The sequence below is a fragment of the Anabrus simplex genome, chromosome 5, assembly GCF_040414725.1.
Source record: "Anabrus simplex isolate iqAnaSimp1 chromosome 5, ASM4041472v1, whole genome shotgun sequence".
In the NCBI taxonomy this organism is placed as follows: Eukaryota; Metazoa; Arthropoda; class Insecta; order Orthoptera; family Tettigoniidae; genus Anabrus; species Anabrus simplex.
Window position 1 is genome coordinate 419332063 of NC_090269.1, and position 576716 is coordinate 419908778.

A 576716-nucleotide genomic window follows, 5' to 3' on the forward strand; every position below is an offset into this window, starting at 1 on the left:
CCTCACTTAAGCGACTGCAGCCATCGAGTGCAGTGTGAATTTACTGAACGCTGCCACAGTCTTCTATTTGTAACTAACTCTGTGGCCTCTTATTTGTATATCATTAGAAACTGAGTTTGACCATAGTTGTCATGGTCTTCCTCTACTCTTACCCTCCATAACAGGCCAAATATCGTCCTTCATGCGCCTCACATGTCCCGGCTTATGCCTACGGCTTTACCAATTGAGTTCATTCGTAACTTATCCTTTATCTTCTCATTGCGAGTACGCTCCTGCTATTGTTTCCACCTCTTTGTACCAGTCATAATTCTCGCTACTTTCGTGTCCGTTACTTCTAACTTACAGTAAGAGGGAATTGTCGACTTCCCCGAAATAAGGAGGTAACAAAGAAAGGAAAATTACTTTGGGGGTTTCTTTCATGGTATTCACTACTTGATCCGTCCGGCTCCGTGCTGGCCTTCGCTCACAGGGGACGGAGGTTCGATTCCCGGCATGGTCGGGAATTTTAACCATAATAAATTCGCTGGCAGGGAGGCTAGATGTATGTGTCGTCTTCATCATCACTTCATCCTCATCACGACGCGCGGGTCTCCTACGGGCGTCAGAATCAAAAGACCTGCATTTGACACTCTGTCACTCCCGGAATGAAAAGCCATACGCCATTTCATTACTTGAGTCAATTGCATATGCAAGTGAACAAATGAGTTCACCTATTAAAACAATATTTTATTGTTATAACTTAAGGTTTTCAAAATGATGTATGAATCGGAAGTGGTACAATGTAAAAGAAGAAGAAGAAGAAGAAGAAGAAGAAGATGATGATGATGATGATGCTTGTTGTTTAAAGGGGCCTAATGTCTACAGTAATGTCATCGGCCCGAAATGTAAAATAATCTACAAGTACATTTGTACATAACAGAAGATAACTACTACTAAAATGTCCATTCCTCCCTTGAAGGGGGAGGCGGGCCTCTTTAGACGGTATCATGTCTCTGAGGCCGGGAGATTTGTTACGGTGAAGGAGATGCACGGAGAAGGTGAGGGGGTTGGCGGCCATGGCCTATACTATGAACTGTCGCGGCATTCGCCTTAGTGCAGGAGAATGGAAAACCGCGGGAAACCATTCTCAGGACAGCCGACGGTTAGGGCTAGCCGTGAGATCCAGCCCTGTCCCGTCTCTCGAATGCAGAGGCGTAACACCATGGTTGAGCCGTGGTCACCACTCCTCTGCTCGGTTGGCCGGTCAGAGTGCAGAGCTGTTGGACCACGGACCAGCCGTGGCCAGATGTGGGCCGAGACCCACTCTGCATCTACGGACCCAGAAGAGAAATACTGTACATGCACTTGAAACAAAAATGAAAAAATGATAGCAAATTATATTAGTGTCATAATAAAACTGAGCCTCCGTGCCTCAGACGGCAGCGCGTCGGCCTCTCACCGCTGGATACCGTGGTTCAAATCCCGGTCACTCCATGTGAGATTTGTGCTGGACAAAGCGGAGGCGGGACAGGTTTTCCTCCGGGTACTCCGGTTTTCCCTGTCATCTTTCATTCCAGCAACACTCTCCATTCTCATTTCATAGCATCTATTATTCATTAATAAATCACTTTGGGAGTGGCGACCCCATCGTACTAACAGCCTATATCTGCTTCATTCATTACATCCCTGACCCAGTCAATGACTGGAAACAGGTTATAGGTTTTCTTCATAATAAAACTAACAACAATAGCAATGTCAAGAAAATGTTTCAAATTATACATGTGATTATTTCTATAGCCTTCATTTAAACAGTTTACACCTGGTGATGAACGAACACAAGCACTGTCCATCATCCTCACACCACGGAGCACAAAGTTCTGCTGGTTGTAAACAAGCTTGAAGTTCAAATTCAGGACATAAGATGACACCACAGAATAGAGCTTGTTTCCAGTGACATCTCACTTTTCAAAAAAGTGTTGGTTATATACGGTACATATTTCGGGGAGTTCTTCAATTGTTAACCCGCGAGGGGGCGCGTATAATTTTCGAACGTCAGAGATCGCCCACGGAGTTTTCCTCCGTGAACATGATGAAGACATATAGAGCTTCACTTATGATATATTTATGTCACAATTGATATTTCTTTATAGCTGGAATGTTACAGTAACGTAAATAAATACTCATAAGCGCCATACGTCTGCGTTAAACTAACTTTTTCGCGCCTTTGGTTCAAAAATAAATCTAGAATTATTAAAACTAGGATTATTATTATTCTAACAGTAACAGAATTTTTATAAAGCTACGTTATATTTTAAAGAAGTAGTAAGACGTAATTAAAACACCAAAAAGCACAATAATTTCCTAACTTTTACAATGCGTGACGTAACAAATTACATAACTACATTGCCAGTTTTCCACACATTTTTTGAACACTTATCGGAATGGTGCAAGTTCATCAAGCGATTTTTCGTTCTTTTCTGCTATTTATATCGTCAAATCTAAGAGCTCGTAGTAAGAAGTAAGAGCCATACGATTTCGAAAAAAATACATACCATTGCCAACTGATGCCCAAGGATCTTCCAAATTCAAGTGGGAAGTTTTCGGAATTCCTGACATATACAAAAAAAAAAAAAAAAAAAAACAAAAAAAAAAAAAAGCAGGTTGAATTTCTGCTGTCGTTGTGTTCACAGTATCTCTTTCCCGCAAGTAAATACTTTCATTCTTCTCTATCCATACGTTTCTAAATTTGGTTATGTTACTCATCATACCACCTGTGAAAAAATTTCCACACACTTAGTGCAGAGCATGCTTCAACGACTTGTTTCTGTACTTGAGGTAACTGGGTTCGTACTTTATTGCGAGCAAAATTCCTAACATTTTAGGCGGTGTGTGACCGTTCCAGTGTGCTGTCCCATTTCTTCCAATACCGCATGGGTTGATTTATTGCATTTACTTCATATAGTTTACTTAGTTCATGTAATTCAGCAACATAAATTTCGGAATGGGAGTAGTCTTCCAACACATCGGCATCAGCATCAATTGCCGACTCTTCTGCCTCTTTAGCGAATAACCGTCTTCGAAATGGACCTTCCTTATTTGCATTTAGCAGTTCTTACAGCTCCTCACGTACAGACCATGAATGCCCTTGGAGAAGTAGAAGGTAAAGGCTCCCACCTTTGTTAACCTCGGCACTTGATGGGGTAGAGTGCTTAGCTCTACGCCCGGCCGCCTTTGCCCCCAAGAATTAACCTGGTACTCATTCTTGGTGTAGGCTGAGTGAACCTCAGGGCCATATCCACCTCTGGAAGTGGAAATCTCGTTTCTTTAATTTTACGACTTCCTGACGGGGATTCGAACCCACATCCTTCCGGCCGAACCGAGCACGCATTTACCGCCTAAGCCAGGCAGCCCCTACACTGTCCATCAGTCTCTGAATTATTTTGTTTTCTTCTTCCATGTCAACGCGGAATGTCAGAAAGCACTACAGTGCTTAAATATTTACACACTGAACATAAATGTTTGCCTAATTTGCGTTACATAAGAGGTCGCACACGGATGAAAACTCCGGCTCGCTGAGAAACGCGCGGGGTCGCACACGGAGGAATGCTCCAAGCGTTCACGAAAAGCTCGCTTACACCGACAGCGAGATTGTTGCCGGGCTGAAACCTCCCCCAGCACTAGCTGACACTTTAAGGAGAAGTTATTGAAAGGCACAGCCGCTAAGCACAATCCTATAATATTACAAATTCGTAATCATTTAGAGCCCAGACGGAAACTCCGTTTGTGACCTCTCACGGGTTAAAGAAATGTACGACTAGTGGTAAATATGCAGGAGTGGTGAAGTGATGTAAATGACATGGAGTTAATTCGTGAAAGGAATGTGCCGGCATTTTCAGATTTCAGAATATGGTAAACCTACATTTAGAAAGAATTTAAATTTAAACATTCACTACACATTGTCCGGAAAGCTGCTTATCGCGTTCTTAATACAGACTACTCTAGTAGAACGGTGCAAGTTTCTGTTAAAGGAGTGCTTTTAAAACGAACTAACGGCGGGGTGAGAGGCAACAAATGGAAAACACAGCAACTGAAGTATCTGTAAACAACATTGACTAACGGTTCCGTTCAGGTCTAGATGGGACAACCACTAGCTCAGGAGTTAAGAAGCGAGTAGCAGTCCGTTGACATTAATTAAGAGGTACCTTGTAATATACACCTACGTATACAGATGTCACTGTTTCCTCATTTTGTGCCGGTGGAGCCCGCAGGCTACCTTTTAAGGCAGCAGCACACCAGGTCTTGTTTCTTTTTAAAAAATCGAACGTATTATACGTACAACTACTTCTGTTTCTGTCTTTGTAACTTCCAAATTTGGCCACGTTTTTTTGCTACCCTAGTTAGAGGTCAGATCTCCTAATACAGTCTGCGACAAGTCGGTGTTGACAGGTGTGCCAGAAGCTTGTCAGCCGGCCAGTTCCTTCTGCTTCTCCAGTCATCGTTATTATTACTATTATCTTTCTTTCTTTTTGTTCTTATCTGTTTACCCTCCAGGGTTGGTTTATCCCTCGGACTCAGGGAGGGATCCCACCTCTACCGACTCAAGGGCAGTGTCCTGGAGCGTAAGACTTTGGGTCTGAGGGATACAACTGGAGAGGAGGACCACTATCTCACCCTGGTGGCCTCACGTGCTACGCTCAACAAGGGCCTTGTAGGGGTATGGGAAGATTATGAGTGACGAGGAAGAGGGAAGGAAGCGTCCGTGGAGTTAAGTTAGGTACCATCCCGGCATTTGCCTGGAAGGGAAGTGGGAAACCATGGAAAACCACTTCGAGGATGACTGAGGTGGGAATTGAACCCCCTCTACTCAGTTGACCTCCCGAGGCTGAGTGGGCCCCGTTCCAGCCCTCGTACCACCTTTAATAGTTCGCGGCAGAGCCGAGAATCGAAGCCGGACCTCCGGGGGTGGCAGCTAATCACACTAACCAATACACCACAGAGGCTGAAATTCTTCTTCTTCTTCTTCTTCTTCTTCTTATTATTATTATTGGTTCATGGTGTGGGTTACTGTAATCACGTCCTAATTCGTGAACCATGCGCAACGGCTGAGTGGCCTAGTAAGTGGTCCTGAGAGTCGGGATACCAGTTGCTATGGAATGGGAGTGGGCATCTCGGACATATTCTGAGTCATGGTCCTACTTGTGCTCAGGCGGCTAGGACTATACTATCCTCCGGTGGTCCATAACCCGTTAGAGAAGAGATCCTCACTTGGACTATATGTTAGTAGAGTAGCATCCTGCTTCATGAATTTACCGAGCTCAGAACATTTTAAGCAAGCCTCGGACCTATGGGAGTAACGGAGTACCACTCCCATTTGACAGGCGAGGGACTCCTTGGAAACAACTTAACGAACGAAATGCAATTCGATGGGGAGCTATCAATATTAATGGGGTTTATGGAAGAAAGAAAGTAGAACTGGCTGAGTCAGCAAAGAGGATGCATCTGGATGTGCTATGAGTAAGTGATATTCGGGTAAGGGGAGATAAAGAGGAAGAGCTAGGAGATTATAAAGTGTACTTCGGGTGTTAGAAAGGGGAGGGCAGAGTCTGGGGTAGGGCTCTTTATCAGGAATACCATTGTACGCAACATAGTTTCTGTTAGGCACGTAAACGAGCGAATGATGTGTGTAGATTTGGCAGTGGAGGAATTAAGGCGAGAATTGTCTCAGTGTATTCACCATGTGAGGGTGCAGATGAGGATGGAATTGACAAGTTTTATGAAGCTTTGAATGACATCGTAGTCAGGGTCAACAGCAGGGATAATATAATGCTAATGGGCGATTTCAATGCGAGAGATGGAAATAGAACTGAAGGATACGAAAGGGTCATTGGTAAATGTGCGGAAAATATGGAAGCTAATGGGAATGGGAAGCGTTTGGTGTACTTATGTGCTAGTATGGGTTTAGCAGTTACAAATATATTCTTAAGCATAAGGCTATTCACCGCTACATATGGGAGGCTGGGGGTACCAGATCCATAATAGACTATCTCTTAACCCGACTTCAAATTCAGGAAATATGTTAGGAATGTACGGGTTTTCGGTTTTTTTTTTCGATGAAACAGACCACTATTTCATCTGTGGTGAACTGAGTATCTCTAGTCCTAGATTAGAGAAAGTGAAATCTGTCTGCAAACGAATAAGGGTAGAAAATCTCCAGGACGAGGAAATTAGACAGAAGTACATGGATATGATTAGTGAAAAGTTTCGAACAGTGGACAGTAAGCAGATTCAGGATATAGAAGGAGAATGGGTGGCATACAGGGATGCTGTAGTAGAAACAGCAAGGGAGTGCCTAGGAACAACTGTGTGTAAGGATGGGAAAAAGCGAACATCTTCGTGGAATGATGAAATGAGAGCAGCTTGTAAACGTAAAAAGAAGGCTTATCAGAAATGGCTCCAGACAAGGGCTGATGCAGACAGAGAATTGTACATAGATTAAAAAAACAGTGAAACAAATAGTTGCTGAATCCAAAAAGAAGTCGTGGGAAGATTTTGGTAATAACCTGGTAAGGCCAGGTCAAGCAGCAGGGAAACCTTTCTGGACAGTAAAAAAGAATCTTAGGAAGGGAGGGAGAAGGAAATGAACAGTGTTTTGGGTCATTCAGGTGAACTCATAATAGATCCCAGGGAATCACTGGAGAGTTGGAGGGAATACTTTGAAAATCTTCTCAGAGTAAAAGGAAATCTTCATCGTGGTGTCGCGAACAACGGAGCTCATGAGGAGGAGGAAAATGATGTTGGTGAAATTTCGCTTGAGGATGTGGAAAGGATGGTAAATAAACTCCATTGTCATGAATCACCTGGAATAGATCAAATTAGACCTGAAGTGGTGAAGTATAGTGGGAGGGCAGGGATGAAATGGCTTCATAGAATAATAATATTAGCAAGGAGTGTTGATGAGGTACCTTTAGATTGGATAATAGCATTAATTTCACCTATATACAGTATATGCAAGGGAACAGGAAGGATTGCAACAACTATCGAGTTATCTCGATGATTTAGTGTACCAGGCAAAGTATTCACTGGCATCTTGGAAGGGAGGGTGCGGTCAGTGGTTGAGAGGAAGTTGGATGAAAACCAGTGTGGTTTCGGACCACAGAGAGGCTGTTAGGGTCAGATTTTCAGTATGCGCCAGGTAATTGAAAAATGCTACGAGAGAAAGAGACAGTTGTGTTTATGTTTCGTAGATCCAGAGAAAACATATGACAGGCTACCGAGGGAAAAGATGTTCGCCATACTGGGGGACTATGGAATTAAAGGTAGATTATTAAAATCAATCAAAAGCATTTATGTTGACAAGTGGGCTGCAGTGAGAATTGATGGTAGAATGAGTTCTTGGTTCAGGGTACTTACAGGGGTTAGACAATGCTGTACTCTTTCACCTTTGTTGTTTGTAGTTTACATGGATCATCTGCTGAAAGGTATAAAGTGGCAGAGAGGGATTCAGTTAGATGAAAATGTAGTAAGCAGTCTGGCCTATGCTGACGACTTGGTCTTAATGGCAGACTGTGCCGAAAGCCTGCAGTCTAATATCTTGCAACTCTAAAATAGGTGCGATGAGTATGGTATGAAAATGTGCCTTTCGAAGACTAAATTGGTGTCAGTTGGTAAGAAATCTGAGAGAATTAAATGTCAGATTGGTGATATAAAGCTGCAGCAGGTAGATAATTTCAAGTATTTAGGAGGTGTGTTCTCCCAGGATGGTAATATAGTAGGTGAGATTCAATCAAGATGCCGTAAAGCTAATGCAGTGAGCTCGCAATTGCGATCAACAGTATTCTGTAAGAAGTAAGTCAGCTCGCAGACCATATTTTCTTTACATCGGTCTGTTTTCAGGCCAACTGTACTTCACGGGAGCGAATGCTGGTTGGACTCAGGATATCTTATTCATAAGTTAGAAGTAACAGACATGAAAGTAGCGAGAATGATTGCTGGCACAAACAGGTGGGAACAATGAGAGGAGGGTACTCGGAATGAGGAGTTCAAGGCTAACTTGGGAATGAACTCGATGGATGAAGCTGTACGCGTAAACCAGCCTCGTTGATGGGGTCATGTGAGATGAATGGAGGAGGAAAGGTTACCTAGGGGAATAACGGACTCAGTTATGCAGGGTAAGAGAAGTAGAGGCAGACCAAGACGACGAAGTTTGGACTCAATTTCTAACGATTTAAGAGGTATAGAACTATATGAGGCCACTTGCACTAGTTGCAAATATAGGATTGTGGCGACATTTAGTAAATTCACAGAGGCTTGCAAACTGAACACTGAAAGGCATAACGGTCCATAATGATGGATGTATATATGTTATTATTATTATTATTATTATTATTATTATTATTATTATTATTATTATTATTATTATTATTATTATTATTATTATTATTATTATTATTATTACTCTGCTTGGGAACTGATTAGTACTCGTGGTTACTCGAGTAAGAGTTCGCGCTATCCAGCTGATTTACAATGAACGAAACCTGGCGTGGGGGGTCTGAGGTTTCTTCAACATAGTAACTTTCTGATTTATGGAAATAAGCTTACAGTATTTATAGGCGTCTTAGAGTATGAGTTGACCTTCAGTTTTCTTGTCATTTCTTCATCGATAGTCTGTGGGATAATATAAGGCATTTAGGATGTGCGTTCTCCCAGAATGGTAGTGAGATTGATTCAGAGGCGCCGACACAGGGGAAGGGGGACAAGGTAGGGGCAGAGTACAATCTTCCCCAAGTCCCTTTAATATAATTTAATAGCACACAATTTGTGTATATAAAGTCCCTTTAAAACATAGAGTTTGGTTGGTAGTCTTCGGAGGCTGCAAGGCGTTCTGTAGAACATGGCGGACGGTTTTATATCAAGAAATGGAATTAGAAAGCGGGCATCCCGTCAGAGAACTACATTTCCCAATGGAGACTGTTCAGATGATATATCTGGTAGAAGAGCTTTTCACATTTCGTATCATAAAATGCATAATGTACGGAATAGGACAGGTATTAAGAAAATATATTTGTGAAGCAAGTTCTCGTGTTGATACTGTGATTATTTTTGACAGCCTCGTACATAAAACCTTCTTTCAAAATCTTCACTGTATTAATGAATCAAGTTCTTTTTTTCTGTTTACTTACGAATATTATTGAAAACTCCTCTCATAAGACTCGTTAAAAATGTATTTAAGAAACAAGCTCTATTATTGTTCTTTTTCTGTTTGTTTATGAATGTTGTTATTACGTAGGTATATTTGCATTTATAGTTGTTCCTAATTTCACATGCCTGCGTTCACCTCAATCATGCCCCTCCACCACCAATAATTTCCCAAAGTCGGTCTGGATTGAATCAAGGTGGAGCAAAGCTAAGGCAGAGAGTTCGCAGTTGCGTTCAAAAATATTCTGTAAGAAAGAAGTCAGCTTCGGACTAAACTACCTTTACACCGGCCTATTTTCAGACCGACTTTGCTTTAAGGGAGTGAAAGCTAAGTGGATTTAGGAGATCTTATTCTTAAGTTAAAGTAACAGACATAAAAGCAATGAGAATGATCGCTGGTACAAACAGGTGGGAACAATGGTAGGACGGTACTCGGAATAATGAATAAAGCATAAGTTAGAAATGAACACGACTGATGAAGCTGTACGCGTAAATCGGCTTCGATGGTGGGGTCATGTGAGGCGAATGGAGGAAGGAGAAAAATGGAGTGTAAGAAAGCTGGAGGGAGACAAAGACGGTGATGGTTGGACTCACTTTCTAATGATTTAAAGATAAGAGGTATAGATCTGAACGAGCCCGCAGAACTAGCAATAAATAGTGGATTGCAGCGGCGATTAGTAAAAACACATCGGCTTGAAGACTGAACGCTGAAAGGCATAACAGTCTATAAAGAAAATGTATGTATGTATGTAACCTTTGCGATGAAGTTCACTTAATTCTGTTTGGACTCCCACCACTGCACTTTCACAATAAGTTGCTTTTCGGGGTTACTTTGCAGCTGAGGGGGGTAACATTGCACCATCTTTGGGAAACATTTTGTGGCGCTCCAGTGGCATTTGAGGGACTAAAAGTAATATACTGTATATGCATACCGTAAGCGCAGAATGAATCTATTCGATTCTCTCAACCCCACTGGAGCGCCACAATTTTTTTAGTGTCCAAGATGGTGCCAAGTTACCTGAGGTGTAGGATAACACCACTTTACAGTATATTCGTCTCATTAAATGCGAAGAGTTATGTCCGCTGTTCAGTTGCATTATGGAGGACATTATTACCATCCACACCTAATGAAAGTCTAGTCCGATGTTCCTTATTTATGAATCCTTCGAATTCGTATTCAAGCACTTTCCAAACAATCCCGTAGTTTTCTGAGAGTACCGTCTTCTGAAACTCAATGTAGATGTTTTTCTTGAGAATGTAGCAGGTGAAGTGGTGGAGAATTTGTTCTAGTGCTCTCGCCACTATTAGAACAGCTCAACCCTGGTGCCAGATCTCTCTAATTTCAGTGGCCAGAGGGGCTTATTTGTGGACTTCTTGCTAATCTTTTTTGGAAATTCTCACGAGTTCGGAATGCAATGTCAATTAGATGTGTGAGATTGACACCTTTGTTCGTCAGTACAGTATGAGGTTGGCTGTAATTTCCTGTTCTGTCAGTCTGTATTTTCCTTTTCCACTATACACATTACACTCATGATTGTCGTAAACTGGCTGAGTTTGGTATTTTTAGTAGGATATGTGATCGGTAAAAATGAAATGGCGAATGGCTTTTAGTTCCGGGAGTGTCCGAGGATATGTTCGGCTCTCCAGGTGCAGGTCTTTTGATCTGACGCCCGTAGGCGACCTGTGCGTCATGATGAGGATGAAATGATGAAGAAGACGACAGATACACCCAGCCCCCGTGCCAGCGAAATTAACCAATTATGGTTAAAATTCCCGACCCTGCCAGGAATTGAACCCGGGACCCCTGTGACCAAAGGCCTGCACGCTAACCATTTATCCATGGAGCCGGACATTTGATCGGTGATAAGACCTTTGTTCAAACATATCCGCTGACGAATAACATTGTCTTGTCACTGGGGGTACTCGGCAGGGGTACTATTATTTTTATTATATATCAGAGTCCGGACTTTGATGACATGTCATAACATGTCATAACATGGTGCATCATACACATTACTAACTTAAGATAAATACTGATCATGGCCCCTTGTACACAGAAATGCGTATTTATTAAATAATGCGTGTAACGTAACGCGACGAAATGTGTGACGGGAGTGTAATCATAGCAACCGTGCAGGCTGTGATGTAAGGTATGGATGGATGGCCAGACAATGTTACCTAGCAACCGTGCAGGCTGCGATGTAAGGTATGGATGGATGGCCAGACAATATTACCTAGCAACCGTGCAGGCTGTGATGTAAGGTATGGATGGATGGCCAGACAATGTTACCTAGCAACCGTGCAGGCTGCGATGTAAGGTATGGATGGATGGCCAGACAATATTACCTAGCAACCGTGCAGGCTGTGATGTAAGGTATGGATGGATGGCCAGACAATGTTACCTAGCAACCGTGCAGGCTGTGATGCAAGGTATGGATGCATGGCCAGACAATGTTACCTAGCAACCGTGCAGGCTGTGATGTAAGGTATGGATGGATGGCCAGACAATATTACCTAGCAGCCGTGCTGGCTGTGATGTAAGGTATGGATGGATGGCCAGACAATGTTACCTAGCAACCGTGTAGGCTGTGATGTAAGGTATGGATGGATGGCCAGACAATGTTACCTAGCAACCGTGCAGGCTGCGATGTAAGGTATGGATGGATGGCCAGACAATATTACCTAGCAACCGTGCAGGCTGTGATGTAAGGTATGGATGGATGGCCAGACAATATTACCTAGCAACCGTGCAGGCTGCGATGTAAGGTATGGATGGATGGCCAGACAATGTTACCTAGCAACCGTGCAGGCTGTGATGTAAGGTATGGATGCATGGCCAGACAATGTTACCTAGCAACCGTGCAGGCTGTGATGTAAGGTATGGATGGATGGCCAGACAATGTTACCTAGCAACCGTGCTGGCTGTGATGTAAGACGTTGATGGTTAGACTAGGTTTCTATCGATTTAAAAATAAGATGTACAGAACTAAACGAGGCCACAGAACTACGGTAGTACAAATAGAGGATTGTGGTGGCGTTTAGTACACGGAGGCTTACAGATTGAACTCTGAAAGGCATAACGGTCTATAATGAAGATGTATGTTTATTATTAATAAGAAGGACTCTATTCAAGAAAAGCTTTGTAAAGATCTATCAGCTTTGAGGTTGGGGTAGTTTCCAACATTAATTTCGGACTACGCTGCAGGTCATAAATGGAATTACGTGGTCAAGAATTCTGTTTCCGAGTGTCTTCAGCTCTTAGGCTGGGATCCTGTTCTTGGAAATCTCGTTCCGGGTATCAGTCAAGTCACCGTAAGAAATCACTTTATTACAAGGTGCCCGAAGCACACGTGGGACTGCAGGTGCCGCTATCTGTTCTGTATGCGGTCTCACGCAGCGTTGAGATTTCAGAAGTGTTTGTCCCCCAGCAGATTACGCTAATATGGCTGTGTGGCGTGGGTTTACTGGATAAAAGACAGGGATTAAAATAGCTCTGTAATTGTTCTGTGTGTTCTCTAGTACTTCTGAGCAAGCAGGCGGCTTCAACATCACTGACATGTCTAGAAACAAGTGTGTGTCCAAACATTGTCCCGTTTCTCTGCAAGGCCGAGTATGAAGCGAGATGAATCGTTGTAGCGAGATTTTACGAATGGATGCCCTTCCTGATGCCAACCCCATCAGAGGAGTTGATGAGATGTAATGAATGACGTGATATATAAAAGAAAATAAGGATCTTTTTGGGGTAAACACATAAATGAGGTGCTTATTTTCAAAGTGACGCAACTCCACTTTTCTTTCGGATTTCAAGCTGAATTTGGAAACGTATTTATTTCCCAATTAGAATATATCTAGGTTAAATGGCATCTAAAAGTTGTTTTTAATTCCAAAGTGTCGCAACTCCACGCAAGCCATAGCACGAATATCACGTGACCGCTTACCAATTGTGGCGATACTCTGGTTTTTCGCTCGAGGTTTCGTAACTTCTCTGCGGTTTTCTGTAATAGTGGCGAATATTAGTGCAAATGGTGACGTTTGATGAAGAAATTGAGAGGCAGGAAAGTCACTACGTACGGAAAACGAATACAAGCAGCATGGCAGGAAAATAAGGGCAAAATTGAAGGGCTTATTTCCAAAGTGACACATTCTCTTTGAAATTTTTATCACCTACAGTGTAACCTAGCCTACTCCGGTCCTCATAATTTGCATTTCCTTCCCCGTTAGTTTTACCTCCCCCTCCCCCCATTTGACGGTATTCTTTGCACTAGGATTTTAGCTACCATGCCATGAATATTTTGTTTAAAGTGATGTAGCTGCATAGAAGAAATGAAGTCTCTCATGTTATTAGGAATCCATTTGTTTAAAAATTGCATTTCCTGAGAAATTCCATTTCTTGGAGATGCGTCACTTTGGAAAGAAGCCCTTCAAATGTGATTGTAAATAAAGGTTACAGATCTCTTCAAATAGTTATGAAGGTATTTAGCAGTTGTAGTACGTTAAGGGCCGGCCCCGTGGTGTAGGGGTAGCGTGCCTGCCTCTTATCCGGAGGCCCCGGGTTCGATTCCCGGCCAGGGCACTACATCCCTGAAGGGCCTTGGCCTACCAAGTGACCGCTGCTCACCCAAAAGGCCTGCAGATTACGAGGTGTCGAGTGGTCAGCACGACGAATCCTTTCGGCCGGTATTTTTTGCTTTCTAGATCAGGGCTGCCATCTCACCGTCTGATAGTTCCTCAATTGTATTCACGTAGGCTGAGTGGAGCTCGAACCAGCCCTCAGATTCAGGTAAAAGTCGCTGATCTGGCCGGGAATCGAACCCGGGGCATCCAGGTACGCAGCAGGCACGCTGACACTACACCACCGGGGGGGGGGGGCTTCGTGCAAATATAGCATTGTGTTATTATATGTATATGCAAGTTATTGAGCCCAGCAGCAAGAAAGATCACAATATGAAGATAAATTTAGAATTCAAGAGGACAGATTGGGGCAAATATTATTTTATAGGAATAAGAGGAATTGGAATAATTGACCAAGGGAGATGCTCAATTGATTGATTGATTGATTGATTGATTGATTGATTGATTGATTGATTGATTGATTGATTGATTGATTGATTAGGAAGGGAGAGGATAAAACCCGTTGTCGGCACAAAGCCTACTACTGTCTGTTTTCACCAGGTAGTCTGGTTAAGTCTTAACGTTCCCATCGGACGGACGCAACACCAACAGTGCCATAGCCCTCCCTCCATACGAACACTTCGGAGAGGTTTGGAATTGAATCCAGGCTTTTGGCACGCAATCTAGTGATTAGAAATTGTATACCACCACCTCTCCTACCCTGCATTCTGTTCAGAGAAACCCATGTTCGATTCCCGGTCGGGTCGAGGATTTCATATTTTAATTCTTTTGTACAATGTGTTTTACGTCGCAGCGACACAGATAGATCTTATGTAGTGGGAAGGAAACGACCGTGGCCTTAATTAAGGTACAATGCCAGCAATTACCTGGTGTGAAAATGGGAAACCACGGAAGACCATTTTCAGGGCTGCCGACAGTGGGGTCGAAGCTACTATCTCCCGGACGCAAGGTCACAGCTGCGCGCCCGTAAGCGCACGGCTAACTCGCTCTGTTTCATATTCCTCCGGCTCGGGGACTGGTTATTTTTATTCGTCTTAATTCCTCATCTACACACAACACAACTCACTACCTACCACCATAGAGACACGCGATATTGAACGCATCCCTCCATAGAGGAAGGGCACCCCGCCGTAAAACTGGATTCAATCCACATTCGTGAAGACCGCATTTGATTGAGGAAAAGTTCAAGAAGTAAAGAAACCACTAATGTGAGAGTGTATTGAGGAAGTCGGTTTTAATGGAACAAATTACTGGAACGTAGATTCTCTGGTATACATCTTGGTTCAAGTAACATTAACTTATCCTGTGGAAGGAATGTCCTCTAAAGGGCGGTGTTTACAAGAAATACGGAACACATCTTTTCACATCACCTCGGCCCTCTGTTCTTCGTGTGTCGTCACCTACAATGTGTGCTCTGTCGTGTGACCATCAGGAATGTGAGAGGCTCGCAGTAGACCAACAGGCAAGCTGGGTGTGATAATACAGTAAGGCATCGGTTATCCGAGACAAGTGGGGAGTGGGGGTCCGATAACCGATCATTTACGAAAACAAATCGATTTTAAACGCACAACTGTATATATTTTGTATCCCACGTCTTACAAATAAAATAATACATTAAAGCAGGCCTGCAGTTTAGGAAAATGTGTTCAAAATTGTATTTTGCTTTAGAGCTGAGACTTTTTTTTAAAATGTTGATAATATTTCTTGGCAGATAATGTAGGGGTCCCATACTATAAAAAACATAAAATTAAGGAATTTCCTCAGTTGTGCCGAAAGCTGAAGGGCTCAGAATGGTTTTAAATTGTAAGTCTTGGATAGCTGTATCAAATTGAAAGGAGAAAAAAAATTCGATAATCACTTCCCGCCAATATGCAGTTCCGAAAAACACACTAAAATCGCTTGTTTCTTTACTCGTTTTATTTTTTATTCAAATCCTAGCCAAATTAACTTATTTACATCATTCTTTCCGTAATGTGTTCCTTGCTTCAATACCCTCAAGTGTTTTTTTATTATTTGAAAAATGTCCTAACGCAATGAAGTTATAAACTCTGCATTGACTCACATTAGCGCTCATAGTGGTGCTTAAGTGAAACTCGGCATTGACTCACATCAGCGCTCGTAGTGGTGCTTAAGTGAAACTCTGCATTGACTCACATTAGCGCTCGTAGTGGTGCTTAAGTGAAACTCTGCATTGACTCACATTAGCGCTTATGTGAAACTCTGCATTGACTCACATTAGCGCTCGTAGTGGTGCTTAAGTGAAACTCTGCATTGACTCACATTAGCGCTCGTAGTGGTGCTTAAGTGAAACTCTGCATTGACTCACATCAGCGCTTGTAGTGGTGCTTAAGTGAAACTCTGCATTGACTCACATTAGCGCTCGTAGTGGTGCTTAAGTGAAACTCTGCATTGACTCACATTAGCGCTCGTAGTGGTGCTTAAGTGAAACTCTGCATTGACTCACATTGGCGCTCGTAGTGGTGCTTAAGTGAAACTCCGCATCGACTCACATTGGCGCTCGTAGTGGTGCTTAAGTGAAACTCTGCATTGACTCACATTGGCGCTCGTAGTGGTGCTTAAGTGAAACTCTGCATTGACTCACATCAGCGCTCGTAGTGGTGCTTAAGTGAAACTCTGCATTGACTCACATTGGCGCTTGTAGTGGTGCTTAAGTGAAACTCTGCATTGACTCACATTAGCGCTTGCAGTGGTGCTTAAGTGAAACTCTGCATTGACTCACATTAGCGCTCGTAGTGGTGCTTAAGTGAAACTCTGCATTGACTCACATTAGCGCTCGTAGTGGTGCTTAAGTGAAACTCTGCATTGACTCACATTAGCGCTCGCAGTGGTAGACAAAGGCAAACTGCTAATTGTGATCTAATCGACCGGATAACGGCGGTTAAGAGAGGGATTTAAATTTTTAGGAATAAACAAAGAATACATTCATTCTCTCACTTTATTACATTTTATATATTTAAAATTCGTCGCTCATGTCCCTAGGATGTTTTCATAATTGAGTTGCTTGTCTAAAGGAGTAGAACTGTGGATTTTTCCCGCTATGTCTCGCCAACATTTTAAAAACAGCATCACATTGTTCTTTTTCTAACCACGTCATAGCCGTCTCAAGGCAGGGTGACAAGCTTCCTCAAGTGATGGCAAGTTTGTGTCTTCAATATCAAGTACACTACTCGCAAATTTTGTAATGTTCTTTTTAATGTCCGATATTGTTACATTTCTACATTCCATATTGCCAAGCTAAGCTTGATCCACTAGCTGGCCTGCGATTTTAACTTTATCGGAAACCCTGCGTTAAGAATGATACTGGAAACAATGTTAGAAATAAACAGAAAGATGTTTACAGCATTCATTGACTTGGAAACAGTTCTTGACATGATAAACTGGGAACTATTGTTTAAATGTGTGAAGAAGGTAGGAACTCACTGGAAAGATAGGAGGCTCACCTGGAAAATTTACAAGAACCAGCGTAGAAATGTAGTGGCGAATGGATGGACAAGACAGAGTTGTCCACTCTCACGATACCTTTTCAATTTGCTTACTGAAGAAGCAATATGTGTTTTAAAGGTGCTATGTGCTTTACGTCGCACCGGCACAGATAGGTCTTATGGCGACGATGGGACAGGAAAGGCCTAGGAATGGGAAGGAAGCGGCCGTGGCCTCAATTAATGTACAACCCCAGCATTTGCCTGGTGTGAAAATGGGAAATCACGGAAAACCATCTTCAGGGCTGCCGACAATGGGGCTCGAACCCACTATCTCCCGATTACTGTATACTGGTTCGCACTTAAGCGACTGCAGCTATCGAGCTCGGTGTGTTTTAAAGGAATGGACCAAAGGAATAAAGAAACATTGGAAAATAATCTACTGTCTTCGATATTAGATTTGCTAATGACATTTCTATTGTAGCAGACTATGAGAAGGAATTAAACAGAATGTTGACTGATGTGTATGACACAATGAAACATACATTAAAATTAACAGTAAGAAAACCAAGTCCGCCTCTGTGGTGTAGTGGTTAGTGTGATTAGCTGCCACCCCCGGAGGCCCGGGTTCGATTCTCGGCTCTGCCACGAAATTTGAAGAGTGGTACGAGGGCTGGAACGGGGTCCATTCAGCCTCGGGAGGTCAACTGAGTAGAGGTGGGTTCGATTCCCACCTCACCCATCCTGGAAGTGGTTTTCTGTGGTTTCCCACTTCTCTTCCAGGCAAATGCCGGGATGGTACCTAACTTAAGGCCACGATTGCTTCCTTCCCTCCTCCTTGTCCATCCATTCCAATCTTCCCATCCCCCACAAGGCCCCTGTTCAGCATAGCAGGTAAGGCCGCCTGGTCGAGGTACTGGTCATTCTCCCCAGTTTCATCCCCCGACCCAATGTCTCACGCTCCAGGACACTGCCCTTGAGGCGGTAGAGGTGGGATCCCTCGCTGAGTCCGAGGGAAAAACCAACACTGGAGGGTAAACCGATTAAGAAGAAAGAAAACCAAAACTTTCGTTGCAAGCCAAGATGCCAGGGAAGTTAATACAAATATATGAATAGGAAATTCCAAAATAGAACAAGTGCAACATTTCTGTTAGTTATGGAGCATTATAACTGAAGACAATAGATGCGCACCAAGGAAATCATCAGAAGAATAGCTCTTGCTGAACAGGCGTATCTAAATAAAAGAAGACTTATGGCAAATAACCATATAAGTTTAGAAACAAGGAAGGCTTTTGTATAATCTTTTGTCTGGAGTGTACTACTTTATGGTTGGAGAGCTGGACTATTGGGAAAAAAAGGAAAGAGATTCATTGCAAACAACTGAAATGTGGATTTGGAGGAAAAAGAGGAGGGCATGCTGCACTGAAAAAAGACGAATTTAAAGGAAATAAATGAACAACGGAGAGTTGGAAAGAGGAAAGTTAAAACTGAGACATGATGACTTCCTAGTAAACGTCTGTGAAGTCCGGCCCCACGTCCGCCTGTCACCCGGCGGCCCCGGGTTCGATTCCCGGTCAAGTCAGGGGTTTTTAGTTGTAAGTTATTAATCTCCCTTGCCTGGGGACTGGGTGTTTGTGTTGTCCTTAATGTTCCTTTCCTCACATTCAACACTTTACACTTCCGCAATTTCAAAATACACACAGGTTCATTACATATGGTGCAAGGTACGGGCAAAAGATCTTCTTAGGTCGACGCACAGAACAAATAGCATTTTTTTTAAATGGTCCGTGAAGGAAAAACTAGGAAAGAAAGGAAGAGGAAGACCAAAGAAGAAATACTTCGAGGATTGAGAAACTTGACGGGATGTAAGGACTAAAGAAGTGAAGAGGACGGCAGAACGGAGAGGAGAGAGGCTTAGCCTTTAGTGTGTGATGCAAATGAGCGGCGTTCAGCCCCGTAGGTCTACAGATTACGAGGTGTCGTGTGGTCAGCACGACGAATCTTCTCAGCTGTTATTCTTAGCATTCGAGACCGGGGCCGCTATCTCACCGTCAGATAGCCCCTCAATTAATCACGTAGGCTGAGTGGACCTAGAACCACCCCTCAGATGCAGGTAAAAATCCCTGATCTGGCCTCCGGTTAAGGGACAGCCACAGTCTCCCTACATCACGGGAATAATAATAATAATAATAATAATAATAATAATAATAATAATAATAATAATAATAATAATAATAATAATAATAATAATAATAGTAACTAGAGGGCTCGTGCTGCTCCGCAACATTCGTTATAAATAGATCAAACAATTCGTCTTGATATGCCAGTCGTAGTCATATTGTTCTGCCAGCCCTTTTCAATGATTTTACGAACATTTAATAAGAAGCGCCTTATGGTATGGCGCAGTTCGTAGTCAGAACTCGTCCATTCTGACGGCATTTGGTAAAAACCATCCATACATTGGCTTTTTTTTAAAAAATCCTTCAGTTCTTGATGTAGAGCTTGGTATTGTGTCTTAGAGGGCAATGTTTTTTTTTTAAATCACAGTTCTTCTGTATAGAACGGTTGTCTTGTGAGTTCTTAGGTTAGTCTCGAAAGAGCTTGTTTTTGCCAGGCGCAGAACTTTTTTTAAGATACTTGGAATTTATTCTTTCTAATATAGCTAGGCTACCCTTCGGTAAGTGTTCACATATAATGTCTAAGGCGTACGTCATTATGTGGTCTGATTGTACGCAGTTTCTTTTTCTCTTTGAGCATGTAGTTTATTAGGAACGCTCTGCCATCTGTTGAATATATTTGGAAACTGGTAAAGGTTAGAAAATCAAAGAGTATCTAGCAGGGAATAGTATTCTTCCGTGATGAAAGGAAGTGTATACTCCCTGGCTTGACAGGTAGTAATATTAACCCTCAAACACACGCGTATGGGGTGGAATCCACCCCACGTCATTTTATTTCCTAGTGAAATGTACAAATAACTTTTCTGTGCTCTCCCCGCTCTTGTACCTTTCTGGCTGGATCCCCGCAGAAAGAGCCATTCTTACATAATCTATCTTAAAATCTCCAATTAATACAGTAATTCATATTTTACAATACAGTGATATGTGGGGTGGAAAGCACCCCCACGCGAATGTCTGCGTCCTAAGATCTGGCGCGTGTACTTGGGGGTTAAACACGGCTACATGCAATGGCATTACTAAGGATGAACATCACATATATCGGAATATTAATGAAATGAAATGGCATATGGCCTTTTATATATAAATAATAATAATAATAATAATAATAATAATAATAATAATAATAATAATAATAATGCCATTTGCGCTATATTTAATTCAACATAAATAGGTTGTACGTCCCATTAACTACTTTCACAGTTTCGGAGTGATGTAGTACAACTCGTCCGACGACAAGTTCGGCTCGCCAGGTGCAGGTCTTTCAATTTGACTCCCGTAGGTGACCTGCGCGTCGTGATGGGGGATGAAATGATAATGAAGACGATACATACACCGAGCCCCAGTGCCAGCTAAATTAACCAATGATGATTAAAATTCCCGACCCTGCCGGGAATTTTAAAGTGTTAGTCGCTTAGCAATCTGCTAAGTACAGAATGTATTGCGGGTTAGGGTAAACTCGCCTGTAGTTATTGGAGTGGTCATTTAATAATTTGATTTTATGATTACTCAAAGTTGGCTGAACTTAGAGACTTATCAATATCTCATGATTCACCAACTGGTAATTCTGGAGAGAATAAAAGAAAAAATAAGCGAATCGGTCCAGTAGTACGAACGGACGCATTTGCCAAATCTGTTTTATTAAACTTTTTAATATATAGATAATAATAATAATAATAATAATAATAATAATAATAATAATAATAATAATTATAATAATAATAATGTCATTTGCGCTATATTTAATTCAATCTAAATTGGTTGTACGTCCCATTAACTACTTTCACAGTTTCCGAGTGATGCAGTACAACTCGTAAGTCTCTGACTACGTAACTTTGGACTGAATGTTAATTCGTTTAATGAACCCAACCGTGAAGCAAATTGTTTCACGATTTAATTAATGAAAATGTGGGAGGCTCCGGAGGGAAATAACAGATTTTTTAAAACGTACAGCCTCTGTTTAATTCAAGAATGAAAGTAAAGTATTGTGAGATAGAGATTTAAGTGATTTACACACGGTAGCGCTCTTACTTAGTATGTAGCTTCCATCTATGGACACACAAACCCACTTCATAAGATGACAGCAGACAGCTGAAGTCATTCATACAGAGGTTTATCGTGGAATGTGGAAGCCAGCTTTGTAATATAAACTATTAGTCACTTTGGATGGCAGGGGTGTATCCCCGTGGAGCAGACGAAGTATCACTACCTCCAATCTGAAGGTCTCACTTTCTATTCTCGAGGATTATAATCCTGATCAGAGGACTGGAGCAAGTTCATTGGGGCCAGGTTTGATACAAGTCCGGGATGTCTTAAGATGTGTCCTACCGTTCTATCTCTTCTTCTGGTCAAATTTTTCCAAATCATTCTCATCAGTTCAATTCAGTAACTTATATCTTCATTCATGATTCGATCTGGCCATCTCACCTGCAGCATTCTCCTGTAAATCCACGTTTCTAAAGCTTCTGATCTCTTTCTTTCTGAGTTATCGTCCATGTTTGACTTCCATACAGCGGCACGCTCCAAAAACTTTTTTCTAATTTCTATATCCGTGTTCGAACTAATAATAATGGTGAGTGATCTCCGAAGTGGCCTGGTGCAGGTCCTTCAAGTTGACGCCTTTCAGGCGACCTGCGCGTCTGTGAGCCCTACCAATGATGAATTCTAATTGCCCCCGAGCTATCGGAATTAGTGTAATCACTGAAGGTTAAAATCCCCGACCTGGTCGGCAATCGAACCCAGGACACCGTGGACCGAAGATCAGCAAGTGTTGAGGTGAAGCATATTTCTTAAGAAAGGTCTCCCTTGCTTGTGCTGGTCTACATTTTATGTCGTCCTTATTTCTGCCATAGTTAGTTATTTTACTACCCAAATATCAATATTCATCCACTTTCATTAAAACAATAGTTTATGTTTTCTATAAAGTATTGCTAACTCAAAAACAACTAAAATTGCATTTTCATGAGAAATTTCCAGATTTTCCAGGGCGTTCCCCATTCTTGGGCTGTGAGTTTTTCAGTGTTCTTTATGACTCGGGTGAAGCGTATATAAGCCTCAACAAATATCACTGTTTTTCTTTTTCTACAATACTGGCTTTACGTCGCACCGACATAGACATTACTAATACTAAACTCTGCTGTCACAGTGCTGCAGCCGATGCTACCGACGCCTGCTCAGAATATCATGAGTTGACAGAATACGTAACATTGAAGTACTCCATCGTTTGAACAAAGAGGTAGAGGTCAGGCACAGCATCAAACAGAAGAAACTTGAGTAATTTGGTCATATCATTCGAAATGATAAGTATAGACTCCTTCAACTTCTCTTACAAGGTAAATTTGCTAGTTGCTTTACGTCGCATCGACACAGATAGGTCTTATGGCGAGGATGGGATAAGGAAGGCCTAGGAGTGGGAAGGAAACGGCCCTGGCCTTAATTAAGGTGCAGCTCCAGCATTTGCCTGGTGTGAAAATGGGAAACCACGGGAAACCATCTTCAGGGCTGCCGACAGTGGGATTCGAACCCACGATCTCCCGGATGCAAGCTCACAGCCGCACGACTCAAACCGCATGGCCAACTCGTCCGGTACAAAGTAAATTTGAAGGAAGGAGAAGTAGAGGGAGAAGGAGAATATCTTAGGTACAGATCTACGAGAATGGTATGGACTCAGTGCCGCCACTATTTACCGAGTTGCCGAGAACAAGAACCAGATCGCCGTGATGACAGCTGATATCCAGTGAGGGTATGTACGCGGATAGGTCTTAGGGCGACGATGGGATAGAAAAGATATAGGTATGGGAAGGAAGCAACTGTGACCTTACTTAAGGTACAGCCCCACCACTTGCCTGGTATGAAAATGGGAAACCATCTTCAGGTGTAGGGTTCGAATCCACTATCTCCCGAATTCAGGCTGGTAGCAACGTGAACCAAACCGCGGAAGAACTTGCTGGGTTGGAGCACCCCCACTAATTTTCAACACTCAGCGCCCCCCACTCCCTTCCCTTCCCTTTGTCTCCATCTGAAGTTCCGGAAAACACAAATCTATTGAAGACTCCTTCATTTATCAGAGGGAGCGTTCTCTGTCCCACACTTCTCTTAAACAAAGTTTTCGTAACAGTGTAACTCCTGATTTGGAGCGATGTTGTTAAAGTGGACTGCTGCCAGGCGCACCTTTGATAGTGTCAGTCCGTGAAAAGCTCCGCTCATGCGCACGAACATCAAAAGACTCGTATCCCTAATTGGTGGCTTGGCGCTAATCCTTGTTCGTAGAAGCTCCATTTGTGGAATCAGCTCGTCCTGGCACTTCTCAATCTGCTGGTCATTTGATGTACAACCACTTGTTAGCCATAATACATGTGTTCATTTGGGTGCTACATCCTGATTGAATTATTTAAACCTCAAATGGCGAGGTGAAACTTTATGTGTGGAAGTGGTGAAGTGGGGTCAATAATGGCACCAGTATCACAGTATTTCAACGTTAGGTAGAACGAAAACAGCATGTACATAAATTAGTTTATTGTTATAAATTCTTCCTTCACTTAGAGGCTGCTCAGAAGCAAAGAAAACCCAATACAGTGAATATGAATTTTTAAAAATAATTTGTAACTGAAAAAATAAAAACGATCGTGAAGTTAGATCTACAGATTTAAGCAATTCTGAAAAATAATTAGTTAAATTAAAAGCTACAAAAGCGTTTAAAAAATGTAAAAATTATAAGAGCAACTTGAGAGTTTATTGAACATCTCCGTTGGTAAATTATTCCAATCCCTAACTACTCTTCTTATAAACGAATATTTGCCCCTATTTGTCCTGTTGAATTCCAACTTTTAAAACCACCAGTCAAATTTATTCCTCTACTAATGTCATTCCACGCCATCTCTCCACTGACACCTCGAAACGTACCACATAGTCGAGCATTTCTTCTCCTTACTCCCAAGTCTTCCCAGCCCAAAGTTTCAGCATTTTCGTTACACTAATCCTTTGTCGAAAATCACCAGAAGAAATCGCGCTACCCCGAGAGCTGTTAGACCCCAGTCCACGAGTTCAACAGTGTCGATCCCGAAGACTCTTACGATTTCCACCACATTTTTGGGATCGTCGTCCCCCTAACACCAATCATAAGACCCATCGCTTGAATATCCTCTAACTCGTATTTTACTGTATAATATGAGTTTGCAAATATACACGTTTCTATTCGTCGTCAACTTCGGCTGGTTGAGTTGGATGCGACTCGTATCTTACTGTCGAGTCTAGAATATAGACTGCTTTTTCCTTAATTGCGATCATATCAATACTCCTTGTGTTGCTGTTTGTTGCAAGAACAGAGACCTCCTCGTGTATTTGAAAGCCTTTGCCTCGGAGGGACTGCTCAATAGATGACCTGATGGTGTGGTGTCGGGTGTTACACCAAACAGACAGAAACCCAATGGGTATTGTGATGGGATCTTCCTGGTATAGCTCTTACAGGTGCCACGCCGCATGTCATTTTCAGAGTATCCCTCCACTCCGATCTAAAGAGACCTTGTATACTTATCTGCTATTTCAGTTATCATACACGTTTTTCTTACTTGGTTTGTTAGAATGTTTTGTCGGCGGTTTGAGAGTAGGCTTAGGCCTACAAGTGGCCACAGACGGTCCGTAGCTCAACGGCTCTGCACACCGACCGACCAACCGAGCAGAGAAGGGGTGGCCACGGCTCTACCGTGGTTCTATGCCTCTGTATTCGGAAGACGGAGAGAATCTGGTTCCTACCGTCGGCTGTCCAAAGCATGGTTTTCCATTCTCATGCGCTAAGGAAAATTCCGGGGCAGTTACTAGTATAGGCCACGGCCGACAACCGTCTTACCTTATCCGAACATCTCCCTGACCTGAGAGACGGTATTACTGACCAGGAGGCCCGCCGTTTCCTTTCGGTTTTAGTAGTAGTTGTTACAATGTTTGTGATCGTAATACGTAGTCCTGTATTAATCTGGTTAGATGTAAAAGAAAGCCACCTCGCCTTAATTTTGCCAGAATAAATAAATAAATAAATAAATAAATAAATAAATAAATAAATAAATAAATAAATAAATAAATAAATAAATAAATAAATCAGTCAGAGAGTCACTCTTACATTCACCCACCAACTCCCCCACTGTACCCACGTACCTGGAATGTGCTCAAGCTTCGCTCTACCTGTTACAGTGGAAAATTTAATACGTTGTGCGTCTCGAAAGATTGAAGTCGATCATATCGACATAATGCAGTAGGGAATATAAAGAAATGCCATCCAATATCCTGTAAGAATGATGAAGGCTATAGAATAACACCAGCGAGTATTTCAATCCAAGCCAAGCCAATATAAGGCTCCGTATCCCTGCTGGAGCCGAGTTGGGAAATGAGCTTCCGTTTCCATTCAGCGACAAGGAATTTTGTGATGCTGCTTCAGCACTTCAGCTTCTTAACTCATTTCACGAGGATCATTTAACAATGCGTACAGAATCAAATACACCCTTCTGCCGTAAGAAGCGGCTAAAAGAAGTAACCACTTCTGGCGACCACAGGACCATTCATTGGAGTGTAATATTGTTTTCAGTTGGTTTTGTCAGGGTTCTTAATTACACATTTTCCCTTCCGACTTTATTTGGTACAATCTTGCTCTCTTGACCGTGACCCATTTACGTTTGTGAGGCGTCTTTCATGGTGCTTCCTTCGCTGGGGATAAATAATTTCGGGGAATGTGCGGCACATAGGTTGGGTGAGTAATAAGTTCCTTATGGGGATCACTGTAAGTACCTAGGTGTTAATATAACGAAATATCTTCACTGGGGTTCGTTAGAGTGCTGGCCTTGTTCACGGGGGTCCCGGCTACGATTCCCGCCAGAATCGGGAATTTTAACCATCATTGGCTTATTCTGCTGACACCGGGGCTGGGTGTATGTGTCGTCTTCATCATCATTTCATCCTCATCGGGACGCGCAGGTCGCTTCCAGGCATCAAATGAAAAAAACCTGGACCCAGCTCGATAGCTGCAGTCGCCTAAGTGCGGCCAGTATCCACTATTCGGGAGATAGCGGGTTCGAACCCCACTGTCGGCAGCCCTGAAAATGGTTTGCCGTGGTTTCCCATTTTCACACCAGGCAAATGCTGGGGCTGCACCTTAATTAAGGCCACGGCCGTTTCCTTTCCACTCCTAGCCCTTTCCTGTCCCATCGTCGCCATATGACTTATCTGTGTCGGTGCGACGTAAAGCAAATAGTAAAAAAAAAAAAAACCTGGCGAGCCGAACATGTCCTCGGACACTCCCGGCACTAAAAGCCATACACCATTTCATTTTCTTCATTGAGGTAATCGCATAAACGAGATTGTAAATGGAGGGTACAGATCTCTGCAGATGGTTATGAGGGTATTAAGGGGTTGATGTAAGGATGTAAAGGCGAGGGCATATAAGTCTCTGGTAAGACCCCAACTAGACTATGGTTCAAGTGTATGGGACTCTCATCAAATTACTTTGATTTGAGAACTGGAAAACAAATACAAAGAAAAGCAGCTCGATTCGTTCTGGGTGATTTCCGACAAAATAATAGCTTACGAAAATGTTGCAAAGTTTGGGCTGGGAAGACTTGGGAAAAAGGAGAGGAGCTGCTCGACTAAGTGGTATGTTCTGAGCTGTCAGTGGAGAGATGGCGTTGAATGACATTAGTAGACGAATAAATTTGAGTGGTATTTTTAAATTAAGATAGGCCACGTTGGAATTCAAGAGGACAAATAGGGGCAAATATTCATTTATAGGAAGTGGAGTTTGGGATTGGAATAAATTACCAAGGGAAGTAGTCAACAAATCTCCAAATTGTTTGCAATTATTTAAGAAAAGACTAGGTAAACAACATGTAGGGAATCTGCCTCCTGGGCGACTGCCCTAAATGGATATCAATGCTGATTGGCTGATTGAAGAGAAAAGGTTTTCATATAGATAGCGTTGCGATTGATGATAAATTTTGTTAAGAATGAAGCCATATTTTCCAGTGTCGACTTAGTTAAATGCAATAAAAACTTTTCAGTCTATCAAACACACAGCAATTACAATATAAATTAAATAAATTAAATTAAATAAATATATAAATTAGTAAATTGATAAGTACGTAAGTTTTCCATTTTATTAATACTTGTAAATTTATTTTATTTTTGTCATTACTGGTTCATGTTATCACTAAACTCTCTATCACTGACAAGTTTACACAACGTAAACAATACTGTACATATATACGCATGTTTTAAGTGATTTTATAGAATCTGAGGATGTTCTTGTAGAACGAAACATGTCATTCTTTGTATGATAGTGTGTATTTTACAGGCATGTTTATAGTGTTATGGTTTTCCGTGGTTTCCCATTTTCACACCAGGCAAATGCTGGGGCTGTACCTTAATTAAGGCCACGGCCGCTTCCTTCCAACTCCTAGGCCTTTCCTATCCCATCGTCGCCATAAGACCTATCTGTGTCGGTGCGACGTAAAGCCCCTAGCAAAAAAAAAAGTGTTATAATTTATATTGTAATTGCTGTGTGTTTGACAGACTGAAAAGTTTTTATTGCACTTGATGATAAATTCGAGGAAACTTCCCTCTGGGTGTAGTTAAGTTTACTTTGTGTGCTACATTGCCTCTGTAGACAGTTGACAAAAACGATAGAATTTAGCGGTAGTAGTGGTGGTTTTGGTGATAGATATAGGGTGTGATACAATATACTGCTTCAACTACTCTACGTCTAATGTTCTGAAAGATGTGTGTATCCTCTTCAGAGGATGCAGAGGATGCGGCAAGTGCCAAAATCAACTCAGTTGAATTAGAGTTGTTCAATGTGGTTTCAAACGAAAACAAAACCTGAAGATTTGGGATTACAGCCTAAGAAACCCAATAACATATCTGCTGTTGACCAAAGTGGTTATTCACTTCACATGGCTACCCCTTCCCTCCACCCTCCATCCACCAGCAAGGCCAGTTCTTACGTACAGCTTCCTCCACCAGTTTATTCCTCATCCCTCTAAAAACGGTCACGGTTTTCCCAATATATCGGAAATTTTAATTTTAGGTGTTTTAATAAGCATTCATCAATTAAAATACAATTTTCATTTTTCTAAATTGATAATATTTCATTATGGGGAAATATAAAACTAATTTAAGTCACCTCTTTGCTGCATCACAGAATATTATTTTACCATCCGATGTGAAATGAGAGAATTCCTTTAACCAGTGTTTAGTTAAAGGCGATTTAGAAGCTGAAACTTTCGGCAGAATACACACACTGAACAAATGGAAACTATGACATGTTCTCACAGAATGAAGTGAAGAGTTTTGTTTCGAGCAGGTCAATGAACACTGTGACTCACATACTGCGGGCGTGTTTACTGCCGGAGGTTTTTAAGGACTTCCGGGGAGTGCGGTTTATAGCTTCCCACTTATAAGATTTTGTTTGTAAAGTATTTCATAGTCCACCTCTGCGGTGTAGTGGTTATTGTGATTAGCTGCCAACCCCGAGGGCCGGGTTCGATTCCCGGCTCTGCCACGAAATTTGAACAGTGGTACGATGACTGTAACGTGTTTTAACCAGCCGTGGGAGGTCAAGTGGGTAGAGGGTCCATAACTTAAGGACACGGCCGCTTCCTTTACTCCTCCTTGTCTACCCCTTCAAATCTTCTCATCCCCCACAAGTCCCCTGTTCAGCAAAGCAGGTGAGGATGCATGGGTGAGGTACTGGTCCTCCACTCCAGTTGTATCCCCGACCCAATGTCTCACTCTACAGGACACTGCCTTGAGGCGGTAGAGGTGGGGTCCTTCTCTGAGTCAGAGGGAAACACCAACCCTGGAGCGTAAACGGATTAAGAAAGAAAGAAAGAAAGAAAGAAATTATTTCAAGAACATACTGTTCAGGATACTGAAAACGAGTCGGCAAGTATTTGATTTCCTCGAAATTAATTAAAAGGTTTTCAGTCGTTTTAAGGATAAACATTACGTATATAGGTAAATACAGGCTCTAATGTCAATTTACTGTAGGCATTGTTGGCACTATAGGGCCACCAATTTTAAACTTATAAATAAATAAAAGTGAACATAGAACTTCATTTAAGTTTCCAGGAACAAAATAAGCTTTTGTTTGAAATCCGAGGTCTGTTGATCATTGCCGAAAATTCTTGTTCGCATAGATATGAAAGTACAGTCAGTGTAAGAAAGGTTGACATGTTTTCCCAACTGTTCCATTGGTTATATGCTTTCCGCGATCAGAACTACTCCCACGCATTTGAGATTCTTCTGAAACCTGCCAGATGTAGCTCAGTATTCCAAAAGGCGAAGCGAACGCCTGGTTTGAGTGACACATGCGGCCAGCGGCCATGTTAGTGCTATTGCTCTATGAGGCGCGATGACCGCTAGAGCGCTCCTCTTGTTTTTATAAGAGCTACTTCATGTTTTCTATTTATTGATCGTTTTTCCCGCCGTCATATTCAAGTACGGTTGAAGTTGCTCGGCGGGAGATGCTGAAATGTTGACTGAGCGGGTCATTTCCTGTTGTCAGTGGAATGTTATGGTCAGTAGCAGTTCATCACCATGAGCGACGGAGCTGGACCTGAATGGCTTGTCTCAGGACTGATGGGTGCCCATTAGCACGTGGCTCTGAAGGATGGCCCCCATTACAGAACAGTCATCCGTAATTACCGGTTCGTGCTCTCTCACACCTGCTTCAGCATCTTGATGTAAGAATAACCTGGTGTCTTGGAGATGGAGGTGGCGCGAGACGTCACTATGTAATCAGATGGTGCTGGACTGCAGCAGGATGGACCAAACCTAGGTCTTCTTAATGTTTATCCGAGAGAGAGAATAAAGTGAACATTATCACGCTTCGTAGAAAGCAAAGTAAACCGCCTCAATGCTCTCTAACAGTGCTGGCCACTTTTTTATGGTTATTTCCAGAATTTTCGCGTTAATGGAAGCCATAATTTTCAGTCCAAATCATTTAGGTATTGTTAATTTGAAGCTTTTCTGTCTGTCGAAAACACTAATTATAACACATATAAGACTATAGCATACCTAAAAACACACTATTATACAAACAGAACCATTCTCAGCTTCTATGAAATACCGCAAATGATGCCTGTATTATTTATTTCGACTTTCCCCAACTCGAGATTGCCTCTGAGGGCAAAGTATTCAAAAAGACAATATGAATATTAAAATTAATTGTGAGTTGGTTAGCACTGTATGGTGTTGCACTAAAAAGTTTGGGGGATATGGTTCTCAGGTTTTGGTCGGAGTATTTCAAGGCAGTCACTGATTGAGATTAAATGGTTTCTGGGACTGGACGTAATGTTTCCTCTAGCACCAACTATTAATCCTATGACTACGATATCATCCACCTGGTGAAATGAAATGGCATATGGCTTTCAGTGCCGGGAGTGTCCGAGTACAAGTTCGGCTCGCCAAATGCAGGTCTTTTGATTTGACTCCCGTAGGCGACCTGCGCGTCGTGATGAGGATGAAATGCTGATGAAGACGTCACATACACCCAGCCGCAGTGCCAGCGAAATTAACCACTTATGGTTAAAATTCCCGGCCCTGCCGGGAATCGAACCCGGGACCCCTGTGACCAAAGGCCAGCACGCTAACCATTTAGCCATGGTACTCTTGTTGATGGAATATGTTGGTTCATATGTTCTTTCCTTTTCCTCATGTACCTTATTGGGGCTTGTTTCGGATGTCTCGAATCTCATTGTCGGATATATTATAAAGCCCTTTCGTAGGCTATCAAGTCAATTCAACGGGTGCTGTCTGTAGTAGAGAGACCATGAACCTCCTCAAAGACCGTAAAGCCTGAGTCCCTTAACGCTTGAGCAATGGCAGATCAAATTATATGATGCCCAGTATTTCGAAGAGCATCTCCATGCGAGCACTAACCGAGGACATGAGCGAGTTTCTACCTCGTTGTGGCAGCGCCGGGTCCTGCCTGGAATAGCTGGTACAGCCGCTACGTTGCCTGTCATTTTCAAGACATGGCGCCATTCGATACAAGAAAATCCTTGAGTGCGACTAACCCACTGATTGGCTGGAAAATGTTGACTAAAAAGGATAATTTCTTTTCATTTCTGTGGGAGATCGCACCACTTATCAAACTCCCAACTTGGATCTTATTTTCCGCGGGTACAAAACAACCATCCTATTTATTCAGTACGCTGTCATCTGGTGTTAGACGAAGACTTTTCAAACAGTTAAGGCTTTCTTATTTTGAATAGAATATAAAAAGTTTCCCGTCTGTCGAACACATAAAATTTCAATAAAAAGTAAAACACTATAAACATACCTGTAAAAATACACACTATTACACCAAGAATGGTATGTTTCGTTCTACAAGAACATCCTGAGATTCTATCCAATCACTTAAATCATACATAAATATGTACAGTATTGTTTACATTGCGTAAACTTGTCCATGACAGAGAGTTAGGTGATAGTATGAACAAGCGTTAACGAATGATGATTTTATACATTTCGCAGAAAACTGTGCTCTGTGTCCTCAGAAGAAATCTTGACTGACCACGAGAAAGGTCAACCAACACCGTATTAACATTATGAAAAACAAAATTCTGTACTTATCTGGATTGCCGAAGCTTAGTCCGTTGTCACCAAATACTATTTCACAACTGTGGTCAAGGAAAAGCTAATGGAATAGTTTTTTAAATTGAAATTTTGTGTGTTTGACAGACTGGAATTTTTAATGTCCTATTCGACTAAGTGGATACTGCAAATTATGGCTTCCTTCTTAAATTTCTTATTTTGGTTCTCTTGTTCTTAGTATGTAAGGATCTCTGGAATTAAAGAGTATTCTAAGGGCAATAATGCGTTGAAGAACAACCTCCCAACACGAACGGGATTGCCTTGAATTTCCTAGGAGTGTATAGCAGGGTGTCCCGCATATCACCAGGAACTTGTAAGATTTCTTTCAATGTGCATCTGATCATTTTATCTGACACTTCGAGGAATTTTACAGGAATCTGCTCAGAGAGAATTATTTGGAACTGGTAAATAAGAGATGGACAAGTTGAGGTATTTATAATAGAGAATTTCTTTTTTATTTTTGTACGTTGTCAGTGCGAATTGGTGATGTTATGAACAAATAAGACAAATTATGATTGTAATAGTCCTTCACTGTTACCTTAGTAATTTTGAGAAAGTTTTCTCTACATATCTAAGCTATTAATCGTGCGTTACCTCCAAAGACTGCTTACATATGTACAGAAAACTTTCTCAAAGTTATTAAAGTGACTGTGGGGCTACTACAGTCATAATTCGTCTCAGTTGTTCCTTGTTGTTGTCCGGGTCGTCAATCCATAAACTGATTTGATGGAGTTCTCCATGCCACCGTATCATCTGCTAACATTTTCATTTCTACAGAATGGGATAGAGCGATACAGTTCCTGGTCCGAAGTCCCTATTTCTCTGTTACATATTGTTGTTCATCAGAAACCAGGAAGGGCAGTGTGGCTAAATCATGAAACCAATCGTTGACGATAACCTCCACTATTATCTAATTTATCGAAAAGAGTAAAATGCCCCTTTAGTTAAACTATTTAACCCAACTTGAAATGGCATGACAGCCTGTAAAACAGCCCATTACTGTTAACTCCCTTGTTATCCTCGTATAGAAAAGGTGCACAAGAGATTTTTTTAAAAAAATTGATTTCCCTTAAAGCAGGCAGTTCTCAATTAAGGTTGGTCATTTTTATTTTTTGGGAGAGTAAAATAACTGTTTCTACTTCCAATAAATCCCCAAAGCAATCCGGGATTTAGAAATAACATCGACCCTAATACTTACCCAAGGACAGATATAAAGTTTGGTAGAAATATATACAGCACTTTACCAGTTATAAGAACTCAACAAACGTACGAACAAACAAATCGACAAAAAAAAAAGCTTTAAAAAAGTCGGCTCGAAGTCAGACTGAAAAACGCTCCGTTAATGATATCTCCCTTATTAATCCTCGCATCGAAATGATTCACATGAGAAAAAAAATAGAAATTGATTTTCATTAAGTCAACTAGATTTCCATTCAGTTTGGTTGCCTGTATTTTGTGGGAGTGCAAAATCATGGTTTCGTATAAACCCCCAGTCACTTCAGGGATTTAGAAACAATATTGTCCTTAAAACCTACCCAAAGACAGGTGTATTCTAAATATGAAGTTTGACAGAATTATATCCAGTAGTTTTCAATTTATAAGAACTCAGACAAACAAACAGAAAAAACAAACACCAAGGCTAAAAAAATATGCAAATGGTCATTATTACACTTGAAATGGAAAACTGAATTCAAATTTCGCCAACATAGTCAACGTACAGACACACGGTCGTTACGAATATTTGGAACTGCGAGATGTCCACGTTTGTTTTAACGGTGACAAAGCAGGCTTCATTAAGATACGTTCCAGGTACATAGATATTTGTACAGAGATAAACATAATCATTCCAAATATTGAATGTAACTTGATAGAACCTGACGATGTTATTTTAAGAACGAAACATGCCTTTCTTTATTTACTAGTGCGTATTTATTACTTGTTAATAAATATAACCTGATGATGTTATTTTAAGAACGAAACATGCCATTCTTTATTTACTAGTGCGTATTTATTACTTGTTAACAAATAGAACCTGATGATGTTATTCTAAGAACGAAACATGCCATTCTTTATTTACTAGTGCGTATTTATTACTTGCTAATAAATAGAACCTGATGGTATTATTTTAAGAACGAAACATGCCCTTCTTTATTTACTAGTGCGTATTTATTACTTGCTAAAATAGAACCTGATCATGTTATTTTAAGAACGAAACATGCCTTTCTTTATTTACTAGTGCGTATTTTTTTACTTGCTAAAAATAGAACCTGATGATGTTATTTTAAGAACGAAACATGCCTTTCTTTATTTACTAGTGCGTATTTATTACTTGCTAATAAATAGAACCTGATGATATTATTTTAAGAACGAAACATGCCCTTCTTTATTTACTAGTGCGTATTTATTACTTGCTAATAAATAGAACCTGATGATGTTATTTTAAGAACGAAACATGCCATTCTTTATTTACTAGTGCGTATTTATTACTTGCTAATAAATAGAACCTGATGATGTTATTTTAAGAACGAAACATGCCTTTCTTTATTTACTAGTGCGTATTTATTACTTGCTAATAAATAGAACCTGATGATGTTATTTTAAGAACAAAACATGCCATTCTTTATTTACTAGTTTGTATTTATTACTTGTTAATAAAGTGTTCTTTTAGAGGTATGTTGTAGTGTAATATTGAAATTGTGTGCTCGGCTGATTGGAAAGCTTTTATGTTTGCAACTAAACTGAGTCGACGCTGAAAGGTACGGCTTCCTTCTTAACAAATAAATAACTATCGTAAAATTATTGCAGGCATGAATGAATATAAAGCAGCCATTTTGGTGGACGTACAGCACAGCTGACACTCATATTAATTTAATAACATTTTATTTTAAATCCATTTCTCTTGCAAGTGGATAAAACCTATGATATTCATATCGTAATTTACTGTTACGGCAGAAAGACTGTTACCATGAAGTTAAAAATTTAAACTGTCTTAATTGATCTTCCTAGCAACCTTCAGCGCCATCGGTCTGATGTAATTCAAACCGTTCCCTAGATGACGTGCAGGTGGCCAAGTAAAGGAAGGTTATCACTTAGGATATGACGTCACACTATGCCGAAGTAGATTATATATGGCACCAAATTACAAATATCAGCGGCGAACGGAAAGGGGAGGGTTTACCCCCTCCCCAGCCCTCAACATCTGAACTACTCTTTTTAATATTGTCCCGTTCTATGGATAAATGGTTAGCGTGCTGGCCTTTGGTTTAGGGGTTCCCGGGTTCGATTCCCGGGCGGGTCGGGGATTTTAACTTTCATTGGTTAATTACGATGCCTCCGGGGCTGGATGTGTGACGTCTTCGTCCTCACAGACCTGCCTGTATGACGTCAACTCGAGAGACCTGCACCAAGCCTCTTCGGAGGGCACACGCCATTATTACAATTGAAATATAAAATAATACACATGATAAAAAGTTGCATTTGAATAGTCAGTCTTAAAAGTGACCCATGTTGCATTCGGGAGATAGCGGTTTGAACCCCACCGTCGGCTGCCCTGAAGGTGATTGTTCGTGGTTTCCCCATTTTCATACCAGGCAAATGTTGGAGACACACTTTAATTAAGGCCACGGTCGTTTCCTTCCCACTCGTAGCCCTTTCCTATCTCGTCGTCACCATAAGACCTACCTGTGTCGGTTCGACGTTAAGAAGATTGTAAAAAAATTGAAAGAAAAGGAAAGGTGAACCGCAGAGTGAGTTGGCCGTTCAGATAGGGTCGCGCAACTGTGAGCTTGCATTCGAGAGATGGTGTGTTCGAATCCCGCCGTCGGCAGCCATGAAGATTATTTTCTGGGGCTTCCCATTTTGACACACACTCAAATGGTGTGACTGTTCCTTTATTAAAGTCAAGGTTCCTACCTTCCCAATCCTTGACCGTTCCTATCATTGCGTCGTCGAAAACCTTCGGTGTGTTAAAGTGATGTCAAACCACTAGGAAAGAAAGAAAGTGAACTCTCTCTTGATTAATACCTTTGTACGCCACTGACAGGTATACACATAACTAAAGACACCACAGACCTACAGGTTAATTTTTATTTTTGTTATTTGTTTTACGTCGCACAGATGCAGGCAGATCTTATGAAGATGATGATCAGTGGCGTATGCTGGTATCAAGACGTGGGCTACCACTAGACTTAGGCTACCCCTTTCGATAGTAGAGCTGCAGCCAGTAGCCAACGGAGAAGCCTGCTGTTTTGTTAAGGCTGCTTCAGAATCTGCTGCCCTGGCCTCTGCTACTGCCAATACTCAACACCTGATCAGTGGAGGTGGTAGCCTAAGGTTTAGCAAATTAAAGTCAGACTGTGTGGCTAAATGGATAGAATGCTTGCCTTTGGTCTCATAGGCCCGGTTCAATTTTCAGAATCAACCCCTTCACACTGTTAATTCACCTTGCTTGAGGACTGGGTGTTTATGATGTCTTCACCATTCATTTTATCCTCATTAGGTCACTACCAAACCTATACAGATCCCAAGCATTATTATTATTATTATTATTATTATTATTATTATTATTATTATTATTATTAAAACATGTTGAATGTTACAGTGGTCGTACCCATCATTCACTGGTTAATTAGCTTCCTGGAGATCATTGGCGGTGTCCGACCTGTGATAACGGCATCGATTCCAAGCAACAAAAGAGAACACTACACTAAACCTGAAAGAATGCATTTCATTTTAGCAGATCTACCTATAAAAAGAAAACTATATTACTCATATAACAGGAGCCCTGCGGTGTCTTCCTATCACCTATCGGACATACGTCAGCAAACCTCGTGAAGTGGGTCAAGGAGAGAGGGACGAGAGTCTGGGCTGCGATATCAGTCTCCGATGCCTTGCTCTCACAAATACGTGTGACGTTTTTTCTCACTGATTTCAAGTTTTTTAAGTGGAACAATTTGTCAGGTGCTTACATTATAATGTGCTTTAGACTTCCATAATTCTCAGTTCAGGTTTGGGCTTCACCGATAGCCTTGGTAGCCCTCAGTATACGCCACTGATGATGATGATGATGATAATAATAATAATAATAATAATAATAATAATAATAATAATAATAATAATAAAATAATAATAATAATGATAATAATAATGAAAAAACTAAATCCACAGCCTGTTTCCAGTCATTCGACCGGGTCAAGAATGGAATGAATGAAGCTCCCATCTAGCGGTGAGGATAGGAACTGCGCCGGCTGCCGAAGCCTGTCGCACTCCTCCGGGGCAATGCTTAATGACTGACAGATGAAATTATATTGGAGTGTGTTGCTGGAATGAAATATGACAGGGAAAACCGGAGTACCCATAGAAAAACCTGTCCCGCCTCCGCTTTGTCCAGCACAAATCTCACATGGAGTGACCGGGATTTGAACCACGGAACTAGCGGTGTGAGGCCGGCGCGCTGCCACCTGAGCCACGGAGACTCTAATAATGATGATGATGATAATAATAATAATAATAATAATAATAATAATAATAATAATAATAATAATAATTAGGTTCTTAAAAACCACGTTTTAGTGTTTTTAATAGCTCAAAATAGTTTTTTAAGTTTTTATCCTGCTGAAATAGTTTGTAATGATCATTTCAATCATTACTAAAGTTATACTATTCATTCAAACTTTTTTGTACTTTATTGTAACCTTCACGCCTCTCTTGTACAAAACTATACCACTCCTTTCAAAATATGGGACAGAATGGCTTAATGAAAGCATTTCAAACACATCATACCAACTGAAATTAAAAATAACAAAGAATATTTAAGCGCAAATACAATAAATAGTTCATGTAGGTTAAATTTTTGTCACTTCCAATGCATCAAGAAACATTTTCAGAAGCACAGAACACAGTTTTCACTTGCTGTTACATTGTACAACTAAATACATTTCCAGATTTTTCAGAGTAAAACTTTTCTGTTATCTCTCAAAATATTCTTATAGCAGGAAAATGTACGCTCCACACAATAAGAAGTCATTGAAGCAATAGCTCTCGGTCCCCATGGTACCTCGCCAGCAATTTCTTCTCCCTGAAGTATTGCAGACACACTGTCCATTGCTGAAAATCCAGGGTTCCACTGTAGAATTTTGGTGAGCTTGAGTGAATAGGCTTCACCCACTGGTCCTGGTATTTCCTTCTTCGAAATGGAGTCCACAACTTCTATTGAATCTGTTACGGAGTTTTCCGTGGTAGTTAGAGGTGAAAGAAGGTACTGGGATGAACAGGTCTCAACTTACGAAATCAAAGTTAATTTAAAATTTAACAAGGTTATATTTTCTTTTCAAGATCAAGAAATAACAAATATAACAGGTACTCAGTAGCCTAGCAACAAATCGAGAATGTACAATTACAGTGTTACAGGATTTGGGCTCCGAGAGCCAGACACATAATTCTTGAGCAATTAGCCCAACTTTAGCCAGATACCAGGTTTGACAAAGGGGCAGAAAACCCCAATCATGCCCAGGAGCTCTTGCTCCCTATTACTCAGTAAAGCCTGCTCGAGACACAAAGAAATCAAAATTTTAAGAAAGAGCAACCCGCTCTTAAAGTTCAAGCCTATCAAAGGCCACACCGAACTCCACTTTCAAGCTGACCCCCAAGCACATGAAAACAGGGGTAAAAATACCCAACCTACTAAGGCCTATTCAATAAAGAAACAGGACAATTACAATGGCCTCCAAAATACCAAGTTGAGAGGAGGCGAAACTGCACTCCTAATACATTTCTTTAAAACCTATTTGGCACTAGGCCGCATATGCAAGGGCTAATCCCATACTAAAGAGGTGACTTATATAAGAAAATAATTTATATTACATTAAGAAGGGAAGAAACGGTTGTGAAAATAAGTTCACCTCAAAGCAATAGGAGTGGGAGCTCGAGAGGGTGAAGCACTCTCGATCCCAATATGTAGTTTAAAGAGATAGAATCTATACCAAGTGTCTTTTACATTTTAGAGGAAAGTTACATGGTAAAAGGTATCGAACCTGCCCCGAGAGTTAAACTGCTGAGATAGCAAGAAAATAAGTTATTAAAAGGCCATTACCTTATTGAAGAACAGCTGCCCGACGAAAGAGGCGCTTCCCGCCCCCTGCTACATAATTTACACTATGATAGATGTTACTGAAGTGGCGCGGAGACCCGAAAATCAGCAGTTTATATACCCTCGCGGAACATTTGAGACCTTTCATGAATGAGAACACCCGCCCACAAGCCTTTTATTGGACGACCAAAAGAGTACATGTCAAAGCTGAAGAAGAAAACCAGGATTGGTGGAAAATTAATTACAGAAAATTATGATTGGCCAGTTTCAAAACTGGCGGAAAGAAAGGGTTAACATTGCCAACTTAAACAAAAGCTGAAAGGAATTTAATAAGGAACAAACTTATAAATCACTTCGCAGTAGGGTGTACAATTGTAGTTCGTAAGTAGTGTCATCTAGAAGAGAATGTTCACACTTTTTGCTACAGAGAAAACAACATTGAATCGAATTTGACATAGTTCAGAACACTGCAAAATTTACAAGTAGTGTCATCTTCTGATAAACTTGAGAATTAACCTGGTAATTAAAGTTCAGGCTTCCTCCAGTAGAGGAGTTTCAACTGGCGCAAAGTTTGAATTAGCGGCGTGGAGGTGTACCACCCGGTACAGAATCTTTTAATGGCAACGATACCGACTCAACACGCTCAATAGCTGCAGGAAGATCAGCAAAGTGTGCAAGTGAAGGAGCGTTCTTGTTCGTGAGAGCTGTTTTAGCCTTCACTATGCAGAGTGCACCATCGACATCAAAAGAATTTATAACATTTTTAATGTCTTCAAAGTGATTGGCATAGTATAGGGCTGCATTGAGCCATGTCCTCCAATGAGTGATGACGGGTTTGGGAGGAAGAGGAGGTTGAGGAAACATTTCCTTGAATGTGAGAGTGCAGCTAGGAGCTTTAAGAAACACCTTTCTCACAGAAGAAACAATACTATTTACTTATGGAAAATTATTTCTAACATTGAAATCTCTCTATTAAATATAAATATAAATATAAATAATAATGACTAATGGAATTTGGGAGCCATAAATATACAAATAAATAATTCTTAAACTTTGCCGGCTGTTGAAACTCATCTTCAGTGTCGTTGCCTTGTGACAAGGAGATCTGAATCACTTGATACCTAAAAAATTAATATTGGAAAAGGAGTCCATCTGGTAATTTCCCCCACCCATAGAAATGAAACAGAATATATATTAATCTCATACAATATACTTAGTCAATTAAACCTGTATTTACCTAGAAATCCGAGCAGAGCTCGTCGTGATACACCCTTGAACATATATAACAAAATAAAGATAATATTGATATAAATAATAAATGTCTTAATTTATGAAATAACTCTCTCTCAATAACTGGTACTCAGTTTATTCCGCAACGCAAAATATTCACACGCAGTCATGACTCATTTTTCAAGAATGGACTCCACTTTGCTGATGGCGTTGGTATAGTTTGAAAAGGCCCAACACGTTACCTTAAGTAGACTCTCCGTAGAATTATATATGGCTAACATTCATAACCATAGAATGTTGTTACACTCCAGCATCTTTCTCCCTGGTTCCTTCAACAGCAGATCTCGAACTCCCAACATGGCATGGGACATCTTCCCACAACTCGTACAAAACACCTCTCCGATTACCACCAGTATCACATCTGCACACTGCAAGCTGCAACTTCCAACTCTCGACGCGTGCTTGCACCACACTAGCCCAAGCCAACACAACAGCATCTTAAAATAGCCCACTTCCTGGAATTTTCCACCTCAGCTCCGTCAACACGTAAACCCCCGCTCGGAGACTCGTCACGTACACAACCGGGAGATAAACTGAGTGATCGAAACACACTAGTCCCAAATAAAATATAGAGAGTAGCCATAATAACGAGAGTTCCAAAAAGAGTTACTAAGCCGCGACGGCTAAATACACACATAAATGAAATATACACATGAATAAATAATAATAATAATAATAATAATAATAATAATAATGACAATAATAATAATAATAATATCTGACCGGGGTTTGTCAGGTTACAACATCTTCAGCCAGTCTGTGTAAGCCATGGCTATGCAAGTTATATGCAGCATGTTAGGGTAGAAACTCTTCAATACTTCACCAGCTTTGATCATATATGCCGCACTATCACTCAAAAGAAGTAAAAACTTGCCATCTTGTTTTTCTCTTGGCCATAGAATGCGAAGAGCATCTCGGACGGTGCAAGCTATGGTCAGCGTATTCCACGACACGTTTGCGGAAACCAGCGCTTCACATAAACGGATATTACCGAGCTCGATAGCTGCAGTCACTTTAAATGCGGCCAGTATCCAGTAATTGGGGAATAATGGGCTCGAACCCCACTGTCGGCAGCCCTGAAGATGGTTTTCAGTGGTTTCCCATTTTCACACCAGACAAATGCCGGGGCTGTACCTTAATTAAGGCCACGGCCGCTTCCTTCCAATTCCTAGGCCTTTACCATCCCATCGTCGCCGTAAGATATATCTGTGTCTGTGCGACGTAAAGCAAAAAAAAAAAAAAAAAAAAAAAAAAAAACCACTCACTTTTCACTACAGTAATGGGGAATTTTTTATTGGAGGTATGCTAAATTATTCCTTACCTGCTTTTGGCGGACTTGACAAAATATAATTTTGCCATCTGTAGTAAAGTCCGGATCGTTCCACTGGCGAATCAACCAATTTCGAGATGACTTGCCTTTAGGCATCGCTACTTCTGAGATGCGTAAGCTTCTTAAACTGCCTTCAATAATTAATCGATTTATAGGGAAAATTAATTTTAGTCTGTCGCATAATAATGTGTATAGAGCTAAACAGCCGTAGCTGGCGGTAGTCGATCGTACACAATGAGAGATGCACTGAAGCTGGCAAGTGAGGCGGGCTTGTACCTGCTAGATACAGGTCAGTGAACGCCAGGGGGTTGTCTCTTGATTTGTGCTGTACCTTAGTGGAATAGTACCGTATCACGTTGTTTCGCTCGCACTAGTTATACTTACAAACCACTTACAGTTCCAAACCATGAAGTCATTTCAAAAAGTCGTGCATGTTTATTTTAAAAAAATCATTCAATTTCATTAATATTTGGTACTTCTATTTCATCATCACCGGGCGAGTTGGCCGTGCGCGTAGAGGCGCGCGGCTGTGAGCTTGCATCCGGGAGATAGTAGGTTCGAATCCCACTATCGGCAGCCCTGAAGATGGTTTTCCGTGGTTTCCCATTTTCACACCAGGCAAATGCTGGGGCTGTACCTTAATTAAGGCCACGGCCGCTTCCTTCCAACTCCTAGGCCTTTCCCATCCCATCGTCGCCATAAGACCTATCTGTGTCGGTCCGACGTAAAGCCCCTAGCAAAAAAAAAATATTTCATCATCATCATCATCATCATCTGTTTACCCTCCAGGTTCGGTTTTTCCCTCGGACTCAGCGAGGGATCCCACCTCTACCGCCTCAAGGGCAGTGTCCTGGAGCTTCAGACTCTTGGTCGTGGGATACAACTGGGGAGAATGACCAGTACCTCGCCCAGGCGGCCTCACCTGCTATGGTGAACAGGGGCCTTGTGGAGGGATGGGAAGATCGGATGGGATAGGCAAGGAAGAGGGAAGGAAGCGGCCGTGGCCTTAAGTTAGGTACCATCCCGGCATTCGCCTGGAGGAGAAGTGGGAAACCACGGAAGACCACTTCCAGGATGGCTGAGGTGGGAATCGAACCCACCTCTACTCAGTTGACCACCCGAGGCTGAGTGGACCCCGTTCCAGCCCTCGTACCACTTTTCAAATTTCGTGGCAGAGCCGGGAATCGAACCCGGACCTCCGGGGGTACTTCTATTTCAAAATAACGTAATAGCCCATTTAGTTTTTTTTAGGTTTTAACGTCTTATAGTTATTTTTAGGTTTTATAAGATTCGAGTAATTTACTCCAATGGTAATGAAATGGATAAGTAAGTTAAAATACTGCAGTTAACTAGCAAGGAATAAAATAGTTTAAAACCTACAAATCCGGGCCCTAATAATAATAAAAGCATGTGGCCTCCGAAGGGGCCTGGTCCAGGTCTTTCGAGTTGACGCAGTACAGGCGACCTCCTCATCTGTGAGGATGGGTCAAATATAATGATGAAAAGGGCACACATACCCAGCCCCGAAGCCATAAGAATTAACCAATGAAGTTTAAAATTTCCGATCCAGCCGGGAATCGAACCCAGGAACCACCGGCTCAAAGGCGAGCTCGCTAACTATTTCACCACGGAGCTACACCCTGAGCGAGATGAAATCGTACAGGTTAACAAACTTCGCTCACGCGGCTTTGTAGCTTATTCATTCGAGTCATGTGCCTGTTCATGTAATTCGATTCATCCAGAGCTGACCTTCACCCCATCGTTACGAGCATCTTAGTCCCATTGTTTCAATCTTTCAGCTTGCACACCTGTTACCGCCTGCTTAATTATTTATTACCCGGAAGCCACTGAGCTTTCACTTCTGTATAGCAGAGGTGATCCGAATTCTGAACAACGTGAGGTTTATTATGTCCCAGTGTTGCCAATTTAGTGTTTTTTACACCGAATCTGGTGTCTCAGTCTACACTCACCGTCCTACCTGTACGAACGATTCTAGAACTTCTTTGGACACCAGAGCGCAACATACAGTACAGCACTTCTCGCCATTCCAAGACGCAGATCCTCAGCTGTCAACTGCTTCTTCAATGTTACAGCTAGCCGAGAATCGGAATTTCTCTCTCAGGATGTCAGAGGGTTATCAGAGGTGAACAGTTTCAAACGGACTTGTACTAAATACTTCTACGAAAAAAGTTCTCACAAAGGAAATACATAAGTTCTTCTACTCCTCTTCCTCTTCTCTTCCCACTGCGACTACACCCGGACTGCAAATGTATGTTTCACTCACCAATTTATCTACATACTAGCTACAGTAACTACCCTACTTACGCGAATAATACCCGCCACCGAATAATCCTTGCATCCTAACTTTAGGAAGGCTCATTTTGAAAAAAATTAAATGCCAACATTGACTCAAATAAAATCCGCAACCCAATTTCGTGCCTCGAGTTTTTTAAAACTATGCGGGGATTATTCGCGTAAATATGGTATCGTTGACGGGACAATGTGCAAAGTTATCTAACTCCCCTGCTCCTTTCCCTCAATATTCAGACAAGCTGTTTTACTCACGACGCAGCAGTAATCCCATCTATCGCAGATGAGTGGCAGCAGAAGAGAGAAATCACATCACAATAAACAACGGTCAGTGTAATGTTATTTTTGATCAGTTTTATGAGCTATCGATATTGTAGGCTTTCACATTTGGTTTCCGTCCGACTCTATAATATTAGGGCATCTAATGTAGAGTGAGTCCTACTTTCATGACACCCTCTCGCCTTATTCTCAAAGCCATCGTTCCTTTAAGATTTTTCTCAATTTTTATGATCATCTTCATAATTTTCCGATGACCACGCGAATACAATTATTTATGGTCTAGATTGTAGTGTCTTATACCCTGAATTTACATCCGATTTTCATTAAATTCTAGTCACCCATTTTCTCGTGCTTCGGCGTTGATATGGACTTAGAAAGAAAAATGGAAATTGCTATTTCCAGTACGGTAAAAATGTATAAGACATAAATGGTTGGAAATTGAATTCTATATAACTTTAGCTGTGTAGTATTTATCGATAGGACGTCCGGCTCCATGGCTAACTGGTTAACGTGCTGGCCTTTGGTCCCAGGGGTCCCGGGTTCGATTCCCGGTAGGGCCAGGAATTTTAACCATCATTGGTTAATTTCCCTGGCACTGTGGCTGGGTGTATGTGTCTTCATCATCATTTCATCCTCATCACGACGCGCACATCGCCTACGGGTGTCAAATCAAAAGACCTGCACCTGGCGATCCGAACATGTCCTCGGACACTCCCGGTACTAAAAACCATGCGCCATTTCATTTCATCGATAGGACCACTAATAACATAGATATTCGAGAATTAAATGTTACGTCTTCCCCTAAACTACCATTTCTCTCAGCGTGAATAAAATTATTTATAGCATAGATTGTAGTGCCTCACTTCCCGACCTAACGTTGATGGAAATGTAATGGACTAGTATAACTTGGAAACACTGTTCTATAAACCATGGGTAAATATTGGAAATATCTTCCTTTTATTTGTTATTTGTTTTACGTCGCACCAACACAGATAGCTCTAATGGCGATGATGGGAAAGGAAAGGCCTAGGAGTGGGAAGGAAGCAGCCGTGGCCTTAATTAAGGTACAGCCCTGGCATTTGCCTGGTGTGAAAATGGGAAACCACGGAAAACCATCTTCAGGCTACCGACAGTGGGGTTCGAACTCAGTATCTCCCGGATACAAGCTCACAGCTGCGTGACCCTAACCGCACGGCCAACTCGCCCGGTAATGGAAATATCGAGCTCGACCAGTATTATTATTATTATTATTATTATTATTATTATTATTATTATTATTATTATTATTATTATTATTATTATTATTTAAGTACTTATGTCACAACTTTATTTGGTATAAATCGCGGTCGTATTATTTGTGAGGTTATGTCGTGAAACATCTCCTGTATGTATATTAATATGGGTTTATTTAATGTAAGAACACGTAATTAATAGTGTATAATTTATTATTACCCGTATATATTATGTATAATCCAATGCAGTGTTGTGCAACACACTGAATTATGTCCAGAACAGGGCAATGTGTGACAGAAATTGTGTACAAAATCCCTTACATTGTAAATAGGCTATTGGAGACTCTCAAAATTACGAGAAAAAATGTTGTGTCATATTCTTCTAGAAGCCTCTCCAGGCACAGGCAGTCTTGAGGGTTAAGAGCAAGAGTTGTTTAACAAGAGTTGTGAGGCCAGGTCGTTAATCAAGTATGTGAATTTGTTACGGCGGAATGTTGGTTGACATGTATGTGTTGCAGTCTCAAGTCTTCGTCTTTTTCTTCTTCGTAGTAGTGTTTTGTTTCAAAATGGGCAGTTTATTATTGCGTGAGTGTAGAATATGTACTTCGTATATAAATGTGTAAATTAAATAGTGTACACAATTGACATTTCGTGTGTGCGTCTTTGTGGATACAACAACATACCGATTTTCATTAACTTCTCTTCTGTCATTTTCTGTTGATACGCGTACAGGCAGTTAGACGGGCATAACGGGAAGTTAGAAATTACATTTCCCTCTTACTGTGGACACGACCGATACAGAAATACCATTCTTTCTTTAATATCTGGGCAATGTACAGACAAAACTCTTATTTTATATCTAGACTAACTTAGTTCAAAAGCCTGTCTTCGACAGTGAAACAGGTGTTTTAATATTCCCTTACAAACCATACTCGGAGCAGCTGTAGCTCAGAATTGGTACCTTGACGTGTATGGATCTGCGTACTCTTGAGAAAGCTACATACAACTGTCTAAAAAGAATCACCATCAACAGCGTCATATGCCCTCACTCCATATGAGCACTGCGGAGAGGTTTAAATTTTTTTTTTTTTTTTTGCTGGTGGTTTTACGTCGCACCGACACAGATAGGTCTTATGGTGACGATGGGATAGGGAAGACTAGGAGTTAGAAGGAAGCGGCCGTGGCCTTAATTAAGGTACAGCCCCAGCATTTGCCTGGTGTGAAAATGGGAAACTACGGAAAACCATCTTCAGGGCTGCCAACAGTGGGATTCGAACCCCACTATCTCCAGGATACAAGCTCATAGCCGCGCGCCTCTAACCGCACGGGGTTTAGAATTTAAACCAGGCTTTAGGCACGTATTCTAGTGATTAGAACTTATATAACACCACTTTCCCTACCCTGCCGATCAGCATTGTGATGGTACAAATATTTTCGTCGAACGAGACTCGAACCTGTTAACCATGGTTTCAGATCGTATTAACCTGACGCGCTAACGACCATGGCCACGAGTTGAGAGCTATATCTTCTGCTTACGGACAGGCATAAACCCCAGAGTGGGGGAAAAAGAGATTCATTCATTTTACTGAAAGATAGCATTTTTCACTGAACAGTTTAAGTATCATTCTCGAAATCTATAACCTGTACCAGTTTCAGCTGCTGAATCCTTCTCGTTTTCTCAATATCGCTGTGAATGACAGACAGAATTAGGGATTTTAATATAGATTATGAAAGTCTTCTTTTCCTAGAATTTTTAATAACCAAGAAGGTGGTTAGGATTGTAGCAGTTATCAACGTGCAAGCTGCAGCCAAATCCATAAGGACCGGGAATACGTAACAATAAGTACTCTGATCTTGATGTCGATGGTCAGATCGATGACGTATTTTAGTGAAGGTATATCTAGCCTCACCTTTGCACGATTTGGTGTCTACACATTGATCCTACCACTCATTTACAATACCACGCAGATAAACACGATCTTACACTCACATCATTCAGCCCAGTTACAGTTTCTTAGTTTGATATGCGTTATAATATATATAATTTCAGTAGTATAGATGCCTTTTGCGGCGCTCACATGTAACCGAACATGACAAATGAGAATTCAAAAGAAAGAGAATAGACATTAGCAGTGACGAATAGGACTCTCATTTCATAAATATCGATAAATTCTTTAAAAAATTGTTCGAAGTGTCCGATTTGCAAATACTGTTGCTGTAGGAAACTTCGCGCCATCATTGTTGTCCACTTTACATTTTTGTCACTGGGACGCCTGTTTTATGTCATTATAATGTCCTGTAATTATCAGTTATGAAAGGAATGATAGTATAACCAAAAATTACTTCCGGAACATTCGTCAGTATAATAATGCACTTGCATTTGCTTCCGTTCAAGTGGATACCATAAATGTTAAAAAATCAAAGTAAGACTGTCTAATATTGCACTGCTTTGTGTATTCCTTAGTTCACCAGGGGGCTACTCCACCACATACTTTATAAACATGCGAGATTTCTCGCACGGGTCCCCTAGTCTAAATGAATTTGAGAGACTACATGAGCTGCAAGTGGAATGAAATGTTCGGAAGCGCAGCAGACATCAGCTGTGTTTGTGAGTGGGTTGCCCATTATTGTCGACCTGTAGCCAAGCGGTGCCGTAAGCATTTCTTCTTCACGGTGGAGTTATCTCCTGCTTCCCACGGCTTCCGCTATTGATTGTAACAATTGCCGGATCATTGAGTCAATGGGCAGAACTTTAATGGCCGTGTCATCGGAAGTGATCACAATAATTGCTCACATGGGCGTATCTTTAATATGGGACCAAGGAGGTGACGTCGAGGAGTTCATTTATTTCATTCCGGTGTCGCTTCACAAGAAGTGGGTGCTGTCCCGAGCGAAGTGTACTGAATAAAACATGAGTAGTTTACTCGCAAAACTCATCAAAGTAATTTCAAAATCGAGTAAGAGAAACTGTAATATAAACATATTGGTATGGTCCCAGCTAAAGTGTGCAGGCATCTATGCTGCCTGCGTAGCAATTTGAAGGTTCCTTTTCAATCTTCCGTTAATGGCAGAATATGTGGGTGACCTGTGACTGGGTTTTAATTAATGGGGCGTGTCGCTGTGAGCTTCTGTTCGAGAGACAGTGGGTTCGAATCCCACTGCCGACAGCCCTGAAGATGGTTTTCGGTGGTTTCCCATTTTCACGCCAGGGAAATGCTGGGACTTGACTTATTTCCTTTAATTCATCGTTGGAAGAAATGGCCCCGACGAAATTTCTCCAGCTTGTTCTGTCTACTGCAAATGTTTTCGCCTCTTTCCGTGTCTTGTTAACTCCAGCAATCTTCCTGTCTAAGGTTCTCTTCCAGGTAATCCTTGATCTGTCTTGTCTGCGACTTCCTTGCAGATTCCAGCTCAATGCCTAACTTCTGATACTTTCTTGTGGTCTTCGCAGGGTGTGCCCAATCCATCTCCATTTTCTTCTCATTATCTGTTGCTGTATGGGACTTTCACTTGTGGTCTCCCAAAGGTCTTTATTCGAGATGGTCTTTGGCCACCATATTCGTATAACTTATCCCAAGGAACAATTTATAAAAGTCTGTAACTTTCTTGTAACGTATTAGATCACTTTCTAAGTCTCGTGTCCATAGAGTGCGACCGTTTTAATATTTCAGTTGAATATCCTTAGCTTAGTTTTTATGCGAATTTGACGGGATCTCCATATTGGCCGTAACTGTGGAAAAGCTCCCTTGGCTTTATTTATAGCCTACGATTTACCGCATGCTTCCTATGTAACATAATTCCTCTGCTCTTTCTATATCCATTCTATCTAGAGTCAAGCTAGAAATGGTAGGATGGTTTATGATCATTACCTTAGTCTTTTTGTTACTTATCTTTAAGCCTACTTTTTTAGCTTCTATTTTTAAATTATTCAGCTTGATTTCCATGTCCCGAAAACATTCTGCAAGATGTCCGACTCGTTGGCTGGATGGTCAGCGTACTGGCTTTCGGTTCAGAGGCCGGATCGGGGATTTTAACCTTAATAGGTTAATTCCAATGGCTCGCGGGCTGGGTGTGTGTGGCGCATTAGCATTATAAATCACCCTAGGTAGGGCCCTCGTCTTTACAGACATGCAGGCCGCCTAATAGGCCGTCTACGAGAAAGAGACCCACACCAGGCCTCACTGGATGCCATATGCCATTATTATTATTATTATTATTATTATTATTATTATTATTATTATTATTGTGCAAGATCCCCATACAGTGCCTGGGCTGAACCTTATTTAAGGCCACGGCCGCTTCCTTCCCACTCCTAGCCCTTTCCTATCCCATCGTCTGCATAAGACCTATCTGTTTCGGTACGACGTAAATCAAATTGTAAAAAAAGATAATAAATTAATTAATGTCAGAAAAATAGGCAATATGTCATCGTACGACATAAGGAGGACCGAATGGAATATTTTTCTACCGTTCCTAAATCCGTCTTTCACTTCTGAGTTCAAACTCGTGATCTAAGGAGCCATAGGCGGAGACGGTACGCGGTGGTGTCGGAATTATTGCGGCAGGTGTCTTTTACGTGTTGGTAAAACTACGGTCGCGAAGCTGACACATTTGAGCTCTTTCGGATACCAGCGGACTGAACCGCGATCGTGAGCTCAGGAGACCAGCACTTTGTCCTCTGAGCTACTGGGGACAGAGCACATACTGTACTTTTACTTTACGTCGCACCGACACAAACAGGTGTTATTGCGACCGTGCTCTTACTTGGGGTACCGCTGCAGCTTTTGTGTATTGTGAAATTGGGAAGCCACGACAAACAACCTTCAGGACTGCCGACACCTTTGTGCTTCTAACCGCTCAGCTAACTCGTTCCGTATATTTCTAGTATGTACTGGGTGTGTCTAAATTCCTAGTACTACACACTCTGATGGCTTGTAGTGGGAGGAGGTGTGTGTGAGTAAACAGCATTTTGAATAAGAATCGTTGTCTGATCCTGTAATCATTAAAGGAGATTTAAGGAGATTTCTTCTTCTTAAGCCGTCGTCTCCAAATGGAGGTAGACGATCCACACGGCCAGCTCTGATCTTGACGTTGCAGCCATGCCATGCGGATTTATTGGAATATCTCTCAGGATCTTTAATGCAGTGGTTTCCCGTTGCCTTCTGCGTCCTAATGCCGTTGACCAAACTGGTTCCTCCGCCTCTGGGAACAATTTCTTGTCCCCAGGACAATAGAGTGCCCTTACCCATACCCGTTCATCCATTCTCAAAGAGACTGTTGGCACTTGGTATAGGGGATCTCCTAATACCGGGAGATAATCGGTCCCTTCATTCGTTAGCCGCCTGCATATAAAATATTATTTTTATATGCAGTCGTTGCCCCCTCTCTAGCGCGGGGAGGTGAATGTCAGGATTTCACCGTCATTGAAACAAGGACCAAATGGCATTTCCTTGTTTCTCTGGCTCTTTAGAGAGGTAAGGAGATTTAGTTTTATTTATTTATTTATTTATTTATTTATTTATTTAGGGTATTGAATCAACTTTAATTGGGAAAATAATATGTTGATAATAAATAAATAAATCTATCTATCTATCTATCTATCTATCTAAAGGGGAATTTTCTTCACGGCTTGGACTTGTATGTTTTCTTACATATATACAGGGTAAATGTGCAAAGAATTGGAATCAGAATTAAGGACTTCTGCAGATGATGTTATATTGTATAGAGTAATAAATAACTTACAAGATTGTGATAGACTGCAAAAAGATGTCAATAGTGTTGTAAGAAGGACAGGAGGTCAAGGATATTGTGATAGACGAGGTCATAAGTCACGTTGTGAGTTTCACAAAGAGGAAACGTCTTCTCAGTTTTAAGTATTGCGTTCGTAGGGTGAAAGTTCCTTATAGCGATCACTGCCTTAGGTGTCTTCTTTGGCGTAATCATATAACCGGGATTGTAAATAAAGGTCTCAGCACATAGTTATGAGGGGTTGTAGTAAAGATGTAAATGAGAGTGCATTTAAGTTCGTAGTAAGACTCCAACTGGAGTATGGTTTCAGTGTATGGGAAAATTACCAGAATTACTTGATTCGATAACTGAGAAAAGTCCAAATAAAAGCATCTCGATTTGTTCGGGGAGATTTCCGACAAAATGTTAGATTTACGGAAATGCTGCAAAGTTTGGGCTGGGAAGACTTAGAAGTAAGAAGACGAGCTGCTGGACTCCGAGGTATGTTCCAAGCTGTCAGTGGAGAGATGGCGTGGAATGACATTAGTAAACGATTAACTCGGAGTGGTGTTTTTATAAGTAGGAAATATCACAGTATTAAGATACGGTTGGAATTCAAGAGGCCAAATTGGGGCAAATATTCGTTTATATGAAGAGGAGTTAGGGATTGGAATACTTCCAAATTCTTTGCAATTATTTAAGAAAATATTAGGTAAAGAACACATGGGGAATCTGCCACCGGGGCAACTGACCGAAATGCAGATCAGTGGTGATTGACTGGTCGATTGATCAACCTTTCCATTACTAGGTTTAGTTTTTTAAAAAAAATTTGACCTTCAGATTTTCCTCGATAAAATTGTGCTCAGGTGTTTGGATACTCAAAATTGCATTATTTATTTTATCAATGTTGAACAGTACTTCTACTGTGTTTCACTTCTATAATTTGCTTTCGCTGTGTGTATAACTTATTTTTATAAATATACTCTACCCTTGAAGTTGTGACGTTGATTCGTCCGTCATTAAAGATTAATACCATTGGTTAAATTTCCCTTCCATTGCAGTAAATTTTTGGAGACACCGTTGTGCCAACATTTTGCATTACAAAGGGGTTTGTTAACTCTCAGCTGGTATAATAATTTGTTGAGGTGGCTGTTCATCTTCCTCATGGCCATCGTCTTCCACTGCGGTGTCCTACTTAATTTATAGTTATTCGCATTAAGGAAATAGTAATTTTCCCTGTAAGTAAGACACATTGACTTTAGACATCACAATGTGAGTTTATGTTTCGAATTTTCCAGTATTTATTGTTTACCAATTTTAGGTCCTTTGAGAATAATGATATGATGAAAATATTTTCTTTTCTGTTTCATTTCTGTATTTTCGTATTTTATTCTAGGTCTGCATTTTTTTCTTGTCATGTTTTGCTCTAGGGGCTGGCTGACCGAGGCGGTAAAGGCGTGCTCGGTTCACCCGGAATGACGTGGGTTCGAATCCCCGTCAGGAAGTCGTAAAATTTAAGAAACGAGATTTCCACTTCCGGAGGTGCATATGGCCCTGAGGTTCCCTCATCCTACATCAAAAATGAGTACCAGGTTAATTCCTGGGGGCAAAGGCGACCGGTCGTAGAGCTAACCACTCTACCCCATCAGGTGCCGAGGTTAACAATGGTGGAAGCCTTTACCTTCCACTCCTCCAAGGGCCTTCATGGCCTGTACGGAGGTAACTTTGCATTGCTTTACATTGTTTTGCTCTGACATGATTGAAAACATATTTTTAAACTAATTAAGTTCAATAAATAACAACAAAAATCAATATATTGTCCATTTTAATATTAAATATCTGGATACTCATGGCACCATGATACCAGTTACAAAAATATATGATACCAGTTGACGTTTAGATGCAAAGCAACGGCCGGCGGATTCGTTCTGAAACCTTCAACGAGAATGCCTGGCTATGCCGTTAGTAAAAAGTATAATTTTTCGGAAGTAAATATTGTGAGACGCTATGTTTTATAGCAGAACCTGGGGTTATTCGTGTACGTGTTAACGAAAACACTAGGTGTTTACAGACAGGTATGGAGCTCGCAATGTGACACATTAGCCTTGTGCTATTTATAGGACGAACGACCCACACGCTACAGAGCAAACGACGCACGACAGCCTCCCAAATTCCGCTAACCCTCGCAGTGTGTTCTGGAGCGGTCCATGGCCTTTGACACTTAACGTCAGGGAGATTAGCCTGAACAGGCAGTAAAAACGTCTTCTCATCCGTGCATATCATCAAACTGCTAGGTATATGTCCATCAGTTGTGATGAGCTGTCTTAAGGGATGTTGAGTATATACAAGGAAATGTCGGTACAAAACTGCCGAGTATTTCTCCCATCGTTTGTGATGAACTGTCTTAAGAGATGCTGGATAAATACTGGGAAATGTTGGTACGAAACTGCTAGATATTTATGCCATGAATTGTGCTGGTGTGTCTCAGGGATGCTAGATACACACCGGGAAATGTCGGTAAACATCTGCTAGATATTTATGCTTGTGCTGGTCTGTCTTAAGGGATGGTGAATATATGCCTGAAAATATCGGTACCAAACTGCTCGATATATGGGCCATCCATTTTGTTGAATTGTATTAACGGATGATGGATTTATACCGGGAAATGTCGGTAGAAAACAACTATGTACTTGTGCTATAATTTGTGCTGAACTGTCTAAAGAATTGTGTATGTATACCAGGGAATTTCGGTGTAAACCTGATAGATATTTGTGGTATAGATCGTACTAAAACGTCTTGAGGGATGCTGATTGTATACCGGGGAACGTTGGAATGAAGCTGATGGAGGTCCGTCTCGTCAATTGTGGTGAAATAGACAAATACGTGGCAATACATATATTGAACCCATAATTCTACGAGAAAAAATAATAATAATTCCAAATATTTATTTCAGCTACAAACAACTTTTTTGAGAGTAGACATGTTTTTATTTCAAGAGCCTCGCTGTCTCGTGGGAACGAACTCTCCGTGACAAGCGAGCCGCGAGCTCGTGAAATGCCGGGATACATCGGTGGACCTCGAGTAATGAATAATTTGTCAATTTCGAGAAATCCTTCATAACGAGAGATTTTGGCGACATGGTAAATCCAGGAATAAAGGATCTAAATTATTTATACACCGTATGCGAAGATAGAATCCCCAGGGTAAATATAAATGCCGTTAAGCCCGGAGGAACGTTTGCGTCCTGCTCGCGGATCGGCGACACGTGGCAAGATCATTTTCATGAAGAAAGGCCGCGAAACTCCAGGGCAGAAATAGTTCTTTTCGCCTGTTGCAAGTATGGGAAAAATATGAAATTAACACCATAATGAATTGTAAATCTTTCCGAAGTTATGGAATAAATTACAAGAAAATTGGTCCAGTGGATGTGGAATTAGCAGATTGCATAACCGAGCCTCGTGGAGAGGGTGGCGTCCCTCCCAGAGGGTATAAAAGAAACCTCCCTTCGCCTATTTTAGACACTCTGTCTGATTGTCTCGATGGTGAAACCCACACCGCTCGTCTGAAAGAAAGTGCGGGGTTTTGTTCTCAAAGTAACTTGTTACATATTCGTGTCAATGGTTCAAGTACAATATTAAGTGGAAGGTGATAGAAATTTTCCTGAACTGGCGCCGATGAAAACTTTGAAGGTTTAGAGATTTGGTTAAAATGCGTAGCTGAGTTTCTCTCTGTATTACAATTGTGCGCGTTTGATATTTGTAAAGGGAAGTCTGGAGGTTAGCAGTGAGGTCTGATTTTCTTATCAGTTTGGAACACCTGGCCAGCAGTATCGAGAACAAAAGCAGGGTCCTGGGAAAACTGTGGCAGTCGCCATTTGAGAAGCGTGCTCGTCGCATGTTTAACGCAGGAAAGTGCGGTATTTGCGGTGTTGATCGACACATATTGTAAAAATTTGTATAACTTAAGTTATATGTATATAAGAAGGTGATGTCAAATGTAGCCATGGAAGGCTAGGCACGAGGCCAGCTGGCTAAATACAGCCAGAATCCAGGATGATGACTATGATTACATGTCTGTAACTATATTTTTATCAATGTTGTAGTTAGTATTTTGTTTGTCCCAATACATTTTCAGTGCGTGTGTCGAATTTATATTTAATAATGATCAGGCGAATGTATTACATTTCTCGTCGACGTGTGAAACTCTTCAGGGCTGTAAAATTCACGTTGAGAAAGTATAAAATGCGAAGTTTAAATAATGTGTTAATATTCTTTGAGATATTGTTCAAATTCTGTAAAATTAGGAAGGTGATAACGATCATGTAGTCGTGGTGAATGTCTTAATTTCTAATGTCGTATGAGTTCAGATTTTTTGTCGAAATAATAATAATAATAATAATAATAATAATAATAATAATAATAATAATAATAATAATAATAATAATAATAATAATAATAATATCTACCGCGAGATAAAAATTTTCTATGTTAAAAGTGTATTTAACATTTATGTTCAATAAGGTTTGCGTGTGTCTCGAAATCCAGTGAGGTCTGATCAAGTTGTATTTATTCATGGGAAGTTAAATTTTGTGACATCGTGTATGTCGGTGATATAGGAAATCACGCTGTGTTGTTGTATTCCTGAGGTCCGAAAGTTGTAGTAAAAATAAATGAAAAAGGATTTTTATAAAAGTTGTTTGCCACGATAGTATTGAGGTTTGAAAATTCTTGAAACAAAAGAAATGGATTGTGCGGGAATGACATGTTGAAATAAGAGTTGTATAGATTTTGAAGGCAGAGGAAGCCTATAATTCATGTGTAATGCAGCCGGGAGAGGCGATGAGGATGAAATTTTTTCACACAGGCCATATTTGCTGATGGTTAAGAATTTTTGAGACAGGCGGTATATTAAATGTGATATTTCTGAGGCAGTCTGTAGTATATTCCGCTTACAATCCGGAACAGCTGACCGAATTGAAGGTTGGTTCTAAATGAGTGCTCTCTGACGCACATTATGATTTCAAGTAAAGTTCCCCAGTGAAAAACAATTTCTGGTGAAGATTGTAGCTCTTGACAGTTAAGTCCAAGTGACGAGTTTACGTAAAGTCAGCATGATGAATATTATATTATACGACCTCAAGGGTAGAAGAGCATTCTGAATACACGGTTGGTGTTATTTGACTGTAATGACAAATTTCCACTCAGTAAATTTCATATATTACGAGACGATAATTTATCATTAAGTCGGAAACATTGTGGGATGAGATATTGTACGTTACTGAAGCGATAGTTTGGCTGTGTAGATTCATCGAATTTCGCTTCACTGGATAGTTTATGGATATGGATATTTGGAATAGTGAGATGGTAGGCGAAGTTTGGGCCTCACCCTAGAATTATAGTGTGGATTTTTGCGGTGGAGATGATTACTGTTTTGGCGATTATTCACGCAATGTTAGACGTGTGTTGAAAGTCATTATTATTTTTCCAAACTTCATTGCGCATGTCGAGATCGTGTCTGAGTTGAGGATTGCTTGCCAAGCATTATTTATTTTCAATTTCACGTTTTATTAACAAGATAGGGACTTAGTTGCATTTCCCGACTCGCGTTCATTGTTTGGCAAGATTTGTTTCATTGTGTGCTATTAGTATCGACAAGGTTTACAGCTAAAATATCAAAGAGTGTGTTCGAAGTTACGATTTCGCCTGACATGCTAGAGGAAGCGTAGACAACCCAGTTTCCGCTCGACAATAGATTTAGGACGTCACACGTTATCCTAGGAGTATACTGATGATGAGACGTCCTAGTTCACGCTCAACGATAGGTTTAGGAAGGTGTGTGTATGTACATAGTGGTTAGTGTTAGGGTGTGTATACATTAGGTAGGCCCGACGATAGGTTTAGGATGTCGGCTGTATATACTCAATTCTTAGATTAGGGGTTTTTGCGAAGTGACTTGAGCGATGGTAGTGTCTGCAGTAGTGTATGCAATGCGAAGAGTGTTAGCTAAGTAATATTGAACCATGTCTTGGCACAGCCCTTACTAGCTGGAAGGTGTTGAATATTTGAATATTGATTGAATATTTTACTGTAGTTCTCCATGCGTGTTTGAGTCCAAATAACTTCGGTATTTTATTTTATTTTATTTTACGGACTTAATTGTTTTGTCGTTCTAACGTGCGATTGCTTTGCTAGTGTGCGTGTTGACACTTAGCTTATTTATGTGAGACTTAAGTTACGAATGCGGGTTCGATTCGTCAGCCGGAAATATATTTTTATTTTAAACTTTGTCGTTCTTACATTTATATCATAGTTGATTGTGGTCGATCAATAACATTGTAGCTAGTTTGTTGGGACAGACAATAAGTAGATGGATCTGTAATGGTAGTCGTTGTTGTAAAGGAAGGAATTCCTATATTTTTATTTTATTTTACCATGTGGACTTGTAAGTTTATTAAACTTAACATAACCGTTTATAACCTGAAAGTTGGTTTTATAATAATATTTTTCAAGTGATTTACCACTTTTTATTTAACTTTAGTGTTTGGCATTTCTTCTAGTTGCGTGATGAATAAGTGATTCCTGCATTTCGCAGTTTTGTTCCTTCAGAACGACGTAACGAAAGATCCTCTCGGATCGTGTTGTTGTTGGTTCCTTCTGAACAGCTGTTTGAGTGATGCACGTTTCAGCATCGGGATTATTTTATAACTTAAGGGTGTCACGAGATGACAATACATGGTGGAATTTTATTTTCAATTGTGAATGATGCTGTTAACTTGTAGTGAACACCATGCTTTCCAGTAATATTTCGCAACCTATCCAAAGCAACTGATAGTCAATTTGGTTCGATTAAGGGTCCATTCGGCGGGTGTTTCCATATCCGACAGGGTATTTGACTGGTGGATAACCTTAATTAAGAGTAAATTTGGAACTCTATTTATTAAAGGTCAGATTTTCCACGAATCGTGTGGATTCATTCTCAGTTATCGTTTGGATCAATAGGTGCCCGATTTTCAGGTTTCCTTTTCACTTTTCAGTTTTGCCGTCCAATAATCTGTGATATTTCTATTTTTCTCCGAAGAAAATTCTTCGATACTGTAATCAATAAAACTACCGCCATGCAATGTGACTGCGTTTGAAACATGGAATAATTAATTTTTTTCTTGATCAAGGATTTTATATAAATAATTTTTTGTGCAGTTAATTGATTCAATAAAAGTTAGTAAGCACATATATGGTCCTCATTTCAAGTAGTTAGGCTCTCTTCTGAACCCCATCGTTTGGTTAAGATCGTGACCGAATTATTCCCGCTATGACCCCAAGATTTAAGAGTTCGATATTGCTCTACTGCAGCAGCTGTGGCCGACCAACGACGGAATGGTAAGTTAAAGGGTTCAGTATGAAAGTGCTGCTTCAGAATTACTTTCAGCCATGGTTAAATCAAGGATGGAATTAATGATAGCCTGCACTTTTTTCTCTCTTCGAAAAGAGCCATGTTATTATTATAACTTTAACGGTTACAAATGCAGGATTTAAAACTTACCGTGACATAACGAGAAGAGGACACTCGAATGAGAAATGAAAGTGAACGAAAACTGAGAAGAGTTCAGACTAATATGGAATACGAACCACGGGGAGGTGACTTAGCATTTCAAACTCCTCAATAATGGCCGAGATTCGAACAATGGCTACCTGGATGGAAGGACGAGGAACAATTTACTGCTTTCTGGGTGATGATAGAGTGCAGTACCAATGTTCCTGTTCGAGATGGCGATCAGCTAGTCGAAACGATCGCCTCACAGGAGCATTATATCAGCAGCCGGATAACTCACTTCCAATTAGGCGAGCAAATGTGTCGCTGATTGCATGCAGGGAGGGGCACCGCTAACTACGGGAGGTGCATTGAATACCATTACTTCATCTGACCCAATTAACAAATGACCTTCGTCTTGTTTAATGGGATCTTTTATCGTGGTCATCGGGTACTACACCTTAGTGTCCTAGACAAATTCCCTGTTATATCACAAACCTCCATACTGCTTAACGACGCTTCGTTGCTTTTCATGAGGTACTAGAACTCTATATGGTCAGACATCGAGGTTAGCCGGTTCGAGTCCCGTTGGTCGAAACACTTTGCACCATCAGGATATTGGCTGGCAGGGTAGGAGAGGTAGTTGTATGAAATTGAAAATCTACAGCCTGTTTCTAGTCATTCGACCGGGTCAGGAATGGGATGAATGAAGCGACGAGTATAGGAATTGTGCGCGCTGCTCAAGCCTGTCGCACTCGTCTGGGGCAGTGATTAGTGACTGATAGATGAAATTAAATGATATTGGAGAGTGTTGCTGGAATGAAATATGATCGGGAAAAGCGGTGTAGCCGGAGAAAAAGTTGTCCTGCCTCCGTTTGGTCCAGCAGAAATCTCACATAAAGTCACCGGAATTTGAGCCATGGAACCCAGCGATGAGAGGCAGGCGCGCTGCCCCCTGAGCCACGGAGGTTGGTAGGTGGTTGTACATAATTTCTAATCACTATTGCGTGCCAAAATCCTGGATTCAATTCCACCGCAGTCTTCATACGCCGCTGTTGATGGTGATTCGTCCGTCCGATGGAGACGTAAAGATTTGAGCAGATTCCTTGCTGTTATTCGACGGGAGTAGGCTACGTGCCGACACCTGGTTTCACCCTCTCCATACCTCCTTATCAGGATCGTCACACATCCAGACGCGCAGGTCGCCCATGGGTGTCAAATAGAAAAACCTGCACCAGGTGAGCCAAACATGTCCTCGGACACTCCCGGCAATAAAAGCCATACGATAAGTAAATAAAATAAACTGGAAACTTATCAGTTTGTCCTATCGTCCCACGTTTGCAAGGGTAACACTCTTCTGGATTCCAGATCAGCAGCATTCTCCGGAGATGATAGGTGCCACTTTACAGGGAATGCTTGTAGTTGGTGATTAAAACTGACAGGACTTTTCCTATTTGTAAAACTCACAACTTGACTTTTAACACTGTTTATCAACATACCATTGCCTGTTGTCCATCTCACAACATTATCGAGGTCTTTTCGCAGTTGCTCTCAATCTTGTAACTTATGTATTATTCTATACAGTTTAACAATATCCGCAAAAAGCCTTATTTGATTCCACTTCTTTACTTATATTATTGATATACATATATATATATATATATATATATATATATATATATATATATATATATATATATATATATATAAATATATATATATATAAGAAAGCATAAACTTCCAATAATACTGCCTTGAGGAATTTCCCCTTTTTTTAATGATTACAGGATCAGATAATGGTTCATCTACTCTAATTGAGTTCTGCCGCACGGTGAACAGGTAATTTCCCAGTCTGAATTGCTAACCATCTCGTGGCTGTGTGTGTCGTCGCGCTCCCAGGGTTAATGCTGAGTAACATTCTTTCACAGTTGCTCTCTTAAACCGTGTACTACCGAGCTCGATAGCTGCAGTCGCTTAATTGCGACCAGTATCCAGTATTCGGGAGATAGTAGGTTCGAACCCCACTGTCGGCAGCCCTGAAAATGGTTTTCCGTGGTTTCCCATTTTCACACCAGGCAAATGCTGGGGATGTACCTTAATTAAGGCCACGGCCGCTTCCTTCCCACTCCTAGCCCTTCCCTGTCCCATCGTCGCCATAAGACCTATCTGTGTCGGTGCGACGTAAAGCAGCTAGCAAAAAAAAAAAAAACCGTGTACTACTTATTTGAATTATCATTATTACGATTTTTGTGTGAGTTCTCCTTCGAAATGCCGTCTGCCTTGACTGGGATTGGAACTGTAACCATCTTGTGAGAGACCAGTGACTATGTATTTCGGCTGCCACACTCCTCACACCAGAGATGTATCAGATTTACTGATGTATGCATAATTTGTTTGGGTCTTGGAGGTGGCCAGAAGCTGGTGTCATCACCTGAAACATCCTGGCAGGCGCAGATTATTTCCAACTCGCCAGTCCCTGAGCTATTTATTTCGTTACCCCGAGAGTCGTACATCCTTGTCATTGTTACCCGCAAGCCGTAGATTGATGGTATTAGCCGCTCCTCTGTGGTACTTCTGAAACTTATCATTCATTGTAACTTATTATCACGCTCATCCGACAACTTAACAAATCATAGCGATACATCTTTAAAGAGCTGTTTGATCGAATAAACACGCCGCTTGTCCTCTAATTAGCTACTCCACGCTTTTGATTTAGTACTACAAACTGTAGACTGGAAATGTTGTCTTTTTCGCTGTGACGGAGCAATTTCTCATGTTCATTAGGATTTATCCACGTTGAGGAACACTGTACCTCCAAGCTTCTGTGTGGGTGATTGCTTACGGTCTGTGAAATATGCTACCTTGACGATATCTGTAAAGGTGCCTAATATCCTTAACTGGAGGAAAATAGTGGGTTCGTTTCCTCAGAGGATAACACAATGTCCCAAACTCCCGGGGAAAAAATGTCAGTAGATGTAGTGATTATTTGACATGTGAAATCAGAAATTAAGCATCTTACCTTGTACTTTTAACATTGTGTAGCATTTATAACTTTTTAATTGGGCGTTTTATTGCATTTTGAAGAACATATAATGGTCGTCTAACATTTTTATTACTATTAGACCTGACTAAATCCTTCGACTGTACTTCTGGCAAAATTAGAATCGTTGAACTTTTCATCCAGTGTAATATCGTGGATAAAATATTTTCTGTCAAATCATAGTCAGTGTGTTTACATCGCGGAAAGAACATCCACTTACGAGCAGATTGAGACAAGAACGCCTCAGGGTTCAATAATTCTCCTCTTCTCTTTTCCCTTTATACTAACGGTATTTCACCAAATATTATAAATTGTAAATATTATCTATACGCAGATGATTTACAGGTCTATGCTCACACGAAAGTAAACGGTATTCACGAAGCTATGTGTCAAATTAATCAAGACCTTGTGTGTGTCGAAGTGTGGACTAGACTAAACGGACTCAAAATGAACTCCGTGGAATCTCAAACTACACTAGTGTCCAAAAGTTAAGCATAATCACTAAACGAGGCCAAACCGCTTGATAGGAATGTCAGACGGATTGCTGAACAAACGGAAGCTGAATCACACACCATATGGCACACAACTTGTCCAAGAAAACAGTGTCAGAAAGCTTCTGATAGCTAAGGTACACATTTGACAACAACTAACAAAACTTGTCAATGTCTTCCAGAACAAAATATGCTGTTAATAGGATGTATGGTTACCCCTAACGGCCACACACGCTTCGCAGCGACGTGGCATGCTCTCTATCAGATGGTCCAAGAGCTCTTGTGGCAGTCGAACCCATTCCTCCGGAAGGCCAATGCGAAGGTCTCTTGGAGGGTCCTTGGTGGAGGCTGGCGGGATGCAGTTCGCCTCTCCAATGCATCCCAGGCATGCTCTATAGGATTCAGATCCACAGACCTCGCTGGCCAGTCCATGCGATGAATTTCTTCCCCAGCCAGAAATTCATCCACCAGAGCAGAGCAGCGCGCGCGGTGCGGTCGGGCATTATCGTCCATTAAGAGGAAGTCTGGACCAACCGCACCTCTGAAGAGTCGAATATGTGGTCTCAGTACCTCATCCCTGTATCTCCGAGCGTTAACAATGTTCCTCGGACCACCCATAAAGATATGCAGGTCCCTACGGCCATTCAACATGATCCCGCACCACACCATGACATCACCACCACCATACCGGTCCCATTCCACGATGTTCCTGTGGTTGTATCGGCTACCCGGTTCTCTACAGATTAATGTGCGACGGGAATCGTTCTGCAAATAAAAGCAGGATTCATCTGTGAAGAGCATATGCATCCATTCACTCATGGTCCAGTTTCAATGTTGACGGCTCTACAGTAAACGGGCCCGTCTCGGTGCTGCAGTGAGTGGGACGCACACCTCTGGACGTCGGGCAAGCAGCCCTGCTGTTCTGAGCCCCCAACACACATTTTTCCGGGAAACGGCAACCCCTGAGATGGCTGCAAGCTCCGCCGTCAGTTGTCTTGCAGGTGCACTCCGATTTCGTCGGGCGGTTAAGGCCAGATATCGGTCCTGCTGTGGGGTGGTTACCCTTGGTCGACTTGGTAATGGCCTACGACTAACATCTCCTGTGTCTTGAAATCGTCTCCAAAGCCTGGAAATGACACTTTGTGGCACATTCCAGGATACGGCGACTTCGGTCTGTGTCTGGCCTGCTTCCAGGCGGCCGAGTATTCTACCCTGCAAAAAGGGGTCCAAATGGCGTTGTTGTGCCTTTATGGAGTCTCGTCACCACGAGGCTACACTCCGCACACTATAACAGGGCAAACATGACTGAGGGAATATGGGGCGCAGGCACTGGCTGTGTTTACGTTGCGGTTACGCCGCTAGTCAAATCAGGGAACAATCCTTTCCTATACAGAGCGAACAGTTAAGGTTGGTAGGTGCATATGTCGTGTGATTTGCGGTCTGTTTCTTGTTGCCCTGCTTACTCGTAACTTATGCTTAACTTTTGGACACTAGTGTATAATGATTGGCACACACAAGACCCATTATCACTTAATGAACGCAGAATAACGTTGAGTTGAATCATTATCCCTTTCGAAAACAATGTTAAAGATTTAGGATTAATATTGGACAGAACCTTGACTGGACGGAACACGTGACAGTTGTATGCCCACGAGTATTTTTCTTCCGTTACTCATTTAAAAGAATGAAAGATTTGCAACCTTTCAAGGTCAGAAAGCTGTTGCTTCAGCAACTGACAATGCCTCTGTTTGACTATTGTGGCGTCGTGTTCAGCAGACTAAGTGGCGCCCTCTCTAATAGATTTCAGAGAGCTCAGAATGCTTGCGTCCGCTTTATACTGAACATTCCAAAATTTCATCATATAACTCCTGCATTCCATGAGCTAAATTCGCTTAAACTAAATCAGCGTCGTAAGTATCATTCGCTGCTTCTACTCCATAAAGTAATATACAGGCAGACACCCGTTTATCTAACAGATCCTTTCCAGTTGCTCTCAAAATACCAAATCACAGATCCATCTCTACAATAATTCTTTTGTTGTCAGTACGATTCGAACATGGAATTCGTTGCCCAATGACCTAAGGGACAGCTTATCAGAACCGGTATTTAAAAAAGGAATGTTGGCAGTGGTACTTCGACAGATCAAGTTGAGTGTAAATACATGGATTCTGTTTTACTGTTTTGTTATTTCATTCCGTGTGCCAGTAAGCCTTACTAAATTTGTTTTATGATTCATCAGGACAATTTTCTTCATTCAGGGTTATTTTTTATACGTTTCCCTTTCTGTGCACAATTTTGTATTGTAGTTTGTGTGAGTTTGTAATAAGTTATGTGTAATGTATTGTTAAACTGTATGTACATTACAAGACATCGCCGTGCGGTTAAGGGCGCACAGCTGTGACCTCGCATCCGGGATATAGTGGGTTCGAACTCCACTGTCGGCATCCCTGAAGATGGTTTTCCGTGGATTTCCATTTTCACACCAGGCAAATACTGGGACTGTACCTAAATTAAGGCCACGGCCGCTTTCTTCCCATTGCTAGGCCTTTTCTATCCATCGTGCCATAAGACGTATCTGTGTCGGTGCGAGATAAAGCAAATAGCAAAAAGAAGAAAAAAATAGCAGGCTCTATAGGCTGAGTCACGCCATGTAAATAAAGGCATCATAATAATAATAATAATAATAATAATAATAATAATAATAATAATAATAATAATAATAATGAAATGAAATGTCGTATGGCTTTTAGTGCGGGGATATCCCAGGACGGGTTCGGCTCGCCAGGTGCTGGTCTTTTTATTTGACACCCATAAGCGACCTGCGCGTCGTGATGAGGATGAAATGATGATGAAGACAACACATACACCTAGACCCCGTGCCAGGGAAATTCATCAATGGTGATTAAAATTCCCGACCCTGCCGGGAATGGAACCCGAGACTCCTGTGACCAAAGGCCAGGACGCTAACCATTTAGCCATGAAGATGGAAATAATAATAATAATAATAATAATAATAATAATAATAATAATAATAATAATAATAATAATCATATAATACCTGGACGTTCTACGAGCACAGGCCACTGCAGGCGCTGCAGTGAGTATGAAAGCCTACCCCATGTGGTCGGGAGCTGCCCTCAGGGAGACTAACATCCCATTAAGCGTCATAACACCGTGGGATCTTTGTTAGCGAGTAGTGTCAAAGAAATAAGCCTTGAGGTTCGTGAAGTAGTCCACTGTGTAGTAGAGGGTGGAAGTAACCGCCGTATTGACATAGGCCTAATTGCCACCAGTCGGAGGCAAAACAACGCAGAAATCATTGACCCTACGATAAGGTTTGAAGACTCTATTTCCCGGTCAGACAACGTAGATAGAGGAAAACAGGATATAATATTCGCCAAAAATACGCTACTTCAATAGAGCCTACAGCGTCGGGAACATACGTGTAAGAGGACTGGTTCTAGGTGCCAGAGGGACCACCCCCAGGATGTTGTCGAATGGCTGCAATCTGGGCAGAAATATTCAAGACAAAATTGTTATAACGACTATAAAATTCTCAGGGGGAATAATTCGGAACCATTTGTATGGAAAACATTGTATTTAATTTCCTTCTGACAGCATAAAAAGTGTTCATATTCATCAGTACATTTATATTTCTTTTCGAAACCAACAATTCAATATTTCTCAAATGACTTGTGATATATTCGGCATCCTTTTGGCAAACACGTATTAGTGTCAGAATAAATGAAGAAATGAGTTAATTCTCTTAAAGTAGTTATGTCACTTGATAATATTAATAAGAAATTAAAATTGCATTTTCCTAGAGCTAACGAAGAAATGGAAAAACACTTGCAGAGAAAGAAGACAAAGAACATATCCCACAGTTGTATCAATGAAAAGACTTACATGATATTGTTCTGCCTGTTGATGCTGACGAAATGAGAGACTCAATTTTTGGGGTCGGAATTCTACAGAACTTTGAGAGATCTACTCGGAATAAGGAACCGTTTTCTAGAGACGTCTGTATGGAATATGGAGTCAACAAGTGTATCAGTTCCCCGTGTCCGTGAAACTACCTCGAATGAAATAATTAGTTCTCTAAGATATGATGTGATGTGGCTTCATATGTCTCCAAGTAATGACGGTTGCTAGGCAACATCACTTTGCAAATGACAGTAATATTATTTGAGTCACATCTGTAGATAATATTAATGAGAAATTAAAATGGCATTTCCCTAGAGCTAACATTAAAATAGAAAATCACTTGTAGGGGTAGAAGAGAAGGCAGAAAGATGGTAGTAACATATCGCACAGTTGTAATAATAATAATAATAATAATAATAATAATAATAATAATAATAATAATAATAATAATTTTACTTTGATTGCGTATATCCTCTGTAAAGGTCTGGTGCAGTTATATTTTTGCGACGCGTGTGGGTAAGCAGAGCATCTAGGTGTGGAATGATGATGATCGTCATGATGTAGATAGAGGGTAAAACCCGATATCGGCAGATAGCCTACTCCTGTCGAATAACACCAGTGTCACCATCCGACGGAAGGAACACAATCAGTAGCGCCATATGGCCATTGCGGAGAGGTTTGGAATATTGACTCCAGGCTTTTGGCGCGCAATCTAATAATAATTAGAAATTGTATACCACCACCTCTCCTAACTTTCTGGCCAACATTCTGATAGCGAAATATTTTTCTCAACGGAACTCGCACTGGCTTACCTAGATTTGTTGTAGTTTGGGTCATCAGTCCATAGACTGGTTTTATGCAGCTTTCTACGCCACCCTATCCTGTTCATTTCTACGTAACTACTACATCCTGCATCTGCTGTAATCTGTTTCTCATATTGATACCTTGGTCTACCTCTACCGTTCTTACCGCCTACACTTCCCTCAAAATCTAACTGAACAAGTCCTGGGTGTCTTAAGATGTGCCCAATAATTATGTCTTTTCTTTGGTCAAATTTCGCTAAATCGTTCTCCTCACATCAATTCGATTCAGTGTCTCTTTACTTGTGATTCGGTTTATCTATTTCACCCTCAGCATTCTTCTGTAACACCACATTTTAAAAACTTCTATTCTCTTTCTTTCCGAGCTAGTTATCGCCCATGTTTCACTTCCAAACGCGTCTTTGTAATTCTTATAGGCCTATCAATGTTCGAAGTGAGCAGATTTCTTTTCTTAAGAAAGCTCTTCCTTGCTTGTGCTAGTCTGCATTTTATGTCCACCTTACTTCTACCATCTTCATTTTACAACCCAAGTAACAATATTAATGTACTTCTTTTAAGACTTAATAATATTTCCTGCATCACCTCACTTCGTTCGACTGCAATCCATTACCTTTGATTTAGATTTATTTATTCCCATCTTCTACTCCTCACCCAAGACTCTGTCCATACCATTCACCACTTTCTCCAGATTTTCTGCAGACTCAGATAGAATAACAATATTATCTTCAAATTTCAAATTTCCTTTCCTTGGTTTGTGATTTTTTCCGAATTCCTCTTTGATTTCCTTTATCGCCTGTCCTATATAAACAGTGAAAAGGAGAGGGGACAAAGCTGCAGCCTTGCCTCACTTCTTTCTGGATCGCTGCTGCTATTCCATAGCCTTCGGTTCTTAACACTGCATACTGATCTAATCTCGGTATCAGACCATAAAGAATTGATACGTTAAAGATCGTATCCACCAGGTGGTCACTAATAATAGTAATAATATTCTGAATTTATTGGTTACAATTACCACCGAGGCTAACGACTGCATATAAAAATAATATTTTATATGCAGGCGGCTAACGAATGAAGGGACCGCTTATCTCCCGGTATAAGGAGATCCCCTATACCAAGTGCCAACAGTCTCTTTGAGAGTGGATGAGAGGGTATGGGTAAGGGCACTCTATTGTCCTGGGGACAAGAAATTCTTCCCAAAGGCGGAGGAACCAGTTTGGTCAACGGCATTAGTATGCAGAAGGCAATGGAAAACGACTGCATTAAAGATCCTGAGAGATATTCCAATAAATCCACATGGCATGGCTGCAACGTCAAGATCGGAGCTCGCCGTGTGGATCGTCTACCTCCGTCTGGAGACGACGGCTTAAGAAGAAGCAGATGGAACAATTATTACAGAAAGATAAAAATAAAAAGGAGAAAATTAAACTATAATCTGAAGTTTGAAATTTGAAGAACATACTTAAACATTATAAACAGAAGAAGAAGAAGCTGTCCTCAATAGACCTTATTCTACCTGTTGTTGCCCTCCAACGGTGTTATGTATACTTCTTATAGCCTACATATTTTCACAGATATGCATATTTTTGGAAACACTATTATGGGCTATATTTTTAGTTTCCTGTTGGAACGAGGGCAGATGCTGTATGGCCGTTAGGATGTGTTCGCAGCACTTAATATATCTGCGTGAGCGAGGGAATGATGTCACATCTGGTGAAGCTATTCCTGCTTCGCGTGGGCTCAGCGTCGCGACGCTCCACGTACACACCTGGGCGTCTGCCACCTGCATTCATTCACATCTGGTGGATGGTCCGCATCTTCGCGCCTCCGTGTATCTGTTTGACTAAACCTCATATGCGAGTACTAAAAGAAATGGACGACTCGCTAATAGACGTGAGTGTTGCTGGTGAGAGATACATTGTGTTACCAGTGCTACTGCCAGGACACGTGTCTTTATGTTGGTGACACAATTTATTTATGATTGGACTTTTATTTCTTTGATGGAATGATTTTTTTTATCGAGGTTCCTGATGAGCAGCCTTATTTTGATTGCGAGTTCTGTGTTACAACTTTAAATGCTGAGACTAGATGACGACGGCTCAGTAGGCAACGTTTGGTTTTCGTCCCTTAAGAGGCCACGGCTGTTCCGTGGTCCAACACCTCTGCACTGTGACCGGCCAACCGAGCAGAGGAAAGGTGGCCACGGCTCTACCGTGGCTCTACGCCTCTGCATTCGTGGTTTTCCATTCTCTTGCACTAAGGCGAATGCCGGGACAGTTCGTAGTGTAGGCCACGGCCGCCCACCCCTTCACCTTCTCCGAACATCTTCACAGTAACAAATCTCGGCGTAACTCTCAAGAGGCCCGCCTCCCCCTTCAGGGGAGGAATGAGAACGTTTAGTAGTAGTAGCAGTAGGCAAGGCGTTCAGTGGAAATGACAACAGCCCGAGGCACTGATTTGAGGGGGTGTCCAAATTACGAAAAATAACATTCGCCTCATAATGAAAATGTTAATATTTTTATGTTATTATTTATGTCTTTATTTCACAATTTTACGGTTGGTAAAAGAGTTCGTGTATCGATGCATTCAGTACAAGTAATTTAAGCTCAGTCACAATTTACATATTTACATAGGCCTACATTTACAATATACGCAGTCAGAATTTTGCATACCGAGCAAGTAGCTCTGTGGTTTGGGTGGGTTGCATTCGGGAGGTGGATTCAAACTGCACTGTCGGCAAACCTGGAGATTGTTTTCCGTGGTTTCCCATTTTCACAGCAGGCAAATGGTGCGACGTAAAGCAAATTGCAAAAGCAAATAGTTCTCCTCTTCAGGCCATCCACGATTTTTGGACCCATTATATCGCGGAGGATATTTCTACCAAATTTCATGATATTTCTGTCATTCGGAAGCATTCATTAGTATACAGACACACTGTTTTAATCACTGTGTTGTAGTGTCTTCCCTCAAAATCTAACTGAACATTTCGTTGGTGTCTTAAGGTGTGCCCAATAATTGTGTCGCTATTTACGCGCTGTAATTTTTGTAAAGGATATTGTTGACGAAAATTTAAATTTGGCAGCTTGCGAGTAGCGGCAGAGGGGGGAGGAGGGGGGAAGAGATCTAGGAAGTGGGCGGGAGGGGACAGGGGAAGCACGGTGAAATGCGCATGCTATACTATATCTTTGCATCACCTCTGATTATTGAACCATTAGTAAGTTACAACTGTAATGTGCTTGTAAAATAGATAGAAAATATCCTAGTGGTGCCAAAAAAACGTAAGTTCTGTTTTGTATATCGACTTGATAGTGATGATTAGATAAATGTAAAATATGTTTTGGCATTGTGTTTTTCAACACTTCCCTATTCATCAACTTAAGAGGAAGTAGTTCTATAACGACTTCAGTATACTAGTCTTACGTGATGTTACGAGAAAGGTGCCCCACATTTTTAAATAGCCCAGGGCCCCCAAACACCTTAATCCGGACTGCTTTTGAGGATGCGATAAAATCAGTCTTGGTTACTTTTGTTTGCATTTAACTTTCTTCGTTTCGAAACTTTCAATATTTTCTGAGATTGTTGTACCTCTTCCTCTCGAGTCCATTTTCTTCCAGTTGTTAATTTACTTCTCTCTTAAAATCCTGCCTTCGTGTTACTTCTCTGAAATGTGTTCTGTTTTCTATCGTATCAATTTTAATACCAGCGTTTTTCATATCCTTTCCAATTTCAACGAACCACGTTGGCTTGGATTTGTAACGGTTCAATAAGTTGAAGATTTCTTTAGTTATTCTATTGTTATTCATTCTATAAATGCGTCCAAAAAATGGAGTCTTTTTTGTGTTATTATAATTCTTGTGCTTATTGTTATTCTTGTTACTTCACCAGAAGCTTCTCAGGGTGCCGTTATTCTGGCACTGTGTCCTCAATATCGGAGATAAGCCTGGCTATACCATACCAGATATCAAGTCTGGGTGTCTAGCTCGCCGAGCCGTGTTCACTCCGAGAAATGCGGAGAATGCGTCGGTAAATCGACATCTCAATGCTCTCTAGTTTTCTCTTCTCAGCCTGTTTGATGTCCAGGTCTCTGTTCTTTGTAACTGTTTTGCTCAGCTCTGTGGTGGTAGCCCTGGACAATGAGACAGTCATTATAGACATGCAGCAGCAGTGAGTGGCCTTACGTAAATCTGCGCTAATGGCACAGCTGTTGAAACATTTAATATTACTCATTGCAACCTTGAGTTAGAGTAGGCACTCTTCTTATTCTTTTTTACACCACCATTCTCAAGCTGTATAGGAATATAACTCGCACAATCATCACCTCCTACCTCAAGGCTACATCTAGAACCAAAACAAACCACAATATGAGGATTACCATATTAGCCGTTTTTACCGGGGTACATCCGTTCATGAGTCCCTTCCTTCAAACCCCGTAAAGTTTTGCTAGATCCCCCGGTTTATTGGTCTGCCTTCAATTTCTAAAAATTATTTTGATTCCTGGCATTGAATACGTGGGAATACGGCTAGCTACAACCACATTGCCTTCTAGCTAATTATTCACACTTTCTATTTTAATTTTATAGATTTGAGTATATTTGCTATAATGTCTGCCCTCTAGCGAATCCTTGCTGAAATCAGTTTAAGGTCGACAACACTGAAGGCGCCAATCAGTTCTTGTTTGTTGAAGCTCTTGACATCTAAATATTTGCGTCACGAAATTAGCGATACAGAATGAGTGATGCGATGTTACCTAGCAACCGTGCAGACTGTGATGTGAAGTATTGATGGATGGCCATGGCTAAGAGACATATCATCAAAGACGAGCATTAGAGTACAGATGGTTGATGTGACCTTGCAGGTTGTGATGTGAAATATTGACGGATGGCCATGGCTGAGGGACATATAATCAAAGACGAGCGTTAGAGTACAGATGGTCGATGTCAACTTGCAGGCTGTGATGTGAAGTATTGATGGATGGCCACGACTGAGAGGCATACTATGAAAGAGGGCGTTAGAGTACAGATGATAAATGTGACCTTGCAGGTTGTGATGTGTAATATTGATGGATGAACATGACTGAGAGACACATTATGAAAGACTAGCGTTAGATGGTCAATGCGAACTTGAAGGCTGTGATGTGAAGTATTGATGGATGGCTGCGGCTGAGAGACATACCATCAAAGAGGGGCATTAGAATACAGATGGTCAATGCGAACTTGAAGGCTGTGATGTGAAGTATTGATGGATGGCCATGGCTAAGAGACATATCATCAAAGACGAACGTTAGAGTACAGATGGTCAATGCGAACTTGAAGGCTGTGATGTGAAGTATTGATGGATGGCTACGGCTGAGAGACATATCATCAAAGAGGGGCGTTAGAGTACAGATGGTCAATGCGAACTTGAAGGCTGTGTTGTGAAGTATGTGGTGATTGTGTTGAATCGTTAAGAGTGGTACAGTACTACCTGCACATAACGCAGCTGTAGAGGGAGAGTATTTTATCTTCTAAACTTTCACAGGACGGATGAGCGAAATAAGCTCACATTTAAATGGTTGTTAACCGTATTCTGCTGTACAACATGACAAATATAACAAGTGTACAGTACTTTGACAGCGTCATCTCCAAAACGGACTTTCTAAAAAAAAGTCCAAGCCGGTGAGAAATATGAGAAATAAACCGCTGGATATGAATTTCTTGAGTTTTCAGACTTTAGAATATGTCAACTCTCAGGTTTTTTTATTTTTCAAATAATGTAACGCTAGGTCGGATCACCAACATATCTTATATTTAGGGCTCAGAAGTTGAAGACAACTGACAAACAAGACGCAAGAATGCGATCGAAATTCATTCATAATTTTAGTTTTAATAGCCGGTACATATTTAATGAAGGGATATAACGTTTAAAAATGCAAAATTCTGGTGATATGCAACATAAAGTGCAAAAATGTGAGGTAAATACTTCTTCTTTCAGAAATATATTTTTATTAACATAATTTAAAAAATAATTCCGTGTTTGTTAAAAATAATACTTGAAGAATTTAGAATGTTTTTTCACCTAGAATGAATTCAGCGAACCCGCAGTGAGCATTCTAAAGAAAGAAATTGTAATTAGTGTAACTGGAATCATATTTGACTTAACTACACCAGGGTTACAGAAGTAGGAATTCGGATACCTCACCTCATTTGGCATTGCAGTATATCACAATAGTCATCTTCAGATTATTAGGTGTATAGGGTCATCGTTTACAGACAGCACATTGCGAAACATCGAGGAACGTCTCTTCATATCAACGGATGTTAAGGGTTCATACTTGAAACAGGCGAGAGCTTCTTCAAAATCAGTCATATAAAAATTTTCTCTTTTCATTATTTCACTTACCTTGCACATAATTTGATAATTTGACATCCCGGTTTTTTTCAAGCGCTTGTTTCATTTTCAATTAATTTCCTCTCTTTCCAGATATGGTTCAAACATCTGTATTTACTAGAGATAAGATGTTTAAGAGGTGATCAATGAACTAATGATTATTCGAATTGAGAACAGGCAATAAAGATATAATCGAAATAAGGTGAGGTTGCATAAGAAGCCGTTAAGACCTAAAAAGGATAAAAAACAACAATGAGCCAAACAACGCCGTAAAAGGCAAAAAAGGACAAATAAAACCAACCATTTCCTGGCCTATAATGACCCAGAATAAACGTATATTATGTCTGGCCTCGTCCTAGGACTCTTGGAAAAATAAATAAAAGGATGTTCCCTCAACTTCCGAGCCCTACTTTGTAAGATAGCGTCTTTGCCACTGCGATTTTGAGATCCAGAGACGAGCACTCTACCTCATAGGGAGCGCTTAACAGGTACATTGTAAGACATCCCGATGAAGATACTCAATCGTATGAGTGGACCAACAACAGCTCCTGGCCACGAGGCTATGGGAGAGGCAAATCAGAACAGTAAAAACATAAACGCCGCCATGTCCTAACAAGACCAGAAGAATAAGGAAGAAGGATTTCTGCTTCTAAACTCACATGTTTTCACGGAGAGTAATTTGGTAAGCAGGTCTCTGTTTTCCGAGGTAGACACCTTGGTTACTACAGTGTTACAGCAGTCTAGGAAGACCCAGTCTGTACACACAAATGCAATATACTTGACAAAGAATGACAACCCGCCTCTGTGGTGTAATGATTAGTGTAATTAGCTGCCAACTCCCCCCCCCCCGCCGCCCCGAGGCCCGGGTTCGATTCCCGGCTCTGCCACGAACTTTGATAACTGGTTCGAGAACTGAAACGGAGTTCACACAGTCTGGAGATGTCAACTGAGTAGAGTTGGGGGGGGGGGTCGATTCTCACCTTAAATATCATCGAAGTGTTTTTCCGTGGTTTCTCGTTTGTTCTATGAGAAAATTCCGAGATGGTACCTAACTTAAGGCTACAGCCGCTTCCTTCCCTCTTGCTTTCCTATCCATGCCGACCTTCCCTTCCTCCGCAAGGCTGCCTGGGAGAGGTACTGGTCCTCCTCCCAGTTGTATCTCTGACCAAATGCCTCACGCTCCAGGACTACCCTTGAGGGATCCTTCGCTGAGTACGAGGGAAAAACCAACCCTCCACGAACCTTTACTTGCGCGTGTTACCACTTTGTTAGGTACACAATAGGTTTGCGTTCCTGTAAATGGCGCCATAGGTCTGTGTTTCACGTGCGCGTTGCATTACCTGTGAGTAGTACCATAATGTGTGGAATACCGCGAGTCTACCCTACTTTTGATTAGTACCGCAACATGACAAATGCCAAGGTTCCACTTTCCTAGCGATAAGTACCATTATGAGGGGCCGATGACCTGGATTTTGTACCCCTTAAGACTACAAGTGTCATCGATTCAGGATTGTGCTTTAGAAGCAGAGCGTGGTCAGTACTACTGTTGTTTAACGCTTGTTTTTGGGAAGGCGGGGCATTTCGGGCCGGATGTACTGATTGTTTTAAATTCACATCCAACCATTCATTCTTCGTCATCACGTTTTGAGTTCTGGTATCTGGACGATTTTCGACTTTTAAATTGTCATTAAATTTCATCTCATTTAGTATCATTAGGGGCCGATGACCTAGATGTTAGGCCCTTTTAAACAACAAGCATCATCATCACCATCACCATCATCATCAAAACCAACCCTGGATAGTAAACGGTTTAGGATAAAAAAAGAAAGAAATAGAATACCCATTATAAGAACTATGTCGACAGATCTCGTATGTCAATGACTGTACTTACAAGAATATAACACAGGAGATTTTTTTTCTGCTGTTTGCTTTACGTCGCACCGACACAGATATGTGTTATGGCGACGATGGGATAGGAAAGGCCTAGGAATTGGAAGGAAGCGGCCGTGGCCTTAATTAAGGTACAGCCCCGGCATTTGCCTGGTGTGAAGATGGGAAACCACGGAAAATCATCTTCAGGGCTGCCGACACAGTGGGGCTCGAACCCACTATTTCCCGATGACTGGATACTGGCCGCACTTAAGCGACTGCAGCTTTCGAGCTCGGTACATAGGAGATTAAAAACGAAGTCAATCATCTATATATATATATATATATATATATTTATTTATGGTCTTCAAAGTATTGGTAGCGCTGAACTGAGCACAATGTGTTCAACTTAATATTGTGGTAGGTTGCCTTAACACTAAAATCACTACACAGATATGTCTTTTAGTGACGATCGGGATAGCGAAGGGCTGGGAGTGGGAAGGAAGCGACCGTGGCCTTAGTTAAAGTACAGCCCCAGAATGTGAGTGTTGTGAGAATGGGAAACCACGGAAAACCATTTTCACGTGTGCCGATAGTGGGCTTCGAACCCACTATCTCCCGGATGAAATCTCACAGCTGCGCGCCCCTAACCGCACGGCCAACTCGCCCGGTAGAAGGTCAAAATAAGAATGGTCAGTTCTGTGCTGTAGGGGCAACACTTCTTCCTTCTGCACATGGCCTACATTGGATTCTTGTTTCATCTAAGACTTATGGTGGCCTGAGGCTTAGAACGGGGTCAGCTCAGCTCTGTGAGGTCAACTGAGAAAGCGTTCATTACTGCAAGGGTCGAACCTGGACCCTCATATCAAGTAATGCAGTTCAGGAAGTCGTTAAGCTCACCACATTCCTCGCAGGTATCTGCAGACTATCTGGATTCGCAGGACTGAGGTGCTCTAATGGCTGTATAGGCCATGCATAGTATTTAATTATAAAGCTACGATTTCTGCTCAGATTAGCAAAAATTCGGTATTTGGCTTGAATCACGTTAAATGTACCATTATAGAAATGCCACCTCCAACAAATTTAAGTTTTACATCACTGCTAGTTTAACTATCTTCTGAAAGTTTTCAACTGCCTAATTACACAAGTTTTTATTCCGTCCCTGAAGGGGGAGGCGGGCCACCTCTCAGGCCAGAGGGATTTATCTTCTTCTTTCTTAATCCGTTGACCGTCTGGGGCTGCTTTTTACCCTCTGACTGAGGACCCCACCTCTACCGCCTCTAGGGCTGTGTCCTGTAGCGTGAAACTATGGCTCGAGAGGATACAACGGTTGTGAAGGGCCAGTACCTCGACCAGGTGGTCTCACTTACTATGCTCAACAAGGGACTTGTGGGAATGGGATGATCCGAAGGGATAGACCAGGATGAGGGAAGGGAGTGGCTGTGGCCTTAAGTTAGGTACCGTCGCGGCATTTTCCTCGAGAAGAAGTGGAAAATCACGGAAAACTACAGAAAAGCAATTTGAGAATGGCTGAGGTGGGAATCGAACCCCCCTCTACTCAGTTGACCTGCCGAGGCTGAGTGGACACCGTTCCAGCCCTCGTACCACTTTTCAAATTTCGAGGCAGAGCCGGGAATCGAACCGGGGCCTCCGAGGGGTGGCAGCTAATCACACCAAGCACTACAACACAGAGGCGGGCAGGGAGATTTAATACGGTGAAGAAGATGTTCGGAGATGGTGAGAAGGTTGGCGGCCGTGGCCTATAATAGGAACTGTCCGGCCATTCACCTTAGTCCAGGAAAATGGAAAACCACGGAAAAATGATTCTCAGGATTGCCAGCGATAGGGACCAGCCCCTCTTCGTCTCCCGAGTGCAGTCGTGCAGATCCACGATAGAGCCGTGACCACCCGTGCTCTGTTCGATTGGTCGATCGAAGTGTAGAGCTGTTGGACCACGGACCAGCCGTGATCACTCGTGCTTTGGTCGGTTGGTCGATCAGAGTGTAGTGCTGTTGGACCACGGACCAGCCGTGACCACGCGTGCTCTGGTCGGTTGGTAGACCGGAGTGTAGTGCTGTTGGACCACGGACCAGCCGTGACCACGCGTGCTCTGGTCGGTTGGTAGACCGGAGTGTAGTGCTGTTGGACCACGGACCAGCCGTGACCACGCGTGCTTTGGTCGGTTGGTAGACCGGAGTGTAGTGCTGTTGGACCACGGACCAGCCGTGGCCACATGTGGGCCGAAGTCCACTCTTGTCTTGCAGATTGCATAACTCCAGTTTTGAAATCCTTGCATTCTGTCTCCTGTCACGATAAAATATTATCATTTGCTGATATACTTGCAGCCAGTGTGTGGTCGCGCGTGTTAATGCGCTACGTCTATGGAACCAAGCTCTGCATTCGGGGACGCGTGGGTTCGAACCCCATCGTCGGCTGTCCTGAGAATGGTTTTCCGTGGTTTCACATTTTAACTCCTCGGCAAATGACGGGACAGTTCCTATTCATAGGCAACAGCAGATTCCCTCCACCTCCTTACCCAGTTTTACTCACAATCGTTCATTTCATCTCCATTAGCTCCTGAAGTGCGGTGGGTATCCGGCCACCTCTTCCCTGACTCCGTGTCAGGAAACGGGACTGCATCCTTGCAGCCAGTCTAAGAACAAAGAATATAACTAACCGCTTGCCAACGTAAGAAATTTGGGTTTTTGTAGTTACGCAACCAACAGTTTACCGTGCAAGGAAGTGAAATGCAATATTGAAAACCTTATCTTTGGTGGTGAAGATAAAACATTAAAAACTCATACAGGCAAAACGGTTTTTAAGCGTAACATTTGGTTTGAAAAATGTAAAATTTTCGGCAAATATTATGCAATCTGTGACCACAGATCAAAGCTATACGAATTATTCGTTTCGGAAGAACGTGCAATCCAGCTAGAAGATTCCACCCGCCTCATACAATATATAAACTGTATCCTCCCGATCAATGAAGATGAATGAATTAGTCGCGGTTACGTTTTACACATTGACGGATCACCGGTGTACGTACAAGTACGTATGCCTAACTAATCAAACACGCGCGACTTAGCATACAGAAATATTACCGCAATCCATTTAGTCTAAAGCATCATACAGTCAAAAGAATATAAAAATAAATGATAAGTGGGAATATTGACAGGTGTTTGAGTGTATAAACGTTGGTGATAATTCAGAGTGTAGAAAGTAACAGTAAATGAATGGCATTTACTGCCAGCATTAAAGTTAGATATAACTACCTGTGAAACGAGATTGACTGAGTGGTAACGAGTCTACATCGAGAATCACTTCATTGCAGCATTAAATCAAAGTTGTGTGGTATTTGTTTCTGCACGTAGCACAGTAACTTGGACTGCTGAGCCACAAAAAGTAATCCCTTTGTAAGGAAAAGCAAATGGTCATAAATATGTCTCTCGGTCATGGCCATCCATCAACAGCTGCTAATTTTAGATGACCATCAGCCATCCGTACCTTACATCACAGCCTATGCGATCCCTAGGTAACATTGCCTGGTCATCCATCCGTACCTTACATCACAGCCTACACGGTTGTTATGTAACATTGTCTAGCCATCCATCCGTACCTTACATCACAGCCTACACGCTTGTTAGGTAACATTGTCTGACCATCCATCCATACCTTACATCACAGCCTACACGCTTGTTAGGTAACATTGTCTGGCCATCCATCCATACCTCACATCACAGCCTACACGGTTGTTATGTAACATTGTCTAGCCATCCATCCGTACCTTACATCACAGCCTATGCGATCCCTAGGTAACATTGTCTGGCCATCTATTCGTACCTTACATCACAGCCAACACAGTTGTTATGTAACATTGTCTGGCCATCCACCCATACCTTACATCACAGCCTATACGGTTCCTAGGTAACATTGCATGGCCATCCATCCATACCTCACATCACAGCCTACACGGTCCGTAGGTAACATTGTCTGGCCATCGATCCATACCTTACATCACAGCCTACACGCTTGTTAGGTAACATTGCCTGGCCATCCATCCATACCTCACATCACAGCCTATACGGTCCCTAGGGAACATTGTCTGAACATCCATCCATACCTCACATCACAGCCTACACGGTCCCTAGGTAACATTGTCTGGCCATCCATCCGTACCTTACATCACAGCCAACACGGTTGTTATGTAACATTGTCTGGCCATCCATACGTACCTTACATCACAGCCAACACGGTTGTTATGTAACATTGTCTGGCCATCCATCCATACCGTACATCACAGCCTGCACGGTTGTTATGTAACATTGTCTGGCCATCCATCCATACCGTACATCACAGCCTGCACGGTTCCTAGGTAACATTACCTGGCCATCCATCCATACTTAACATCACAACCTGCATGGTTGCTAGGTAACGCTGTCTAGCCATCCATCCATACTTTACATCACAGCCTGCACGGTTGCTATGGGTACACTTCTGACCGTTCAGCCAACGAGACGGACATAGAAATTGATTATGAAATATAACCACTAACTAATAACAATCTATAGTGTTCATTCATTGCACATTATCTCCACTGCACTTATAGTTATAAAGAAATTTTACCTGATGTTTGTGAAATAGAATCACATACAGACGTAACAGCTGCAGGCCCATCTTGTCTTCCTGCATCTGAAAATGCATCGGTAGATCAGAGCCAGACTTGCCTAACCAACATAATATTTATAATGGACTTTCTGAATTACTTATATTAATATTTTTATAGCCAGAACTTATCCTCTTCAGTTACTCATTATGTTAGAACTAGTACCAAATTTAATACATAACATAATCACCATTGACGTATCAATCAGTTATGCCTAACCACAATACAATTTCATTTACTTCAGTCAGAGCTAGAAATGCCTAACCAACTACATGTTTTCCGTATTAATCGCAAACCATTCAACTTATTACCTAATATTATCAATATGTGTATCTATTCTAAATTACCCGAGGATTTGAAATCAGCATAGTTACGTTCATAACCTTGGTCCTTGCCATTGCCATCGTATTTATCCTCCAGGACCATTTCCACAATCCAGCTCTCTTCATCCATCTTGATGTTGGATAGGCACAGCTGGCTCTAAAGGAACTGACGGTTATGGAAGTTGCCTAACATAATTGCAGATGGCAGCACCAATCAAGCTACTGGAATGTAGTAGGGAAGTCTGGTCCTGATAGAGGCAACTATTAGAATATAGCACATTTACAGCATTTTTTAAATTTGTGGGTTAGGCACCTATGGCGCTGAGCCACTCAATTTTTGTCCAGCTGGAATAATTATGTTGAAAAAAGTAGTGATTTTCCAGTATTTTATTTTCGTCTTCACAGACTTTGGTAGTCATCCTGGTGAAAGGGTGACCACTTTATTAGACGTGAGTTGTGAGAGAACTTTCACCCGCATCACCACTAGGGCACAGCATCAAGACATACCAATTACACGCAGTGCAAAAAAGGGCGTAACACTGGCATCTGTTTGGAGGAATGCAAAGTATCTTCATGAATTATTAGCCAACCCCACTCCCCTGGCGCAACAGCCCGAAGGCTTGCAGATTACGAGGTGTCGTGTGGTCAGCACGATGAATCCTCTCGGTCGTTATTCTTGGCTTTCTAAACCGGGGCCGCTATATCACTGTCAGACAGCTCTTCAAGTGTAATCACGTAGGCTGAGTGGACCTCGAACAGCCCTTATATACGGGTAAAAATCCCTGACCTGGCCAGGAATCGAACCCGGAGCCTCCGGGTAATTGGTGGGCACGCTAACCCTACCACAGGGCCGGCCATGAATTCCAAGGGCATCATTTAATACACCTTACTGTACACTTATTTGAACAAACCAAGGAAGGGGCATGCAGAACGAGAGTGGACAGAAGAACCACGAAGTGTTCTTTTGGTAGCATTCGAAGCACCATCCACAGTTATAATCAGGATAGTGAATCTACGTCGGGAAGCTTCCGGAAATCTTGGCTGCATCCTCAAAGACTTGATCAATCACTGAGCTGTATTTAGGTCAGTCACCCAGGCGGCAGATCCCCTATCAATTGTTTACCTAGCATTTTCTTAAACGTTTTCAAAGAACTTGGACATTTGTACGATCTCTCCTCAGTATTATTCGTCTACTAACGTCATCCTACTCCATCTCCCCACATACCATTGAGGGTCTCGTCTCCTTACTCTCAAGTCTTCCCAGTCCAAAGTGAGCAACATTTTTGTAACACTAATCCTTTTTTAGCAAATCATCCTTTGCATCTTTTCCAGCCATCGTATCAAGTAGTCCTGGTGTGGGTTCCATACACTGAAACCACTCTAATGGTGGGGTCTTGCCAGAGACGTATACGCCCTCTCCTTTACTACAAACCTAAATACTCTCGTAACAGTGTGAGGAGATCTATAACGTTTCGTACCAACCTCGTTAATATGATTACCCAAATGCGGATCATTCCTAGGTACTTACATTGTTTCCCATGAGGCACTATCGACACAGTAATCACATCTAAGAGGACCTGACTTTTCATTCTATTTACCACGTTACAACTATCGCCTGCCCATCTCACTACATTGTCTTCGTCCCCTTGCAGTCGCTCACAATCATGCAACTCATTGACTACTCTACACATCTCAAGAGAAAGCTATTCAACACATGTATCCTCCCAGTTACCACCGCGCTGACTCGGTGTAACGCCATCAGACTACGTGTTATGCAGCAGGCCATGGAAAGGAGCAGGCTTAGTATCTCACTTCGAGAAAAAAAAAAGTACCCAGCAAGGAAATAGGAGGATATACTAGGTCCCGGGCATGAGCCACACACTAGTGAGCATGTCCCGGGTCCTTGAACTGACAACCCAGAACACGGACGAGTGTTGGAAGAACGCAGTTACGGTGGGCTGAAGGGGTGAACTGTGTGCAGATAGCAACATTCCGAGCAGCATGGAGAGTAATGGAAGGCAGCTACATTCAGGAGCGGACGACTACAGGCTAAACAAAAGGTATTGCCTGCTTCATCTGACCTTACTCTACTACATTCCATCATTTTTGTTTGCAGTATATCGTCCAGATTCAGAATCATTCGTACAAAGTGATTCACGGGAAATATTCGCTGCATTGTGGCCCGCTGGTAGTCGACCGCAATAGTTGAATTAGTGTCATTTCTCCTCGCCCTACCTGAGGGCTCCACGTTATCTCATTATTCTGCGCTCTCAGTTTGTAGAACACCCGGGAGCTAGTCCACGTGGCAGGCCTGTCCTCTAGTCTGGAGAAACTTAGTAAAGAGGAATCCCCAGCCCCACACAGAGGACAAATTGGGGCAAATATGCATGTATACGGAGTAAAGAATTGGAATAGATTATCAAGGGAAATGTTCGATATATTTCGAAGTCCTTTGAAAAATTTTAAGAAAGATCTAGGTAAAGAACTGATAGGTAATCGGCCACCTGGGCGACACCTCTAAGTGCAGATCATTGCTGATTGATTGAACACAGCCAAATGGAAGCTGTTCAACATCATACATACTTGAGGACAAAACATGACTATCTCCCATCACACCACTATTTTACAGCGACAGCTCGTTGTCTATTGTAGCCGGAGTTGCCAAATCGTCTACTGCAGTCCACACGAAGAAAGGGTAAACTCAGTGTGGAGGAAAGTGGTTTGGCAACCTCTCCACACGAAACAAGGATCACTTAGAACTCGTTAACTCAGCAGGGTGCAGGGTGTGATTGACTGCTAGCTTCCAGTAACTGAGGCCGTCATATTTTTTTCCTCAAGTATAACTAACACATGCAAATACGTACAGAAATTATATTCCCTCTTAATTGCTAAGTAGCTGAATGTTAACGGGCCAATTGGTTAGACATCTGGAACATTTTTACACTTATATAAATGTTTCCTTCGGGTGTACAAGTTCTTAAGCGACCAAAAATCATTGCCATTCCTAACCCGTTGATCTAAGATTTACCGAGTGAGTTGTCCGCGCGGTAAGGGGCGCGCAGCTGCGAGCTTGCATTCTGGAGATAGTGGCTTTGAACCCTAGGCAAATGGTCCGGCGGTATCTTAATTAAGGCCATGACCACTTCTTCCCCACTTGTAGCCCTTTCTTGTCCCACCGTCCCTATAAGACCTATCTGTGTCGGTGCAACGTAAAGCAACTTCTAACAAAAATAAAAATACAAACTCTAATTCCGTTCTTACGTCACTGCCTTCGAAATGCTAATTTTCATATCATACTCGGTGCACAATCTGTACAAAAGTCAGTCTGAAGTCATAAGAATCAAAGGCCATGAAAAAAGCAGCAATATTGAAATGAGTGAGGCAAGGCTGTAGTTTGTTCCCTCTCCTTTTCAGTGTTTGCACAGAACAGGCGATAAAGGAAATCAAAGAGGAATATGGAAAATGAATCACAGTCCAAGGAGAGCAAATCCAAACTCCGAGATTTGGCGATGGTATTGTTATTTTATCTGAGACTGCAGAAGATTTGGAGAAATTGCTAAATGGTATGGACACAGTCTTGGTAATGGACTACAAGATTTAAAAAATGTCGAAAACAAACGTAATGGAGTGTAGTCGAACTTAGTCAGGTGATTCAGGAAATATTGGATTAGGAAATGAAATCTTAAAAGGAGGTAGTAGAATATTGTTACCTGAGTTGTAAAAGAACCATCAGCTGCCATATTGTTAGACGTAGAACATGGTAGGTGGAGCTATCTTGTGACATGACATGGTAATGTTGTGTGATGGATCAGCTGCCATAGTGTTAGACGTAGAACATGGTAGGTGGAGCTATCTTGTGACATGACATGGTAATGTTGTGTGCCGGATCAGCTGTCATATTTTTGGATGCAGATCTTGATATGTGGGGCTATCTTGTGGCATGGCATGGTAATGTTGTGTGATGGATCAGCTGCCATATTGTTAGACATAGAACATGGTAGGTGGAGCTATCTTGTGACATGACATGGTAATGTTGTGTGATGGATCAGCTGCCATAGTGTTAGACGTAGAACATGGTAGGTGGAGATATCTTGTGACATGACATGGTAATGTTGTGTGATGGATTAGCTGCCATACTGTTTGACGTAGAACATGGTAGGTGGAGCTATCTTGTGACATGACATGGTAATGTTGTGTGATGGATTAGCTGCCATAGTGTTAGACGTAGAACATGGTAGGTGGAGCTATCTTGTGACATGACATGGTAATGTTGTGTGATGGATTAGCTGCCATACTGTTTGACGTAGAACATGGTAGGTGGAGCTATCTTGTGACATGACATGGTAATGTTGTGTGATGGATTAGCTGCCATAGTGTTAGACGTAGAACATGGTAGGTGGAGCTATCTTGTGACATGACATGGTAATGTTGTGTGATGGATTAGCTGCCATAGTGTTAGACGTAGAACATGGTAGGTGGAGCTATCTTGTGACATGACATGGTAATGTTGTGTGATGGATCAGCTGCCATAGTGTTAGACGTAGAACATGGTAGGTGGAGCTATCTTGTGACATGACATGGTAATGTTGTGTGATGGATTAACTGCCATATTGTTAGACGTAGAACATGGTAGCTGGAGCTATCTTGTGACATGACATGGTAATGTTGTGTGATGGATGAGCTGCCATAGTGTTAGACGTAGAACATGGTAGGTGGAGCTATCTTGTGACATGACATGGTAATGTTGTGTGATGGATTAGCTGCCATATTGTTAGACGTAGAACATGGTAGGTGGAGCTATCTTGTGACATGACATGGTAATGTTGTGTGATGGATCAGCTGCCATAGTGTTAGACGTAGAACATGGTAGGTGGAGCTATCTTGTGACATGACATGGTAATGTTGTGTGATGGATTAACTGCCATATTGTTAGACGTAGAACATGGTAGCTGGAGCTATCTTGTGACATGACATGGTAATGTTGTGTGATGGATGAGCTGCCATAGTGTTAGACGTAGAACATGGTAGGTGGAGCTATCTTGTGACATGACATGGTAATGTTGTGTGATGGATCAGCTGCCATATTGTTAGACGTAGAACATGGTAGCTGGAGCTATCTTGTGACATGACATGGTAATGTTGTGTGATGGATTAACTGCCATATTGTTTGACGTAGAACATGGTAGCTGGAGCTATCTTGTGACATGACATGGTAATGTTGTGTGATGGATTAGCTGCCATACTGTTTGACGTAGAACATTGAAGGTGGAGCTATCTTATGCCATGACATGGTAATGTTGTGCGTTGGATCAGCTGCCATATTGTTAGACGTAGAACATGGTAGGTGGAGCTATCTTGTGACATGACATGGTAATGTTGTGTACCGGATCAGCTGCCATACTGTTCGATGTAGATCTTGATATGTGGGGCTATCTTGTGCCATGACATTGTAATGTTGTGTGCCGGATCAGCTGTCATACTGTTTGACGTAGATCTTGATATATGGGGCTATCTTGTGCCGTGACATGGTAATGTTGTGTGCCGGATCAGCTGTCATACTGTTTGACGTAGATCTCGATATGTGGCGCTATCTTGTGTCATGGCATGGTAATGTTGTGTGCTGGATCAGCTGTCATACTGTTTGACGTAGATCTTGATATGTGGCGCTATCTTGTGACATGACATGGTAATGTTGTGTGCTGGATCAGCTGTCATACTGTTTGACGTAGATCTTGATATGTGGCGCTATCTTGTGTCATGGCATGGTAATGTTGTGTGCTGGATCAGCTGTCATACTGTTTGACGTAGATCTTGATATGTGGCGCTATCTTGTGACATGACATGGTAATGTTGTGTGCTGGATCAGCTCTCATACTGTTTGACGTAGATGTTGATATGTGGGGCTATCTTGTGCCATGACATGGTAATGTTGTGTACTGGATCAGCTGCCATACTGTTTGACGAAGATCTTGATATGCGTGGCTATCTTGTGCCATGACATGGTAATGTTGTGCGTTGGATCAGCTGCCATATTGTTAGACGTAGAACATGGTAGGTGGAGCTATCTTGTGACATGACATGGTAATGTTGTGTGCCGGATCAGCTGTCATACTGTTTGACGTAGATCTTGATATGTGGGGCTGTCTTGTGCCATGACATGGTAATGTTGTGTGCTGAATCAGCTGTCATACTATTTGACGTAGGTCTTGATATGTGGGGCTTTCTTGTGCCATGATATGGTAATGTTGTGTGCCGGATCAGCTGTCATATTTTTGGATGCAGATCTTGATATGTGGGGCTATCTTGTGGCATGGCATGGTAATGTTGTGTGATGGATCAGCTGCCATATTGTTAGACGTAGAACATGGTAGCTGGAGCTATCTTGTGACATGACATGGTAATGTTGTGTGATGGATTAGCTGCCATACTGTTTGACGTAGAACATGGTAGCTGGAGCTATCTTGCGACATGACATGGTAATGTTGTGTGATGGATTAGCTGCCATACTGTTTGACGTAGATCTTGATATGCGTGGCTATCTTGTGCCATGACATGGTAATGTTGTGCGTTGGATCAGCTGCCATATTGTTAGACGTAGAACATGATAGGCGGAGCTATCTTGTGACATGACATGGTAATGTTGTGTACCGGGTCAGCTGCCATACTGTTTGATGCAGATCTTGATATGTGGGGCTATCTTGTGCCATGACATTGTAATGATGTGTGCCGGATCAGCTGCCATACTGTTTGACGTAGATCTTGATATGTGGGGCTATCTTGTGCCGTGACATGGTAATGTTGTGTGCCGGATCAGCTGTCATACTGTTTGACGTAGATCTCGATATGTGGCGCTATCTTGTGTCATGGCATGGTAATGTTGTGTGCTGGATCAGCTGTCATACTGTTTGACGTAGATCTTGATATGTGGCGTTATCTTGTGACATGACATGGTAATGTTGTGTGCTGGATCAGCTGTCATACTGTTTGACGTAGATCTTGACATGTGGGGTTATATTGGGCCATGGCATGATAATGTTGTGTGCTGGATCAGCTACCGTACTGTTTGACGTAGATCTTGATATGTGGGGCTATCTTGTGCCGTGACATGGTAATGTTGTGTGCTGGATCAGCTGCCGTACTGTTTGACGTAGATCTTGATATGTGGGGCTATCTTGTGCTATGACATGGTAATGTTGTGTGCTGAATCAGCTGTCATACTATTTGACGTAGATCTTGATATGTGGGGCTATCTTGTGCCATGATATGGTAATGTTGTGTGTGGATCAACTGTCATACTGTTTGACGTAGATCTTGATATGTGGGGCTATCTTGTGCCATGATATGGTAATGTTGTGTGTGGATCAACTGTCATACTGTTTGACGTAGATCTTGATATGTGGGGCTATCTTGTGCCATGGCATGGTGGTGTTGTGTTCCGGATCAGCTGCCATGTTGTTGGACGTAGATGATAATGCTACATATTTCTTTCGGTTTATCTGAACACTATATCTTCCCTGTGGGTGGAATGAAAGGACGCTTTTTCTGTACCCCTGCATGTCGTAAATGGCTACTAAGAGGGCAACAACTAAAGAATCGGTACTCTCTCACTCGTCTTCTAGACACCAAGACATATCCATGCTTCTATGCTTTTCGCTGTAGCGGAGAAATGTACATATGGTAATGCAAATCCACAACCTGTTTCCAGTTTCAACCCGCTCAGGAATTGTAGGGAGAGGAATTCTGCCGGTTGCCGAAGCCTGTCGCACTCCGCTGCGGCTACGATTGATGACTGACAGATGAAATGAAACGATAGTGGAGAGTGCTGCTGGAATGGAAGTAGTTAGATACAACCGGAGTACCCGGTGAAACCCTCTTTTTTTCGTCGCCATAAGACCTATCTGTGTCGGTGCGACGTAAAGCCCATAGCAAAAAAAACAAAACAAAAAAACAAAACCCTCTTTTGCCCAGCACAAATCTCACATGGAGTGACGGGGATTTGTACTAGAGAACCCAGCGGTGAGAGACTGGCACGCTGCTGCCTGAGCAGCGAAGGCACAGAAATTTACATATACAGTCTAAGCTCGATATCTCGAGATATCGAGGTTCGACAGTATTTACATAAATGAACCTTACTGCACCATACTGTTGGAATGTATGTTTGCATTACCTCTTTACTCAGTCCTAGAGTATGATGTATTTAAGGTTCATTTTCCTTTACACACGCGCATAGGAAGATAAACTTCAACGAACATTGTTCTGAAGGACTGTATAACAATATGTGGCTGGCAGGCGTGACTAGTATTAAGGGAAATGAAATGAAATGTCGTATGGCTTTTAGTGCCGGGAGTGTCCGAGGATAAGTTCGGCTCGCCAGATGCAGGTCTTTTAAGTTGACACCCGTAGGCGACCTGCGCGTCGTGATGAGGATGAAATGATGAAAATGACACATACACCCAGCCCCCACGCCAACGGAATTAACCAATTATGGTTCAAATTCCCAACCCTGCCGGAAATCGAACCCGGGACCCCTGAGACCAAAGGCTACCACGCTAACCATTTAGCCATGGAGCCGCCCCTTAAGGGAAATAATGGAAAGGAAGAGCATTGTCACATTCGTGGTTTTGGCACAGCAGAGACAATATAGAATATCTTTTGCAATTACTTGGCGCATGCAGAGGTTTGCAGCTGGAATATTTCTGACTCTCCCTGTACAATGGAACAGAATGTGCTTTGTCCATCTCGAAGTTTCTTGGGGTTGTCAGAACTGCCGCATAGACTTCCTTGAAACTTGCAGGGTAGTTTTATATTGATCCAGCTCAATTTGGGGGATCGAGGGTGAGGAAGGTAGGCCGCAGGAAATACACGAATTAATCTTCTACGTCCTTGTACCTTCAAGTCTGGAGCATTGCTCGTTAAACTGTTAACATCTTCAACTCGGATAATTAGTGAACTTGCCCATTGTGATGCGGTAATGTACTGTAAAATAGTCTTCAAGTGCGTATGGAAAACTTTAATCTCATTTCACAATCAATAGCAATGCAGTAGAAAAGTTTGTCCTGTTCGACAACTCAATAGAGCAAGTTAAATAATAAAGTTGTATACCTACCTTTAACGAGGCGAATTGCTTTGTTTGGCAGCCTCCATTAGCATCCGCGAGGGTGGGGAGTATTTGTTGTGCAAGTGACTGAACGAAGTCAGTCTGCCTTAGGGTGACTAACCACCCCGGTTTACCCAAGACAGTCCACATTTTGATAGGAAACAGTAGTGATGATTGGAGGGGGGGGGGGGGAGGGAGCATCACCCTTCCCTACTTTTTTGGACAAAGTTATATTTTAATTCCATTTTAGTCAAGTGAAATGAGGAATTATAGGAATTATTCTAACAAACACTTTGTACAAGCCCTGTCGTCTTATCAGTTAATTATTCCCTTTATTTTCTTTAATTATTAACAACATTATTGGTGGAAATACGTACAAAATGTCGTTCGTCGCGGCTAACCTATTTGTTTGGCGCCACAGCAAGTAGTGGAGACTTCACATGTGCTGTGAGGAAGAGTAGCTGGGGTAGGGCCTACCTCCTTTTCCAAGGTCATAGACACTGAGGTATGATTTACCCGCTTGCTGCGCGCATTCGCCAGTCTGGCAGTCTCTTTTTTGTTCGTTTTTTTTTTTGTTTCTAGTGACTTTACGTCGCACCGACACAGATAGTTCTTATGGTGACGATGGGATAGGAAAGGCCTAGAAGTTGGAAGAAAGCGGACGTAGCCTGAATTAAGGTACAACTCCAGCATTTGCCTGCTGTGAAAATGGGAAACCACGGAAAACCATGTTCAGGGCTTCCGACAGTGTGATTCGAACCCACTATCTACCGCATGCAATTAAATCACGCATTGATCGAAAGACGACCGGAATGAGCCAGAGGACATGGCAAAGTGATTTTGTTACACGACAATGCACCGCCTCACACAGCAAAACCAGTGAAAGACACCTTGAAATCGTTTGGATAGGACATCCTTCTGCACCCGCCGTACTGCCCTGACCTGGCGCCATCTTACTATCACTTCTTCGCATCAATAGGGCACGCGCTCGCAGAGCAGCACTTCAGCTATTTCGAGGAAGTTAGAAAATGGCTGGACGAATGGTTTGCCGCAAACGACAAGCAGGTTTTCTGGCGTGGTATTAATAACTACCTGAAAGAAGGGCGAAGTGTGTTCAAACCGATAGGCAATATTTTAAATAAACAAACAATGAAGTTCCCTTGAAAAGTACGTGTTTTCTGTTCCACAAAACCCGGCAAGAACTTGTGCATACACCTGGTATGTCCAAAAAATAGCAATCTCATTTTTCTTACTGTTTCTGTTGTGTTTTCTATGTTCATCATCATCATCGTCATCATCATCATCATCATCATCTTCTTCTTCTTCTTCTTCTTCTTATTTTTCTTCTCCTTCCAATAACAGTTTGAACAAGGAATCTAAGACCCTTTCCTTGGGTATGGCTATTCCAATCATACACATGCTTACACCTGGTAGGTAATTGAACATTTGCTACGAAAACAATGCAAACTCAGGTATGTTGATATGATCGCTTTACCAGCTGTACTGATAAAGGAGTGTAAAGCAGGTGCATTTGAAAGAGAAGAATGCTCGAGTCATCCTATTGTTGACTCACAATGCTGTCTGTCTCTTCACGTGAGCTTTGTACCTTCATATGATCGGACATGAGGTTTTCTTTCACATAACGATGTTATTAATACATCATTCAAGGGACTTGCGACATCTCGGTCAACATCGAATATGGAACTTCTCTGTATCTAGCGAGTTGACCGCTCTGTACATGGTGTATACAGAATGTACCAGAATAACTAATCCTAATTTTCTGATGTGACAGGGCGTGAAAATAGAAACTAAAACATTCTTAACAAAATAGTGTTCGGATAGAGCTCATGACTCATATTATGTCTGAATTTACGTTTCACTTATTATCTTCATTGGGGTAGTCATATTAACGAGGGTGTTAAGAAATGGTACAGATCTGCTCATATGGTTAAGGGGGTATTTAGGGGTTTTAATACGGATGTGAAGGAGAGGGCTTATAAATCTCTGCCAAGACCCCAAGTAGAGTATGGTTTCAGTGTATGGAATCCGCACCATGAACCACTTGATTCGAGAACTGTAACAGATCCTAAAGAAAGCAGCACGACTTCTTCTGGATGATTTCCCTCAGAAGAGCAGCGTTACGAAAATGTTGCAAATTTTGGACTCGAAGACTTGGGAGTAAGGAGACGATATGCTCGACTATGGGGTATTTTTCGAACTGTCAGTGGAGAGTTGGTGTGGAATGGCATTTGTATACCAATAACCTTGCGCGGAACTTTTAAAAGTAGGAAAGATCATAACATAAAGAGAGAGCTGGAATCCAAGAGAAAATTGGGGCGAATATTAATTTATAAGACGAGGAGTAAGGAGTGCATTCTTCTTCTTCTATCGATTTTGGCCAGCTGTGGACCACGTAAATAACTCCTCATGATTTAAACTTTCTTTGGCGCCAGTACTCCTTCATCCTCCTGCTTGTTTCTTCTTTTCTTTCAGCCGTCCATTGTTGTTTCTTCTTGGTCGCTGTTTCTGGCTCTAGGAAACCCTTAAATGTGTGTAGCTTGTTTCTGAAGGTGGTTCTATTGTGGATGTCTTGATGTGTGATGTTCATTTCTTGCAAATCCTTCTTCGTGTTAACAAACCATTTTTCATAAGAGCTGCCTTTCCTATTGGGCTTATTGAAGTGGTTAAAGATTTTCTTAGCAAGTCTGTCATCAGGCATTCTTGAAATATGTCCAAAAAATTTAACTCTTCGCTTTCGAATGACATCTGAAATCCTACTGCATGTTTTATATATTTCTTTGTTACTGCGTAATCGATATGTGTCCGTACATTTCTTTGGACCGAGGATTTTTCTTAGAATCTTTCTTTCCTTCTTCTCGATTTCTTCAATGTCTTTCCTGGTTGTTAATCCCAGGCATTCTGAAGCATACAAGCACTCTGGTTGAATTACTGCCTGATAGTGGCGTAGTTTTGTCCTAATAGAGATCGCTTTCTTGTTATATGTGTTTTTTGTAAGGTGGAATGCAAGCTCCATTTTTCTGGCTCTCTCGCGGTTTGCTTCTTTATCAAGCCCATTAAGTTGTATAATCTCACCAAGGTATTTGAATTTAACAACTTTATCTATCTTATCATTGTTTGTTGTTGCTATGTATCTTGGGGCTTCTTTAATGTTGGTCATGAAATGTGTCTTTTCAAATGATATCTGCAGGCCAGTTTTCATTGCTACCTGTTTTAAAGTGTTAACTTGTATTATCGCCGATTCAATATTTTCTGATAACAGTACAAGATCGTCAGCAAATGCTAAGCAGTTGATAGTGATGTTCTCTTTCTTGTATCCTATCCTTATTTGGTCTTTAATGCTTTTTTCTGCGAGTTCTTTTTCCCATTCTTTGATGACTTTATCCAGGACACAATTGAACAGCAGTGGGGATAGGCAATCTCCTTGCCTTACACCTGTCTTGATTTCAAAGGGTTCAGATATCTCTCCCATAAACTTAACCTTTGAGTATGTGTTTGTTAAGGTCTCCTTTATTAGTTGTAATGTCTTGTTATCTGTACCCATTTCTCTAAGGATGTTAAACAATGTGCTCCTATCAACTGAATCATATGCTTTTAGAAAGTCAACAAAAACTGCTACATACTTCTTGCCCCTGGCAACTCTGTCCTTCAGTATTGTCTTAAGGTTCCAAATTTGTTCCACACATGATCGTCCCTTCCGAAAGCCTCCCTGGTATTCGCCGATTTTGTGTTCAACTTGTTGTTCTAATCTTGATAGCAATGCCATAGATAGTATCTTGTATGTCTCTTGAAGGAGTGAGATGCCTCTGTAATTGCTGACATCTGTTCTGTCCCCTTTCTTGTGTGGTGGGTGTATTAAGGCTAATTTCCAATCATCAGGAATCTTACAAGTGTTCCAGATTTCTTGCATTAACTGGCATAGGTTCTTGATCATTTGGGGGCTCACATGCTTCCATAGTTCACTCGTTATTGAGTCTTCACGAGCTGCTTTGTTGTTCTTAAGCTTCTTGATTAGATTTGTGATTTCTGTTTCATCTGGCGGTGTGGAGTCTGGGTTCTGTTGAGTATGTTCTGTGGCGAGCTTCTCCTCTGGAACTGGGCAGTTAAGTAGCTGTTTAAAGTATTCTGCTAACAGTTGGCAATTTTCTTCATTGTTTGTTACGATGGTGCCATCCTCTTTCTTGAAACACAAGCTCGGTGGTTGGTATTTAGAAAGACTCCTCTTAAATGTCTTGTAAAAGTCCCTCGTGTTATTCTTTTGGAAGTTTTGTTCTATTGCAGCCAGTTGTTCTTTCTCAAATTTTCTTTTTTCTCCTCTTATGATTTTTGCTGTTGATTTTCTTTGTTCTTTGAAGCTGTTGTAATCTTCCTCTTTCTTTGATGAGTACCACTTCTTCCATCTTTGTAGTCTGAGTGATATTGCCTGTTCACATCTTTCATTCCACCATGGATGTTTTCGTGTTTTCTTGAGTAATGCTGTTTCTTTGGCTGCTCCTATCATGGTCTGCTGCATTTGATTTCATTCAGTTGTTTCAATGTTCGTCAGTTCTTGGTACTTGTTGCTGTTCTGTTTCAGCTTTTGAGTGTCGGATCTTAGTACTCTGTTGTTTGTGCGTTTCTTCTTGTTGCTGGGAATAAACTTTATCTTGATGATTGTTAAATAGTGATCTGTTTCTATGTTGGCTCCTTTCTTAACTTTAACATTCATGATTTCTTTTTGACTTCTATGGGAGATTGCAACGTGATCAATTTGATATTCTCCTAATAGTTTGTTTGGTGATGCCCACGTGGTTTGTTTCCTAGGAAGCTTCTTGAAATGAGTGGACATCAGTTTTAAATTAAAGTTTCTACAGAACTCTATAAGTCTTTGCCCATTTCTGTTGGTTCTTCTATGAGCTGGGAAATCCCCCACTATTCTCTTGTAGACTTTTTCTCGTCCTACCTGTGCGTTGAAATCCCCAAGTAGTATTTTCACATGATTATCAGGAATTTCTGATGTCACCAATTCTAATTCTTCCCAAAAATCATCTACCTTTTGTGGGTTAGTTCGATTGTCGTCATTAATTGGCGCATGAGCATTAATGAGGGTGTATATTTTCTTTGCACACTTAATGGTTAGTAGTGAGAGCCTTCCATTTGGAGACTGGAAGTCTATAACCGAGTTTAGAATCTTTTTATTGATTACAAATGCTGTTCCTAAGTGTGGCATATTCTTCATGATCCTTATGCCAACCTTGCCTTTCAGGATTCTATCGTTGCTTGATTCCATCGCGATGTCATCCATGAATCTTGTTTCTTGAAGTGCCACGATCAGAATATTTTGCTGGTCCATTACGTCTGTAAGTTATTTAAGTTTTCCTGTTTTTAGGAGTGAATTTATGTTCAGCGTGCCAAAAAAGTGTTTCCGTTTAGGTTTTAATTTTGTTGTATTCAGTCTGGATGTGTCTGATGGCAATGGGTTTCCTAGATGCTCCGACTCATCTATGCATGGTGGTTTGGGCTCTCCAGAATCCTATGGCCCAAATGCACTGCTTGTAGCAGTGGTGGATTTCCTCTTGAGGCTGCGACCTGGAGTAGTTTCCGTAAGAAATGTTTCCATCATGCGAGTTAATGGGAGTTGTTGGGGGAGCCGACCGCGGTCAGCTCATGATACCACTAAAGTTGTAAGCCTTAGGGTTGCTCCTTTCCAGCAGATGTATCTGGATTGTAACTCAACTGTCGGAGATAGATTATTCTTCACCTTCAACACCATTGAGGTTATTGAGGGGTATTCTATTTCTGTGAAAGCTGTTGATCGCCTTCTTCGTCTGTAACCCAGACAGGGGCCCTTACAGGGTGCTATCATCCGAAGCCAGATGAACCCTGGTTTTTTTACGAGGTGTTACTCCTCCCCCTCCTCCTTCCTCATCACTGGCGAGATGAAGCCCTGGGCTTGGGACCGGCACTGGCGGAGTTAAGGAGTGAATAATCAAGAGACTTTTTTTTTTTTTTTTTTTTTTTTTTTTGCAATTTACTTTACGTCGCGCTGTCACAGATAGGTGTTATGGCGACGATGGGATGGAAAAGGGCTAGAAGTGGGTAGGAAGCGGCCGTGGCCTTAAACTTTAAGGTACAGCCCTAGCATTTGTCTGGTGATGAAATGCGAAACGGCGGAGGAAACCATCTTCGGGACTGCCGACAGAGGGGCTGGAATCGACTATCCCACGAATGCAAGCGCTCAGCTGCCACCTCTAACCGCACGGCCAACTCTCTGGGTTTCGATATACTTTCAAGTTCTTTGAAGACGTTAAAGAAACAGTTAGCTAAACAATTGATAGAGAATCTGCCATTTTTGCGACAGTCTTAAATGCAGGTCATTGATGATTGATTCTCGTTACCATGGAAATAATAATGTTACGTGTTAATACAGCTATCAGCCCTGTCAGAGCCCCCTACGGCATTTCATGGAAGGGATTAGTGAGTCAGACAGGAGACGACTCAATCGGCCTGGAGGGCATGACCGGCCTCTCCTTACGTTGTGCTTTCGTCTCATTTCACGGTGCGTCTTCTCGAACGGGTAACGAGAAACTTCCCTCTCTAGTGCCATAGCGATGTTCGTTCCCTGAGGTATGCATACAAAGCCACCGCGAACGAGTAATTGCCGGTGGCGCTTCCTCGGGGTAATGTTACATTATAGAGTGTTTTTCTTTCGTTATCGTTCGTTATTCCGTCCCATATACTGTAGTCCGGAACAGTCCGCCAAGGCGTTCGTTGTGTTTCGAAAGGCTCGGCAGCTTTACTCCCTGGAATCGCGCGTACGCTCTCAGTACACTTGCCGCATCATCAATCAATCAATACTGATCTGCATTTAGGGCAGTCGCCCAGGTGGGAGATTCCCTATCTGTTGCTTTCCTAGCCTTTTCCTAAATGATTTCAAAGAAATTGGAAATTTATTGAACGTCTCCCTTGGTAAGTTATTCCAATCCCTAACTCCCCTTCCTATAAATGAATATTTGCCCCAGTTTGTCCTCTTGAATTCCAACTTTATCTTGATATTGTGATCTTTCCTACTTTTGTAAACGCCACTCAAACTTATTCGTCTACTAATGTCATTCCACGCCAACTCTCCGCTGACAGCTCGGAACATACCACTTAGTCGAGCAGCTCTTCTTCTTTCTCTCAATTCTTCCCAACCCAAACTTTGCAACATTTTTGTAACGCTACTCTTTTGTCGGAAATCACCCAGAACAAATCGAGCTGCTTTTCTTTGGATTTTTTCCAGTTCTTGAATCAGGTAATACTGGCGAGGTCCCATACACTGGAACAATACTCTAGTTGGGGTCTTACCAGAGACTTATATGCCCTCTCCTTTACATCCTTACTACAACCCCTAAACACCCTCATAACCATGTGCAGAGATCTGTACCCTTTATTTACAATCCCATTTATGTGATTACCCCAATGAAGATCTTTCCTTATATTAACACCTAGATACTTACAATGATCCCCAAAAGGAACTTTCACCCCATCAACGCAGTAATTAAAACTGAGAGGACTTTTCCTATTTGTGAAACTCACAACCTGACTTTTAACCCCGTTTATCATCATACCATTGCCTGCTGTCCATCTCACAACATTTTCGAGGTCACGCTGCAGTTGCTCACAATCTTGTAACTTATTTATCACTCTATAGAGAATAACTCATCCGCAAAAAGCCTTACCTCCGATTCCACTCTTTTACTCATATCATTTATATATATAAGAAAACATAAAGGTCCGATAATACTGCCTTGAGGAATTCCCCTCTTAATTATTCCTACAAGTTGAGCATGCTTGCTAAACCTGACCAAGGCGTTGTTTCAGTTTGCGACGCTTTGTGTTGGTTTTGATTTCGAGTTCTCCGCGAGTGTGTATTATAGCTTACGCAATCAAGTCGGAAGTTTAAATGTTTTAGTATGGGTAGTGAAAGCTTAGTAAAAGAATTATTAAACACTAGTATTTCATCACTTTCTTATATTGTAAAAAAACTAGTGATTGACAGTGGCCGACGGTAGTTTGTCAATTTTATGTACTTTAGTATTGCTCTCTCTCAAATTACGATCTTAGACTGAACAAAATGAAGACCGAATACATGGAAATCATCCCAAGCAACTGCTCAATTCAAGTTGAGGGGAGACCTTAACGAAGACCGTAAGCTTCAGGTATCTAGAATCTCGCCCTCAGACTGATGGTGGGATACGTGATGAAGTGCGAAGTAGAATACGGGCAGCATGGATGAGAAGGAGGGAAGTCACAAGCGTACTCTGCGACTACATCTGAAGTCCAAAATCTGTTACTTTATACGGTCTTAAATGTCGACCACCTGACAAAGCTACAGAGCACCAATTACCCACCATGGAAACACGTATGCTCCACTGGTCGATGGCATCACACTCCTGCATCATGTCAGACCAAACCGTCCGCCAGCAAATGGACTTGCACCCATCACTGAGAAGGCACGGTAAAAACGTCTCCAATGATATGGTTACGTTCTGCGTGCTGCACCTGGAACAGTAGCCATTTTCACTCACACCTTTGAAATTAATGGGCGACGACAACGCGGAAAATAGTGAATGCTGATATTTATGAAGACTCTGGACTTAAGACCGCATGATGCCCAAGACAGTGCAGAATGGCGAGCCAAGGTTAAAATAGCGTACCCTGCACCAGAGGGAAAACGCTAGGAAGAATAATAAGAAGGGTATTGCAATATTATATTATTACAGTACTGTATATAAAATTGCACAATGGTGAAGTGACTGAAGTTGCCAAAGTACGCATTTCACCTTTGAAAGAAAATCGTAATTCTCTGCAGAGTTTCTCTTTATTCTCCATGTCTGCCAATTACATCAATTCATTTCGTGATCTGAATAATCTGGTAAATGAAATAGGTAGGTCGAAATGTATGGGTTTACATTTAATTCATTAATTTCGTCTATAACAACACCTGAACATGTGGCCCAGGAAACGCATTGGTAATAATTGTTGTTGTGTCGGAGTAAGTGGCTGGACTGATGTGGCTGTAGTGCTGGTTGCCGCCAGTGTCCTACAGGAGTCTGAGTAGCGGAGTACTGTGTGTGTACTGCCTTGGAGTACGGTATGAATGGCGGACTTTCTCTAAGATGAGGGAGACCAGGAATGTTGCGCCGTCCCTATCACAGCGGTAAGAAGTGACATTAGAGGCTACTGAGGGAGCTGGGGACGCGGATCGTTCAGGGTAGTCGACTGGTTGTCAGAAGCGCTGTTGATGGAGGAACGTACTGAAGTTACTTGTCAGCAATTTCATATATTGCGTGTGTTGAGAGGTAGAGTGAAGTCAAGGTGCCGGCTACTCAATCCACCAGGGCGGTCGTGACGTGTGGACGTAACTGCCGTGGTTTAGATTTGGAGAAATGTGGTTGTGAAGTATCGGTTAGGGAGGGGTACGTCAAAAAATATCGGAATGGTCATACGCACTTCCGGACTGGTCTGAAGTCCGACAACTTGTTATTTCAATCGTGCCAGGCTAGGTTTTCACGTGGACGACGCCACAGGCAAGGCACAAATTCAAGACACCGAGCTACTTCGACAAATAGGTTTGGGTGCCACAGCTGCGACTCGTAGCTGGTATCTGGATGTGGGCAACCGTACTTGCGGTGGTTTTCCTTGGTACTAGCGGTGCTAGCGCTCATGGGGGTGGTTCCAGACTCGGTTTCTCGGGGCTCAATTTCTCCGATGTGCTCTCTTGCCTGGGTGCACGGCGAAAGATGGAGTCTAGACAAGGATCAGTCGCAGTGTGATGTATTGATCTTCAGCCCTACGTACGAGTTTGTCTGCGATCAGCTGTTGTATGTGCAGTGACTGCGAGTGTAGGAGTGAAAGTGAAAGGAGGGTTGTCAATCAGAATTACCGCCTTCCAGGTGATACCAGCGAGCCGGACTACCTACTGTGCGGAGGACAGAGACTTATAAATAGACAGCAAACAGTCATGTGTGGTTATTCATGGTTAAATGCAATGCGTGATTCAAAGATTAAGTTAGATCGATAAAACACACAACATTTTATCCGTAACAATAAACAATTGTAGTCCACAGTCCTAATATTGAAATAAACGTACTGACAGCTACCACAGGGTCGGTTTGTTTACTGCCTGCCTGACTGGACAGAGGGGAGTGAGGGGTATGGTTGCCATGGAAACGTGGGTGAGCCCACTCCAGTCGCCATGGAGACGTTCTTGCTACCCGCCTGGTTTTGCTTGCAGTTGTCAAACCTTTCACTTCTCAATTAGATCTTGTCACACGCTACAATAGGATACAGCGCTCTGGACGAACACGAGAGTGACAAGGAAAAAGGAACGTGAAAATGTGGCAGCACCGTGCAACAGCACTACACTAGGTCCTCCCTCCTGTCATAGCTGTCAGAACGCTAATTTCACTCTTAGGACTATAGTTAGTTTGTTGCTGTGTGGTACAAAATATCTTCTGCGAGACCTGTTTATTTAATTTAAGGTATTAAAATGCATCGTGTCTGAATATTGAATTAGCAGAGTATCTTTACGTGAATATGACAAACAGATTAGGCCTAGAGTAGATGAAAGATAATTTACGTAGAAACATGGTTGCCATGGAAACTGCAGGTGGGCAGCAAGAACGTGTCCATGGCGACTGGAGTGGGCCTGCCCACGTTTCCACGGCAACTACTACATCATCCTGCACCTTCTCCCTCCTGTGGGTGGGGGCCGTAGAATAACGCCCACGGTATTCCCTGCAAGTCGTAAGAGGCGACTAAAAGGGGCCCCAGGGACTCTTAATTTGAGAGTGTGTGTTTTTGACCATGGGGCCCTGAGCTGAGTCCTGGCATATCTTACACTTACTTGCACCAAGCTGCTTACTTTCATCTATCATATCCGACCTGCCTTGGTGAACACTTGTTCTTTACCGACCCAGACGATATTAGGTATCGAGGCCTAGGGAGTCTTTCATTTTCACGCCCTTCAAGGCCCTTGTCTTTCTTTGTCCGAGACCTTCATTTTTCGAAGTTTCGGACCCCTTCCATTTTTCTCTCTCTGATTAGTGTTATATAGAGTATAATTACCTAGTTGTATTTTCTCTTAAAACAATAATCACCACCACCACGAACATCCTACATCTTCTCGATTCTGTTCGTCATATTCGCACTTTGGTTCACCCCTACCGTAGTAGTGTAGTTATTGTTGTGTGTATGGTTTCATATTATTTTGTTTCGCCTTAAACGTTGTCCTTGTGTGCAGACATGCAAAAGGCAAATTGAGAAGCTTACGGCAATGCTAATTTGGCAACGCGAATCTACGTGGAGTAACACCTTAGCAAGATATTCCTTCCCATGCAATGTGTTAGAGACTGCTGTCAGGAGAAGTGAAGCCAGGCCGAGAGAGGAGATAGTTGTCTTCACTGTTTCTGAGGAGAGTGTACCGCGCGTGCGCGCTGCTCGGGACGTATGTCATTTGTTTTTTAACGTTTACCTAGGCGCTCCCCTTACCGCTGAGGGCGGTTCGTTATACAGAGAGGGATGACTAGCTCGCGGCAACCACTGCTGCTCATGACAGAGGTGACCGGAGCAGGACCTGTTGCTGGCGCGGCCCTGCTCTCGAAATCGTTGACTGTCAGCGCTAATTAAGAACCTTCAGTCAGACAGTTCAAAGGAGTAAATTGCAATAATGTTCTGTGGATCATCCATATGTTGCTTCGGTGATCAGTCCATTTCTTTTTTTTCCCCTTCTTTTCCTACCGCTTTTCCCACATCCGTGCGGTCGCGGGTGCGAACTGTGTGGCACATGTGGATTTGGCTCTGTTTTACGGCCATATGTCCTTCCTGACACCAACCCAGTATAGAGTGATGTAATCACTATTGCGTGTTTCTGTTGTGGTTGGTAGTGTAATGTGTTGTCTGAAAGAGGAAAGTGTTGAGACAAGTGTGATTAGCTGCCACCCCTGGAGGCCGGGTTCGATTCCCGGCTCTGTCACGAAATTTGAAAAGTGGTAGGAGGGCTGGAACGGGGTCCACTCAGCCTCGGGAGGTCAACTGAGTAGAGGTGGGTTCGATTCCTACCTCAGCCATCCTGGAAGTGGTTTTCCGTGGTTTCCCACCTCTCCAGGCAAATGCCGGGATGATACCTAACTTCAGGACACGGCCGCTCCCTTCCAATCTTCCCATCTCCTGTTCAACATAGCAGGTGAGGCCACCTGGGCGAGGTACTAGTCATCCTCCCCTGTTGTATCCCGTCCCAGTGTCTGAAGTTCCAGGACACTCCCCTTGAGGTGGTAGAGGTGGGATCCCTCGCTGAGTCCGAGGGAAAAACCGACCCTGAAGGGTAAACAGATTAAGAAGAAGAAGGAAGATGATGACAATGATGCTTGTTGTTTAAATGGGCCTAACATCGAAGGTCATCGGCCCCAGAAGAAGGTAGGACAGAGAGAACATCTCATTTATTAGCCAAGACCGTGAGCCACATTACTGATACTTCTTTCCTCACTTAAAATTTCATATTCTACTGGCATATTATGTGTTGAAGCACCGGATCCCATGAGATCTCCGAAGTTAAGCATCATTAAGCGTGGTCAAGGTTTGGATGGGTCGCCACGCGCTGTTGGTGGGGGTAAGGGAATGGGAGAGCGGAAAGGAACTGGCCACCCTATCGTACGTATACTCCGGCTCAGGCACACCTCTGCGGAGATTCGGGCAGAATACACCCTTACCTGACATATTATTGCTTTACGTACTATGTACTCAGTACCACTCCACAAATGCTGCATTGCAAATACATTCAGCCGTGATTCTATCTACCAATCTCACCTTCAGCAATATTCTGTAACACCTCAATTAAAAAGTTCTATTTTCTGTCTTTCTGAGCTACGTATCGTCAATGTCTCACTTCCATACATTACCACACTCTAGAGGAAAGTCTTCAAAAACATCTTTCTAATTCCTACGTCCATGTTCGAAGGGAGCAAATTTATTCTTTCCAAGAAAGGCCTTGCTTGCTTTTTGTGTCCTCCTTAACTTTTGCCAACGTTGGTTTCTTTACTACCCGAATAGCAATAGGCCAATTCATCTACTTTCTTTAAGACATTATTACTTAATATAATTCGTGCATCACCTGACTTCATTCCACTGCATTCCATTCCTTCTGGATGTATTTTCAACTTATACAGCTTCTCCAACACTGTGTCCACATCATTCAGCAATTTCTCCATATCTTCTACAGACTTATATAATGTAACAATATAATCGGCAGATCTCAGGGTTTTGATTTCGTCTCCTTGGATTGTTCTTCCCTTTCCAAAGTCATCTTTGTTTTCCTTTACTGCCTGTTCTATAGTATAAACATTGAAAAGGAGAGGGGACAAACTGCAGCCTTTCCTCACTCTTTTTGTATTGCTGCTTCTTTTCATGATCGTCTATAATACTAGCTGTAGTACCCGCTGTTGCCCGGATAATTTTTGAATTCTTACTTTTCAAATTTGTATTCCATGTTAATTGTATGTAAAGTGAATTTTGCACATCTCTTTATTGTGAATTTGTTTGATAATCTACTAACTATTTAATACTATAAGAGTTATTGTTTAAGTAGTAGATTGTCCGACTCTTTGCCTGAATGGTCAGCGTACTGGCCTTCGGTTCAGAGGGTCCCGGGTCTATTCCCGGCCGGGTCGAGGATTTTCATCGCTTCTGATTAATTCCTCTGGCTCGGGGACTGGGTGTTCGTGTATATCCCAACACACTTCTCTTCATATTCATGCAACACATCACACTACCATCCACCACAGAAAGACGCAATAGTGATTACACCCCTCCATATGGGGTTGGCGTCAGGAAGGGCATCCGGTCGTAAAACGGGGCCAAATCAGCATGTTCGACGCAGTTCACACCCACGACCCCACAGGCGTGGAACAAAGTGGTAGGAAAAGAATAAGAAGTTTAAGTAATAGATGATTTTGTTTTTGGTATGGAACTTAGTCCTTGTACAAAGAACACAATGGTTTAAAATGTTGTTCATATCCTTCCACATTTAGAGTTTTCTTAAATGCAATAAGGCTGCCACACCTAACAAGAGAAAAACACCTCCGTACTACACATGATTAGTAACGTTCTCCAGACATTCGCCAAACCCGAACCCTTCCATCGGATTGCTACAGGTTATAGCGAGATTCATCACTCCAAATCACTCGTTTTCAGTCATCCACTGTCCACCTTCAGCGTCGCTTAGGATCGACTACAGAAATGTTCGGCTTTTGAATAGCAGCTCGACTATTGTATACCTCATTCTTTTTAACTCCAGACTCAGAGTCATTTCGCTGGCGTGACTCCTGGTAGCATTTTGGTACTCATGAGTGATTCCTTAAGCTGATTTCTTGCGATTTTTTATAACCACCCTCCGTAATGCTCGACGATTCCTGTCCGTCATTAAATGAGATCCGCCTGGTCTTGGTTTAGCTGCGGCTGTTCCTTCGCAATAACATCGCCAACAATCAACTTGGGAAATTTTAGAAGGTTGAAATGTCCCTGATGGATTTGTTACTCAAGTGACATCCGATGACTAGTCCACGTTCTAAGTCACTGAGCTCTCCTGACCGACTCATTCTGCTGCTACTACTTCTCTACTGACAAGACAGTACACCTTGCCTCTTTTTATACTGATGGGTCGTCTCTCGTGACATCTAGGGTTCAATTTCACATTACGTAGGGCAGTCCGGATGCTTTCGATCAGAATGCATACGTGTTACTCGCTTCAAGTTTGCATTCGAACCCTTAAGGTCCATACACCCTGACTCTAGGATGATATCCAGACACCCTTTCACCCTAAGGTGGTGGCCGACTCCCAACTGTGACGGGATTTCCAACCCAGACTCCCAACACGCCCCGTAACTTCTTTTCTGAGTTCTAAATGTGCCATCCTTGTATCGTGCGTCTGTTGGCGTCGCCTTCCTTTCCAACATTATATCAAGGAAATAAACACCCCCATAAATCAAATTATCTGTTTAATCGTTCATTTTTGGCTTTTTCACTGTCTTGTTATGTACCACAGATCTAGTCTCACGTATTTTTAGGTAGGCAAAATTGTCTTATTGGTGCTTTCATTCACTTACGTATTATCCCTTTGTCCTGTCTGTAGTTATATAACTTATATATTATTAAAAAATTGTATTTTCTTTCCCTTTTGAAACAAAAATCTATCGCGATAGATATCCAATGTGTGTAGCTGTTTTCCTCTAAAAAAGTGTGTATATGTGTCATCTCCCTATTTGTACTGTAAATAGATAGTACAAAAAACCCATGGCACAACAGCCCCGAAGGGCCTTGGCCTACCAAGCGACCGCCGCTCAGCCGAGAGACATGCAAATTACGAGGTGTCGTGTGGTCAACACGACAGATCCTCTCGGTCGTTATTCTTGGCTTTCTAGACCGGAAATGGATAGTACAATTTTTATATATTTCATTGTAAATATTGTAGTACCAAATATACGTATATTGTACACCATAAAAAGAACATTAGAAGAAAAAAGCAAAAAAAAAAAGAAGGAAAACCAGGCAACAGACCTCTCCTCTCCTCCTTCTTCCACTGAATTGCTCCGTTTACCCATCTCCCTAATACTCCACTCCTTTCTCAACCCACCCAACTCTCCTGGCCAGAGAGTGGGCGTTACCTACTAGGTGGCCCGCCCCTCCCCTTCAGGGAGGGGATTGACAACTTTTTTTATTTGATGATGATCTAGGATGACCTAGGTGAGCAAGGAGAGCTGCCTGATTCGCTGCGAGAGACTGGCGGGTTGACCGAGCAGTGTGTAGTCGGAAGGTTTAGCATGTACATTAATTAGAAGGCAGCGGTGAGATTGAGTGGATAATTGTATCACATCACTCGCAGGACTGATAACGCCAAAGAAAAACCTGCATTTTAAGCCCACGTTCAGAATTGTTTTTTCTTACAAAAATGTGTGTGTCTATTGTCTGTGCACTTATGAGAGTAGAGCAGTTTTATTTATTGTAATTCACTTTCTTGCATGTTTACAGCTAGCATTTACCTTCAAACTTTTATTTTATTCTTTGCAGGTAAGAAAATTCCCAGTACCACACATGCATGGATCTGCCATGGAGTAGCCTACGTGCTGATGGTAAGTCAAAACAAAGAGTTAAGTGAACTGTTTCTGTGATGTTGGTGCAGGTTTATGTGTTAATCTAACTTTGGTATTAGTGGAGATCTTTCTACTTAAAGCATGTATTTCATGAAATACTTTGTGGCATATCTTCCAAGAATAGAACAAGTATTCCTCTATGTTCCATTGCAATGTTAATGGAAATGGTATATAGTAGAAAATACATGTTTAAAAGACATGATCGGCACGATACAGTTCGCGCATTGGCTTGCTGGAAGCCTCCATAAACAACAACACTTGGAGGTCTATGAAGAAGTAGGATGTCTTTCCACAAATGAATCCACAAGACGAGTTGATATTCTTGTAGTTGATCCGGAAAAAGGTACAGGCATGCTGATTGATCCCACGAGAAGATTCAAGGAAGATGAACAGAAGCCTCGATTAGTGTGTGAGGAAAGAAAAGGCCAAATATGAATCATGCACAAAGGATCTCGGAAAGAACCATGAGATGGGCTTACGATTGGTGCTAGATTGACAATTCCAAAGAGGACGCTGAACTTTCCTAAGAATAAAATATCCCGTACACCAACATCCAGACTATAGCGGACTATGTGCTAAAAAAATTCGTTGGCGAATGTTAGACACTATTTGTACCTCTTGACCTGAAACACCATGTAATGTATTTTATTTTCCTAATAACATTCGAGAGAAAAATCCACCTGTTATTTGACAGTTTCAGTGTTATGGTTTACTTCAAACCTCTCTTACGCACAAGAACTGAGTAGGAGGTCAATCATTTCGATTCCCTAAACGGGTGGGGGCACCCCCACAAAAGTTTTCCGGGTTGCTCGAGCACCATAGTACCCCCGAATTTGGCGCCCCTGATACTATGTAAAGATATTGGTATGGAGTGAGAGATTGCGAAAGGGCGGTTGTGGGAAGTAGTAAGGTGTGAGACGTGTACTTTGATGATGATATGAGAGAAATTTAAAATTAGTGGAAAGGTAATTTGGTTTATCTGAATTGAGTGTTCTGTAGAAAAGAAATTGTGAGAGCAGTTTACGACCGAGCCATGACAGTTTGCTGTAATAATGTGTTATATGACTACCATAACGCAGGTTAAAAACAAGTCTGGCGCACCTATTTAAAGTCCGGTTTAGCTTCTTATTGCCGTCTTGAGTTACGTCAATTCTTTGCGTGTCACGCTAGTCAAGAATAGGCAAGATGAAGAAGCGAAAAAGTTGTTTAAGGAGAACGGGGAAAATGGTTGAGTAGCTTTTTAAATTTGTGTGGGTTTTTTGTAGGTACATATAAAGTCTTTAGTCGAATTTAACTTCATGATTCGACCTCGGACTTTTAGGTGTTAAAATTATTACTTTAGTTGCCTGGAACAGGCTCTCAAAAATGAACAAAACAGGCCCTAAATATTTTAGGCAGATTCAATTTTACGTGTTTTAATAAGTATTTATCAGTTTTTGTTTTAGGTGCCTTAAATAGGCTCTCAAAAAGGAACAAAATAGGCCCCAAAATATATTTGAGGCAGATTAAATTTCGATGCATTTTAATAAGGACGCATCAAATTTTATTTCAGGTGCCTTAAGTACGCTCTCAAAATTGAGCAAATTAGGCCCCAAAATATGTTTGTTTAGGCAGATTAAATTTTGAGGTATATTAATATGCATTTATCATTTTTATTTTTTGTGCATTAAATAGGCCTTCAAAAATGAACAAAATCGGCCCCAAATATTTTTAGGCAGATTCAATTTTGATGTGCTTTAATGAGCATTTATGAATTTTTATTTTAGGTGCCTTGAAGTTGCTCTAAAAATGAATAAAACTGACCCTGAATATTTAAGCAGATTCAATTTTTATATATTTTAATAAGAATTTACCAATTTTTATTTTAGGTGCCTTAAATAGGCTCTCGTTAATTAATAATATATCTCCTAAATATTTTAGGGAGATTCAATTTTACGTGTTTTAGTAAGTATTTATCAGTTTTTATTTTAGACGCCTTGTAGCCTCTCAAAAATGAACAAATAGGCCCTAAAATATGGTTATGTAGATTCAATTTTGATGTATTTTAATAAGCATCATCAATTTTTATTTTAGGTGCCTTAAAAAGGGTCTCAAAAAGGATCAAAATAAGCCCTACATATATTTACGCATATTCAATTTTGATGTATTTTAATAAGCATCTGTCAGTTTTTATTTTAGGTGCCGTAAATAGGATCTCAAAAATGAACAGAATAGGCCCTTAAATATTTTTAGGTAGATTTAATTTTGATGTAGTTTAATAAGTATTTATCATTTGAAATACTATTTTATTTTACTAAATTGATTATAAAAATCACTCTCCTCTTCGCTGCAGACGCCACAGAATATAATTTTACCATTCGATGCGAAATGGGGAAACGCCTGTAACCACGGTGTAATTAAGACGACTTGGAAGCAGAAACTGTCGGCATAATGCACACTCTGAACAAACAGTAACACTGAAATAATCTCACAGAATGAAATGGAGGTGGACACTGTCTCCCACCTCGAGACACACAGAGTACGGGCGTTTTTATCGCGGTAGGTTCTGAAAGAATTCTGGGGGATCTTGCTTACAGCTTTCCACTTATAAGGTTTTGGTACGAAGTATTTTAAGAATATAGTGTTCAAGATACTGAAAACGAGTCGGCAAATATTTGAGTTTCTCGGAATAAATTAAAATGATTTTCAATCGATTTAGGGATAAAAATTACGAATTATGGGATTATAAGCAAACATGGTTCTAACGTCAATTTAGGCATTATTAGGCACTATAGGACCACCGTTTTCAACCTTATAGACATACATGAAAGGTGTAAGTACATCTTCACTTCAGTTATCTCTTCAGGAACAAAATAGGGTTTTGCCCAAAAATGCGAGGTCTAGTCATGACATCTTTATTTAGCATGATTGGAAGCACACATTTCAACAAATTTCATTGTCTTTGGTACCGATAGTTGTCGATGAAGATTTATTAGGATTGATTTTTAAACTTTTTTAATGGCAAAGTCACTGTGTTTCGGAAGGTCATAGTTAATTTGGTCAATGGCTGTATATATGTCACGCGGAGAAAAGTATTTAAAAAAACACACCCATCGGTGATTTGCTTTAACATTCAGATGTACAGTATTTTTCTCTGTTGCACAATATCAGTTGGTATTATGTATACTTTGTCTTTTAGGCAACCTCTAAATTGTTACTAAAGTGTTACTATGTAATATATATATATGTCTGCAGATCATTTGCGTAAATGTGATACTTGTTAAATGTTAATGTTATTTGGACTGATCCAAAATAGAAGTGGACCCAAAATTGAACCTTGTGGGATACCAAAGATGTTGTTACGCCATTCGGAGCTAATATCTCCCACTGTCACTCTTCGCTTTGAAGCTTGTACATTAGTATTTGCAGGATGAGAGTGTTAAACGCACTACTGAAGTATAATAAAATAAGTATTGTCGAATTCCATTCACTTTTTACATGCATTGTTTTGTGTTTTGACAATAAAGTATCTTGTATTAGGAGCTTGTCACACTCGAGAGCTTTAATGAAGTCCCGTGTTACTTGTGGAGGGCATAGCGACGCGCTGGTATCGGAGCAGACGAGCCAAGGCAAGCAAATTGCACGCCGAGCTCGTCTTTCAAGAACTAATCCTTCGTGTGGCTCCACGATGACTGAGCGCCACCTCCAGCCAAAACATATCTGTCAGCTTCCGTATTAACTTACCGTCTGAACCAGAGATTGAGTTATTTGAAAGCTAGGACAGATTAGAGACAAAATCAAACGCTTCCGCCAGCATTTCTCCGGAGAACGTTGTGTTATTTCAGAGCGCTCCCTTTGCTTCCCAATTCTGTTCAAATGCCATCATAACTGAGAGTTTCTTCGTTGCACTAAATGGAGTTGTGGTCGTTACATTTCACATCTCTATACACAAGGCTGAATAAACATCTTCTAGAGTGCCACAGTCAATCTCCAGCACTGTCGTTGCGTAATACAGTTGTTAAAATAAGTAGTGTGGCTTATAACATATCTTCAATAACAACACAATTACTTCTTGCCCTTGTTCATTGCTTACATTTCTAAATGAAGTGTGGAAAAAGCACCTGCGGATAGAATTTCAACATGTACAACAAAACAAAGCAAACTTTTTTTTGGTCCGCAAAATAAATGTATGTACGTGTTGATACACTGTCTTCAAAAACACAGAGCTTGACGAACAGTACTTCGCATGCATTTCCTGGGCATGTATAATTCCTTGAAGTATTCGTGATATGGAGCCTACAAAGTTTGCTCTGGTTTCGGCATCAATTTTCGACCATTTCTCCTTCGGATAATCCATGTTGTCTTCTTTCGACGAGCATGACCGTTTCCTTATTCTTCGCTCCAAAATTACGCACGGACGTTTTGGATGGGGTTGAGGTCTGGAGACTCTGGAGGCGTTGGAAGAGGTTCGTGAACATTATTTAGCAACCATTCTTTTGTTATATGGGCTGTATGTTTGTATACACAAGGTACAACACAATTACGTCAAACATTGGTGTATCTGCAGCGCTTACCGATAATTCCCGAATGTATTCGGTACATTTGCCGGCCCCGTGGTGTAGGGGTAGCGTGCCTGCCTCTTATTTAAAGACCCCGGGCTCGATTCCCGGCCAGGTCATGGATTTTTATCTGGACCTGAGGGCTACTTCGAGGTCCACTAAGACTACGTGATTAAAATTGAGGAGCTATCTGACGGTGAGGTAGCGGCCCCGGTTTCTAAAGCCAAGAATAACGGCCGAGAGGATTCGTCGTGCTGACTACACGACACCTAGTAATGTGCAGGCCTTCGGGCTGTGCAGCGATCGCTTGGTAGGCCAAGGCCCTTCGAGGGCTGTAGTGCCATGGGGTGTGGTGTGGTGTATACGGTACCTTTGAAACCCACCCACCATTTAGCTGTGTATTTATAGTTGTTGATATTCAAGCACACAGATAAATACGGACGATTTTCTTCATAGTTTCAAGGTCACGAATGCGAACTACTGAAGATAGAACCTTCATTCATTTATTATTAAAATATAATAATATATGAATACAGTAACAACTGCCTTTAGATTTAGGTTATTTATTAACATGTTTTGAAAACATATTTAGAAAATTTCATGAATATATTTTATAAATTTCACCGCCTTCCCAACAGCAAAAACCCACTTTGCCCTTTGCGAAAATAAACATGTCTCTCGGTCATGGCCATGAATCAACGGCTGCTAATTTCAGATGGCAAACAGCAATAAGACATAGCGTGCACGGTTGTTAGGTAACAATGTCTGACCATCCATCTATACCTTACATCATAGACAGGACGGTTGTTAGATAATGTTGTCTGACCATTCATCCATACTTTATATCACAGCCTGGATGATTGCTAGGTAACTTTGTCTGACCATCCATCCATATGTTACATCACAGCCTCCACACTTTCTAGGTAACATTGTATGACAATCCATCCATACTTTACATCACAGCCTCCATGGTTGCTAGGTAACGTTGTCTGGCCACCCATCCATACTTTATATCGCAGCCTGCATGATTGCTAGGTAACGTTGTCTGGGCACCCATCCATACTTTACATTACAGCCTGCATGGTTGCTAGGTAACGTTGTCTGGGCACCCATCCATACTTTACATCACAGCCTGCACGGTTACTAGGTAACGTTGTCTGGCCACCCATCCATACTTTATATCACAGCCTGGATGATTGCTAGGTAACGTTGTCTGGCCACCCATCCATACTTTACATCACAGCCTGCACGGTTACTAGGTAACGTTGTCTGGGCACCCATCCATACTTTACATCACAGCTTGCATGGTTGCTAGGTAACGCTGTCTGGCCATCCATCCATACTTTATATCACAGCCTGCACGGTTGCTAGGTAACGCTGTCTGGCCATCCATCTATACTTAACATCACAGCCTGCATGGTTGCTAGGTAACGCTGTCTGGCCATCCATCCATACTTAACATCACAGCCTGCACGGTTGCTAGGTAACGCTGTCTGGCCATCCATCCATACTTAACATCACAGCCTGCACGGTTGCTAGGTAACGCTGTCTGGCCATCCATCCATACTTTACATCACAGCCTGCACGGTTGCTAGGTAACGCTGTCTGGCCATCCATCCATACTTTACATCATAGCCTGCACGGTTGCTAGGTAACGCTGTCTGGCCATCCATCCATACTTAACATCACAACCTGCATGGTTGCTAGGTAACGCTGTCTAGCCATCCATCCATACTTTACATCACAGCCTGCACGGTTGCTATGGGTACACTTCCGTCACATATATTGTCGCGTCACGTTACACAAATTTTCGGATGACATACATCCATAAGACGAATTTATGTCAAAAATTATTTTGAAGGTGAGTAATTTTAAACATAAGACAGAATGCGTCCACGAACCTTTGGGGGTCTTCCTGTAATTGTTTAGTTTATCGAATGTCGCGCCCTACCCGCTTCTTGAGCAGGTAGGTGCTGCTCAGGCGATCTCAGCCTTACTATATTAATTGTATTGTGTTTTTTGTCCTATTTCATTAAATGCCCCATAATATTGACAACGCAGATTTATTGAACTGCCGAAACTGAAGGCAGTGATGTATTCAGATATTTTATCCAGCGTGAATTAAAAATATAACTAACATTTTAATATTTGCCCTCACTGAAAGTGTTGTATTATATGTGTGTGAAAATCGGGGATAGGAAGAGTACAAGAAAAAGTAATTGGATTCGATTACAGTTAGTCTAGTTGAGAAATATTTTACTACAAGTACGATTGCAAATTACTTTTTCAAACAATAATCAGTTACATTGTAATTACTTTACAGAATGTCAGTCTTAAGGAAAATTGCAGGTTTTTGTCGCTTGGGGCTATGCTAAAACACAATTTTGCAAGGGAAAGGAATATATTACTTCATTTTGTGCGTGGTTTTTAGCATAGACGCTTCAAGTGGCTATCAGGATATACTAAACTTTATACCCGAAATGATCCTCTCCCATCATTTTTATTTTTATTAACAACTTTTAGTGTTTGAAATGATTTTCAATTTACTTTGCAAACAAATTAACAAATTAACTGCTTTTTAAAATTGGCATCGCTAATCCTCGACGTCTTTGCATTTACTGAAAAGACACCGTGGAGGGGCACTCGAAGGAATGTCTGTGCTTAATTTTAAGAATATCGTTGGAATGTTTTTGGAAGTATGGGAGAGGTAAAAAAGTAATGTTGTGAGATGGACAGTGGGCAATGGTATGATGGTAAGCGGGGTTAAGGGTCAGGTTGCAAGTTTCACAAGTAGGAAATTCCTCTCAGTTTTAATTACAGAAGGTAGTTGCTGAGTCATACAGGACATTAGGATTTGTGATGAGGAATGTCAAGCCCTTTAAACTCCTAAAAATCTGTATACACCTCTACAGCTCTCTCGTCAGGCCTAATGTAGAATACGCAAGCGTTATTTGGAATCCAGCCAACAATATATATATTGCACAGATCGAAAAAATCAAAAATAGATATTAAAAATACTTACATTTCAAAAAAACCGGTAATTATCAACACATAGCATACAACGAACTTCTTCTAAATTTTGAAATAGAAAGCTTGGAACTGAGGAGGTAAAAGGATGACATGTTCTGTACAAAACTGTGAATTCTACTATTAACAACCCTGACTTTTTATGCCTCTTGAGCTTCCACGTGCCCCGCTTTAATGCGAGGACAAATGTAACTCTTCATAACGAAAAAATTCAGAATAACCGCTCACAAAAATTCCCCACTCTACAGGCTATGCAATGTCTACAACAGTGCAGTTCAGAAAAATGATTCTTTAGACTTCTGTGTACCTCTACACCTGTTTTTACAACAATTCAGCATCTCCGCGAAAAATCTCTAATTTGTAATGATGATTTGAACCACAAAATGTATTATAAACATTGTACATTAAGACCTATCCCATAAATGTAATTATAAGTGTTAGAAATAGAAGAAAATAATAGTTTAGATATGAAAATACGATTTTTATTTATTATTTTACTCTTTCATGTAAAGATTAAATTAGATTAGATGTGAATTACTGTTCTTTTCTCATTATAAATATTATAATAGTTTTGGTATTAGGTTATTAGACTAGTTTAGATACGAAATTATGATTTTATCTACTTGTTTCTTGTAAGGATTAGATAAGTAATATTTTTTCTTTCTCAACGTAAATATAATATTAGAATAGTTTAGATATTAGGTTATTAGACTAATTGAAACATTAAAAAGAAACACGTGTAAACATCTGCCACTGTAATTGGGATTAGAAATCCTGTAGTGCGCAGTAAATAAATAAATAAATAAATAAATAAATAAATTACTGCGTTGGTGGAGTGAAAGTTCATTACGGGCATCATCCATTACCTGGATGTTAATATAAGGCAAGGTCTTCATTGGGGTAATTACATAAATGGGATTGTACATAAAGGGTACATATCTCTGCACATGGTTGTGAGGGTATTTAGGGGTTGTAGTAAGGATGTAAAGAAGAGGACATTTAAGTCTCTGGTAAGACCCCAACTAGAGTATGGTTCCAGTGTATGGGACCCTCAGCAGGATTACTTGAAAAAAATCTAAAGAAAGACAGCTCTATTTGTTCTGGTTCCAGTGTATGGTACCCTCAGGAGGATTACTTGGAAAAATTCTAAAGAAAGACAGCTCTATTTGTTCTGGTTTCAGTGTATGGTACCCTCAGCAGGATTACTTGGAAAAAATCTAAAGAAAGACAGCTCTATTTGTTCTGGGTGATTTCCGACAAAAGAATAACGTTACAAAAATGTTGAAAAGTTTGGGTTGGATAGAGAAATGAGACGAGCTGCTCGACTAAGTGGTATGTTCCCAGCTGTCACTGGAGAGATGGCGTCGAATGACATTACTTACTTACTTCTTCTTGATGGATTAGGCTAATAGCCTGTTCCAACCTCAGATTTCATTCCATCTTTACATAGGATGACCAATATATCTTCTTCCCGTAGGATAGTATTCCAGGGCAAATTTTGGGATTCTGTTGTTATCCATCCTCAGAACATGATTATTCCAATTTATCCTGTTTTGGAATATTCTTTCATTCACTGAGAATATATTTAATTGTTGTCTTATCTATTCATTTCGTATTTTATCTTTTAGGGAATATCCTTTCACTGATCTTAGGAATCTCATTTCAGATGATTGTATTGTATTCCTATAGTTTTTCTCCACCCATGTCTCACTTCCAAACAACAAAGTTAGTACAGCCATAGTCTTACAGAATGGCACTAGTGGACGAATAAGCTTGAGTGGTGTCTTTAAACGTAAGAAAGATCACAATATGAAGATAAAGTTGGAATTAAAGAGGACACATTGGGCCAAATATTCGTTTATAGGAAGAGGAGTTAGGGATTGGAATAACTTACCAACGGTGATGTTCAATAAATTTCCAATTTCTTTGAAATAATTTAACTAAATGCTAGGAAAATTACAGATAGGGAATCTATCACCTGGGCGACTGCTCTAAATGCAGATTAGTACTGATTGATTGATTGATTGATTGATCGATCGATCGATCCAGAACTGCGAAAGCTGCTGGTTCTGCTGTAGTAGAATTGAAAAAAGTTATATACATCATAGTTAATTTTTTCACATTTCTTCCTCCGTGCGATGTACAGTAGATCAATTACTAGAATATGACTATTATAGTTTCATTTCAAGGAGTAAATTACATAATATCTAGAGCCTGTTTACAGTCATTCCACCGGATCAGGAATGGAATAAATGAAATTTTAATTTTATTATCAAGTTATTCAGTTATTCTTATATATATAATTTAAATATTGCAATCGACGCACAAGCGTGAGGCGATTAAGTACATTATTTTATTCATAATTTATTATTTTAATCGTATTTCGTTGGCACCCGAAAGTGGGGGAATGTTATTAATTATTATTATTATTATTATTATTATTATTATTATTATTATTTACATATATAATACAAATTAGACTACAATATGTACGATTAAATGATATATATTAAATCGTTTTTAATAGTAACGACAAGGCGGGCTCATTAACTCCTGTTTTTTCAGTGCATTATGATTGTCACAGAATTAAGCAAAACTTCAAAAGCAATATTGTTTTGTTTCTGGTTGTTAGACGGCAGAGAAAGTGATGGACACGTCCCGATCTGATCGCTCGTAGCTGCTAAAAGTGCATCCTTGACCGGAAGATTATGAGCCGCGATCCATTGTCTGCGCTGTGACCTTGAGGACGGCTTTGTTGCTCGATATTGCGCGATAACTTCTGTAGTGTCTAGCCACGTCGTGTTTCACATATTTCTTGCGTTATTCAATGGACAAATGGTATGTTTAAGAACATCAGAGTGGAAGAAAGGTTGCGCCATACCATTGTTCAAGAAAGGAGACAAAATGGTGTTTGATAACTATAGACCTGTTATGTTATTGCCCCTGATTTCAAAGCCGGCAGAGAAGATCGTGTATCAGAGATTGTGCAGTTCATATTCACAGTACATTAATATAGCTCGGCACGGTTTTGTACAGAAACGCTCTACCGTGTCCATTATATCGGTGCATATCAATTTCATTTCAGAATCTCTGGATAAGATATAAGTGGATGTTGTTTACACGGACTCCTCCAACGCCTTTGATTCAGTTCAACATGATGTTCGACTCATCAAATTGTCAGCATTCGGGATAGGAGGTAGTGCTTTGTAGTGGATTAGAAGCCATCTCACTGATAGGGTTTGCATAAAAATGCTATAGTATTACGTCTAAGCCGTACCGCCCTACTTCAGGTGTACCCCAAAGCTCCTTACTGGGCCCTATTTTCTTTGTCATATTCATAAATGATATAACATTATTTAGACAACACTGTAATAGCCTTCTCTGTGCTGACGATCTAAAGATCTTTAAGGTGATAAATAGTGAATTGGACTGTAAGTTGCTACAGTCTGACTTAAACCTCCTAAGTAGCTGGTGTAAAAAGTGGCTACTTGGTTTGAATACTTCAAAATGCAATGCAATAGCATTTTCACGTAAATTGGAACCAGTAAAGTACCCTTACCATTTATGCAGTTTTCAAATAGCTCGTGTGAATGAAATAAATGATCTTGGTGTGACACTTTCAACTGTTACGATCTTTCATTCGAGAAACTTTTAGACAAGATTTCTGGGAAAGGGTTTAAATTACTTGGCTTTCTGAAAAGAAAATGCACCGAATTTGTTTCTCCTAGAACTCTAATAACTTTGTTTTGCACTCTAATCAGTCTCTCGTTAGAATACTGTTGCGAGGTGTGGCTTCCTTCTCAGCAGTATTTAATACAAAACCTGGAAAGAGTCCAAATAATGTTCATGAAAAGGATCAGCTACAAAGGTTTGGGTATTTCTCACTCTTCGTCCGATTACGAGTCTTTTTTTGAGACTATGAGTATGAAGACATTGCACTCTTGCCGCAGATGTGCCAATGCCCTCTTTTTTAGAAGTGTCTGTCGAATAGTGTGGATTGCTCAACGCTATTGGAGTTTATTCCATTTCATATTCCTCGGCGCAATAATAGGCAAAGGTATACTTTCCATGTGCCTAAAAGAGAACTGTGGCTCGGGCAAACTCATGGCTGTTGAGGGTGCTAATGAGGTTGGTAAACCAGTCGACCTTTATCACTCACCCCCGTCTAAAATTAGACGTGCTCTAACGACCTCATCAATATAAGGTACCGGTACTCTCCGTAAAATATGTGTATGTAAATGTATCTAGATGTAGTTTAATCATGACATTTATTTAAGGAGATTTATTTATTTATTTATTTATTTATTTATTTATTTATTTATTTATTTATTTATTTATTTATTTATTTATTTATTTATTTAAGGTGTTGTAAATATGTATATTTAGTTTAAATTTTGTTATTATTTTAGGAAATTAGTGTTACTTATTTAAGGAGTACTGTATTTGTTGTATTTAATGTTTTATTGGGTCATCTGGTATAGGGCAGATAACTTATTGATGATAAATAAATCTATCTATCTAAGAGAGTCTGGTGGTGGCAATTATTGTCTTAACACTCTCGCTACCAAGCCCGTAGTTTTTACGCGGTCTCTCATTTAAACGAATGTTATTTTGCTAAGCGGTGTTTCTACGGGTCTGAACATTGGGGGATTATGCCTCGTACTGTTGGTAACGATAATGAGCAAGCGATGACACTCCAGTTGACATATTTTCGAGGCTACGCCATTCTCATGACAGTGTTATCGCGCTACTTCATGAGTGGAAATGGAAGCTCACCAAAGTTCATCACGGCATGATATTGAAGATCGTTTCGCTAGTATAGATGACGATGTGGATGAGTTGGAATATGAGGAATTAGATGCTCGTATATTTGAGGGTATGAACTTGAAAAATACAATACAATAAGCACGATATAACAAAATAATGAGCGTTTACAAAACATTTCATAGGTCTGTCTGCAGGCTCCGGTCTAGAAAGCCAAAAATAACGGTCAGGAGGATTCCTCATGCTGACCATACGACACCTCGAAATCTGCAGGTCTTCGGATTGAGCAGCGGCCGCTTGGTAGGCCATAGCCCTTCGGGGCTGTTGCGCCGTGTGTATAGTGATAATAAGTGAATTGATGCAATTTTATGAACAGTGATCCTTCGTTGGACTTTTTTGTGACATTTACGTGGTTGAAAAATAGCCCGTAAAAATGTAATTTATTGGAAATAGTTGTGTTTTTTATTTATGTGTTATTGCAAAAGAATATACCTTCAGAATGAAATGTTTTATTAAATGTTGTAGCATAATTACAACACAAAAATATTTATATATCAAAATGCCTGGTTTCCAGGGACACATACATAAATATGATCTGGTAGTGAGAGTGTTTAAGTGGGCGTTCACAGCTGATAGTTTCCCCACCAAGGCGATCGAGAAATTCGAGATGGAATGCCACGTCCCCGCAGTTCAGATTTTACGTTAAACTGTTGCTTTGTGGCAGATCATTCAATTTTTATAAAAAGCCAAATTTGCTTAGTTCCTGCTTTATGACCTGCAGTATAACCTTATTGGTTAGACATTCTTCATCTACTCTATGAAGTCTATAGGAGTTACGACAAGCTGAGACACCACCGCCTACCGCTGGATCACGTCTTGGGAAACTGCCCTTAAGGCGAAGCATTAAAAAAACGCCCGCCATCATACAATAAGATCGTTCATTGCCGAAGAACTTCGTGGGAAGGGTTATACCATGTATGAAGAGGTTCACTGCGTGTCAACAAACAGGAGCACCAGAAGAACATGCCAGCAAGGAAGGTTATATAATCAATCCCACAGTCAGAATAGAGCATCAGAGGAGATTAATGCTGAAAAGAGGAACATCTACACACCTGCCATCCAATTTTACAGTGTACAGTGTCATTTAGAAGAGATTCGAGTATTGGGTTTAATTGTAGGGGCACGTGACAGTGTAAGGAGGTTTTATTTATGAATGTCTGCAACATATTCGGCTTACAGAAGTTTAAAATCAATATATTGCTAATCGCCACTCTACGAGGATCATTATAAATTTTGAAATCACACCTGTGTTCACAGCAATTTCCTTTGCTGCTCTAAATGTACTGTTCTTTTTTCTTGTATTTCCCAAGGTTTAATGCTATAGATTGTATGTTGTGTTATTAATTATTCAGATTTAATTTTGAAATGTCTTGATGTAATGTCCTTGTGGCAATCCAGAATGTCTGGAATTTGTTGAGTTTCTCAATAAATATATATAAATAAAGTGAGTAAATCCTGGACAACTGTAAAACTGCAGTTATACACATACTCCAGGAGAACGTGGTCCCGAACAATTATAGAGGCATCTCCCTCGTATCTGTGGGATGTAAGATGCTGAGTAAACAGAAACTATTAACCAGAATCCAGCCAGTCATAGACAAACAATTGGGAGAGTACCAGGGAGGGTTTAGATCAGTGAGAAACTTTGCAGAATAGATCTTCAATTTGAAATCAATCCTACTTAACAACACAAGAGGCACAAAATGGGATATAATATCAATATTTGGATATTTCGATCTATAAAACTGATCTCTTTGAAATATTAAAAGAATTCAAAACAAACACAAAATTGTGAATATTATTAGAAACACTGACTGACACTTTCTAAAAAGTCAAACTGTTGGGTGAACTCTCAGAAGCATTTGAAATTAAAACTGGTGTTAGATAAGGGAACGGACTCACCCCACTCCCCAAGACCTCTGAAAAATCAGAATGGTTATATAGTGTCAAGAATGCAACTGAAGAAATTCAAATTAAAAAAAAAGAACTTTAAAATTCAACAAATTCAAATACTTCGGTGAAGTAATGACAGTGAGAATGGTAGATGAAGAGAGCATGAAGGAACGAATTCCCAAAATTGAAGAGTTATCACGCAACGATAAAACTCAGTATCCAGAATGTTAAATAGTGTCACTACAAAACTGTAGGTCTTCCATCAGCTTCATATGCGATAGAGTGTTTGAATACCTTCACAGACAGAAGAATAAGCAAAACAGAAAAGAGAATCCTAGAGAAAATTATGGGACCTTTGTGGAGAAATGACATGTACAGCACTGAGACCAGAACAGAATTTACGCAAAACATCAGAAAAAATAGGTCATGCTTTCAGAAAAAAGAAGATTAAGATTCTTTGGTCATCTGTACAGAATGGACAAAGACAGAATAACAAAACAAATTTTTAAACACTGTGCAAATAAAAAACCAAACGAATATTTTTCATATAAGTCGAAGAGGATTTGAAATTACTCAATATTAAAAAAGGACGAATTGCAAATGGAAAGAATTTAATAAAGCAATATTTGGCGGTGAATTTGCAGAGAAAACAAGAAGAAATCAGGCAGATTGGAAAGACAAGAAGAAGGGAATTGTTTCATGTCAAATCGAACGAATAATAATAATAATAATAATAATAATAATAATAATAATAATAATAATAATAATAATAATAATAATAATAATAATAATAATAATAATAATAATAATAATGAGGTTATTGGTTTACGTCTCACTAACTACTTTTTCTTTTTACGGTTTTCGGAGGTGACGAGGAGCCAGAATTTAGTCCCGTAGGTGTTCCTTTACGTGCCAGTAAATCTACCTACACGAGGCTGACGTATTTGAGCACCTTCAAATATCACCGGACTGAGCCAGGATCGAACCTACCAAGTTGGAGTCAGAAGGCCAGCGCCTCAACCGCCTGAGCCACTCAGCCCGGCAGTAATAATAATAATAATAATAATAATAATAATAATAATAATCCATTGACCGGCAATCCCTCTTCCAAACACTGAGTGAGTACGGACTGGACAACAAGACTCAAAAAATCATCAGACTAACTCTCACCAACACAACCTCCCAAGTAAAATTCATGGGAAATATATCTGAAAAATTTCAGATAAAAACCGGTGTCCGACAAGGAGATGGACTTCCCCCACTACTCTTTAACACAGCCCTGGACAAAATCATGAGAGAATGGGAACAAGCTCTAAAAGCTCAAGGAAATTGGCAACCATTAAGTATGACAAGAAAACATGTAAAAACCTCTTGTCTCGCTTTCGCAGATGATCTCGCGATCCTTGCAACAAACGAACAACAGGCAATCAGCCAAATCGAAACCCTCAAGAAATGCTCAGAAAAATTCGGCCTACAAATCTCCTTCTCAAAAACCAAGGTCATGTGCAACCACTGCAGCCCCCAGAATTTGAACACGAAATTTGGCACAATCGAAAAAGTAACTGAGTTCCGATACCTCGGAGAAATTATAGTACCAACAGGAAAAGAACAGAAGGCCCTCGAGGTCCGCATCCAGATAATGAAGAGAGCTCTCGGCCGAACGCAAAACATTTACTACAAAAATGCCTTTCAATCTTCACCAAAATTCGACATTACAACACTGTGATCAAACCTGAAATACTATACGCGAGTGAAACACTGGATCTTCACAGGAAAACAGTACTCGAAGACATCCTGAAAGAGGAACGTAAAATCATCAGAAAAATTCTCGGCCCAAAACTGACTGACGAAGGATATAGACTGCAATCTCGTACAAAAACCGAGGAGCTCTCAAATCTTGCAGCCGACATTAGAAAAAGACGCCTGAAATTTTACGGACACATCAAACGCCTTCCAGAAAACAGACTGACAAGAATCTTACTTGAGGCAACAGAAAACATCAAAACAAATAGGTGGACATCGGAAATCCGCCAAGACCTGGAAAAATCCGGGATCAAAGTGGCCGACATCGCTAACCGAACCTGCTACAGAACGAAAATCAACAAGTGGGAAGTAGAGTCAGAGAGAAACCACAAGAAGAAGACAGGAGCTAAGTGGACAGAAGAACGAAGAACCACGATGAGAGAAAAACTGAAGGCTGCCTGGCAAAGAAGGAAATGCACAACTTCTAAGTGAGCTTTGCGTGATCAGTTTTCTGGTCTTTCTTGCATCAAATAATAATAATAATAATAATAATAATAATAATAATAATAATAATAATAATAATAATAATAATAATAATAATAATAATAATAATAATCGTAGTATGTTATTATAGTAGAGATTTACGACTTAGCCAACGAGGAAAGGTTGCTGAAACCGAACATTTTAAATTTATATATATTTAATCGCCGGCCTCGTGGTGTAGGGGTAGCGTGCCTGCCTCTTACACGGAGGACCCGGGTTCGATTCCAGGCCAGGTCAGGGATTTTTACGTGGACCTGAGGGTTGGTTCGAGGTCCACTCAGCCTACGTGATTAGAATTGAGGAGCTATCTGACGGTGAGATAGCGGCCCCGGTCTCGAAAGCCAAGAATAACGGCCGAGAGGATTCGTCGTGCTGACCACATGACACCTCGTAATCTGCAGGCCTTGGGGCTGAGCAGCGGTCGCTTGGTAGGCCAAGGCCCTTCAAGTGCTGTAGTGCCATGGGGTTTGGTTTGGTTTTTTATATATTTAATCTGTTTACCCTCCAGGCTTGGTTTTCCCCTCGGACTCAGCGAGGGATCCCACCTCTAACGCCTCAAGGGTTGTATCCTGGAGCGTGAGACATTCGGTCTGGGGAGGAGGACCAGTGCCTTGCCCAGGCGGCCTCACCTGCTTTACTGAGCAGGGGCCTTATGGGGGACGGGAAGATTGGAAGGGATAGGAAGAAAGAGGAAAGAAAGCGGCCGTGGTACTATCCTGGCATTTGCCTGGAGAAGACGTGGAAACCCACTTCAACGATGGCTCAGGTTGGAATCGAACCTTCTCCACTCAGTTGACCTCCCAAAAGTGAGTGGACCGCGTCCCAATCCTCGTACCAATTTCCAAAGTTCGTGGGAGACACGGGAATCGAACTCGAACCTCTTCTCTAGTGTAGTTTCCTGTTAGAATGATACCAAACTCAGTATAAGAATGCAAATTGCCTCAAATTTGGCGCTAATTTTTAGTATAATAACAAAAGAGAACCTGAAACTCTTAAGCCTTTAGTACAAAATTTAAAATCTTTGTAGATTAAGAAAGTTCTCCTACGAACAGTCTATGGTTTGATAAAAATGTTCAGCACAGTTCGAGGTTCCATTTGTTTCTTGATTATTTGCGTTGTCATTCAATTTTTCTTACGTCATGTTACTGCGCATTTAAGTTTTCAATCTTGTCAGGTCGGAAAAATTAACGTTCTGATGTACATGTTAAAACGGGGATAGTTAGGACGATCCTTAGCAACTTAACTACCTCTGGAATCAATTAACCTTGATGAAGTTTTGTATGAATCAGATCTAATAAATAAACTTAAATATCCATACACCGGTATCTCTCTTGTGATTTAGAATAAAGTAAACAAATGTTTCTTGGTGGGCTCCTGAGGCCTCGGACACCGGTGGCGCTGAAGTTCACTAGACACTGGTGCCGCCACCAGAAATCATGTATAGATCCATATTAAAAGATGTCGTCAACAAGTGACGACCTACTTTTGCTATATAAATTGATTCAGAATTGAAATTCACTGCCCTCAATCCAGGATGCTATTTGCGAAATTAAATATTCCTAAAATGTCAGTAACATCCTTGTCCTAAAAATCGGGTAAGAAATACACCATAATTTCGTTCCACGCATTACTATCACTGCACTCGTCGGTTGCATTGTTCCCGATTACTGGGTATTCTTTCATCTTGGGCTATTAAGTCCGCTGTATTCACTTGCTTATAAAATTAGCATACTCTTTCAACTTATTCTCAGCACTACTCTTCATCATAACGTTTCCCTCAGCCATCATGAGCACAATATAGAATTTTTCACTTTTTTTTTTTTGCTATTTGTTTTACGTCGCACCGCCACAGATAGGTCTTACGGCGGCGATGGGATAGGAAAGGCCTAGGAGTGGGAAGAAAGCGGCCGTGGCCTTAATTAGGGTACAGCCCAGCATTTGCTTGATGTGAAAATGGGATGCCATGGAAAACCATATTCAGGGTTGCCGACATTGGGGTTTGAACCCACTATCTCCCGGATGCAAGCTCACAGCTGCACGGCCCTAACCGCACGGCCAACTCGTCCGGTTAATATTGGAAAGAGAAGAGCTTGAGCGAACTGACTGAGGAAAAAGCTTTTATGGATCACAGTGTCACCAGTGTCCTAGTATGCTAGGGTACATTTGAAGCAATGCCCGGCGGGTGTCCCGAGACACCGGGGCTCGTCCACCAGCCGGACACCAGTTTCTGGTGGTGCCACCATTGTTCTTAATATAATAATCTCCATATAACCGAATACCCGCGTCAACAGGGGCTGGCTACAAAAATACATTGGTATTGGTTGGTATGGAACTACGACAAAAAATTAAAATTCACCCTCATTTTTGTTTATTTCTTATCTCTTCAGTTATTGCCTCTTTTTTACGTATCATTCTTATTCCTGATTGTGGGGGTGGTGAACACCACCGTAGCAGCCCCGGGATCGGTGCTCCTCGTAACTCAACTTGCCGTACATAATGCGACAATGGACTGAAAACTCGCCACAATTTCTAAAAACGGAAATGCCTTTTTCTTAATTCATTGTTAGTATGAATACTAAGAGCTACATGTGCCAGTTCCCAGCAGTGTTGTTATGCCCGAAGATGAACTTCGCTATTAATCATAATTGTTGATGTTCCAGGAGGAGGATAGCGCTGCGTCTGGCTCCAGTAGCAGCGAGGAATATTCCTTGAACTAGAGTTATCGCAGAGCAAAGGTCACATTCAGGAGCTGAGTGATGTTCCTATACCGTTGTTGAAAGAAATGTCTGATGAAGTGGAATTGCGGAGAAACTAGACAACTGAGACGGAAGTCTCGAAACATTCAAGTAGATTTGAAAAACTCCGATTTGCCTTGGAAATACTTTATTGTCTACACATGAGTCGATGTGATTTTATATCTATTTGTTCACCTCAGGCCTCTTGCAAAATAACTCCTCTGAAACAGTGATAGTTCGTGAAGTTTGATAATAATAATAATAATAATAATAATAATAATAATAATAATAATAATAATGGCGTATCGACTCCGGAGAGGCCTGGTGCAGGTCTTTTTTCTAGTAGACGGCCTATTATGCGACCTGCATGTCTGTGAAGACGAGGGCCCTACCTAGGATGATTTCTAATGTTGAATACGCCACACACACCCAGCACCCGAGCAATTGGAATTAACAAATTAATGTTAAAATCCGTGACCCGGCCGGGAATCGACCCCGGGACCCTCTGAACCGAAGGCCAGTACGCTCACCATTCCGCCAACGAGTCGGTCGCGAAGTTTGATGAATTTAATTGTTAAAGTTTATAACATTAATATACAGTGTCAATAAATGGCATTTCACACTATATATGTCACAGTATGCACTGCAGGCCACTTGGTGGCGCTAAACCCATATCAGATTCTATATTTGTGCCATACGAGGCATTTGTCGTGTCGGTCAGTCACACATCACCTGTAGGACTGAGGCAAACATAGCAAGTACCGATTTCTGACAATGACCGCATTGGAATTGACTTTTTTGTTTTGTTTTGCAATTTTCTTTACGTCGTACCGACACAGATAGGTCTTATGGCGACGATGGGATAGGAAAGTGTTGGGAATGAGAAGGAAGCGACCGTGGCCTTAATTAAGGTACAGCTTCAGCATTTGCCTGGTGTCAAAATGGCAAACCAGGGAAAGCCATCTTCAGGGCTGTCGGCAGTGGGGCTCGAACCCACTCTCTTCCGAATGCAAGCTGGTAGCTCCGTGACCCAAACCTGAAAGCCGCTTAATCGTTTTATTTTTCGTGTGGCTATTTCTAGCCGAGTGCAGCCCTTGTAAGGCAGACCTTCTGATGAGGGTGGGCGGCATCTGCCATGTGCAAGTAACTGCGTGTTATTGTGATGGAGGATAGTGTTATGTGTGGTGTGTGAGTTGCAGGGATGTTGGGGACAGCACAAACACACAGCCCCGAACCATTGGAATTAACCAATGAAGGTTAAAATCCCCGACCCGGCCGGAAATCAAACTCGGGACACTCTGAACCGAAGGCCAGTACGCTGACCATTCAGCCAACGAGTCGGACGCTTAATCGGTAACATACATCTGAGTCTCTCCCGTTCTCCTCAACCTGATGGTTGGTGGGTAGCAAGACTGTCCTCGTCCAACGACCTTCTATCCTGAGCCAGCTGCTTGATTAGTTGATAGGACGTCGCCCTGGCATCGAGGAACCCTGCTCTTGGTCGTCCTCTTCTAGTCTTTCCTTCCAGTTTCCCTTCAACCAGTGTGGTGCACCATGATGAATGCCGGAGTAAATGACCTATCCAACTACCTCTTCTTTACGCGATCATTTCCTATAGACTGATGGTTTCTTCAGCTCTCTTGAGATATCCTTCATTTGTTAGCCTGTGAGTCCAGGGAATTCGTAACATTCGACGCCAGCACCCATCTATTCTTTTCTTATAAGCCTTTAATAGAGTCCAGGTTTCAGAGCCATATGTCGCAATACATCTTACACACTAACTGAAATAATGGTTTCCCCTAAGGCTGTCAGTTACTCCGAGGGTATGTCATATTCATGATCATGACACAAGTACTGTAAGTGGAAGTAATGTGACAAGGCCGCCAGTACTCTCACCCAACTCAGAAGCCCAGAAAGCTGGCGTTATGAAATTCAGCCTGTACATCACAGACTGGTTCTGACAAACTATGCCATATATATTAGATATTCCAATATCGATAGGTAATTACATGTCACAAAGATATAAATGCAGCGTGATGATATCTCCTTGGGGCCTCGTGCTTTGAGCGTTCCACTATGCTCACTTTGTTCACATTGGAGCGCAGTAGCAAGTGAACGCGTCGACTGACTTAAAAGATTCTGGACTCGCTTTGTTACGAAATTAACAGTATATCAAATATATGATTTTATTAAGAAAGCCATACTTTTCAATGGCGACTCGAAGTTTTTCAGCCTGTGAAAGACTAATTTTAACACACAGATATTATACCTATAAAAATCATAATATATTAGCTTCATGTCCCGTATTGATAATTCCAATGATCACAAGTATAAAGATTGGACTTTCCACCTGATCAATACTGGCCTTAATTAAGGTACTTAAAACATTTTATAGTACACTACCCGTTTCGGTCCTATGTATGGGCCATCTTCAACTGCTGAAGAACCTTGATCTTTTTTTAAAATAACATATAATGTTAAAATACTACTTATTCTAATTTTAGATGACTAATTCTAAGTTACATTGGTACATGGTAGTGTTTCGATGAGAAATGTTAAGTGTAAAATTGTTCAACAGTTCATTACGTGACGTACACAGCACTCTCCCGACAAATACACAAGTGACAAACTAGAGACAACAAGAAAATAATCCGATACAGCACAATTCTCCAATAGATCGCAAATACGAAGGAAGGAACATTTTCACCATCCCACTTCAGTTAATGATGCATTAACCTTACACATCTTCACCTCGAGCAAATTACAACTTATTTTACTCGCCCCTTTAAAACACACAACTCGCGCCTCTCTTATTATGGAAGTCAAGGTATGTTAAAACATCAAGACTTGTGATACTTATTATTAAACTTTTAGAAAACTTTGGGTCCGCCTCTGTGGTGTAGTGGTTAGCGTGATTAGCTGCCACCCCCGGAGGTCCGGGTTCGATTCCCGGCTCTGCCACGAAAATTTGAAAAGTGGTACGAGGGCTGGAACGGGGTCCACTCAGCCTCGGGAGGTCAACTGAGTAGAGGTGGGTTCGATTCCCACCTCAGCCATCCTCGAAGTGGTTTTCTGTGGTTTCCCACTTCTCCTCCAGGCGAATACCGGGATGATATCTACCTCAAGGCCACGGCCGCTTCCTTCCCTCTTCCTTGTCTATCCCTTCCAATCTTCCCATCCCTCCACAAGGCCCCTGTTCAGCATAGCAGGTGAGGCCGCCTGGGCGAGGTACTGGTCATTCTCCCCAGTTGTATCCCCCGACCAAGAGTCTGAAGCTCCAGGACACTGCCCTTGAGGCGGTAGAGGTGGGATCCCTCGCTGAGTCCGAGGGAAAAGCCGAACCTGGAGGGTAAACAGATGATAAAAGAAAAAAAAAGAAAACTTTGACTTCCTACTGACGGAGTTTTACAGAAACATAGTACCGTTTAAATGAGAGAAATATGACGTTTTTAAAACTAAAAATAAGAGCATCTAACGTTGTAGTACAGAAATAAAAGGAGTGGGTGGGTGTGGTTGAACATCAAGATCAGTGACATTTCATAATGAATTGTCGAACAATTTTTGACATCATCCAAGCATATTTTAACACTACAATGTATCAATTTAACTTAGAATTAGTCGCTCAAAATTAGAATAAGTAGTGTTTTAACATTATTTGTTATTTAAAGAAAGATCAAGGTTCTTCAGCAGCTGAGGATGGCCGATACATAGGGCCGAAACCGGTAATGTACTGTAAAATGTTTTAAGTACCTTATAATAAATAATAGTATTTATTAGGTGGAAAGTTCAATCTTTTTACTTGTGATCATACCTATAAAAATACATACACTAACAAACAAACAAACGTATTACCGGGCGAGTTGGCCGTGGGGTTAGAGTCGCGCAGCTGTTAGCTTGCATCCGGGAGATAGTGGGTTCGAATCCCACTGTCGGCAGTCCTGAAGATGGTTTCGCATTTTCACACCAGGCAAATGCTGGGGCTGTATCTTAATTAAGGACACGGCCGCTTCCTTCCCACTCCTAGGCCTTCCCTATCCCATCGTCGCCATAAGAACTATCTGTGTCGGTGCAACGTAAAGCAAATAACAACAACAAACAAACATTCGTTTGACGAAACGGATGATTAACAGCTTGGGTTAAGTACGTATCGAGTTATGAACTTTAAGAAATAAAACATCGAATGTTGAAATGATTTTCCAATCACTTCCCTTTAAATTTGGTCACACCTTGGGTCTGCAGTCCATCAGAACAATTTTTATAGTGTAAATTTTCCTATGCAACAGTGGCCTGTTTAGAACCAAGACACAGATATAAATCCTCAAGGAAAGCTTTTCATATCGTAGTTCAAAGCTATGTTTATTTTTCTGTGTGTATTTACGTACATTATGCATTACGAAGGCTATAAACAGAAGAAAATTGCACACTTTCAGATACGCAAGAGTAACAGAAACGTAATAAAAGCGCACCGAGTAAGTTGAACGTGCCGTTAAGGCCGCGAAGCTATGAGCTTTCAATCGGGAGATAATGGGATTGAACCCCAACTTCGGAAGCCCTGTTTCCCATTTTAACTCTAGGCAAATGTACTTTAATTAAGACCATGGTCACTACCACACCATTACCTTAGTATCTCACACTTGCAAAATTTAAACTCGTATTATTTACAGGAGACTAGAAAGGCAAGTTGAAACTGAGTTGGAAGAAGATCACGTTGCCTTCAGAAGTAATGTAGAAACACGTGCAGCAATCATGACTTTACATCTGATGTTACAGGACCTAATTAAGAAAGACAAGCCCACGTACATGACATTTGTAGATCTAGAAAAGGCATTGGATAAATGTTGATTAGAGCAGGCTATTTGAGATTACGAAGATGATCGGGAACAGATACCGAGAATGAAGAAATATCCTCAATCTGTACAATAATCAGTTTGCAGTGATAAGAATCGTGGACTATGAAAGAGAATTAGCAATCCATAAAGGAGTGAGGCAAGGCTGCAGTTTGGCCCATCTCCATTTCAAAGTTGCTATAGAGCAGGCGGTGAAGGAAATGAAACAGGAATTTGGAAAGGTAATCTCATTCCACGGAAAGGGAATAAAACCTTGAGATTTAACGATGATATTGTTATTCTGTTGGAGTCTACTGAATGTCTAGGGAAGATTAGAGTTAGGAAAGATTATTTCACTGAAGCTCAACTTGTAGTATTCCAGCAAGTTATAGCAGATATCCTAGATTGAGGAGGTCAAATGGACTGTATCGCGATTGACCTATCTAAGGCATTTGATAGGGTAGATCATGGGAGACTACTGGCAAAAATAGTGCAATTGTACTAGAAAAGAGTGACTGAATGGGTTGCTATATTTCTACAAAATGGAACTCAGAGAATTATAGTAGGCGAATCTTTTTCTGGCCCCGTAATAATTATGAGGGGGATTCCTCAAGGCAGTATTATTGGACCTTTACGTTTTCTTAAATATATAAATGATATGAGTGAAAAAGTGGAATGAGAGACAAGGTTGTTTGCGGATGATATTATTCTGTACAGAGTAATAAATACGTTACACGATTGTGAGCAACTGCTAAATAACCTCGATGATGTTGTGAGATGGACAGTAGGCAATGGTATGATGATAAACGGGGTTAAAAGTCAGGTTGTGAGTGTCACAAATAGGAAAAGTCCTCTCAGTTTTAATTACTGCGTTGATGGGGATGACGTTCCTTATGGGGATCATTGTACACTAAGTACCTAGGTGTTAATATGAGGAAATATCTTCACTGGGGTAATCACATAATGGGATTGCATATATAGGGTACAGATCTCTGCACATGGTTGTCAGGGTATTTAGGGGTTGTAGTAAGAATGTAAACGAGAGGGCTTATAAGTCTCTGGTAAGACCCCAACTAGAGTATGGTTCCATTGTATGGGATCCTCACCAGAAGTACTTGTTCTGGATGATTTCCGACAAAAGAGTAGCGTTACATAAATGTTGCAAAGTTTGCGCTGAGAAGACTTGGGAGAAAGATGACGAGCTGCTCGACTAAGTGGTATATTCTGAGCTGTCAGTGGAGAGATGGCGTGGAATGACATCAGTAGACGAATAAGTTTGAGTGGTGTCTTTAAAAGTAGGAAATATGAAGTTAAAGCTGGAATTCAAGAGGACAAAATTAGGGCAAATATTCGTTTATAGGAAGGGGAGTTAGGGATTGGAATAACTTTCCAAGGGAGATGTTCAATAAATGTCCAATTTCTTCGGAATCTTTTAACAAAGGCTAGGAGAACAACAGATGGGGAATCTACCAACTGGGAGACTGTCCTAAATGCAGATCAGTATTGATTGATTGAACGTGCAGCCCGCGGACATCTGAAGAAATTGCTGAATGCTATGAAAACAGTCTTGGAGTGCATTTGTACGAAGTCAGGTAATGCACGGAATATTACATTAGTAAATGTAGTCTAAAAGGAAATAGATAAATACTGTTACTTTGGTAGTGAAATAACTAACGATGGCAAAATTAAGGAGGGCATAAAATTCAGACTAGCACAAGGAGGCAAGGCCTTTCTTAAGAAAAGGAATTTACTCACTTGTAACACTGATACTCAGAAGGAAAGAGAATAGAAGCATTTGAAATGTGGTGTTACAGAAGGTGAGATGGGTAGATCGAATCACGAAAGAAGAAATACTGAATCGAATTGATGAGAGGACCACATTTTGGCTAAATTGAGAAAAAGAAGAAGAGAGAAAATTACAGAATACACCTTAAAACAACCAGGACTTGTTCAGGTAGTTGTTGAGGGAAGCTTAGGCGTTAAGGATGGTAGGGGTAGAACAAGGCATGAGTATGGTTAACAGGTTAGAGTAGACATTGGATGTAGCAGTTACGTGTGGCTCCGGAGGAGATGGTGGTGATTATTGTTTTAAGAAGAAGTACAACTAGTCACCCATTTTCTATACAACACTAATCAGAGGGAAAAACTAGAAGGGATCCGACACTTCAAAAAATGAAGATACCGGCCAAAGGAGGAGAAGGGCCACGAAGGGCGTGAAAATGAAAGACTACTTGACCACGCAAACATAATAGCGTCGGGGTGGGAAAAGAACAAAAGTTGACCAAGAGAGGTCGAATAGGATATAACTGAAAGTGAGGAGCCCAGCCCAAGTAAGTGAAAGCAAGCTAAGGGACCCGTGGTTGTCAACCCACGCTCCAAAGTTCAGAGCCCCTGAGGCCCCTTTTAGTCACCTCTTACGACAGGCAGGAGATTAGGTGCTATTCTACCGCCCCCACACACAGGGGGCTGTGGCTCCGGAGAGGCCTGGTGCAGGTCTTTTGATTTGACGCCCGCAGACGACCTGCACGTCGTGCTGGGGATGAAATGGTGATGAAGACGGCACATACACCCAGTCCCCTTGCCAGGGAAATTAACCAATCATGGTTAAAATTCCCGACCCTTTCAGGAATAGAACCCCTGTGACCAAAGGCCAGCACGCTAACCATTTAGCCACGGAGCCGGACTACGTAGAAATGAAAAGGTAGCACAGAATGGGGGGATGTGGAGAGCTACATTAAACCGATCTGTGGACTGATGAAGCAAACAATTTCTGTCAGGTGTATCCAAGTCTGCGAAGTGAGACGTTATCAAATCAAACAAATAAATTCCAAAATCACGAACTGAATCTTACTTATTCACAAAATACTCTCTACTGAGAATCTGTTGAATGAGAGAAGTTGTTGGCTGTTTCCCCTGAACTATTAACAGGACTCCAGGATTATTTTGAGCATCGTTCGTATGAGAGTCTGCGAGTTAATAGCACACACGAGGGATTACTAGCCGCGGACACAGTGGATAAGTTGCTAAATTGAAATGCATTATAGCGGCGGATGTGTTAGAGATGGAACCAGAGTGATTCTGTGGAATAATAGAACCACTCACAATAGAAGGGCAGTTCATTAGAAGTCGCGAGTTGTTGAAATCACTGGAAAGAACTTTGTTTATAACACGTGTGTTGAATTAATTTAAACTAATATTATAACGGGAGAAAGTGTGCAAATATGTTTGCTCACGGATTTCGGTAATTCTTTCACCGTTATAAAACTTCTTTCTTCCAGATTACTCTGAGCTGTATATAGGGCGATCCATTTAAACTGTAACAATTTTAACAACATAGCTTTAGAAGGAATAATAGCAGTTGTGTGTAATCTGTTCTGAATTAGAGGTTCCTCAGAGCGCCTGCTCCTTTCAGTTCAATTCCTGCATTTCATGCACTTTGCTCGTAAGCTACATTCTTTTGCAGCTCTGTGACATGAGTAGCCTGTCTCCTGCCACCATCATGGGAATAATAATAATAATAATAAGGAGAAGAAGAAGGAGAAGGAATGTTGTCATCGTCAGCGAAGTGACCTGACGGACTTACTTGTCTCGTGCTGCTTGATTGACGCACTCCAGACTGACTGTCGTACGCCTTCTCGCATTTTACTCGGGTGCCTGGTACATTCTTAATCAGCTTCCAGTCATTATAACAAACAGTTAGCCGATGATATTGTTAGCTCCCTGTTGGCCTCGTCCAAATTTTCGTTGCTCTGCCCCAATTATATTTTTTCTCTGGCATTATTACCAGAGTTGGGAAATAATCGAGTAAAATGTAAGTTTTAATTGTATTATTATTAATAGTATTATTATTATTATTATTATTATTATTATTATTAATTTATTTTATCCGTTTAGTCTTCAGGGTTGGTTTCTCACCCGTACTCAGCGAGGGATCCCAATTCTACTGCCTCAAGGGCAGTTTGCTGGAGAGTGAGACATTTGGTCGGAGGATAAGACAGGGGAGCAGGACCAGTACCTCGCCCAGGCGATCTCACCTCCTGTACTGAAGAGGGGCCGTGCGGGTGATGGGAAAATTGGAATGAATAGGCAAGGAAAAGGGAAGGAAGCAGCTGTTGCCTTAACTTAGGTACCATCCCAGCATTTGCCCGGAGGAGAAGTGGGACACCACGGTAAATCACTTCGAGGATGACTGAGGTGGGAATCGAACCACTGTACTCAGTTAATCTCCCGAGGCTGAATGGACCCCTCTTCATTCTGCGTACCACGTTTCAAATTTCGTTTCAAAGCCGGGAATCGAACCCAGGCCTCCAGGGGTGACAGCTAATTAAAGTAATCAATACACCACAGACTGGGACTTCTTGTAATTTATTACTTGAAATAAAATTGTAATCGTTACATACTGGAAATAATTGATGTGGAGAACTGAGAAGCTGACCCTCCGTAATTCCTTTCTCTATGCATTTCCTTTCCATTTTTCTTTTCTCTTTGTACTGTATACTGTTGTTAGTTGACGGTCGCAAAAAAGATGGCCGTGCATTAAGACGTATTATAACTAAATGAGCCTCAATATAAATCACATCACGAAACCGAACAATTGATATACATCGCACGGAAGCGTTTGCATAAACGCGATAAAATTAATCGTGACGAAGATAAGTTTTCAGTTGTACTACAGCAGAACGTGACGCGACACATTGTGTCTCGGAATTGTAACCACTGCAACCGTGTAGGCTGTGGTGTAAGGTATGGATGGCCAGACAATGTTACCTAGCAACCGTGCAGGTTGTGATATAAGGTATGGATGGATGGTCAGGCAATGTTACCTAGCAACCGTGCAGGCTGTGATGTAAGGTATAGATAGCCAGACAATGCTACCTAGCAACCGTGCAGGCTGTGATGTAAGGTATAGATAGCCAGACAATGTTACCTAGCTACCGTGCAGGTTGTGATGTAAGGTATGGATGGCCAGACAATGCTACCTAGCAACCGTGCAGGTTGTGATGTAAGGTATGGATGGCCAGACAGTGTTACCTAGCAACCGTGCAGGTTGTGATATAAGGTATGGATGGATGGTCAGGCAATGTTACCTAGCAACCGTGCAGGCTGTGATGTAAGGTATAGATAGCCAGACAATGCTACCTAGCAACCGTGCAGGTTGTGATGTACGGTATGGGTGGCCAGACAATGTTATCTAGTAACCGTGCAGGTTATGATGTAAGGTATGGATAGCCAGACAATGTTACCTAGCAACCGAGCAGGTTGTGACGTAAGGTATGGATGGATGGCCAGACAATGTCACCTAGCAACCGTGCAGGTTGTGACGTAAGGTATGGATGGATGGTCAGACAATGTTACCTAGCAACCGTGCAGGCTGTGATGTAAGGTACGGATGGATGGTCAGACAATGTTACCTATCAACCGATCAGGCTATATCTTTTGGGTGGTTACCAAGCTGTGATGTAAGGTACGGATGGATGGTCAGACAATGTTACCTAGCAACCGTGCAGGCTGTGATGTAAGGTACGGATGGATGGTCAGACAATGTTACCTAGCAACCGTGCAGGCTATATCTTTTGGGTGGTTACCAAGCTGTGATGTAAGGTACGGATGGATGGTCAGACAATGTTACCTAGCAACCGTTCAGGCTGTGATGTAAGGTACGGATGGATGGTCAGACAATGTTACCTAGCAACCGTGCAGGCTATATCTTTTGGGTGGTTACCAAGCTGTGATGTAAGGTACGGATGGATGGTCAGACAATGTTACCTAGCAACCGTGCAGGCTGTGATGTAAGGTACGGTTGGATGGTCAGACAATGTTACCTAGCAACCGTTCAGGCTATATGTTTTGGGTGGTTGCCATCTGATATTAGCAGTCGTTGATGGGTGGCCATGACCGGAAGACATATTTATGAGCATTTGATTTTCCCACAGGGAAGTGTTGATATTCCTTGTATTCTTCCCATCACACATTAACACCGGCTGCGCCGCACTTTGCCTCTGGTGGTGAAAATCTCAACACACCAGCAAGAATTTTACACATCATATATCATTTTGGCGAGATAGAATCAAAAGAACTTTCATGTATAGCAATAATACTTTTATTAGCCCTTAAGTAGTAATTTATGGCTCGTTTTCAATACGAATCTTACTTGTTCTGTTGCCAAGACATTAACACTTTTCTCTTGGCATTGGTTCGGATCAAAGAGACTCTAAATGAAGGAAAACAGTACGTCCGGACCGTTAAAGATATACTTCAGTGAAAGGGTCTGCATATCACCTTTCCATGCCCTTGAACAGTTAACACTACTTTTAGGGGAGACTCGGCTAATTCCTTCTTCTTCCTCCTTTTCTTCGTGTTTTCCCGATACTGTTGGGTCGACGTTTCTAACAAGTCGTTCCCATTTTCCTCGGTCCCAAATGGCATTTTCGGTTAACTGATTTTTCCTGAGATTTCCAGCATTCTCCTTCCCACATAATTTTCATCCCTGCGCTTAATGTGGCCATACCAGGGCAATCGTCTTCTCCTTGGACCATTCTAGATATTTCAGTCACTTTAGAGGTATTCTTGATGCGGTCTTTTCTCATAACCCCACACATCTATCTCACCATTTTCATTTTAGATACTTCCAGCGTCTCCCATTGGCCATGTTTCTGCACCATATAGCGTTGCCAGGTTTCACCTTTCTTCGGGTATTTAGTCTACTGTCGCAGAGGACACCAGATAACGTTTTCCAGTTAGAACAGGCAGCCTGAATTCGGGGGAAATTTCTAGATCTAGATTACCTTCAGCAGACATAGTGGATCCTAAGTTTCTTGCCTGAAGCTGGTCTACCTCATTGCTTCCACGCTCTTCACTTTCCTCTATCCTATCCGGCCTCCCTTATTCAATTCTTGTTCTCTTGTGACCCCGATAGTGTTAGGTTGGAAAGTGAACCCTTCCCCCTCGATAGTAGTTGATTAATTGCTATAAAACGATACAAGAATATATATAAATGTGAAGTTTCTGAATTATTTTTATTATTATTATTATTATTATTATTATTATTATTATTATTATTATTATTATTATTATTATTATTAAAACCAACATTGGCATGTTCTGTACCTTAAGCAATTATTTGTAGAAAAAATGAAATTGCGTCTGGCTTTTAGTGCCGGGAGTGTCTGAGGACAAGTTCGGCTCGCCAGATGCATGTCTTTTGATTTGACGCCCGTAGGCGACCCGCACGTCGTGATCAGGATGAAATGATGATGTGACGACACATAAACCCCCTCTCCGTTGCCATCGAATTTAACCAATGATTTTTAAAATTGCCGACCCTGTCGGTAATCGAACTCTGGTTCCCTGTGACCAAAGGCCAGTACGCTAACCATTTATCCATGGAACCGGACAGCAATTATTTGATATGTGGTATAAAATGTAATTCCACACATTTGCCTGGCACAAGTGAAAAATATAATGATGGATAACTGTATTCTCGGGTATACCTAAAGATAAAGTTACCACAGCACCTTTCCCTAGATATAAAAACCATTAATCACATCAACAAACATCGAAGCATCATATGGTCCAAAGGTGTCCGGCTCTATGGCTAAATCGTTAGCGTGCTGGCCTTTTGGTCCAGAGGGTCCCGGGTCCGATGCCCGGCCGAGTCGGGGATTTTAACCTTAAATGGTTAATTCCCTTGGCTCGGGGGCTGGGTGTTTGTGCTGTCCCCAACATCCTTGAAACTCACACACCACACATAGCACTATCCTCCACCAAAATAACACGCAGTTACCTAGACATGGCAGATGCCGCCCACCCTCATCGGAGGGTCTGCCTTACAAAGGCTGCACCAAACTAAAAATAGTCACACGAAATTATTTATTATGCAAAGGTAAAATGTTAATTATTAAAAAAACTGAATCTCAAACAGAGCAACACTGATCACAGTCTACTACTGCTGAAACTGTTTTCATTCCTTCCCTGATGGGTAAGGCTGGCCTCTTAGACGGTGACGCCGTCTCTCAGGCTGGGTGATTTGTGACGGTGAAGGAGATGTGCGGAGAAAGTGAGGGGATTGCCGCCCCTTGCCTAAATTAGAAACTGTCCCGGCATTCGCCTTAGTGCAGGATAATGGAAAACCACAGAAAACCATTCTCAGCACAGCCAACGGTTAGGGCCAGCCGTGAGGTCCAGCCCTGTCCCGTCTCCCGCATGCAGAGGCGTAGAGCCACGGCTCGGTTGGCCGTTTGGAGTGCAGAGCTGTCGGACCACGGACCAGCTGCGGCCACTTGTGAGCCGAGAATCACTATGCATCCACCGACTTAACATCCACTAGTTCGGTGTATAGGTTTATAAGGGCACGCGATTGGAGTGAAATCACGGCTGGTCACAGTGACAGCGAAGAAAGTAACAGCCGGTACTCGTGATTTTGAGATATCAGTGAAAAAGACACAGTTCGTGAAATATCACCCACCATTAGTATGAAGATATTTATATTGTGAGCGAGTCAACGAGACGTTCTCATTGCCTGGTTTAAACCCCGAGCAGTAAGATCAGTACGAGGCTACTCTTCAGCAAACCTCACCGTTTCTTGTAATCTAATATTAAACTAACGTTCCCCCGGCTACTACGAGCGCGCTTCGTTGTTGTTTCTGTTAATTGCAGTGTCATTTGATTTGTTACAACACATGACGCTGTTCCCACACATGTTGTTTTTTTATTTCACTTTCTTGTATATTGATGTGCCCCATGTCCACGTCAATCCCCGTTCGTGTGTGATCCTTCATAATGCAAAGCCTTTCATTTCTACTGTCTGCACGTCTCTCACTTCATTCATTGTTACCTAATAATAATAATAATAATAATAATAATAATAATAATAATAATAATAATAATAATAATAATAATAATAATAGGAGTGCTTTCTGATCCTCTTGAAATCAAAAATTTCGTATTTTGATTTCGTACATTTATCATTTTATAACGTTTTGAAGAAAAACATATTAATGGAGTTAATTACACTATGATGGCTAATTGGTTAGGGTGCTGGCCCTTGGTCACAGGGGACCCGGGTTCGATTCCCGGCAGGGTCTGGAATTTTAACCATTATTCGTTAATTTCACTCGTATGTGTCGTCTTCATCATCATTTCATCTTCATCACGACGCGCAGGTCGCCAACGGGTATCAAATCAAAAGACCTGCACCTGGCCAGCCGAACTTGTCCTCGAACACTCCCGGCACTAAAAGCCATACGCCGTTTGTTTGATAGTTAATGTCTCAAGCCTCCGTGGCTTACGCCTGTCACTGCTGGGTTCCGTGGTTCAAATCCCTGTCACTCCATGTGAGATTTGTGCTGGATAAAGATGAGGCGGTACAGGTTTTTCTCCGAGTACTCCGGTTTTCCCTGTCAGCTTTCATTCCAGCAACACTCTCCAACATCATTTCATTTCATTTGTCAGTCATTAATCATTACCCCAGAGGAGTGCGGCAGGCTTCGGCAGACAGCGCAATTCCTAACCTGGTCGCTAGATGGGGGCTTCATTCATTCCATCCCCGACCCGGTCGAATTACTAGAAACAGGCTAAGGATTTTCATTTCAGTTAATGTCCTTTTACGTCACATGGCAACGATGGGATAAGAAAGGGCTAGGAGGGCAAAGGAAGCCGCCGTGGCCGGCATTTGGCTACTGTGAAAATGGAAAAACACGGAAAAGCATGCACAGAGCTGCCGACATTGGAGTTTCGAACCAACTATCTCCAGAATACAAGCTCACACTTCGTTGTTTGTAGTGCTTGGCGGTGAGAACTGGAATTACTGCTGCTGCTGAGGTCATGTTTTGTGCTATCAATAGCAGATATTAAAAGTCAAGTTTGCTATTAATAACAAGTTATGTTGATGACTGCCACTCACACAATGGTTATGCTGCAGTTGTAAACTACTCAGTGAGTTTAATGGGGCATTTTCGTAGATTTTGTACTTATTACTCACCGATATGTCCTTCGTTGACGTCACTTCGGTACGATGGTATTAAAATTTTCATAGATGTGAAGGCTACTTGAGACTGAACTTGCTGTCAGCATCAGTTGGCGCCGGACTGAAAGGTTCGCAAGATATGATTGTGCCCTATCTTTTGTTCTTGACTTCCAACAGGTGTAATTTGTTTTAGTGCCCATTGGTTCACCGAAGATTTGCTGATGACACCGTGCTTGTTGCAAGCTTCCACAGAGAAACACAAGTGCTTATCGAACTAAATCATCATAATCATCCTCCTCCTCCTTTAGCCTTATTCATTTCCTGTCGGGTCGCACTTCTCCACCTTCCTCTCACCTTCCACCATTCCTCTTCCATCATTTTGTCCCAGTCTAGGTTTCTTCTTCTTGCACTTCTCCTTACTCTTGTTCTCGGTCTCCCTCTCACTATCTTTCTCACGAACTTCATCTCCGTGATCTGTTTTGGTACTTTAACCTCCTCCATCCTCTCCACAAGTCCAAACCATCTTAGTTTACTCCTATAAATTCTCTTATTCAACCTTTCCATTCCGACCTCCTTTCTCACATCTTTGTTTCTCAATCTGTCTTTCCTTGTCTTTGCTGTCATACTTACTTTTTTTCGTACTCTTCTTATTTTTCTTCATCTGTTTACCCTCCAGCGAGGGATCCTACCTCTACCGCCTCAAGGGCAGTGTCCTGGAGCTTCAGACTCTGGGTCGAGGATACAACTGGGGAGGATGACCAGTACCTCGCGCAGGTCCCACCTGCTGTGCTGAACTATCAACAATTTTAACGCCTTGATCACCAGTTTTCACAGTGCCTTTTCCTTGTCTTTCTCCTCTTCACATCACCATGGTCTTGCTTTTCTTTGTGCTGATTTTCACAACATACTTTTAATTTTTTTTTGTTCAGTGCATCAAGTTGTTCTTGTACAGTACTTCTTTGTTGTTTGTTTCCCAAAGTACAATATCGTCTGCAAATAGTAACAACTTAATCTCCTTACTCAATCAATCAATCAATCAATACTGACCTGTATTTAGGGCAGTCACCCAGGTGGCAGATTCCCTTTCTGCCGTTTTTCCAGGCTTTTCTTCAAAGAAATTGGAAATTTATTGAACATATCCCTTGGTAAGTTATTCCAATCCCTAACTCCCTTCCTATAAATGAATATTTGGCCCAAATTGTCCTCTTGAATTCCAACTTTATCTTCATATTGCGATCTTTCCTACTTTTAAAGACACCACTCAAAGTTAATCGTCTACTAATATCATTCCACGCCATCTCTCCGCTGACGGCTGGCAACATATCACTTAGTCGAGTAGCTCGTATTTTTTCTCCCAAGTCTTCCCAGCGCAAACTTTGCAACACTTTTGAATCGCTACTATTTTGTCGGAAATCAGTCAGAACAAATCTAGCTGCTTTTCTTTGGTTTTTTTCCAGTTCTTGAATCAAGAAATCCTGGTGAGGGTCCCATAAACTAGAACGATATCTATTTGTGGTCTTACGAGAGACTTATATGCCCTCTCCTTTACATCGTTACTACAACCCCTAAACACCCTCATAACCATGTGCAGATATCTGTACCCTGTGTTTACAATCCCATTTATGTGATTACCCCAGTGAAGATATTTCCGTATATTAACATCTAGGTACTTAAAGTGATCCCCATAAGGAACCTTCACCCCATCAATGGAGTAATTAAACCAGAGAGGACGTTTCCTATTTGTGAAACTCACAACCTGACTTTTAACCCCGTTTATCAACATACCATAGCCTGCTGTCCATCTCACAACATTATCGAGGTCATTTTGCAGTTGCTCACAATCTTGTAACTTATTTATTACTCTATACAGAATAACATCATCTGCAAGAATCCTTATCTCTGATTCCACTTCTTTACTCATATCATTTATATATTATAAGAAAACATAAATGTTCAATAATACTGCTTGATAAATATTCCTCTTAATTATTACAGTGTCAGATAAAGCTTCGCGTACTCTAATTCTCTGGGATATATTTCTTAGAAATATAGCAACCCATTCTTGAAAAGTAGGAAAAATCACAATATGGCGATAAAGTTGGAATTCAAGAGGACAGGTTGGGGCAAATATTTGTTTATAAGAAGGCTAGTTAGGGATTGGAATAATTTACCAAGGGAGTTGTTCAATAAATTTAAAATCTCTTTGCATGCATTTAACAAAATATGCTACGAAAACAACAGCTAGGGAATCTGCCATTTGGCGACTGCCCTAAATGCAGATCGGTAGTGATTGACATATATTATCATTCACAATTGCAGGAACAGTCATCGCTTTGTTGCGCTCCTTCATTCACCATCCGAGTGGGTCTGCTACATGCAATGTGTAATCCGTTACGCTGTTATTCGCCGGCAGCTTATCATTGTTGAAGGGAAGTCATCTATTTATTTGTGTCTGTGTTCTAATATTCCCATACTGTAGAGCAGTTGTTTCTGAAGATTTTGATGCTGTGGTGCGACATTCTTCTGTAGCGCCGCTGACAATCTACGTAATATTATGTCTTTAGCAGAATATAGATATTGCGACCAAATGTATTGCAAGATGTTTAACGATACGGAAAAGAGTTTCATAAAGCTTGAAAAATAGACTATCTCTGGCTTAAGTGTGTGACGTTTGTTTTCAAACGTGATTTTTCCTTTTAAGCCCATGTGCCATTCGCAGTAGACATTTCTTTTCAGGATATCGGACAGCTGTAATGTTTATCGGGCTGATATTCATCGCAGCAAAACAAGAAAAAAGAAGAAGCCTTATAAATCACCTAAGGGCTATGACCTCGTGCAACGCAGCGACAATGCTCAGTTTAACTCATCAGCTGAGCAGTTCTTGAGGAGCATTATTATATAGGTTATTTCGTAGTTTGTTTCGTGAGAGCGTATTACTGCCATCGCTGCAATACTTCATTAATTAGGCCATACAGGTGAGCAGTAAATCAGGACGTTAACTGCTACCAGTGTCCTTGATAACAATCGTCTGAGATGTAACAAATTGCTAAAAACATGACCAGCTCCTGAAATAGTCGCTCGTGATTAATGTCAGAACATTTCTTTTCCCAAAAGTAGATAATGAATGGTGTTAGACGCAGGGAGCTTGCCAAGCTATTAGTCGCGTGTTCACCTGCCAGCACATCTGTCTGGCGCACATTCTGCACTGGCCGATCACACAAAGTACATCTCAATAAGTTCTCTCATTAGACTTGGCTGCGTCTCTTCATCATTCTCTAACCTGACACATACATGATTGCCTGACATGGCCAGTCTGACTCGGATAATGCGTCTTTAAGACGTGGATACAGAGCCGCTCTTATTGGCCGTGTCATTGACAGAACTGCTGTAATGCTACGACTACAAGATAGGTGGAGATGATCTGTAGACTTGACGAAGCAGTTTTCTTCACAGAGGTCTGGTGTTTAGTACGCAGTCACTGATTATGTAAGAGCAGTGCTTTTTTAAAAGAAAAAAGAAAAACCTGGCGGTACTTAAATTCATAGCTGAATATCACACTTTGTTCATATCTCTTCAAACAGTTACGAAATCATCCGGAAACATTTTATGAATATATACGAAAGGCTACAGAAACCTTCGACATTCTGCTCACTAAAGTTCAGGAAATACTGCAAAACAGGACACCAACTACAGGAAAAGCATATAAGTAGGGCCCGGATGTTAATGCAGTAATGGGTTAGAATGCAAACTTCCTGAAGGGAGTAATAAGTAGAGTCTACCCGCACGACGGTAATGCTATGAGGTTTGCATAGACATTAGGAGTTCGGCCCATTAGAAGCCCTAGAAGTTATGCTACTCCCACTACATTACGTTAGAGCTGGCTAATCCACATTTCCTACTAACAAGATTATTTAGTAACAAAATTACTTAATAACGAGATTATTTAGTAACAAAATTACTTACTAACAAGAACAAAATTACTTAAAAGGAAATGTCGACTAGCCCACTCTAACGTAATGTAGTGGGAGTAACATAAATTCTAGGGGTTCTAATGGGCCGAACCCTAATGTTTATGCAAACCTCATAGCATTACCGTCGTGCGGGTAGACTATACTTGTTACTCGCTTCAGTAAGTTTGCATTCTAACCTAGTACTGCATAAACATCCGGGCCCTATAACCCAAAGAACGACTCGTTGTCACTTTGAAGTAAAAGACCAATGTATCCTTTTGTTTACCTACTGTAGTTTTCATTTAAAGAAAAAAATGCCGTCAAGTCCAGTTAAAAGTAAACAAAAGCTAGGTAAAAGGTACGTCAAGCACAAAAATAAATTCACGTTTCTACCTGGATAGAAGCTTTGAAAAACAGCCCGCTTCATTCGCTACTATAGGCCAAAGGTACTGATTTTACTACCGGCTCAATCTGCAGAAACATTCATTTCCGTCTGTTTTTATTGTCCTGAACGTGTAAGCACACCTTACAAGCTAACATTCATTTTTCGCATAAAGCCACTCGTGTCTCTGGAAGATATAATTTGTCTGAATTAATGTCCAACAATTGGACCCATGATGGTCAGAATTGTTTTCCTCTTGAAATGGAGTAAATCTACCGGTACCGGCGATGTTTTCTTCACACTCACTGTTCACAGGTTCCGGAGATACTCCACAAGAATCGTCAGGCTTTCTTTAATTGCGCACCGGTAGAAAATAACTGGTTATTTACTCATTCCACTTCTCTAACTTGTGAACCACGTGGACACCTTGCTCTTGTCCGACTCGTTGACTGAATGGTCAGTGTACTGGCCTTCGGTTCAGGGGGTCCCGGGTTCGATTCCCGGCCGGGTCGAGGATTTTAACCCACATCGGTTAATTCCAATGGCCCGGAGGCTGGGTGTTTGTGCTGTCCCCAACATCCCTGCAACTCACACACCACACGTAACACTATCCTCCACCACAATAACACGCAGTTACCTACACATGGCACATGCCGCCCACCCCCATCGGAGGGTCTGCTTTACAAGGGCTGCACTCGGCTAGAAATAGCCAAGCGATATTATTATAGCTTGCTCCTATTAAGTAACCACGAACTCATTTGCCTTCGGCAGGACAAAACAAGTGTTTTATGCTTTTAAAAGATATAAAAACAACGAAAACTATTGAATCGGTCATTTAACAAAGGGCACATCAAGTAGCGAATATTCAAGAATAACTCAATTATTATATTTTAGTGGTCCGCCTATTCAATACATACATAATTCATTACTTCTAGTACATGTTTTGTCCCCTAAGGGTCATCATCAGCTAGACTAAATTACAATAATATATCAGAATACAAATATTACATTATTAGATTGAAAAGACAAATTAAAAACTCTTTATTTGCAAGGACATTTAAAATGAATTATTAGCAAACTTTGTTAAAGTTGAAAGTCATATAGCCAATAAAAACTGGTTGAATTGTTCATTAATTAACCGTTGTATTCATAAAATCGCAATTATCGTTGTTGTGAATAAAAACCTTTCATTTGAAATAATAATTTTACTTCTTCGGCCCTATGTTGGCTTGAAATCCTAAAGCGTTCAGTCTTAGGCCTAAATACAAATTAAGGAATGTCTATAAAAATCTTAAGGATCATTTATCAAGAATCCCTTAGGGGATGAAACATGTACTAGATGTAATAAATGATGTATGTATTGAATAGGAAACCACTTAAATATAATATTTGAGTTTTCTTCAATATTCGCTACTTAATTTTAGAGTTAATACGGGTTTTTTATCTAAAATAAAGCTGTTAAAGGTTGTTACATGTAAAGGGCACATGTACAAAATGTCCAAATTAACATTCTTCTCATTCTGATGCGTCTTTTTACAAATGGAAAGAACTTATCGAACCAGTAACATTCTGATATTCAAGGTTGATTTGTGTTTGGTTTGGGAGTAATTTAAAAAAAGGGCACATCTCAGTGGAGAAGTGCCCCTTTTCTAATGACTTTGTTGACAGCTGCCAGCTCTTTGGTCAAACGGCCCGAGTACACCATCACTCGTTTACTAACTTCGATTACCAAGATAATGGCATCATTGAATGCAGTTCCTGAGTGTTGTGGTGGCTGTAAAAGGCGTAAGAACTTTACAGCATGGTGACCGAAATGTTATAAGATGGGAGGACTGTCGGATGAATCTCGAGGAAGAGGAGCGCCTACCAACTAGAAGATTCGTTTCCAACCTGGATCATTCATGCACTTTCTTTACTCTTCCAAAAATACAAGAACCGTACGGACAAAACACTTAATTGAACACACGAAGAGCCAATTCCTATTGATGGGAACAAGATGAATGACATAAAGCATCCAGAAGTGTACATTCCGGGGAAGTACAAAGGTTTTTTCAACGAAATAAATGCATGGCCAACTATTCGTGTAACTGATGATGATTTTGATCGACTGTAATCATTCAAATGGTTATCATTGAAGAACAACGACACAGTGTGTCCACAATGTGTTTCCGCTGCAAAGCTGATTTTAATTCAACCATCGTTATAGAAAAGGAACATCTTCATATTTTGCCTGCCAATTTCAATAAAGTCCTTCATACCTACTCCATATTTTATCAAGTAACCTAGCCACAACCATGAACACTAACAGTCAAAACACATACATTTATCGTAAATAGCAAGACTGGATTTTAAATATGTGTTTTGCTCCTCCTGAAAATTTACACTTCTGGACATGTGCTCTTTCTTAAATGACTGATTCAATTACATTTAAGCATACTTTAACCCCTGATAAAGTATGGCCGTTAGCTATTTACTAGTTGATTGCTACAACGTTGGTATTAATGACACTTGGTGCAATACAATTAGATTGTCCTTGAGAAAACCAACAGCCTACTCCAGACCTGTCCAATGCGCCATGGCGCCCCTGGCATTTATTTTTAGCTCCCTCCATACGCAGATTTAATTGTACCAACATTAATCCTAGCTTAAAATTTCGGAATACTTTTGAACATACTGGTCTATATAAATAACGTGTAATAACATAAATAACATGTTTGCACATTGAATATTTTGTCGAAATTTTCGTACAGTTATCCGTTCCAGGTTTAATAATGACCATGTACATATCTTTTTAGTTTTGGTGTCTACCTGTCTGTTTGTCTATCCCAGTTCTTATAACTAGAAAACTATTGGACATATTTCTACTAAACTTCATATTTAGAATATACCTGTGTTTGGCAAGGTTTTAGGGCTAAAATCATGTCTAAATCCCTGAATAGACCGGGGGTTTATGCAAAGATCGAAACAGTGACTCTACACTTCCACAAAATGTGCAAGAAAACCAAACCCATGGCGCAAATTGCCTGAAGGGCCTTGGCTTATCAAGCGCCCGCTGCTCAGCCCGAAAGCCTGCACATTACGAGGTATCGTGTGGTCAGCACGACGAATCCTGTCGGCTGTTATTCTTGGTTTTCCTGGCCGGGAGAAAAAGTACATGACCAACCTTAATGGAAATCTAACAGCCTTAATATAAATACCGAGCTCGATAGCTGCAGTCGCTTAAGTGCGGCCAGTATCCAGTATTCGGGAGATAGTGGGTTCGAACCCCACTGTCGGCAGCCCTGAAGATGTTTTCCCGTGTTTCCCATTTTCACACCAGGCAAATGCTGGGGCTGTACCTTAATTAAGGCCACGGCCGCTTCCTTCCCAGTCCTAGCACTTTTCCTGTCCCATCGTCGCAATAAGACCTATCTATATTGCTTCGATGTAAAGCCAATAGCAAAAGAATATAAGTAATTTTTTAAAATATTTTTCTCATGTGCAAATTTTCGATGGGAGATGTCATTAACTTACCGTTTTGCTGTCCATCTCTCAGCGGACTTAGCACAGACACGGGTACACTTTGTAATCTACTTGGAGTTAGCGCTTATAGAAATATTATTCTCAACATACAAATATATTTGTTAAATTAGGTCAGTCAAAGGGCTGTTTGTAACAAACGAGCCATTTTACCTTTTTTTCTCGATAGAACAGATAATTAGTGTTGAGCCACAGCGCAACTCCAGTGGTCATATATAACCGAGAGCAGGGAGGATTTCGCCAGCTTCGGACCAGGAACTGTACCGTACAATAAACTCTGTGATCGTCCCCAGTCTGTCTCTACTTTGTTCAGCTTTATCGTACTTTATGTTACTGTCACGTGGTTTCATAGAGAAATATCAGTTTAACATGCCGTATTTAAACGTCTGAATGTATTTCGCATTAATTCACGAAGGAAACATGCAATCCATTGCAAATTCCCGGGCAAAAAACGGGTACAAATGCTAGTAATGGTTAAATTTTTCCCGGGCATCTCCACAATTCTGATTCACCTCTTTCTCTGCATAGTTTTAGTAGACCTTGTTCTACAGACCACGCCCTCTGATATTTCAGGTGCAGTGTATTTTTGAAGTACACCGTGTATTGTGGCAACTCTCTACATCATAATATCTGCTTTCTGTTGAGTGCCAGGTGTTATAGGAGAAAGGGTCGGGGATGGAGTGGGTATGTTGACACTTGGTATTTCCCAGTTAGAACACCTTTCAGTGATCACATTGTGAATGTTTCTTAAATCCTTCCTTCTCAACATTCCTACACAGCATCTCCTGTTCTCGGCCGTGCAACAGTTTCACGGAATCCCCAATTGAATTTGGATTGTATCGTGGCCAGAAGCAGTGTGCTTTTTATTTGCTCCTGTTTGTCTTAGACTGAAAATTGATTTATATTCAGTAAATAATTCCATTTTCACACTTTCAATTTTCATTTGTATTACATACATATATCATCATTATAGGCTGTTATGCCTTTCAGCAACCTCTGTGAATTTACTAAACGTCGCCAAAATCCTCGATTTGCAACTAGTGCTGCGGCCTCATTAAGTTCTATACCTCTTATCTTTAAATCATTAGAAACTGAGTCTAACCATCGTCGTCTTGGGCTACCTCTACACCTCTTACCCTCCATACCAGAGTTCATTATCCTCCTACATAACCTATCCTCCTCCATTCGCCTCACATGACCCCACCACCGAAGCCTTTTTATGCGTACAGCTTCATCCATCGAGTTCATTCCTAAATTAGCCTTTATCTCCTCATTCTGAGTACTCTCCTGCCACTGTTCCCACTTGCTTTTACCAGCAATCATTCTTGCTACTTTCATGTCTGTTATTTCTAATGAATAAGATACCCTGAGTCCACCCAGCGTTCGCTCCCGTAAAGCAAAGTTGGTCTGAAAACAGACCGATGTAAAGATAGTTTCGTCTGGGAGCTGACTTCCTTCTTACAGAATACTGTTGATCGCAACTGCGAGCTCACTGCATTAGCTTTACTACAACTTGATTCAATCTCACCTACTATATTACCATCCTGGGAGAACACACAACCTAAATACTTGAAATTATCGACCTGTTCCAGCTTTGTATCACCAGTCTGACATTCAATTTTGTTGAAATTCTTACCCACTGACATCAATTTAATCTTCGAAAGTAATTTTTATACCATACTCATTGCACCTATTTTCAAGTTCCAAGATATTATAATGCAGACTTTCGGCACAATCTGACATTAAGACCAAGTCGTCAGCATAGTCCAGACCGCTTACTACATTTCCACCTAACTGAATCCCTCCCTGCCATTTTATACCTTTCAGCAGATTCTCCATGTAAACTACGAACAGCAAAGGTGAAAGATTACAGCCTTGCCTAACCCCTGTAAGTACCCTGAACCATCAATTCTCACTGAAGCCCAATTGTCAACATAAATGTCTTTGATTGATTTTAATAATCTACCTTTAATTCCATAGTCCCCCAGCATGGCGAACATCTTTTCCCTCGGTACCCTGTCATATGCTTTCTCTAGATCTACGAAACATAAACTCAACTCCCTATTCCTCTCGTAGCATTTTACAATTACCTGGCGCATACTGAAAATCTGATCCTGACAGCCTCTCTGTGGTCTGAAACCGCACTGTTTTTCGTCCAACTTTCTCTCAACGACTGATCGCACCCTCCCTTCCAAGATGCCAGTGAATACTTTGCCTGGTATACTAATCAATGAGATACCTCGATAGTTGTTACAATCCTTCCTGTTCCCTTGCGTATAGATAGGTGCAATTACTGCTTTTGTCCAATCTGAAGGTACCTTACCAACACTCCACGCTAATTTTACTACTCTATGAAGCCATTTCATCCCTGCCTTCCCACTAACTTCACCATTCCAGGTCTAATTTTAATCTATTCCTGCTGTCTTATGACAATGTAATTTATTTACCATCTTTTCCACTTCCTCAAGCGTAATTTCATCACCATCACTTTCCTCCTCCCCATGCGCTTTGCTGTTCGCAACGCCACCAGGAAGATTACCTTTTACGTTGAGAAGATTTTCAAAATATACCCTCCACCTCTCCAGTGATTCCCTGTGATCTTTTATGAGTTCACCTGAATTACTCAAAACACTGTTCATTTCCTTTTTTTCTCCTTTCTTAAGATTCTTTATTACTGTCCAGAAAGGTTTCCCTGCTGCTTGGCCTCGCCTTTCCAAGTTATTACCAAAATCTTCCCACGACTTCTTTTTGGATTCAACAACTATTTGTTTCGCTCTGTTTCTTTCATCTACGTACAAATCCCTGTCTGCCTCGGCCCTTGTTTTGAGCCATTTCTGAAAAGCCTTCTTTATACGTTTACAAGCTGCTCTCAATTCATCATTCCACCAAGATGTTCGCCTTTTCGGATCTTTACACGTAGTTGTTCCTAGGCATTCCCTTGTTGTTTCTACTACAGCATCCCTATATGCCACCCATTCACTTTCTATATCCTGAACCTGCTTACTGTCTACTGTTCGAAACTTCTCACTAATGTACTTCTGTCTAATTTCCTCGTCCTGGATATTTTCTACCCTTATTCGTTTCCAGACAGATTTCACTTTCTCTACCCTATGCCTAGAGATACTTAGTTCACTACAGATCAAATAGTGGTCTGTATCATCGAAAAATCCCCGGAAAACTGGTACATTCCTAACAGATTTCCTGAATTCGAAGTCGGTTAAGATATAGTCTATTATGGATCTGGTACCCCTAGCCTCCCATGTGTAGCGGTGAATAGCCTTATGCTTGAAGAATGTATTCTTAACTTCTAAACTCATACTAGCACAGAAGTCCAGCAAACGCTTCCCATTCCCATTAGCTTCCATATCTTCCCCACATTTACCAATCACCCTTTCGTATCTTTCAGTTCTATTCCCAACTCTCGCATTGAAATCGCCCATTAGCACTATTCTATCCTTGCTGTTGACCCTGACCACGATGTCACTCAATGCTTCATAAAACTAGTCAACTTCATCTTCGTCTGCACCCCTCACATGGTGAATACACTGAGACAATTCTCGTCCTAATTCCTCCAACTGACAAATCTACCCACATCATTCGCTCATTTACGTGCCTAACAGAAACTATGTTGCGTGCAATGGTATTCCTGATAAACAGCCATATCCCAGACTCTGCCCTTCCTTTTCTAACACTCGCTTCATAATCTCCGATCTCTTCCTCGTTATCTCCCCTTTTCCGAATATCATTTACTCCTAGCACCGTTCGCCAAGTTTTTTCCAAGGAGTATTGACTACGAAAATTATGCATCAGTTATTTATTGGAATTATGATTTTATACAGTGATTCTAATCATGTCTGAACATACAGTTTCAATAGTGAATGTGCGGAGCAATATTGTTCCTTAACTAACTGAAAGCATGCGATTCTCAATTTCACACTAAATACGTAAGTACATTACGTTTGAAAATTTTAATTCAGTATTAGCCTCAATATTTTTCTATTACTATTATTGTTATTATTATTATTATTACTATTATTATTTTATGGTATATTAAAAGAGTTTTCTGTAAACAGCTTTGGCTAATCCGTCCGTTCGTTCTACTAAAGTGATTTGCTTTATTTCTATGTTATTCTCTGTGGGTGAAACGTTAGATATTGATAGGTTTCCAAGTTCAGCCAAGTTTGAGTCATCGTAAAATAACATCATTAAATGATCACACCATTAATTACAGGCGAAGGCTTACCCTAACCCGCAATACATTCTGTACTTAGCAGGTTGTTAAGCGACTAACACTTTCATTAATGTTCGGATATATGTGATTTTTGATCCATAGTAATGTCATTGCATGCAGCCATGTCTGTTTACTATTTGTGAAGCCAGAGTATATAGTCTACACTTCCTATGATCATGGAACACTACTGTTCTTTGCTACCCGTTGATTCTCTGATCTTCCCCAGCTTCTGAATATACTGAACAGATGGCAGACGTTCCTATTAACTTACATGCTGCTAAGAGAGAACCGTCCACGTAAGATTTCTTCAGCACCAGTATTACCATCTCTAAGACAGGATGGTTAGCCAAATCTCTTCCTAAAATCTTCAAAAATCCTCGTTATGGCACTTCGAGTTTCCAGTAGAAAGCCATAAACCTCGTATGAATCCAAGCTGCTCGACTAAGCGGTATGTTCTGAACTCGACAAAGGTGATTTTGGACTTACTGGGATTCTAAAAAGCCGATCTGTCCTCTCGAATTTTTAAGCCAGGTTTATTCTATTTCGTGGCATCTGGCGAAAGAAGATAATTTTTGCTCTTTTAACATGAATATGTTTCTAGGTTGCTGGTCTCTCTGGAATTAGTGTTATCAGTTTCCCCACACTATTGTAACCATGGCAACATGTATACTAGGTCAGTAGCGTCATGTTGTCGCTGTGCGTTTTCTTCCTGTAACTAAGAGCTTGAGAAGAATCCATATTTGCTCCTGAGTTCAGAATTGCTGCCTCTGTGGATCAACGGTAGAGTGTCGGCCTCCGGATCCCAAGATAGCGGGTTGAAACCCGGCAGAGCTAGTCCGATTTTTGAAGGGCGGAAAAAAGTCCATTCGACATTCCATGTCGTACGATGTCGGCATGTAAAAGATCTCTGGTCACACATTTAGTGTTTACCCGACAAAATTCATTAAATCTCAGCCCTAGACGCCCAAGAGAGTTTCAGTTTACTCGGTCTGCCATCTAGTGGAGGCCTAGAGTAAAACGGAACGTCGAAATTGACGAGCAGACAGCCAGATGGCGTCAAATTGAAATGTCTGCACACGGTAGCTGAGGCCATACGATTATTATTATTATTATTATTATTATTATTATTATTATGATTATTATTATTATTAGTTCAGAATTAAATTCATTGACGCGGCCTGTGAACGAACCCCAAGACAGGCAAGCTAACTGTGCACTACAGTGCTGGTTATTGACAATAATAATGAGATTAGTATATTTTTGAGGTCTAGAATATCTTTCTTTCTCTCACAATACATGAGCCATCTTTTCTGGATCCACTCATTTTTCTTTTGGTTAATCGGAACTCTGTATCTCTTCTGTGGGTGGAATCAAACGATGCGCTATTTGTACCCCTAAATGTCGTAAGAGGATACTAAAAGGGGAAAACGAATCTCTACTCGCTCTCTCGTCTTCTACATATCCACAATTCTATGCCTTTCCTTGTAGCGGCGAACGAAGATATTATCTCGACACAGTTTTCTCACATTTTCCCCATTCCTTTTCTTTCACCGTATACTTATAAAAAACTCACTGAAGCGAATGAAATGACAGCTTACATAACGTGCTACCACGTTCCAGTCCAAGCCTTCACTAATGGTTAGCCACGCAGCACGCCGCTTTTAGCACCTTAAGATGGCGGTAATGTTTCACTAATAGATGACGTCATGCGTAAGTCAAACTCTTATTTCTGGCTGCTTTTACAATGAGATATTAATTTTATTGAAGCCTCCGTGGCTGAGGCGGCCTCTCACCGCTGAATTCCTTGGTTCAAATCCCGGTCTTTCCATGTGAGGTTGGTGCTAGACAAAGCCAAGGCGGGACAGGTTCTTCTCAGGGTACTCCAGATTTCTCTATCATCTTTCATTCCAGCAACACTCTCCAATATCATTTCATTTCATCTGTCAGTCATTATTCATTCCCTCAGAGGAGTGCGGCAGTCTTCAGCAGCTGGCACAATTCCTATCCTCACCGCTAGAAGGGGTTTCATTTATTCTATTCCTGACCCAGTCAAATGACTGCAAGCAGGCTGTAGAATTTCATTAATTTTACTCGTGGTCTCGTCCTAAGGTCAGACTCCCCACTCCACTACACCTTCTAATGGAGGTGAGCAATGAGATATTGAACACTCTCACTACACGTGTATTCTAGACATTATTGAAATTTTAAAACACCCATGTTTTGATATAAATATGTCTTAGAGCTGAGAGTCATGTAACAAAATGTGTGACAGAAGTGTAACCTAGCAACGGCACCTTGAGAGCTTCCCAGGCTGTGGATCTGTAAGTCATGGTCATCTATCAATTCTTCACATCACAGCCTGCACGGTTGCTAGGAAACATCGCATATCCATACATATTGCCCATTCTGTGCATTTAAAAGAAAGCTACGAAAATATGAGCGTGGTTCTTGAAGGTTTTCGATACCATCAATGGAGTATCTGTGGTGATTTTGAAGTAATGGGCTTGCAAGGGACACTTACAAAATTTCCATTGTATTCTCTGTTTTTGGGACTGTCCCAATACTGACGAACACTACGTCAGACGCAACTGGAAACCAAAGGCAGAAAATTATTATATCCAAAACCTCCCTCTTGTTAATGCGTAAAAGGTACTGCTACCACCCCTTCACATGAAGTCTGGTTTTGCAGAAACTGTCATTAAGACTCTAGATAAAATAAATTCCGGAGGGTTACCATACCTAATTGCAAAGCTTACAAATAATTTGTTTCCAGAATTAAAATAAATGTTATTAGTGGGACTACATATAAGAGAGTTGTTAAAGGCTGGAGAATGTATTTATTTTTATTTCTGTTTAAATCCTTGCGAACTTGAATGTTTATACATTTCTAAATGTATTTGAGTGTGATTTCTTAGAATCTGATGAGGTTCTTCCAAGAACAAAACATATCATTCTATTTTAATTAAGTTCTTTCTTTTTTAATCCATTTAATATCCACAGTTTAATCGGGGATACAGGAAGACCAGTACCTCGCCCAGAAAGCCTCACCTGCTATACTGAACAGGGGCCTTTGCAGAGGATGGGAAGATTGGAAGCGAGAGACAAAGAAGAAGCAAGGAAGTGGCCGTGGCCTTATGTTAGGTGCCATCCCAGCATTTGCCTCGAGGAGAATGGGGAAACAACTTTGGCTGAGGAGGGAATAGAAACCACTGTACTCATTTGACTTCCCGAGGCTGAGGAGATCCCGTTTCAGATTTCGTACCACATCTCATATTTCGTGGCAGAGTCTGGAATCGAACCCGGGCGTGCGTGAGTGGCATATAATCACACTGACAGTTTATAAATGCATTTGTTCGAAATAGTTTCGACAGACTGAAGACCGTTGCAACACTCACCAACTCAAGGACGGTTCCTGAACTGTGGACGTATTCTACGCCAAAACTGCCTTTTTTCCATTGTCAGTGTTCCTTCATGCTCCAGCTCTCTGCCGGTTGTTCCCACTTAAAATAAAGCGATTCCTGGTGTCACATATCGTTGTGAGTGGAACACACGACCTGGGCTTATGACATCAAGGAGAATATTTGGACCGCTCGCACCTCTACAACACATAAATATTTTATGAACTGTCTTGTAGGACCATTAACAAAGTTATATGTGTAACACGTTAATAGTCGTGCCAAATTAATCTGTTCTCTCCTTGCATCGGCTTCATCTGTTTCTCTGGAAACTTAATCATGACATTTTTATGGAGCTGCATTACTCGTATGAAATATGTTCGGATGTTCGGGGCAGCTGTTAGCAGGGTACGCGCCTGATTCACACTGCTGTTTGGAGTTCGTCTGGGGACAAACACAGCATTGTCTTGGAAGGGGACAAGACCTTCGTGAGCCAAGGTGAGAAAAGAAATAATGGAATAATAATAATAATCTGTATATTACAGTTAACTAAGAAGAGCTTTGGAAAATCCCTCCGTTCGTCTTACAGGGCCGATTTGCTTCACTTCTGTTTTATTCACTCCGGAATCACCTGCCGGTGAATCATGAAATATTGATAGGTCTCTAAGTTCAGCCAACTTTAATTAATTATTAACCGAGCTCGATAGTTGCAGTCGCTTAAGTGCGGCCAGTATCAAGTATTTGGGAGACAGTGGGTTCGAACCCCATTGTCGGCAGCCCTGAAGCTAGTTTTCCGTGGCTTCCCATTTTCACACTTGGCAAATGCTGGGGCTATACATTAATTAAGGCCGCGGCCGCTTCCTTCCCATTCCTAGCCCTTTCCTGTCCCATCGTCGCCACAAGAACTATCTGTGTCAGTGCGACGTAAAGCAACTTGCAAAAAAATAATAATTAAATCATGTCATTAAATAATCACTTCAATAATTGCTGGTGAACGCTAACCATACTATATTCTGCACTTAGCAGGTTGCTAAGCGACTAACACTTTCATTAATGTTCTGATATATGTGATCTTCATCCTTAGTAATGCCATAACATGCAGCTATGTTCGATTACTGCCTGTCAAGCCAGAGAGTATACACTTCTTCTGATCATAGAAAAATGCTATTCTCTGCTAGATACTCTTTGATTCTCTAACCTTCTACAGCTTCCAAATTTAGCCAACAGATGGCAGAGCGTTCCTCATAACTTACATGCTGCTAAGAGAAAAAAGTCTACGTACAACAAGATCACATCATGACATACGCCTGTGGAAGGATAATCTAGATACACTAGAAAGAGTGAAGGACACTTATCTTAAAAAAAGTTCTCTGCCTGGAAAAAGACCGCACCTTCCAGACTAACCTCTGAGCTCACAAGACAACCGTTCTATATTATTGAAGAACTCCGATTAAAAATACCATTGCCTTCTACGACACAATACCAAACTGTACAGAGGTAGAAAAGCGAATGTGTGGATAGATATTTAGCAAACGGGCGGTGAGATGACGTCAGAATGAATTCTGACTACGAACTGCGGCATAACAAAACGCGCTTCTTATTACATTTTCATAAAACCATTGAAAGGGGCAGGCAAAATAATATGACTAAGACAGGCGTATCAAGACGAGTTAATTATCTGACCTGCGGAACAGCACTGGTCCTCTAGTAATATATACTTTGTATATTACGCATTTAGAGGCAGTGCTCTTTCTCCTGAGAGAACCGGTGCTGATACTCACCGCACTTCTAATACACACTCTGATATACCCTGACATTCCGTTCTCCCGCAGAAGCAATTTTTTGAGAAACTGTCCAAATTTCTGGGCAGTCGTTATCGGAATCTGCTTCCTTTTGACCCCGTGGATGTTCGGTCTTCGTGATCGTCTTTACCAGCTATATTTTCGGTGATAGTTTTGTCTTCAAACAGTCGCCCAGGTGCCACATACCCTATCAATTGTTTACCTACCTTTACCATAAATTATTTCAAGGAATTTGGAAATTTATCGAACATTTCTCTCGATAATGTATTCCAGTCCCTTACTCCTCGTCCTATATACGAATATTTGCCCCGTATGTTCATACTGTGGTCTTTCCTACTTTTAAAAACACCACTCAATCTTATTCGTACACTAATGTCATTCCACGCCATCTCTCCACTGACAGATCGAAACATACCACTTAGTCGAACAGCTCAGTCTCCTTACTCGCATGTCTTCCCCGTCTAATCTTTGCAACATTGTCGGAAATCACTCAGAACAGTTCATTTTTTTCCATTTCAAGTATCAAGTAGTCCTGGTGAGGGTCCCATACACTGGAACCATACTCTAATTGGGGTCTTACTAAAGTCTTATACGCCCTCTCTTTTACGTCCTTACTACAACCCCTAAATACTCTCATATTCATGTGAACGGATCTGTAACCTTCCTTATATTAACACCTAGATACTTTCATTGTTCACCATGAGGTAAGATCACCCCATCAACACAGTAAGGAACAGTAACACGAATTTTCCCCTTTTGAGACTCATAACTTGACTTTTCATCCCATTTACCATCATACTAGCTTACAACATTTTCTCGCTTCGTCTGCAGTTGCTCACAATCGTACAAAGTTTATTACACAAAGTTTTTCGATACAACTGTTATTAGTAGACAAACTTCATATGCCATTTCCTGTTTCGGTCCCCTTATTATTCTTACGGCAACGTATACTAATCAAATTATTATTTGGGAAACTATTCTCAGCTGAAGATTGTCACAATGGACGAAGCATAACGAAAAGAATGAAAGTATAATTTTGGTTCACAATAATTTTGTTGATTACACTACAAGAGTTATAACACTTAGCAATGATTTCTCAGCAATGAAATGGAATCTCGTAAAGCTAACGAAGTCATAGTTTGCAGTTCCGGAAACTCTAAATTAAACTGCTTCCAAAAAATCACAATGAATCGAGGAATAGTACCTCGACTTCCTGTCATTAATCCATGAATGGCCTTCAATCCAGATTTGTCTTTATAATTATGGTCGGTTCATAGATCAGCTTGTTTTCCCTATCTGCATCTTCTGGCTGGTCTGTGGGAATTTGAAAACGAACTGTGGGGTTTATTATCTATCTCACACCCCCTGATTCCTTGCAGGCTATGATGTCAATCTTCCTACTGCAACCATCATCGGCAAGTCCGGACATCTCTTTGAGAAATATGGAGGTGGAGTGGATAGTACACCCCAAAACAACACAAAAGTTCCCTATAAACATATCATTTGCGACTAATCCACTTTCCTACATTGTACGGGAAGTGTTACCTGGAACATCCCATCTCAAGTAGCTGTCGCCATGTTGAGGTACATCTAACTCAAGAATTGCTCAGGATGTCCACCATGCGCCTGAATGCATGCCTGAACACGCCACATCTTTGACTGTCGGGCATGTTCGAACATTCCAGACATCGGTGACAACCACGTTACACACGCTGGCCAAGTACGTAACGGCGTGTCTGACTACAAACTAAAAAACAGCTAATAACTAAAACAGGTGTATCAACCATGGAATATACGCTCATAGGGACATTTTACGTTTTGGGGCGGGGGGCAAGCAATTTATTATCCTCACTCCCATTACTTCCTAAATGTTTCGGAGCACACTGTATACTAAAGTGCCACCTCGGTACCCACAGAATTTAAGGGAACACTATAGTGAAATTTCTAACTCCTATGTATTTCAATGAATTTTGTCTGAGGTATGTCTCTTCAGATATAGTAGTGTTGCCAACTTTCAGTATCGTAACTATAAAACTTTTGAGTAGTTCTTACTTTCATTTTATTAAACATCGTTACAAAAGCCCTTCGCGTCACATTTTTTTTCCATTTGGGACCAAATTTTGTACAAATATGCTGGTTAGTTATGTAACAAGTATCAGTGTCACAGTTTGTTGTTTGACAAATACATTGGTATGCAGAATTTACAAAAATAAATGTTTATATTTTAAGAAATATATGCGCACATAATATTTCGTAGGTAAAAAGTAATTATGAATCACCTTCCACTGAAAAATGGACATTATCGTTTATGCAACAACTATCCAATTGTTACTGTGTAAAGTTACAGCTACATCAGACAAAAATTGCATGATAAGGGACTCTTTATGAAAAAAATGTAGATTTTGCTAAGCCATAAAATGCAAAATAAAAATTTATGCAACTTTGCTCACTTTAGAATTGCCCTTCAAATTTCTTCCTTCTCCCCTCCAGTGATATTTTCATCACCTTCATCTTTTTCCTCGGCTCTTTGCTTTAACTTGGGCTCCTTTTCCTGCCTTGTTTGGGCGAGGACGCGCTGTGGACTTTAAAAATGGCGGCATTTAAAGAAATAAAATCATTTTTGATAGGGCACACATCAGGGTATTTTTTAATGTTCTGAACCCAATCTTGATAGTTTTCTTGAAATTCATGAAATTTCACAATAGTTTCCCTTTTAATACTGATTTTCGAGAAATTCTGTTTAACTGTTTTCTCGTTATGTTCACACAACTGGACAGACGCACACTCTAGCCTTATGATAACCTAATCCGAGATACAAAATATGAGAAAATTCGAAGATGAAATTGTAATTTTATTTGTATAGAAATATAAACTTGAGCGAAACTCCGAGGTATAGAATTTCCCGCTCAATTTTTCTTTACATCTTCAATATATGAAGACCTCGGTGCAAGAAGGGGACAACTCCACTTTTTTTCCGTAAAACACATTTTTAGTGCTGCATAAAAGATAAAATGCGTTTCTTTCGGTGAAAGAAAGGGATAAATTCTGGAGATATCCCTATTTTGCACCGATTTCCGGAACCAGGCCATAGCTTTCTGCTTTCCCACCGATGTTTTGGTCGCATTGACAAGAACATTAGGAAAACCGAACGAATTTATTTACCTGAAGAATATAAAAACTGGTTAAGAACACACCACCAATGAAGTTCAGGGCCATTGTTGTTGAACAGAATCATGTTCGGAATTACGTCAGTCATCTAGGGTTACTGTTCCTAAAGAATGTTAAGAGTAAGACGAATGTAAAATTCAGTGTATCACATCAGATGCCTTGCAATGCTGTGACCATCAGAGTGGAATGTACTATGAAGAGTTTTCTTTGATGAAGCCTGGACAGCAACTAACACTCACTGTTGAGCTTGCAAATAACAGTAGATTTCCCATTAAGGATGCCAAACTCAGGGATACATTGAAACTTGTATCGCAGTATGTTTGTAAAAATGACATGTGGTACTATGAATCTCTGATATCGGAATCGGTTTTGTGTTCCAAAAGTGATGATTCTTCTTCTTCTCATTGAACTTGAAAGTGCCAGAAAATATGTCTTAATATTGCTTCTTATATATTACTTATATTTACAAATGAATGACAATATTTCAAGAAAAAACTGTGTTAATAATTCTTTTTCCTACTTCGGTGCAAAAAACGGTACAGTTTTAAGTTTGCCGATTACTTAAAAATCAATGTATTCATTTTGTTGATTTTATGCCTACAAAATAAACTTTAGAACCTTAATCAACCTGTATAAACAATGGAATGAAATACCGTGTCTAGATTTTTAAAAAATTAGTTTCTTGTACCTCCTGAAAAATTTGTAAAATGTGAGTTATATCCTTCTTGCACCGAGGTATTCATATGTTATATCTGGTGGAGACAAAACTCCGTTCGTATCGCCATTTAGCACGCCTGAAAGGTATGCATAGCCACTTAACAGTGTGATCGGACAAGTAGCTGTCTTAGCTCCTAGCCATTCCAGAACAAGGATTCCTGCGTTATCTCTGCTGTAGAACGGGTTGTGGTCTCCCAGGCTGAATGTATATTCGTGGAATAAAATGCGAAATGTCCCGTGGGTCATCGGGGATATCGCATGGAGGACCTTCACACGTTGTTACGATAGCTCTCCGAGGTTCCATTAGTCTCCTGAGGCACCACACATTCAGTGCGAAATGTCGTTACTGATAAGATCTTTAAAAATTATGCAATTTGTGTGTTCATTCCTTAGTAACATCCCTTTCATATGAGATGCGTATTACTTTGTCATTCATGCAGCATGTTAAGACATGAGGTAGGTTATCATATTTAGGGCAGTCACGCAAGTGGCATATTGCCTACCTCTTGTTTATCTAATCTTATCTTAAACAATTGCATAATAAATTGGAAACTTATTGAACATTTCCCTTGGTAAACTATTCTAGTCCCTAACTCCCCTTCATATAAGGAATATTTGCCACAATTTGTCCTCTTGAATTACAACTTTATATTCATATTGTGAGCTTTTCTACTTTTAAAGACACCACTCAAACTTTTCGTCTACTTATGTCATTCCACCCCATCTCTCGGCTGACAGCTCGGAACATACCACTTAGTCGAGCATCTCGTCTTCGTTCCCCCATGTCTACCCAGTACAAACTTTCCAACATTTTCGTAACGCTACTCTTTCCTGAGAAATCACCCAAATTAAATCGAGTTGCTTTTCTTTTTAATTTTTTCCAGTTCTCGAATCAAGTATTCCTGATGAGGGTCCTATACACTGGAACCATGCTCTATTTGGGGGCTTACCAGAGACTTATATGCCCTCTCCTTTACATCCTTACTACAACCCCTAAACACCCTCACAACCACGTCCAGTGATGTATACACATTATTTAGATTTCCGTTTATGTGATTATCTCAAATGAATACCTTTCCTTATATCGTCATCTAGGTACATACAGTGATCCCCATAAATAACTTTTATCCCATCAACGCAGATATTAAAACTGAGAGGATTTTACCTATTAGTGAAACTCACAATCTGAGTTTTAACACCATTTATCATCATACCATTGTCCGACTCGTTGGCTGAATGGTCAGCGTACTGGCCTTCGGTTCAGAGGGTCCCGGGTTCGATTCCCGGCCGGGTCGGGGATTTTAACCTTCATTGGTTAATTCCAATATCCCGGGGGCTGGGTGTTTGTGCTGTTCCCACCATCCCTGCAACTCACACACCACACATAACACTATCCTCCACCACAATTACACGCAGTTACCTCACATGGCAGATGCCGCCCACCCTCATCGGAGGGTCTGCCTTACAAGGGCTGCACTCGGCTAGAAATAGCCACATGAAATTATTATCATACCATTGCCTGCTGTCCATCTCACAACATATGTATTAGAACAGAACGGAACGATCACAGATACCATCCATTCTTAAATCTGTGGCAGTCCGGGCTCGCGAATACAGCAGGTAATAGCGCTAAGGCGACATGCTTTCTGAAAGTTTGTTCGTACGTTCTTGTCACACTCTGTATACGCTCGCCATGTCTGCGAGTTTACCAACACACAGTAATCTGCTGCTGAAGAGCGTCTCTTACCTCAGGGCGTTTAAACGGAGCCAAAGATGGCGAACTGTAATTGTGGCGCGGGGAGGGTGCCTCCCCTCCGCGCCCGGGGGTAGCAGCAGACGAGGGATAACAGTTATCAGTGCGTCAGCTCAGGATTACATTGTCTCAATAAGTACAGAGATCACGGACACAGCTGTTCGCCTACATTCTTCGACCTTCGAGGAACACGTTCTCTTCAGGAATAGTCTTATTTTACGTATGTACGTATTAGGGAAAATTTAGTCACCTAGTTCGAGTATTAGTTCATTAGGTCCCTCTGTGAAACAGTGACTGATTGTTAGCATCGGAACCACAAGATCACGTGGTTCAAACCCAACAGAGGAAGTCGGGTTTTGAAGTGTGGAAATAAGTCCATTCCAATCTCCATGTCGCGCGATGACGGCATGTCGTGACATATTTGGTGTTTACCCGGCAAAACTAATTAAATCCCAGTAAAACTTCACCCAGCAGAGTACGCAAGGTTCAAAATGATTCGTGTCAAATTGAAATACTGGCACAAGGTAGCTTAGGCCATACTATTATTATTATTATTATTATTATTATTATTATTATTATTATTATTATTATTAATCGCGGCTGTGAGCTTGAATCCGGGAGATCGTGGGTTCAGACCCTACTGTCGGCAGCCCTGAACATGGTTTTTCGTGGTTTCCCACTTTCACACCAGGCTGTACCTTAATTAAGGCCACGGCCGCTTCCTTCTTATTCCTAGCCCTTTCCTATACCATCGTCGCCATAAAAGTTTTCTGTGTCTGTACGACATAAAGAAAAGTAGCAAAACAAAAATTATTCATTCATGTCATTTCTGCCAACTAAGGGCCACGTTATTTCAACCGCCGCCTTCCCCGGCTTTTAACATTTGCCCAGTGCTCCCGCATTCGTTGCCGGTGCTCTTCGTTTCTTTCTTTCTTTCTTTCTTTCTTTCTTTCTTTCTTTCTTGCCTCGCTCCAGGCCTTCCCTGGTTTCAGCTTCGGCTTTTCTTGGAAACTTTTGTGGTCTAGAAACTTATTCTCAAGCCAATTGTGCTCCAGGATATCGCACCTCCTGTAGATCTCTTCCTGCCCCACTGAGCCAAGCCTTTTACGTATTCTTATCTTGAAAGTAGGACAAGATCCTCTTGGTTTTGCAGGGCTCATATTTGTCACGTGACCAGGGAAAGGAAACCTTCTCTTTCGCATCGTTTAGGTTAACTTTTCTACGAGGAAATAGAGCTCGTGGTTGTGTCGTCTTCTAAACTTTGCCTTTGATGGAGCCCCAAGATTTTCCTCAAAATTTTTCTTTCCTTCCTTGATGTCAAGTTTTTCAAGAAAGCCTTTTTTATTCATTGCAAGGCACTCCGCTGCATGAAGGGCCTCCGGACGAATGACTATGCGGTAGTGTCTGAACTTAGCGTTCAAGGATAACCCTCGGTTAGATACTATACTATTTCCATTTTATCCATGGGTGACATGTTGCGTTCTGTCCACTCACCTAGATATTTAAACGTTCCGACCCGCTTGATTCGTGCCTGCTCCTTTTTAAACTGAGTTTTCTAAAGGAGGTTTATTTGGCTCGCCGTTTTATGCGTGGCAAGCTGGCAACTGATTGGACACAGTTAGTGCCATCTAAACAGTCCGGAATGAGGGTGTAGCAACCCAGAAAATGAAATTTATCATGGTAACATTAGGGTCGGGATATCATAGCTAGATGGTATACAGTGCAGTGCAAGAAGGGAAGTCTACTTCTAGGAGAAATAACAGGTCAAATTTATGTCACTGTTTCATCAAGTTCACTGATGTAAATCTAGATGGTGCACATCATGAATGCAGTAAGCGTGGGATAACTTCAGGTGAGGTATTTTAAAGTCACAGTAATAAACTACACAATATAACTTACACCATCAGTGTGATGGTCAAAAATTCGACTCACATATCAGGAACGGGCATCTGGTTACTGGTCATGAAGCGGCAGAGACGTACTGGACAGACGACGAGCATTTTTCTCTTTTACATCCCTGACAAAGGCTAATATTAATCTCGAGGCGTTGGGTAGCAGGTATTACGTACTCCTAATGTCATTTTACAGTGTGCTGAGCAGGCGGTGTGCTTTTTGGGTCACGTAGCTATCAGCTTGCATTCTGGAGACAGTGGGTTCGAATACCACTGTCTACAGTCCTGAACCGTAGTTTGCCATTTCCACACCAGGCACATGCTGGGGTTGTACCTTAATTGTGGTCACGGTTGATTCGCCCTCACTCCCAGACCCTTCCTCTCGCACCGTTGCTGGTGCGACGTAAAGCAAATTGAAAAAAAAAACACAATTTGCATTTCAATCGACTCTAGGACTTCTTGCGTCGAGAACTGGAAAACATACAAAGGAATGCAGCGCTATTTGTTCTGGGTGATTTCTGACAAAGGAGTAGTGTTGCGAAAACGTTGTGAACTTTGGACTGGGAAGACCTGGGTGACGAGATGCTCGACTAAGTGGTACGTTTCGAGACCTCAGCGGAGAATTTTCGTGCAATAACGTTAATAAAACGAATAAGCTGGAGTGAAGCTTTTAAAAGGTCATAATTTGAAGATAAGATTGGAATTCACAAGGGGGAAAATTGGGGCAACTGTTCTTTTATAGGACGAGGAGTAAAGGATTGGAATAACTTATCAAGGGAAATCTTCAATAAATTTCCAAGTTAATTGAACACATTTAAGAAAAAAATAGATAAACAGTTTGTAGGGAATCTGCCGAATGGGTGAAAATGAAAATCCACAGCCTGTTTATAGTCATTCGACCGCCTCAAGAATGGAATGAATGAAGCCCCATCTAGCGGCGAGGATAGGAAATGTGCCGGCTGCCGAAGTCTGTCGCACTCCTCTGGGGCAATGATAAATGAATGACAGACTAAATGTTAATGGAGAGTATTTCTGGAATGAAATATGACAGAGCAAACCGGAGTACCCTGAGAAATACCTGTCCCGCCTTCGCTTTGTCCAAGACAAATCTCACATGGAGTGACCGGGATTTGATTGATTGATTGATTGATTGATTGATTGATTGATTGATTGATTGATTGATTGATTGATTGATTGATTGATTGATTGATTGAAATTCGCCGTAGTGTTATTGCGCATTCTTCCCTCACTTCGACGTCGGCGGCTATAAGGCATCGAGTAGCTTTAACTTTTACGACTATAAGATATGGTTCATTAATTATTTCTGCTACGGTAAATCTTGTCAAGGTTACTGATTAACCTGTATTCTATCCGTGGTAATCAGTCTGCATGTTGCTTATAGCTGTGATCGAAACGCCAGTACAGTACATAAATATATAAAACCACGAGATCGTCCAACACGGAAAAGAAACTTAATAGTAGTAATTATGCATGAATTCTTGACATCTCTAACTGTACGTCGTTCCCACCTGGCAAGACTGTCTGTTACTTTGAAGTTCGTCTGCGCGGCCCGACAAAGGAACTGAGTGGCGAAAGCTGGGGGAGTTTGTCCGTGACGCTATGTAAGGCCTCACTGCCAAGTCTTATAATTCAGGTTCCGGCAGAGTTCACTTGGATAACACCACTTGTATTCATTCCACTCATAACGTCACCTGTGTCGTGATTTCAGGGAATCAGATGCCACTTGCTAACTTCACCATCATCAGATTATGATGGCGGAGTGATGTAAATTGCCTCCAATGAGATTGTTTACCTCTTTGTATGAATTGTGTGATACTATCACTCACAGAGTGTTGGTGCGTGAATCTCAGTGGCCTTGGCAGACTGATATGTAATAGCAACTTCTGGCTCGGCGAGGAAAGCAATGGCGAACTTCCTCAGTGCTCATGTCCTTAGATTGCTTCTTCAGTCACGCCCAGCTCTTTCAGGCCCGAGAGTACAAGTTTTCTTTTTTAAATATGAATTATATATTTTTCAAGCTGTAAAAGCATGAGAAATTGCAGGGAAAATGTAAGGAAATTATCACAATTGTTACATAAATTTACGACCTACACATTTGTGTGATGTGGCTCATAGCCACTCATTTTTCTAAATTTATTTTGCTCTATAACGGGTCATTTTTACTGTAATTGAAGACCTCCCGGAATAAGGGTGCAAACAACAAAGTTTTGAAAAGAGAGATGTCACTGGAAATAGTGTGTATCACAACGCTTCTATGCTGTGGTGTCATCTTATGTCTTACATTTGAACTTCAAGCCGGTTTATAGCCAACAGAAATTTGTCCTGTGAGGTGTAAGGGTGGAGCAAGATGGTGATGACTGCTTGAGTTGAGTTGGTTCATCACCTGGTGCAGTGGATCATTTAACAAAGACCATATACGAAATCACATCTATATTTGAAATATTTTCTTGACACATTATTATTATTATTATTATTATTATTATTATTATTATTATTATTATACGCTGATAATTCCATGACCCTGACGAAACCTGTGTCTGCAAGCTGTGCAGTGAGCATTGCAGTCGATATCATGTAATCACATGCAAAAACCGGGGATTATCCATTGTGAACTTCTGTAATAGTGAGAGGTGACAGTACATATGGCGAACTTTGTTTATACCATGCACAATTCGTGTGCTGTATCTTTATAAATTATGATGATTAATAAAGAGTATATTATTATTATTATTATTATTATTATTATTATTATTATTATTATTATTATTATTATTATTATTATTATTATTATTATTATTATTATGATTATTATTATTAGTATTATTATTATTATTATTATTATTATTATTATTATTATATAATTATTGTTATTTGCGTATGGACCCTGTTCGATCACGCTTTACATTTATGATTCGCCTTTCTAACAGACCATATTGCTTTCATTCTTTCACTGTGTGCCTGTTTTCTTTCCTCTGATCACTTAGTCCCCGATCTTTTTGGGACTTCATTCTCTGGCTTTACCACCCGTCTATTTATCATCTGACGGTGTATGTTTCTGCCCAGTATTTCCAATGTTTCTATCTTGGCCTTTCCCAGATCATTTTAACATCTTGTATCCATGGTACGTACTTCAGTTTTTCAGCCTTGAAACGATAGTCTGTGAACGTGTCCGTAGAATTTCAGTCTTCGTTTCCTGATGCTTGCGGCCATGTTGGACAGTCTTCCCGTTGCGTAATTTGTCTCTATATCCTTCTCCTTTTCTACTCTGGGCCCAGAATTTTCCTCAAGATCTCCCATTCCCCCTTCAAAAGGGTTTTCCAGATCACCTTTATTATTAAGTACCAAGATTTCACTTGAATACAGCACTTGATGTTTAATCACCGTATTATAATATTTGATTTTTGTATGTAATGGGCATGCTTTTTATTGTAGATATCACGAGTTTTTCCAATGTTCCTTTGAGTTTTTGTAATCGAACTTTCTTTGCTTCCTTATCAAACCCCATTGGTTCTAGGATCTCACCGAGATATTTAAAGTATGGAACTCGTTTGATCTCCCCACATTTTGTTTGTAATTCCTGAATTTTGAATTTAGTGTAAATAAACTTGGTCTTGTCGAATGAGATTTGTAGTCCAGTTTTCTCCGTGCATTCCTATGGTTATTTTTATTATGACACTAATATTATTTGCTATAATTTCTCTTCTCTGATATACATACTTGTAGATTATTTTCATTGAATCACTTCTAGTTCATACAAAGTTTTTAAAAGTTACGATCTCAACATATTTGTACACTTGCATATATGCAATTGATTCAAATACCATGAAATAAACACCACAGAAATTGTCTTCTCTCCTGAAAAGATACTGATTTATTGGTTATATACTTATTCCTCGGAGGTCTTCAATTACATATACTAGAGTACTAACAATGAAACGACACATATTGCTTAACCTCGTCAGTTTTAAAGGTGGCACACAACTTTAATGCAATTTGTGAGATTTTTCGAATCAGTTTGCATTATTTTAAAGGATGTAGTACACTCTAATTATATAGGGATTCTTCAGGGTTAAATACAAACATTTCTGAAATGGTTTACATCCTCCGATAGCGCTAGAACTCTTACAGTTTCACAGCAAAGTGGTGATGCTCGTTGCTCATTATTGGAACATTAACCAGGTGAAAAGCAGAGAAGGAGCAAAGGCTGTGGTATAGCGTGAAGTAGGGAAGTCGTGACAGACACATTTGTGTGGATAGGGCCTGAAAAGGCTAGGCCATGTACGACAGCTGATGGTGGAGCTGTTGAGGACCCCACCATCCTTCGGTCTGAGTATCCTACACACAATTTGCCTTGTATTTATGAGGGAAGTTGTACGTAAATTGCTTTCTATTTGCCCAGGATGTCGAATTTTCAAATCCGTCACTGGGTGCTACTCACAGGGGACTACTTGTTCATCCACTGAAATTATCTCATGATAAAGATAATTAGCCGGCCGTATGTTAGACACCTACATAACAGAAGTCGCCAGCTTCAATCTTGTCGTGTGGGCGGATCAGTCATCAGCAATTAGACGCACCACCAACTACGTATTGTTCCATGTAAAATTTAGTAGACATTTCAGTGCCAGCCATCCAAATATCACTTCATCGAATTTCTGTAATAAATACAGAGCGACACTTAGAAATGATACTACGCTTCAGTGTTGATGAAAGTAGTGTCACTGAATATACTTTTAAAATGATACAACATGACACCTATATTTTCGTAATAATCAACGCTTATTTAAACAATATCACCTAAATTGTTGGTAGTAATCAGTGCTCAGTTAAACAAAGACACCTATATTGTCGCCAAAAATCAGTGCTTATTTAAACAATAACATTTTTGCAGTTGGCAATAATCGATACTTGTTTAAACAATAACACCTCTATTGTGGCAATAATCAATGCTCAGTAAAACAATAATACCTATATTGTTGGCCATAATAAATGCTTTTATAATAACACCCACGTTGCTGGTAGTAATCAATGCTGATTTAAAAATCTTATGTTGTTGGCAATAATAAGTGTTTATTTAAACAATAACACCTATATCGGTGGCAATAATCAATGCTGATTTAAACAATAACGCCTATATTGTTGGCAATAATCAATTCTTATTTAAACAATGAGACCAATATTGTTGGCAATAATCAATGCTTTATTAAACAATAACACCTACATTTTTGGTGATAATCAATGCTTATGTAAACAATGAGACCCACATTGTCTATGTAATCAGTGCTTATTTAAAGAACGACACTCGGTGAAAATGCTCTGTTAAACAATAGCACATATATTATCGACGATAAACAATGGTTATTTAACCAGTGACACCTACACTGTCGGCAATAATCAGTGCATATTTAAACAAGACCACCAATATTGCCGGCAATAATCAATGCTTATTTAAACATGAGTCCTATATATTTGTCTGTAATCGGTGTTTATTTAAACATTGACAGCTTTATTGTCGGCGATAATCAATGCTTATTTAAAAAATGACACCTTTATTGTCGGCGATAATCAATGCTTATTTAAAATGTGACACATATATTGTCGGCGATAATCAATGCTCAGTGAAACAATGACACCTATAGTGTCCGCAATAACCGCTGTTTAGGAGAATAACGACACGAATTTTTCTGGTAATAATCGACGATTAGTTAAGGAACGAAATTTAAGTTTTTGATGTTCCCATCACTTTTTTCAACAATTTCCTTCGCGTCACACCAATATTGAACGGCAAAGGGCTAGAAGTGAGGAGGAAGCGACCGTGGCCTTAATTAAGTACATTCCTAGCATTTTTCTGGTGTGAATATGGAAAACCATGAAACACCATCTTCAGGGCTGTCGACAGTGTGCTTTCAGTGCAAGTTCATAGCTGCGTGACCCTAACTGCACGGCCAACTCGGCCAAGAGCTTTTAGAGTCTGTTAAGAACACTGTCCTCAAAATAGAACACTGGTCTTTAATGGGTTAAGAAATGGAATGTCAAGATCAAAACCAGTCTGGCCAGATGCTTTACTTCCCTCGGTACTTGCAGGTCCGATCTCGACATACCTTCTCGCATGATGTGTTCTGGAAACCCAACGAGGACTCGGACTGCTGAGGGCGACTCATCACTCAGACTGGCTGGTGAATGTGCGCCGGAGCTGCTGAAGTCTTGCGGTCGAGTCTACAGTGGTAGTGTAGACACAGATGTAGAAGTGATCTTCCCACCCTTCCTGGAATTACAGCAAAAGAAAAGAACTGGGTTTGAATAATTAGTAAAATGTATGTTTACTAACGATGTGCCTGAAGCCTGGAAATATCCATCTGTCCTGAGGATATATCACTTGTAACAAGGAATGCAGGATGTCGCTGTAAAAGTCTGGTCGATAGTTTTATTTGTTCCCTGAAAGCTAAGTGTGTCGCGCTTTGAACTCGGTATGTCTCCCCACGTTTATAGTGTTTGTTTTGGCTGCGCGACAGACATCTCTTGGACGGGGCCACAGATAGTTTACATGTTCTTGTGATGTCCTCTATTATTCGACACACCGTCTTATGAACTAACTTTTCGAGCGCTGGTTGTGGACGGTGAAGTGTGTGAGCACGTTATCGGCTCGCAAAAGGAGTCAACCTGGACACGGAGTTATAGGAGATATACTGCTTTAGCTCAGCCTTGAGGTCATAGCACTAGGGTTATTTCGAAGGTCCGTGGGTTCGAAACGCAATAGTACTGAAACGATAATATGACCTAGCGACAGGATTCCCTGATTATGCAGGTCTATTTGAAACTTCAATCAATCAATCAATCAATCAATCAATCAATCAATCAATCAATCAATCAAGCAATCGATCAATCAATCAATCAATTAGTCAGTCAATCAATCAATCAATCAATCGATCGATCAATCAATCAATCACCACTGATCTCCCCAGGTGCCAGATTCCCCATCTGGTGTTTACTTAGTCTTTTCTTAAATAAATGCAAGGAAATTGGAAATGTATTGAACATCTTTCCCTTGGTTAATTATTCTAATCCTTCACTCCCCTTCATATAAACGAATATTTGCCCCAGTTTGTCCTCTTGAATTCCAACTTTATCTTCATACTTCCTACTTTTGAAAACACCACACAAACTTATTCGTCTACTAAAGTCATTCCACTGACAGCTTGGAACATTCCATATAGTCGAGCAGTAGAGGGAGCAATATTATAACTACTGTATAAGAAGAGATCTGTAACCTTTATTTACATCCGCCTTTGTAAACATCGGATTTTACGCAAGAAACTATTTCGTTCTTGAAGAGATAAAATGAAGATGTATTCTCACGTTTCATATATTTATAAAGATAGAAACGGTGGTTCAACAGTGCCTAAAATTCCTCAATTGACGTTAGAACCTATATTCTTATAATTCTTATTTTTATCCCTGAATCGGTTAAGAAATCTTTGAATTTATTCCGAGAAACTGAAGTGTTCCCGACTAGTTTTCAGTATCTTGAAATACATTTTTTTTAAATCTGTAAACCACACTGCCCGGACGAACTCCCGCAGTACACGCCCGTAGTATGTATTGCGACTGAAAACAAGGCAGCGTCAGTTTGCAAGTCGTCCTTATATAAAGGTTACGGCAGGTTTTCCCAAATGGTTTGTATTTTGAGTCCGCTGAGCATATCGCATCGATGTCCAAGGATACCATGTTTGATTTTACTCGTATAATTTAAGATTAATATTTCATTTCTTTGAAATTTTAATTTTACTTCATTTACACAAAGACACTTTAAAATGCACAGAAAATATAAAACAGGGTGACACTTGCTAATAATTACACGTATGGATCTGGAAATTCACTTGTTGCGGTTGTTGGATCAATGGAACGGACAGTGATGTTTTCCAAAGACCAATCGTTCTTCAAGCGTAGTCACTCGAAGCGAAGATCAGCCTCTATATTAGCCCTGTCTCTGTACTTCTTTTTGATTGATGATTGATGTTTGTTGTTTAAAGGGGCCTAACATCTAGGTCATCGGCCCCTAATGGTACGAAATGAGATGAGAAATTAAAAGTGCAAAATCCTCCACTTACCAGAATTCAAAGCGTGAGGACGAAGAATGAATGGATGATTGGATATGAACTTAAAACTATCAGTGGATCCGACCCACAGTGCCGTACATGCATAGAATCTGGCACAAAACAATAGTATTACGGACCAACGGACTACTTCTATGCTTGTTGTCGAAACAGGTCCAAAATCCAGGTCATCGGCCCCTCATAATGGTATATATAGCTAGAAAAGTAGAACCATGGTATTTGTCATGTTGCGGTACTAATCAAGAGTAGCGTACACTTGCTGTATTCCACACATTATGGTACTACTCACATACATACACTATCATTATAGACTGTTATGCCTTTCAGCGTTCAGTCTGCAAGCCTCTGTGAATTTACTAAATGTCGCCACAATCCTCGATTTGCAACTAGTGTTGTGGCCTCATTTAGTTCTATACATCTTATCTTTAAATCGTTAGAAACCGAGTCTAACCATCGTCGTCTAGGTCTACCTCTAATTCTCTTACCCTCCATAGCAGAATCCATTATTCTCATAGGTAACCTACCCTCCTCCATTCGCCTCACATGACCCTACCACCGAAGCCGGTTTATGCGTACAGCTTCATCCATCGAGTTCATTCCTAAATTAGCCTTTATCTCCTCATTCCGAGTACCATCCTGCCATTGTTCCCACCTGTTTGTACCAGCAATCATTCTTGCTACTTTCATGTCTGTTACTTCTAACTTATGAATAAGATATCCTGAATTCACCCAACTTTCGCTCCCGTAATGCAAAGTTGGTCTGAAAACAGACCGATGTAAAGATAGTTTCGTCTGGGAGCTCACTTCCTTCTTACAGAATACTGTTGATCGCAACTGCGAGCTCACTGCATTAGCTTTACGACACCTTGATTCAATCTCACTTACTATTTTACCATCCTGGGAGAACACACGACCTAAATACTTGAAATTATCGACCTGTTCTAACTATGTATCACCAATCTGATATTCAATTCTGTTGAATTTCTAACCTACTGACATCAATTTAGTCTTCCAGAGGCTAATTTTCATACCATACTCATTGCACCTATTTTCAAGTTCCAAGATATTAGACTGCAGGCTTTCGGCACAATCTGCCATTACGACCAAGTCGTCAGCATAGGCCAGCCTGCTTACTAAATTTCCACCTAGCTGAATCCCTCCCTGCAATTTTATACCTTTCAGCAGATGATCCATGTAAACTACGAATAGCAAAGGTGAAAGATTACAGCCTTGTCTAACCCCTGTATGTACCCTGAACCAAGAACTCATTCTACCGTCAATTCTCACTGAAGCCCAATTGTCAACATAAATGCCTTTGATTGATTTTAATAATCTACCTTTAATTCCATAGTCCCCCAGTATGGCGAACATCTTTTCCCCCGGTACCCTGCCATATGCTTCCTCTAGATCTACGAAACATAAACACAACTGCCTATTCCTTTCGTAGCATTTTTCAATTACCTGGCACATACTGAAAATCTGATCCCGACAGCCTGTCTGTGGTCTGAAACCACACTGGTTTTCATCCAACTTCCTCTCAACGACTGATCGGACCCTCCCTTCCAAGATGCCAGTGAATACTTTGCCTGGTATATTAATCAGTGAGATACCTCGATAGTTGTTGCAATCCTTCCTGTTCCCTTGCTTATAGATAGGTGCAATTACTGCTTTTGTCCAATCTGAAGGTACCTTACCAACACTCCATGCTACTTTTACTACTCTATGAAGCCATTTGATCCCTGCCTTCCCACTATACTTCACCATTTCAGGACTAATTTCATCTATTCCTGCTGTCTTATGACAATGGAGTTTATTTACCATCCTTTCCACTTCCTCAAGCATAATTTCACCAATATAATTTTCCTCCTCGCCATGAGCTTGGCTGTTCTCAACCCCACCAGGATGATTTCCTTTTACATTGAGAAGATGTTCAAAATATTCCCTCCACCTCTCCAGTGATTCCCTGGGATCTATTATGAGTTCACCTGAATTACTCAAAAACACTGTTCATTTCCTTTTTTTCTCCTTTCTTAAGATTCTTTATTACTGTCCAGAAAGGTTTCCCTGCTGCTTGACCTAGCCATTCTAGGTTGTTACCAAAATCTTCCCATGACTTCTTTTTGGATTTAATAACTATTTGTTTCGCTCTGTTTCACCTACGTACAAATCCCTGTCTGCCTCGGCCCTTGTTTGGAGCCAATTCTGATAAGCCTTCTTTGTACGTTTACAAGCTGCTCTCACTTCATCATTCCACCGAGATGTTCGCCTTTTCCCATCTTTACACACAGTTGTTCCTAGGCATTCCCTTGCTGTTTCTACTACAGGATCCCTGTATGCCACCCATTCACTTTCTATATCCTGAACCTGTTTACTGTCTACTGTTCGAAACTTCTCACTAATCATATTCATGTACTTCTGTCTAATTTCCTCGTCCTGGAGATTTTCTACTCTTATTCGTTTGCAGACAGATTTCACTTTCTCTACCCTAGGCCTAGAGATACGTAGTTCACTACAGATCAGATAGTGGTCTGTATCATCGTAATATCCCCGGAAAACTCGTACATTCTAACAGATTTCCTGAATTCGAAGTCTGTTAATATGTAGTCTATTATGGATCTGGTACCCCTAGCCTCCCATGTGTAGCGGTGAATAGCCTTATGCTTGAAGAATGTATTCGTAACAGCTAAACCCATACTAGCACAGAAGTCCAGCAAACGCTTCCCATTCCCTTTAGCTTCCATATCTTTCCCACATTTACTAATCACCATTTCGTATCCTTCAGTTTTATTCCTAACTCTCGCATTGAAATCGCCCATTAGCACTATTCTATCCTTGTTCTTGACCCTGACCACGATGTCACTTAATGTCATAAAACTTGTCAACTTCATCCTCGTCTGCACCCCTCACATGGTGAATACACGGAGACAATTCTCGTCCTAATTCCTCCAACTGACAAATCTACCCACATCATTCGCTCATTTACGTGCCTAACAGAAACTATGTTGCGTGCAATTGTATACCTGATTAAGAGCCCTACCCCAGACTCTGCCCTTCCCTTTCTAACACCCGTCAAGTACACTTTATAATCTCCTATCTCTTCCTCGTTATCTCCCCTTAGTACCACTGGTAATGAAATTCGCACATGTATTACAGACCTACTGTGTTTCGCACATTGCGGCGCCATTGATAAGCAGCGCAAACCTATGGTGTTCATCACCTAAGTGTGCTAACCACAGGGAATCGCACTATCCCGTGGTGTTCCTCATATAGTGGGTACTAATCATAGGCAAGCTAGAACCATGGGTTCTTTCATCCTGTAGTGTCGCTCATATAGTGCTACTAATCACAGGTACTGCAAAAGCCGTCGAGCCCTCATTTGCTACTAATCACAAACCTATTTGGTACCCAACATAGTGGTACTACGCGCAAGTAAAAGCGACCCATGGTGTTCCCCGCGTGGGGGTACTAATCACGAGTAGTTTCATGGTTCTAATTTGATCATCCCTTGGACGCCCCTTGTAGTCGCCTCTTACGACAGCAGAGGATACCGTGGGTGAATTCTTCACCTGCGTCTCCCACCCACAGGTGGTTGTGTGTTTGGTCCGCGAGAGGTATTTTATTTCGCTCAAGTCCGCCGGTAAGCTGGTTGGTACCCCCTTATCCGCCACCTGGGACGCGCCACGTGGGAGTATCACCTCTCTCCCTGCTACGCCAGCGTAGCAGATTCGTGGGTACTTCGTTTTCATTTGTGTGAGAACATAAAAGGTACTCTCACACGGGTATGTTGTTATTAAAAGCAATAAACACAGTACATATTTCCTTTCTAGTAATTGTAGGGTATAGGGAATGTTCTGGACGCAGAAGTCGATCAGAGACGCGGAGTTGTGAGACATGCATGGAATTTCCTGGAGCTAAGCATGCCACTGCATCTTATTCTCTATCTATATCATATTTCAATTTATATTTCACTTCCTCTCTGCCAAGGTACTTCGGCTAGTTGATTTTCCTCAAGGGAGGGGAGCTAGTGTTCAATTACAAAGGTGGGATTTCTGATCCAGGAGAGGTGGAAAAGTTAACAATTTCCGTACATATACTGTGCGTAAGTTATAGAACATAGTTCCTGAATTTAGTATTGGTCTATGAATTGTGCATGTACAATAACATTTCACTCCTCGAATACTTACAACTTATATTATTATTTGCGGACCGCAGTTTGGCAATGGCTGGGTTACACGATTTTCCCCATTTCACATCGTATGGTAAAATTATGTTCTGTGACATTTGTGTTCTAAATGTTCTTATAAATTTAACAAAATAAACATGGTATTCTAATTTGTCCGACTCGTTGGTTGAATGGTCAGCGTACTAGCCTTCGGTTCAGATGGTCCCAGGTTCGATTCCAGGCCGGGACGGAGATTTTAATAGCTTCCGATTAATTCTTCTGGCTTGGAGACTGGGTGTTTGTGTTTGTCCCAACATGTTCCTCTTCATATTCACACAGTACATTACACTACCAATCACCAGATAAACACGCAGTAGTGAATACATCCCACCATATCGGGTTACCGTCGGGAAGGGCATCCGGTCGTAAAACAGGACCAAATCCGCATGAGCGACACATTTCGCAGGTGTGTGAAAAGCGATAGAAACATAAGAAGAAACATTATATTCTAATTTATAAATACCTATTCAAGAGCCTCCGTGGCTCAGGCGGCAGCGCGCCGGCCTTTCACCGCTGGGTTCCGTGGTTCAAATCTATGTGAGATTTGTGTTGTACAAAGCGGAGGCGGAACATGTACTCCGGTGTTCCCTGTCATCTTTCATTCCAGCAACACACTCCAGTATCATTTCATTTCATTTGTCATACTGCCCCAGAGGAGTGCGACAGGCTTCGGCAGCCGGTACAGTTCCTGTGCTCGCCGCTGCATGGCGGCTTCATTCATTCCGTCCCTGACCCGGTCGAATGACTGGAAACAGGCTGTGGATTCTCAAATGTATAAGCAAATACGTAAAATTGAACTTGCTTAAAATATATTTTAGAATCTATTTTTTTTTTTTTTTTCATATTTGAGAGCCTAGTTTAGGCACCTGAAATAATTTTTAGCACCTTAAAATCCGAGGTCCACAAGGTAATATGATTATCGCAATGAGGATCTTGCCTTGTTAAGTCAAATCTACCAGGGAGTTGAAGCAATCGGACAATTTGACAAACCATCACTGAATATGCCTGTACCTGGTCAAGTTAAGTTCCGGGATGCTTGCTTCTCCAGTCTTCTGTGTTTGTTTTCACGAAACCGCTGACCTTTTACACAAGTTTATTTTTGCCGTCCTGAGAGGTGAATATGATGAACTCCTCTGGCAGTGGTTTTGCGAATAAGCTCTTCTTCGCGCAATCACTTATTTATTTTCGCAAGTTCAAAGCAAGAGAGAAGTTTATGTCAGCTTCGGTAAAGGGCAGTTAATCAAAATATTGTTCTTCCCAGGATTAGCTGGTCGCAGTTTGTGTGTTCGAAACATGACGTTCTTGTGCCTTGTTCACGTCACCTTACAGTTTTGCGCAATTCCCAGCAGGGTGATACAGTACCTGAAATAACTTCGGCAAAGATGTTGCTCAAAGGATGCTGTTTATTTGAAAAATTTTGACACTCACTGGAAGAGTGAACTGATAGGTCGTACTGAGACAGTTTCTACCTGTCCGAGCTCTTACTTTCGCTAACCCAGAACCAGTCGGCCGTGTTTGTGACTCTGGTAGCTTAGTGGACTGTTCGCTGCTTCAACTAGCATTAATTTTTAAGGTTCTATACAGTAAAACCCCATGTACACATCCCTTACACGTTTCATAGCAAGACACGAACAGCAAAACAAGAAAACGTCAATTCCTGGATTAAACATGGACGATTTGCGTCGTGAGGAATCAAAATTATTCATAATTAAATTCGTTTATTTTAAAATAAGTAAATTCACCAGAGTATGATATAAAATATTGTACACAAGAGCCACCAAAGTGACCAATTTACTTTACTCGTCTCGAAATTCTGTAAACATCTCACTCGTAATGTTTCGTGAATAACTAATAATAATAATAATAATAATAATAATAATAATAATAATAATAATAATAATAATAATAATAATAATAATAATAATAATAATAATAATACCCCCTGTGGGTGGGAGAACGCGGACGAAGAATACACCCACGTTGTCCTCTGCCTGACGTAAGAGGCGACTAAAAGGGGGCGACAAGGGACAATTGTATTAGAACCATGAAACTACTTGTAATTAAGAACCATGTCCGACTCGTTGGCTGAACGGTCAGCGTACTGGCCTTCGGTTCAGAGGGTCCCGGGTTCGATTCCCGGCCGGGTCGGGGATTTTAACCTTAATTGGTTAATTCCAATGGCACGGGGGCTGGGTGTATGTGTTGTCTTCATCATCATTTCATCCTCATCACGACGCGCAGGTCACCTGCGTGTGTCAAATAGAAAGACCTGCACCTGGCGAGCTGAACCCGTCCTGGGATATCCCGGCACTAAAAGCCATACGACATTTCATTTCATTAAGAACCATCACGCGGGGAACATCATGGGTCTCCTTTACTTGCGAGTAGTAGCACAATGTTAGGTACAAAATAGGTTTGTGATTAGTAGCATTGTGAGAAACACCACGGGTCTGGGCGTTGCCTACGATTAGTACCACTATATGATTGACACCGTGGGTCTGTGTTGCCTGTGATTAGTACCACTATATGATTGACACCGTGGGTCTGTGTTGCCTGTGATTAGTACCACTATATGATTGACACCGTGGGTCTGTGTTGCCTACGATTAGTACCACTATATGATTGACACCGTGGGTCTGTGTTGCCTGTGATTAGTACCACTATATGATTGACACCGTGGGTCTGTGTTGCTTGTGATTAGTACCACTATATGATTGACACCGTGGGTCTGTGTTGCCTGTGATTAGTACCACTATATGATTGACACCGTGGGTCTGTGTTGCCTGTGATTAGTACCACTATATGATTGACACCGTGGGTCTGTGTTGCCTGTGATTAGTACCCACTATATGATTGACACCGTGGGTCTGTGTTGCTTGTGATTAGTACCACTATATGATTGACACCGTGGGTCTGTGTTGCTTGTGATTAGTACCACTATATGATTGACACCGTGGGTCTGTGTTGCCTGTGATTAGTACCACTATATGATTGACACCGTGGGTCTGTGTTGCTTGTGATTAGTACCACTATATGATTGACACCGTGGGTCTGTGTTGCCTGTGATTAGTACCACTATATGATTGACACCGTGGGTCTGTGTTGCCTGTGATTAGTACCACTATATGATTGACACCGTGGGTCTGTGTTGCCTGTGATTAGTACCACTATATGATTGACACCGTGGGTCTGTGTTGCCTGTGATTAGTACCCACTATATGATTGACACCGTGGGTCTGTGTTGCCTGTGATTAGTACCACTATATGATTGACACCGTGGGTCTGTGTTGCCTGTGATTAGTACCACTATATGATTGACACCGTGGGTCTGTGTTGCCTGTGATTAGTACAGCTAGGTGAGGAACACGATGGGTTTGCGTTGCCTGTGAGTGGCGCAATTATATGAGAAACACCATAGGTCTGCGTTATCTGTGCGACGTACCATACTTGTGAGTAGTGCCATGATGTGTGGAACACCGTGAGTCTACGCCACTTTTGATTAGTAGACCTACCGCAACATGACAAATACCATGGTTCTACTGTACTAGCGATAAGTACCATTACGGGGTGCCGTTAACCTGCATTTTGGACCCCTTTAGACAACAAGCATCCTCGATTCAGGATTGTGTTTCAGAAGCAGTCCTTTGGTCAGTAACACTATTGTTTATGCTAGTTTCTGGGTCGGATCCACCGATTGTTTTAAATGCATATCCATCCATTCATTCTTCAACATCAAGGTTTTTATTTTGGTCATTGGATGATTTTGAACTTTTAAATTGCCATTACATTTCGCACCATAAGAAGCACCTTTAAAAAGACAAGCATCATCATCATCATCATCATCATCAATAATAATAATAATAATAATAGTTTTACGTCACACTCATTAGATTTTACAGTTTTCGGAGAGGCCGAGTTGGCGGAATTTAGTCCCGTAGGAGTTCTTTTACGAGCCAATAAATCTACGGATACGAGGCTGACGATATGAGCACCTTCGAATACCAACGGACTGAGCGAGGACCGAACCTGCCAAGTTGGGGGTCAGAAGGCCAGCGCATCAACTGTCTGAGCCACTGAGCCCGGCAGGAGTGATCTTCATTGATGAAGTCACATGAATGGGATGCCAAATAACAGTTACAGTCTCTTCACACTGTTATGAGGGTATGTAATCTTGTAGTAAGGATGTAAAAGCCGGCTCCGCGGAACAGGGGTAGTGTGTCTGCCTATTACCCGGAGGCACCTGGTTCGATTCCCGGCCAGGACAGGGATTTGTACCTGCATCTGAGGGCTGGTTCGAGGTCCACTCATTCTACGTGATTACAATTGAGGAGCTATCTGACGGTGAGATGGTGACCCCCTGTCTAGAAAGCCAAGAATAACGGCCGAGAGATGCGTTGTTCTGACCACACGATACCTCGTAATCTGCAGGCCTTCGAGCTGAGAAGCGGTCGCTTGGTAGGCCATGGTCCTCCGGGGCCGTTGCGCCATGGGCGGGGGGGGGGGCTGGTTACATGGTTCCAGTGTATGGTACCGACACCAGGAATACTTGATACATGGACTGGGAAGGATCCAAAGTAAATCAGCACTGTTTGTTCTGGGTGATTTCAGAAAAAGATTAGTGTTACGAAAATATTGCAAACATTGAGCTGGGAAGACTTGGGAGTAAGGAGACTGTGTGGTATGCTCCGAGCTGTCACTGGAGAGATAGTGAGCATTGACATTAGTAGAGGAATGAGCTAGAGTGCAGCTTTTGAGGGTAAGAAACATCACAATATGAAGTTAAAGTGAGAAATCAGCACAAATATGCATTTATATGAAGATGAATTAGGAATAGGAATACTTTATAGAAGGAAATGTTCGATTGTTTTTTTCCGGCCAATGTTTGTACGCCTGAGTGATTTTGGTAGATAAGTACACTTTTTCTGTTGTTTTTTGGTAGGGCTATGAATGCACATGAAGTCAAAATACTGTCCCATTTCAAAAATTCATGAATGATTGATTGATTGGGAGAATACTTTAAAGCCGCACATTACAACAAATATTATGCTTTTGCGAAACATATTCACAGCAATAACCACAAATTTCATAGCATGGGATTAATCTACAAATGCAAGCGTGAAAATGAATACCCATGGCGCAACTGCCCCAGAGGGCCAAGGACTACCATGCGACCGCTGCTCACCCCAAAGGCCTGCCGATTATGAGGTGTCGTGTGGTCAGCACGAGGAATCCTCTCGGCCTTATTCTTGGCTTCCTCGACTGGGGTCGCTATCACATCGTCAGATATTTCCTCACTTATGATCACGTAGGCTGAGTAGAACTCGAATCAGCCCTCAGATACAGGTGAAAATACCTGACCTGGCCAGAAATCGAACCCTGGTAAGAGGCAAGCACGCTACCCCTACACCGCGTGGCCAGCAAAAATGCAACTATGGTTTAGAGTTAAACATTCACGAGAATATCGAACTATACTTAGCACAAGCAAAGGGGCCGGTTGAAATTGAAATGGTAGTTGCTTTACGTCGCACCGACACAGACAGGTCTTATGGCGACGATAGGAGAGGAAAGGCCTAGGAATGGGAAGGAAGCTTACTCGCTAGCACTGTGGGGGCTGTTCAGTATTCGTGCTACAGCTGAGTCGGTCATGCTCCGTCATTGCTGTCATAATAAGCATATTCATTAGGTTTAAAAAGTCTCTTACGTTAGCTTTCTTATACGATTCCATATGTTCATTACAGCACAACTGTCCACTACATTTTATAATCAAGACGACACAATTATGTGTATTTTAATATTTTACTTTAGAATATTCGTACGCCTCTGTGGTGTAGTGGTTAGTGTGATCACCTGCCACCCCTGGAGGCCCGGGTTCGATTTCAGGCTCTACCACGAAATTTGAAAAGAGGTACAAGGGCTGGAACGGGGTCCACTCAGTCTCGGGACGTCAAATGAGTAGAGGTGGGTTCGATTCCTACCTCAGCCATCCTGGAAGTGGTTTTCCGTGGTTTCCCACTTCTCCTCAAGTCAAATGCCGGGATGATACCTAACTTGAGGCCACGGCCGCTTCCTTCCCTCTTCCTTGTCTATCCCTTCCAATCTTCCCATCCCCCATATGGCCCCTGTTCAGCATAACAGGTGAGGTCGCCTGGACGAGGTACTGGTCATTCACCCCAACTGTATCCCCCGATTCAATGGCTCACCTCCAGGACACTGCCCTTGAGGCGGTAGAGGTGGGATCTCTCGCTGAGTCCGAGGGAAAAGCCAACCCTGGAGGGTAAACAGATTAAGGGGAAGAATAATTTTGAATATTCACTGATGATGGAACTAAGCTCCCGGAAATCGGTTTTAAATCAAAATATTTTAATGTATGCCGATATAGACTGTTTTTAATTTTTAATTTTAAGAAGTGTTTGGAAGTTGTTATTGAAGTATTACCAGCAGTGTACAGTGTAAGGCCACGGCCGCTTCCTTCCCACTTCCTTGTCTAGCCCTTCCAATCATCCACATCCCCCCATGTTCAGTATAGCAGATGAGGATCCTGGGCGAGGTACCGTTCCTCCTGCCAAGTTGTATTACCATGCCCCAGGACACTGTCCTTTAGGCTGTAGATGAGGGATTTCTCGCCGAGTCCAAGGAATAAACCTGTCCTGGAGGGTGGAGCAACGGAATTTGCTAGTAGAACATATAGGAAATTAGTAGGACGTGGGTTCGATTCCCTGTCAGGAAGTCAAAAATTTAAGAAACGAAATTTCCACTTCCCGAGCTGCACTGGGCTCTGAGGTTCACTCAGCCTGCACCAAAAATTAGTACCAGGTTAATTCCTAGGAAAAAGAGCTAACCATTCTACTTCATCAAGTGTCGAGGTTACGAATAGTGGAGACCTTTACGTTTCACCCCTCCAAGCGCGTTTATTGCCTGTACGGAGATAGCTGCACTTTGTGTAAGTAGGAAATTACTTTTTAGCTGACCTTGAAGAAACACAATCTTCTGTATTCATAGCACCGTACCCTCCAGGATAAGAACTGTTTGTCGGAGTTGTGGGACAATGACACAAAACTTCTTGTCGCATATTTGAAAAGAAACTTCAGAACATGCTTCAATACCAACAGGGAAGTATACTCTATTCTCAAGGGAGAGGAAATCATTGAGTTGCTGTCCTCACTTTCCTCACTTCGAAACCACTGCTTCAGAGAGCTACACAAAATTTCATTAGGAGCGCTTGAGGGGGCGATAGAGAAGAGTTTGGGCAGGACGTGAGGAAACTGGGGAACTAGTGGACCGCAGCTCGTCCAGCTACCACCCGAGTGCTGAGTTTCCTCAGTAAGGCAAGGCGGTCTCTGTAATTAGAAAAATTGAAAGGCCAGATGAGCGGGTTCTTCAACTCAGCCTTATATTTCACATTTAAAAAAATGAATTTCACACTACGGTGACAATTTCCATGTTATGAACATTTGCAATGTACCAGGCGACCCGCCAGCGCCGTACTTTCTACTTGCAATTGTGCCGCATGCACTAGTGATGCATGGGATGCCTAATCACTTGTTTTCGAAGGAGTGCTACAACGTGCTGTATTTTGGATGTTGTGAAATAAATAGCGTCATTTAACTGCACGTGTTCCATAACAAGGTGAATTTGTAAATACGCCAAAGATGCAGAAATTTAATAATATTGATTTACACACGTGCAGACATTCCACTGTATAAAATAGTTGTTTGTATGAAACAAAAACTAATACTGTTCGGCGAAATACTGTACGTGTGTAGAAGGCATACGTCTGTTTGGAGCTTCGGCTGCATTCTCACGAGATTAAAATTGTCTGTGTATTCGTCTTTGCTGAACATTGCCGATATGTAGAGAGCAAATGTAGTGCTGCTACCAGCCTGGTACTGTGCGGTCGAAAATGAGGTTTTCTAACGCATTTTTTAAGTGTTAGCAATTGAAGGGCTTATTTCCATAGTGCCACCTAAACAAGAGCCCGGCGCGAGAATATCACGTCACCGTTTACCGATTGCGGCGGGACCCTGCTTTTTCGCTCGTGGTTTCGTAATTTCTCTGCAGTTTTCTGTAATAGTGGCGAATAATAGTGAAAATGGCGACGTTTGATGAAATTGCGAAACAGGCAAATCATTACGTGAGGAAAAGGAAAGGAATACCAGCAGAAAGAAGGGAAAATAAGGACAAAATTGAAGGGCTTGTTTGAAAGTTTTAGCAATTAAAACGTAACCTAGTCTACGCCGATCCTCATGATTTGCATTTCCAGCCCCCGTTAGTTCCAAGGTGCCGTAAATTCAAGACCCTCACCCACATTTTTATGATATTCTTTGGATTGTAGCTACAATGGCAGGTATATTTTATTTAAAGTTTTGTAGATGCATAGAAAAAATTAAGTCTCTTATCTTATTAGGAATCTATTTATTTAAAAAACGAGTTTCTTGAAAAATTTCATTTCTTGTAGATGCGTCATTTTGGAAATAAGCCCTTCAGATGAAGGCCTCCACGGAATAGGATTTAATTTTCCAGGAGAGAGGAAGAACGTTTTCGGGTTTATTCCATGGTATACATTAATTGAACCAATTACATGCGCAAGTGTACAAATGAGATCATCTATTAAAAGCAATATTTTCTTGTTATAACTTGAGGTTTTAGAAATAATCTATGAACTGGAAGTGACACAATGGAAAATTATTAGGAAGTATACGTCTTACGTGTCCGTCTCTGTGGTGTACGAGTGTTTAGCGTGATTAGCTGCCACGACCGGAGGCCTGGGGTCGATTCCTGGCTCTTACACGAAATTTAAAAGGTGGAACGGGATACACCCAGCCTCGGGAAGTCAGCTGAGTAGAGTGGGGCTCGATTTCCACCTATTTCATCCTCGAAATGGTTTTCTGTGGTTTCCCACTTCTCCTCCAGGAAAATGCCGGGATGGTACCTAACTTAAGGCCACGGCCGCTTCTTCCCTCTTCGTTATTTATCCCTTCGGATATTCACATCACCCCACAAGGCCCTTGTTCAGCATAGAAGGTGAGGCCACCTGGATGAAGTACTGGTCCTCCTCCTCAGCTGTATCCCCGACCAAATGTCTCATCCTCCAGGACACTGCCCTTGAGGCGGTAGAGATGGGACCCCTCGCTTAATCCGAGGGAGAAACCAACCCTGGAGGGTAAACAGATTAAGAAAAGAAAGAAAGAAAGAAAGAAAGAAACAAACAAACAAACAAACAAACAAAGAAAAAGTCTTACGTTTGTATATAAGAGAAGAGAAATCCTGTACATGCATTTGGAACAAAAATGATAGCAAACAATATTGGTGTAATAATATTAACAACAGTAACAATAACAATGTCAAGAAAATATTTCAAAATATGGCCTTTTTCTCAATGTTCTATTTCACCCGGTGATGAACCAACACAAGTAGGTTCCACCATCTTGACTGATGTTGCATCTTTACACCACGGAGGACAAAGTTCTGCTGGATGTGAACCAGCTTGAAGTTCAAATGTAAGACATAAGATGACACCACAGTATAGAAGTGTGTTGATACACCCTATTTCCACTGAAATCTCAATTTTCAAAAATTTGTTGGTTGCATCCTTATTCCTGGGAGGTCTTCAATTCTTGACGAGACGGTCATTTTGATTATTAAATTTTGTGTTAAGTCTACTCAACAAGGGAGGTAATTTTTGCAATCAGTTGATAATAGCGTGCATAGCGGTAGACTGCTATCCATCGTCGTCATTAGATCCGGGATTTATAGACAGTGAATGCTGACTGATTTGGTTAGTACGAAGCGTCGTCCAACCCGCCCTTTCGTAATGTAGCAAGAGTAACATAAATTCTAAGGGTTCTGATGGGCCCAACCCCTGATGTTCATGCAAAACTAATAAAATAACCGTTGTGGAAACTAGTGCATACTTGGTACTCGCCTCAGTATGTTTACATTCCAACATATCATTACCTAAAAACGGGGCTCTAGCCATCAAGGACAGTTTTTGGTTTTGGAGAAGACAGCACTCGTTTACAGATTGCATTCCCTCTTTCTTCGAAGGTTCACTCGTTCTTGTTTTCCTCCTCATTTCCAATTTCATTTTCAATAGGGCCTGATGAGCATGCATTATCACCACCATCGCCTGTTTATTCGTTACCATGATTTAGAACAATATTGCCGTCTTACAGTTAGTGATACTTGGCGTTCATAGACTTGGCGATAAAAATGCAAATTTATGAACATCATCATAATTATTAGAGAAAAACTCATGGAGTATAATAGGTGTTAATATAACGAGAGATCTTCATAGGAGTAATCGCATTAACGGAGTTGTAAGTAAAGGTTCACTTCACATGGTTATGTGAGTAATTAAGGGTTTGCTGTAAGGGTGTAAAGGGGAGGGCATATAAGTCTTTGCTAAGACCCCAATTAGACTATGGTTCCAGAGTACAGAACCGTCATCAGGATTACATGATTCAAGAACTGGACAAGCAGTGCGATTAATTCTGGTTGATTTCCGACAAAAGAGTTGAAAAAATAACGTGTACACAAGCTCCATCTTGAAACTCTCCTTTATTTGTTTTTGACAACTTCTGAATAACAATTAACCTAACCTAAAATGACATAGATTTTCCTAACTTACCTATTTGTACTTCATAGATTGTCTATGGCCATTTAGTTGTATGGAATTGTAGCAAAGCATAACAATATCTGCCAGTATTAGCACATCTATTTTAAAAGATCATTTCACATTGCACTTTCGTCGTTTGAATGAAATAATAATGTTATTCACATCAGATTTAATGGATTATTCAAATACCTGCTGTTGTTCAGCGTTAATTTTGGTATTATAGCGATGGTTCTTTCGGTCTGCGAGGACCATGAAAATAAATAACATGTACACAGTTTACATCTCGGAATTCTCCTTCATTTGTTTTTGCCAACTTACGAATAATAATTCATCTAACCTAAAATGGAATAGTAAAATTTTCTTAACAATAATAGTGTTACGAAAACATTGCAAACTTCGGGCTAGGAAGACTAGGGAAAAAGGAAATGGGTTGCTTGACTAGGCTGTATGTTCTGAGCTGTCAGTGGAGTGACATTAGTAGAAGAATGGGCTTTAAAAGTAGTTTTTTTCTTTTTCTTGCTTTACGTCCCACCATCATATATATGTCTTATGGTGACGATAGGATAGAAAGGGCCTAGGAAGTGGAAGGAAGCGGCCGTGGCCTTAATTAAGGTACAGCCCCGGCATTTGCCTGGTGTTAAAATGGGAAACCACGGAAAACCATCTTCAGGGCTGCCGACAGTGGGGCTCGAAGCCACTATCTCCCGATTACTGGATACTGGCCGCACTTATGCGACTGCAGCTATCGAGCTCGGAAATATCACAGTATGAAGATAAAGTTGGAATTCAAGACGACAAATTGGGGCAAATATTCGTTCAGACGAACATATATTAGGGAATGAAATAATGCACCAGGGTAGATGTTCGATAGATTTCCAAATTCGTATTTGAAATCCTTTAACAAAAGACTAGGTAAACAAGTGATAAAGATTCTGTCACCTGGGATGACAGCCCTAAATAAATTCAACTGAATGACATTTTATTTTGAACAACTTTATTTTGTACGCTAATCCTGCGGTCTTAGGATATTGGGTGTGCCTCTTACTTGGAGGTCCTGGGTTCGCTTGCCGGTCAGTTTAGGTATCTCTACCTATTAAGGATGCACAGTTTAATAAGTAGCTTACCATTTGCAGCTAAAAATTTTGAATACTCCGTTTATGCTAGGCGTATCAATCATCTGTTATCATTTGTCAGCTTGTACGGCTGTCGCTCTGGTGGCAGATTCCCAGGCAGTTGTTTATATAGGCTTTTCTTAAACAATTTCAAAGAAGTTGGAAATTTATCGAACATTTTCCTTGATTGTAAAAGAAAATCCGCAGCCTGTTTCCAGTCATTCGACCGGGTCGGAAGTGAAATTGAATCTGGTGCCGAGGACGGGAACTGTGCCGGCTGCCGAAGCCTGTCGCACTCCTCTGGGGCAATGATCAATGACTGACAGATACAATGATATTGGAAAGTGTTGCTGGAGTGAAAGATGACAGGGAAGACGAGAGTACCCAGAGGAAAAACTGTCTCACCTCCGCTTTGTCCAGCACAAATCTCACATAAAGTGACCGAGATTTGAACTATGGGACCCAGCGGAGAGAGGCCGACGCGCTGTCCCACGGAGGTTGTTTGATAAATGATTCCGTTCCAGAATTTCATCCTCTCCCTCATTTTTTTTTTGCTTCACCCCTATGTTTGACGTGCATGAGTTCGAACACTCAGTTGTGACATGAATTTTTTGATATGATGATAAGTGTGGTGTGCCTGTAACTTGGACACTGCCATGTCTTCCTAACTGCTGTCTCGCCTCTTAGCTCACACCGTATTCAGAGCAAAATTAACTTGTTGAATGAAATGTCACTGTAAACCGCGGCAGCGTGCCAGAGAGACTGGAAGAGTCCAACCGGTGCTCACTCGGGGTGTACGGCTTGGCTGACAATAATAATAATAATAATAATAATAATAATAATAATAATAATAATAATAATAATAATAATAATAATAATAATAATAATAAATCGCTAATGTGTATGTTTCACAAAACTCAAGCGCTTTAAACAAAAGGGATTTAAAAGCTGGGGTTTGTACAAAAATCTTCAAAATCGTCTCAGTATTGCAGGAAAAATCTTGCACTTCTTGAAAAGCCAACGAAAATATATTTATTAATAATTAATTAATACGGTTACCCAGTTTGTTTTGCCATCACTATCATGGAAACCACGAAGATGATGTGCACTCTATTTTCTATTCACGGTGTTGCCTAGGTCACTGGGTCTGCCCTTACGGTCAGCCGTCTTTCAGACGGGCAATGTGCTGTTTCTGCATGGCGTTGCCTAGGAGAGATACTTCCGCTAGTGCTGCCTCTAAGACTGAAATTCACGGTTTATCTCAAGCAAGCAAGTCGTATAGTTTAGAATTTGACCACTGGCGCTGCGTATAAGACGAAATAGCATCATGTGACTTTTGTATCTTGCAGTGAATGGTCGAGCTGAGGAATAGCAAAGATAGAGTGTGATAAAGCCGTTCGTTTTGTTTCCTTTGCGATTTCATCATGCCTCGACGTGCAAATATAGGATTAGTCTACAACACGGCAAATACAAAATGACTACACGTACTACGAAATAATGAAAGTTATGATGAGAGAGAAGATCGTTTAGAGACTAAAAGGGCAATCCAGTCTTTGCGAAGAGAGAGAGAAACTTCCCTGGAACGAAACGATGATCTCAAGATTGTGAAAGACATAGGTCGCAAAGAGATAGAGAAACGTCTGTCTATAAAGGACAGCGTGTGCTTAACCAGGCATGCACAACAATACCATAATGCGATTAGAACACGTAATTCTAATAATTTTGTAATTTTTGGTAGAATCGTAATTCATTGCTGAACATTCTAACCATTCAGTTGATACTGTCCTAGATATAGAAGAGGCGGTTCATTAACCAACTGATATTTTTAATTCTTTGACTCCTTCTGGAACTACTCTCCACAAACTAATATTATTGCTCCGCAGCCTATACACACCGAAATTTTGCAATGGCACAAGATCGCTAATCAAATCGTTAAAAATTATCTACTTGATTGCATGATACTCACTGGGTGTGAAGCCGGTGAAACTGTTTTGATTCCCCGAATACCTATGGTTTCCAGAAAAAGTATGTTTTAGTATGATCAGTAATCACAGGGCCAAACTCTAAACGTTATAGCTGAGCGTTGAATGTTTTCCTCATGGTGGCCCTGTTATGTGTTACTTCCAAAGAAACTGTATTTGGTTTGGTTCCAGAGAATCACGTAACGAAGTATATACGGGAGATATTTAACATGTAAGGCCACCCATGCAAAGCCGGGGCGGATCAACTGGTAATAATAATTTCGCTTGAGGTTTACACCATGCAAAACCTGAAAATTGCTAGTGGAAGATGGCTGTGAGGCAATCTTCGTTCTTACAGCTGAGACTGCTAGTCACAGAGGTATCTCCTATGAACCGAAGTCCATATTTTCTACTGTAGATTTGTAACCTACTGCTAATATAATTATACAAATATCGAGCCATTCTGTGAGGATGTTCATGTGGCCGATCAGCTGATCGATGTTGTTCTAATATGGCTAAAGTTCTTACGTAGTTGAAACAGTAGATTGGCTAAAATGATCTGTGATTACTAGAAGCCGGATTATATGGAATTACATATTCTCTTCCCATGTATGTAGCTACAAGAAAATCTAAAATGTCGGCGAAAAGTTACACATTTGTACATACAGTATTTCGATGCATAATAAATATTTTGATAATTATTACATATTTCTAATATTTTGAAGGATATAGCGCATTTGAAAGAAAACACCTTTTTCAATAGTTTTGCAGTGATCTAAGTTTTAAATTAAGCACTTGAAAATAGTTTTAACATCTGAAAATAATTAATAATTTAAAGTAAGGTATTCTGTCAAAGAATCGCATCCCTTAGCTATGTTGTCGGTGCAAGTCTTGGGTGTACCGAGCTGTATCTATCAATCTTCCCTTGCACAAACTTTGTCACATTGTTCTCCTCACAGATTTAATGACTCTTCTCTTGTGATCCCTTTGCCAATTTTCGGTTAATGACATATGCTAAAAGTGCCTTTTCTATTTCTTTCTTTCTTTCTTTCTTTCTTTCTTTCTTTCTTTCTTTCTTTCTTTCTTTCTTTCTTCCTTTCTTTCTTTCTTTATTTTTCCTTTCTTCCTTCCTTCCTTTATTTATTTCTTCTTCAGTTATTGACCAATCCTAACTTCCATAAAGGGCTACACTCCTCGCAAAAGTCTTCAGAAACAATTTTCTAATAAGCATATTTGTGTTTCGTGAGATGAAATTTCTTCTCTCCTGATAAGGACCTTCCTTGACCGGCTCCATGGCTAAATGGTTAGCGTGCTGGCCTTTGGCCACAGGGGTCCCGGGTTCGATTCCCGGCGGGGTCGGGAATTTTAACCTTAATTGGTTAATTTCGCTGGCCCGGGGGCTGGGTATATGTGCTGTCGTCATCATCATTTCATCCTCATCACGACGCGCAGGTCGCCTACGGGTGTCAAATCAAAAAAGATGTGCATCTGGCGAACCGAACTTGTCCTCGGACACTCCCGGCACTACAAGCCATACGCCATTTCATTTTTCAGGACCTTCCTTGCTTGAACAAGTCTACAATTAGATATTTCTTTCCGGGCAATTTGAAATACCCGCCAGTGACTTCATATGAAGTTGAAAGGTCTCCTTTTACATACAAGAACATCCTATTTAGTTATAACTACTGTATTTAGTTATTAATTGCGCCTCCAAATGAATAACATCTGCGCTTGTAACTTTTTTCGGTTTTGTTTCCTTTTCTGTGTACAAGAATACTGTACACCAGACAAAGCTTAGATATTAAGTTACACATCTATTTTAATTTTTTACATATTTAACTACATATTTTGTCAGTATTAGCTACGTATTTATCTATCCTACATATTTATCATTTTTATATTACATATAATCCGGGGTTGCAGTAAAAATGGCAAGAGCAGCACCACCTGGTTGAAAGAAGTAAATAAGTACGGTGGAACCTTGGATTGAGAGAATAATTCGTTTCGGCTACATGCTTGTAATCCAAAGCGCTCGTATATCAAAGCACGTTTTCCCATAAGAAACAATTGAAACGCAGATGATTTGTCCACAAAACAAAAATATTTATTCGTATACCACTTCTAAAACAAAATATGACGTAAAACAAATTAAAGGGGACTTTTCCTTACAATAGACTCATTGTTGGTGTGAGGGAGGCGAGAGATGACGAGAGAAGAGTTACTGTGTAGCACGAATTTCACTAACGGCATCACTGCTATCTGTTGGCTCACTGGAATTGTTTTCTTTTCGTGCAATATTAACGAGGAACCTGTCCAATGACTGTTGCTTTTGCCTCTTTTGAGGATTTCGCGAAAATGTGGCATTGCATTGTCATCGAACTGATTCATCGCTCGCACTGCTCCAGCCTTATTCGGGTGTTTTTCTACAAACGTTTGCACCGTTTACCACATTTTGCACTTATCCCGAATCTCAGTTGAAGTGAGAGATTCCATTGACTTTTCCTCCTCCTCTTCCCCGGACGAGATCTCCATAACTTCCTCCTGTTGTTCACGATGCAGGTCCATCAGTTCGTTGGTGGTCACTTCCTGGCTATGTTCTTTCACCAGCTCTTGAATGTCTACGTCCTTCACCCCCAGCTCCATGGTCTTCCCTAAGGACACAATTTCATCGACAATCGGCGGCTCATTGTCATTAACAATCCCCTCAAAGTCACGTCCAAGAACACAGTCAAGCCACAGCTCTCCACAGGCGGAAGTCAGAGTTCTCTTGGTGACTCCATCCCAGGCTTTATTGATGATCTTCAGGTAGTTCACGGTGGGGAAATAATTTTTCCCAAACTCTCGGAGGGTAAGGTTTGTTTTCTTCGGTCACTTCGAAGCATCGCTGAAATAGTGCTTTGGTGTATAGCTTCTTGAAGTTCGAAATCACTTGCTGATCCATGGGCTTGAGTAGTGTTGGGAGGAAGGAACTTAACCTTAACGAGCTTGAATTCCTCCAGTAAGTCGTCCTCAAGGCCTCAAGGCCTCAAGGCCTGGATGATGTGCAGGAGCATTGTCCATAACCAGCAAGACTTTGAGCAGCAGATTATTTTCTGAAAGTTATATCTTCACTACAGGATCAAAAACCTCGTTCATCCATTCAGCAAACGAACAGGGGAGGGGAAAACGTAGGCACACGTGACGCTCGTATTGCGAAACCTCACTCGCTTATCAAGTTACAATTTATTTAAAATGTTTGCTCGTCTTGCAAATCACTCGTAGACCAAGTTACTCGCATTCCGTGGTTTCACTGTACCTGTCCCAACGAGACCTAAACAGGGAGCACATACAGAAAGATGATGGACACCCACAGGCAGTTCCAGAAAGCATCATCACTTGATAGACCAGAAGTCAAAACATGAAGTTTTGTGAGTGGAAGAGACACGAAACGGAAAAGCATAAGCTAAGTGTCGACCATAGATGGCCCAAACGGATTCAATAATAATCGAAATAATAATGCCGAAGCATAATGTGACAATAATGGAAAGTTCATATGTTACGAAAGTCAAAATCATCCCCGTACAGGGCCATGAAGGCCCTTGGAGGGCTGGAAGGTAAAGTCTTCCACTATCCGTGACCTCGCCACCTGGTGTGGTTGAGTGTTTAGCTCTACGCCTGGCCGCCTTTGCTCCCAGGAATTAACCTGGTACGCATTTTTTGAGGATGAGTGAACCTCAGGCCCATGAGTACCTGCGGAAGTGGAAATCTCGTTTCACTTTTCGACTTCCTGACGGGGAATCGAACCCACGTCTTTCCAGGTGAAGCGAACGCGCCTTTACCGCCTCGGCCAGCGAGCCCCTTCATGTTACGAATGTTATATACGAGGGAGAATAATAAAGTAAGATACACTAGCTCGCCACTAGACCACGCTGTGTGTTGTGACCGTGGTCAATGAGGAGCAAGCTACAGTAACTAGGGATGGGACCAGTTAGTTCATTTGCTTGAACTAGTTCATTCGATAACGTTCGTCGCCTTGAATCGTTCAAATGAACGAGTTTAGTTTATTATGAGCACGAGCAGTAAAAAGCTACCCAATGCCGCCACCAGTCTGCCTAAGAGAAGAAATGGTATCTACGGGAGACGGTGAGACAGATAAGCTTTATAATTTTGTAAAACTCCTTCTCCCACAGTTGAGAAGTATGAGAAGAGATGTGCTGTCATGTGACTAACACGGCACGCCATTGGCCATTCGCGTGTGAGCTTATTTTGTCGTTCAAGTGAAAGAGGGAGTTCATTTGTGCTGTCTTCGTGGAAACAGTTCTCGCGGCACTTGGCTCGATGAACGAAGTCCTTCAAATAGTTTATTATGAGCTATCTTAGCAACAAGCACTAGCGGCGCGAGCTAGTACGTACATTTTACAATAGATGGTGCTTGCTTAGGATTTCCTCCTCTAACATGCTGTGTGCTCGCGTGAACGACCCGCTAAAATATTTGAACGAAATCGTACCAGTTCAAATAAACGAGTCGTTCAAATGAACTAGTTAGTTCATTAACGACGCAATTCTAACAGTAACTGCTGACACTTCCCATAGAAATGTTGGTGTGGTATCCCGTCGTGTTATTTGTGCAGAGCGGGCTAGGCTCTATGGCGCGTCAACTGGATGTTCACTCCAAATTAGAGGTGCGTGCAACGATCAGATATATAGGGGCTAAACGGCTCAATTGCACGGACATTCATCGTGGAATCACTGCTGTATATGGTGAACTTACAATTTCTTGCCCTGGTATTGTAAAGTGGTGTAAGCAATTTGACGCCGGACGCACGGATCTCCAAGACGAATATAGCGAAGGCAGGTTCGCAACGTCAAGTACCGTTGCAAATGTTGACCGTGTGGGTGGGATCATTAGAGACGATCAGCGCATAACACTGGAGGAAATTGCCAGCATGATGAACATTTCGTATGGCAGTGTGTTCTCCATTGTTGACCAGCACCTTGGATTTCAAAAACTATGTCAAAGATGGGTCCCACATCTGCTCATCGATGTTCACAAGGGACAACGTTTTCAATCGCCATTGACATTTTTGCAACGCTATTCTGTGAAGGGCAACGAGTTTCTGCGGCGAATCATAGCAGGGTATGAGACGTGGATCCACGACTTCACCCCCGAGACAAAGAGAACAATGATGGAATGGATGCACATCTTATCACCGCCACGAAAGAAGGCCTTTAACAGGTGGACAACGATTCCGATACGATGAGGAGGTGAAAGCAGCGGTCCCCAGGTGGTTACGTAGCACTGGAGGTGATTTCTACGCACCCGGAATCGAAAATATGGTTGGCCGTTCCGAGAAATGTTTACAGTCTGTTGGGGACTGTGTGGAAAAGTGAATTTACAGTGTATGTTGTCATAGCCATGTTGCCTATGTGTAGGTGGTTTTATAAATGGTCATAACTTGGAAGTGCAACTTACTTCTTGATTCGCCCTCGTAATTATTTCAACAATTCCTACTGGCCTACGATTTTCAGCGCAGTGAATTCAGGGAAGACTTTCTGCCACTCCTATTCAAAACACTAAGCTGAGTGACTCAGACAGTAATTCGCTGACTTCCCAAGCTCAAGTAGACCGGTTCATTTCCGACTTATTCGGGTGGTATCTGCCGGTGCTCAACATCGTCTACCAAGAAAGACTTACAGGAACGTAACGTAATTCCTGTGAAAAATAAGTAAAACTGAAAGCATTAGTTATTCTTTGTGAAAAAACAAAATTTATGGCAAGTATCAAATCATCTCCAAAAATTATGAACACAACAGTAGGAAAGGTAGAAGAAGTCAAGAGATTAAAATATCTTGGTGAGATGATCCAGTCTAATAGCTTAGAATAGGAGGCTATCAAGACAAGAATCAGAAAGATGGAATTAGCGTACTAGTTGACTAAAGATGTGTAAAACAAGAAATCATTAAGTCCGAGAACAAAACTAAGGCACTTCTTCCACAACTCCGGTGCCGTACCCCGAGACCACAAGGTACCAACACTAAGGCACTATAACACCGTGATCAAACCACAAGGACTATACGCTGCTGAGACCTTGGACTTAACAAGTAGAGGATTGCTGGAACAACTGGAGAAGAAAGAAAGAAAGTGGGACCTATATATTATGTTGGTGGACAACGAAGATTAAAACCTAACAAAGAGTTATACAAAGAGACTGAGGGAATTATAGAGCCGATGAAGAAGAGTCGAATACAATTTCATGAACATCTCGTACGTATGAATCAAGAAAGGCTGCCTGGAAAACTCGTTACACATGTCGAAAGTGTTCCCAGGTGGGTTATGGAGATACATACTGATATGAACAGAATGTGAGTCATGAAGACTTCCAAAATAGGAATCAATTTCGACAATTAGTGTCAGACTTCAGAGGCTTCCGAAAAGAAGATGAAAGGAAATGATATTTTCAAAAATAAAAATAAAGAGACAAGCCAACGAATGAAGCTATATTGGCAGAAGTACAAAGCCAGGGGAGGGAAAAGTTGATCCAGGATTCCGTAGTTGTTACTCCGTGGTCCATAGTGGCCAAAATCGAACAGAAGAAGACGTTCTTCCTACTGGTAACTATGTTCAAAATATTATTCCTGAGACAAACGGCAACTCAGACGATTTTTGGTTATCATTTTTGTTATCGTTTAAAGGTTTCGTCAGTGTGCCTAAAAGCAGTGTTATATTCAATGGGTGGTAGGCCTTCACTATTGTAACGGCTGCAGGGCTTCGAGGGTTTCGTAGACTTACTTATTAGAAATAAAAGACAAATATTATGTGGATAATACATTGTATTCAATAGTACGTGGTACACTTGGAATGTAGGTAATAACTCCGTGTAGTATGGGCCTGTAATATGAGAAATAAATTTTGGGTATTCAGTCCGAAAACTGGTTGAGGTATCCACAAAGACGCACACAAAATGCTATCACTTGTGTACGCTGCTTTATTTACAAGTTATTTACACAAATTCACACCCATAAACTAATAAGCTGCCACCTTAAAACAAAACACTACTACGAAAGAATAACAAGAGACTGCAACATATGAATGTCAACTACGAACCAACTTCAAACACTCGTAAACACAACTTCCACACAAGTATCATCAAAACAACTCAACTCTCACTCACAAGACTGCCTCCTTATATACTTTGTCTGGCCAGGCTTCTAGAAGAATATCACACAACATATTTTCTCGTAAATTCGAGTTTCCAATAGCCTAGTTACAATGTAAGGAACTTTCTACATACTTCTGGCCGCATATAGCATTGTTCTGGACGTATTGCAGTGTGTTGCGCAATGTTACATTGGATTATACATCATGTATGTATGTATGTATGCATGTTTAGTCCTCAGCCCGAAGGCTGGTTGGATCCTCAACAGTTCCGCCATCAGCTGTCATATATGGCCTAGACATCACTGAAGAGGCGTACTAGGGAAATGAGGAGTGAGGTAGTTTCCCGTTGCTTTCCTCACCGAGCCGAAAGTTGCTATTACATATCAGTCTGCCAAGCCCACTGAAATGCATGCACCAACCGACCCTATGAGCAATATTTTCACACCATTCATAGCAGGGTCTGGCTGCAGAAGGAATGGCATTACTAGCATCACTCATACCTCAGTCACTTTCATTTTGTCAAAGCCAAGGATAAAGCTGAGACAGATCTATGAAAGTAACAAAATTGCTCTAGCCCATACCAGAAGACATAGTGCACTGTAAACACTAGGTCCCGCCAGCAAAGGCACTATACATCATATATGTAGGTAATAATAAATTATATACTATTAATTACGTCTTCTTACATTAAATAAACTCGTGTTAATATATATATACAGCAGATGTTTCATGACATAACCTCACAAATAATACGATCGTGATTTAATCCAAATAAAGTCCGGACATAACTACGTAAATAATAACAATACTAATACTAAATGGATGTAAACATATCATAGCCATACCTCACAAATAATAGTAATAATCACAAAAATTAATAATAATAATAATAATAATAATAATAATAATAATAATAATAATAATAATAAATATTTGCATTATTTTCCCATCGGTTAAAGATATTGTTTCCAAGTTATATTAGTCTATTACACTTGCGTCATGGTTTGATCCTCTACAGCTCCGGTAACAGTTGTCATAGATAACCTAGGTATCATTGAAGAAGAATACAAGGGAAATAAGGGGTGATAATTATAGTTTCCCTTTGCTTTTCTCACTGAGGCAGAAGTTGTTGTTACATACAAGTCTGTCAAGCCCACTGAAATCCACGCACCTGCCGATACTATGAGCGATACTTTCACACCATTCAGAAAAGGGACAGGCTGCAAAAGGAATATTATTACTAGCGTCGTTTATAGCTCACTCAGCTTCATATTGTCGAAGCCAAGGATAAGACTGAGACAGGTCAATGAAAGTAACAAATTTACTAGCCCTACCAGAAGACACAATGCACTGTAACACTACATCTCCCCAGCAAAGGCATGTATGAGAAATAAGAGACCTAATTTAAGAGTTCGGGAGTAATATTACTAGTAATAGTAAGAACAGTAAATGAATTGCCCAATGTGCCGGAATAGCTTCTCAGCACAATTTTCAAATTAAAGTGATATTATTCATTTGCACGTTTCTTTTCGAATCCTAATCAAATCTTTCTTTTCCATCATTGCATTTGTTGTTGTACACAACTGACCACGACGTGTTCATAACAACAGTCAACCTCCAACTGAGCGCGCGAATCAACACAGCGCCATCTTATAACAGAGTATGGGTGTTAAGTCACATATTTAACAAAAATTTTGCCTGAGTTTGAAGTGCTATTTCATGAAAACAAAACTACGTTTCAGATTTTTGTTTTTGTAACCGGTAGTCTCCTATCTTATCTGCCAACTGAGACCTTAAACATAATCGTAAGTAATAATAAGGTCATTGTTGTTACGTCCCATTAACTACATTTGTGACAGTTTTCCACGCGTGCCATTAAATCTACCGACATTAGGCTGACGTATTTGAGCACCTTCAAATACCACCAGACTGAGCCAGAATCGAACCTGCCACGTTGGGGTCAGAAGACCAGCGACTTAATCGTCTGAGCCACTCAGCCCGGCTTTTAATAATAATAATAATAATAATAATAATAATAATAATAATAATACTTTTGGCGATATACTGCTGTCACTTGTGTACACTATTTTATTTACAAATTATATATACATATTCTACACACTCGCACTAGTAAACTGCCATCTTGAATACTTGACTAATATGCTCTTGAACGAAACACTGTTACGAAGAATAAGTGGAAGAAGAAGAAGCCTGCTATAATATCATGCAGATACTCGATTAACAATTTGCACTCACAACTCTTGTTAAACAACTCTACTCAACCCTCAAGACTGACACTTTATATACATTGCGTGGCCAGTCTTCTAGAAGAATATGACACAACATATTTTCTCGTAATTTCGAGAGTCTCCAACAACCAATTTACAATGAATGGATTTTTTGTAACTCTCTAGTTCCAAAGATACGTTGTTCTGGACTATCTCAGTGTGTTGCACAACCTTGCATTGGATTCATACATCATATATACAGGTAATAATAAATTAAGTGCTATTAATTACGTGTTCTTACATCAAATAAACTCTTACTAATATACATACAAGCAAACGTGTCGTAACACAACCTCACATACAACACACAAATAAAAAGACCACGATTTATACCAAATAATGTCCGGACATAACTACATAAATACAAATAATAATAATAATAATAATAATAATAATAATAATAATAATAAAAATAATAATAATCCAGCTCGATATTTTCATTATTTACCCGTGGGTTAGAGAATTGTTTCCATGTTATACTTGTCCATTACACTTGCATCAGTACACGTTCAACCAAAACAGTAAAGCGTCTAATTTTTTCTTTCAATGTGCCCGTTGTCAAGTAACGTAAGTCTACGTTAGAACGTAGACTCTCGGAAATATTGTTGGGAGTAGGCTGCCTTTTTACCGCAATACCAGTGGTGGTCCCGCACCGGATCATAACATTCAAACACTGTCCATATTATTCAGTAAATCTCTCCACTACCCACAACTTCGTCCATACCATTCGGGAAATCCTTGACATTTTACAACTTTTGTCTATATCAGGGGTGCTCAGATTAATTTGCGGCGGGCCGAACGGCAGAATCCTAAACGAAGTTCTCTAACACCCTCCCTCACTCCCCGTCCTTCCCTAACACACAAATACATCCACACATCCAGGTGTCCCCTTCTTCAGTCACCAACCAATTAACCAACCTCTCACATGGCTGTTCGAGAATACAAAGTATAACGTGACCCGCAATACAAAAGAAGTCGAGAAAAGTAAACTATAATCTGTTACTTGGAATAATTTTACCAATCAATGACAGGTCTGCGCCTCACGGCACGGCACTCTGTCCACTTCTCTACATTTGAAAAGGCCGAGCTCGATAGCTGCAGTCGCTTAAGCGCGGCCAATATCCAGTATTCGGGAGATAGTGGGTTCGAACCCCACTGTCGGGAGCCCTGAAGATGGTTTTCCGCGGTACCTTAATTAAGGTGACGACCGCTTCCTTCCCACTTCTGGCCTTTCCGGTCCTATCCTCGCCATAAGACCTATATGTGCGACTTGTAAAAAAAGTTTGGAAAGGGGAATTTTCGTTCACAAATAAATTATTAAAACGGCTTTAAATATTAGTATTTCGTAAGAACGTTAGATCGCACTGAAGTAATAAACCACAATGAACTTGCCAAGTACTTACCGTCTCTAAACTGGCCATTTCCTGTGGATGTACCAAGATAACTGTACCTGCATAATTCCCCGTGGAATTCAGTAGGTGTTTCACTCTCCGGGGAACTGTGCAGCTGTAATTCCAGGAAACGAATGAATAAAGTCTAACACACCTAATTTTAATGTGTAAATTTATTTATTTGTTCGTGTCAGCAGCACAATATAGATTACAGATACAAATTAGATAAAACATATGAAATTACAATACTTACATAAAATTATAGCACTATTGCAACCTCAGTATGCTATTGGCTTTACGCCGCACCGACACAGATAGGTTTTATGGCGACGATGTGAGAGGAAAGGCCTAGGAATGCGTAGTAAGCGGCCGTGGTCTTAATTAAGGTACAGCCCTAGCATTTGCCTGGTGTGAAAATGGGGAACCACGGAAAACCATACAGTGGGGGTTCGAGCACACTATCTCCCGGATGTGAACTGCGCGTCCATAATCGCATGGCCAACTCGCCCAGTAACCTCAGTATGGTTAAGGTGGGAATATTATGTATCTTAGAACTTTCAGACATCCCAGTGAAAGAAACATAACGTCAAGAATAAAACTAAGAATAATTCAGAGACTTTTCTCCCCAAATTACAAAAAAATTCTTACTAACTATGCTTTTCAGTATCTTCGAAAAACATAAACTAAAACTCGGCTTGGGGGCCAAATAAAATGCCCCCGCGGGCCGCGTCCGGCCCGAGGGCCGTATCTTGGGCACCCCTGGTCTGTACTATTTAACAACACCGTCACATATTAGAACTGTGTCCATTGCATTCAGAAACTGATTCAGATTCCCAGTAAATGAGGCCTTCATTTCATTGAATGGGAGATAAAATAACACTCTAAATGCGTTTCGAAAGTTGGTAATCAGCTTTGGATAGCAATATCGCTGTGCCGAGCACGACAAGTTGTTATTACGATGAATATTTTACACTCTAATCATCCTGCTACGACCAGTAACACGTTTCTCTTTTCTGTTGTTTTTTTATCATGAGCACACTATTTACAAACATGCCAAAGTACAAGTGAACTTATCAAGTTTTAAAAAACCGATCTGATCATAACGTAGATCTGATAAAAGTAGTGTCCAAGAAATGTCAGATTTTATAACCAATTACAGGTAGAAAATGAATTATAATCAATGCGACTTTCTTCTAATTCCGTCAGTACACAAATATTATTTGGAAACATCCATTGAACTTCCGCGGAGGCAGTAGTAGTTCGAACTCAGACCAAGTCGGTTTGTTGAATTCAATTAAACAAATATTATTTTCCCTTTTAAAAATTAACTATGAAAATAACTTATTAATATTTAAAATATCTTAAACTGGCTGGGCTGAGTAGTTCAGACGGTTGAGGTGCTGGCCTTCTGAGCCCAACTTGGCAGGTTCGATTCTGGCTCAGTCCGGTGGTATTTGAAGGTGTTCAGGTATGTCAGCGTAAAAAGTAGTTAGTGGGACGTAAAGCCAATAACATTAATTTTAATATTAAATATAGGCTTATCCATATTTACAGGTCAGTACAAGTCAAAAGGAAACACATTCGCCGCCCTTAAAGGCCATGCTTTCACTAACGCTATCCGTTTCTTGTAATATAAGCATGGTAGTTTCGTACTAAATTATGTTCCCCACGATCCAAGAAAGAGAATGGCGCCTTCAGAGTTACCTTTCAACATGAGCTCTGATATATTCCCTTATAAAAATATTCAAGACAGATGAAGATTTCTAACATACAACTCAGCACACGTAAAATAAATACGGCGGTGTAGGTATTTTAAGTAACTGTTGATGTTATTTCTCAAACGGCGTATTATTATTATTATTATTATTATTATTATTATTATTATTATTATTATTATTATTATTATTATTATTATTATTATTATTATTATTATTATTATTATTATTACGGAGATATCCGTGGAAGGCAGAGGTGAAAGAAGGTGCGGGCTGGAATGGGTCTAACTACAAGTTCGAAAGATGAATTAAAATTTCAACGAAGGTTATATTTTCAAAACTTAACAATGGAGACATACAATTTGAAAACTTAACAAGTCAACAACAAGCCAAAATCAGATACAAAGAAATTACAAGTGTTAGGGGATTATTACAAGATCTGGGCTTCGAGCCCCACAATCACAATCCTTGAGCTATTAGCCCAACTTTACCAAGGTACAAAATTGAACAAAGGGGCAGAAAACCCCATCATGCCAAGGAGCACTTGCTCCTAATTACAATGTTAAGCCTCCTAGAGGCACACAGAGATCAAATTTAGGAAAGAGCAGACCCGCTCTCAAAGTTCAAGCCTATCAGGAGGCCATAAGCAGACTTCACACTAACTTCCCTCAAGGCACACATATAATATTACAGGGGTACCTCGTACCCAGTCTACTGGGCCTTTTCAGGAAGGAAAACAATAAATGGCCCAAAATACAGAGTTGAATGGAGGCGATTACTTGCACTCCTACACTAAAGTTTTTTTTATAACCTATGTGGCGCTAGGCCGATAATACAGGGGCTAATCCCAAGCTAGGGAGGTGACTCGTATGAGAAAATGTTAATACATTAAGGAAGAGAAGAAACGGTTATGAAAACGTAGTCACGTCAATTTCAAAATGAAGGGGAGCTCGAAAGGGTAAATCACTCTCTATCCCCGCTTTACAGTAAAAGAGATTTGTAGATTTTACATAGAAAAGGAATTTACATTTTAAAAGATGGGTTACATATTAAAGGATTCGAACCCTCCCCGAGAGTTATACTGCTGAGCTAGCAAGAAATAAAGGTGTTAAAAAGCCATTACCTTGTAGAAGAACTGCTGCTTGAAGAAAGAGGCGCTTCCCGCCCCCTGCTACGTATCCACACACTAAGTTAGATGTTACTGAAGTGGCCCGGAGACAAGAAAATCAGCAGTTTTTATACCCTCGTGGAAAATTCGAGATCTTTCAAGAATGAGTAGACACACCCCCTCAACTTTATTGGATAGCTTAGAGCTACATATCCATATCGAAGAAGAAATACATGATTGGCTGAGAATTAATAAAAGAATTTCGGGAGTGGCTAAGTTCAAATCTGGCGGAAGGAAGGATTAATATTGCCAACCCAAAAATAAAATAACAAAATTTAGTAAAGACAACAACAATTTTTGAATACAACATTTCTTCAAGAAGGTTCATTCCTTTGCACCAGAGTGCATGATCATAGTTTTTTGTAGAGACATCTGTTAGAGAATGTCCACACTTCTTGATCAATGATAAACAAAAACACATCAAAATTCACACAGAGCCATCTTCGGAGAAACTGTTGAGTTAGTACAGTTTTTCAAGGTTCAGGCTTTCTCGTGTAGAGGAGTTTCAATTGGCGCAATGTTTGAACAAGCGGCGTGGAGGTGTACCGCCCGGTACAATTATTATTATTATTATTATTATTATTATTATTATTATTATTATTATTATTATTATTATTATTATTATTATTATTATTATTATTATAGTCTAATTTCGGTATCTCGAACCTCCATTACTTGAATTTTCAGTATCTCGAAGTAACTTAAATTTCCCGGCCGTTTGTCCTATTATTTACGTGTATCTATTTCTATATCACTCGAAATTCGGTTACACGAATAATTCCTCGATTTCTCAAAGCAAACAATTCCTCCCTTAAAGCAAAGTATACTCTGTAACCCGAATTTTTTGCAATATTAACTGTGCGACACGGCAGTTGTGGTTTGTGAGGAACAGTTAACAAAACATATTAATCAGTTCGGGAAAAAATGCGAGCATTTTGTGAGAGTGTGACGTCACAAGCCACACCTCCTGGAAGACGTACAGATTTGACGTTGCCCTGCTTGTCCCTTCATGCTCAGGGCTGGCCAAAATCTACCCCCAAGTGTCACGCGATTCCCTTCTCACCGAAATTCTAACGATCGTGTGCGTAGAACTAAAAACCAGTGTCATTGCCATAGGTTTTTCTAGTGTCAAATATAATCGCAAATAGCGTCATTATTATTGCACACAGCAATTTTCAAAAAGAATATACTTAATAAAAGTATTTTGTTCAAGCTATCGATCGCTGCGCCTCGGCTCGGCTATTGGAGAAACGAATACATAGTCTAGTTTATATTAATAGCCGCTAGATGTCAGTTGTCTTCTGTTTTGCTTGGTAACAGTCATGTGTTTTAAAATGGCTACTCCGCAGCAGAAATCATTTTGTGTTCTCGAGTTTGCCAAGTGCAATTCCGTGATTACAGTGCAAAGACGTTTCAGGTTGAGGTACCAAATTGATCATCCGAATAGGTGGAACTTTCGCAGATGGTATCGACAGTTTGTAGATACAGGATGTGTATGTAAAGGAAAGAGTCCTGGCCGCCATCGTGTTCCTGAAGAAAATGTTGCATGAATTGAAACTGCTTTTCAACGTAGTCCTTCAAAATCAACTCGCCGTGCCAGTCGGGAGTTACAACTGCTTACAACAACAAATTAGCGTGTTTTGGGACGTCGGTAGGTTATGAAGCCGTACAAGTTACAGCTGTTACAAGCTCTGCATCCTGATGACAAACGCAAACGTGTGGCATTTTGTAACGAGATTCTTGATGCTATTGACAATGATAACACTTTCGCACAACGCATCGTGTTCAGTGATGAAGCGACTTTCCATGTTAGTGGTCACGTGAACAGACACAATGTTCCAATTTTGGGCCTACAGAACCCACATGCAGTCACTGAACACGTACGAGATTCGCCCAAAGTCAATGTGTTTTGTGCGATATCCCGATCATCTGTTTACGGCCCATTCTTCTTTGAAGGAAACACGGGTAATGGTCAGCAGTATCTCGCTATGTTACAAAACGGTTGTTTCCGAGGCTGCACGAAGACTCACTGGAGTCGCCAAGTGCGTGAATATCTGAATGAAACTCTACCGAACCGTTGGATTGGTTGTCAAGGAGCTGGTGACTTAGTATGTCTCAGCTGGGTTCCACGGTTACCGGATTTGACACCCTGTGACTTCTTCCTGTGGGGTTTCGTTAAAGACAACGTTTATGTACCACCACTCCCACCGAACCTGGACGAGTTGTAGAACCGGATCCGTTCTGCCATAACATCAGTGACGCTTAAGCACATGCTTGCCTGAGTGTGGGAGGAATCTGAGTATCAATGTGATATTGTTCATGTCGCTGATGGACGACATATTGAACATCTGTAATATGAACTTGAGAGGTTCGTATTGTACTAGGAAGGCCTAGGTCCTGGCACATATCAATTGAAAAAAATTATTTCAATATACGATTTCCGTCCGCCATGCGATCAGCTGAGCGAAGGAATATTCCAGTACGTACCGGACTCCACGAGCGACCAGGCGAGGCCAAGTGACGTCACCTACCGCTTGAAACTTGCCTCCCCTAGAGATATTTCTCGAAAGAATTTTTCTCTCGTGAACGTTTTAACGCCTCAACCAATTTGAACAGGACCAACGCCAAATTGTAGCAGACATCGTAAAAGTAAAATCTTGTAAATCTCAAAGCAATCTGGCCAGTAGTTTCTGAGTTATAACAATATAAAGTTTAAGAAGATCGAGCACTCTCGGTCACATGACTTAGAATACCACCCCTCCTGGCGCAGATATATATGCCACTAGGTCAAGGCTAACAGGCAGTTCAGTTCAGCAGTACAGTCTAGCAGTGCAGTGCAGAGCAGTGCAGTATGTGTGTGTGAGTGAGACAGAGGGGAGACTGACTATCGTACATTATGTCCGTGCAGAATCGAAGACAGTACTTTCCGTCGCGTTTCGCGGAGACGAAATTATGGGATAATCAATCGCCGTCGTACTTGTAAAAGACGTCGCACCGTAATTAGTTTATCGTGCCGCGACTACGATATAATTCACAGACATTTCGAAGTATAACTCGTGTGAAATTATTGAAGTACGAAGTTAAATATTTGACATTCACAAAGTAGAACATGACGTGTGGACTTAGTTAATAAACAGAAACTGTCGTGTACAATAACTCTAACTACTCTAAGACTCATTTTTTCTAATACAGTACATCCTGGAACTGTGTCTCTTTATTTACGTGTCATATTAGGACATGACTTACTACAGTGATACACTTGGTGAACATTAAGAACTTTTTCTTAAGTAATATAATTTTATCACCACCAGAAAATCAGTGTTATCTGCTAGGATAACGATTCAAAGACTGTGGTCAGAGACTGTAATGAGAAATATTACACGTAACTTTTTCAAGTGTTTGAACTGTGTACTTATGTACGTTCTCAGTGACGATTTAAAATAGTGTTTTATGCAGCAAGGACTGTGATTATTCATTTAACGTCATAAACTTAACGTACGAACTGAACTGTGTTTAACAGTGAATGATAGCATCTGTAAATACTACTTGCACCAAATGAACTTTCCGTGTGCTAAAATCACCTCTACGAGCAGCGGAAATCTTGGTGAAATTCTACAAGATCCAGCTACCTTCAACATCATCTCATCTATGGTACCCATCGAGGGACGTCAACGTGGTTTCTTCGTGGAACATCGAGTTCGAGTCTTCGTCCGCACCCCGCGGAATGTTCCAGATTCCCATCAACATTTGTACCGTAAGCCAGATTTTCTTTATTAAGTGAGTAGCCACAAACTGACTGACTTTTTCTTATCAATCTCGATCAGTGGTTTACTCAGTGCTCCGTGTGACGATATTTCGTAGTTTTTCATCATTTCTCAAAATTCATCTTTTAATGATAAATTAATTTTACATAGAAGAACTCTAGGATTTTCAAGTGTTCTATATTTCAAGGCTAACAAACTGAGAAACTTTAGCTGAAGAACTGACATTTTGTGTTTCCACAAAAGACTATAGGATCTGTGAGATTTATTTATTTTCACGAACTGAATTCAAGAAGATTTACGTTAACATTTTTGATTTCAACAAAATATCTGAGTCCTATATTGATATTGCAGGGTGATGAATCATTTAACATTATTAATAAATTGTTTGGAAAAGGTATAACCATCTATTATTCGCCCTGCGATTCTATCCTGCTCTGTATCGGCTCCAAAATCAACTTCCACTACCTGAGATCCTTCTCAGGCCCTAAACCCACGAACTTTTCCTGGTAGAGTATATATGTGTGTAACGTTTTATATTCGTATGTCTTACAGTTTAATAAATATATGCATTCGAAATACATATATTCTTTTTGAAACACCCTGTTTTATCCGAAAATTATCTTGAAATATGGCTTTCATTATACAAGAGTACGGTTGCTGTATTTACATTTCTACTGCCGTACAGATATCGTCAGTGATGACAGGTCCATGTAAACAAAACAAGAGTTCGGCTTGTCTTTCCCAATGTGTGAATTAGGAAGTAAACAGGTACGCTGATGTATTTATGATGATGATGATGATGATGATGATGATGATGATAAAAATCATAGTATTGGCTTTACGTCCTACTAACTACTTTTACGATTTTCGGAGACGCCGAGGTGCCGGAATTTAGTCCCGCAGGAGTTTTATGAAAATGTTGTGGACAAGTTATGTAGAGGTTTAGGTTTTCGAGTTTATCACTAAAGGCACGACACGTACAATTCGCTTAAAAGAACGCATGATAATCTATGTCCCTTCACATTCCTTGTAGGTTTAGATTTGTAGGCCAGATCTACTGTATATCCGGAATCACAGAAGCCTTTCCTGTGCACGTAGGAGTACACCAAGGTTCTGTCCTCTGTCCATTACTGTTTGTATTTATCATGGACATGTTGACAGAGGGAGTCCACGGTCCCCGATGTTTGCTGATGATGTGGTACTGTGTGCGGAATGGATGGAAGAATGGAGAAAAGCACTACGCAGCCGAGGAGTGAAGATAAACAGGAGTACAAAAGAGTGACTGAATGGGTGGCTCTGTTTCTAGAAAATAGATCTCAGAGAAATTAGAGTAGGCGAATCTTTATCTGACTCTGCAATAATTAAGAGGGGAATTCCTCAAGACAGTATTATTGGACCTTTATATTTTCTTTTACATATACTAATAATATGTGTAAAGAAGTGGAATCAAAGATAAGGCATTTTGCATACAGTGTTATTCTGTACAGAGTAAGAAATAAGTTACAAGATTGTGAGCAACTGCAACGTGACCTCGATAATGTTGTGAGATGGACATCAGGCAATGGTATGTTGATAAACGGGGTTAAAAGTCAGGTTGTGAGTTTCACAAATAGGGAAAATCCTCTCAGTTTTAATTACTGCGTTGATGGGGTGAAAAATCCCTTTGGGGATCATTGCGAATACCTAGGTCTTAATATAAGGAAATACCTTCATTGGGGTAATCACATAAATATGATTGAAAAAAAAGGGTACAGATCTCTGCACATGGTTGTGAGGGTATTTAGGGGTTGTAGTAAGGATGTAAAGGAGAGGGCATATGAGTCTCTGGTAAGACCCCAACTAGAGTACGGTTCCACTGTATGGGACCCTCACCAGCATTACTTGATTCAAGAACTGGAAAAAATCCAATGAAAAGCAGCTCGATTTGTTCTGGGCGATTTCCGACAAAAGATTAGCGTTACAAAAATGCTGCAAAGTTTGGGCTGGGAAGACTTGGGAGAAAGGAGACGAGCTGCTCGACTAAGTGGTATGTTCCGAGCTGTCAGTGGAGAGTAGGCGTGGGAGGACATCAGTAGACGAATGAGTTTGAGTGGTGTCTTTAAAAGTAGGAAAGATCACAATATGAAGATAAAGTTGGAATACAAGAAGACAAATCGGGGCAAATATTCGTTTATAGGAAGGGGAGTTAGGGACTGGAATAACTTACCAAGGGAGATGTTCAATTAATTTCCAATTTCTTTGCAATTGTTTAAGAAAAGGCTAGGAAAACAACAGATAGGAAATCTACCACCTGGACGATTGCCCTAAATGCAGATCTGTAGTGATTGATTGATTGATTGATTGATTGACACACTCATTCGTAAAAACCAGAACACCTTGAAAGACTAGAAATAGTAAGTTCATATTCACAGGACATGTGCTTTGGTATGTTCTGAAGAAATGATTAGCATTTGGACCATGTCGGCCCTCAGGTTCAAGGTCCACTTCGATATCTCAGCGCACTACCACCGACTGGTAAAATGTCCCTGCGGCTCTCGTTGTCGCTACAAACCGAAGGTAATAGATCAGTGTGACCTGAGAAGACGTGCAGGATGCCCCGCAGACGTATGCGAGAACCGTATCATCATATGAGTGAGTTTGAAAGAGGGCGAATTATTGGCATGAAGGAACATGATGCATCTATCCGGGAAATTGCTGCTCGCGTGGGACGGAGTGTGCCGGCAGTGCAACGGTTCCTGAATGGTTCACGGAAGGCCGTAGAACACGATGAGATGGGCCTGGTCGTACCACCCATACCACCCCCTGAGAAGATCGACATCTCATCCGAATGGCATTGCAGGACAGATCTGCGTCCTCCTCGGCTCTGGCGCAACAATGAAAGAGTGTAACAGATCGTACCTTATCAGGAGTGTCAGTCCGTCGCCATTCATTACAGTCTGGGTTACTGGCACATCGTCCACTTTGCAGCCTACCTTTGACTAATGTGCATAAACATGCTAGAATGCAATGGTGTATGGAACGACGTCACTGGGGACAGGAGTGACAGCAGATAGTGTTTTCGGATGAATCCAGGTTCTGTTTGTTTGAAAATTATGGCCGCATTTTGGGTCGCCGCAGAGAGGGGAAGAGGCATCACATTGACTGCATTCGCACAAGACATACAGCGCCAACTCAAGACCTTATGGTGTGGGGTGGTGTGGGGTGGTGTGGGGTTCTATTGGGTACAATCACAAATCACAGTTGGTGCGTGTCCAGGGCACTGTGACCAGTTCGACCTATGTGAATAACAATACTGCGACCTGTAGCCATACCCTCCCTGCACGACACACCAGGCGCCATATTTCAGCAGGACAGTGCGCGACCATATCTTGCTACAAGAACACGTGCCTTCTTGTTGTCACAGGATGTCAGACTCTTGCCCTGGCCCGCCCGATCACCGGAATTCTCGCCAGTTAAAACTGTGTGGGATATGGTGAAACGACGGGTGCGACTCTGTAACCCAGTGCCAACCACCAAAGATGAAGTGTGGAACCAGGTGAATTCAGCATGGATTGCTATACCCCAGGACGTCATTTGCGCCTTATCCGCGTCGATGCCATCACGCATGGAACAAGTTATCAGTGCCCATGAAGGACCCAGTGCCTACTAGGCAACAGGACACATGCTGAACTTAGGTGCCAGAAATGCTAATCGTTTCTGCAGAACATACTAATGAACATGTTCTGTGCATATGAACTTCCTATCTCTTTCAAGGTGTTCTGTTGAGAGTGTGAGACTGAGTTCTTGAGCCTGAGGGGAGATGAAAAAATTTAAAGGTGGCTGAAGTAGAGATTTGTTAAAAATCCTGTTGGTCTAAACTGAGCTGAAATATACAAGATACCTTGTTATTGTGGACCTGCTTCTGTAACTGAAGTCTTTGCTAGCCAGATAAGTCTGCTGTGGCAATGCTTGAGAGCAGCTACGCCATGCCACTGCCTGATGAGCATTGTATCAGCTGGTGTGGACTCGCTGCTTTGTTCGACAAACCGTAAATATAGATCAGGGTAACGGCATTTCTTCTGCACGTTTCTGGGTAAACTACAACAATAGGGCTTCGTTTAATTTCTCATATTCGACCTTTTTATACTTTTGCGTTTTGAAATGTTCGACAAGTGTTCCTGAAATTTTAGCTTCACTTTTGCCCTGTCAGATACTGTCGAGGTAACGACAACATAATCCGCTACTACGTTTGGTAACAATCTCCGTTTTCCACCTGTCTGACTGCTTCAGTTTTCTGTTCAGTCGCTATCACAACACGTTTCCTTTTCGCCGATATTTTAAAACAGCGCGCACAGTGATCAAAGTCAAAAATAGAAGGATCTTGTGGTCAATACGTGGCGAAGCAAGTACTGAAACACTTGTTGTGACGGCAAATAATGCACGGAATGTGCGTAGGAGGGGTAAGTTAACGGTATTCGGGGTTCTGGAATATGGGGTGCGGATGGAGAATTACGGTATGCTGTTTGCTGCAAGCAATGTTGCCACCTCGATTTTGATAACGAGTCCCAAAAATTATTATTTTTAACCATCGTTTCGTTTGAGCCGTGTTTCAGTTAATATAGGTTTTACTGTATTTGCCACAAGTAGTGAAATTCCTCCTTTCACGTCCGGTAAACCACTTTTATTAATATATTATTACTATTATTATTATCCAGCTCTAAGGCTTAATGGTTAGCGTTCTGGACTTTGGTCCAGTGGGTCCCGAATTCTTTTTTTTTTACGTTGCTTTACGTCGCACCGACACAGACAGGTCTTACGCAGACGATGGGATAGTAAGGGGCTAGCAATGGGAAGGAATCGGCCGTGGCCTTAATTAAGGTACAGCCCCAGCATTTGCCTGGTGTGAACATGGCAAACCACGGAAAACCATTTCAGGGCTGCCGACAGTGGGGTTCGAACCCACTATCTCCCGAATACTGCGTACTGGCCGCACTTAAGCTACTGCAGCTATCGAGCTCGGTGGTCCCGAATTCGATTCTCGGCTGGGTGGGGGATTTTAACCTTCATTGGTTGATTCCGATGGCTTGGGGACTGGTTGTGTGTGCCGTCCTTATAATTAAATTCATCATAAATAGGGCCGCATCCTCACAGGCGCGCAGGTCGCCTATACCGCGTCAACTCGAGAGACCTGTACCAGGCTTCTTCGGAGGCCACACGTCATTATTCATTTTATTATTATTATTATTATTATTAACTAATGGCGTTCAATCGCGGAAGATCCGCAGTGAGGGAACATACAATTTCAGATATTCGTGGTTGAAATAGATATTTAACGAAACAATAATGCTATTGGTTTTACGTCACACTAGCTAGACTTGTGTGCCCTCTCCTTTTTTTTTTCTAGTTGCTTTACGTCGCACCGACACAGATAGGTCTTATAGCGACGATGGGACAGGGAAGGGCTAGGAGTGGGAAGGAAGCGGCCGTGGCCTTAATTAAGGTACAGCCCCAGCATTTGCCTGGTGTGAAAATGGGAAACCACGGAAAACCATTTTCAGGGCTGCCGACAGTGGGATTCGAACCTACTATCTCCCGAATACTGGATACCGGTCGCACTTAAACGACTGCAGCTATCGAGCTCGGTTGCCCTCTCCTTTACATCCTTACTACAATCCCTAAATACCCTCATAACCACGTGCAGAGACCTGTACCCTTTATTTACAATCCCATTTATGTGATCACCCCATTAAAGATCTTTCCTCGTATTAACACCTAGGTACTGACTGTGGACCCCATAAAGAACTTTCATCCCATCAACGCAGTAATTAAAACTGAGAAGACTCTATTTCTTCTTCTTCTTTATTTGATTACCCTCCAGGGTCGGTTTTTCGCCCAGACTCAGCGAGGGATCCCACCTCTACTGCCTCAAGGGCAGTGTCCTGGAGCTTCAGACACTGGGCCGGGGATACAACTGGGGAGGATGACCAGTACCTCGCCCAGGCGGCCTCACCTGCTATGTTGAACAGGGGCCTTGATGGGGGATGGGAATATTGGAAGGGATAGACACGGAAGAGGGAAAGAAGCGGCCAAGGCCTTAAGTTATGTACCATCCCGGCATTTGCCTGGAGGAGAAGGGATAAACCACGGAAAGTCTGAGGAGGGAATCGAACCCACCTGTACTCAGTTGACCTCCTGAGGCTGACGGGACCCCGTTGCAGCCCTCGTACCACTTTTCAAATTTTGTGGCAGAGCCGGGAATCGAGCCTGGCCTCCTGGGGGTGGCAGCTAATCACACTAACCACTATACCAGAGAGGCGGACCTCTATTTCTAAGAAGCCTCGAAAGTTGGATTTTAGATCGCATACTGAACATACCATTCGCTGTAAAACTGTTGATATTGATCATCTTTTTCTTGTTCTGTATTTCGTAGTGAACTGCAATCTGAATATGAACACAAATCACTTGTATCAGTGACCTTATAATGCATGCGCGCGCCACACACCTTAATTGTGTTGTATCATTTTGTAGCTGATCATTACCCCCAACCCCACCTCCGATTATCTGATCGACTATGAGAAGATACTCACATAGTCCTACTACCTGTAAGAGGTTGGACTTCTTCCCCAAGCACGGCGTCTTCGTGGAGAATATTGCGCTGCAGTCTTTATTCTAGCCGCGCCATTTTACCTGAGGGAGAACCGATATCAGCCAAGACAGTATTTACTCAGGTTAGGTCTAGATCAACACCACGTAAAGCGAGACCTGTCATCTGCTGCAGCAACAGAAACCTGCCGTTTGTTGTTTTATTTCACCAACGAGCTCAACAGATCTGTGTGCTCTTTGGATGGTAAGTTCTATCATGCAGACCATGAACCGACTTCAAATCCCAGCCGGGTCAGGGATGGTTAATTCATCCAGCTCGGGGACTGGGTATTGGTGTCGTCTCTTTTAGTTTACTCCGTAATAAACGCATCCTGCATTACACTTAAATCCACCCGGTGGCCATGATTTTTAGGCGTAGAAGTGGTTAGCCGGTTCGATTTCCGTAGGTCGAAAGAATTTTTCACCATCGGAGTGCTGGCCGGCAGGGCAGAAGAGGTGGTGGTGGTGATTATTGTTTTAACAGGAAGTACAACTGGGCAACCCTCCTGTACATAACACTAAAAACAAACTCGTGTCGTCATCCCGTGGTGGTGCAGCTCTCTTTTCAGGCACACCTCCGTTCGAAGTGAGCTGCATGTACCACGTTAACCATTTACCAGCCCTCCTGCCATTCTTAAATTTTGTGGCAGTATCGGGAATCGAACCCGGGCCTCCGAGGACGGCAGCTAATAACACTAACCGTTACACTGCGGAGGCGGACTATATTATAACACTAATCAGAGAGAAAGAATGGAAGTGAACCAAAACTTCGAAAAATAAATGTGTCGGTCACAGAAAGACAACGGCCACGAAGGGCGTGAACATTTTTTTTTTTTTTTTGCTAGTTGTTTTACGTCGCACCGACACAGATAGGTCTTACGGCGACGATGGGACAGGAAATGGCTAGGAGTGGGAAGGAAGCGGCTGTGGCCTTAATTAAGGTACAGCCCCAGCATTTGCCTGGTGTGAAAATGGGAAACCGCGGAAAACCATTTTCAGGGCTGCCGACAGTGGGGTTCGAACCTACTATCTCCCGAATACTGGATACTGGCCGCACTTAAGTGACTGCAGCTATCGAGCTCGGTAGGGCGTGAAAATGAAAGGCTCCATAAGCCTCGAGTGCTCTAATACCATCGGGGTCGGAAAAGATCAAGAGTTGACTTAGGGAGGTCGGATACGATAAATGAAAGTGGGGAGCCTGGCAGAGGTAAGTGGAAGCAACGCCAGAACACAGCTAATGGCCCCGTGGTTGCCAACCAACGATCGCAATTTGAGATCCCCTGAGGCCACTTTTAGTCGCCTCTTACGACAGGCAGCGGATATTGTGGGTGTTATACTACCGCCCCCACCACAGGAGAACAGTTCCTAATCAATAGATTGCGTGCCAAAAGTCGGGATTGAAAACCTGTCCACAGTGCTCATATGGAGTGAGGGCACATGACGCTGTTGATGATTATTCCTTCCTCGGATGGAGACGTAAAGCTTTAAGCATACCGCTGAGTGTTATTCGACAGGAGTAAACTACGTGCCGACATTGGGTTTCACCCTCTCCCTACCTCATAATCGTCACCCCTCATCCAGGCGCGCAGGTTTCCTATGGGAGTCAAATAGAAAGACCTGACCTCGGACCATCCCGTCAATGAAAGTCATACGATAAATAACGTTCGCCTCTGTGGTGTAGTGGTTAGTGTGATTAGCTGCCACCCCCGGGTTCGATTCCCGGCTCTGCCACTTAATTTGAAAAGTGGTACGAGGGCTGGAACGGGGTCCACTCAGCCTCGGGAGGTCAACTGAGTAGAGGGGGGTTCCATTCCCTCCCCATCCATCCTGGAAGTGGTTTTCCTTGGTTTCCCACTTCTCCTCCAGGCAAATGCAGGAATGGTACCTAACTTCAGACCACGGCTGCTTCCTTCCCTCTTCCTTGTCTATCCCTTCCACACTTCCCATCCCCACACAAGGGCCCTGTTCAGCAAAGCAGGTGAGACCTCCAGGGCGAGGTACTGGTCATCCTCCCCAGTTGTATCCCCCGACCCAGAGTCTGAAGCTCCAGGACACTGCCCTTGAGGCGGTATAGGTGGGATCCCTCGCTAAGTCCGAGGGAAAATCCGACCCTGGAGGGAAAACAGATTACGAACGAACGATAATAACTAAGAAAACCACGGAGATCCAGACTGACAATAAACACATACAGTATATGCATTTTCATTGTAGGAACGTTCAGTCTGCAAGTCTCTGTGAATTTAAATAACACCTCCACAATGCTCTATTTGTAACTACCTTGTGGCCTTGCTTAGTTCTATACCTACCGGGCGAGTTGGCCGTGCGGTTAAAGGTGCGTAGCTATGAACTCGCATCCGGGAGATAGTGGGTTCGAATCCTACTGTCGGAAGCCCTGAAGATGGTTTTCCGTGTTTTCCCATTTTCATACCAGGAAAATGCTGGGGCTGTACCTTACCACGGCCGCTTCTTTCCCAGTCCTAGGCATATCCTGTCCCATCATCGCCGTAATACCTATCTGTGTCGGTGCGACGTAAATAAAAAAGCAAAAAAGTATTCTATACCTCTTTAAATCGTTAGAAACAGAGTCTAAGCATCATCGTCTAGGTCTCCCTCTACGTCTCTTGCCATCCGTAACCAAGTCCATTATTCTCCTCCATTCTCCTCACATGAACCCACCACCGAGTTTATTCTCAACTTAGTTTTTATTTCCTCATTCAGAGTGCCCTCCTGCCATTCTTCCCACCTGTTAGTACTAGCGATCATTCATGTCTGTCACTTCTAACTTATGAATATGATATTCTGAGTCCGACCAGCTGAGACATTCGTAGAGCAAAGCTGTTCCGAAAACAGACCGATGTAAAGACAGTTTCGTCCGGGAGCTGACTTCCTTCTTACAGAATACATCATCGTCCAGGTATTCTGTCTTATGGCAGGTCCTGTCATGGGACGAATCTCTTCCACTTTTGCCTGTCCTCCGCAAAGTTTTTCTTGTGCGAGCATGTCTTTCCTTTGATATTGCTCAACATTTGAAATCTTTTCCTTCCTCTTCCTCGTTTGCCTTTCACCGTTCCTTCTATTCCTTCCTTCAGTAAACATTCCCTCCTCAAACAATGTCAGATCCAGTTCATTTTCTCCTTCTAATGATTTGGAACATACTTCGTTCTTCTCCAACTCTTCGTAATACCTCCTCATTCCTTACCCGGTCTTCCCAATTCACTCCTTCTATGCTCCTCCATACCCGCACGTCTAGTGCCTCCAATCTTCTCTCATCTTCCTTTCGTAATGTTCAAGTCTGCGCCATACAGCGCTACGTTCCAAATATAACACTTCGTAAGTCTTTTCCTGTTGATCACAATTGCGAGTTTACTGCATTAGCTTTGCTGCACATTGATTTAATCTCACTTACTACACTGCCATCCTGGGAGAACACACATTCTAAATGCTTGAAATTATCTACCTGTTCCAGTTTTGAATTCCCAGGATAATAATGCAATAGCACTTTACCAAATTATTAAATTAGTAGTTACTTACCGGGCGAGTTGGCCGTGCGGTTAGGGGCGAGCAGCTGTGAGCTTGTATCCGGGAAATAGTGCGCTCGAACCCCACTGTCGGCAGCCCTGAGATGGTTTTGCGTGGTTTCCCATTTTCACACCAGGCAAATGAATTAATTAAGTCCACGGCCGATTCCTTCCAACTCCTAGCCTTTTCCTATCCCATCGTTGCCATAAGACCTATAAGTCTCTGGTAAGACACCAACAAGACTATGGTTCCAGTGTATGGGACCCTCACCAGGATTACTTAATTCGGGAACTGCAAAAATCCATAGAAAAGCAGATCGAATTTTTCTGGGTGATTTCCGACAAAAAAAAGTAGCGTTACGAAAAATGTTGCAAAGTTTGCGCTGGGTAGACTTGGGACAAAGAAGACGAGCTGCTCGACTAAGTGGTATGTTCCGAGCTGTCAGTGGAGAGCTGAAAACAATAAAGGTTCAATAATACTGCCTTGAGGAATTCCACTCTTAATGATTACAGGATTAGATAAGGTTTCACTTATTCTAATTCTCTGAATTCACCGAGCTCGATAGCTGCAGTCGCTTAAGTGCGGCCAGTATCCAGTATTCGGGAGATAATAGGTTCGAACCCCACTGTCGGCAGCCCTGAAGATGGTTTTCCGTGGTTTCCCATTTTCACACCAGGCAAATGCTGGGGCTGTACCGTAATTAAAGCCACGGCCGATTCCTTCCCACTCCTAGCCCTTCCCTGTCCCATCGTCGCCATAAGACCTATCTGTGTCGGTGCGACGTAAAAGCAAGTAGCAATTCTCTGAGTTCCATTTTCTAGAAATATAGCCACCTATTCAGTCACTCTTTCCTATCAGTTCTTTACCTAGTCTTTTCTTAAATAATTGCAAAGAATTTGGTTTTTTTTAACTACCTACTTGCTTTACGTCGCACCGACACAGATAGGGCTTATGGCGACAATGGGATAGGAATGGCCTAGGGGTGGGAAAGAATCGGCCGTGGCCTTAATTAAAGTTCAGTCGCAGCATTTGCCTAGTGTGAAAATGGTAAACCACGGAAAACCAGCTTCAGGGCTGCCGACAGTGGGGCTCGAAGAGGAAATTTATTGAACATCTTCCTTGGTGAATTATTGCAATCCCTAGTCCAATTGCACTAATTTCTGTCAGTAGTTTCCCATAATTTACCCTGTCAAATGCCTTAGATAGCTCAATCGCGGTACAGTCCTACTACTGTATATCTTGCTGGAAATCTACACGTAGAACTTCATTGGATTAACCTTTCCTAATCACGAACTGCCTTCTCGAACTAGTTATGAATTTCACTAACACGTCTAAGCTATTCAGAAAGAATACTTTCACAAAGCTTACATGCAACACTTGTCAAACTGTTTATTTTTGGCGTAGATCAATCATCAAATTTCCAAGGAAATCGGTGACCCGTACGTTAGCTGCGGCTGTCTCTGGGAAAGGTGATATTGCCGTATACACTCAGTACTTGGCTGTGTTGCACCACGTTACCAGTGTTTGGCTGTAGAGAAAGGAATATTTCCCGTGTGGAGAGGGCAGCAGTTATCTGATGTCATGGCTGGCTGAGGGCCTGTTCTGTTGGCACGCCGACACAGCGCGGACCACGGAGCCAAGCAGTCTACAAGGCCAGGCGCACAGCCTTGCCCCACCCGCCTCACCGGTCTCCATTCAACTTCTTCTCCTCTTAACTACACTGTGTTGCAGCCTATCCTGTGACAGCCAGACAGCGAGCGAGACTTCGTTCTTCCAACACCAACTTCATTCCTGAAATCAAGAAATTTATTACGTTCCTAGTTGTCCTCTTGTCCAGTATGGAGGCACGATGCTCCTTTTCCGACAAGGTAAACTAGGTTCCAAACATGAAGAACCCTGTAGATTCCGTCCCGACTCGAAAATGGGTATAGGTAACATAAGAACCAGTTCTAGTTTTGCCCAACCTTTTTACATTACTCGCGTGGAGATGTGTTGGATCGTCTACCCCCCCCCCCTCAAAAAAAAAGATTAAAATTTAAAATGCATGCGAACTATAGTTAAAATTTAAAGCAGGCTGATTTCACGAGTAAAATCACATACATTTCTCCTGTTACCATCAGTGTCATTTTGCCCCGTTATCTAAACTTTCTCCGCCTCTGTGGTGTAGTGGTTAGTGTGATAAGCTGACACTCCCGAAGGCCAGAGTTCGATTCCCGGCTCTGTCGCAAAATTTGGAAAGTGGTACTAAGACTGGCACGGGGTCCACTCACCGAGCTCGATAGCTGCAGTCGCTTAAGTGCGGCCAGTATCCAGTATTTGGGAGATAGTGGGTTCGAACCCCACTGTCGTCAGCCCTGAAAATGGTTTTCCGTGGTTTCCCATTTTCACACCAGGCAAATTCTGGGGCTGTACCTTAATTAAGGCCACGGCCGCTTCCTTCCCACTCCTAGCCCTTTCCTGTCCCATCGTCGCCGTAAGACCTATCTGTGTCAGTGCGACGTAAAACAGCTAGCAAAAAAAGAAAAAAAAGGGAGTCCACTCAACCTCGGGAGGTTGACTGAGTAGAGGGGTTCGATTCCCACCTCAGCCATCCTCGAAGTAGTTTTCCGTGGTTTCCCACTTCCTCTCCAGGCAAATGCCGGGATGGTACCTAACTTAAAGCTACGGCCGCTTTCTTGCCCGTTCCTTGCGTGTCCCTCTCAATCTTCCAATCCCCCACAAGGCCGATGTTCATCACAGCAGGTGAGGCACTGGTCCTCCTTCCCAGTTTTATCCCCCGGACCCTAAGTCTCACGTTCCAGTACACTGTCCTTGAGGTGGTAGAGGTGGGATCCTTTGCTGAGTCCGAGGGAAAACCAACCCGGGACTCTAAACAGGTTAAGAAAGAAGATAATATTAAACATTTATGACAATCAAAATGTGAAAAATAATTTTAAAACCTTTGAAATACATTTGACCCGAGGAGACATTTAGAATGATATGTCGTCGTTTCCGTGTGTATTCCTGTTGGACAATGTGTTTAACAAACTAAGGACCAACAATATTCTGTCAACATACTTCAGTTCCACAGTCCCATAAACATAGCCAGGTCGTCCATTAATGCTATGTCACAAACACGCATAGAGAACGAATGTTTTCCCCAGTTACAAGTGAATTGCAACAAAGAACCGAGTGAGTTGGCCGTGCGGTTATGGTCGTATAGCAGTGACCTTATACTCGAGAGATGGTGGGTTCGAATCCCACAATCGGCAGCGCTGAAGAAGGTTTACCGTGGTTTCCCCATTTTCACAGCAAATGAATGCTGGGGCTGTACCTTAATTAAGGGCACGGCCGCTTCCTCACAACCCTATCACTTTACCATCTCACCTTCTGTGTGTTGGAGAGAGGTTAATTGGTGGCAGTGATTATTGTTTTAAAAGGATGTAGCAAGTGGGCGACCATGCTCTATTAACACTAATCAGAAAGACAAAATGAAAGGGAACCGACACTTGAAAAAGGAAGGCATTGGCGAAAGAAAGATAGGAGCAAAAATGGCGTGATGATAAAAGACTCCCTAGGCCTCGCAATCCTAAGGAAAAGAACAAGAGTTGATCAAGTGAGGTCGGATAGGATAGTTGAAAGTGACGAGCCTGTCACTAGTAAGTGGAAGCAATACCAGGACTCAGTTATGGGCCCTGTGGACGCCAACCCAGTTTACCAAATTAAGAACCCCTGAGACTCATTTTAGCCATCTTTTACAACAGGTACTGACAGTCCCCACCGACAGGGTGAAGTCTTTAGAGAATACCACCAATGTAACAGATTTAATCGTGCCGAGAAAGTACAATTTTCTAGGAGCTCCGAACCTGATTCCAGTAGATCATGGGATCGCAGTTATCCCAGGGATACTCCTTCACAAGTAAATGCGTAATTACTATTTCTTTCAGATACGTTTTTCTTACCACGTGTAATGCATAATTGTCAGGAAAATGTTTTGAAAATGTATGTCAATTGCGAGTCAAAAGTTGATGAATTGTGGACATTTCGCTTTTGTGCTAGTAGCTACACAGGTAAGAAACATTTCAGTGCTGATCTTACTTTCATTGTTTGAGTGTATAAGTACATGAATTTGTCAACGCAGAATTTTTACTGCTTAAATATAGACACATAAAATTTAATATGCAATTTTTCAGTACTCCAGATAACTCCACAATCGCCGAGATTCAACCTTAATACCATTTTGACGATGAACATAAGCAATCCGGAAATGCACGAAAATAATTACTGATAATTACTACAGTTATAGACTTCAATTGCACGGTAGAAGTAAATGCACAATTTTGTAGACTGGTAAAAGAGAAGTAACAATAATAATGTCTAAGAGAATAATATACTTTCTTTCTTTCTTTCTTTCCTTCTTTCTTTCATAATCAGTTTACCCTCCAGGGTTGGTGTTTCCCTCAGACTCAGCGAGTGATCCCACCTCTACCGCCTCAAGGGCGGTGTTCTGGAGCGTAAGACATTTGGGCGGGGATACAATAGGGGAGGAGAACAAGTACCTCGCTTATGCGGTCTCACCTGCAATGCTGAACAGGACCCTTGTTTGGGGATGGGCAGATTGGAAAGGGTACAGAAGGAGCAAAAGGGTCGTGGCCTTAAGTTAGGTACCATCCCGGCATTTGCCTGGAGAAGAAGTGGGAAACAACGAAAAACCACTTCGAGGATGGCTGAGGTATGAACCGAACCCCCCTTTACTCAGTTGACCTCCCGAGGTTGAATGGACCTCGTTCGAATCCTCGGACCACCTCAAAAATTTCGTGGCAGAGCTAGGAATCGAGCCCGGGTTTCCGGGCTTCCGGCGGTGGCAGTTTACCGCACTAACCACTACAACACAGAGCCGGACCGTAAGACAATATACAGCATGCAAGTAAATTCTCCTTTGTACTTTTCCTTGCTGCGCATTTAAGGGTTAAACACGTATGTGAAAAATTCGTCCTCTGAGGTGGTGGTGATAATTGTTTCAGGAGGAAGAACGACTGGACAACCCTCCTCTATCAACACTGAATGGAAGGAAAATGGGAGGTTCGGCATTTCTAAGAATGGAGGTATTGGCAGAACAAAGGGAAGGGCCGCGAAGTGCATCACAAACCTAATACCATCGGGATCGAAAAAGAACAGGAGTTGACCAAGGGAAGTCGGATTGGAGAGATGAAAGTGAGGAGCCTGGCATAAATGAGTGGAAGCAAAATGAGACACAGCTAGGGGTCCCGAGGTCGCCAGACAATTCTACCAAGATGAAAGTTGCTGGGTCCATTCCTCTTCGACTTCGTTGCCTATACGAGACTCGGAAGGTCTTGAAATTCATTCGCAAGGCTGTTTCAGTTATTTGTATGAGGGTGTCACGAGATTGACTAATCGTGTCGAGAAATATACAGTATTTCGTACGCAAATTTTAGAGGGTCATTCACTACGAGCCAGAACATAAACTGTTCCCAATTTTAAGCCGTTTAACATAATAATGCAAGTATATCACACACATGAGTGACTATATTCGGACTACTGAGAGTTCTCCTCACTGACTACGGCTAGTCTCTTTGTCTCGCCCATCCTTCTTTCCGCTCCCATAAATTTCGCGTTTCGTCACAGAAAATGAGGCGAGACCATCGCTAACTATAGACCTCCATGCAAAACCAAGATGAACGTTCGTGTGATACAACTCCCACTTCAGCAATCATTAGATTCCTGGAGCGTAGATATGGTGTGAGGGGGTGGGGGGAAGTTATAGGTCTGAACACCTCATGCCCTAAAAATGTACAACAGTAACAGTAAAATTGGTAAAGTTAATAATAGTAATACTTGAATATTGAATTTTCACGACCGCATTGTAATCGAAACAGACTTTCAACGTATTAGGTCGTGTTACGTACATGTAGTACGTGTTGAAGAGATGTTAAGTACAGAACAAAAATGGCCAGCCGGACACCAGTTGGTAGAGCAACCGATCGGGAGGTTGTGGGTTCGGATCCCACTGATGTCCGGCTGGCCATTTTTGTTCTGTACTTAACATCTCTTCAACACGTACTACATGTACGTAACACGACCTAATACGTTGAAAGTCTGTTTCAATAGTAATACTTATCGTCATCATGTCCAGCTCCGTAGCGTAACGGCTACCCGTCCTCGGGGGATCGCGTTCGATTCCCGATACTGCCAGAAATTTATAACACTATTCAGAGAAAAAATATGCAAGGGATCCTACACTTCGAAGAAATGAAGGTATCGGCCAAATGAAGACAAGGTCCGCGAAGGGCGTGAAAATGAAAGACTCCTTAGCCCTCGGAAACCTAATGGCGTGGGGTCGGAAAAAACAAGAGTTGACCGAGGCAGGTCGGATAGGATAGATGAAAGTGAGGAGCCTGGCATAAGCAAGTGGAAGCAATTCCATTCCAGGACTGGGGCAATGATTAATGAATAACAGATGAAATGAAATTATATTGGAGACTGTTTCTGGAATGAAATACGACTAGGAAAACCGGATTACCCGGAGAAAAACCTGTCCCACCTCCGCTTAGTCCAGCACAAATCTCACATGGAGTGACCGATATTTGGACCACGGAACCCGCGGTGAGAGGCCACCGCACTTCCGCCTAAGCCACGGAAGCCCTTTGAATTATTTATGTGAAAGGTAAATAAAGAGAAACAATATTGATAATCATTCATTATTCCTTATGTAATCTTGTTTAGAACGATAATGTAGCCATAACCAAGATTACATAACAAATTACTCTTTCATCCTATATGACCATACCATTAAGGGATTTCCAAGAACATTAATACGAAGAGATCCTTCTGTCGAAATGAGAAATCCTTATTCTATATTCTGTCTCCCTTCACACACGTGATATTGGAATACGATTTCAAGGTCATTATTTTCCATGAATTTGGCTGCATTTTCGCACACAACACAAAATAAGTAAATTTAGCTTTAAACTGGCCGTGTCGCTTTAATTCACTGTAAATCTTAACCAGAATTATATCATTCATTAAGATATCTCAAAATCGCTTTATTTTTGTCGCATAATGCCTCTAATCACAATTTATAGCAGAAATACTGAGAGAAGCGTGACAAATATACTCCTCTCGCTATGGAAATAGTAAGAATCTGTAAAGAATGAGCGTGAGAAATCTTCCTTTTTCCTTTCTCCCTCTGGTCTTATACCAAAATCATTTCCAGAAAATTTACAGACAGCAAAGCTCCCCATCTACACTCACAATGGAACACTGTCTGCAGAACTGAAAATGGTTTTCCGTGGTTTCCCATTTTCACACCAGGCAAATTAAATTATTTAGTAATAAATTATTTTATTAAATCTTACTATTTTATTATTTTATTAAATTATTTAGTAACAAAATTACTTAATAGGAAGTGTCGACTAGCCCGCTCTAACGTAATGTAGTGGGAGTAACATAAATTCTAGAGTTTCTAATGGGCCGAACCCATAATGTTTATGCAAACCTCATAGCATTATTGTCGTACGGGTAGACTCTACTTATTACTCGCTTCAGTAAGTTTGCATTCTAACCTATTACTGCATAAACATCCGGGCCCTAGTCATGATAATAATCATAATGTTATTGTTTTTACGTCCCGCTAACTAGTTTTATTACAGGTTTCGGAGACGTCGAAGTGCCGAAATTTTGTCCCGTAGGAGTTCTTTTACGCGCCAGTTAATCTACCGATACGCACGAGACTGATGTATTTGAGCACCTTCGTATAATACCGGACTGAGCAGAGATCGAACCTGCCAAGTTGCAGTCAGAAGGCCATCGGTCCGGCTACCAGACATGATTCCGAGAACGTGATGTTGTACGAACGTCCACCGACATATGCCAGAAAACATCCTAGTACTTAGTTGTTTTTGGTCCTTTTCTAGGAGAACAAAGTGGGAACTACGCTTTGGGGCTATGATAGCCTAATGATTGAATGTACATTGGCAAGTCAATAAGTATCCGCAGTTTAGCTCTATGGCGTTTTGTGCTCACCAGTCGCTAGATGGCACCGTTGTCTGCGTCTATGGTAGGTTTCAGCATTACCAGATCAGTACAGCTTGCACTGTTGCGACGTAAAATGGCCGCGCCACTCCTTGAGTCCCAGGAGCGGAAATTCATAGAAGACTTTCAGGACAATACGGGGACAATGTTTTGCCACAGCAAATTGTTTATGAATAGATCGAGCAGTTCAAAAGGGGTCGCACGAGCGTGAAGGATGAGGAAAGATGCGGGTGACCATCTACAGCCGTAACTGAAGCCAGTATTGAACAGTTGCGTGATATGATCCTGAATAACAGACGAGTGACTGTTCATGACGTGGCAAACCATAAGCACATTAGCCGTGGTGCTGCATATCAAATGATGTATAACATGCTTAACTAAACAACTCAATGAAGAGCAGAAGCGCAATCGTGTGAGAATCTGTCGGCACCTACCGGTCCGAGACGCTAACGAAGATGAAACGTTTCTGAAGCGGAACTTCACTGGAGATGACCCATGTGTTCACCACTGCGAACCAGAGAGCAAACGTCAGGGCATGGAACGAGCAGACAGCAATTCACCAGATTGAAGTCCTCAAAGAACGTGCTGGGAAAGTTGATTTACAAATCTCCTTCAAAAAAGCTGCATTAGTGCCTACAAAACGCATTGAAGTGAGTGGCGTGACCATCTGTACGCCGCAAGAGCGCAAGACGCACCGATCTGATAAAACTGAAACCTACCATGGACGTAGAGAACGGCACCATCTATCGGTTGGTAAGCACACAACGTCATAGAGCCAGCTTAAAGACAATTAGAGCAAAATTACAGATACTTATTGATTTACCCTCGTATCAAGTTTTAACGTACCTTCTGTAACACAATCAGTTTGCATGATTAAACATGTCTGCTGTATCGTCACTTAACACTTTTTGGCACGATTAATGCTAGTAATACTGGAATACTTGCAACCTATACCTAAAATACTTTTAGCTCATATTTGCTTGCATATTTTGTACTTATTTAGGTCATAAATATCCGAACCCTAATAATAATAATAATAATAATAATAATAATAATCGGCAATTCACCAGATTGAAGTCCTCAAAGAATGTGCTGGAAAAGTTGGTTTACAAATCTCCTTCACAAAAATTACATTCATGGCTACAAAACACATTGAACCACAAGCGTTGGTAACAAAATACGGCACAACAAACAAGGTTAATCATTTCAAATATTTAGGTGAAATAATTGAACCTACAGGTACAGAAAGAATAGCACAAAACACGTGAACTAAAAATGCGGAAAACATATGGGTAAACCGCGAACATCTACAGCATTAACACAAAAATTCGACATTACACGATGGTCGTCAAGCCTGAAACACTCTGTGCCAGTGAGACTTTAAACCTCAATTATAAAGGGGGTCTCGAAAATATGAAGAAAGCTGAAACGAAAATCATTCGAAAAATTCTTGGTCCACAACTTACAGATGAAGGCTATCGTCTACAATCGCACAAGATCACAGAAAATTACTCAAACATTGAAACATATTTCCGTAAACGACGATTGAAATTTTATGGACACATTGTGAGGCCAGATGACAACCGTCTAACAAAGACAATATCTATGTACTCACAATCATTAAAGAGGACAATGATGTGGATCAGACAAGTCCAAACTGATCTCAACAACGTCGACATCACATCTACAAATACCGAAGACCGCAAAACTTTCAGACATAACAAGTTGCTTCAGAAGATAAGCCCAGCACATCTTGGAGAAAATGAACTGACGAACGTCGAGCTAAATATAGTGACATGATGGAAGGATTCTGGAATAACAAGAATGATAACAACAAAAAACCATAATTTGCTTTAGGTGATCCTTTATTTATAAATGGGATTGTAAATAAAGGGGACAGATCTCTGCACATGGTTATGATGGTATTTAGGGGTTACAGTAAGGATGTAAAGGAGAGGGCATAGAAGTCCTTTTTTTTTTTTTTTTGCTAGGGGCTTTACGTCGCACCGACACAGATAGGTCTTATGGCGACGGTGGGATAGGAGAGGCCTAGGAGTTGGAAGGAAGCGGCCGTGGCCTTAATTAAGGTACAGCCCCAGCATTTGCCTGGTGTGAAAATGGGAAACCACGGAAAACCATCTTCAGGGCTGCCGATAGTGGGATTCGAACCTACTATCTCCCGGATGCAAGCTCACAGCATAGAAGTCCTTGGTAAGACCCCAACTAGAGTATAATGCCAGTGTATGATATCCTCACCAGTATTACTTGATTCGAGAAATGGACAATATCCAAAGAAAAGCAGCTCGATTTGTTGTGGACGATTTCCAACAAAAGAGTAGCGTTACGAAAATGTTGCAAAGTTTGGGCTGGGAAGACTTGGGAGAAAGGAGACGAGCTGCTCGACTAAGTGGTATGTTCCGAGCTGTCAGTGGAGAGATGGCGTGGAATGGCATTAGTAGACCAATAAGTTGAGTGGTGTTTTAAAAGGTAGGTAAGATCACAATATGAAGATAAAGTTGGAATTCAAGACAATGAATTGTTACTATTCGTTTATAGGAAGAGGAATTAAGGATTGGAATAACTTACCAAGGGTGATGTTCAATAGATTTCCAAATTCTTTACAAGTATTTAAGAGGAAACTAGTAAAAACACAGATAGGGTATCTGCCACCTGGGAGACTGCCCTAAATTATTATTATTATTATTATTATTATTATTATTATTATTATTATTATTATTATTATTATTGTTATTATTATTATTATAAATGTAGGACCAGGAGCCTGTTCCACGAACGAACTTTGCAACTTTTCAAATTCCACTTTGCACTTTTCAGTTGCGATTTTGTTCTACCATCACTTTTCAGATTTAGCCTGCAAAGTGAAAACTGAAAAGTAAACAGTTAGGAATCTTTTCACTTTTCAAGCCTGTTACGTTCCTACATTGGTATAGAAATGCAAAGTACAAAGAAATGAAGTGAAAAGTGTTCATAAATCTTGCAAAAGAGATGAATTCCTTTTCATCTGTTAATTAACCAATTATGTACAGTAGTTTTTCGGCGTAGAATTTGGTTGAATGATATAAACATGTTACTATGAGAACTTTTGTTATCATCAAGTGAGGACAGTGATGAAGAACCCAACAAGGGAACGTACAAAGACAGGATTAATTTTCATAACCTCACTTCCACGGAATTTCGGGAGTGTTCCGTATTACCCCAACACAGGCTGCCAAAATAATCGGTCATATATTGAAATGAGCAACAAAAAATAAGCCAATCCCGTTCCGAAAAAGTGCAAATTCTTATATGCTTAATTTTTTTTAGGAAATGGTGCCCAGCTGCACGGTGTAGCAGCAATGCATGGGACATTGAAATGAATTATTTGGAGAACTGTTACCAAAGTCGTAGATGTTATAGTAAATGTAATATTTCCTAACGTAGTACGTTGGTCTGATAATCCACTTAATATAGCGACGGAATTTCTAATGTAGGGTGAATTTCCTTCTGTGTGTGGATGTGTTGACGGTACTCTCGTTAATATCGATGCTTGCCATCATTTGAGAAATTATTTTTAAAGTTGTCAAAAAGGATATCCCGTTTCTACTTGACAAGTTCTGGCACATCTTTCCTTCCCATGATCAAAACTTAAAACTACCAGTACCACAATTATACTGTCAAGTTCGCCGCGAAAAGTAAAGCATGAAAATCACGGAGTATTATACAGTTTCCCCATGGAATAAACTTGATCGGATCACTCATTCGCAAAGTCTTTTCACTTTGCGAAAAAATTGAAAACTAAAACCTACATCATGGTGGAACAGAAAAACTTTCTTTGCAAGAAGTGAAAAGTGCAAAGTTGAAAAGTTGCAAAGTTCGTTCGTGGAACCGGCCCCAGGATTTCATTAACTGATTTTCGCTGGTGGTCTTGTTAGGTACTGCATTGTGAGTAGGATATATATTAAAATATTTCCTAAATTTCCTCACTTAACTTTACACAAGAATCTACATTTGTTAAACTTACTACCGTCAATAGTGCTTCAAATCCATTGAGAAGACATGTTGATGAACTCTGCACAGAAGTTCACTGACTGCTTATTGATTTATTGTGTATATTTGTGAGTGAAGTGTCTTCAGTACTGCACAATGACGTCACATCTACCTCAAGGTGTTCGGATACTTATGAACAGTGATTTAAAGAATGCCACTTCAAGTGCCCAGTAGTGGCGCGCCAGGAACGCTGCGAACAAACACAGCGGTAGACCTTGAGCTGATTCTCAGAACGGTTTAGCGATGCTGAGCTACCTGTCAACGTCATACGGAACTGATGAAGACAGGGAGACGACCTTGTCATCGATTGTTTCACCTGTGAATAACAAGTTTACGTGCAGAGTGACTCATGAAGGCTTGCAAATCATGTTCTTCCAGAGCTCCGCACTTGCTACTGAGAAAAAACACAATGTAAACAATACACACAGCAATAGACTAGAAACAGAGTAAGAGGAGTTCCTTCGTTTTCACTTAGAATGCGTCGATAACCACAAAATAGTATTTGAGCCGGCGAGCGCAACAAAAACATAAGGGTTTTCTAATTAATAAACTTCGATCTCGAACATTTTCTTCCGCTACACGAAGAACCATGCTATCATTGTCACAGAGGAGTGCGACAGGCTTCGGCAACCGGCACAATTCCTATCCTCGCCGCTAAATGGGGGCTTCATTCATTCCATTCATGACCTGGTTAAATTACTGAGGACAGGGTGGTCCACGAGAGGACAGTAGCAGTTATTTAAATACAAGTCATAGAACAGCTCATCTTAGCGACATTTCGGCACGCCTGCCATGTTTGCCTTCGTTCCGTAGTCTGGTGGAATGGAGATCACTATGCAATCCCCTTGTCTTCTTCTTGCTCAGGGCCAGCTTGTCGTTCTGCTTCATGGACCAGAGAGCTCAGCCGTCCATTGAAGGACCTGCTGGCATGCGGGACCTTGTTCGTTAAAATCTGATGCGATATCGGTACGGCGCGTTTTACTAAAAGATTCCTCTGTCGTGCAGTCATAATGTGTGGCGACAAGCGCGGAGTGAGCAATGCAAAGCTGTGAGTGTTTAGGACAATAATCGAACAATACATATCTGACAGTGCCGGATCATGTGACATCAGACACCGCCTGTTCACCTGAGGGGCTCTTAACTTGGGAGCGTGGGTTAACAACAACGGGGCCCTTAACTGAGTGTTGGTATTGCTTCCACTGACTTGTGCCAGGCTCCTCACTTCCATCTACCCCATCCGACTTCCCTTGGTCAACTCTTGTAATTTCCTGGCCCCAACTGTATTAACTTTTTATGCCTAGGGTGTCTTTTTTTTCACGCCCTTCGTGGACCTTGTCTTTCTTTGGCCGATGCCTTCTTTTTCGTAGTGTCGGATCCCCTCCAATTTTCCCCTGTGATTAGTGTTAATAGAGGATGGTTGCCCAGCTGTACTTCCTCTTAAAACAATAATCACGACCGCCACCATTCGTAGGAAAATCTACGACACATGGCTGTCAGAGAATAAGCAAAATATGAAAGACCTGAACCTGTCAATGTACAAAGCAGAAAGGCTGCGAGACAAATCCTGAGGAAAGTCTGTGGAATTGAGGAAAAAAATGATGTCATATTTATCAGATATTCATATCGTGAGAAATATGTCATATGTCTGTCAATCATGGCCAATCATCAACGGTTGCTAATTTCAGATGACCGCCAGCAATAAGACATAGCCTGCACGGTTGCTAGGTAACATTGTCTGGACATCTATCCATACCTTACATCACAGCCTGCACGGTTGCTAGGTAACATTGTCTGGACATCTATCCATACCTTACATCACAGCCTGCACGGTTGCTAGGTAACATTGTCTGGACATCTATCCATACCTTACATCACAGCCTGCACGGTTGCTAGGTAAGATTGTCTGGACATCTATCCATACCTTACATCACTGCCAGCACGGTTGCTAGGTAACATCGTCTGGACATCTATCCATACCTTACATCACTGCCTGCACGGTTGCTAGATAACATCGTCTGGACATACATCCATACCTTACATCACTGCCAGCACGGTTGCTAGGTAAAATCATCTGGATATATATCCATACCTTACATCACTGCCTGCACGGTTGCTAGGTAACATCGTCTGTACATACAGTACATACATATCTTACATGACAGCTAGGTTACGCTTCCGTCACACATTTTGTTATATGACACTTTGCCGTTGCACAAATGTTTGCATGACTCTCAGCTCCAGTAATAATGCTATATGCTTCACGTCCCACTAACAACTCTTTTGCGGTTTTCGGAGACGCCGAGGTGCCGGAATTTAGTTCCGCAGGAGTTCTTTTACGTGCTAGTAAATCTACCGACACGAGGCTGGTGTATTTGAGCACCTTCAAATACCACCGGATTGAGCCAGGATCGAACCTGCCAAGTTGGAGTCAGAAGGCCAGTGCCTCAGCCGTCTGAGCCACTCAGCCCGGCACTCAGCTCTAAGACATATGGACGTAAAAACGATTGGAGAGGAAAACTACCCGCTTGTAAGAGAAAGTAAATGCTACAATTCTGGACAAAGATCAAAGCCCAGCAGTTGAACAACCGTGATCGTAGTTGAATATATTCAAAAGATTAACAAGAAGGAAAAGGTATTTCTCAGCGACTACACTGTAGTATGTTTACTGAGGAGTAAGGAAGATCTTGTCACTACGATGCAATTCGTCCGTTACCTCAGTTCACGGTTACTAGACTAGACGGTAGGGGTCACGCGCAGGCTTGCTTTGGCTGGTGACGTCATCTGATCCCCACTGCCGGGCTTGGAGTGAACACGACCCATTGTAATTGTGCGTTTCTATTAATGATTTGCTTGTTTTTATTTAACTACTTGCTAAATATTTTTCAATTTTGTCAAATATAATTGCCAGTTGTTATGTGCAGGTAATTATGTTGTAATTTATTTCAGTATTTTTTCAGAATATTACAAGTAATATAATAACACTGTGCTTAACACGAACTATTCCAGTAGCTTTCTCACTAATAAATTATCTTTCGCCTCGCAAATAAAGTATTTACGGTTCGGTTTTCGTATTTTCTATCCATCCAGTGATTTTGGAACGATTTTATACGTAGTTTTATTTCTAAAACTAGTTACAAAAATTAAAGAAGCATGACCAATCGCGCGGGATGCTTTTTACCGTTGTTTTGGTGGATTGTTGGTGTTAAGTAGTATTAAAAACATCTAATATTATATTAATAAATGTGTATTGGCTGGTGGAATGTTGGTAAAAATCCCTTGAAGGAACGTCAATCTCTTCCACCATGTTTGGGGTCACAATTTTTTTGCTGGGGAAAGAGGTTTCCACAGGCTTAGGCCATATAGAAATGTGGTGCGGAGAAAACCCTCAGTCAGAAAATGCGATCAAATATTCAATATTTAAAAACACCTGATGAATACTCCTAATTATTATTATTATGGTAGTAAAACTGTATACATATTTACATTATATAGGTTCCACACAAAATATTTACACCAGATTTTTTCTTGGTTGTTTTACATTACTTCAAAATCAGTCTATCAAACAACTCTTAATTTTTTCACACTCCTTCTTTTTTCATTAGGAGTTCGTTTACACCACTTGCAAGAATTCATGTGCCTATGTTTGTTTATGTTTTTCATGAACGTTCTGGTTCTAACGAAACATAAAACAACGAAATCGTCAAGATCCGGATGTTTTCCTTTTTTTCCTTTAAAAACCTAAAATCTCCTGGACATTTCTTAATGTAGTTTCCATGGAAGGCACTACTGTAATTTTTTTCATTCCCTTCTTCTTAATCTGTTTACCCTCCAGGGTTGGATTTTCCCTCGGACTCAGCGAGGGATCTCACTTCTACCAGCTCAAGGGCAGTGTCCTGGAACGTGATAAATTGGGTCGGGGGATACAATTGGGGAGAATGACCAGTACCTCGCCCAGGCGGCCTCACCTGCTATGCTGAACAGGGGCCTTGTGAGGGGATGGGAAGATTGGTAGGGATAGACAAGGAAGAGGTAAGGAGGCGGCCGTGGCCTAAGTTAGGTACCATCCCGGCATTTGCCTGGAGGAGAAGAGGGAAACCACGGAAAACGACTTTCAGGATGGCTGAGGTTGGAATCGGACCCACCTGTACTCAGTTGACCTCCAGAGGCTGAGTGGACCCCGTTCCAGCCCTCATACCACTTTTCAAATTTCGTGGCAGAGCCAGGAATCGAACCCGGGCCTCCGGGGTGGCAGGTATTCAGACTAACCACTACACCACAGAGGCGGACTGATGTTTACTTTTGTTATCTAATTCCTTCCTCAAGATTGCATTATTAACATTTTCTGCTTCAATTGGCGCCTGCGATTGTAAAATTTGTCATATCTCCTTACGATGATTTCGCTTTTGTGCCCTTATTTCACGATCTTTACAGAACTGACTCGCTAAATCATTACTACTCAGTGGCAAATTTAAATGTCAGGCCGTATATCAAATCAAATTTTAAAGTTTCACTGTTCTTTGGGAAACGATGCAATTTAATGTCTAAGTCCTTCTGATGTCTATCGTGGTTAGAGCAACCAGCGGCAGCACAACACATCATGGCACAGCACAGCACAGAAAAAATAAACACTTACACTGTTGAGAAGGTAAACACCATCACTAGACTAATGGTGTTCTGCTTAGTTTAGCGAACATGGGGAACGCGTGACGTCAGGAGGCGTGGCTTGCTATTGCGCACCCAACTGATGACCCCTACCGTCTAGTCTAGTAACCGTGCCTCAGTTGACATCGATCAACTTTATACAATGTATTTACTGAATTGACTATTTCACGTATCTTCTTCCTTTTCACCTAAGCAAGACTTGCATCGCGCTATGTACTCAGAGGGATATATTTTTTTTTTTTTTGCTATTGGCTTTACGTCGCACCGAAGAGGGGATTTTAATCGTCTTTGATTAATTCTTCTGACGCGGGGACTGGGTGTTTGAGTTTGTCCCAACACTCTCTTCTTCACATTCACACAACATACCACACTACCAACCACCACAAAAAGACGCAATAGCGATTTCATCCTTCCACATAGGTTTGGTATCAGGAACGTTATCCGGGTGTAAAACAGGACCAAATCTACATGTGCGACATAGTTCGTACCTGCGACTTCGCAGATGTGTGAAAAAGCTGTAGAAGAAGAAGATTGGATCTCTCTGTATACATCTGTGTGTCCCAAAACAGTGTACATCAGATTTTGTTCAATAATTTCAAAACTGCAAATGCTAGCAAAAATCCGATCTATGAGTTGAAGAGAGGAGAGTCCCAAGAATCCACCGCAATAGCTTTCACAGCCAGATGGTGAGACACTGAGCTAAGCGCGCATCTACTATTTTGTGGTGAAATCGGAGCTCAGAATGCGGGGTAAAATTACTATAGCTCGGGACTGCGACGTGATAGCTGGAGCAAGACCAACTACAAGCACATCAGACCTTAACCTAGATTGGGCGACATGTGCTTATTCCGAGTCACCTAAGGAAAACATCTCAAGTCGATTGTTATGAAATTCAACTCATTAACACAAAATATGAATGATAATAAACCAAAAACAACGTTTTCGCTTAACTCTATTGTAAATCTAATTGTAATTCCAGTGGGAAAAGAACCAATGGAGAATTACTTTATCAACGTCAGGTTGAAACAGACATACACACCCTAAAAATATTTCACGCATGAATTTCCGGACAGCAAATAAGATAAATGGGTGTGAAATACCATTCAGCATCATCATTAACCACATATTATTCACTAAACGATGCAGACAAATTCACATCTCAAAAAACATTTAAACTGTCCAAAAATCCACCCGAATTGTTGAGTAGATACAGTGACATTTGTACATCTAAAGCACATCTAAATCACTTTAAAACTCGCCAGAATTGATGGTCCATCATCCTCTTGTACTTTATAAAAAAAGAAGTAATCCTCATTTCAATTCGCGAGGAATGGGTTTGTGTATCGTGTATATGTACCTCAGTTGTAAAACACTGAAAATTATCAACTGCATCATCATCTTCACATCTCAATTGCAACTATGAGTCGCAATTTTTCGAATCTTTCTAGGACTGGCTTAATATTTTAGTTAGGTACGTTGGCTGATTTGGTAAAATGCTAGGATAAGCATCAATAGGTAACTTCGGAAGTTTGCATGACACCCAAACTGGATCAATATCTTCCATGGGTATAATATTTTTCATAACAATAAAAGTGATATAAAAGTGTTTCATGCACACAACACTAGTATCACTTAGTTCGATGTTTTTCCTATCAATGCTCCTAACCAATTTACCTTAATACTTGGTATTTTGGAAATCGGAACAGTAAAGCTTTTGCTCTGCCCCTATATTTGAACATTCATTCAGGCACACAGCACATAACACTCATGTGATTAACTTACAAAGATACTGCACAGGTACCTAAAAATATTAAGAAGGTAGGTTCTGAGAAGAACATGAGGACATAACTTTATCACCACCAGAATTATTTGGATAAAAACAAACATCATTACTGAAAGAAGTTCTATAACCTTTTCGGTTATAAATAAGTATAATTTTCGATTCATAATATTCAAATTTCCGTACCTATTTGGTAACAATACGAATTCTACAAACCAGAACAAACTTAAGGTAGCACTCCAACTGAAACCATTATGGTCAGTTTCGATAGGTCGGTTAAGGTCTGAGGTATTGTAGTTGGTCTTTGCTCGAGGTATCGTTTGTTTCATATACACGATATATATCGATATCAATAGGCACGAATAAGGTAGAATACAAACGTATTTAACCAAATCGTAACCGCACAACGGTTCTGCGGTGAGATTCACATAATACGTTTATTAGCGATCTGAACCATATAACCCCTAAAATGTGTGCAACTCACCGACACAGCTGTAGAGCGGGTCAGTTACATTTGTGCCTTATTCAAACACGTTTGCATTCTATCCTATCAGTGGCCGAAATGTCCGACTCGTTGGCTGAATGGTCAGCGTACTGGCCTTCGGTTCAGAGGGTCCCTGGTTCGATTCTCGCCCGGGTCGGGGATTTTAACCTTCATTGGTTAATTCCAATGGCTCGTGCGCTGGGTGTTTGTGCTGTCCCCAACATCCCTGCAACTCACACACCACACACAACACTATCCTCCACCACAATAACACGCAGTTACCTACACATGGCAGATGCCGCCCACCCTCATCGGAGGGTCTGCCTTAGAAGGGCTGCATCCGGCTAGAAATAGCCACACGAAATTAAATTTAGTGGCTGAAATTTCTAATAATATTTGCGAAAAACTTGATTAGGGTCGTGAAAAATGGTGAAATATTAGTGAAATTCGAGAAAATATCGGAAATGTCTCAGTAACTTAATTCACACAAGTAGAAAGAATGAGACAAAGAGAATCCAGAACGCACATTATGTCTGAGGCTGGGCATAAGAAATGTGAGGTGGCTGGGCGCCACGAGCCACAAAACTCACTGCTCCCGTCTGACCATTGGAGATAGATAAACCCGAAACATCCTGAAGATGTACAAAAATCGTTTAGGATCAGAAACAATGTGATTTCAGAACATTCGAACACCGGGCGAATTGGCCGTGCGGTTAGGAGCCCGCAGCTGTGAGCTCGCATCCGGCAGGTAGTGGGTTCGAACCCCACTGTCGGCAGCCCTGAAGATGGTTTTCCGTGGTTTCCCATTTCCCAGGCAAATGCTGGGGCTGTACCTTAATTAAGGCCACGACCTCTTCCTTCCCATTCCTAGGCCTTTCCTGTTCCGTCTTAGCCATTAGACCTATCTGTGTCGGTGCGACGTGAAGCGACTAGCAAAAAAAAAAAAAAAAAAAAAAAAAAACAAGAAAAGAACATTCGAACAGGAGACCCCTGTCAGAAAAACTTCACAGTCGTACATTTTCTTCGCTACACGATAAAACATAGAATCACGGGTGTTTTTTCGGGTTTAGATGTCGTGTGAGTGAGTACACATTCTTTGGTTCTTCCTCTCTTACGACATGCAGGGGTACAGATAATGCATCCTTTGACTCCATTCACGCGGGAGATCAAGAGTTCTGAGAAATTGAAAGAAAGCTGAGGGTATGCACGAGAGAATGGTAAGGCTCATCAACTGTGAGAAAACCAAAGACATTCTAGTCTTCAAAAATACAATACTAATTCATTCATTCATTTATTCATTCATTCATGTCGTTTCAGACAACTAAGGACCACGTCATTTCAACTGCCTCCTTCCCCGGGCTTTAACATTTGTCCAGTGCTCCCGCATTCGTTGCCTTTGTTGTTCATTTCCTTCGTCGGTCCACGCCTTCCCTATTTTCAGCCTCGACCTTTATTGGAAACTCCTCTGAAAGAATGAATCAGGGAGTGAAAGGATGTGTAAATGAGAAATTTGTATACATTATACTTTGTTATTTCACCTCTAAATAGTTTATATGATTGTTATAGTTTAAGATTTAGGTAATTATCTCCAAAGGTCATGGGGCTCGTGTAGGGGACCCGTCCTTTTCCCTACCCTTCCACAGATACTGTAAAGATTTACGTTAATTAAGTAATGAATGAATGTTGTCTTGAAGTTTCTTCTTTATGCTCCAGGATATCATCATGCGTGATGCCCACGTCTTGTAGATCTTTTCTGCCTCACTGAACCCAGGAGAAGATACGCATGGTTGACCTTATACGGCTCATTCTTTGTCACGTGACATGGAAAACAGTATTTCTCCTCCGCATCATATCGGTTATCTTTTCTACGTGGAAATAGAGCTTGTCGTTGTGTCGTCTTCTAAACTTTGTCTTTGTTGGGGCCCAAGATTTTCTTCAAAATCTTTCATTTGATCTCATATTTTTCAATAACATCTTTGTTTTGTTCTTTGCAAGGCACTCTGTTGCGTAGAGAGCCTCCGGACGAATGAGTGTGCTGTAGTGTGTGGTAAACTTGGCGTTCAAGAATATTGATCTTCTGTTGTAGACACCCTTGGTTAGATGGTGTGCCATTTCCATTTTGTTCACGAGTGACGTGGAAGCTTCTTTCTCAAACATGTTGGGTTCTATCCACTCACCTAGATAGTTTTACCTTTCCTAACCGCTTGAATTTTCCCTTTTCCACATTGAGCTATTATTATTGTTATTGTTATTAATAATAATGACTAATGTTACTTTCTTTATGTACCACTAACTACTTTTACGGTTTTCGGAACCGCCGAACTGCCGGAATTCAGTCCCGCAGGAGTTCTTTTACATGCCAGTAAATCTACCGACACGAGGCTGACGTATTTAAGCATCTTCAAATACCACCAGACTGAGCCAGAATCGAACCTGCCAAGTTGTGGTCAGAAGGCCAGCTCCTCAACCATCTGAGCCCCTCAGCCCGGCATTCTTCTTCTTCTTCTTCTTCTTCTTCTTATTATTATTATTATTATTATTAGCGAGTTTTTGTGGATCACAGAGGTGAAAGAGGGTGCGGGCATGAATGGGTCCACCTAAGACAATCAAGAAGATTGATGTAAAAGTTCAAAAGTATGGTTATATTTCTTTTCAGCTGTATTTTCTTTTTTTAGAAATAACACTTTAATAAAAAATTCAGGTACTAAGGATGACAAGCTAGGATAACAATTTTAGAAAATAGAGTGACGTCAACCTTGAGCTTGAAGCTCACTAATTATACATTCTCCAATTGGCGCGGCGGCTCCCTTCAAGGAGACGACCCTCCCACTTTCTTTTACAGAGTATTCAAAATATACAATGTTTCAAAAGCAGCTTTTGCTCTACAAAATTATCTAGTTGTCTAGGAGACTATTGCACCATTATAGCCTTCCAGAGGCATCCTTCAACAGTTCCATTAATACCCAGAGCGTCTTCGTTCTATAAATTTTGCATTTTCAACAAAATGTCCAGGCCTATTCGAAGGCACAATCTACTTTTTACAATTCCAACCGTATTTACTGTCTTAGATGCAAAACCGTGTAACATATTTACACAAAGCAAAATAGAATTTCACAGAGGTATGGAATAACCAATCTACCGGGCCTCTGTGGGAAAGGAAAAAAAAACAGGTTAAAGTTACTGGCCCCAGAAATCAAAATTGTGTGGAGGCCGACACTTGCACTATTTGGGCTTCAGACTCGAAGTTACAGAGGCTAACCCTATACTACTGAGGTGAGTAGATGGAGAAAATTTAGATTACAAAAGGTTACAAAGTCATGGTCACCTCAAAGTCAAGTTGATAGGAAACACGAGAGGGCGTCACTCTCTCTGTTCGCGAATTTCATCTAAGTTTCTTAGGCTTGTTTGAAATGTACATTAGAAGATTGAAATTTACATGTTAAGTTACATTATTCAGTTTTGGAACATTCCCCTCGAGCTATCTGTCAAAGACTGTTACTTAATTAAGCCAGGACTGCCATTACCTTGATCTGATGGACATCTCGACAACGAAAGTGGCAATACCCGCCTCCCCTCACAATAACACACTAGACTGGAGCGATGAATAAGCCAACCTGGTGGAAAAATGCGCCAGCTTTTATACCCGAGAGGAAGGTACTAGAGAGCACTGGGCTAAGACTGGACACCTCTCCCCCCCCCCTTTTCACTGGGTAATTAAATAGCTACAAGACAGATCTTATTGGCTAACAAAATATAGGTAAACATACACTGTTTTCTATTAGCCAACATCCAAAGTTGGAGGGGAGAGATAGAAGTGTTACTAACTTTGACACACCCAAAACATGGAATAAAAAACTCAGTTTAGTAAACTTTAAAATAACAAATTACTTTGCAATCTTAATAATCCCTCTTCACACCAGAGGGCATGACATAAGTTTGTCAGTAGAGACATCTGTAGAGAAAAGTCCAAACTTCTTGCACTAGTTGTTGCAAACTTCATATATCAGATTGCATTCTTCAAGGCGCTTCAGTTGAATGAACGGGGCGGGTGTAGCTCCCGGTACAATTATTATTATTATTATTATTATTATTATTATTATTATTATTATTATTATTATTATTATTATTCAGAAAGTGATGGAACCAACTAGAGGGAAGAATATTTTGGATGTGGTGCTGATAAAACCAGATGAGATCTATATAGAAACCGAAGTAATAGATGGTATTAGTGATCACGAAGCTGTTTTTGTCGTAGTTAAAAATAAATGTGAGAGAAAGGAAGGTCTTAAAAGTAGGACTATTAGGCAGTACCATATGGCTGATAAAGCAGGCATGAGGCAGTTTCTAAAAAGTAACTATGATCGGTGGAAAACGGTAAATAAAACTGTAAACAGACTCTGGGATGGGTTTAAAGAAATTGTTGAGGAATGCGAAAACAGGTTTGTACCTTTAAGGGAGGTAAGGAATGGTAAAGACCCACCTTATTGTAATAGAGAAATAGAGAGACTAAGAAGGAGGTGCAGACTGGAAAGAATTCGAGTTAGAAATGGCTGTGGAAGTAAGGAGAAATTGAAGGAACTTCCTAGAAAATTGAATCTAGCAAAGAAGGCAGCTAAGGATAACATGATGGCAAGCATAATTGTCAGTCAAACAAATTTTAGTGAAAAATGGAAGGGTATGTATAGGTATTTTAAGGCAGAAACAGGTTCAAAGAAGGACATTCCAGGAATCATTAATGAACAAGGGGAGTGTGTATGCGAGGATCTTCAAAAGGCAGAAGTATTCAGTCAGCATACAAAAGTTGAAAACTAGAAAAGCAGCTGGAATTTATAAGATTTCTGGGGATATACTAAAGGCAATGGGTTGGGATTTAGTACCATATCTGAAATACTTATTTGATTATTGTTTGGTTGAATGAGCTATACCAAATGAATGGAGAGTTGCTGTAGTAGCCCCTGTGTATAAAGGAAAGGGTGATAGACATAAAGCTGAAAATTACAGGCCAGTCAGTTTGACATGCATTGTATGTAAGCTTTGGGAAGGCATTCTTTCTGATTATATTAGACATGTTTGCGAAATTAATAACTGGTTTGACAGAAGGCAGTTTGGGTTTAGGAAAGGTTATTCGACTGAAGCTCAGCTTGTAGGATTTCAGCAAGATATAGCAGATATCCTGGATTCAGGAGGCCAAGTGGACTGTATTGCGATTGACCTATCTAAGGCATTTGATAGGGTAGATAATGGAAGACTACTGGCAAAAATGACTGCAATTGGACTAGGAAAAAGAGTGACTGAATGGGTGGCTATATTTCTAGAAAATAGAACTCAGAGAATTAGAGTAGGCGAAGCTTTACCTGACCCCGTAATAATTAAGAGGGGAATTCCTCCAGGCAGTATTATTGGACCTTTATGTTTTCTTATATATTGTGACTTTCCTGACTCGCTGACTAACTTCTGAAACATTATTATAAAACTGCATTTAACTTGAAAAATATGAAATATCTGCATTTAAAATGGAAAATCTGAAAATTAATATTCATTAAATAAAATACACACTCGTCGGACCTTGTACTCACACTTACTTGTTACCTGCTTACTTACACATACGTTATTTGAAGGGCACCAGCTACCACTCAGTGCAGCAGTAATAGAATGAGACTCTTGACTATCTCTAGGGTGTGGGGTAATAAGCTTACTTTTGACAACATACCATATAAGTTCTGGGAAAAGGAGATTGGCGTTCGGTTTCCTCATTAATTTTGAGGTTAAGCTATTTTACTGTCATTGAAATAAAACTATGAATTCGTTTGATAGAACAAAATATATTCTTTAAATAATATATAAAAAATAGTGAGTCTTGTTGCGATACAACAGATGAGAACATGAAATTATGACACTGCAACTGAAAGAAACTAGGCATGAATTTGAATTCTTTTTGACCGGACATTTAACAATTTATACGAAATATTTCCCTCACTGATTCACTTGACTGTACCTTCAACACTTTGAGTGTAATTACGACGTATTCCTTTGATCTGGTGTTTACTGTAGATGTGTCACGCCTCATTTGGTGATACATCCTTGTGACTGCTTCTTCTCCATATCATCTGGCTTCTTTGTAAGTCAATATGGTATCACTTCTATGTAAGTGTGTCCCTCTGTGACTCCATGGTAAGCCCTTGCGTCCGTGTCTTCAACTAAGTGACGGACCAACCTTTGGCCTCACTCTTTCAATGACCAATGATTAATGGCTCACTGAGTCTTCTCCATCTCTCGTTCACACTCGTTGACTGACCGACTGAGGTCTCTTCATCTCGTAGACTTCTTCACTGTACTGCTTCCGTTTAGATAATGACTGACGCTACAATATGCATCCACCTTTTATAGACGTTGGTTGACACAGCTACGTAATCTCCAGAAATAACAATGACATACTCCCACAACGCCTCAAACCATTGCATGTAATGGTGAAATCCCCTGGGGCGGCCGACTCACCGAGCGAAATGCTAAAAGCTCACGATGACGTAGCCATGACGTGGCGATGACTTGGCCTAAATGTCAGCATTATTGCACAATGTAAGGATGTCGCACTCAACATCTGATATATCGAAACTCTCACTGTACAGGTATTTAATGTTAATCTACATATACGTATATATGCATACACTCAATTACAAATACGCAAGCGACAAGCTTTGCGTAATGGAATTGAATAATAATAATAATAATAATAATAGTAATCTCACAGATGAAATAATAATACTGACATAATAATAATAATAATAATAATAATAATAATAATAATAATAATAATAATAATAATAATAATAATACAGATAAAATAATAAAATACAGATATCATCTTGTAACGGGATTTGAACCGTTACAATATATCAATGATATGTGTAAAGAAGTGGAATCAGAGATAAGGCTGTTTGCAGATGATGTTATTCTGTACAGAGTAATAAATAAGTTACAAGATTGTGAGCGGCTACAGGGTGACCTCGATAGTGTTGTGAGATGGACCGTGGACAATGGTATGATGATAAACGGGGTTAAAAGTCAGGTTGTGAGTTTCACAAATAGGAAAAGTCCTCTCAGTTTTATTTACTGCGTTGATGGGGTGAAAGTTCCTTTTGGGGATCATTGTAAGTACCTAGGTGTTAATATAAGAAAAGACCTTCATTGGGGTAATCACAAAAATATGATTGTTAATAAAGGGTACAGATCTCTGCACATGGTTATGGGGGTATTTAGGGGGTGTAGTAAGGATGGGAGAGGGCATATAAGTCTCTGGTAAAACTCCAACTAGAGTATGGTTCCAGTGTATGGGACCCTCATCAGGATTACTTGATTCAAGAACTGGAAAAAATCCAAAGAAAAACAGCTCGATTTGTCCTGGGTGATTTTCGACAAAAGAGTAGCGTTAGAAAAATGTTGCAAAGTTTGGGCTGGGAAGATTTGGGAGAAAGGAGACGAGCTGCTCGATTAAATTGTATGTTCCGAGCTGTCAGCGGAGAGATGGCGTGGGAGGACATCAGTAGACGAATAAGTTTGAGTGGTGTCTTTAAAAGTATGAAAGATCACAATATGAAGATAAAGTTGGAATTCAAGAGGACAAATTGGGGCAAATATTTGTTTATAGGAAGGGGAGTTAGGGATTGGAATAACTTACCCAGGGAAATGTTCAATCATTTTCCAATTTCTTTGAAATCATTTCTGAAAAGGCTAGGAAAACAACAGATAGGGAATCTGCCACCTGGGCGACTGCCCTAAATGTAGATCAGTAGTGATTGATGGATTTATTATTATTATTATTATTATTATTATTATTATTATTATTATTATTATTATTAGTCAGTCCTGTGGTGTACATGTAGTATATCTGTCTCTTATCCCTAAATCCTCGGTTCATTTCTGGCCAGTTCAAGTATTTTAGTTCTAGACTGAGGAGTAGAACAGATTCACCTGATATGAGATATTCTCAAGCTCTAAGTTACAGGAAGAATGCGCACAGTGAGAAGAGGGCGCTACTGGCCTAGTACTGGTTGCCATGGTTACAACGGTGTCGGAATACTGAAGAAGACCAAAAACATAGGCCATCCTTGTTAAAAAGAACGTCTCTGAACCTAAACTCTGTGCATTGACTTACTGCTAAGATCCACGCGACGTAGGTCCACACACCTGCGGCCGTGACACATTTTCTTTGCTAAGAAGATTAGATGATGTTTTCTGAAAAAGGAGGGAGCAGACTAACAAGGTTGTGGCAGGCCACTAACTGGCTCGGAAAGCGTCCAACATGCTGTCTATTGTGAACGCCAACACTGTGACTAGTGTGTGCTGGCTGCGCAGAATAACACATGCTGTACGTGATGATGGAACTAAACGTTTTCTTGTAAAAATAGCGCTTCATCAATCAAGCCCAATCTTTCATTTGTAACTGAATATAGTTTATTTCAAATAAACTACTTGTTTTTCAGGAAATCTTATCTCTTCTTTGGGGTTGCTAAAGTACATGGAAAGTTTACTCACATAATGGACAGACACCTCCATCACTGTATCAATGAGTGTTACGCTTTTTCGGACACTCATATCTTCCACGCAGAAGTCTTAAAGACGACAGACCACCACATGATGGACTCTTTGGAAATGTATTGGTACAGAGCAACAGTGCGAATACCTTCAAGGGCACACCGGACGAACAAGTCAATGCTGAAACAGCTTGGAATCAGAAAAAGCCAACAGGTTAGGTACAGTGTCCTCGTAAGATTTCCGCTGAGGGGAAGCGTTATGGCAAAAGAGGGGCCATCACTGCCTTAAGTACAGTTATGTACTGTCATTTAGAAATAATGTTAACCTATGGGTCTCATGCAACTATTTAATTGCGATGGAATAAATAAATAAATAAATACAGAGTCAAATATGTCAGAAAACATTATACTAGAAATTCACCAAGAGTTACTTTCTTAAAGAGGTAATTAACCTGTTTTATTTTGCCATCAGTAGCAGGTCTAGGCTATAAATTGACCTACCTAATCCGTCAGGACGCATTGTAGTATATGAGCTGATTGCACAGTACCAGCAGCATGGTATACAAATGCAATAAAACATAAATTTCCTATTTACAGGTTTCTGAGGCGTCTCTCTCTCGCTGTCGTAACGGAACTACACTTTACTACCAGACTAAAGTTTAAACTACACTTGCTTTAACGTAGACTTGTGCCTATTGCTCACGGTCAAATGATTCGTAAAATTTGTTGTACAATTAATTTTATAAAAATTTGGTGAAAACAAGTTGTGTTGCTCACGGTAAAATTATTTTATAAAATCCGTGGAAACATCGGGATGACCATCTATGAACTCACTTCGGAACTAAGATGTATATGTGCTGCCATCTTATAAACTAAGAATCAGCTGTTCAACTTACAGTGTGTTTGAGAGTATGGCTCCAATAAACAAAGCAGAACTTGCTGCTTTAGCTGCAATTATATGTTGTACGGTGTTAAAAAAAAAAAAGAAATGCCAGGAAATGCTGGACTCGGGATTCGATCAAAAGAAGAGAAGAAGGTAGAGGATTGATGTCGTTGGTCGAAAATTAGTTGAGGTTAGAAGACCGGCATTCATATAGTGAACCCGAGTGACTTAGGCCCATAGTCAGTCATGATTTGATCGGTAAAATAATATGGTACATTTATTGAAATACAGAGGAGTGTATTTGAAAATATTTCGTTTATGTATTGTCGAAATCAGAGCGAAGGAAGGACGACAGACTGGAGCCTGACGGATTAGCTCAACACGACAACTTTTAGCTACTTCACAGCAGGGAATATCATTAGTTGGCGTACAAGGAAATACAGAGTCCACAAATAAGTCTTGGTCAGAAAGAGGAAGGGGGAGAGTCATACAAAGGAAACTCACCACATGAGTAATACCTTGGGATATTTTTGGCAGGACGGAAAGTCCGTGACCTCATGGAAAATTACAGCGGCTGAGTGTACGTTCGCTAGCCTAAGTTCGAGCAGGTGGAGATTTAAATCACGTGACCGCTTGCCGGCCAATAGTAAAAATTTGATGGGAGACTCAGGAATACCATCTTAAGGAATGATGGATGAGATATTTTCGTAACTACAAAAGTAATCAGTAATAAATTAATATGAGTACACGGATGGGTGTACTGGATTTATTAGATGTCACGCATGGAAAAATAATCAATACTTATTGGCAAATTAAATAAATTGAAGGCTGGATTTCTTGGAAACCAGACAGCTTGAATCTCATTGGCGGAAGGAAGACCACGTTGTCAGGGACGCTTACGAAGGCGCGAAATGTGAGGAGCTAAATCCACCCATATCTCCTAAATCTGTGATCACCAGGAGTTCATATTTTATCCAGCAGATATGCTAGCGGAGTGGATTAATTTGATGTAAATTTTAACTTCCAATTCGGAGTGCAAGTACCGATATTAAAAATCCACCCCCCCCCTAAGGGGTATGACGTCAACGAATCCGCGGGAAAAAGGCTTCATCCATATATACGGGGCAAGGGATCCTCGCCAACACACTTGTCTTGAATCGTTGGAGCTGAATTGACGGTCGCCAGCACACGTGAATTGAATATCGGGAGCTGAACTGTTGGTCGCCGGTAACTTAGAATTCTACGGACGTACAGTCATTTAATGGCGCGAGCATCCGCCAGTGTTTGTAAAATGTGATCGCGCTCAAGCAACAGGAATTAGAAAATGTTAACGTAGGACAGTGTTTGTCATTTGTGAATATCAGTGATGTAAAGTAATTACACTGCAAGAGAGTAGTATAAAATATATCACCATAAGTACGTACATAATAGACTGTGTGACGAACAGTACTTTAAGGAAGTAGTAGCCTGTACTTAGCTATACCGAACCGATATTATGAACACGTCAAGAATGCCGTATAAATCGGGCGTATCGCGACGGGCGTAATAGTTGACACCTCGTCGTACGTGTCCAGGTCCATTGTGCGGTAGGTGGACGAAGATTAAATAGTGTATATATTAAATTCATGGGTCTAGGATAGTAATTTGTTGTATCCAATTTAAAGTATACAGTGTTAACGTTGTAAATGGTGAAGGTTTGTGGTAATCAAGATATGAGTGTAAAATGATAATGTGCCAGGAAATCTTTTGTGAAACTACGCCATCAAGAATGGAGGAGTAAAACGCAGAGAGGGGCCGGATGGAGCCTCTCGTCTGCAAAGCTGCAATGGAATACCGATAACTAAGATGAGTACTAAACTGTAAATAATATTTGGGAAATGTTATCGTGATGGGAAAAATGGGAATAATTTGATTATACTTGGTTACCTTCTGTAACAAGATGGGTCGCTTAACGACCCCATCCTAAATTTGTAGCACGGACAGTAGTAAATCATAATAATGTAAATAATCGGGTCTTTTATGTATTCAGTTTGTTGGAGATGTAAATTTGTATATATAGTGTAGTACGTTAAGTCATGCATGCATTCATATTTCTTTGTAGTCAATAATTTTCTTTACGTTTGATTTTGGTTATGCTAGTTAACTAAGACCCGATATGCGCTTTTATGTTTTGTAAATTTTAACGAGCCATTTAATGACATGGAAGGAAAATCCAGCTTCGCCATACCAAGAGTGTTTTGTTGTAATTAATATGGTCATATTTTCAAAGTGAAATTGTTAAATTTGTGAGATGCGATTAATATAATAATATTTCCAAGTAAATCATATCTGGAGTGTTTAGTGCCAGAATAAATCGAGTTTGTACAAGGGGTTATGCGTTAAACATATTACGAGTGGACTACCGTGTTACAGGCGAAATATTATTTTTTTAAATAATAATAATAATAAATAAATAATATAACTACTTTTTTTTTGAAGATGATATTTTTTTAAATATGATTTGGAGATAATAATAATTCATGTGATCAAGTGTTGAGTTTATTGGGAATCATTTAATGACGGGATGTCGTTTTAATTTGGAATTAAAGTGCGTGATAATTTAATTTGGTCAATTAATAATATTGAAATGTAGATCGGTGCTAATAATCCGTACATGTTAATGAACGTGTGGTTTAAATTACGGTCCAATATTTTTACGTATAAATATCGCGTTTTGAAGTTGCGATTCAGTAGCCGGAAAACGTAGTGCTAATATTACGAGACCATGATTGTCAAAATTTGGTAAATATAATTTCAAGATGTTACGATTATTTGTGGAGAATGAACTAAAGCGTAGATCAAAATGAGATAGAATATGTGAAAGAATCTGCAGTCAGATAATAAAATGTCGTACGATGTCAGAAATGAATAAATAAGTCAGTTGATAATTCTGTGAGGAATAAATAAATGAATCGAGGAATATTGAGATAGAGAGGAAAATAAATTCCGTACGAGAGACACTTAGGATATTGATATGAGTGTAAAATGTAGGGGCAGTGTCACAGAGAAATACTGAGTTACGCAGCGGGTAGAATTCGAACCCGTGACAGCATGTACGAAATAAATAGACTGCACAGCTATTCGTTGAGATACAACGGATCTAAGGATAATGAGAGTTCAGATTCCACATAAATGGTCGTATATTGTATTCATTGTAATGACGAGCGAGGACAATCATGATGTCGTGATAATAATAATAATAATAAATATTGCAGATAAAGGATTGGACCGCCTTAATTAAATGAGCGTTGATAAAGATGTTAAACGGGAATCTAAATGATAATATGCAACCGATAATAATAATAATAATGTAAGGACGTTGTTAAATCATCGCGGTCGGATTAATAATAATTGTCATAATAATAACTGGAATGATGTCGTTGGTTGATCAGTGAAATATTTGTAATTGTGACCGATATCTTAATATATATTTTGGCGGAAGTGACCGGTTCATTGATAATAATAACCTCTTAAGTGACATGAATAATAATAATAATATCTTGAGTCACCTATTCATTAATAATAATAATAACCACGAGAGGGATATAATAATAATAACAGTAATAACCATTTGTGTTTGCATTCCGCATAATAATGACGATATTAATCAAACGTGACAGTGCCAGGAACCGTTGAATAATAATAGTAATAATAATAATAATAATAATAATTTCGAGGATGATAATTTCGTGGATTAAATTGTTTGGTGACGATATCCCTCTATTCGTATGTTGTATAATGAGGATGTTAATATTAGAGTCATTTTGTTTACCGCGTTATCGTACGGTTTCCGCATGGACGATGTTACATACTTGGCGTGTTTGTTTACTTCGCTCGCGATGCGAGGGGGGTCACTGGCACGGTATTTTCCCACCGCTTCTCGTTATCTCATCTGTGGCAGTAGTCTACTGAGGCTAACTGGTGACAATTCAGATCACATGTAAATAATATATAATGCTAATTCAGTGGTATGGCATCAGCTGGATATCGTAAGATAGGAACTGTCCGTGGAATCCAGTTTTCGCACTTCACGAGAAACATTACCCAGTCCGAGTACCGGTCTCGGAAAAATGTATATAGCCGGAGTACGTCATCTTAGTTAAATCGGGAAGCCGACCGTAACATGGGTTATGCTCGGGCTCCCGATAGAAGGAAGCTATATCTTTGAACAACGGTTCGATTCAAATGGAATCGATCCGTAAATTATACCTCCAAAATGTCCTTTTATTTCAGAAGTAACGCAGCAAGATATTGATACCACTTGCGGTATGGCAAGTGATTTATGTATGTAACATGTGTGTAAATTCAAATATTGTTGCCACGTGTATCAAAGTTTTATACGTCAAATGGCGTAATAAACCGCTCCTTCTGGCAAATTATTTCAAAGGAAACCACTCTCATAATCTTTTTATTGTAGTTAGATAATGCCCTTTTTAAAGTAATAGTCACTTCCTAGTCCTATCATGGAGTCCTTAAATTCAAGTTACAATCGAGCCTTCCCCCTTTTAATTTTAAGTTGCTCCGTTCATCCCCGTGTTCTATTACGCCGTTATATTTATATTTGATGAATTAAATAATGAACCGACACCCCTGAGATAAATGCTAGTCTGGGACTCGGGAGGTGGACGGGTGCAAAATGGCGCCCAACGTGGGGCTTTAAGAACGGCAAAGTGTTGTTTTAAGAACGGCAAAGTGTTGCTTTAAGAACGGCAGAGAGGGCCTAACAAAGTAAGGGAAGAACTACGAGTCATGTTGGTTGACATCAGTAAAATGATGACCAATTGTAGGACATGTTACAGTTGGGCCAGAAGCAAAAATTGCTTGCCCAACGTGTTGCTTTAAGAACGGCAGAGAGGCCAATATTATTGCTAATCAATTGTAAAATTTTTATACTTTGTTTTCAAATTTTATATTTCTAAATTTTTGATTTTTATTAATTGATGACCGCATCACGGTCAAGTGTGTGTTCACTTGTAACGTAATATCATGCTAGAGTAAGGTTAGTTTCGAACGGAGCTAGATTTGGCTAGTTTATTAATATAATCCATTGCTAATCTTTTCAAGTTTGGCAATGATTCAAAATTCAATAAGCTCGAAGATTTGATGTTTCTCTGTTTCCCATATGGAATTTAATATTAATTTGGTAATTCAGGACTCCTTTTAAATGTCATTGGACATGAGATGAATATTATAAACAGTTGTTTAGGAAGGCTTGAAATGGTAAAAATATTACTGAGCACCAGTTCAAGTTATTATTTAAAAAGAGGTTGAGATGGTATAAATTTAAAATTAACGTATTTCAGGGCAGGAGATTTCCAACTTCATCGTTGTTTTTAATGTTGTTGTTGTTGTTGTTATATTGGAGCGGTTTATTGTGAAATCTTAGGCGCAAGCCAGCATTCAAGTTGAATGACCTGCAAATGTAAACAAGTATTAGAGTCAAAACTTTTTTTTGTTAAATGAAAGTTAGTGTAGGGGTATAATGTCATAGGATAGGGCCTAGACCCAATAGCGTATTCCTTCGTGTGCAGCAAGGTGAGAGGCCGATCGGCCCTTTTGCTTTCTCAAGAAAAGTTATAATGTCTGACGACGGTGGGGAGCGATCCCAGGACATAGTGGTAGAAGGACAGGGAGAGATGAAAGCTCTCACGTTAGAGGATTTAATGCGCAACTTAACTCTGAACATGGAACGTAGGTTCGATCAAGTACAGGCTAACAGTGTTTCAGATAAACAGGAAATTATTTATAAAATAGACAAAGTACAGGCCGCGAGTGTTTCATTAGAGAATAAGATCGACCAAGTACAGGCTGCGTGCGAAGTTAATAAAACAGAACTCAAGGCACAAATAGATGCAGTTCAGGCCGCGAGCGTAGCGATGGGACAGGAACTTAGGGACCAATTAACTCAAGTCCAGGAAGCATGTCACTTCGCGAAAGATGAATTAAAAGTGCACATGGATGCGTACATTACCATCGTTAATGAAAAGGTTGACCGCGTTAGAGATGAGGCTCAAATGGAACGCGCAGAAATTAAGGAAAAATTGAACGCTAGTGTCAAGGAACTCGCCGCTCTACGATTAACTGACAGAAAAGACATAGAATCACACATAGAGGAAATTCGGGATGAATGTCGGAAGGAGAATGACATCGTCCGGGGACAAGTCGAAGAAAAATGCGCGCAGATAGCTGGCACCTTGGACAAGCATGACAAGGGCATGAACGAGTTACGTGGGGAAGCCGCACGTACACTTGTCATCGTAGCAGGACTGAAAAACAAAGTCGAAGAACTAACTATAAATTTAGAAGACCGTAGCCAGAGAATAACTAAGTGCGAAGACGCAAACTTAGCGTTATTCCAGCGGACGGAAGACTTAATTGAACAGGGCCAATCATTTGCCGACACGGAAGTTCGCTTGTTAGAACAATGCAAGGCGTATAATGGGCAAAATTCCGGCACAAAAGAAATGTCAAGTGGTAATCCCGACGGAATGGATGACATGCGAAAAGACTTGGAGATGTTGAAGGCTAGGTTGGAACCATCAGCGTCTAGCCAAGATTTTAACCTCCAATATCGCGAATACGAACCCCATGATAACCAGGGGATTCATAAGAAAGGAGGCCTATCCCATGCTGATACACACGGTTTCAAGTTTGAAAACAGAGATGGGTCGTCTACGTCATCAAATGCTATCCCGACATCGGTGGTACACGTCATTAAGATGTCTGATGACAAGCCACCAAAGTTCGATGCCCGTGGGCATATCACCCCGAAAGGTTTCATCCGGGAAGTCGCCGGTTATATAAATGAGAATAAAATACCAGTAGAGCGACAACTGCGAACGGTCGAGAAATTCCTAGACGGAGCACCAGCTGTATGGTTCAGGGCTTTCTTGTATACTTTTGAAGATTTTGAAGGATTTCGGCGGGCTTTTCTCCAAAAGTTCTGGAGTATTCAGGAACAGCAGGAGTTAAGGCTGGAAGTATATTCCAGACGATATTCGACATCTTCACCCACGAAATTCTCTGATTATTTTGTGGCACAATTTCACAAGCTACGGGAGCTTGATAATCCAATGAGCGAAACAGAATTGATTAGCGCCATTGGAAAACAATTGCCATTCGAGGTCCAACGAATGATGATAGCGTCAAATGTCCAGACAGCTGTCGATGCGGAGGCTTTATTACGTCAATTAGACCTCACAACGCATCATTCGAACCCAAGACAAATTAGGAGCAGGGACCAACAGGTGAATAATATCGAACGGACAATCGAACCGAAGACCACTAGTACGAAGAACCAGGGAACTAGTACGGATCCGGAACCTCGTCGAGCATATAATACAGAGTGGAAGCCGCGACAGTGGACGAGACCAAGGAATTTTGCGGAAGGCAACCGGCAAACCAACCAAGGGAACTTTCGAGCCGACAGGGGATACCGTGGATTCCAGAGAAGTAATTATAGGCCGTATCCAGCTAGGAATCAAGGGAACCCGAGATATTACCAGGGAGGATCTCGTCAGGAGAAGGATGACAGATACCAAGAGTCTAGGCGGTATATAGAAGAGCTGAACAAGAGAAAATGGAAGGAGGCGATCCATGATCGAGGCCGTGGTGAGGAAGCGACAGGAGCGGAGAGCTTGCCATTCCAAAGAGCAAGGAAAGGGGGCAGCGACCTAAACCCGAATGCACCCACGTTCGAATCTGAAGAACGGCTCGAGGCGAAAAAAAACAACGCCGAATTTTAACGGAAGAATGGATCATCGCAGAGGTCGATACATGGGTTGTGACCTCTGACGAATTAATTGACGATCCCGAAATCCAAATTTCAAAGGAAATTAAGAGACTACCAGTGATATACACTAGGATCAACCACGTGAGGGTTCGATCACTCATTGATACAGGCGCCAGCGTATCAGTAGTATCCCAAGTTCTGGTAAATGAACTACAATCCAAAGTAAACATCCCGATTATCCCAGTTTCAAATTTGAAGATTCGTGGAATTATCCCGGATAAATCCGTCATATGTAAGAACCAGGCATTATTGGACATCGAAATTGGAAATTCAAAATTTGCTCATACATTTATTATCATGAATAAAATCAACTATAACTTGATCCTAGGGGCTGATTTTATGACCGAATACCAGGCTGTGATTGATATGGGGGATAACTCTGTCAGATTTAAGCACAGGGAAGGTATTGAGGATACAACCATGAACCCTCAGTCAGAGATAGGAGAACATGAAGAAATTTGGAACACCGAAGTCGTGAATCCGCTTAGGACGGACGAAAGTGTCATGAGTGAGACGGATGATCATGTGACCTCTGATGATTATAAGCTATTTGCGGCAGAATGGCAGGAAGGTGAAGTCAACTGTGGGAAGGTTATAGCAGATAAAGTTAATGCAGCTGTAATAGGTCCCGAGGGGAAGGAAAATTTATTCAAAATTTTAACAAAGCATAGCGACACGTTTGGCTCAAAACCTGGAAAAATTGAAAATTTTGAATACGAATTAAACGTGAATGATTGGTCCCCGTATAAGAAGAAGTTATATCCAATTGCCGAGAAATTCTACCCCCAAGTCCGCGAAGCTATTAGAGAAATGGAAGCAAGTGGATTGATTTCGAAGTCACCGACGCCATTTTTGAATCCTTTAGTGATAGTAAGGAAACCGGACGGATCAGTGCGCATTTGCCTTGATGCACGTGCTATCAACGAGAAATTAGTCCCAGAGTATGAGCAGGCCCCGCCTATTAAAGAGATCTTGAAGAGATTTAAAGATATGGAATATTTTACCACTTTTGACCTGACGTCATCGTTTCATCATATACTGTTGGAAGCTAAATCTAAGTTGTTGACGGGATTCTTATTCGATCAACAGACTTATGTTTTTAACCGTCTCCCGTTTGGTATTAAGAATGCGGGTTCGGTTCTCATTCGAGCTCTTGACCGCAATCTAAGTCCAAAGGTCAAAGAGGCGACTATCATGTATGTGGATGATATCTTGGTAGCTACAAGAACACTTTCGGAACACTTGGAAAATATTAATGAAGTCCTCACCGATTTAGGAAGGCATAACTTCAAGGTCAACCTATCGAAATCACATTTTTGTCAGAAGGAAGTGTTATTTTTGGGTCACCTTGTAGATGGAGATGGTGTGCGACCAAACCCAGTCAAAATTGAGGCCATTAGGATGTTTCCTAAGCCTACTAAAGTTAAACATGTTCAGCAGTTCCTTGGAATGTGTCAATTCTTCGCTGATCATTGCCCTGATTACACAACCGTAGTAGCACCATTGCAGGACCTGCTTAAGAAAAATAATCGATGGAAGTGGGACCATAATTGTGATGAGGCGTTCGCTCAGACCAAGCAACGATTACTGCGTAATGTTAAGCTCGGATACCCGGATTTCAGCCTTAAATTCATAATTCAAACAGACGCCTCAACCATAGGTATAGGAGCCGTGTTACTGCAGGAAAACCCCGATGATCCAAGCATAAAAACCTACATTGCCTTCATGAGCCGGAAATTGCGGAAACATGAGATAAAGTATACTATCACGGAATTGGAAATGCTGTCTATCGTGAGCGCTTTGCAGTATTGGAAGAAGATCGTGTATGGTTTTCAGATTGTTATCCGTACCGATCACAAAGCGCTGACGTTCATTATGAAAACCAATATGGCAAGCGAGAGGGTTAGCCGTTGGGCATTATTTATCCAGCAATTTGATCTAACAGTCGAACATTGCCCCGGGAAACTCAATATTTTGGCAGACACATTGAGTCGACATCCAAACCCGGAGGAAGTCGTAATCCACCAAATTGAGTTGATAGAAGAGGATCAGGAGGTCTTAAGGAATCTGAAGGACATAGGAGCGATACAGAAGAGAGATGGGTTCACTAACTTGATGATAGAATTTTTTAACAAAACATTGCAGCCAGACAATCCACAGTATGACAGAGCTAGTAAATTATCAGCGAGCTACCATTATTTGAATGGGGTTCTTCACAAGTTTTTGGATGAGGAACACACGAAACTTCGCATAGTCATACCATCTGAAATGCAAGTACCGGTAGTCAACCATGTACACCGGGTCATTGGACACGGAGGTATAGGGAAGGTTTTGGCAACTATCCAAGAGACATTCGTGTGGGCCAAGATGAAACAAACAGTCCGAAATTTACTACGATCATGCGACGTCTGCCAAAGGATTAAACCTAATCCGTACTTACTTAAGCAGTCTCCGCGCCCACTATTACCTACTGAACCCCGCGAGATATTCGCAATGGACCTGTACGGACCACTCCCCAAGGCCCGTAGGGGAAACCAATTCATCCTTGTTAGTTTAGATGTATTCTCTAAATTGGTAGCCTTGTATCCGCTGCAAAAGGCAAATTCTAAAACTGTACTACGAGGAATTACTTCACATATCATTCCACAGATGGGGAAGCCTAAGAAGATCCTTACTGATCATGGTAGTCAGTTCACATCTGCTGCGTTTGCAAATCAATTACGACAACTAGACATTCAGCATGTACTTAGTTCGATTCGCCATCCCGAATCGAATCCATCAGAGAGGATTATGCGAGAGATTGCAAAATTTTGCAGGATCTATTGTTCCGAGGCACATTGGCGGTGGATTGACGTGGTGCCCATTATAACTAAATGTATTAACACCACGATCCACGAAGCAACGGGCCAGATACCGGAAGTGGTTCACTTTAACAGATATCCGGCCAGGCCATGGCATAATGCAGTAGCATGTCCTGCAGATCCACGCGTATCCAGCGAAATTTGTATCAGAAAGACACGGGAACATTTGGAGGCACAAGCAGAACGATGATTGAGAAGGTTGAGGAATAAGCGATTCCACCGTCCGTTGAGGGTTGGCGAGCTCGTTCTAGTGAAGAAGCCAAGTGTATCTAACCCAGAGCAGAAGGTGTACCACAAGTTTTGTAAATTGTTCGTGGGCCCTTTCAAGATTATACAAACTTATGACAACAATGCTTACAAAGTTCAGAGCTTGGATGGAAGTTCAGAGAACATCTATAACGCTGCAAATTTAAAGCTTTACCACACGCCAGCAGACCACAGGGAAGCAGAGGATGAACGAGAGGAAGCAGATGACGAGCCGGAAGAAGATGATGTCGAAGAAGAGGATGAAGAAGATGACGGAAGGGAAGAAGAAGTCCAAGTAATCCATACACCAATTGAAGCAAGGCCATGTCCAGAGTGTGGAGAGATAGACAGCGACGTGCAGGAATTTGTAAATACGATCCATGAAATCGAAAGACAGAACGAGGAGTTAAGGTTCAGGAACCAGATGTTGAGAGACGAAATCAATAGCCGTCGCAGAACAGAGGATCCGATGTCAAATCATGATAGTGATGATATGGACACATCATAAAAAAAAATCTCATGATACTCAATAGATTTTTTTTTGCCTGGGCAAGAGGAAGATGAACCCGAGTGACTTAGGCCCATAGTCAGTCATGATTTGATCGGTAAAATAATATGGTACATTTATTGAAATACAGAGGAGTGTATTTGAAAATATTTCGTTTATGTATTGTCGAAATCAGAGCGAAGGAAGGACGACAGACTGGAGCCTGACGGATTAGCTCAACACGACAACTTTTAGCTACTTCACAGCAGGGAATATCATTAGTTGGCGTACAAGGAAATACAGAGTCCACAAATAAGTCTTGGTCAGAAAGAGGAAGGGGGAGAGTCATACAAAGGAAACTCACCACATGAGTAATACCTTGGGATATTTTTGGCAGGACGGAAAGTCCGTGACCTCATGGAAAATTACAGCGGCTGAGTGTACGTTCGCTAGCCTAAGTTCGAGCAGGTGGAGATTTAAATCACGTGACCGCTTGCCGGCCAATAGTAAAAATTTGATGGGAGACTCAGGAATACCATCTTAAGGAATGATGGATGAGATATTTTCGTAACTACAAAAGTAATCAGTAATAAATTAATATGAGTACACGGATGGGTGTACTGGATTTATTAGATGTCACGCATGGAAAAATAATCAATACTTATTGGCAAATTAAATAAATTGAAGGCTGGATTTCTTGGAAACCAGACAGCTTGAATCTCATTGGCGGAAGGAAGACCACGTTGTCAGGGACGCTTACGAAGGCGCGAAATGTGAGGAGCTAAATCCACCCATATCTCCTAAATCTGTGATCACCAGGAGTTCATATTTTATCCAGCAGATATGCTAGCGGAGTGGATTAATTTGATGTAAATTTTAACTTCCAATTCGGAGTGCAAGTACCGATATTAAAAATCCACCCCCTCCCTAAGGGGTATGACGTCAACGAATCCGCGGGAAAAAGGCTTCATCCATATATACGGGGCAAGGGATCCTCGCCAACACACTTGTCTTGAATCGTTGGAGCTGAATTGACGGTCGCCAGCACACGTGAATTGAATATCGGGAGCTGAACTGTTGGTCGCCGGTAACTTAGAATTCTACGGACGTACAGTCATTTAATGGCGCGAGCATCCGCCAGTGTTTGTAAAATGTGATCGCGCTCAAGCAACAGGAATTAGAAAATGTTAACGTAGGACAGTGTTTGTCATTTGTGAATATCAGTGATGTAAAGTAATTACACTGCAAGAGAGTAGTATAAAATATATCACCATAAGTACGTACATAATAGACTGTGTGACGAACAGTACTTTAAGGAAGTAGTAGCCTGTACTTAGCTATACCGAACCGATATTATGAACACGTCAAGAATGCCGTATAAATCGGGCGTATCGCGACGGGCGTAATAGTTGACACCTCGTCGTACGTGTCCAGGTCCATTGTGCGGTAGGTGGACGAAGATTAAATAGTGTATATATTAAATTCATGGGTCTAGGATAGTAATTTGTTGTATCCAATTTAAAGTATACAGTGTTAACGTTGTAAATGGTGAAGGTTTGTGGTAATCAAGATATGAGTGTAAAATGATAATGTGCCAGGAAATCTTTTGTGAAACTACGCCATCAAGAATGGAGGAGTAAAACGCAGAGAGGGGCCGGATGGAGCCTCTCGTCTGCAAAGCTGCAATGGAATACCGATAACTAAGATGAGTACTAAACTGTAAATAATATTTGGGAAATGTTATCGTGATGGGAAAAATGGGAATAATTTGATTATACTTGGTTACCTTCTGTAACAAGATGGGTCGCTTAACGACCCCATCCTAAATTTGTAGCACGGACAGTAGTAAATCATAATAATGTAAATAATCGGGTCTTTTATGTATTCAGTTTGTTGGAGATGTAAATTTGTATATATAGTGTAGTACGTTAAGTCATGCATGCATTCATATTTCTTTGTAGTCAATAATTTTCTTTACGTTTGATTTTGGTTATGCTAGTTAACTAAGACCCGATATGCGCTTTTATGTTTTGTAAATTTTAACGAGCCATTTAATGACATGGAAGGAAAATCCAGCTTCGCCATACCAAGAGTGTTTTGTTGTAATTAATATGGTCATATTTTCAAAGTGAAATTGTTAAATTTGTGAGATGCGATTAATATAATAATATTTCCAAGTAAATCATATCTGGAGTGTTTAGTGCCAGAATAAATCGAGTTTGTACAAGGGGTTATGCGTTAAACATATTACGAGTGGACTACCGTGTTACAGGCGAAATATTATTTTTTTAAATAATAATAATAATAAATAAATAATATAACTACTTTTTTTTTGAAGATGATATTTTTTTAAATATGATTTGGAGATAATAATAATTCATGTGATCAAGTGTTGAGTTTATTGGGAATCATTTAATGACGGGATGTCGTTTTAATTTGGAATTAAAGTGCGTGATAATTTAATTTGGTCAATTAATAATATTGAAATGTAGATCGGTGCTAATAATCCGTACATGTTAATGAACGTGTGGTTTAAATTACGGTCCAATATTTTTACGTATAAATATCGCGTTTTGAAGTTGCGATTCAGTAGCCGGAAAACGTAGTGCTAATATTACGAGACCATGATTGTCAAAATTTGGTAAATATAATTTCAAGATGTTACGATTATTTGTGGAGAATGAACTAAAGCGTAGATCAAAATGAGATAGAATATGTGAAAGAATCTGCAGTCAGATAATAAAATGTCGTACGATGTCAGAAATGAATAAATAAGTCAGTTGATAATTCTGTGAGGAATAAATAAATGAATCGAGGAATATTGAGATAGAGAGGAAAATAAATTCCGTACGAGAGACACTTAGGATATTGATATGAGTGTAAAATGTAGGGGCAGTGTCACAGAGAAATACTGAGTTACGCAGCGGGTAGAATTCGAACCCGTGACAGCATGTACGAAATAAATAGACTGCACAGCTATTCGTTGAGATACAACGGATCTAAGGATAATGAGAGTTCAGATTCCACATAAATGGTCGTATATTGTATTCATTGTAATGACGAGCGAGGACAATCATGATGTCGTGATAATAATAATAATAATAAATATTGCAGATAAAGGATTGGACCGCCTTAATTAAATGAGCGTTGATAAAGATGTTAAACGGGAATCTAAATGATAATATGCAACCGATAATAATAATAATAATGTAAGGACGATGTTAAATCATCGCGGTCGGATTAATAATAATTGTCATAATAATAACTGGAATGATGTCGTTGGTTGATCAGTGAAATATTTGTAATTGTGACCGATATCTTAATATATATTTTGGCGGAAGTGACCGGTTCATTGATAATAATAACCTCTTAAGTGACATGAATAATAATAATAATATCTTGAGTCACCTATTCATTAATAATAATAATAACCACGAGAGGGATATAATAATAATAACAGTAATAACCATTTGTGTTTGCATTCCGCATAATAATGACGATATTAATCAAACGTGACAGTGCCAGGAACCGTTGAATAATAATAGTAATAATAATAATAATAATAATAATTTCGAGGATGATAATTTCGTGGATTAAATTGTTTGGTGACGATATCCCTCTATTCGTATGTTGTATAATGAGGATGTTAATATTAGAGTCATTTTGTTTACCGCGTTATCGTACGGTTTCCGCATGGACGATGTTACATACTTGGCGTGTTTGTTTACTTCGCTCGCGATGCGAGGGGGGTCACTGGCACGGTATTTTCCCACCGCTTCTCGTTATCTCATCTGTGGCAGTAGTCTACTGAGGCTAACTGGTGACAATTCAGATCACATGTAAATAATATATAATGCTAATTCAGTGGTATGGCATCAGCTGGATATCGTAAGATAGGAACTGTCCGTGGAATCCAGTTTTCGCACTTCACGAGAAACATTACCCAGTCCGAGTACCGGTCTCGGAAAAATGTATATAGCCGGAGTACGTCATCTTAGTTAAATCGGGAAGCCGACCGTAACATGGGTTATGCTCGGGCTCCCGATAGAAGGAAGCTATATCTTTGAACAACGGTTCGATTCAAATGGAATCGATCCGTAAATTATACCTCCAAAATGTCCTTTTATTTCAGAAGTAACGCAGCAAGATATTGATACCACTTGCGGTATGGCAAGTGATTTATGTATGTAACATGTGTGTAAATTCAAATATTGTTGCCACGTGTATCAAAGTTTTATACGTCAAATGGCGTAATAAACCGCTCCTTCTGGCAAATTATTTCAAAGGAAACCACTCTCATAATCTTTTTATTGTAGTTAGATAATGCCCTTTTTAAAGTAATAGTCACTTCCTAGTCCTATCATGGAGTCCTTAAATTCAAGTTACAATCGAGCCTTCCCCCTTTTAATTTTAAGTTGCTCCGTTCATCCCCGTGTTCTATTACGCCGTTATATTTATATTTGATGAATTAAATAATGAACCGACACCCCTGAGATAAATGCTAGTCTGGGACTCGGGAGGTGGACGGGTGCAATAGGAATTCGGCGATTGTGTTTTCCGCCCCTCTTCTTGCATTTTTATTGAGGTAAAGCGGCGTTTTAACCTCGTACAAACAAGGATATTTCTGGTATTCGTCCAGTAAAAACACTAACAGCTTCCTTAGTCCACCCGGGTCCTGCCATTTTACAACGAAGTGTTTGTTTACAGTCGAGCTTTACAATCTTCTCACGACGTAGCGCCAGCACCATCGTGATGTCACCTTCGCTGATTGGTTCGTTTCGTAAAATTAATTTTACGGAATAGAACATGTCCTATTTTATGAAAGGTTTTATAAAAATTTAATTTGACCGTGAGCAACAGAAATTTTCTAAAATTAAATTATTGTACAATAAACTTGACAGAAAATGTTACCGTGAGCAACAGGCATTACGCTCTTCGACAACGGAAACATGGAAAGAAATACACTGACTGACAGAGCAAATGCAACACCAAGGAGGAGTGGTTCGAAAGGGATGAAAGTTGGGGAAAAAACAGAGACGGCACGGAAGAATAATTGATGTTTATTTCAAACCGATATTCAGGTTACACAATGCGCACGGCATCGACTCAGTAGGATGTAGGACCACCGCGAGTGGCGATGCACGCAGAAACACGTCGAGGTACAGAGTCAATAAGAGTGCTGATGGTGTCCTGAGGGATGGTTCTCCATTCTCTGTCAACCATTTGCCACAGTTGGTCGTCCGTACGAGGCTGGGGCAGAGTTTGCAAACGGCGTCCAATGAGATCCCACACGTGTTCGATTGGTGAGAGATCCGGAGAGTACGCTGGCCACAGAAGCATCTGTACACCTCGTAGAGCCTGTTGAGAGATGCGAGCAGTGTGTGGGCGGGCATTATCCTGCTGAAACAGAGCATTGGGCAGCCCCTGAAGGTACGGGAGTGCCACCGGCCGCAGCACATGCTGCACGTAGCGGTGGGCATTTAACGTGCCTTGAATACGCACTAGAGGTGACGTGGAATCATACGCAATAGCGCCCCAAACCATGATGCCGCGTTGTCTAGCGGTAGAGCGCTCCACAGTTACTGCCGGATTTGACCTTTCTCCACGCCGACGCCACACTCGTCTGCGGTGACTATCACTGACAGAACAGAAACGTGACTCATCGGAGAACACGACGTTCCGCCATTCCCTCATCCAAGTCGCTCTAGCCCGGCACCATGCCAGGCGTGCACGTCTATGCTGTGGAGTCAATGGTAGTCTTCTGAGCGGACGCCGGGAGTGCAGGCCTCCTTCAACCAATCGACGGGAAATTGTTCTGGTTGATATTGGAACAGCCAGGGTGTCTTGCACATGCTGAAGAATGGCGGTTGACGTGGCGTGCGGGGCTGCCACCGCGTGGCGGTGGATGCGCCGATACTCGCGTGCTGATGTCACTCGGGCTGCGCCTGGACCCCTCGCACGTGCCACTTGTCCCTGCGCAAACTATCTTCGCCACAGGCGCTGCACCGTGGACACATCCCTATGGGTATCGGCTGCGATTTGACGAAGCGACCAACGTGCCCTTCTCAGCCCGATCACCATACCCCTCGTAAAGTCGTCTGTCTGCTGGAAATGCCTCCGTTGACGGCGGCCTGGCATTCGTAGCTATACACGTGTCCTGTGGCACACGACAACACGTTCTACAATGACTGTCGGCTGAGAAATCACGGTACGAAGTGGGCCATTCGCCAACGCCGTGACCCATTTATCGTTCGCTACGTGCGTAGCACAGCGGCGCATTTCACATCATGAGCATACCTCAGTGACGTCAGTCTACCGTGCAATTGGCATAAAGTTCTGACCACTCCTTCTTGGTGTTGCATTTGCTCTGTCAGTCAGTGTACTTTAAGAGGTTTTTAGTGTTTGTTCAGAACGCATATATCACCGATAGTGTTTAACTTACAATTATGTTTAATGTCCCACTTGAAAGATAAAAGAGGAGGCTATATGTTGCAAAAAAGCAAACAAATAAATAAATAATAAGAATTATTTGAAAATCTGAAACGTAGTTTTCATGAAATGGGCTAATATGTGACGTACCGAGTTCGAACCCCACTGTCGGCAGTCCTCAAGACAGCTTTCCGTCGTTTCCCCAATTTCACACCAGGCTGTGCTTTAATGAATGCCACGGTCGCTTCCTTCCCATCCATGTCGATTTCCTAACCCATCGTCGCCGTACGAACTATCTGTGTCGGTGCGACGTAAATCAACTTGAAAGAAAGTTACATCACCCGCACACTATGTTATAAGATGGGGCTGTGTTGACTCGCGTGCTCAGTTGGAGGTTAGTTGTCGTTGTGAATACATTGCAGTCACTTGTACAAAATAATAAATTTAATAATGGAAAGTAAAAATTGACGCCCCACGCATATCGATGTGCCAATGATCATCAGAATAATAATCGTATGTCCTCAGCTACCCTGTGCAGACGTTTTAATTTGACGCCATCTGGCTGTCTCCTTGTCAGTTTCGAGGTTCCGTTTCACTCTAGGTCCACTAGATGGCAGACTGAGTAAACCGACACTCTCTTGAGCGTCTATGGCTGAGATTTAATGAATTTTGTCGGGTAAACACCAAGTGTGTCACCAGAGATCTTTTACATGCCGACATCGTACGACATGGAGTGTCGAATAGATTTTCATCCGCCCTTCAAAAATCCGACTACCTCTGCCGGGGTTGAACCCGCTAGCTTGGGTTGCAAAGGCCGACGCTCTAGCGCTCATGGCCGATTTTAATAAAGGCATCCAAAGAAATGAAAGGGCATTTGATTTTTTCAAATATCACTTTAATGTGAATGTTGTGTCGAGCAAATATCTCAGCACATTGGGCAATTCCTTTGGAATGAAAAAAGCCATAGCCTGTTTCTAGTCATTCGACCGAGTCAGGAATGGAATGAATGAAGCTCCCATCTAGCGGCGAAGATACGAATTTGTGCCGGCTGCTGAAGCCTGTCGCACTCCTCTGGAGCAATGATTAATGACTAACACATGAAATGAAATGATATTGGGGAGTGTCGCTCTAATGAAAGATGACAGGGGAAACCGGAGTACCCGGGGAAAATCCTGCCCCACCTCCTCTGTGTCTATCACAAATCTCACATGGAGTGACCGGGATTTGAACCTCGGAACCCAGAGGTGAAAGGCCGGCGCGCTGCTGCCTGAGCAACTTAGGCTAGCTTGGGCAATTCATTTATTGATCATATTTTTAGTCGTAATATTACTCCCGAACTCTTACAGTAAATTATGTATCTTATTTCTCATATCGCAGGCCCATACTACACGCAGATATTACCTACATTCCAAGTGTACCACGTTCTATTGAATACAATGTATTATCCCATAATATTCGATACAAGAATGACAGCCTTCTGTCCGTTTGTTTATATTCCCTGCTCCACCATGTGATGCACCCAGCTTAGCGACTCTAATGCCTGCGGTATTCACTCCTTTTAACTTATCTCGTGATCGGAGGGCCTAAAATCCGCAAGGATGGGTGAGATTTCACGGGATCTGAATAGCTCTCACAGACATCAACACATGGTAGAGGTGTGAATGATCCAAGTACATTACACCACACTACAACATAGCTGTGCGAGAATGCCAACATAATTTTCTTTTCTCGTGTATCCCGTTAGTCGCTGATCATTCATTTACTAAGAACGGAGGTGCCCTGCTGAGCGCCCTTTGAGGCTAGCCCAGTGCGCCCGGGCTGGTCTGACGTAACTGCGGGCAGCTTACGTAGCAAGCATACGTCACAGTATAGCAGTGTCGTTCCATTGTCACTACAAAGCTCTCCTCCATTACTCAGCTAAATGTTGCCTGGCTCCATGGCTAAATGCTTAGCGCGCTGGCCTTTGGTGCAGAGGGTCTCGTGTTCGATTCTCTGCCTGGTCGGAGATTTTAACCTTAAATAGTTAATTCCCTTGCTCGGGGAGTGGATGTTTGTGATGTCCCTGTAACTCACACGCCACACATAACACTGTCCCCCACCACAATAACACCCCAGTTACCTACACGTTGGAGGGTGTGCCTTACAAGGGATGCACTCGGCTAGGTGCGAAATGTTGATTCAGGTACAATATTAAAAATAATAAAAACAGTAAGATCGCTAAAAACTGACCTTTTCATCATATTCCGGTTTGATTTGTACTGCGCTCTATATAAACAATCAGCTTTAATTTCTTATATTTATACATTCAAAGAAAACTGACACATTACATTGTTTGTGCTACAATTTACAAACATACGGGGTTTAAGCATACAAGCTACGATTTACAATTCACTGGATGGGAATGACAGTATTTCCACAAGAAAGAGTAAAATTTCCGTTATTCATTCAGCAGTACGTAATATATATAATTCAACAAGTTTACTGCTTGATTTTCCACAGTGTTGTAGTGATATGTGACATTCCCTGCTCACTGAACTTTTGAAAGTAGTGTTGAAAACATACCTATCAGGCGTCCGATGATAATGGCGAGGGAGTTCCATTACACAGCCACAGCTTATCAACCTTAACTCTGTATTCCATTAGAACTGTTTCCAAAACACCCCTTAAAATATAATATTGAAAATTGTAATTCATTAAGTACAGCATTAAAATATTTGAGGTCGTTGGCCTAACTCTTTATATTACACGGTCAAAATACATAAACTAGAATGAACAGAAATAACATATTTCTTACAACGTAAATTGAACATGACGTGGATTGCTACCCTCTTTCTTTAGTTGTTTTCTGCCTGTGTTTCAAACTCGAGTATCGCCGCAGTGATCGATTCGAGAGTGACTCGGATAACTTCAACCAATCTTCACGGCGTGTGACGTTACCACAACGTCACTATGTCTGAATCGCATACGCTAATCCCCTGTCCGCCCACCCGCTTACAGTGCTATGCCCAGCATGAGCACCTCGGACTTACAAGGAGCTTGTACACTCGAAATCTTCAGTATCTCGTTGCCAGAAATATTCATTTCAGGCAAGAAATCAATACAGTCCTCAGAACCACCCAGTACCTGCTTACACACACTCTCTCTCATTGGTCACATCCATCAGGCGCGTTAAGACATGCACGCATCTGAAGAGTGAGGGGAGGTGGAGAATGCGAAGTACGAGGATATCTAGGATGAACGAAACACACGCGGAGGTGGAGATACTTGATTCCCCCCTTGATCACACGTCCCACTGGCTCGACAATGAAGGAAAAGAGGAATGAAGGGAGGAACCACACGCCTCCTTGAAGGCAACAGACGTGATGTGTATGTCAACACTCCACACCTCCTGGAAGACGAACACTTATGACGTTTGCCTTGGTTACTTCTCCTTCATCGTCAGGATTGGCCAAACTGTTCGCCCAAACGTTACCTGTTTCCTTTTCCACCTGGAATTCTTGATACCGAGATTGTACATGGTTCGCTGTCAGAATAGATCACGGTGGGAAAAGAATACGCGTGCGCATGCGCGGGCCAAACACCTTCCTACGTTGAGGCCACTGTACTTCGGTCACATTGTCAGAAGACAAAGTGGACTGGAGAAGATCGTTAAAGGGAAAGTCACAGGCCCAAAGTCCAGATGACGTGCTCCATAGAGATGGGTGGATTACTTCAAGAGCCCAACTGGAGAGAACGTGCATGAAGCAGTTCACAGGAACTCAAGGAGCTAGACATGATGCCTCTACAGCCTAAAGGTGCGTCAACACTTGTATCAGATCAGCGTATCTGTATCAAAAATTGTTATGCGAACGACAAGGCTGCCCGATCTGTATCATGTATCTGTATCATCTATGTGTATCTGTTAGTTTCCCACACATCGGTCTTGGCTCTCGAGATACAGTTAGTAGCCGCCAGCAGATACACTTTTTTCCGCACAGTCCGATAGGGTTCCCAATGTCTTTTCGCGATTTTCTCCAATGCATCATTCTTTTTTCAATCGATTACAATGAGGCGGTACTTTTACGTCCCACAAAACGGTCTTTTTTTATAATAACTTATCAATTGTTGAACTTTTTCCATGGACCACTCTGAATCCTTCTTCAGATCTGAAGATCCCCAAGCAGAGGTTCAGGCAAAACTGAACGATGTCAGAAACACGGTGAATAGGGTAGGGACGAAGGGAACAGTGACGGGAACTCGGACCATGCGCAGTACACGAGGCGATGATACGGAGTGCTGATCGAGGAATCGCTCCATCCACATGTCTGTATCACGTATCTACACTTTGTTGCGACAGCAAAAGACCGACTCCCGGTGGGAACATCCCCGATCCGATAACTGTATCATACTTGATACAAGATATTGATAGAGAACTCTGTTTTCACAACGCTGATCACGATACAGACAAGACAATCTGATGCAACTGTGGACGCACCTATACGGAGGGTTTTGAAAAAAACCGCACCCACACACACACTACACGAGAAAATTGTCTGCAGAGTTTCTTATGTGAAGCTCCTAGTCTTATTCCTCGAGCGGTACAAGACATGAAACATACAAGATAGCAAATAATATTTCCACAATTCTTACTATGCATTAAAAACACCGAAGTCTTCCTTATACAGGCCATGAAGTTCCTTGCAGCGGTGGAAGGTAAAGTCTTCCGCTATCCGTAACCTCGGCACTTGATGAGGTAGAGTGGTTAGCTCTACGTCCGGCCGCCTTTTCCCCAGGAATAAGCCTGGTACTCATTTTTGGTGCAGGCTGAGTGAAGCTCAGGGTCATCTGCCCCTCCGAAAATATAATTCTGATTTCTAAATTTATTCGATTTCTTGACGGGGAATCGAACCCACGTCCTTTCAGGTAAATCGTGCACGCCTTTCATCAAAATACAGGATCTCCCGAAAATGTTTTACATTCTTTAATGTGTATTGTTTTTGAAGTTTATTTATCGCTACAGTATGGAGTTGTAATATGTAATATCAGATACATGGAATTGTAAATAAAGGTTACAGACCTCTTCATATAGTTATGAGGGTGTTCACGGGTTGTAGTAAGGATATAAACGAGAAGGCATAGAAGTCTCTGGTAAGACCACAATTAGAGTATGGTTCAAAAGTATGGGACCTACACGAGTATTACTTAATTAGAGAACTGAAAAAAGTCCAAAGGCAAATAACTCGATTTGTTCTGCATGATTTCCCAGAATATAGTAGCGTTACGAAACTGTTGCAAAGTTTTGGCCTGGGAAGACTTGGAAGAAAGGAGACGAGCTGCTCGACTAAGTGATATGTTCTGAGCAGTCAGTGGAGATATGACGTGGAATGGTATTAGTAGACGAATAAGTTTGAATGGTATTTTAACAGCAATAATTATCACAATATGAATAAAAAGTTCAAATGAAAGTGGTCAAATTGGGGCAAATATTCATTTCATTCATTTACGGATTGAAAGAACTTCTCGAGGGAGATGTTCAATAAATTTCCAAATTCATTCCAATTACGAGTAATTTAAGGAAAGATTGGGTGAACAACAGATAAGGAATCTGTCACCTGGGTGAATGCCCTAAATTCAGATTGAAACAAAAGTAGACGACAGACAGAAACACAGACAGACAAGCAAAACTGAATCGAACCCACTTTCGACTTTTGCGTACTTAATCCAAAATAAATACGAAATGTGGGGCAAAGATTTGAAGTGGACAGAAAAAAAATATACGCCGTTATGGGAGTGAGGACTGTGATTAGGCATCCTATCAAAGAACAACTGCCTACAAACCATGGTGTGCGGACAAAACTGAAGTGAACGTCTACAAAGCGAGAAAATCCTCCGACAAACCAAGAGAAACAAAATCTCTGAAGAAATCAAGACCATTGATTCAGAATTTAAGAAGAATAACAGCAGAAAACTTTACAAGACCTTCAAGCCACAGTTGAAAGGTTATTAGCCACCAAGTTTAAGCTTTTGCAGAGAAGACAGAAAACTAGCAGTAAACTAGGAGAAAAACGGTGTCAGCCCATATAGACTTGACGCCTTAACACTCATGGCCATCTGGCGACTATTTATACACTCTAGTTATTTACAGCTAGACTTCAAAGAGAAGACCAAATTAGCGTTTGACAATAGTTAATGCCGGAAGAAGGGAAATTTAGCTCAAAATCAGGACTGTCCGGACGTCTGGCAACCCCAATCGTTGTTCTGGTCCAAGTTACTCCGCTGTAAAACTCTCTACATGCTGTCCCCTTGCACAGTTTAGAAGTAATTCTGGAGCTCCATTGTCTCGAGAATTCACCTTCCAAGATCTCGTCCTTTCTTTTGTCGTGGTTTCCCGTCACAAAACTGCCGGAAATGTTGTTAAGAAAGTTCCGGTCTCGTAAGCCTCTAAAGAAGGGTGGGTCCCTGAGATGTGGGGAGAAGAGGTGATGCGGCTAATATATTCATAAGCCATTTGATACGGTACAGGCCGATCAACTTGTCCTTCACTGCCGGCTATTTTTAATTTTTGTAAGATGTAACCTAATGCCCTGTAAAAGTTGTGGGAGGTGACAAGTCGCCTTTCTCAGAATACCTCCGCCGTCGTTCTACAGATCTACGTACTTTCACAGTCGAGTGCAAACAACAAAACACCAGAACATTCATACTACTATTCGGGTTATTAGTTTGTATTTTTATTTTTACAATTGGCTTTACGTCTCACCGACACAGATAGGTCTTATGGCGATGATAGGATAGGAAAGAGCCAGGAGTCGGAAGGAAGCGGCCTTGCCCTCAATTAAGGTACAACCCCAGCATTTGCCTGGTGTGAAAATGGGAAACCACAGAAAACCATTTTCCGGGCTGCCGACAGTGAGTTTCGAACCCACTATCTCTCGAATATAAGCTCGCAACTGCACGCTCCTAACAGCGCGGCTAATTTGCTCGGTGAATGTTAGATAAAGTCCGCCCCTGTGGTGTAGTTACTAGTATGATTAGCTGTCTGTCCCTTCTAGTCTCCTCATCCAATCACAAGGCCCCTGTTCAGCATAACAGGTGAGGCGGCCTGGGTGAGGTACTTAATGTGTTACATTGTTTTTAGCATAAATATGTCTTACGGCTGGGGGTCATCCGAAATTTGTGTTAACGTGACGCGACAAAATGTGTAACCATAGCAACCGTGCAGGCTGTGATGTAAGGTACAGATGGTTGGCCAGACAATGTTACCTAGCAACCGTGCAGGCTGTGATGTGAGGTACGGAGGATGGCCAGACAATGTTTCCTAGCGACCGTGCGGGATATGATGTGAGGTACAGATGGATGGTCACACAATGTTACCTAGCAACCGTGCGGTATGTGATGTAAGGCGCGGATGGATGGCCAGACAATGTTACCTAGCAACCATGCAGGATGTGATGTAGGGTACAGATGGAATGGCCAGACAATGTTACCTAGCAACCATGCAGGATGTGATGTAGGGTACAGATGGAATGGCCAGACAGTGTTACCTAGTAACCGTACAAGCTATGATGTAAGATATGGATGGATGGCGAGACAATGTTACGTAGTAACCGTGCAAGCTATGATGTAAGATATGGATGGATGGCCAGATAGTGTCTCCATGCAACCGTGCAAGCTATGATGTAAGAAATGGATGGATGGCCAGACAATGTTTCAATGCAACCGTACAAGATATGATGTCAGATATGGATGTTACCTAGCAACCTTGCAGGCTACGTCTTACGGCTGCTTGCCATCTGAAACTAGCAGTTGTTGATTGACGGCGATAACCGGGAGATGCTCATTTGATTTTTGCAAAGGGAAAGGTGGTTTCTTTTTTAAGCTACCTGATATTTCTGATCACCTGCGGTGTAAAAGACCGTCACATAGCAGTGACTTTGGATGAACTTCAAAACTCAATCTGCAGTAGGTACAGTGGTGATTGTGTTATTGACTACAAGCCGGAATTGGTGTGCTACTCAGCAGCGGGTGTTCAACACTGAAGACCACGCCTAACACAGCTTCTACTAACCTTTCTAGGTGTGGCAACTACTTATCGCAATCATCTACACTGAGTACATTCCGTAAGCTTCGTTCTATCGGCCATATATTTGAGGAAGAGGCACTTCGCCTGGCAGCATAATGCTGCATAATGAATATTTGATTGGGACAGAGCTACCGAGACCCACGTGTTAGTCTCATATTTATGTCCTTAGATATGAAGTTTGATAGACTCCAGAGAAGCATTTCCACCACGACCCCATACATCCTGTATCACACAATCCACAAAGATATGAAAATTTTGCCATTTGATTGGATTTAGTAATAGGAGCCGAGAAGGTGAAAAGTTAACTCGGGAAGTGTTTCATCATTCTTTTATAATTTAGCTGAAGTAACTTCGTTCTGGAATCTAGAATCACGACCTGCTACGCACCAGCACAGAAAAGTTTTGTGCAACGTACTCTAACTTGGAAGGGACAACATTTTTACTACTTGTTACATCCCCCTAACACAGGTATGTTATCGGTGGAGCTAGAATGTCTATTACGTCTTCAGCCCAGAGGCTGTTTGGATCAGAATGATTTAACAGTTTCTTTGCCATACAAACAAAAAATAAGTGTTAATTAGATCTATGTGGGACAAAATTGTTGCTTTTAGATCTAGAAAAGGCAACCATTAATACTGATTGGACCGAGTTATTTGAGATGCTGAAGGTGATGGTTATCAGGTGCTCAGACAGAAAAATTATCTATAATCTCTATAAAAATTAGTGTGCATGGGTAAGAATCGAAGGCTATGAAGAAACGAAAGAGCAATCAAGAAAGAAGTGAAGCAAGGGTCCAGTTTGTCCCCTCACCTTTTCAGTGTTTGTATTTAGCAGGCGGCATAGGATCAAAGGGGAGTTTGGAGAGGGAGTCACAATCAAAGGAGAGGACATCAGAACTGAGATTTGACGATTATATTGTTATTTTATCTGAGACTGCAGAAGATCTGAAGAAATCGCTGAATGGTATGGATACAGTCTTGGGGAAGGAGTACAGGATGAAAATAAATAAACCGAAAACAAGAGTAATGGAGTGTCCAACGAAGTGAGGCGATGCAGGGAATATTAGATCTTGAAGGAGGTAGATGGGTATTGTTACTTGGATAGCAGAATAACTATAGATGGCACAAGTAAGGACATAAAATGCCGACTGCCACAAACAAGGAAGTCCTTTCTTAATAAAAATATTTATTCACTTCGAGCATTGACATATGAATTAGAAAGATATTTCTGAATACTTTAATCTGGAGCGTTGCATTAAATGCAATTAGCTCATAAAGAAACAGAATAGAAGCTTTTGAAATATGGTATTACAGAAGAACATTGAGGGTGAGGTGGGTAGATCAAATCACGAATGAAGTGATTGAATTGCTGACAGGAGATCGATGTACATAAATTTGACCAGAAGAAGAGATAGAATGATAGAACACATCTTTAGGAACCCAGAATTTGTTCAGTTATCTCTTGAGGGACGTGTACGGGTAAGAACGGTAGAAGTAGACCAAGGTATGAATATGACAAGCAGATTAGAGTAGATGTAATATGTAGGGTCGCACATTAGCGGGGACTGGGAATTAGAAATGTGTGTGTGTGGGGGGGGGGTGTACAAAAACTACCCGGGATTGCAGGATACAACGGGCAGGCAGGAGGTTCCATAAAAATTGAAAGAATAGCTGCAAAATGATACGGTTTTTGATGCTCTCTGAGCAAATTTCGACAGAGAGGTAAAGGTAGACACTCTTCCAAATTATTATTATTATTAATCTGTTTACCCTCCATGGACTCAGCGAATAATCCCACCTCTACCGCCTCAACGGCAGTGTCCTGGAGCGTGAGATATAACTAGGGAGAATGATCAGTACCTCGCCCAGGCGGCCTCGCCTGCTATGCTGAACAGGGGCTTTATGGGGGGATGGGAAAATTGTAAAGGATAGGCAAGGAAGAGAGAAGGAAGCGGCCGTGCCCTTAAGTTAAGTACCATCCCGGCGTTTGCGTGGAGGAAAAGTGAGAAACCACGGAAAATTACTTCCACGATGGCTGAGGTGAGAGTCGAACCCACCTCTACTCATTTGACTTCCCGAGGCTGAGTGGACCCCGTTCCAGCCCTCGTATCACTTTTCAACTTTCGTGGCAGAGCCGAGAATCGAACCCGGGCCTCCGGGGGTGGCAGCTAATCACACTAACCACTACACCACAGAGGCGGACCTCTTCCAACTTAACTGGGGTAATAGTAGGTTTTTCCCAGATTTCGATTCAATTTCAGATTTCAATAGAAGTACGGTGTGATTATACAGTTAAAAATTATTTAGTATTTGACTACACACTAAGAAACTAACAGACACTAAAGAGACTGCTAGACTGACGAATGTGCGCGGCAAATGGGGAATTAAAATGTAGGGTCTAACATTTTGTCCACGAAGTTGGGGGGGGGGGGCCGGTGGCGACTGTCCCACCTCGCCTCCCCCCACCATAATAGCCGCCACTGGGTAGCTTGGAGGGCTGCATCAACAACAACAACAGCAACAACAAGTTGAAACTTCGATTTCTCGAAAACAAATTGAATAGAAGGATACTGAAGAATTTGCACCCTTAAAACGACGGGGTTTGCTGGATTGCGACACTGACGATTACTGTGAAACCCTTAAACAATTCAACGATTGTTTAGAAATATCGAAGAAATATTGCCTGAATTAAACATTTTTACGATGCTTTTTTTCTGTAAATTTAAGTTGGCTCCTGTCAAATTTCAAAGAGAACTGATAAGTGTTCAATGTTCAGTAGAAAGAGTCCCGTGAATCCGAGCTGAAAAATTTGAATACCAAAAATAATAAATCGTCAGTTTGAGTTCGCAAATACCTTATCCGCAGTCTGCAGCAACACCCTACTAGAGACAGCAATGCGTTATGTCGAACAAACAACCTGCTGTTTAGACGGTAGCGTGACACTGTTGCTTGGAAAGTGTGCAGTTCGTTTGAAGCAATGGAGCCCAGTTGTCAACAAAGCACTATACAGGCTGGTGTGTGGTGTGTTCATGTGATCCAGCTGAACAGGTTCTTGCCTAGTGGCTGCTACTTTGAACTGAGGAATTAATTATACTATTAGTGAGCGAGTTGGCCGTGAGGTTAGAGGCGCGCAGCAGTGAGCTTGCATTCAAGAGAATTACCCGGCGTACTGCGCATTCAGCCGAAGTTTTACAATCTAGCAATTAATTGAAATAGTAAATAAACGCAACATAAGTAACGTTTGCTCCTGTGTATACTTTTTTTTTCTAAAATTTACTTTACGTCGCACCGACACAGGTAGGTCTTATGGCGACTATGGGATAGGAAAGGCCTAGGAGAGGAAAGGAAGCGGCTTCGGCCTTAATTAAGGTACAGCCCCAGCATTTGCCTGGTGTGAAAATGAGAAACCATGGAAAATCATCTCCAGGGCTGCCGACAGTGGAATTCGAAGCCACTATCTCCCGAATGCAAGCTGATAGCTATGTGACCAAACCGCGCAGCCACTTACTCAATACCTGTGTATAAATATTAGTTTTATAATCATTTTACAAATATGTCAAATTCCGATTTGCCTCAATATTGTGGACATAGACGAATCTTCCCAGTATGGCGTAACTATTTGTAAGAGGTTTTGTTGTAATCGCACCATTTCTCACAAGTTGCACTCTCTGGTAGAGAGCTAGAAGGTTGCTACGTCAAATACCTCCGTCTTCTGGGTGACAAGAAGAATGAAGGCATGTGTGGGAGGGAGAGTTGGTTATTCATTGTCGAGGAGCAGAGCAGAAGGTGGAGAGGAACACATTATAAATATCATTATGTAAGGAATGTGTTGTAATATTCTTTGCTTCCAAGAATATCACAGTCTTACGCATTTTTTAGTGACTCCGCTGTTACTTAAATTTCAAGTTTAAGCCATTGGTATTACTGTACATGTTCCTTCACATTTCATAATCCTTTTGATCTACATATCTGGAGACAGTATGAATAATATTTTTAGTAGATACATTAGATTTGATGTTCTTCGGCCATCCCGTGAACAGAAGTATTAGCGAAGGAATCGGATTGCAGATAGTTTCTGAGAAATAATGTATTTGAACACGTATTATACAATCTAATGTTGCAATTTAGAACGTATACTTTCAATAAACATTTTAAATTGAAAATGTTAGTCCTGCCCGCCTCTGTGATGTTGTGGTTAGTGTAATTAACTGCCACCCCCTGAGGCCCGGGTTTCATTCCCTGCTCTGCCACAGAATTTGAAAAGTCGTACGAGGGCTGGAACGAGGTCCTCTGAACCTCGGGAGGTCAACTGAGTAGAGGGATGTTCGATTCCCACCTCAGCCATCCTTGAAGTGGTTTTTCGTGGTTTACGTCTTCTTCTCAAGGCAAATGCCGGGATGGTACCTAACTTAAGGCCACGGCTGCTTCCTTGCCTATAGTTTCCAATCTTCCCATCCCCCAACAAGGCCCTGTTCAGAATAGCAGGTGAGGCCACCTGGGTGAGATACTGCTCCTCCCCTTCAGTTGTATCCCCGACCTAACGTGTCACGTTCCAGAACACTGCCCTTGAGGCGGTAGAGGTGGGATACCTCGCTGAGACCGAGTTAAAAACCAACCCTGGAGGATAAATGGATTAAGAAAGAAAGAAAGAAAGAAATTAGTCCTTGCGTTTTCTACACACAGTAAAATGCTCGATGTCTTTATGCTTTGTCACTCAACCACTTCAACTGGCAGAGGCGATAAAGGCGTGCTCGGATCACCTGGAAGGACGTAGGTTCGATTCACCATCAGTAATTCAAAAAATGTAAGAAACGATATTTCGACTTCCGGAGGTGCACATGACCCTGGGGTTCACTCAGCCTACACGAAAAATAAGTACAAGGTTAATTCCTTTAAATTCCACCCATACAAGGGCCTCCATGGCCTGTACTAAGACATCTGCAACTTCAGCAACAACACTGCATAAAACATCAACCTCCCTGCTATTTATTTTTTAATCACTTTCAACTTTACTTTTATGCACCCTTTTGATAATCAGTTAAAATGTGGTCTACTCTGACGTCACGGTTATAGGCCGGATTAACGAGAGTCTAGTGTATTTACATCCTCTCCCCCAAACATGTACTATCGAAAATAATTTCATATTGTTTAATTACTGTTGTTGTTGGTCGTTTAGTCGCTTCCGACTATCCGTGATCCCACAGACGAAAGTGAGCCATTTCTTTCTGTCGTATACTATTTTCCGAAGACTTTCTAAATTGAGAGCCGTGGCCTCCTTGATCCACCTCATCCGTTATCGTTCTCTTCTCCTGTTACCATCAGTCTTTCCCAGCATTATGGTCTTTTCCAGAGAATCATGGTTTCTCATAATATGACAGAAGTACATTAGTTTTTGTCTGAGTATTTCACCTTCCAGTGAACAGCCTGGGTTCATTTCCTGTAATATGGACTTATTAGATCTCTTCGCAGTCCACGGAACTCTATGGAGTTTTCTCCAACACCATAGTTCAAATGCGTCTAATCTTCGACGTGCACCCTTTCTTACTGTCCAGATCTCGCTTCCGTACATTGCTACTGGGAAGACCATAGCCGTCACTAAACGAATCTTTGTTCTTAAAGTTACGTCTCTACTCTTGAAAATGTTGTCAAGATTTTGCCATTGTCTTCCTCCCAAGGAGCAAGGTCTGTTAATTTCATGGCTTCAATCACCGTCAGCAGTTATCTTGGATCCTAAATAGATTAAACTAGGAGCAACCTCCATTGTTTCACCATTTATATACCAGGACGTGATAGGTTGAGTTGCCATGATCTTTGTTTTCTTGACATTCAACCTTAGTCCAGCTTTGGCACTTTATTTTTTCACCTTCATTAGGAGATACTTTAGTTCTTCTTCACTTTCTGCCATCAGGGTGGTGTCATAAGTATATCTAAGGTTATTTATATTTCTCCCATCAATTTTAGCTCCATTTTCTGTTTCATCTAATTTGGCATTCCTCATCACATACTTTGCATATAAGTTGAATAAATAAGGTGACAATATGCTGCCTTCACGTACACAATACTCAATATTGACCCATTCAGTTGTTCTATATAGGATTCTCACGGCAGCTTCCTGATCAGATTACAGGTAAATAAGATGATCTGGTTTTCCCATAGTCTTGAGTACTTACCACAGTTTATTGTGGTCAACACAGTAAAAGGCTTTAGCAACCGTAGTCAATAAAGCATAATTATAGGTCCTTCTGGAATTCTCTTGCTATCTCCATAATCCAGCGAATATTAGCAATTTGATCTCTGGTTCCTATGCCTTTACTGAAATCGGCTTGTTCTTCAGGTAGCTCTCGATCTTTATACTGCCGAAGCCTATTTTTCAGGATCTTGAGCATAACTTAGCTAGCATGCGATATAAGTGCGATTGTTCGGTAGTTCGAACATTCTTTAACACTGCCCTTCTTTGGAATTGGGATGAACAGTGGGTTTTTCGAATCATTTGGCCGCGGCTGGATTTTCCATATTTGCTGACGTATTGAATGTAACACTTTCACAGCATCCTCTCCTAGGATTTTGAACAGTTCTGTTGGGATTCCATCATAACCACTTGCCTTATTGTTTGCAATACTTTCTAGGGTCCACTTAACCTCACTTTCTAGGATATCTGGTTCTGGCTCTGACAACACAAAATTTCATCATCAGGAGTATTCAGATCGTTTCTGTGCAAATCGTCTACATATTCCCTCCACCTCTCTTTTATCTCCTCTGCTTCTGTAAGATCTTTCCCATTTTTATCTTTTATCTTTCGAATTTTTGCCTGGAATGTTCCTCTTATATCTCCAATTTACATGTAACGATCCCTCATTCGCCTTACCCCGTGCTGTTATTTTTCTCAACTTCCTTGCACTGTTCATTCAAAAAGGCATTCTTATCTCTTCCAGCTAGTTTCTGAAACTTTCCATTTAATTCAGACACCTTCGATCTTTCTCCTTTGATTTTTGCATTCCTTCTTTCTTCTGCTATTTGTAGTGCTTCACCCGATAACCATTTGGCCTTCTTCTTGTTCCTTTTCTTTGGAATATGCTTTTCCGCTGTCTCCTTAACAACATAACACACTTCTGACCATAGCTCTTCTGGGAATCTCTCTCTTAAATTTAATCTATTAAATCTGTTTCCTCTTCTTCTTCTCACCGGGCGAGTTGGCCGTGCGGTTAGGGGCGCGCGGCTGTGAGCTTGCATCCGGCAGATAGTGGGTTCTAATCCCACTGTCGGCAGCCCTGAAGATGGTTTTCCGTGATTTCCCATTTTCACACCAGGCACATGCTGGGGCTTAAGGCCACGGCCGCTTCCTTCCAACTGCTAGGCCTTTCCTATATCATCGTCGCCATAAGACCCATCTGTGTCGGTGCGACGTAAAGCCACCAACAAAACAAATCTGGTTCTAACCTCTACTGTATATCCAAGAGGTATGTTATATAGGTCATATTTGCTTGATGGTTTGGCTTTGACTATCCGTTTTAATTTCAGCCGAAATTTGGAAAATAAGAGCTGGTGATCTGATCCACAATCAGCCGCAGACCTTGTTTTGGATGACTGAACAGCGCTTCTGACTACAAAGTATGTAGTCGATCTGATTCCGACATTGAACATCTGGCGTGGTCCAGGAGTATAGACGTCGTTTGGGCAATTGAAACAGTGTGTTGGTAATGACCAGTGAGTTGTCTTGACAGCTGGAAGTCTCTTTCCAGCTTCATTGTCGAAGGTCAAATTTTCCTGTTACTCCATCCACAGTTTGATTTTCTACTTTGGCGTTCCAGTCGCCAGTAATGAAGACAACATCCTTCTTCGGTGTTAACTGTAGCAATTCTCGTAAGTCTTTATAGAACATTCTTTAGCACTGCCCTTCTTTGGAATTGGGATGAACAGTGAATTTTTCCAAACTTTTGGCGCTTCGGTGGTTGGAGCGTAAATTTGTATGACTGTGATGTTAAAATGTTGGCCTTTAAAACGTACATCATCATTCTATCAGTTTTAAAATTGCATCCCATTGTAGTGTTACGCACCCTGTTGCCAACTATGAGGACACTCCATTTTTCCTTTGGTTTTCGTGTCCAGGATAATAGACTATGTAGTTATCTGTAGCAAATTCACCCATACCAGTCTATCTCAATTCACTTATTCCCAGTATATCGATGCTCAGGCTCTTCATTTTTCGTTTGACTATGCCCAGCTTTCCTTGATACATGGATCTTACATTCCAAGTTCCTAAACAATACTGTTCTTTGCAGCCTCGCACATTTCTTGAGCTTTCTCTCAACCTAGTTCCCCCGGGAGATCCGACTGGCGAACTTGAAACTCCGGAATACTTTGAATTGATCAAAGCCATGGGGTTTTCTTGGGAGAATAACAGTGATGGTTTCGCGTTGCCTTACATTGTCCTCCAATCTTATGTTCTCACTGACCCAGTTTTCCGCTGGTTTTGAAAACCTAACCTTCCGCTGGGTTGCTCGGCTTAACAGGGGCGCCACGGGTAGGTAGAATTTGGATAACTGAGGTGTGAGAGGCTAAGTGAACTCTCTTGGCGAGTTCATATATTCACATCACATCCTCGTTTTCAGCCAGAGTCTCAAGATGGTCCTAGTGACTGTTTTAATAAATAGTAAATGTAGTTACTCAGCATGTCATTTTAGGAATTAGAGCATGCCAGTAATAAAGTTCAAAATGATAAGAATGTTGCATGTCAACTCCAGTGGTTCGATTCAATCGGTCATTTGACAAGCAACACATGTCCATTTTCGGATAAAATAGGTTTAATGCGTATGTGCTAACATTATAAGTATTGTATTCCAATCTTTAAGAGAGAAAGCATACATGTCCGCCTCATCATAAGGGTTTTACTGAGACCTTGAAAATTTTCTCCTTCCTTACTGTAAATAGGAAGGACATATCTGAGGAACTTGAATAACTGATAGGGACATTCCACTTACTCGAGATTTTCGTCTGTTTACTCCCAAGTCTTCCCAGCCCATAGTATAAAAGTATAAACAAATTCATAAGATTTCTGTCAAAAGTCGTCCAGAAGAATTAGGAGGCGAAAGTTTACAAATGTAACCGAGATGCCTTACAGATTAACATACAATCCGAACTGCTTGTACTGTGAGAGAGATGAGCAATGAGCCGGTACAAACAGTTGAGCTACAAAGGAGTTTGCCTGAGGAAGGGTTGTTTCGTTTTATAGCTCGTACATGTGAGTGTCCCCGTGGGCGAGTCACGTGATCAAAGAACATGTGTGCTGGACACTCCAGTAGGGACACAAAGAACTTTATTTTAATATAGCTTGTGACACCTGTCCTGAGTGCGAGACCTGTGGTAGCACTTTACAGCCAGTCCCAGCCTCACCTACTTGCTTAGCTAGCTGTCTCCCGGCACGTTTTATGCGAGCCGTAACTCCTCTATAACCTCATAATAATGATGGTAATAATAATAATAATTGTTACCACCAGGCGGCAGGACAGAGGCATGGCCAGGCACGGGACAAAAGCTCATCAAGGAAATGTTAAATTTAGAAAATATTTCCAAGGTTTTCTTTTATTTGGATAGAAATTTTTTCAGAACAGCAACAGCATCGACAACAACAACAACGGTAAGCTTTCAACAAGCAATAGAAAAGGTAATGTCCGCCTCTGTGGTGTAAATTTATTTATTTATTTATTTATTTATTTATTTATTTATTTATTTATTTATTTATTTATTTATTTATTTATTTATTTGGGAGCCTCCGTGGCTCAGACGGCAGCGCGTCGGCCTCTCACCGCTGGATACCGTGGTTCAAATCCCGGTGACTCCATGTGAGATTTGTGCTGGACGAAGCGGAGGCGGGACAGGTTTTTCTCCGGGTACTCCGGTTTTCCCTGTTATTTCATTCCAGCAACACTCTTCATTATCATTTCATAGCATTTATCACTCATTAATAAATCACCTTGGGAGTGGCGACCCCATTGTAATAACAGCCTATATATATGTTTCATTCATTCCATCCCTGACCCGGTCAATGACTGGAAAACAGGTTGTAGGTTTTCATTTTCATTTATTTATTTATTTATTTATTTATTTATTTATTTATTTATTTATTTATTTATTTATTTATTTATTTATTTATTTATTTATTTATTTATCCTGAAGTAGTATTGTGAGAGAAAATTGAAAAATTTTGAAAATGAATTTCTAGGAAAGTAAATAAATATTGTACCTTGTGTATCAGGCTTTATTAAAATTGGAATAGAGATCTTATTTTTCCCGAATTAAAGAAAGGGTATGGTTAGCAGCCACCCCCGGGGCCTGGGTTCGATTTTCTGCTCTGCCATGAAATTTGAATTGTCTTACGGGGTCCACTCAGCCTCGGGGTGGAGGGAGGGGGTCAGCTAATTAGACGGGGGTTCGATTCCCATCTCAGCCATCCTCGAAGTGGTTTTCGTGGTTTCCCAATTCTCCTCCAGGCAGATGCCGGAATGGTACCTAACTTAAGGCCACAGCAGCTTCCTTCCCTCTTCCTTGTGTATCTATTCCAATCCTCCCATCCCCCACCCACAAGGCCCCTGTTCAGCATAGAAGGTGAGGCCACCTAGGTGAGGTACTGGTACTTCTCCCCAGTTGTATTCCCCTGATACTTAGTCTGTCGCTCCAGGACACTGTCCTTGAGGCGGTAAAGGTGGTATTCATCGCTGAATCCGAGGGAAAAATCAGCCCTGGAGGGTAAACGGATTAAGAATGAAAGAAAGGAAGGAAGGAAGGAAGGAAGGACGGAAGGGAGAAAAGGTATAACAATAAATAATAATTAAGCTTTAAAGCTTGGTGTACAAAACGGGGAGAAGAAGATACAAGACATAAACTATTTACCTGTCCAATTCCGTAAGTGTACACATCATTGGTTACTGAAAGAAAACAATGAGTCTTTAGTCTCTACATGTAATATTACCATTCGGGAGGAATATCGAACCTTAGACTTTGTTACAAATTAAGAAGCTATAGCAGAGGTGCTCAGCTGGGTAGCCAGTGCGGCCGGGCTAACGTGACGTAAATGCGGGCAGCTTACGTAGCAAACATACGTCACAGTGAAGCGAGAGAACGAACGCACTTTCCAGGGAAGGGCGTAGTGAAATGCCGATTGGTGTACAGTATTTTTAAAGACGCTTTTAATCGTAAGAAAACCACCTTTTTCAAGATATTCCGGTTTAACTCATACAGCGCTCCATATAAACAAGTCGTTTTATTTTATTATCTGTACTTATAATTTCAAAGAAAACTGGCACGTTATAATTAATTTTACAATTTACAAACATGTAGGGTTTAAGCGTACAAGCTATGACTTACTGTTCCTTGGCTGGGATCGGCCGTATTTCCTTTTAAAAAAGTAACATTTCTCTTATTCAATCTGCAAAATGTAATGTATTTACATAATTCAACAAGTTTGCTGCTTGATTTTGCAAAGGGTTGTAGTGTTACGTGAATTTCCCCGTCCACAGAATTCCTGAAAATAGTATTTTAAACTTATCCGTTGATAATAATAGTCAGCCTCTAAATTGCGGGGTAGTCTCAGCACGAATGAGGAGATAGATATATTTACTATCCAAGATTAAAGTAGCACAGCAGTGTACCAAATAGATAGAGGCCTACAGATTGCCTTCAAATAAACAACCTAACTGATGTTATTCCCGGTAAGCATGGTTGGATATTTGATGAGTTAATCAGATAATTTAAACCCAAGCAACTACAAGCCATAGCCTAACTGATCCACCTGAACTCCGTATTATATTAGAAATATTTCTAAAGCACCTCTTTTATAAAATATAATAGGTAGGTAGGTAAGAGTTATTCTGCCCGAAGGCAGATCCGAACCTCCGCAGAGGTGTTCCTGTGCCGGAGTTTACGTGCGGTAGGGTGGCCAGTTCCTTTCCGCTCCTCCACTCCCTTATCCACCCCACAAACAGCGCGTGGCAACCCATCCAAGTACTGACCACGCCCAATGTTGCTTAACTTCGGAGATCTCATGGGATCCGGTGTTTCAACACGGCTACGGCGGTTAAATATAATAGTGAAAATTATAATTCATTACTTGCAGCATAAATATAGTTGAGTTTGTAGACCTAACTCTTTATTGTATCCGGTCATAATACATAAACCGCATGAACATAAATACATTTCTTGCAACGTAAATTGAAAATGACGTGGATTTCTACCCACTTTCATTCATTATTTTCTGCTTCAATTTCAAAATCGGCTATTGCCGCAGTGATCAAGAGTGACCGGGAGAACTTCGCCAAAACGTCACGGCACTGTGGCTGAATAGCATACGCTCATCGCCTGCCCGCTTCAGTTCTGTGCCCAACGTGAGCACCTTCCATCTAGAGTTTCCGAAACAAATTTATGAAGAGGGGAAACAAGCCCTCAGATCTGAGTAGTGAGATGTTACTAGGGTGTCAGTCCGTCTCCATGGCTAAATGGTTAGCGTGCTGGGCTTTGGTTACAGGGGACCCGGGTTTGATTTCCAGCAGAGCCTTGAATGTTAACCATTATTGGTTAATTTCGCTGGTATGGGGACTGGGTGTATGTGTCGTCTTCATCATCATGTCGCCTACGGGTGTAAAATCTAAAGACCTGAACCTGGCGAGCCAAACATGTCCTTGGACACTTGCGGCACTAAAAGCCATGCGCCATTTCATTTCAGTAGGATGTCCAACTGTGAACTACCATTTCAATTTTCAATGGCCATAAGGCCCAGAATTCACCTCAGGTAGCTCTAATTACACTTAAGAGTTCATATCAGAACACATCTTTCAGGAAATGGAAAAACATAAGTAAATTGAAAGGCGGAGTACAATCTGGAAGGAATGTTAAACTTCAAGCAATCCCGTGACACAACTCGTAATAAAACTTAATGGGGCAGAAGGCCCGGTGCCGCAGAGGATAAGCCATACAACGAGGTGACTAAGACCAGAAAGAAGTTAAAGTCAGAAACACAGGATGTATATTTAGAGTTAGAAAACTTAGCCACCAGAAAGCAAAGTGGATTAGGGAAACGAGGGTACACACTCGTACGTACTTAAATTTACGAAGTACCCACAAGGGGTCAGTAGACAGCCTAAAAAATTTACACAATACAAAATAACTGAAAATAAGGGGTCCCTACATTAAAATGAAGATAGCCACAGCACTTCCCAGCAGTTACATGCTAGAGGAGAACGGTGACCTGTCCGCAAATCACATGTTAGGTTAAATGGCTGTCTACCTTACTGCTACTGCCTCAGCCTCGTCATCTCCTGGGAGGAGTGCCTCACTTAAGTCGCACGCTCAGAGGTCAGATAAGGTTGAAATTCACAGTATGTAAAGGGACGAACTGATAGGAGATTGTTTGATGACGACGTAAACACGCAGTAGGCGGATTGCTTGATAATGACGTCACCACACATTAGTAGAAACTTAGAAATAAAGGCCCTCGCTCAGACTGTGCCCTCAATTCTGAGCTAAGTTAAACACAACAGTAGTGACATCCAGTAATGACTCGGTAATTTAAGTGGACATGGTTCAGTTCAGCATATCTCTGTGGGACTTAACCCCTTACAGGCGTTAGAAGGTTTGCCTACAACTAGGAAGAGGCCGTACTACTGTTTTAATGATAATAATATTAATAATAAAACCAAAAATACTAATAATAAATGCCTAATATTCCCCTACATAATGTTTCGGATTCCGAAGACATCGATATGCCGTAATCAAGTCCTTCGGGTGTTCCTTTACGTGCCGTTAAATCTACTTTTATTCATAAGTTGTTTAACGTCGCACCGACACAGATAGGTGTTATACCGACGATGAGATTGGAAAGAGCTAGGAGGTGGAAGGAAGCGACCACGGCCTTAATTAAGGTACAGCTCCAGTATTTACCTGGTGTGGAAATGGGAAGCCACGGAAAACCATTTTCGGTGCTGCCAACAGTGGGGTTCGAACGCACTATCTCCCGAGTGGAAGCTGACCGCTAAGGGACTCAAACCGCGCAGCCACTCGCTCGGTCATTAAATCTACAGACACGAGGTTGTAGTTCCTGAATACCTTCAGTTCTAACAGAGAAAATAGGCGTGGAAGCCACCACCTTAGGCTAAGTCTCCTACCGTGTAAGCCAAATGCGAAGAAGATAGTGGCGATTTATGAATTTGAATTTAGTGAGAATTTTCCACTAAGGCGACTGAGTCTCTACACTCCAGTCAGTGGTTTGAAGACTACCAGGTGTTTGCATAAGTTTTTGCCGAGTTTTGTGGTAAAGGAAACACGTAATTTTCAAGGGAAATTCATGTTTCGTTTATTGAAAATATTGGCCATAGGCTTCTACACACTTCTCCCATCTTTCCGGTAAGTTATGAATATTATGCCAGAAAAACTGATTGTCTTTTGCGGCAAACTATTTGTCCAGCCATTTTTCTAACTTGTTCAGTGTGATTAGCTGCCCCCTCCGGAGGCACGGGTTCGATTCCCGGTTCTGCCATCCTGGAAGTGGTTTTCCGTGGTTTCCCACTTCTCCTCCAGGCAAATGCCGGGATGGTACCTAACTTAAGGCCACGGCCGCTTCCTTCCCTCTTTCTTGTCTATCCCTTCCAATCTTCCCATCCCCCCGCAAGGCCCCTGTTCAGCATAGCAGGTGAGGTGACCTGGGCGGGGTACTGGTCATCCGCCCCAGTTGTATCCTCCGATCCAGAGTCTGAAGCTCCAGGAGACTGCCCTTGAGGCGGTAGAGGTGGGATCCCTCGCTGAGTACGAGGGGAAAACCAATCCTGGAGGGTAAACAGATAAAGAAAGAAAGAAAATAAAAGATACAGTAATTCTACAAAGAAATAACACTACGGACAGACAAACTAATATTAAGAGAGTGGTTAGCTCTACGCCCGGCCGCCTTTGCCCCCAGGAATTAACCTGGTACTCATTGTTGGTGTAGGCTGAGTGAACCTCAGGGCCATGTGCACCTCCGGAAGTGGAAATCTCGTTTCTTAAATTTTACTACTTCCTGACGGGGATTTGAATCCACGTCCTTCCGCCTTTACCGCCTCGACCATGCAGCCCCAAGTATTATTAAGAGGAAACATAATAATGATAATCATAATCATAATTGGAGTGCATAATATATAAAAAGAACCATTCACACAACATACACCCAACTCAGTTATATGATCCCAGGAAAAAACATTTGGCAGGCAGATTTGAATTTTTGAGAGGAGGTATTATTATTACAATATCACTTTCAAGGAAAAGAAGCTACAAAGATGTTTTCTAAATTTGATGTTATAACGTAAGCGGTACAATTAGGAAAAGTCTTCAATTTGTATAGCTTGTAGTACCAGGAGTGTCCGAGAACATGCTCAGCTCGCAGGTTTTGTAACTATTTTTCCCGGTACACCCCAGGGGAGTGAGCTGCATTACCGCCGTGTAAGGTACAGGTGTAATTGGACGAACTAGGAATGGAAAGGAAGCGCCCCGAGCTTTGAGAAAGGTACCACGCCGTGGAGTTGAATTGAGAAACCACGAAAAAATATTTCCAGGATAGCTGAAGAGGAATTCGAACCCACGTCTCTTTTGAAAATAGAGCTAGCAGCCGTAACTGGTCGTGCTGCAACATCTTCACTGATATGTAAATGTAAAAGTTAAGTATAACAAAGGGCCAAGAGCCCTAGCTTCGCCACCTACAAAGGCATAATAATTATATAAATAAATACATTATTGTTACAAATTGGTAGCCAGAGATCAGTATAAGATTTCTAGGCAGTATCGTTTTGCCGATACTTGTTTCGTCTTGCTGGAGGAAGATTTCGAACCTGTAGCCTCAAAGAGCGCAGCCCGCAATCGATAACTCAGACACTTGGAGATGTTTTCATTGACAGTGTATCTTCCCTAAAAGACTTGTTCCTCGAGTATATTCTAATTAAGACATTACTATTTCAGTCACACGTATCCTGTGACCTCATTAGGTAAGTCAAACATTTCCCTCTTCAGGAGATATTTAATAAAACTGTCCAGGATGAGAAGCATGTTAGGAACCGCCCTCGAGCCCGCCCCCTCAGTGGGAGCCTAATGTCTCTTGAGACGGCGGTGAACCTCGACAACCCCTTCACGAACTCATGTGAGGTCTGACACCTTCTCGGCTGGACGGGTCTATAGGGTGGCCCAGTGTAGCTTTAACGTCCTCCAGAACTGAAGATACTTCGAGACTTTCGATATCAGTCTATCTAAATACTACTGAAGAGTATAGTGTTATGTCCACTGAGCTGTGACGGCTCGTTCTGAACAATATTGGTGGTTCTTCACTGATACTCGGTCCATCACAGTAAGAGTAATAGACCAATCTAAATTCGTATTGCATACGAGAAGTGGCAACTGAGCTTCCATATCTTCCAGGAAAAGCTTTGCGTCAACATTCAATGTTCGATTCGCCCTCGCTCTTTGTATCATCTCACAGTTCGTGCTGCTGCTGGTGGTGGTGGTGGTGGTTATTGTTTTAAGAGGAAGTACAAATGGGCAACCATCCTCTATTAACATTGATCAGAGGGAAAAAAATGGAAGGGATCCGACACTTCGAAAAATGAAGATATCGGCCAAAGGAAAGCAAGGGCCACGAAGGAAGTGAAAATGAAACACTTGAATGCTCTAATACCGTCGGGGTCGGAAAACGTTAAGGAGGTCAAATAGGACAGATGAAAGTGAGGAGAATGGCCCAAGTGGAAGCAATACTAGGACTCAGCTGAGAGCCGCATGGTCGCCAACCCACGATTCCAAGTTCAGAGCCCATGGGGCCGCTTTAAGTCGCCTCTTACGACAGGCAATCAATCAGTCAATCAATCAATCAATCAATCAATCAATCAATCAATCAATCAATCAATCAATCAATCAATCAATCAATCAATCAATCAATCAATCAATCAATCAATCATTCTGTCTATCTATCTATCTATCAATCTATCAATCTATCAATAAATAAATCAATCAATCAGTCACTACTGATCTGCATTTAGGGCAGTCGCTCAGGTGGCATATTGCCTATCTGTTGTTTTCCTAGACTTTTTTTAAATGATTGCAAAGAAATTGGAAATTTATTGAACATCTCCCCCTTGGTAAATTTTTCCAATCCCTGACTCCCCTTCCTGTAAACGAATATTTGTCCTAATTTGTCCACTTGAACTCATATTGTGATATTTCCTACTTTTAAAGACACCACTCAAACTTATTCGTCTATTAATGTCATTCCACGCAATCTCTCCACTGACAGCTCGGAACATACCACTTAGTCAAGCAGCTCGTCTCGTTTCTCCCAAGTCTTCCCAGCCCAAACTTTGCAACATTTTTGTAACGCTACGCTTTTGTCGAAAAACACCCAGAACAAGTCGAGCCGCTTTCCTTTGGATTTTTTTCCTGTTCTCGAATGAAGTAATCCTGGCGAGGCTCCCATACACTGGAACCATACTCAAGTTGGAGTCTTACCAGAGAGTTATAGGTCGTCTCCTTTACATCCTTACTACAAAGCCAAAATACTTTCATAACCCTTTATTTATAATCCCATTTATGTGATTACCCCAATGAAGAATTTTCCTCATGTTAACCCCTAGGCACTCCAACCCACAGGAGAACAATTGGTGTCTGAGGTTCAGAAGAGAACCCCTGAGCTCTTTGAGCCTCCAGTGGACGAACTCCCTTGTGATGTCGAAGATCCTCATCAGCTCTATCGTCTCTCTCGCACCGATCATGAGACCCCTTATTTCTATGTCGCCCATCTCGTGTTTATTAATATAATACGGCATTGTAGGGAGGTTTTCTCTGTCTGCATCGTCTGGCTGGTCGCAGTGCGTTTAAAATCTTGCTATAAGATCTTATTGTATATCCTTTCTTTTTTCCCTTTAATGAAGATCATGTCTATCCTTCTCGTACTGCCATATTTAGCGAGTTAACACACTAAATGAATGCCTGTAGTTGCTCGGAAACAAAATTATTCCAGTTTAGAAAAATAGTTCATATTATTATACAGTACAATTCCATTAGTCCGGCATCCAACAGTCCGGAACGCCCGATGGTCCGGCACTATTCCAGGATTTTCTAAATGTTATTATCTCTTAATAATGATATCTCGTGAACAACTTGATGCATTATTTGTCGAAACCAATCGAAGTGTATATTTTATTATTTCAAAGTTAATAGTGCAATGTATGTGATACAATCCATTTGTTATGCTTTGACTTACTTAAATATCTCTACAGTATCTCTGGAAATATTCAGCATAGAAGGCTGTGTGCTATACTGAGTACTGGAAAGCCAACCATATGATAAAAAAACAGATTTCAAAAATTGAATATATATGGGCCACGTTCAAAAACGGATGGGAACATGACTTCAAAAATTGAAGCGGGCAGAAGGAAAAGATAAGTTGTAGATGGAAAGATTCTAAATGTTAAAGGAAGACTTACAGATAAAAACATCGATGAAATCCGGCATTATTATGGAATGGCAATAAGAAATTAGAACTTTGAAAAGAGGAGTGTGTTATTAAACTAATGGTTCTGCTTATCAACATTTTACTGCAAAAACCTATATCGTAGTAAGAGGTACCGCCCGATAGTCCGGCATTTTCGCTAATCCGGCACCGGGCCGGTCCCGAACGTGCCGGATTATCGGACTTCTACTGTAGTGCCAGGTAGTTAGTTTCACGTGGCTACTTGTAGTTCCACACAGATGGTTATAGTCACGACATGGGCGTAGCCAGGGAGGTTAGAATCACAACCAGCCTCCACCTCCGCCATGGACTTTTTACAGAAAATATAATAAGCAGAAACTGACAATAAATTAAATAAACATCCAGAGACATAATTGTATGATCAACATATTTGTTGAATCTATTTTCTAAGAAGGCTCGAAAGTTGCATTTTAGATTGTAAAATGAACACACCATTCGCTGTAACACTGTTGATCACATTGTTCTTGTTCTGTATTTTAATGTACGTGTACTGCAATCTGAATGTCAACATACAGTGGAACCTCGATATGTCGAATCACCTGGGAAGTAAATTTGATTTCGAGTTATCGAAATTTCGAGACATAGAGAACATCGTTTTTGAGCAGGTATAGCACACATCTCAATCATATGTATCTACGGGCTTATACTGGATACATTATTTTTAGCAGTATTTAAAAATATACACACAAACTCTTTTTTAGGGCATCACTTTAACTCCGCCAACGGCCGTAGCCGTGTTGAAACACCGGATCTAATGAGATCTCCGAAGTTAAGCAACATTGGGTGTGGTCAAGATTTGAATGGATTGCCACGCGCTGTTGGTGGGGGGTAAGGGAATGGAGGAGCGGAATGGAACTGGCCACCGTACCGTACGTAAACTCCCGCTCAGGCACACCTCTGCCTTCGAGCAGAATACACCCTTACCTTTACTTTAATTGTAACCTTTATTACAGTAATTTTTAGACATACGGTAGTAAAACAAGAAACATACCTCCGTTAACACCTTTTGGAAAAAAAATCCGTCAGTCTCTTCTGTTTCTTAGTGCTAATCTTTCTTCCTTCACTTCTCGTCAATACCACGCAGCCGAGATTCGTAAATGGAGCTTGTCATCCGCGACTTCGGGGGTTGCTTTCGTACGTGACCGGTAATTAATTCACATCCGAGAAAAAGCGAGGCTTTGCCGATTTTCCGATCACTAGAAATTTTACTTTTTCGGTTCCCATCATATTAGCTCCCAGCATCACTGCAAACCTTTCTTTACTTGTTAACTGTTCCTCACAAAGCACAAATGCCGTATGGCACAGTTAATGTTGCAGGAAATTCGAGTTACAGGGTATTTTTTGCTTCAAGGGAGGAAACGTTTGCTTCGAAAAATTCGTGTAACTGAATTTCAAGTAATAGAGAAATAAATACACGTGAAGAAAAGGACAAACGCCGGGAAATTTAAGTTACTTCGAGATACTGAAAATACGAGTAATGGAGGTCCGGTATAACTAGGTTCGACTGTAATTCGGTGTCCTTATAATGACAAGCACCTTCCATACCCTCCCTCCATGGCCCAGTCCTGGGTACGCTACTGGTTCACCTGGCTGTACGCGGCTAGTTTTTGACAGTGTACGAGGGAGCCCGATGCTCAAGGGTATCTTCTCCATTCCTCTCCCGTGCCTTCAATTTGATTCCCGTGTTGCACCACCCCACAACTCTTTAGTATGCTGGACGAGCAAAGAACTGGTACTGGTCATGTTTATTCTGGCTAACGAGTTGGGTCCAGCTGACCACGGTCCTATTCGAGTGTCCTGGGCGCGGATTTCATAACAGTAGAGCCTCTTTGACTTCCATTCCGGCAAAACGTTCCCTTACTTAACAGACAAAGACCACATTTTTTATAGAAATGAAGGAACCTGGGGTGAAGAAGAAACAAAATTAAATAGTGGAGACTCGGCTAAATGCGCAATACAAGGCAACAATAGAATTATGACACATTTGGAGAATTACTATGAAGGGTTATATAACGAGTGTGTTTTACCTCGAAAAAGATTAAACAACAAGATATATTTGGTAAGACTATTCACTCAATAAATTGTTTAATAAACAATATTAATTCATTGAAATAGCGAATTTTAATCATTATAAAATATTAAAGCACTCTTATTAACAGTACCGATGGTAGTACTTATTATAATAATTAATCATATACAATCGTATCAACACACAAAATTGTATTTCAAAACCGTTCTTCGGACGCGAAGGTCTATCATCAGTGTTGAAATTATTTGAAAACATTTGAATACTAGACGATGATAAGCTTGTGTTGATCTCAACAAGGCTCTATTTTAACTGTTTAAAACTTATTTCAACTCATTGTGACATCACACTCATGTGAAATCAAATGTTTTAAAATGATTTGAACACTCGTGATGGACCTTAAAGTCTGAAAACCGGTTATGAAACAAAATTTAGTGTGCCGATAATAACATGAAAATAGCATAACTATTTCATATAGGTATAATATTATTTCATTGAATTTATTGCTTTAATAATGTGCTAAAGTATCTTCTCTAAATCACTTTGTAATTGCCGCCACATTCAAAGCACCGCCTTGTAAACACTGCGCATTAGCTTATAAATCGGAAGGAATTGCCAATTTCCAATTGCCAATCCCCTTCGACAATTTCCAAACAGTTGCCTATCAGGTGCGATCATCTCATTTCGATAATATTTCAGTGATATTCGTTCGTGATTGGTTGAAACTGACAAGAACTCTACACTGGATTGGTTAGTATTGCGGATGAGATATTTAGTCAACATGATATTTATGTATTGAACAATTGTTACTTATGCTATAAGTATTTAATGCTTCAAAACAATATTATACACTTTTCATCTCATTCGTGTAGTTATAATACTTCGGCTAAATCCGCATTGGTTCGGGTCAATATACCCAGCCATTGGCTGTGCGGTTTGCATCTCGTAGCTGTCACCTTGCATTCGGGAGATAGTGGGTTCGAACGCCACTGTCGGTAACCCTGAAGATGGATTTCCATAGTTTTTCATTATCACTGCAAGCAAATGCTGAGACTATACTTTAAGCAAGTGCACTGTTGTATTCTTCCCACTCCTAGCCTTTTCCTAACCCGTCGTCGGGTTAAGACAGTGCTACGCAAAGCAAATTGTAAAAAAGAATTCAAAGAAGAAATCACGTTTGCCTCTTCGAAAATCAAATGATCATAAATATGTCTCCCATTCATGGCCATCCATCAACGCCTGCGAATTTCAGATGGCTACCAGTCATAAGACAGCCTGCTAGGTAACATTGACCATCCATCATACTGCCTGCACGGTTGCTAGGTAACATTGTCTGGTCATCCATCCATACCTTACATTACTGCCTGCACGGTTGCTAGATAACATTGTCTGGTCATCCATCCATACCTTACATCACTACCTGCACGGTTGCTAGGTAACATTGTCTGGTCATCCATCCATACCTTACATCACTACCTGCACGGTTGCTAGGTAACATTGTCTGGTCATCCATACATACCTTACATCACTGCCTGCACGGTTGCTACGTAACATTGTCTGGTCATCCATCCATACCTTACATCACTACCTGCACGGTTGCTACGTAACATTGTCTGGTCATCCATACATACCTTACATCACTGCCTGCACGGTCGCTAGGTAACATTGCCAGACCATCCATCCATACCTTACATCACTACCTGCACGGTTGCTAGGTAACATTGTCTGGCCATCCATAAGTACCTTACATCACTACCTGCACGGTTGCTACGTAACATTGTCTGGTCATCCATACATACCTTACATCACTGCCTGCACGGTCGCTAGGTAACATTGCCAGACCATCCATCCATACCTTACATCACTACCTGCACGGTTGCTAGGTAACATTGTCTGGCCATCCATACATACCTTACATCACTACCTGCACGGTTGCTAGGTAACATTGTCTGGCCATCCATACATACCTTACATCACTACCTGCACGGTTGCTAGGTAACATTGTCTGGTCATCCATCCATACCTTACATCACTACCTGCACGGTCGCTAGGTAACATTGTCTGGTCATCCATCCATACCTTACATCACTGCCTGCACTTCCGTCACACTTGTTTGTCGCGCCATGTTACGCAAAGTTTTGGATGATCCCCTGCCATAAGACATATTTATGTCAAACGTCCGTCAGTACATTCCAGTAACACTGCAAATAAGACTACTTGAACGTAGTAGTGTGACGTAACCACTCGGCCCACAGATGTGTGACAAAATTGTGATGTGGCGGGTCACCTTAATTTTAATATACATAAGTAATATATCATTGCTTCTCCATAAACAAAATCCCATGGGCACCAGCCTTCAAGCTTATGGTTTGAAAACAATAGTTGATAATTAATAATAATAGCAACACGTAATGAGACTCTAAAAACTCCCAGGGGTGGGGTGACGGGACACTAACCATTAAGTTCATTAACTTGGAAGTTAAGGATTAAGAATAATAAGTTCAGAAAATAAAAAATTAAAACGGCTATTTATTAGGATGAAAAACGTGATGTAACGGAATCTGAACTTACGGAAACAAAAGAAAAATTGAATGAAATATACTCTAAGAAAATGAACTGTTGCGAGCAGACTTGCAGTAATTTATGCCATTAGCTCACCATTTGTAGACTGTTATCTGGATGCATTCTATGTAGCAGCTGATGTTTGATGGATCTCTCGTACGGACGTCGTCATCTCTAGTTACGGGTTCCAGTCCTACTTCTGCTTCGTGCATAGTACACTATTTGTACCATGACTTTCCTGCCTTTAACACTTCATACAGTACTCCTTACATAAAGTCGTAATGAGTGCTAATTTTAATAGCAATACCACCATGGGTTATGTTCATAGAGAGAATACACTTGTGTTCTTCCGTATTACGGAAATGTAGCGTAACTAAATTCATAACAAAATCTCTCCTGCCCTATACCAGTCAAAACCGGTCTCCCGTTGACTTTACCTCTCGTCATTGAGATAACAGGTCCCAATGATAGTAACTTTTGAGTAGTACACTACTCAGATGCGAAGTGAACTGAGTTAAGATCTTCTCCGATGTCCAGACGTACAGCCCTCCTCCGATGATAGATTAGGATCGTTCTTCAAGTAAGAGTGTCTGAGTGTCCTCTCTTGACCTAGTTGTCGATGTATATAGCCTTAAAAATCTCCTTCCATCAACCAGATCACATGGTCCCGTAAGATTTGATGTACCATCCCTTCTCCTGTCCATTGCTATGAATCCATCACGTTGCTTCATTACGTCCATTCTATAGGCTGAACTTTCCCGCGGAAATAAAGCGTCAGGTAGCGAACTTCGAAAAGTAGGCGTTACCAAGGTTTCAACTGTCTCCTCATAGTTTGGAAGGGGTACGGTCTCTCGTAAGATTGATGACGTACATATCCCGGTAATGGGCTGAAATTAGCCTGCCCACTCCGGTCACCTCACTACGGCTATTGGAAAAATTACTGCAAGCTATTAATACGAATGATGTTGAAATACTTTACACAATAAGTTGTTAGTTCAAAATACGTTGTAGCCGCGATACAGAGAAATGAAATGATGATGTGAAGTGGATGATTAAAACCCTATATATATACATAATAATTTAAAATGACCTACCAGTAATTAAATATATACATCTTATCAATTCATTATAAAGTACAACATGCAGTGAAGTCTCAAACATCACAGTAGTAGTAAATACTCAGGTCTGCCGAACACGGTAAACAGGATAAGTAGTGAAGTTTCTTGATCCAACCTTTACCATCAGAGTACAAGGTGTTTAGAGGACGTGGTCAGGTCTTCTCTTCACGCTGGGGTAAAATTATAGGCCTATCCTACTTACTGCGAGATTATCCGAACATCGCCGATCTCCTTACTGCCATTTGTAGATATCCATCACTGTTGAAATGATATTAAATTAGAAATATTTCAATTGATTTTTCACTGTGCAAGGTTTTTGTTGTTATTCTTTCCCCAAACGTGCATTCACAGTCGAGCCGTTGAAGACACGTTCCAGGGCAGGACCGGAGATCCCTAGCTAAGGACAGTCACTCCTAATTCCCCAGGGGCTCCCATCTTTGTAGCGTGGATTGGTGACCACGGTTACCGTAGCTGAGTCTAACATTACCTTCACTTACTTGTGTCAGTCTTCTCACTTTGCTATCTGATCTCCCTTGTTCAACTCTTGTTCTGTGATTAGCTTTACAAAGACTAGGGAGCGTCTCATCCCACGCATTCACGGCCCTTTCCTTTTATTTGACGACTCCTTCACCTTTTTCTTTTCCTCTTCTCTTTTGAGCGAAGATGGAATTGCTAATTCGTTGTATCACTTTCTTGATGTAAGAAAAGATCAGCTGAAAACTGGCAAGGCTATCTAGAAAAAAAAATATCTCTAGTAATAGCCCATTTGGTGCTCATGAACATTAATGCGCCTAACATAGTGGTTAACTGGTTCGAGTCCCGTTAGTGGAAAACATTTTACTATCAGAATTTTGGTCGGCAGGGTGTATATAATATCTTCCTTTAGGCCTACGTCGCACGAACACACATAGGTATTATGGTAACGATGGAACAGGAAAGTGCAAGGAGTGGGAAGGAAGCGGCCGTGACCTTTATTAAGGTACAAGCCCAGCATTTGCCTGGCGTGAAATGGGAAACAATGGAAAACTAGCTTCAGGGCTGCCGACGGCGCGGCTCTAACGCACTATCTTCGGAATACTGGATAGTGACCGCACTTAAGCGACTGCAGGTATCGAGCTCGGTACACAATTTCAAACCACTAGCTCGCGTGTCAAAAGCCTGAATTCAATTCCAAATCGTTCCTGAACTTTCATATGGAGTGAGGGCATATGATGATGTTGACGGTGTTTCGTCCGTCGGAAAGAGACGTCTCGGTCTGGTTTTAAAAATTTGCCTTATGTCGCACCGACATAAACAGGTCTTATGGCGACGATGGGATAGTAACGGATTAGGATTGGGAAAGAAGCCCCAGCATTTTCGTGGTGTGAGAATGAGAAACCACGGAAAACCATATTCAGTACTGCCGACAGTGAGGTTCGGGCCCACTATGTCCAGAATGCAAACTGACAGCTAAGTGACACAAACCGCGCAGCCGCTCGCTCGGTCCCCCTTGGTGTTATTCGACAGGAGTAGGCTACGAGCCGAAACCGGATTTCACCCTTCCTCTACCTCATCACGGTCTTCTCACATCCAGACGCGTACAGAAAGACCTGCATCAGACGAGCGGAACATGTCCTCGGGCACTCCTGGCGCTAAAACCCATACACTAAATTCTTCTTGTTCTTCTACCATTTTCCTCTAACTCTGGGTGGGGTCCGCTGGTGCTCAGTTTTATGGCCGGATACCCTTCCTGTCACCAATCCCATTTGGAGGAATGTAATCACTATTGTATATTTCAGTGGTGGTTGGTAGTGTGGTGTGTGAATGTGGAGAGGAGAGTGTTGGGACAAACACAAACCCCACTTCCCGAGTCAGAGGATGCGATTAAAATCCCTGGTCAGCCCGGGAATGCAACCCAAAATTGTCTGATCCGAAGGTCTCAACATTGGCACTCAGCCAAGGAAATAAATAAAAATCCCCATCCCCTTCTTTTTTTATAGCCACCACCATCTCTACGTATTAACCTGAGATTCACCAAATGCCATTTTCTCTCACGTCGCATACGTCGATCAAACTGTATTCTGATCGGGTCTGTAGTTCCGGTGTAATAATCTCGAATGTGAGCTCGTGATTTGGTTACAGAAATGTTCGAATGTGTGTAGACTGATTTTAAAGACGTTGTCACAAAAGTGCTCCTGTCCGAACTTGAATGTGAAAACTGGTAGCAATGCCGTGGATGTTCTCAAATTTCCTGCCGTGGCTCAAGAGTATAAAGCGCTGCAGTAACAAGGCGATAGTTATTCTGCTTCACAGGACAGGCGGTAGCCATGACGTAAGAAATTACCATCCCATCAGTTCACCTCAATTATGTACGAGATCTTCACCAAGATCGTATCTCTACTGCTTTGGAGACCGCCCAGAACAGGCTGATTGTCCACATTCACATCGCGTATGGAGTTACCAGTCGTTCGAAAGAACACTCAGTAATTATTGTTTCTTGTCTTGTCTTTACCAAACTCTAGGCCAGCGCCTAGTTGAGGAAATTATCTTAGAAGAGTTTACTAAAAATGGGTTTGGCAAATCCGCCCGTCGGTTCTACTGGACCGATTTGCTTCAGTTTTGTTTTATTCTCTCCGGAATTATCTGCCGATGAGTCATGAGACATTGATATGTCTCTACGTTCACCCAACTTTGAGTAATCATAAAATCGAATCATGAAATGATCACTCCAGTAATTGCAGGCGAAGGCTTACCTTAACTCGCAATACACTTTGTACTTACCAGGTTTCTAAACAACTAAAAATTTCATTAATATTCTGATATATGTGATTTCCATCCTTAGTAACGTCATTGCATGCGACGATGTTTGATTACTACCTGTCAGGCCAGAGAGCATACACTTCCTCTGATCACGGAAGAATACTATTCCCTGCTAGATACTCTTTGATTCTCTGACCTTAACCAACTTCCAAATATATTCAACAGATGGCAGAGTGTTCCCAGTATCTTACATGTTGCTAAGAGATAAAGACCCCATCATGATATACGCCTTAGAGAATATCTGGGAACACCTATCGAAGGATAACTTAGCTACACTAGAAAGAGTGGAGGCCATATATCTTTAAGAAATTTCTCTGCCTGGCAAATGAACGCTCCTTCGAGACTAATCTATGAGCTCATAATACAACCGTTCTATACAGAAGAACATATACATACATACTTTATCATTAAAGACTGTTATGCCTTTCAGCGTTCAGTCTTCAAGTCTCTGTGAATTTATTAAACGTCGCCACAATCCTCTGTTTGCAACTAGTGTTGTGGCCTCATTTAGTTCTATACCTCTTATCTTTAAATCGTTAGAAAGTGAGTCTAACCATCGTCGTCTTGGTCTCCCTCTACTTCTCTTACCTTCCATAACAGAGTCCATTATTCTCCTAGGTAACCTATCCTCCTCCATTCGCCTCACATGGCCCCACCACCGAAGCCGGTTTATGCGTACAGCTTCATCCATCTCCTCATTCCGAGTACCCTCCTGCCATTGTCCCCACCTGTTTTTACGAGCAATCATTCTCGCTACTTTCATGTCTGTTACTTCTAACGTATGAAAAAAATCATCCTGTGTCCACCCAGCTTTCGCTCCCGTAAGGCAAAGTTAGTCTGAAAACAGACCGATGAAAATATAGTTTCGTCTGGAAGCTGACTTCCTTGTTACAGAATACTGTTGATCGCAACTGCGAGCTCACTGCATTAGCTTTACTACACCTTGATTCAATCTCACTTAATATATTACCATCCTGGGAGAACACACAACCTAAATACTTGAAATTATCGACCTGTTGTTGCTTTGTATGGTCCATGATGTGGGTTACTGTAGTCAGGTCCTAGTTCGTGAACCATGAGCAACGGCTGAGAGGCCTAGTAAGCGGACCTCAGAGTCGGGATACCAGTTGCTATTGAATGGGAGTGGGCATCTCGGACATATTCTGAGTCATGGCCCTCCTGCTCAGGCGGCTAGGACTATAAAATCTACCGGTGATCCATAACCCGTTAGAGGAGACATCCTCACATGGACTATGTGCAAGAAGTGTAGCATCTTGCTTCATGAATTTACCGAGCTCAGAACATATTTTATGTAGAAGAACTGCGATTAAAATACGTCTGCCTTCTATGACACATACTAAGCTTTACAGCAAGAACTGCAGGATAGAAAAGCGAATATATGGATAGATTTGAAAAAGACAGAGGCCATGATGGCAGGCATGATTACGTCAGAATGGATGCTTTCTGACTACGGAGTGTGGCGTATCATTACGCGCTTCCTATTAAATGTTCATAAAACCATTGAAAAGGGCAGGCAAAACAACATGACTACGGCAGGCAAATCAAGAAGGACTATCTGACTTATCTTTAACGAATGGTGCGGAGCAGCGCGGGTCCTCCTGTTTTCTATTAACCGTCTGTGTGCCATGTTCTAATGCCAGGCTGATTAGTAGTTCCTGTTCAAAACACTACAGACTGTAATTTACAATTTTGAATATTTTGGTCGTCCGCCTCTGTGGTGTGGTGATTAGTGTGGTTGGCTGCCACCCCGGGAGGCCCGTTTTCGATTCCCGGATCTGCCACGAAATTTGAAAAGTGGTACGAGGGCTGGAACGGGGTCCACTCAGCCTCGGGAGGTCAAATGAGTAGAGGTGGGTTCGATTCCCACCTCAGCCATCCTGAAAGTGGTTTTCCGTGGTTTCACACTTCTCCTCCAGGCAAATACCGGGATGGTACCTAACTTAAGGCCACGGCCGCTTCGTTCCCACTTCCTTGTCTACCCCTTCCAGTCTTCCCATCCCTCCTCCCCCCCCCCCGCGCAAGGCCCCTGTTCAGCATAGCAGGTGAGGCCGTCTGGGCGAGGCACTGGTCATCCTCCCTAGTTGTATCCCCCGACCCAGAGTCTGAAGCTCCAGGACACTGTCCTTCAGGCGGTAGAGGTGGGATCCCTCGCTGAGTCCGAGGGAAAAGCCAACCCTGGAGGGTAAACAGATCAAGAAAGAAAGAAAGAAAGAAATTTTGCAGTATGAATGTGAGTGTGGAAAGGAAGTTTGTCGTACAACAGGAACACAAATCACCTGAAAGCTGCAGCGAGTGAGAAGAACAAATGTTCCAAGTTTCTTCGGTGGTAAAATACCCTCCAATCATTATGCACTTATTTATATTATACACTTCCAACTAAATTATGAGATAATTATTTCTGTAGGAACAAAAGTTGTGAAGTGAGTAGAGAAGGGATATAAGGTATTTCCTGGAAAACCTTTCTTACACAGACACCAGAATTCAGTTGGGTAATTTAAGGGCATTTCATTGATCATCTTCAGTGATTGTTTATATCATCAACATCCGCTACCTAGTGATAGGTTTACGTTACTTGTTTCGAAATTCACTTCCCGTGGTAGTTCCGAAATTAATTGTACATCATTTCTTTCTTTCTTTCTTTCTTTCTTTCTTTCTTTCTTTACCGTCCTGGGATGGGTTTAAGAGTCACACAGTTCAGACATGAACTGTTTTTAAAACTGTGTTTACATATGACAGATTGGGTCATCTTGACTCTTAAACATTTTAAGGTTAAGCCATTGTTTTTTAGTGTTATTAAGAATATCATGTGTTTATTATTATACTATCTTTAGGCTGAAGATGTCTCACAAGGAAGAGACGAAACATGTCCGTTTTTAAAATGAAATAAAAATGAGTAACATTGCACTGTATTGTAAAAGAGGCGTCACTCAATTATTAAGACCTTCTATCTTGTTGATGCATTTACGTTTTGTGTTCATAACTCAGAATGTGGTGTTTCGCAAACAAGCGAGTCAATTATACATTGTTTGGAAAGGTTGAAGGCGAGACGTTTCTTTGTCGTGAAAGCCAAGCTCCATGAAGCTATCAAGAGGCTGCAGCTATAAACTCCTACAGTACGTGCTTGCGCTACATCGGTAATAACTGTAAAGTTCGTGATAACGACAGCTCGTAATGGTGAGGAATGCTTCAGTTTCTGCATGCAGTTCGCTTCCGGATACCGAGATCGCCCTCCAAGTTCTGACGGCAGTCGTAATCTGCAGGCCTTCGGTCTGAGCAATGGCCATACCCTGCGGGCTTGTTGCGCCTTAGGATTTGACATAACAATCTGGAAGATACAGTATAACCTTTCTAATTATGGAAGAATTAAATCGGTTATTTGAGAAACCACACATATCCATTTTCGGACAAAATAGGTTTAATGCATCCATGTTAAAATCACTGTATGTGTATTACCGTCTTTCAGAGAGAAAGCAAACATGTCCGCCTCATTGTAAGGGTCTTACTGGGACCTTGAACATTTTCTCCTGGCTTACTGTTAATAGGGAGGAGCATATCCGAGGAACTTGAGTAACATTCATGACAACACATTCTCTTGGCAATTTTCTTATCAGGGAGGATGTCCCTGAGTAACTGTAATAAGTGTTATTGTTAAAACGGACAGTGTTGGAAAATGTTCTGAATTTTGACTTTAATGTTGTTGTATGGAAGGAAATTTAAAGTTGAAACTTAATTACATAATTAAATGTTCGAAAGCACTACATTACCTCATTGTGTTATGTTTTTCCTATCAAGAGGAATCGCACATGTCCAGTAACTTTCAATTCCCGAATCTTTCATTTTTGAAAACTTACTTCTTTCAAAAATGATCAGAATTCTGACAAACGATCTGATAAATAATTGTTATAAAACCCAGACACAAATTCCATACATTAGAATCTGTAGGCAGTAGCAGTGAGCATGTGTGCTTTCTCAACAGATTTAATTACTGAGATCGGTTGATGTTTCGCGAGACAAACTCACAGACATTCTCTCTTTGCAATCTTAGTATAGACTAGCTGATGTACCCGTGCTTCGCTACGGAATTCTACATTGTATATGGAATTCTAGTGTACACGTTGTGAGCAAGATTGTATTAAATTGCATAGCTCTTAACGTTACCCTAGAAACGCGACGGGGAAGTCACCAAACATCTTTTCTCATATGAAGACTGAGTTAGAGAATTTTCACTGTAATGGTAGACCAGCTTGCATACCATCAGTCACAATTAGGTCGGGGAGTTTTCATTATAATGGCAGACACTCACTCTCCTCCTGCCTTTTTACATCCTCAGAAAGACTGTCGCTGTGAGATCGCATCCGGGAGATAGTGGGTTCGAACTCCACTGTCGGCAGCCCTGAAAATAGTTTTCCATGGTTTCTCATTTTCACACCAGGCAAATACTGGGGCTGTACCTTAGTTAAAGCCACGGCCGCTTTCTTCCCATTCCTAGACATTTCCTCTCTCATCATCGCCATAAGACGTACATGTGTCGGTGCGACGTAAAGCAACTAGCAAAAAAAAAAAAAAAAAAGACTGTCTTGGTGGTTTTTCCAACTGAAATGAACATACAATACAATGACGTCAATAGGAATGCTTTCATATGAAATACTCGATCAACTGAAACACCACACATTTTCTCACTTTTAAGGAACAGGACTACACTGCCGATATAACAGTCCAAAGTTCCAGAGCTCGAATGACCAAACCGCAGACAACCGTGATTCGTGAACACTCTTCGTATTTTTTTGGCGGGAACAGGGTTGAATAGTGAAGACTCTCAGGGCAAAAACTATGCCCTTTGACTAACCTGTTTTCTAGGAGTACCCGATGAGTCGGAAAATATCTATTCACTACACTGGTGGCGGAAAAATTTTCCTCCAAGCCAGATGAGAATCCTCCCCGCCCCGCCATCCTTTCACTGATAATTTGGAATAAAATTAATGTAGAATTTAATAGAAGTTTCTTAAGAAATGGCTCTTTTCAAGGTTGAATTTTGAGTTATTTAGTGAATTGTGGTGCTATTATTTGGAATAGTCCTAAATTGTTATTCTAGATCAGGCCATAATACTATTACTACTAAGTCAGCCTCCGCCTTAAGTATGCCCACTGCTCATTCAAAACAGTGCCTCAGAGTAGGGATCGAATAACTGGAATACTGTGAAGAACCAGTATGTTACGTACCAGCTGTATCAGAAAATGTATGAACCAGAGGAATGACATGCTAAAGAAGAAAGTTACCTAACTCCCGGGCTATTTCCCGCCAATATTCAGTCAGGCTATTATACTCGGTACGCAGCAGAAATCCCATCTATCGTAGTAGAGAGGCAGCATAATGTAATGTTATTGTTGATCAATGTTATGCGCTTTCGATATTGTACGCCCTCACATTTAGTTTTCTTCCGACTCTGAACTACCACTCGTCATAGTCGGTACGGTAAAACTGAATAAAACACAAATGATCGGAAATTGTATTCTCTGTAACTTTTTTTTTACATAGTACTTTTCGATAGGACCAAAAACACAGGTATTTAACAATTCAATTCTAGGCGCCTTCCCCTAAACTACAATTTCACCCAGGGTGAATAAAATTGTTTATACCTTAGACTGTAGTTTCTTATTCTCCGACTCTATATACCGATTTTCATTAAATTCTGTTAACCCATTTTCTCGTGGCTCGGTGTCGATGTGGACTTGGCAACAAAAATACAAATTCATGAATATCTGTGTTATCATAGCCGGAACGGTAAAAATGTATAAGACACAAATGGTCGGAAATTTAATTCTATATAACTTTGGTGATGTAGTATTTATCGATAGGGCCACTAAGAATATGAATATTTGAGAATTACATTTTAGGCCTTCCCCTAAACTACCATTTCATTCAGCGTGAATAATATTTATATCATAGATTGTAGTGGCTTATTTTCCGACTTTGAATACCAGTTTTCAATGAGATAGGACCACTGACGACGTAAATATTTAAGAAATTTTAAGCCTTCCCCTAAACTACCATTTCAGTCAGCGTGTATAAAATAACCTGTAGCCTAGATTGTAGCGACTTATTCCCCGACTTTGCATACCGATTTTCATTAAATTATCTTTAGCCTTTTTCTAGTGATGTGTGTACATACATACATTCTTACATACATACAGACAGACAGACAGACAGACAGACAGACAGACAGAAATTACAGAAAAGTAAAAAAAGTGTATTTCCTTGTTACTGTGGGCATGACCGATACAGAAATGCCATTCTTTTCAAATTCTGAGCAATATACATTCAACACTCTTATTTTATATTTATAGATTTGAAAGAGATTCCACTGCTAGACAGTTTTTTCTTGTTTTCTCAGTTGCAGCAGTCGCTCAGCGGCCTTGCTGTTTAATTAGAGGAGTCACACAGTTGCTTTGTTTGGCGAGTTAGCCTCATTGTTCGTGATTGTCCATTTCTTAAGTTACTTTATTGGAGCTGTCAAAATGCTTGTTATTCTTAAATTACTCCGAGAATTGTGGTATGACGAACAGATCTGAATGAACTGCACATTCACTTCTTGCCTGATTCTATGGAACACATGCCTTTCTGTGTCAATCTTATTGTGCTGTACGTGCATACTTGGACGGGAGAGGGTTACAGAAACATGAAAGTTTTAAATTCAAAATAATTACTAGACAACAAGTCGTAGAACAGTGCCCATTATCTCACTGTACAGCTGTGTACCTAGCAGCGAGAGTTTGCCCTCAGTATGTTGTCATCGAATTGTCCACAAACACACAGGTAACATTGAAGGAAGGAGAAGCAGTCTTTTCGAGTTGCTGAGAACAAGAATCAGATCGCCCTGATGACAGCCGGCATCCAATGAGGATATGGTACGAGAAGAAGAAGAATAAGAAGAAGTGCCACGCAGCTAAAAGTATTGTGGCATTGGCCTCTGGCGTGATAGGCTTCGTTTGATTCGTCTCACTGAGTTCTATATTTATACGATTAAACTCATGTCGTCTGAGGCATCGTTTTCTGGTTACTCATTAATTTAAAATGAATCAATATTAAAATTATTCATGAAACAACATACTCAATCGTCGAACTATGTACTCTCACTTAGTACTTACCTGATTACGTACAGATACAATTGTTGATGGGCTCCAGCTATAAATACAAATGCAACAATAATAGAACGAGAATCTTTAATATATCTAGGGTGTAAGGTAATAAGCTTACTTTGACAGCATACCATACAGGTTGTGGGAAAAGGACATTGTCGTTTGTTTTCCCAATTAAAATTTGAGGTTATCTGATCTACCATTAAAAAATAATTAATTGCGTTTGATACTAAACAAAATATATTCTTTAAATTTATAATTTAATGGCGAGGTTTGCTACGATAATATAAAATTCAGAAATTACAACCAAAAGAAACTCTAGGCATTAAATTTGTAATCCTCTTGACCGCACATTTAAAAGTTGTACAAGAAATTTATCCCTCACTATTTCACTTGACTGTACCTTGAATACTTTGAGTTTTATTACGACATATTCCTTTGAATTGGTATCAGCTGTAGGCAGTGGCGAAGCGTGAACTAAGTAAAGGGGCAGACATATTTTTCTCTGTTTGCACTATAATCACATTATATATGGAATTTTGTTTTCGACTCATACAAATCTGAATTCGATATTATATTAATGACTCTGAAACTAAGACAAACCCTACAATGCTACGTGCAGCGGGAGTTGTCAAATAAAAACATATTTGCAGAACAAAAAATAGCAATATATTTCATTTTTATGTAGATTTAATAATAGAAATGAGAAATAAATAGATTTTCGTACAAGTCACCCTAAACAATATTTTTGTAAATGAGTTCAATCCGCCTGTCCTTCATTTCAGCAAATATATCTATTAGTCCCGTTTTGAAGTCACAACAGTTCCTTCTATACAGCTATAGTTCCCAAGTTAGACAGTCTCTGGTTGGTCATCGAATTCCTTAAATAGGTTTTAATTCGTTTGAAGACACTCACAGCGCGTTCATTAGCAACTGACGTTAACGGAATATACAGCATCAAATTAAGCAATTTTGTTGTTTCCGTAGACACACTCTGGAGTTCATTATTGAGAATGTAAGCCAGCAGATGTTGGGGTTATAATACCGTAGCTAATATTGGCGGGCAAGGAAATGCATGTACTTTGAAGGGTTTTGATGCTGTCATTCATTTATTTGGAGCATGTTTGCTATACTTCGTATTAGAATATTATTTTATTTTTAGACGTGTCTTATAATAAAGTAAATTCAAATTAATTACATTAAAAGCATGTCTGAGATGGTAGCCAATAAGAAGACCTTTATAAACGGAGATCCAAATACTAGCCAGAGAGCAAGAAGAGACGCTGGTAAGTCTGTCTACTGGGCGGAGAAACCTCGCTATAGGAAAGTCCTAGTTCCACAGTCAGCTCCTACAGATAGCGTTAGTGTGTCTTTATCTGAAAGCTTTGAAAATCAAAGGGAACATACACAGAATGGACAACGTCTACTTTCGTCTACGTGCTTCGTGTAACTGACCAGAGCCCGAGCATTGCAGAAGTGAGACGAAAATAAGTAAAGCGGAGAATACAATAATATCATGAATGTGAAAATAATTAATGTTCTAAAGAAAATTGAATTGACTAGACAAAATTTCGTTCAAAAAATTTTAAGGGTACACGCTGTCTACCCTGTCTCCCCTGACGCTTCGCCCCTGGAGGTATCTCAAACCTAATTTGATGATGTATCCTTTTAGTTTCACAAACGAGATATAGCATGGCCTGAAATTATATTTACACTTCACAATCAACATTACAAGTAATTGACTGATAACTGTTAGTCTATATTACGACGACTCAATATTCGGCTGTCACCGAATCGACACAAGAACTCGACCGAACAGATACACGAAACACAATCCGAATATGTTGTATGTCCGGCGCTCCCTTTCTCCCTCCGCCAGCCAGCTGCACGCGCGCCTGTGTATCATTCTGCTAGCTTCGACGCGCAGCCCCCAGTGCGCGTGCCTGACCATCGAGTGTACTATAAATAGGAGCTCCCTGCCTACTCACTCCCCCACTTGCCCCGGTGTCCAGCTCCAGAATACACCCTACGTCGAGCACGGAGGCTACTCCTCTTGAAAATGTGCTTCGACCAGGTGGACTGAATTTCTGGCAGTACGAGGTTTCACCTCTGGTCACCGCTCCCTTACCTGTTCCCGCTGCCTATGTTCCGTAATTCTTTTACAAGCCATTTTCATTCCCTAATTTACGCAAGCTCCCTTAGTTTCGCTAGGTGGAATTTCTTCAATCAATTGAACTTGCTTTTTAGGAATTCAGGCACTTCAACAAACAAGGACTCTCAAAGACTTTTATGTTAGTGTGCCAGATAGTTTTCGACTATCAACGTGTCAATTCACAAAGACTATCTTTTCAAGATAGAAGTGTATATAAAGACTGCAAACCTGTACATATTGTATAAAGACAGACTTTTCTCAAGATTCAATATTACTTTTTGCTTCAAAATAAATTTCAGTTATTTGTATAAATATCATAAAGTGAAGCAATAAAAGTTGTGTTCTGTAAATTTCAACCTTGGTTACAACACAACTCTATGGCGACGAGGTAAAACGCAGCCACCTACAATTCTTCGACCCCCGTTGCCAACTCTATGGCGACGAGGTAAAACAGCAACCTACAATTCTTCGACCCCAGTTGCCAACTCTATAGTGACGAGGTAAAAAGGCAACAAACTACACGTCATCAGCCCCAATCGCCAACTCTATAGCAACGAGGTAAACACGACACTACAATTCACCAGGCCCAGTTGTCAACTCTACGGCGACGTGCTAAACAACAACGACACTCCAACCAGTTCTGACACACAGCTTACCTTACTATTTCTTGCACGCATCTCGCAATGGCTACTGCGGAACAACTCGCTACGGTCTTCCAAGCCTTACAGCAGCAACAACAACAGTTTATGCAACAACAACAGGCCGCATTACTTCAGGCTATTCAAGCTATTTCTGTCTCTACACAGCCATCAGCTATTCCTCCGTTCTCTGCTTTTGATCCAGCTAAGGAAGAATGGTCAGTTTATTTAGCCCGTTTACAACAGCATTTCATCTGCCATTCTGTCACAGATGATCAACGCCGCCGCGCACTATTTCTTAGTTCGGTTGGCAATGCTACGTGTGAATTACTACGTAACTTAAGTCCTGAAGAACACTTATCTGAGGTACCCTTCACGCAGCTCTTGGCCCGTCTCACGGAACACTATGCCAAAGCTCCTCACATAGTGGCTGCTCGCTATAAATTTTTTCAGAACAGAAAGCAACCCCATCAGACACATACTGAATGGATAACTGAATTGCGTGGTCTAGCTAAACCCTGCCAGTTCATCTGCTCCAAGGACGGTTGTGGTTCATCCTACACTGATTCTCTCATTCGGGACATGATAATTTTACATACTCCTGAAGACAAAATACGTTTCGACGCTGTCAAGCAGAGTAACCCTTCTTTAGAAGACGTCCAGCGTATTGCTACGGTTTATGAGCTTACTACCAAGACTGCCGCAGCCATAGCTTCTACACACGAAGTTGCACAAGTCTCGCCTCAGGCCCGCAAGTCCTCTGCTACAGTGAACCGTACGGATAAGGCGCTCTCCACCAAGCATTCTCGCCAGGTTCCCTCTCGTAATGCTACACGGAAGCCCAATTCTAAAAGCACCTCGAAACTCCTGCCTTCCTGCCGAGGTTGTTTCAAGCATCATGAACGTCGTGACTGTCGTTTTTTCAAAGCTACTTGTGAACGATGTAATAAACTTGGACACATTAAGACTGTCTGTCAAAGTTCGCTCCGCCCTGCTAAGACTACTGCAGCACGCCGGAAGCATATACAGCCCCGCCAAGACATGGAAGTTGATCAGATCAATCTTATTCTTCCCACAACGGATTCTCACAAAATCATCATTCCTCTCTCATTCTCTGATCGATCTGTCGATTTTCAATTAGACACTGGATCACCTGTCTCTATTATTAACCTGACTACCTACCACGACTTAGGTTCACCTTCATGCTCTCCAGCTGACATCCAGCTCGTGACATTTAACAAGAAGAAAATTGACATCAAAGGTCAAATCAAGCTTCAGGCTAGTTATAAAGGAATTCAGAAGGCCATTCCTCTTCTCGTAGTTAACAACTACACTGCATCAAACATTATGGGCATGGATCTATTTAACTTATTTGGTTTCCAGATACATGACAACATTAACGTCGTATCTACATTGCATCCTACTTCTGACGTTACCGCTCTCCTAGCGCAGTTTCCTGAAGTCTTCGACTCTCAGCTCGGAACAGCAAAAGACTATACAGCTCACATACAGCTGAAATCCGGAGCTAAGCCTCGCTTCCTCAAAGCACGTCCAGTACCCCTAGCACTTCAAGACCAGGTCACGAAAGAATTAGAACGATGGATACAAACTGGAATTGTTGTACCAGTTACTTCTAGTCAATGGGCTACTCCACTCGTGGTAATCAAGAAACCTGATGGTAATGTTCGACTTTGTGGCGATTTTCGATCTACAGTCAACGCACAACTCGACACAGATATCTTTCCTATTCCACGTCCAGAAGACTTATTCCGTCGTCTCTCTGGTGGACAATTCTTCTCTCGAGTTGATCTTAAAGAAGCATATCTCCAGCTACTTTTAGACGAAGAATCTAAGAAATTTCTCACACTCAACACTCCTCTCGGACTGCTTCAGCTCCAGCGGCTCCCATTCGGTGTTTCATCCTCAGCGGCTATTTTTCAGCGCTATTTGGCTCAACTCACCGCCTCCATTCCCGGTTGTGCTAACTACCTGGATGATATTATTGTTACTGGAAAAGATCATCAGGAACATCTAACCAATCTACGCCTCCTTCTCCAGAAATTGAAAGACAATGGCCTACGAGCGAATCTCGCTAAATGTACCTTCTTTCAGCCTCAAGTTCACTACCTAGGACATATACTTGATAAGAATGGAATTCGTCCTAGTACACAGAATGTCTCAGCGATAGTAAACATGCCAGCACCTCAGAACCTCAAGCAGCTTCAGTCCTTCATAGGCAAAGCGAACTATTATAATAAGTTCATTCCACGCTTCGCTACAGTGGCAGCTCCATTAAACGCTCTACGTAAAAAAGGTGTTAAGTTTCAGTGGACTCCGCAATGCCAACAGGCATGGAAAACAATCAACAACGCCTTAATTCAAGCTATACAACTCACTCATTTTCAGCCCGACAAGATCATCACGCTAGCTACTGACGCTTCAGACTACGGTGTCGGTGCCGTTCTCTCCCAGAAGGATCGTCATGGACAAGAACGCCCCATCGCCTTCGCTTCGAAAACACTTAATGACCATCAACGTCGATACTCACAGATAGAGAAAGAAGCTTTAGCCATCATCTTTGGTATTCGCCGTTTCAATGAATATCTCTATGGCAACCATTTCCTGATCATTACCGATCATAAGCCTCTCGTACACTTATTCCATCCTGGTAATAAGATCCCAGAGAATTCCCTCAGAAAGCTTCAAAGATGGTCCATGTTCCTTTCTGATTATTCCTATCAGATTGTATATCGAGCCACATCCCAGCATTCTAATGCTGATGCCCTCTCCCGCTTACCCGTTGGTCCTGATACTGCCTTCGATTCTCAAGAATCTGAATGTCTTCAGTTGGACATAGAACTTGAAGATACGGTATCCAGTTTTCCTATTGATGCTACCTGCATAGCTAAAGCTACGGATAAGGACGGTACACTTGCTACTGTACGTACTTACATCCGCAACGGTTGGCCTCTTCAGAGCACACTTCCTGCCCACCTGGCACCTTATCATCGTATGCAGCATCGTCTCACGACTCGTGCCGGAGTTGTATTACTAGAAGCAGGCACCATCTTCCGAGTGGTTATCCCACTTAGCCTACAGAAACAAGTTCTCGAGTTATTACACCCAAGCCATTGGGGTATCTCCAGAACAAAGCAACTCGCCCGTCAACACTGCTACTGGCCCGGTATTGATGCCGCCATCGAAAAGCTAATACGTCATTGTGAGCAATGTCAAACGAATCAGAACGCCCCGTCTTCTGATCTTGCTTCGTGGCCTCCTGCTACTACTCCATGGGAACGAGTTCACATCGATTTCGCAGGTCCTTTCCTCAATTCCATGTGGTTAATAGTCATCGATTCACTGTCAAACTTTCCATATGTCGTGGATATGCATTCGACTACTACAACCGAAGCTACCATTCGTGCTCTCCAGAAAATCTTTACTACAGAAGGTTTACCGCAAGTACTCATTTCGGACAACGGACCTCAATTTACAGCTACTGCTTTTCAGAACTTTTGTACACATAATGGCATTCGTCATATCCTAGCACCACCTTTTCACCCTCAATCTAATGGTGAAGCTGAACGCTTCGTACAAACATTTAAAAGAAGTATGAAGAAAGCTGTCTCTTCAGGCTTAACTAAAGACCAAGCCTTGCTCCAACTCTTAAACAACTACAGAACTCTACCCGGCGCTGATAATGTCACTCCTGCACAGAAGCTCCATGGACGACCTCACAGAACTTTACTTTCTCTGTTACAGCCTCTTCCGGCCCAGCATAAGACATCACCAACGAAGTTCTCCCTCAACGACAAGGTCTACACTAGGACATTCAAATCCAACCCACTCTGGATACCTGGAGTCATCTGCAGATCTTTGGGTCATCGTCTATACGAGATACAGACTACGGAGAAACGTATCTGCCGCCATCAAGATCAGATACGTCTGCGCTACCGCCCCTGTCCAGCTATTGATGCTATTGCTAAACCTGATAAATCTATTGCTGAACGAGCTTTAGATCATTTAATAACAATGGGTTCCTTTCAGGACGAGACAGCGCCACTCCGCCCAGTTCCAGCTCCGGACAATACAACAGAGACATCAGCAGCTCCGCCCCAGCATCGCAGTCGCCGCCAGCGCCGCCGCCGTTTCACGCCGTACCGGCGTATTTAGGAGGGGAGGGTGTTGTATGTCCGGCGCTCCCTTTCTCCCTCCGCCAGCCAGCTGCACGCGCGCCTGTGTATCATTCTGCTAGCTTCGACGCGCAGCCCCCAGTGCGCGTGCCTGACCATCGAGTGTACTATAAATAGGAGCTCCCTGCCTACTCACTCCCCCACTTGCCCCGGTGTCCAGCTCCAGAATACACCCTACGTCGAGCACGGAGGCTACTCCTCTTGAAAATGTGCTTCGACCAGGTGGACTGAATTTCTGGCAGTACGAGGTTTCACCTCTGGTCACCGCTCCCTTACCTGTTCCCGCTGCCTATGTTCCGTAATTCTTTTACAAGCCATTTTCATTCCCTAATTTACGCAAGCTCCCTTAGTTTCGCTAGGTGGAATTTCTTCAATCAATTGAACTTGCTTTTTAGGAATTCAGGCACTTCAACAAACAAGGACTCTCAAAGACTTTTATGTTAGTGTGCCAGATAGTTTTCGACTATCAACGTGTCAATTCACAAAGACTATCTTTTCAAGATAGAAGTGTATATAAAGACTGCAAACCTGTACATATTGTATAAAGACAGACTTTTTTCAAGATTCAATATTACTTTTTGCTTCAAAATAAATTTCAGTTATTTGTATAAATATCATAAAGTGAAGCAATAAAAGTTGTGTTCTGTAAATTTCAACCTTGGTTACAACAGAATATATAACCCATTTGGTCACTGACGACTATGCATCCATGTCACTGTTCTATCTTCAACTGACGAACAGACCAACTGTGGCCTCACTGTCCAAATGACTATCCATCGACCAAGGCTCCATCCACCTGACTGTTCACCATCCGTCTCACTGAGAGTCCATTTCCATCTGACTACAAAACCCTATGGCGGTAACATTGCGTCACACATTTTGTTTCATGACACTATTTTCGAATGATCCCTGCCCTATTATTTTATGTCGCAACAATCAAGAGAAATGCAGCGATATCCAATTTATGTTGATTAATCTCATCGAGAGTCTGTTATTAAGTTATAAAATCGATTGAGATTATACACATTCGCTTAATGTGAACCGTGGTGGAGAACATACGACTGAAAGATAATGTCTAAGAAGAGATGCAATATAATTACTGAACGTTTCATTGTCGTTCACAAAACTGCTGCTGAATGGAGTAAAATACATCGAGAAAGACTGCGATTGAAGAAGGTAGCAAGTGAATATCCTAATAGACTTTCATTTCTTCAACTGTGATAAATTCTTTACTTAATTTTTTGCGGTCGAAACCTAAGTGTATGGTGCGCCATTTCTTACGTCTTATTAGCTTCTTGTGTGGTTTTCGGAGACCTCGGGAGATTTTAAGTGTTCGTAAATCCACCGCGATGAGGTAGCACCTTCAGATACCATCGGACTGAGCCGCTCTTGTAATAATTGAATAGTTTATTTCAGAAAGATCATTAAGTCAATGAACAGTGAATTTCCAATAATTACATAACACCGTCTATCAAGGATAATGCTATCATAAACATAGGAGTTCTGTGTCATATTTAAGATGGGTTTGGCTTTTTGTTTAATATAAACCAAAATTCTAAATCAATCCCTTACATTCATGAAAACCGTTGACTTACATATTTTTCTGAAATAAACACGTGATTCAACTAAAACGTTATGATTTATAAAATTTTGGAATATATTTAAACATAGAAACCCTACAAATCAGTAAATAAAAGGTTATACTTAAATTTTAAAATACTGTACATTTAAAACAAGCATATGTTAGAATTCTAAAAATTGGTTGTTCCAGTCCCCGGAAATGTTGTGAAATATTATCTACACACCGACCAGTTGTGTGATAATTCTTCATATAATGTAATAGTTCCTTCCTCTTGAGGAATGTACTCCATTAGCTTGGGAATGTCATCAAAACTTTTTTTTCCTCTCAGGAAATGCCCTTCAGGTAGAAAAATTAATTAATCGACAACTTTTGTGCTAAGCATATGACACTGTACGCTATCAATAATAACTACACCGTCGTTTCATACAGCGTGGCTGAGGCACATATACTAGCTGATGTTGAATTAGAACTTCTCTTCCTAATACTTAAGAGATATCACATTTTTCGTGTAATATCTTCGCCACCAACACTTTATTGTATCAGAACAATCTGGGATCAGTACTTAAAGCAGTTTTTGACATGGATATATCTTACAGCTGGGGGTCATCAGAAAATTTATGTAACGTAACCCGACAAAATGTGTGTCGAAGTGACGTCACATTAGTCGTTACCGTAGGCCTTGGTCACCAAAGATGCTGCGACTACAAGTTAAGATCCTTTGATGTAGAGTTGCAGTTCATTTATTGAGTTGAATTTCGTTTATTAAAAGACATATCCATGATTATTAGCTTTTCGCAAAGGGAAAAGTTTCTTTCTACTTCCTCCATGTATGGGCTTTTAAGTGCAGAAACAATGACTTACGCGGTAGCTGCATTAAAAGTAATTCCTGATGGCCAGCTAACACTCTCAATAATAACCTGACTTTTTTTAAATGTTTCAGATGATGAGTACAACATATATAGAATGTAACAGCACTGTTAACTCATACTGGCTAGAAAATGGAACTTATGCACCGGGCGAGTTCGCCGTGCGGTTAGGGTCACGCAGCTATGTGCTTGCATTGGGAGATAGTGGGTTCGAACCTCACTGTAGGCAGCCCTGAAGATGTCGCTTTCTTCTCACTCCTAGCCCATCGTTGCCATAGGACCTATCTGTGTCGGTGCGACGTAAAGCAAATTTAAAAAAAAGCGACTTTTGTTATTCCTGAAATACATTATTCAATTGTTCTGTGTATTGTTGTCAATGTGGATGCTAGAGGAAGGGGCAAAAAGTCAGTTCAGCCCAGTTCATTTCAACTCAGATTTAGAAACTGACTCTAAGCATCATCGCCTTGGTCTCCCTCTACTTCTCTTACCTTCTGTGAACGAGTCCATTATTCTCTTAGATAACCTATCCTCCTCTGTTCGCCTTACATGACCTCAACGCCGAAGCCGGTTTATACGCACAGCTTAATTCAGCGAATGCATTCCTTTTACCTGCTCATTCATGTATCCTGGTTGAGTCCACCCGTCTTTCACTTACGTGCAGCAAAGACGTTATGAAAATGACCGGTGCAAAAAGAGCTGACTTTACTCCTACAGAATACCGTTGATTATCTGGAATTTCCAAACATATTTCAGCAACATATGTACGGTTCGATAAGAGTTGGAGTAGTATTAGTGTGGATTATAACTTTCATTCAAGCATTTATCAGTGCTTGCGTGTGTACGTGGGCGGGCGTGCGTGAGGGAAGGTAAGAAAGTAAATTAAATCGCCTCGTAAGAGTTGGTCAGTTTCCTGTGGGTGGGGCAGGTACAACACACCCACGGTATTCCCTACCTCTCTTAAGAGGTGAATGAATGGAGCCCTGTCATCTTAGGAGCATGGGTTGGTGATCACAGGGCACTTAGCTGAGTGTAGCATTGCTTCCACTTAATTTTATCCTTCCTGTCCGATCTCCATTGGTCAACTCTTCTCCTCCTCAGACCCCCACGAACTTAGGTTTTTGAGCCCTACGAAGCCTTCCATCCTCACGCCCTTCGTGGCCTTTCCCCTTTTAACAGTTACTTCCATTCTTCCAAGTGACCGATCTCTTCCCGTCAGCGTTAATGGAGGATTGTCGCCCATTTGTACTTCCTCTTACCATCACCACCGCTGAATTACGTTCTTATAAATCTATCCATCCATCATCTAAAGGCTAAGCCTTGTCGCTGCAGCCACATCCCACGGTCTTCAGCAGTCCTTTCTATTGTGACATAGGAAGCAAAACCCACCTGAGTGATTACGTTCCGAAGGTATGAGAGACTTGGTCTTTCTCTCGACTTCTTCCCTAGGACCTTTCCTTCGAAGACATTCTGGATAAAGGTGTCATGTCGTAGGACGTGTACAAGAAATTTAGCTTTCCTCTTCTATAGAATAAATTAAGGTCCGTTTCTCATCAACGTCATTCCAAGACTTTAATATTAGTCTTTTTTTCTGTTCAACTCGTCCCTATCAGTCTTCTCCAGAACACATTTCCGCAGCTTCTGTATTGATTGTGCTTGTTTTCCCAAAGTCCAGGTCTCACAACTTTAAGATAGCACACTCCAAACAAAGATTTTAACAGATTTCTTCCTGGTTTCAAATCTTATAATCCGGTTTTACGAGTGTAAATTCGGATCTTACCTATTATTAGCAATCCATGACCCAACCGTAATTTAGCTTTCTTTTTGGAAACCAATTTAATTGATTAACAACAGATTCAGATGATGAACAAACAGTAATTAATACTTAACGTGTTACTTGGTCATCGAAAGCACTCAGTGCAATCAATCAATCAATCAATCAATCAATCAATCAATCACCACCACTGGTCTGCATTTAGGGCAGTCGCCCAGGAGGCAGATTCCCTATGTGTTGTTTACTTAGCCTTTTCTTAAATAATTCCAAAGAATTCGGAGAGTTGTTCAACATCTCCCTTCGGAAGTTATTCCAATCCCTAACTCCTCTTCCTATAAACGAATATTTGCCTCGATTTGTGCTCATGAATTCCAACTTTATCTTCATATTGTGATCTTTCCTACTTTTAAATACAGTATTTTGTTAAGAAAGAAGCCATACTTTCCATTGTCGATTTAGTTAAATAGAACATAAAATCTTTCCAGTCTGTCAAACACAACCTTTCAATATAAATTTCAACACTATAACATACTTGTAAGAAAATACTGTTGTTACCACAAAGTCGCACACACACTTGTGTACACTTTTATTTACAAATTATATGTACATATTCTACACACACGTACTAATAGACTGGCATCTTAAACACTTGACTACTATGCTCCTGAACAGAACACTGTTACGAAGAATAATAAGAAGACTGCCACAATATCATGTCAACGTACTACCAATCAAAACATGAATTCACATACTCGATTAACGACTTGCACTCACAACTCCAACTCAACCCTCAAGACTGCCTCTTGATATACACTGCCTGACCAGGCTTCTAGAGGAACATGACGCAACATGTTCTCTTGTAATTTCGAGTGTTTCCAATAGCCTATTTACAATGAATGGCATTTTCTGTCTCCCTCTAGTTCCAAAGATACTTTGTTTTGGGCGATTACCGTGTGTTGCACAACATGCAGTGGATTTATACATCATATATACAGGTAATAATCATTTACAGTTCTTACATTAAATAAACTCATATTAATATACATACAGCAGATGTTTCAAGACATAACCTCAAAAATAATATGATCACGATTTATACCGAATAAAGTCCGTTCATAACTATGTAAATAATAATAACAATAATAATCGAGCTCGATATTTCCATTATTTATCCGTGGGTTAGAGAATTCTTTCCAGGTTATATTTGTCTGTTACACTTGCATCAGTACAAAGAATGACATGTTTAATTCTAGAGGAACATCCTCAGATTCTATCAAATCTCTTATATCATTCGTGTATATGTACAGTATTGTTTACGTTGCGTAAAATTATAGAGAGTTTGGTGATTTTATGAACAAGAATTAACAAGTAATTATTGTATTAGTATTCAACCGTCACCGTATTAATGAAATTCTTGTGTACTTAGCTAGTCTGCCGGAACGTAGGCGTAGTCCGTTGTTTCCAAGCAGTTTCAGGTTTGTGGTCATGGATAGGCTAGTGGGAAGTTTCTTGGCCGCAGCATACTGTTCTGTGGAGAGGGGAGGAGCGAGGGAAGCGTTGTAGATAAACTATTAAATTAACATAAGAAAAATGGTCGGAAAACCACGTGGTTCTCAACTACGTTAACAAGAACATATACAAAGTAGGTCATATAAAAAAAAAACAAGGTTTAGAATTAGCCTTCATAAAGAACAATACACTACAGAGACACATCAGCAAATGCAACATAAACAAGAAAAAAAACCTTCTCCAAGTCAGGAGTCTACGTACTCAAGTGCCAAAAACCTAACTCCAATGCCACATGTATAGATTAAACAAGACGTGAATTCCACACTTGATACAAAGAACACGAAAACGCGGTCAGATATAATCGGCATTCAGCTTTCGGAGAGCACATATACGACTGTTCACACCATTTCAAAGCCATCAACGCAGATCTAACAATTTTACAAATCGAAAATAAATAATTAAATATTAAGGAAGCAATCCAAATGTACATAGCAAAAGTCCAACAAATCCAACGTAAATCACCACACACATTTTTTAAAATTCCCCTACCCCGCTCTTCGCTCTACTTACTTAATATCTGCTCAATATTACTCTTTTTTTAGCGCTTAACGGCTTTTAGATCATCTTTTATCATTAGAAATAGCATCTTAATAGCTACTCTCTAATTCATTTTCAATCTTTATTCAACCCAAAATTTAAGCTGCATTCGTCCATAATATGTAAACACGTTATAATATGAAGAAGGTAAATAACCTCTCTCCAATAGATAGACGGAAGGATCAACAACGCTCCCCTAACTCCTCCCCCGCTCCCACCCCCCTCTCCGCGATAGAATATGTTTCGCCCAAGAAACTTTCCACTAGCCTCCCCATGACCACAGTCCTTAAACAGTGTTTGGAAATATCAGACTTTGCTTCGGCGGACTAGATAAGTACACAAGTATTTCGTTGAATTAATACGGTGACGATTGAATACTAGTACAATCCGTACTTGTTGATACGTCTTATTCATGTTATCATCAAACTCTCTAACATTGACAAGTTTACCCGACGTAAACAATACTGTACATTTATGCGCATGATTTAAGTGATTTAATAGAATATAAGAATATTCTTGTAGAACGAAACATGTCATTCTTTGTACAGTAGTGTGTGTGTTTTTTTTTTTTTACAGGTACGTTATAGTGTTATAATTTATACTGAAATTGTATGTTAGACAGACTGGAAAGATTTTATGTTACTTTTAAATACACCACTCAAACTCTACTAATGTCATTCCACTCTGTCCCTCCTCGGACAGCTGGGAAAATACAACTTAGTCGAGCAGCTCGTCTCCTTTCTGCCAAGTCCTCCCAGCCCAGACTTTGTAACATTTTCATAACACTACTCTTTTGTTGGAAATCACAAAAAGAACAAATCGAGCTGCTTTTCTTTGGATTTTTTCCATTTCTCAAAACAAGTAATCCTGGCAAGGGTCCCAAATAGTGGAACCATACTGAGACTTATATGCCCTCTCCTTTACATCCACACTACAACCCTTAAATACCCTCATAACCGTGTGCAGAGATATGTACCCTTTATTTACAATCCCATTTATGTGAATACCCCAATGATGATCTTCCCTTATATTAACATCTCGGTACTTACAGTGATCCCCATAAGGAGCATTCACCCAGTCAACACAGTAATTAGGGTAGTATGAGTAGTATTAGTAATAGAATGTACGGAGTCTCTAAATACAGCCATATGTACAGGCTGTCCCACGAGGAATGCTCACTATTCAGGGATATGATAGGTACGATCATTTGAAGCAAATGCCTTCATATGGACACAATTATGCCCTATGATTATTATTATTATTATTATTATTATCAATGTACCAATTCGAGCACGTTTACACAGCTAGAGTATGGAGGGAGTGGCAGACAAGGGTTATTTTGCCTGGTATGTCACTTCTATAGGTAGCTGATATCCTTACTATAGGTATCGACATCCACCTGGTAAGGTGTAGAGTTTTTAATGCTATTTCTTCGGGGCGTCGACCTATAGAGATTTTTTCTCCTACTTGCACCATGTGATATGAACCTGCGTGTAATTGGAATGGAGGAAGTGTAAAGTGTTGAATGTGAGGAAAGGAACGTCCCCAGACCAGGAATATTAATCATTTACAATTAAAAATCCCTGACCCAGCCGGCAGTCGAACCCGGGGCCGCCGGGTGACAGGCGGATGCGTTGCCCCTACGCCGCAGGGCCGGACAAGTGCTGAGTTACTGTGATCTATGAAGTACTTCGTCATTAAACCAGCCTTAAGCGGGAACGCGATGCACTTTCCTTGTCACTCGGTTCAATCTCAACTCTTGTACGTACCCAGAGCACGGACTGCCGGCCATAACAAACACGCGGGCGCTATGCAACTGTTTTTGTGAGACTTTAAAGTTGACTGACACGGTTGGGGGAGACAAGTGACGGGTGAATGCACCCCGTCTCAATAAAGTGACCCGACCCCTCCCCCTACGCGGCAGAAGCAATAAACTGGCCAAGAAAGACGCGTGCATTGATTGGAATGAAGGGTGGACAAACACAGCGGTACTTATTGACCCCCGGTACAATATCTCGAGCCCCCAGGAAACAGTTAACTCAAGATTTATGAAACTGAGCAACCTACTTGTGTTGCAGTGAGTGTGGAAGACGCTGTTCATATCAACAGATTGTTCTTATATCTTTATCCACAATTTTTCTCTCCTCTATCCTTATCGCAGTATCCTCTGTTAAGTCTTTGCCAACGATTTATTTTCCTTCCTGAATCTTTATCCACAGTTCCATCTGTTTTATTGTTATCAACAATTCCTTCTCTCCTGTTTCCCTATCAGCAGTTTACTGTCATATATCCTTATCAATACTTCCTTCACCTCTGTATTCTTATCAACAGCTCCTGCTCATATATTTATCAACAATTTCTACCTTATGTTTCATTATCAGCAGTTAATTGTCATATATCTTTATCAGTACTTCTTATCAACAGCTCCTCCTCATATCTTTATCAACAATTTCTTCCCTTCTGTGTCATTATCAACATATCAATAGTTTTTTTGTTCTCTGTATCCTTAGCAACAGTTTCGTCTCTTATATTCTTATAAACAATTCTTCCCTTATATACCATAATCAACAATTCCGTCTCTTATTTGCCATTATCAACAGCTTCTTCTCTTATACTTTTACCAACAGTTTATTTTCTTATGTCCTTATTAAGAATATCTAAACTGTTCTATATTTATCAACAGTTTCTTCACTCATATATTTATCAACAATTCCTTCCCTATGTACCATTATCAACAGCTCCTTCACGTATATATTTATCAACAATTCCTTCCCGTATGTACAATTATCAACAGTTCCTTCACTTATTTCTTCCTTTATAGACCGTTATCAACAGATTCTGCTCTTATATATTTATCGAGAATGTTTCCCCTTATGTGGGGTTATCAACAGATTCTCCTCACATATATATTTATCAGCTCAATGACACAAGCTGTTTATCCCACTTTCTACTTGCATGGGATCCACTCCGTGCTCCGAGCTCCCCGGCACCCCTCAGATAGCAATTCAGGTGTAATTTCCTTACATCATTAAACTTTATCTTACTCCCTTTTATCTCCAGCAATGTACAAACTACAATATTTATATTCCATAAATAATATATGGAGCAAATTTTCCGATGAGACTTGAAATGACGTGCTCGTAACTGCGGTACTCTGGGCGCGCAACAAAACTGTGCGATGCGGACCGCGCGACCACTTATATTGTATTCATTCAATGCAGGGTGGACTCCATTTTCCGGCCACTGCACTCATACGGTAATTTGCGGTCTGCTCCACACAAGTAACAAATCCTTGGCGCGACGTGCCTTTTATGTTCCATGTGAATAAATCTCTTCGCTTCTCGTCTGTATTCTGTGTTCTCAGAAACTCTATTAACTGGAGAGAATAACTGGGAGAGCCGTGGCTATCCAGCAGAAGACCTTACAGTCCTTCTACGGTACGAAGAGTGACAACTCACAACTGCATACCCATTAAGAGCACGTGCAGGTCCATATCCAGGAAAATATTTGTTCCAAGAGTAGCAAAGTTTGCTCGGCTTTCAACATCGGCTAGAGCAAAATGCACGCATAGTATCTATCTATCTATCTCTGTCTGTCTGTCTGTCTATCTATCTATCTATCTATCTATCTATCTATCTATCTATCTGTTTGTATTTCTTCCTATCGGTCTATCTATATAAACCAAACCCCATGGCGCGACAGCCCCGAAGGGCCTTGGCCTACCAAGCGACCGCTGCTCAGCCCGAAGGCCTGCAGATTACGAGGTATCTCTGGTCAGCATGACGAATCTTCGCGGCCGTTATTCTTGGCTTTCTAGACCGGGGCCTTAATCTGACAGTCAAATAGCTCCTCAATTGTAATCACGTAGTCTGAGTAGACCTCGAACCAGCTCTCAGATTCAGGTAAAGATCCCTGACCTGGCAGGGAATTGAACCCGTGGCCTTCGGGTAAGAGGAAGGCAGCCTACCCCAACACTGCGGGGGCGGCATCTATCTATCTATTTATCGATCTGTCTGTTCATCTATCTCGCTACCTAGCTATTTATATATCTATCTCCCTGTCTATCTATGTAAGTTATCATCAACAGGAATGGAAGAAGAAACTAATAACAATCAGTCAATCAATCAATCATTGATCTGCATTTAGGGATGTCGCCCAGGTGGCTGATTCCTTATCAGTTGTTTATATAGCTTTTTCTTAAACGTTTTCGAAGAACTTTCCGTTGATAATTTATTCTAGTTCCCTACTCCCCGTCCTATATTGAATGTTTGCCCCAATTTTGTCCTCTTGAATTCCAACTTCATCTTCCTTACTTTTAAAAACTCCACTCAACCTTATTCATCTACTAATGTCATTTCACGTTATCCCTCCACTAAAGCTCGAAACATACCACGTAGTCGAGCAGCTCATCTCCTTACTCCCAAATTTTCCCAACCCAAAGTTCGCAACATTTTCGTAACACCACCCCTTTGTCGAAAATCACCAAGAAAATTTCTGCCACAGTTGTTACCTTAAACGCATCTCGTTCTTGAAGAGTACAGTGGTGTGCCAACATAAGAGTCGTTCAGTTCACCAAATATTACACTGGTCAATAAAAAATTTTAAAAATAATTTCGGTGTATATCTTGGTATTCAACGCATGTTCTAAGATTATTATTATTATTATTATTATTATTATTATTATTATTATTATTATTATTATTATTATTATTATTATTATTATTATTTTCAAGCAAATTTTTATAGAAAATATTTTGAGAATTATATTAACACAGTTTCTTGCCTGGAATATTGTATTCATATGTAAATATAGATTATATACTGTACATACGAAGCAATATTAAAACATTTTCTCTCACTTTTAAGCTGAATAAGTCCATCTCTAAGAAGAATCATCACTTCTGGAACACAATCACGCGATCGCGATATACTACATGTCACTCTTATAAACATACCGCGATGCAAGTTTCATTGTATCCTGGAGTTTGGTATCCTTAATGGGAAGCCTACTATTATAATTATGCAGGCTCGACAGTGAGTGTTATTTTCAGTCCAGGCACTTGGATTTCTCTTCCTCTTCTTACTCTTCTGCTTCTCACACTTTCCTGAATCATTATCCGTTTCTGCCGACATATATTCACCTGCAGAATCCTCGAAATCAGTAAATTCGTCACTACTTCGCATCATCCTTCTGTCAACAGATGTAAAATGCCACGTTCATCATATCTACAGACATGTGCTGCCTTCTTGCGGAAGTTCATAAAACTATATTCGGTGCAAAATAGAGTTAACTCCAGTATTTATCCCTTTCTTCCACCGAAGTGGTATGAGGGATAAGTTTCTAGAGCTTATACAGGCTGGCATATGTAAATGAGACATAACCTTCTTCTATCGGATTTTTTCCTTTACTCAGCGTTAAAAAGTGGTTTACGGGAAAAATTGGAGTTATCCCCTTCTTCCTCCGAGGTTTCTTTGTTTTTCTTTTTCCAGTTCCTGTCCGTTCCGGATGTCGGCAACCATCTTGGCTGTGTTTTGTCTGTTTTGAGCTGCTTGGAGTAACTCTGTCGATGTCTTGAGAGTCCAGTCTCTGAGGGTTTTTGGCCAGGAGATTCGTCTCCTGCCAACACCTCTCTTTCCAGGTATCTTTCTTTGCAGGTTTTCTTGCAGTAGATGGTACCTGCTTCTGTTTCTCGTCATGTGACCGAGGTATTGTAGCTTTATCGTTCTTACAGTGGTCAGTACCTCCTTATCTTTTCTCATTCTTCCAAGGATCTCTGCATTTGTGACATGATCTGTCCATGACACCCTTAGTGTCCTTCTGTATAGCCACATCTCAAAGGCCTCTAATATTTTACTGAGCAACTTCGTTAAAGTCCATGTTTCAACACCGTAATATAGAACAGAAAATACGTAACAGCGAAGGAGTCTCATTTTTTAAACTAGTGTTAAGTCACGAGTTTTAAACCATTTTCCTATTTTGTTGAACACAGTCATAGCTTTTCCATTGCGGGACTTCACTTCAACCGAATTATCCCACTGATCATTAACGATGGTGCCGAGATAAATGTATTTCCGGACTCATTCAACAAGTTTATGGTCAATTACCAGATGACATGCAGGGATAAAGTTTTTACTTATGACCATAACTTTGGTTTTCTTTATATTAATGTCAAGGCCGTATTCATGGCTAGTGAATGTTATTCTTTCAATGAGATATTGTAAACTTTCTAAACCATCTGCAGAAATGACAGTGTCATCCGCATATCGAATGTTGTTTATCCATTGTCCATTTAAAAGCACTATCTTCCATTAGCGTCATCGGTTTTGCGGAGACAATAATATTTTATGCGGGCAGAAAACCGACAGTGTGGTAACCAGGCAACCAGCGTTCGTCATCTGTCTATACTAAGTCTTCTTCATGTTCTTCCTCACGTTATTACGTGTGTCAGAACTCTGCCTTCTATACAGAGTTTTCGGAAACAACGTGAACCGGGTATGTGAGTCTGACGAATAACTTGAAAAAATTGATGTGATATATATTGCCGTTGCCATTTCATCAGCTGCTGATGTTAGCCAATCAGATCGCTTCGCGGGGCCTTGCAAGCCAGTGTTGCTAAATCTGCACGCGACTTAAGAGCGGCTTAAGGCCCAAGTCGAGAAATCAGAAACACGGATATGCAACATAGCGCGGCTCCAATGCGGGTATATAAGCACGTACATGTAGGCAAAGGGATTCGTGTGGCAGTCATGTCGTGTCGTGCCGAGGTGCGTGCGTTAAATGCCGCCACGTGAACTATGGCGAAGTTGTTACCAAATGCGTCCAAACAGGACCAACGTGCTGTTATTCTGTTCTTGGCTGCCGAAGGACAAACACCCTTGGGCATCCATCGGAGAATGAAGACCGTGTATGGGGCAGCACGTCCGTCGAAAACCACCGCTGTGATATGGTGCACCAAGTTCCGTGGGGGTCGCGTTTCCACACAAGGCGCCGGTCGATATGCGAGGCCAAGCTCGTGCATTACGGACAACAACAAGCGGGCACCCGTGCTACAGTCCTGATCTCTCCCCATTCGATTATCACATGTTCTGCCCCCTCAAAAAGTAATGAAAAGTCGATGTTTCCTGTCGGACGAAGATATGCAGCAGGCGATTTCTTCACACAGCAGGAAAGCGTGTTTTACCACACAGGGACCTTCAACCTGGTGCGTCGGTGGGATGAGTGCGTGAATGCTCACGCGCGATTTTGCCTGATTGCATCCTGATTCAGGACTGTACGACTGTCGAACGGAAACTTTTTAATCGCCCCTTATTCTCACATCTCAGTGTTTTCTAGAGCAAATGTCATTATCTCGTGACGACATAACCTGTCCCTTACTGGCATTTCAACGACCTGTCAACCCTCAAGCCAGGTATGAGAATGGGATGGGAAAATTGAAAGTAACACATTTGATGTAGCCTGTACCAGGAGCAGACTGTATTCCACGAGACAAGGACCTGGGGAGCGCGGACAGCTGTTCTCATGGCTTTATATCAAGAGTTGATCACTTCGCTTTGAAAACTGTCAATTAGAAGCTAAGCTTTGTGACCACCCTCGGTACTCGAGAATGTCACATTCAATTCCTTGAAATTGAAATGGATGTCTGCGTAGACATGTGTAGAGCACAGAACGAATCGCTTCCTAACCATTCACAGTTCATAGTTCCTATGGTAATAAAATAAATAAGTCCAAAACAAATGTAATGGAGTGAAGTAGAAGGAAGTCAAGTGAAGCAGATTATTAAATGAAGTCTTAAAGGAAGTAAATGAATATTGTTACTTGGTTAGTAGAATAACTAACAATGGCAGAAGTAAGGAGGACATAAAATGCAGACTAGGAGAAGCAAGGAAGGCCATTCTTAAGAAGAGAAATTTGCTCAACTCGGAATATAGATATAGGAATTGGAAAGATGTTTTTTCTGGAGCATGGCATTCTATGGAAGTGAAACATGGATGATAACTAGCTCAGAAAGAAAGAGAATAGACGTTCTTTTAAATGAGGTGTTACAGAGAAATGTACAAAGTAAGATGGATAGATAAAATCACAGATGAAGAGATACTGAATTAAATTGATGAGAGGAGATTGATTTGGTCACATTTGACGACAAGAGGTGATAGAATGATATGATACATCTTAAGACACCCAAGAATTGTTGAGTAGGTTTTTGAAGAAAATGTATGGGTTAAGAACGGTACGGATAGAAAAAAAGTATGAATATGACAAGCAGATTAGAACAGATGTAGGATATAGTAGTTACGTAGAAATGAAAAAAATTAGCACAGGATACGGTTGCATGGAGATGCATCAAACCAGTCTATAGTCCGACTCGTTGGCTGAACGGTCAGCGTACTGTCCTTCGGTTCAGAGGGTCCCGTGTTCGTGTTAATTCCAGTGGCACGGGGGCTGGGTGTATGTGTCGTCTTCATCATCATTTCACCCTCATCAAGATGCGTAGGTCGCCTACGGGAGTCAAATAGAAAGACCTTCACCTGGCGAGCCGAACCCGTCCTGGGATATCCCAACACTAAAAGCCATACGACATTTCATTTTTTCAAACCAGTCTATGGACTGATCACTCAAACAACAACACGTTAATGTGTTGTTGACGTGCAGCCAAGTGTTGATGAGTGCAATATTTCAGAATGTTTACTGTAGTCATTTTTGATATAAAATATAATTGGTGATATTGTTAATATCTGAATATTTCTACACTATGCACTCTGTTCCGTAATAATATGGTAATACAACTGTACTAATGTTGTCTTTCTCTTCTTTTATTTGCAGGTAAGAAACGAAAAGTAAAATATCCAGAGCTAAGCCGTCAACAAACGGTAAATACTTGTCATCATCCATAACTTATACTTACATTCATAGTAATTGTTAATATAGTTCTGTAATATATGACGTATTCGGATCATGACCGTTGTTGCTGCTAAACGATATAGTCATATTTATCAATAGTAGAGGTCCTCAACATGTTTAAGGTTCTAAACACCTCCCTCATGGCGATATGCCAACTTCCAACATGATTGTCCGTAGTGGCAGGATCTATTGCACATCCATCCATATTTATCATGATGTTTTGATTTCACGTGGTGAGGGAGGACATTTCGTCGTCCATTTTTAACTGAGAAATCACAAAACTGTTCAAGGAAAGCAAGCACTGCCATCTCTGTGCAGGCAACGGTGACCCTTGGGTTGGTGAAAGGTAAAGGTTCCCACTATCCGTAACGTCGACACTTGGTGGGGTAGAGTGGTCCGGCAGGAATTAGCCTGGTTCATGTATGGTGCGGACTGGGTGAACCTCAGACACATGTACACCTCCGGAAATCTCGATTATTACATTTTCGGCTTCCTGACGTGGAATCGAAACCACGTCTTTTCGGGTAAACCAAGCACGCGTTTACCACCTCGGCCAGGCAATCCCTCCGAAATGTTTACAAAAGCCTCGGGAGGGAGTCTCTCGCTCCGATCATCAAACCAGTGACTGACATATCTGTGAGGTGATACTTTTCTTGGATATATTCAACACTAGGTTGACTCTCCTCTTCATATTCAGACAACATACCACACTACCAACCACCACACCAACACGCAATAGTGATTACATCCGCCCATATAGGATTGCCGTCAGGAAGGGCATCCGGTCGTAAAAGAGGGCCACATCCACATGTACGACGCAGTTCACACCCGCGGGCCCTCAGGTGTGGGAACAAGCGGTAGGAAGAGAAGAAGAAGAAGAAGATTAAACACTAGGCTGATAGATGTTCTTCCTTCTGTGCATTTACATCCTCGGGTTGATTGTTGTTCTTGAATTCACTTGAAATAGATGCTTGAACAGTAGGCGTTGCTCGCCAAAGATGCTGCGGCTGTGGATTTGTATAAACAGAGTGTGTTGAAATAGAAAGTGTGACGGTACACTTTAGTCATTACCGTAGGCCGTGGTCGCCAGAGATGCTGCGGCTATCGTTATCGATATTTGAGTTTCGTTTATTGAAAGAATATGTTCATGATCATTATCTTTGCGCAAATATAGTGGCGGTGATTCTGGAGGGCGAAGGGCTGGGGAGACAGTCGCCCCCCTCTTTGTTGAGTAAACGTTACATTTGAATTAAATTTTAGCTGCCTGAATATAGGAATTTTTAAAAGAGAAATTTGTGCAAGACCTGTTGTCTTTCCAGCTAATTCCTTCCTTAAAATTCTCTTTTTTTTTCTTTCGGAAATACCCACAAAATATAGTCCTTCGCGCCACAGCAAGCAGTGGAGACTCGCGCAGCAACATGTAGCATGTGCTGTGAGGAAGGGTAGGAGGGGTATATTTTTGCCAAGGTCATGGATACTGATGTACGATTCACCCGCGTACTGCTCGCATTCATAAGTCTGGCAGTCTCTTTAGTGTCTGTTAGTTTGTTAATTTTAGCTAACTTCTTTCTGACGGTTTTCCGAGACGCCGAAGTGACCGAATTTTCTTCCGCAGTTCTTTAACGTGCCATTATATCTACCAACACGAGACTGACTTATTTGAGCACCTTCAAATATCACCGGCCTAAGCCAGGATCGAAGCTGCCAAGTTGGGGCCAGAAAGCCAGAGCTTCAACCGTCTGAGCCACTCAGCCCGGTATCTGTTAGCTTGTTAGTGTGTACTCAAATACTAAATGATTTTTAATTGAATAATCATGCCGTACTACTTAATTGTATAACATGTGTTATTATTGTTCTTTTGGTGAAAGTTGTATAGTATTGAATCGAAATGTCAATAAACGAATATTACTGCACTTAAGTTGGTAGACTGCAAACGACTACCTCTCCGTTGAAATTCGGTCAGAGAGCATTAAAAACTTACGGTATCAATTTGTAGCATTTTTTAGAATTTAGATGTATCCCCCAGCCCGCTATATCCCTCACACCCTGGTACGTTTTGTTGTCTGTAAATATTTGTGCCCCACCACGACCAATACTTCTAATTCCCAGCTTCTGCTACTGCGCAAAGGGAAAGGTTTATTTCTACTTTTCTCCATCCCCTACATTTCCCAATCATGGCTTCTAAATTGACTGGTGAAGTATTTTCTGTCCTACGACTGTTTCAGAGAGCCTATCAACCGTTCCTTACGACCACGTATACTTGATGAGAAAAGTAATAATATTTCGCAATGTAGACGAGCTCCTGAATTAAAAGTCTTGAAGACTAAATCACATGGAGGTTCCGAAAAATTTTGTATGTATCATGGTGTACAGATTCGCCGTGGCTGCGAGGCAGTGAAAAATGATGAAGACTTGACTTGTTCTTAGGAAAGGAATAGACGAATTGAAATGAAGTACAAGTAGACGCAGAACAACTTCTGACGGATGTGTAGTTACTGTACCTTCAGGTATTTTATCTTCTTTATTATTACTATTTCTGTATATTCATATAATTGTACATTAGACATTCGGATAAAATATTTCTTCACTGCAAAATGATATTAAAACGCTCGAAAATACTTCGTTCTCTCCTCGACTGCATTAGTTTCGAGCCGACAACATCCAGGAACTTCCCACGCAACTTCATTCTCTGGTTAGCAAGCTCAGAAGTTGAGAAAAATGCTTTTTTTTACCTCGAGTGTCCGGAGATGAGGCTCAACTTAATATATGCTCATTATGGGTCATTGTAGGCCAGATGGGTTTTATTTGTCCTTTTCCGCATTTTCGGACGTTTTTGGCTTATTGATCCTTTATAGACATTTTTTAGATCTCAACGGCTTCTTTTTACAGATTCACCTTCTTGGACTCCATTTTTATTGCACATTCTCAGTTCGAATCATCCATCATTCGCCCATGCATCACCACTTAAACATATTTTCTCTAGTAAATACGTAGGCTATATTTGAACCACATCTGAAAAGAAAGAAGATCAAATGAAATGAAAAGAAAAATTAAACCACTGCCTGAAATAAACTATCAAATTATGTGCAAGATAAGTGAAATATTGAAAGGAGAAAATTTTGATGCGAGTGTATTTGAAGAGGAATGTCTCACTTGCTTCAAGTATGAACCCTTAATATCTGCTGACGTGGAGAGAAGTGTCTCGATGTTTCGCAACGTGCTGTCAGAAAACCGAAGCTCCTTTACACCTAAGAACCTGGGGATCACTATTGTGATATACTGCAAAGCCAACCGAGGTAAGGTTCCCGAATTCCAATTTCTGTAACCCTCGTGCGGTTAAGTGAAATATGAATCCAGTTATACTAATTTCAGTTGCTTTCTCCAGGATGTCCATTGCGCGTTCGCTGAATTCATTCTAGGTGGAAAACAATATTTCATTCTAAATTCTGCAAGTGCTTCTTTTAACAAACACAGAATTCCTCTTTTTAGATTATGTTAAGCTAACAATATTTCACTCATATTTTTGCACTCTATGCTGCATACCACCAAAATTTTTATTTTTAAACATTACATTCCTTTATTAATTATTTAATTGATATTCTTAGGTCTATTTTTTTGGCAATTTATACGTCTTCAATTTCCGAGCCCTACTTATTAGATTCACCAGTATCTATCACAGAGTTCGTATTTCACGTCAAAATTTGCCGTCCTGACCCCTACAGAGCCGGTTTGATTTTTCTTTATTTTTTCATAATAATTAATTGTATGTATGTTGGGCATTCAGCTCGATGACTGGTTTGATCCTCACCAGTTCCGCCAACAGCTGTCATAAATAGGCTAGGCATCACTGAAGAGGCAGACTAGGGAAATGAGGAGTGCGGTAGTTTTCTGTTGCTTTCCTCACCGAGCCAGAAGTTGCTATTACATATCATTCCGCCAAGCACACTGAAATGCATGCACCAACAGATACTATGGGCGATATTTTCACACCATTCATAACAGGGACTGGACTGTATATGGAATGATATTACTAGCATCACTCATACCTCAGTCACTTTAATATTATCAAAACCAAGGGTAAGACTGAGACAGGTCAATGAAAGTAACAAATTTATTCTAGCCCATACCAGAAGAAATAGTGTACTATAAACACTATATCTCGCCAGCAAAGCTATTAATAATGAATTTACCGGGCGAGTTGGCCGTGCGCGTAGAGGCGCGCGGCTGTGAGCTTGCATCCGGGAGATAGTAGGTTCGAATCTCACTATCGGCAGCCCTGAAAATGGTTTTCCGTAGTTTCCCATTTTCACACCAGGCAAATGCTGGGGCTGTACCTTAATTAAGGTCACGGCCGATTCCTTCCAACTCCTAGGCCTTTCCTATCCCATTGTCGCCATAAGACCTATCTGTGTCGGTGCGACGTAAAGCCCCTAGCAAAAAAAATATGAATTAATTTTTTATACAATTTGTTTTACGTTGCACCGACACAGTCCTTATGCCGACGATGGGATAGGGAAAGCCTAGGGGTTGGAAGGAAGCCACCGTGGCCTTAATTAAGGTACAGCCTCAGCATTTGCCTGGTGTGAAAATGCGAAACCATGGAAAACCATCTTCAGGGATACCGACAGTGGAGTTCGAAACCACTATCTCACGGATGCAAGCTCGCCGCTGCGAGCCCCTAACCGCACAGACAACTCGCCCGGTAATTGATTGTTATTCATTTACGACGAAATTATATTCACCATTACATTTATGATATGTTTGATTGCTCATTTAATCAAGTTTCATTGAATTCCGTCCAGCAGTTCCCTCGTGAATAAGGAGCGGTGCCGGTGAAGTAAAGGAAATGCAAACCTAAGAAGTCTGTGGTGAGCCTCTTGACGGTGTAGAATGACTCGAGCCGCTGTCTTTTGTGTGTCTGACAAGCAACCCCGGCCTCGCTCATCTTCGATAGATCGATCTTATCTCCCAGCGTGATTTATTGCAACCTGATGCTCGTTTGTCATTTCCTAATGTATTCAACATGTATTTGCTCCCCGACTCAATTAAGAATGGTCTGGTCATCTCACTCTCTGACATACAACTGGATACACAAATCTCCTCCCTTACTGACTACAGTACGTCGATATCCAATCTTATTTCTGTCGGCACAACTTAACGCACGAATAAACTAGGAAACTTAAGTTGCTTTTGCCGCAGGATATGTCTGAAGTTTCCGAACCGTTCACTTATACTTCTGATGCCATCTTCTCACAAAAGACATTAGCCATCATGCAGTAAGTTTTCCTTTTGCACTCAACTCCCGATTAGCGGGATAATGTAGGGTTAAGGCTTCCCGGATAAGTAAAATGGAGGTTAACCCGCAAAAAGTTAAAAATAGAACAGGCGTACTGAAAGTACAGTTAGAATTATAATTAAAGCCCGGATTTTCATGCCGTAACAGGTTAGATTGCAAACTAAATTTGGTTAATAGGAAGTGTCGGCCACCCGCTCTTCCATAGTGTAGTAAGAGTAACATGAATTATAGGAGTTCTGATGGGGCCGTACCCCTCATGTTTATGCAAACCCCATAGCACAATCGTTATGAAGGTAGTTTTTTTTTTTTTTTTTTTTTTTTTTTTCTAGTTGCTTTACGTCGCACCGACACAGATAAGTCTTATGGCGATGATGGGACAGGAAAGGCTTAGGAGTTGGAAGGAAGCGGCCGTGGCCTTAATTAAGGTACAGCCCCAGCATTTGCCTGGTGTGAAAATGGGAAACCACGGAAAACCATTTTCAGGGCTGCCGATAGTGGGATTCGAACCTACTATCTCCCGGATACAAGCTGACAGCCGGGCACCTCTACGCGCACGGCCAACTCGCCCGGTATGAAGGTAGACTATACTTGCCGCTCGCTTCAGAAACTTTGCATTCTAACCTATTAATGCATAAAAATTCGGGCTCTAATGTTAATGAATGATACTACTGTATCGTTTTTATTAACTCACCCAATACGTTGGAGTAAAACTAGCACTTAGCACAATTCTTAAATAGAAAAATAAACAGCACTTTACGTTGAAACTAACTTTACTACTTCTGAACATAATCAGACATGGTTTTCTGCTTTTGTTCCGAGAAACACTTTTTCTTTATTTTACTTCTCAAGTTTTACGGTAATGAGAGCATCATCCTAGCAATATCATCCCGACCCTTTGTAACTCTGTATTACTGTAACTCCTAACACTCCTGCATTTCTTGTATTTTTGATATCCCGGTTAAGCCGCAACACGGTTGATCCGATTACGGTAAATCGAGAGTTGAGTGTAGTGTAATTTGAGCTGATGACCTAGATGTTAACAAGTGCAACATTTCTGTTACTTAGGAAGGAGTATCACTGAAGACAGTAGATACAGTATGTACCAAGGAAATCAAAAGAGCAATAGCTCTTGCTAAACGGGCCATTCAAAATAAAAGAAGTCTTTTAACAAATACCCAAATAAGATTAGAAACAAGAAAGGCTCTTTTTAAAATCTTTTGTCTGGAGTGTACTACTTTACGGCTGTGAGAGCTGGACTATTGGAGGAAAGGAAAGAGGTTCATTCTAAGTAACTGAAATGTGGATTTAGAGGACACGCTGGACTGTAGAAAAAGAAATCCATTAACAACGGAGACTGATAAAGGATATGGAAAGAAGGAAAATAAAACTACAAAAAAATAAAACCACTAAGACGCACACAGGAGATGCTTTTAATTGTGAGCACTGTTTTATTTTAAAATTACATACACATTACACACACACACACACATTGATGAACTGGTATCTCGAACAAAACACTGCTACGAAGAAGAAGACTGCAACACTTGCATGTCAACCAACTACCAACGCAACAACATGAATTCACTTGCACTCACACCTCTCAGTGAAACAACTCCCAAGACTGTCTCTTTATTTACAATGCCTTGCCAGGCTTCCAGAAGAATATGACACAACATGTTTTCTCGTAATTTCTAGAGTCTCCAATAACCTATTTACAAATGGATCGAATGTTCGATAAACATCTATTGACAAAGTGCGTTGTTCTGGTCTATTACCCTGTGTGGCACCACATTGCATTGGATTTATATATTATATATACAAGTAATAATAAATTATATACTATTAATTACGTGTTCTTACATTAAATAAACGCATATTAATATACATACAGCAGACGTGTCTTGACATAACCCCACATGTTCCGTTACGATCATGATTTATAACCAAATAAGGTCCGTACGTAACTATCCATAATAATAGTAGTAATAGTAATAATCGAGCTCGATATTATCGTTATTTACCCACGGGTTAAAGAATTGTTTCCAATTTATACTAGTCCATTACGCTTGTATCAACATCCTGAGACATAATGACTTCCTAGTAAACATCTTTGAAGGTAAAATACTAGGAACGAAAGGAAGATGAAGACCAAGAAGATATACTTCTAGGATTGAGATGAGAATGGTTGCAGCAACAAGGCTTAACCAAGATGTTAGGCCCCTTTAAACAACAAGAAACAAACTCCTTTCATTATGGAGGCTGGTGGTCTACCTGTAATTACCGCCATTAATTCACTGACACCGTTACAACCACTGTTTGTCATTACCATTTATTACCTATCGTACTTGGTGGTCGGCACCTCGTCAAGAGTTTCTCTGTTTTACACGTAATACGTCCGCTCTCGACTTAAGCAACGACGCAACCACTTCCATTAGGCAGTGATATATGGCCTCGGGGTAACGCACTGAATGGTAAATGCTGATAATTGGAGTTCGAATCTCAGTTCGGCGGAAATTTCTAGCCGGTGCACGCGGAGTGGGTCTCGGCCCACATCTGCACCTTTGCATTCGCGAGACAGGACGGAGCTGGACTTCAAGGCCGGCCTCGACCTTCGACCGTCCTGAGAATGTTTTTCCGTGGTTTTCCATTCTCCTGCACTAAGGCGAATGCCGAGACAGTTCCTAGTATAGGCCGTAGCCACCAAGCCCCTTATCTTCTCCCAGCATCTCCTTCACCGTCACAAATCTCCCGGCCTGAAAGACGGCGTTACCCGCTAAGAGGCCCACCTCCCCCTTCAGGGGAGGAATTTAAACTTTTTTTTAGTAGTAGTACTTCCACTACGAGGAGTACTGCGGAGACCAATGCGTTCACTCACGACGTAAACCAGTTTAGCAGCCCAACAGTACGTTTCGTAATTTTTCTATCACCGTCCATTACTATGTATAACTAATGTACACAAACCTATTTCTGTACATTAATAGGTACATAATTTTAATGTTGGAAACGTTTCTGAGCAGACAAAGTAGGAGTCCCCATGCTACGAAAAACGTAAAATTAAGCAATTTCCTCAATTGTGCCTAAGGTTGGAGAGCTAAAGGGCGCGGAAAGGCATCAAATTGTGAGCCTTAGATAGCTCTATCAAACTAAACAGAAACAAATTCCGCAAAGCACTTCGGCCTAAATGCAATTCCGAAGAAAACAGCCTAAAATAACCTGTTTCTATACTCGATTCTTTTTTTTAATTCAAATCCTAGCCAAATTAATTATTTCTGTAATATGTTCCTTGGTTCAATACCCTCACGTGTTTTTTTAATTACCGCACGGAATATAGTTATAAGGGCTAAAGTGAAACACTGCATTGACTCACTTTAGCGCTCGTAGTAGTACATAAAGACAAACTGCTAATCTAATCGACCGGATAACAATGATTAGGACAAGGATTGTAATTTTTAGGAATAAATAAATAATATATTGTCATGTTTTATTAAATTTTATGTACCTAAAATACGTAGCTCATATTCCTAGGATGTTATCAATATTGAGTTGCTTGCCTGAAAGGCAACAATTGTGGAGTTTTCACCTCTACACTCCTGTACTGTATTACAGACTCTCGTACAGTTTCTCCATTGCACGGTTAACCAGAGAATTGTGGGTATGAACTCTCTCTTACATCACTCCTACAAACAGGGAACAATTTCATTTCAGGTTACATGCCATTGTGGTGTTCAAATCTTATAGCAATGTACATTCAGTCCACCTTCACCTTCACACTCCTCTTCGATACTCCATTACCTACTGGTCAACTTAGGCGAAGGATCACCTGCATTAATCTGAGAAATTTGCAATAGTATAACTATGTGACTCCATTGATATAGAAGCTGGCAACTTCAGAAAAATCAAATGCTGAATAAATGATGTATATCCAAACCTCGATTTCCATCGTACATAATACTGTCACCCCTGTAACTGTATATATCTTATCGTGTCACTATGAAAACAAAGGTATGAAAGAAACGCAAATAGTCTTTTAAGTTTAACAACATGTCAAAAACAGTTAGGTTGGTCAAGAAATACCACTGTTGAAAAATTTTCTTTTTATATGTACTTACTATTGTAAACCCCTTGATGTAATAAAGCAATTCGCACATAGGGCGAAACAATCACTCCCATCCCCTTCTTACTTGACATCCTTAACCCCTCTCCTCAATCCCTCACTTTCTCTTCAACCCGCCCGCATCTCTTGGTCAGAGAGAGGGCGTAACCCTCTAGGTGACCCGCCCCACCCCTTCAGGGTGTGGGATGAAAACTTTAAGAAAAGGAACTCTCTCTCTGGGATCATCTATTGATTTTTCCTTTGTTGTATTTTATTGTTTCATATCAAATCATGTTACATGCCATTGTGGTGTTCAAATCTTATAGCAATGTACATTCAGTCCACCTTCACCTTCACACTCCTCTTCGATACTCCATTACCTACTGGTCACCTGCATTAATCTGAGAAATTTGCAATACTATAACTATGTGACTCCATTGATATAGAAGCTAAACTTATTTTTTCCCCAGATCAGAATATAAGTATTTTTCGGTAACAACACTCATTCTCCAGAGCAGAAAAACTAAAACGAAAACAAAAAAATGAAAGGAACCAAAAGTTCCTGTAAATGATAACGAAATAAAATAAAGTAACTCGTTAGGTAAGAGGCCAAACCCTCTGTCATCTCCTCCTTCTTCACATCCTTTACCCACCTCCTTCCTACATCACACCTCCCCAACCCACCCGTATCTCTTGGCCAGAGAGTGGGGACGTAACCCTCTAGGTGGCCCGCTCCACCCCTTCAGGGTTGGAGATGAAATCATTGATAGATAGAATTCTCTCTCTCATCTTCAAAGCCCAAAACATATCCATAATTATATGGTTTTCTTGCAGGAGCTTTTATGTGCCAGGAAATCTAAGGACACGAAGCTGACATATTTCAACACCTTCAAATATCACCGGGCTGAACTGGGATCGTACCTACCAGTGCTCTACCGTCTGAACTACTCAGCCCAACTTTCTACGAACTTTGCCCAGCAGATATTTTGTCATTGTAATTGTACAGAAAATTCAATTTCTTGTCCTCTGTACAGCAACGTCTGCTGGACAAAGTTCATAGCAATAAGAATAATATAGAAGGCTATGCACTTAGCTCATAGCCGCAAACTTTTAAGTGAAGAATTAATCGTAACTGAAGAAATAAAAGCCAAAGTGGCTTCAGTCCGCCTCTTCATTACACTTCCTCATTATGCAGGGTGGCCAGAAACAACACGAACCGGGAATATGAGTGTTAGAGCGTTGGTCACACTGATAAATAATTGAAAAAATATAGATATCTCGCACCGTTGTCATTTTATTAGCAGATCGCTTCGCGGGCGACGCCAGATGGGCTTTGCGAGGCGGTGTTGCTAAATCTGCACCGGCTCATGACCGGCTTGAGAACGCCAACAGAAAAAACAAACTTCTCCAGAGGAGAGACTTGAACAAGGACCTCCCTGATGATAGGTTCGTCCCATAGCAAGCATCGCCTGAAACCCATTTTGTGTTGGTATTTGATGTTCATTTCTGGTAATGGCTCTCAATTAGCAACACCGCCTTGTAAATCCCATTTGAATTCGCCCTCGAAACGCTCTGACTGACTAACTTCAGCAGCTGATAAAACAATGTGAGATATCGACGTGTTTTTTTTTAAATTACTTGTCAGTATGACCAGAGCTCCACCCTGTACAACATTAATAGGTAGCTACTCTTCTTCCAAGTCCAATATATTCGAATCTATCGATGGACCGCGTTTGAAAAATGTGAATTTTCCCCTCTTGTATTTTGAGACCTAATGGTTCGATTTTTAACTTCGTTTAAACTGTTCGAATGTTCGCACTTTTCTCTTTTAAACGACGCGTCTTTCATGTCTATATTTTAAAAAAAAATTATATTCGGAACGCAATAGACAAACAATATCTCATTTGGCCTTGCTCCACAACCTCCTATACAATGTACGGAACAATGAATTCTTCACCAAAAGTTTCATAGAAACGCCGAAAGTCTTCAGTACTTTATTTCCTTGCATTATTCTCCAGAAATGTTAGTTTCTAATTTTGATTGCCGTCAGGACTCAAACCCCAGACGGACGGAGGACTGATTTGTAGGAACGGTTCGGATGACTGGTGGATGGTTGTCATGTAAGAGCACCTGTCCCGGACTGCTCAGCCTCTACGATGAGAGGTTTACATCCCCAAGTCCCCTTGGAAACTCTCCAATCTCATCTGGAGGTTTAAAAATAAAGGAGAGGTTGTTATTCAGAATGTGAGATAAAACCCTAATACCGCCAAGTAAATTGAATCTCTTTTTGCCGCGAGTCTGAGCTCGTAACGAAGAAACAAGGAGATTATGGTCAGACAGTTTGGTGGAATTTAAACTTCTCAGAGTGGGAGAAATGCAACATTAAACAGTATGTCGGTTCTTCAAGTGCTTCCAATATTTAAAGCTAATTGTCTTAATTCGAATTAAATCCTTCTGCAATAACGTAGCAGAAGTAGGGACGTTTCGATATATCTAAAATATCGATATATCATCCGATATCGATACTTGTGAAAATATCTATATTTAATTCGATATTGATACTTAATGAAGATATCGATATTGCATTCGATATTGATACTTAATGAAAATGTCGATATACTGACAGTATCGAAATTAAACATGGATATTTCTGGATACCGAATGAATGTACAGTAAGTGAAGCCCTTGTCTCGTTTCTCTACGGGGTTGCGTATGAAGTGAGATGAATCGTTGCAGCGAGTTTTTAGGCCCGGATTCCCTTTCTGACGTCAATCTCATCAGAGAAGTTAATGATATAAAACCAATGATGTGATATATGATAGTACGAAGAGAAAGGGTGTAACCCGGCGCAGGCACGTGGCCTACTCCTGTCAAATAGCGCCAAGACTTAAAGTCTCCATCCGACGGATGAATCACTATCAACAGCGTCATATGGCCTCACTCCGTATGAGCACTGTGCAGAGGTTTGGAATTAAATACAGGGGCTGACCCCAACATGGCAGGTTACATCCTGGCTCAGTCCGGTGGTATTTGAAGAGGTGCTCAGATACGACAGCCTCGTGACGGCAGATTTACTGGCAAGGAAAAGAACACCTCCGGAACTAAATTCCGAAACTTCGGCGTCTCCGAACACTGGAAAAGAAGTTAGTGGAACATAAATCCAATAACATTATTATTACTTCTAAAATTCATTTTGTTAAGTCTGTTAAATTGAGTAATTTTATATGGCTGTGCTTTATTTTACATAATTGTAAATCAATTTTCTGAGGAATGTATACTCTCTATCTAATGTTATCAGAACGTTCCAAGGACTATTTTTGACAGTTGATCAGTTGTTCACAAGTTGTTTTTCTTCCGCAGGTATTGTTTTCTTTGTGTGTTTTTGAGTGTTCTTCACTTCTGTTATATCAACTATTACTTCATTAAATATGATTCTGGATTGCTGGCTGCATGGCTCCATGCAGCCCAAAACCAAATAATGCTTTTTTAAGAAATAGTAAGAAGTCTGCAGGATCTGTGAGAAGACAGGAAGTCGAGATATTTTCAAATTGATTGTACAATCAATATATAGGCTATATATGTACATCCATATAGGCCTATTTATTTGTACCAGCAATCATTTTTGCTTCTTTCGAGACTGTTACACTCAAATTATGAGCACAGAGCTTTGAGTATCGTGTAAGAAAGCCGGTCGGAAAACGCACCGATGTAAAGGAGATCAAATAGGCAAATATTTAGATTTATTGCTATATGTTTGCCCCACGATTTCGTCAAATATTGCTTCGAGCTGTGTACAGGGCATAGACCGACCCCAATCAAACGCACCTGCTGTTTGGACAGGACATTGTCACCTGTCTGTCTGAGCTCATTCAACACCAAACAGAGAGTTCCCTGAACCATCACCACTTTCCTCCCGCACATAAAAACCTAAATGCACTCTTGTAATTACATTCCCATTTATGTTCTTTTTAAGCCACAGTGGGACTGACGTCTAGCATATATTTTCGAATATTTCGATTTCGGTATATTACTGCACCCTTGACCATTCAGGATGAATTAGCGGTATGATTTTCCATGTCCGTCATTTTTAAAGGCGCGGCGAGACATTTAAATGCCTGCCGCACAGTCACTTAAACGTACATCCCATTCTGGTTCGTTCCACACAGAACATTAACCTGTACACGCATTTATACAATTTATCATCGGATAATTATGAAACATGCAATTGCAATACTCTTTGTACTACTGACCCTGCATTGTGCTACTATCTAGCATTGGGCATTACTACGATAAATATATAAACACTTCAAATGTTTGAAAATAAATAAATAAATAAATAAATGAATAACGTAGATAAGGAAATTTTGCATTTATTTTTTTTTATTCCATGAGTCATTCTATTTGCCTATAAAATTCCAGTAGATGAACTAATTATATTTCTATAATGTTAGCTTGTGATGACTACAGATTACTATGCCGCATGGTTACTTTTGTTAACAAACAAGAATTCAAGAGAGATTTGTATCTTCCTTTTATTTTTTTGTAATTTGTTGTAGTTGTGAAGTTTCTTGCAATTTGTATTGCTTTCTGGGAGTTTATTATTGATTACAAAATGCATTCAGTCTCTTCCCAATAGCACAAGCGAAAATGCAAAAGCAAAGAGAAAAGAAGGTACAATGTTAAAACATATGCATGATTTTAGAAAAATGCCATTTTCACAGTTTCACATTTTCACACGTATAAAATGCAGTACGTGCTACAGATCTGAAGCTATCATCTTGTAAATTCACATGCGTATTCCTTAGTACTTTGTCCATAAACACATGTATTACTTTTAGGTTCCAGTTTGCCTGTAAAATAATGTCAAACCTTAAAATTTCAAGAATTTTAGCAAAAATAAACTTCAGTGGCTGGGGGGGTGGATAAATTATATCTTCATAGTGAATAATACAATCTCAAAAAAGTTGCAGCGTTTCATTTATATAAGAATAAGGTATGAGTTAATTTTAGAAAAAAAATGCAATCTGGATCGGTTTGGCACGCTTGTCATTTAGAACATTTGAATATTTTGCATTTAAAAATAAACAAATATTAAGATGGTATCTTAATATTTACAGGAATTATAAATTTCAGTCCCAGTGTCCCTTAACATGAATATGTTTTTGGGCTAGGGTCTATCTAGAATTAGCATCATGAATTTCCTTAGACCATTGTAATCATGACAACTTTTACATTCGGCTTAACGTCACACCGATACAGATACATTTTATGTCGACGATGGGTCAGGAAAGGGCTAGGAATGGGAAGGAAGCGGCCATGGCCTTAATTGAGGTACAGCCCCAGCATTTGCCTGGTGTGAAAATGAGAAAGAACGGAAAACCATTTTCAGCGCTGCCGACAGTCGGATTCGAACCCAAGCCCACAAGTGCGCGCCTTGGACCGTACGGCCAACTCTCTCCTTAAACATTGCAACCAGTGTTCGTTTGTGTATACTAGGTCAGTAGCGTCATCTGTGCATTTTCTTGCTGTACCTCAAAACTCGAGAAAATCTCTTATCACGTGAACCCCGTTCTGCTCGTCAGTCCAGAATTAAAATCCTTGAAGAGCTCGGAAAACGAACCCAGGACCTTCATATAACAGACGGGCAGGCTGCTTCTCCAACAGAGCGCTGGCTAATAATAATAATAATAATAATAATAATAATAATAATAATAATAATAATAATAATAATAATAATAATAATAATAATAATAATACCAAACCAAACCCCATGGCACTACAGCCCTTGAAGGGCCTTGGACTACCAAGCTACCGCTGCTCAGTCCGAAGGTCTGCAGATTACGAGGTGTCGTGTGGTCAGCACGACGAATCCTCTCGGCCGTTATTCTTGGCTTTCTAGACCGGGGCCGCTATCTCACCGTCAGATAGCTCCTCAATTCTAATCACGTAGGCTGAGTGGACCTCGAACCAGCCCTCAGGTCCAGATAAAAATCCCTGACCTGGCCGGGAATCGAACCTGGGGCCTTCGGGTAAGAGGCAGGTACGTTACCCCTACACCACGGGGCTGGTAATAATAATAATAATAATAATAATAATAATAATAATAATAATAATAATAATAATAATAATAATAATAATTCTGAGGAATAATAGAAGCAACAACACGATAGTCATCTACGTGGACTTAAAGAAAGCGTATGACTCTGTAGACAGACAGACCTTGTTCGACACCCTGGAAGAACTTCGAGTGGACATGAAGACCGAGGAACTGATACGTGAGACCCTCACAAACACAACATCTAAGGTGAAATTTTGGGGGGAAATTTCTGACCCTTTTGAAGTACACACAGGTATTCGTCAAGGACATGGACTCTCTCCTCTTCTTTTTAACTTGGTTTTAGATGAAGTCATTAGAGAGTGGGAAAAGGATATCTCAAGTAAAACCATCGGGACTGTTGACAAAGAAATCAAAGTGAAATGCTAGGCTTTCGCAGATGACCTGGACTAAGAACAAGGAGTCGAGACATCACAGGCAGGCCTTCAGATGTCATTCGATAAAACCGAGTAAATGCAGGAATTTCAGCAAAATTGCAAAGAAGATAAAATTGAAACGCCATTTGGGGCAATTTCAAAGGTACCTTTTTTTAGATACCTTGGAGAAATAATTGTTCCTTCGGGATTAGACAGTTTGTCTAACACAGAAAGGCCCTCAAAACTTTAGGGGGCATTTACAATAACATGAGATCACTAGAATAAACGAGTAATGACACGTAATGCTAAATTGAAACATTACAAAACAGTTATTCTACCGGAAGCTCTACATGCATCAGGTCATTCTAAAATTGTAGATATTGAAAAACAAGAACGTAAAATTCTTAGAAAAAATTTCGGCCCGTACAAGAAAATAGAATTTGGATCAAAAGGCGAACTGCATACCCCTGTAGTTACACAGATAGATTCATCAATACTGTTCGGAGGAGACGCTTGAAACTTTTTGGACATATTTTTGCGATAGATAATAAAAGACTCACTACAGTGTTCTTGTTCTTCTTCTTCTTCTTTCCGATGAGACCTGCTAAGGACCACGTGCCAATTTCAGTTCAGTTCTTCATACTGTGTTGTTTTCTCTTCCGTTCCTTCCAATATTCTTTCATCCTTTCACTATGCTCTTTCCTTGTCCGCAGACCACTTCGCACCAGGCTTCTTGTTCAATCTTCCTTGGAATCCTTCCGTACTTACTACCCTCTTTCTAAAAATTTCCCTGTCCATAATTTCTTCTTCTCTTATGTTATTTCTTTCTAAATCTTTCTTTACTTCTTGAATCCAGCTAGTTGTTGCCTTTTTGTCCCAAAGGTACTTGAAAATCCTTTTTGTTAATCTGGAATCATCCATTCTGTGAATATGTCCAAAGAATTGCAATCTCCTTTTTCTTATGGTTTCTGTTATGTTTTCTATGTCCCTGTATATTTCATCATTAGATCTTAATTTCCATACTTCTGTTGTTTTCACAGGGCCTAAGATTTTTCTTATGATTCTCCTTTCTAGTACCTGAAGTTTATCTAATATATAGTTTAGTACCAGGCATTCACTTGCATATAAGCATTCCGGTTCCACCGCTGTAGTGTAGTGCCTTATTTTAAGATTTTTAGATAGACACTTTTTGTTATAAAAATTCTTTGTGATACCTTATGCTCTTTCCATCTTGTGTACGCTTTCTTCTACTGCAGATTTGTCCAAACCATTTTCTTGAATTGTTTCTTCCAGATATTTGAATTTCGTTACTCTTTCCACTGGACCAATATCTGTTGACAAAAATTTTGAAGCATCCTTGATGTTTGTAATAAATTTTGTTTTTTCTATGGAGATTCTCAAACCTGTCTTGTTGGCTTTTTCTTCCAAGAGATTGATTTGTGTTGTTACACTTGTTAGGTTTTCTGACAATATAGCGAAATCGTCTGCAGAAATGTCATTCATTCAATGTAACAAATTCCCAAATTCAATGTAATAAATTCCCAAAACAGGAGAATAAATTGGCTCGAGGAAACAAGAGGGGACCCGAATGAATTTAACATCAGGGAAGACATCACGAAAAAATTGCAAAGGCTTCAGGACCTTAGTAAATAAACACACATTTGTGGTGAAAGTTAACATGAAGACTGTTACAAAGTGGTCAGAAGAACGGAAGAGACAAACAGTGAGTTCATGAAGAGATATTGGAAGAAAAGAAAGGCGAAAGTCATCACGCCAATGAACAAGTTGCAACGCACTCTATGAATGGGCATAATGAAACAATGATAATAATAATAATGAATGGATTAATTAATGAAATGGATTGGCGAAATCAAAACCGACTTGAAACAGGCAGAAGTTACACCAGCAGATGACCAAAACACGGTAATCTTCAGAGCCAAAATTCACAAATGGCAAGTTGACCAAGAGGAGAGGCCAAAGAGGAAGATTCGAACAACCTGGTCTGAAGATGGCAAGGAAGCTGACAGTAAAGGTGAAATAAATATGCGCACAAATGAAGGCAAATTCTCGCCTCTAAGCAATTTGCATAGTCCTGATGGGTTCAGTCGCATATATATAATAACAAAGGTGATACGACTCATTGGTTGAATGGTCAACGTTGAGACTTTCGGTACAGAGGGTCCAGGGTTCGATATCTGACCGGGTCGGAGATTCTAGTCGCGTCCGAGAATTGGGTGTTTGTGCTTGTCCCAACATTTCCCTCTTCATGTTGACACAACAGACCACACTACCAGCCACCACAGAAGCAACCAACAGTGACTGTATCCCTCGACAGAGGATTGACGTCAGGAAGGGCATCCGGCCGTAAAACAGGTCCACATCCACATGCTTGACACATTTGTCAACCGCGACCCCACAGATGTGGGAAAAGCGGAAGAAATAATAATTATAAGAAGATGAAGAAGAAGAAATTAATAATAATAATAATAATAATAATAATAATAATAATAATAATAATAATAATAATAATAATAATAGTTTTATATTTACGAGGTCTACAATGTCTTTCATGTTTCCACCATTCTATAGTGGATATACTCATATTTCTTGCGATTCATCGGAACTCTTTATCTGCCCTGTGGGTGGAGTCAAAAGATGCATTATCTGTACCCCCGCATGTCATAAGAGGCTACTAAGAGTGGAACAACCAAAGAATCACTACTTGCTCTCTCGTCTACTAAACCCTAAACATATCCATTATTTTACGGTTTTTTGTGTAGCGGAGAAAATGTACGAGTATGAAATTTATTTATTTATTTATTTATTTATTTATTTATTTATTTATTTATTTATTTATTTATTTATTTATTTATTTATTTATTTATTTATTTATTTATTTAGATATTCAGTAGTTCTTTGGCTTAGCTCCTGGTTTCCAACTCTAAAGGCTGAGGTTTGAAACCCGGTCGATTGTGGGTTGAGATTTTCACCCTAAAAATTACGTGGCGTAAGGAAGGGTGACCCCAGAAATTAGAGGGATGAGCTGAGTTTTATCCCCGGGCCCGTACCAGGGAATAGTAGACCGAGAGAGCTGACCGCGTGCAACTGTCAGTTTGCATTCGGGAAATAGTGGGTTCGAACCCTACTGTCGGTGGCCCTGAAGATGGTTTTCCATGGTTTCCCACTTTCACAACAGGTAAATGCTGGGGCTGTACCTTAATTAAGTTCGCAGCCGCTTCCTTCTCACTCCTATCCCTTTCCTATACCACAGTCGCCATAGGACCTATCCGTGTCGGTGAGACGTAAAGCCAATTGTAAAAATTAATTTTAAAAAATCCACACTTCTATCCCTTCACTCAAGCAACTCAATGTTGAAAATATCGTAGCGATATGCGCTACGAATTTTAGGTAAATAAAATATAAAATAGTATAAGAATACATTTTTTTATTCCTAAAATTCACAGTTCTTTACTTAATCATCATTATCCGGTCGATTAGATCACGGCCGAATGGATCCCTCGCTGCGCTCCTTGAGGAGCTAGCTAGAGTGAGTCATCAAGTCGGCCGTGATTAGATTAGCAGTTTGCGTCTTTCTACCACTACGACGCTAATGTGAGTGAATGCAGAGTTTTACTTAAGCCTTTATAACTACATTCGGTGTGGACATTTTAAAGACTCAAGAAATGCTTGTGTGTGTTGAACCAAGGAACACATTACAGGAAGAATTATGTCATCATCATCATCTGCAGTTTCCTGCTGTTGGCCGGGTCAGCTTGATGTAAATAAGTTAATTTGGCTAGGGTCTGAACACAAGAGAAAACGACTAAATAAACAAGCTATTTTAGGCTGTTCTTCTGCATTAATTTTCGAAATTTATTTTTTAGTTTGATACAACTATTCAAGACTCACAATTTGAAAACTTTCCGGGCCTTTAGCCCTTCAACTTTTAGCACAATTGAGGAAATTGCTTGGGCTACCCTACTTTGTGTGCTGAGAAATGTTTCCAACATTGAAAGTAAACAGTGGGATTAAGGGGGAGACACTGTACATTTAATTTTGCGTTAGCAGAATCGTTAGCAACATTGTCAAAATGTTATTGAACAGGTTCAGCGATGTAAGAAGTAACCTAAAACACAAAAGACGACAGACACTGTACGTCATATTTCTTACAAGCTTAAAATTTATGGACGCTTTATTCAGGATAGTCAAGTCATTGCTAGAAGCTATAGGCCAGTGTTTAAAGTTTAATGTGTTCTCAAGAACTCTCGGACTCTGCATTCACTCACATTAGCGTCGTAGTGGTAGAAAGACGCAAACTGCTAATCTAATCACGGCCGACTTGATGCCTCACTCTAGCTAGCTCCTCAAGGAGCGCAGCGAGGGATCCATTCGGCCGTGATCTAATCGACCGGATAATGATGATTAAGTTTCTTCTGAAAAAAGTTTTCTACAGGCATTTATCTCTTGTTGTTTATATATCTGGACATTTGTAATGTGTGTCAAAATTCAATTTCAGTCTTCTGAAATCTTAAATATTATTTTATTTAAGGTCATATTTTAATTTTCCTGGTATTTTCTGATAGATCTTTTTAAAGCGAATTAAATTACGGTATACCTCATTCAGTTCTGCGCGACATCTTTGTGCTAAACTTCGCCTCAAGTTTGGTAGATCACGGCCGACTTGATGCGTCGCTCTAGCTATGAGAGCAGCGAGGGTTCCAGTTTCATATGTATACTTTTTATTTTGCTAACGAATTCATAATAAGATGTTTGTTTGTTATGTGTTAATTCGTTTCTACATAAATAAGTTTTATGGTTGTGGGTCATCCGAAAATTTGTGTAATTTGTGTGACAAAATGCATGATGGAAGTGTAACCATAGCAAGAGTGCAGGTTTTGGTGTAAAGTACGGATGGATGGATCGTCAGACAGTGTTACTTAGAAACCGTGCAGGCTGTGCCATCTGAAATTAGGAGCTGTTGATGGATGGCCATGACCGGGAGATATAGTCATGACCATTTGATTTTCGCAAAGGGAAAAGTGGTTTCTTCTTTATTGTGTAGTGATTTGTTTTTTTAACTGTTTACAAATCTTCGAATGTGTGATGTTGTTGTGTGCCTTTATGAACTTGGAACAGGAAGAAAAAAATCAGGCAATCAACTCATTGTTAAAAACATCCTAGGGATATGAACTACGAATTTTAGGTAAATAAAATATAATAAACTATGAGAATATATTCTTTATTTGTTCCTAAGAATTACAATTCTTTCCTTAATCATCGTTAGCCGGTCGACTATATTAGCACTTTGCCTTTTTCTACCACTAGGAGCGCTAATGTGAGCCATTGCATTGTTTCACTTAAGCACCACTACGAGCGCTAATGTGAGCCAATGCATGGTTTCACTTAAGCACCACTACGAGCGCTAATGTGAGTCAATGTATTGTTTCACTTAAGCACCACTACGAGAGCTAATATGAGTCAATGTGTTGTTTCACTTAAGCACCACTACGAGCGCTAATGTGAGTCAATGCATTGTTTCACTTAAGCACCACTACGAGCGCTAATGTGAGCCAATGCATTGTTACACTTAAGCACCACTACGAGCGCTAATGTGAGTCAATGCAGAGTTTCACTTAAGCACCACTACGAGCGCTAATGTGAGTCAATGCAGAGTTTCACTTAAGCACCACTTCGAGCACTAATGTGAGTCAATGCAGACACTTAAGCCCTTATAACCATATTCGGTGTGGACATTTTTCAAAAAATCTAACGCACCTGAGTGTATTAATCAAGAAACAATGGAACACATTTCAAAAAGAATTATTTAAATAGGTTAATTTGATTAGGATTTGAAAAAAAAAAGGAAAAACGAGTAAAGAAACAAGCGATTTTAGGCTTTTTTTCGGAACTGCATTTAGGCCGGAAGTGATTTTCGAAATTTTTTCTTACTTTGATAGATATATCCAAGACTCATAATTTGAAACCTTTTCGGGCCCTTTTGCCATTCAACTTTGGGGACAATTGAGGAAATTGATTAATTTTACTTTTTTCGTATATGCCTGCTAAGAAACGTTTTCAGCATAAAAAAGCCACGGAACACTATCATGTCCCATACAGAAATTCCCCTTCTTCTGTTGTCTGCAGCCCCCCTTTCAAAGGAGATGATTGTTCATTGGTAAACAAAATTAGGAGACCAAAAAATGGTTGTGTACTATCAGCGTCCGCTAAGTATTCAAGTTATAAGGTAACTAGTACCAGGAGTCCCTGAAGAAACCGCTCCAACCTCGCCCAAGAAAATGGTGTAAGCAGTGTATGATTTTCAAAATCTCGATGCTTTTCTCGCAGTGAATTTTTTATGTAAAACTCTAGTAAAATATATGAAAGGTGATCTGCAATTATATATTAAAACTTAGACATGTTTTAGACGACAGATTTCCGTTATCCGTTTATTTTTGTAAAATAAATAGGAATTAAATTCTTTGACCACAGCCATTTATTAACTAGCATTTTAAAGTCTACTTGGACAATGAAGTTTAATCTCAAAATCTTCGGCTAAATATCTAAATCGCTGGATAATAAAACTGATTCCTATTATTACTCACAATTAATATGTCAGCTGGACTGCTCCAACACTTAGGAATTTTTGCACAGTATTTTGGCAAATATCAACAAAAGTAGCCTTTTCATGTTTGGCCGACATAAAGCGATCCACAGGAGCAACGAAATGTGTAGGAAGGTAGCAGCATTTACGTCTTTACTAGCAGAAAAGCCTGCTGTGGCAAAACATGCCATACATAATGACCATCAAATCACTTTTGATGCAACTTCTGTCATTTGTAAAGAGAAACATTTTATACAAAGAGTTATTCGTGAGACGAGAGAAGCTGTTGAAGACTAGAATAATTTTAACAAAAGGGATGGCTGTATACTGAGTAGATCATTACAACCCTCCATAATTAACTCATCAACTACTTACTGTGGAGTTACAATTGCCACTAAAATCTTTGTCATTGCTCTGAATATGATCCTGGTCTCAGGTTATAAAGGCGTCAGGATATATGAAGTATTGCACGATCTAATATCCCCCAAATTACATTATATTGCTAGTGGACCTGCGCTGACCCGCAGCATTCGTTATAAAGAGGTCAGATAACTCGTCTTGATATGTCTGTCGTAAATCTATTAAAGAAACTATTTAAAATAGTTTATGTTGGATCCACCTTGTCAATACGCTCTTAATGAATGCAAATTATTCATTCTGTCATAAATGTTTCAGGAACAATAAGCATCCTCTTCATCAGTGAAGTCAAATCAAGGTATAAACATATTTAACACTATCTTTTGTTTATCCCACAATTTAAAGAAGTGTTATATCCTAATTCACCATATCAATGAATAAACAAACTAGTGAAATAATATAAAAATTATCATCACATATAATTTTAATATTTTGATTAATTGATTGAGAATATTTAATAAATTTAAGATCTTCAGGTTTACTTCTTTTCTTTCTTTCAATGATCAAACACTAGTTTATACAGTGGGTTCCCTTCTGTACTTATTTCATTTAAACTTGATTCAAAGTCTTTCTTTGAGCAAGATAAACTTTCTAAAACATTCATGGATTTTCCCTTTTTGGGCCGAATGTATTAACTCCATCTCAATAGAAATGTCTGTAAATCTATGAAACATTTCAACCATATGCTCTCCCATTGCTGAATATCTTTTATGTTTGCCTGCATTAACATGTTCTTTGTACCTTATAGCCAATTTTCTTCCAGACTGCCCTATGTATCGTTGCCAAAGAACCTGTTAATGCAGTCAAACATAAAAGATATTCGGCAATGGGAGAGCATATGTTTGAAAAGAATCATAAATTTACAGACATTTCTAATCTCATGGAGTTAATATATTTGGCCAGAAAGGGAAAATCCATTAATGTTTTAGAAAGTTTAGAAATTTATCTTGCTCATAAAATGACTTTGAATCAAGTTTAAATGAAAGAAGTACGGAAGGGAATCCATTGTATAAACTAGAGTTTGATCATTTAGGGAAGAAAACGGAGAAAACTTGAAGATCTTAAATTTATTTAGTTATTATCATTCAATTCATCAAAATATAAAAAATTTATGTCATAATAATTTTCGTAATATTCCACTAGTTTGTTTATTAATTCATGTGGTGAATTAGGATATAATATTTCTTTACATTGTGGGCTAAAAAACGATAGTGTTATATTGTTTTTTATTCCTTGATTTGACTTCACTGATGAAGGGAATTCATATTGTTCCTGAAACACGTGTGATGGAATAAATATTTTTCAGTCATTAAAAGTGTATTGACAAGGTGGATCCAACATAAACTATTTTAAATAGTTTCTTTAAGAGATTTATACAAGTCAATACAGGCTCAAATAAAATACATTTTATGGTTAAGTTTATCAACAATGCCTGTTGTAGTCATATTTTTGCCTCCCATTCCCAGCAGCTTTATGAACAATCAATACCGGTACATAATAATTGATTCATTCGTAATGTAGTTTATAACACTCCTTTCCATACAACATTCTCTGTGCTTCGACCGTTCGGCCGTATCTGGACCTTAACATTTTCAAATGATCTTGCCTGAGGGAGGCTAGTACAATATACAATTGGCCGTGGCTGAATGCTGGTTTGGGAAAGTAGACACCCACTTTTACAAGAGTTTGTCCCTGCTCTTTATTACTGGCCATACAGAAGGCTAGACAACTTGATATTTTACCGCCTGTGCGTACATCAACTGTTTTCTTTTAACAGCATGAAAGTTATTAGGAACGTTCTGCCATCTGTTGAATATATTCAGAAGCTGGGGAAGGTCAGAGAAACAAAGAGTATCTAGCAGAGAATAGAATTTTTCCATTATCGGAGGAAGTGTATACTCTCTGGCTTGACAGGTAGTAATCAAACATGGCTGCATGCAATTACATTATTAAGGATGAAAATCACAGATATCAGAATATTAGTGAAAATGTTAGTCGCTTAGCAACCTGCTGAGTACAGAATGTATTGCGAGTTAGCGTAATCCTTCGCCTGCAATTATTGGAGTGAACATTTAATGATGTGATTTTATGATTTCTCATAGCTGGCTGAACTTAGAGGCCTATCAATGCCTCATGATCCACCGGCAGGTAATTCCGGAGAGAGTAAAACAGGAATGAAGCATATCGGTCCTGTAGAATGGACGGATGAATTTTCCGAAGGTGTTATTAATAAACTCTATGAGTATAGGTAATAAATAACGTCATTTAATGGTCATGAAAGTCTATGTCTTAAGACAATAATTGTTTAAACTTTTCACTCATCGTGGATCCACGAGTTTTTCTTCCAGCATATGACAGAAATGGAATGAAGTACATCCAACTCTTCATATAGATACTCGCTTATTATGAGTTGAGATGCGCTTAGTCGTGAATTTGCAGATTCGACGTCTTAGGCAAATGGGGAGCAATTTACGTACATTTCTTGTAAGCAGGAGGGAATTTTAGTGCTTATAAAAAAGTATACAGCCCTCTTAGATGCCATTTACATCATTCCGAAATGACGAACAAGTTGTGAGCTCCTGAATATCCAAGAACACTGTTGTACACAAACCCACACACTCTCGAGGGGATCGCAAAAGACAGTTTCGAAATATATTTCAAACTGATGAAAGTAGACTAATATTATAAACGTCGCACATAAAGATGCTGTGTGTATTTTGTGAGCTCTTCATTGGACGATGTTTGTTTCAAATGGCACGAGACTCTGCCACACACATATCAAACCGTGTCAAATAATGTTATCATTCTGTGCAATATTTATAACACAGCTTCGTTTAAAGTTGTGCCAAACTGGAGCAAGCGTCGTTCTGACGGCCAGCTCTAAGTCATAACCTGAGACACCGATCGTGCTAGCTGCAGCCAAATGGCTACACTGCATTTCACTTTGCAGAAAGAATTTGTGTTGGGAAGATGTAAACATTTCTACTGATGGCGATCTCCGTCCTGTACGTATTTATAAGTAAATAATAATGGGTTTTTATGTCCCACTTACTACTTTTATGGTTTTCGGATATGACGAGGTGCCGGAACTTTGTCCTGCAGGGAGCACTTTTACGTGCCAGTAAATCTACCAACATGAGGCTGACGTATTTGAGCACTTCAACTACCACCGAACTGAGCCAGGATCGAATCTGTCAACTTGCGCTCAGAAGGCCTGCGCTCTACCGTTCGAGCCACTCATCCCGGCATTTTTATAAGTACGTGATTACTCATACGTATATATAGCGCAGCCCTGCAATGGAATCTCCTACCTGTGAACGGAAGAATCATGTGCAGTAACTCAGATTTTAAACATGCCTGTGTCGAAATACTATGTACACATGAATGAATCATCTAGTGCGACCTCAAAAAACCTCCTCTTCATCATTATTTCCCTCTCGTTTTCACAGATTATTTTCTTCTTCTCCACACCTCTTAATTGAAGGCGATATTTCTCTGTCTTCTTGAAATGTTCCTTTGATTGGTACATCTGGTACTTAATATTCACATGTTTTATGCACGTACAATGTGGTTTTGTCTATAGGCTGTATCATTTGCTGTTTTTGTATATATATATATATATATAATTCGTCCTTAATAACACTAGGTGTGATTATTTTATTATTACTAGAGGCCGCGTCCTGCTCAGCATTCGTTGTAGTCAGAATTCATCCACTCTGACGCCATCATGCCGTCTGTTTGGTAAACATGTATCCATATAGTTGTTTGTTTATCCTGCAGTTCTTGACGTAAAGCTTGGTATTAGGTCGTAGAAGGCAAAGGTATTTTTAAGCGCTTTTCTTTTATATAGAACGATTGTCTTGTGAGCTCATAGATTAGTCTCGAAGGAGTGTTTTTTACCAGGCAGAGAACTGTTTTAAGGTACATGGCCTCCATTCTTTCTAGTGCAGCTAGGTTATCCTTCCATAGGTGTTCCCAGGTAATGTCTAAGGCGTATGTGAAGATGGGGTCTGTTTGCACGTAGACTTTTTCTCTTAGCAGCATGTGAGTTATTAGGAACGCTCTGCCATATGCTGAAAATGACTGGAAGCCGGGAAATGATAGAGAATCAAAGAGTACCTAGCAGTGAATTGTATTTTTCCGTGATCAGAGGAAGTTTATAATCTCTGGTTTGACAGATAGCAATCAAACATGGCTGCATGCAATGACATTACTAAGGATGGAAATCATATATGTCAGAATATTAATGAAAGCGTAAGTTGCTTAGTAACCTGATAAGTACAGAATGTATTACGGATTAGGGTAAGTCTTCATCTGCAATTACTGGAGTGATCATTTAACGATTTGATTTTATGTTTACTCAAAGTTGGCTGAACTTAGAGACCTATCGACGTCCCATGATTTACTGGTAGTATTCCGGAGAGAATAAAACAGAAATGAAGTAAGTCGGTCCAGTAGAACGGACGGACAGATTTGCCAAAACTGTTTTTAGTGAACTCTTTTAATGTAGAGATTACTGTTATTGTTAATATTGTTAGTTATTATTATTAAGACAGGGAGTACATCTTTAACTCTGCTAGGATAAATAAAATAGATCGTCCCTGTGCAGTCAGCACCTCGTATGTGACAATGTTCTTCCTATCCATTATTTCCCTTAAGACCAATCGCGCCTCCGAGCCACATATGGATATGAAGTCCATCAGAACAATTTTCGCAGTATTCATTTTCCTATGTTAAGGTGTAAAGTAAAATGAACTTTAAATATATTATACTGTAGAAGTGCGTTAGTGTGTCATGCAAACATATATTCCTACAGTACGTTGAGGTTCATTTATCTTTACACTGAGCAAGGAAATTGAACACAAAGATGGACTGCATATGAATATGTGGCTGGGAGGCGTGACCAGTCTTGAGGAAAATTATGGATAGGAAGAGCATTATCACATTCGTGTTATTGGTTCCTTAGGGACGATATTATCTTACCTTACCTTATCCTATTTTAGCTTATCTTGAAAATGAAATCCACAGCCTGTTTCCAGTCATTCGACCGGATCAGGGATGAAATGAATGAAGCCTCCATCTAGCGGCGAGGATACAAATTGTGCCGGCTGCCGAGCCTCTCGCACTCCTCTGGGACAATGACTGATGACAACCAGATGAAATGAAATTATATTGGAGAGTCTTGTTGGAATGAATGATGACAGGGGAAAACAGGAGTACCCGGGGAAAAAATCGTGTCACACCTCTGCTTTGTCCAGCACAAAATTCACATGGAGTCACCGGGATTTGGACCACGGATCCCAGCGGTAAGGGGCCGGCGCGCGGCCGCCTGAGCCACGGAGACTGCTTTCTTATCTCATTCCATCGTAAATAGCTGCTTGTGTAATGGAGACGTACCGGTACGTAAATTGCCTCCCATTTGTCTAGGACGTTAAATCTTCATATTCCCTACTGAATGCACCTGGCATGGTACTACTGGTTCATATGTGTGACGTCGTGATGGGTGATGTTACATACAATTACATCACTCAATGCGCGATATGTGTTCGGTAGAAACGGACATGGAAGCTATGTTGAAAGAAAAGAGTAAACAGTTATACATCATCGATGGATACAAATTTAACTTCCGCAACAGAATAACTTGTTTCCTAGCGCTTTTCCCGCGATATTGCAGGGTCTGCAACTCTGCACGTCGTTTGTGTTATGTGGAGCCATTTCTTTACAGTTTCGCATCAGGTAATTTATAAATGTTAGGTTCTTCACACTGACGAAACTAATTTTGAGCAAATAAATCTATAAACCACCTGAAAGGGAAATTATATGGTTAGGGAATTGTACTTGAAAAAGAAAGAACATAATTAAATTACAATGACATGTTTCGTCCTTAAAAGCACATCATCAGATGCTATCAAATGATATTCAGATATATTTAGAAATGTATAAACATTTATGTTTATTTCTGTTTCATTATTTAGAAACTTGAATCTAGTAATTCTACAGTGGAGAGAAGTAAGGACTTCATTAGGATAAGTTCCAAGTATCGAGTGTCATTTGAAACATGTCATTCTATTTTAATGAAGGTTTTCTTTTTTATAATTCCGTTACCAAATATTTTCTCTTTCAGATGGTTTATAAATTTATTTATTCAATGTTAGTTTTTGAAGGCGGAAGAGCCCAACGGTTGTAAACTCTCAATTTCGTCCTGCCGATGGCATCATCAGGTCTTTAGGTCTTCCTTCTCTCAGGAGAGACATCTGGTTATGTCCCATTGGGAGATGGAGTGGCAGGCCACCCCTCTCCCAGATAAGCTGAGAGCGATAAAAGGAACTACGAAGGTATAGAAGATTTCGCTTCGGGCTTCTCTGAGAGAAGCTGTCGTATTATGTCGTCTTCGGATCGGCCACGGTATAATAACGCACTCCTATTTACTGAAAGGTGTGTACTGGTGTGTACTTGCGGCGGTCATCTAACCGTGGTGCACATCCTTACGGAACGCGTGGAGCTGGCCGTTCTTCGCTGTAGTCTAAAACTCTCGAGTGCCATTTCCCTCATCCTACGAGATGACGAACAGTCAGCAGACCTCGTCGTCGTTTTATGAGGGATAGTGGCCCTTTTTATCGTGTGTAATAATGTATTTTGTATTAGTGTATTTTTGTTAACTACGCTTTTATCCCGTTGACTCTATTTTAGTTCGTGTTTGCCTATTTTAATGTGTTATTGTAACTTCTAATTTGAATGATATATATCTCTCTACTTCAAGGCAATGCCTTATTCCATTGTAATAAATATTTTCTATAATTTTATTAGAAAATAAGGCATTGCGATTTAGATGCATTGATTATTTTTATTCCATAATCATTTTTCACTATCATTTATTTTAAATTCTAGTCAGTGGATATATTTTAAAATTTTAATTATCGTGTCTTTTCGTTACGTCTCGTACCATTAGGGGCCGATGATCTAGCTGTTAGGCCCCTTTAAGCAACACATATCATCATCATCATCGTCTTCCTTTAGACGATCAAGCCACCGTTTCTTGGGACGACCGCGGGTCGATTCCCCCTAGATTGCACTGGAGATCTGCCTCAGTAACTTCTCATGACATATTCATACAACATGAGGCGAGCCTCTTGCATCTTGTGCGAAACTGGTACAACTCCATCCGTTGTCTTGACATGGTCATTTCTGTCTTGGTCGAGTTTCGTAATTCGTAACGATCAACAGGGCATTTTCATCTCCGTTAGATAGTGGGGTTGTTCAAACAATTATTTTCACAAAAAGTGCTTGCACACCGACAAGAAAACATTACTTGCCTTGAGTTTGTGAAAGCTGTTTGTTTGACATTTGTGTTTTAAACACATTTTGAGATCTATTACGAAATATACAAGGTGATCAATATTTTACCTACGGTTTTGAGCTTATCAGTAATTTGTGCGAATTATGCAGGTAATATTACTGACAGTTTTAAGTCTAAAATTGTAGGCCGGCTTACCTGTGCGTTTTTTGGAGATTCAACGGCTATGTTCCGTCTCTAGCCACCTCGCGAATGCTCTGGTTCCCATCACCCGAGCTATAAAAAGGGAGGCTAGCCGCGGACAGTCGGTGAGTGTTGGGCTCCGTGGTGCAGCCAGTGCTGGTGCTGGATTAGGAGAACTGGACTCCGTGGTGGAGTCAGTGTGAGACTCAGTGTGTTGGGGTTCGATGGCTCGGCTCAGGGCGGCAGAGGTGTTGACTGTCGCTAGTGTGAAACCGATATCTGAAAGAGGAGCTGTGGTTGTTTGTATCGGAGTGTCCAGAGAGTCGTTGGACTAAAGATGTGCGGAACGGAAGACTGTGTACTACCTGAGAGTAATGTGTGTTTGTGTATTTCTGTGGACTGAGAATCGCCGTAAGTCAGCGAGGGGAGTCGCTGTCGTGAGTGCGAGTGTAATTGGATCTGTGTTAATATTCGCCGTTGTGAGTATCGTGAATACTCTTGAGCTCTTTCTGTTTGGTTGCTCACTGCATGTGACTGTGTGAATTACTGGACTGTCTGTGGAGACGAACAGTCAACGTGTGTGGAGTGGCCCGTAGCCCTGTGTTCAGATCCAGCGGTCTACACACAGCTGCTGTATAAGGTGACTAGGCTCGCCGAAATGAAAGTAAGGATTATAGAGCCGTACACAAGTAATTCCAAATGGTCGGGACGCCCTGGTGTGTGTACAGAAAAGAGACTTGTAAATATACGTTAATTAGTAAGCTCAATAGACTTGTGTGTGTATATGTGTGCGTGTGCGTCATCCTGAAATAAATTAGAGTAATGAAACAACCGACGTTTTATTAGTAACAATAAGTACAATAGTTCATTTAAACAAGGAGGGATTTACGTACAATATTTCATTTAAACAAGGAGCTATTTACGTACAGTAGTCCATTTAAACAAGCAGCGATTTACGTACAATATTTCATTTAAACAAGGAGCGATTTACGTACAGTAGTCCATTTAAACAAGCAGCGATTTACGTACAATATTTCATTTAAACAAGGAGCGATTTACGTGCAGTAGTTCATTTAAACAAGGAGCGATTTACGTACAGTAGTTCATTTATACAAGGAGCGATTTACGTACAGTAGTTCATTTAAACAAGCAGCGATTTACGTGCAGTAGTTCATTTAAACAAGGAGCGATTTACGTACAGTAGTTCATTTAAACAAGGAGCGATTTACGTGCAGTAGTTCATTTAAACAAGGAGCGATTTACGTGCAGTAGTTCATTTAAACAAGGAGCGATTTACGTACAGTAGTTCATTTAAACAAGGGGCGATTTACGTACAGTAGTTCATTTAAACAAGGAGCGATTTACGTGCAGTAGTTCATTTAAACAAGGAGCGATTTACGTACAGTAGTTCATTTAAACAAGGAGCGATTTACGTACAGTAGTTCATTTATACAAGGAGCGATTTACGTACAGTAGTTCATTTAAACAAGGAGCGATTTACGTACAGTAGTTCATTTAAACAAGGAGCTATTTACTTACAATAGTTCATTTAAACAAGGAGCGATTTACGTGCAGTAGTTCATTTAAACAAGGAGCGATTTACGTACAGTAGTTCATTTAAACAAGGAGCGATTTACGTACAGTAGTTCATTTAAACAAGGAGCTATTTACTTACAATAGTTCATTTAAACAAGGAGCGATTTACGTACAGTAGTTCATTTAAACAAGGAGCGATTTACGTACAGTAGTTCATTTAAACAAGGAGCGATTTACGTACAGTAGTTCATTTAAACAAGGAGCGATTTACGTACAGTAGTTCATTTAAACAAGGAGCGATTTACGTACAGTAGTTCATTTAAACAAGGAGCGATTTACGTACAGTAGTTCATTTAAACAAGGAACAATTAGATATCTTAGTTTTTGTAAACAGATGGGAATTACGTACCATTTAAGTATGGAGGATCGATTCTAGCAGTAGTCCAAGCACGAAGTTAGTCGTATTATTCGAGTCCTCAACGTAAAGAAATTGCCAGCTGCGAAAATTCGTTATTGAGGGCGAGCTTGTGAGAGTGTGGTATACAAAATATTTTAATAGCCACGGACCTGCGGCTGTAATCTCTGCTCTACAATGAGAGCCGATCAATGATAGCACCAAGGATTGAGAGCTATCACAAAGAAGAGGGTCAGCTGGCGTATGATACACCCTCAGAGCAGAGCGGGATTAGCATCCGTCATGCTTCAGCTGATGATTAGACGGGAGGGATGTCGGGTCTTTACCAGGTCAACAATAGAAACATATTAGATGGTGATGGTTGCTGTTTTAAGGGGTTACACATCGAGGTCATCGGCCCCTCACATTAGACCGTCACCACTTATGTCGTTATTGAAACTTTAAGGCTGTCCTAGCTCACATGAATACGGTACTTACATTTCTGAAGGGGTATGACATTTCATGGACTCTGTTTGCCACAACATTGTATGGGCAATTCTTTCTAAAAATGTAAATCTAGACTAAGTACCTAACAATTTACAGGATAGTTCAAAATATCAGCCTCTGCGGTGCAGTGGTTAGTGTGACTAGCTGTCACCCCCGGAGGATCGGATGCGATTCCCGGCTCTACTATGAAATTAAAAAAAGTGGTATGGGGATTGCAACGGCGTCCTCTCAATTTTGGGAGGTCAAGTGAGTAGAAGGAGATTCGATTCCCACCTCATCCATCTTCGAAGTGGTTTTCCATGGTTTCTCACCTCTCCTCCAGGCAAATGCCGGTATGATATTTAACTTAAGGCCAAGGCCAATTCCTTCCCTCTTCCTTGTCTATCCCTTCCAGTCTTCCCATTCCCCCACAAGGCCCCTGTTGAGCATAGCAGGTGAGGCCACCTGAGCGAGATACTGGTCCTCCCCCCCAGTGGTACCCGCGCTCCAAGGTCTCGCGCTCCAGGACACTGCACTTGAGGAGGTAGAGGTGGGATCCCGCACTGAATCCGAAGGAAAAACCAACCTGGAAGGTAAACGGCTTAAGTAAGTAAGAAAGAAAGAAAGAAAGAAAGAAAGAAAGAAAGAAAGAAAGAAGGAAAGATATTTGAAAAGTGGCTCAGTAATATTCTCTTCAAACGTTTTACTCAGAAGAATAACTTTTTTAATAATTTGCTTTACGTCGCACCGACACAGATTATCTTATGGTGACAATTAGATAGGAATAGAGGTTCGAACCTTATATCAGCCGAATGCAAGCTCACAGCTGCACGACCCTAATCACACGGCAAACTCACTCGGTACATTCCTCTCTTCAAGACTAAGTTTTTATATAACGGTATTTTATAACAGCTGTTTGTTGAAGCGTGAACTATTCAGTTGGCATTGCAATAGATTAATTTGACCACTTACCTCATCCGCCAACCACAGAATATTGACCGTCCAGTTTACGGTTCGGGTCAATTTCAGCCAGTCACAGTCGACTTATCAAAATGTGATTATCGCACCTGATAGGCAGATGTTTGGAAATTATTGATGGTTATTCGCAGTTACTTCCTATCTGTAATCTAACGAGTAGTATTTATAGGGTGGTGAATAAAATAAGTATGATGTCAATTAGAACGAGTTTATATAAGCAACGTTATCACATAAGTATGTAATAAATTCCATTAAATAATACTATATGAAATACCTGTATTATCTTCATCTTATTTTAATACTACATCTCACGGGCGAGTTCCAGCATGCTTCCTTGCCTCAGGCAACTCCAGCAGCTAGCGCTACGCATGTACATTCTGTTCCGGCCTAAGGTCGAGCTAACCTAACAAGAGTCTGCATGGATAAGGAAAAAAGAACAGATTTAAGATACCAATTAAGGCTTTCAAGACCAGAGATAAAAAAATAACAATAATATACTGGGTGATTTGGCAGTGTGTGTGTCACCCCAGTCTTGCCATTCTTGGGCTCTTAAGTTGCACTGGCATGTCTTTCGAAGACGCTATTTGATAGTGGCAGATCGTCTAGTATTCTTAGTAAATATTATCATTCCTTCCCTGGGGAGGGGGCTATTAGAAGGTGACGCCGTCTCCCAGGTTAGGAGATTTGTATCGGAGAGGCGACCCCTCCTCTGCTCGGTTGGTCGGTCGGAGTGCAGAGCTGTCGGACCACGGACCAGCCGTGGTCACTTGGGGGCCCAGACTCACACTGTACCCAACGATCGTAATCGTCTAACAGTCTCGCCGAGTTAACAAACAGGTTTGTTAACCTACTGAAGGAAAAACGATTCTCCATTACCGAGCGAGTTGGCCGTGCGGTTAGGGGCGCGCAGCTGTGAACATCTATTCCGGGAGATAGGAGACAGTGGTTTCGAATCCCACTGTCTGCAACCCTGAAGATAGTTTTGCGTGGTTTCCCATTGTCACACCAGGCAAAAGCTGAGGCTGTACTTTAATTAAGGCCTCGGCCGCTTCCTTCCCAATCGTAGACCATTCCTATTCCATCGTCACCATAAGACGTATTTGTGTCGGTGCGACGTAAAGAAAACAAAAAATAAAAATATCCATTATGAAAAAATTGTCCTCCGCATCGCCAGATAAGGCCTCCACGCTCTGCCACGGCTAAGTGAAAGCCCTGCTAGCACACCTGACAAGCACAATTGACACGACCTGGGCGAAACGTCCACTCTACTGCCAAATTTATAGGACCATTTTCTTGTTCAAAAACATCGCACACGTATATTTTCTCAGCTACACGGAAAGCCATAGGATCACGGATATGGTCTTAGAAGACGAGGGAGCAAGTACAGCTTCTTTGGTTGTTCCTCTCTTACTCCACCCACAGGGTAGATGAAAAAAATGGAATGGCGTATGGCTTATAGTGTCTGGACTGGAAAGAGATCCGATAACTGGAGAGAAAAATAAATGTATCAACAGAAGAATGGCGAGGCTGACGAGTTGTGTTAAAATGAAAGACATTCTAGACCTCGTAAGTATAATGAAAAAACCACAAATTGTTTTCCAGTCATTCGGCCAGGTCAAGAATGGAATGAGTGAAGCCCCACCTAGCGGCCAGGATAGGAATTGTGCCGCCTGCCGAAGCCTGTCGCACTCCTCTGGGGCAATGATTAATGAATGACAAATGAAATGAAATGAAATGGTATTGGACAGTGTTGCTGGAAAGAATGATGACAGGGAAAACCGGAGTATCCGGAGAAAAACCTGTCCCGCCTCCGTTTTGTCCAGCACGAATCTCATATGGAGTGACCGGGATTTGAACCACGGAACCCAGCGGTGAGAGGCAGGCGCGCTGCCGCCTGAACCACGGAGGCTGTCTTCTAAATATAATACTAATCTATTTTATCATTAATATTACCCCTTATCCTTATTATTATTATTATTATTATTATTATTATTATTATTATTATTATTATTATTATTATTAGTCAGCACTGTGGTGTAGAGGCAGCCTGCTTGCTTCTTATTCCAAGACCGTGGGTTCATTTTCCGACCAGTTCATTTCAGGAATTTTAATTCAGGACTGAGAGTGAGAACGTCATTCACTTGATATGAAGCTCTTAGTTACAGGAGCCCGCCCCGCGGTAGCGAGCCTGCACCTTACCCGGAGACTCCGGGTGCGGTTCCCGGCCAGGTCAGGGATTTTTACCTGCATCTGAGGGCTAGTTCGAGGTCCACTCAGCCTACGTGATTAAAATTGAAGAGCAATCTGACAGTGAGATAGAGCCCCCGGTCTAGAAAGCCAATAATAACGGCCGAGACGATTCGTCGTGCTGACCACACGACACCTCTTAATCTGCAGGCCTTCGGGCTGAACTGCGGTCGCTTGGTAGGCCATGGCTCTTCGGGGCTGTTGCTTCATAAGGTTTGTTTTGGCTTAGTTACAGGAAGAAAGCGCACAGTGGGATGTCGCTACTGACCTCGTGTACAACACTGGTCGCCATGGTTACCATGGTGTTGGGAAACTGATGACGTTAATTCCTGATAGGGCCGCCTGTGTGGTGTAGTGTTACAGTCATTAGCTGCCACTCCTGGAGGCCCGGGTTCGATTCCATGCTCTGCCACGAGATTTGAAAAGTTGTTCGAAGACTGGAACGGGGTCCACTCAGGCTCTGGAGGTCAAATGATTAGAGACGGAGGTTCGAGTCCTGACCCTGCCATCCTCGAATTGGATTACCGTGGTTTCCCAATTATCCTTCAAACAATAGCCTGGATGGTACCTAACTTAAAGCCACGACCGCTTCGTTCCCTCTTCCTTGCCAATATCTTCCAATCTCCCCATCCCCCAAAAGGCCCCTGTTCAGCATAGCAAGGGACACATTTCGGGTGAGGCACTGGTTCTCCTCCGCTGTTGTATCCCCAGAACAAATGTCTCACAACAATGTCCTTGATGCGGTAGAGGTGGGATCCCTCGCTGAGTCCGGGGAAAAAGCAACCCTGGGATAAATAATAATAAACTTCTTCTTCTTCTTCTTCTTCTTCTTCTTCTTTCTCTATCGCTTTTACCACAGCAGGGGGAATGAGATTGCGAACTACGCAGCGCATGGGGATTTGGCCCTGTTTTACGAACGGATGCCCTTCATGGCGCCAACCCCATATGCGCGGATGTAATCACTATTGCGTGTTTCTGTGGTGGTTGGTAGTGTGGTGTATTGTCTGAATATGAAGAGGAGAATGTTGGGACAGACATAAACAACCAGTCCCCGAGCCAGAAGATTTCATCAGAGGCGATTAAAATCCCTGACGCGGTCGGGAATTGAACCCGGGACCGTGTGAACCGAAGGGCAGTACGCTGACCATTCAGCCAACGAATTGGACGGATAAATAATGAAAATAATAATTGTTAACGTAAAATCGTGGACCACAGAGGGATAAGAAGCGTTAGGGTTGAATGCCTCGACAAGGAATTAACTACAGTACAGCAGAATTAAACACAGCAAATTTTGATATTTTATTTCTTTCCTTTTTTCTAGTTTAAAAGTTGAGAATAGACAATCTGAATGAATAAAAAGAATATTAATGAGCTCGTAAGCTCTAAAATAGACTTACAAGTCCGAATATCAGGTACAATATTTTATAGGAGCAAGTAATTCTCCAGCACAGTACACTTCGTAGGTGTCTGCGCTCCAAACATACCGTACTCCAGCATCACAGAGGCACCAATGTCATATGGCACACTAAAGTATTTACACCAAATTGCCCCAGTGTGGTCTTATCTATTACTCGACAGTTATATAATTCATTGTTCCCAAAGGGAACTAACACCAGAAACAGTTACTGAATAAACAGCGGCATGGTTGCCCATACTACATGGCCTTAATGGCGAAAGAAAAAAGATGGGTTGTAACCGGCCATAAACAAAATGCAATGAGGCGAAACAGCTGTTAAAATCCTAAGTGTACGTATGGCCCAAAGATACGGAGGCTAGTCCTTTACTATACCGAGGTGACTAAATGAGAAACATTATTGCCAAATAAGACATTTGAAATTTAGTGGTTTGGAAATTTTAGTCACCGCATGCCAAGTTGAATGGTAACCAACAGATTTGTTCCCTTACATTACATTCCCAGTAGGGAATAGAAGAGAGTCCTCAGACTTGCCGAAAAGTCTACATTTAAACCACCAAATTTAGAAAATTCCATTCAATAAAAGAGGTTGAAACCTTCTCGTCACACTATCAGCAGGATTATCACATATCTATGAAAAATCTGCCGTTACCTTGAGTCGCTGGGCCTTCCTCACGCAGGCCGCGCTTTTGCCTCCCTTAAGACACGCCGCACGCAAATCACCGGAACAATAAAGGCAATAGGGCCCTAAGGCGCCCAGCTTTTGTAGTATATATAAGGGGTAGGTAGGTAGGTAAGGGTTATTCTGCCCGAAGGCAGGTCCGAACCTCCGCAGAGGTGTTCCTGAGCCGGAGTTTGCATGCGGTAGGGTGGCCAGTTCCTTTCCGCTCCTCCATTCTCTTACCCTCCTCCCCCACCAACAGCGCGTGGCAACCCATCCAACTCCTGACCACGCCCAATGTTGCTTAACTTCGGAGATCTCACGGGATCCGGTGTTTCAACACGGCTACGGCCGTTGGCTATGGGGAGGTATCAGAATTCTTTACTGATCGGTTAGATTCCTATACACACCCCCAATTTTAGTTGGCTAGTGAAAATATTTACAAGTTTTTATAGGTTGATCACAAATATTGAAGAGGGAAACAGATGAAGTGTTGACAACTTCTGTATATATATATATATATATATATTTAAAAAATTGTGAAAACCTGAGGTTTGCCAACTGCAAAAATATACATTCCTTTATGAAATAATTATACTTGATCCCGCTAGAGGGAGCAATTGAACCGATGGTAGAGACATCTAACAGTTGAAGACCAATCTTGTGGTACACCAGTGCAAGCTTTTTACATAGTTGGCGTTATAGAAGGCGCGCAGTTTAACTAGCCAGGGAAGGTGTACCCTAGGTACAACAATAATAATAATAATAATAATAATAATAATAATAATAATAATAATAATAATAATAATAATAATAATAATAGGAGGGCCTAATAATAATTCCAGATAGACTCCAGCCCCAAAACATATCTCTTATAATAACGGCCATTGGCGCACTCAATCCGACACGAGTCTTTTTATATTTGACGCAGATCAACATTCTAACATTCGAAGGCAATCGGTAATCCCACAGCTCTCTGGACTGTAATGAGGTAGTGAGGTTACCTGCCGGAAGTCCAAACAACTCAACTCCTCCCATGACACGCAACTTATCGCACAGTTAGAGGTTTCGCCCGCACGATGTTTACCTTGTCGTGGGTCGCGTGTGTGGAGCGATCTGATAGAGTCTGTTAATTGTGCAGCTGGTTCACGACGTGTTTCCCTGCCCTACAATCAGAGCGCGCCGCCCATTACCTGCCGCACTTTCGATAAATACACCATTCGTTACGAGAAGCCTCTTTCCGTAGAGTTGCCAGAGCGGCAGTTCGTAGATAGAATTCATCCATTCTGACGTCATCATGCCGTCTGTTTGGTAAAATTCTATCCATACATTCGCATTTTTTTATCCTGCTGTTCTTGATGTAAAGTACAGTATTGTGACGTAGAAGTCAATGGTATTCTACTACTACTAAATGTTTTCATTCCTCCCCTAAAGGGGAGGCAGGCCTTCTAGACAGTGGCGGCCGTGGCGTATACAAGGAACTGCCCCGGCATTACCTTTAGTGCAGGTGAATGGAAACTACGGAAATCCATTCTCAGGCCAGCCGACGGTGGGGACCAGCCCTTCTCTGTCTCCCGAACGCAGAGGCGTAGAGCCACGGTACAACCGTGTCCACCCCTCCTCTGGCGGTCGGAGTGCAGAGCTGTCGGACGATGGACAAGTCGTGGCCACTTGTGGGCCAAAACTCACTCTGTGTCCGCCGTGGTATTCTTAATCGCAGTTCTTCAGTATAGAACAATTGTCTTGTGAGCTCATAGGTTAGTCTCAAGGGAGCGTTTTTTTCCCAGGCAGAGAACTTTTTTAAGGAACATGGTCTTTACTCTTTCTACTGTAGCTAGGTTATTCTTCGATAGGTGTTCCCAGATAATGTCTAAGGCGTATGTCATGATGGGGTCTGTTTGTTCGTAGACTTTTTTCTCTTAGCAGCATGTAAGTTGTTAGGAACACTCTGCCATCTGTTGAATGTATTTGGAAAGTGGGAAAGGTTACAGAATCAAAGAGTATCAAGCAAGGAATATTCTTTTAAGATCAGAGGAAGTGTATACTCTCTGGCTGCGTACAATGACATTACTCAGGATGAAAATCACATATATCAGAATATTAATGAAAGTGTAAGTCGCGTAGCAACTTGCTAAGTAGAGAATGTATTGCGGGTTAGGGTAAACCTTCCCCTGCAATTCTTGGACTGATCATTTAATGATTTGATTTTATGATTACTCAAAGTTGGATGAACTTAGAGACCTATCAATGTCTCATGATCACCGGCTGATAATTCCGGATAGAATAAAACTAAAATGAAGCAAATCAGTCCAGTAGAACGGACGGACGAATTTGCCTAAATTTCTAGTAAACTCTTTTAATATATACTGTAGATTGACTTTACTACTTTTACGGTTTTCGGATAAGCTGACGTCTTGGGATTTTATCCCGCAGGAGTTCCTTAACGTGCCGGTAAATGTACCGACACGAGGCTGACGTATTTGAACAACTTCAAATTATCACCGAACTGAGTCGGGATCGAACTTGGCAATTAGGGCAAATAAAATGCAGAGCTTTAACATCTGAGCCACTCAGCCCAGCATTCGTGGGACAATACCCAGAGGTAATACTGATGGTGGAGTAGTGGCAGCAGCAATAGTGAAGAACAGAAGAAAAATAAATCGGGATTAATCTGGCCAAGCCTACCCTACAGGGTGGCGAGCGAAATGTTATACACTTCAAGTGTCATAGCTTCAAGAATAGACTCCAGCATTCTGTAAACTGTGTGTACATTTCTTTGTGAGGGTGTCATGTCTTAAAACAACGCTCAACGTACAGTAAATTGCAATATTAAGGCATCTGAATTATTTAAGCTATGTGCGAATTTGTATATGAACGTGCTGTATTTACAACGCTACGCTCAATCCACCGTAAGTCAAAGTGTAAAATTATGAAATACTTAAGTTGTGTGTGAATTTGTATATTATGATGCTGGATTTAAAATGTTAATGTAGTAGTATTTCTTGTAATATTTTCTTTCAATGGAATTGCTTGCTGTACTATTTTTGTTGTTGTTATTGTTGGATAATTACACTAGTTAACACATTTAAACTTTCTTTTGCATCTGCTTTGTAAATGGGTAGATTTACCTAATTTTGGGGTGCTGAAGACACTGGTAAAACCAGTTTTTCTCTATGACGTCACATTTCCTAGATATACAGCAGAATAAAAAATGGCAGTAGCGAAAATTGATACAATTAAGTCAAACAAAAATACGCATTCAGAACGTTTGAAATCAATACTGTTTTGTATGTATATATGGGCATGATGCCAATAAAAGGTCCAAATTAGTTCAGAAGATATTTTCACCTTTAATCGTCTTTGTTTTTGAAAAATGCCACGACGGAGCTCTTCTTTTGTTTGCCGTTTCAACACTCTCCCTAACAAGACCTCAGCGGTAGTCACCCATCATCGAAGGGTTCCAATGGCCTTGGTAACGGTGTTCCATGGAAAGAATGTCTTGGTGAAAGCGTTCACCATGGTCATCGCTTACGGCTCCCAAATTTTCCGGGAAGAAATCAAGGTGAGAATGTAAAAAGTGAATTTTAAGCGACATTCTACACCCCATGTTCTTATAGTTGTCCAACAGATCATTCACTATGGTAACATTTTTTTTTTGTCTTTCCTGTTACCCAAAAAGCCCTTCATAATTGCTTTAAAAGAAGACCAACCAGCTAATTGGATATCTGTGAGTTTGGTATCAAAGGTTGGATCTTTCAGCAATTTTTTTATTTGTGGTCCAACGAATATACCCTCTTTCAGCTTTGCCTCACTTAATTTGCGAAACTTTTCTTTTACGTGTTTGAAGGCCTCACCTTCTTTATCCAGAGCTTTTACAAAGTTCTTGATAAGGCCCAGTTTGATATGAAGGGGAGGCAAAATGATTTTATTGGGCTCAACCAATGGGGTGTTGTTCACATTTACGTTTCCAGGAACATATGACTTTCTTACAGGCCGTTCCTTGACTGTTTAGTGGTTCTTGGTGTCACGGCTGTCCCAAAGGTACAAAACAGCAGCAGTATTTCGTGAATCCAGCCTGTAAACCTGTAAAGAGTGCAGCAACTTTTAAATCACAGCAAAGCTGCCATTCATGATCCTTATATTTGATTGCCTCTAGCAGCAAAGCCATGGCTTCATAAGTTCCTTTCATGTCTACTGCGTAAGCCAAAGGTACCAATGGAAATGCATTGCCATTATGCAGTACTACTGCTTTCAAGCTGGTTTTACTAGAGTTAATAAATAGTCGCCAGTCCTATGGATTATGTTGTACACCTAGCTGCATCATCAGACCATTGACATCTCTACATACACACATTGAATTCTGCATATCGAAATACTGAGCGAAGGAGGCACCTCCTGATCTGAAACAGGAAATTTTTGTCCCTGGAGCCAGAAGGTTCCGTTGTTGCAGTCTCGACCCCAAGAGTTCAGCTTGCTGTTTCGAAAGTTTTAGATCGCGATCCAAATCGTTCAATTCCTCTTGATTAAAGAGCTGAGGCGAAGTGTCATGATACTGAGGGCAGTACCTTCTATATGTTCAATACTTTCTGATTCACTTGACATGGTGTCTGGTTCCGTGGCTTTCAAGTTACAGACAGGAACATGCAACCACTCATCATGGGGCAAAGGCAAATGCACTGAAGATACATTTGGATACTTTATTCTATGTCTCGTTTTGCTTGAAAGTCCCGAAATATTTGTAAGACAGAAGTAACAGTCTGAATAATGGTCTTGAGGCTCACACCACAGCATCGGAACAGCGAATGGCATGGCTCGGCTTTTTCCATTCAACCACTCGGTTAAGGTTGTAGTACAGGTTATGCAGGCAATATGAGGTGCAAAAGTTTTATGTTGATCACCAACAGGACAATCAAAATACAACATATATGCCTTCTTAACCAAATCAGTGATTGGTTTTCTTTGGGCTTTTGGAGTGAATTTCCCACACACATAACAAAAGTTGGGGTGGGCTGGACAGCAACGACATTTACTAGTTGCTATTTTTCTTAGTGTAAGTTTTAAACACAAAAAGATTGCACTGTCCTTCACAGGAAACACTCACTGAGGATCTCTTTCACACCACTGGATTACCACACCGACCATTTACTGACGATTTGTAGATCTTCTAGCTCTCCCCTGCAAATCAAAAACAAACAATTAAACATCAAAACAGACCAAAAAATAGCAAAAAGCGAAATACTGAATACGAAAAATAAAAAATCTTTAAAAACTAAAAAAGGTACGTGCTAGAAAATTTTAAAAGGTATATTCGGATTCTACACACCAAAATACATACTAGCTGATGTATCACATCCCAGATGCAATATGGCTGTTGACTAGTGTTATGTTTTAACTTTACTTTATCATCACACTAATGTATGCGACCCTTGCCACCGGGATATTCGCAATTGCGATATATTTCGTAATAATAATAATAATAATAATAATAATAATAATAATAATAATAATAATAATAATAAACAGTTTATGCATTTTTTTCAATTTGCTTCAAGTCGCACTAACACTGGCAGGTCTGATGGCGACGGGGGGATAGGAAAGGGTAAGAAGTGGAAAGGAAGCGACCGTGGCCTTAATTAGAGTACAGTCCCAGCATTTGCCTGGTGTGAAAGTGGAAAAGCGTGGAAAATCGTCGCCAGTGCTGCCGGCAGTGTGATTCGAACCACTATCTCCTGAATGCAAGCTCACAGCTTCGCGACCCTAACCGCACTGCCAACTAGCCCGGTTAGGGCATACTTAGCTAGCTATTACAGCATATTTGCTTGCATATTTTGTACTTGTTTAGGTCATAAACTTTCGAACCCTAATTACAGTAAAAATCTGGTATAGCGACTCGGAAGGGACCGTCAGTCAACAGTCGTTATAGGTGATGGTAGCACAAACTGGTTATAGAGACTCCGAAGGGACCGTCAGTCAACATTCGTTATAGGTGATGTAGCACAAACTGGTTATAGCGACTCCGAAGGGACCGTCAGTCAACAGTCGTTATAGGTGATGTAGCACAAACTGGTTATAGCGACTCGGAAGGGACCGTAAATTAACGGTCGTTATAGGTGATAATCACACAAAACGGTTTTAACGACTCGGAAGGGACCGTCAGTCAACACTCGTTATAGGTGATAGTCACACAAACCGGTTATAACGACACTGAAGGGACCATCAATCAACAGTCATTATAGGTGACAGTCGCACAAGCCGGTCGTTTTTGTTTTGTTGTTATGAATGTCATATCTGTAAGTTTTAGGCTGCACATTTAAATGGTTAATGAACAAAATTAAGTTAAACCTTCAAAAACGTAACTGAAAGAAGTACTGTATTTATAGAACAGTACTAGTGGAGTGGGACTGCGAAAGCTTTCGCTTGAAGAATAGCTCCATTCATCGGCACAGTATTTGTTCTTTGCTGCTTAAAACATTAAGATTCTTCAATATCTTTGTGCTCAGATATTGCGGCACGCTTGATTTTTTTTTTTTGTAATTTTCTTCGAAAAGAGACTGGATTTTCTGTCTGACATTCGAAATTGTAGAAATCATTCAGTGTGATCCGCGATGCTCGCGTTTGTTTCCCAATTTTCTAATCGAAATATTATGTGTGACATTTCCAGAATATTAAACACTTTCCTTTTACTCCGCGACGTCTTCACAGGGGTTTCTATAACACAGTGATTTGAAATCTCACCGGGCGAGTTGGCCGCGCAGCTGTGAGCTTGCTTCCGGGAGATAGTGGGTTCGAGCCCTACTGTCGGCAGGCGTGAAAATGGTTTTCCGTAGTTTCCCATTTTCACATGAGGTAAATGATGGCCTGTACCTAAGTTAAGGTCACGGCCGCTTCCTTCCCAGTCCTAGGCCTTTCCTATCTCATCGTCGCCATAAGACCTATCCGTGTCCGTCCGACGTTAAGCCAATTGTAAAAAGAAAGATTTGAAATCTACAATAATAAGCTTTACATTGTTGTCAGAAATCACCATATAAATAACAAACGAAAATTAACGTTATAGCTGATACGTTTCTCCGAAGATGTGATCAAAATACGTCGTTTTATCCGATATGCCCGTATCCTTTTTTATGTATTTTTTATGATATTCAACTAAAGTAGTCCTTAGTGTTATAGAACTCATACTCCATACATTAAATAATGTTGTTATTAGTATAAGCTCTTTTAATATGGGTCTTTAACGACCCGACGTGCAGATACTGTGTCGTTAGAAATGAATTGACTTTTTCTGTTTGTTTGGGTATACAATAATTGCTCATTTGACACTTTTTACTAATATTTGATTATAAAATGTAATTGAGCCAAATGCCGATCCAAATGCTCCATTATTACATACCATACATAATAACAAGTTGTGTTAGAAGATGTTCTCTTCCTCCGAAAATGGATCTTTACAATTATTTGATTCTCTATCCAGGTAGTTCAAAAATTCATTGTGAAACCTCTTAAGCACTATGGAATTCTAAAACACTTACGACCGTGAGATGTTCTGCCTTTCCTTTTCGTACTGACGTCGGTATTGTCCGAGGAGTAACTAGGAGGCGATTTGGTCCTGGAAACGATCTTGGTGGGTTATATTTCATTAGAAGTGACCTTGCAAATTCTCCGTGGAACTTCAAAATGTCTGATAAGTATTCCATTGATTTTGCCAGTTGAAAGGCTACGTCAAACATCCAGAAGACTGTAGGGATATATCAGTTCTTTCCTTTGATTGCAATTGGGTAAGTGAAAATATTGCCATCCAAATGATCAACAACCTCCATGTAGGTGCTGTACTTTTTAGATACATTTGGTTGATCTAAATCTATCTTACTCTTAGTGGCAGCAGAATAGCGTCTCGCAGTTTCTAAGGGACGCACACCAGATTCACTGGAGAGGCACAGGTACAGTACAAATCTTGTTCGCTTCATCTACACAGCAGTCATAAAAAACTAGCTACAGTTTTTCATGTGTTTTTCATTCGTTAGAGGACACTTATTGACATGGTTTATTCGGGCAGTGCCAGTGAACTTGATGTCCTTCGATTGCAGTAATGAAATCAGATGAGGTGAACTCAAAACGTTTTCACAGAAAACAGGTGGCTCTACAAATATGTCATCATCAAACAGAGTATCGAGTTGCTCGACTATTTCAAAAGTAGTCAGACTTCGCGAAGCCCTGGAAAACAACACAACACAAACCCGTAAAGCCATAAGGAAATAAACAAGTTTAGCAGATAATTATATATTTATTTATAGACATTTTCCAGAAGATTATGTGCTTTTGAGCTTCATAGTACGAGAACAAAATTTAAAACTGAAAACTTTGAAAAGAAACCAACTGCTACGATATTTGCCCACCGGGTCATTAACGACCCCGACAAATTTTACTGTTAATAAGCCAATGTAAGTGACTCAACAGAGAAAATTTCCTATATAGATACCTAATATGAATATACATTCACCCAGAGCAATCATTGAACTGTATATAACATGCAATTTGTGAACGATACTTACATTTTTCCTCAGTACTGCATCTTCTGTGGGACACGACTGAGAGCATGCACGTTGTGGTCGAGAAAGGCACCAAAATTTCGAAATACAAACAATAATGCGTAAGGTATTACTGTGGAACATTATTGTAACAATTCAGACATTGTGGGAAACAGGAGTGGAGGATGTATACTCATGAATCGTTGACGACCCGGCGGGCATTTTATATGAATCGTTTATTTCAGATACAACCTAAGTGACACTTTTATCAAAATTGAGTTTTTGACGGGATAGTACTATTCGGAGATAAATACATTGTTTTTAGCAGAAACAACTCAGTTTCCATATAAACAATGCTGTCAGGCAGCTGTGTAAATAACGTGTTTATTTCAGAAAGAACCTACGCGCCGTCGTTTAGGTTCTTTCTGCGGTAAATTTATTCCTCCACTCATGACGGTTGGTGGTCCTGTTAGGATAACCTGTTTTGTGGCTCGCACAATCACACAGTTGTGCAGTTCATATTGAATCTCTGTGACAGAGGTCGGTTTGAGATGATTACGTATAACTTCCCTGTCCGTGGCCACTCTTTATCGCCTTGTGACAGGGATTTTGGAAGTATTAAACGGCTCTTGAGGAAGATGGACAGAATTTATACTGCAGATGAGTATGCTGAGCTCATGTTAAAGGCAAGTGTGTCTGGACGTTTTACCGTTTATCATCTTACCTCGAACAATGTCTTCAGTTTTAAACATTGGTGGCCTATATCGTACAAGAAAATAACAACCTCCAATGAAACGTCAGGCAGGGAAGTACCAAGAGAACGCAAGGAGCCATTCAGGGTTTCTAGTTACAGTTTCTGTACTCTAAAGGTACTCCAGGACAAGTTGTGGCAAAGGCGTTCATTGGAGGATTTTCATCTACTACTGAAAACTGACAGCCCACCTGAGTTACCTTCCTTATCCTTTGGGAAAGGTAAATTGATTACAATAATATGAATAAAGGGATATAAATTATTATTAAAGGGATATAAAATTCTTGAGCAAGTAAAAATATTTTGTAGCCTATAATAACTTTATAAACTTTTACTGGGTTCTGCACAGTGCAGTTTTAGATTTTAGGTTGCAATCAAAAAAAAGAAAGTAGAAGATCTGAAAACATTAATGGACTACACTGTTGGTTATGAAGACTTTTATGACAGTATCATTCAATGGCCAACAACCGAGAGAGAACCTGCTGAGGATATGCCAGAGGCTGAATAAAGCCAGAAAGGGTTTTATTGTTCTAATTTGTATTTTGTGGTTCATTAACTAATGTCTATTAAATTTTGATGAATAGAACGGTGTTATTTACGTAAACTTTCATCTTAAAACTTGCATAGATTAATCAATTAGCTGTTTTTTAAATAATTGCTACAAAAATTAACAGGAAAAGTTGTTTATTTCAGAAACAACCTAAGTGGAATTTTTTTAAAATTGTTTATGGCATTTAAAAAAATTTAAATCTTCTTTCATGTTTAGTACACTTTTCTAGCACATTACAGTTTAATTAAAAAAATTAGAAGAAGATCAGACTTCAACTTATACACCCACACAGTTTTTTTCATTTTCCCAACAGTTCGAAAAAGTGCACTTAGGTGGTTTCTGCAATTAGCGATTCATATGGGTTAAGCGAGTTTTTAAATACTTTGCTGATGTCACCTCTGCTAGTAAAGTGACCTCCAGTTATACTGTTCCTCTCCTAAGAATCCTATCATCTCTCGTCGGACTTCGAATTTTGCCCTGAGGGTCTTTGTGAAATATAAGGAAGCACGAGTTTTTCACCCTCGTTAAACTACCTCTGAACTTAATATTTTGTGACTAAGGTTTACTGTATGGTAACCATTTAATTTTAATTTATTCCTTTCGGCTTTTACTTTTTCATAACTTATCACCTGGTATTAGCCTCTGCTTCATCGGCGCTCATGCCCAGTTAGGTACTACGTATGTTTTCTCTGGAGTTCTGTTGTTTTTCATCCATTCATTTTGCGTTTCGGCCCTTTGTAAAATTTGACTTTTATTGTTCCTTCTTCGCTTTTGCGGCCGTGTAGCGTAGGACTTCTGCTCCTGTTTTATATGGATCAGTAGATCCGATTTTAGGGTATTTCCCCAGTGTTGTAAACAATGAGTGTGCCTTTGCTTATCAAGCAATGTTTATTGCTTTTTTCCTCTTGCTAACGTAATCTCTTAGCCGATTTGAGGGCGTTGTGTAAACTGGGTTCCTAGGGCTCGCGACCCTTGCAAATTTTGTAAATGAAACTTCTGGGCCCGAGACCCAGCTGGTGAAGTGTATCAGAAGCTATGGCTCCCTTCATTACTGGTATTTAACACACCCTTTTTTTAAACTGTACTGGCATGTAAGATTTAATTATTCTGTAAGTGAATGAGCTTCGGTGCTTGTGTGGTGTAAATTACCTCGAGCTGTTAATCATCTTGAAGCTTTCGAGCTGTCATTGTTCTGATGAGCTATCTATTGCTGTTTGAACATTCTGACTTTGTAAATTTTCTGAGTCTTGGGCTCTTGTGGTTGTCTATATTGTCTAATTGTTATAGCGAGCTTTAAAGTTTATTGTGTTGAAAAGAAAGAAAATGTAAATTTCCGAAATGTTCATAGTTTTCTTGAACTTCAAGGTTTCCTTTCTCCTCCCAGTCACACTCACAAATCCTTCCCCTCTCTGCTCCAAGGAAATTACAGCCTCCCAACGCTGGGTTCCTTGGTTCAAATCCCGGTCACTGCATGCGAGATTTGTGCTGGATAAAGTGGAGGCGGGATATGTTTTTCTCTGGGTACTCCGCTTTTTCGTGTCATCTTTCATCCCAGCAAACTTTCCACTATCATTTCATCTGTCAGTAATTAGTAATTGCCCCAGAGGAGTGCGGCAGCCGGCCAATTCCTGTCCTCGCCGCTAGATGGGAACTTTGTTCTGTCCACTCCTGACTCGGTCGAATGACTGGAAACTGGCTGATGATTTTGATAGTTTCAATAAATAAAATATCTCAGGTTCTCTCTTTGAACTGAGATTTTATTACATTATATTCTACTCTTATCATTTACATTCCCTTCCATCAGTATATTTCATGTTCTGGGAACTGCACACAACATTTACCTGTCGTCCTTTACAAAACATACAAATACAGAACGGCTTGAATTGAACTTTAAGGAAATTTGAATTTCTGCTTTGAACTTTTTTACAAGTTGTTTTACGTCGCACCGACACAGGCAGGTCTTATGGGGACGATGGGATAGGAAAGACCTAGGAGGGAAGCGGCCGTGGCCTTAATAAGGTACAGCTCCAGCATTTGCCTGGTAGGAAAATGGGAAACCACGGAAAATCATCTTCAGAGCTGCCAACAATGGGGTTCGAACCCACTATCTCCCGAATACTGGATTATGGCCTCACTTAAAAGACTGCAGCTATCGAACTCGGTGTGCTACTGTATATGGCTACAACACTCGTTAAGTTATTAATAATCATCGAGGGAAGACATAACATCGATATCAACCGCTGACTTGTATTTTCATACTATGACGTAATTGCCTACTTCGCGCACTCAAAAGAGTACGGAAAATGGCACTTTATTGTTCTGTACTGCAATTACATTCTGCACTGTTTTTATTAGAGATCGTCTCTGATTGGTTGAACTCCGCTTCACAGAAACGTAAACACAGATAGTCAGAAAAATATTGAATCACTGAACACCGAACTTAACCTTGTTGAACTTTTTCTCCACCTGAGCGCAGCACCGTGGTTCTGTACTCATCTCTACATTCGCGGCTCCAGTAACCTCTCACCATCACAACACTCACTAATGTATAGGCTAATCCATTTCCAACAGATAAATATTGCGTACATCATAGTATATCATGAAGTTCGTATTACCTTCATGAATGCAGGACTGCAGGGACTTGCTCATGACTCTGGTAGCCTAGTGGACTGTTCTCTGCGTCAAATAACGTTAATTTTAATGTTTTTGTACAACATGTACACCATATACACACATCTTGCATAGCAAGACACGAACAACAAAACAAGGAAACGTCAATGCGTGGATCAAACACGAGCGATTTGCGTCGTGACGAATCAGAATTATCTATATATATATTCAAAGAGTTTACTAAAAACAGCTTTGGCAAATCCGTCCGTCCGTTCTACTGGACCGATATGCTTCATTTGTGTTTTATTCTTGTCGTAGGTACGACATCGGAACTGGTGTAAAACCTTCATATCTTATTCAATTCTAAATTATCTTTTATTAAATGTTAAATATGACTGAAACCATGGTTTTCCTGTAAATATGCATTATAAAATTCGTATAACCTCAAATATGTATTGTGTATAAGTTTAACCTCAAAATCTATAATAATCGTATATTAGATTTATTCTACTATAATTTGGTATATATGAAGGATTCTGCAAACTTACTGTAAGGTTTTTTATCCGGATACATGTAGAGACATTAGGAGTGTTGGAGCGATTTCCAGGTGTATTGGTAAACAGAAATTAAAGTTCTAGCTGGATTCATTACTGGAGTACTCCATTCGACTAGCTGGTCGATCGATGTCTCGAGTGTGTTGCATTAGAGTGTTGTAAGAACCCTTCCAGAAATCGATAATTCTAGATGGTTCATCGAACAGTATATATATCGAGCCGTCAGTCAGTGAGGCGGTGCGCGAGTCAGTGTTGTTGATATCTGTACTTGTCAGAGTACTCCGCTATTAAGTGTTGTAGTGATGTATAATTGTGCGTTGTGACTTACAGTGACAATAAAGTAATTTACACACGGACGTGAACATGTTCTCGTGTGATATTTATTTCTGTCAAATAAAATCGTATTTGAGAACGATATTCTCTCCGGAATTTCCTGCTGATGAATAATAAAACATTGATAGCTCTCTAAGTTCAGCCAACTTAGAGTAACCATAAAATTAAATCGTCACTACAATAATTGCTGGTGAAGATTTACTTACTCACGAGATTTCAGAATTACTGGCATTTTTATTAAAAGTAGCTGTCACTAAATCAAGTCTTCATTCTGTGAGGGAAAAAAGCTATTGTACGGTAGCATTCAGAAAACTAAAGAACGAGACAATCGAATAGTGAATATGTTTTCTATCCGATTATTCGTTCGGAACTCTATTCGAAAGAATGAGGAAATCGAATAGTGAAATTTTCCGTTCGATTAATTTTTGATTATCACTCGGATCTGCATTCGAATGAATAATCGAAGGCTGTTTCAAATCTTCTACGTCAATTGGGAGAGAAAGAGTATGATCCTAGTGACTGGCGTGTTTTTATTGACACTTCCAAAAGAAGATTAAAGACTGTTTTGCTTCATAATCAAAATTTTCTGGCATCCGTACTACTTGCGCACTCCACAAAAATGTCTGAAACATACGAGACCTTAAAGTTGGTGCTTGAAGAATTAAATATCACGAGCATGTGTGGTAAATTTGCGGTCTTACATTCTAAGCAGTATCCCATTCCTGTGTCTTGTAGTAGCTTCTTCACCCCATACAGCCAGTAGCCCTCATTTGGATGTTTCATTTGAAGCTGATATGCTATGACCAGAATTTCACCTCCTCCTCCTGTTTTTAATCTCAACCAATACTTAACAATTCGTTTCACACCATCTGCACACAGGGCTTTTTGTTTTTTGCATAATATTAGCGATCTGAATTATCAGAACCCCTACGAATTATGCAACTCACGGACATAACTGTAGAGCGGATAGATGATACTTGCCCCATGCTCAAAAATGTTTGCATTCTAACCTAGTGATGGGACAATCGAACACAAAATAATCGCTTATTCGATTATTTCATTTTATTCGATTATTCGGTTATATTTCCCATTCGATTATTTTTCGTTTGTTCCCACTACCCAAGGGAATGAAATTAGGATTGATGAAACAGTATGTCAAGGCATTAGATAAAAGTAGCCTATGCTTCCAATATTTATCCACTAAATTTCCCTCCTTATCAGATGCAAAAATCAAATTTGGTGGACCATCGTAAACTGATGAAGGAAAAAAATTTCACGGACACGATGACCAAAATTAAGAAAGAGGCATGGAACGCATTCAAAGATGTAGTGACTGAATTCCTTGGCTACATTAAGGACCCTCAGTACAAAGAAATTGTAAGGAAAATGTTGGTAAAGTTTAAGGAACTCGTTTGTAATATGAGCCTTAAGCTTCATTTCTTAGCTTCGCATCTGGATTATTTCCCTCCAAATTTAGGAGCTGTCAGTGAAGAACAAGATGAAAAGTTTCACCAGGATCTCAAAGATGCAGAACGACGCTATCAGGGAATATGATGGCCGATTACTGTTGGTCGATTGCACAAGACGACCCTTCTAGAGATCATTCGGGAACTTCAAAAACCAGGAAATTCCACGGAAAACGGGAAAAGACGGAGGTGTGAATCTAACCTGCACATAATGTAAGTAAAAAACTATGCATGTTTAACCATGTAATTTTTATTCAAGGTACGGTTATATTAATTTAAAAGCAACTGTACAGCCGAAACTAAATAGGTGCTTTATGCTTCAGTTTCACGAATTTCAATATATATATTAAAAATATAATACAAACCATCTACTTGCTTATAAAGCAGCATTCATGTGTATTTAATGCATGCAAAATATGATTACGTTTTGCAAGCTGAAATTTACATTAATACATCAAATTTAATCAATACTAAGTATCAACAATTTTACGTAAGAACAAAATAACATTTTGTAAAATTGCCACTAAACCAGACGTGATACGCCAAAACTAATTTTTTTCTCGAATTCTGCGTTAAAAAATTCATAAAACCCACCTATTTTCGTTTTTACCGCACAAAAAAGGTTTTTTTGCAGGCTAGTGTTATCCATCCGGCACACGTGAACGGAAAAATCGATTCATGACGCTTCCGAATATTCTATGCGATACAACTGAATGATGTTGGAAACTCATTCGATTATTTTATTCGATTATCTTAATAATCGGTCCGCCTCTGTGGTGTAGTGATTAGCGTGATTAGCGGCCACCTCCGGAGGCCCGGGTTCGATTCCCGGCTCTGCCACGAAATTTGAAAAGTGGTACGTGGGCAGGAACGGGGTTCGCTCAGCCTCGGAAGGTCAACTGAGTAGAGGCGGTTTCGATTCCCACCTCAGCCATCCTCGAAGTGGTTTCCCGTGGTTTTCCACTTCTCCTCCAGGCGAATGCGGGATGGTACCTAACTTAAGGCCACGGCCGCTTCCTTCCCTCTTTCTTGCCTATCCCTTCCAATATTCCCATCCCTCCACACGGCCCCTGTTCAGCATAGCAGGTGAGGCCGCCTGGGCGAGATAGTGGTCATTCTCCCCAGTTGTATCCCCGACCAAGTGTCTGAAGCTCCAGGACACTGCCTTTGAGGCGGTAGAGGTGGGATCCCTCGCTGAGTGCGAGGGAAAGCCGACCCTGGAGGGTAAACAGATGATGATGATGATGATGATTTTAATAATCGGTTGGAGGTTGTCGAATATTAGAAGTATTCGATTATGCCATCACTACAACTGAATGATATATGAAACACACACTATTATTTTATTCCATTATTTATTCGATTATTTAAATAATCGGATGTAGGTTATTCGATTGTTAAAAGTAGTCGAATGTCTCATCACTATGACCTATTAGTGCCTAAAACTCGTTGATAACGGCGATCACCATATTCCGCCTGAAGATCGCATTACGAATTAGAAGTGATATGGAAGAACCTAGAAGAGAAAAATCTACAAGACAGTACATGTCAAAGCTCACTTCTTGAAAATAGTTCTAAATCTATCAAAGTACACACCCTCACGTCTCATTTACGTGCTAACAAAGGAACAGTTTTTCATGGAACTACTTCGCCTAGACCTGCTCCTGACAGCCACCGAAGCCTACAAAGATCTGCTAAGAGAACTCACCAAGAAGAAACAAGAAATATGGCGGGAGTTCTTCGCCACGGATGGGAAGATCTACAGGGACTGGACTGAAGCCAGAGACGACCTACGACACATCATGACGAGAGTTTTCACCACCGAATGTGCACAACAGAGGAATACCATAACCCGGAAGACAAGTGCAAGTGTCAGCTATGTGGATAAAAATTGCTTCCGCTACCATGTAATCTGGTGCAAAAACAGAGAAACCTCACGAACAGACTTAGGTAGGACATAAAACGGACTGTATATACAAACGCAATTTAATCGATATTACCTCTTGTAACATGATCTTACACCTGTATGACCATAGGCTGCAATAAAATCTATTATTAAAATCCTTTTCCTAGACTTATAATTCAGTTATTTAATTTAGAGAAGATATATTTTGTGCCCCCGTGGCTCAGATGGCAGCGCATCGGCCTCTCACCGCTGGATTCCGTGGTTCAAGTCCCGGTTACTCCAGGTGAGATTTGTGCTGGACAAAGCGGAGGTGGAACAGGTTTTTCTCCGGGTACTCCGGTTTTTCCTGTCATATTTCATTCCACCAACACTCTCCAATAGCATTCCATTTCATCTGTCAGTCATTAATCATTGTGCCAAAGGGGTGCGGCAGGCTTCGGCAGCAGGCACAATTCCTATCCTCGCCGCCAGATGGGGGCTTCGTTCATTCCATCCCTGACCCGGTCACTAACTGGAAAACAGGTTGTACGTTTTCTTAAGTTATACTTTTTATCAATGGCTGTAGGTATATTTTGGTGTTAAAGGGAAGAATATTTATTTAGAGATACGCGAACAAATATATCTTCCCTTGGGTAGCGATTTTCGAATGCTAGCGTAGATCTACAATAGCTTTTTTCCTCGCAGAATGAAGACTTGATTTAGTGACAGCTACTTTTAATAAAAATGCCAGTAATTCTGAAATCTAGGGAGTTACGGCTCTGCAAGAAACAGAATGAGTGGAGGTTAGTAAGGTGCACAGACGTGTGCAATGTGGGAACAACAGCCTGCCCCTTTAGGTCGCGGTGGGAGAGATCTGTAGGTGGGGCAGCCCGGTAATTTGTTTGTCGTTCAAGGTAATTACGTACATGAGGGAATCAATAATGTTTATAAAAACCTCGAGAAGAGGGACAGCTTAAAGGGGAGTTGGAAACATTTGGGGCATAGAACAGAATTTATTCAACATTCTCTACACTAATATTACTCAAAGAGAGAAGGGGTTTGAAGTTGCTTGAACGCCTATATAATGGGTAATCTCCGAAACTACTAAACTTATTTCAGTAATTCTTTCAACATTACAAAGATTATTATTTTTATTATTTCGGTTCGTTTTGGCCTACTAGGGACCACAGTGCTCGTCTTGACTCTTAGCTACGGTCTTCTACTTTTCCTTGGCCCAGTATGCTTTCATTTTCTGGCTGTGTGCCTGCTTCCTTCCATCCGTCCACTTAGGTCTGGTGGTCCTTGTGTTCTGTGAGGGACAGTAGATGGCCTGCCGATACTGAGATTGGTTCTCTGAGGTCTGTAGTTCCTGTAGGTCTGATTTTACAGAGGTGATGCACTTGGTCTTGGAAGCCTTTCTCTTACTTGTCCGACTCGTTGGCTGACCGGTCAGCGTACTGGCCTTCGGTTCAGAGGGTCCCGGGTTCGATTCCCGGCCGGGTCGGGGATTTTAACCTTAATTGGTTAATTCCAATGACACGGGGGCTGGGTGTATGTGTTGTCTTCATCATCATTTCATCCTCATCGCGACGCGCAGGTCGCCTACGGGAGTCAATTAGAAAGACCTGCACCTGGCGAGCCGAACCCGTCCTGGGATATCCCGGCACTAAAAGCCATACGACATTTCATTTACAGTAAGGATTCTGTAGGTGAGCCTGCAGGATTTCATGCGAGGTATGTGCCCGTAGAAGGTCAGCCGTCTTTTATTATTCTTTCTTCTCCGTTAGGGTCTTATAGGCACAACGAGACAATTTCAATGCTTCATCCTTTGTTGTCCCTTCTTCCTTTTCCAATACTCCCTCATCTGCTCACTATGCCTCATTTTCCTCTCCTCGGACCTCTTTGAGCCTGTTCTCTTTCCCTCGTGACCATGGAATCCTTCCATTTTTAATACTTTCTTCGTAAAAATATTTCTCTCTGATGCTTCTTCTTCCCTTATGCTGTTTCTTTCCAAATCCTTCTTGACTTCATGAATCCAGGTTGTTGTTGACTTGTTGTTCCAAAGATATTTGAAGATCTGTTTGGTTAACCTTGTAACTTTTTGATGATTACCACCAATAAATATAATCAATACAACATCATAAAATATATCAATAAAATTACTCAAAAACTTAATAAAATTAATAAGCATAATTAACCGAAATGTCCGTAGTATGGGCGCCAGAGTTCACCAGAATGGATCCCTCGAATTTAGATAAGAGCATGATAAACTTTATATCCCAGGGCGTGTACATAATGTTGCGTACTGGTACATCTGCTGCAGGCCTTACCTAACCTCCTGAAAACGACTAATTAGGTAGAAACTGCACCTAGGTTTATCAATAACACTGATTCTAAAATAGCTAACTATATTCTGAACAAATTCCGTGCATGAGCACCTCATCAACATACAACATTATACATATAATACACACATAAAATATTGCTGGAAGACTCCATATTTACAACAACAACAATAATAATGAAACTCGTGGGAAAACGAAAGCGAGAACTAAGTTACCATTTGTAAATAGTCCGATGAACAATGTACATGTATGAAGATAAATACCCTTCACTGTCTCTATCAATTCGACTTACCGATTCTCATAATCGGCAGTTATCACATCACACAGATACTGTACCTTGTACTACTGTGTTCACATATTTTAACACTTGTTGTAAAGATATATACACACGTCTGTCGATCCTCAACATAAATTTATGGAAAGTCTGAGATAGCTTTCACCAACATATAATGCTAGGCCGCCACAAGTGCTACAATACTTAATGCGCAAGCACTCTCCACAATCAGCCACTTTCCACAAACATAACGAGACTAAGCTCCACGAACGTTTGAAGTCCAGTCCATTGCAGCCGTGTCACTCCAGTACCGTGTATCAGCACCACTTCCTTCCCGTACAGTGCCTCAGTTGTAGTTGTAGTTGTAGTTATCTTCCTTCTCGTTCCTTTACCTTCACCTTTACAATCACCCTTACAATGTTTCTCATAATGTCTCCTGTTGCCGCCGTATCATCAACCTTTATAGACATCAACATCCCCCTCCTCTCAGATGATACGTCTGGATTGGTGCTTGCCCACCAATCATGAGTGAACCTCTTGTCAAGACCAAGCCCTGAACTACTTCTTCCTCCCAAGACAATAACAAACTCTCTGGAGTTTTACATGAATCACCAAATTTCCCTGGTACAACAACAAGCTCATCTCATCAGGCTGGGATATATACATGACTCATGAATTTCCCGACACAAGTACATCACAACAGACACTGGGGTAGCCATATGACTCATTCGAATTACCAGAGTTATTAAAGCAATGTTTTCCCACTCGTGCAAAACAAATTATTCATACCTACATATGTGGATATCTTCCAGCTTATAAATATAAATGACAAAACATACAAATGAAATACCGATAATAATAATAATAATAAATCGAATACTGACAATAATATCTCTACCTTCTACATATAATTCGGGGGTGTGATATATGTACTATCACAACCTGTTATCATCCATTCTGTATAACTGGATGATATTTCATATTTCATCATTACTTCTTGATTTCCAGAGGTCTCTAGTCTTAGCGGTCCGAGTGTTTTCCGTATATTTTTTTTCTTTCCGGTGCTTCCAATGTATTCAGCTTGTAATTAAGCACTAGTCATTCACCCGCGTATAGGCATTCCGGTTTGACTACCGTGTTGTATTTTGAGGTTTTTAGATAAACCCCCCTTTTTTTTTAGATATTCCTAGTTATAATGTATACTATTTACATCTTGTGTATCCTTTCTTCTACAGCGGAGTTTTCCAAACCATTTTCTTGAATTTTTCTCCCAAATATTTGAATTTCTTTGCTTTCTTTATTCGACCAATTTCTGTTACTAGAAATTCTGGAGCATTTTATATATTTTTTCATAAATTTGGGTTTTGCACAGAAATTCTTAAAAACCTGTTCTGTTGGTTATTTCTTCAAAGAGATTGACTTGTATTGTTGCATTTTTCTGAAAGTATGGCAAAATCATCCGCAAATGCTATACAGTTTATGTCAACACTTCTGTTCTTTCTTCCCAGTGTTATTGGTGATAGCTTGAGGTCTTTTAGTTTTTCATTCCAAATCCTTACTCTTTTCTCCAGGACGCAATTGAATAGGAGTGGGGATAAACCATCACCTTGACTTACAGCTGTATTTTTTCTGAATGGTATATATATATATATATATATATATATATATATATCACCTATAAATTTTACTTTTGATATGATGCCTGTGAGGTTTTCACGGATTGGGTTTGCCAATTTGGTTTTAAGTCCGAACTTTCGGGTTATTTTATCTAGAGTTTCCCTATCAACAGAGTCGAAAGGATTTTTAAAATCTATAGATGTTACTACTGTGTCTTTGGAGTTCATTAATCTGTGACAGATTATGGACTTCAGGTTGAATATCTTTTCTAAGCCAGATCTGGCCTTTCTAAATCCAATCAATCAATCAATCAATACTGATCTGCATTTAGGGCAGTCGCCCAGGTGGCAGATTTCTTATCTGTTGCTTTCCTAGCCTTTTCCTAAATGATTTCAAACAAATTGGAAATTTACTGAACGTCTCCCTTGGTAAGTTATTCCAATCCCTAACTCCCCTTCCTATAAATGAATATTTGCCCCAGTTTGTCCTCTTGAATTCCAACTTTATCTTCATATTGTGATCTTCCCTACTTTTATAAACGCCATTCAAACTTATTCGTCTACTGATGTCATCCCACGCCATCTCTCCGCTGACAGCTCGGAACATACCACTTAGTCGAGCAGCTCTTCTTCTTTCTCTCAATTCTTCCCAGCCCAAACTTTCCAACATTTGTGTAACGCTACTCATTTGTCGAAAATCACCCAGAACAAATCGAGCTGCTTTTCTTTGGATTTTTTGATATTCACCCAAATGACTGTCAAGAATTGCTTCTATTGTGTTCAGTTATCATTATTATTATTATTATTATTATTATTATTATTATTATTATTATTATTATTATTATTATTATTATTATTATTATTATTATTATTTTCCTTTTCCAGCCCCACGATGTAAGGGTAGCATGCCTGCCTCTTGCCCGGAGGCCCCGGGTTCGATTCCTGGCCAGGTTGTGTAATTTTTACCTAGATCTGGGGGCTGGTTCGAGGTCCACTTAGCCTACGCGATTACAATTGAGGAGCTATATCACGATGCTATAGCGGCCCCGGTCTAGAAAGCCAAGAATAATGGCCGAGAGGGTTCGTCGTACTGACCACACGTTACCTCGTAATCTGCAGGCCTTCGGGCTGAGCAGCGGTCGCTTGGTAGGCCAAGGCCCTTCGGGGTTGTTGGTTTATCTCTTTTTTACAATTTTCTTTAAGTCGCAGCGACACAGATAGCTCTTAAGGGGACGATGCGACAGGAAATGGCTAGGAGCAGGAAGGATGTGACCGTGGCCGGTTTTGCCTGGTGTGAAAATAGAACTAAATGTACATTTGTAAATTCATAAAGCAGATATAACAAGCAAGGAAATTCTCGTTAACACAATGCAGTGCTGTGCATTTAAGGGTTAAAAATACATATGATTGGTCATACTTTTTTGGGTTATATTTACCTATTTTATCAATATATTTGCCCTAATTAATAATAAATAATAATGTTATTTGTTTTTACGTCCCACTAATTACTTTTACGGTCTTCGGAGACGCCGAGGTGCCGGAATTTAGTCCCGCAGGAGTTCTTTTACGAGCCAGTAAATCTACCGACACGAGGCTTTCTTATATATATATATATAAATGATATGAGTAAAGGAGTGGAATCGGAGGTAAGGCTTTTTGCGGATGATGTTTTTCTCTATAGAGTGATAAATAAGTTACAAGATTGTCAGCAACTGCAACGTGACCTCGAAAATGTTGTGAGATGGACAGCAGGCAATGGTATGTTGATAAGCGGGTTAAAAGTCAGGTTGTGAGTTTTACAAATAGGAAAAGTCCTCTCAGTTTTAATTATTGCGTTGATGGGGTGAAAGTTCCTTTTGGGGATCATTGTAAGTATCTAGGTGTTAATATAAGGAAAGATCTTCATTGGGGTAATCACATAAATGGGATTGTAAATAAAGGGTACAGATCTCTGCACATGGTTATGAGGGTGTTCAGGGGTTGTAGTAAGGATGTAAAGGAGAGGGCATATAAGTCTCTGGTAAGACCCCAACTAGAGTATGGTTCCAGTGTATGGGACCCTCACCAGGATTACCTGATTCAAGAACTGGAAAAAATCCAGAGAAAAGCAGCTCGATTTGTTCTGGGTGATTTCCGACAAAAGAGTAGCGTTACAAAAATCTTGCAAAGTTTGGGTTGGGAAGAATTGAGAGAAAGAAGAAGAGCTGCTCGACTAAGTGGTATGTTCCGAGCTGTCAGCGGAGAGATGGCGTGGAATGACATTAGTAGACGAATAAGTTTGAATGGCGTTTATAAAAGTAGGAAAGATCACAATATGAAGATAAAGTTGGAATTCAAGAGGACAAACTGGGGCAAATATTCATTTATAGGAAGGGGAGTTAGGGAGTGGAATAACTTACCAAGGGAGACGTTCAATAAATTTCCAATTTCTTTGAAATCATTTAGGAAAAGGCAGATGAGTATTGATTGATTGATTGATTGATTGATTGATTGATTGATTGATTGATTGATTGATTGATTGATTGATTGATTGATTGATTGATTGATTGATTGATTGATTGATTGATTGATTGATTGATTTCACATCTTCAAATACCACCGGACTGAGCCAGGATCGAAGGCCAGCGCTTTAACAGTCTGAGCCACTCAGCCCGGCTATTTGCCCTAATTATGACCGTCTAAGAAACATTAACGTACTGAAAGTGAAAATAAATTTTCGATATTTTTAACTGTTTATAATTTATTTGAGGTGAGCCCTGCCTCCCCAGCTGTACAGAGGTGGGTGTTGAGTTGTGTCTCTTAGTGTTTGTTGTCGGAAGAGTTCGCGGGATGGCATGAATACAAGGTCATAGCCGGCGAACATCCTGCCAGCTGTGTACGGATCAACCTTTCCTCAAGCCTGTCACCATCCAGTAACTAAAATACCTGTTATTTATTTATACAACCAGAGTGTGAAGTGATCCTTTTCTTCCCTAAACGTTGGATTAGGTCACGACCTTAAAGTCATATTTGCTATTTCCAGGATTTAAAAGTACGCTGTGGAATGTTTATTGATTCTCGGTGACAAGCTCATGTCCGGTTGATAATACTGAAAGGTCAAGGCCTACTCATTTCCAAACATCAAGCGGAAATGACTATGCATAGAGATCGCAGAGCAGGATTTGAGTTCTAAAAAAAAAAAAAGGAGATTAGAACCAATTTCGTTAAGTTTTACGTAAATAATTAAATCTATTCTGAACTCTATGCCGTTGGTATCCGGTACGAATATGTTTTCTTTCGGGAGACCTAAGTTCCTTGGATATAGTTACCATAAAGCATTGTTATGTTTGACTTCCGATTGTGAAAAAAGAATCTATTTGTTTATCACTAGTTTAGTTTAATTTTTTATGCATTTTAAACACTGTTAGGGCAAATGATAACTGTCTTTTGCTTTAAAATAATAGACAAGTCAATGGTAATCATTAGAGCCCGTGCTTTTAATGTGATCCCAAAGTGCGAATTATGTACATAAAAATGTAGTAAATATCACTGAAACACACATACATACATACATACATACATACATACATACATACATACATACATACATCATTTTAGACCGTTAAGCCTTTGAGCATTCAGTCTGCAAACCTCTGTGAATTTACTAAACGTCGCCATAATCCTCGATATGCAACTCATTTAGTTCTATACCTCTTATCTTGGTCTCCCTCTACTTCTCTTACCCTCCATAACAGAGTCCATTATTCTCCTAGGTAACCTATCCTCCTCCATTCGCCTCACATGACCCCAACACCGAAGCCGGTTTATCCGTACAGCTTCATCCATCGAGTTCATTCCTAAATTAGCCTTTATCTCCTCATTCCGAGTACCCTCCTGTCATTGTTCCCACCTATTTGTACCATTCTCGCTACTTTATGTCTGCTACTTCTAACTTGACCGAGCTCGATAGCTGCAGTCGCTTAAGTGCGGCCAGTATCCAGTATTCGGGAGATAGTAGGTTCGAACCCCACTGTCGGCAGCCCTGAGGATGGTTTTCCGTGCTTTCCCATTTTCAAACCAGGCAAATGCTGGGGCTGTACCTTAATTAAGACAACGACCGCTTCCTTCCCAGTCCTAGCCTTTTCCTGTCCCATCGTCGTCATAAGACCCATCTGTATCGGTGCGACGTAAAGCCAATAGCAAAAGAAACTTCTAACTTGTGAATAAGATACCCTAAGTCCACCCAGCTTTCGCTCCCGTAAAGCAAAGTTGGTCTGAAAACAGACCGATGTAGAGAGAGTTTCGTCCGGGTGCTGACTTCATTTTTACAGAACTGCGAGCTGACTTCATTAGCTTTACTGCACATTCATTCAATGTCACTTACTACCACTGAAATCTATATATATAAAATAAGAGTTTTGTCTGTACATTGCTCAGAATTTGAAAATAATGGTATTTCTGTATCGGTCATGTCCATACTAACAAGAAAATGCACTTTTTACTTTTCCGTAATGTATGTCTGTCTGTCTGTCTGTCTGTCTGTCTGTCTGTCTGTCTGTCTGTCTGTCTGTCTGTCTGTCTGTCTGTCTGTCTGTCTGTCTGTCTGTCTGTCTGTCTGTCTGTCTGTCTGTCTGTCTGTCTGTCTGTCTGTACACGCATCACGAGAAAACGGTTGAAGATAATTTAATGAAAATCGGTATATGAAGTTGGGGGATGAGCTTCTACAATGTAGGCTATAAATCATTTTACTCGCGCTGAGTGAAATGGTAGTTTAGGGGAAGGCCTAAAATTGAATTCTCAACTATTTATGTTATTAGTGGTCTAATGAAAATCGGTATGTGAAGTCGGGGGATGAGCCTCTACAATGTAGGCTATAAATCATTTTACTCACGCTGAGTGAAATGGTAGTTTAGGGGAAGGCCTAAAATTGAATTCTCAACTATTTATGTTATTAGTGGTCGTATTTTAAAGAAAATGGGAATTTGGGGAATAAATTGCTACAATCTAGGCTGTCAATAATTGTATTCAGGCTGAGAAAAATGGTAGTTTAGGGGAAGGCCTAAAAATTTATTCTCAAATATTGTTGTCATTAGTAGTCCTATCTTGATGAAAATCGGTATGCAAAGTCAGGAAATAAGTCGCTATAGTCTAGGCTGTAAATTATTTTATTCACGCTGAGTAAAATGGTAGTTTAGGGGAAGGCCTAAAATGTAATTCTCAAATATTTCTTATTAGAGGTGTAATCGATGAATGCTACATAACTAAGGCTATATAGTATTAAATTTCCTATTATTCATGTCTTATACATTGTTACCGTACTGGCTATGATCACAAAGATATTCATGAATTTGGATTTTTGTTACTAAGTCCATATCAGCGCCGAGTTACGAGTAAATGGGTAAACAGTATTTAATAAAAATCGGTGTGTAAAGTCGGAGAATAAGAAACTACAGTTTACGGTATAAAATATTTTACAAATCACAGAGTCGAAAGAAAACTAAATGTGTAGGCCTACAATATAGAAAGCTCATAACATTGATCAACAATAACGTTACATTGACCATTGTTTGTCGTGATGTGCTTTGTGTCTTCTGTTGCCCCTCATCTCCGGTAGATAGGATTACTGCTGCGTACAGAGTATTTTTTATTTGATTTACGTCGCACCGACATAGATAGGTTTTATGGTGACGATGGGATACGAAAGGGCTAGGAGTGCCTTAGTCCTTAATTAAGGTACAGGCCCAGCATTTGACTGGTGTAAAAGTGGGAAACCACGGAATACCATCTTCAGCGCTGCCGACAGTGGGGTTCGAATCCATTATCTCTCGGATGCAAGCTCACAGCTGCGCACCGCTAACCACACGGTCAACTCGCCCAGTCGTACAGGGTGTAACAGCCTGCCTGAATATTGATGGGAAGTAGCTGGGGAGTTAGATAACTTTCTTCTTTAGCATGCCATTCCCCTGGTTTATACATTTTCTGATACTACTGGTACGTAACACACTGGATCATCATAGCATTCGGGCTATTCAATCCCTACTCTGAGGCACTGATTGGAATGAACAGTGTGCATATTTAGCGGAATAATGGCAGATGAGTGTTCATGGCAATCTGCGGCCTGGTCATCCCAGCTCTGGAACTTTGGATTATTAGATTGGCACCGCAATCTAACCGCAGCACTGTTCGTTAAAAGTGATAAAACGTGCGGCTTTCCATTTGATCGAGTATTTTATATGATAGCATTGCTTTTAATCGCTACATTCATACTTACGTTTTTGTAATGACCTATGTTGATTTCAGTTAGGAAAACCACAAAGTCAGTCTTTCTGAGAATCCCGTAGCGAAGCACGGGTACATCAGCTAGTATATAAATAAATGTGTAATATTTACAAAATATGTAATTAATATGTGATAGTACATTCACAAAATAATCAATGGTACTAATGCTCTAAATTTACAAAGACGTTTGTATATTCCTTTTATTATGACTTATGGTTATGACATGGCCGACCCCGCGGTGTAGGGGTAGCGTACCTGGCATTTATCCGGAGGCCCTGGTTTCGATTCCCGGCCGGGTGAGGGAATATTTACCTGAATGTGAGGGCTGGCTCGAGGTCCTCTCAGTCTGCGTGATTACAATTGAGGAGCTATCTGACGGTGAGATGGCCGCCCCGGTCTAGAGAACCAAGAATAACGGCCGAGAGGACACGTCGTGCTGACCACACGTCACCTCGTAATCTGCAGGCCTTCGGGCTGAGTAGCGCCATGTTACGGGCACGAGCATTAGTGGACAATTTTGCTATGGACTGATTGACTGACAGCGACACGTCCAGTAACGTACTGTGGTGTGCACATCATGGTTCCTTTCGAGGGTAGAATATTGTGTACATCGTTAGGAAATACTTTAGAAAATATAACTATTGAACTTCCAGCCATAAAACAAACAGGTTCATTGGAAGAAACGAAATTAACTTTTATTGAGAGAGAGAGGGTTCGATTACAGAATACAAATGAGAACGCACGGCTGGAAATTCCTTCACACGACATTGGACGGCTCTAGAGCAGGGTTTCCCAAACTTTTTGTGTCTAAGGCCCCACTAGCACATGGTATTCATGTCCAAGGACCCGTAGCCATAGAACATATTACTGAATTCAGTGAACAAAACACATGTTACCATGTTTGATTGTATTTTTATGATTTAGGACTAATATTTACTTTACTTTCAATTTATGTAACTTCATTCATTTCTTCTTGTTTCACAATTGGCTTTACGTCGCAACGACACAGATAGGTCTTAATGGCGACGATGGGATAGAATACGACTAGGAGTGAGAAGGAAGCGGCCGTGGCCCCAGCATTTGCCTGGTAGGAAAATGGGAAACCACGGAAAACCATCTTCAGGGCTGCCGACAGTGGGCTTCGAACCCACTATCTCCTGGATGCAACCTCACAGCTGGGTGCCCCTAACCGCAAGGCCAAATTACGCGGTCATTTGCATAAAAATATTTTATACATGCATAGAAATGATAAAACGTTGTGACACTTGGGTAATAACTACAGCAGTCTGGATCTGGAAACTTACTTGAGAAAATTCACTCGGCGCGGTTGTTTGAACGAAGAGAGGGAGCTGTTTTCCAAAGTTCAAGTGTTTGGCAAGCGTAGTCGCCCATCGACACGAGGCTGACATCTTCAAATACCACCGGACTGAGCCAGGATCGAACCTGCCACGTTGAGGTGAAAAATCCAGCGCCTCAACCGTCTCAGTGACTCAGCCCGGAAAATATAAGACAAATCATGGAAGTACAAGGCTGAGTCATCATTTTCGTCAAGTGAATTCTTCTCCTATTTTCCAGTGTTACGAAGTCTGCTCTGGGGCGCTGAAATTACGTACGAACCCAGCATTTGCGTCTGGGGGCCGCACATCGCGTTCTGTGGACCACGGCGCGGGGTGGAGAAGGGCGACCCGGCGGTTTCAATTACTTCCGTACTGGGAGGTCCAGCCTAAACGCCGAGGCAGCACGCCCTCTGTGTCTGTTATAAATATCTCCATGTTTCAGGAAAGAAAATCTGTTTCCCCGCAGACGACAGGAACACACCCAGCCCTCTCCGCTATTCCTCTCCATTAACCAACTTCCATATCGCTTATTAAAACAAATGCAAAGGGAAACAAATTCTCCCTCTTCTTAATGTTCTTGGTTGCCTGCAGTTAGAGTCGTAACATTTGCTTGACTTCTCGCCGCATGAGTGTTTTGGAACTTCAGGTTGAATAACAATGAAATCTTTTTAACACTGTTCACGAATCCATTTTCCCGAATGGGAACTTTAGTGAATCCAATTCTCTTAAGTAACTTTCACGAATAAAAAGATAATTAAAATAGCTCACTCGTACACAAGCGGAAAGGAACTGGCAACCCTACCGTACGTAAATTCCGGCTGAGGCACACGTCTGCAGAGGTTCGGACCTGCCTTCGGGCAGATTACACACTTACCTTACTTGTACACAGAATCATTGATATGTTTTCGAACTTAGTAGACGAGAGAGCGACTACAGGTTCTTTGATTGTTTCTCTCTTAGTAGCCTCTTACGGCATGCAGGGGTTACAGATAATGCATCCTTTGACTACACTCGCAAAAGATTTAAAGAGTTTCGATAAGTAATACACCTGCTAATGAATTGCAAGGCTCATGAAGTGCGAAAAGATGAAACATTTTTTAGATATCGTGAATATATTATTATTATTATTATTATTATTATTATTATTATTATTATTATTATTATTATTATTATTATTATTTCAGTAGTATAGATCCCTTTTGCGGCGCTCACAAGTAACCGATCGTGACAAATGAGCATTCGTAAGAAAGAGAATAGACATTAGCAGTGACGAATTCCACAATCATTTTACAAATATCGATAATTTCTTTTAAAAAAATGAGTTTAAAAATTGCACGAAGTGTGCGATTTGCAAATACTGTTGCTGTAGGGAAATACGCTCCATCATTGCTCTGCACGTCTCATTTTGGCTGCTTGGACGCCCGTTCTATGTAATTATAATATGCTGTAATTATCAGTTAAGAAAATAATTATAGTAAACCCAAAAATTACTTCCGGTACATTCGTCAGTATAATAATGCACTTGAATTTGCTTCCGTTCAAGTGGATACCATAAATGTCAAAAAAATCAAAGATTACATTTAGTGGTAAGTAAGACTGTCGAATATTGTACTGATCTGTGTATTACTTAGTTCACCAGGGGCTACTCCACTACATACTTTATGAACATGCGAGATTTTTCTCACGGGTTTCGTTATTATTATTATTATTATTATTATTATTATTATTATTATTATTATTATTATTATTATTATTATTATTATTATTATTATTATTATTATTATTATTATTATTTCCTTCTTAGTCCGTTTACCCTCCAGAGTTGGTTCTTCCCTCGGACTCAGCGAAGGATCCCACCTCTACCGCCTCAAGGAGCATGAGTCTTTGTTTCGCGGGATACAGTTGCGGAGGACGACGGGGACCTCGTCCAGGTGGCCTCACCTCCTATGCTGAACAGGGGCTTTGTGGGTTGAAGGTAAAATTGGAAGGGATAGATAAGGAAGAGGGAAGGAAGCAGCCATGGCCTTAAGTTAGGTACAATCTCGGCATTTGCCTGGAGGAGAAGTGGGAAACTACGGAAAACCACTTCTACGATGGCTGCCCCGTTCCAGCCGTCGTACCACATTTCAAATTTCGTGGCAGAGCCGAGAATTGAACCCATGCCTCTCAGGGGTAGCAGCTAATCACACTGACCACTACTCGCTCCCTATTACTCAGTAAAGCCTGCTCGAGGCACACAGAAACCAAATTTAAGAAAGAGCAACCCGCTGTCAAAGTTCAAGCCTATCAAAGGCCACACCAAACTCCACCTTCAAGCTGTCCTCCAAGCACATGAAAACAGGGGTAAAAATACCCAACCTACTGAGGCCTATTCAATAAAGAAACAGGACAATTGCATGGCCCACAAAATACCAACTTGAGAGGAGGCGTAACTGCACTCCTAAAAACACTTCTTTAAAACCTATTTGGCACTAGGCCACTTATGCAAGGGCTAATCCCATACTACGTAGGTGACACGATTGAAAAATGTTATAACATTACGAGTAGAAGGGAAACTGTTATCCCAATTTGTAGTTAAGGAAACAGAATTTATACCAAGTGTCTTTTACATTTTAAATATAGGTTACATGAGGAAAGTTTCTAACCCGCCCCGAGGGTTAAACTGCTCAGCTAGCAAGAAAATAAGTTATAAAACGGCCATTACCTGATGGTTGAACTGCTGCGCGAAGAAAGAGGCGTTTCCCGCCCCCTGCTACATAATCACACAAAGAAAGATGTTACTGAAGTGGCGAGGAGACCAGAAAATCAGCAGTTTATATACCCTCGCGGAAGATTCGAGACGTTTCATGAATGATTACACCCGCCCACAAGCTTTTTATTGGACGACCAAAAGATTACATGTCAAAACTGGAGAAGGAAACCAGGATTGATGGAAAATTAATTACAGAAATTTGCGATTGGCCAATTTCAAAACTGGCGGAAAGAAAGGATTAACATTGCCAACATAAACAATGGCCGAAAGAAATTTAATAAAGAACAAACTTATGAATACTAAATTTCTTCAAAAAAAGGTTCCTTCACTTCGCACTAGGGTGCACAATTGTAGTTCTTAAGAGGTGCCACTTCGAGCATTCACGGTTCTTATTCAGAATGTAGTTCCAAATGTTTGAGGAGTAACTGTACATCGATGTGCAACGAATTCCAGTTATTAGTATAAACTTGTTCAGTTAACCTTTCTAACCAAATACTATACAGTTCTCACAGCATAAAATGACTCTGAGTTTGGCAGACAGGATTTCATTTTTTTACTGTTCACAAACTTCAGCTGAATGTAAGCTTACTTCCCTTAAAATAACTCTCTTACTTATTTGTCACATATTAGCGAAATATCTGTAAAGGGGGTGCACAATGGTGCTTTTGTGTAGCTTAAAATACACCGTAGGTCGTTAGTCTGTGTAAGGGGAAGGATGAAGACTACACCTTCAGTACAGCACTGTGAAAATTATGGATACTGAACAAAAACTTACGAACAGTAAATACTCAGGCGTGAATACGGTGAAGTTTCTAAATCTTAAACGGATCAAACATTGTAGGCTACATAACACATCTTCATTATAGACTGTTCAGAGTTTAGTCTGCAAGCCTCTGTGAATTTACTAAATGCCCCCACAATCCTCGATTTGCAACTAGTGTTGTGGCCTCATTTAGTTCTATACCTCTTATCTTTAAATCGTTAGAAACCGAGTCTAACCATCGTCGTCTTGGTCTGCCTCTACTTCTCTTACCCTCCATAACAGAGTCCATTATTCTCCTAGGTAACCTATCCTCATCCATTCGCCTCACAAGACCCCACCACCGAAGCCGCTTTATGTGTACAGCTTCATCCATCGAGTTCATTTCTAACTTAGCATTTATGTCCTCATTCCGAGTACCCTCCACCCATTGTTCCCTTCTGTTGGACCAGCAATTATTCTCTCTACTTTCGTGTCTGTTGCTTCTAACTTATGAATAATATATCCTGAGCCCACCCAGCTTTCACTCCCGTTAATCCGAGTTTGTATGAAAACAGACCGATGTAAAGATAGTTTCATCCGGGAGCTGACTTTCTTCTTAAAGAACACTGTTTGTTGATCGCAGTTGTGAGCTCACTGCACAATCTCACTTACTATACTACCATCCTGGGACAATGAAACTGGAAGTCCAAAGCTTGTTTCCCGTTGCAACTGGATCAAAAATGGAACGAATGAAGCCCCATCTAGCGGCGAGGATAGGAATTGAACCGGCTGCCAAAATCTGTCGCACAAATCTCATATGGATGATCGGGATTTGAACCACGGAGCCCAGCGGTTGGAAGCCGGCGCGCTGCCAGCTGAGCTTACACCATTCTGGGAGAATGCACGTCCTAAATACTTGAAATTATCTACCTGTCCCAGCTTTGTATCCCCAACCTGACATTCAGTTCTCTTACCTTTCTTGCCTATTGACGATACTTTAGTCATGGAAAGGCTAATTTTTATATCACATTCATTGCACCTACAGTACATTCAAGTTCCAAGGTAATAGTCTACAGACTTTCAGCACAGTCTGCCATTAAGACCAAGTCGTCCACACGGGCAAACTGCTTACTACATTTTCACCAAACTGAATCCCTCCCGGCCGTTTTCCCCTTTCATTAGATGAACCATTTAAATAAGATCAGCAAAAGTGAAATATCACAGCCTTGTCCATTGTTATTTATTTATTCTAATGTCTGTTTGGATTCTCAAAGATTCCAAGAAAGTTATGCGATTAAAGGGAAACCCCAAAAACCAATGCCGGTGTAATAATAAGGCGTATAAGGTCAGATGAGGGGTGTTGTAGTTTGCCGTTGTTTTCCTCGCTGGAATAGAAAGTGCTATTGCGGCACGAACGGCCCCATGAGTAGCACTTATCACATGGTAACGGGCGTGGGAAAAGAGGTAGAAGAAGAGGAAGAAGAATGCGTCGGAAGTGGGGAAACTGAATCAGGGCCAATAAAACTACCAAGGATGAAAAAAAAAAAGTTCTCTAGAGTATAATGAGATGAGGCCTCTGAGCCATCTATAAGTCTCTCTATCATGGTGATCCATTCAATCCCGTGCGGTTAGGGGTGCGCAGCTGTGAGCTTGCGTTCGGGAGATAGTGGGTTCGACCCCCACTGTCGGCAGCCCTGAAGATGGTTTTCCGTGGTTACCCATCATCACACCAGGCAAATGCTGGGGCTGTACCTTAATTAAGGCCACGGCCGCTTCCTTCCAACTCCTAGGCCTTTCCTATCCCATCGTCGCCATAAGACCTATCTGTGTCGGTGCGACGTAAAGCCCCTAGCAAAAAAAAAAAAAAAAAAAAGAATCCTTTCTGTCAATCACTACTGATCTGCATTTAGGGCAGTCGCCCAGATGACAGATTCCCTATCTGTGGTTACCTAGCCTTTTCTTAAATGATTGCATTAGGAAAATTGAAATTTATTGAACATCTCCCTTGGTAAGTTATTCCAGTCTCTAATTCCCCTTCCTACGAATGAATATTTGTCCCAATTTGTCCTCTTGAATTCCAGCTTTATCTTCATATTGTAATCTTGCAAGATCGCATTTACCATTTGTGCTCTAAAGCCCCTCTTGGGTAATAAGTCGCTCAGTCATGGTCATCCATTAGAACTTTACATCACAGCCTGCAAGATCACATCGAGCCTCTGTACCGTAAAACTTGTCACTGATAATATATCTGTTAGTCATGGCCATCCACCAATACTTCACATCACAGTGTGGCGTCGAAAAGTCATCGGGTTCAGAAAGAAAGTAATTAGGTGATAACAGTGGAATTATCAGGCTCTGTTTTATTAACCATAGCGCAGTGTCCTCATCCCCTCGAAGGGTGTCAGGTTATCGAGGAACGTAAGGAATGAAAGACGGGAAATTGACAGAATTTTTCAGCCTACGCAAATCTAATACTGGGGTGTCGGGAACAAGATAGATCGAATGGTATCGATGATCGTATAACTTTTAGATGTTCCCGGGTGCACGCCATGGGGGTGAGCTTCACGTACCGCTGTGTGAGGGTGTTGTCTGAGCCTTGAGAAATGTACCATCCCGGTGTTTGACCGAGCAAGCAGCCACACGGTTTGGGTCACGTAGCTATCAGCTTGCATTCGGCAGAGGGTTCGAACCCCACTCTCGGCAGCCCTGAACATTGTTTAGAGTGGTTTCCCCATTTTCACACCAGGCAAATGGTAAAGCTGTTCCTTAATTAAGGGCACGGCTGCTTCCTTCCCAATCCTAGCCCTTTCCTGTTCCATTGTCGCCATAAGACATATCTGCATCGGTGCGACGAAAAGAAACCTGTAAAAACCCACAGTTAATATAATAAAGTGTGAGAGTATATTCTTTATGTATTCCTAAAAATTACAGTTGGCAATCGGGTCCACGCACTGTAATCGGAGTAGAGTTATGAGGAATGTTACATAGGTTAATACTGTTAAATTGATTAATCCTAAAGGTTACTTTCGTTGATACTTGCCAAAATATGTCGTGGAATGAAACTGCGGAGGATGGAGTAGTCCAACTGACGTTTTTTAATTGTAAGGAATAATAGTAATCGTTTTTATTATCATGGCATTCAGATACATAGCAGAACTTACCACAATACTTTTATCTTCTGATGTTAATATTCAGATTAAGAGTCATTGTTCAATTAGAGTTTTAAAATTCTTGAACGCTGCTCTCAGGAGGGGGCTGGATAAAACATAAAAAACATAAAAAAAACGGTATTTGAAAAGGGGAGGCACAGTAAACCATTCCGAAGATGACCGATGGGGGATTCGAACTGACCTCTCCCTAACACAGAGCTAGCAGCCGTGGAGGCAATGCTTAATGACTGACGGACGAAATGAAATGATAATGAAGAGTATTGCTGGAATGAAAGAAGACGGAAAACTGGAGAAATACTTGCCTCACCTCCGTTTTGTCCAGCACAAATCGCACATGGAGCGACCGGACTGAATGGTGCCGGCGCGCTGCCGCCGGAGCCACGGAGGCTCTTTACTTCTTTATTAACACGTAATCTTACAGTAGTTTGTTATGTGGCATGCCACATATATCGTGTTCACGTGTCATAGGTTCGCCAACCCTGGTCTAGAGTATTTAAGAGTAAACACTAAGACACACGAACGTCCAGCCCTTTAGTGGTCCGCCGGACAAGAAAGAGAGGAAGGGGACGGACCATTCGGAGGTGTGAACGTGGTTGGGTCAGCTCTAGGACCACATTCCTTGGAAATATCACACTGGGATGATGTATAAGGCCACTTAGCATATATTTACATCCAATAGAGCCCGTGTCACTCAGTCAAGACGGTATGTGGATCTCTTGGTGATCTGGTCACTATCGGACGGTTAAGTCCACAGCTGACAAAATATCCACTCTTTCAAAGTCCACATTACTCATGTCCACATGTCTAATGTCTAACAAGCATATATGTTCACATTTATAATATCCGTGATCATGCAGGTCGACTTAATCTATCTATGCTCAATAACTAAAGCTGCTGAACTACGTTAATTTTATGACTTTTGAATGCATGGACGTTTTAGTCAATAAATATTAAATGATCTTCAGAGAGATTATAAAAATAATGTCGATAAAGTACAAAGTTACAGTAACTTAATTTTTTTTTTAGTCTGTCGAAAACACTAATCTCTATTATATAAAGCCACAAGGCTATCTGACTGACTCACTGATACGAATGTTTACCCACTTCCAAATGAGCTAGAAATTTAAATTCGGCAAACGAATAGCTATAAGGGTGTAACCTCAAAAGAATTCAGAAAGTTATAATTTTTAATTGCCAACCCCTCCCCCCAGAAAACAAAACGGCTGACGCAAACTTCATGTGCACTAAAAAATTCAAAGTTGGCAACATTATAGCTGCAACCGATGGAGGAATTCCAAAAAGATCCGGTGTTTATGTTTTTACCTCCAAATATTATCGAAATGTGGAGGCAATATTCATGACCGTGCAGATCATCGTTTAGAGGTATTGTGTGGCTAAACGGTAAGTCGTATCGCCAAACGGACAACACATTCGACACCCTTCAAGAAGAAATCTGCAACATTGTCCTGTGTCTTTTAGTCATATCTCGATCCCTTATGCTTTATACAGAGCTGCATTTTTTATTTTACATAATTAATTTTACTGTTAGGCACACTTGTAACACTGATAGAATAATAAAATTCGACAGGCTCATTGGAACATACCTGGGTTATATGTGAGCCAAATTACATGATTCTAGCAGCTGTATAAGTATGTAAAACGAAAGGATAATTTGGAAACTGTACTCAAATCTCTTTTATATAATTTCAGCCTAATCTAAGTTTGTGAACCAATCGAAGGTGTACCCAATGCACATACGACAAAACGTCAAGGAACAAAAACGTAGATCGTTTCAACCACATTAATGCTCCCAGGTTTCAAGAATATAGCTGTCCATTAGGTGAGGAAAATAATTTCTCATATTGTGTAAAACGTACGAAATTGACCCTACGTCCACTCGTTTACTTCTGCCTGTGCTATAAATCGAGAATATACGAGAAAATGTTATAGGACCAGACATGTAGGCCATTAAGAGCTCTATCCGTTTCGCAGTACGACGTACCGTCTCGCCACAGTAATTTTCCAAATGACCCCTTTAATATATAGCGGAGCCCCCAACAAGCAAAAGCGAGTTATCTATACATATAATAATATATTCTGACTGACTGACTGACTGACTGACTGACTGACTGACTGACTGACTGACTGACTGACTGACTGACTGACTGACTGACTGACTCATCATCTCCGAGCCAATACTACTAGACATAAAGAAATGAAATTTTGGAGGTACTTATTTATTACTCTAGTTCTAGTCCTTCAGCCAAGCAACTCAGTGTTAAAACATCCTAGGGACATGAGCTACGAATTGTAGGTAAATAAAATATAACACAACATGAGAATATATTCTTTATTTATTCCTAAAAATTACAATCCTTATTACTGTATACAGAATAACATCATCCACAAAAAGCCTTATCTCTGATTTCAGTTCTTTACTCGTATATATCATTTATATATACTGCCTGAAAAAAGAAAGATGTGGTGTTTAAGGGAGGATTCTTGTTATTCCGTCGCCAAAGGGGTGACACCGGGGGTGAATTGTTTAAATAAATATATCTATATGTCAAAAACAGTTATCAGACATGAAAATGGGTGCACTTTAAAAATAAAGAAACACGTACTTTTGTTTTCGGAAAATCCACATAAGGGGGGGTGAAAAGGACTGAAGAAGGAATTGAATTATTTTAATGGGGAGACTTACATCTCCAAAAATGAAGATGTTACAGACGTGAAAATTGGTATTTGGAATCTCCTTTAAAAGTAAAGAAACACTTGTTTTGTTTTCGGAAAAGCCACTCAAGTATTAGGCTATATGCCCTTGACATCGGGAAAATGTGAAGATTCTTTATTTAAATAGGGGCGTGAATGAATATTAACTGGGTACTTGTTCCTCACTATGCAATTACTGTCTCACTGGTAGCTCGGAATATACCTCCTTTGTTCCAGGTCTTCCCAGCCGAAACTTTGCTGCGCTTTCTATTCTGTCGGAAATCACCCAGAACAAATCGAGCTGCTTTTCTTTCAATTTTTTCAGTTCTCGAATTAAGTTATCCTGGTGAGGGACCCATAAAGTGGAACCATACTCTAGTTGATTCCTTTACATCTTTACTACAATGCCTAAATACGCTCATAACTATGTGCAGAGATCTTTACCCTCTATTTAATTCATGTGATTACTCCAAGTGAAGATCTTTCCTTATATTAACACCTAGGTACTTACAGTGATCCCCATAAGAAACTTTCACTCCACCAACGCGGTAATTCAATTTAAGAAGACTTTTCCTATTAGTGAACTCAGAACCTGACTTTTAACCCTGTTTATCATCATATCATTGCCTTCTGTACACCTCGCAACATTGTCGAGGTCTTTTTTGCAATTGCTCACAATCTTGTAACTTATTTACTACTCTATACAGAATAACATCCACAAAAAGCTTTACCTCTGATTCTAATTCTTTACTCATAGAATATCATTTAGATAAACCGCCTGAAAAAAGAAATATGTGGTCCAATATTATCCCATTTCGGTATACATCCATACCACTGACGTGTGAGTAAGTGAATAGAGTTATAAGGATCTGTAATTTGTAGACCGGCCACCAGAGTGCATTCATGATGGCACCGTCCTGTTGCTGATAAGTTGTTACCAGTCATGAGTCAGACAGTTAAGCAAGACGTGCAGAGAGAACTACGTACAGTACGAAGTACCTTCGATGTTGCGCAGACGCGTTAGACAGCCTCTCCACCAATCAACAGCATTTGGCAGACGCCACATTGTGGGACTGCATGAGGCTGGTTGGTAGTATCGTGCAATTGCCAGGCATGTGGGCCATTCAGATGTCACAGTGGCCCGATGTTGGCTTCAGTGGGCACATAAGGGCACCCAATCACGTCGTGCAGGTTCGGGTCAACGAAGGAACACCGTTCCGATGACGGACCGTCATATAGTGCCCCAAGCATTGCGGGATTCCATAACTTCGGCACCCGTCATTCGCGAACATGTACAGGAGACTCTACAACATCCTGTGACTTCCCGCACACTGTCTCGACGACTCGCATCCGCCGGATTGGGGTCCAACCGGCCCATGCGTCGGTTGCCATTGACACCAGAACACCAACCCCTGCGTTTGGAGTGGTACCTATCCCGGGAGCATGGACAGAGGATGTTAGGCGTCGCATCATGTTCGGTGATGAGCCCCGCTTTACCATAACCGCCGAAGACCATTGTGTGCGGGTTTGGCGGCGTCGAGGGCAGAGGGCAGGTACTTCTCATATTGTGGAAAGGCACACAGGCGTAATCCCTGGCATCATGGTGTGGAGAGCCATAAGACATGCTTTCAGGTCAGCTCTAAGAGTGCTTGTTGGCACAGCGATACGCAGACATTCTGTGTCCGCACATCCTACCCCTTATGACACAGCCCCTGGGACAGTCTTTCAACGAAATAATAGACATCCCCACACAGCACGTGTGTTTATGGACTGCCTAGAGCATGTTGAGGTCCTCCCGTGGCCAGCAAGATCTCCGCACCTCTCCATCATTGAACAACTGTGGGATGACATTAGAAGGGGACTCCGTCCCAGTACCAACCTGCGGGATCTGGAGGGACTGCTGCAACAACTGTGTACGAACTTGCCTCAGGAGAGGAACCAAAGGCTGTTTGACACCATTCCGAACCGCATAAGAGTATGCTCTAGCGGCCAGGGATGCGTACGAGGGAAGGGGCGAGGGGTGTCTGCGACACCCTACTAACCTGGCGCCAACATTCCACCTGTATCTGCCAACGGCCTTGTCTCTTTTATCCCATATTGTAATCAGTTCAATAGAGTCACATGGTCCTTCAGCATGTGTAGTCTTTCATTCACTTTCAACCACACCTTCTGGGTACTTTACATTTTTTGCCAGGCTGTGTATATAAGAAAACATAAAGGTCCAATAGCACTGCCTTGAGGAATTCCTCTTTCGATGATCACACCGCCAGATAATGCCTCACCAACTCTAATTCTCCGAGTTCTGGTTTCTAGAAACATAGCCACCCATTCAGTCATTCGTTTCTCTAGTCTAATTGCACTCATTTTTTCAGCTGTCTCGCATGATCCACCGTATCAAATGTCTTTGATACGTCAGTTGAGATATCTATAATATCTGGGATCTTGTTGGAATCCTGCAAGTGAAGTGACCTTTCCTAACCAGGAACAGCCATCTGTGCGACAGCCATAAATGCAGATAAATGACTGAACAGAGGACAGTTTCCGTACCGATAAAAAAGAAAACAGCCCATTTTTAGGCACTTTTCATCGCCCCAAAGAAACATGTGCTGTCCGGCAGGGAGGCCCACTTTGCCACATGCTACGAGCGGTGTATATTCTGATTTGAGCTGAATTCCAAACCACTCTCCCGACTATGCATTTTAAGTAGGAGAATCATCTTCTGAAGGTTTGGTTCGAGCTGAAAGTCAAAGGTAACTTTTCATGAATGAGCGTCTTTAGGCCGAGGTAAATGAAGAGGGCGTTAAGCTCACGTGAAAATTAGTGTAGATAGCGGGAGCGCGCCCACTTTTACATACCAGCTTCGGTCCCACCCGTGGCTTAACACACTAATCATCCAGTGTTTCACACCTACAACAGTCTTCTGCCCTCTCCTCGAGTTTTAGAACATTACATTGGATCTTCACGGGCTTGTTGATGTCTTTTTCGGAAGAAACGAACAGGCACGTTTATTTTCTCATCGTGACACACGTGGACCTGTAGAAAGCATGATAATAGCAATCTCAATATTCTAAATAACATTAATTCTAAAAGCCCGCCTGTTCTCCATGGTCCGACACTGTGGGTAGGCGGTTCCAGTCCCGTTCATAGAAAGAATGTGGTGGTATAGTGTGTCTAGTCAGTAGAATAGCATACTATTTTATTCAGCCATTAACTATGTTGCCGCCCCTGCAGTATAGGGGTAGCGTGCTGCCTCTTATTCGGAGGTCCCGGGTTCGATTCCCGGTCAGGTCAGGAATTTTAACTTCACCTGAGGGCTGGTTCGGGGTACATTCAGCCTACGTGTTACAATTGAGGAACTATGTGACGGTGAGATGGCTGCGCCGGTCTAGAAAGCCAAGAATAACGGTCGATAGCATTCGCCGTGCTGACCACACGACACCTCGTAATCTGCAGGCCTTCGGGATGAGCAGCGGTCGCTTGGTAGGACATGGCCTTTTGGGACTGTTGGGCCATGGAGCGGGGGTTTCGTTAAGTATGCTACATTGTCAAAAAATCCACAGTTCTAGCCGTTCAGGGAAGCAACTGAATGTTGAAAACATCCTAGGGAAATGAGTTACGAATTTTAGGTAAATAAAATATAATATAAAATATGATAATATATATTCTTTATTTATTCGTAAAAAATTACAATCCTTTTCTTAATCATCGTTTTTCGGTCGATTACATTAGCAGTTTGACTTTTTATCCCACTTCGAGCGCTAATGTGAGTCCACGGCCGACTGGATCCCTCGCTGCGCTCGTAGCTAGCTACAGTAGAACGATGCATCAAGTCGGCCGTGGTGAGTCAATGCATTGTTTCACTCAAGCACCACTACGAGCGCTAATGTGAGTCAATGCATTGTTTCACTCAAGCACCACTACGAGCGCTAATGTGAGTCAATGCAGATGCAGAGTTTCACTTAAGCACAATTACGAGCGCTAACGTGAGTCAGTGCAGAGTTTCACTTAAGCACCACTACGAGCGCTAATGTGAGTCAATGCATTGTTTCACTTAAGGACCACTACGAGCACTAATATGAGTCAATGCATTGCTTCACTTAATCACCACTACGAGCGCTAATGTGAGTCAATGCATTGTTTCACTTAAGGACCACTACGAGCACTAATGTGAGTCAATGCATTGTTTCACTTAAGCACCACTACGAGCACAAATGTGAGTCAATGCATTGCTTCACTTAAGCACCACTACGAGCGCTAATGTGAGTCAATGCATTGCTTCACTTAAGCACCACTACGAGCGCTAATGTGAGTCAATGCATTGCTTTACTTAAGGACCACTACGCTCGCTAATGTGAGTCAGTGCAGAGTTTGATTTAAGTCGTTATAACTACATTCGGCGTGAAAATTTCTCAAACATAAAATAAAAAATAAACGCGTGAGGGTATTAAACCAAGAAACATATTACAGAAAAGATTATGTAAATAAGTTAATTTGGTCAGGTTTTGAATAAAAATAAAACAAGTAATGAAACAAGCGATTTTAGACTGTTTTTCTCGAACTGCATTTGGCCAGATTTTATTTCGATTTTTTGTTTGTTTTTGTTTGATAGAGCTATCGAAGACTCACAATTTGAAATCTTCCCGGGCTCTCTAGCCCTTCAACTTTCGGGACGAATGAGGAAATTGTTTAATTTTACGTTTTTCGTATTAGACTTCATTTTTGGTGTAACTATGTCACTTCTCTTGCACCAACTTTGTTGGTGTAAACATTGTGAAACTGTATGTGGTGTAATTATGGTGCAGTTTTCATTGGTGTTAAAGCGGTGCATCCATTGTCGCTTTTGCACCAAATTACCATAACAAATACACCACGTTTGTACCCATAAAAATGTTGGACCAATTTTGCAACATTAATTTATTAATACCCATTTTTGGTGCAAGCTCCACCATCAGGGGCAGATGATCAGGTAAAGTCTGGTTACAAAATAACCTGCAAATTCGCAGTTCTGGTCTAAAGTAAATGGAGGGGGTTCAGTGGCCTGGTCCACTCAGTTGCCCAGCTACACGTTTTCCTAGGCATTCCCTTGCTGGTTCTACTTGTTTGTGAGGGAAGTGTAGGCTATAGGAATGGTAAATTTAGACTATGGCATGAATATTTATTTATTTGTGTATTTATAAAGTGGCGAAGTTAGGCCTCTCGGCCCTCTCTTACATTTAACCACATACACCACATATATTTTTTGTTATTTTTACAGCATTAATTTAAAATATCTTTGTAATCAATTACAGTTATTGAGGCTCCATGGCTAAATGGTTAGCGTGCTGGCCTTTGGCCACAGGGGTCCCGGGTTCGATTCCCGGCAGGGTCAGGAATTTTAACCTTAATTGGTTAATTTCGCTGGCACAGGGGCTGGGTGTACGTGTCGTCTTCATCATCATTTCATCCTCGTCACGACGCGCAGGTCGCCTACGGGTGTCGAATCAAAAGACCTGCATCTGGCGAGCCGAACTTGTCCTCGGACACTCCCGGCACTAAAAGCCATACGCCATTTCATTTCACAGTTATTGAGATAAGATAAGTAAGTCATGTAAGGAATAACAATAAAACAATTAATTAATGGTACTATTGATGAAAAATTATGGGATAAATAGAGAGTGGTTAATAAGAAAAAGATATCAACTTAATACATAAATAATATATCTACTAACTAGCTTAAAGGAAAACTTATTCTAATATGACCGAATATAAGGCAAAAGAAATCAACTGAATATTACTATGTTATCTATTTCTAGGAACAGTACAGTACATAGCCTTAAGTGAGAGAAGTAGGAACGTAAATCGGATAGCCCAAGATACTTAAATCTACTAAGTAATATTTGGTTTCATTCACACAGCATTCACTCTTTACATCCTTTCGAGTATGTACTCCGGAGGAATTTACGGTAGGCTGTTTTAAATGTCCTAGACGTGGAAGACTTTTTAATATCTTCCGGGATAGTATTCCATAACCTCAAAGCATAGAATATGGATAACACAAACAGATTAGTGCAAATGTAGGATTTACTAGTTAAGTAAAAAATAATATGAACGACTGAGGATTCTTACTCTTAAGATATATAGCATAAATCAACATAATTATTATTCTAAGGGTACAGTGCTTTTAGTGTAAATATGTAACTTTAAAATTATCTATACATATATATATATATATATATATATTGCACCATCCCGCGTCCAGGTTGACTACACGAGTTTCCAGACTAGCTCTTGATAATACTTTCATCTGCCGAATATTCTTGGGTTGTGAGTTCCGCGTGAGAAAGAAACACCGACGGCCTACGGTAAATACCAACCTACGTAAATGAACGTCTTCAACACGCTATTAGTCGGTTACCGTATATTTTTGATACCAAAATTTATCGCAAAAATCAGATTATCGTGGCTTGCCAAGAACACCGTACATGATGTCATCATGATCGCAATGAAAATTAATCATTCCAAGCCTATATCTAGTACTTACTCTAAGCAGACATTGAAAGAATCCAATATTACTCTACTCAACTTTTATTCATAAATTGATTTATGGATGAATTGGAATAAACGTTGATTACCTTGAAAATCATTTATACAGTATAGCAGGTTTCCTATTCAATCAGTTTCTCAATAAATATATTGATGTTGTCTTGATGAAATAGGTTTGGGAAAACCTCTGATAAATAAATAAAATAATGAACTTAGGCCTTATTCATCTGAATCATAATCTTAGCCTATCGAAAAATTGTATTATAACTAAGTAGTTTCCAAGGAATTCAAATGAAAGGAAAAATAATTAAATTACATAATAAGTAAAATTACTCAACATAATTGAAAAAGTTGGATAATTGCAATAATTATAATTATTATAATGTTTGTAATGAATGAATTATTTGGATGCATCCGAAAGTTCTAAGTAAAATAAACTATATTCCTACTATATACAATTCAAATTAAAGTTCAATTGGAAAATGAGGAAAACGCAAAGAAAATGGCCAATAATTAATGACTCAATTAATTAATTAATTAATTAAGATCTGGAATCTCTGAAAATTAAGTTAAGTTGCTTCTCGAAACCATCAAGACTCAATTGCCTGAATTAAATTCGCATACAATTACAGAAATGTATATCACTCGGTTGAAAACAGTTCATCTCAATGTCCACGCACAGTAGAAAAATCGTGTGAAAAGATTACTGTCTGATTCTTAGGTATCTACTCTATTCGAAGTTTCAATTTGTTCAATGTTTCATATTTTGTACCAATTAGCCTCCATATAAGCAAAACTAAGTCCACTTTAAGTCGTAAGCATTTTCAAATTATTTCCATCGTAAGGATTACATTGCTAAATTATTCAATTATTCCTTTAATTCATGGTTAAATTTCAGCTAAAGTGCGTATATGACTTACCATAACATTTCCAAGTATATCACGATTAATAATCCAACGAAATACCATGTATGGAAAAACTGACACATAGGAAGACTCTATCCTCATCTAAAATCCACATATGAAAGTCTAAGTTACCAGTGATGACTAATATTGCTCCAAGAGAAAATAAATAAATCGTAAGCTGACTTGCCGTAAGTGAGAATATATGAAAACAGTCGTAGTTATGTCAGTGAAGGTCTAAATGTTTATGTAAGTGATCTCTCGGCTCTTCGAAGATCCTACTTATTCAATTAATTCTTTAGTGATGGCATTAAGATCGTATTCTAAACTGTATCATATATATATTAGGGAATAAAATAGCAATCAGAAACAGTACGTTTCACCTCCGACACCTTAGCATGTGCAACCCACACATACTACCATTTCTCGAAGAAATACTATGACCGACACCTTAAATAACAGTAACTATCACCATCAAAATACACTAGCAATTCATATGCTAACTATATTCATTATTTAACACTTCCATTATCGCGTAGCATTTATAATTGAAGCACTCATTCCATCAAAACACAACATATGTACTATCACCTGCACATATATATATTCATTACCATTACTGTCATAGTATCAAATAAATAGTACACTGTAACCTTAAAATTGTGCCATCAAATTTCCTTGTAATACTCCCTAAATACGATCTTTACGCTTGCTATTAGTCAAAACCATCATGCATATAAATATTAGGTTCCTCATAATACTCTAATATTTCACTGACAACAAATTATGAAAAAAAAAAAAATATCAATCACTTCTCCACTCTCATATTGACAGATTTACGAACGGCATTTCACTGGTATTTTAACGCCTATGTTTGGAATTTACGGTAACTTTGGATGAATACCTATTTCCTTGTGAACACACACACGTATATTAATTACGCACACAAAATGTTACTACATATATTATACATTAACCCAAAGAATAAGGTTTTCTACTTACGATACGACTTAAATGGGGACTTATCTTTGCTTATTGGATCTGGCTTCCATCTCGCTGTTGATCGTCATGGGATGGTAGGTCTTGCTCCCTGGTTCGGCTTAAGTAACAAGGAATCATCTCGTCATCACAGCTGACTACTATCCTCCTGGATCATCCATCTCGTCAAGCGTTACCATAGCCAGAGTAGTCCTCGCCTCAGCTTCTTAGAACATCATGGCGGCCTCCATTGCATCAAGGACAGAATAATACAAGGCATTAGTGGATTTATACATGGTAATCTGCTTAGTAATGCTAATGTGGTCAGTATATTTGTTTTCTGTTCCGCTTAATTTGCCTATAAGACTCTAAATATCGTCTTGTTTCAAACTGCCTTGCTCGCCGAAACGTTATGAATTTTATGTGCTTTAAGGATTGCACTCTGTTCCGTCTACTTCAGTTCTCTTGATGTTATGCAGTATCGGGCAAATAAAATGTTCCGAGCCCAACCGTGACGTAGTGAAGCTCCAACTTGACGTTTCTTATCAGCTGGTCTTTTATCTCACGTATATGTCAAATACAGCTGGTGTTCGGCGGGTTATCGTTGACTTGATCTTATCTCTAACAGTAGACTAAACTCTCCAATTATTACTGGGTTTCTTTACGCGATTCCGTCTTTCTTGGTGTAGTGCTCAATTAAGAATCCTTTCTCTAATGGAAGATTTTTTTTCAATAATGGATTTAAATAATCCGCTCTCGTCATTCTTTCGCACTGCCTTCTAAAAAAAAAATTCCTTCGGTGATTGCCGGTTGAATTTATCATCTCTTCAGTTCATACAGCTGTTAATTGTTTTTATTCTGACCCGCTAATAGCCGAAGCGCCATTTTTGTTCCAAATATAGTAACTATAGAACGGTGAAATGGCACAATATATATATTTACAAGTTGCTTTACGTCGCACAGACACAGATAGGTTTTATGGTGACGATGGGAGAGGAAAGGGCTAGGAGTGGGAAGGAAGGAGCCATGGCCTTATTTAAGATACAGCCTCAGCATTTTCCTGCTGTGAAAATGGGAAACCCCGGAAAAATCATTTTCAGGGCTTTCGACAGTGGGGATCGAACCCACTATCTCCACAATACTGGATACTGGCCGCACTTAAGTGGCTGCAGCTATCTACTATAAATATTCAATATATTCATGTAAACAATATATGCCCAAATACCTGACACTCGCTGTCCTAACTGCTTTGTCAGTATAAATCCAACACCACCTTTTCCGTCTGAACAGCCAGAATACAAAACTCTGACATCTCCGCTATCTGGCCATCTTACTTCACTCATTCACAAAACATCCATTCCTAGTCGCTTCATTTCGTTCTTCACATTCTCCAGCTTACCACACTTTTTCAAGGATCTCACGTTCCATGTACCTACTTTGTAGGATTTGCTCTTTGCCTTCTCCTGTATCCCCGTCCGGAGATCCGAATAGGGGGCTATTCCGGAATATTTTACGTTCAAAGAGGTCATCATGCTTTCTATTCTTGGGATATCACAAGGATCTTTAATGTGGTGGTTTTCCGTTGCCTTCCACATCCTATGCCGTTGACCTACAATTAGGTTCATCCGCCTTACGAAGTAATTTCTTACTCCAAGGACATCAGAGTGCCCTGCCCTCTTTCCGCTCATCCGCCCTCGAAGAGGCCGTTGGCACTGGGAAGGGGTGAACCAGTTATACCGGTGGTTACTCGGTGTCATACTCTATTAATCCCGAGTATTGGGCTGCCACTTCCACCATCTATACCGTACCGAAGTCCATCTACTCCGCCATAGATTTCGTTGAGGTCTTTACTCGTAACCCTGAGCAGGGACCCTTACCAGATAATGCACACCGGGTCAGTGTGCTCTGGGACTCACATTGGCAAGGGCGCCACTCCCTGGGTAGGGCTGCCTCCGAGGAGGGTCCCTACCTGTTACCATATAATGAAAGAATACTGCTCATAAAATTAAAGACAGAACCTAGAGATACAGCTCTAATCCAGGTGTATATGCCCACTTCTACATACACAGATGACGAAGTCGAGGAAGTGTACGAACAACTGGAAGACGTGTTATTAAGGTCCAGGATGAAGAAAATCTCATCATCCTCGGAGATATGAACGCAGTTGTTGAAGAGGGCAGAGAAGATAATACGGTGGGCGCTTATGGTCTTGGTTCCAGAAAAGCTCATCGAATTTTGTCGAAGACACTCCCTTGTAATTACAAATACTTTCTTCGAACAGCCAAAAAGGAGAAGATATACATGGACAATGCCTGGAAATGGTAGTAGGTATCAAATAGACTATATAATAGTTAGAGAACGGTATCAAAATCAAGTAAAAGCTATCCTCGGGCTGATGTTGACTCCGATCACAATCCCGTGGTAATGACAGGCCAACTGAAAAGAAAATAAGAGTAGAAAGACGCCCCCCAAAATGGAATTTCGGCTGTGAACTTGCATCCGGGAGATCGTGGGTTCGAATCCCACTGTCGGTAGCCCTGAAGATGGTTTTCCGTGGTTTCCCATTTTCACACCAGGCAAATGCTGGGGCTGTACCTTAATTGATGCAGCAGAAGATTGTTTTGGAGAAGAAGAGAGGAAAATCTATAAGCAATGGGTTACACCCCACATTTTGGAACTAATGAACGCGCGCCAGATGGGCAAAAGGAAAGGAAATCATGAAGAATACAAGAAAATAAGATATAAAAGCCATCGAGAAAGTAAAAAAGCAAAGGAAGAGTGGATCGAAGCACAATGTAAACACATAGATGAAAATATACCCAAAGGTAACACCGAAAAAGCTTTTTTCAGAAGTCCGGAGGCAGTTCCGAAGAAAGATAAAGCCTTTAAGTACAATAAAAGGAAGCAATGGAGATGTAAAAAATGAAATGGCGTATGGCTTTTAGTGCCGGGTGTGTCTGAGGACAAGTTCGGCTCGCCAAGTGCAGGTCTTTTGATTTGACACCCGTAGGTGACCTGCGCATCGGGATGAAGATGAAATTATGATGAAGACGACACATACACCCAGCCCCCGTGCCAGCGAAATTAACCAATTAAGGTTAAAATTCCCGACCCTGCCGGGAATCGAACCCGGGGCCCCTGTGACCAAAGGCCAGCACGCTAACCACTTAGCCATGGAGCCGGACAATGGAGGTGTGATAATAGAGCAGGATAAGATAGCTATAATATGGGAAGAATGTGTAGACGGCCTGTATGAAGGACAAATAGATGACGATGTAATAGAAATTGAAAGAGATAGAACAAGATGATCTGGGACCATGTATACTTAGAGAGAAATTTGACAAAGCTTTGAATGAGCTAAAACAAAGGAAAGCTCCTGGAGTAGACTCAATTCCAGGTGAAATACTACAAGCTCTAAGGGATAAGGCCATTTTGTATTCAATATGTTGTATATTGCATTTTATATAAACAATTTCCAGTGTATGATGATGTATAGTAAATGATATTTTACCGAGCTCGATAGCTGCAGTCGCTTAAGTGCGGCCAGTATCCAGTATTCGGGAGATAGTAAGTTCGAACCCCACTGTCGGTAGCCCTGAAAATGGTTTTCCGTGGTTTCCCATTTTCACACCAGGCAAATGCTGGGGCTGTACCTTAATTAAGGGCACGGCCTCTTCCTTCCCACTCTTAGCCCTTTCCTGTCCCATCGTCGCCGTAAGACCTATCTGTGTCGGTGCGACGTAAAACAACTAACAAAAAAAAAGATATTTACACTTGCGGAGAAATACCGGAAGATTTTGAGAAAACTATATTGATACCTATCCCAAAAAGTAATCATGCAAAGAGATGTCAAGATTATAGAACGTTAAGCCTGGTAACACATGCCTCCAAAATTATTACAAGAATTGTTTATCACCGCGTGGAGAAAAGAATAGAAGAAAATCTCTCAGAAGATCAATTCGGGTTTAGAAGAAACAGAGGAATAAGAGAAGCAATTCTGAGCCTTAGAATAATTATTGATCAAGCCCTAAGAATCAATAAGAACATCTTAATTGCTTTCATTGATATAGAAAAAGCGTTTGATAATGTTAACTGGAATATTATGTTTAAAGCCCTGAGAAGTCTGAAACTGGACTACAGAGATCGGAAAATCATCTATCAGCTGTACAAGAACCAGACAGCGTTTATAGGAAAGGAGCAAATCAACGCAAAAATAAGAAAAGGAGTAAAGCAAGGATGTGGTTTGTCACCTCTATCATTCAATGTGTATTTAGAAGAAGCAATGAAAGAGTTTTCAGCCACCTCCACCCATGGAATAAAAATAAATGGCCAACTATACCAAACAATACGTTTCGTGGATGATATTGCCCTCATAGCTGAAACTGAGAGAGTGATAGGGACCTCACTAAAGAAACTGAATGATCTACTAATACTAAAATGTAACATGAATATTAACAAAACAAAAGCCAATATAATGAAATGTACTCTAGATGGTAAACAGGATGTTAATGTTTGGTTGGAAGGAGAAAAATTGACTGGAGTAAATCAGTTCAGTTATTTGGAAAGCATCATTACATCTGATGGGACGTGTGAAAAGGACGTCCGTTCTCGAATAGCCTACGCTAAAGAACCTTTCAATAAAAATAAAAAAAGCCTGTTGACCTCCAAGGCAATATCCCTATCAGAAAGAAAGCATTTCATTAAGAGCTTCATTTGGAGCATTGCGACCTATGGCTCTGAAACCTGTACTCTATTAAAGGCTGATAAGAAGAGAATAAATGCATTTGAAATGTGGTGCTGGCGTCGAATGTTACGAATTCCCTGGACTCACAGGCTAACAAATGAAGAAGTTCTCAAGAGAGCTGAAGAAACCATCAGTCTAGAGAAAATGATCGCGAAAAGGAGATGTAGTTGGATAGGTCATTTACTTCGGCATTCATCATGGTGCACCACACTGCTTGAAGGGAAACTGGAAGGAAAGACTAGAAGAGGACGACCAAGAGCAGGGTTCCTCGATGGCATTAAAGGGCGACGTCCATATCAGCTAATCTGGCTCAGGATAGAATTTCGTTGGACAAGGACAGTCATGCTACCCACCAACCATCAGGTTGAGGAGAATGAGAGAGAGACATGTAAATATACATGTGGGGATGGAGGCACTTCGTGTATGTGGGGATTGTCCTTTCTCCTAGATTATACATGTACAGTTTAGGGAAAATAAATAAATAAATAAATAAATAAATAAATAAATAAATAAATAAATAAATAAATAAATAATATTAATAATGATGATGATGGTGATGAAAATGTCCACCTCTGTGGTGTAGTGGTTAGCGTGATTAACTACCGACCCCGGAGGTCCGTGTTCGATTCGCGGATCTGCCACGAAATTTGAAAAGTGTTACGAGGGCTGGAATGGGGTCCACTCAGCCTTGGGAGGTCAGCTGAGCACACAGAGGTTGGATTCCTACCTCAGCCATCCTGGAAGTGATTTTCCGTGGTTTTCCACTTCTCCTCCAGAAAAATGCCCGGATGGTACCTAACGTAAGGCCACGGCCGCTTTCTTCCCTCTTCCTTGTCTATCCCTTCCAATCTCCCCATCCCTCCACAAGGACGCTGTTCAGCATAGCAGGTGAGGCCGCCTGGGAGCGGTATTGGTTTTGCTTCCCAGCTGTATACCCCCGACCGAAAGTCTCACGCTCCAGGACACTGCCCTTGAGGCGGTAGAGGTGGGATCCTTCGCTGAGTTGGAGGGAGTAAACAAACCCTGGAAGTTAAACGGATCAAGAAATAAATCACGGAACAGAGAAGACATGCTCAGCTGAGAGAAATTTAAGATGATTGGGCGTAGTTTCAGTTAACATGAAGATTTCCGGGATGCAGAAGTTCGGACTCCCCAAATACTTAGACTTACTCTTGTTACTGGTTGATGAACGTGGTTTCTCCTCTTCTTCCCCGCTGTAGAGGTGGTAGCACAGTGTTTTCAGGACGGCTGCTACAGTAGCCGGCGGTAGAAAGTTATGGCCTAATCACACCCAAGCTTCTTTCTTTCACACTGGCAAGAGGCACGCGTGGGTGCGTTCCAGACACGATTGTACCTGTAATTTGTAGGCTCGTGATAGACTCCACAAGGTCAGCGTTCAAGACGTATTCATTATTGTTCTCCGTCAACCCTTCGTTCACCCACTACTTCACTGCTTCATCAAGTCGTTCCTCCCTCCATATTTCCTTGTTTCAATCTTCTGAAGTAATAACAATAACTAGGGGACCCGTGCAGGAAATCTCGCATGTTCATAAAGTGGTGGAGTAGCCCCCTGGTGAACTACTAGTGAACTAAGGAATACACAAATCAGTACAATATTAGACAGTTTTACTTACCACTTAATGTAACCTTTGATTATTTTTATCATTAATGTTTTTCACTTGAACGGAAGTAAATGCAAGTGCATTATTATTCTGAAGAATGTTCTGGAAGTAATTTTTGCTTTTACTATCATTATTTTCTTAACTGATAGTTACAGTATTTTATAATGCCATAAAACAGGCTTCCCAGCGGCCAAAATGTGAAGTGGACAGAAATGATGGTGCATGTTTTCCTACAGCAACAGTATTTGCAAATAGCACACTTCGTACAATTCTTTAAACTCATGTTTTAAAGAAATTATCGATATTTATGAAATGAGAGTGCACCGAGCTCGATAGCTGCAGTCGCTTAAGTGCGGCCAGTATCCAGTATTCGGGAGATAGTAGGTTCGAACCCCACTGTCGACAGCCCTGAAAATAGTTTTCCGTGGTTTCCCATTTTCACACCAGGCAAATGCTGGGGCTGTACTTTAATTAAGGCCACGGCCGCTTCCTTCCCACTCCTAACCCTTTCCCGTCCCATCGTCGCCATAAGACCTATCTGTGTCGATGCGACGTAAAACAACTAGCAAAAAAAGAAAAAAAGAAATGAGAGTGCAATTCGTCACTGCTAATGCCTATTATCTTTCTTTTGAATGATACTTTGTCACAATCGGTTACTTGTGAGGGATTTATACTATTGAAATTATATATATATATATATATATATATATATATATATATATAATTTATGGCCTACTGTCCAGTTTGTCGTAATTAAGGGCAGGATTCTGATGACATATTATTCTTTAGCTCGTGCACGGGACACTTTGCTGACGTGTAGAATCATGACCGTTACAGAAATGTATATTTATTAAGTAATTCTTCTACATTATTTGATAGGCCAGTTTTTCAATTTTTCTTTCTTTCGTTTTTGTTAATCTGTTTGCCGTCCAGGGTTGGTTTTTCCCTTGGACTCAGCGAGGGATCCCACCTCTGCCGCCTCATGGGCAGTGTCCTGTATCGTGAGACTTTGGGTCGTTTGGATACAACTGGAGAGAGGGACCAGTACCTCGCCCGGGCGGCCTCACCTGCTATGCTGAACAGGGGCCTTGTGGGGGATGGGAAGAGGGAAGCAAGTGCCCGTGACCATAAGTTATGTATCATCCCGGCATTTGCCTGGAGGAGAAGTGGGAAACCACGGGAAACCATTTCGAGGATGGCCGAGGTGGGAATCGAGCCCCCTCTTCTCAGCTGACTTTCCGAGTCCGAGTGGACTCCGTTCCAAACCTCGTATCGCTATTCAAATTTCATGGCAGAGCCAGCAATCGAACCCGGGCCTCCGGTGATAGCAACTAATCACACTAACCACTACACCACAGAGGCGGACTTTTCAAATTTTGCGGCATTGTTTTGTAATTTTTCAGCAATTAATTTCTTATTCTTTTCATGATTTTCTCTGTTCTGTGGTATTATGTAGTCATGTCTATGCATTTACGTTGAGTAATCAACATATATGAATACCATCGGAGTCTTAAATAGACAGAGTGAGTTGGCTGTGCGTTTAGGGACGCACACGCATGAACTTGCATTCGGAAGATAGTAAGTTTTAACCCCACTGACGGCAGCCCTGAAGAAGGTTTTCCGTGGTTTCCTCTTTTCACGCCAGGAAAATGCTGGGGCTGTACCCTAATTAAGGTCACGGCTGCTTCCTTCCCACTCCTGGCCCTATATTTTACGCCTTGTCCAAAGGCGAGCATACTCTCCACTTATCTATGGAGCTGGACAGTGCCCTGTGAAGGTGACAGTTGACTTATCCATCACCTTACAATTTTTTTACCATAAGTCTATGCCTAGTCGTCAACGTTGACAGCTCACTTCGTACGTATCTCTACCCAGGCGGCAGTTTCAACTAACGGAGAGGCTTTACTCACGATACAACTATTATTATTACAAGCAAACTGGCCACTTAGTATGATCCTACAACTTAATTTCTTTTTTCTTTGTGTAGAGTTTTCTCTGTCTCCAATAATTTATGCATTCGCGAGGTTTAACATCTTTTATCTATCCGCGTTTCCTTAATCCAAGCTGCAGTGTTCTTCTTTTTCCAGAAGTAATCAATTATCTGCTTGGTAACTCTATTTCCGTTGCGAGAAACGTCAGGCTACTCCTTTTCATGGTCTCCGATATTCTCTCCGCCTTCTAGTAGACCTCTTCGTTCCTCCGAAGTTTCCATCCGCCTTCATTCCGGTCAAAGCCCGTAATTTTTCTGTGGATTACTCGTTGTAAGATTTCCAGCTTCTCCAATTTGTTCCTTGACAGGCATTCTTTATTGACCACTATCTTTTATATTGGCATTCCAGGATATACCATTCTTATTGTAATTGCTTTTGTTAATCCAAATGCCCTCTCCATTTTTGAAATCCGCTCTTCGATTGCAGCATTTTCTAGTTCTATTATTATTATTATTATTATTATTATTATTATTATTATTATTATTATTATAGTTTTTTATTTTTTTTGTTCTCAAACTGCTTTACGTCGCACCGACACAGATAGGTCTTAAGGCGACTTTGGGATAGGAAAGGCCTGAGAGTTGGATGGAAGCGGCCGTGGCCTTAATTAAGGTTCAGCCCGAGCATTTGCCTGTTGTGAAAATGGAAAACCACGGAAAACCATCTTCAGGCCTGCCGACAGTGGGGTTCGAACCCACTATCTTCCGGATGCAAGCTCACAACTGCGTACCCCTGATCGCAGGCCAAACAATCACACTTTACTGGAAGCCTTCTTTGCATTCTTTCTCTAGCAGCCTGTCTTCTTTCCTCTGTCCACCCCCTATTCTTTTTATGTTCCTCATGGAAGCCTCTGAAGCTGTCGATCACTGATCTATACTTCGTTTGGTTTAGGATGTCTTCCCGATTTAATCCAGACTGCTCAATATCCTTTCTTATCTCCCGGAAGTATTTGTCGGAAACTTTAGATCTGCAGTCAAGTGTTTTAAAAATCTATTTTGTCAGCCTCTTCTCGTCCATTCCAAACAGATATCCACAAAATTTAAGTCTTCTTTTATTCATTGACTCAATCAGTCTTTCACTTTCTTGCTATATTTCACCCCTTCCTTGTAACCTGTACTGACCATCCATGATTTTGGACCCATTATCTTGCGGAGGATCTTCCTGTCATATTATTATTATTACTTTTATTATTATTTATTTATTTATTTATTTATTTATTTATTTATTTATTTATTTATTTATTCATTCATTCATTCATTCATTCATTTCATCCGTTTACCCTCCAGTGTTGGTATTTCCCTCCCGGACTCAGAGATGGATCCCACTTCTACAGCCTCAAGGGCAGTGCCCTGGAGCTTCAGACTCTGGGTCGGTGGATTCAACTGGGGAGGATGAACAGTACCTCGCCCAGGCTATGCTGCTATGCTGAACAGTGGCCTTGCGGGGGATGGGAGGATTGGAGGGGATAGATAAGAAAGAGGGAAGGAACCGGCGTGGCCTTAAGACAGGAACTATGCCGGCATTTGCCTGGAGGAGAAGTGGGAAACCACGGCAAACCACTTCCAGGATGGCTGAGGTGAGAATCGAACCCACCTCTACTCAATTAACCTCCCGAGGCTGAGTGGACCCCGTTCCAGCCCTCGTACCACTTTTCAAATTTCGTGACAGAGGCGGGAATAGAACCCGGGCTGCCGGAAGTGGCAGCTAATCACAATAACCACTACACCACAGAGGCAGCATTTATTTATTTATTTATTTATTTATTTATTAGTTACCCTTTACCCTCCAGCGTTTGTCTTCCCTCCCTCCCCCCTCTTCCGCCTCAAGTGCTGTGTCCTGGAACGTGAGGCTTTTCTTTTATTAAGAAATACATCGCAATTGGGAAATATTCCGGTGGCAATTCACTTACAGTAGTGTGATAAAAGCAAAGCCATCTCCGTACAGGCCATGAAGGCCTTTGGAGGGGTGGAAGGCAAAGGCTTCCACTAATCGTAACCTCGGCACGTGATGGGGTAGAGTGTTTAGGTCTACGCCCGGCCGCCTTTGTCCCCAGGAATTAACCTGGTACTCATTTTTGGTGTAGGCTGATTGAACCTCAGGGCCATATGCACCTCCGGAAGTGGAAATCTCGTTTCTTAAATTTTACGACTTCCTGAAGTGTGATAATAATGTAAAGTTAAATCATAATTACCCTACTACAACAAGAATACAACAAGTAATCCCATGAAAAGAAAATAATGCAAGAAATAATAATACTTTACATTTTAAATCCAGCATCGTATACAAATTCACACATAAATCGAATAATTCAGATGTCTTAATATTACAGTTTACAGTGGGTTGAGCGAATATTTACTACAGTTAGTTTTCTGCGATATATCTTTTACTTTATACGGACGATCTGTCCTGCTTATGTAACTTGGCTTTTCTAGTCGACTGTTCAACTTTCCCCAAAGCTGGCGTATTCGCGTAAGCATTATACACGGCACATTTCCGTAGTCGTTTATTTCTAGTCCCCAGTGTCTCCCACCCAAGTTTTTCTATCATACTTGCCACACTACTTCTAGGATTGAAATCGTTGAGCACGAATCTTTCAGCCTTTCGCTATACCATTTCAAGTTCCTTAACGAGTCCTGTTTGGTATGGATCCCATGCGGCTGCTCCATATTCCAAGACTAGTCTAATGAGTGATATACAGCTTGATCCAGCCGCCCCTTCCAATTTAGTTTTATGCAACCTACAATATCCATTCGTCCTGAAAACATCTGTCCTACCGGTATGCTCAGACAACACAACCGGATATCTTGGTATTTTACGCCTCACCATGATAGGACGGCGTTATGTTATACTCGTATTAAATACTGGAAGACATGCGTGTGCCTTCCAGATCATATGAGCCTGACACGCCGGCGAAACACTATTTTTTTATTGTGACCGCAGTAAACCTGATACTGTACTCGCTAGGAGCTGCCGAGCGTTCCATTGTGGCAAAGGCGTGGCGGAGCGGAGCGGGCTTGCATGTGAGGTGGGAGGTTCGAGCCCGAGGCGAAAATTACAAATTTTTGAAATATTTAATACTTACCTCACGCAATGTAAATTCAATACCCGCTTTCGCGCAAATAGTGTGTGAATTAATGTGTTTGTGGCCCTAAGAAGGGCCGGTTAGTTCCGGACATGTACAGACCGGAAATAATAGGAACACAATTGCCATGGCAATGTTTTATCGTAGCAAATGTTCCATGTGATGACCGTTTTGGTTTATCCACCTTCGGGCCCGGTGTCCAATAGATCGTCTCGGGCGCTGAAGCATTCCAGGTGTAATTGTTCGGCAGGCGTCCGTGATGAATTGCCGGAGCTGGTCGGGGTTTTCCGGCGCTTGAGTGTAAACGACGTTCTTCAAATGTCCCCACAAGAAGAAGTCTAACGGCGTTAAATCCGGTGATATGGCGAGCCAAGAAACAGGGCCTCCTCGTCCTATCCATCTATCTGGCAGTAGCTCGTTCAGATGGTTACGAACGGGCAAAGTCGAATGTGGTAGCTCTCCATTCTGTTGCAGCCACATCGTCAAACGATCGTGCAAGGGCACATACTCCACCAGCAGTGGGAGTTCCTGACGCAGAAAGTGCTGGTAGCGTGGGCCCGTCCAGTGGCCCTTAAACTAATAAGGTCCAATTAGGTGATTCCCCTAGATTCCACACCAAACATTCACTCCCCATCGTACCTGATGGGTCGATTTCTCACCCAGTGAGGATTGTCCGGACTCCAATAGCGCATGTTGTAGCGATTCACGTTCCCATTATTGTGGAAGCGAGATTCGTCCGAGAACAAGATATGCGATACGAATGCTGCATAATTGTTCAGCCAGTCTAATAGCCACCGACAGAACTCCATTCGAGATTCGAAATCCCGCCTATGGAGCTCTTGGTGTAGCTCAAGATGGTATGGGTGAAATTTATGTTCATGCAGTATTCGCCAGACGTGTCGTGTAGTCGCCCTTGTACTGATGTATGTATTATTACGAGCTCTCTCCAGATCGGCCTCTTCTGTTTCGCCCGATGTATTTGGCCTATCGCGGACTGGTGTCTGTTGTCCTTAGGCGTCTTTCTAGACGTGCGGAATGTCGTAGCAGCCAGGTGTCGCCTGTCGGGATACCGTTCCTGGTACAGACGTAGTGCCTCGCACGCGTCTTGCTTTGCTTCCCCATAAATGAGGAGCATATCATCGTATTCCTCTGTGGAAGACATGCCGAATGACAGCAGAGATTACAGTATATTCAGGCCCTAAATAGCGGAGTATGCGTAGGGCACAAGATGAATAACGTCATTCTACTGTTTGAATGTGGCAAGGGTGGGCCTGTGTCTACGTATTCAAACGTCATACCGACGCGAAAGTATCTGAACGATGCTCGATTCGAACAACCGCAGGCACATTCGCTACGCTACACATGCTGGTAGTACGACGAGAGCAGGGTACATACACCATCCGGTTCGGCGTTTAAGGTATTAATTACTGCACTGTTACCTAGTTTTATGCAGTGATTCCCCTCTTCGTTCCACCCGGTCACGAGGCACGACACATTAACATAGTTTCATGGTAGGCCTAAAAATACGTTGCTACATGATTTGAAGCTGTCATGTTTTGCGAACGGATGATATGACATATCGCTAGGTTTTGGAATCGTGTGCAAAATGTGCTCACTGAACATTAGTATCAAACAGTACGCCTGCAGGGGAACAGCACCCCTAACCATATGCACGTTAGTTGGGCTGCAGCAAACGATATTGGAAGGGGCTGCTGAATCACACGGTATAGCCCTGCGTCTTCGCCTGGGAACTGCTGCCCTATAGCACCCACATCACGAAGTGTAAGGACTTGCACGCTTTTTACTTTTGTGTCCGATTTTAGATCTCTCTTTACGTGAAGTCCTAGGTACTCCCATAAGTCACTCTCTTTTTTCTCTTTTTAGAATTTGCTTTACGTCGGACCAACACAGATAGGGTGGGAGAGTAAAGGCCAAGGAGTGGAAAGGAAGCGACCGTGGCCTTATTTAAAGTAGAGCCCTAGCATTTGGTTGATGTGAAAATGTTAAACCACAGCAAACCATCTTCAAGGCTGCCGATAGTGGGGTTCGAACCCACTATCTCTCAGATACAAGCTCACAGCTGTTCGCCCCTAACAGCATGGCCAACTCACTCATACAGGAGCGTCCGATTCAAGACAATATTGAAAGTCCGCTTGGCTATGTTTCTTCCCCATTCATAGACTGCATTTTCGAGAATTTATTTTCGTCTTATTATCGAGTGCCCACCTATGGCGTATATTTATGAAAAAAAACCTACAACCTGTTTTTCTGTCTTTGACAGGGTCAGGGATGTAATGAATGAATCATATATAGGCTAGTAGTACGATGTGTCGCCACTCCCAAAGTGATTTATTAATGACTGGTGGATGCTATGAAATTATAATGGAGGGTGTTGCTGGAATGAAAGATGACAGGGAAAACCGGATTACCCGGAGAAAAACCTGTCCCGCCTCCGCTTTGTCCAGCACAAATCACACATGGAGTGACTGGGATTTGAGCCACGGCATCCAGCGGTGAGAGGCCGACGCGCTGCCGTCTGAGCCACGGAGGTTGGCGTATATTTATATCGGCTTGTAATAACCTGTCATCGTCACCATTATGTATTTGTTCTGTCGTCCACAAACAATCTGCATTAATTTGGAATTTCGTTCGGCATAACGTTGATAAACGCCGTAAATAGGAGTGGCCCTGTAGTACTCCCGACGTTATAGAAACTTCGTGGGAGTATCTACCTCCCACCTTTACCCTCTGCGTGCGGTCTGTAGCACCCTTTTATCAATGTTTGATTCCACCAATTTTCGGATCAGAATGTCATGTGTACTACATCAAATTCTTTAGCAAAATTAATTACAATAGCATCAACTTGCACACATTTGCCTAGTGCCTCGCTAATACCTTGAAAGAGCGACAACATCTGGCCCTCGCAGGAGAAACCTTTTCTAAAACCATGTTGATGGCCATTAATCCACGAACTTTTCTGCCTTTGTTCCCTTAGATATTCTGAAATGAGGTTTTCCGTTTGTTTGCATACATTGGACGTAAGGTTAATGGGTCTATAGTTGTCCATTAGCAGCCTGTTGGCCCCTTTAAAAATCGGGACAACAGTGACTTTCTTCAAGTCATCTGGAATTTGCGTATTGTTGAGAGACACAGTAAAATAGTACTGTAGAATAGCTCTACCTCCCAGGTTCAGAACCTCGTCAGCAACACTATCACGTCCAGTCGACTTAATTTTTCCTCAAGTTCTTAATTGTTTCCTGAATTTTTCTATCGCTAATTTAGAAGAGAGAACAATCAGTGTTATTGATAATGTCTATCGCCAGGTTGTTCTGCTCATTAAATACGTTCCCACACCAATGATTTAATTAATTAGCTATTAGTGAATTGCCAGTAATTACCACACCGTCTCTGGACATTATTACTGACACATCATGGCTGGCTCCTTTCCTTTTCATAACATACTTAGAAGAGATTTTTATACCCATTTTCCCTTTCACCCACATTTAGTCGGAGAAACAACTGGGGAGGAAGACCAGTACCTCGCCCAGGTAGCTTCACCCAATAGGCTAAACAAGGGCCTTGTGGGGGGCGGGGGTAATGAAGATTGGAACGGATAGACAAGGAAGAGGAAAGGAAGCGGCCGTGGCCTTAAGTTAGGTACCATCACTGAATTTGCCTGGCGATGAAGTGGGAAACGACGGAAAACCACTTCAACGATGGCTGAGGTGGTAATCGAATCCCCATCTTACTCCCGAGGCTGGTAGTCCTCCTACAACGTTTCAAATTTTATGGCAGAGTCGTGAATCGAAACCGAGTCTCCTGGGGTGGCAGATATTGACACTAACCACTACAACGCAGAAGCGGTTTATTATTATTATTATTATTATTATTATTATTATTATTATTATTATTATTATTATTATTATTATTATTATTATTATTATTATTATTAAAGTATATAGTAACTCTCTCTTACATACACGGCTTCGGAACACACCTCCCGAATATATTTTTGTCCCACCTCTAAAATACATGAACATAAATGCACAAGTTCAATAAATTTATTCACACAGTATTTTTTCCGAATTTCAACATTATAGTCATAATCAAGCACTGTGAAATTTTCTACACACGTTCTCTTAAGTAAATTTCATTATTTTCTCTCATATTTTTTTGTTCTGAAGGTAGTATTCTCCTCCTTTGCATATAGATATTGTAGAACCATTGAGTATTTCAAAATACTGTGCTCTAATCGATTTTACTGCCGTCGATGTGAGCATTGAAACGGAAATTTTATCACTCTGATTCGATTCCAAATAAGCGGTAGCGTTTGTGAGGACGGAAGTTGACGGCTGGCTGCTGTATATAGAGCTAATTTAGAAGAAATTCCAAGGCTTTCTGTGCGCCTGGCAGAGCATTCTTCCTTACACTGTAGCCTCACACGCATGAATATGAACTTCCAACAATAGCCACTTATTAAGTCACTGTTTTATCTAGTCCAATTGCACTCATTTTTGCCAGTAGTCTCACGTGATCTACCTTATGAAATGCTTTAGATAGTTACATCGTGATAGAGTCAATTTTACCTCCTGAATCTATGATATCTGCTAAATCTTACTGGAATCCTACAAGTTGAGCTTCAGTGGATTTTTCAGGTTCAACTGAATCGGAAGCAGTTGGCGATGCATCGAAACGCAGCGCTGCGCGTAAGAGCAGTAACTTATGAATGCTATCTGGTACCGAACACTGGTTTGTTTTAAAAACTATTTCAGACATATACAAACATTTAGCACCCTTAGTCACAAACGTACAGTCAGTAATAAAATAGGTTACTCGCTACCTAGCTTTTTTTGTGTTACCCTCCAAGAATTCTCAAGTAGTATGTAATTTATATATATGATACTTTTCATGTAAAATTTACTGTCGATGAAGGAGAACTTTTTATCCACATCGGGTAATCCAAACAACTTTCTGTTTTGATAATAATCATCATCCTCCTCCTGCTCTTTATCCGCCTCAAACTCCTCCTCCTCCTCCTCCTCCTCCTCCTCCTTTCTCCTTATTCAGCTCCTGCTAGGTCCAGGCATTAACGGTACTTGTTTCCTTCCATTCCTCTTCCATAATTTTGTCCCAGTCCAGGTTTCTTCTTGCACTCCTCTTTTTTGAATCGATCCACCTTGTTCTAGGTCTTCCTCTCGCTCTTTTCCCTCGAACTTCATCTCCATCATCTGGCTTAATATTCTTTCTTTCCCCATCCTCTTTACATGTCCAAACGTCCGACTCGTTGGCTGAATGGTCAGCGTACTGGCCTTCGGTTCAGAGGGTCCCGGGTTCGATTCCCGGCCGGGTCGGGGATTTTAACCTTCATTGGTTAATTCCAATGGCCCGGGGGCTGGGTGTTTGTGCTGTCCCCAACATTCCTGCAACTCACACACCACACATAACACTATCCTCCACCACAATAACACGCAGTTACCTACACACGGCAGATGCCGCCCACCCTCATCGGAGGGTCTGTCTTACAAGGGCTGCACTCGGCTAGAAATAGCCACACGAAATTAAAAATAAAATAATTACATGTCCAAACCATTTTAGTTTACTCCCATCGATTCTCTCATTTAGGTTTTCCATTCCCACCTCCTTTCTCACATCTTCGTTACTCGATCTGCGTTCCCTTGTATATTTCCTTGTCCTATCATACGTCTTAGGTGTTTTACTTTACTGGCTTGAATTCTATTCTCCCCATACGTGTAATTGTCCACGTCTCAGCCACATGGGTTCATAACACATTGTGTACATAATCTCTACACACTTCCTTATTCCAGACAAGGTTTCTTACACTCTAGTACAACCCATTGCCCTGTTTCACCCTTTTGCTAATCTCCATGTCCAACCCTGTATTCTGAATTAATTCACTGCGTAGGTATTTGAAACTGTCAACAATTTCTAGGCCTTGCCCACCAATTTTCACAATGCCATTCCCTTGTCTTTCTTCTTCTTCTTCTTCTTCTTCTTCTTCTTCTTCTTCTTCTTCTTCTTCTTTATCTGTTTACCCTCCAGGGTCAATTTTCCCTCGGACTCAGTGAGGGTTCCAAACTCTACCGCCTCAAGGGCAGTGTCCTGGAGCTTCAGACACTGGGTCGGGGGGATACAACTGGGGAGGATGAACAGTACCTCGCCCAGGCGACCTCACCTGCTATGCTGAACAGGGGCCTTGTGGGGGTATGGGAAGTTCGGAAGGGATAGACAAGGAAGAGGGAAGGAAGCGGCCGTGGCCTTAAGTTAGGTACCATCCCGGCATTTGCCTCGACGAGAAGTGGGAAACCACGGAAAACCACTTCCAGGTTGGCTGAGGAGGGAATCGAACCTCCCTCTACTCAGCTGATCTCCTGCGGCTGAGTGGACCCCGTTCCAGCCCTCGTACCACTTTTCAAATTTCGTGGCCGAGCCGGGAATCGAACTCGGGCCGCCGGGGGTGGCAGCTAATCACACTAACCACTACACCACAGCCTTGTCTCTCTCCTCCTTTCATATATCGCGTGCAGAAGTACACATTCGCGCCAAAATAACTGTAAGAAGCAGGGCTTGCATTAACTATTTATGACTTAACATTTGACATCAGAAAGAGCGAAAAATCTCTTAAACACCACGCAATCATTTTAGTTAATTTATCACTTTGCATTATCGGGAAATAGACAACATCGCGGAGGTAGAAAAGGACGAAGGTAATTGCAGGACATACGAGCGCGAGTGAGAGGTTACTACTACATCCAACACCATACTCTCTTTTAAGATTGAAACGCGCTATAGATTTCAGGGCCTACATATCTTGGAACAGAACAGACAGGAAGTACACGAGGCTCGATGTAACCACAGCGGCAATGGGAATAGAAACTACACGATCCTTTCTATCACCTTACAAACGAGAGGGATAGGCCCACCCATTGTTGTGCAGTGTGCCGTTACCTGGGCGTGGTGTCCTTTGTCCGAACACCTGTGCGGAACAAGATTACACTCATTACCGCGCGGAGTGTCTGTCAAACGGTTTAATTTGCCGGTCATAAACACGTGAATTAAGTTGTCAGCCAATTAGAGTCGCTTGCTGTTTGTTCCCGAGCGCGCACCGCACGTGTGATGTGACTCACCTTAGAGTTCTGTCTCTACATTACTGAGAATTGAAAAATGAATGGTATTTCTGTGTCTGTGTCCGCCTACTTGCCTGAATGGTGAGCGTGGAGGCATTCGGTTCAGAGTGTCCCAAGATCGATTCCCGGCCGGGTTGGGGATTTTAATCGCGTGTAATTTATACTTCTTGTTCGGGGACTGGTTGTTTACGTTTGTCTCAACACTCTCTGACAACCAACAACAGAAACACGCAACAGTGATTACATCCCTAGGTTCGGCGTCAGGAAGGGCATCCGGTTGTAAAACAGGACAAGTCCATATTTGCGACGTAGTTCGCACATGCGACCCACAAGATGTGGGGAAAGCTGTACAAGAAGATGATTTCTGTATCCGTCATGTCCACAGTAATAAGGAAATGCACTTTCTAATTTTCCATCAGCCCTGTCTGTCTGTCTGTCTGTCTGTCTGTCTGTCTGTCTGTCTGTCTGTCTGTCTGTCTGTACGCGCATCACGAGAAAATGGTTGAAGAGGATTTTTTTACAAGTGGTTTTACGTCGCAACAACACAGACAGATCTTCTGGCGACGATAGGAGAGGAAAGGGCTAGGAGTGGGAAGGAAGTGACTGTGGCCTTAATAAGGTAGCCTAGAGCTCCAGCATTGACTGGTGTGAAAAGGGGAAACGACGGAAAACCATCTTCAGAGCTGTCGACAGTGGGGTTCGAATCCAATATCTCCCGAACACTAGATACTGGCCCCATTTAAGCGACTGCAGCTATCGAGCTCGGTGAAGATAATTTAATGGAAATCGCTATGTAATGTTGGGGAACGTTAAGTCAATAACATTAATGTTGGGGAATAAGGCTATAAATAATTGTATTCACGCAGGACGGAATGGTAGTTTAGAGGAACGCGCACACGATTTAATTTTAAACACCTGTGAAAGTCAAAGAACTACTAAGTAGCTCTATAGATTGCTATGGAAATCGTTTCCGCAATGTTATAAAGGTTTTGCTCACCTGCCAGTATTTTATAAATATTAATCTTATACTTGGTTATTTTATACAGGGACGAAATGAAATCAGCAACAATGAAAAGAAATATTAAAGTGCAAAGGGCCCGAGAGAGGAAGGATGCGAGTACCTCACAACAAGCCACTGACAGGGAGAGGAGCGGCCACTTAAGAGCCTCAGAACAACGCGAGGAGTGGACAAAAATGTAATCATGTACATGCTATGTTATTCTGCCATCAACTGCAGCTATTATTTTATATTAAGTACTTACTCTACTTAGGAACAGACTTCCCTTCGTTTTTTCCAGCATGTTTTCTCACACACTGTCTTTGTTCAGCAGGTATCTTCCTCTTACCCTAGCAATCATCCATTACTGGATATTGTCATCCCTGACGCTGTATTTGGTGTATGCCTGGCTCGGACGGAGATTTTCGTAGTATACCAATATCTTTCTGGTCGGTCCGGTTGAATAATGGATATTCGTAGAACTCAGGTTCGATCCTGGCTCAGTCCGGTGGTAACTGAAGGTACTCAAATATGTCATCCTTCTGTCGGCAGATATATTGGCACATTACAGAACTCTTATGGGACAAAATTCCGGCACCTCGGCGTCTCCGAAAACCGTAAAAGATGTTGACGTGATGTAGAGCCATTATTATCAAGGCGTTTTCTTTCTGGGGGTTGCAACACTCTTAATATTTAGAGGCCTAAAGAAGAGAACGGAATCATTCATCTCTTATTTTAGAGATGAAATGTATTTAGAGCGGTCGCTCAGGTGGCGGATACCCTACCAATTGCTTACCTCATATTTACATTTATTTATAATCGTTTGCTTAGCTTTTTCTTAAATATTTTCAACGAACTTGAAAATGTATTGAACATTTCTCTTGATAATTAAATTATTAAATTACATTAAATTATTAAATCATTTTACTCCAGAACTGTCCATCTCGCAACATTGTCGAGGTCTTTTTACAGTCGCTCACAATATTGTACCTTATTTATAACATCATCCGCAAAATGTCTTATCTCTGATTCCAGTGGGGTTTTTTTAAATTTGCTTTTACCTCGTACCGACACAGATAGGTCTTATGGCGACGGTAGGATAGGAAAGGGCTAGGAGTGTGAAGGAATCGGACGTGGCCTTAATTAAGGAACAGCCCCAGTATTTGCCTGGTGTGAAAATGGAAAACCTCGGAAAACTATCTTGTGGTGTGCCAGTGGGGTTCAAACCTACTGTCTCCCGGATACAAGGTCACAGCCGCCCGCCCCTAGCCGCACGGCCAATTCGCCCTGTGATTCCAGTTCTTTACTCATATATACACTGACTGACAGAGCAAATGCAACACCAAGAAGGAGTGGTTCGAAAGGGATGAAAGTTGGGGAGAAAACAGAGACGGCACGGACGAATAATTGATGTTTATTTCAAACCGATATGCAGGTTACACAATGCGCACGGCATCGACTCAGTAGGATGTAGGACCACCGCGAGCGGCGATGCACGCAGAAACACGTCGAGGTACAGTGTCAATGAGAGTGCGGATGGTGTCCTGAGGGATGGTTCTCCATTCTCTGTCAACCATTTGCCACAGTTGGTCGTCCGTACGAGGCTGGGGCAGAGTTTGCAAACGGCGTCCAATGAGATCCCACACGTGTTCGATTGGTGAGAGATCCGGAGAGTACGCTGGCCACGGAAACATCTGTACACCTCGTAGAGCCTGTTGGGAGATGCGAGCCGTGTGTGGGCGGGCATTATCCTGCTGAAACAGAGCATTGGGCAGCCCCTGAAGGTACGGGAGTGCCACCGGCCGCAGCACATGCTGCACGTAGCGGTGGGCATTTAACGTGCCTTGAATACGCACTAGAGGTGACGTGGAATCATACGCAATAGCGCCCCAAACCATGATGCCGCGTTGTCTAGCGGTAGGGCGCTCCACAGTTACTGCCGGATTTGACCTTTCTCCACGCCGACGCCACACTCGTCTGCGGTGACTATCACTGACAGAACAGAAGCGTGACTCATCGGAGAACACGACGTTCCGCCATTCCCTCATCCAAGTCGCTCTAGCCCGGCACCATGCCAGGCGTGCACGTCTATGCTGTGGAGTCAATGGTAGTCTTCTGAGCGGGCGCCGGGAGTGCAGGCCTCCTTCAACCAATCGACGGGAAATTGTTCTGGTCGATATTGGAACAGCCAGGGTGTCTTGCACATGCTGAAGAATGGCGGTTGACGTGGCGTGCGGGGCTGCCATCGCTTGGCGGCGGATGCGCCGATCCTCGCGTGCTGACGTCACTCGGGCTGCGCCTGGACCCCTCGCACGTGCCACATGTCCCTGCGCCAACCATCTTCGCCACAGGCGCTGCACCGTGGACACATCCCTATTGGTATCGGCTGCGATTTGACGAAGCGACCAACCTGCCCTTCTCAGCCCGATCACCATACCCCTCGTAAAGTCGTCTGTCTGCTGGAAATGCCTCCGTTGACGGCGGCCTGGCATTCTTAGCTATACACGTGTCCTGTGGCACACGACAACACGTTCTACAATGACTGTCGGCTGAGAAATCACGGTACGAAGTGGGCCATTCGCCAACGCCGTGTCCCATTTATCGTTCGCTACGTGCGCAGCACAGCGGCGCATTTCACATCATGAGCATACCTCAGTGACGTCAGTCTACCCTGCAATTGGCATAAAGTTCTGACCAATCCTTCTTGGTGTTGCATTTGCTCTGTCAGTCAGTGTATAAAATATAAAGGTCCAATATTAGTGCCTTGAGAAATTTCTCTCTTTATGATTAGAGGATCAGATAAAGCTCCAGCTACTCTAATTCTCTGAGTTCTTTTTCTGGAAGTGTACCAGCTCATTTTGCCACTCTTTTGTCTAGTCCAGTATTCCCCCATGACCCGTAACAGACCAGAGATCTTTCTGTACATGAGTAGCCGAGTATCGGCATCCGGATTCTAGGATCATGGATTCAATCATGGTAGAGGATGAGAAGAATTCCATTCGATATTCGAAAGCCGCACGATGTCGACAAGTAAGAGACATGTTCACTGTTACTCGACAAAATTAATTAAAATTCAGCCATCGATTGCTCAGAAGAAATCACATTTACTCTGCCAACTGTTACGAACAAAACGGAACATCGAAACTGACCACATTCAGCATGTATGGGACCAAATCAAAACGCCTGTACACGGTAACAGACGCCATATGATTATTATTTATTATTATTATTATAGGCTTGAAGAACCGGGTGAAGTAGGTGCACACGTTAAGGCGTTACGGCTGTGGAGCCAAGCTTTGAAATCGTGTATTCGAACCCATTTTTTTTCAATTTGCTTCACGTTGCGCCGATCCACGTAGGTCTTATATCGACGATGGGTTAGGAAACGCCTGGGAGTGAGAAGGATGCGGTCGTGGTCTTCATTAAGGTACAGCCCCAGCATTTGACTGGTGTGAAATTCAGAAACCACGGAAAACCATCTAACCGCACAGCCAACTCGCCCGGTGGTTCGAACCCCACCGTTGGCTGTCCTCAGAAAGATTTTCTGTCGTTTCAGATTTTCACCTGCAAGCAAATGCTGGGATATTTCCTCTTCATGGGCCACAGCCGATTCCTTCGCAGTTTCATTCGCAAATCATTCATTTGATCTTGACTAGCTCCTCAACTGATGTTGAGATCAAGAAGAGCATCCGGCCGTAAAACATCTCACCTCATCCCCCCACCCTGTATGAGGATATTGACTGGCTAGACGAACACTACAACTGTAATGAGCCTGGATTACGTGTATTTGGATGTAGCTGAGAGATAAGAAGCCACAAGCCACACCGGAACTGTGAGAGGGAAGGTAGAAATTCTCCCCGTTTTGCGCCGAGCAGAGCCTTTCTCTCCCCAGTGTAGACTGAAAATAACTTCACCATACCACATAAAACAGAAAGCCAAATAAATGACGAGATCTGTGTTGGTGAGAGGTGGTTAACCGCGTCTGGCGAGTCCTCAGCTCGAAGCTTGCTTGGATCATCAAAGAGTACCACCAAAGTTTATGCGGTTGTACGGAAACCAGAACTAATATTGGCACCATAATTGAGGCGTTGACATGGGAAAGGAAATTTAGTAGTGAACGTTCACGCCAATGGCATGGAACAAGTAACGAGTCAACTGATACAGTAAATTAGTTTCTACGAGTGGCGCAAGGTGGAACATGTGGTAAATCCACGAGGTTTGACATGGAGCGGGTACGTGCCTCTTGTATTATAGCAATTGGTGTAGTTGGTCACAATGCCTCCCAAACTGATTCCATTCAAAATGGTAAGTCGTTATTGCCAGCTTCTTGACATGACATTCATACTACTTCTTTGTTTTGAAAAGTAGGTACTAAATGGCTCCACAAGAAGATGCGGAAGTAATCAGAGGGGTAAACATTCTCGACAATTTCGTATAATCATGATGATGCCTGGGGATTTTCGTGACTTGGCCATGGAATACTAGCAAATGTACCCGTGCTTCGCTACGGTATTCTACATTGTACATGGATTTATCCGTAAATTACTGTAAAGGCAGTACTTCAATATCAGACGAATTTTCAGTGTTCTACATGGTTCGTCCTGTGACATTTTCTCGTACTCCTATATTTGAATCGTTCGTTGCAGAAACAGCACTTCTCCACTTTTTGACACTATATGAGTTATTAATACTACCATGATTAATGCACGAAGGGCTACCATTTTGTGCAGAAGAAACACTTCTACCATGTATCTCTGCCTGTCAGTCGCGAATGAAAGTTTCCGTTTTGTGCAGAAAAAACACTTATCCAGGAGAGGTGTTGTTTTTACTTCAAACCAGCCCGCTTCACAAAGTAGTACTGGTGGAAGACATTCTTTAAGAAGTCAGTTCTTTCACTTCAGTCGCTTGGAAGAGCTGTGAAAAGAGACTGAACGGTCAGCGTGTCATATAAATCAAGAGTTTCAGTATGAGGCAAATCATGTCTTAGGAAAATACTGTATTGATGGACTGTGCGTTCATACTTTCAAGTTACTTATTTCTGCAACCCGTCTCCCTGTGTTACCGACTAGACTTGCTTATCCACAAGGCTGTGTTCCATTAAATGAAAAGAAATTAGCAGACATAAAGTAGTTGGAATCTTACATACCAGAAGAACACCATGACTTTTATAATGAACTTGTTTGCATGGAAAACATCAGCGCAATAGAAGTGAGAAGCATTGTTCAAAGATAAGAGACTTCCATGTTACTTGTATTATATTGTGTTGTTTTGTTTTATATATTTTGAACTCTGGAAAGGGCCATAAAAGGAGTATTATTCTGTTTATTTTTCTATACAATGTGGTCTAATCATAATATGTGCAAATAAGTAAGTCTTACAAATAACTATTAAACAATGGTTTTGAACACTGTATTTCCTCAGTACAAATAAAGTTCCTTTTGAAATTGAAATGACGTTAAAATCAATGTTACACTTCCTTATGTTCTCATTAATGGTGTTTGCTGCAGAAACAGCACGTCTCCACCATTTTCAACAAAGTCTGTGAGGGAACGTATTGGACTAATTCATACAATTGTCATAGTCATTTTAACAGTAGAATAAGCATAATAAATATCGGAAAGATAGAAATGACATTACACACTACAGACCGTTTTTTCTGTTTTCTGCACAATTTGGTACGTTTGAGAAGTATCGTTTCTGAAAAAAAAACGATTCATTTATGGGTTAGATTCAGTTGGTCATTGAATGGGGTGAAAATTTGGTACAGTTTTCACATACTACTTCATTTTTTGATACTCATGTGACACTGGAATCAAAAAATTTTGCGAGCATATGGCCACTGGTCATGTCAATGTGCGCGCCCAATGTCATGATGCATCTTTCCTATAAGTGCACCAAACGATAACATACACGTGTAAAAAGTATAAAAATTAAATTGAACTCGAGAAATGCAGTACTATTAAACGAATACGGGATAGAGATACGACAAAATGTCATAGGCCCAAAGTTGTAGATCTCTCCAAATTGAAACGCGATCTTTTGTGATACCACTTACGGTTTAGCCACCAATTATTCCGAAAGGAAGGTCTGCATCGTGGTTAAAATTGCATCCATATTGCGATATTTTCCGGGGCCAAAAGTTATACATTTGCATAGCCTGGAAGTTGTATTTCCTCAAAGAAAAGATTGTCCAGGTTTCGGGATTAGCACTCGCATACATACGGAGTAATTAAGGAAGAAAATAATACAAGTGAAAAAGTTGAAATTAATAGAAAATAGGATTATAACTGAGGACAGCGGGATGGATATAAATATGTAAATTCCAAGTGAATGTATTGGAAAATCAAATGCCCCTCAATAAATTATGCTGGTATGATGAGTTATGGACATAAGAAAGCGGTAACAGAGGAGAAATTTAGGCGCAGGGATTCTTAGGTAAACAGTTAAGAAGATGACTAATGGTGTGTTACTTAAAGCTGTTCGAGGACGGTCATAACCTCCAACGATATTCCGCCAGTATCCCTCAGAATGGTAGATTGACGCAATCTTGCCTTCTACCCAAGGAGCAACCACGAATTTAAAGGCATGATGAGGAAATTGGCAATACGTTACTTCCCTGCTGGCATGCAGTCAGAGACGTTGCCATGGTAACCTGTAGGTTCGTTGTCGGTCTGTCGGTCACTCAATGCAGAGCATGATACCCGCAGAAGATAGTAAATTTCTCCGCCATTTGAAGAGAAAGGTAAATTATGAACATAACGAAAATTGTTTATAATGAAGATGCGTTTCACATACGGTCCACGGAGTTTACAGAAAATCAATAGTATAAGAGAAAATGGAGGAAAACTGTTCTGGTTTTCCTATAAACCCCCCGTCTATTCAAAAGATTTTAAAACGATATGCATATCGAAACCTTCCTCGGTATGAGTATACTCTAGATATGAAGTTTGGTTGAGACCTATCCAGCCGTTTCGCCGTGATGGTGGAACAAACAGACAAACAGACAAACAGACACGAAAAATAAAAACCACCGATTCGGTCTTGAGTTGACCTGAAACAGATAAATATCTGAAAAATTGGCAAAACGAACGAAATTACAGACAGCGGACCCCCTACAAATTTATTTATATAGATTGAACGCCTTAATATTAGCACTGTGAACTGAATAAGGATTCCGAGAGCTAACCTTCCCTCAGTCAAGACAAGGCAATCATTCAACGAGTTAGAACCGTGGAAGGAGCACAATATCCTCAAAAGAGGACGGCCCTTTCAACAACATGGAGACATTACAACCACTTGGAAGGAGACTAACCGTCAGCGAACCGAAAGGAAAGGACTTATTAGTTATGCTAGATTTCTTGGATGAAAAATATCATTTGTTTTATCGTGAAATTTCCGCTGGAAATATACATGTCAGCTGATAAACTGATTATTCAGTGGTTTCTCACAACGTACTGTATTTTATCGTACAAATTGTGCTTGAATCATAATTTGCATACTTTTGTGTGTTAAACTGATTACTCCTTGACTTTACATGATTTATTTTCAGAAACATCTGCTTCAGAATGTTGGAAAAACTATTTTTTTCTTCTTCTGTAAAATTCACATTTTGTGACTTGCTACGTTTCCCATGCCAATGCCTCAATCAGGTTCCTTTCCTCACTGGACCACAAAGTCCTATCGCAGAACTACTAGCACTTTTCATAACAATCAGGTGCTGTGAATGATATTGCTCTGCATCTCAGCAGCTTCCACACTGCCACAGCTATGAGTCATTTTGCTTTAACTTGTGCCAAGAGAGAGAGAGAGAGAGAGAGAGAGAGAGAGGTGCTAAAATAATGCATCCAATGCTACAATATTCTGTATTATAAAAACCAAGACTCTTATCATAGTCTCTCCTTTCTTTCTTAATCCATTTACCGTTCCCTCGGACTCAACGAGAGATTCCACCTCCACAGTCTCAAGGTCAGTGTCCTGGAACGTGAGACCTGGGTCGGGGATACAGCTGGGGAGGAGTACCAGTACCTGAACAGGGGCCTTGTGGGGGAATGGGTAGATTGGAAGGGATAGACAAGAAAGAAAAAAGGAAGCCACTATGGCCTTAAATTAGGTACCACCCCGGCATTTGCCTACAGGACAAATGGAAAACCACGGAAAACCACTTTGAGGTTAGATGTGAGAATCGACCCCCCCCCCCCCCCCGTCCTCTCTGCTCGATTGACCTCTTCAGGCGGAGTAGACCTCGTTCCAGTCCTTGTACCACTTTTCAAATTTCGTGGCAGAGCCGGCAATCCAACGCCCCCCCCCCCCGGTTGCACCTAATCACCCTAATCACTAGGCCCTACACCACAGAGGCGGACTTATATCATAATCTGAATTCTGAAAATTGGGATGACAGCGGTAAGAGCTTAATAATAATAATAATAATAATAATAATAATAATAATAATAATAATAATAATAATAATAATAATAATAATAATAATAGTCCGTCTCCGTGGTGTAGTGGTTAACGTGATTAACTACCTCTCCTGGAGGTCCGAGTTTGATTCCCGGCTCTGCCACGAAATTTGAAAAGTGGTACGAGGGCTGGAACGGTGTGCACTCAGCCTCTGGAGATCAACAGAGAAGAGGGGAGTTCAATTCCTGCCTTAGCCATCCTCGAAGTGGTTTTCCGCGGTTTCCCCACTTCTCCTCTAGGCAAATGCCGGGATGGTACCTAACTTACAGCCACGGCCGCTTCCTTCCCTCGTCCTTGTCTATCCTTTCCCATTTTCTCATCTTCCCCCTTCCAAAAGGCCCCTGTTCACTATAGCACGTCGAGATACTGGTCGTCCTCCCCAGTTGTATCCCTCGACACAAAGTCTCACGTTCCAGGACACTGCCCTTGAGGTGGTAGAGGTGGAATCCCTCGCTGAATCCTAGGGAACGGTAAATGTATTAAGAAAGAAAGAAAAAAAGAAAGAAAGAAAGAAAGAAAGACAGAAAGAAAGAAAGAAAGAAAGAAAGAAAGAAAGAAAGAAATCAACAAATGTTTAAGTGAGCCGACCATCCAACGTACCAAAATTCAACGAAGAAGACGAAAAGAGTAAAGAAAGGCAGAAGTGGCAAAGATAAAATACGCAGTTAGGGAGACAAACAACTGAAGCTAAAACGATACGTTTCGATGAAAATAAATTGAGAATAGTTAAGTGACAGGAAATAGAGAGTAATTCGCAGACCTCTACGTCTCAAGACGCGGAGTAAATGAGACGGGTTAAGGATGAGGCAACCACGCTCTTTCAGCAAGCAGTAAGTCAGCTGGTTATAACGAACAACAAATCACCTTTCGCTTGAAAACTGATCTAGCTTAGTGCAGACTTGAGACATTCTCTGTCAGTAATTCCTCACTGGCGCAGAACAGTTAAGTTTTAAATATTCTACTTTCTGGCCCACAATTATTTAACTTCACAGTACCTCGAAAACGGTGACCTAGGATAAATAGCTCTATTGAGAGTCAACAGAACAGTATTTCCATTGGCTCTTCTCTTCATCCAAAAGTAGCAAAGCAGCAATTTTGTTGCCCAAGAAACGAACAAGTTAATATCACAAACCAATAGCTTAAATAAGGTGCCATAAAGTTAATGGGCCAACGGCCGTAGCCGTGTTGAAACACCGGATCCCGTGAGATCTCCGCAGTTAAGCAACATTGGGCGTGGTCAAAATTTGGATGGGTTGCCACGCACTGTTGGGCGGGGGGGGGGGGGTAAGGGAATGGAGGAGCGGAAAGGAACTGGCCACCCTACTGCACGTAAACTCCGGCTCAGTCACACCTCTGCGGAGGTTCGGACATGCCTTCGGGCAGAATACACCCTTACCTTACCTTACGTTAATGGAGTTAATAAAGCTGGTTTGTGCAGTGGAACAAGATTGAATCTACGGAAGCTAAACAAAAATATCATTCATTCAGAAATTCAGACGGACTCAGCTTCAGGAAGAAAGTATTTTATACCAAGAATAGTTTTAGAACCTGTGAATCAGGGTACACCATTCGCTCTTAAATGGAGGCAATTTCCCCTAAATATAGCCACCTTTGTCACAATAAGTCACCAGGATACATTTTAAAGTTGGGATAAACCTCCCCATTCCAGTGTTTTGTACAGTTGAATGCTGCTTTCTCAAGAGTTTGCAGATCCATAGACGTCAAAGTACAACTCCGAGCTCACACCAGACAAATGCTGGGACTGTACCTTAATTAAGGCCAAGGCCGCTTCCTTCCAACTCCTAGGCCTTTCCTAGCCCATCGTCGCCATAAGACCTATCTGTATCGGTGCGACGTAAAGCCCGTAGAAAAAAACAACAACTCCGAGCTACAACCGCACTCAGTATACTTTGTAAAGAAGTACTACAGCACCTGCTTTGATACCATTCGAATACCGTTTAAAACCTGGAAAGTGTAACTTTTATTCATCAGATACCTTAAGGGTCCATTTAGAATTTCCAATTACTTTATAGATAGTAATTTCGACTATTGAAGACAGGTTTATAAATTAGCAATAATAACATTTTTATTATAATAACAATTATTTATAATAATAGAATTTATTATTATTATTATTATTATTATTATTATTATTATTATTATTATTATTATTATTATTATTATTATTATTATTCAACTGTTTACTTTCCAGGGTCCCACTTTCCTTCGGACTCAGCAGGGGATACCACCTCTACCGTCTCAAAGGCATTGTCCTGGAGCGTGAGACTTTGGGTCGGGGGATACAACTGGGGAGGAGGGTCAGTACCTCGCCCAGGCTGCCTCACAGGGGCCTTGTGGTGAATGGGAATATTGGAAGGGATAGACAAGGAAGAGTGAAGGAGGCGGCCGTGGCCTTAAACCATCGCACCATTTGCCTGGAGGAGAATTCGGAAACCACGGAAAAACACTTCCAGGATGGCTGAGGTGGGAATCGGACCCATCTCTACTCGGTTGACCTCCCAAGGCTGAGTGGACCCCGTTCCAGACCTCGTACCACTTTTCAAATTTCGTGGCAGACCCGGGAATCGAACCCGGACCTCCGGGGGTGGCAGCTCATCACACTAAGCACTACACCACAGACGCGGACGGACCATTATTATTATTATTATTATTATTATTATTATTATTATTATTGTTGTTATTATTATTGTGTTGAATAGTTGTAAATGTTGAGTAAACGTATTTTCTAGGCTATAAAATGTGTATTATTGAATTCTATCATTTGTCACTTACACGTGGACAAGTACTCATCCTCCGTTTATAGTTCGTGCTAGAAGAGAAAATGTTGGCAGTGCAAGGGTTAATAATAATAATAATAATAATAATAATAATAATAATAATAATAATAATAATAATAATAATAACAATAATAATAATAATAATAATGTTATTTGCTTTACGTCCCACTAACTACTTTTTAAGGTCTTCGGAGACGCCGAGGTCCCGGAATTTAGTCCCGCAGGAGTTCTTTTACGTGCCAGTAAATCTACCGACACGGGGCTGTCGTATTTGAGCACCTTCAAATACCACCGGACTGAGCCAGGATCGAACCTGCCAAGTTGGGGTTAGAAGGCCAGCGTCTTAACCGTCTGAGCCACTCAGCCCGGCAGTGCAAGGGTTAAACATGCCCCTCAGACTATAACACCAGTCAATCAAGGAACGACTTTATTTCATCACAACTGAAAATTCCCTTACTTCTCTTGCCTGTAGAAAGAAGACATTGTTAGAAGTCACAACACGGAACTTTGCTGTTGATATTGAACTGTTCTTCACTCTTACACTAAACAGAGAGTCTGGACAAGAGCTGAACTCACGACTTGTTATTTACTGCCTCATCTCGTTTCGTGACGCTTCGATACCTTTATGAGTGTCTTTTTATGGCCCTCTCCAAACATGCACACCACAGCACACGTCGCCGTCACAGCCGTGTTCTAAGTTCTCACACAAGCCAGTGTGTTATTAACATTAGGAGGCTTTGCACGATAGCTTTATTAAGGCGGTGCTCTTTACTTCTATTGTTTACGTTGATATATTACGTACCTAGCATGTGCTTTATGTATGCTATTTTAGTATTTTAGTTTGAACACAACTATCTCCATCTGATATACTTTCTCAGAAGAGAGCAAATTATATTTACTTACTACCTGTTACCCGCGTACATTTCGCAGTTTGTTAAAAGTAATCGTTCCTCGGTACTGCACTAAGACATTGTCGTAAAATTCCTAAAGTATAATAACGCACCGAAAAAATTAGTTTCATTTACCCCAGAACCTCATTGTAAACCACATTTGTGGTATTGCCTCTTGGAGCTAAGAAAACTAGCAGAGCTACTTCTGGAACATGAGATAGAATTATACATGTGACAAACGGTTCGCCCTTAAGTCGAAAAAAAGAAAGTGTTTATTTAGTTTTGAAGGAGATTCCAAATACAGTACGTCTGTAATATCTTCTTTTTTTGAGATATAAGTAACCACAAGAAAAGAATTCAACCTCTTTTTCACTTATTCCCTCCGTTCCCCCGTTAAGTGCCTTTTCCAAAAACAAAAAGTACATATTCCTTTATTATTTTTTAAAGGGGATTCCAAATACCAATTTTCACGTCTGTAAACTGTTAGGTTTTTCAGATACAGATATACTCGCTTAAACAAAACAACCCCTAATTTCGGTCCTTTTCACTACCCCCCTCCAAATGGATTTTCCGAGAAACTTGTTTCTTCATTTTTGAAGGACATTCCATATACCAGTTTTCACGTCTGTAAACTGTTAAGTCTTTTAGTTATAGATACATTAATTTAAACAATTCAACCCCTATTTTCTGGCCTTTTCATCCTCCACCTTAATTGGATTTTTCAAAAACAAAATATACATGTTCCTTTATTATTAAAGGGGATTCCAAATACCTATTTTTAGGTCTGTAAATTGTTCAGTTTTTGAGATACAGATATACTCATTTAAACAAATCAACCCCTAATTTCGGTCTCTTCACTTCCCCCCCCCCTACAAAATGGATTTTTCGAAAACAAAAAATACATGTTTCTTGATTTCTGAAGGAGATTCCAAATACCAATTTTCGCGTCTGTAAATTGTTAAGTTTTTGAGATACTGATGTACTCATTTAAACAGTTCACGGCCTCAGAATCAGGATATCAAAAATTCCTTCCCTAGTGAGCACCTGCACTGTAATATAAATGTATGCACGAAATTTCATTTCTTTATGTCCAGTAGTTTTGGCATGTTACTTTACATATATAGCGATTAAGAAAAACAAGTATGAATGCCATGGATTTACGAGTAGTATATATTAAAGCAAAGTAAAGTCACCTCCCTACAGGTCATGAAGGCCCTTGGAGGAGTGGAAGGTAAAGGCTTCCATTATTGTTAACCTCGGCACGTGATGGGGTAGAGAGGTTAGCTCTACGCCCGGCCGCCTTTGCTTCCAGGAATTAACCTCGTACTCATTTTTGGTGTAGGCTGAGTGAACCTCAGGGCCATATGCACCTCCGGAAGTAGAAATCTGGTTTCTTAAATTTTACGACTTCCTGACGGGGGATTCGAAGCCACATCCTTCCAGGCGAATCGAGCTCGCCTTTACCGCCTCGGCCAGGCAGCCCCTAGTATATATTAAAGGATAGATTTAACAATCGATTCAAACTTAACCTTCTCTATAATAAATCATCAATCAATCAATCAATCAATCAATCAATCAATCAATCAATCAATCAATCACCACTGATCTGCGTTTAGAGCAGACACCCAGTGGACAGATTCCCTATCTGTTGTTTAGCTAGTTTTTCTTAAATAATTGCGAAGAATTTGGAAAAGTATTGAACATCTCCCTTGGTAAATCACTCCAATCCCTAATTCCCCTTCATATAGACGAATATTTTCCCCTATTTGTCATCTTGAATTCCAACTTTATCGTCATCTTGTGATCTATCCTACATTTTAAAACCCTGCTCAAAACTTATTCGTCTTCTAATGTAATTCCAAGCCATCTCCATATCTTTTTCAATTTGTACATTTCAAAAAATGACGTTGAGTTTGTAATGGCTCTGTTGTCCCTCTTCCGGTGTGCTGGCTAAATTGCCTGATTGTCCGCAAATAGAGAATATTCACGGCGTTTCCTCTCCTAGTGTACATGATCACTCCTGCCAGTTCACTTCACCCTTTCACAGCATCCTGTATTTATCATTTAATTACGTTTTGAAAATTTAAATTCCCAGAATTAAATCATAATTTAATTTGTGTACGACCACATCATAATAAATGTAACGTTTCTTGTTGTTTGGGTCTTCAGTTCGTAGACTTATTTGATGCAGCAACCCATGCCACCCTATCCTGTGTAACCTTCTCATTTCTAGGTAACTACTGTATCTTACGTCTGCAACAGCCTGCTGTGTTGTCAAGCTACTGTCCTGGCCTCTGCTATTGTCAATACTCAACACTTGATCAGTGCAGATGGTAGCCTAATATTTAGCAAATTGAAGTCTAGCTTTGTGGCTAACTTGATAGAATACTTGCTTTTGGCCCGATGGCCCCGGTTCAGTTCTCAGAATCGACCCCCTCATACTCTTAATTCCCCTGGCTTGGGGACTGGGTGTTTATGACTTCTTCGCCATTCATTTCATCCCCATCAGGTCACCACCATGCCAATGAAGATACCATGCACCATTATTATTATTATTATTATTATTATTATTATTATTATTATTATTATTATTATTATTATTATTATTATTATTTTACAACTTGCTTTACGTCGCACCGACACAGATAGGTCTTATGGCGGCGATGGGATAGGAAAGGGTTAGGAGTGGGAAAGAATCGACCGTGGCCTTAATTATGGTACAGCTCCAGCATTTGCCTGGTGTGAAAATAGGAAACCATGGAAAACCAATTATTATTAAACCAAACCCATTGCGCAACAGCCTCGAAGGTCCGTGGCCTACCAAGCGACCGTTGCTCAACCCGAAGGCTGCAGAGATTACGAGGTGTCGTGTGGTCAGCACGACGAATTCTCTCGGCCGTTATTCTTGGCTTTCTAGACCGGGCCGCTATCACACTGTCAGATAGCTCCTCAATTGTAATCACGTAGGCTGAGTGGATCTCAAACCAGCCCTCATATACAGGTAAAAATCCCTGACCTGGCCGAGAATCAAACACGGGACCTCCGGGTAAGAGGAAGGCATGCTGCCCCTACACCGTGGGGCCGGCTATTATTATTATTATTATTATTATTATTATTATTATTATTATTATTATTATTATTATTAAGTTAAAATTGTTATTTTACAGCACTACCAGTGGTCGTGCCCGTCGTTCACTGCTTTATTAGCTTCCTCGAGAGATCAGAGGTGGTGTCGGACCCATGATCACGGGTTGAATTTCAACCAACAAAAGAGAACACTAAATCTGAAATTTTGCATTTCATTTTAGCAGATTTACCTATAAAAAGAAAACTATATTACTCCTATAACAGCTGCCCTGCAATGTCTTCCTACAAGGATGTAGAAGTAAACTGATCTGTTAACTATGAGTATGAGGTGAGGAAGAATATACGATGAGGAACGCATGGTTGTTCGTTAGGAGTGGCGATCTGACGGAGCGAAGCACAACACACCTATCCCCCCTGCCCCCGCCACTCACCTATCCGACATACAGCAACAAGCTGCGATGGCCGGGTCGAGGCGAGAGGGAGGCAGAGCCTGGCCTGCAAGATGAGTCTCCGATGCCTTGCCTTCAGAAATACGTGCGACGTCTTTTCTCATCTCTTTCAAGTTTTGTAAATGGAACAATGTGTCAGATGCTTACATTATAATGTGCTTCATATTTCCATCGTCCTCAGTTGAGGTTTAGGCTTCACCGATAAGCCTTGGTAGTCCTCAGTATACGCGCTCTTGATTTCCTTTACCACCTGTTCTATGTAAACATCGAAAAGGAGAGGGCAGAAACTGTAGCGTTACCTCACCACCTTTCTGATTGCTGCTTCTTTTTCGAAGTCCTCGATTATTATCACTGCAAACTGATTTTTGGACAGATTGTAGATAATTCTTCTATCTAAGTATCTGTTCCCAATCACCTTTCGAATCTCAAATAGCTTGGACCAGTCAACATTATCGAACGCTTTAATAACATAAGTTACATCAAAGCACTGCCGTTCGCTAAGGTATTGTTGAAATTTTAACAATCGATTTTCAACAAAAGATATTCGTTATTGATTAATGTCGTACGCCCAACAATACTTGAGCCTTGAAAGCAGCAATCACAACAATCGAGAATTGCAAGTGACACTGATTTCTAAATAACTAACACCGCCGGAAATTGCGGCTGAAGCGTTGTTGTTATTATTAAATGTTAATTGCCACTGAGGTCAAGGAAGATGTATGAAGTATTCTAAGTGCATTTCGAGAGTGCGTGTGGGTATTTGAATTGCAATGTTATAACTAAGCGAAGGGTTTTTAGGTTCGAGTAGGTTAGATTGCAAATGTATTTGCACAAGGCACAAATATTATCTACCCGTTCTACAGTATGTTGGTGAATTGCTGAAATGTTAGGGGTTCTGATAGTGGTCCGCAAACTTTTTGTGGCGCCCTCCTTCCGGAACATAAAAATACTTGAGACCCCCTTTATTCTTCCTTGCTCAATACTATCCGTACTTTACACACAAAAAAGGCGCTATTGAGATCTTCTATTTGGGCTTATTTATATAATAATAATAATAATAATAATAATAATAATAATAATAATAATAATAATAATAATAATAATAATAACGGGAGAAGAACACAGTCTCTTTGTTGCTAGCATCGCATCCGAACGGCCGGCCTCCAGTACTTGAAACATGGAGTTGAGATTTTCACGCATAAAATACCCAGCCTGAGGAAGAGCACCCGAATGTATATTTATGCACGAACCATGAAACAAAGTATGATTTGTCATTTTAAAAAAAAGCAGATTCAGAACTTTAATTTACATTAAAGTAAATAATATCCTGTAGGAGCGTCCGTGGCAGCGCGCCGACCTATCACCACTGGGTTCCGTGGTTCAAATACCGGTCACTCCACTGAGATTTGTGCGGGACAAATCAGAGGCGGCACAGGTTTTTCTCTGGGTACTCCGGTTTTTCCTGTCATATTTCATTCCAGCAACACTCGCCAATATTATTTTATTTCATTTCTCATTCATTAATCATTGCCCTGAGGAGCGCGACAGGCTTCGGCAGCCGGCACAGTTCCTATCCTAGCCGCTAGATGGAGGCTTCATTCATTCCAATCCTGACCCGATCGAATGACTGAAAACAGGCTGTGGATTTTCATTTTTCAATATCCTGTAATCACACAAAATTTGAACAATTTTATGCAAAATAATCCTGTGTTTGTAATACTCAAAGGTATCGAAGACTTAATATTACAACTAACAGGAAAAGTTTAATGATTGCGTGTACAAACAAATTGTTCACTCACTTCAAAAAGTTTGTCGCTAATTAGTTCTTCACTAATTCACATCTATGCTGCTTAGTTGAATTAGAATATTTTTATCATTTAATAGCTTATGTTAATAATGTTGCCAAAATGCGAAATAACATGTACAATATAAAAACTAAGAGTCAGCTCATAGGCGCGCCACCTTGCATTACTCTCTACGACCCCAGAGTCACACAAAGCCTTAGTCTTGCTTATTTTTAAAGATATCTGTGACAGTGTATGCCAGAGTGATTAAGGGCCAATGGAGGTTAAAGACGTTAAACATGCGTGATACCGTACAAAGGAAGGATTTGTTATATTTGATCTCACAATGAATGGGGATTTGAAGGGTCGTCTTCATGAACCTATTATCAGAAGACCGCACAGATTATAATCCTCTGTAAAGGTAGGATGAAGTCTTTTGTGTTCATAATTCTATGTATTAAGGTCTCGCGTAGCTCCTGAACTTGGATGTGGAACAGGGTTAATTCTTCACATGTTGTGGAGACTCAGCTCAATCTGCAATATTAAGGAAAAAGACCTATTTGAAAATGATTATCAAGGTAATATTTGTCCACTGGAACAAGTGTAACTTACGCTATATTTATTTAGTACATTAACACAATAGTACAATTTAATTCTTCAAATAATTCACTTATTAATAATTGTAATACTTCAGCTGATTCTGCAGCTTGACATTGGTAATTCGGCAGTAGTCCGTTAACTCATTGCCAATAAAACTACAGTCGAACCTCGATATCTCGAACCTAAATTACCCGAATTTTCAGTATCTCGAAGCATGTTCTATTTCCTGGCCGTTAGTTCCGTTATTTGCCTACATTTGTGTCTCCATTTCGCGATTTTTTCGATTTTTCAAAGAAAAATTTTCCTACCTAAGTGTTTGTTTTTATATCGTGGTTGAGTAACAAAAGACACATGATTCGATTATGTGCTATATAACATGTTCAAAAGGGGGAATTATCCATATCTCGAAATTTCGATAAATCGAAACAAAAATTTTATCTCCCTACGTGATTCGAGATATGGAGGTTCGACTATAGAACTAATACTAGTTGAAGGTAGTAATAAATATTGTGTAAGTACTCACGTCTTCCAAACATTATAAAGAGGAAAAGTACTGCAATATCTCGATGCTACCACGAAAGGGACGCATTGCACTATCTATAACTAATACCCGAGTTTTGATGACCTTATACATTCTAAATGTGTCTGTCTGAACAATTCTCAAAAAACTGACTTAAAATTAGCAAAAGATTTATCGAAAATATTAATGAAAATAGTTTTCTTCAAAATAATACAGTAAATATATATGCTATCTGCATTGCCTTATAAATATCATCAAATAATAATAATAATAATAATAATAATAATAATAATAATAATAATAATAATAATAATAATAATAATAACGGTAAATATAAAACATTTGAGACAGTAATATTTCTCGATATAGAGAGGAATAGAAGGAGTCAACTGGGAATATAGAATAACGAACGAGGAAGCGCTGAAGAGAGTGGAGGTGGAGAGAAGCGTACCAGCTGTGACCCGGAAATGAAAGGAGAATTGGATAATACATAATCTACGATAGCAATGAAAGGAATGGTAAACGAGAAAGGTAAAGAAAAGGGTACAAAACAGAGAGATATGGAGGTTAAGACAAGAGTGGACCCGCTGTAAGTTACAACAGCCTGTGATTTAATGCAGCTGGGGGCATCCGAAAATTTGTGCAACGTAACGCGACAAAATGTGTAACGAAAGTGACGTCACATCAATCGTTACCGTAGGCCTTGGTCGCCAAAGATACTCCGGCTACAAGTTATGTTCCTTTGACGTAGAGTTTCAGGTCTCTTTGATATAACGTTGTTTGTTAAGTGTAGATGATTTTAAATCGTTCGTCATCAATATTTGAGTTCTTCTTTACTGAAAGTAATATTCACGATCATTAGCTTTTCGAAAAGGGAAAAGTTTATTTTCAATAACTTACTATTTCAAACACTTGTAAGCACACTTCAGTCCGCACTGCAAAATAATTCGGAATCCATCCATTTCAACGACCCCTGGAGTAGTATAATTGGATGGTTCTGGCGCCTCCTCCTCCTCCGGCTCTCGGGAGAGGCCTCCTCCTCAGCCAGTGGCCTCCTCCTCCTCCTCAGCCAGTGGCCTCCCAGTGGCCACCTCCTCCTCCTCCTCCTCAGCCAGTGGCCTCCCAGTGGCCTCCTCCACCTCAGCCAGAGGCCTCTTCCAGTGCTGCCAACTTAACCTAACTAGCGCGAGATAAACAAAGCCACGTGCTTTTTGACAGACAACAACGCACCGCTAACCTCAGTACTGCCATCTTGACGGGCCTAAACCTCAGTAGTGCTAACTTAACCTCACAAGCGCGAGGTAAACAAAGCCACGTGCTTTTTGACAGCCACGTGCTTTTTGACAGATTTGTAAACAAAGCCACGTGCTTTTTGACAGCTGTCATCGACAACAACGCATCGCAAACCTCAGTACTACCATCTTGACGGACCTAAACCTCAGTAGTGCCAACTTAACCTCACTAGCATGAGGTAAACAAAGCCACGTGTTTTTGACAGCCACGTGCTTTTGACAGATTTGTAAACAAAGCCACATGCTTTTTGACAGACAACACCGCATCGCAAACCTCAGTACTGCCATCTTGACGGGAATAAACCTTAGTGGTACCAACTTAACCTAACTAGCTCGAGATAAACAAAGCCACGTGCTTTTTGACAGCCACATGCTTTTTGACAGCTGCCATCCGCCATCTTTAAACTACAGAGCGCTGTGCTGCCCTCTTGCGTCACCTGTCATCGGCAGTGCTGCCATCTTGGCGGGCCTAAACCTTAGTGCTACCAACTTAACCTCACTAGCTCGAGATAAACAAATCCACGTGCTTTTTGACAGCCACGTGCTTTTTTGACAGCTGTCATCCACCATCTTTAATCCATAGAGCACAGTGCTGCCCTCTTTAGCTACTTACCTTTGAAATGTGGTGGCGGATAATTTGAAAAATGCTTTTTGACAGCAGCCATCTTGCATCGCAAACCTCAGTGCTGCCCTCTTTAGCTAGATACCTGTGGTAGCAGACAATTCCACGTGACAGCAGCCATCTTTAATCAAGAGAGCACCGTGCTGCCCTCTATGTGGTGGCGGCAAATTGAAAAATTCCACGTGCTCTTGTTTGGAAACAAACTCACGTGCTTTTTTGACAGCTACCATCCACCATCTTTAATCAACAGAGCACAGTGCTGTACTCTTTAGCTAGATACCTTTGAAATGTGGTGGCGGCAATTTGAAAAATTCTATGTGCTCTTGTTGGGAAACAAAGCCACGTGCTTTTTTGACAGCTGTCATCCGCCATCTTTAATCAATAGAGCACCGTGCTGCTATCATGCGGGCAATTTCATCACCTGTCATCCGCCATCTTTAATCTACAGAACACCGTGCTGCCCTCTTTATGGCTACTACCTTAAGCATGTAGTAGCGGGCAATTTGAAAAGTTCTGTTAGCTATCATCTACCATCTTTAATCAAGAGAGCACCGTGCTGCCATCTTTAGCTAGATACCTTTGAAATGTGGTGGCGGCAAATTGAAAAATTCCACGTGCTCTTGTTTGGAAACAAACTCACGTGCTTTTTTGTCAGCTACCATCCGCCATCTTTAATCAACAGAGCATAGTGCTGCCCTCTTTAGTTTGAAATGTGGTGGCGGCAAATTCCACATGCTCTTGTTTGGTAAACATAGCTACGTGCTTTTTTGACAGCTATCATCCGCCATCTTTGAGCACCGTGCTGCCCTCTTTATCGCAGTAGATGTAAATTCGTCACCTGTCATACGCAGTGCTGCTATCTTTAGCTAGATACCTTTGAAATGTGGTGGTGGATAATTTAAAAAGAAAAATTCTACAGCAGTCCTCTCTCGACGCTAATTGCATAAGATGGCGGCTATACATGACTCCTTAAGGGTGCTTACGCAAGATGGCTGCTATACACAGGTTCTTATGAGACGCCCTTGGGATGCTTGCGCAAGATGGTGGTTATACAAGGCTCCTTATGAGACACCCTAGTGATGCTTGCGCAAGATGGCGGTTGCTCTTATGAGGCGGCTTAAGGGTCCTTGCACAAGATGGCTAGAGACGCCCTAAGGATGCTTGCGCAAGATGGCGGACACAAGATGGCGGCTATACACGTCTCCTTATGAGACGCCTTAAGGGTGCTTGCGCAAGATGGCTGCTGCTCTTAGCTTAGAGGCTAACGTGTCGTGCTAGTTCGATTCATTAAATTTGGGGCTTAAATGCAAAATGTTAAATATCTCGAAAGCAGTGCACCGTAGAGCAAAACGGACAAAATTTTTCTGCCTAATACCTAGGTTCGCAGTATGAGGAACAAGAAAATCATAGTCTAATGATGGGATCAACGGTTCGGTTCCTACTTAGGCCCTTTGGCATTTGCTCTGTTTTAGCTTGTATTGAAGCGAGTCTTCGTAACATGATCAGGTTTAGCTATGGTAGAGAGTATAACGTACCGTGCAGGTTCGATTCATTAAATTTGGAGGCTTAAATGCAAAATGTTAAATATCTCGAAAACGATGCATCGTAGAGCAAAACGGACAAAATTTTTCCGCCTAATACGTAGGTTCGTAGTATCAGGAACAAGAAAAAACATAGTCTAATGATGAGATCAACGGTTCGATTCCTACTTAAGCCCTTTGGCATTCGCAGCTATCTATTTCCACAAGATGGTGGCTGCTCTTATGAGAAACAAGATGCCTTGAGACGTCCTAGGGATGCTTACGCAAGATGGCAGACACAAAATGGTGACTATACATAGCTCCTTATGAGACGGCCTAGGGGTGCTCGCACAAGATGGCGGCTACTCTTATGAAGAAAGCTAGCTTAGAGGCTACTGCGCAAGATAACAGCTGCTGTTATGCATGTGGTGGAGGGCAATTTGAAATTCTATGTGCTTAATCAACAGAGCACCCTGCTGCCCTCTTTAGCTGAAATGTGGTGGTGGATAATTTGAAAAATTCTTTTGACAGCTATCATCTTTAAAAACAATGGCGACTATACATAGGCTGTTAAGGCCTTATCATTCTCCTCCTCCTCCTCCTCCTCCTCCTCCCCCTCCTCCTCCTCCTTCTCTACCTCCTCCTCCGCCTCTTATGTCAAGGCATAGCTTTATATCGAACAAGTTTAAACCTGCATCGCGAAGGCAAGCGTGTGCAGCGATAACATTATTGTGCATGTTTAGACTTTCGAAACATAAGAAGAGTAGAATCAAACGCTGTACTCGATACGACATGTGATCAGAACATTGATTGATGCGTTCAGAAAACAAAATAAGTGATCAAGACTAGAATCGAACAATGTACTCAATACATCATGTGTTTAGAATATGTCAGGGGATACGCTTGTTCTAAGAAGATCAGATTGAAACATAACAAGACTAGAATAGAACACTGTAATCGATGTTGTTAACTTCAACATGTGATCAGAACATTGATTGATGTGTTCAGAACACAAAATAAGTGATCATGACTAGAATCGAACACTGTACTCGATACAACATGTGATCAGAACATTGATCGATGTGTTCAGAACACGAAATAAGTGATCAAGACTAGAATCGAACACTGTACTCAATACAACATGTGTTTAGAACATGTTAGGGGGTACCCTCGTTCTAAGAAGATCAGAATGAAACATAACAAGACTAGAATCGAACACTGTAATCGATGTTGTTAACCTCAACATATGATCAGAACATTGTCTGATGTGTTCAGAGCAAAAGTACAATTTTGATGATTTGCGCAGCTAACTCGCTCGGTAAACGATATAGCCAAAGTATAACTTCAAATTATTTACCTTCCATCATTCGTCTTGTGTGTAAAAATCAGTCGAACAAGTTATCGCATAAACATGGCTGAAAAAAAATCGTGATAGGGTACGGAACCCAGGGGTTACATCTTATCAGAAGGGCAAAAAGGATGAAAGGACTCTTCCTCCTCCTTACCGCACATTCCTTGGCTAAAGGGCTAATGGACTAAAGGGCTAATGGGCTAAAGGGCTAAAGGGCTAATGGGCTAAAGGGCTAAAGGGCTAAAGGTGCAACAACCTCATCGATCGCTATCAGCAAGAACGCTTGTACTTTGTTAAGTGTAGAAAATTAATCTTTATTGGTAAATGGTTTTATGTTCAGAACAAGGAATTTAACCTAGGGGTTACGTCTTACCTAATAAAATCCCCGAGGTGCGATGAGTTACGTTTTTCGAACTAGTGTTTGGAACACTGAACTTTTCAAGATGATAGCAGAGAGTTTAGCAATGTTCTGTTGTTGGATTTTAAATTCCGCGCTACAACATGCATAAGGTGGCAGCCCTTGAGGTTTACTCCCGTAAAGATGGCAAGAGTGAGGTTAGCAATGTTCCGTTGTTGGATTTTTAAAATTCCCCGCTATAACATGCAAAAGGTGGCAGCCTTGAGGTTTACCGCCGTAAAGATGGCAGCAGTGAGGTTAGCGACGCTCCATTGTCCTTCAAAGTGAGGTTAGGGTTCGTCAAGAAGACAGCTGTCAAAAAAGCACGTGGCTATGTTTACCAAACAAGAGCACGTGGTCGTGACGTCACGGTCACGTAGTATGCTGCCTCAGCATGTAAAGTTCAATGTCTACACCTACGTAGTTAACACTCTGCTATGTTCACAAGATTTTTATACATCACTATTCTTTAAGCTTTAAGTTCATTCACATAGGCTATGCTAAGATAGCAGCACAAACACATGCGAACTTTGTACATTCTAATGGAATAAGTTTAGTACTGTGTGCGTCATGGATACATGATGTGTGCACGCATTTAATCTTAACTATACGTAATGCTGCTGCTTTGTTTACAAGATTTTTATACATTGCTATTCTTTATGCTTTAAGTTCGTGCACGCACAAGCGATACTCGTACGCTCTAGCAGGAGAAGTTTAGTACGATATTCGATACATACATTATCGATAGGTGATGTGTACACGCTTTAGAACATAGCTCATCTTTATGCTTTAAGTTCATGCACATGGGTTAGGGATACTCAAAAGCGATTGCTACATGCTCTAGCGGAAGAAGTCTAGTACGATAGTAGATGCATGTAAAATCGATAGGTTATGCTAAGATAGCAGCACACTTACATGATTTTAGCACAATCTAGTGGGAAATGTTTAGTATGATAGTCGTTTCGTGCAAAATCATTAGGTAATGTGTAAACGCTTCGAAACAAGGCTATTCTTTGTACTTTAAGTTCATGCGTACAGGTTATGCTAAGATAGCGGCACAATCTAGCGCAAGAAGTTTAGTACGAGAGTCGATGTATGTAAAATCGATAAGTAATGAGTACACGCTTTAAAACATGGTTATTCTTCGTACTTTCAGTTCATGCATCTTAGTTATGCTAAGATAGCAGCACAATCTAGCGGAAGAAGTTTAGTACGATATTTGTTGCATGCAAATCGATAGGTGATGTGTACACACTTTGAAACATGGCTATTCTTTTTACTTTAAGGTCATGCGTATAGGTTATGCTAGGATAGCAGCACAATCTAGCGGGAGGAGATTAGTACGAGAGTCAATGCATGCAAAATCCATAGGTAATGTGTACATGCTTTGAAACATGGCTATTCTTTGTACTTTTAAGTTCATGTGTATAAGTTATGCTAAGATGTCAGCACAATCTAGCGGAAGAAGTTTAGTACGAGAGTCAATGCATGCAAAATCGATAGGTAATGTGTACACGCTTTGAAACATGGCTATTCTTTGTACCTTAAGGCCATGCGTATAGGTTATGCTAAGATACCAGCACAATCTAGCGGAAGAAGTTTAGTACGAGAGTCGATGCTTGTAAAATCGATAGGTAATGTGTACATGCTTTGAGACATAGCTATTCTTTGTACTTTAAGTTCATGCGTCTTAGTTATGCTAAGATAGCAGCACAATCTACCTGCAGAAGTTTAGTACGAGAGTTGATACATGCAAATTCGATAGTTGATGTGTACACGCTTTGAAACATGACTAATCATTGTACTTTAAGTTCATTGGTATAGGTTATGCTAAGATGTCAGCACAATCTAGCGGAAGAAGTTTAGTACGAGATTTGATGCATGCAAAATCGATAGGTAATGTGTACACGCTTTGAAACATGGCTATTCTTTGTACCAGATACCAGCACAATCTAGCGGAAGAAGTTTAGTACAATATTTGTTGCATGCAAAGTCGATAGGTAATGTGTACACACTTTGAAACATGGCTATTCTTTGTACTTTAAGTACATGCGTACAGGTTATGCTAAGATAGCAGCACAACCTAGCGGAAGAAGTTTAGTACAATATTTGTTGCATGCAAAGTCGATAGGTAATGTGTACACACTTTGAAACATGGCTATTCTTTTTTACTTTAAGGTCATGCGTATTGGTTATGCTAAGATAGCAGCACGATCTAGCGGAAGGAGTTTAGTACGAGAGTCAATACATGCAAATTCGATAGTTGATGTGTACACGCTTTGAAACATGGCTATTCTTTGTACTTTTAAGTTCATGTGTATAAGTTATGCTAAGATACCAGCACAATCTAGCGGACGAAGTTCAGTACGAGATTCGATGCATGCAAAATCGATAGGTGATGTGTACACGCTTTGAAACATGGCTATTCATTGTACTTTAATTTTATGGGTATAGGCTATGCTAAGATAGCAGCACGATCTAGCGGATGAAGTTTAGTTCGATGGTCGATGCATGTAAAATCGATAGGTGATGTGTACACGCTTTGAAACATGGCAATTCATACTGCTGCTCTGTTCCCAAGACTTTTAAGAATAGCTAATCCTAATACTGCTCTTAACGACGTCGAGCTAAGGATTGATTACGTGACCGTGACGTCACAGCCACGTGCTCTTGTTTGGTAAACATAGCCACGTGCTTTTTTGACAGCTGTCTTCTTGACGAACCCTAACCTCACTTTGAAGGACAATGGAGCGTCGCTAACCTCACTGCTGCCATCTTTACGGCGGTAAACCTCAAGGCTGCCACCTTTTGCATGTTATAGCGGGGAATTTTAAAAATCCAACAACGGAACATTGCTAACCTCACTCTTGCCATCTTTACGGGAGTAAACCTCAAGGGCTGCCACCTTATGCATGTTGTAGCGCGGAATTTAAAATCCAACAACAGAACATTGCTAAACTCTCTGCTATCATCTTGAAAAGTTCAGTGTTCCAAACACTAGTTCGAAAAACGTAACTCATCGCACCTCGGGGATTTTATTAGGTAAGACGTAACCCCTAGGTTCCATTCCTTGTTCTGAACATAAAACCATTTACCAATAAAGATTAATTTTCTACACTTAACAAAGTACAAGCGTTCTTGCTGATAGCGATCGATGAGGTTGTTGCACCTTTAGCCCTTTAGCCCTTTAGCCCATTAGCCCTTTAGCCCTTTAGCCCATTAGCCCTTTAGCCCATTAGCCCTTTAGCCAAGGAATGTGCGGTAAGGAGGAGGAAGAGTCCTTTCATCCTTTTTGCCCTTCTGATAAGATGTAACCCCTGGGTTCCATACCCTATCACGATTTTTTTTCAGCCATGTTTATGCGATAACTTGTTCGACTGATTTTTACACACAAGACGAATGATGGAAGGTAAATAATTTGAAGTTATACTTTGGCTATATCGTTTACCGAGCGAGTTAGCCGCGCAAATCATCAAAATTGTACTTTTGCTCTGAACACATCAAACAATGTTCTGATCATATGTTGAGGTTAACAACATCGATTACAGTGTTCGATTCTAGTCTTGCTATGTTTCATTCTGATCTTCTTAGAACGAGGGTACCCCCTAACATGTTCTAAACACATGTTGTATTGAGTACAGTGTTCGATTCTAGTCTTGATCACTTATTTCGTGTTCTGAACACATCGATCAATGTTCTGATCACATGTTGTATCGAGTACAGTGTTCGATTCTAGTCATGATCACTTATTTTGTGTTCTGAACACATCAATCAATGTTCTGATCACATGTTGAAGTTAACAACATCGATTACAGTGTTCTATTCTAGTCTTGTTATGTTTCAATCTGATCTTCTTAGAACAAGCGTATCCCCTGACATATTCTAAACACATGATGTATTGAGTACATTGTTCGATTCTAGTCTTGATCACTTATTTTGTTTTCTGAACGCATCAATCAATGTTCTGATCACATGTCGTATCGAGTACAGCGTTTGATTCTACTCTTCTTATGTTTCGAAAGTCTAAACATGCACAATAATGTTATCGCTGCACACGCTTGCCTTCGCGATGCAGGTTTAAACTTGTTCGATATAAAGCTATGCCTTGACATAAGAGGCGGAGGAGGAGGTAGAGAAGGAGGAGGAGGAGTAGGAGGAGGAGGAGGAGAATGATAAGGCCTTAACAGCCTATGTATAGTCGCCTTTGTTTAAAGATGATAGCTGTCAAAATAATTTTTCAAATTATCCACCACCACATTTCAGCTAAAGAGGGCAGCAGGGTGCTCTGTTGATTAAGCACATAGAATTTCAAATTGCCCTCCACCACATGCATAACAGCAGCTGTTATCTTGCGCAGTAGCCTCTAAGCTAGCTTTCTTCATAAGAGTAGCCGCCATCTTGTGCGAGCACCCCTAGGCCGTCTCATAAGGAGCTATGTATAGTCACCATTTTGTGTCTGCCATCTTGCGTAAGCATCCCTAGGACGTCTCAAGGCATCTTGTTTCTCATAAGAGCAGCCACCATCTTGTAGAAATAGATAGCTGCGAATGGCAAAGGGCTTAAGTAGGAATCGAACCGTTGATCTCATCATTAGACTATGTTTTTTCTTGTTCCTGATACTACGAACCTACGTATTAGGCGGAAAAATTTTGTCCGTTTTGCTCTACGATGCATCGTTTTCGAGATATTTAACATTTTGCATTTAAGCCTCCAAATTTAATGAATCGAACCTGCACGGCACGTTATACTCTCTACCATAGCTAAACCTGATCATGTTACGAAGATTCGCTTCAATACAAGCTAAAACAGAGCAAATGCCAAAGGGCCTAAGTAGGAACCGAACCGTTGATCCCATCATTAGACTATGATTTTCTTGTTCCTCATACTGCGAACCTAGGTATTAGGCAGAAAAATTTTGTCCGTTTTGCTCTACGGTGCACTGCTTTCGAGATATTTAACATTTTGCATTTAAGCCCTAAATTTAATGAATCGAACTAGCACGACACGTTAGCCTCTAAGCTAAGAGCAGCAGCCATCTTGCGCAAGCACCCTTAAGGCGTCTCATAAGGAGACGTGTATAGCCGCCATCTTGTGTCAGCCATCTTGCGCAAGCATCCTTAGGGCGTCTCTAGCCATCTTGTGCAAGGACCCTTAAGCCGCCTCATAAGAGCAACCGCCATCTTGCGCAAGCATCACTAGGGTGTCTCATAAGGAGCCTTGTATAACCACCATCTTGCGCAAGCATCCCAAGGGCGTCTCATAAGAACCTGTGTATAGCAGCCATCTTATGCAATTAGCGTCGAGAGAGGACTGCTGTAGAATTTTTCTTTTTAAATTATCCACCACCACATTTCAAAGGTATCTAGCTAAAGATAGCAGCACTGCGTATGGCAGGTGACGAATTTACATCTACTGCGATAAAGAGGGCAGCACGGTGCTCTCTGGATTAAAGATGGCGGATGATAGCTGCACGTGGCTATGTTTACCAAACAAGAGCATGTGGAATTTGCCGCCACCACATTTCAAACTAAAGAGGGCAGCACTATGCTCTGTTGATTAAAGATGGCGGATGGTAGCTGTCAAAAAGCACGTGAGTTTGTTTCCAAACAAGAGCATGTGGAATTTTTCAATTTGCCGCCACCACATTTCAAAGGTATCTAGCTAAAGATGGCAGCACGGTGCTCTCTTGATTAAAGATGGCGGATGATAGCTAACAGAACTTTTCAAATTGCCCGCTACTACATGCTTAAGGTAGTAGCCATAAAGAGGGCAGCACGGTGTTCTGTAGATTAAAGATGGCGGGTGATAGGTGATGAAATTGCCCGCAGCACAGTGCTCTATTGATTAAAGATGGCGGATGACAGCTGTCAAAAAAAAGCACGTGGCTTTGTTCCCCAACAAGAGCACATAGAATTTTTCAAATTGCCGCCACCACATTTCAAAGGTATCTAGCTAAAGAGTACAGCACTGTGCTCTGTTGATTAAAGATGGTGGATGGTAGCTGTCAAAAAAAGCACGTGAGTTTGTTTCCAAACAAGAGCACGTGGAATTTGCCGCCACCACATAGAGGGCAGCACGGTGCTCTCTTGATTAAAGATGGCTGCTGTCACGTGGAATTGTCTGCTACCACAGGTATCTAGCTAAAGAGGGCAGCACTGAGGTTTGCGATGCAAGATGGCTGCTGTCAAAAAAGCATTTTTCAAATTATCCGCCACCACATTTCAAAGGTAAGTAGCTAAAGAGGGCAGCACTGTGCTCTATGGATTAAAGATGGTGGATGACAGCTGTCAAAAAAGCACGTGGCTGTCAAAAAGCACGTGGATTTGTTTATCTCGAGCTAGTGAGGTTAAGTTGGTAGCACTAAGGTTTAGGCCCGCCAAGATGGCAGCACTGCCGATGACAGGTGACGCAAGAGGGCAGCACAGCGCTCTGTAGTTTAAAGATGGCGGATGGCAGCTGTCAAAAAGCATGTGGCTGTCAAAAAGCACGTGGCTTTGTTTATCTCGCGCTAGTGAGGTTAAGTTGGTACCACTAAGGTTTAGGCCCGTCAAGATGGCAGTACTGAGGTTAGCGATGCGTTGTTGTCTGTCAAAAAGCACGTGGCTGTCAAAAAACACGTGGCTTTGTTTACCTCATGCTAGTTAGGTTAAGTTGGCACTACTGGGGTTTAGGCCCGTCAAGATGGTAGTACTGAGGTTTGCGATGCGTTGTTGTCTGTCAAAAAGCACGTGGCTTTGTTTACAAATCTGTCAAAAAGCACGTGGCTGTCAAAAAGCACGTGGCTTTGTTTACCTCGCGCTTGTGAGGTTAAGTTGGCACTACTGAGGTTTAGGCCCGTCAAGATGGCAGTACTGAGGTTAGCGGTGCGTTGTTGTCTGTCAAAAAGCATGTGGCTTTGTTTATCTCGCGCTAGTTAGGTTAAGTTGGCAGCACTGGAAGAGGCCTCTGGCTGAGGTGGAGGAGGCCACTGGGAGGCCACTGGCTGAGGAGGAGGAGGAGGTGGCCACTGGGAGGCCACTGGCTGAGGAGGAGGAGGAGGCCACTGGCTGAGGAGGAGGCGGCCACTGGGAGCCGGAGGTGGCGGTGGCGCCAGAACTGTCCAATTATACTACTCCCTGGTACTTGCTCATTTACAGGCAGCAACTAAGCACACTGTAAATCTGCATTGTCGGACATCGCACTCAGTACTGAATACGCATTTCACATTCACACCGCTTGAAATTCTGGTATAAACAGTTATTTCCTACCCTCCCTCCCCTCCGAAACCCCCGCTCCTTCCGCAATAATTAAGCTCAATACTCTACTGTACTTCCCCTCAGCCCCCGCCCTATTTACAGCATAATTTCAGCCATTTATATATATCTTTTCTAAGTCAAGTGGGTAATCAGGGTGGGCGTGGAGGGATATTTTCATCACCTTTATCGTTATCACCTAAGGGGACTTGAGTTGTGGGTGGGAAGCGCACGCACACACACACACACACACACACGCGCACACACAAAGGTCGTCCATCCATCATACTTCCAACTTTCAATCGCTTAACCCATATTCTTATTATCCCCAAACTATTCAGCAGCATCACAACAACAAAATTAATTAATTAATTAATTAATTAATTAATTAATTCATTCATTCATTCATTAACTATATAATGTAAATGAAAGAAATATCAACATTTAATTAATTTGATTAAAGAACACAAATAAATTAGCCAAAAGGCCTCATACCCCTTCCCATCTCCTCACTGTCCGGATCCTTTACCCACCTCCTTAATCCTTCACTTTTGCCTAACCTGCCCGACGCTCCTGGCGGGAGAGAGTGCGTTATGCTCTAGGTGGCCCGCTCTTCCCCTTCAGGGAGGAGAATGAAAACATTTAGACAGGTATATAGATATGCATGACACGTTGATATCTCCTTAAGCTGGCTTCTTAGACTGTAGCTAATAATGCTCAATAGAGCATTTTTGCATGGTTTTACGAAGCACCGTGTGTAATTGAGTAACATATAGGTGAGTTCACTCAACAAGAGGTGAAGGGTAAGGAGCCTCATAGGCGCCATGATCTACATGTCTGCACCGTATCGCGCAGGTCGTGAAGGTATGGCCGCAGCGTGTTAGATAATTCACTTTTTATTACTCGGTGGATGTAGTCTGGGGACCCCTGGCGGGTGATAAACAACGCCGTAAACAAACCTCACACTTATCGATCACCTGTTGCGCTCACCAACACTTTATTGTTTACACATTTTGATGGACAAAGGATCGCCTCACTTTATGAGCCGCAATCAATTAGGAATGTGTAGAGTCACTGGTTTGAATCTTGGTTTCAGCAAGTGACAAAGACCGCTTACGACAGGTATTGCATTTTGTTTTAGACGCTAGGAAGAAGAAAAGTTTGGATTTCGATAGGATAAATTATGGCAAAAACCCGATTATTTATCTTTTTTCTTCTGGTTCCAACTCCCTTCCGGATGTTGGTAACTATGTTGGCTATGCTGCTTTGTCAGCTGCGGCTCGGAATAACTCTGCAGACTTTTCGGACGTCCAAATCCTGATATTTTATAACCAGGATATTCTTCTCCGACAACACTTCTCCTACCGCGCGAGGTGGCCTTGCGGTTAAAGGCACGCAGCTATGGGCTTGCATTTGGGAGACAGTGAATTCGAGCCCCACTGTCAGCAGCCCTGAAGATGGTTTTCCATGGTTTCCAATTTTTACATCGGACATATACTGGGACTGTGCCTTAACAAAGGCCACGGCCGCTTCTTTCCACTCCTAGCCCTTTCCTATCCCATCGTCTCCATAAGACCTATCTGTATCGGTGAGAGGTAAAGCCAATTGAAAATTTCGTCCTCCACCAAATTTATGAAAAGCACAGTTCATTTTAATATATTTTTTCCTTTCTAACCTTACCAAACAGGGGCTGCCTGGCCGAGGCAGTAAAGGCGTGGTCGGTTAGCCCGGAAGGACGTGGGTTCGAATCCCCGTCAGGAAGTCATAAAATTTAAGAAACGAGATTTCCACTTCCGGAGGTGCATATGGCGCTGAGGTTCACTCAGCCTACACCAAAAATGAGGACCAGGTTAATTCCTGGGGGCAAAGGCGGCCGGGCGTGGAACTAACCACTCTACCCCATCACGTACCGAGGTTAACCATGGTGGAAGCCTTTACCTTCCACTCCTCCAAAGGCCTTCATGGCCTGTACGGAGGTGACTTTGCTTTTTTGCTAACCTTACCAAACACTTTACCTATAATGAATTACTTGAAGGTAATTTTTTTTTAAATCGTTTCTTGGTATTACTTTTAACATAATCTTTCAGCTTTGCTCGTGGCATGTTAAACGCGTTACTTGCACGTCCGTAACCCATTAACTTGTCCCTTAATGCCTGAATAGCCTTTTTCATAGTCTCCTTATCCCACTGCTTGCGCTTTCCCATCTGAAAATAGTAGTACACTTCATAAATAACAAATAAATGAAGGGGACGAAATTACGAACGTTACCAGGACTTTTCCTTGTATAATAGACTGTAGGAGATGGTGCCTACTTTCATTCTTTATGATATGTCCAAGGTACTGTAATAAATCTTCCTCGTTTTCACGGTGGTCAACACGTCCTTTTCATTCTCCATTTTCTAGAGAATGTCAGTATTTGTGACATGGTCTGATCACGGCACCCTCAGTATCCTTCTGTATAACCACATCTCAAAAGCCTCCAGTCCTTTACTTAATGACTCTGTAGAGTCCATGTTTCAGTACCATAGAAAAGGATGGGGAACACGTAGCAGCGCAGCTGTCCGGTACTCGTAGTCATTGCTAACCCATGATTTTAAAACAAATTGCTCGTCTTAATTAAAATTGCCCTGGTTGTCCCCATTCGAAACCTCATTTCATCGCAAAGATCCCACTGCTCACTTTTTGTGGTGCCAAGGTATGTGCAATCAAGTGCAGTAGAGACAATACGCGACACTCTGCGAGATATCGAGGGACAGCGATTAGAGCTTTATCTAGCGGAGTGATCTGGAGTTAAAGATTCTGTCATAAGAGCACGTGTATTTGTTTGTGAAGTTTTTGGTGATATTTATGCGTTTGCAGTAAGTTGACATAAGTAAATAATACCGTGTGTTATTCCTTTATATCTCCTCTCAACACGTCTGGAAAGATATGTGCTGTGTTTGGCTGCAATAACTATGAAGTGCAGAAGGATTCGCGGTCTTTCTTCCGTTTCCCTCGTGACAAGAAAATGTAAGTAAATATTGAGTTTGCATACATATTCTTCAAGTGATACGAGATTTTTATAGTACTTCCTAAACTTGTGACCTGCGCGACCCATATTTTAACTGGCTTAAAATATAATAAACTTATTTTATTGTATAGTGCAGCAGTTAACCTTCAATACCGATGTGTTGTCGTAGGTGCGATCTGTGGGTTTTGATTTAATTCAGGAAAATGCATGTGCATATGTGTGTGTCGCTGCTTGTGTTCCAAGTTATCCCATCTGGAATGCCGTAATGCGTTGTCAAGCACTGAAGAAAATGTGGGTGACTTAAGAAATGTACATATGTTGTTGAAATAAAATGATAATGCAAATTTGCTTTATCCTAATGTAATGGCAGGTATTACTTACAGGGAAATTTTGAATGTTTTTGAGGCTAAATTTATAGATTTTCCTTCTGTTAGTAGGCTTCAAGTTAAGAGGAAAATTGTCCATCTCTTAAATTTCAATTCATTGAATCATGCGTGTAAGGAATGTGCCGATATTTTTATTGACGAGTGTCCTAATGTGATGATACAAGGTGTTTTAAATGAGAGAAAAGACAAATCTAGCCGTAGAAGTTCAGGCAGGAATCCTAAAGCTGGAAAAGTAATGCATAAATGAAAGATTAAGCCCTTTCACAGCAGTCCATTTCACATCTTGATTATATGTCTAATTTCAGTCTTTAAATAACAACTTGTTAAACAATTCTTCATTCGTTTAATATCTTAATAACACTTTCTTTCTAGACGTAATTTGTTTATCCATTTCCGTATATGCTTTTCCATTGATATATGAATTTAGCGCGAATTTTCAGGTCACGCCACTAGGTACGCCACTTGCGAATTGTCTCCCATTTTAACAAGGCTAAATCCGGAAGTGTCGCGTATTGTCTCTACTGTATTTGGTGTGCTTATGCAGTTGCGGTGATTAGGGTTCGGGGGGGGGGGTGCGGGCAGTCGCACCCGCACCCCCAGCCCTACACTATGTGGAGAAAAAGCTCACTTTAGCCGCCTGAAACTAGGAACAACATCTAAAAAGCAATTTTTACAAACCATGTTGTCTTTTCGGTGAATTATTAATAAAAATACGTTACGGAAATATGCACAAAACGTCGTTCGTCGCGGCTGAGCGAATTGCACAGCGCCACAGCAAGTAGTGGAGACCCGCGGAGCAATGTGTAGCATGTCCTGCGCCGAAGGGTAGTAGGAGTAAACGTTAGGGGGGCGGGGCAAATCCCGTTCTGCACCTAATTTCGTCCCCCTAGGGAAGAACGGTCGGGACGTAATGTTTAGCCGCGCGCACACGCGTACCCTTATCCCGTTGTCTTGTTGTGTGCCCCACGTTTAGTTTGTGCGTACAAAAATGATTCAATTTTCATGCTGAGCTGAATTAGTGCAGCATTCAAATTAAGAGCCTGTTATTCCCAGAGTGAGCAATGATATGAGTATAAGATACTGGACTGCATTTCAGTCGTGTGATGTCGTTCTTGGCATGTAATCGCTACTGTGAGGTGGTTGGCGTGATTTACTGTAGCGGGCATTATAATAAATCAGGGAATGTTCGTAATTTCGTCCCCCTTCATGTTATTTGTTATATATGAAGTGTATTATTATTTTCAGATGGGAAATCGCAAGCAGTGGGATAAGGAAACTATGAAAAAGCTATTAAGGCAGTGAGGGACAAGCTAATGGTTTTCAAACGTGCAAGTAGAGTGTTTAATATCCCACGTACAAAGCTGAAAGACTATGTTCAAAAGAATACTAAGAAATGATTTTTCAAAAATGGCCTTCAAGTAATTCATTATAGGGAAAGTATTTGGTAAGGTTAGAAAGGAATAAAATATATTCAAATGAATGGTGCTTTTCATAAATTTGGTGGGGACGAAATTACGAACACATTTGTGGTAGTTTAGTTTTTGTAGTGTTTATGTCAAATATTGATTACTTATCTTATAACAGTTTCATTGTAAGTTGCCCGTAAGTGGTGAATATACCGTATTCAGTAACATGTATACAAATTTCTAGCCTTGTCCATAATATTCTTCAATTTCTACAACTCCAAATCCGCTAAGGGGACGAAATATCGGCCCCCTACTTTATTTTTCCAAGGTTACCGCTTGCCGCGCGCTTTCGTCATTCTGTCAGTCTCTCCCAGTCAGTGTGTCTGTACCAGGCCTAAATAATTTCAATTGTATATTCACGTCGTACTTCTATTTTATTGTAATACATGTGCAATTATTGTTCCTTTGTTGGAAGTTTTATTGTTTGATACTATTATTATTATTATTATTATTATTATTATTATTATTATTATTATTATTATTGCACTTTACTTGCTAGACGCTCAACCTTTTCGTTCTATCGAAATTGACTCAGCATCAAAAACTTGCAATTTTATACCTAACTGTTTCAATCTTGATGTCTACTACCTCCCCGCCCCCCCCCCCTCACACACACGCACACACTTCTAATTCCCAGTCGCCGCTACTGACTTACGTACTTGTTCAATGAGAAAATTATCATTAATATTCTACCCATACGGTGACATCAAAAGGGTACAATATGTCTTTCAATAAATAGGATAGGAACTGAATTTTCTTGATGCTACCACCAAAAGGGGCCCACTCCACAATATACCAGTTGTATGCATAAGTTTTTGCCGATTTTATGGTAAAGGAAACACGTAATTTTCAAGGGAAATTCGTGTTTTGTTCATTCAAAATATTGGCCATCGGCTTCTACACACTTCGTCAATCTTTCAGGTAAGTTATAAATACCATGCGAGGAAAACTGCTTGGTTTTGCGGCAAACTATTCGTCGAGCCATTTTTCCAATTCCCTCGAAATTGCTGAAGTGCTGATGTGCGAGCGCGTGCCCCATTGATGCGATGAGGAGGTAGTCAGATGGCGCCAGGTCGAGAGCGTACCTCGGGTGAGGAAGGATGTACTAGCCCAGCGATTTCAAGGTGTCTTTCACTGGTTTTGCTGTGTGAGATGGCGCATTGTCGTGTAACAAAATCACTTTGCCATGTCTTCTGGCCCATTCTGGTCGCCTTTCGATCAATGTGTGATGTAAATTGATCATTCGTTGGCGATAGCGTTGTGCATTAAGAGTTCATAATACACAATACCGCCCTGGTCCCACCAGACACAAAGCATGGTGTTGGAGCGTGTTCGCCATATGTTTCTACCAGCAAATGATGACTTTTGACAGCCTTTTTCTTTTGATTAAATAAGAAAAGCAATGCGTGCTGCAAATGTTCTTTTTCAGGCACAAAAGTCGATAGGATCACTGAACGATATAACACAGACGCTAGTGTTGGGCGGACTCAGCTTGTGTGTGTTGGTAGGTTAATGTCAGACAAACAAACTGATATACGGGTCAAATTCATACGCTGCGTACTGTTCGCTGGCGCCATCTCTTAGTAAAACCGGAAACGATTTACATATACATCTGTTATAACTGGGGCCCGGATCTTATGGCTTTATAAATGCCAAAAAATGGCCTGTAACATGACAGAATCCGATTATAGGAAGAGAAATTATGGACTGGAATAAATTCGATAGATTTCCAACTTCTTTGAAATTATTTAAGAAAAGAGTACGTAAACAACGGATAGGGAATCTGCCACCTGGGGGACTGCCCTAAATACAGATCTTTGATTGATTGATTGATTGATTGATTGATTGATTGATTGATTGATTGATTGATTGAGGTAGAGTATCTGCGTTCTCCTACGAGCTCTTTTTGTTATTTGGTTTACGTTCCACTATCTATTTTTACTGTTTTCGGAGACGGTGAGTTGCCGGAATTTAGTCCAGCAGAAGTTCTTTTACGTGCCAGTGAATCTACCGATGTGAGGCTGACGTATTGTGTGCGAATAGGGCATTACAAGAGGAGTAAGAACAACTTAGAATTTACTAATGATTCATCACCATCCTGGTTTGATGTTGACTGGAAGTCCACAGTTAGATCATCGACTAAGCCTGGGTGGGGAGGTTCATCAAGCTCGTGACGGCAGGTGATCTGATAAACTTGTGGTGCTGACAGAACAACACCCACTCCAAGTGCGAGTTATTGCTCACCTTCTTCTTCTCGTCCGTCACTCCCAACTTTCGCATTCCTGTAAGATGGCTGAGTCACTCGGCTGTTATTATTATTATTATTATTATTATTATTATTATTATTATTATTATTATTATTATTAAGCCATGTGATTCTATATATAGACCGACACATTTCTGTGTATTGGAAAAATTCAAAGTAGATAGGAAAACAAGAGAATTAATCATGCAAACACTAACAGGCACCACTTCCAAGGTTAAATTCTTAGGGGAATTATCTGAACCACGTGATGTTCAAACAGGAGCCCGACAAGGAGACAGGTTGTCCCCTTTATTATTTAAACTTTTTGGGGAAAAACTGAGTAAGACTTGGGAAAAATACGTTCAAGGAATAACCCTTGGCAGATTACAGATTCCGTGAAAACAAAGTTCATTTACAGTGTTTGCCCTTCGGTGATGACTTAGCGGTATTATCCAATAACAAACAGGAAGCGATAGCATCCATTGAGAAACTCTATGAATTTGCTCCAGAACAGGACTCCAGATCTCCTATCAGAAAACTCGCGGCATGGAAGGATCCCTTCGGTACCTAGATGGACAACCAATGAAAACCCAATATGGCAAAATATCCCAAGTGTCTAAATTCAGATACCTGGGAGAAGTCATCCAACCTTCAGGACTCAATCGTGAAGTAAACAAAGAAAGGATCCTCCTCTGTGGTGTAGTGGTTAGTGTGATTAGCTGCCACCCCCGGAGGCCCGGGTTCGATTCCCGGCTCTGCCACGAAATTTGAAAAGTGGTATGAGGGCTGGAACGGGGTCCACTCAGCCTCGGGAGGTCAACTGAGTAGAGGTGGGTTCGATTCCCACCTCAGCCATCCTGGAAGTGGTTTTCCGTGGTTTCCCACTTCTCCTGCAGGCAAATGCCGGGATGGTACCTAACTTAAGGCCACGGCCGCTTCCTTCCCTCTTCCTTGTCTATCCCTTCCAATCTTCCCATCCCCCACCAAGGCCCCTGTTCAGTATAGCAGGTGAGGCCGCCTGGGCGAGGTACTGATCATTCTCCCCAGTTGTTTCCCCCGATCCGATGTCTCAAGCTCCAGGACACTGCCCTTGAGGCGGTAGAGGTGGGATCCCTCGCTAAGTCCGAGGGAAAAGCCAACCCTGGACAATAAACAGATTAAGAAGAAGAAGAAACTGCAAAGAGCACACAGACTCCCTTGGATCAGACATAATATCATCATCACCATCTGTTTACCCTCCAGGTTCGGTTTTTCCCTCGGACTTAGCGAGGGATCCCACCTCTACCGCCTCAAGAGCAGTGTCCTGGAGCTTCAGACATCGGATTGGGGGATACAACTGGGGAGTATGACCAGTACCTCGCCCAGGCGGCCTCACCTGCTATGCTGAACAGGGGCCTTGTGGAGGGATGGGAAGATTGGAAGGGATAGGCAAGGAAGAGGGAAGGAAGCGGCCGTGGCCTTAAATTAGGTACCATCCTGGCATTCGCCTGGAGGAGAAGTGAGAAACCACGGAAAACCACTTCCAGGATGGCTGAGGTGGGAATCGAACCCACCTCTACTCAGTTGAGCCCGTTCCAGCTCTCGTACCACTTTTCAAATGTCGTGGCAGAGCCGGGAATCGAACCCGGGCCTCCGGGGGTGGCAGCTAATCACGCTAACCACTACACCACAGAGGCGGACATCAGACATAATAAAAAATCTATATCCAGAAATGCAAAATTAAGACATTGAAAGATTGGGGGCAGATCATTGATTAAGGATGTAGAAAAGCAAGAAAGATAAATTTTTCGGACCAGTCTCTACAGGGGAATTTGTATGATAAGGAAATCTCATGACCTGTGCCAATAAAAGCAAAAAAAGTCACTGCCATACAGGCCGTGAAGGCCCTTGGAGGAGTGGAAGGTAAAGGCTTCCACCATTGTTAACCTCGGCACGTGATGGGGTAGAGTGGCTTCCACCTCCGGAAGTGAACAATCTCTTTTTTTTAATTTTACGACTTCCTGACAGGGATTCGAACCCACGTTCTTCCGGGCGAACCGATCACGCCTTTACCGCCTCGGCCAGGCAGCCCCTGTATCGGGTAAGTTAAATGAACTCAACGCTCTCAATTTTAGAACAGGAGTTCATCTTCCTCTCCTTCGAACACTATATCATCTGAAGCTGATGTGCTGGGTCGACGTCCCGTGGTTTCATATGGAGCCATGGTACCTATGTTTTTCAAAATATCCGATGACATTTCATAATCACTGCAACACTTGTTCACTCGTTCCAATCCGGATCTTATGATAAGCGATGCATTTGCCATAGTAGTAGACAGTCTGTTACCCAGAGATGTTTTTACCGTATTTAATTGTCTGGAAGCTCTTTGATTCATTCTCCACTGATCTGCATTTAGGGCAGTCGCCCAGGCGACAGATTCCCTATCTGGTGTTTACGTAGTCTTTTCTTGAATTTATTGAACATCTTCCTGGGTCAGTTATTGCAATCACTAACTTATCTTCCTTCGTTCGTAATCTGTTTTCCCTCCAGGGTCGTTTTTTCCCTCGGACTCAGCAAGGGACCCCACCTCTACCGCCTCAAGGGCAGTGTCCTGGAGCTTCAGACTCTGGGTCGTGGGATACAACTGGGGAGGATGACCAGTACCTCGCCCAGGCGGCCTCACCTGCTATGCTGAACAGGGGCCTTGTCGGGGGATAGGAAGTTTGGAAGGGATAGACAGGGAAGAGGGAAGGAAGCGGCCGTGGCCTTAAGTTAGGTACCATCCCGGCATTTGCCTGGAGGAGAAGTGGGAAACCACGCAAAACCACTTCCAGGATGGCTGAGGAGGGAATCGAACCCCCCTCTACTCAGTTGACCTCCCGAGGCTGAGTGGACCCCCTTCCAGCCCTCGTACCACTTTTCAAATTTCGTGACAGAGCCAGGAATCGAACCCGGGCCTCTGGAGGTGGTAGCTAATCGCGCTAACCACTACACCACAGAGGCGGACAACTTACCTTCCTATAAACGAATATTTGCCCCAATTTGGCTTCTTGACTTCCAACTCTATCTTCCCTCCTTGTTAAAACACCAATCAACTTTATTCTTCTACTAATGTCATTACACGCCATCTCTCCATTGACTTCGGAACATACCACTTAGTCGAGCAGCACGTCTCTTTTCTCGCACTCTTTCCAGCTCCAAATATTTTGTAACGCTACTATTTTGACGGAAATCACCTAGAGCAAATCGAGCTCCTTATCTTTGGATTTCTTCCAGTTCTTGCATCCAGTAATCCTGATAAGGGTCCCATACACTGGGGTCTTAGAAGAGACTTATATGTACTGTCCTTTACATACTTACTACAACCCCTAAATACCCGCATAACCATGGTCAGAGATCTGTACCTTTTATTTACAATCCCGATATGTGATTATCCCAACGAAGATCTTTCCTTATATTAACACCTAGGTACCTACAGTGATTTACATAAGAAACTTTCACCCACCATCAACATTGGACCAAAGTAACACTAACAAATATGCTTCTTCTGAAGCATTTCACTCACTTGAATCTTTACACAGCTGCACATTATTCCATAACTCTACGGTATTTTCACAGTTCTTTCAATCCACGGCTGTTAATTTGGACGACTGGAAATCAGTTTTCGTTATGGTAGTGTTAGAAAATCCTAATTCGTCATTTCTCGGCCAATCACAACCGCAAAACATCTTTTAAATGTTTACTGGACTTCCCATGATGACAGACACGTAAATGCAGTGCACCGTCCGTGCTCGAGATCACCGTGAAGCTTAACGAACGAGTCTTTTAAAGCTTCTTTACTTAGCCACTCTTTCCTGTATTTCTGAAAATCAAATGATGATGAATATGTCTCCCGGTCACGGCCATCCATCAACGGCTGTTAATTTCAGATGGCACAGCCTGCACGGTTGCTAGGTAACGTTGTCTGACCATCCATATGTTTGCTATGCTTACACGTCCGTCACATACTTTGTCGCATCACGTTACACGAATTTTCTGATGAACCCCAGTCATAAGACATATTTATGTCAATAAATCCGCTCCTGCATTTTATAATCCGCCAAATGTAGCGGAAAGTCCGCTGATTTGGCAACTGTGCAGGTAGAGATAAATATTTGAAAAGTGAAGTGAACTCTTCACTGGACTGCGCTCCACTGTTGAATGTATTCATATTTATGAGAGTGTTTGTAATAGATTTCTGAAAGCACTAACTCATAAATTGAGTTTTAATTAGGAGCTTGTTTAGTTCCAACCACAAACCAATAGACTGTGATGAAAAACGTTCTATATTCCTTTTACACTATTCAAATGCGGTGGAGAGATATCTAACACAATTTATATCACTCGTAACATATGCCCATTAAAAATATTAGTGTGTAGTTAACCAGTCTTCAGAGAACAATGTTGTAGGCATGTTTTACAACTCGGACCTGATTGTGTTCTTAAGTTAGGTGGGGGATTACACCTTACTCTAGCTTATATGTAGTACATTTTAATTCTTTAACGCTTCAGTGGTAGCGCTGTAGCACTCGCGTATGGGATTGGCTGAGTGAGATCTGATGTCATCGTATAGAAACTTGTCATCATTTCACATGAACTCTGGTCAGTTTCTACGGCTTTTTCAGGTGGTAATGTACACTTTGGACGTAGAAATGGGATCAAACAATCATTTTTAACAATTCTTCCGCCAGTGCAACCGTCTTACGACAGTTCTTGGGGCAGTATGATAGATCTGGTGACGTGAGAGGAAGTGGTGATGGTCTGATTCAGACTATTTAAGAGCAAATTGCGAAAGTGCCAACGGATGTAGCCGTGTTGAAACACCGGATACCTTGAGATCTCCGCAGTTAAGCAACATTGGGCGTGGTCAAGAGTTGGATGGGTTGCCACGCGCTGTTGGTGGGGGTAAGGGAATAGAGGAGCGGAAAGGAACTGACCACCCTACCGTACGCAAACTCCGGCTCAGGCACACCTCTGCGGAGGTTCGGACTTGCCTTCGGGCAGAATACACACCCGTTTCCAAAGTGACGTAAATTTGTCATCTTTTTTCTTTCATAAAATAGTTTGAAGGTTCTCTCATCTCATCTTAAATCTCATGTTAAGAGGAATCTGAAAACTGTATTTATTTGCAAAGTGACGTAACGCTAACGTGTATTTATTTCCAAAGATTCTTGTATCAATTTTACCAATCCACTGGCTCTCTGGATGTCACGTGGTAGGCCAGAAACATGGGTGATTACAGCTGATAGCGAAATACTGTAGTGTTTGTGACTTACATAGACTGCATCTGAAAATAAACTGCGAAAAACTGAAATTGTCACTTTACCTAATGAGTATAACAATATTATTTTTTGGGTAAGTTATCACTGTGCGTGTTCTTGGCATCTCTACACACGGAGAACACCAGTTAGGGAACGTATTAAATCAAAACTGGAATTGAATATCTCAGATATCTCTTCAGATAAATGCAAACCAAACCACACAACATGGCGCAACATCCCCGAAGGGCTATGTCCTACAAAGCGACCGCTGCTCAGCTCGAAGGCCTGCACGTTACGAGGTGTCGTGTGGTCAGCACGACGGATCCCCTCGGCCGTTATTCTTGCCTTTCTAGACCGAGGCCGCCATCTCACCGTCAGAAAGTTCCACAATTGTAACGCTGAGTGGACCTCGAACCAGCCCTCAGGTGCAGGTAAAAATTCCTGACTTGGCCGGGAATCGAACGCGCAGTCTCCGGGTAAGAGGCAGGCAAGCTACCCCTACACCGCGGGGCCGGCACAGATAAATGCAAGTCAAGTATTCTGTAAACCCACATTTTCAAGGCTTGCAGAATGTTTTCACACGTTATCGAAGAGGGGTAAACGACGATCGTCTCTCAAGCCCAGACCTGAACAGTTAGACCACCCAGTGGAAAGGAAGAGGAAGACCAACCTGCAATGCCGTGTTGTTAACGTGTGTTTGCTCTAGGTAGCAATATGACGCTGATGGCGGGCGATGTTTCGAACATTATTTGAAAATGTATTTTGCTCGTGTAAATGCTGTAATAACCGATGTACTTGCAACATTTGAAATGCAGGTAGTCATTGTTGTGTTTAAGCAGTGTAAATATCACTCAGAACGTATGGCAATAAATGATTTATTTCCAAAACGTCCTAACTGCAACTTGCATGAGATAATTAGGACCATTTCTATTGATAAGAGATATTTGAAACACGGTGTCAAGATGTGTAAATACGTAATTAATCAAACTTCAATATAACTTATTCATAATCATACCTGAACTTAGTTACAATAAAATAAACAATCGTAATCTCTGAATTTATGCATTTCATGGATTTACGTCATTTTGGAAATAACCTCTTCAATTTTATTAACATAACTTGGAAACGACTCTTTTGGGTAGGATATAGAATTCCGTGGCTCAGGCGGCAGCGCGCTTACCTCTCACTGCTGGGTTCCCTGGTTCAAATCCAGGTCATTCTATGTGAGATTTGTGCTGGACAAAGCGGAGGTGGAACAGATTTTTCTCCCGGTACTCTGGTTTTCTCTGTCATTCCAGTGACACTCCCCAATATAATTTCATTTCATCTTTCAGTCGGTAGTCATTGACCCAAAGGAGTTCAACAGGCTTCGGTAGCCGCCACAATTCTTATCCACGTCGATAGATTGGGACTTCATTCTCCCCATTCGTGACCCGCTCGAATGACTGGCATGAGGCTATAGATTTTCATAGTACTGTTCCTTTCATTGACGAAAATACTTTTTGACGTGAAAACATCCTTTATTTCGGTCCCGCTCAAATGTTGCCACTACAGTTTTCTTTTTTTCCATATGGAAACCATTTATTGTAGTACCAGCAAACCTCTACAGGCGTTTAATGCAATCCCCTTCAACGTGTTTAATCAGCTTTTCTCGAATGTATTACAAAATTTAGACATTGTTTTCTTGACCCAACAACTTTGAAATGGTGTGCGGATATTGTAATTTCTTTAATGTTCTTATGTCATATTTTGAAATTCAGATTTTGTATTTCTTTACATGTGTGTACTATTTCTGTAGGCACTGTGCATAAGGTAGAATATGCATCAGGAAGGAACAGGAGCAGCGATGGGGAAAAAGGACAAGGACTACGTACCTTGCGACCAGAGAATCAACAGACACAGAGCTCGGGCACTACAACAGTGAGGATCGCAGTACTGTACGCGGCCGAGACGATGACACGGGGCAGAGCAACTGGAGAGAGACGAAAGAAAACTACTGGTAAAGATAATGGAACTCAAAAGAGGAGGCGAAAGATGGGAACGAAGATCAAGGAACGAACTGTACCGAAACATGAGGACGATCTCCGAAGAAATAAGACTGAAAAGAGCGAGATTTGCAGATCATGTGATCAGGGAATGACTAGAAGAGTATCGGAGACAACGGGTAGGACAAGAGGAAATACCTGAACTAAGTGGGTTGTCTGAACTGAGATGGGGATCAAGATGGAAGGGACAGAGAACTAGAGAAGTAAACATACACTAACCAATATTCCAGAGCTCATTGACAGAGAGAGGTACAGGAACAGGACAGAGAAGCACCAGTGGGGGAGACAAGAGAAGAGGATACTGAAAATCTCTGCTGAAGAACGGGAGAGCAGGAGAGAGAGGAAGAAGAGGTTCTGGGAGAAGGAAAAGGAAACACAAACCGTGGCAAAGCTGCCCATAGTCCTACATAGCCAATAACGAAGGAAGAAATAGTAGAAGAATAAGGTGTTCGTAATTGTACGTGTATTTCATAATGGTTTGTAGCACTTTGCCGTACAGTAAGTAAATAAATGAATAAATTAAAAAAATACTTCGCACTTGTATATTTTCTTCGGAATATGGGAAAGGATAGAATCATGGATATGTTTTTTTTTGGGTTTGTAATGAGAGAGCGAGTACAGGTTATTTGGTTGCTCCCCTCATAGTAGCCTTTTATGAGATGCATCCTTTGACTCCACCCGTAGGGCAGGTAAATGGACAGAAAATGTGTGCGTCCACAAAGGAATGGTAAACTAAAGTTCATGAGTTGTAAGAAAATGAAAGGCATTCTAGATTTATATATAATACTAATAGTTTTCTTCAACTTCTTCTACTTCTTCTTCTTCTTCGTCTTAGTCCTTTCTTCTTATTATTAGCCAGCCCTGTGGTCTAGTGTTAGTCTTCCTAAGGCGCTGGGTTCGTTTTCCGGCCAGTTCAAGGATTTTAATTCTAGGCTGAGTAGTAGAGCGTGGTTCACTTGATAGATTTTCTCAAGCTCTTAGTCACATGAAGAAAGCGCACAGTGAGAAGATGACACTACTGACCTAGTATACAACAATAGTTACAGTAGTGCTAGGAAGTTGATGACGTTAATTGCAGACAGACCACCAGCCCACAAACGTATCCAGGTGAAATAAATCGAAATGTTGCCGCGTGTTCTTAGATTTCGTCTCATTTTTCCAAGGCTCAAATTCCACTACCATTGGCAGCACTGGTGAGAAGAGAACAAGCCCCAAATGAATGTTGAAGTCCTTCGCCTCGCTAATTGTGATGATGGGAGCTCGTAAGTCATGTTCAGTGTGAGAACGTGTTCCTAGTTTCTGTCCACTACATTATTCTGTCATCAAGGAGCGCGGGCCCCGCATTCCAGCCCGCGTTTACACCTGTCGATGTGGTTTCATTTTAGAGCCCAGAGATATCACGTACATCAGCACTGTGTGCTTACTGTGCTAATACTACTGGACAGCATGAAATTTGCGCTCCTGACCAGTACTTGATGCTTGTATGTCAGTGTTCGGACATGGAATAAGGTTGTATAACATCTTGGCACCAGAATGTTACAAACTTTCAGGGATGATGGATGAAGGCTAATGGATCAATTTGAGACAAGGATCCATATTCCGGAAACGATCGAGTTCAGAGTTAAGCAAAATTCTACTCATTTAAGTCCGTTTACCTGCACAAGTTTTCACAACTTTCTCCATTGACAACAAATGTTCGAAACGGCGTCCCCCTGCGTCAATGCAGGCGAAGCATCGTCGCACCCGTTCGAATATTCCCGATGTTGTTTGAACTGCTAAGAGCGGACGTACGTTAAACAACTTGTATGATCCGAACGTTTCTGGCCTAAGGTTCCTTATCTTGATCCATTTGCCGTCCTCTATCGGCCCTGAATGTTAGTAACACCATCACGGATACATCCTGTCTCTGCAAACAAATGAGAGAGAAAAGTGTTCGAAAATTGCCTTCCCACTACTCTGTCAAATTTACCTGCTTTGTAAAAATGGTTGCATGTATATCAGGGGCACGTCTAATGGGGCGTGTATCGAATACGATATTTATTTTTGGTTTTATTCCGCAATGGAGCATTCGACTGGTAACTGCTAGAGTATGAGAGGCTGGACTGGTGGATGAATAACTGTTTTGGTGGATGGCAGCTAGAACTTATCACTTAGCTACCTCATTTCTTCACCAACAAGAACAATTATAAATCTGAGCGGGAGTTCCTCACGGCTTACTAATAGGACCAGTACTAGTTATTATTTACTTGCCTGACACTTGAGTTCATCGCCTCGGCTAACAAACTCTTTACTATAGACATAGCACCGTGGAGCATGCTCTAGCTACAAGGACTTAATACATACATATGGATAAATATTTTAAGATTTATAAGTCAACTTGCTGTTGTGTGCGTGTCCTTGGTGGGTTAGTGTTTCTAATTATTACCAGTAATGCCATCTAGCGGAAAGGAGTGGCAACATAACATACCTGAACTACCAACAGTCAGTGAAATGTTATTGTTGAGCAGTTACGGACTTACAGCATTGTAGGCCACAACATATCGTTTTTCTGAGTCCCGCTTGCAAGCTCTCAGCTGCGCGACCCTAATCGCACGTTAAACTACCTCGGTGTGTCGACAATTGATCTACAGTAAGAAACGATGGTAGAATAAGTTCCTTAGAAAAGGCTGTAATTGTTTACCTTTGACGAACATAGTTTATATGGAACATCTACTGAAAAGTATTAAGTGGCAGGAAGGGATTCAGTTTACTTTTGTATTAAGCAGATCGGCCGTTGCTGAGATGTGTGGAAGTAGGAGGAAGAGAAAAGGTAGGAAAGGGAAATGTAGAGTAGAGGATAGGAAAAGACAGGTGGAACAGGGTCATGGGAAAGAGAAAAGGGAGGAGGAAGTAGCTTCTGCAGCTATCAGGAAAGATAGGGGTGACCAGGAGGGGAGGGATCAAATGAGGTGGGTAGGGTTGAGGCTCTGGTCATGGGGGATTTCATCGTTAGACACGTGGGGAAAGTGTGTGGAGGAAAGGGAACCAGGGTAGAATGTTATCCAGCAATTAGGTTGAGGCAGATGTTGAAGAAAGTAGAAGAGAGGGAGGAGGGGAAGGAGAAGGTGGTAGTGTTTCACGTTGGTACCAACAACGTAAGGCAAGCTGATATAAGTACCGATATAGTTGGAGATGTGTGGGATCTGGTAAATGCAGCACGGGTGAAGTTTAAGAAAGCGGAGATTGTTATTAGTGGAATACTGTGTAGGAGCGATACTGACTGGAGGGTGATTGGGGATTTAAATGAGACTATGGAGTGGGTATGTGGGAAACTGGGAGTGAAATTTCTAGATCCTAATGGGTGGGTAGGAGGTAGTGATCTGCGCTCAGATGGCCTTCACTTAAACCGCAGTGGTACGTATAAATGAGGAAATTTGTTTGGAAGGGTAATAGGGAGGTACATTCAGGGAAACGGGATGGCCTAGGGAGCGGTGATAAGGGAACAGAGAACTGGAAATCAAGTAGGGATGGCATAAAATTGTTAGTGTTGAACTGTAGAAGTATTGTAAAGAAAGGAATAGAATTAAGTAATTTAATAGATATATATTTACCAGATATTGTAATAGGAGTTGAATCATGGCTGAGAAATGATATAATGGATGCAGAAATTTCCTCAGGGAACTTGAGTGTGTATCGCAGAGATAGGATAGGAATGGTGGGAGGGGGAGTATTCATTCTGGTGAAAGAAGAATTTGTAAGCTACGAAAAAGTTAAAGATGAGACACATGAAATTCTAGGTGTAAGGCTCATTTCTAAAGATAATAGGCAACTTGATATATTTGGAGTGTACAGACCGGAAAAGGTAGCACTGACACGGATTCAGAATTATTTGATAAGATAATCAGCTATGTAGGAAACGACAAGGAAAGAAATGTGATGGTAGCGGGAGATCTGAATTTACCAGATGTCAATTGGGAAGGAAATGCGAACGACAGTAAGCAAGACCAACAAATGGCAAATAAGTTAATATGGGAAGGACAGCTGATTCAGAAAGTGATGGAACCAACCAGAGGGAAAAATATCCTGGATGTGGTGCTGATAAAACAAGATGAGCTCTATAGAGAAACTGAAGTAATAGATGGTATTAGTAATCATGAAGCTGTTTTTTGTCGTAGTTAAAAATAAATGTGATAGAAAGGAAGGTCTTAAAAGTAGGACTATTAGGCAGTACCATAGGCATGAGGCAGTTCCTAAAAAGTAACTATGATCGGTGGAAAACGGTAAATAAAAATGTAAACAGACTCTGGGATGGGTTTAAAGAAATTGTTGAGGAATGCGAAAGCAGGTTTGTACCTTTAAGGGTGGTAAGGAATGGTAAAGACCCACCTTATTATAATAGAGAAATAAAGAGACTAAGAAGGAGGTGCAGACTGGAAAGAAATAGAGTTAGAAATGGCTGTGGAAGTAAGGAGAAATTGAAGGAACTTACTAGAAAATTGAATGTAGCAAAGAAAGCAGCTAAGGATAACATGATGGCAAGCATAATTGGCAGTCATACAAATTTTAGTGAAAAATGGAAGGGTATGTATAGGTATTTTAAAGCAGAAACAGGTTCCAAGAAGGACATTCCAGGAATAATTAATGAACAAGGGGAGTATGTATGTGAGGATCTTCAAAAGGCAGAAGGATTCAGTCAGCAGTATGTAAAGATTGTTGGTTACAAGGATAATGTCCAGATAGAGGAGGAGACTAAGGCTAAAGAAGTATTAAAATTTACATATGATAACAATGACATTTACAATAAGATACAAAAGTTGAAAACTAGAAAAGCGGCTGGAATTGATACGATTTCTGGGGATATACTAAAGACAATGTGTTGGGATATAGTACCATATCTGAAGTACTTATTTGATTATTGTTTGGCCGAAAGAGCTATACCAGATTAATGGAGAGTTGCTATAGTAGCCCCTGTGTATAAAGGAAAGGGTGATAGACATAAAGCTGAAAATTACAGGCCAGTAAGTTTAACATGCATTGTATCTAACTTAAGCTTTGGGAAGGCATTCTTTCTGGTTATATTAGACATATTTGCAAAATTAATAACTGGTTCGATAGAAGGCAGTTCGGTTTTAGGAAAGGTTATTCCACAGAAGCTCAACTTGTAGGATTCCAGCAAGATATAGCAGATATCTTGGATTCAGGAGGTCAAATAGGCTGTATCGCGGTTGACCTGTCTAAAGCATTTGATAGGGTGGATCATGGGAGACTACTGGCAAAAATGAGTGCAACTGGACTAGACAAAAGAGTGACTGAATGGGTTGCTATATTTCTAGAAAATAGGTCTCAGGGAATTAGAGTAGGTGAAGCTTTATCTGACCCTGTAATAATTAAGAGGGGAATTCCTCAAGTCAGTATTATCGGACCTTTATGTTTTCTTACATATATAAATGATATGAGTAGAGTGGAATCAGAGGTAAGGCTTTTTGCGGATGATGTTATTCTCTATAGAGTGATAAATAAGTTACAAGATTGTGAGCAACTGCAACGTGACCTCGATAATGTTGTGAGATGGACAGCAGGCAATGGTATGTTGATAAACGGGATTAAAAGTCAGGTTGCGAGTTTCACAAATAGGAAAAGTCCTCCCAGTTTTAATTACTGCGTTGATGGGGTGAAAGTTCCTTTTGGGGTTCATTGTAAGTATCTAGGATTTAATATAAGGAAAGATCTTCATTGGGGTAATCACATAAATGGGATTGTAAATAAAGGGTACAGATCTCTGCACATGGTTATGAGGGTGTTTAGGGGTTGTAATAAGGATGTAAAGGAGAGAGCATATAAGTCTCTGGTAAGACCCCAACTAGAGTATGGTTCCAGTGTATGGGACCCTCACCAGGATTACCTGATTCAAGAACTGGGAAAAATCCAAAGAAAAGCAGCTCGATTTGTTCTGGGTGATTTCCGACAAAAGAGTAGCGTTACAAAAATGTTGCAAAGTTTGGGCTGGGAAGAATTGAGAGAAAGAACGAGAGCTGCTCGACTAAGTGGTATGTTCCGAACTGTCAGCGGAGAGATGGCGTGGAATGACATTAGTAGACGAATAAGTTTGAGTGGCGTTTATAAAAGTAGGAAAGATCACAATATGAAGATAAAGTTGGAATTCAAGAGGACAAACTGGGGCAAATATTCATTTGTAGGAAGGGGAGTTAGGGATTGGAATAACTTACCAAGGGAAATGTTCAATAAATTTCCAATTTGTTTGAAATCATTTAGGAAAATGCTAGGAAAACAACAGATAGGGAATCTGCCACCTGGGCGACTGCCCTAAATGCAGAGCAGTATTGATTGATTGATTGATTGATTGATTGATTGATTGATTGATTGATTGATTGATTGATTGATTGATTGCCGACGACTTGGTCTTACTGACAGTTTGTTCTGAAAGCGTGCAGTCTAATATCTTTGAACTTGAATATAGGTGCAATGAGTGATATGAAAATTAGCCTTTTCAAGACTGAAGTGATGTCAGTAGGGAAGAAATCTAAGAAAACTGAATGTCAGGTTGTGAATACAAAGCCGGAACAGGTAGATCATTTCAAGTGTTCAGGATTTTTTTGTTTTCTACTTATTTTTTACAAATTGCTTTATGTCGCACCGACACAGATAGGTCTTATGCCGACGAAGGGATAGGAAAGGGCTATGAGTCGGAAGGAAGCGACCATGGCAGTAATTAAGGTACAGCCCCAGCTTCTGCGCGGTGTGAAAATGGGAAACCACGCGAAACCATCTTCAGGGCACCCGACAGCGGGGTTCGACCTCACTATCTCCTGAGTGCAAGGTCACAGCTGCGCGCCCCTAACCGCACGGCCATCTCGCTTTTTCTAATGATGTACATTCTCCCAGGATAAAGGTGCAGCAAAGCGAACGCAGTTAGCTCGCAGTTGTGATCAACAGTATTCTGTAAGAAGGAAGTCAGTTCCATGACGAAACTTCCACTGGTCTGTTTTCAGACCAAACTTGGTGTACGCATGAGGAAGCTGTATGCCTCAGGATATCGCTGCATTAAAAGGTAGAAACAATGGCGGGAGGGTACTCGGACTGAGGAGATGAAGGTAAATCTTGGAATGAACTCTATGGATGAAGTAGTACGCACAAACCTGCTTCAGTGTTGGGGTCATGAGCGACAAATGGAGGAGGATGGGTTATTGGGGGTAAGAGAAGTAGGGGAAGATCAAAACGACGATTAGACTGACTTTCTAATGATTTAAATATAAGATGTATAGAACTAAACCAAGCCTCAGAGCGGGTTACAAATGAAGGATTGAGGAGACGTTTAGCTAATTTACAGAGGCTTGCAGACTGAACCCTGAAAGGGATGCCAGTTTACAATGAAGATGTATGAATGGTAATCTCTCCGGAACCACTCTACTGATTTCAGTAAATCAATTTGTTGGGCTATCAGGGAAGCGGCCAGCGCAGCAAGTCGGAATGTATGCGACCGGGGAGAATACGTTTGGGAACTGTTAGTTCTAGCCCTTTAGGCAAGCAAAACATCCTACGGTTATGTGCCACAAGTTGTAGGTAAATAAAATATATATATAATAAAATATGAAAATATATTCTTTAATTATTAGTAAAATTTACAGTACCAGGCGAGTTGGCCGTGCGATCAGGGGCGCGCGGCTATGAGCTTGCATCCGGGAGATAGTGGGTTTGAATCCCACTGTCGGCTGCACAGAAGGTGGTTTTCCGTGGTTTCCCATTTTCACACCAGGAAAATTTTGGGGTTGTACCTTAATTAAGGCCACGGCCGCTTCCTTCCAACTCCAGTTCTTTTCTGAATCATCGTTATCCGGTCTATTTCCTACCGGAAATGATTTTCGATTTTTAAGCGTTTTGTTTAAGTTTGTTAGAGCTATCCAGTACTCAGAATTAGACACCTTTCCGGGCCCTTTAGCCCTTCAAAGTTCGGCGCAATTGAAGAAATTGTTTAATTTTACGTTTTTCGAATATGAGACCCCCTACATCATCTGTTAAGAAATGTTTCAAACATTAAGAAGTGTTTACAAAGTGAACTTGAAATTCAGTTTTCTACGAACATATTGCTGTGAATGTTCTAATTCCAGGAAAGACTACTTTTTGTGTGTTTTGGCGGCTGCTCTGTTCTGTAAAGACCAGACCTAATGTGAAATGTGTTTCTGCGAATCTTAGAGCGTGTAAGCTCAGGTTTGCATCACTGGGGCAGTTACATTTAGAAATTTCCTCAATAAACTATGGAGAATTTTGCTGTAGTTTAGTGACGGTAAGAAATCTTTCAAGTTGTTCAACCTGGAACATAACAACACTGGTAGATTGCAAACAGATTTTTATAATTTTGAGTCCTGTATTTTTCAAGTGAGAAATGTATCTACGAAGATGATCAGTTTGATAAGACATGTGACTGGTGAAGATTTATTGACGTCAGTCGTAGAGCGTTGGACGAATCTCGAGATCGTCGGGTCCAGCCCTTGCCGTGGTAGTCTAATTTTTGAAGGGTTTTCAAACGCCCATGTCGAACAATGTTCACACGTAAAAGATCGTTGATGATACATTTAGTGCGAACCAAAACAAATTAATGTAAATCTCACTCGCAGATCACCCAAAAGAGATCCGGTTTCACTTCCCTCTGGTAGAGTAAAGCGGAATGTCGAAATTGACACGCAAGCAGCCTAAAAGGCTTCCACTGAAAATACGTGCTGCACAAAGTTGCTGAAATATCAAGATGATTATTATTATTATTATTATTATTATTATTATTATTATTATTATTATTATTATTATTATTATTATTATTAATCTCTTTACCCTCCAGGGTTGGTTTTTCTCCCAGACTCAGCGAGGGATCCCACCTCTACCGCCTTAAGGGCAGTGTCTTGGAGCTTCAGACTCTGGGTCGGAGAGAAAACTGGGAGGAGGACCAGTACCTCATCCACGCGTTCTCATCTGCTATGTTGAAAAGGGACCTTGTGGCGGATTGGAAGGGATAGACAAGGAAGAGGGAAAGAAGCGGCCGTGGCCTTAATAAGTTACGTACCATCTCGGCATTTGGCTGGAGGAGAAGTGGGAAACCACAGAAAACCACTTCGAGTATGGATGAGGAGGGAATCGAACCCACTTTTACTCAGTGGACCACGTTCCAGCCCTCGTACCACTTTTCAAATTTCGTGGCAGAGCCGGGAATCGAACCCGGACCTCCGGGGGTGACAGCTAATCACACTAACCACTATACCATAGAGGGGGAGACATTATTATTATTATGTACTTATTTATCGTATGGCTGTTAGTGCCGGGAGTGTCCGAGGATATCTTCGGCTCACCTGATTAAAGCATTTCTATTTGATGTCCATGGGCGATCTGCGGGTCTGGATGTGGGATGTCGATGACGATGATAATAAGGTGGGGAAAGGGTAAAGGGTGAAACCTTGTGTCGGCACGTAGCCTACTCCTGTCGAATATCACCAAGGGGTCTGCTCAAGGCGGACTCATCACCATCAACAGTTTCATATGAACACTGTGGAGAGGTCTGGATCTCAATCCAGGCTTTTTGCCACGCAATCTAGTGATTGTATATCACCTCCTACATAGCCGGACAACATTCTGATGGTTAGTTTTCCACCAACGAAAATGAAACCGGCTATTTAAGGGGTATGGTCAGGTAGTCTCGACGCCTAACCATCATGGCAACCTGGCCGGTTATGATTATTATTAGATCAGAATTAAATTTACGAGGACTGGAATGCCTTTCATTTTTACACAATCCGTGAGCCTTCCTATTCTTCCGTGGACACAATCATTTAGCTTTCGAGTTTTCGGAACATTTTATCTCCCCCTCCACATCGTAAGAGGCTACTAAGAGGGAAATAACTAAAAAATCTGTAGTCGCTCGCTTGTTTTCTATGCCCAAAAACATATCCATGATTTCTAGGTTTTCCGGCTAGCGTAGAAAAATATACGACTGCTATTATTATTATTATTATTATTATTATTATTATTATTATTAATAGCGAATTCTCCCAATATTAGAAGACGCTAAGCAAATAAGCCAACGGCCGTAGCCGTGTTGAAACACCGGATCCCATGAGATCTCCGAAGTTAAGCAACATTGGGCGTGGTCAGTAGTTGGATGGGTTGCCACGCGTTGTTGCTGGGGGGTAAGGGAATGGAGGAGTGGAAAGGAACTGGCCACCCTACCGCACGTAAACTCCGGCTCAGGAACACCTCTGCGGAGGTTCGGACCTGCCTTCGGGCAGAATAACCCTTACCTTACCTTAAGCAAATAACGCAATCATTTCTGCTTTCATTCTTTCCGAAAAGGCTTCTTTACGTTCTTTCGACCACTTTGGTCCGTACTGTTTTTGTAGTGGTTGCTGTAATGTGGCTTCCAAATTGTCTACTTTGAGTCAAAAAAGGGCTATTTCTAGAATGCCTGTTGAACCTATGTTTGTGTTTTTGAGGTCCTTTCGAAGTTCGCTATGCCAGGGTCTTGAGTTCTAATCTTTTATCCTTTTTCTCAATCCATTTTCTGGTAAAATGAAATGGCGTATGGCTTTTAGTGGCGGGAGTGTCCGGGGACATGTTCGGCTCGCAGGTGCAGGTTTTTAATTTGACGCCCGTAAGCGACCTGAGCGTCGTGATGAGGATGAAATGATGATGAAGACGACACACACACCCAGCCCCCGTGCCAGAGAAATTAACCATTGATGGTTAAAATTCTCGACCCTGACGGGAATCGAACCCGGGACTCCTGTGACCAAAGACCAGCACGCTAACCATTTAGCCATGGAGCCGGACTCAATCTAGTGATATGACTGAAAAATTTTATTCGTCTTTTCCCAATGTCAATTTCGATGTTTGAGAGCTTTTCTGACGGTTTGATTGATTGAAACCTGTAACCATCTTGGTTGTATCTTGTTCCTAAGATTCTCCCAGCGAGCTCGATAGCTGCAGTCGCTTAAGTGCGGCCAGTATCTATTACTCGGGAGGTAGTGGGTTCGGACCCCACTGTCAGCAGACCTGAAAATGGTTTCCAAGTGTTTCCCATTTTTACACCAGGAAAATGCTGGGGCTGTACCTTAACCCTATAACTGCCAAACGTCGCGCTTGCAACTTAATGGTGTCACTAGAATGCACGCGCGACGCATAGTACGTGCATAACATCATTTATCTTTCACTTAGGCTATTTTAATAAGTAAGACATTGAAGAGGAAGCTTCAAGTTTTTCATCACACATTCTTCATTAGCCAGAAATGACTCAGTCAAGATCAGAGTAGGTATAAATTCAGCTGCTCTTTCCTCATCCCCCTGTCGTCTCAGTTGCTATGTAACCTCGCGCTCGCTCACTTTTCCTATTAGTTTCTGTCAATATCTTTAGTTATCTTTCAACAGATTGAGTTTATTCTTAAATTGTTTCTTTTGAAGTGTAAACTTTCATCATGGATGATGAGCTAAGTGATTCAAGTGATATTCACAAAGTTCTTGAAGTGATTGGGATGCTTCCTCTTCCAGTGATGTATTTTCTTTAGCTGATGATTATTCTGAGAGCGGAGTAGAATATATTCCAGAATCTGAAATTGAAAGAGATTCCGATGAAGAGAGCAGGCCAGCCGACGTTTCACTGGTTGATACTGTTTCCGTAACACCAAAGTGGTGCAGGGTTTATCCACCCGAACCGGAGTTCGATATTTCCGAGAAGTTCCGCGTAAGGGATCCTGGCATTAGGATTTGTCCGCCCAGAAACATTACACCTATTACGTATTTCTACTTGTTCCTTACGGATTTGATTTGGAAGCTCTAGGAGAAAGAAAGTAATGACTATGTGGCGAAAAAAAAGAAACTAAAAGACATTCTGGAGAAATGAAGGCCTTTTCTCGTATGCGAAACTGGTTTGATGTCAGTGTCTCCAAAATGTAAAAGTAAATTGCCATTCTAATAAATATAGGGTGCACCGTGAATGTTTTCATAAATTGCAGCATTTATGGAGGCCTATGAGGCCTGGCAGGAAAAGAAAACTCCGAGAATGATTCCCAGTAGTGCTCGGCGGCTGACGGAACTTTGCGCAGCCCGGAAATTTTTATTCTTTTGTGATTTTATTTCTGTTTTTACTTTTGAGAACTTGATATTTTTTAAAATTAGAAGAAATTTCGCGTGTTTTGTATATAGCTATTTTTAAAATGAGTGGTTATTTATTACTAATGGTGAACTTGAAAATATGAAAACTTTTTTTTTTAGTTTTCCAAATTTTTGATCGCCTGATACGCACCAGGTAAGCAAGTGAATGATCTAATACTTATATAAGCATCTTAAATAAAGCTTTCTGAGTAATATGGTGTGCTGCATGCCTAACATTTCTGCATTTATACATGCTTAAATTTGTTAAAAACATAAATGTGTAACACATGCGAAAATGGCCTGGCATTTAGGGAAAAACATTCGGGACTTCTAGGGTTAATTAAGGCGACGGCCGTTTCCTTCCCACTCCTAGCCGTATCCTGTCCCATCGTCACCATAAGACCTATCTGTGTCGGTGCGATGTAAAGCAACTTGTAAGGAAAAAATATCTTCCTCTCTTCTTTTTTGATTTTCTCAAGTTCTTGTTTTCTGTTGAGTGCCAGGGTTTCACTTGCGTAAAGGACTGTTGGTTTTACCACTGTGTTGTAATGCCGAATTTCTTGACGTGGGTATTTGTTGTAGATGTTTTGAACTAACCCTAAAGCTTTTTAAATTTTTTGGAAACGAGTTTGTTGTGAGATATTTTTTACCCGGAAGTATCATCCTAACTTCATTTTAATGGTTCTGATAAGAATTTTTACCAAGAAAAATCTAAACTCATTGAGGACCAACAGGAACCGAAGTATCGAAACTCGATTAGCTTTCAGTATTGTCAAGTAGAACAAGGAACGTGAACGAAATGGGTGAAGAACAATTAAAGCAGGTGACGTACGAAGAGGACTTACAGTACTGAGGTCAGGATGTGAATTTAACGTTTTAATTGGCTATTGTAGAAGGAAACAAGGCGCTTATAGTCAGTTAACTGCTAATCGGAAACGATTAACCTTTAATGGCTTAACCATTGAACAGTGCAATAAGCATGCGTATTGCTGCGACCACAATGGATCGAATGCCCTAGACAAAGAAAGAACGTGTGTTCAATCCCATATCGGAAACATCGCCTTTTAATGATCGACACTCAGCGGTCTCCGAGCTGACCATTAACGATTGAACTGTATATCAATCAATCACTGGTCAATGATCTGTATTTAGGACCGCTGCCCAGATGGCAGATTGTTTACGTAGCTTTCTCTCAAACATTTTCGAAGAACTTGGAAATCAATCGAACATTTCCCTTGATTATGTATTCCAGTCCCTTACTCCTCGTCCTGTAAATGAATATTTGTTCCAATTTATTCTCTTGAATTCTAGCTTTATCTTCATATTATGATCTTTTCTACTTTTAAAAGCTCCACTCAAGCTTATGTCATACTACGCCGTCCCTCCGTTGACAGCTCGAAACATACCACACAGACGATCATCTCGTCTCCGTTCTCCCAAGTCTTCCCAGCCCAGAGTTTGCCACACTTTAGTAACACTACTCCTTTGTCATAAATCACCCAGAACAAATCGTGCTGCTTTCCTTTGCATTTTTTTTTCATTTTCTCGTATCAGTCGGTCCTGATGACGGTCCCATGCACTGGAGCTATACTCTACCTGCGGTCTTACCAGAGACCTATACGCCCTCTCCTTGGCATCCTTACTACAACCCCTAAATACCATCATAACCATGTGAAGAGATCTGTAACCTTTCTTAACAACCTCAATTACCTCAATATTAACACCTAGGGATTTACATTGTTCCTCATGAGGCATTATCACCCAATCAAAGCAGCAATTCAAAATGAGAAGACTTCTCCTCTTGGTGAAACAACTTGACTTTTCATCCCCTCTACATTCATACCATCGTCTGCTGTCCATCTCACTATATTGTTTAAGTCCTCCTGCAGTTGCTCACAATTCTGCAACTCATTTACTACTCTATACAGTAATCACTTGCACATAGCCTTATCTGTGATTCCAGTTGTTTATTCATATCACTGATATATATATATCAAAATAAAGGTCCAATAATAGTGCCCTGTGGGGCCCGTCCCTTAATCATTAACGGATCAGATAACTACACAGAATTTTCCATTTCCATTGACAGGGACGAGGTTCTGCTGCCATTTTTATTTTCCACGCCGAACGTGTTTCAGATGACAGCCACGTCTTCACATGTGGGAATGGTGTGTAGTTCGCGTAGGAGGGGGTCCCGCAAGGGAGTCTTATAGGACCTTTATATTTTCTTAAATATATAATTGATATGACTAAAGTACTGAAATCACAGAACAGGATTTCCTTCAGAAGATGCCATATTATATAAGTTGTAGGATGGAGCGACTACAAAAATACCTCAACAGTGTTATGAGATTGGCAGTAGAAATTGGTATGATGGTAAACGGGAATAATATTAGTTACTGTGTTGAGAGGGCGAAGTAGCTCACCGGAAACATTTAAATACAAGGTGTTAATATAATAAATATTTTCATGGGGTGATCGCATTAACGAGGTTTTAAATAAAGCTTACAGATCTCTTCATGCTGTGTTAAAGTGTTGTAGTAAGGATGTAAAGGACAGGGCATATCAGGTGGCCCGCCAGCGCCATACGAACTACTTATAAATGTCCCGCATGCACTAGTGATGAATGGGACATCTATTAACTGATTTTCAGGGGGTATTTCTGTCTCCAGGTAGTGATGGGATAATCGAATACAAAGCAATCGCTTATTGGATTCTTTCATTTTATTCTATTATTCGATTATATTTTCCATTCGATTATTTTTCAATTAGTCATTAGAATGAATGAGGCAATTGAATAGTGAATGCTTTCGAAATAATGGAATGAAAAGTTATGTTAATAAGACAGTTAATTCACTCATTTAGTTTCAACATTTGGAGATACGTTTCGAAAAAGGCGTATTTCTATTTTTCATCTCTTCTCTTATTTCAATTGATTATCCATCCGCACACTTAAACTGAAAAATTGATTCACGACGCATCCGCATATTCTATGCGAAACAACTGAATGATATTTAAATAATCGGATGGAGGTAATTCGATTATTAAAAGTATTCGGTTATTTCATCACTACGTGCTGAAACTTTTTAATGACAATAATAAATAAAATCATGAATAAAAATATATAAATAAAATTACTCAAAAACTTAATAAAATTAATAAGCATAATTAACCGAAATGTCCGTAGTATGGGCGCCAGAGTTCACCAGAATGGATCCCTCGAATTTAGATAAGAGCATGATAAACTTTATATCCCAGGGCGTGTACATAATGCTGCGTACTGGTACATCTGCTGCAGGCCTTACCTAACCTCCTGAAAACGACTAATTAGGTAGGAACTGCACCTAGGTTCATCAATAACACTGATTCTAAAATAGCTAACTATATTCTGAACAAATTCCGTGCATGAGCACCTCATCAACATACAACATTATACATATAATACACACATAAAATATTGCTGGAAGACTCCATATTTACAACAACAACAATAATAATGAAAATCGTGGGAAAACGAAAGCGAGAACTAAGCTACCATTTGTAGATGGTCCGATGAACAATGTACATGTATGAAGATAAACACCCTTCACTGTCTCCATATCAATTCGATTTACCGATTCTCATAATCAGCAGTTATCACATCACACAGATACTGTACCTTGTACTACTGTGTTCACATATTTTAACACTTGTTGTAAAGATATATACACACGTCTGTCGATCCTCAACATATAAATTTATGGAAAGTCTGAGATAGCTTTCACCAACATATAATGCTAGGCCGCCACAAGTGCTACAATACTTAATGCGCAAGCACTCTCCACAATCATCCAATTTCCACAAACATAACAAGACTACGCTCCACGAACGTTTGAAGTCCAGTCCATTGCAGCCGTGTCACTCCAGTACCGTGTATCAGCACCACTTCCTTCCCGTGCAGTGCGTCAGTTGTAGTTGTAGTTGTCTTCCTTCTCGTTCCTTTACAATCACCTCTACAATCACCCTTACAATGTTTCTTACAATGTCCTAATCTCCAGGTTGCCGCCGTATCATCAACCTTTATAGACATCAACATCCCCCTCCTCTCAGATGAGACGTCTTGATTGGTGCTTGCCCACCAATCATGAGTGAACCTCTTGTCAAGACCAAGCCCTGAACTTCTCCTTTCTCCCAAGAGATAAACAAACACTCGGGAGTTTTACATGAATCACCAAACTTTCCTAATACAACAACAAGCTCATCTCATCAGGCTGGGATATATACAAGACTCATGAATTTCCCGACACAAGTACATCACAACAGACACTGGGGTAGCCATATGACTCATTCAAATTACCAGAGTTATTAAAGCAATGTTTTCCCACTCATGCAAAACAAATTACTCATACCTACATATGTGGATATCTTCCAGCTTATAAATATAAATAGCAAAATATACAAATGGAATAATAATAATAATAATAATAAAAAATCGAATACTGACAATAATATCTCAAACTTCTACATACAATTCGGGGGTGTGATATATGTACTATCACATAACGCCCCCTTGGTGAATCGATGATATCACATATTATGATTCACCATAAAACAGAACTTCATACATAACCTTATAATGACATAACTGAACACTTAATTTACTGTAATAATGATATATACATTGCGTCTACTGCATTGTATTCCCACACGAAATACAATTTGTCCAAACAATAATAATAATCTGGCTATATACACACAACTCCGATTGTTTCATATACCATTGAACACAATCCCTTCTTGCTACTGTACATATACATTAAAATTGATAATATACATCCAAGGTGCAGATCCTATCTCTTATATCTGCGAAGGCTATAGATATTAAATGTCCCAAGAACCTTATTTTCAGCGGTTAGGAGCCTATAAGCACACTTGCCTATTCTACTGTCCACAGTATACGGACCCTGATCTAAATGAAAAAACTATACATAAACTTAACATTGGCATCGATGAGCGAGGAATGGGTACCGTAATAAAACTAACTACTTCTAGAATACACTCTATCTCACACACAAAGATTCGTACCATCCAGTCACACAAGAATTATACAAACTTTCATTCAGAACATTCATAACAAAGAAATCCCTATTTCTGAAATGCGCGGGAATCTCACAATATTTACTCTTCCACAAACTCATAATTAATGCAAGTAAACAGATCACATACTTTTTCACACATTCCACCTCGACATCATACAACACGTCATTCAAATCATTCACACAACTCTCAGCCTTAAATAAAACATTACACACTTGCTTAGATAGACTTTCTTTACACATTCCCAACACACGCACATGATCACAGAAATTCTTACCATAATACACATCGAAATTGCTGTCATTACTACTTAATGACCCAACAATCAAATCATCTTCACCACCTTCCATATCAGCTCCTACTTGCACCACTTTCATGCCAACAACACTGCTACTTTCGACTCTCTTATCAGAAGTTTCATTAATCTTAAAGTCACCATTTTCACACATAATGGACCTAACTTTACTCTCCTCACGTACACTTAAATCAACAAAAACATCCTCATGATGTATACTCCGTGAACACTCTTCACTCACAAAACAACCTTCATCAACTTCACAAAAAACTTCACTTTCAATTTCAGAAACTTCCACAAGATTATCGATCGCAACACCGCTATTACCATCACCACTAGTACAAAGTAAGACATCCGACACATCCTTCTTACTTTCATCACGCCCCCTATTCTCAAAATCTCCCTGAACACAAAACACATGGTCATACAATAATTCCTCTTTCACGTCTACCTCGTAACTTACCTGTTTCATCGCGTGAATAGGAATTTCGGTATCGGACTGCCTATCTGACCCAACTAAGAAGTCCGATTCCAGTTTAAATTACTTGACGTGGACTGTTCACTGTTATCATGTCTCGGCACTTGATCTGGCGGTCTTTGATCCGTACGCCCCCTACTTTCTGATTCCCCTTGATTAGGTCTTCTGCCATAATATTCCTGGTGATTACCTCCTTGATTAGAGTGTCTGTTTCCCCTTCCGGAATTACCACCCTGATTCCCTTGCCTAGAATGACTGAAATTCTGATTATTCCTATCTCCCCCTAGCTGATTACCTTGTCTCCCATTATCCCCGTAATTTCTACCTTCCTTTGCCTAGTCCTCCCCTGCCCTTCCAAAGCATCAAACCTCTCTAACAGCTGCTCTAATTCTTTAATCGTAACAATATTCTGCATACATGCAGCTAATCCGACCTTCTCAGGAAAATGCCTCAACATCTGGCGGACTGTATCTCTCTCCGATGCTAGACCTTCAATATTCTGGCTGATCAGAACATGCGCCAAGAAATATTCCGTCATAGACACACCTTCCTGAGGTCTATATTTGCCAAATAGCACGCGATCTCTTTCCCTTCCATGAATAGCATCACTCCAAAATTTAGAACTAAATTTCTCCCTAAATTCCTCCAAACTCGAAATACCTTGTCTATAAACTTGAAACCAAGATCTCGCTTCTCCAACAAATGCAACATCCAACAGCTCATCAACCATACTCCACTCAATCAAACCATCGTCAAGATTCTTGGAAAACCGTTTCTCCACCGTTTTCAAGAATTCCATCGGATTAAACTGCCGACCATTAAACTTTGGGTAATTCAGAGTCCTTCGTACAAGATACGTACCTATTACATATGCTGCTACCTACTTGGATTTGACTGATCTCCTTCCTTAACTTTACATGACATGCTTTAATTCCTTCTTCAACTACCATTCTGACATTTCCTTCTACTGACTTGAGGTCATCTTTTACCGACTTAAGGTCTTTCTCCAATTTCTCATCCTTCTCATCTATACGCTTCGCTAAAACGTTCTGATTGGATTTAATTCTATCTATTTCTTCGACTTTATCTTCCACTATTTTTATTCTCTTATCACATTCCTTGCTGTTTTCAACAAATTCTTTCCTAACTACATTAAATCGGCATTCAATTTTCTCAGTCAATTCCAAGCATTGAGCTTCTACCTTATTATTGACTTCCTGAATTTCCCTGCTTTGATGGTCAAACTTCTGGTTCAATTCATCTATTCTACCATTCACAGCACTACTTAAACTATCAATTTTACTAGACAATTCAACACTCACTAAATTTAACTCCTTACTTTGATTCTCAATCTTACTGGACAATTCCGTACTAACTGAATTTAATTCACTATTAATACTGTATATTTCATTACTTAAAAAAATCAATTCACTCTTCAGTTCTTTACTCTGACTATCAATCTTACTGGACAATTCAACACTCACTGAATTTAACTCCTTACTTTGACTATCAATCTTACTGGACAATTCAATACTATTATTATCGAGTTTACTGGACAATTCAACATTATTATTATCGATTTTACTGTTAACGGCATTTAATTCAACACTCAATGAATTTAATTCATTACTCTGACTATCCATCTTACTGTACAATTCACCCTTCAACTCTTCGTTCTTACTAAGAAGCAACTGAAGCATACTACGAATGGAAGCCTCCTCTTGGTCCCCTACATTCTGAATTTGAGACGGGTTACTCGGTTCCTCACCTATCGCTGCTAATTGATTTTTTTCTACTATCAGCCATTTTGCTATTCTCAATTAAATTAGATAAACTCAATGTGGTGGAATTCTTTTGACTTCTCTTATCCTGATTCATAGTACCAACAACTTTCAAAACCTCTCTACTTCTCAATTTTATAATACTGGACTCGCTACAACATTTCTTCATACTCCAAAATACACATGAAACATATAAAACACTTCACTGACATAGTTTGCAGAATTCCAACCACACCTGACAAGTGCACCTACGCTTATAAGCCTAACAGATGTGCCAACCATTCAGCCACACGTTGGGAAGCCAATTGTAACAAGTTGATGACTACTGATAATTAATATCATGAAAAAAAATATATAAATAAAATTACTCAAAAACTTAATAAAATTAATAAGCATAATTAACCGAAATGTCCGTAGTATGGGCGCCAGAGTTCACCAGAATGGATCCCTCGAATTTAGATAAGAGCATGATAAACTTTATATCCCAGGGCGTGTACATAATGCTGCGTACTGGTACATCTGCTGCAGGCCTTACCTAACCTCCTGAAAACGACTAATTAGGTAGGAACTGCACCTAGGTTCATCAATAACACTGATTCTAAAATAGCTGACTATATTCTGAACAAATTCCGTGCATGAGCACCTCATCAACATACAACATTATACATATAATACACACATAAAATATTGCTGGAAGACTCCATATTTACAACAACAACAATAATAATAATGAAAATCGTGGGAAAACGAAAGCGAGAACTAAGCTACCATTTGTAGATGGTCCGATGAACAATGTACATGTATGAAGATCAACACCCTTCACTGTCTCTATATCAATTCGATTTACCGATTCTCATAATCGGCAGTTATCACATCACACAGATACTGTACCTTGTACTACTGTGTTCACATATTTTAACACTTGTTGTAAAGATATATACACACGTCTGTCGATCCTCAACATATAAATTTATGGAAAGTCTGAGATAGCTTTCACCAACATATAATGCTAGGCCGCCACAAGTGCTACAATACTTAATGCGCAAGCACTCTCCACAATCATCCACTTTCCACAAACATAACAAGACTACGCTCCACGAACGTTTGAAGTCCAGTCCATTGCAGCCGTGTCACTCCAGTACCGTGTATCAGCACCACTTCTTTCCCGTACAGTGCGTCAGTTGTAGTTGTAGTTGTCTTCCTTCTCGTTCCTTTACAATCACCTCTACAATCACCCTTACAATGTTTCTTACAATGTCCTAATCTCCAGGTTGCCGCCGAATCATCAACCTTTATAGACATCAACATCCCCCTCCTCTCAGATGAGACGTCTTGATTGGTGCTTGCCCACCAATCATGAGTGAACCTCTTGTCAAGACCAAGCCCTGAACTTCTCCTTTCTCCCAAGAGATAAACAAACACTCGGGAGTTTTACATGAATCACCAAACTTTCCTAATACAACAACAAGCTCATCTCATCAGGCTGGGATATATACAAGACTCATGAATTTCCCGACACAAGTACATCACAACAGACACTGGGGTAGCCATATGACTCATTCAAATTACCAGAGTTATTAAAGCAATGTTTTCCCACTCATGCAAAACAAATTACTCATACCTACATATGTGGATATCTTCCAGCTTATAAATATAAATAGCAAAATATACAAATGGAATAATAATAATAATAATAAAAAATCGAATACTGACAATAATATCTCAAACTTCTACATATAATTCGGGGGTGTGATATATGTACTATCACATAACGCCCCCTTGGTGAATCGATGATATCACATATTATGATTCACCATAAAACAGAACTTCATACATAACCTTATAATGACATAACTGAACACTTAATTTACTGTAATAATGATATATACATTGCGTCTACTGCATTGTATTCGCACACACGAAATACAATTTGTCCAAACAATAATAATTATCTGGCTATATACACACAACTCCGATTGTTTCATATACCATTGAACACAATCCCTTCTTGCTACTGTACATATACATTAAAATTGATAATATACATCCAAGGTGCAGATCCTATCTCTTATATCTGCGAAGGCTATAGATATTAAATGTCCCAAGAACCTTATTTTCAGCGGTTAGGAGCCTATAAGCACACTTGCCTATTCTACTGTCCACAGTATACGGACCCTGATCTAAATGAAAAAACTATACATAAACTTAACATTGGCATCGATGAGCGAGGAATGGGTACCGTAATAAAACTAACTACTTCTAGAATACACTCTATCTCACACACAAAGATTCGTACCATCCAGTCACACAAGAATTATACAAACTTTCATTCAGAACATTCATAACAAAGAAATCCCTATTTCTGAAATGCGCGGGAATCTCACAATATTTACTCTTCCACAAACTCATAATTAATGCAAGTAAACAGATCACATACTTTTTCACACATTCCACCTCGACATCATACAACACGTCATTCAAATCATTCACACAACTCTCAGCCTTAAATAAAACATTACACACTTGCTTAGATAGACTTTCTTTACACATTCCCAACACACGCACATGATCACAGAAATTCTTACCATAATACACATCGAAATTGCTGTCATTACTACTTAATGACCCAACAATCAAATCATCTTCACCACCTTCCATATCAGCTCCTACTTGCACCACTTTCATGCCAACAACACTGCTACTTTCGACTCTCTTATCAGAAGTTTCATTAATCTTAAAGTCACCATTTTCACACATAATGGACCTAACTTTACTCTCCTCGCGTACACTTAAATCAACAAAAACATCCTCATGATGTATACTCCGTGAACACTCTTCACTCACAAAACAACCTTCATCAACTTCACAAAAAACTTCACTTTCAATTTCAGAAACTTCCACAAGATTATCGATCGCAACACCGCTATTACCATCACCACTAGTACAAAGTAAGACATCCGACACATCCTTCTTACTTTCATCACGCCCCCTATTCTCAAAATCTCCCTGAACACAAAACACATGATCATACAATAATTCCTCTTTCACGTCTACCTCGTAACTTACCTGTTTCATCGCGTGAATAGGAATTTCGGTATCGGACTGCCTATCTGACCCAACTAAGAAGTCCGATTCCAGTTTAAATTACTTGACGTGGACTGTTCACTGTTATCATGTCTCGGCACTTGATCTGGCGGTCTTTGATCCGTACGCCCCCTACTTTCTGATTCCCCTTGATTAGGTCTTCTGCCATAATATTCCTGGTGATTACCTCCTTGATTAGAGTGTCTGTTTCCCCTTCCGGAATTACCACCCTGATTCCCTTGCCTAGAATGACTAGAATTTCTCCCTAAATTCCTCCAAACTCGAAATACCTTGTCTATAAACTTGAAACCAAGATCTCGCTTCTCCAACAAATGCAACATCCAACAGCTCATCAACCATACTCCACTCAATCAAACCATCGTCAAGATTCTTGGAAAACCGTTTCTCCACCGTTTTCAAGAATTCCATCGGATTAAACTGCCGACCATTAAACTTTGGGTAATTCAGAGTCCTTCGTACAAGATACGTACCTATTACATATGCTGCTACCTACTTGGATTTGACTGATCTCCTTCCTTAACTTTACATGACATGCTTTAATTCCTTCTTCAACTACCATTCTGGCATTTCCTTCTACTGACTTGAGGTCATCTTTTACCGACTTAAGGTCTTTCTCCAATTTCTCATCCTTCTCATCTATACGCTTCGCTAAAACGTTCTGATTGGATTTAATTCTATCTATTTCTTCGACTTTATCTTCCACTATTTTTATTCTCTTATCACATTCCTTGCTGTTTTCAACAAATTCTTTCCTAACTACATTAAATCGGCATTCAATTTTCTCAGTCAATTCCAAGCATTGAGCTTCTACCTTATTATTGACTTCCTGAATTTCCCTGCTTTGATGGTCAAACTTCTGGTTCAATTCATCTATTCTACCATTCACAGCACTACTTAAACTATCAATTTTACTAGACAATTCAACACTCACTAAATTTAACTCCTTACTTTGATTCTCAATCTTACTGGACAATTCCGTACTAACTGAATTTAATTCACTATTAATACTGTATATTTCATTACTTAAAAAGATCAATTCACTCTTCAGTTCTTTACTCTGACTATCAATCTTACTGGACAATTCAACACTCACTGAATTTAACTCCTTACTTTGACTATCAATCTTACTGGACAATTCAATACTATTATTATCGAGTTTACTGGACAATTCAACATTATTATTATCGATTTTACTGTTAACGGCATTTAATTCAACACTCAATGAATTTAATTCATTACTCTGACTATCCATCTTACTGTACAATTCACCCTTCAACTCTTCGTTCTTACTAAGAAGCAACTGAAGCATACTACGAATGGAAGCCTCCTCTTGATCCCCTACATTCTGAATTTGAGACGGGTTACTCGGTTCCTCACCTATCGCTGCTAATTGATTTTTTTCTACTATCAGCCATTTTGATATTCTCAATTAAATTAGATAAACTCAATGTGGTGGAATTCTTTTGACTTCTCTTATCCTGATTCATAGTACCAACAACTTTCAAAACCTCTCTACTTCTCAATTTTATAATACTGGACTCGCTACAACATTTCTTCATACTCCAAAATACACATGAAACATATAAAACACTTCACTGACATAGTTTGCAGAATTCCAACCACACCTGACAAGTGCACCTACGCTTATAAGCCTAACAGATGTGCCAACCATTCAGCCACACGTTGGGAAGCCAATTGTAACAAGTTGATGACTACTGATAATTAATATCATGAAAAACAATATATAAATAAAATTACTCAAAAACTTAATAAAATTAATAAGCATAATTAACCGAAATGTCCGTAGTATGGGCGCCAGAGTTCACCAGAATGGATCCCTCGAATTTAGATAAGAGCATGATAAACTTTATATCCCAGGGCGTGTACATAATGCTGCGTACTGGTACATCTGCTGCAGGCCTTACCTAACCTCCTGAAAACGACTAATTAGGTAGGAACTGCACCTAGGTTCATCAATAACACTGATTCTAAAATAGCTAACTATATTCTGAACAAATTCCGTGCATGAGCACCTCATCAACATACAACATTATACATATAATACACACATAAAATATTGCTGGAAGACTCCATATTTACAACAACAACAATAATAATGAAAATCGTGGGAAAACGAAAGCGAGAACTATGCTACCATTTGTAGATGGTCCGATGAACAATGTACATGTATGAAGATCAACACCCTTCACTGTCTCTATATCAATTCGATTTACCGATTCTCATAATCGGCAGTTATCACATCACACAGATACTGTACCTTGTACTACTGTGTTCACATATTTTAACACTTGTTGTAAAGATATATACACACGTCTGTCGATCCTCAACATATAAATTTATGGAAAGTCTGAGATAGCTTTCACCAACATATAATGCTAGGCCGCCACAAGTGCTACAATACTTAATGCGCAAGCACTCTCCACAATCATCCACTTTCCACAATCATAACAAGACTACGCTCCACGAACGTTTGAAGTCCAGTCCATTGCAGCCGTGTCACTCCAGTACCGTGTATCAGCACCACTTCCTTCCCGTACAGTGCGTCAGTTGTAGTTGTAGTTGTCTTCCTTCTCGTTCCTTTACAATTACCTCTACAATCACCCTTACAATGTTTCTTACAATGTCCTAATCTCCAGGTTGCCGCCGTATCATCAACCTTTATAGACATCAACATCCCCCTCCTCTCAGATGAGACGTCTTGATTGGTGCTTGCCCACCAATCATGAGTGAACCTCTTGTCAAGACCAAGCCCTGAACTTCTCCTTTCTCCCAAGAGATAAACAAACACTCGGGAGTTTTACATGAATCACCAAACGTTCCTAATACAACAACAAGCTCATCTCATCAGGCTGGGATATATACAAGACTCATGAATTTCCTGACACAAGTACATCACAACAGACACTGGGGTAGCCATATGACTCATTCAAATTACCAGAGTTATTAAAGCAATGTTTTCCCACTCATGCAAAACAAATTACTCATACCTACATATGTGGATATCTTCCAGCTTATAAATATAAATAGCAAAATATACAAATGGAATAATAATAATAATAATAAAAAATCGAATACTGACCATAATATCTCAAACTTCTACATACAATTCGGGGGTGTGATATATGTACTATCACATAACGCCCCCTTGGTGAATCGATGATATCACATATTATGTTTCTGCCTTCTATCTATATACAGGATGTGTAAAAAAAAAAAAACACCGACAAGGCTTAGAATGTTGTGTGGGATGGCGGACTGATTGGTTTTCAAGAAGGAACCCCTGTCCAGATATGCGTGGTTTGGGCGCTGGAGAGCGTCGAATACTGAGGACTTTTGTGACATTTTGTTCTGATTTGATGTCTTAATACGGAAGGTATGCAACTGTTTAGCCACGTGTGTATTGCGGATGGACGATTTCAGCCTAATAACCTTCCTGCGCATTCGCTACATTCCTCCACACAGTCTTTGATGCGCTACTACTGCGTTACTTGTGTACTGTAGTCTGCCAGTGCAGTATCGTTAACAACAGTGCGACATGTACCAGTATACAACTGCGGAAAGGACCGACATAGTGCTTGCATACGGCAAAGCGGATTGCAATGGTGGAGATGCTGCAAGATTGTATGCGGAACGTTTTCCAAATAGATGCACCCTACATCATGCCACGTTCGTGACTAATGAGAGACGACTAAGTAAAACCGGATAGTTCCACGTAGGTCGTATGAAGAGTATGGTGTATGACACTCATGTAACGTCAGTGGATAGCGTCATTGCTCGAGTCCACGGAGCGATTGAAATTCTTCAAAGACAGCCGTACGTATTGGGTCATGTGCGTGAGGCTCAGCACCGTAGATGTAGGCTCTGCAATGACGTAGTCGGTACAGAGTTCGAAGCCCGTTTGTAATGAACCCGATGTGCTACTCATATTGGGTTTATTGACAACATGCGGAACGCACACCAATCTCACACTTCGATGCACTACAGAGTCCAAGCTGAGCGTTTTTGGATATGGGTTCCTTCTTGAAAACGGATCATTTTGCCTTCCCGCACAACGTATTAAGGGGGGATCCTACTGAATTTTTAAGCCAAAATTTTCCGAAAACAGAAATTCAGGTTTTTACCCTACAATTACCCCATTTCCTTTGGGCATATGGTGATTTTTTCGTGTACGATCATTTTAAATGTCCTGTTGTGGTATTTAAATGACGCAAGCACATCAGGAATCAGGAATCAAGAATCAAGAATCGTTATTTGCCATTGACCATATACAGTGAAATAGGCTTCGTCAACTGATAATAATTTAGTACTTAATATTACTAAGGCTAAGTGAGCATACACCTTTTATTAAAACTTAATACCAACATTATGCATTTCTAAGAATTCAGAGGTGTTATAAAATGGATTTTCTATTAACCAATCGTACATTTTTCTTTCAAAATTACTTAAAGGCCATGCAGAATGTGGTAATTTATTAAATAATCTTAAACAACTGATTTTATGTGAGTGAGCAGTTTCTGACAGTTTTTGACAGTCTGTGAATTGGGATGTCAATGTCTGCTTTGCCCCGAGTATCATGAAGGTGAATGTTTTCCCTAGTACTGAATTCATTTATGTTGTTTTAACATGTGTCAAAGATATGTAAATATACAAATTTATAATTGTCAGTATTTTAAGCTTAATGAAGAGAGGTCGACAATGGTCAATTGCACCAGCCCTACGCATTGTTCGGACAACCTTTTTCTGTATTAGAAGAATATTATATACATAAGAAGAATGCCCCTATTATAACAGTCCATAAGTAATTTGCGATTGCAAGAGATCAAAATATGCCATCCTTAGGTAGTCACTGCTAACCAAATCCCTCAATTTCCATATCAAATAGGACACTCGTGATATTTTTTTACAAACATCATCAATGTGTGTTTCGCAGTTCAGTTTGGCATCAATATGAAAACCCAAAAGTTTGACTGACTGACTTTAAATATCTTTGTATACTCCTAGTGTGAGAAATTGAGTTTTATGCATACAAGTTGGTATTCATTTAAAAAAAATAATGATATCTCACAGAGATATCTTCAGCCAAATATGAATATTTGAGATATTCTAATAAAAATGTAAACAGGTGAGAGAGAAATACTTTAATAACATTACTAATGTATTTCTTAAATAATAATGCCAATAATTATTCATATAACCCTAAGAACTATGGCAAAAAAGTTTCAAATGGGAAACTTGAAAAATGGCATGCAAGGGATGTTTTAAGATTACGCAAACTATTTCTCTAAAATGTGCTATAAATCAGGAACTATTGTACCAAATTGTTACATATTTCAAAATAGTATTAATTACAGCGTCTTAAATGAACTCACAAAATTTGGTGAACATCGGATGAAAATTGCAAGAATTAGTAAACTCAGTACGTTCCCGCCTTAAGCGTTGTCGGTGTTTTATGGGACACCCTATATATAAAGAAGAATTTATGTCTGTCTGTCTGTCTGTCTGTCTGTCTGTCTGTCTGTCTGTCTGTCTGTCTGTCTGTCTGTCTGTCTGTCTGTCTGTCTGTCTGTCTGTCTGTCTGTTCCTTATACAAATCCATACCGTTTCACCAATCTGAACCAAATTTTGTATAAACTTACCCTTTAGGACCACACGAGTAACCCCATCTACAAGAAATTTTGACAGCCCTCTCCTTCCCGTAGATTTAGGTCCTTTGGCACATTAACACAGGCTAATATAGGCGAAATATAGAATTAATCGTACAAGGACGAGACAAAGCTCATTTTAAGACTCACGGTGCGAAGAAAAAACCTCGGTAAGGCCTTCTAGCCCCGAAAACCATGTTTTAAGGGCCAAAAACCAACCGTTATGGAGATATTGGTATTACACTACCCCGCTATAGGAATCGGATGAAGAAATGACCAGCCGTAACCATGACAGTGTCAGCTCAAGGATTCTACAGTAGAATGCAGGCCTGCAGTTCGAAGTGGGCGCGTGCGTAAATGTAGGCTAGGCCAAGGAGAGATTCTGCTACACATATAAGCCACCCCTACGCCGGGAAGTAGCCGCAAAGGCCGAAAGGAAAAAGTTGAAGAAAATGAGCTACATCCACTACACAGACACACTCCACCTCAGCCTAGATAGAAATCTAGGAGAACCTTCCTACAGTCAACATCTCCACTAAATACATCTCCGAAGAAAGCCAGAGAAAAATTGTGGGCAGCCATAACAAGTAATCTTCAAACATCGACAAAACCAGCCGAATGCTTACCAACCGGACACAACTTGGAACTGGATCACTGAACAGGTTAAGAACAGGTGTTGGAAAGTCTAAGGACACCTTAGTGAAATGGGGATATCTGGATGTGCCACCACTATGTGAATGCGGAGAGGTGCCAGTGCTCATGTTGCCCTGATTCTTGCAGTGAGGACAATTTGCTCAAGGCACAAGGAAATGCAGCCGCAGTTGCTCGCATCTGGGCAAAGACTATTTAATACAATTTTGGCATATGTGTGTAAACATTTCTTCTGTTTTATTGTTACTAAATTGCAATGTAAAAACCGAAACAAAAAGTTCTATTGTATGCTTCTGACTCGAGTAAAAATAAAAACCAAGGTTTCGACATTAATAAATCCCAAGCACATCTGATGCTCGCCAAAGGAATGTTTCTGTCAAACAGGTCCGAGTGTTAACAAAAATGTAATTAACAGTTAGGGAGTTTAAAGAAAATTCTCAATGGAATTGGCTAGAAGATATGTCAAAGTGATTTTGTTACACGACAATGCGCCGTCTCACACGGCAAAACCAGTGAAAGACGCCTTGAAATCGCATTAATGGGATATCCTTCCGCACCCGCCGTGCTGCCCCGACCTGGCGCAATCTGACTATCAGCTCTTCGCATCAATGGGACGCGCGCTCGCAGAGCAGCACTTCAGCAGTTTCGAGGAAGTTGGAAAATGGCTCGATGAATGGTTTGCCGCAAAAGACAAGCAGTTTATCCGGCATGGTATTCATAACTTACCTGAAAGATGGGCGAAGTGTGTAGAAGCCGATGGCCAATATTATGACTAAAGGAATTTCCCTTGAAAATTACTGTGTTTTCTTCAACATGATGAAATGAAATGAAATGGCGTATGGCTTTTATTGCCGGGAGTGTCCGAAGACAAGTTCGGCTCGCCAGATGCAGGTCTTTTTATTTGACACCCGTAGGTGACCTGTGCGTCTTGATGAGGATGAAATGATGATAATACGACACATGTACTGTGTCAGCGAAATTAACCAATTATAGTTAAAATTCCCGAGCCCGCCGGGAATCGAACCCGGGACTCCTGTGGCCAAAGGCCAGCACGCTAACCATTTAGCCATGGAGCCGGACTTCAACATGATAGAACATCTTAATTGGAGCACGGCCGACTGGATCCCTCACTGCGCTCCTTCTAGAGCGACGCATCAAGTACACAAGTAGGCCGTGATTGGAGCTTAATGTTGTCGTTAGCTCCCGCTTGGAGCGCTGTGCCAGCATACAGTGAGCCACCTGGTGATGAATGAGCGTACCACTACAGCTCCAACGGGAAAGAATTCTTAAATTCAAACCCTCATTATTGGAGAAGTCTTTCTCGTGAACAGTCGAGATTTTCTCCTGAAGACGCGGATCAAAGTTCTCTGCAAAACGTAAAAGAGTTTCAGCTCGTTTCCTTGACACTGCATAAGCCCAAAACTTCTAGTTCAATTTCATTTTTAAGGTTTTGTATCAAATTACTGTTATTAGTATTGTTTCTTTTTCCTCTATTACTAATGTTCCATTTGGTAATAAGTAATGTCACCCTATATGTTAAACATACCGGTCCCAAAGTTCGTGAACTTACTATGATCTGAGATCGTAAAACTGGAATGAATCACAGCTCGCTGATTGTTAGTATTGTACGAGTTGATATTGCTGGTGATTGACAGCCACAGTTGGAGGCCACACCAATGAACGATCGGTGACGCAGACTGTTAATGCTAGGCCGTCAATGAGCTGGTGAGTCCAATTTAATCAGAGTTTGTTGACGCAATCCACGCCTTAAATGCAGACTTGCCTAGCTATACAGTGATAGATTTCACTCCACAGCTTAACAGAGAGGATCGGTGATTAAGAAATATCTGAAATCGGCCTATTTGTGGTTAGTGTGACGCAAGCTTATTAGCAACAAAAATTATCACTTTTCCCTCTGTGAAAATCCAATGATTATTAATATAACTCACGGTCATGGGCATCCATCAACGGCTGCTAATTTCAGATAACCGCCAGCCATAAGACATAGCCTGCACGGTTGCTTGGTAACATTGTCTAACCATCCATTCATACTTTACACCACAGCCTGCACGGTTGCTTGGTAACATTGTTTAACCATCCATTCATACTTTACATCATAGCCTGCATGGTTGCTTGGTAACATTGTCTAACCATCCATTCATACTTTACATCATAGCCTGCACGGTTGTTTGGTAACATTGTCTAACCATCCATTCATACTTTACACCACAGCCTGCACGGTTGCTTGGTAACATTGTTTAACCATCCATTCATACTTTACATCATAGCCTGCACGGTTGCTTGGTAACATTGTCTAAGCATCCATTCATACTTTACACCACAGCCTGCACGGTTGCTTGGTAACATTGTTTAACCATCCATTCATACTTTACATCATAGCCTGCATGGTTGCTTGGTAACATTGTCTAACCATCCATTCATACTTTACATCATAGCCTGCACGGTTGCTTGGTAACATTGTCTAACCATCCATTCATACTTTACACCATAGCCTGCACGGTTGCTTGGTAACATTGTCTAACCATCCATTCATACTTTACACCACAGCCTGCACGGTTGCTTGGTAACATTGTTTAACCATCCATTCATACTTTACATCATAGCCTGCATGGTTGCTTGGTAACATTGTCTAACCATCCATACTTTACATCACAGGCTGCATGGTTGCTTGGTAACATTGCCTAACAATCCATCCATACTTTACATCACAGGCTGCATGGTTGCTTGGTAACATTGTCTAACCATCCATACTTTACATCACAGGCTGCACGGTTGCTAGGTAACATTGTCTAACCATCCATCCATGCTTTACATCACAGCCTGCATGGTTGCTAGGTAACATTGTCTAACCATCCATCCATACTTTACATCACAGGCTGCATGGTTGCTTGGTAACATTGTCTAACCATCCATCCATACTTTACATCACAGCCTGCATGGTCGCTTGGTAACTTTGTCGAACCATCCATCCATCCATACTTTACATCACAGCCCGCATGGTTGCTTGGTAACATTGCCTAACCATCCATACTTTACATCACAGCCTGCATGGTTGCTTGGTAATATTGTCTAATCAACCATCCATACTTTACATCACAGCCTGTATGGTTGCTTGGTAACATTGTCTAACCTACCATCGATACATTACATCACAGCCTGCATGGTTGCTTGGTAACATTGCCTAACAATCCATACATACTTTACATCACAGGCTGCACGGTTGCTTGGGAACATTGTCTAACCATCCATACTTTACATCACAGCCTGCATGGTTGCTTGGTAACATTGCCTAACAATCCATACATACTTTACATCACAGCCTGCATGGTTGCTTGGTAACATTGCCTAACAATCCATACATACTTTACATCACAGCCTGCATGGTTGCTTGGGAACATTGTCTAACCATCCATACTTTACATCACAGCCTGCATGGTTGCTTGGTAACATTGTCTAACCATCCATACTTTACATCACAGCTTGTGTGATTGCTTGGTAACATTGTCTAACCATCCATACATTACATCACAGCCTGCATGGTTGCTTGGTAACATTGTCTAACCATCCATACATTACATCACAGCCTGCATGGTTGCTTGGTAACATTGTCTAACCATCCAATCTTTACATCACAGCCTGCATGGTTGCTTGGTAACATTGTCTAACCATCCAATCTTTACATCGCAGTCTGCACGTTTGTTATGTAACATTGTCTAACAATCCAATCTTTACATCGCCGTCTGCACGGTTGCTAGGGTTTTTTAAAATTGTATTTGTTCGGGGCGTCGACCTATAGAGATCATTTGCCCCTACTTGCACCTGCGTGTAATTGTAATTGCGGAAGTGTAGAGTGTTGAAGGTGAGGAAAGGAGCGCTAAGGACGACACAAACACCCAGTCCCCAGGCCGGGGATATTAATCATTTACAATTAAAAACCCCTGACCCGGCCGGGAATGGAACCTGGGGCCGCTGGGTGACAGGCGGGCGCGTCGCCCTCTACACCGCGGGGCCGAATGTTGCTAGAGTTACACTTCCGTCACACATTTTATGACGCTCATTTCCGTAATGCACATTTTTTAATTTCCCTCAACCATAAGACATATTTATGCCAAAATCTCCTTTGCTTATGTGGACTGAGCAAGAACTGTAACCTAGAAGCTGCAGTGAAGTATTTCAAACTTATTTAAATGTATGTACTATTTTCTTCGATTAAACAATCTTCAGACGACAAATTAAGTCAGTATTTATTCTCTCCGCTCCGTCTGGTTCTTCTGTGTGGGAGGAAAGAAAATATGGTGGTGGGGTGAGCGGGTCTGACTTTTATGGAAAAGATTAGGAATAAGAAAATGACTCGCCTGGAGGGAGGTCGGGGGAATTACCATAAAGCCGAGCTCGTCCTAGAAGGATTAAACTAGCGTTTTTGTTTACACAGACACGATTGATGAAGCTCTATGTCTTCCAGGATTTACTCCCTCACAATTGTCGCAATGCGAGCGAGAGGGAATCCTTCGGAGATTTATGTCTCCACCGCGCAATCGAATTATCGTCCTTTCGCAGTCTACTGTACGGCCAGAGGGTCACAAAACTCTTTGAAGGTTTATTTTATTTTCTCACTGAAAACGTTTTTCATGGAAAGTGTGAAAACACACATCGCTTGGGTCTGAGTTTACTGCTATATTACAATTTGATTTACTTCTTATGGCGACGATGGGATCGGAAAGGGCTAGGAGTAGGAAGGAAGCGCCCGTGGCCTTAATTAAGGTACAGCCCCGGCATTTGACAGGTGTGGAAATGGGAAACCACGCAAAACCATCTTCAGGACTGCCAACAGTGGAGTTCGAACCCACCATCTTCCGAATGTTAGGTCACAGCTGAGTGTCCCTAACCGCAGGGCGAAATAGCTCGGTCTGTATTTACTGGCGGGTTCTCGAATCACTGGCGGCCATTTCTTCACACACTATTCTCAAATACCCCAATACCCAATACTTTTGACCTACAGTACATCTGGGACGATCTCTGTCGAAGTGCCAACAATGGCTGTTGGAGCCGGTCCTATGCAGTCAGTGCAGCACCAGTAGCGGGACTTCGAAGTAGCAACACACAGAGCTCGCATGGTTATGAGGGTCTTTAGTAGTTGTAGTAAGGATGTAAAGGAGAAGACATATAAGATCCTGGTATGAGCCCAACTAGAGTATGGTTCCAGTGTATGAGACCCACATCAGGATTACTTGATTCAAGAACTGGAAAAAATCCAAAGAAAAACAGTTCGATTTGTTCTGTTTTTTTTTTCGACAGGAGATTAGCGTTACAAAAATTTTGCAGAATTCGGGCTGGGAAGACTAGGGAGAAAGGAGACGAGCTTCTCGACTAAGTGGTATGCTCCGAGCTGTCAGCGGAGACATGGCGTGGAATGACATTAGGAGACGAATAAAATTGATTAGTATCTTTAAAAGTCGGAAGATAAAGTTGGAATTCAAGAGGAAAAATTGAGCCAAATATCCGTTTATAGGAAGGGAAGTTGGGGACTGGAATAACTTACCAATGGGGATGTTCAATAAATTTCCAATTTCTTTGCAATCATTTAAGAAAAGGCTAGGGAAAGGTTGGGTAGCGAATCTGCCACCTGGGCGACTGCCCTAAATGCAGATCAGTAGTGATTGAAAAAATGACAACGCTGTTCGGGAATACTTTTAAGTGTTTGTAGCACGGTTATGGTATACTTCGGGAGAAAACATGACAGCTTCAGTTCCTGGAAGGCAGCAGACAATCACACCCTGCACCCTGCTGAGTTAGCAAGTTCTAAGTGATCCTTGTTTTGTGTGGAGAGGTTGCCAAACTACTTTCTTCCACACTGTCTTCAGTCTTTACCCTTTCTTCGTGTCGACTGCAGTAGACGATTTGGCAACTCCGGCCACAGTAGACGCATCGACCTGCCGCTGGAGAGTGGTGGTGTGTCCTCAAGCATATGAAGTGCCTAGAAGCAAAATCAGCAATCACCATTTTTTCAAAACTTACCTTTTGGCAGTAATGGATTCTCTTTGATGTTTTCTAGAATTTTCCAACGGTTATGAGAAGCAAAAGCAGCTGTAAGTGGGTTAGTTCTCCTATTGAAAATTGGGGTTAAAAACGAAAAGCTGCAAACTCCGCGCTCATTTCTTACAATCAGAGAAGCAAAGCCTGCAATATCCACTTTGGCCGATCAGAGATCCCATTTGGCCATGTGAGTGTCAGCCATCTCTTTTATTTTGTTTACACTGCAGTATGACATAGTGGTGTGTTTTGTGTTTATGGTGTTTCCACTTAGTGAATTTATGTTAGTAGCTATTATGAAATGCCAAGCAAATGGTTCCGAAACTCATCCAACCATAGCAACAAAACCTTATCACTCCTAAGGAAATCGACTGTTTGAAATTCACTTTAGTGATAACTGGCGTCAGAATGAAAAATTGTATTTTTAGAAGCCTCTAATTGACAATGCCAATCCATCCGACTTGTCTAACGTGACAGACAATGATGACTGAGCATGTGAACTAACGGAAGAGTCTCCAGAATTGTGTGTGTATAAGATAACTTACGTTTTAATCTTTATGTAGTTCCGACAAAACGGACCCAAAAAACTGGGAGTGTTGATTTTTGAAACACAATTTCAGAGTATACTTTATTGCACATATACTGTAATAACTTGTTGTAATCCATATTTAAATTTCAAGCCTTCAAATAAATTCAGCGCTCTGCTAGAAACCTGACTTTCTTCCCCATCTGAGGTGCAAAGTTAGCATAACCCACATATGAGAAGCAAAAAGAGCAATATCCTAATTTAAAGCTTTATTATCTTGTCTCACAGTTCCTTTACAATAAAAATATTATATACAGTTTCTGATGTCAATTCACGTAACGAGAAAGTTATTGATCGAATTTTCATTCCATGAACACCTCTAAAGGTGTTTTGTTCTACTGTAAAATTTTCCAAAGTGGAGATTGCTGACTTTGCTTCTAGGCACTTCATATTGTAATTCTACTGTAACACTAATGCTGTAATATTATTCCAACTGTCATAATAATATTATGAGTAGCGCAAGGTATCTTATGGACGGTATCTAACCACATATCTAACATATCTAACCACACATTCCTTTTATTCAGATTTTCCAATAGAATAGAATAGATTTATTTATCATCAACAGGTTATTTTACCAATTAAAGATGATTCAATAAAACATAATATACAACAAATACACCTTAAATAAATAACACTAATTTCCTAAAATAATAACCAAGTTCAAACTAAATCTAGAGACTTTTTATATGCATATTTACAAAACCTTAAATAAATAAATAAATAAATAAATAAATAAATAAATAAATAAATAAATAAATAAATAAATAAATAAATAATAAATAAATAAATAAATAAATAAATAAATAAATAAATAAATAAATAAATAAATAAATAAATAAATAAATAAATAAATAAAACTAAATCTCCTAAAAAATTGATATTATTAAACTACTGCACCTAGTATCATTTACATATTTACATATCTTACAGATAGGGCCTTACATTCATGAGGTCATTAGGGCATGTCTGATTTTAGACGGGGGTGAGTGAAAGAGGTCCACTGATTCACCCACCTCATTCAGTGATGTTAGTGCCCTCACAAGCCATTAGTTAGCCCGAGCCACAGTTCTCACTTTAGGCAGATGAAAAATACACCTTTGCCTAGTATTGCGACTAGGAACGTGTAATAAAATCAGCTCCAGTAATGTTGAGCAATCCACTCAATTCGTCAGACACTTATAAAGAAAGAGGGCATTGGCACATCTGCGGCGTGAGTGCAGTGTCTTCATGCTCATAGTCTCACAAAAAGACTCGTAATCGGACGAAGAGAGAGAAATACCCAAACACTTGTAGCTGATCCAGTTCATGAACCATATTTGGACTCTTTCCAAGTTTTGTATTAAGTACTGCAGAGAAGGTAGCCACACCTCGCAACAGTATTCTAACGATGGCCTGATTAGAGTGCAAAACAAAATTATTAGAGTTCTAGGAGAAACAAATTCGGCACAATTTCTTTTCAGAAAGCCAAGTAATTTAAACTCTTTCCCAGAACACTTGTCTAAATGTTTCTCGAAGGAAAGACCGTAGCAGTTTGAAAGTGTAACACCAAGATCATTTATTTCATTCACACGAGCTATTTGGAAACTGCATAAATGGTAAGGGTAATTTATTGGTTCCAACTTGCGTGAAAAAGTAATTCTGTTGCATTTTGAAGTATTCAAACCAAGCAGCCACTTTTTACACCAGTTACTTAGTAGGTTTAAGTCAGACTGTAACAACTTACAGTCCAACTCACTATTGATTACCTAAAGATCTTTAGATCGTCAGCATAGAGAAGGCAATTACTGTGTTGTATAACTGATGTTATATCATTTATGAATATGACAAAGAAAAGAGGGCCCAGTAAAGAGCCTTGGGGAACACCTGAAGTAGGGTGGTATGGCTTTGACATAATACCATCAGCTTTTACTACGCAAACTCTATTAGTGAGATAGCTTCTAATCCACTCCAAGTCACTTCCTCCTATCCCATATGCTGACAAGTTGATGAGTAGAGCATCATGTTGAACTGAACCAAAGGCTTTTGAGAAGTCCGCGTTGCCTCCTATCGAGAGATTCTGAAATGAAATTGATATACAGCGCCATACTGGACACTGTAGAGCGTTTCTGTACAAAACCGTGCTGCGATATATTAATATACTGTGAAACTGAACTGTACAATCTCTTATACACGATCTTCTCTGCCACCTTTGAAATCAGGGACAATAACGCAACAGGCCTATATTTATCAAACACAATTTTGTCTCCTTTCTTGAACACTGGTATGACATAACTTTTCTTCCACTCACACGGAAAATACCCTGACGAGAATGACATATTTATTATGATGCTGAGTGGCCTACCTAGCTCAGATGCACATTTTTTCAATACTATTGCGGGTACGTCATCTGGACCACATGATTTGGAGGTATCCAAAGATGCAAGAATTGAAGATACCTCTGCTGGAGAGGTCACTATTGAAGTTAGGCCTATATGACACACGGATGAAGTGGATAGATTACACTGTGCGGCAGGTGAATGATACTTTTCAAAGGTATCTGCAAAACTGTCCAAGATGCTCCTCTTGTCCTGTAATTCTTTCCCGCCCTGAAGCATAGTAGATGGCAAGCGAGATGACCTCCGTTTGTTGTTTACAAAATTCCAGAAACACTTCGGGTTGACAGAATTTCTGTATTTTTTGGGCTGAAGACGCTTAAATTCACCGCGTATGATCGAAAATTGTACATAATTACTATTATGGCCCTTTTTTAAACTTCCTTCTTGCCCTCTCCTTTTCTTTTAATTTATCTATTACCTCAGAGTCGTACCAGCATGGGTACTTCCGCGTGCTAACTATCCGGGACGGTACAGTGTCTTTCATTACAGCGCGAAGGAAGTCGTAGAACAGTGTTAATGCTTCATCGACGGAGGGGGAGTCTTGTATTAAATTCTAGGGACACAACGAAAGGAGATCTCTCATTTGAGGGAAATCGGCCTTAGTCCATGCGAACATTAACTTCCTCTGTCGTACAGGGCGCATAAATAGCGGTAAAGATAGAGTGAATTCTACAGCTCGATGGTCGGATGTAATTAATTTCCATCCACACTCTCATTCTCAAAATGAATAGTTGCAGGACGAGGTTTATATTTTCACGAAGCATCTTTTGAAGCAGTATCGAATTTTATAATTTATGCACATAACTCTGCAACTTGTGTTGATTTACAACAGTGAATAATGGAAAATGTTGTTCGTGAACATTTGTACCCTAGATATATTTTAAATGCTTTGAAAATGAATGCCATATAACCTAATATTTTCTACTGAATCAATTAATTTTGGTTTAGGAAGTAGAAAATGCCAATACGTACCTCCTTGGAAAACTGTATAATATTATCAGGAATTCCTGTCTACAAATTATATTGTACTCATATCATCTTTCTCTTTTTTCTTTACAGGTAGGAAGTTCAAAACTGAATATCCAGAACTAAGCAGACAACATACGGTAAATACATTTCCTCAACTAAGCTTATTTTTATTCTTAATAATGTTACATTCATAACATTTGAGGAATATCGTAGCCAATCATCTTGCGTCAAACCCATGAGCAAAATAAAATTTGTTTCGGTTTCAAGTAGTACTTTACGTGCTCTTTCACGCGTAGACGCTAGATTGTGCCAAACCGTGTGTCACTGTCGTGTAAATGAGGCTAGAGAGTGACTTGTTTCAAATCTTATGTTGTCCCCCGAAATGTCCTGCAATCATCAAGAGAAGGTTCCGCAAGGCAGCATTATTGGACCTCTAAGTTTTCTTATATACGAGTAAAGAACTGTAATCAGGGATACGGCTTTTCGCGGATGATGTCATACTCTATAGAGAAATTATAGGCTTGTGAGCGACTGCGAAAAGACCTGTACATGGGAGTGAGATGAACAGCAGACAAAGATATAATGGTAAATGGGGTGAAAATTAAAGTTTTAAGTTTCACCAAAAGGAGAAGTCTTCTCAGTTTTAATTACTGTATTGATGGGGTGATACCACCTCATGCGGGTCATTATAAGTAAAAATAGCAGTCATATCCGAACAGGCCATAAAGGCCCCTGGAATGGTGGAAGGTAAAGTCTTCCACTATCCGTAACCTCTGCACTTGGTGGCATGGACTGGTTAGCTCTACGCATGGCCACCTTTGCCTCCAGGAATTAACCTGGTACTCAATATAGGGTAGGCTGAGTGAACCTCATGGCCATGTACTCCCCCGGAAGTATAAATCTAGCTTCGAAACTTTTACGACTTCCTGAGGGAGAATCGAACCCACGTCCTTTCGGGTGAACCGTTAACGCTTTTACCGCCCCAGCTATGCAGCCCCCATCATTGTAAGTTCCTAGGCGTTAACATCAGGAAAAAGCTTTATCTGATCCTATAATAATTAAGAGGGAAATTCCTCTCCTTTTTCTTTATCTGTTTACCTACCAGGTTCGGTTTTGCCCTCGAACTCAGCGAGGGATCCCACCTCTACCACCTCAACGGCAGTGTCCTTGAGCTTCCGACTCTGGGTCGAGGGATAAAACTGGGGAGGAGGACAAGTACCTCGCCCAGGCGGCCTCACCTGCTATGCTGAACAGGGGCCTTGCGGGGGGATGGGAAGATGGGAAGGGATAGACAAGGAAGAGGGAAGGAAGCAGCCGTGGCCTTAAGTTAGGTACCGTCCCGATATTTGCCTGGAGAAGAAGTGGGAAACCACGGAAAACCAGTTCCAGGATGGCTGAGGTGGCAATCGAACCCATCCCGAAGCTGAGTGGACCCCGCTCCAGCCCTCGTATCACTTTTCAAATTTCGTGGCAGAGCCGGGAATCGAACTTTGACCGCCGGGGGTGGCAGCTAATCACAATAACCAATACACCATAGAGGCGGACAGGGAATTCCTCAAGGCAGTATTATTGGATTTTTATGTTTTCTTATATATATCAATGTTGTGAGTAAAGAAGTGGAATGAGATGTAAGGCTTTTTTCGGATGATGTTCTTCTGTATAAAGTAATAAATAAGTTATAAGATTGTGAGAAACTGCAAAATGACCTCGATAATGTTGTGAGATGAACATCAGGCAATGGTATGATGATAAACGGGGTTAAAAGTCAGGTTATGAGTTTCACAAATAGGAAAAGTCCTCTCAGTTTTAATTACTGCGTTGATGGGGTGAGTGTTCATTGTGGGGATCATTGTAAGTATCTAGGTGTTAATATAAGGAAAAATCTTCATTGGAGTAATCAAAAATGGGATTGTAAATGAAGGGTACAGATCTCTGCACATGGTAATTAGGGTATTTAGGGCTTATAGTAAGAATGTAAAGGACAGGGCATATAAGTCTCTGGTAAGACCCCAACTTAAGTGTGGTTCCAGTGTATGGGACCCTCACCAGGATTACTTGATTCAAGAACTGGAAAAATCCAAAGAAAAGCAGCTCGATTTGTTCTGGGTTATTTCCTACAAAAGAGTAGCGTTACAATAATGTGCAAAGTTCGGGTTGGGAATACTTGGGAGTAAAGAGGCGAGCTGCTCGACTAAGCGGTATATTCCGAGCTATCAGTGGAGAGATGGCATGGAATAACATTAGTAGATGAATAAATTTGAGTGGTGTCTTTAAAAGTAGGAAAGATTACAATATGAAGATAAAGTTGGAATTCAGATGGTCAAATATTCGTTTATAGGAAGGGGAGTTACGGATTGGAATATCTTACCAAGGTAGATGTTGAATTCATTTCCAGTTTCTTTGAAGTCATTCGGGAAAAGGGTAAGAAAACAACATATAAGGAATCTGCCACCTGGGCGACTGCCCTGAATGCAGATCAGTGATTGATGATGGTAGATAATTACCTTTTGTTCTATCATTTCCCGTGTCAGTCGACTGATAGATAAATTTCGCTTATAACGACATACTTTTTTAACGATACAATTTGTCAGGTCCTTTGGATGTCGTTATTATCAGGTTCTGCCGTATTGGAAAAAGCGAGACTTGCGGTTTCTGCTGAACCGATTTACGTAATTCGTTTTTAAATAGACGGTCTTTGCCTACGTATATCTTTGCACAATATTTTTTGAGTGGTTGTTAATTTTTAAAAGTATAAATTGCTGTTTAGATATGAACGCTTTGTACTTGTTCGCCGACTGGCGGAGAGGTTACTCCACGTGACTAATAACGAGTCCCCATACTTCCCGTTCACACCTATTAGCGCTAATGTCTAATTGAGAGAGTGGGTGTGTTTGTACTGCTGTACATTGTTTCGTTCTCAGAATATTACTGCTTAAACTCCTTCGTGAGTTGCTCTGCCTGTACAGCGAAGATTCTGTTTCTGCATTGTCCTTCATGTAGAACTGCCGTGAAACTTTTCAGGTTATATATCGGTAGAATCGGGAAGTAATTGAGTAAAAGTAATCTATTACTTGTCATTTACGTCTTCAAATAAAATTGTAATCGTTACATAACACAGCAAAACAAATTTAAACTTTTTTCGCTCTCAGAAATGAAAATATGCTATTTTAGTTAATTCCCATATGCTGATTTCTCGTTTTCTCTATCACCTAACAGGTTTTTGAGAGCACATGATGAACTTCCCGTGCACACTGAATAGGCTATATAGTTCACTGTTGTTCATTTGCGGGTTTCTATTATTTTCTATTACTATATTTGGTGTAATTTCAACCCAAATCATCCATAATCTAAAATACACTTATTCTTCTTCTTTATCTGCTTATCCTCCACGGTCGGTTTTTCCCTCGGACACAGCGAGGGATCCCGCCTCTACCACCTCAAGGGCAGTGTCCTGGAGCGTGAGACTTTGGGTCTGGGATACAACTGGGGAGGATGGCCAGTACCTCGCGCAGGCAGCCTCACCTGCTATACTGAACAGGGGCCTTGCGGGGGATGGGAAGATTGGAAGGGATAGACAAGGAGGAGGGAAGGAAGCGGTCGTGCCCTTAAGTTAGCTATCATCCCCGCATTTGCCTGGCGGAGAAGTCTGAAACCACGGAAAACCACTTCCAGGATGAGTGAGGTGGGAATCGATCACATCTCTACTGAGTTGACCTCCCGAGGCTGAGCGGATCCCAGCCCTCGTACCACTTTTCAAATTTCGTGGCAGAGCGGGGAATCGAACTCGGGTCTCCGGGGGTGGCAGCTAATCACACTAACCACTACACCACAGAGGCGGATTTCTCTCAAATAAACAACAACAGAAATATATTAGATATTCTAAAGTTGTCAGCAGTAATCGGCCACCATGTTGGACACTGATCTCCCTTTGTATCGCCTTTCCATTTCTAAAAAGTCCTGATATAACCTCTCCCCATGCTCAATACTGATCTTACCAAGATACGGTGGCCGACTCGTTGGCTGAATGGTCAACGTACGGGCCTTCGGTTCAGAGGGTCCTGGGTTCGATTCCTGGCCGGCTCGGGTACTTTAACCCAGTGGCCCGGGAGCTGGGTATTTGTGCTGTCTCCAAAATCCCTGCAACTCACACACAACACATAACACTATTCTTCACCACAATACTGCCGTCCACCGTCATTGGAGGGTCTGCCTACAAGGGCTGCACTCGGCTAGAAATAGCCACACGAAATTTAATTTTTACCAAGCTTCGGTAGAAAGAAATTCAAGAGCGAATGGAGGAAATGAATCTTAAGGGGCATGTTGCATCCCAGCCCTCAACAAATCTTCCACCATATCTCTAAATGTCTACATTATAGATTCTCAGAAAATTCGCACACAAATCGATTTAAAAGTAAGCTAGGCTTTTTATTTTTCAACAGGAATGAGGATTCCCTCGAATACAGAATCATATAAGAGATCGCGTATTTGTAGCGCTATAGAGATACCTTCCTTTAAATTTGCCTCACTCAACCGTTGAAATTTTTTCCTTAAATATTGAAATGGCCTTACTGATATGTATATTACCTTATGAAAGTTCTTCATCAAGCCCAATTTTATATCAAAGGGTTAAAAATTATTTTGGTGACATCAACGAGTGGCAAGTTTATAACAATTGTTCGTCCTTACACTACGCTTTCTCTTGATTACCGCTCTCTAATTTCATAATGATTACGCGTGTCTCGACTATGCCACTCACAGAGGAAGCAAGAACATTTTGTGAATCCTGGCTGCATTCGTGTTAGCATACTCATCACTTTTAGATCTGCACCACTCTGCCACCCCTGTTCTGTATAGTTCAAAGCCTTAGAATTGTTTTCATACTATATTTCTTTAATATTAACGGAATTGGCAACTGGGGGTGGAGGGGGTTAACGTTCCTTTAGAGAAATAAAACCAAGAGGTATAATAACAATGCTGCCCAGACAGGGAGGCAACAGCACCTTCCGCTCCCTAAGAAAGTAAGTCCTGTTATAGTGTGCGATACAAATATCTCAACAATGTTAGGTAATACGAAAGTTAGAGTCTGACATTTGAGTGGCGAAAGCAGTAACTACGAAGTACGCTGCGTTGTCATAGTTACCTCCATCTGCAGCATATCACCCTTTAATACAGGCTGAATATTTAATCAACTATGTTGGCCGAATGCAATTCAATAAACTTCGACCCGTTCCTAAGCTCGTGCTAATAATTCCGGCGGTTTCGTCGCCATAAGACCTATCTGTGTCGGTGCGACGTAAAGCCCCTAGCAAAAAAAAAAAATAATTCCGGCATTTAAGACAGAACACGTCATTGCCGATAAATGTGAGATTTCATAATCACTAAACTGACAATAACTTCAACAAATGCACATGTTAAATAGAGAATAGAACTGTACAACTAGCCACTAATAATAAACTAACGAAAATATTATTCAAGAAACAAACACGTAAATAACTACATAAACAAGCAACAACTAACACAGCACCACTCCGAATAAGCGACTGAGAGCAAGCTAACCCACGTGGCGACAGCTTTCTTAAATGTGGCATTGCTATTATCGTTGCTATAGCAACAGACCATTTTAGACCAGCGTTAGTCAACTTCTTCTCGCTGGTGGCGTTAAACGCCAGACTGTAACTCTCGTGGGCCCAACTATAATACAGTATTATTTTTGTGATGAATGTGTCCGAAAACATGGTAACTGATATATTTCGTGTCTGAGAGTACTTCCACAACCATCATTCTTACACCAACGATATCCTTAGTCCCTTCAAGGCGCCTTTTCAGTAAATGCAAAGACGTACTTTCCACTAGTGATGCGATTATCGAATACAAAATAATCGCTTATTCGATTATTCCATTTTATTCGATTATTCAGTTATATTTCTCACTCGATTATTTTTCGGTTATTCATTGAAATGAAAGAGGCAATCGAATAGTGGATATTTTTCCATTCGATTATTTTTCTATTATTTTTTTATTATCAGTCTGAAATTCCATTCGAATCAGTGAACAATCGAATAGTGAATTTTTCTCTTCGATTATTTTTTCGATTATCATTCGAATGAATGAGGCAATTGAATAGTAAATGATTTCGAAATAATCGAATAAAATTTATGTTATTAAGACAGTTAATTTACTCATTTAGTTTCAATATTTGGGGGTAGGGTTGAAAAAATAGCATATTTCTATTTTCATAACAGTTCATGTATTCGTTTATTTCAATCGATTATCCATCTGACATAGTTAATTCGAAAAATTAATTCATGATTCATCCGAATATTCTTTGCGGTACAACTGAATGATATTTGCAACTCATTCAATTATTTTATTCGATTATTTATTCTATTATCTAAGTAATCGAATGGAGGTTATTCGATTATTAAAAGTATTCAATTATCCTATCAGTACTTACCACCAAAGCTGTAGAGGATTAGCGGTGAGAATCTGAACAACCAATTAATTTATTTGCGGCGAGGTAAATGCGAAATTATTTGAAATGCTGAAGGTCATTAGTTAAAGTGGAAATGGTAGGAAAAGGACATTTCAAAAGTTCCAAAGTATCATGTTCAGTCTTTCTTATGGAAGACACACGATGGAGTTGGGAATAGAACCAAGCACAACAATACTGTACATGCTTCTATGATGCCATCTTATTCCCATCCTATTACACATAGAACACTCAAATGTTACACATGCACTGTATAGTTCTTCTTTAATTCAAAAAAAAAAAAAGATGGCACGATTAATGCAATCATTTCCAGAAAAAATTAATTTAATGTGTAAAATATAATTTGTTAATGTATTTTTTCTATAGGTGCACTTTTCTATGAATGTGGCCCAGGGAGAGCAACTAAACTTCATACATATGCTTTATAGACATACTTGGGTGAGCAGAATAAAGCGGAACCGCTGCATGCTGTGCGCGGCAATTCCTGAGTGAGTGAGTCGGTCGGTGAGGAAATACAGTGCCGGATGTCCCTCAAGGCCATGCTACCGTGCCAGGTTTCAGTCTTTGTTGGACGTTTACAAACATGGCACGTGTTTCGTTGGTGACATTAGTACAGTGTGTGAATTCATTGAATTCAGGTGGCTCAATTCGGATATCGGTATTCTGTTCCCCCAAGAGTATTCATTTACGATTCATACGTCCGTACAGAAAGTGCGAGGGCCGTAAGGAGATTATTTCAAGAAAAGTTTCTTGATGTTCAAGTTCCAGGTCTGACTTCGATTCATAGATTAGTACAGGGCTTCTCAAATGCCCAAAATCTCACGCATGCAAACTGAGGCGTAGAGTTCCTGTGCACAGTGCTTCGGTCCCACTCGGCTCAACTCGGACCAACGCTTCGTCTCTGGGTGATTCGGGTAAGCTCGGCTCAACTCGGCTCGGATTTGGAGCGCTACGGAGCAAGTGAGGAAGAGGGAGACAGGCGGAGCGAGCGAGACAGACGCGGGGAAAGAGAGAGACAGCGCTATTGCTCCAAATCGAAGAGTGGGGATCTGCACTCTGCTCAACCTAGCGAAGTCGTCTTTTGCACCGTGCACAGCGCAATGCACTGGTGCATGCACCTGAGAGGCTCTGGAGTAAATACATTACGTAAGGCGGGAAGTCTTCTTGATAAGAAACGTAATAATCCACGTACAGTACCCGCACAAGAAACTGTAGGTAACATTGGTAACGCTCTGCAAAGGTCTCCTACAAAATCACTTCGACGACTTGCTCAGGAAATGAAAATCTCTATGGTTCTGTTCGAACGGTTGTAAAGTTACTGAAATCAAAGCAGTATAAAATTACTGCAGCGCAAGAACTTAAACCCGGTGACCTTGCATTACGAATGCGATTTTGTGAATGGGTTTTGAATGCGATACATGACAATCGTTAATGGAGTACTGAAAACCCGAATTAGCTTCAGTGTATTAACTGTGGACTTCCTGTCACGCACACAACTCCCGTGTGCAGGCTGCACTGCCGGGCTGCGACACTCGTTCCGCTTTATGTTGCTCACCTTGTGTTAATTTTATTAATATTAATTTTATTAACAACTTGGTCATAAAGAATACATAAATTGAATCACCATATAGTGAACTGTTTTACAGTACTTCATATTTCTTTAATGATCAACATTTTACTTATTTGCAAGATATATTTCACCTGTTATATAGCTAATATCCATGTGGATACCCTCAACAAATATTACTTCGGTTGGTTCAACGATTTCTGAGAAAAGCGTGCTTTTAGAGAGAAATGCATTAAAAAATATTTTACACATTATTTTTTTCTGTAACTGAATGCATATACTGTATCATGCCATATGTTTTGTTTGGTTTAAAGAATGATAAAGTTGGAATTGAAAAGGACAAACTGGGGCAAATATTCGTGTATAGGAAGGTGGATTAGGGATTAGAATGACTTACGAAGGGAGATGTTCAATAAATTTCCAATTTCTTTGCAATCATTTAAGAAAAGCCTAGGAAAACAACAGATAGGGAATCTGCCATCTGGGCGACTGCCCTAAATGCAGATCAGTAGTGACTGACATGTGAAAAATTTGAGTGTTCTATGTGTAATAAGGTGGCAGCATGAAAACATATACTTTTGTGCTTAGTTCTATTCCCAGCTTCACCATGGGTCCTAATGTCCCTATGCTAAAAATAAACACAAAATGAAAAGACAGGATGAATCAGAAATACGACTGTATGATTGATCGATTGCTGATGTTTCATTATAACTCCTACAGATTGAACAACGGCACCGTCGGAGAATCAAGGCTCCTTACTGTCGACACACAACAATGCAACAGTAAAATCGGTTACATTGTTAACCAAACAATAAGCAGTAGCAAGTTACTGTGGCTCCATGGGCGATTGTTTTTCAGAATGTTCGTGAGCCTCTGAGACTCGGTTTAAACATAACATTGCTACCGTCGCCTGTGGCAAAGTGGAAACAACAAATGCTGACAACGGGAAACATTCAAAAGTATAAACCTCCTGGAAGACCTCGCAGGAGCACCGATGCGGCAACAACAGAGAGGAATAGCCCCGTAAAAAACACGACAGGGTGCACGTGAACTTGACAGTGTGTTTCGTGTTTTAAGACCTGAGAAGTACAGAATCATGTTCATGAACTGTGTGAATGTGGGTTAAAAGAATGTGAAATTGACGAATCTTGGTATAAAAATTGAAATTTTCAGACGAACTTGTGTTCAAGATGAATGGGGATGTTAATCGACACAGCTATCATTATTATGTGGGAGAAAAATCATAAAATGTATTGATGAGAAGCGTATGAGATACGGATTAGTGACATTTTGGGCAGTTATTAGATGGGAAGGATTGTTAGGCATGCGAATTTTGGGAGAGAGAGAGATACGGTGAACGGTATTGTGAAATGCTGTGGTGCCAGTGATGCGAAGTGTTCAGCACCAACATTGCGAACTCCAGCTGGATGGTGCACGCCCTCACTACGCTATTGCGGCAAGGGCAATTTTATTTTGAATCGCGAATTACCAAACAGGTGGGTGGGAAAGAGAGGGCCGACCGAATGTCCAGCTCGCCCTCGCTATCTCACAGCCTGTCGTTATTGGTTGTGGGGTCATTTGAAAGATTTCACTCGAAAACCACGAGACATCGACTAACTGAAAACTGTAATTGAGGAAGAAATTCGTGCTATACTGTTGTTCATGTATCAGAAAGCAATGCGTGATTATCCAAAGCGCTGTCGTCTGTGCTGTGACGTTAACGGCGAAAAGTTTGAGGCAATCATGTGACTTGATGTTGTTGATGTTTTTTGTTGCAATTTTGTGTATTTATAGCATCAGGCCTTGACTTTCCAACAGGGTCATTCCTTTATCTGTAAACATAAGGAATCGATCAAACATATCGAGGTATTTCCTACCCACCCTGTACAGTATATATTTTCCTTGCAAACTTTGTGTGCATTATTCCAGCCCCAAATGAAAAAAAAAAGAGGTCAGTGACTGTCATTTTACTGATTACTTGTTGAAAAATAAATTTGTAATTGTAACTGGGTAAAATACTTCTCAGGTAAATAAAATTCGGCCCAGTTACTTTTTCCTTCTACTCTTCCCATCACAGCTTATTACTAGCTATACAGTTCACGTTGTATCATGAATCAAAACTTAATTGCAAGCGCGAAGAATTGTAACTCCTTTCTCGGTTTATTACGCTCTGTGAACACACAAATTGTGTTCGTTCTGTAGCACTTGTGAGTGGTCCGGCCCCACGGTGTAGGGGGCAACGCGTCCGCGTCCGCTGAGTTCGATTCCCGGCCGTGTCAGGGGTTTTTAATTGTAATGATTAATATCCCTGGCCCGGGGACTGGGAGTTTGTGACGTCCTTAATCTTCCTTTCCTGACACACAACACTGCACACTACCGCCTTTCCAATTACACGCAGGTTCATACAATATGGTCCCAGTAGGGGCAAAAGATCCATATGGGTCGACGCCTCGACCAAATAGCATTTCAAGTAAGCACTTCTGGGAAATGCCGTTTAATTTCATGGTTTTAGGTTACGGTGATAGTTTACGTATTGAAACAATCAGAAAGAAGCACCAGAACCGTAACTCATTCGCTTGTCATGGAACAGCATGCTGTTACAATTGACTTAAATATGTTTTATGGCTGGGGTTATCTGAAATTAGAGATGAAATGAAATGGCGTATGGCTGTTAGTGCCGGGAGTGTCCGAGGACATGTTCTGCTCGCCAGGTGCAGGTCTTTCGATTTGACACCCGTAGGCGACCTGCACGTCGTGATGAGGATGAAATGATGATGAAGACAACACCTACACCCAGTCCCCGTGCCAGAGAAATTAACCAATGATGGTTAAAATTCAAGACCCTGCCGGGAATCGAACCCGGGGCCCCTGTGACCAAAGGCCAGCACGCTAACCATTTAGCCATGGAGCCGGACTGAAATTAGAGAAGCAAATGTGTGACGCGATGTTACCTAGCAACTGTGCAGGCTGTGATGTGAAGTATTGATGGATGGCCATGACTGAGAGACATATCGAATGTGCTGATTAGTTCATTCATGGAAGTTTCACAGGCCCTGAGTCAGTTTTCCCCAACTTTCGATTCACTGAATCCTAACACTTGTTGACTCCAAATTCCATACAAATGTATCTGGAAAGCGATTCGTTAGAATCAAATATCTCGATATCTCGAACCTCCATTAGTCGAATTTTCAGTATCTCGAAGTAACTTCAATTTCCCGCCCGTTTGTCCTATTCTTCACGTGTATTTTTTTCTCTGTTACTCGAAATTCGGTTACACGAATTTTTCGATTTCTCGAAGCAAATATTTCCTCGCTTGAAGCAAAAAATACTCAATCAATCAATCAATCAATACTCTGTAACTGGAATTGTGTACAGCATTAACTGTGCAATGCGGCATTTGTGGCTTGTGAGGAACAGTTAACAAGTGAAGAAAGGTTTACAGTGATGCTGGGAGCTAATATGACGAGAACAAAAAAAAACAAAAACTTTTAGTAATCGAAAAATCGGCATTGTTTTTTCGGTGTGAATTCATTGCCGGGAGTCGTGGATTACAAGCTCCATTTATGAATCTTGGTTCCTTAGTTTCCAACCTATATACAGAGTCAGTCCAATATAAATGGCAGTGTTTCTCTCAGCAATAAATGTCGTTGAAATGAAGGTTAACAGTAACAAACAGAAGAGTCTCAAATTTTTCTTTTCTAAAGGTTCCAAAGGTGTTCCTTGTTTCACTGCTGTATGTACCGTATTCTGTCTTCCAAAAAGTTACTTTACGGAGTTACAGGACGGGACCTTGAACGCATGTGCCCTCCTGGAAGCAGTTACATGTCTTTTTTTTTTTTTTTTTTTGGTCAGTGTGATTTATAGAAGTGCCGTGTAGAGTCATATCATACCATTGTTGCCTCATGGCCTGCTGAACTGCAGAATATGGCAAGGCTACGTTTTTGGCCTTTCCGATGCTAATTTCTCATTATCAAGGATTGTACAACAGCGTAAAATGAAAGGTCTCAATACTGGAAAGGCCTCTGTAGGTAATGTGATAAAATTACATCAGAATGGCTTCCCGCCAGAAACAACAACTTCGATAAAACTGCCAAGGAAAAGAGTTCGCCCCTCCAGGATATCATAAAGAAGGTAAAGGCTGCTGTCCTGAAAGAAAATCCACCAACTCAGAGACTCCTTGCCAGCCACGCAAGCACATCTAAAGGTACAGTCTACCCTATAATTAAAACGGTCTTAACCTGGTAAAGCGATATAAGGCACTTGGACATAAAACAAGGCACGTTAAAGAACGGTTCACTAATGCCAGAAAATTACACGCAAACTACCCAGCAGTGGATAAATGGCAGACGGTTGTTACCCGGGATGAAGCTTTGCTGTATTTGGATGACCAACAAGCCCCGAGCAATTTGCTGTTACCCAAAAGGCCAAAAAGAGCACTTAATCTTCGACAAGGAAAACGTAGAAAAGTTTCTTAGGGGGTTCATGGTAGTGACAGGATATTGTGCCCACAAACTCAGAATGCTCTAAGTGCCAAAAAATGTGAAGATCAATTCTTCCAGAAGAATGTCAGGGATCCCTATTTTGACGAAGTTATTCCTCGGCTGGACGGTATCCGCATGGATAAAGCATCCAGTCATACTGCTAGATCATCAGTCACCTACTATGAGCGAAAGGAAGCAGAGAGGGGTGTCCGTGTCATACCATTTAGTGACATTCCTGTCAAATCCTCGGATACCTCGCCAATGGTTTTCTGTGCCTTTGGTCTCCTGAAAAGAGGGCTTTATTTTAGACGCCCCGCCACTATTGAGGGTCTTTGGAAAGTGTGCAACGAGGTGTAGGACAATATTCCTGTTTCTGTACTCCGTCGAAGTCTTCTGTAGTGGAAATTGAAATGTACGGCAATAATCCGTGCCCGCGGCTATCACATTGAACACAACCAGGTATGGAGAAAAGGAAACGCCTGGGATAAAAGGTACGTCAAAGTAGTCCAAACTTACCTGGGGCGACCCTCCGTAATGAGCGTCATAATTAAAGCAATGCCGTAAAATACGAGTTTATTAGTATATTCTTAAATACTGTAAAAGAAATACTGTATTCAGTATAAGCCCGTAGATACGTATGGTTCAATTATGCGCTATATATGCAAAATACTGGTATTCTATATATCTGGAAATTTCGATAACTCGAAATAAAATATAGCTCCTGGGGTGATTCGAGATATCGACGTTCCACTGTACATTAATCGCAATCAATTTGAGTTTCATTGATTGAAAGGCACATTATGATCATTTGATTTTCCCAAAGGGAATTTGACACCAATCAATCAATTAATCAATCAGTCACCCTTGATCTGGATTTAGGGCAGTCGCCGAGGTTTTATTTGCCTTGTCCTTTCTTAAAAATTTTCAAAGAATTTGGAAATGTATTAAACATCTCTCTTGGTAAATTATTCCAATCCCTAACTCCCCATCCTATAAGCGAATATTTTCCCCAATTTCTCCACTTGAATTCCAAATTTATCTTCATATTGTGATCTTCCCTACTTTTACTAACACCACTGTCCGACTCGTTGGCTGAATGGTCAGCGTACTGGCCTTCGGTTCAGAGGGTCCCGGGTTCGATTCCCGGCAGGGTCGGGGTTTTTAACCTTCATTGGTTAATTCCAATGGCCCGGGGGCTGGGTGTTTGTGCTGTCCCCAACATCCCTGCAACTCTCACACCATACATAACACTGTCCTCCACCACAATAACACACAGTTACCTACACATGGCAGATGCCGCCCACCCTCATCGGAGGGTCTGCCTTACAAGGGCTGCACTCGGCTAGAAATAGCCACACGAAATTAAAACTAACACCACTCAAACTTATTCGTCTACTACACCATCTCTCAGCTGACAGCTCGGAATATACCACTTAATGGAGCAGCTCCTCTTCTTTGTCGAAAGTCGGAAATCACCCAGAACCAATCGAGCAGCTTTTCTTTGGAATTTTCTAGTTCCCGAATCAAATAATCCTGTTCGTTATTGTTTATGTCTTGCTTTTTCTCGTTCTTTATTAACCGCCGACAGGCATGATCGTCAAATTTGGTTGTTAATATTCGAAGAATTTACAAATGAATGGGAACGTTATTCAGACTTTATTGTTAGTGACCCTTCTTGTAGACTTCCTATTAACCCTCTCGTGCTTGAAGACCTCATATGGAGTTCTCATGCATTTCTATGCATTATATGTTATTACCTTATTACCCGTTCATGTTTATAGTCAGTCTAAAACAGCCCTACATCCTCTTTCCACCCACTAGGCAGTAATGACCGGTCTCTGAATGTTAAAAGCTTGCAATAGTATTGTCTAAAAATCGTTTATATATTTTATTATGGTAAATCACTTTACATACGAGTGTTATGATTTTAATAAAATAATAATAATAATAATAATAATAATAATAATAATAATAATAATAATAATAATAATAATAATAAGACATGCAGGGGAAACTCTAACGCTTCATAGAAAGGGCGAACTGGAAAATATCCTAAAAGAAGAGCGAAAAATCATGAGGAAAATTTTAGGACCAAGACACACGGGAGAAGGGTACCGCCTCCAAACCCGGAAATCCATAGAAAAATTATCTAATATTGCGGCAGACCTCAGGAAAAAAAGGCTAAAATTTGATGGACATGTTAAGAGGCTTCCAGAAACTAGACTAACCCACCAAGTTCTTGAAAGAGTTGACAAACTGAACAATTTTCCTTGGATACAACAAACAAAAGCGGACATGAAATTCTCTGTGAAGACATTTTGAATCGAAATATATATAGAAAGAAAATTGACAATTGGAAAGTTACTCCAGAGAATGAAGTACCAAAAAGAGCAGGTACCAAGTGGACGGAAGAAAGGAAAAGGATCTTTAGTCAACAGATGAAAGCATCCTGGATCCTCCGCAAACTAAATCATAAATAAAGCTTCGTATGTTCCGAAAGGGACCATTCCCGCATAATAATAATAATAATAATAATAATAATAATAATAATAATAATAATAATAATAATAATAATAACATATTTCCGTCCCACTAGCTACTTCCACGGTTTTCGGAGACGCCGAGGTGCCAGAATTTAGTCCCGCAGGAGTTCTTTTACGTGCCAGTAAATCTACCGACACGAGTCTGGCATGTTGAGCACCTTCAAAAATCACCGGACTGAGCCAGGATCGAACCTGCGAAGTTGGATTCAGAAGGCCAGCGCCTCAACCGTCTGAGCCACTCGGCTCCGCAATTAAGGTTTTAGCCCCAGTTAGTAATTGCTGGCAAATCTAAGACACGGTGTATTTGTGTTTGATGCTATAATAATATAATTTCGTGTGGCTATTTCTAGCCGGGTGCAGCCCTTGTAAGGCAGACCCTCCGATGAGGGTGGGCGGCATCTGCCATGTGTAGGTAACTGCGTGTTATTGTGGTGGAGGATAGTGTTATGTGTGGTGTGTGAGTTGCAGGAATGTTGGGGACAGCACAAACACCCAGCCTCCGAGCCATTGGAATTAACCAATGAAGGTTAAAATCCCCGACCCGGTCGGGAATCGAACCCGGGACCCTCTGAACCGAAGGCCAGTACGCTGACCATTCAGCCAACGAGTCGGACTGTTTGATGCTGATTTTTTGGCATGGGTAGCTGTTAGGCGATCTGCCATTTACGGAAATGTGCGCTAAGCAGCCATTTGGCATGCGTACAGTGGACCTGAGTTCAAACTGCACCAGGTGTATGCATAAGTTTTTCCGGTAAAGAAAACGCGTAATTTTCACGGGGAATTCTTTTTGTTTTTGTTTATTCAAAATATTGGCCATCGGCTTCTACACACTTCGCCCATCTTTCAGGCCAGTTATGAATACCATGCTAGAAAAACTGCTTGCCTTTTGCGGCAAACTATTCGTCGGGCCTCCTCGAAATTGCTGAAGTGCTGCTCTGCGAGCGCGTGCCCCATTGATGCGAAGAGGTGATAGATGGCGCCAGGTCGGGGCAGTACGGCGTGTGCGGAAGGATGTCCCATTCAAGCGATTTCAAGCTGTCTTTCACTGGTTTTCCTGTGTTAGACGGTGCATTGTTGTGTAACAGAATCACTTTGGCATGCCTTTTGGCCCATTCCGGTCGTCTTTCTATCAATGCATGATTTAAATTAATCATTTGCTGGCGATAGCGCTGTGCATTAACGGTTTTGCAGGGGTTCAAGAGTTCATAATACACAATACCGCTACCAGAGCGCGCAGTGTCTTTCACACTGAAATCACGTTTAAATTGTGTCACATGTTCTAATCGATGGAGCCTGTTCACCGCATGTTTCTACCAGCGAAATATGACTTTCCACAACCTTTTTCTTTTGATTAAAGAAGAAAAGCAATGTGTGCTGCAAATGTTCTTCTCGGGGTACAAACATCGACATGATCACTGAACAATTCAACACAGACGCTAGTGTTTGGCGAACTCAGCTTGTGTGTGTTGGTAGGTTAATATCAGACGAACAAACTGACATAGGTGTATCAAATTCATACGCTGCGTACTGTTCACTGGCGCCATCTCTTAGTGAAACCGGAAAAGACTTATGAATACACCAGGTAACACAAGCCTTCGTCTATTTACGTTCTCAATCTGGTCTTAAGTCACGTACAGATCTAGAAACACTGCCTTGCAAAGCTCATTTGTATTCACCGGCGAAGCTATCTGGTTGGCTAAATTGAGCAGCTGATGAAATGAGAGATATTTAATTATTTCTTTCAAATTATGTATCCGTATGATCAAATATCTAATGCTCATATACCAGGCTCACGTTAATTCCTACCACCTTGTATATAATACTTTTGTGGCATAAAATTTTGAAATGTTTATAAAAAGTGTTTTATTTATTTTTGTTTAGACACCCCAAGCCCAATGTGAAACACCTTCAACTTCAAGAACTGCTGCGCCGGCGAAGAAATAGCAAGAGATCCATTACAGCACTAATGCGTCAAAGTAGATATCGGATATGTGAGCAGCAGTGATCTTTGTATTCCTTACAAGGTGGCGCGGATAATGTCTTAAGAAGTACGCGATCGTTAAAAGCACACACAGAGAGCGAGATAACCCCAATTAGACTTTCTCCGGTGTTACCTGGCAACAGGGATTATGATGATTTAAGCGGTGCAAGACGCCCTCGCACGACAGAGAAAGCAATTACAGCCACCAACCACTCAATGTATCTTTACGAAATTAGAAGAAAGCGTGTAAGCCTGTAATTCTGCTCATCAGGCCGGGAGCATCTCGTCTCGCGGTAATGTTATTAGAGCCCTACAGCTCTCCTGATTTAATAAAGATGAGCAGCCGCCTTCCCTCCCTTCCGCGACGCAGACGGGAAGATCAGGGGTTCGATTGCTTGTCTGCCTGTCAGTAAAAACAATGCAGCTGGAATATCCAAAGTCTCAAAGTTTCCATGTAACTATATTCAAAATATTTATATTCATTAGCGGAGGCCACAGCTCTGGAGACATACAATTCGTTCCAAGTACACGCTGATGATATGTATGTGTATCTCTAGGACAGAACGTCCTACATTTCAACATGGGCGTCTCGTGTTCGAAGCTTCCCTATGAGTGACATAAATCATTTTCTTCTCTTTTTTTTTCTTTTATATCACATCTCTGTCGGTGCGACGTAAAGCAAATAGTAAAAACATATCACATCTTTTCTTTCTTTGTTTATACGAATTATAACTGAATAATGGTGTGTTGCCTTCTTAGAGGACTGATGCAGGTCTTTCGAGTTGACGCCTTCTAGCCGACCTGTACTCCATGGCTGAATGGTTAGCGTGTTAGCAGTTGGTCCAAGGAATCGATTCCCGGCCTTTTAACATTCATTGGTTAATTCCGATGTCTCGGAGGTTCGGCGTGTGTGCTTTCATCACTATCAGCATATCGGAATCAACAAAGCGAAGCCTATCAAGTGAAAATTTCATCGTCAGTTAAAGTGCAGTTTTTAGCATGTTTTTCTTTCTTTCTTTCTTTCCTTCCTTCCTTCATTCTTTCTTTCTTTCTTAATCCGTTTACCTTCCAGGGTTGATTTTTCCGTAGGACTCAGCGGGACATCCCACCTCGTGGGAAATGTCCTGGAGCGTGAGACTTTGGATCGGGGGATACAGAAGGGAAGGGGACCAGTACCTCGCCTAGCTGGCCTCACCTGCTATGCCGAACAGGGGCCTTGTGGGGGATGGGAAGATTGGAAGGGATAGATAAGGAAGAGGGAAAGAAACGGCCTTGAATTTAAGTTACCATCCCGGCACTTTACTGGAGGAGAAGTGGGAAACAGCGAAAATACCACTTCCAGGATGGCGGAGATGGGAATCGAACCCACCTCTACTCAGTTGATCTCCCAAGGTTGAGTAGACCCCGTTTCAGCTCTCGTACCACTTTTCAAATTTGAAAATTTGAAAATTTCGTGGCAGATCCGGGAATATAACCCGGGCCTCCACGGGTGGCAGCTAAACACGCTAACCACTACACCACAGAGGCGGACCCATGTTTTTTCTTCATTGTGTGATTTTATCTTGTAATTTCGTTTTGAACATTCACTTTTATAAGTGTTTAATTAAATTACATTTTTTGTGTTACAGCTGAAGATGGCCTAATGATGGGTCGAAACATGTACCCATGTTTTAACTATTTTTATAATAGTAATTGACAAGTATTAACTAGGTGTAACTTTTAATAAATTCTTTTAATAGAATAGCAATATTTTATATCTGAATTCTTAAAAAAAGAAATGTTTTTACATGTATAAATACTTGAGTGTGATTTCATAGAATCTGATGATGTTTCTTAAGAAGGAAACATGTCATTCTACTTTAATCAAGGTTTTTCAAGTATAATACTGTTTTCATACGTTTTCTTTTCCATTCAATTTATAAATTTATTACTCATAATTAATTTCAGCACACTGAAGAGCGCAGAGCCTCAGTGGTTCAGGCGGCAGCGCGCCGGCCACTCACCGCTGGGTACCGTAGTTCAAATCCCGGTCAGTCCACGTAAGATTTGTGCTGGACAAAGCGGAGGCAGGAGAGGGTTTTCTCAGGGTACTCCGGTTTTCCCTGTCCCGGGTTCGATTCCCTGGAGGGTCGGGAATTTTAACCATATTTGGTTAATTTCGCTGAATGTGCCGTCTTCATCATCATTTCTTCCTCATCATGACGCGCAAGTTGTCTACGGGAGTCAAATCAAAAGACCTGCATCTGGCGAGCAGAACTTGTCCTCTGACACTCCCAGCACTAAAAGCCATACGCCTTTTCATTTTCACCGACATGCCCTATCAGCCGTAAAGGAAATTCGGTCTTTTTCGCTAGCGAAATATGACGGGAAATTGTTCGACATTACTTGGCTTGTCCACATTTTATTTGAGAACCGAGCTAGCAGGGATAGTTGTGTCCGGCGTACAATTATTGATTGCTGGAAGAAATAAATGACTGTACTGTACAGTAGTGTTATTTCTATGAAACATCTCATATGTATTAAGTATGTACTGTGCACTGTGAGGAAATTATAAGTTAATGTTAAATGTGTGATTAGTGTCATTATTGTATTTACTGCCACACAAAATCACATACATCTACTGCTCGATTATCTAACGGTGGTATGTACTTATATTTATTTACTTTTTGACCAACTTTAAAAACCGGAATCCTGAATACAGGGGTAAACATTTTCGGTCAATTGTGTTTCTACTGAGGACAGGAGCTCGGAAGTCTAAGACCTATACATAGCCTTAAAAACACCTAAAAAATTCCAAGAAAGGACCTAAAATCTGGCAAAAATTACATAAAAATGTGATCCAAATTCATCCATAATTTTAGTCTGCTTCTTCTTGTTTCCCTGCCGCTTTTGCCACAGCTGTAGGGTCGCGAGTGCGAACTGCGTCGCACATGTGGATTTGACCCTGTTTTACGGCCGGTTGCCCTTCCTGATGTCAACCTTATATGGAGGGCTTGCCTTGTATTGCCTTGCCTTGCCTTTGTGGTGGTTGGTAGTGTAGTGTAGTGTACTGTGTGAATATGAAGATGAGAATGTTGGGACGGACACAAACACGCAGTCCCCGAGCCAGAAGAATTAATCAGAAGCGATTAAAATCTCCTACTCGGATGGGAATCGAACCCGGGACACTCTGAACTGAAGGCCAGTACGCTGACCATTTAGCCAACTAGTCGGACTCATTCATAATTTTAGTATTAATTACATATATGAAGGAATATAATACACTGACTGACAGAGCAAATGCAACACCAAGAAGGAGTGGTCAGAACTTTATGCCAATTGCAGGGTAGACTGACGTCACTGAGGTATGCTCATGATGTGAAATGCGCCGCTGTGCTGCGCACGTAGCGAACGATAAATGGGACACGGCGTTGGCGAATGGCCCACTTCGTACCGTGATTTCTCAGCCGACAGTCATTGTAGAACGTGTTGTCGTGTGCCACAGGACACGTGTATAGCTAAGAATGCCAGGCCGCCGTCAACGGAGGCATTTCCAGCAGACAGACGACTTTACGAGGGGTATGGTGATCGGGCTGAGAAGGGCAGGTTGGTCGCTTCGTCAAATCGCAGCCGATACCCATAGGGATGTGTCCACGGTGCAGCGCCTGTGGCGAAGATGGTTGGCGCAGGGACATGTGGCACGTGCGAGGGGTCCAGGCGCAGCCCGAGTGACGTCAGCACGCGAGGATCGGCGCATCCGCCGCCAAGCGGTGGCAGCCCCGCACGCCACGTCAACCGCCATTCTTCAGCATGTGCAAGACACCCTGGCTGTTCCAATATCGACCAGAACAATTTCCCGTCGATTGGTTGAAGGAGGCCTGCACTCCCGGCGGCCGCTCAGAAGACTACCCTTGACTCCACAGCATAGACGTGCACGCCTGGCATGATGCCGGGCTAGAGCGACTTGGATGAGGGAATGGCGGAACGTCGTGTTCTCCGATGAGTCACGCTTCTGTTCTGTCAGTGATAGTCACCGCAGACGAGTGTGGCGTCGGCGTGGAGAAAGGTCAAATCCGGCAGTAACTGTGGAGCGCCCTACTGCTAGACAACGCGGCATCATGGTTTGGGGCGCTATTGCGTATGATTCCACGTCACCTCTAGTGCGTATTCAAGGCACGTTAAATGCCCACCGCTACGTGCAGCATGTGCTGCGGCCGGTGGCACTCCCGTACCTTCAGAGGCTGCCCAATGCTCTGTTTCAGCAGGATAATGCCCGCCCACACACTGCTCGCATCTCCCAACAGGCTCTACGAGGTGTACAAATGCTTCCGTGGCCAGCGTACTCTCCGGATCTCTCACCAATCGAACACGTGTGGGATCTCATTGGACGCCGTTTGCAAACTCTGCCCCAGCCTCGTACGGACGACCAACTGTGGCAAATGGTTGACAGAGAATGGAGAACCATCCCTCAGGACACCATCCGCACTCTTATTGACTCTGTACCTCGACGTGTTTCTGCGTGCATCGCCGCTCGCGGTGGTCCTACATCCTACTGAGTCGATGCCGTGCGCATTGTGTAACCTGCATATCGGTTTGAAATAAACATCAATTATTCGTCCGTGCCGTCTCTGTTTTTTTCCCCAACTTTCATCCCTTTCGAACCACTCCTTCTTGGTGTTGCATTTGCTCTGTCAGTCAGTGTATTTCATGCAGCATACATGCCTTTGCTGACGAGATGTAGTGTCTTCTGGTACAGGCTAGAATAAATTTGTTACTTTCATTGACCTGTCTCAGTCTCATCCTTGGCTTTGACAATATGAAAGTGACTGAGGTATGAGTGATGCTAGCAATACCATTCCTTTTGCAGCCAGTCCCTGCTATGAATGGTGTGAAAGTATCGTTCATAGCGTCGGTTCGTGCATGCATTTCAGTTGGCTTGGCAGGCTGATATGTAATGGCAACTTCTGGTTCGATGAGAAAAGCAACGGGAAACTACCTCACTCCTCTTTTCCCTAGCATACCTCTTCATGCCTAGGCTATTTATGACAGTTGTTGGCGGAGCTGTGCAGGATCAAACCAGCCTTCGGTCTGAATACCCGGCATACAATATATGCAACACACGGTGAAAAAAATATGAGTGAAATATTCCTTCTTTCAGTCATTATATATTTTTAAATTAACATAATTAAAAAGTTCGCTGATTGTTAAAAAATGTACTTACAATATTTAGAATCAAGTCTTTCTCCACGTAGAATGAATCCAGCGAACCGGCAATGGACATCCTAGGGAAATAAATTTAAGTTAATTTCATGTCTGGCTTAACCGCACTATGGTTCAGAAATTAGAATTCGAAAATCTTGCCTCAGTTGGCTTTGCAGTGTATTACAACAGTCAGGTTCTTAAGTTTAAAGGATGGTTGGTTTTCAGACAGCACGTTGCGAAACTTCGAGAAACTTTTCTGCACATCAACGGATGTTAAGGGTTCGTACTTGAAGCAAGTGAGATCTTCCTCTTCAAAAACACTCACATCAAACTTGTCTCCTTTAAAACATTCAGTTACATTGCACGTGATTTGATACCCCTGTTTCTATTAAACCATTAGTTTCGTTCCATTTCATTTTCTTTCTCACTACAGAAAAGTGATGAACAACCGATGATTCTAATTGAGAATGGACAGAGCAAATGTAGTGGAAACAAGGCGAAGCTGCAAAAAAGCCATTAAGACCTGAGAAAAAGGCTAATAAAGGACCTATGAACCAAAAAACGCCGAAAAAGGTAAAAACAAGGACAAAAAAACCAACATTTTATGTTCTGCAATGGCCCAGAAAAAGAAAAACAACCTGTTTTCCAGTCAGTGACCGTGTCAGGGATGGGATGAATGAAGCGGCGAGGCGAGGAATTGGGCCGGCTGCCGAAGCCTGTCGCACTTCTCTGGGGCAATGATTGATGACTGACAGATGAAGTGAAATGATATTGGAGAGTGCTGCTGGAATGAAATATGACAGGGAAAGCCGGAGTACCCGGAGAAAAACCTGCGCCCCCGCTTTGTCCAGCATAAATCTCACATGGGGTGACCGGGATTTGAACCACAGAACCCAGCGGTGAGAGGCCGGCGCACTTACTGCCTGATCCATGGAGGCTAATGACCCAGAATGAACATATATTATGTTGGGCCTCGTCTTCGAACACTCGAGAAAGAAAGGAATTTTCATCAACTTCCGAGTCCGCCTCGTTGGCTGAATGGTCAGCGTACGGGCCTTCGGTTCAGAGGGTCCCGCGTTGGATTCCTGGCCGGGCCGGGGATCTTAACCTTCATTGGTTAATTCCAGTGGCCCGCTCACAGGTATCACTGTATATTCGGAAGAGAGTCGGAGAGATGTATCCAAAGGTAGCCTGGTGGGGCAGTTGCTTTGTCCCCGCACACTTCTCACCAGTCGTGACTCACACTTTGCAGAAGAGTTTCGTTGGTATTCGCAAGCTATGATTTATCACAAGCTGTAAAGTTTATGCTCCACCTAAAAACCTACATCTCCCCTGACGCCAATTCCAAGCTTCGACAATACCGGGAATTATTAGACTCAAACTTCGGCTGACACTTTCCCCTAATGTTGACTTCAACAGTTCTGTCGTCTGACAAGCCGGCATTGAGAAAACAGTTTCTAGGAAACTCGCGGGACTCCAGAAATCAGCTGTGCACGTGGTTGGCGTACATCAGTAACTCTAACGTGACAGGCATCAGCGAACAGTCAACTTCCATCGCATCCAGCACCGCGCAAATTATCATCAGCTATACCACATTGTACGACATGTGGGACGTGTCCTACATGACGTAGTACTTGGTGTCCAGTACACCACAGTTCGAGATTTTTGTTTTTAGTTTTTAATTCCGTCATTTCGTTTTATGTTCTCGAATACGTTTTCGATAATTTTGAATCAATGTATTGTGCATATGTCGTGGAATTTTGCGAAAGAAACATATTTTTGTATTTTTTCACTTCACAATTTTCTTAAGCATATACTATTTCACCGTAGCCTGTACTTGTAGAATTCACTGAGATTATCAAACGACGTGTCACCACGCCGGATTTTAAACTATACTAACTGTTAGCCACGCGGCACGGCGATTTTATTACCTCAAGATGACGGTGATATTGCAATGTCTTGTCAGACTCTTCTTTCTGGATCCATGCTCCTTCCTCTTGACAATGAACAATACATCTTACTTATTATCTACATATTATGTGTATTTTAAAATGTTCATGGCTTTATAACCCTCATGCCCCAAAGTGCAGTTCTACGCCAGAACAGAGAAATTCCACTAAAAACAAATGTAATCTAACTGGAGGTCCGACATAGGTCAGACAAAGTGTCAGGTATTTTCATTGGCTGAAAGGTCAGCGTTGATGCCTTCGGTTCAGAGGGTGCCGGGTTCGATTCCCGGCTGGGTCAGGGATTTTAATCACCTTTGATTAATTCTTCTGGTCCGGAGACTGGGTGTTTGTGTTTGTTCCAACACTTTTCTCTTCATATTCAGACAACACACTGCCAACCACCAAAGAAACACGCAATAGTGATTACATCCCTCCCTATAGGGTTGGCGTCAGGAAGGGCATCCTGCCGTAAAACAGGTCCAAATCCACATGTGCGACACAGTTCGCACCCGCTATCTCACAGGTGTGGGAAAATCGGTAGAAGAATAAGAAGATAACGTGTCAGATATTTTGTAATTTTAGAGATATTTTTGAGTGTTTAATTTAAAAAAAATTCTTACATCATTTTGTTTCGCGTAGGACTGTGTCCTTTTTAGAGTCCAGATGGTCTGGGAAGTAGTTGATCCTTCAACTAAATAATCAAAACAAGTGACGCGTCGTGCTTTACATACCGCATGATGTCATTGGCACTGTCACCAATTAACTTAGCGAACCCGATAACTGTGGATTTACTACTAATCTCGGTCATTTTGGACATTTTCATGCCGATGGAGGCTCAACTTCATCTTAGCCACCCAGGAAAGTATAAATTCGACACTAATATTGGTAGTTTTCGATGATTTATACATGTCACTCCCTCCTCACCCACCAACCATTAGGGGTATTATGGGTGCCTTACCCGCACAGTATTTTACTCCACATAATATTAAGTCATACGCGTACCAAGTTTGGTTGAAATCGCAGGTTTGCCGGTAAACGCCTGTCATTCGCCGACATCTCTACGTAAAGATATTGCTCCTTAGCTATGTGCAACCCGCTAAGTACAGAATGTATTGCAATTACTGGAGTGGTCATTTAGTGATTTGATTTTAGGATTACTCAAAGCTGACTGAATGTAAAGACTTGTCTGTGCCTGATGATAAACCGGCAGGAAACTCTGGGGATAATAAAAAAAGGAATGAATCAGATCTGTCCGGTAGAACAGCCTGACGGACTGGACAAAGCCGTTTTTAGTTAACATTTTTAATACATAGATATCTTCGAACTTGAAAATAGGTGCAATGAGTATTGTATAAAAATTAGCCTTTGCAAGACTAAAATTATGCCAATATCGAACAAACCTAAGAGAACTTAATGTTAGGTTGGGAATATAAACCTGGAACAGGTACAGTATATCATGTCTAGTATTTAGAATGTGTGTTCTCCCGGGATTGTAGTATAGTAAGTGAGATTGAATCAAGGTGCAGTATAGCTAGTGCTGTGAGCTCGCAGTTGGGATCAACAATATTCTGTAAGAAGGAAGTCAGCTCCCGGACGAAACTTTCTTTACGTCGGTCTGTTTTCAGACCAACTTTGCTTTACGGGAGTGAAAGCTTCAGGATATCTTATCCATAAGATGGAAGTAACAAACATGAAAGTAGAGATAATGATCGCCGACAGGAACAATGACAGGAGGGTACACAGAATGAGAATATGAAGGCTAAGTTAGGATTGAACTCAATGGATGAAGCTGTAAGCATAAATCGGCTTTGAATGTAAAAAGCTTTTCAGTCTCTCGAACACAGAGGTTAAATATTACACTATAACATATCTGTAAACACAGGTTTTCAACAAGTAATAAGTACACACTATTAAACAAAGAATGACATGTTTTGTTCTTAAAAATACATCTTCAGATTCTATCAAGTCACACTCAGTATTGGAAAATATTTGTGTGTATTTCTGTCCACACACCTGGGGGTTTGAAATTTGTAACTTATCTTAAGTAAGTCCTGCTTTGTATTAAATGTTATGTGGGGGCTGTGCCTTAATTAAGGCCACGGGCGCTTCCTTCGCACTCCTAGGCTTTTTCTATCCCATCGTCGCCACGAGAACCTATCTGTATCGGTGCGACGTAAAACAAAGTCTATTAAGTATTTCCAAATATTGAATTTGACGTGATAGATTATGATGATATTATTTTGAGAACGAAACATGTCATTCTTAGCTTAATACTGTATGTTTTTACAGGTATATTCAACATCATCATCATCATCATCATCATCATCATCATCATCTTCATCTTCATCATTAATTTAGAGCCCGGATATTTATGCAGTAATAGGTTAGAATGCAAACTTACTGAAGCGAGTAACAAGTAGTGTCTAATCTAACGGCTATGCTATGAGGTTCGCATGAACATTAGGAGTTCGGCTCATCAGAACCCCTAGAATGTATGCTACTCTCCCTACATTACGGAAGAGCAGCCTAGAATACACATCCTAATAACCAAATTAGTTTGCATTCTAACCTGCTACTGCATTAAAATCCGGGGTCTAATCATCATCATCATTTCCCCTTATCCAACTGTTGTGGGGTCAGGATATTTATGAGACTTCTCCACCTTCCTTTTTCCTTCCACCATTCTTCTTCCAGGATATTATCCCAGTCTCAATTTCGTCTTCTAATGCCACTCTTTACTGATTTAGTCCACCTTGTTCTAGGTCTTCCTTTTGCTCGCTTGCCCTCGCACTTTGCCTCCAACATCTGTCTAGGAATTCTGTTCTCCTCCATCCTCTTTACATGTCCAAACCACCTTAGTTTATTCTTTTCAACTCTCTCATTTAGCTTTCCTATCCCAACTTTCTTTCTAACATCTTCATTTCTCAGTCTGTCTTTCCTTGTCTTTCCTATTATACTTCCTAGGAATTTCATCTCACTGGCTTGAATTCTACTCTCTTTCCTGTTAGTCAAACTCCACGTCTCAGCTGCATACGTCAGCACGGTTACATTATTATAGTCTGATGTTTATACTAAACTTGTGTGTTCGACGCTTTTAAGTTACATTTAAATGAGTTGACAGTGGAAGGTATGGCTTCCTTCTAATAAAGTAAACGGGCTTTTTGGTGGAGTCATGTGATGCGAATGGAGAACAGATTATCTAGGAAAATAATGGTCTCAGTCACGGAGAGTGAGAGAAGTAGCGGAAAACCAAAACGCCGATGCTAGGGGCTTTACGTCGCACCGACACAGATAGGTCTTATGGCGACGATGGGATAGGAAAGGGTTGGGAGTTGGAAGGAAGCGGCCGTGGCCTTAATTAAGGTACAGCCCCAGCATTTGCCTGGTGTGAAAATGGGAAACCACGGAAAACCATTTTCAGGGCTGCCGATAGTGGGATTCGAACCTACTATCTCCCGGATGCAAGCTCACAGCCGAGCGCCTCTACGCGCACGGCCAACTCGCCCGGTCAAACGCCGATGGTTAGATAGGGGTTTCTAATGAGTTAAATATGAGAGGTATGGAATGAAACTAATTCACTGTAGTAGTTACAAATAGAGGGTTGTGGAGGCGTACAGTACATTCACAGATGCTTGCAGTACCTGTCCTCTTACGGTGATAATTAACATGATAATAGTGTTTTGGTGTTGTCAGTTCGGTGTCGTGTCCCGCTAGCAGCACCACAACACGGGGCACAGTTTACAGTGTGTGGTTATGAACCGCAGGCTCGTTCATATCACCACGTCTAGACTGTGGTTTTGCTGGCGGTATTTCCGGGGTTGGAAGGTACATAAGTGTTTTCTATTCTCTTTCCTCGGCTAGCCACCTGATAGCTCACCCACGTAAGTACGTGGCCTCAATTCGTCTAGGGTTAGTCGCAAGATGTGATCTAATGCCTCCATATGAAGTTGTTTATAAACGGATTTATTTTCTAAAAATACAGGGAAACTTTTCATGTACGGACATGGAAGGGACATAACACTTTCTCCACGTCTGGGAGGAAGGTGGTCCAAATGCAATGAAACAAAATTTGATTACATGCATTACGTTTAAACGTCACTCTTTAGCTTCAGTTTTTGGCAACTGATTCTTCCTCTTGTCATCATCGTCCACGCCATTGTCTTAGTACATAGTTCAGTTGCTAAGTTGTACTTATTCGTGCTTCTCCTACGCTTAATTTATTATTATTAACAACAAATAGATCTCAATTGGGAAATATCCCGGTGGCAATGGTCACTTACAGTAGTGTGATTAAGTAAAGCTAAAACATAATTGCCCAACAACAACAACAACAACAACAACAACAACAACAACAACAACAACAACAACAACAACAAACAATTACATGCAAAGAAAATACTAAAAGAAATACTACTAGTGTATCATTCTAAATCCAACATCAAAACCGAAACCAAACCACATGGCACTACAGCCCTTGAAGGGCCTTGGCCTACAAAGCGAGCGCTGCTCAGCCCGAAGACCTGCAGATTACGAGGTGTCGTGTGGTCAGCACGACGAATTCTCTCCGCTGTTATTCCTGGCTTTCCAGACCGGGGCCGCTATCTCACCGTCAGATAGCTACACAATTCTAATCACGTAGGCTGAGTAGACCTCGTGCTAGCCCTCAGGTCCGGGTAAAAGTCCCTCGCCTGGCCGGGAATCGAACCCGGGGCCTCCGGGTAAGAGGCAGGCACGCTACCCCTACACCACGGGGCCGGCGTAAATCCAGCGTCATCATATACGCTAATTTTTTGCTAGTTGCTTTACGTCGCACCGACTCAGATAGGTCTTATGGCGACGATGGGACAGGATAGAGCTAGGACTGGGAAGGAATCGGCCGTGGCCTTAATTAAGGTACAGCCCCAGCATTTGCCTGGTGTGAAAATGAGAAACCACGGAAAACCATTTTCAGGGCTGCCGATAGTGGGGTTCGATCCTACTATCTCCCGAATACTGGATACTGGCCGCAGCTATCGAGCTCGGTCATCATATACGAATTCGCACACAAATTAATCATTTCCAGTGCTTAACACTATGGCTTATAGTACTATAGGTTCAGCTTACTACTAGCTTAACATTACAAGTGACAATAAAGTTAAAACATGATTATCCAACAGGAACAACAACAAAGGCACAACAAGCATTTCCATAGAAAGAAAATATTAGAAGAAATACTACTAGTTTGACATTCTAAATTCAGCATTCAGTTTTTTCTGCACACTCGATAACTTGACTTTTTCGCGGTTGGTCAGACCTTTGCGTTTAGATGCCATGGCAGTGGAGACAAAACGGCAGACAAGTTACAGCGTGTGTCGAACTAATTGTGGTAAATGGACTTCACAGGCACCATTTCATGGTGAAATGGTCGAACTCTATTAATAACCCCCAACAATTTGCCTGAAGCTGCCCCCGGCGTTTTAAAGTATACAACCATCCGATCTTACGTCGGATGCTCTACCGATTGAGCTATACTGGCCTAGGTTCTATTTGCTGGAATTCCATCCACACATGCCACATCGAAAATGCTACGTCTCGAACACTTCAAGAAGAGCAGCTACTTGCGTCTGAAATTATATTACGAAGACGTGGAAGAGAAAAACCACAGAGAACACATGAGGAGCCTGAAAGGACCTGAGTGAGTGTGAGAGCTCCTCTGAAGACGGAAACCACAGCACTCTACTGCTCCTCAAAGACTCCATCACCTTGCTAATTGTCAGTCACCTCTCAGTTTTTAAACGTCACCACTCTTGACGCCCGAGGAAATAGTGGAGATGTGGCAAGGGCAGCCATCACAGAGACCGTTTCTACTTTGTGAAGATGCCTTTGCTGGAGAGACCTAGTGTTTAGAGTGCACTATTGGCTATAGCATTGACCTGTCGGTGTCGTGCCTGACGCGACCGGCGTTGGCAACCCAGTTTTAATTTAACAAGCTATGCCACCATCCAAGATATTAAGGCAAGCAAAATCAGAACAAGAATAGAAAATAGGCCAAACATTTATAGCACTGCCTACCAGGTTGGCAAAGAAATTTTTATTATTTCTGTTCAAATAGCGAACTACTATAACCACAAACCGTGCACAGAATTTAATTATGTACTCAGAATTAGTCGTCGGTAAAAAACAAATGAAATGGCGTATGACTTTTAGTACCGGGAGTGTCCGAGGACATGTTCGGCTCGCCACATGCAGGTCTTTTGATTTGACGCCCTAAGGCGACCTACGCGTCGTGATGAGGATAAAATAATACGACACATTCCCAGCCCTTGTACCAGGGTAATTAACCAATGATGCTTAAAATTATCGAACCTGCCGGGAGTCGAACCCGGGACACCTGTGACTAAAGGCCAGCGCGCTAACCATTTAGCCATGCAACCGGAGTCGTTGGTAAATGCAACCGATATAAATATTTACGGGGAACAATCCCAACGACTTCATGAAAGGTTTATAAATAATAATTAATAAGTACATTTCTATGAAGAAAGTTCAAATAAAACATGCATACATTATATCACACGCAAAGGTAATAAATAAAACCAACTCAAGAACTCGTCGTTGACAGTTAAATCACTGTAATGTATCGTTTGGAATGCTAATAATAGAGATATTCTTCCCCAAGAGAAAACATAGATGGGTCATAAATAATGCGAGAGGTATTTAAGGCTAAATCCCTAAGAATGCGGGGGGAAATGTACAATCAGGTTATTATATTCTGAAGACTACAATAACACAGCTTTAGTTATATTTTACGAAGATTCTATTTGTGAATAATAATAATAATAATAATAATAATAATAATAATAATAATAATAATAATAATAATAATGTAATTGTCTTTACGTCCCACTAACTCATTTTACAGTATTGGGAGACGCCGAGATGCTGGAATTTAGGCCCGAATAGCTCTTTTACGTGCCAGTAAGTCTACCGACACAAGGCTGACGTATATGAGCATCTTCAAATACCACCGGACTGAGCTAGAATCGAACCTGACAATCCAGCGCTTCAACCACCTGAGCTACTCAGCCCGGTGATTATATTTGTTTTACAGTTACCTTATCTATAAACACAGATTTTGGGGATCATGAAGTTCAGTCCCTGGATTTTCGAGAAACAGAAATGACAGAGCAACATCTTCCTAAGTTACTTTTGAAGAATTTACTGCGGAAACTAGTAGTTTTTTACAACACGAAATATTGTGATGCGTTTACATTTTATCCTACAACATGTCCATATATAGAAAATCGTTTCCATGTCTGGGAGAAGTTACCAAGCAAGTTATCTCATTGCGTTACGGCTCTGCCTGTTGCGGCTATTTCGGGAGACTGCTGGGTTCGAATCTGCCGTCGGCATCCTCGAAAATTTTAATTTCCAGCCAAGCACCGGGATGGTACCCTTCTCATGGCCCATTCCTAGCCCGGACAATTACACCCACAGACAACACCCTCACACAGTAGTACATGTAGCTCAGTCCCGTGGGGTGTACCGGCAAAAGCAGGTACAGATCTGGCGAGCCGAAAATTTCCTCGGAACTTCCGGCACTAAAAGTCTTGCGCTAAAAAATCAAATTTGAAAACGTTCAGTGTAATCATAAGAAGTGGTAGCATTTATTCGGATACTTTGAAGTTTCATGAGGTCATATTATAAAATCAAACCACATTCCAGTATATACAGCATGGAGGGAGACTGATGCACCAAAATAACAGAGCAGATCTTGGAGAGAGGATCACAATGCTGTAATTTTCAGGTCTCATGCTTGCACCGTTACGCTAAGACTTGGGAGAAATGAGACTCCTTTGCTGGCGAAATGTAGTGTTTACAGTGCACTATATCTTCTGGTACGGGTTAGAATAAATTTGTTCCTTTCATTGAGCTGTCTGTCTCATCCTTGGCTTTGACAGTATGAAAGTGACCGAGATATGAGCGATGCTAGTAATACCATTCCTTATGCAGCCAGTCCCTGTTATGATTGGTGTGAAAATATCGCTTTTAGGGTCGGTTGGTGCATGCATCTCAACGGGTTTGGCAGACTGCTATGTAAATAGCTCGGTGAGGAAAGCAACGGGAAACTACCTCACTCCTCATTGCCTAGTACGCCCCTTCAGTGACGCCTGGGCTATCTATGACAGCTGTCGGCGGAGCTGTTCAGGTTCAAACCAGCCTTCGGGCTGAATACCCAAAATACATACACAAGAAGTTGAGTTAGGGATTGGAATCATTTACCAAGGGAAATGTTCGATTAATTTCCAAATTTTCCCAAATTATGTAAGGAAAGACTAGGTAAACAACCGATAGGCAATCCCTAAATACAGATCAGTTGCGACTGACTGATTGACAGATTGGTCGCATGCGGCACGAGGCTCAATCAACTCGGTCGCTAGTGGCACGTAATCGACCTGTCTTAGTCTCATCCTTGGCCTTAATGTTGTTGTTTGAGTCATCAGCCCATGTAGTGGTTTGATGCAGCCCTCCATACGACCCTATCCGTTAATTTCTATGTTACTGCTACATATGCTCGTCATATTCATACCATGGTCTACCCCTACCGTTCTTACCGCCTACGCTTCTCTCCAAAACCAACTGAACAATTCCTGGTTTTTTCTATCATTCTGACTCTTCTTTTACTCAAATTTAGTCAAATCGATCTCCTCTCACGAATTGTGTTCAGTATCTCTTCATTCGTAATTCAATCTACCCATCTTACCTACAGCGTTCTTCTGTAACACCACATTTCAAAAGCTTCAATTCTCTTTCTTTGTGAGGTTCTTGTTGTCCATGTTTCACTTCCATACAATGCCACGCTTCAGACGAAAGTATTCAAAAAACATCCTTCTAATTCCTATATCGGTGTTGGAAGATTGCGAATTTACTTTCTTAAGAAAGGTCTTCCTTGCTTGTGCTAGTCTCCTTACTTCTGCCATCGTTAGTTATTTTATTACCCAAATAAGAATAAACATCTACTTCCTTTAAGACTTCATTTTCTAATCGAATATTTCCTCCACCACCTGACTCGTTCAACTGCACTCCATTACCTTTGTTTTGGACTTATTTACTTTCATCTTGTAATCCTTCTCCAAGACTCTGCCCGTATCATTGAGAAATTTCTCTGATCTTGTGCAGATTCAGATAAAATAATATCATTGGCAAATATCAGGGTTTTGATATCCTCTCCCTGAATTGTGATTCTCTTTCAGGATTCCTCTTTGGTTGAGTTTACCGCCTGTTCTATATAAACATTGAAAAGGAGGGGGACAAACTTCAGCCTTGCTCCATTCCTTTCGGAATTATTGTTTCTTTTCACAGCCCTCGATTCTTATTTCTACAAACTGCTTCTTTTTACAGATTGTCTTCTTTCTCGATATCTTACCCCCATCAGTTTGATGATATCAAAGGGTCAGTTGGTGCATGATATCAAAGTGAAAAAATGTTATTTCGTGTCCTCATACCGAGGTGATGCAGCTTTCCTTTTTTCTAGCACACCCCCAATGGAGGTGAATTTCATGTACCATAGACATGATGTAGGCTTTTGGGCTTATGCCGTGTCAAGAAAATAAGGTGAAATCCGTTACGTTTCGCCGAGAATTTGCTCTACGTCATCAGAAGAAAATCCCGATTGTCCACGAGAAAGGCTTCTTAAACAATGAGCTTTTGAACATAGATGTTATAATAGAAGTGGAAATGGTACGTGCATTCGTCACCACCGAGTTCGATAGCTCCAGTCGCTTAAGTGCGGCCAGTATCCTGTATTTGGGAGATAGTGGGTTCGAACCCCACTGCCGGCAGCCCTGAAGATGGTTTTCGGTTGTTTCCCATTTTCACACCATACGCGGCCGCTTCTTTCCCACTCCTAGCTCGTTCCTGTCCCGTCGTCGCCATAAGACCTATCTGTGTCGGTGTGACGTAAAAAACTTATAAAAAATAGCAAATAGCATTCGTCACCAGATGACTCCCCGTACGCGGTACAGCGCTAACGTTCGAAGCGGAAGCTGACGGAACCATCAGAATCAATCTAAGAGGGTCACGTAACATGTGTATGTAACATATGACATTGACACAAGCCTGGAAGGAAACATCTGGCGATGAGGAACGCACGAATTTGGAAGACACCGAGACGGAATAACAGTAGTGAAGGGACAGGGAAGGGAACTACCTATGTAAATCCTCAATGCCTGGCAACCAGGTATTACTTAATTGATAGCCAGTGTCCATGTTGAAATGTTTAGGATTTCTACGTATTTCCACAGCTTCCCTTATAAACTTGGACCTGTAGTGTCTAGTGTGGGTAAGAGCTCGAGCATCTTGGAACATGACATCATGACCCGAGGATAGAGCGTGCTCAGCTATTGCTGATTTGTCAGGTTGGGTGAGACGAATATTACGTCCGTGTTCTTTGATACGGGTACCAATGGACCGGCATGTGTGGCCGATGTATACCTTACCGCAAGTACAGGGAATTTCGTATACCCCAGGACGTCCTTGGTTTTACCCAGACTGTGACCAATTTTAGTGGCAGTGCCAAACACGGTTTTTATATTGTGTTTGCGGAGGTCCTTAGCATGCACCATTTTAACGACATACCAGCACTCTTGCCTTTGTTACATTTCTGACATTCACAGGAATCGATCCGGACCCTCGGAGATGGCAGCTAATACACCGACTGACAGAGCAAATGCAACACCAAGAAGGAGTGGTCAGAACTTTATGCCAATTGCAGGGTAGACTGACGTCACTGAGGTATGCTCATGATGTGAAATGCGCCGCTGTGCTGCGCACGTAGCGAACGATAAATGGGACACGGCGTTGGCGAATGGCCCACTTCGTACCGTGATTTCTCAGCCGACAGTCATTGTAGAACGTGTTGTCGTGTGCCACAGGACACGTGTATAGCTAAGAATGCCAGGCCGCCGTCAACGGAGGCATTTCCAGCAGACAGACGACTTTACGAGGGGTATGGTGATCGGGCTGAGAAGGGCAGGTTGGTCGCTTCGTCAAATCGTTGCCGATACCCATAGGGATGTGTCCACGGTGCAGCGCCTGTGGCGAAGATGGTTGGCGCAGGGACATGTGGCACGTGCGAGGGGTCCAGGCGCAGCCCGAGTGACGTCAGCTCGCGAGGATCGGCGCATCCGCCGCCAAGCGGTGGCAGCCCCGCACGCCACGTCAACCGCCATTCTTCAGCATGTGCAAGACACCCTGGCTGTTCCAATATCGACCAGAACAATTTCCCGTCGATTGGTTGAAGGAGGCCTGCACTCCCGGCGTCCGCTCAGAAGACTACCATTGACTCCACAGCATAGACGTGCACGCCTGGCATGGTGCCGGCCTAGAGCGACTTGGATGAGGGAATGGCGGAACGTCGTGTTCTCCGATGAGTCACGCTTCTGTTCTGTCAGTGATAGTCACCGCAGACGCGTGTGGCGTCGGCGTGGAGAAAGGTCAAATCCGGCAGTAACTGTGGAGCGCCCTACCGCTAGACAACGCGGCATCATGGTTTGGGGCGCTATTGCGTATGATTCCACGTCACCTCTAGTGCGTATTCAAGGCACGTTAAATGCCCACCGCTACGTGCAGCATGTGCTGCGGCCGGTGGCACTCCCGTACCTTCAGGGGCTGCCCAGTGCTCTGTTTCAGCAGGATAATGCCCGCCCACACACTGCTCGCATCTCCCAACAGGCTGTACGAGGTGTACAGATGCTTCCGTGGCCAGCGTACTCTCCGGATCTCTCACCAATCGAACACGTGTGGGATCTCATTGGACGCCGTTTGCAAACTCTGCCGCAGCCTCGTACGGACGACCAACTGTGGCAAATGGTTGACAGAGAATGGAGAACCATCCCTCAGGACACCATCCGCACTCTTATTGACTCTGTACCTCGACGTGTTTCTGCGTGCATCGCCGCTCGCGGTGGTCCTACATCCTACTGAGTCGATGCCGTGCGCATTGTGTAACCTGTATATCGGTTTGAAATAAACATCAATTATTCGTCCGTGCCGTCTCTGTTTTTTCCCCAACTTTCATCCCTTTCGAACCACTCCTCCTTGGTGTTGCATTTGCTCTGTCAGTCAGTGTATTAATAACCGTTACGTTACGGAGGCAGACGATAGCAAAGTGACTGAGGGATCAGCGAAGTTAGTAACGCCATTTCTAATGCAGACAGTCCGTGTAATGATTGGTGTGAAATAGTCGCTCATAGGGTCGGTTTGTGCTTGCGAGCTTGAGAGACTGACATGTAATAGGAACTTCTGGTTCGGTGAGGAAAACAACGGGAAATTATATCGCTCCTCAGTACTAGAAAGGGGCAATGCTGGAATTGTCTTTATAGTGCGTTTAATAATAGCGGTAGTTTTAATTTAATGTTGATCCCTACTTGGATGTTGGGAAGAGAGGAATAAGCGGTTAGAAAAGCAAACGTTCTAATCGTTATCGTGCTTAGGATAGACTTGAATATGTTTCCATTAAAACAACGTACATTGTAATAGACAAGAGTCCAACAATCCATATGAAATGTATTCTTAAAAATCATGAATGTGCAAGGTTTCATAATATAGCCAAAAACATGGACTGTCTTTACTTGGAACAGAATATAATATATCGTCCTTAGACATCGTCCATTCCCTTGGAATATAACAAAGCAAAGTCATCTCTGTACAGGCCATGAAGACCCTTGGAGGGGTGGAAGGTAAAGGCTTCCACTATCCGTAACACCGGTACTTGATGGGGTAGAGTGTTTAGCGCTACGCCCGGCCGCCTTTGCCCCAAGGAATTAACCTGGTACTCATTTTTGGTGTAGGCTGAGGGAACCTCGGGTCCATGTGCACCTCCGGAGTGGAAATATCGTTTCTTAAATATTTTTTTGCTAGTTGTTTTACGTCACACCGTCTTATGGCGACGGTGGGATTGGAAAGGCCTAGGAATGGGAAGGAAGCGGCCGTGGCCTTAATTAAGGTACAGCCCCAGCATTTGCCTGGTGTGAAAATGGGAAACCACGGAAAACTATCTTCAGGGCTGCCGACAGTAGGGTTCGAACCCACTATGTCCCGATTACTGGATACTGACCGCACTTAAGCGACTGCAGCTATCGAGCTCGGTTTCTTAAATTTTACGACCTCCTGACGGAGATTCGAAACCTCGTCCTTCCGTGCGAACCGACCACGCCTTTACCGCCCCGCCCAAGCAGTCCCTCCCTGTACCAACAAGTAGCATCTACGTATTTACACATCTTTACTAATTTATGGGAATACACCAAGTTTTCTTCAAATTCCTGTATAATGTAAATGGTGTTTACCATCAGCTAGCTTTTTCCGAGTATTCTGAAGGAATTTCGTCGACATGTATCTTAATTCCAAAGGGAGTTTGTTCAAGAGTATCATTCTTGTATAGTTATATTTTTACGTTTTCTTTAATGTAACGTGACGAGTGCCTATATCATTTCTTCTTCTTGTATTTTGTTGACGTACCTACTTCCTTAATGCGTAATTAAGCAGGTTTTCTTTGCTATCCATTGTACATTGGTAAGTACAATTTGAGGAAAGAGTCATTGTTCCCAGTTCTTGGAGAATGGTCCTACAATATTTCTTGCCTGGAATTCCCTGGATGCACCTGATGACCTTTTGCCATATGAAATCTACTGCACCAGGAGTCTCGGCAGGTTATACGACTCCAGTACTTCTGTGAAGTATGGGGCTGACCAGTGAAACCCAATCGCGGAGAGATAATCGACAGTTTAATGCAGTCCTGACAGGTTTATTGTGTCCGACTGTTCTACACAAGTTCTTTATTGCGATTACCTAGTGATATATTCCTAGAGAAACGGTGACAACATTACAGCGTCCTGATAATCACTTTATACTGTTCCTGGAATTCTTCTTTTCTGACATTTTACAAGATATTTGGGGCCTTAACTAACGTGGATCAAGCCCTGTTCTTGAATTCAATGTAAATAGTAAAATTGTACTTGTGCATTAGTTCGGCTTGAGAAAACTTCTGAACGGTATACGGAGAGAAATGATTTATTACTACAAATAATAACCATCATCTTCCTGAATATACGGGTTACCATAAATGGGCACAGGGAGTAAATCAAGATTTTCTTTTCAGGAAATGTTGAAAGCTCTTATGTAAATAAGCTCACCGGACAAAAAAAAAAAAAATGTGTGACCGTAGTGCGCATGCACAGATGGATCGTTGAGCCTGTACAGATGACGCAGCGAGAGTCCCGTGGACTCCCTCTACGGGAGCATAAGGCAGAAGCGAGACACTGATGTTTCAAGCGGGCTGTGTACGCCAACACGGTAGATGTAAGGATGTGACAGGGTGGCAAAAGGAGCAATCTGGTTTGGCCTTGCCCATGATCACACGGTGTGTGAAGTTGCTCGATTTGTTGCCGTTTCGCAGCGAACTGATAACGTGTCTACAAGCAGTGGTGTACTACACATGGTCACGAAACACGAGGTCAGAATTGTGGTCGCAAAAAGATCTTAACTGAGAGGGACCAGAGACGCGTTTCACGGCTTGTGAACCAAAATCAATTCCAAACCCGAGAGGAATTGCTGCAGTCAGTGAATGAAGGTCCATACCAACCTGTTAGCGACAGAACATTTCGACGGAAACTGCATGCAATGAACGTTTGGAGTCGAACACCTCACAAGAGGCCATTGCTCACACAGGCGAGACTCCACTGAGCTAGAAATCACCGAACGTGGGCAGTAGCTGACTGGCGGAATGTAAAGTGGTCTGACGAATCACGTTGTTTTGGCTGTATTCCAATGACGCACGTCGTCGACTGCACCGAAGGCCAAATGAAGCATTTCATCCTGGATGTGTGTAAGGTCAAGTTCAAGTCGGAGGTGCGTCTGTGATAATTTCGTATCATGAATTGGGCCGGCTCACTGAGGTGACCAGCATGTGCATTTAAACATTCTAGATGATCAGGTGTTGTTGCCTGTCAGTCAACAACTGCATGATGAGTATGCTGTTGAAACCCCGATTTTTCAAGATGACAACAGGAAAGTTTATCGGGCTGTACGCATATGTGACTGGTTTTATGACCACTCCCCCACCCTATTACATCTCGATTGGCCTGCATAATCACCTGACTTGAACCCCATTGAAAATCTGTGGGACATATTAGAACAACGGATAAAACGCTAACATCAACATTCCGGCAATTTGGTAAAATTGCGAGATCAAATCCTCAGCGCGTGGCTTTATCTGGATGTGACATACGTACACAACCTTGTGGACTCACTTCCTAACCGATTCTAGGCGGTTATCAAGGCCAGATGCGGAGTTTTCACGATATTAATTATGCTTGTAATGATTTCTCCAGGGGTAACTAATATTCTGACCGCAGTAATTAAAACAAGCAATAGATTTTATAAAATTCACAGCAGAGTCTAATCGGAATTTTACTATCAGATCCATGTCTTGACTGCGAGTATTTTTTCGTGCTAGGAATAAAGAATATATTTCAGAAGTAGCTGCATTTCCGGACGTGTTAGACAGAGACAGCATCAATTGTAGAGGGCCTCGATCAGCATATTTCAGAACATTTTATTTTCATTTTAAATAATAGTTTTGTTCTGCCAACTATTGAAAATTAAATCAGTGACTCGTACGATGAACAGCCGATATAACATTACTTATACTCTTAATTTTAATTACAAGTTGTTTTGCGTCACACCGACACAGATAGTCTTATGGTGACGATGTTATAGGGCTAGGAGTTGGAAGTAAGCGACCGTGGCTTTTAGTTTTAGTATTTCTAGCTCACGTCCTGAAATGCAGCTACTTTTGAAATATATTCTTTATTCGTAACACGAAAAAATACTCGCAGTCAAGACGTGGATCTGATAGTAAAATTCCACTTAAACTCGGCTGTGAATTTTACAAAATGCCACTGATTCAGATTTACGCTCGACAATTATCACGATATCTGAGATGCTCTTCTGTGGTGGTAAGTTGAGCCGTTTTCTGGACTGCACAAGAAGGACGATACTGTCCCTACTACTAGCACAATAATCTCCACGGGAGTCCTTCTTCTTATTTTTCTTCTTATTTTCCTACCGCATTTCCCCACATCTGTGGGGCCGCGGGTGCGAACTGCGTCGCACATTTAGATTTGGCCCTGTTTTAGGGCCGGATGCCCTTCCTGACGCCAACCCTCTATGGAGGGATGTAATCACTATTGCGTGTATCTGTGGTGGTTGGTAGTGTAATGTGTTGTGTGAATATGAAGATGAGAGTGTTGGGAAGGACACAAATACCCAGTCCCCGAGCCAGAAGAATTAATCAGAAGCGATTAAAATCCCCGACCCTCTGAACCGAAGGCCAGTACGCTGACCATTCAGCCAACGAGTCGGACCTCCGCGGGAGTACTTTTCCTTCTAGAAACGGGTTGTATTAACATAAGCGCCTTCTTTCCCGGAGTTCACTTCCTTAGGGTGACCCATATTATAATAATAATTATTATAAAAATAATAACACTGTATATGTCTTTTATTTTTCGCAGTTCATGAGCCTTTCCCTTCTTTTGTGGATAAACTCATTTTTCGTTCGATTTATCGGAACTCTTCACTTCCCCTGTGCGTAGATTGAAAGCATGTATAATCTATACTTCCTGCATGTTGTAAGAAGCCCCTAAGATGGGAACAACCAAAGAATCGATCTCTGGTCTTCTAAGTGCAAATCATATCTATGATTGTGTGCTTGTCCGTGTACCGGAGCATATGTAATAATAATAATAATAATAATAATAATAATAATAATAATAATAATAATATTGGTTGTACCTCGCACTAACTAAATTTACGATTTCGGACACGCCGACGTGCCGGGATTTAGTCCCGCAGGAGGTATTTTACGTACTAGTAAAACTACCGATACGAGGCTGACGTATTTGAGCACCTTCAAAAACCACCGGACTGAGCCAGGATCGAACATGTCATGTTGGGTTCAGAAGACCACTCAGCCCGGAAGAAAATGTAGGAACATTTGCGAAGTTTTGGACAGTTGTCATACAACCTGTTGGCCTTGTTTTATCCAGCTCTCCACAACACCCTATCCTGGACCAGTCTCGCTATCACTACATAACAGGCACATCCTTCATCCGCCCTCAGCTGTTCGACATACTGACGCCTGGGTCTTTCTCAGCCATTCGTATCCCATACGCTTCCCTCCAAAGCTAAATGAACAACTCCCGAATGTTTCAGAACGTCAACAACCAACCTCTCTCTCTCCGTCCAGTCCTCAAATCATTCTCTTCACAGCTACTAGGTCAATAGCTCTGCGATACCATCGACCATCTCACCTTAGGCATTCTTCTACAGAGCGATCAATATATATCTCAACCATTTTAATCAGTTATAATGAAAAACCTTATTCTAGAACACGTCAGGACAGTGCTGTGTTAAAGCACAGCGATGTGGAGCGGTGTAAATTTGTGAACACTTCTATAACAGTAATTTACCGATTTTTATTTTTTGATTTAAGTCGCACAAACACAGATAGGTCTTACGATGGGACAGGAAATGTCTAGGGGTGGGAAGGAAGCGGCCGTGGCCTTAATTAAGGTACAGCCCCAGCATTTTCCTGGTGTAAACATGGGAAACCACGGAAAAACAATTCAGCGATGTTAATTGCGAAATGTGCCACTGTAAGGGACTCAGGGATATGCTGGAAAGTGAGGTGGTGGTATTACAAATATGCGTTATTCTCTATAAATTCAGATGATAATCTGGGAGGGATTCAGTTAGGTGGACGTGTAGTAGGCAGTCTGGCCTTTGGAACTTGAAAATAGGTGCAATGAGTGTGTTATAAGCCGACCCCACGGTGTAGGGGTAGCGTGCCTGCCTCTTACCCGCAGTATCGGGTTCGATTCCCGGTCAGGTCAGTGATTTTTACCTGCATCTGAGGCCTGGTTTGAGGTCCACTCAGCCTAAGTGATTACAATTGAGGAGCTATCTGACGGTGAGGTGGCGACCCCGGTATAGAAACACAAGAATAACGGCCGAGAAGATCCGTCATACTAACCACATGACACCTCGTAATCTGCAGGCCTTCGGGCTGAGCAGCGGTCGCTTGGTAGGCCATGGCCTTCCGGGGCTGTTTCGTCATGGGGGGGGGGTGTTATAAAAATTAGCCGTTCAAAAACTAAATAGATGTCAGTAGGTAAGAAATCCAAAAGAACTGAATGTCAGATTGGGGATACAAAACTGGATGGTCAACGTTGAAGCCTTCGGTTCAGAAGGTCCCGGCTTCGATTCTCGGCCGGCTCGGAGATTTTAATCGCTTATGATTAATTCTTGTGTTTGTCCCAACACTCTCCTCTTCATATTCAGACAACACACCTCACTACCTACCACCGCAGAAACACGGGATAGTGATTACATCCCTCCATAAATGGCTGAAAGGGCTGTAAAACAGGGCCAAATAGTTCGCACCCGCAACCCCACAGTGTGAAAAAAGCGGTAGAAGGAGAAGAATAAGATGTGAGATTGCATCATGGTGCATTAAAGCTAATGCACTGAGCTCGCGGTTGTGATCAACAGTATTCTGTAAGAAGGATGTCAGCTATTTACATAGGTCTGTTTTCTGACCAACTTTGTTCTACGGGAGTGAAAGCTGTGTGGACTCAGGATATCTTAATCATAAGTTAGAAGTAACAGAAATTAAAGTAGCGAGAATGATCGCTGGCACAAACAGGTGGGAACAATGGTAGAAGGATACTTGGAATGAGGAGATAAAGGCTAAGTTAGGAATGAACTCGATGGATGCTATTTTTCTTTTTTTTTTTCTTTGCTTTACGCTGCACTGACACAGATATGTCTTATGGCGACGATGGGACAGGAAAGGTCTAGGGATGGGAAGGAAGCGGCCGTGGCCTTAATTAAGGTACAGCCCCAGCATTTGCCTGGCGTGAAAATGGGGAAACCACGGAAAACCATCTTCAGGGCTGCCGACAGTGGGGTTCGAACCCACTGTCTCCCGAATACTGGATACTGGCCGCACTTAAGCGACTGCAGCTATCGAGCTCGGTACTCAATGGATGAAGGAAGCTATTAGCATTAACCGGCTTCGGTTGTAGGATCGTGTGAGGCGACTGGAGGAGAATAGGTTACTTAGGAGAATAATGGAGTGCCAGTCTGAGTGGCTCAGACGGTTGAGGCGCTGGCCTTCTGACGCCAAATTCGCAAATTTGATGTCCTGTGGTATTTGAAGATGCTCACATACTGGCACATAAAAGAGCTCCAGCGGACCCAAATGTCGACACCTCGGCTTCTCCGAAAAGCGCAAAAGTAGTTAGTTGGACGTAAAACCAAATAACATTGATTATTATTAGAATAATGTTCTCTGTTCTGGAGGGTAAGAGGAGTAGAGGGAGACCTAGACGACTATGGTTAGACTCAGTTTCTAACGATTTAAGAGGTACAGAACTAAACGAGGCCACAGAACTAGTTACAAATGGAGGATTGTGGTGGCGATTAGTAAATTCGCAGAGGATTGCAGACTGAACGCTGAAGGGGGGGGGGGGAGACCCAGCTTAACACAGGAAAAACCGGGCAAGTTGGCCGTGCGCGTAGAGGCGCGCGGCTGTGAGCTTGCATCCGGGAGATAGTAGGTTCGAATCCCACTATCGGCAGCCCTGAAAATGGTTTTCCGTGGTTTCCCATTTTCACACCAGGCAAATGCTGGGGCTGTACCTTAATTAAGGCCACGGCCGCTTCCTTCCAACTCCTAGGCCTTTCCTATCCTATCGTCGCCATAAGACCTATCTGTGTCGGTGCGAATTAAAGCCCCTAGCAAAAAAAAAACACAGGAAAAATAGGCCAATATTCATTCAATTGTTAATAATATGGTACGATTACTGTTGACAAATGCTGCACATATCACAGAATTGGCAACCAGGACCAACTTCAATAATGTCAAAATTCTAATTATAACATTTTAAAGAAATGTTCAAAATTTCACGCCTTTTTAACAATATATCACTGTTTCCCTTATAAATTTCAAGTATATAAGAATTGTCGTAGTTTACCTTTTTTGATGTGTATCAAACCTCCACCTACAAAATGAACCTCAAAAACTAAAATACACTGTGATTTAGATATTTTTGACGAGTTTTTGTTGGGAGCACCTGAAAATATTAATGTTTTAAAAATAAATATATTATGTAAAATCTAATATAAATCCTATTGGCCTCAGCACAGATAGTAGTACAACACTATGGGAGGAAACCCTGAAGAAAATCATAATTATCCGTGAAACAGTAAGAGAGTTATGAAGGAAACAGTGATATATTGTTAAAAAGACATTTGTAGCATATTTAACAATCGAATGAATATTGTTCTATTTTCCCTGTGTTAAGCTGGATCTCCCCCTTGAAAGACATAGCAGTTTATAATGAGCATGCATGTATGTGTCCGCCTCTGTGGTGTAGTGGTTAGCGTGATTAGCTGCCACCCCCGGAGGCCCGGGTTCGATTCCCGGCTCTGCCACGAAATTTGAAAAGTGGTATGAGGGCTGGAACGGGGTCCACTCAGCCTCGGGAGGTCAACTGAGTAGAGGTGGGTTCGATTTCCACCTCAGCCATCCTGGAAGTGTTTTTCCGTGGTTTCCCACTTCTCCTCCAGGCGAATGCCGGGATGGTACGTAACATAAGGCCACGGCCGCTTCCTTCCCTCTTCCTTGCCTATCCCTTCCAATCTTCCCATCCCTCCACAAGGCCCCTGTTCAGCATAGCAGGTTAGGCCGCCTGGGCGAGGTACTGGTCATTCTCCCCAGTTGTATCCCCGACCAAGAGTCTGAAGCTCCAGGACACTGCCCTTGAGGCGGTAGAGGTAGGATCCCTCGCTGTGTCCGAGGGAAAAGCCGACCCTGGAGGGTAAACAGATGATGATGATGATGATGATGATGATGATGTATGTATGTATGTATCACAAAAGAACTTTAATCTATGTTCAAGTCATGTTCTTTTCCTACCCCGACGGTATTAGGGCGTTGAAGGCATGGGGAGTCTTTCGTGCCCCTTGTCTTTGGCTGGTAACTTCATATTTTGAATAATCGGACCCTTGCCAGTTTTCCCTCTGATTATTCATAGACGATGTTTGCCCAGTCTTAAAATAATAATCACCACCACCACCTTCCATTCTTGCTTTAGACTAAACGTTGACTCATTTTCGGAGACAAATGAACAGACCTCCATATTATATGTACAGAAAATGTTTGCAGCCTGGACTGTGTGTTGAGAACAATACCGTCTGGACTTCACTACGCAGCAGAATACAGTATAAAAGGCAAAGGGAACACGTTAAGTTGAGTGAAGCTGATACTGACAAAGGAAAGTTCACTACCAAGCAGAGATTGTATCGGACGCGCCTGCTGTACACGAATGATAAAAGGAGATGAAACGAAAGAGCTACTTGTGTGGGTTTAATCGTAACTTCGCTGTTGAATACATTGAGGAGGAAGGGCTATTCAGACAAATGTGATCTGCTCCTCCAAGAATATTCATCGCATTGTCACAAAGTTATCTGATTAGAGTCCTCTAATTCAGTGGCAGCGCCATGGAGTTATCACACGTGCTGGCCTAAGGTTAGCGCCATATTTATGAGGGCTGTAGAGGGCGCGCCCTCCCGCGGAGGAACAGGTAGCTGCTGCCACACTCTCTAGTCATACGGTTCGTGGAGAGGGTGGCTATACATAATGGTTCGGAATAACACACACGAGTACAAAACTAAAGGTAAACAAATCCAAACCGAAAGTGATGGAGCGTAGTAGAACAATTTTCAATTGAAACACGTAATCTATATAAATAAGGATGTTGGGAGTCCGTTGTCTTCTCCTTCTTGGTGTCCGGCTCCGTGGCTAAATGGTTAGTGTGCTGGTCTTTGGTCACAGGGATCCCGCGTTTGATTCCCGGTAGGTTCGGGAATTTCAACCATCATCGGTTAATTGTTAATTCCGCTGGCACGGGGGCTGGGTGTTTGTGCCGTCTTCATCATCATTTCATCCTCATCACGACGCGCAGGTCGCCTACGGAAGTCAAATCAAAAGACCTGTACCTAGCGGGCCGAAGTCCTCAGACACCTCCCGGCACTAAAAGCCATACGCCATTATATATTCCTTCTTGGTTCCAATAGGCCTACTCTGGATCACACTTGTTGGGCTTCGATCTTTGCTCAGTATTCTCGCATTTTCTGCCGGTGTAGCTCCTTTCCATCATCTGTTCTGGAGGTACATTTCTTCCGGGTTTTTTTTCGTGAAATCCATGGACTTCCTTAAGGGTATGTCATACAGTCCGTCTATCTTGAAGATCTGATATTATACCCAGTTCTTCAATGTCCTTCTCAGTTTCCATCACCGAAGTGGTACGGATGTTCTTGTTCTTCCAGAAGATGAACAGACGATTGGTCAGTCTTTTGGGAGGCAGTCTTACTATATGGCCGCAGAAGGCTAGTCTCCTTTTCCTAGCACAATCGGAGAGCCTCTCTCTATGTCCGTTGTCTGTAACTTCGGTTTTTTGTCCAGTTTTTCAGATAATCATCTGCTTTAGGTCAACTAAACACCTTATCAATGGTTTTTAGCTTTTGTGTCTGTCTGTCTGTCTGTCTGTCTGTCTGTCTGTCTGTCTGTCTGTCTGTCTGTCTGTCTGTCTGTCTGTCTGTCTGTCTGTCTGTCTGTCTGTCTGTCTGTCTGTCTGTCTATCTGTCTGTCTGTCTGTCTGTCTCACCATCACGACGAAGCGGCCTGATATATCTCGACCAAACTTCATATTTAGAGTATAACCTTCCAGGAGCAGGTTTTGATATGCGTAGGATTTAAAATCACGTAACGGACTGGAGGTTTATAGGGATATCAAACGAGTTATTTGATATTTTCTCATACACCATTGATTTTCTCTCAAATATGTGTGAAACGTCGTTTCATTTTAAATAATTTCGTTTGCTCTTCAAATGACGGAGAAAATTGCTATTTTCTGCGTGTTTCATACTCTGCGTTGAGTGGCTGACACCCTCGCAGACCGAAAACTAACCTACCGGTTACCGTGGCTGTTTACCAGCAGGGTAGTTACGTAATGCCATTTTCGTCATCACTCCTGTAAATTCGTGCTTGTTCGACGAGTAGAAGACAAAAGAGACGTCAAGCTGCCATTCTGCGGGGTATTTGCGGAATACCGTTGGAAGTTACAATAGTCTTCGAACTGTACTAAGAGTAGCTGTTAATATTTCAATACTATGGAGTGTGGCCCATTATTTCACACCGCATGGTATTTTTTGGCTTGCTATAATTTTTACTGTACTTCTCTTCTACTTCGGTTTTCTGCTTTAATTTCTTACCTCTCATTTGCCTCTTTAGGCTTAAGTAATAACACCGTAAGTCATCTTCTTCCCTGATACCCAAGAATCCCTCCTCCTGAATTTTTCATCTGTTACTGCTTTCTAAACTCCGTAACAGATATCGTTACTATTTCATCATCATCTGTTTACCCTCCAGGTTCGGTTTTTCCCTCGGACTCAGCGAGGGATCCCACCTCTACCGCCTCATGGGCAGTGTCCTGGAGCTTCAGACTTCGGGTCGGGGATACAACTGGGGAGAATGACCAGTACCTCGCCCAGGCGGCCTCACCTGCTTTGCTGAACAGGGGCCTTGTGGAGGGATGGGAAGATTGGATGAGACAGGCAAGGAAAAGGGAAGGAAGCGGCCTGGCCTTCAGTTAGGTACCATCCCGGCATTTGCCTGGAGTAGAAGTGGGAAACCACGGAAAACCACTTCCAGGATGGCTGAGGTGGGTATCGAACCCACCACTACTCAGTTGACCTCCCGAGGCTGAGTGGACCCCGTTCCAGCCCTCAGACCACTTTTCAAATTTCGTGGCAGAGCCGGGAATCGAACCCGGACCTCCGGGGGTGGCAGCTAATCACGCTAACCACTACACCACAGAGGCGGCATATTCGTTACTATTTAATGAGGGATATTTCATTTTTCTAATACATCCACATGGTATTTATATATTTGTCCTATCCGTCCGCCTGTCTTCAATTATTATTCTGTCTTTAGTTAATGTCAACTATCTTAACTTTATTATTTTTTTCTAAATGCCTGCGTGTGTATTCGAGTGTTAATCCCGAAACCTGGACTCACTTTCCTTCGAGGAAAAAAATTCAAGATGTTCAAATGTGTAACTTTTTGGCCCAGAAAATGATAGAAAAATGGTGGCATTTTAATGACGGTGCTGACCTTCGTTTGGGGGTAATTGGTCGCTAGACGGTAAGTCGTATCACAAGACAGATAGCAAAATCGCAACTCAATTTGGAGAGTATTTCCCTTGTAATCAAAACTCCCAATATTGATTGTGACTGGCGATGGGCAAGTGTGGCTGCCGTGATAATTAAAACTCCCCAACTCGAATGCGACTGGCATTAGGAAAAGGGGCCTGGCATTATAATGAAAACTCGCCAAACCGATTGTGAACGGCAGTAGAAAACGTGGCCTGGCATTATCATCAAAACTCCCCAACACGCATCTTTCATCGGAAACAGCGTACGGGGATCTCGCCGTGGTGTTTCTAGGATAACGCTCGAGACATGCAATTTAATAAAATCTTACTTATTGTCTGTACAATAATTTACGTAGAAATCGGTATACAATGTAGAATACCGTAGCGAAGCTTGGGTACATTTGCTACTTGGGAAGTACAATTATTAAAGAAGTAAAGGATTTTCGCTACAAAATATTTATTCAGCTTATCGCACGTATTTCTGGGGTTGCTAGAGCTACTCAGGCTGATCGTTGTTTTCTTTGGCTCGAGGTTTAAAACCGATGTCCTTCCTGACCCCACATGATGAAATACTCATCCCAGCATGAACCGCGACACGGACCTCGGCCTTCTGGGTGGGAAGCTAGCAGCTGGGCACTGAGGATTCTCGCTACCTAGGAAGTAAAATAACCAAGTATGCACGAAGCAAACCAAACCACATGGTGCAAGAGCCTCGAAGCGCCATGGCGTACCAAGCGACCGCTGCTCATCCCGAAGGCCTGCAGATTACGAGGTGTTGTGTGGTCAGCACGACGAATCATCTCGGCCGTTATTCTTGGCTTTCTAGACCGGATATAAGCTCTCCACAACATAAATATATATGTCTGACTGATTTTATGAAAGTGGCCATGATCGTTATGTCTATATGGTCTGACACCATAGTTAGCCAGTTCGAGTCCCGTTGCTCGAATATTGTAATGGCCACAGGATTTTGAGGGTTTCGTAGACTTATTCCTTAGAATAAAAGACAAATATCAATCAATCACTACTGATCTGCATTTAGGGCAGTCGCCCATGTGGCAGATTCCTTATCTGCGTCGCTAGTCTTTTCTTAAATAATTTCAAAGAAGTTGCAAATTTATGGAACATCTCCCTTGGTAAGTTATTCCAATCCCTAACTCCTCTTCCTATAAACGAATATTCGCCCTAATTTGTCGTCTTGAATTCCAAATTATATTCATATTGTGATCTTTCCTACTTTTAAAGACATATGTAGATAATACATTGTATTCAGTACAACGTGGTACTCTTGGAATGTGGGCAATAACTCCATGTAGTCTGGGCCTGCGATATAAGAAATAAGAGGCACAATTTAAGAGTTCTGGAGTAATATTACGAGTAAACGTAGGATCAATAAAATCGTCACCGTAAGACCTATCTGTCTCGGTGCGACGTAAAACAACTTGTGCAAGAGAAAATATCAGTAAATGAATTGCCCAATGTGCTTGCCCGTTTATGCCGAATCCTAACCGATTCTTTCTTTTCCATTATTAATTTTGTTATTCCATACAACTGACCAGGGGCTGCCTGGCTGAGGCGGTAAAGGCGTACTCAGTTCGCCCGGAAGGACGTGGGTTCGAATCCCCGTCAGGAAGTCGTAAGAATTTAAGAAATGAGATTTCCACTTCCGGAGGTGCATATGGCACTGAGGTTCACTCAGCCTACACCAAAAATGAGTACCAGGTTAATTCCTGGGGGCAAAGGCGGCCGGGCGTAGAGGTAACAACTCTACCCCATCAAGTGTCGAGGTTAGGATTCGGCATAAACGGGCAAGCACATTGGGCAATTCATTTACTGATATTTTCTCTTGCACAAGTTGTTTTACGTCGCACCGAGACAGATAGGTCTTACGGTGACGATTTTATTGATCCTACGTTTACTCGTAATATTACTCGAGAACTCTTAAATTGTGTCTCTTATTTCTTATATCGCAGGCCCAGACTACATGGAGGGCAAAGGCGGCCGGGCGTAGAGGTAACAACTCTACCCCATCAAGTCCCAGGGCCTTCATGGCCTGTACGGATATGACTTATACAACTGACCACGATGTATTCACAACGACAGCAAACCTCCAGCTGAGTGCGCGAATAAACACAGCGCCATCTTATAACATCTTAAAACATATTTTGCCTTACTTTGAAGCGCTATTTCATGAAAACTGCGTTTTAGTTTTTTAACAGGCAGCCTCCTCTCTTATCTATCAATTGAGACATTAAACATAACTCACTCCAACTTGGCAGGTTCGATCCTGGCTCTTTCCGATAGTATTTAAAGGTCTTCGACTACGTCAGCCTCGCGTCGGTAGATTTACTGGCACGTAAAAGAATTCCTGCGGCAAAGTTGAGGCACCTCGGTGTCTCCGAAAACCGTAAAAGTAGTCAATGTGACGTAAATCAAATAACATTATTATTATAAATACTCTAGGCGATATACGTGTCCTACCCAAACACTTAAAGCGTCTTAAAAATTTTCTTCCAACGAACCCTTTGTTGAGGATCGTAAGTCTAAGTCACAATGTCGGCCAGTAGGGTAAGGGAGATGGTGATATACAATTTCTAATCACTAGATTGCGTGTCAAAAGCCTGGATTCCACTCCATACCTCTCTGCAGTGTTCGTATGGTGTGAGAGCTCATGGCACCGTTGATGGTCGAATGGAGACGTTTATCCTTGCTATTCTACAGGAGCAGGGAATGTACCGGTGCCGGGTTTCACCCTCTCCCTTCCTACTATCATCACGTCAATCATCTCATGAACTCCTCTGATGATGTTGACGTCAGGAAGTGCATCCGGTCGTAAAAACTCGCTATGAAGACTCATCTCACCTCATACCAGACCCTATAGCGAAACGGAACAAGTGTTTGACATACACATTAATGTTCCAGAAGTACGGGGTTAATCTAAATGATTGTAGGGGTTTCCGTGATTTTTTTAAACGTGAAAAACGTACCATTTTTATTGTTGCAGTAACGGTTAGACAAACTCTCAAAGTTTTGTTTTGCATCAACTGTAGTACATTAGTTACCACCAGATGGCAGTAATAGCAGTCTTTAACAAAATTGCTATTAGCAATAAGGAGAAAGCTTTTTGTACTCTTGAATTTCATCAACACCGATCCGTTACCAGAGTCCAGCGCCATTTTCGGACAAAATACGAAGGAGCCTCCTTCCGACAACTCTATTCGCAGATGGTACGCACAATTTGTGCGTACAGGTTGTTTGTGCAAAGGGAAAAGCAGTGGGCGTCCTGCTGTATCAGAAGCGGATATGAATCGGATTAGGGGCGTTTATCTCCGTAGTCCTAAAAATCAACTACGAGATGTAGCAGGGAACTGCAGTATGGCTGTGTTACGAAGGCGCCTAAAGGTAAAGCCATATCGCCTACAATTGCGTCAAGCTCTAATAGCTAATGACAAAGCCCTACGTTTCAAATTTTGCATGGCACTGCAGAAACGGATTGAAGAAGATGATAGTTTTCTTGACAGAGTAGTTTTCAGTGACGAAGCTACTTTTCATGTAAGTAGAAAGGCAAACAAACAAAACGTTCGCATTTGGGGTGCAACGAACCCCCAATGTTATGTGGAACATGTGCGAGACTCTCCTAAGGTGAATGTGTTCTGTGCCGTTTCAAACACGGTGTATGGCCCGTTCATCCTAAGTGAACAGACAGTAACAGGGCTGACTTACCTGGACATGCTCACGACAGGGATGATTACGTGCTGCAACAGGATGGTGCACCACCTCATTTCCACAGAGAGGTTAGAGCATTTTTAAACAAAGAACTTCCACAACGATGGATGGGACGTGGAACGGAAGGTGATCTGATGCTCTTGCCCTTTCCACCACGTTTACCAGATCTTACAACATGCGATTTCTTCCTGTGGGCATATCTTAAAGATCAGGTATTTGTTCCTCCTCTACCCGTGGATATTCGGGAAGTGAAGCAGCGCATCCAAGCCGCCTTCGAAAGCATCACCGCTGCCATGTTGACTCGTGTGTGGGAAGAGATGGACTATCGAGTAGATGTGTGTAGAGTGACACAAGGCTCACATATCGAGCATTTGTAATGTATGTCAAAATAACTTTATGAGTTACAGTACACAATAAAATAAGATTCATATTCCTACGTCAATTGCACTGTGAGTTATGAATTTTTGTAACCCCGACAATCGTTTAGAATAACCCTGTACAATCGATAGCTACAAGTACCAGAGTTCTCTGTCAACTTAGTTCCTTTCTCTTCTGTGTGGGGTAAAACTTCCTCATGTTTCCCGCATAAAGAACAGACAAACAAAGTTCCTTCCACTAGAACAAAGAGAGCCATAGGTACTCTATTTATACAAAAATGGATGTTTGTTTGTATGTATGTCTCGAATGGACTCAAAAACTACTGGAGCGATCTGGCTGAAAATTTCACAATTTGTTATTATTACTCCTGGGAAGGTTTAGGAAGTAGTTTGAACGAAATCTGATAGGTAGTTTGGCGTAAGGGGTGAAAAGGGTGAAAAAATAGGGAAAGGTAAGTAAACCGCATGGCAAGTCTGATCAGCGGCTTGCCTGACCTACAGTATGTAAAGATTATGATATGTTTCTTAAACTTATCTCCTTTTTCTTCTTATATGAACGGTATATAAAAGTGAAAAGTCCAAGTTTAGTCCCCATGGCATAGGAGGTAAGGAGTGAAGAAATAAAATGTCAAAAGTGACAGAGATTACGGGTGAATGTGTGTGTATGTTTCGGCATAGCTCTCAACCAAACTAGATACTAGGGTTGGGCAGACCGGAACAGTCAGTTGTTCCGGAACATTAGGAGCTTGAGGTGGAATGTTTCGGTACAGTGTGCCGGCAGACGACACACGGTACTGTAACTGCTCAGTAGAGAGAACTTCGTGAGGCAACATGACATGCTCCACATCAGCGGAAAAGTTCTGCTCTACCGGACGTGCCGTGTGTAGTTACGGCCAGCATAAAGCTGCACGGAACGTGAAGGAATAGTCGGAACACTGAAATTCGCGCCTAATAATCACGTTTAAGGGCTGAATTTAGGTTAAGGTTTTTTCGGTCAATATGAAATACACATAACACGGTTACAATGGCAGTACAGGTGTTTAAAAGTAACTATTCTAAGGATATTTTCAACAGTTGAAAATATCGGCCTGTATTGTGAGCAATTAGGGCCAGGATAAAACTTCATGGCAGGTGAAAAAGCAGTCGGAACTCTGAAATACACACCCATAAAATCGTGTCTGGATGTTCTTTTTTTAAGATAAGCATGTTTTTATTCATTCTGAAATACACCTGTCACAATTACACTGGCAGTAGATGTGTTTACAAATGTCACAGTGTTATTTTCACCAATTAAATATATACTCGCACAGTTGATGAAACATTTGTCAGTGCTCTATTTAGGTACAGACTATACAAGCGGAACACGAAAATAAAAATTAACCCATACAAGCAAAACGAGATAAAAATTAAACACTATATACAAGCGGAACAGGAGATTAAAAACAAAACTATACAAACGGAACACGAAAATAAAAATAGTGGGATGTTTTAGTTTGAAATTTCTTGTAATTGTGCCGGTTGATATCCCTTTGCAGACAAAATAGAAGAACATAAATTGCATTTCACTCTGTTCGGTTTTATTCTAGTAAAAAGGTCCTAAGCAGGACTCCGGTGCGACATTAGGCAAAGTTTACCGTCTTTCGTACGGTTATATTACTAGGCTTCAATGAAAATACTCTTACAAAACAGTTGAAAACGAAACAGAACACATTAGGATAATCGCTTGTAACGAAGTCTAGTTGCCGGTGCAACGGAACTCGCAGAACAAAAAGGATATGGCAGAAGACGGAACACGGAACACGTAACACGGAACACTTCAGCACATGGCGGCACACAGCCGGTATCGACAGTCACCGAGTAGGCGAAGGGCAGTGTGTAGTGGTGCTGCCGACGTGATAGCGAGTCACTATTTCGGTCTCGCTTGAGAATGTTTCGGAACATTTGACACTCGGTATTCCGAAACAGCAGAACACAACTGTGCACCGGCACAGTGTGCCGAAACAGGAACATAGTGCGCAACCCTATTAGATACACATATAACTTACTATTTGGAATTATTACTGTAGGGGCTCGGCTCCATGGATAAATGGTTAGCGTATAGGCCTTTGGTCACAGGGTCCCGGGTTCGATTCCCTGCAGGGGCTGGAACTTTAACCATCATTGGTTAATTTCGCAGGCACGGGGGCTGTATGTATGTGTTGTCTTCATCATCATTTCATCCTCATCACGACGCACAGGTCGCCTACAGGCGTCAAATCGAAAGACCTGCACCTGGCGAGCCTAACAGGTCCTCGGAGACTCCCGGTACTAAAAGCCTACACCATTTCATTTTTACTGTAGGGTCAAGGAACCCCGTAGCACCCCAAATAAAAAGGGGTGAAATCTAAAAATCCGAAAAATGACCGATATTAGTGGCGAGTTCATAGTCTTTTGGGTAGCTGAGATGAACCCTGACAGTCTGGATGCCGTTTCAGCCAAACTTTATTCCCAATCGGGATGGGGGTTTAAAGGGATAAAAGGGATGTTCAAAATGGCCGAGATCGCGGATGTACGTGTGCATGTTAAAACACAGCTCTCAACCAAACATAATACTCATATGACTTTCTGTTTGGGAAAGAAAACTATACGGTAAGACACGTCTATGGGCGAGGGTGGAAAGGGGGTGAAATATTAAAATAATAGAAAACGACCATTATTAAACGTGAAAACGATGTTTGTTAATAAATATATTTTGCTTTTGCATTTTATTACAGTTTCGACACATCTTATCTGGTTGAATTAATAAATGCGGGCGAAGCTGCGGGCATCTGCTAAGTATAATATAAAGGTCTAAATAAAAGAAACCACTTTTCCTTTTGCGAAAATCAAGTTATCATAAATACGTCCCCCGATCATGGCCATTCATCAGCAGCTGCTAATTTCAGATGGCAACCGGCCATAAAACATAGTCTGTACGGTTGCTATGCAACATTGTCTGACCATCCATCCATACCTTACATCACAGTCTGTATGGTTGCTATGGTTACACTTCCGTCACACATTTTGTCGCATCACGTTACGCAAATTTTGGATAACCCCCAGATATTATGTGAAGAAGAAAATGCTGGTCCATTTCTGACGGGCAGTCGAACGAACATCATTCTGGATGAACTGAGCTCAGCCTCACCGCCTCCAATATGAGGCCCTTTGTCCTTTGTAGCCCCTAGAAATACTTTTAATATTCAAAAGATTACAAAAGACGAGTTTGTATGCCGTTACCTGTTTCCATTCAGCCTGTTCATTCACCTCCTTACATTACGCCCACACTCGTAAGAGCCCAAAACTCTTTCCACAACACGCACTAGTTCATTAATATGTTAATTGTTTATCTTAACTAGTGTTGGTTCACTACACAGATAAATGCCACGTAGCTCTTTCACTTTTGTTAATTTCTCTATCACTACATGCATAGAATGAACTAGAAGTTAGGTCGTGTGGGGTTTATTTCATGTGGTGCACTATTGCAATTCGCTGCATGGTTTCTACACAGCGGTTTCTCGCTATTATTTACCGCGGAAGCAATTCCATGTACTATTCAGAAGTCAGTGACAATTTCGACAGTCACTTCTAGTGTCACACTAAACTTGTTCGGAAGGTAGAGTATGTGTAGTTGCCAAAGAATTGTAACATCAAGGCCGTCCCACTACGTGCGCTCGCAATCAATGTCTTGCGATATCTCGCAAAGTGACACGTATTCTCTATACGTAGGTAGTCTATTTGATTGTACTGCCAAACCCACACAGAGTGGTGGATGACCCGCAATCTCTGAAGAAACTTGAAGATAGAGATGGGAATAATTAACATCTTGTTATCACAGTTATAACTGTGTTTGCTCCTTTTCAGCATCTGTTATATGTAACTGTGATCTAATCACAGTTACAACAGCGGCTGCCATTGGGTGCATTATTTATTTTCATTATCAGTATTAGCATAAACAAAACGCACTTCCACACTTATTTGTAAGCTATACTAAACCCCCTAATAGAGCCCCCGTGGCTCAGGCGGCAGCGCGCCGGCCTCTCACCACTGGGTTCCGTGTTTCAAATCCCGGTCACTCCATGTGAGATTTGTGCTGGACTAAGCGGTGGAGAGATAGGTTTTTCTCCGGGTACTCCGATTTTCCCTGTCATATTTTATTCCAACCACACTCTCCAATATAATTTAATTTAATCTGTCAGGCACTAATCACTGCCCCAGAGGAGTGAGACAGGTTTTGGCAGCCGGCACAATTCCTATCCTCGCCGCTAGATGGGGCTTCATTCCATTCCTGACCCGGTTGAGTGACTGGAAACAGGCTGTGAATTTTCATTTCCACTAAATACGCTAGTTAAAAAAAGCAATGGCCAACAAGGGAGTTGGCCGTGTGGTTAGCGGTGCGCAGCTATGAGCTTGCATTCGGGAGATAGTGGGTTCGAACTCCACTGTCGGCAGCCTTGAATATGGTTTTCCGTGGTTTACCATTTTCACACCAGGCAAATATTCCTTAATTAAGGCCACGGATTCCTTCCCACCCCTAGCCATTTCCTATGGCATCGTCGCCGTAGGACCTGTGTCGTGTGGATGCAAAGTAAAGCAACTTGCAAAAACTTAAAGGTCACAATTTTAATTAATTTTAATTATAATTACAGTAGACGTTTAATGATAACAATACATAAAAACTATTACCGTATAAATCTGAGTTACGAGCGCAGAGGAGGAGATCATTGGGAGTTTGATCGCTGAAAGCTCTGAAACAGATGAATATGACAAGGATGAAGCAGGTGATATCATTAACCCTATGCCAAAACTTAGTAGAATTGAAGACCATCTAAACATTGTTATTAAATACGTTGAAGATAACCACGAAGAAAACATATCTGCATATTACAAACATTTGAGGGATCTGCGTGAGTTAATTATTAAATAAATTAATGTCAAAGGAAGACAACAAAAGATCAGCTGTTTCTTCAAACCAGCGAGCGTGTCAAGTGTGGTCAATGAAGGTGTACCTTGACTGCCATGTTCTAATGTTGTACTTCCCTAGTTATTCTGTACTGCACTAGGGCCTAACACAGTATTGCATTATATCTTGTACACCAAATAACCTTTGTATTCCTTAAATTTAAAATACTGTAGTGTACACGTTCCTTTTACTGAACAGAGTGTGCCATGGCTCGTTTCATAAGTTATTTTGTTTAATCCGGACTTTCATTAATTCGGACAATTAGTCCGGATTAAAGAGTTTCTACTGTACCAATATTTTTCTGTCAAAACGTGTAAGCTTACTTACGTAACTTACACTAAATCACATTTAGAATTTGTCGATATCATCAAATTACTTACTAAATTATGCATTCGCATTCAAAAACAAAAGCATGCTCATTTTCTTGTCACCTAACCTGGTGCGACGTTCATTCAACACATTACTAGCCTTAAAAAATACCATTTCGCTTGGCGTGGACGAAGCTAAAGCACACAAATAATCACTTAACACCCAAACTCATCTCTTACTCATCTCTATTTTACTACACTGTCGGGGAGTTGGGAGGGGGGCGGGGGGTGAACAATTTGTCTTGGGGGTAGTTTACCCTCCAAGCCAGAGAAGAAACCTTGGAAGTAGTTTAGAATTTTAGTAAGAGTAGTGGGAGGATCTCTCCTCTTCTTAAGGCCGTGCTAAGACTCTCAGACGATTGAGACACTGACCTTCTGACCCCAGCTTGACAGGCTCGATCCTGGCTCAGTCCGGTGGTATTTGAAGATGCCCAAGTACGTCAACCTAGTGTCGATAGATTTAGTGGCAGGTAACAGAACTCCTGCGGGACTAAATTTCAGTACCTCGGCGTCTCAGAAAACCGTAAAAGTAGTTAGTGGGTCATAAAAATATTATTATTATTATTATTATTATTATTATTAATTATTCCACTGGGAGAGTTAGCCGTGCGGTTAGGGCCGCGCAGCTGTGAGCTTGCCTCCGGTAGATAGTGTGTTCGATCCCCACTGTCGGCAGCCATGAAGATGATTTTCTGTGTTTTCCCATTTTCACACCACGCAAATGGTGCGGCTGTACCTTAATTAAGGCCACGGCCGCTTTCTTCCGAATCCTAAACTTTTCCTCTCCCATCATCGCCATAAGACCTACCTCAGTCGGTGCGACGTAAAGCGAGTTCAAAAAAATATTATCTTCTTATGGAACGAATTTCTAATAACTTAGTGAGACGTATGTTTAAATTTACAAAAGACCTAAATAGTATCCATTAAAACAGGTCATATGTGATCCAAAGGTCTTGACGTTTAAATCTTGTGTTTGGTTTCTTAATCCTTATGAACTGTGTAACCGATATAAGAACTGTTCCTCCATTAGCTGCACGGTGGCAATGCAGCTACGTGAGAAGATCGCCTGGCATTGGTGGACCGAGTTGACTCGTGTGTGGCACTGTGTCACGAGTGACAGCGTGACAGAACAACAATTCTTAATGCTTCTACTAGCAGAGTTCGTAGCTAAATGTCTACTGAAACAGCTCATTTTGTGTGCCTAAATCGGCATTTGGCACACCTTTAACATATCAGTAAAAAAATTATCAGTTTACTGCATCTTCTACAGTCATTCATTGACCAGGACGGAAAAATTGTAAATCACAGATATTTCGCTCCATCAAGCACATTGCTGCTGTTT